At 45.5% G+C, this 568111-nt stretch overlaps 2 protein-coding genes across 3 annotated transcripts; one reads left to right on the forward strand and one right to left on the reverse strand.

Annotated features, from left to right (window-relative positions):
* The first annotated feature begins 92671 nt into the window (after window positions 1-92671).
* SHISA6 (shisa family member 6) lies at window positions 92672-357006 on the forward strand. Of its 2 annotated transcripts, XR_015703346.1 has the most exons (7): window positions 92672-93348; window positions 108230-108390; window positions 152532-152627; window positions 330330-330392; window positions 343526-343678; window positions 352247-355452; window positions 356556-357006. XR_015703346.1 is itself a non-coding variant. In XM_009463421.2 (6 exons), the coding sequence occupies exons 1-6, from the start codon at window positions 92672-92674 to the stop codon at window positions 352792-352794; spliced, it is 1698 nt and encodes a 565-aa protein (XP_009461696.2). In that variant the 3' UTR covers window positions 352795-357006. The 2 variants fall into 2 exon arrangements, 1 of the variants encoding a protein (XP_009461696.2); XM_009463421.2 differs by having other exon boundaries at window positions 352247-357006.
* A 30864-nt stretch (window positions 357007-387870) lies between these two features.
* DNAH9 (dynein axonemal heavy chain 9) lies at window positions 387871-562715 on the reverse strand. The gene is made up of 49 exons (XM_087751325.1): window positions 562621-562715; window positions 561322-561448; window positions 558855-559007; window positions 557722-557847; window positions 556799-557038; window positions 555538-555698; window positions 554280-554436; window positions 553334-553438; window positions 550098-550255; window positions 549642-549780; window positions 548106-548393; window positions 547418-547628; window positions 545014-545141; window positions 544415-544523; window positions 543582-543729; window positions 541796-541970; window positions 536788-536961; window positions 535816-536023; window positions 531202-531367; window positions 529792-529894; window positions 528070-528309; window positions 518422-518583; window positions 517403-517599; window positions 513859-514021; window positions 510881-511004; window positions 508658-508800; window positions 505657-505818; window positions 504447-504680; window positions 496189-496449; window positions 490051-490476; window positions 486043-486162; window positions 475506-475694; window positions 473947-474182; window positions 470852-470974; window positions 468533-468737; window positions 463251-463415; window positions 460707-460847; window positions 456665-456835; window positions 454687-454809; window positions 439658-439851; window positions 435349-435497; window positions 431760-431887; window positions 410855-411082; window positions 406866-407057; window positions 406178-406369; window positions 405232-405402; window positions 402506-402688; window positions 394395-394784; window positions 387871-388668 (listed from the first exon to the last, which is right to left on the reverse strand). The coding sequence occupies exons 2-49, from the start codon at window positions 561406-561408 to the stop codon at window positions 388441-388443; spliced, it is 8676 nt and encodes a 2891-aa protein (XP_087607451.1). The 5' UTR covers window positions 561409-561448; window positions 562621-562715; the 3' UTR covers window positions 387871-388440.
* Window positions 562716-568111: the final 5396 nt, after the last annotated feature.

Consider the following 568111-nt stretch of genomic DNA (forward strand, 5'->3'; position numbering starts at 1 on the left):
GGGAAGGAGCTTTGCTGCCAGACCTGCTCTTTGCAAACCTCCTGGGGCCCAGGACAAGCAGCTTCTCCAATTCCTGCTCTAGCAATGTCTCATGAAGAGAGCTGGGTCAGGAGGAGGCACATCTCAGGCTTTTGAGGGCTTTGCTTGTCAAGCAGCAAGGACTCTAAACACCCCAGAAAGCCAGAGGCAGAAGAACACAGCTCCAAGAGCAGCACTGCCACTCGCTCCTGTAGAAATGCATTGATCCTGTGCTGGAGCCTCCCATTGCCTGCTCCTTTATGGGGAGGAGACCAGTACTAACCCCTCCAGGGTCAGAGAAGGTGACCTGTGAAGGTCAGCTTGGCCTCCAAAATGCCCACACAGATGCTGTGGATAAAGAAGGACTTCACACGAGGCAGAGAAAACTCTACAAACCCTCCTGAGCTTTTCATTTGCTGTGTGCTTTCAGATAACCCCAAACACTTAGTTGCCTGCTCCTGGCTGTAGCTAGCAGGCTGTCAATTGTGCTTGGCAGCACAAATATTAAACGGGGTGGGGGCAGGGGTTAGGTGCTCACCAGCCCTGAACAGATCCAGTGAGCAAATATGTTAATTTAAAAAATAATGCAAGCAGTGTGCGGTAAAGATTTGTGGAGCTCATTAATGTTTGAAAACAGCTTTGACATCTGTGCTTTGTTCAGATGAGACTTTACCATTCAGTGTCTGGGAAAGAAAATGCAGTAAGGAAAAGGCTTTCAAATGTTCCCAGAGAGCCCACGCCTGGGAGCAGGATCATTCTTGCATTATTTTAAAGACCCTGGAACTTCCTTTTGTAACTTTTACAAATACCTCTAGATACGGTAGTTAATAGCACGTCCTTGCAGAGTAGTATGAAATTGTATTTTATGTTACTGAGTCTCTTAGAGTAATTACCTTCAACACAATGTGTCTGATTCAGATTTTATGATAAAAATATAGGTTTTGAGATAGAAATATTCACTTAAGTACCCCATACTCACATAGGTGTTGCTATTCGTGTTTGTACAAACCTCCATTACTCGCAATTAGCATCCATGCTGAAGTCACCAACAATAGCTATTTTATGATCATACAAGAGAGACAGATTTCCTCCCTCTTCCCATACAACTGTGGCACATCATACGCATCTCTCATTTCTTGCAAGGAGACTGAATTCTTATAGGTATGTGAGTAGGTTAAGCCAAGAGTGTGAACTGTTGTCTGTGTGGAGGAGACCTTATTACAAGTTTATATTTACCCAACTAAAAGCAGGTCCTCATCAGGTTACAGACAACACAACATCCTGCCATCAGCTGTTTGGTGCGGTCTGTGCAGTTTAATTTAGACAACTCCTGACGAGGAAATTGAAATGCCAAGGGAAAGTGCTTGAGTCACTAGATTTCAGCTTGAGGCCCAGACAGAAATCCTGCTGTAAAACAGGTCTGTAGAAATTCAACAGAAATGAACCATTTTGAGAAGCAGATGACATTTGCCACAGTACAGGAGCAAGAGCCAGGAGCTCCAAGCAGCTTTGAAGTGCAGCCCTGCAGACGTCTCCGGCAGTGCTCTCCTGCCAGGTTGCCAGCCCAGCTCTGTGGAGCCTGTCCTAGTCCAGAGAGGAGCCCAGATGTCACAGCAGACCCGGAGCTTTCAACCACCACGCAATGTGTCTCAGAGGCTGGACTCTATTTTGCTATCACTACAGTTTAGAAATGTGAAATAATCATACTGATGAGAGTGAGACTAAATTATGACACCCCTTGTGAAACAATATTGAACACCTTTTCCCATGAACCCCAGTTTCTGAGTCACTGCTGTTCTCATGCACCAGCCTCTGGCTTCACAAAGGCAACAGTGCAGTCCAGGTACTGCGCTTTTCCATGTGGGGAAGTCACATCTGACAGAAGACGAACACAGATCTTATTTTTGGCCCATGCCTGGTTTGGAGATGCTTTATTTTTAGAGGAGAAAAGGCCACATTATCTTTCCATAGAATAAAACACTTCAAAATATTTCCGTTGGACAATCACAACTCATTGCACTTCACTGTTTTCAATAAGAAACATATTCACACTCCCAAGGTAGAATACACTATTTTACCTTGTCACCATGACCAAACCTCACATTTCAAATCTGACCTGGAATTATTTTACTGTTTTGTATAAATATCTTCTGGGATCTGTAGTGTGAGTATGAGGCACCGACCTTTCTGTGTGGTCAGATGCATTTCTGGGTGAGTTTCTGCAATCACCCTTGTGATTCCCATGATGTGCAGAGTCTTTGCTTTGGTGCAGACTGGGTTACACCATGGCAAATGCAGTGTGGTAAAATGCCAGCCCCAGAGGAGACAACAGGAGCCACCAACAACAGCATCCCTTTAGTAATTCACCATTCCAGGAAAGCACCGTTCTACTACGGATGAGTCACATTAAAGCTCTCCACAGGCTCAAAAACCTAAAATATTTTTATTTGAGTTGAACCTACAGACAACAAGCCTCACTGTTGGCTTTTAACAAGAAAAAAACAAAACACACTTCAGCCCACTGAAAAATTTCCTTCCATCAGCATTGGGGGAAATGGGTGCCAATCTCCCCAAAGTTACTGCTGGGGACAACACTAGAGCAGTTTTTTTCGTGATGGATGTTAATGACGGGACTTCATGTGTTAGTGGATGGCACAGAAATGCTGCAGGGATGACAAAGTGCCAAGCACCAGAATAGAAGACAGGGAAAACCTGTTACTGTGGGTGGAAGTGAGCATGGGGTGCAGCTGAGTGATACCCCTAATTTGTCAGAGCTTTATTTTCAGGGTTTCATCAGCGGGAGCTGTCACACTTCCCCACACTATTTCAAGTGAAGTTCATGTTTATGGAACATTTCTGTTGGAGGAGAGGGGGGGTCTCTTGTGTGCCTTCGTTCCTGTCACTGCGTGAAGGAAAATCTCACAGTGTAACAAGAAAGCAGAGCAAATGATGTGTGAGAAAATGTATTTCCATACAAGAGAGATTTCCCTGTAAATAGGATCTTGCTAAGCAACACAGGCCCTGCAGAACATGTCAGCTTGTGCATTGGGAGGTGCTAATAGCTTCTTGTGCAGCAGGGAGTTTTTGGCTTCTGCTGATGAGGGGCTGAGTAAATTTGGCAAAGGCTGGTTTTCCTTGGCTGTGGGGCCCTTACAGAGTGGGAACTGACAGACTTAAAGTCACAACACTGTAGAGAGCAGAGAGACTATATGTAGCCTATGCATCGGGGTTGTTGCTATGGGACATCCCTCATCCACCCATCTATCAAAAATGAATAAAACAAAACCTAAGCCCAGGACAAATTACACTGTCCAGGGGGCTGGCTTTGGCCCCAGGGTTTTGAGGCAACTTCTGTTATGTTTCAGGTGTATTTTATTTCCCACAGATGATGGTCATCATCTTTGGGCTCTGGGGTTACAGTTCTGGTGTCCCTAGCACTCACCTCTGCTCTTCTGCCGACCATAGCTCTCACCATACTCTTCTTGCCTTGCTCTTTTTTGTCCAAGCCTACAAACAGGCAGCGAAGTCCTCCATCTCTACAGAGCATCATCCCGTACTCCCACATTGGACCAGGTTTTGCCAAGGAGCACCTCAGCTGGGCTGTCTCCTGGTGTCCTCTTAGTCACCATCTCCTAATCCAACATGGGAACCAGAGGAAATTATCTTTCCCTGATGGTGGCTCATTTAGTCTGCAGCTTTAGCTTGGCTTTTCAGGCCAAACTTGTGCACAAGTGTGAGTCAACGCATTAGTAGCATTGGGAGAGTTGGATTTGCCCTTTCTGTTTCACTCTACTGCTGAATTCTTTAGAGATACTCTTTCTGGTTCAGTGGTCACTTCTAGAAATTATTCATCTCAAACTAAAAGACAGGTGTCTAAGGCAGGATGAAGGGTTCTTTGCATTGACTAGAGAAGAATTAAATTACTTTAGGATAAGTCACCTCCTTTTTAGGCATCTACCATTAGCAAGAAATGCTTGAAAACAATGCTTGTCTGTCCTTCAGCCCAGAGAAGCACTTCAGTGTGCCTGCATCAGCAAGGAAGCCTTGCTTGCTTTGTAGGATGAAGATAAAGGTGTCACTGTCACCTGCCCAAAGAGCTCTGGAGGCAACACCAGCTGAGTGTACTGTGGGTGGGAGGTGGTTAGAGCTGGTCCATGCAACTGCTGTGTACAGCATGCACGATGGGGCAGACCCACGGCTGCCACATGCAGCGCTGGGGCGAGACCCTGCCTCGCCCCCTCTACTGTTTGTCCGACTCGTTGAACGGTCCCACTGCCAGCGTCAGCCAGTCTTTGCTGAAGTTGTTTCAATATTACCTCCTGCCAGCACGTTGGTTTCAGTTTGTTGTCTTGGGCTGTTTGCTGTCATTGATGGCAACCAAAATCACACTGTCAGAGAGCTATTCTGGGTAGCACTGGGTACTCAGAGCACTACCAGAGTAGGGGAGACCCAAGAAGGGAGTCGTATCACCTGGCATCAGACTGTACAGAGGAGATGTCTTCAGTTGAGCAGCTGTCCTGGAGGCCCTTTTCAGGCAACAGAGACACAGCCTCCTGAGGAACAATTCATCTGCCTCAAAGCAATGACACCCCTAGGGGTGTGTCTCTGCTGACTTTGAAGTCATTTAAATAATTTTAATACTGAATTTTACTTCTGCTTGCAAACAATATTAATTCTTGGACTGACTTGCTTTCTGCTGCCAGGCTTTGTGGTGCAGGTTCTACGTTGTTGTTCAAAAAGGGGGAGAATTTGCAGCCTGTGTTGCTCTCTGGTCAGCACTGAGTGTGAAGACGACTATGTCTGTGCAAGGTGAAGATGCTGAGGCCTCTGTGAACAGACTTGCCCACAGGCTGTGTGACCTTTACCACAGTCTCAAGCACACGTGTAAAGAAAACAAGCTTTGCCTGAACTAGAACATCATGAAAAAAAGACTGTGACAGAGGGGACTTAACAAAACACTCCTTTCACATGCAATCTGTCAACCAATTATGTCCACGCTAACATTCCCAGTGCTACATGTATTCCTGGATATCATCCAACATTTGCAAAAAGAGTTCTCTGCTTCATAGTGAATCAAACTCCAAACTTGCATTTGCAAAACTGATGGAACACCAGGTTTGTTTTTTTAACAACCACATCCCTCTCCTAGCAGGTAAAAGGTGCTCAGAGCTCAGCTCTTCCATCCACATCCAAGCAGGTGTGAGAATGACCCATGGTTCATGCTCAGGCTTGGGTCATGAGAGAGGAGACGGGACTGTGCAAGTCAGGTGCACTGATACCTGCAAGCTGTTTGCCAAAGCAAAAGAAGTTTTGGAGGCCGGAACTGCAGGTGCATTGCTCTTAGGCAGGCCAGCAGCTGTTCTGTGTATGTTAGTCTCTGGTCTGAGTAACAGTAATAATAACAATTAATAATTGAATCCTTGGATTATTGATAGCAATAATTAATAATTGAATAATTGAATTCTATGCACTATTATAGAAGCTCTTGTCAGAAAAACTCAAAGTATTTTGCAAATGTTAATGAATTAATGTAAGGATCTTTTGCCAAAGGCAAAAATGAAATAAACCAGGATTTTCTCAGGCCACTCCACCCTCATACAAACACTGTGCACATTTCCCTGAGCTGGATCTAGGCAGGAAAACTTCCAGGCTATGGTGATGGTGCCAACGTCTCAGGAATGCCTTGCTCCTCAGGAGTCTTCTACCAGCATGGGGCCTCCGTGCACAGACGTGCAGGCTGCCAGCTGGTGCATGGCCAAACGCAGGCTAACTACAGGCAGTGAGGGAGCATCTGTGAAGCAGAGCCAGGGCTGGGCTGGGGCCCTCTCATCCCACCTCCCCTCTCCTCAGAGGAGGAGGCAGCACAGATGGCAGGACCCAGGTCAGATCACCTTTGCAGTAGTGGTGGCATCAGAGGTGGGCCCTGCTGAGGAAGTTACCCACATGTTGTCCCACTTTGGGACAAGTTGGGGGCCACAAGCCAAGTAGATGCAGAACACCAGACTTAAAAATGATCTTCTGGTCTCTTTCCCTTTGTCATGGACCAGAAAACACCATCCTTAATTTCACTCACCTCTAATTTCTTTTTTGGGCAAATAATTTCTTTCCAAGACACATGAGCCTCACTTCAAGATAGGAAGAGAAGAAGAATTTGCCACATCAGGATGCTTCTGCCCACTTGTTTCTTTGCCTGTCCATGGGGCAACACAGCTGGGGAACCAGGCCAGTGGGAAGATGTGAACATCCTCAGACCTGTTCTTCACAGGGTGTAAGATTATCAGGTGCCTACTCCTGATTTAGGTGCTTCTTACAAGTTAAGCCTTGAACAAGGTCAAGGCCCATCAAAGGCTGTAATGCTGATACTTTCCCTTTAAAACAATGGGTCCAAATATTATCTTTCAGACCTCTGCCCTTCCATCCCTGTTGGCATCCTTTGGATCAAGTCAGAAGACAATCTCCTAGGTAGTGCCCTTCTTGTGCTGTTCCAGTTATGTTCATTTCCACTTTCTCAGCAGAAACAGCCTCAGCTCCAAAGCATCTCAAAGAGTTTCTCTACCATCTGTAATTGCTTGCTGTTCTTCTCATTCCTGCAATGGTCGTATGTCTTTTTTCAAGCAAGGCTTTGACTGCTTCTTTTGTGATTTCCAAGGATTGTAAATGAGGACTTTTATTTTACACTACAGACAACCTTCTGGTTTGAGTAGTAACAATCATAAGGATAGGCAGTGGCTGTTAAAACTATTTTATTTTCTTTCTGAATAGCAAAAGGTTCTCATTCACCTCCAGTTTTGACACTCTGGAAATATGCTGCTCTTCAGAATTAAACTCGTGATACCAGCAAAGAATCAGAGGACTAAAGGAGGGATTTCTAGCTACTGGTGAAAATACATTTCACTGCTTCACATCAAAATAAAGGACTTCTAGAAAATATTGCAGACAACTCTTTCTGTATTACACAGATTGGTATTGCCCTTTGTCAGTCACCACTGGCTCTCCCCAAACACTCAAGCTCCATTTCCTTCCCAAAGACTGAGGTGAGGCTGAATGACCTGTAGTTCCCACGATCCTCCTTTGGGCCATTCCTGAAGATAGGTATGATGTTTGCCTTTTCCCAGTTATAAGGAACCTCTCCCAGTTGCAATTACCTTTCCAAGATGTTAGAGAAAAGTTTCACAATGACAACAGCCTGAACCATCAACATCTTTGCATGCATCCTATGTGGCTCAAAGGACTTATGTCTGTCTTAAGTGCTCTCTAACTCTATATTCTTTAACAGTGGGTAACGTTTCACTCCCACAGACTCTGCTAGCACGCTGGGGAACTGAGTGGGACTATGCTGAGCAAGGGGGCAGTCAGGGAAGGTGGCAGGTGCCTAACAGTTTGACTGGGATATGACTGTGCTGCCTGATATTCTCTCAAATGCCACAGACTATTTCTAACCATAAGAAAACCCTGCCTGCACCTCACCTTTGTGATCCAACTCAAACATGACCCAATTTTTCTGGAAGCCACCAAATATCACCAGACTTCTGGAAGCAGAGTTCCTCCTGCTGTGTCCAAATGGAAGATATGGCAATATGGCAAAGTGAAGGGAAGGCTGTGGGAGTGACCAGGTCAAGCAAACCATTGCAGTCTGGATGAAGAACACAGCTCCTGTCATTCCTAACCCCTGGCACACAACTGTGCATATGCTGACGACAGCTTGAACCAAAGCAAAGGTATGGGATGTTTTAAAATCAGTCTGCATCTAGGTCAAAGACATGAAATGAGCTTGGGTGAGTCTGCTTGATTAATAAGAAAAATTACTTTAGAAATATGTTTCCCACTATCTGCATCTCTCTTTTTCCTCCTCTATTTTGGCTCATTACAAAACCTGGAAATAATTTGTTGCCAGAAGAAGCCATTTTGCCAGCTGCTGACTAGTATTGCTTTGTCTTTTGGACAGCAGACATGGGTACTGGTGGACCTGAAATACTGTTTGGGCTGAAGGCTGCCTCTGGTTTAAATCAGAGTTGTAACCCAGACTGTCTCTCCTTAGGCTAGAGTCTGGTATCACTCTGAAACTTGCCGTCCTTAACATGCTGCACAACTTTGCATCTGTATCCGTCAGTCTAGTGCCTCCAGGAATTCTCCAGAACTGTCTGGGAAGAGAAATCTGAGAAGGGTCAGTAGGAAGGGACTCCCAGTTGGAAGAGGGCTGTTGCTGGATCAGCTGGATGTTGCTGGATCTTGCTGACTTTAGAGCATGTCACCCTGGATTTGTCTGAGTCTTGAAAACATCTAGAGACAAATCCCACAGCCTCTTTGGTGACCTCTTGCAGTTCTGCTTGACACTCCTGAGCAAATGATTTTCCTAATGTCCATTCTGAATCTCCCCAGCCATAACTTGTGCCTTTTCACACTGTCCACCACTATCAAGAAGTTTGAATTCACTGCTTTTTTAGTGAATCGAACCCTTCAAGTAGTTGCAGGCTGCTGTTAGATCACCTCTCCCAGTTGCAGAGACTGAAGACCCCATCTTCAAAAGCAAGTCACCTAACAGCCTTTGATGACTACTTAAGTCCATTCATGGGCTCCAGCCTCAAAGCAAAGACAGTTCCCCCGGAGGTGCCTCAGAGAGAACAGCTCTGTGCATGCAAGCTCTACGTGCATGGGGTGCCAGAGTGGAAAGCACACTCAAAGCTTACTGGTCACCTGGCCAAGCCTCCAGTGTAGTGGAGAAGAGGATTTTTATGTAACTTCTGCTCAGACTTTTTTTCTGGTGCTATATTGACTTGAAGAAAGGGGTGGCTTTCACCAAATCAATATGTAAACTCCTCTCCACACACATACATACATACACACATCCCATTTGTCTGGTCTTGACACCCCCTGCATTTCCAGCCCTTTGGCAGGATAGATCAACCTGCCCAGCTCCACCAGGACAGAAACATGTCCATTTTAGTCATTGCACAAAAAAGAAGCACGGATATATGCTCAGAGTCATCCAGAGGATCCACATGAAAGCAAATACTTGAACTCCAGTCACCTTGCTCATGACTGACACCTTAAGGGCTTGATAAAACCAAGGTGAGCTGGCCTTCTAGCAGGCTGAATTGATCCTTCAGACTCCCATTACAGCTGCCTGCCCTGTGCTTACATTGGAAACACTTAATACTCTGGCCTTAAATAGCTCCTGTCATTGGAAACTGCCATTCACCCTCTGTCTTTCGTCTTTAGGCACATTGACCTTGTTAACATCTTGTCCACTTCACCTGGCAGGCAGCAAACTGGGGAGTATTCCCAGTGCAAAACCTACCTGCTCAGCAGATTTGTTCTGAAATGTATCTGACTTCAAAGAGCCTCCTGGTAGGATTCCTTCACCATCTGCAGGAAGGATATTAAATCACACTGTTACAGTCAAAATGTTATTGTGAGCAAAAGGAAACGCATCTTATATATGGAGGAAAGAATTTATTGTTAATTTAAGTAATGTTTTAGTAGTCTAATAGTCCAAATTATTTAATACAGAAAAAAACGCTAAATAAAATGGTTAAACTTGTTATACAAAATCTCCCTAGTCCCATTGCCTGTTTTTTGGAGCTGTGTTCACACTTTCTGTGACCCTCAGGGTTCTCATAGGAGCCCTGGAGGAGATTATGACAACTTGCCATCATCCAGAATCCTCCGCCAAGAGGAGGTGAGGACTTCTTCCTCCTTGGTCTTAGGTCTACTTGAGCCTCTTTTCACACATTTTCATATCATAGTCCGCTCTCTTTTCATTGACTCCCAGCTAAAGCCTCAGTAGCTTCCCAAGTCCCCTGAACAAAAAGGGCTGTTGTTTGTTGTGCAAACAAATGAGAGTTTGTTAGGGCTTTACCACAGAGTGGAGCTAACCCAGGGCAGATTATAATCACAGCACTGTTATCACAGATGAAATAACCTAAGACTAGCTCAGATCAGGACAAGTCCTGACCAGTCCTGAGACCCTGTACTGCCAAGTCAATACTTACTGGACTGCAACAGCTGTGAGAAAATCTCTGCACTAAACTGACGGTTTTTTGAGTGAAGCATGCCAGGAGGATTTCAAGGTTGTCTCAACACTGCTGTGCAGCCCTGAATACCTCTCATCAGCCAAATACAGACATTTCCAAGGTCCTTCTGCTATTAGCAAGGAGAACTACCAGGGAGTGTCAGTGAAGGAGTGACAGCTCTGCTCTCACAGAAAACTGGAGCCACATAAACATATCCAGTGAAATTCATCTTGAGAAGCTAAAATTTGGGTTTTCCTAGCACAAAACAGTGATTTAGGTTTGCTCCATAGGCTTTGGAGAACACTACAGTCAGAGTTCAGCAACCCTTTTAGACATTTCTCTGAGGACTGTCATGACTCTGGGAGCAGCTCAGAGCAAAATCTACTTCCTCAAGGGTAAAAGGAGATGGAGCCAAAAGCAAGTCAGGCAGACCGCAAAGGACCTCTGATGGTGTTCAGTGATGCCCATACCCCCATTCAGCTGAAGCTGTGGGTACACCCTGAGAGACCGGGTCCATGTCGAGGACACTTCAGAGTGCAGTGACCAGCAGTCTTCATGCCTGGGGTGGACTTACTCTGCAAACACTCCCCAGTCCATGCCTCTTCTGGCATACCATCTTCTGTCAGTGCAGGGGATTAGTCACATCAGTAAGCACTACCCAGGTCAACTCTGGAGGGGCAATTCTGGGTCTCTTGGGTCTCTGGAAAATATCATCTCCCAGTTTTCTTTTGCCCTTGGCGAATCAGGTTTCACATGCACAGAGCAGGCCAAACAGCCCTTCTTTTTGCTCGTGCTTCTCAGTGTCAGAGAAACATGGGTATTATCAGATCAGACCAAATGCATGGTCCCCCTAATTCTAGCTGCTGAATTCAGCAAAGACTGGCAGCAGGTGCTTTCTGCTCCTTCCAAACCAGGTGCTTCTTCCACATTTTCTGTCTTGCTTCTGAATGCAGCCTGACCTGCTAATATCTGAGGAGATGAAATAAAACCTCCGAAAGGTGCAGGGAGAAGGAGGATTTGCACAAAGCTTTTTCCCAGTGTGTAACTCCTGTTCTGCTCACACATTGCTCGTGGGCAGATTGTCATTTTCTCACATTTATGAAATCACTCAGTGTAGAGTTTCTGTGAATAATTTCCCAGCTGCAGTTGCTGAGCAGTCTGTTAGAGGAGAACATCCCTTGTTCAAAACCCAAATTGTTCTGGCTGGGTGCTGGTCACGTGGTATGTTTTTATATCTCGAGAGGATGGGCTAAAAGCACATAGACTGCTTCCTCACTGCACATGCAGTAGTGAATGATGGATCATCCCTGACAGACATCCTTTAAAAATGTTTTGCAGAATGTTCCTAACAGGAATCCCTTCCTGCAGTCTGTTCCTGGAAAGCAGGAGGGATCACACTTGAAGGTGTCTTGGTCTGCGTATGACCTAGCTTCTACCACAAAGGAGCTGTGCCCATTACTTGACCAAAACTAAGTGCAACAGGCAGCGTAATGAATTATAATTTGAGGCAACAAACACATCATTGACAATGTGTTGGGGTGAACCTCTTCCTCACAGCAGGTAAAGAGGGGCTTAAGAGGCCCAGATCCTGCACCCCGGTGTGGATGCAGCTGTGCAGCTCCCATGTGAACTGTACAGGAGCTTCGGCTGTTTTTCACATGAAGACCATGGTGTCAGGGTGGTAATGGGGAATGCAACAGGGGCCTGTGGTCACAAGTAAGCTGAGCTTCTACTTACAATTTATAAATGGGAATTACAGGCTCTTGTATTTGTGGGACTTGAGAACACTGTTAGCTTGCTTCAGTGCCATGTCAAATGCAGAAAAAGACTGAAAAAAGAAGGGAATAATCCCTTTGAAAAGAGTTATAAAGCTATTAAACACTTTTAAGCTCTTGTTCTTGAATGACTAGGTCTCCCATAATCTTCACACCTGTAAGATGTGTTATTGCCACAACCGAACAAGAGTGCAGGAGTTAATATCATAAACACACAGAGGGCACGGCACTGAGTGCCACTCTGTGGGTGGTAACGAGACGAGGATTTCCTTGAGTCACCAGAGAGCTTTCCCTAAACGAAGTCAAAACCAACCAGAGGAGGGAGGGCCACAGTCACTTATCTGAAATTAATCCTGGTGAAAAACCATGTCCCAGCCTCAGCAGTGAAGCAGTGACAGCTGCAGCACCAAAACCTGCTTGGCTCTGGCAACACTCAGTCAAGGGCAGAAGTTGGCTTTGTAATTTCTTTAAATTACTTTTTTATGAGGGTCTCATTCTAGCTGTTTCCACTTTGAAGAGGATGCTCCAGGTAACATAAATGCATGCTGCTCCCTGGAGCATCTCATCCTATGGCTCGTCTTGGTGAGCACAGTGAAGGAGACAAAGGTGAATGCTGGGGCTGCATAGGCTGCAAACCACAGTGACTCTCCAGGGAAATAAGAAGACTTGGATCCATGGTGCAGACTCTGTGTTTTGAAAGTGTCCTCAGGTACCTACACTTCAATGACTGAGAAAATGTCAGTCTTTTCCCAGACTTGTTTTTCACCTGATGTGACAGTAGGCAGTGAGTGGGATCTAACTGGACATGACCTTAAATCCCAGTTCCATTTCTTGGGCTTCTGGAGGCTGCAAAGTCTGCTATCACCTGAGCCACTTGCTGCAGGCCACATGGGCTGTAGCTTGGTGACAAAGGGATTTGAGGAAGGCCCCAGCCATTAGATTTCCCTAATGTCTCCGTCCACTGTTTATTCTCACCTTCTGCTGCAGCACTACTGTTCCCATCAGGTCTACAAAGGTGTTGCTGGGCCTGTCCTTGGCCTTTGGTTGAAAACATGATCCATATTAATAAATCCTGCAAAGCCATGCTAGTCACTTAAAATCAGATCAGTTCCTGCTTGGTTTCAGCACAACCCCCCCAACCAGTTGTTTTGGCCCTGACAAGGGGCAGTGATGGCAGGGACGGAGATGTCACTGCTGCCAGTGTCCCAGATGTCAAACCATGGCCATAGTAAATGAGGAGTGAGAATAAAAGCCAAGTGTGCCTGTTTGCTAGCTGGATCCCCCATACATGTTCAGTTCCTGTTGGTATGACGGCCCAGGAAAAATGGACATTAGCACACAAGGGGCACAGGCAGAGGGAATCAGCAGCTGGAGCCTGCCCTTCTAGACAGGATGATGACTTAGGATGCTCTGCTGGTGCTGGTGCGTACTGGACTCCTCTGCCATCCTGCAAACCTTCATTTGGAGCTATACTGCAGTTTGTAGTCCTGCTTTAAAGGGTACGAGCAGCCCTGCGGTGAAGCACTTGGGGATACTGGTGGATAAAAAAGCAGGTATGCTGGTAAAGTGTGCTTGCAGCCCAGAAAGTCAATTGTATCCTGGGCTGCATCAAAAGAAGTGTGGCCGGCAGTTGAGGGTGGTGACTCTCCCCCTCTGCTCTGCTCTCACGAGACCCCACCTGGAGCACTGTGTTCGGTTCTGGGGTCCCCAGCACAAGAAAGACATGGACTTGTTAGAGCAGGTCCAGCGGAGGGCCATGAAAATGATCAGAGAGCTGGAACACCTCTCCTATGAAGAAAGGCTGAGAGACTTGGGGTTGTTCAGCCTAGAAAAGAGCAGGGTTTGAGGAGAGCTTATTATGTCCTTTAAATATATAAAGAGGGTTTATAAGAAAGACAGAGAAAGACTTTTTACCAGAGCCTGTAGTGACAACACAAGGGGCAACAGTTTTAAACTGAAAGAGGGTAGGTTTAGATCGGACAAAAGATGAGGGTGGTGAGACACTGGAACAGGCTGCCCAGAGAAGTTGTGGATGCCCCCTCCCTGGAAATGTTCAAGGCCAGGTCGGATGGGGCTTTGAACAACCTGACCTAGTGAAAAATGTCCCTGCCCACAGCAGGGGGGGGTGGACTAGATGATCTTCAAAGGCCCCTTCCAACCCAAACCATTCTGTGATTCTATGATATGACTGTTCTCCAAAGTCCAATAGCTTCAAAGAAGGAGGGCTATGAACGTGAAAGGCCAGGGACTCCGGGGGCAGGGCCTGGCCGGTTCCATGAGGTGAGCACTCCCAGACACGTGGCAGGGAGGAGTCCCCTTGTGTGACAGTGCTGTCGTCTGCAGCAATTGCACTGTCAGCCGTGGTGCTCCAGCCCTCATCAGCTGCAAGGGCATGGCTGCAAACTCTGCTGAGGAAAGTTCAAGCCTTTCACTTTGCTAGAAAGGTGACTCCAGGCAGGCTGTTTGCTATCATCAGCCAAAGTCCATACATACACGTGTATAGAAGCAGCACCAAGGTGCATCCCCACATCCTCTGGCTAATAAAGGCAGAACAAAACACAAGCCTTTGTCCAGGGGTAACAGCAGGAAAGACATTCAGACGGGGCCTTTGAGCATCTCTGTCCTGCAGGACAAAGCCACTGAAGTCTGGGTGGCTAGAAGGCTGTAGGTCATTGCGCAAAACTCTGACCACTGGTGATTGAAGGTGTTTTGCATCCAACAAACTTTCAGTGACCCTCAGGAAGATTTGGTTTCTCTCCGCTCCAGGCTCACCATGTGCGCCGGGAACTTCCATTGCCATCAGGTACCTTTCTGCTTGCAGCTCACAAAGGTCTTCCCTCTGTCTCACCTTGCTGGACCTCTGTGCCTGCTCCAGAATTCCCTCCCATGCAGTGTGCTTGGCTTCTACTGTTGGAGAACAGATGAAGTCCCCTTTGGAAGCTTCTGGCCTTCTGGCATTTGACTTTTCCAGAATTAGTCCCTGAATAACTATGGTATTTTTGCAATCTATCTGAAGGCAATTAGTAAACAGGTGAAAGGTGAAATTCATCAAAAAATTTAGTCATTATTAAAAAAAAGCAAACAGCAAAAATAGATAAAAAACCCAACAGTTGGTGCAACTAATTACTGTGAAAAGTCAGGACTGCTTCAGCTGTATTTCTCAGGGTGTATTTTTGGAGATGTGATGGCCTGTCTTGACACAGCCATCTGTAGGGTCTGCCTCTGTGTGTCTGTCTTGGGGGACTCTGCACAGGCTCCAAAGAAGAGGAATAAGCTGTCCGGAATTCTTCCCAAGCTGCAATTTGCTACAGAGCTTCATCCATTATCTGGGAGAGCAGAAGTGGAAGCCCTGAATGACATCTCTAATGGGTCTTGTTGTTAGTGTCTCATTTCTGGCTTCAGGAAGGGCAATTGGATTCTGGAGTCTCTTGGAGTGATGGATAAATGACAAGCAATTTCATGAGCTAGAACTGAATTGATGTGAAAACGAGAAGCTAATTGGATTATATGCTTGTCAGAAGTCTTTTCTCCTGCACTGTCAGGATTGTTCAGAGATATGGGCTGCTTTGCACAGAGGCAAGTCAGAACTGCAGAGAAACCAGCTTTTCTCTTCCTTTGCCAGTGACAAGAGGACCAACAGTGACAGTATCTCATACTTCCCCGGGTCTCTACCTCCCAACTTCAGTAAGGCACCTCCAGACCACCATCAGGCCAAGGAAAGGCGTTGAGTTCCCAGGTCTTCAGAACAACATTTATTGAAATCTGCCCTCATCTCCATTAAACACCTTGGCTCCCTCCCAGGTCTGAGGGTTACTGTTTGGAACACTGACTCAAGAAGACAGAGGAAGGCTTTTCACAGCAGCACATGGCGGGGAGAAGGAGCAACTGCAGATATAAATTGAGATGAGTAATTCAGACAGGATATAAGAAAAACTTTAGGGCCAAAAAATCCATGAAAACCCTGCTATCGAGCCTGCTCTGCTCCTGCGTTTAGAGAATGGTGACTCTTAGCAGTGTCACACCGGATTTACTCTGGACTAGATGAATTCAGTGCCAGCCTGGTTATCATTGACTAACCCCATGATGTGGAAATGGAAAATGCCTGTTAGAATAACTGCTTTATCTGTAACTCATGTGATCCCATTTTGTCAGACATCGGGAATTCAGTCCTTGCTGTTTACTTTAAAATGCAAAATAAAAGGTCCACTACATCAAATGGAGCCTTGGCACTTTATCCCAGGTAGATCTGGGCAGGGAGTCTCTTGTCTGCATTTCTGCACTCCCTCCCCGCACTTTTAAAGGTCTGTTGGAACTGCATCTGAATGGCAGTGTCAGAGGAGCCTGTCCAGCTATCAGACACTGTCCCGCCACCCAAGTTGGTCAGTGACAGGTCCCCTCCCTGAAGACACCAAGAGCAGAGACCTGGTGGGAATTATGCTCAGATGTCCTTTTAGCCTGGCCTGCCAGAGACAAGTTGTTCAGCTCTGAGGCTCTGCTAGGAAAGGAAGATAGGAAAAATTGAATTGGTGTGCTGGAGAGAGAATAGTGCCCTCCTTGTTCACCTGAAGCTTGGCCTGGTCTGTCCAAAGGAAGAGTGTATCAGCTGCTAGAGGATGGCAGTAGAACCAGCATAGTGAGGGAGAAGCTCTGAGTCCACTGAAGTCCACAAAGCTGCTCTGTGTCCTGATATTCACCGAGAGAGGCTGAACAGCCCTCCAAACCTCCCTGAAACCAGAACCCTGGAGGACTCTCAAGTTCAGGGTGCTGCACTTTTGTCCTGGAGAGCACACAGTCCCCTGTGCATCCCAGTGCCCAGGAAACAGGACAACACTGTCTGGAGGGTCACACTGACAGCAGCCTGGCGAGCTGTTTCACCAAGAAGCAGCCTCAGAGCTGCTTTGTGGCACAGGTGACATGTTGGGACACAGCAGGACTTGGGTCCCTCTTGGGGACACTGTTATCAATAGGATGTTGCTGCCCAGCAGTAACTTGGGGCCAACTCATGTCTTCTGTTGCGTGACGGATATGCAGAACATTCAGACTCAAGGTATAGACAATCCTATTACCCACACTGCAAGGTGGCAGTGGAGGGTGCATTCAGCAAGGGGAAGGACAGGTGAAGCTCTCAGTGAAAGTATCAAAACATTTTGGATGCAGGTAGAGAAATGTTTTCTGGCAAGTTGGCAGGGGAACATCAGAAGAAAAGGATCCAGGACACTGATGTTTTGCAAATTGATTCAGTCAAACTGAAAATGCTTTGCTGCCATGGAGATGAGAGGTCATAGACATGAGGAGATATTGGTGGAGTGAGGGCATTTGGTTACATCTGGCTGTGAAATCAGCTGCATCAGCTCTTTTTTTCTTTGCCTGTATATTTCAAGGGGCCTTCAGAGAAGACCAGTGTTGGAAAGGAGGAAGAATACTCTATCAGTGTGAAGTTCTGTATGGATTGAAGGATTTGATCTTGACTTTTTAGATGTTTATTTTTTGCCTGTTGTAATCAATTTTAATTAAAATTGCTTTGTGGATTTTTCATCTGGTGGCTCTGTCATTTGGGTTTCAGGATGCCTTGTATTTTCTGATATTGAATCTGTTCTGTTCACAGGCATTTTTTCCCTTTAAGATTACCTTCACAATGAGCTGTGCTGTTCAGAAAAATACAAGTTTATTAAACAAACAGGGATCTCAGGGGACCAAAGAAACACTGCAGCTGCTGGCTATCATTTTCAAAGTGTACATTACCCAGAACAGTTCATTGAAAATGCAGTGCAGGGTGAAACTCATCACTATCATTTAAGGAGTACAATATGCAGCAGAGACATTGAAGCCACTGATGCAGACAGGCTGAGCAGAAATGGGGGCACTAAAGTCCACTCATATCTGGAACTGTCCTCTGACTCACAGGTTTGATTTCCAGCTCTGCCTCTACTGTGGGATCTGGTAGAGCACTGGCTGAAGACCTCAGTGCTTGCACAGCATTTGTCCTGGAGACACATCCAGAAAGGAAGGTGGAGAATGGAAATGAACTTTGCAGAAGACATTGGGCCTCAGTTGATGGAGGAGCCGGGGAGAGTTGACTGTGCTCTGGTGCTGTGATCTCATCTCATGTCCTCAGATGTCAGCCATGAGGCTGTAAGCCATGAGCCCGGACCGAGCAGTGGGCTCTGTGCTGGGGACACTGACGAGCACTTTCTCAATTCTCTGGACTACGTTAGAGAAAAGACAGAATTTGGCTGTGATTCTGGCCTGGAAACCAGCTTGACCCACCCCCAAACATGGTGCCACTTCAACAGTGCATCATCACAGTGTAGATTCCTGCTTTCCAGCAAAGATCCTGCTTCTTTTCTTTAAGTCACAAGCAACTGAAATAAATGTTTGCTCACCCTGGCTTGGCATAGTCAAGGTAGCTGTACAACGACAGCTTTGAGGAATCTATGGGAAAGGGTTAAATACCAAGCAGAGTGATAAAATGTGACACAGCATCTGCAGAAAACCAGAAGGGAGTGGGAAGATGGAGGAGGCTCAAGCAATGAGGGCAATGCCAGAGGAGTCCCTGCACTCGAGCCTCTCTTTCTGTTCATCCAGAGTATGAAGCAGATGATAGGCAGTGAGGGGGGGAGATGACTTCAACTTGTCTGGGTGCAACGCTGTGTGTGCAATGAGCTGCCAGCTCAGAAGCAGGCTCGGGGTGGATGAGGGCAGAGAGGGTTCCTCTGGACAGCAGGGACTGATTCAGCCTGCAGTGCAAATATGCTCAGTAAATCCCGAAGGGTCCATTCCCCAGCCACATTAAAGACTGCATTTCACACAGGAATTAGGTTCCTCATGTCTGTGCACTCTGATGGTAACAATTCCAGTTTGCTTTCGGACAGCGCTCTGTGTTCTGGGGCAGTTTGGGAGCAGGTTTGGGGCATGCTCAGACCTCCCTCCATGCAGTGTGTGAGGTGAAGCCCTGTGGACTATGCCTTTCTCCATGCCTTAGCATTGCCCCTGGGCCATGCTCAAACAGCACAGAAATGCTCTGGGGACTTCCATCACTGGCCCCCTGTTTTTGGAGGTGAAGGGAGGCTCTGAGCTCTGCTAAGGTGACTGATGTTCTTCACCTTCTGGTGTATTAAAGTGCAGGTCCTGAACTCGTTTGTTTGCATTTTTCCTTTTAGTCCCATTACAGAGTGAAATCAGATTGTTCGGTTTCATTTTAACTCACTTTCTTACACGGCAGCTCAACATAACCATTGATTACACGCTTGCATTTTTTTAACAGGATGAAAAGCTTTTCTATTCATAAACCATATGGGTTTTGTTTGGCTTTGTTTAACAAAGCTTAAATTTGAAGCTGCAGACTACCCAGTGCCTTCCCACAGCATACGCAGGCAGCACATGTCCCTTGCTGACAGCTCAAGCAGATCAGATATTATTTGCCAAGAGATTATTCATCCAATATGCCCATTATTCACAGAGTAATTTTCCTATTACTCATCAAATTCTCCTAGCCTACCAGCTGAATCCCAAACCTAGCAATTCTTGCTGCTCTCCACTGTCAAAGCAAACTAGCCCATCTCCATATATCACCTGTGGTCCAGGAAAGAAGGTGTCTGAACCACTGACAACTCCACTAGCCTCTCTGGAGACCTACATGGCAGGTCCCAGAGGACCACATCTATTGAAACAGCCCTGCCCCAAGCCATGCCCTCAGCTCCTTGCTCACACCCCTCACCCCAGTGATGAAGATGACGGTGCTGTTGATGGACACAAGCTCAAAAGCACTGCTGCTGTAAGTGCCATAAGATGCCCTGCCTTGTGGGCCATCACCCCCACTGTTCCCCTCACAGGGCCCGGGTTCAGCTCGTGGTCCAGCTGCTACAGAAGAAATCTTTAGTGTTGGGATCCTGGGAGACACAGGGGGAGAAGCTCTCCACAGCTTGTCTGAGAAGCAAGCAATCACATTCCAGATGCATCATGTAGTTTCTTTCATAAAATATTACTGGATATTAAATGTAACCTGATTTCCTGGGTTAAAGCACTTTTCTGGCAGTGGTTATTTTATTAACATTTTATTTTTTACATCTTAATTCTTAGATTTATTTCTTGATTCATTTAGGAGCACAATTGTCATTCAGTTAATGAAATAAGTAATATTTTCTCATTCCAAGAAATCTCATTAAGCTAATTAGCATGCTCCACTGGCAGATGAGTTTGATTATACTCTATTAAATGTGTATGTTATTTATTTCTTTGCTTGCTAGGTCCTGTCTCCTCCCTCCCCATCTGAGGTTGAGGCAAGAATAAAGCAAGGATCTGTGTCCTCCTTGGAGAAGAGTCACTACTACCTAGTGTAAAGGGCAAGGTGACCAATATCCACCCAGGTCAAGGGAAACCTTCCTCTGCATCAGTGGGTGAGCATCTTTACTCTTGTGAGAGGCCACTGTTGCAGTCAATTGCAGAAGCTTCCCCTATTTAATGTGAGAGACAAGAGACACAGTTCAGTGTCACCTGTCCAGCTCCTTGCTGTCTCTGTGGTTACCTTTTCTGGTGCCAGAGGTCCAAAGCAGGTTCTGCTTTTGGTGAGGTGCTCACTCTCTAGGATTTTTGCAATGTGAGGACATTTGGTCCAATGTCACTTCTGATGGAAAGAAGTGTTTGTGCCTGTCCTTCCTTGTGGGTCCATGCAATAAACCAGTACCAAATTAAGTGGAAGTATGTTGTTAAACTATGCAAAACCCTGTCTAGACACACTCATTTCTGTTTGATTATAATTCAGCTGAGATCAGTTAGTGACAGAGTGACATTAAATCAAACAGAAAAAAATACCTGGATGCTGCTTACTCCATCTGTAAATCGAAGCCAGTGAATCAATTCTGACAACCACTCATGGAGGGCTCAGACATCCTGAAATTTCATTTTGAGCTTCAGGTTCCCCCAAGGACCAGTTCGCAAAGGGGGATGCTGGACCCAGGCTGAGTTTCAGCTCATTTATGCCAATAAGTTGCAACTGTGTCAAATGCATGAGACAAACTTACAGGTGACCCCAGCACTACGTCTAACCCAAGCTCTTATTCGACAGACCAAGTTCAGGGATTAAACCTACCTCTAACACAAAAATCAAACTCTTGACAAGCTGCTGGGTACACTGGGATCCTGCCCAGGGTTTCGAACCTCTCTGTGGTATGTGAATTGCAGAAATGGCTCTGTGCTTGGGAGGAGAGCTGGGTCCCATCTTTAGCATCTCAAATAAAGGAATAAAGATCTTTAGGACCCAGTAGGCACATGCAGGATGTTCAGCTTTGTACCCTAATGGCTCAGTGTCCCTTGATGTATCCTGTATCATATACAGGGAAGGATCATAGCTAATAACATAAGCAAAGACTCTGAAGAAAGCCCAGATGCTGGGGGTGCTCGGTGGAAGAGCACACAACCTCCTTTGCAGAGCAGTCCAAGTTTTGGTCTTATGTGAAGTATAGAATCATAGAATCATAGAATCGTTAAGGTTGGAAAAGACCTTCAAGATCATTGAGTCCAACCATTAACTTAGCACTGCCAAGTCCATCTATACCATGTCCTCGAGCACCACATCTATCTGTTCTTTAAATACCTCCAGGGACAGAGACTCAACTACTTCCCTGGGCAGCCGGTTCCAATGCTTGACCACCCATTCGGTGAAGAAGTTTTTCCTAATGTCTAACCTAAACCTACCCTGACGCAGCTTGAGGCCGTTTCCTCTCGTCCTATCACTTGTTACTGGGGAGAAGAGACCGACTCCCACCTCGCTACAGCCTCCTTTCAGGCAGTTGTACAGAGCAATAAGGTCTCCCCTCAGCCTCCTCTTCTCCAGACTCAACAACCCCAGCTCCCTCAGCTGCTCCTCATAAGACTTGTCCTCAAGACCCTTCACCAGCTTCGTTGCCCTTCTTTGGACACACTCCAGCACCTCCATGTCCTTCTTGTAGTCAGGGGCCCAAAACTGAACACAGTACTTGAGGTGCAGCCTCACCAGTGCCCAGCACAGGGGCACCATCACCTCCCTGGTCCTGCTGGCCACACTATTCCTGATACAAGCCAGGATGCCATTGGCCTTCTTGGCCACCTGAGCACACTGCTGGCTCATGTTCAGGTAGCTGTCAACCAACACCCCCAGGTCCTTTTCTGCTGGGCAGCTCTCCAGCCACTCCTCCCCCAGCCTGCAGTGTTGCCTGGGGTTGTTGTGCCCCAAGTGCAGGACCCAGCACTCAGCCTTGTTGAACTTCACGCAGTTGGCCCCGGCCCATCGATCCAGCCTGGCCAGGTCTCTCTGCAGGGCCTTCCTACCCTCCAGCAGATCGACACTTCCACCTAACTTGGTGTCATCTGCAAACTGACTGAGGGTGCACTCGATCCCCTCATCCAGATCATCAATGAAGATATTGAACAGGACTGGCCCCAACACTGAGCCCTGGGGAACACCACTCATGACTGGCTGCCAACTGGATTTGACTGCATTCACCACCACTCTCTGGGCTCGGCCGTCCAGCCAGTTTTTAACCCAGAGCAGAGTGCACTCATCCAAGCCGTGTGCAGCCAGCTTCTCCAGGAGAATGCTGTGGGAGACAGTGTCAAAGGCCTTACTAAAGTGCAAGTAGACAACATTCACAGCCTTCTCCTCATCCATTAAGCGGGTCACCTTGCCATAGAAGGAGACCAGGTTAGTGAAGCAGGACCTCCCTTTCATAAACCCATGCTGGCTGGGCCTGATCCCTCGGTTGTGCCGCACTTGCTGCATAATGGCACTCAAGATGATCTGCAAGTAGCTGCTTTTTAGCCTCTCAAACACAAGGAAATAACGCAGGGTAGAAAACTGCATTTCCACTGCATTACTGGGAGACGTGACCAAAGACCTTTACGTATCTACTGTGAGAATAGCTTTAAGCTCTCTTAGACTGCACACTGAGAAAGATCACAGCTTAAATCCCTTTCCTAAGGCAGTCTGAAATTTCCCGTGTTGGTTTTCAGCAAAATCAATGCAGTACCTCCTGAACAGCAGCAGCCCAGGACAACCACCTCATTTATCTCTGCATTTGCTTAATTATTATCATCCCAGGGCCCCAACAATTCCAGAGCATCCTTTGCCAGTGCTTTAAGTCATGGGATCACAGCTGCCAATTTCACCGCTCCTGAAGTTGGAAAATGTCACTCTTGCCTATGTAAATGATCAGCCCATTGGCTTCAAGTAAACTCATACAACATTGTTTCATGGGGGCTGATAACCTGTTTCCCCTTTCCCCTGCCCACCAGCCTGACTGTGGCTCCTGGTCATCAGTCATATGGCTCCTCTGGTCCCTGTACAGCACAGGCCATGGCATGTTCAAGGTGAGGGAGTCTTTCTGAAAACCCAGTGCACAGGAGGAGATGAGGATTTGGTACAGAGTAGCTCCTGGCAGACAGCAAGCAGCAGAGAAATGCTGTTTGACAGGATTCTGAACTAATTTGATACAAAGCATTTCAGTCTGAATGAAGAAATGAAATAATCTGATATACATCAAATATTCTACCCCCAACCCAAGGGAAAACTGAATGTCTTTTCAGAAAAATGAAAACAGGTATTGGAATCACATCACCCAGTGGAAAAGCATTTGACAGAGAATTCTGAAGCAGGTCCTGCAAGAGGCTTCATGGACTCCAGCCAAGGAAATGCCACAGAGAGAGCAAGCTCATTTATGCACACACTTGTTGACAGCACTGTCCTGCCCCACTCTGACAAGTGTTTTACCGCTGGCCATTCCCATTGGAAGTGTTACCAACATCTACTGCTGGATTTCAGTCTTGCATAAAGGAGTATAGTGGGCTTCATGCTTTCTTACCAGGAAAAAATGGGATGACATATAGAGCATTTAATCACATGCTAAAGAGGAGCAAGGGGTGGGTGCCCCATCAAGCCCTCTGATGGGTATGCTGAATGGGGTGGGAGGGTGAGGGACCCTTTGTTCCACACTAGGAAAAACTGATGCTTACCAGGGGGCTTCATAATTAACTTGTTTCTCAGTGCAGCCAGTGAACGCATCGTGCAGCTCACTTGTGAGGCCAGATGGAAACCACATGTGATTTGCTCCCAAGCAGAACATGTTCCTCCCTTTGGGTTTCATTAAAAGGTGAGTGATGTTCCTGTAGGCAATCAACGTGGAGAGTAATGAGGCCCCAAGGAAGATATTTCCTGCAGGGCATTTTTAATTTTTTTTTTTTTAAGCTGAACCTCAAGGTTCTCCACTTATCATGAAACTAAAAAGAGCTCTGGATTCCTGGTGACATGCTCTAACAGGGATGCTGGTACTGAAGCACAGAGACCTGGGCAAGGTGTCTCAAAAGGAAAGGATTGTTCAGGCAGGTACAGCCAGGAAGGGGCATTGGAGGGTTCTCCCAGGGGACTTATTAATGTTTGTACCTTATTTCTGGTCCAGATTTGCTTGCGTCTGACATTCAGCTCCTGGTTCTTGTCATACTTGTGCATGCTGGAGATAAAGGTTTGTCATGACCTTTCATAGAAAAGGGGAGTTTTACTCACTGGAGTAGTGTCTTGGTTAGCCCTTGCAGGACTGGGGTCCGAGACTTCTGGTCAGGAGCTGAATGATAATGTGCATTGGGACTACCTGAAAGCTAGAGCCTTGGTTAAAAAAAGGAAACAAAACTGGACATTGTTACAAAAGGTAGCAGAGGAACCCTGTCCTTCTAAGAAAAGTGCATCTATTCCATACTGGTCGGTGGAGAGGGGTGCTATGCAAACACATCCTATCCACCTAGGGAGACAGGATCTCCTCCAGATTCCTTCAAAGGCACCTATCCCTGTCATGGCAATATAAGAAACATAAGTATCTAATTAAGGAGGGATGGGTTATTGGGTGCTCAAGACAAGGACACAGCAGTTAGGTTAAAACACACAGAGGAAGATCAAGGATAGACTTACTGCTCCATACTAAGACATACATAGGGCACTTTACCTCTTGAACACGCAAACACAAACGGTCCTTGCAGAGCCGCTACGCCATTGATGGTTGCATTGCAAGTGCTTTGGAAAGACCTGCTGCCAGAATGAATAGTCTCCTTTCAGCCCCAGTTGCTCACACTTTGGGGACTGGCCACTGGTGTCCATGTGCATATTCCTGAGAATGGATTTAAATCTTTGCTCTTACTCCAGGACCATGACTCCAGGACTCCACACTTGATCTCATTGATTTCTTCACCAGCAGTAATTTGATCTGCAAGGCCCACGCTTCTGATTTCCAAGTTCACAACTTGGACAGAGGTCTGGGATAAGTTTTTCTTGGAGAGTTCATAGAACCGTTGCCCTTCAAATGCAAGGATAAGCCACGAATCCTGCTATGGAGAGGTCCAGAATGAGTATGAGACCAGTAAGGAAAAGGTTTAGCCAAAATTCACATGTAAGAATCTAGGAAAGCATGAGGCAGGTGTGAGTGAAGGTGGGTAAGACAGTATGACCATACGGTTTAGATGGAGCATATGTGATCATCAGTCAAGCATGACATTTGATACGACCGTGAGCTGGCTGCTTGCAGCTTGGATAAGTGCACTCTGCGCTGGGTTAAAAACTGGCTGGACGGCCGAGCCCAGAGAGTGGTGATGAATCCAGTCAAATCCAGTTGGTGGCCAGTCATGAGTGGTGTTCCCCAGGGCTCAGTGTTGGGGCCGGTCCTGTTCAATATCTTCATTGATGATCTGGATGAGGGGATCGAGTGCACCCTCAGTAAGTTTGCAGATGACACCAAGTTAGGTGGAAGTGTCGATCTGCTGGAGGGTAGGAAGGCCCTGCAGAGAGACCTGGCCAGGCTGGATCGATGGGCCGGGGCCAACTGCGTGAAGTTCAACAAGGCTGAGTGCTGGGTCCTGCACTTGGGGCACAACAACCCCAGGCAACACTGCAGGCTGGGGGAGGAGTGGCTGGAGAGCTGCCCAGCAGAAAAGGACCTGGGGGTGTTGGTTGACAGCTACCTGAACATGAGCCAGCAGTGTGCTCAGGTGGCCAAGAAGGCCAATGGCATCCTGGCTTGTATCAGGAATAGTGTGGCCAGCAGGACCAGGGAGGTGATGGTGCCCCTGTGCTGGGCACTGGTGAGGCCGCACCTCAAGTACTGTGTTCAGTTTTGGGCCCCTCACTCCAAGAAGGACATCCGAGGTGCTGGAGTGTGTCCAAAGAAGGGCAACGAAGCTGGTGAAGGTTCTTGAGGACAAGTCTTATGAGGAGCGGCTGAGGGAGCTGGGGTTGTTTAGTCTGGAGAAGAGGAGGCTGAGGGGAGACCTTATTGCTCTGTACAACTGCCTGAAAGGAGGCTGTAGCGAGGTGGGAGTCAGTCTCTTCTCCCTAGTAACAAGCGATTGGATGAGAGGAAATGGCCTCAAGCTGCGCCAGGGCAGGTTTAGGCTGGATATTAGGAAAAACTTCTTCACCGAAAGGGTAGTCAGGCACTGGAACAGGCTGCCCTGGGGGTTGGTTGAGTCCCCATCCCTGAAGGTATTTAAAAGACGTATGGATGTGTTTCTTAGGGACACGGCTTAGTGGAGAACTTGGCAGTGCTAAGTTAATGGTTGGACTCAATGATCTTGAAGGTCTTTTCCAACCTTAACGATTCTATGATTCTATGACCCCTCTAGAGAGACAAGGGAGACCAAGGAGATAGCCCTGTAGCTCTGGAGAAGATCACACCACAGTGTGTGGCATATGACACTCACAGGAGCACATTCAACTTTCCTGTGCAGGACAGATGAAGCAGCACAGTGATGGGCATAAGTCACACATGAGGGTGGATGTCTTGTGAGCACTGATCAGGGGAATATACGTATTACTCAGAGAAACATATTATTTTCTATCAAAAGTCTCCTCTGACCCAATGATTTTTTAGCAACAGAGCTTCTTCTCTATCCTCCATAAATGTTTTATTATATTGGAGCTATGCAGAGGGTAACATTAAGGAGGGAGTGCGTCTGTCTTATGATGTAAGGCATTGAGGTGCTTCTTGTTACAGTGCTGACCATGATGAGTCCTTGCAGTGCTGAGGTAGAAGCCGTGTTTACTCTGATACACACTCCATCATCATCTGTCACTAATTAATCTACCATTACTGTAAAGTGTTAGTGATCCTTGCCCTGCCAAAATGCATTTCTCCCTCAGCTACTCTTTAGCCAGTGTAAGCAGAATCATATTGGCATGGTGATTAAGGATTATGAAGAGGAGACATTATCATCTCTGAATAATTTAATGAATGCACACTTAACATGAATTGTAGCTGTAAAATCAGCCTGGCTGCATGTCGGGAAAGAATTCTTTGTTATCACATTTATGGCTTCTTTACTGCTTTATGATAGCTCCAGGTAGGGCTATCATAAAGGCTTAAAAATATTATCATAATTCACCACCAAAAAGTGTCGTTAATGCAGATTTAGTGACACTTGTCCTCTGATGCTTTCTACCTGTTCAGATACAGACTTCTGAAAAAAGAACTAATGCACCCAAGACACCTGACAGACCTCCCTGCTCCTGGGACAGGGATGCAGCTGGAGCCCCAGACTGGCCATGATACAAAAAATGGCCAACTAGAACTCTGCAAGGCATTCATTCTACAGTTCATTGATCAAATCAAAACCAATTGCACTAATAAATAATTATTCCCACCCTGGCCAAAGCAAGACAAATGCAAACAGATTTTTCTTTGCTAAGAGATGATGAAAAAAAAAAAAAAAAGAAAAGAAAAATCTCTGTGGCTCAGCCAATATTTTTGTCTCTTCTGGAATGAAACCTTGCATTTAGGTTTTATTTTAAAATCTTGAACCAAAGTCTATTTTGCAGACTGGATTAGCTCAAGATCCCAGTGGCCTCTTGTTGCCAGGGGCATCTGTGGGCAGCAAGGTAAAACACCTCCCTGGAGAGAGGTGTTGGGATGTATGCCAATGGCATGGAGCATCCCGTTGTGCTCTGATGTCTTGTGTAGACTAGTGATACTTGGCTAGCTTCTGCTGCCAGTAACCAGCCTCAAAGAGCACTCTTGCCCCAGGGAGGACATATTCTGAGACTGTCACCTCCTGCCTTAGTGCCATGTCCCAGCAGGACCACTCTTATGCACAGAGAGAGCTGTGATGCTCATCAGTCAACACTAGACAGCCTCTCCAAGCTTTTCATTAAAGGACACTTCCTTTGAACATCAGAATCTGCTATGGGTGACGAGTTCCTGAAATCCAGCTCCGGTTACCTCCATGCATACCTCAAACTGCTATGGCACACTGTGTGTCCTGGAATATCTATCATCTCACCTAACATCTGAGCTCCAACACTCCTCAGTACACAAGACCAGCCTCCTGACATGCCACATGGTGTCACACAGCAGAAAATGAAACCAGAACTCAGATTCCAAGCAGGGGAATATCCTAATTTAGCCATGTTCATGACAGTTATTTCCCAAAGCTGAATTCATACAGCTAATTCCTCTCATCCCTCTTATCTGTCCTGCCCCACTTTATAGACAACTCGTACAGCTGACTTTCTTTCCTGAGAATTTTCCCAAACTGCTGATGTTTTAGATCTGCCTGTTTCTAGCTTTATATACACTAACAACTGTTTTCTTCTTGTCCACCTCATCAAAGGAACACCCCAAATGCGAGGCTCATCTCCTTCCAAACCTTCTCCCCATGGATGGCCCCAGATGGTGTCTGACAATGAGCAGCAACCTTCCTCCATCATTACTACACATGTGAATCCCTGGAGGTGACCAGGAAAATCAGGAGCTGCTGCTGGCAGGCACTTCCCATGCATAATAAAGCATAGGATGGTAGGAGGCTTTTTCTGTATCCATTGTCACAGAGCCCTCAGCACTGCTCATGTGCAGCGGGAGGGAAAGCTGACAGCTCAGTGGCTCTGGAAACATTTTTCTTGATTAGCAATACAGGCAAGTTTTATTGCTGGACTCTGTCTAGCACAGTATGTCAGTGAGAACACACGGGGCTCTTGTTAGCACTAGGAAGTCACCTGCCACATGGATTGGCTTTGCAAGATGTTTAGAGGGAATGCACAGTCAGCTTTCTTGCCAATAAAAAGGGGTTGAGACCTGGGCAGTCCATCCCACAGGCACAGCTGCAGCAGTCCGGCCTCCATACTCAGTCCTGAGGCAACGCCAGGGCTCTCATCAAGCAGAAGCAAACCAACTGCTGTGTGTCTAGTCCTGGAGAAAAAACATCTCTCTTGTATCCTTCTCTGACAGCCCTGGTGGAGCCCAATTACTGCGCTGGGTTAGTTTCCCAACAGATCCAACACTCAAATAAAGCTCCAGCATTGCCTTTCTTTCTGTCTCAGGAAACATCTTGCCGAGGAAGGAGCATGCTGGAAAAGTGTGGGAAAAGCTGCTTCATTTGCTCTACAGCTTTGGAAATTTCCTGTTGGATCTAGACAGAAAGTATAAAGCCTCTCCAAAATGCCTGGGGCTTCCTCAGCACAGACAGTAGTGATCTTTTGAGCGATGGGGCCAAAGATAGCAACTGAATCCCATGTAAAGCTTCCTGCAGGTCAAGAACAGTAGCTGGGGCCTCTGCTTTGGCCCTTCTGTTGTCTCTAGGTAGGATATTTAGCAAATATCTTTACTTGCCTGAGAAGACTTAAAGCAAATAAAGACTTAAGAAGGACAGATTTTAAAGCCCTTGTCTTCTCATGTGCATTTCCTTGGCATGACTGTCTGCTCATACTGTAGTTAGAGACCATCACCAGTTGGCTGTGGATTGTGATTTCTCCACTTTGATTGTCAGTTGGCTGCATGACTGTGAGCATCCTGATTATACACTGTTATTCGTGTTCACTGTGGTGTCTCTCCACAGAAGATGACAGACTGTTACCTTGTCCAGTTGGCTTGCATGTCTGGGGAACATAGCGACTGCCAGCTTACCTGGATGTGCCACTGCTCACACAGGAAAACGAATGAACTCAAGAAGAAAATTAGCAATTACCCCATGACGTCTTCCTTATGTCTCTGCTTCAGAGCCCTCTCCGTGTGACACACTGCTTGCTAGCTTTATTGGGAATAAGTGGCTTGTCTTAGTGCTCCGGCCAACTATTGCAGCAATGCAAATACATGCATAGACACCTCTGAAAATTCCCGCCAGGCCCCATACAAAGCAGCAGTGGACACAATAACGCCACATTTGTACAACTCCCCAAGAGCTGGATTTCCTTCTTCCCTGTCATCTCAGTTCATTAAAGTCTTTATACAGTAAAGGCTGCAGCAGGTTGTTTTGTGTTAAGCACGAACAAAGGGACCGGTCTACAGTGACTGGAGTAAATGCAGGAGTTTTGTCATGATGTGAAACCCTGTGGCTTTCAAACTGTGTTGCTGCAGCCTCCATGTCCCCCCACCCCGCAAATAAACAAGCTGGAGGAAAGTCTCATGGGAGGAAATACCCAGGCAACATGATGAGCAGGATTTAATAGCCCAGGTAAAGAGCTGGGTGAACTCGTTTGGATATCAGTGTCACTGAGGTTACCCATATGAGGAGTCCTTTCTTGAAAATCTTGATAAAAGGTCTGATAACATTCAAAGGCTTGTTTCTTTTAATTCTTCCTTTTATCTGGGCAATCAGTCAGGACTATCCAAATCTGTTACAAAGCCAACTTAGCCAGATCCACCTGTGTCAGGGGCAGTTCAAGGCTTGGGAACCTTCTGCTCCTTATGTCAAGCCATAGGATGATAAAGACACTTTGTGAAGTTCCTCCTCCTTGGCCAAAGTGGAAATACTCAAAAGCCTATGAGATAGCCATAGTCCCAGCCATTAAACTGACTTTTCTGGGAAATTTGGGAGGACTGAGTTTGGGGTCAGCAGATGATCGAGAGCCAAGGTCAGATGGAAACCTGGTTTTGCATTTTGCTCACATTTAAGGAACCTGAGACTACAATTTTTATTTGGATTTCTTCCAAGTATTTACTGGAATGAGAAAACCTTTAGAGATTCTTCCATCACTAATAGGTTTTCAAGTGAATTAACATGAACTCAAGGAGCAAAGATACTATATTCATAAAATTTAATAGCCCTTGTAATTAAAAATACAAAAAATACTGAAATAAGAAAAGAAAAAAGAGAATAAGAGCACACATATAAGCAAAAATGTTGCTCTGAATTGTTAGTCTGAATCAAACACTGATGACCAGCAGTTCAGCTCCACTGACTTCAGCCCACTTACTTAATGTGCAGTACCTGAGAGTTTACTCTGCTTTGCCCTAAGGTGGTCCACAAAGCAGCAACAGGATCTCAATAATGGCCAAATAGATGCAGACTAAACCCAGCTACATCCTCTGCAGCCTGCAGTCCTCTGGGCCACGCTGCCCGCCTGCTCTTTTGAAGCATGCCGTGATAAATACAAGCATTAAGAGAGTGTAGCCACTTGACAACCGAGACTTTCATATCCTGCAGCTAACATGGCAGGAGCTCAGGACAGCTATGCAATGACTGCACCTTCCCCTGCTCCCCCTCACCTTAATTTAGTGAGCAGGGATTCTTTATTTAATATACATTGTAATTACAGTTTATTATTATCATTTATCAATAACTTTCCTCCATTTATCATCTTTGCAAAATCATCTTTACATCCTCCAAATCCTGAGAAGTTATGCAACTTCTGTGAGCCTCTGACAGGTAATTATACAGTGCTTTCAGATTTATTGCAATAGTAAAGAAACAATCAGATCTGCCTTCCTTGAGGATTTTGTAAAGAAAGGCATAGCTCAGGATACAGCTAATTCTCATACAGGTACTGGTTGCTTAGAAATCACTGTAGCATAGAGCAGCTATGCCATTTTCTCCAGTACTGAGCTTCTGATCAGATACAAACTTCTTGGGAGGTTTCCATTTCTCTTTGCAGAAGGGCGGTGCTTTGGCAGACAGCAGTACAACCTCAGTACTAATCAATATTCACACAAAGGTCTCAGCTCAAGACAGATTCATTCATCTCTCCATGCCCCCATATTCATGGTGGGTAGAAAGTCTTTGTATGAGGCAGAGGTGTGGAATGTCTCATTTTGAAAAGCTGTCTGGACCATTGGGCTGAAAGCCTTGAGGTGTATACTCTACCTGGAGGCCAGTTATACATGGAGTTCCCTAGGGGTCTTTCTTTTCCTCTTTAATATCATTATTAATAATTCAGAGGAAGAGGCTCTCATCAGGTTTGTAAATGACACCAACCATGAGGCAGCAGTTGATACACTCAGCAGCAGGGCCACTATTTAGAGGGACCTGGACAGGTTAGAGGAATGGGCCAACAGGAATCTCATGAAACAAAGTTCTGCACTTGGGATACCGTGACCCCCTGCGCTGGTATGGGCTGGGGGCTGACTGGATGGATAGCAGTTCTGCTAACTAGGAGCTGGGAGTTTGGTGCACAGTAGGATAAAAATGAGCCAGCAGTGTACCCTGGCAGTGTTGAAAGCTAACAGCATCCTGGGCTCTGTTAACAGAAGAATAGCCAGTAGAGCCAAAGATATTATTACCCCCTTTTATTCACTATTCATTAGATCATATTTAAAATATTATGCCTGGTTTTGTGTCCCCCAGACACTGATAAACCAGAGCAAATGCAGTGGAGGCCTCAAGATGGTCAAGGGGCTTGGTCCCGTATAATATGAAAAGAGGTGGAGTAACTGTCCCTGTTCAGTCGGGAGAAGAGAAGGCTGCAGGGGACTGCCCAGTACCTGTGAGGATGTTACTGAGAAGATGGGATCCAGGCTCCTTATGAAGATGCATGACAGGAGAACAAAATACAATCATGATAAATTTTAGAAGGGGTGTTTCTGACCAGATAAAGAAAATATGTTTCCCCATGAGGACTGCAAAGCATTGGAACAAGGGACAAGATGTTCAGTTTCTGTCTCTGGAGATTTTCAAGACCTGTCTGGAGCAAGCCTGCACAACCTGGTCTGAATTCAGTGTCAATCCTTCTTGGAGCAGAAGATGGACTAGAAACCTCCTGAGGTCCCTTCCCACCTAAGTGATTTTATCTTTTTATGATGATTATGATGTTCAAAAGGCCCCATGTCCAGAAAGAGAGACGCTTCTCTCCTCTTTGGAAAGAACAGGCTGTGTCTGGAAGGTTTTTTTCCCCATCTCTTCAGGGATTAGTTACGAAGGGTCAACAAATGGTTTGGAATCGAAACTGGAGATCAGACCCTGGCCTCATACTGTCACCCAGGACTAAAGCAATGTCACTCTCTGGAAAGACACAGACCAGGTGACGTTACCTCTCTGAGCTGCATGCAGACTCCCTGCAGGGCAAGGTATTTCTTATGGTCCCCTCGCTGTAACAGACAATGACTCTCACAAATGCTTTGTCATGTCCCATTTCCGTCACCTGTTAATGGAGTGAAGCCGCGTGTGATGTCACTCTGTGACTGTCCCCACTCCATGCTGACACACTTGTCACACCCTCCCACCTGCCCTCCTTGCTCCCCTAACCCCTCATCCACAAATGCACTTGAGAGGCAGCAAATCTTCCCTGCCACAGCTGCGGGAAGAGCTGAAACCCAAGGCTGGTCTAGAGGAAGGCTGGCCACAGTGTAATAAAGACACCAGCTCTGAAACATCAATAGGTGGCTGTCACTAGCTACATGTCTACCCTTGAGAGCCCGGATACACTCATGGCTCCCTGCAGTCCCCTGCAACTCTGAAGCATTTGCAAACTGGTGTATAATCACTGCCCATCTGCACTGTACTTCTGGGCAACTCCACATGTGCCATTGGAGCTGTGATTTGGATGTCAGGCTCTGCCGCTCCTGCTATTTGATGAAAGCCCAATATCAGAGACGGCTGATGGCAGAGAGGGAGTTTACACAGGGCCTTCCAGGGTTTGTACAGATTTTTCTATGGTCCTGCTCTGCTGTCATTAGTAGAGTCAGTCACAACAATTTTGGTAGCATGAGTTTCTGTCACAGACTCACCATTTTGTTGAAGTGGAAATATTTGTGGTAACATCTCCATTCCCATGGCATTTGATAGCAAAAAGGAGAAACGACTTTCTGATTTCATTTCAATACTGACAAAACATTCCTTTTTTATTTTTTTGAGGCATTTTGCTTAAATATGGGTTTATATCACCATACTCTATCTCTGAATGCTGTCAAAAGAAAATGTTTGCATCTTGATGAAGGAACAAGTTTCAATTAGAACTGGTGGGAACATTTGACAAAACACATTTCCATGAAAACATGCTGCTTAGTTGAAAGCCTGAATATTCTGTGGATACATATCGGCTTTAGCATAGTTTTGACAGAGGATTTCTGAGTTTCAACATTCTCTTAGTGAAGAAACTTGTATTGAAACGCCCTTTTTTCACTTTGAAAATGAATATTCAAGCAATTGGGATAAGCAAGAAAATATCCAAAAGTTTGGCAATTTTTTTTTCCCTTTCATTATGACATCAACAAAAATTTTGAAACACAGAACATCATCACAGAGCGTTGTTACCCACTGACTATTTTTAATTTCTCTGCTATTGAAACAAAGCAATTTGGCTGGTTTTCTCAGTGCAATCTATGCTTTTAAAGGCCAGCAGACAGAAGAAGCAATGCCACCACGCTGTTCAGCTGTTCCTGGTGTGCTGCTGTCCTGAGAGTGAGGAGTACGGCTGCAGGGCCAACACGCTGGACTGGGAGTCCCAGTCACTTCTGGTTTTGCATTGGTGTGTTACTGGTCAGTGAGAAGCTGCTTTCATTTTCTGTACTGTGGGTCCCTGCCTGTAAAACACCACAGCATGGAAAGGAGGAGCGATGTGACTGCTGAATGCAACACAGGCACTTAAAAGCAGCAGACTGACTCAGCTCGTCTTCAGGGAAGCAGCTTAATGGGAACAACCACAGCACAGAGAGCCACTGGGATGCATCCCACAAAACCTGCAAGACAGACCAGACTTTGCAGCACTTTCAGGAGACTAGGAAGCACGAGTCACATTCACCAAACCATGTGATCAGAAAATCACTCTTTCGTGCTTCCAAAAATATTAACAGTGCCCTGACCCTACCAGGCAAACTCCGCTTGCCCTGCTCCTTATCAGTGCCAGGGAACCATCGACTCCTGGGACTGCCATGACTGCCTGCTCCCGCTCTTCTCCACCACATCTCTGCCAAGAATTTCACAGAAGTTTGGAAGGTTTCTGTGAGATCTTTGCATGTCAGAATAGCATCACCAAACCCTGGACAGAGCTGGAGAAATGGGGCCCTTAGCCAAGCTCCTGCAACTCTAAGGTATTTGTAGCCTTTAATAAAGAAGAATAAATCAACTCTTACTTTCACAAGTAGTCTCCCATCACTCTAATTGCTCTGCATAATTTTGATTAACTTCAGCAGCATAGAAGCTATCCATAAATTACAAAACATGCATCACCATCCCTAATAGTCATCTTACAATTGACCAGAGGAGGCTGAATCACACCTTAAGACACCTAAATTTATATGTCTACATGTAGATATCTATATGTTAGCAGGGTGCCAAACTCCCATTAGAGTTAAATTCAGGTTAGGTACCAAACTATAGGTATCCAGTGCCCTTTGGGAGGATATGTGAGATACCTGGACAGGGTTAGGAGATAGGAGACCTATGAGAGATCTGTACCCATCTGGAGCCGGGTTGGAGGCTGGTGGGGGATATTTGAGAGCATTGCAACGGCACTACTCACATTCACATATCAAACCCCAAGATATTTGTTGATCACAGCAAGAGCTTAGCACCCAGTGCACACATAGATTCAGGACTTTAATCTCCAGTCAAACCCACCCAGAGTGCTTTGAAAAGCTGATCTTGTTAGACCAAGCCGTTTCTTCAGTCTCTGGAGGAAATGGCATATTCTAGGTCAACTAAAGGACACACCCCCCAAAATGCTGATAATCAAGACCATGAGGGCTCTCTGCACATGGCCCTATGCCCTGGGGCAGCCCCCGGAGGCATCAGAGCAAACATTTGGGAACCAGAGACTGCCAGACACCTACCCTGAAGACAACTCACCCAGGAAAGCCCAAGGAACAGGGGACCAGAGGGATCAGCTGAGGAAGATGGATAGATTTTGTAAGTAGGGGAGATAAGCTCTGACTTTGTGGTCTTATTAGAGCCTGCAAGGAAAGCCCCAAGAGAAGGACTCTGCTCTGCTTTTCCCAGCACATCACATGCCCTGTGGACTTCAGTACTGAGACAGCTTCTCACCCACAAAACCTGCTCTTTGGAGTTGATTTCAAGAGCAAAGCATGAATAAATCCAAGGTGGGCTTACAACATTTTAAGTCAGCTTCCCTTAGTGAGAGCAATGCAGGCATGGCTATCAAGAACAGGCGATGACGTTTTCTTTTAGCATGACAGTCCTTGAACACAAAGCTCAGCCATCACTTTAGTTTCAAGGCAATTTTCCTGCCCACTCACCACGCTTCATAGCTGCTCCCTCACGATACTGAAACACAGACAATTGCACCCTGCTGAGCCTGCCACCTCCCTGGCCCCTCTCCTATTGCCTTGGCAACCTTTGGGAGAGTCACCTGTACATGACACCCGTGGAGTGGAGGAGTGCTGCATCTCCTGGGCTGGCACAGGTCCTCAGATGCACCTCCTGGCACCCACGCCAGCTCTATTACAGGCAGATCCTCTGGGTCAAAAATGTGTTTTCAGTAGGTGACGACCTCTGTTCCCTCCTCTCCGTTGTCCACATGGTGGCATCCCATCCTCAGGCTGAGGGAGGCCAAGCCTGCTCCATCCTCATGGACACCTTTCCTAAGCAGCCACTCACTGATCTAGGTGACCTTCTAGCCTGATATGCAGGACCTGGAATGATCATAGGGATGTTTTCAGCATCTCTTTTGAAGTTATGCTGCAATGCATAGAAGAAATAAAGTCGTAAAGGATGTTAGCAGAGTGTAAATACACGGTAATTCATCGTGGTGCCCAAATACTGCTGGAACTGTTGACACCCTTCCTTCCTGCATGTGACTGGCTTGTCACACACCTGCTTCTGTCACCGCCAAGATCCAGTTCTTCTAGTGTCATCCTAACCTCTGGACCACCCTAGCTCTCAGTTACAGCTCCCCATGCACGCAGTCAGACCCTGTAAGTACTCTACAGCACACCCTCTCCTTGTTGCTGAAGTGACCCTGGCTAGGCAGGTTAAGATTGGTGAAACGCCCCTCCAGTATCACTGTTTTCCACAAGGTTTCAGGTTAGCTTCCTGCAGAATTCTGATTTGGATTTTTCAGACTCAACATGCAGATTTGTGGATTTTATCTAGAAAATAAGGAGGATGCCATTAGAACCAGAGCTTCCCACAGAGATTTCTTTTCTGGTAAGAAAGTTATTCTCTTCACCTTAAAAAAAAAAAAAAAAAAAAGATAATGTGTTGTGTGAAGCATTTCTCTGAGCTAATGGAGCGCTTTATAGAGGGCACTCCCTACAGCCAGCACTTCACGCATAGCATTTCATGCTGACTGTCGTCAGGCACTGTGCGCGCCCAAAATATCAGCCGCAGTTTGCTTCTCTATTGGTCCTTAGCTTGCTCTAGCAATGAGGAGATGATAGCTGATCAGTACAAGCACAGACAAGTCCTCCTGCAATGCCAATGAACTCTATATTATAAACCTAAGCAAACAAGCTGTAAGCAATATATCCACATACTCCCAGGCAGAGAGGTCTGTTCATGTAAAAACACCTGATACAGGAAATACCCTGCACTATTTTTTTGGTTCAAGCTCAGACACCACTATTTAAGGAAACACTTCCTAATTTAAAGAGGTATTAGTGCAGAGCTGAGCACTTATGACTAGGATTCCTCACCAAATGTTCATGTTCCTCTACCATTTATCTTGCTTGCTGTTTCTAACCTGTTCAAATGCAGTTGGCTTATGTCAGTTTTCATGTGGAAAATCTGTGAAGCAAATTTCCATGGAGTCCTGACAATTCAGGGTGCTTGCACATGTAGGGAATAGCTGTGCCGAGAAAGTCTAGTACACAGAAACCTCACGAGTATGTTGGGTTTGCTGTGTGTGGGTGCCCAATATGTGATCTTAACAGCACGAAGTGTGACATATACAGAGCATATTGGATATGGTGCCCATGCCAAAGCCCCTGTCACAGCAAATCTGGCAGGTTGGATACTATTTCACAGCTGCAGGCCAAAATACCTGGGGATCTCCAAGCTTCATACATGCTGCTTATATCCCAGGGTCAGAGAGAAGGTAATGGCACTACTCAGAGCCTGTGGAGAGGCATGGGGGTCTTCTGCTCCTCCAGCCCCGGGATGAAGTGATAAAATAGCTGTGTGACTGTATCTCCAAGGCAGGGTGCCCTACTCCCCAGCTCCTGCAAGAGCCTTGCCTGTGTCAACAGGCAGACATTCTGGACTTTTGCTCCATCCTGGCATGGTATGAAACTGAGCCAGCATACAGATGCTGTAAGGGACTGTGGGAAACTAGGAAGAGAAGAAACAGTTCTTGTCTTCAAGTTCTAATTAAATTCTGATTCAAAATGCTCCTCTTAAAAGCTGTTCTGTAGTAGCGACTGTAGTATACCCAAATTCAGTATCTTTGTAGGAAGAAAGAAGCCAGCAAAGTCTATTGCAACGTAAACATTGTATTTCAAGAGAGGAGCTACATAAAAATAACAAAATTTGTTTAGAAGAAACTAAAAGGAACAGCTCAAGGGTAAAAAATATCTATTGGTGGCATGAAAATTGTTTAAAGACAGTGTGTGGAAGGCTCAGAGGAAATATATATCACTTAATAGGTAGACCAAAACCAGCAAAATAGCCAAAGAGTGTTGAGTTTTTCAAAGACCAGGAAGTTGTAGAGCTCTGGCAGGAGCCAAAAAGAGACTTTGAAGAACAACTTGCTAAAGGCATCATAAACTACTAATAAATCCCTTTTAAATTCATGAAGAACAGAACACCAGCCAGAAAATGTAGCACCAATAGCTGACCAAGGTATAAAAGCTGCTAGGAAGAGAAGGGCACAGCATTAAAGCTAAATGAAGGTGCTTCGGGATGTGCTCACCCATCTTGATGGCACATGAAATAGAGGAACTGTCTCAGACAGGAGTCAGTAGAAGAGGCTTTTGAACCACTCAATAAGACGAATAGTAACAGATCAGCAGAGACAGGAGGAATTTACCTAAGAAATTGCTGAATTACTAACCATGAAGTGGAGCATCTTGCAAAAAAAATTTCCTTGGTACAAGTGAAAAAGTCAATAATAAGCACTACATAATTTCTTTTAAAACTGTATGGTCCAGATGTGAGAAACTGCAGCTCAGTACACTTGATCTCTACTGCAGGCAATCAGTAGAGATAATGAAGAACAGAATCAGCAGAGAAGCGATAAACAATGGTGAGGAGCTTCAATGCAGAGAAATCCACCGGAGGATTCTGGAGGAATCAATGAATAATCGAATAAGGACTGGGATTTTCAAGAAACTTTTAACAAGCTGCTTCACTGAAGCAATGGGATAAGAGGGAAATCCCTTGCATGGACTAAAAACTCATTAGAAGAGGAAGCAATGGGCTGGAATAAATGAAAGGAGGTCCCAGGGCTCTGTGCAGTGACTCGGACTCTTCAGCATATTCATAACAGATCTGGAGAAGGGACTGTATAATAAAGGGCCGTAGTCTGCAGATATTTTATTATTCATGGGAGTAGAAAAGAAAATTTACTGAAGGCAGCTGTAGAAGGACCTAATTGTATTGAATGACTGTGCAATAAAGTAGCATGTGTAATTCAAAGAGCTACATAGAAAGTCATGCACTGGGGGAAAAGCAGGCCTAACTTTGCACGTGCAGGGATGGCCTTTGAACTACCTCCCAGCACTAAGGAAAGACAGCTGGGAGTCAGAGTTGAACAGCTCAGAGCTCTACAGTGGGACAAAAAAGCCCACTGAATGTGAGGAATTATCTATAAAGGAAGAGAGAAAGAAAACACTGTTTTGCCACTACCTAAATCCAGAGTGCTGCCACATTTCAGTGCACACTTCTGATTGCTTGGTCACAAAAAGGCATGGCAGAACTAAAAATGGTTCAGAAAAGGATGAGCAGAAAGGGTCCGTATTGGTAGTTTAGGTCAAACAGACCAAGATTAAAATCTTAAAAAGAAAACAGACAGACTAAAATCCTAAAAAGAGATGACTGAGAGGGAATGTGACAAAGGTCAATAAAATGAGGAGGCATATACCGAAGTTCAACAGGAAAGAATCATTGAGTGTTTCTCAGCCTACAAGAGTGTGTTGTCTTCAAATTAAAAAGCCAGGTAGCAGGTTCAAAACAATTAAGAAACTATGATTCTTCATATAATGTGCAATTAACTGTGGAACTCCATCCTGCATGATGTCATTGATGCTAACATATCATCACATAAATATGTCACCCATGTGAACATTTTACCCATGTTTAGAGCATGAGACCATTACCTCAGAGCGGGCATGCCAGCCAACCTGGCAGCTCACACCTTGCTCTGAGCTGCCTGAGGAGCCACAGTGGCCTCTGGAAACCAGACACATGTGTGGTGAGAAGGCTCCAGAGTCCAAAATATTTGTGGGGCACACGGTGCAGTGTGGATGCCCAAGAGATGCCCATATGCAACACCTGGCAGAAGCTGCCTGGGCTCAGTGCCTCTTTCTTCAGCTGGTGAACATCTGGTGAAGGGCTCAGTGTTGGTTTTTGGTTAAGTATAGGTTTAATGCAAAGCTCCTAGCATGGAACATGGCTTCTTTCTGGGCTGTCCATGCTTGTCTGTGTTTGGCAAAACAGGTGATATGTTAGAAATAGACCACAGCATCTCTGACTGAGTGCAGGGAAGATCTGATTCAGCAGGGATACTCTTAAATTAGTGGGCATTGGAACCAGTTCAATACTCCATCCATCTCATTTATCTAGGAAGTCTCTCTTCTTCTTAATAGGGCATTTGCCCATTTTAGCAAGAAAAGTATCAAATTTATGCTGTGGTGTGTTGGTTCTTCTGGATGACCGCCACACTTTAGTGAGAATGTCAGTAAATCACATTTCCATTTCGTTGGGCAAGGCAACTTTTTGGATATGATAATCACCTTGTTCCTCCCACACAGCATGTTCAGATGGATGCGAAGCACTCTGCGGGAGACACAGCAATGTAACCTTGAGGCATACTGTACAGCCAACGCACAGCACTCTGCTTGCTGAATGCACTGGTATCTACATCATGCTGTTTCACCTGTCTAAGAAGAGGCAAAGATCCCATGCAGGGATTGTGTGGAGTGGCATCTCGCAATGTGACAGCTTCAAAAAGCAGGATGCAATCTGGAAACTGGAAGCTATGTCCTGACAGAGTCACTCTAGAAGCAAGGTCTGCTGAGGCTAATTAAGCAGTCAAAGTCTTGGCTTAGGCAGGCAATAAATCACCTATCACATGAAACCCTTTAAAACAAGATGGTAAATACCCTAGGATGGTTTTCTAGCCCTGCTTTGAACGTAGGGGCCACAAGGCCAGGATAATGAAACGAGGTCTGGAGTGCAATCACCTTGTATTTCCAGGCTTGTTTTCCCAATTGACACTGCACTACCAGGAGAAAATGTTCCCTCCTTGGTGCCTCAATTTGCAAAAAAATAACTGAGGACCCAGAAGCCCAAGGAGCATGGCATAACAGATGAGTGGCAAAGCAACAAGCAAGTGAATCTCACCTACTGGCTGACAAAACCACAGCCTGAAAATGTGGGGATGGATCTCGTTCCTTGTTTGCAAAGTAACAAGGGAGCACTGCTGTGGATCTGAACAACTTCAAGAACTACACTTTTTGCAGCATTTTGTTTCAGAAATCCCACATTAGCTCCCAGGGCAGCACTCTGGCATGGAGTAATGAGATGTTTGCCTATGGAAATGGGGGCAAAGGAGCAGAGAGGGCATTTCGCCTCCCTTTAGAGCAGCAGTGGTGCTGACTGTACTGCTCTCGAATGTATCTGGCACTCGCATTTCAGGAGGGAAGGTAAAAACACAGAAAGGGTGGATAAAGAGCCGTAAAAGGATGTGACTACTGGAGAAAAAGTGCTAGAGTGATGTAAAGTGCTCGATCTGTCTTCCTTTTAGAAAACAGATTGAAAGCTGTCTCGATGAAGGATAAAGTTACCTTATGGAGAAAAAACAGAGTGCTAATGGGCTTTTTTGTCTTGAAATGAAAGACAAAACCTGAATCCATTCCTGTAAGCTGAAGCCAGGCATATTCAAACTGGAAGCCAGGCACAGAGCCTCAGCAGCGAGAGAGGCTTGGCATGGAACAAACTATGGACAGAGTGGGATATTGTCTTTGCTGATATCTTCAAATCACGGTGCCTTCTGGAAGATTATGTTTCTGTGGGTAACTGGTGGCCGTAGACCTGGGGTTAAGGCTGGCCCTAACAGTGTGGTGTACAGGTGGGCAGCAGCAGACTCCTCAGTCCTCCAGGGTACGAGCTGCGTGCCTGAGGGCCGCTTTTTTCCTCAGGATGGGTTTCAGCAGCAGGTGGACCTCCATCTTCATCAGCCTAGAGGTTCCCTGGGCTTCAGACCCCCTTCAGGCCGATCTCTGAGCACTACCCAGCAGGATTTCCCATGCAGGGTGCTGTCCCGTCACGGAGATTTTTGCCACTAGTCTGGTGGGAAGACACAGGTTGTCCCACATGATGAGATAAGGCCCATGGATAAGAGCACTGTGCTGTGAGCCAGGTATCCTGGGTGTGGCTTTGGCTGCTAAGGAATTTGCTATCTGCTAGCTAAATCAGGACTCTGCAACTCTGACACCAGCTCTGTCCCAAATCCACCAATGCTCCTGGGGGGCAGGGGGAGGTGTATGCCCTGCTCTGATCCTCAGGCTCCCTGTTTGGGTAATGGGACAGACCCATCCCTTACCTTTGGTCACTAAGTGCTCATTCATTTAGCAAGCATTTGCTCTTTTAAGACAAGAAATCCTACAGCCTTGCCAACTGCCAGTTGCTTAATAATGGCTCTCTGTTTGGGCAGAAAGTTGCAGCAACCCCCATTTCCAGTCTCCACTGTCCCTCTGCGTGCTGGCTCTGTAGGAGCCCTGCCCAGAGGACGCTCACTGCTTGCTTTACAAATGCACCATCCGCTCTTCCCACTGCCATCACTTCAGCTGCTCCTGCCTTCTGCTATCCCTGTGTACCAGGAGGAGAGCTTTTTTCCTGAGGGACTCTCCCTGCTCGGAGTGTTACCTAGGCCAAGGAGTGCCAGGATGACTGCTAACAGCCCCAGAGGAGCCACTGATCCCCTCAAGGCAAAAGAGGTAGGTAGAGGTCCATGAGGGTGATCTTGTGAAGGAATATTGAACAAGCCAGAACCTAAGGTAATTGTGGATTAAACTGTGATAACTGCCTCGAAGGGGATAAAAGGCTCCTGCACAGGAAGACGGATGGTCTCTTTGGCATGTCTGGGAAGAGGATAAGCAGAAAAGGAGTTTCAGGATGAAGGTGAAGACACTATCTTGGTAAGACCAGGCTGTGCGAGAATGGTGTAGTAGCTATGTGCCCATTACCAGAGACCTCCAGGCCAAGCTAGACAAGCATCTGGCACAGGTGGCCTTGGCAGAGCTAGTGTCATCCTACCCTTATGACCTACAGCACTTTCAAACTGGCAATTAATGATGTCTATCAGCCAGCCTCTGTGCAGAGCAACACAGATGATGTTGCTATCAACAGCTATCACCAGGCACAGCATTGAAGAAAATACTACAAAACCTCAAAACAAGGCAAAGCCTTCAGCTGAAGCTCCTGGTCCCCAGTAAACATCAGCAATAGCAGGGGTGGAAGGAGGTCTGTCCTTTGGCACCAGAGCCTGGCCCCTGAGTGACAGAAAATAGAAACCTCCTGAAATGGCTTTCATTGCCTGAACATTTTGCTCACTGAAACAATCAGCCAAAGCCATGGGTGTTCTCTGCCAGCGACTCTCAGGTCCATTTGGATGGCTGAATCAGCAGAGGTGAACCAGGTCATAACATCACGACCCAGCGCTAGCAAAGTGCATCATAAAAACTTCATTAACAGACTTTAGGTGCCAATGCTGAGGCCCCTTCTACAACCTGCTGCAGCACAGCAGGCTCCTTGCTGAGCCAAGGGGGCAGGCAGAGTCCAGCCTGCAGCTCCCAGCCCCAGCAGGTAGCTTGCTCGGGTGAGGTCAGGGAAGGACTCCTGGGTTGCCACTTCTGCTCTGCCAGGAATCCTTCACACAACCCTGGGCAGGCTTCCCCCTGCTCTGGGCAGTTTGCCTCCATGGGGCCAGGGCTGAAGTCCCTACAGCCCAGGGCTGGGGTTCGTGCCCCATGCAAAACCATGGGGCGATGGTGAGCTGATGCCATCACAGTCGATCGTTACACAGCCCTGGGCAGTAACTCTGCTTGTGCTCCCACTGCCCTGACAGTGGCCCAGTACCTGGTCCCAGTTACTGGCTCGGCTGAGTAAGGTCCCAAGTGCAGCTCTTGCTCCACCCAGGCCATGCACTTCCTAGCAAGGCACAGACTCTGTATCTGCTCTTATGTCAGCAAGCACCACATACCGCCCTGTACTTGGTTCTCCTCCCTGCTTGGAAAGGTCAGGATTGGGAGGAAGGTGTCTCCTGGGGGAGACTCAATTCTACCCCATACTGGAGATCCCATGCAGGGCTAAGATCTGCTAGGTGTTCTTTCACCCCCTGCACTGAGTTTGAAAGCAACCTGGGAAAGGGATTCCCAGTCATCCCCATGTAGGAGGCAGTTTCAAATCGTGTATCCCAAGAGGACCAGACTTCAGGAGAAGCAAAGAAAAGCTGGGAACCAAACATGCTTCACCAGATTCTCTGTTCTGCAGGGCCACAGTGTACACCTCTATCACCAGCCCCAGCCAGCTCTCTGCCTGCCTTTGGGACCCTGCAGCCCTGAAGCAGCCAGAGAAGCACTCAGTTCCTAAGCTCCAGGAAGTTATGAGAAAATTATGGCTCTACAGACAGACAACAGAATAGTTCAGTGTCCTTCACCTTCTGCTCTCTCTGCCTTGAACTCACTCATTTTTCCAAGACAAGACTCTTCTAGCATAGCTGGGTCCCTACAGTGTTGACCAGTGGATATCAACTGCCACCCTATGGAAGGGTCTGAACTTCTGCAGCTCAGGGATGGGAAGAGCACAAGCCCCACTAACCAGCCGCTCTATAAACTGAGGTCAGATGTGAGCACCCTGCACAGCTGTGGCTGGGCTCTGCCCAAGTCTCCAGGCCTTGTCCTCTTCCTCGCCAGCAGCTCTGCCCTTTCTTCCCAGCTCACTGCCAAGGCAGGGTAAGGCAGCTCTGATGGGGGAATGTGGGTCCTTGGAGCTGGTGAAAAGGAGAGGAGCTTTGTATAGCAGAGAGGGTTTCCTCCACCATGGGGCCACCCCACAAGGAGAGGGTCAGCCTGGGGGATAATTGCACTTATCCAGACAGCTTGGGGGACAGCCTGTGTGGACCAATTTGCTGTGTGCTTTGAGAGTGATAGTTTTGCTGGTGGTGTTTTGATGTTGGTGTCCCCAGGGAAGGCTGTACCAAAGCCCCGTTGAGTCCCTGGCTCTAGTCCTTGCTACAGCATCCACCCTTGTCTCCTAAAGCAGTCTCCCATGGGACTTCTCCCGCTATTCAGCTCATGATAGAGTTGGAAAGAGTAGGAGGAAGGGGCATGCATGATGCAACCCAGCAAAAGTGACAGTCAGAGTGGGATCAGCCCTTCTACAGTCAGTGGTATGCAGTGCTGGGAGGAGAGACAATTTTTGGCTCTGGCCAAGGCGGGAATGTGGTTTGGCATATCCATAAAAACACAAGGCCTATTGTGTGGGACAGGTTTATGTGTATTTTGTACTGATGTCCCACACCGCTCTGTCTGCTGGTGTCATGAGCAGTGCCTTCTGGCCATTCACAGAGACACTGGACTAGACATTGCTAGTCTTAAGGAGATGTTTGCAACTGATTTTTCTTCCCCTCTGGGAACTGACTGCTGGAGTCCCTGTATTAACACCTCCATACCAGCCTGTAGGAATAGCTACATGAAGGCTTGCACTAGCCCACCTATTCTAGCACAACATTTTGCTATTCACTCTTCACTGCAAAGGTGGCACTAAGCGCACATCTTCTTGCTGTCCTCTCCCAGCTCAAGAGAGATTGTGTTTTATTTTTTTTCCCTTGTTTAACCAAGTAAGAGAGTCAGGAGCAGTCGTCACTTGTGCTTGTTAGGGATGGGAAGCCATCCTTCCATCCTGCAGCAAGACCATGTGCATTAATGATTCCCTAGCTAGTTCAGGGCACGTTCTGCATAATGAAATCAAGTTGCTGGGATGCTCGGCATACACATGCACACACAATTTCATTAGCTGTCAGGCATAAAACGGCAACATGCCCTCAAAATACAAAACTTGGAGCCTTAAAAACATGAGAGAATCTTTCAGTTCCACATTAAGAAATCCCCAGATGTTTGGATTGTACTTCCTTGCTGTTCATGGCCATCACACCCCACTTTCAACAGCTGCTGGCCCTTGGGATCTCCCTGGGACCCTAGAGAAATCCTATTCATCCTTTATGGAACCAGCAGTGCCAGTAGGTCTGGACTGAGCACAGTTGTTTGCCTGGGGTTTCAAGTGTCTTTTGAAAGCCTTCTCCTGTGGGAGAAGAGGGAAAGAGGGGTAAGCTGAGATGCCAAGAACTCCAGCATGTTGGTACGGGACCTCCACAAAGACAGACCATCCCCAGACACCATATGTGTTATCTCCTGCATGTATTCCCATCATGAGAGTTAAATGCCAGAGGTTTGTCCAAACTCTGGGGAGCCAGATGGCTGGCACTGCAATAGGTGTGCCAGTCAAGGCCCTGAATGAACCCTTGTCTCCCCTCCCAGGGGTCTGCCTGCTGTCCTCAAGGTCAGCTCTGACTTATAGTGCAGCTGTATGAACTTGAACCAGGCTCCTGGGAAAACAGCTGTGTGAAAAATCTCCAAGAGCAACCTCATAGGCTGCTCCCCACTTTGGGAGCTCCATTTAAGCTCAGTCCCTTTGCCCACGGCCCTCACCTGGGCTATGTTTCTGGGTACTCCACTGATGCCCAGCCTGCTCACCTGGCTTCCAGGCTTTACCCCAGACCTGCTTTACCACTATGGACTTGACTGGCGATCACTGGGCTCTTGGCTGACCCCAGTTCCTGTCACCAAGTCTGCCCTGGTTTGGGCACTGTGGGACTGCATCCTCCCTGGTGAGTCCTGCCTGCCCAACTGTCACCCTCGCATCCCTTCCCCTGAGGAGCAGCAGGCTCTGCTGTCCCTGACAGTGCCCACGCTGCTCACAGATGGCAGAAGGGAGGAAGAGGAGGTTGTGCGCTTGCTCCCAGCTGGCAGGATGGGAGGAGGGGAGAATGCAGCTTTTCCGCAGCTTTGCCCCAGATTGTAGGTTACCCCAGTTCAGGCAGCTGCAAGGGAGTCTGGGAAGAAATATGCCTCCTCCCATCTGCCTGGGGGAAACCTCGCAGCCATCACAGTGGGTGTTTTTTGCAGATGGACTGTTTGCTGTGCTGTCCTTGCCAGCGCCAGTTTGGAAGCAGTCCTCTGCACAGATTTCTCGTGGGAAAGCCTCCCGCATGCCGAATGAGGCAGGGTCCTGGGGAAAAACGGGTACGGCAGTGATCTGAAATACCACGGAGACCCTTGCCAGGCTGCACGCCCATGACAGCGCGCAGCCTGACGTAGCTCTGTGTTTCGCTTGTTTGTGAGAGGTGACTTTGCAGACATCTTTGACTCTTTTAATACAACTTACTTTATGCATAATAACAAATAGCATGAGAGTGCAGTAAACATTAACTTGGTTACAGTATTTATGACCATTATTTACGGCAGCTCTGCACAGCCACAAGGAGGCAGCATGTGTGACAGATGCACAGGGCTTTCCACTGTGCTTTGTCAACAGTAAACTTACTTTTGAATTATGTGTTTTTCCTGCAAGAGAGCGAGCGTATTCGTATTCATTTCAATCCATGTTAACCTTCAGTGGTCTCTGCCCAGAATGCACGCAGGAGGCTGCAGCTGGCAATCGTGTCCTTTTCCTGCAGCGAAGCTGTGGTTAATTAGTCCAAACTTACCTCCCTGCCCTACTTTGGAAGTGACATTTACTCCTCGAGTCTCTTTGGCTGCTGATCTTTAGCTCTAATTAATTTTCTTGCTGCTCACAACAGCCTGTGCTCCATGCAGTGGCTGCCGGCTTCCATTGTTGGGGGAGCCTTCGCCACCCGCTGAGCCCTTCCTGCACGGCAAAGATGCAGCGATCCTCTCTCCTTCCTGTAATAGATGAGCTATTAATTGGCCTGACTCCCTCTGCCCCTTCCAGAAGATGCTTCTTCGCTGTCTGCAAAGCTTGAAGCAATGGCAAATGTTAACGTACAATTGATGAAGCAATGGGAGTTTCCTCCAGGATGCTGCTTAGACATGAACAGCAACTGCTGGCTAACAGAGTCAGGCAGCGGCCATCAAGCACGGGAGACTTGCTTATGCTTCCTGATCTGCCAGAGAAATGCCTAAAAATCGTCAGTCATGAATACTTCTAATTGCTGAACGCATCAGCGCAAAGCAGTCGTGACCACTTTGCTGCTACACATCTCAGGAGGTAGGAGAACTAAGGCTCTGACAAGAAAAATCCCTTGTAGAACAGGGCAGACCCTGGAGAGGATCCCAGACCTTCAGAAGTCGAATCGAGTGATTCATCCAGTAGCGTGTTGCTGCCTGCCTTTAAAGCTCTCTGCAATGTTTGGTGCTGTTATCATGTCCTGAAGATAAAAAGCAGGGAAATCAAATTTCCAACGGAGGGAAATGAATGTTCCTCCTCTAAAAGAGCCTGAGCTCCCTGCATCAAAGCCATCAGTACTTATTTTACTGTCTGTGGATGTGCTCTCTGCCATGCATGCTTGGCCCTCTATTTGGCTGTCTCGCAGGTGTGCTGGTTTACATTTTATAGCTAGTTGGAGGTATTTTATGGGGAGGAAGAGGGAATCTCCCACAAATTTTGAGCAGTGGATGAATGAAAGCATCCACTAAATCATCTGTAAAGCAGGAGGGAAGTGTGCAGAGAACACTCTCACAAATCTATGGGGCTGTCATGCTCCACTACGGTGAACACATCATGTGTTTACTTAAGTAACTGTTATGCCTTTGTTTCTGTGGGCTGCATCTTTAAATCTCAACTGCCTCTCTTACAAACTCCTGGATTTCCAGCCGCCTTGTGCCTTCAAAGTGTGTAAAGCCGGGGAGGAGTGAGCCTGGCATAAGGAAGAAGCCTCTGGCTGGAGGAGCCCTGGTTGCTTCTCTCCTGCTGACTCTGGCTGATGGCTCTGTGCATGCCTGAGCCTTAATTACCTCCCAGACATCAGAGCCCTACTTAGTGGGGAGTTGTGCAACCAGCTTAGATACCTCCTAATGAGGGAAGGGAGCATGCATGGGTAACAGGAGCAGGGGTTCATCTCCTCCAGCACAGCCTCCCTGGGCAGGAGGAGCCCCCGTGGGGCCAAGTCAGGCACCTTGCCCATGGACACCCACCAGTGTGCGGAGACCATCTCCTTCTGCAGGATTTGAGGGGCAAACCCATGAAACAAATGAGTACTTAGGACAAGGCATAGAAAGGATTTAGTCATCCAGATCTGAATATCACAAGTCTAAGCAGACAAATGCCCAAATGCTCTACTTGACATTTGGGGTTCCCTGTGAATTAGGTGTAGACAGGCAAATGATTTGATGAGCTTGATAGTTTGGCTAATTAATAAAGTGACTGATGCAGACCTGTACAAAGTGTGAAAATGCTGTGCCTGGAACAAATTTTCCACTTTGCGAAGCTGGACCTCTGGCTGGGATGTCCAGCTGGGTGTCAGGACTGCTTGTGAGTGTGCTTATCTCCATATCACTCAGGACAGGCTCAGGGAAGGGGATCTGCAGGGAGGAGACCCCCCATCTCATGCAGGTTTCATCCTGTCACAGGAATGCCCAGTGGTGACCCAGTCTGCCCCAAGTCTGCCTGCGTCTCCTCAGATAAAAGGGAGCTCTCAGATAAAAATGGACAATTATTCAAGGAAGTTTTTGTTCTAAAACCTACACTTTCAGGTCACTTGAAATCAACCAGAAATACAGGTCAGGTTTTTCAAATAACTGTGTCAACAGAAAAAAACCCGAAACACCCCCCCGAAAAAAAATACGACAAAACAAGAGGGAAGCTTAAAAACTGTTAAATATTTTGCTTAAGACAAAATGTGTTTCCTCTTCAAATTTTCCTAAATTAATTCTTTAAAGATGTTTTAAAAGCCTAAGCTGAAAATTAAAACAAAACCAAAAACATTCTGGAGATGTCAGGTTCATATGGCCTGAAATTTGGGCATAGGGATAGAAGGATCTTTTTCAAGAGTCAGCACACCAAAACCAGTCTACTTACAGCTGTACTGCCAACCAAAACGCATATTGCCCTGTGCATTCCCCCCTGGAGTGCAGCCCAGGCCTGGGTCCCCCTGCAGAGCCACTGTGCTGGGGTGGTGGCTGGGGCTCCAAGTCCTTCGCAGCCCCATGTTTCCCCTTGTGTAGCTATTGCTCCCAGGAGGTACCATGACACATCAGACACGCATTGACATCAGCCTGGTTTGGCAACATTGAATTTAAGTTTCTCCCAGTGGAAAAATCTGCAAAATGAACTTTTCTCACAGCAGAGTTCCCTTGAGACAGGACCCTGCTATCCTGCTGCAGATTCTCTGTCACAGCATCTCAGCCAGATGCCCCTGGGGGACATCAGGTTTGCCCCTCTCCTGCGCCCTCGTCCTCCCCCACTCCACTGAGAACCCGTGGGAATTTCTCAGAGGTCGCAGCTGAGGTGGAGAAGGGCAGATCACTTTTGAGAAGGGACTCTGCAGTCTTTGTGCCACATCTAGAGAAAACCTGTCCTGTGGTGCTGCTTACCTCTTTCCAAGGACAAAACCTTCCATCTTTTTCTGTCATGTGCACTGGAGGAGTTGTGGCTCCCCTACTTTCTTCCACCACCTGCTGCTTCCCCATGTTTCAGGATGGTCTCTGGAGTTGTCAGGAGCAGTGTCATATCCAGAACTACCATCAGGATATCAAGGATGGACAGCAGGACCTCCCCTATGAGAAACCCCTTCAAGCAAAGGGATGAAATGGAAGGTGGGATCTCATTGAAGCCACTCCTGTCCCCACTTTTCATTCACCATCTCCAGCCCCATTGCAAACCAGCTCACTCCAGTAGTGTGAGACCTGTCCACCACAGGTAGCTGCATCCCCATGCTGTGATGCAGGGCTGGAGCAGGGGGCCAAGCCACCTGCCAGTGCAAAGCTGAAGCTCCCCAAGCCGTGGCAGGCGTGTGGGTTTCTCCCTCCACACGTTCTTGCAGCAAGGAGGAGACGGGCGGGCTCCATTGTGCTGACTCCCGCACCGCCGAGCCAGCCTGCAGCCATTCTTTTTACTGCTGATGCTGCTTCCTATGGAAACAATTTAGTGCTAATAAGCTCCATTTATAATAGTAAGAAATGGTTCGGTGGAATAATTGTCACTAAATACCATTCATGGCTTTGTTGCTTTTCCTGCGTGTTGCTAATTATTCTGCATCTGAAATAGCACCCAGAGAAACCACTGAATGCCAGTGAATAGGGTTCTCAGCACTGAAAGAGGCTGAGGCAGGGTATGATTAGAAATATCAAGGCCCTAATCCACTAGACAATGCCTTCCTTACTGTATGTGTTTCGACAAAATCATAGCCTTTGCAAATGCTGGGGAAATGCAGCATCCTCCACTGAACCTCAGGGTCCCAGCAACAATTTATGAGCAAGCTCCTGTCAAAGAGGTAGTGTTGCATGATGGAAGATGATTACATGGACAAACTGACCCTCCAACAAATGCTAGAGCAGGGGGCGTGGGAAGGAGGAGGGAGGGTTTGTCCGTGTTGAGCGTCTCACAGGAAGGGACAGCATGGCTCAGATCCCTTAATCCTGCAGAGGTTCATGGTGCAGAGTCCCAGGCAGGAACAGATCCACAGTCCTTGGTGCTGCGTGGTTGTTCTGAACTGATGTCCTTTTCCAAAACCCACTTGGCAGCACAGTAGTGTGCTCTGTGAGCTACGCAGACAGGCGCTGACTGTCCGAGTCACAGACAGCAGGATAGCGTCATCTCCCTGCTCTTTAGAAAGCATGGGGTGAGGATCCAGGCATGCTCTCCTAACCCTCCCTCCTGGAGAAAGGCAGCCTTAGCTACTGGGAAATCAGATCCATTACTGCTCCATTAGCAGTAACTCGACCTCAGAGACTTTACTCACAGCATCAGGTCTGCAGCTGGACTTTTGATCCCATTCTAGCTCGGGAGCTGAAATTTCCATGCAGTGGGTGAAGTTGCCATCAAATAGAAAGCAGCACACTTTGCCCTACTTAACTTTATAATGCAATGCCATTCTGTAGCACAAAATGCTGATTTGGTTTGACTGACCTACCAATGAGCCCATCAAAGCAAAGACGGCAAGTGAAGGCTACTAGCTTGAATCTGTGCCAGTGAGAAATACACCGAGCAGTTGTTATTCTTGAAGATACTGCCAGTGGTGGGACCAGCTAGCTGTGCAAAACAAACAAACAAACAAACAAACAAACAAACAAACAAAAACAGAGAAAACAAACCAAACAAAAAACAAACAAACAAAAATAACCCCCCCAAAAAAGGAAAAGAAAAAAAAAAGGGGGAACACTGGTGTGTCTTATATCCAGACTCTGTATCTCTGTTGGTCCTAAAATCCCACGGTAAAGGTGTGATTGCCTTATGATTGACACAGCATCTTGCCCCGTATCTCAAGCTGAATGCCACTGCATAGCACTCATTTTTTGGCTTTTAATTTCCTTTCCATGTAGCAGACTGAAATGTCATTTCATTGTTCCACCCCAGAACTAAGGGCGAAGGGTCAATCCCTCTCCCCATGTGTAACAACTTCGCTACAAATGAGAAGTCTGCACTGAAGGAAACCAAACTGTTGTAACACACCTTTTTAAGCACCAGCCACACCAAGTTCCAGCTAAATATTTTCAATCAATCTATTGAACCGTTTTCCTCAATTACACTAGCTGCTTTGGAAAGCTCTAACAAGCCTGCGTGAAGATTTGCACGGCTTTGCCTAGATGAAGCATCATGGGGTAAAGAGTGCCTGACCATTGGCAACCACTGGTAAAGAGCTCCAGAAAGCCCCAGCACCATCACCCAAAATTAAAAACAGCCCAGAGCACCTTGCATGACTCAGGTACCCTGAATTCCTCTGTTTCAGCAGCATCACTCTGTGATAGCAGAGCAATTCTGGAAAGCTTCCTGGGGGATGATGCTGCTATGTCCAGCGGTGATAGTCCTGAAGCTCCTCGTCCACCTAGTGCTCTGCGCGGCAGACCCTATCTGCAAGGCTGAGCCTGAGCTGTGCCCAGATGGGAAGAGGTCCAGATAAGCACCAGGTAACAAAGTCTGCTCACTCCCAATAAGGGCAATGCAAGATCCCTACTGTCACTGCCCAGCACTGTCCATGAGCAGATACAGTTCCTCCCACTGCCTGCAAATCAAGGGAAAGAGGTGATTACCCAAGATCTGAACTGCAAGCATGTCCCTGAACTTCAACCCCTTACTGCTTGTGTACATGCAATATTTTTTTTTTTTTTAATTTAGCAGCTGGACACAAGCAGAGGTGTCATGGTTTCTGAGAGTGTTTTGGCTTTTCACTGGGGACTTGCTTCAAAATAAGATTAGGCAAAAGAGATTTATCTAATTACCACAAAGCAGATGCATACCTTATTAGAGGCTATGAGAAGTGAAAAAGAAGATCACTGTGAATTTCCCTATGCTGGCATTTTTAACAGGAGAAGTGTTTGTTCAGAGGCAATTATAAATTGCAAGTAAGCTGTGTGAAGTTGCTGTAAACCTTTAAAATGATGATAAAATGACTTCCTTTTGAATTAAGACTGGTGTTCCACTTCGCTTAATGCATTTATCAATAGGGCACCATCAGTAGCTGTGTCACGTGTTTTACATAAAGGTATCGCTTCATTTTCTCCCCAGGTGAGGTTTTTTGCAAACACATCACTTTTTAATCTTCAGTTTGCTGCATAGGGATACTGGGCACTGAGTAATGGCATGAATGCAGGACAGCAAGGGACAAAGGGCAGGCACCACAGCACACTTCATTTGTCTGACAGCATGCAGAAAATAAGAGATTTTTGAAGTGATCTTTACCAGCTGGGTTTCACTTCAGAGTAACTGCGGTAGCGAAAGTCTTCTCATTGCATCTGTGGCCTCCTAATTATGGAACTTTCCCCAGGAAAACAGAAGCTGCTGCTTTAAAAACAGGGACTTGATGGGGACTTGTCTTCTCTCTGAAGTCAACACAAGAGCAGTGTGAGTTTGTCAGTGATATTTTGCAAGAGTTTGAAGGAACATCATCTTTACAGACTACCCACCTGGATGTTTTCGCATTCTTCCTGGATGTGGTCTGCATTCCAGGCTTAAACAAATCCAAGGTCTCTAAATCACTGACAAAACTGGCAGCACTGTGATCATGGGACTCTGAATCCTAAGTGGTTTCAAGAGCTGGTTTCTGTTTATCCTTTCAATAGTGCCCGGTTGAAAAAGCAGCCAAGTAAGCAGTAGAAAATACTGTGCTGTAAGAACAGGGCATGCCCAGCTCCCACTGGCACTTGGGCATGGCTTGCATAAGCCCTGATTTGGGTGTAGAGTGTCTAAGACACTGGAAGGTAGAGGAGGGGGGGAAGACCAGAGGGTGTCAGGACCCTGAACACACACCCAGCGTTTAGGAGTTCAGCTGGCTGTGCCCAGAGGCAGCTCGTTGGTAGCTGTTTGAGAAGCTTGGACCCCTTCAACAAAAAGCTAAACTGGATTGGCTACAAAACCTCAGCAGGGTCTCTCTCTCCTTCTTGGAAGGAGCTGCTCTTAAGCTGAGGCTCTCATGACCCCAACTTGGTTGGTCTCAGTTTGACCTCAGACTTTCCTTGTCACAGTGGACTTGCCTGGTGAGCACTGGAGTGTGACTGATCCTGGATACTCTTTCCAAACCTGATCCCGATCCCAACGTGCTGACTCAGCTTCCCAACGTGTCCTCATACCCTGCTCATCCCTGTGGTCTTTTCTGGCAATCTGGACTCTTGGGTGAACCTGCCTACCATCACTGGACCTACTTTGGTCACCTTTTGCTCAGTACTGTAGGAAAGACTTATGTGTTGGTGAAACTACTGTTCCTGTCAGCTTTGTTCAGCTCCTGCCTCTCCTTTCCCTGTGGAGCAGCCTGCCGTGCTGCTCCCTGGCAAATGGGGTCTTTAAACCCCAGTCAATACAGAGGTTGAGCTGTGGATTTACCACAATCCTTAAAATTCATCAAGAGATGCTGACCTGTCAGGAGACCACCACCTGGGCTGGTCTGTTGGGCAGTACTCACACTGAGCAGTGGCAGAAAGAAAAAAGGGGAGACAGAAATTGATACGGAGCTGATATTTTCCCACCCACAGCAGGAAACCTGGGAAGCTCTGTTGCAAAGCTCCTTTCTGGGCTTATGTTCATCAGCAGAATAAACCGTCCATCTAGGCCATCTGCACTAAAGTCAACTCCACCAGTGAAATCACTGTGTGACCAGTACAAACACCTCTGCAGGAGGTCTGATACCAGTCTGGGGACTGTGCCGCACACCTGGGGGGACCTCCCAGTGCCCCACACTCAGGCTGAGGGGACCATCACATGCTTTCAGCCCACAGCCCACATCCTACAAGCCAAGGAGTACAATGCAGCTTAAACACACCCCGGTCTGTCCCTGCCCAGTGAAATGTCCCCCATGGGCTGCTCACTTCTAGGACTGCACAACTACAATGGACCTTGAGCACTGGAAATTGAAATCTGTGCCTTGTACATCCCACCTGTGGTCAGAAGGGCTATCCCATCAGTCCCTCAGGCACAGGTGATTCAAGCAGGGCTTAAGGTTTAAGACTTACTTGTGCTGCCAAAAACATTTGCCATTTGAGTCACAGGCTCTTATCAGTTTAAGGAGCTGAGAAACCAGGTCCTGGCCCAGCTTCAGCGTGCACTTATTGGTGAGGAAACAGAGCACTTCGAAGTTGTAACCATGTATCACTATGGTAACCTTATAATTGACATTTCTGGGGTATTATAGACTCTGAAAGTCATAAACTTAATGAAAGTATGTTTTTATTGCACTTCAGCTTCATCTCTGATTAAATCAAATTTGCATAATGGAAAGTTATTACATTTCCATGTTTCTAATTTCCCTTTTTTTCCCCCTCCTTTTTACTTCTTTTGCCAAGTGTGTCTAAGGTTTTGTTTGTAGTGAAAGCTGTTGAAGGTCGCCTAAGCCATGGCTTTGCTGAAAAATGGGTTTAATAATTTGTGTCAGAGGAGTCCAGGAAGTGAACCCCCGAGAACTGGCTACGTTGTGGTTCTTTGAAATGTCTCTCTTTCTTCCCAGTAATGAGAGAACTGCAGCACCTATACGTTATTAAGTGGTTGTTGCAAGAGAGAGGTGCTGGAAACACTGTGAAAGGTAATTTATCAAGGAGAGATGAAGCGTACTGCTATTCCCCAGCCTTGCCTTCGTGCCACCTTTGCAAAGCATTTTAAGCAGCATGTATGTTTTTATTTTCAATAAACAAAAGCTCTCATCTCTGCCAGCAAGTAAATGATAACGTGTTCTTTGCTGGATTGAGTGACGACCATTCCTAAATGCAGAACGTTAAGCAAAACGGCCCTGGGAGAAGATTTGTTTTCCTTGTCTTCTCCAGGACAGTGGAACAAACTGTTCTCCAGGCAAAACAGACGCTGCATAGGTCCCCAGTTTCAGAGAGCCAGACTCATTGAGGGTCTTACTTTTGCTTTGTTTCACAGTGGGTCCCACGCATCATTACAATATGCAAGGTTGACCCATGTAGGCTACAAGAGTTTGAGGGCCCCATTTCAAATCTGGGTTCTCCAAGTGAAGTTGCAGGTTTATGTGCGTGAAGGCAGAGACCCCCAGCTCCACCCTGGGCTATGACTACGGGGATCGTTGCCTGTCCTTTGTGGCTGATGCAATACGGGGGGATAGGGAACAAGCGGTGTTCTTGTGGAGCCAGGTCTCCTCCACCGTGCAGCCCCCGGTTCTCAAGGCACTCACCTCAAGCACTGGTGAACAGAGCCCTCTCTGAGCAGCAAGGAGCATCTCCAAACAACTGAGCAGCACTGCTCCACAGGAAAGGACTGGAGGTGAAGAACAGCAATCAGCTCCAGGAAGGACATTACTTACTGGTCTGTTAATGGTCCAGAAATATGCAGTGCACCAACTAACAGACCTCTGGCCTGGGACTTAGGGACCAGACATCCTGCTCCCAGGCAGCACACTCCTGTCACTGGGATGCCCCATCACTTTTTCTGTTATTAGCACAGTGATGCTGTGAATTCTGCACTCCGTTCTGCACCACGTTTCAACAGGACACAATGAAGTGGGGCAAGGGCATTTTGACCTTCCAGGACCTTGATCTCAAGTCATGCTCTTCCTTCTCAAGCTTCAGCACACTGTTTCAAGGGCAGGAAGAAGCACCAAGAATAAGTGAGCTTGAAGGGAGAAGTAAAATTACCAAACGGTCAAGCATCATCTGCTCTTAAATTCTCAATAGTGTCTTACACACAGGAGAGCCCTGTCCCAGGGCTGATCCAAAGGGTTGTGAGCTGGTGCCTTGAAGCTTGGGGCACATCATGCAGGGCTCCATCTCACTGCCACCTTCTTGTCTTTCTGGGGCAATTTGGCTTTGCTGTCTGGACCTGCCGTGCAGCACAGAGTACAGTCAGCCAGTGCATTCACTGCAACATGTCCCCACTCCTGCTGTGGCACAACTTCTCACAAGTTTTCCTGTGGAAAACTTCACCTCTAGAGAACTTAACTGAGACATTTGCTCTAAGGTTAAATGCAATTAGCAGGTGAAATGCCTGGAAGGTAGCAAGAAACACATGTCTGGAGCTGTCCAAGTCAATGAATTGCCCTCAGTCAGTGCCAGTTGGTCCTCAGTGATGCCCAAGCCTGAGCAGCTAAGCTGAGGTCTTGTGCTCTGACATGTGGCCTGGCAAATGCTGTCGTTTCTGCCACAGCCAAATGCCTCCTGACAGGTCTTTATTTGCTGTCACCAGAGATGAAGCCCTATTAATGGCCTCCTGGAGAGAACTGCTCTCCCTGAAGAGGAAACTGCAGGAGGTCCCCTGGGTCTCCTAGAATTTGTCACTCTGCTGCCATTTCATTAACCCAGAGCATGTTTGTTTCCATGCATATGCAAATGAACTTGGGCTTTGTGCAGTCGTCTGGGAGCCTGATGACTTTCAGGCCAAAACAAGCCAAGTGCTCATCATACCTGCCTCAACTTGTCTGTGTGTGCAGGTGTCTTCCCAATCATTTGTGGCTACTAGAGGGTGGCTGGTCCCGTGTATCCTGGCTTGGTGATGTTTAGTCCCTTTCCTGAGGAAAACATAGCATGTTCACGACCTGTTCCTGCAGGTCCTGTCTCTGCATGAGGACAAGGAAAAGGTAAGAGCAATGCTGCCAACCACCCTCCGCCAGTTCTTGGAGGGAAGTGACACTATCTATCTCCTGCATGGGGACAGAGAGGTCTCACTGCGGCCAGCTCCTGCAGGTTGGGCCGTCTGCCCCAGCACTGCCCAGCCATGCTGCCAGACCTGCCTGCAAACTGGCAGAGGGTGAGAAGTCCCTAGCTGTCTTCTCTGGTCTTGGGCCAACAGCTGCAAACTGTGTTCACTACCCAAATTTCCTACCCTACATACTCTCCCTTCTCCTCCTGCTGCTCTCCTCCTCGTTTGTCCTCTCCACAAATACTGAAACATAGTTTTGCTAGGAGCAGTCTTTATGATTTCTGCCATTCTCCTGCAAAATACCTCCCTATAGGTGGTATTTGCTCATCAGAGAGTTGTGGGCTGAGCTGCCTGGGGCAAGGTCTCAGACCTTGGACATGTTAGTTTTTCAATCCCTCACCCCAGTGGAAACTACAGACATTTAGGGTTTGACAGTTTAGCTGGAATCCAGCCATGTATTTTTATATTGCTCAGATGTATTTTTGTATTGCTTGGTGAAAAGAAAGTTTCTTTGAGTTTTCTTTATATTTTTTCCCTCAGAAAACAGACAGTATCTGTTAAAAAAATGCAGCTGAAAATCCAATTTTTCTTTTCCTGATGGAATAATTTTGGCAGCCCTCATCATGAAACAATAAAAGCAGCTCTCTAGGGATTATGGGTAGTGGGGCTAGCACCACTAATGAAAATAAACAGGCATTCAAGCAACCTTTAGCTAAAGACTTGTCCTGGAGGGAGGGAGAAAGAAAGCCTTATCATAGAAATGGGGAGGTAAAAGACTGGTTAATCATTTGGCAGGCCAGTCCTGAGGAACAATGAAAGGACATAGAGTATGAAAACCTGACAGTCCAGCATGGGGACAAAGAAATGCTGTTTGCAGCAAGGACCTGGTTTGAGACAGATCTCACGCCTCTGGTGTGAGCCAGAGACCTCTGCTAGGACCAGGAACATTTTTCCAAGGAATAAGAGAGTCTGAGGTGCGGGATCTGGTGTAGCACATGGCACTGCTGCATTGTCTCCTGTCATGGTGGCAGCCATCCTCTGAAGAAAGCCAGTTCTCCCCAGGACCCTTGCAGAAGGATTATGCAGTTCTACCCAGGCTCCTGGGTATGAAATCCAGGGGATATGTGAGCAGTTCCCTACCAGATACCCAAGAAGATATCATATGTGGTTCCTGTGCATTTAACGGACACATAAGTTGTTGTCAGTTACTGGCCATTTTACCCAAAGACAGCTCCAGACCCAGCCGTGTACACCACATGGCTTGCATAGACATTAGGAGGTTTGCACCTCCCCAGAACTGTGCACGCACAACTGCTTTTTCCCCATTCTCCCTTCAGAGATGGCTCCGCAAAGCCTCGGTGTGTGCATCTGTCTGGGCACATCCCAGGCCTGTCCCTTACAGTCCCATGGCAGGTCCACACCATCTCCCCAGCTCTTTGTGAAGCACCAAACCTGGAGCCTAAATCCAGGGTTCTGTAAAATCCAGGTCAGCACAGCATTGCTGGGCCCACTTTATTTCCCATCTTCCTCCTACTAGATCCCACTGGCTCAGTTTGGTGCCAAGACTGAGGTCTTCTCCCAAATTGTGATTTTGAAACCATGGTCTCCTCCTGACTCTCCCAGTCAACTCATTCTGCAGTTGCCCCCTAATCTCCCTTTTCCTCATTCCTCAGAGTAGGACAAAGGAGCTGGTGCCTGAACCTCTCCTGCCTGCCACTGCACTCACTCCCTTGCTTATCTATTTTGCTTAAAAATAAAGCACCTTGTCTCCTTCCCATTAGGGCTAGATGAGCACGCTTTACTCTTTCCTCTCTTAGGCACCTGCACACCTGAGGAACAGTGATACAATTGCAGTGAACATAAAAGAAGTTAGACTTCAGCCCTCTTCACCCAAGTGGTAGAAGATGGTTTCATCTATCACAGTCAGGCTTGCAAGGAAGACAGCAGCTGGACCTCAGCAACCCATGCCATGTCCCTGTAGAGACAGGCCTTAAGCATGCTAGAAAATCACCACCCCTTTTCTGTGTCCATTGGAGATGATTTCACCTTTCTCCTGAGTTGACTTCTGTACGTGCACCTCTCCCTTCTAGGGAAAAGGTAAAAAGGGCTTGTGCAGTCCTTTGCTGCATGAAGTGGGATAGAGAGGGACTGTAAAACACACCTCCCCCAATGACACTCAGCCAGCTCCTTGAAAAGTTAGCAGCAGAAGAGATGTTACCGGTGGCCACATGTATACTTTGCATTGCATCCGCGAGTATGCATGGCAGGAATATTATGCTGCATAAATATGAGAAGGAGTGGAAAGGGAATATTCTGGGTGCTACCAGAGATGTGCCTGTTTGCCCTCAGGCAGAGATGGTCCAGCTACAAAGCACCAACTCCTTGGAGAACACCCAAGTCAATGATCTTTTCTCACAGGAAAAAGGAAAGAAAAATGTTTCAGCTTTCTGTGGAATTTCCAGCCCCTACTCCAAAGCATAGAAGAGCTGGAATTATTCAAAGAATAAGTATCCAGTGTTTCTTGTCTTAACAAAATGAGGCCTTTTCTCTTCAGCTCAGTCTCAGAAATAGCTAGAGCTGTGTAGATGAAACACAGCAGAATGGTTCAGCCTGTGCCAGAACCTCAACATGGAAAACTTCAGCCCCAAAGGTTCAAGTCTGGCAGAGGAGCAAGGAGACGAATACAGGGTTGTGTAATGGGAAGCACTGGCAGCCCTTAAATTTCCAGTCTTACTGGTTTCCCTTGTAATATTGACATGCTTCCAGTTCAATGCATGCTGGAGTGCTTTGCTGGGTGGGAGCCAGCCCTGAGCAATGCTTTTGCCATGGATGGAGGGCAAATTCAAGCTCCTCATGGGATTTGACAGACTCTGAACGCTGGGTCCACTGAACTGCTTTGCCATAAGCATTGTGCTGTTGCCTTCTGGTGATCCCATGGGGAGAAATCCCCTTTCTTGGGGACCCAGGCCAGAGTCCAGTGGTAGAGGGCAGAAAGCCACAAGGGAAACAGCCTGAGCTTGCAGGTGAACAGGGCTGACCAGCGTCACTCGGGGCTGGATGTAGCTCTGTGTTTTAGCAAAAGGAAGATTCACAAGCAATTCACCCTGAGCATTGTCTTGGAGGGCTGCCCCGGGCCAGCCCATGGCCTCCTGCTGGCTTTGGCCCCCACATTGACCTCCACAATTGGTGGTGCTGGGCAAGTCTTGTCACCAGCCTGTTTCACCTTCTGTGTAAAGGGGGGGGGCACTGGTCCTGTCCTGGGCAGGTGACTCTATTTTGTCGTAGAGGACCTCACCTGGACAAGCCACCAAGCTTGGAGCGGAAGGGTCTGCATCCTGACAAGGACATTGCGGGGTGAAGCTCCTCCCGAACAGGCTCTACAAATGTGATCTTGTGGAAATCCCATGCGAAATGCAATGGAGAAGGTATGGGGTCAAGAGGATGAGGAAATCACAAAGAGAGGAAGAACAAAGCAGTGGCCTGGGCTGAGGGATAAACTCTAGAGACTGTGTCCAAGCCTCACCCACAAGGGAGGCTGGGGTGCTGGCTCCTGTGTTTCTGTGCCTTGGACAGTATTGCACTGCACTTGCGGACAGCCTTTCATCAGATGCATTTCCAACCAGCCCTTCCTGGGGACAACACTCCTCCAGAACACGGCAGGGCCTTGCTGAGGGCAAGGTGGGAATAGCAGATGAACCCTCCCTGCTGGTATTGCCCCTCCTGGCCATTAACAGCCTCATTTCTCCCTCAGCAAGGCAGCATGTCCTGTTACATCCAGTGGAGCACAGAGGCACAGTCTCTCCTGAGGACAGTGTGCCTGATCCCGCCCTTGCTCCAGCTTAACTAGGAGCCGAGGCCCATGAAGCGGCAGTAAATGATGTGCCATGGTGGCCATGTCAGCAGGGCAGGCTGCCATTTTCTCACAGCAGAGCGTGACAGCAATTGCTTCAGTCATAAAAACAAAAATCAATAAAACTGGAGCACTAAGAAACTGAGGCTTAGGCCTGGCAGAGCAGGGCAAATCAGGCACTGGATTAACATCCTGCAGGGGAGAGGGCAGCATTACTGGGAAGGCTTTAATAGTCCCTGTTGAGCCTGGCAGAGGACTGGAGCCAGGGTTATCATTCCCTTGGCAAGCACTGGTGTCTCTTACCTAAGGAGGTAAGACCAGCTACAGCACCAGTGTCAGCAAGGAGACAGCATCCCCAAGGAGTCAGCCTACACGGCACCCCCAGGGCTCTGCCCTGCTTGTACTGCACTCAGCAGAATGAGACCAAAGCCTCTGTCTTGCGGCAGGGGGGACTGGTCTCTGTGAAAGGACCTGGGCAGCCCCTGCTGCCCTAGAGCATTCAGCCTACAGCATCACATCCATCCTGGGCTTTGCTCCGACGTGGGGCCCTGAGACACAGTGCTGGGAGGCGGGAGGAGGGCTGGACGCATTGCCAAGACTACTGCACAGATCATTTGTCAGCCAGTCCTGCTGAGGGGCTGGGCCATGCTCACTAATAGAGAAGAAATTCTGAATCTGAAATGAAAAGTGGAGGGGAAATGATATTTCTTCATCTATTGTGCGTTGCTAATAGGTGGAGAGACCTCCCATTTATAACCGAGAATCCAAACAGTAATTGCCTTGCCTGGCCCAGCCCATTTCTAATACTCCTGGGCAGCTGATTGCTATTTCTTACAGACTTTTCTAATAATAATGATAAAAGAGCTAAAAACTGTCTGGCACAAAGCACCTGCCACTCCCATGAGTGCCAGTCCTAGGTGGAGGATTGAGAGGAGGGTCAAGAGTCTTTGTTGAAATCTGTGTTGCCATCCAGTTCCACCCAGGACACTCTGACCACTGAGGACAGAGGCTCAAACAGAGCCAGACGCCTGTTGGGTGACTGAATCCAGTCCTAGGTGTCAGCATTTTGGTTTCTTCCTGCCATTTCTGAGGGGTGTTACAAGCTCACCGTCTCCCACAGAGCCTCTCACTAACATGTGCTATGGGAAGAAGAGACCAGCCCAGAACTGCCAAATGTTAAGGCACCCCATGTTGCTTCCCAGAGAAGAAAACCTGTTCCTGGAGCCCATGCAAGGCTAAGGTGCTGGGTCTATGGTGCTATAACACTTTTAGTGCCAGTGACCTGGAAATCACCTCTTACACCCGACAGATTTTAGGATAAAGGATAGAGAAAAAACATACCTATTGTGCTCCAAGTCCTAGGAAAGAAGTGGTATGATGCAGGCACTGATTTACAGAGATAAAAGACTGTTGTACTTATATTTTCTCATATCACAGATCAGTTCCCAGAAGTTTCTTTCTGCTCCATCCATCTAGCTGTCAGGATGCTTACACAGCCCAGTGGCTGGGATCCAGTACTTGCACTAAACTTTCATCTCTGGTGCTGCTTTCATTAATGAGGATGGTGATTTGTACATGCGTATCTCTGTGTATCTCATCTCTTCCTAGGACTCTGCCCTGATTCACGTCCTGTGGCTGTGGAGGAGCCAGGCATGTTTGGCGTGTTTGGGAAGGGCCACAACCCAGAATTGGATTTTTAAGAGCAGTCAGCTCTTCACATCTGAAGGAACAAAAGCTGGGGGGTTGCTCCCCATGACTGGATCCTCTTTGCTGTGAAACAGTTTGGCTGTGCTCACACCATCACTTAGCATGTCTCAAGGAGGGGGGTGTGGTGTTTGGGTGAGGAGCAATGACATCTTGGACCATTCTGGCTGTGCTTGGCATAGATCTGTGACAATCCCTGACCTTGTGGAGTAGCTCACTTTTTGGTACATCTGTGCTAGGATGCCCTCCAGCACTGAGTGTGGTGCTACCCCTCCCTCCAGGCTCCCAGAAACTTGAGAAGTGGTCCTGTAACCCCATCCTCTAAAATATCCACTATGTCTTCTCTGCTGTGAGGATGACAGCTCCTTGGGAAGGAGTCTTCATTATGTAGGAGCCTGGACAAGGGAGAGAAGATGCTGCTGGGTCAACGAGCCTTGCTGTGGGACAGCCGTACCACCTGATGCAACGAGCCTCTACCTCTGAGCTCTTTGGGATGCAAATACAGGCGGGAAGCTGTGTTGCAAGAAAGCGAAGGCTGTGAAGTTGGGCCTGTGGGAAGGAAGGTGTCCTTTGCTCCAGGCAGTTTCCTTCATATGCTCATCATCATGGGCAGTGGTCAGAAAATGTTTGTCACATTTGTGACTGACCAGAATTGAGGCAGTGCATGAAATTGGTCTCAATTTGCTGGAAATGCATTTGGTGATGTGGAAATGCTCTGTCTGGCTGTTTGGGGAGGGATTCAGACACCCACATGTGATGATGCCCCCAGCTGTCTGAGTCATCTGCACAGGGCAAGCAGATGTGACACATCAGTAGGAAGACCAATGCCCTTCTGGAATGATGACTGGAGGATCTCTGCTATCGTTGAATACCCACAGGGCCTAAAATGTCAGTAGTCATCCCTGTTTGGTTAAAATATGATGCAAGCTTTAGAAAAGTGGCATTGAAACCAAAGAAGCAAAAAAGGAGAAATCCAAGAAAGCTAGAATTTAAAAAAGCAGGAAATTTTCTTCATGGATTATTCTTAAATAGACAGTTTTTAATTCCAACGTGACACAAAACAAGGTTCTGATACTCTTGCAGAAACAAGATGTCTGTCCTTCTCTGCCCTCCAGCACAGAGAAGTCTTACCCACCATCATGCCCAGTGCCTGGTAAAGCCAGGAAAAATGGGTGAATCTCTAGGTGGACACATTGGTGAAGCCTGGGCAACCACTGCTGGTCATCCCAGCCAGGAACAGGTTAAATTCTGTGCAGCTGATGGAATTCACATTAAAACCTTTGTGTTACCAAAGAAGCTCTTTCAAATCCAGATTTCTTCTGTGTATTTTTAAATGACCCTTTAAGAGTTAAACAAAACAGTGACTAGTGCCTTTTAAATAAAAGTGACCTTTATCATGATTCTTTTTCCCAGGTAAGTGCTAGTGTATTTTAATGTCATTTTATTGTCTTTAAGGTTTGGGAAGTAAGTATTTGGAGTGTGGGGTTTTAAAATATCTAGTGAGCAGAAATCCAATATTGACCAGAGGCTGGATTACCAGTGGGGCTGGGATTCCTTTGCATGCTCCCAAAGGCTGTGCAGACTTCTCTTCGTTGCTGTAAGGGAGTGGATGGTAGCGGTGCTCGGGTGTGGAAAGGTTACGTTGTCAGTGAGACAGCCCACGAGAGGCAAACAAGAAGCAATCAATCTTCTTTTTTGAAGAAGATTCAACAGGGATTCAGTATCCCCAAATACTGGCTGCTGCATTATCTCTAGAAACTCTAGAGTCCTCTGGCCCTTTCTGAATGACGCCACCCCACCACACCAGATGGAACTGGGGGCTGCTCTCCCCTCTGTTCCTCAAGTGAGTTCACACAGGTCAGTTCTATGGGCTTCTGCTTGTTGCAAAAGTGGCTGATCCTTACCAAAGTCCTCCCCTCATCACTGAGGGTGCCAAGACCTTCTCAATATCAGCTCTCTGTCAAGAAGTGACACCTAGACCTTGGTCTTTCAAGCCATGTATGTCCCATTCTGCATGATCCAGAGGAGTGGTTTCAACTGGTTTCAATGCTCAGTATTTGCCGGACAGCATACTCATGCAGAATCTTTCAGTTTTGCAGGGCTGTGGGATTTCACCTCCACAGCCACTTGCTGCTTAATGTATAGCCACACAGATGAAATGTTACGGTCCTCCTTGGTCAGTAATCTCATGCATAAATCACATGTGGGTGGTTTGATTTCAACCTGCACAGGTTGTACAGGTCTATACAAGCAGTCTGTGACCAGCTGGTCACTTCTGCTGTGCCCTGCACTGCAATCATCCCAGGCATGACTTGCGATTTTCCAAGAAAGCTGGGGGTATTTGGTGGGTGACTGCCTGTCCCTGCGGCTGCCTTGCTCCTCAGAGTGCCAATGGCACATGCATAGCACATCCCGCCCAAATGACACCAGGAGGGAGCCCTCAGCCCCCTGGTCTTCAGGTGCTGAGCACCAGGCCACCCTGTGTTGCTGGTGCTTTGCTTTGCCCTCAGACTGAAACTATCTTGTTTGGTAAAAGCTCTGCTTCTGGTTTTGTGCCCTGGTTTCAGATGAGCAATGTGAATGAGAAGGAAGTCAAGCTGTTGAGGGGGTCGCCAAGCCCTTCTCACCTTTTCCCAGTTGTGAATGAGCTGTGACAAACCACCAGCTCTGCCTTTCTACTTGGGAAGCAGGACCTGGAAGCAGATCGGTGGGATATGAGTCACATGGGAGAAGTTCAGGTTCAGGGCTGGCTGTTCTGGAGACCAGCTGGGTTTGCTACCATGGTTCAGAGACACTTCTGGCTCAGGATTTCTGCAGAGCCTTAAGCCTTGGCCTTTTGGTCACATGGCTCAGTGAGTGTGCCCCTGAGCAGCAGACTGCAGGCACGGCCTTGAATAGGCCATCTTAACGCATTGGCTCAGCGTCCTCATACACCAAAGGGTCTTTTGCTTCATTGGCAGTACTTTGAGAGCGAGGTTTTGAAAGTACTTTCCTACAACGTGCAATGCAAAGCTTCCTTCACCTGCTGCTGTGTCTACGTGTCTCCACAGTCATCTTCCACAGCTGATTGCCCACTAGTGGAGCAAAATCACAGCATCAGCCATAGGCAAAACAACAGTATAAAAAGGCATGTTATACAGCTGTTCATTGAGGGGAAATGAGGATTTCTAAGGACAACAGTCACTTTCCATGCTGAGGAGGTATTTGCCTATGTGGGTGCAGTGAACAGACAGGGCTGCCCAAAGTAGACAAGGAAACCCTTGCTGTGGTGGGACCAGTGCCCAACGTCAGCCATTCCCATCCTGCTATCCCGCTGAGACTGGAGTGGGTCCAAGTCACCTGGATCGCACTGCCACCAGGAGATGAAAGGTAGAGAGTGTGTGAAGCACTAGATAGGAGGGATGGAGAGGGACCAAACACTAGAAAGCTCTAGCAGGAAGGGAAGCCGTAGTCCCTTGGCTGCTTGACAGGGACCTGCCAATTTTGCAGCAAGCAATGTTTCCAGCCTGCAGAGTTGGATAGGATTGTCCCAAATAACCAGGTTTCCATCAGAAAATTCCCATTTCTCTGCCGTTTGGCAAGAGCATGAACCTGGACCACCCCTTGCTGAGGAAGAGCTGTTGCCTCCTCCTTGAAGGAGCTTTGCCCAGGGAGTTGAGCTGTAGGGTAGAGCAGATGCCCTTAAAGGAGCAAATATTTATGGATCAGCAGTGGAAAATCTCCAGCAGGAGGCTGGGGAGCCTTACTCAAGTACACTATGATGGGGCATGCTCTAGGGTGCAGGAAGATGGTGGAATTGGGGTTGAACACCCTCAAATTGGCTAAAAATCCTGTTCTAGGGAGTAGGTCCCACTGCCTCTGTCAGCTTTGGATACCAGTGGAACTTCTTAGCAAAAACCTTACAGAACAGGGAAGTCAAGTCCTTGGCCCATCAAAGCTATTTGCGTGAGGGACAATATTTTCTGCTCAGGTCCGCCATCATGAGGAGCTCAGAGGAGAGCATCAGGGGGAGCTTGTCACTCCGAGGTGTGCCAGCCCCACGGGAAAAGCTGGCACTGTATGGCAGCGGCTCCCTCATGGCTACTGGCAGATACCTGAGGAGGGACATCCCTGCTCCCCAGCATTTGTAGTGCACTGGGAACCTGTAGTCCTCATTGCAGAGGCTTTGATGGCATATATGAGCATGCCTCAGTTTCCCCACTGGTTTCTTAGAAGGCATCTGGAGGACTGAGGCTAGATGAGCCCATCGGTCCCGGTACCGAGGTTCCTGCATGCTGAGGGTTGGAGGGGAGAAGGCGGCTCAGGAGAGCAGCCGAGGGAACACAGTGACAGAGGGGCTGAGCACGCAGGGTCACCCTCTGAAGTCCCTTGTCCCCAGCAGCCCTTCACCCACTTTCGGCTCCGCGCTGGTACAGGGCTGGTGGGGACGCTTGGGCCCGGTGGGCTCCCCAGCTGCGGGAGAGGGGAGTGGGGGCCTGGGGGCTGCGGTGGGGAGGGGCAGCGGCAGGGGCTGTGCGTGTCCGGCAGGCTGCGGGCCGGGCCGGGCCGTGCTGCTCCGGGCCGTGCCGCTCCGGGCCGGGCTCCGCGCCGCCCCGGCGGTCTGTCCCTGCCCTCTAGCGGTGCCCGCCGCGGGCCGCCGCCTCCTGCTCCGGGCGCCGCTCCGGGCCCGCCCGCGGCCGCATCGCCGCGATCCCACCCCGCTCCGTCCCGCTCCCACCCGCTCCCATCCCGCTCACATGCTCCCGTCCTGCTCTCAGCCCCCTCCAGCCCGCTCCCATCCAGCTCCCACCCGCTCCCGTCCTGCTCTCAGCCCCTTCCAGCCCGCTCCCACCCCGCTCCCACCCGCTCCCGTCCCGCTCACATGCTCCCGTCCTGCTCTCAGCCCCTTCCAGCCCGCTCCCACCCCGCTCCCACCCGCTCCCATCCCGCTCCCACCCGCTCCCGTCCCGCTCACATGCTCCCGTCCTGCTCTCAGCCCCTTCCAGCCCGCTCCCACCCCGCTCCCACCCGCTCCCATCCCGCTCCCACCCTGCTCCCATCCCGCTCCCACCGGCTCCCGTCCTGCTCTCAGCCCCTTCCAGCCCGCTCCCCTCCCGCTCCCACCGTGCTCCCAGCCCGTTCCTGTCCTACTCTCATCCCTCTCCCACCCCATCCCAGCCCAGAGGGACTGCCCAGATGTCCCCATGCTCCCAGCACAGTCTCTGCTTCTCCTCCTTCTCCAGCCAGCACTTAAAAACACATCTCAGGAAAACTGCCTGTGCTTGCAGAAGAGCTGCTGCCTCCAGCCGTGTGGGAGGCGGTGTTAACGAGTGGCGGGGGGATAACCAGGGAGCCAGGAGGTCTCCCAGCTGGGCCCCTGGAGAACGGTGCTTAGCACAGGCTTGGTGCTCAGCTATGCCCATGGCAGCTCATGGTTCATACCGCAGCTCAGGGGAGGGGGAAAAGCCTTATGGGCGCTGGAGAAGGCAGGAGATGAGAAGTAAGAAGAGATGGGGGGGTGTCAAAGATCAGAAATAGGTATCTTCATTTGTTCATGGTGAAGCCCTGTACATCATTCTCTGATTTTATCTGCTAGGTACAGATGGTGGATCCCTGACTTTCAGCTTTGGAGGTCTGAAAGCTATGTCCAGCCTGAATTACCCATGCATCTCTCTCCATAGACACCTGCCAGACACAGGTCCCGCCAAGAAGGAATTTCACCCCTGCAGCAGAGGGCTGCAGACAGCTGCCTGGGGATTAAAGTGTCTTTCCCTCACCTATCAAGGGAATCTTGGAGACCTGCTTCAGCTAGATCTCCATCTGGGTGAGCTGAAACCTTGCCAGGCATCCTGCAGGAGGAGATGCCCTAGCCCAGAATGTGCGGGTTCGTGCCTGGGAATCAATGGCACTGCTAATGGCTACAGCTTTGCAAAGGGACGGCTGAGCTGCCACTATGTGGTGAGAGAGGGGAGGGTGGCACCTCGGAGACCGGCTCATCCCGTCCCCGCGAGGCTGTCCTTCCAGACCTTGTTGGTGCTTAGGGAAGGGGGATAGCCGAGATATTAGTGCTTGTGACCACACAAACTCTGCTCCCAGCTCTCCTACAGACCCACCTCCCCTGAATTTAAAGGAAGGTCCCCCACTATTACCTCCTGGGCCAGTCCCAGGTGCTGCTCCTGTGCCCCCCAGTTACTGCAGAGAATCAGGGCCAGGGCTGAGCAAAGCAGCCAGACCAAGACATTTCAAAGGCCTGTAGGTAGTGAGGATGTCCCTTTCTGGTCTGCTCTCCTCCACTGTGAGCGTGCTGGAGACTTTCTACCTGTGGACCCACCTGTGGGTCATGCTGCAGCCTCTCACTGTGGTGTCTTGGGCTCTTCAGTGTAAGCAACAACAGGGAGAGGGGGAAAGCTTTTGGTTTGGTATCTGGATTGTTTTAATTTCTTCTGCTCCTGGGCTTGACAGTGGAAAGGATTTGTGGAGAAGAAAGGAAGATCCATTCTAGGTATCCTACATGGAGCAGAGTTGCTTTTTGGCTCCAGCTGCACCAAATTTGTCCACGTCACCATTTTTTCCTTATCAAAATAGGAAATTAGACAAACGCACCATTGGATTGGTCCTGCCACCAAGAGTGACAGCAAAAGCCATCGTGCCATCCATGCACCTGAGCTGAGAACAGGTATTTCACTCACAGACAGGATTGAAAGAGGAGCTCTGGGAAATAATGGCTGAGCGCGGTTTTCAAAGAGGGCATATCTCAGGAATTCAGACTGTAGTTTTCCTCCTCAAACCTGTCTGCTGAAAGAGATGGGAATGGGTCAGGACAATAAGTTTCATTCAGGAACAAGTGCTTCCTGGGCTGAATATATTATGCATATAGCTAGTGTGCTGCCAGCATCTGTATGTGCCACAAAGCCTAGCTGCGAGTGGATTGGAAATGGAAGTACCATGAATATAGCGATGCTGTATACAGTCTTCCTGTAAGGAGAGGCACTTTCAAAGATAAATGAATCTTGTATGTTAAAATATACAATGAAATCAAAGAGAAACCAGAAGGAGGTAGAAAATAGATCATACAGATATGAAGGAACAGCTGGAGTAAATTAAGTTAGGTAATTGGAGCAGGATAAGGTAGGTGAGCAGCAAAGCTGGAAGGAGCTATTCTTAGCACAAGCATTTACTCATCAACAAATGTAATCCTCCTTTTTGCTTGTGGGTGGCCTCCAAATGGTTTGCCATTTGGCTGAATCTTCTCGTTATTCAAAAGCCTGTGGTGACACTTGTATGGAGAGTGTCAGGCGATGTCTGGGAGGCCCTTGGGAGCGTGCTGGGGAAGCCGCGCGTTGCAGGGTGCCTGGGTGTACGAAGGGGAGAGTGCAGCTCTCCTGGCACTGTGCTCAAGAGGAGGTAACAGCCCCGTTGCTGGATGCTGTGGTCTAGAGGACTGGTTTAGCTTTGCTTCAGAGCCCAAAGGGCCAGGGGGATGATCCTTTTTTTCCTGTGTGTAGTTTAGCTTCTGTTACATTTTCCAAGAGCTGTTGAGAGTTCGTGGACTGTGATTCAACATCATCACCTGGGGACAGTAACCGTGTCATAGCTGCTGAGAGCCAGGAGAGAGCTGCTGTCCCCCAACAAGGCTGGCTGCCGCTCAGAGGAGCGGTGCCCTACAGCTCGGTCACTCTGTGTCGAGTGCCAGAACCCCATGGAGGCAGAGTTGAAAGGGGAACTGGCCTGGTGGGGAGCTGGAGGCAAAGCTCCAGAGACAAGGCAGCACACAGCTGTCCCCTGACCATGAGGGGAAGGCCATCACCCCTCCTGCCAGGGGTCCTGGGTGTCCTCCACAGGTGGGGGCTCTGATCTCCAGGGATGAGGAGGGTGCAGGTCATACTGAGGAAGCAGCACTGGCTGTTTCTGCAGCTGCGTTGAACTCCACTGCAGACATGGGCCATTGGCTTGAGAGGCATGAAGAACAGAGCTGCCCCATGGCTGCCATCAGCTATGCATAAAAACAGTGCCATTTCCAGCTGGCAGCCTCCTCTACACGTTGTGGCATCAACTTTTCCAAATGTTTTCCAATGCTGTGAATGACACCCGGGATGAACTATGCCAAAGAGCTCTTGGGCATTTACCCTGCCCTATGGAGGCCTTGGGAGGTGTGTAATGGCTAATTTGCATCTCTATTGTGCCTGTTGTTGCTGTGGCTGCTCGTGAGGATTTGTTATTTGAGCACAAAGCATCCCCATCCGTTTCTGAAACAAAATCCAGCAGCGTCAGTCCTCCAAGAAAAGCCACTGACTCAGATGTAAGAACCATTTAGGCCAGTTAAGTCTCCTCCATTTGATATAAAATACCAATTAATACCAATCATTGGAATGAAATAGCATGCTCCAGCCTCTTCTTATCCCTCAACTGTAGAAGAAAATCCCAGCAAATAATTTAGAGTAAATACCTTCATTAAACACTTAAGTGAAGCAGTTAGGATTACAACACGTCTGTAAACAGGGGAACAAACACGCTGATATAATCTCCTAACAGAACAAAGCAAGTGCCGAGGGGACAAATCTGTGTGTGTATAAAAGGGAGCTCTCTAATAAAGAGTTGATAAGTAAATAATAACAGGAGGGACTAATTAATTTATAAATATCAAGGTCTTCAAACTGTGCAGGGATTGCACTGATGATGTGGGCAGGGAGAGTGTGGGGAGCTGCTGGGGACAGAGCCCTGAGAGGCCACCACGCCTGGGGATGCGGGACTGGACAGGCAGTGACCACCTCCAGCTGGCCCAGCAATGGTTGCCTTGTCACCCGGGCAGGAGGGAATGTTCCCCGTGACCATCATACAAAGCACTCAGCCCTATGGGTGCATCCAACCCCTGACCGGCGGCACTGACTTGAACATTCAGGGTCCCCAAGAGGAAGGAGCGTGTGACTGCCTGGTAGCATGGAGAAGGTCAAAGCAGCCATGGCTGGGAGGAGGGAGCTGTGCAGAAATGGCTAACCAAGTGGGAGCTCAGTAAGGAGTAAACACCACAGGTCAGATACTCCTGAATTACACCACCAGAGCTTTGGCTTTGCATCTTAAAAGACCGGACAGAAGTCACCCCTCCCTCCCACAGCCCTTGCTGCTCAGGCTCTCCCTTGCTCAGCGCAGCTTGGTCAGAGCCAAGCAGGGCCTTGTGCTAACAGGCTAGATCCTTCTCCATGGGATGGTGATGGATGCGTGGCTTGACGCTGTTCTTGCGACATGAAGATCAGGAACAGTGTGGCCAGCAGGACCAGGGAGGTGATGGTGCCCCTGTACTCGGCACTGGTGAGGCCGCACCTCAAATCCTGTGTTCAGTTTTGGGCCCCTCACTCCAAGAAGGACATCGAGGTGCTGGAGCGTGTCCAACAAAGGGCAACGAAGTTGGTGAAGGGTCTGGAGCACAAGTCTTATGAGGAGCAGCTGAGGGAGCTGGGGTTGTTTAGTCTGGAGAAGAGGAGGCTGAGGGGAGACCTTATTGCTCTCTACAACTACCTGAAAGGAGGCTGTAGCAAGGTGGGAGTCGGTCTCTTCTCCCTAGTAACAAGCAATAGGACAAGGGGAAATGGCCTCAAGTTGCACCAGGGGAGATTTAGATTCGATATTAGGAAAAGTTTCTTCACAGTGAGAGTGGTCAGGCATTGGAACAGCCTGCCCAGGGAAGTGGTACAATCACAGTCCCTGGAAGTATTCAAAAAACATGTGGATGTGCTGCTTAGGGACATGGTTTAGAGGTGGACCAGGCAGTTAGGCTAACAGGTTGGACTCGATGATCTCCGAGGTCCTTTCCAACCGTAACGATTCTATGATTCTATGATGTTTTGTGCTGTGTTCAAGCAGGGCTGGAAATTCTCAGCTGTTTGTCTCCAGATTCCCGCTCCAGGATCCAGATGTTTCCCAGCTGCTAAGCCTGCATATGCTCATGTTGTCCCAGCAACATTCTTGTGTTACTTGAGTGCATTGCTATTTCTCAGCCTGTCCCAGTGACACTCCCTTCTTCTGGGAGGAGGGAGCACAGCTGCTGGTGGCAGGATTCTGAACTCTCAGCTCGCCACTTCCAGGAGCCATTTGCAGGAGTCCCAGGTACTCTGGGCACAGGGACGAGGGTCCTTAGTGACACATCTGTTTTTTCCTCAGCTAAATTTTGCTGAGTCATAAGCTGATGCAGCTCCATCAGAGACGCATCATCGTGACCTTAGCCTTGACCAGCACCAGTATCAATGTGTGAACACCATTTCTGTGGAGCCTCCAATGGAGGCTTCCCCAGCAAGATCTTGGTTGCTACAGTTGTGCTGTAAGGAGACCGAGAGACATCTCTCAATGGGGTAAGAGAGGTCTGTCCCTCAGTGTTGTCTCCCCTGGGGTAGGGAGGCTCCTTTTGCACGCTTTGTGCTCTTACCCTCCACCCAAACCTGTCTCTGATCCGGTAGCGGAGCTTAAGCCAGGATCTTTGCTGCTAAATACGAAGGGGAAACTGGGAGCAGTGCGTGTGTATGCGCTCACAACTGCCCCTCTCTGCGCATCCCTTAGCCCACTCCTCCAGCCCCAGATGGACGGCAGCTGTGACATGCAGAGCTGGGGACAAGCTGCTGGCATGCAACTTCGAGCAAATGAATTTTGTAAATCAAATTAATACCTCTCCTGTTCCCTGAAGAATCCCTGAAAAATTAATGCATCTCCTTAAAACATAAATAGAGGCATAAATGCAGGCAGACAGAGAATAACGTGGTGTGAGGCTGAGGCATGGGGATAAAGGGTGGAGGAGAAAAAGTATCCTCGGACTTTAAAGCAGAACTTTAAACATGTATATTTTTTTGTTTGTTTTGCTGGAGAAAAATTAGGATAAAGAGACGATCATTACCCTGGAGTTAGTAAAACTAGAAAAGACCTATTGGTTGTGCATCATGAAAAATCTGGCTGGTTACTTTCAGGGGCGGGAAGGGAGATTCGTGCTTGCTTTTCCGACAAGAAAAGAAACACATTGCCTGTGCTGATAGCATTTTGTCCCTGGAACTCGTCCCACAGTTGATCACTCCATCACAGTTAAGATTTACTCCAATAGCTTTTGTGGTTTATAACATTTACTAACAGTCTTGCTCTGCTTGTTAAAAACACGAGGAGTAGGCAGTGCCTATCAACGCATCACATCCCCCTTTAGTCTGAGTAAAGTTTTGCTATTTTTCCAGAAAAAGGATTTTTCAGCAGAGGTCATAGGTTTTATTACTGCAACTGATAGACTGGAAACAAATGGTCAAGCCTTCAGATGAACAAGACTTTTAGCTGACGTGTCCTGTGACATGGGGTTTGTCAGGCCTGGGAGAGAAAAGCACTGAAATCCGAGGTGCAAAGGTGCACTTGACTGGTCTGTGGCCAAGATTTATCTCAGAACATCATGTCTAATGGCCTGTTTTCCCTATCCCCTTGTCTGGTCTCATTAAGAAGAACTAACAGCCTAAGGAAATTCTCATCCAAAGAACTTAATTAAGGCAGTGTTAGGGTTGTGAGCACCTAGAAATCATTTGCTATCTGCAAGTCTGGCTTTCAATTAACAGAAGCTGAGAGAGAGGGGCACAGGGACATGAGAGAGCACAGAAGCAGGAGGCTCCTCTTTGGGACTCAGCCCAGAGTCATTGTGCTGAAACCAACATCAGGCGGAAAGGGCTGAGGGGCACCTGAGTGACCCCAGGGCGAAGATCCCCAGCTCTGCGGGGGAAGGAGTCCCAACACGGTTCTCAGGTAGTTCCTGCCCCTTTCAAAACTGATGCCTGAATGTCCCTTCATGTCAGGAGGAAAAGACACTCTACAGAAAATCTGCAAGCCCTCTAAAGGTGCCCAGCCTGCCTCTCGACTATGAAATCCCCTGGCAGTAAGAAGGACTGACACATTAGAGAGCCATGGTCCCAACAAACAAGCCTGGTATGTGTCTAGATAGCGGCCAGCTGCAGTTCTTGGGGAAAGCGAAGAAGGAAAGCAGTAATACACAGTTCCTCACATGCCTCCAGGCTTCAGGCAGACTGAGCTTCAGAGCTACACAGACAGGAGCTGCATTAGTGTGTCTAATAGCCCTGGGGGTATTATTTTGCCATGGATTTGTCTGACAGCCTTTTAAACCTGTCTGTATTTCTTGGGGCAATGAGTTCCCCACCAACACAATGTTCAATATATGCTCTTATTTGGAGCCTCCCATGCATAGGTAATTTTTTTTTCCTGCTGGCTGTGCATTACAGAGCAAACTTCAGGACATCTCTGAAAATTTCAGTGCAAAGCACCCACTTTTCCCTTAATACATATGAGATTGGTCCTGGCTGGCTGAATCACCACGGAGGGTGGTAGTGGGGGAAGAATGCCTGTGTGCTGCCATTGGAGGATCAGGGGTGGCATTTCACCCATCACTAACAGCAGGTCCATTCCAGAACATCCGCTGGACCCCCCAGCAGGTCCAATGCATCCACATCAGTGCACTTCAAATTAAAAGCCATGAAATCTGGAGTCTTTCCAATTAGAAATGGAAAATACTAACAGGATGTCCAGAGCCTTGTCCCAAAGGCTGATGGAGGACTCCACACTTCAGAGGATTGTTCAGTGGTGGGAAACATCTGGTACAAAGACCTTTCCTCCAAGCCCCTCAAGAAGCTCCACCAATGTCTGCTACCAGGGCTCACCAGTGACGCCAGCACCTCACGGTCAGGACCTGCTGCCCTGCCTCAGCTCTGCCTGCTGCTGCCCATTGCCCCCCACCCCCACTCAGTGCCTGCTTGCATGTTGCCCCTCCCAGACACATGTCGATGTGTCATCTTCATCTTCCTCCTTAGCTGTGGTCACACTCCTGCCGTAGGACTGTTGCACCATGGGTAGCCAAAAGTGTTCTCCCCTTTTCTACAAATTTTTACTATCCTTTTGACTACCCGTTTCCATGATCTTTGACTATCATCAACCCTGCTTTGCAGCTGTAAAGACTCAGCAAAGCTCCTCTAACTTCCACACAGCTCTCCAGGTTTACACCAGCTTCCACACAACTGTATTTGCAAACTCATTTTTTCCCATTTCTACTCACAGATGAGTGTCTCTGTGAGAAATTTGAAGTGGGGTGACACTGGTGAGATAGGCAAAGCTCCCATAAATCCCTGATTCCCACTTCCTCCCACTTTGTTTAGGAAACATCAAAATGCCTTGAAAAGTTTCTGAAGCTGCTAAGAACTTAGATCTTTCCCTCACAGACAGAAAAGGGCTTCTTTGTTGTTGTTAAAAAACAGGAGGACTGAGAAGACATCTTGACCCCTTTTCTGAGAAACCAAGTTGTAGAAAATGCCTCTGAAACCCTACAAAGGAAAACAGGCGTTTCTTTTGTGATTTCATACTCAAGTTTCATCAGATTCATACGAGCAGGGGTGTTAAACCTGGAGTCTTGGCCAGACTCCAGCACAGGTAATTACAATTCTGCCGACCTAAATTTCTCCCCCACTATCAATTAAACGTGTTGTTCTTTTTTGCTTCCTGTCCTCGGCGAAGTGAAAGTGTCCTAAGCAGAGTGTACTTTTTATCACATGTTGCTCTCCTTCCCAGAGCCAGGCACATTTGGTGAGACACAAAATGATCTCCATTGATCCCAGGGCTGTGATGCTACACTCCATGGTCCTCCAGCAGAAAGCTGCTACAGAGGTGCAAAGGATAATTACAGGATGAAGGCTGCAGAGCTGTAACTCACCCTTATGTTCACCAAGATAAAATCCAGCCCCACCTCTCTGGAAACATCATCCGAAACACACAGGGCATCTTATCTTTAAGTCAGAAAGAAAGTGGCCAAAAATCCTCAGTATGGATTTTTGTTTTCATGCTTTGTGACACTTACTGGCAATAACAAGAAAGGAGAAAATGGTGCTGGAGGGAATAAAAAAAGGCGAGGCGAGGTGCGGCGAGGCGAGGCGAGGAGAGGAGTTGAGTTTCTGGCAGATTCTGCCACCACCTCCCAGCAATGAAGCAGCCTGCGTAAAGCAGGATTTAGGGTCTTTGTTCAGGTGCCAGCTTGCAGTGCCCAACTCACAGTGAATATCCCCACTCCTGGCACCAGTGGTCCTCGCCAGTGACACAGACAGAATACGAACGGGCTGGGGGCACGTATGCTTGTGCTCTGTCCCAGGAACATATCCATGCCCCCAGTCCATGGACTTGCAGTCCCCACTAGACCTGAGTGGGGTCTGGGAAAGGGACACATGTGGCTTTTCTTCTCCCTTTACTCTCCAGGGAAAAAAATGCCCCACGACATCCAGAACACAATTAAGCCAATCCCAAACCAAGTCATTTCTGGAGGCACGTCTTTTTCTGCAGTGACAAAAAGAGATGCTTGCTTTCAGCACAAACTTGTAGGCGCCCGAGCCGGCTCCAGTAAGCCAGGTCTTGTAGAGACAGCTGTGCTGGGAGATGTGTCGTTCTCTGCAGCTGCCTCCTCCCCACCTACGTCACAGATGTATGTTCCTCATTTGTGTGTGCATCGGGGACCACCTGGGTAGGCACAAAGCAGTGCTTTCCCCTTTGAGGTGCTTAAGGAGTCATGGCAGTTTGCCATCCTCTTACAGCCCCTCAGCCCATTGAAGGGTCTACGCAGAAGCCCTTGGTGCAAATAGCTTACCTCACCATTCCTGGTATAACTTGCAAAGTGAATGATCCCTGCTTGCAAAGCTGCCTGCCACAATGGACAGAGCATGGAGGCTAATATTTAAGGGGTGCACACACTTAATGCCATGTTAATGATTCACAGGATTGCTTGTGAAGACCAGCACCTACCCCTAGCCCAAGCATGGCTTGAAAATGTTTCTAATAAAAATTATATTGGTTTGTGACAACTGTAAAATTGGAGCCCCAGACTTGGCCTCTGCATTTTCATGCAGTTCAAAACATTCCAGTGAAGTGAAAATATCCAGAGTGTTTCTTCTGGGGACATAGAGAACGGACAAACAATTCACCCAAAAGCAAATTCCCCTGGCCCCACTGCCTGGATGCTGCCTAAACAGGCAAAGGGGAGCAGCAGAGCTATCTGCATAACATCTCATAGGAGGCCAGCGGTGCAGTGTAGAGAAGAAACCATTTCTCCCAAATGCTTTTCCTGTAGTCTCAGAGTCTCTGTCACACTGAGGCGGTTGACACCCTATTAAAATAAACAGTCATGAAGAGACTGGCAAGCTACTGGCTACCAGGTGGCTTCCAGTCACCCCACACCCACTCCCCCATATGTCACATGAGAACCTGAAAGCAGCATCTCCATGCTCCCACGACAGGAGCTAAAACAATCAATATGAAGGACTGTGGACTCTTTCCTCGAATGAAGCCACTGGGAGAACATGCAGGGACTGTGTAGACTGCCAGGCTCTGCAAAGAGTCACCCGGGCCAGAGCTGGAGGAGTGCAGCATCTGTGGCATCTGCTGCCTCACTGAGGCTTTTGCATGTTTAAACACTTCCTCCTCCAGCAGAGTGAGCGAATTCCCAGCCATCGGCCAGCTCTGGAGCCAGACCTGCATTCCCTCTGCCTGGTGAGGATGCTCTGGGCCCTTGGCATGCAGGCACTGTCCAGGGCCCCACAGAGCAAGCAGGGATTCAGCCCCTGGAGCAGGGACTTGAAGCTGCTTCTTGTTCTCAGTCTCGCATGTACTGACACTCAGTAACTAACCACCTCCTGGCTCCAGGGGCCAGCGCTGCATCTGCTCCCCACACTGGACTCTGGGACCACTGGCTCCTCCCGTGGGGTCACACTCTGGGAGGCCTGGGATTATACATGGCTGAAAACAACATGGGGACCAAGCACAGTCGCCAAAATCGCTGAGCAGCACAGCAAGGACATGGAAGAAAGAACATCTCTCTGCCTTGTCCCACTGCCCTATGCCTCATGCTGACATCAACACACCTGCAACCAGCTGAGTGTCCCCCACCTTCCCAGCTCTCACCCTGCTCCCTTCCCTGCTCTCCTTCATCTCTGGCTACCAGCCTACCAGCCTCCACCTCCTCCTACACCCTGGGGATGGCAGAAACTTCCTTAGGCTGGACGCTGCTGAGGAGGGCCCCATAGCCTCTACAGCCTAAACTTACCCTTTTCTGGACAATCTTTTAGGAATCACTGTTTTGCTGCTGTACTCCATCAGTGCTGCTTTATACTGAGTGCATTGCTGGCTCTCTTCTGCTGCAGTAAATTCAAGATTTTCTTGATCCCCATCTGCAATGTCCTACATTTATTTGCAAAGGCCACCCTTCATGCTCTCCCCTTCACTCCCCATGAGCGCTCCCCTTGCTCCTGAACAGAGAGGTGCTGTTCGATCAAGAGAGCAGTGTTGCTCTTCACTGTTGTTCATTTAAGTGTCTCCTTTGCTCGCTGCTTTATTGTGCATGTGAGCCAAGAGCAGGAAGGTCACAGGCTTGTAGATTTGCAGCGAACACGATGTGTGGCAGTGCAGGGGTCACTGGCATTTCAGAGATACTGTCTCCTCTTTCTTCCCTTGTCAAGAGTCACGGTAGTGTTGCTGAACATGTGCATGCCCTGCATCTTATCCTGCTCCGTGTGGGTGAGCGCTGGAGCCCCATGCTCTTCCTAAGGAACCCGGTTCTTCTTTCCATCTGGTGTGGCTCTGGACTTGCCTCTACGGAAGTGCCTATAGGTTTCATTTTCTTCCCTGTACTGTTACCTGTAGGCTCACCCAACACCATGTGAGTGGCAGCCCAGCATCCCACATTGTCACTGCAACATCTGACTTTGCAGCATAAAGACCCATCTGGTGTAAATAAAGGAGCTCGTCCTCTGCCTTTACATCCCTATCAAAACCATAGGGGATGGATCAGAGGCCAGGCTGCAAATTCCTCTGAGCTTCACACCTGGGGTAAACCACAGCTGTTTCCTGGGAGAAGAACGCTCCAGGGACCTTCTGTTCAGACGCAACTCCCCTTTTGCTACAGGCCTGAGAAATTCGGTCAAGCTCTGTGCTACTTCTCTGCATTCAGCAGCACGGTGTACGGAGGAGGACAGGCAGTGCCTGCTGGCTGCCTGCACCAGCTCCTCCCTGCCCATCTGCAGGTAAGGGAAACGGGGCTCTCACTTTCCACATGCATGTAAGCTACAGGCCAAGGGATATTTCAATGTTCAAGAGCTGTTCTGAATTGAATATTTTATTTCTGCCTTTTCTGTAATTGTAGCAATGACAAAAAATGTAAATAGGAATTTTAATAAAAGTATAACAGTAACCAGATCTAATCTCTAACCTTTTGAAGTATAAGGAAGCTGCTTTATCTGCTAGGAAGCACAATCTCTCCCCAGCAGCGATGGGAATTTGTGGGAGTTAAATTAACTGAGGCAGTGCTCCCCTGTTGCTCATTGAATGTAAGCAAAACGTATTGAGGATTATTGCAAAAGGAGAATTAATAAAAACTGAGTGGGAAAGTTTCAACGTCCAAGCAAGTTTGCTAACCATTTCCCACGTGCAGGCACACATGTGCAGAGAGCAGCCTGTGTGTCACACCAGCTGGTTCTCTCTGCTTCCACTGAGAAACAGGGAGAAGCAGTGTGCAGATCCCGTAGAAGGGCTTTGCGCTCTGAACAAGAGAGCTGCTGGAGTGATTATTGCTTGGCATCTCAGAATGATTATATCTACATACAGCTCTGCAAAAAAAAAGCTTTCCAGAGCTTGAGTTTCTTGGCCCTCTGGCCCTCAATCTGTGGATGTCACCTGGTCTCCCAGCTATCTCTCCTTTGCACATTATGGTCTGCTTATTGTGCTGCAAAGGTGGGATGTGCCCATTGATTCATCAGTGCTTCAGAGCAATGGACTTTTGCAAATAAGGTGCAAACACGCCTTGGCATCCTGGTGATGTCCCTCTGCTGAAGGGCTCCTGGATTTGCATGGCTTTTGTAAACCAAGCTAGAATAAAACCAATGCAGGTTAGCCCAGATCAGGTGCAGGTTAGCTGTATCTGGGGAGTTAGGCAGGGGAGAGTGTCTTCAATGTAAGACCCAGTTACAAATGCTAAATAGATGGCAAGGTGAGGGGACAGGGTGTTATTTGTACGCTGGGAGAGCAGCAGGGGCAGGGAAAGACCAGTGACCCTGGTTGTTAACCCAGGGTGACCCTCTTGTCTGCACGGTCAGTCCCATGACTGCAGAGTACCAAACAGAGCAGAGATATTCATCAAACACCCTGATTGTTCCTGTGCTCTCAGTGCCAGTTTGACCAGTTCCACCAGTCAGTAGCCTGATATCAAAGCTAGGACTCCTCTTGTTTCCAAGGGATCCCAGATCACCTCTTATTACTGTGCTGAACTCCTCTATGCTGTTGGCCACCTTGTTCATGAATCCTTCACCTTTCCATTTTGGTTTCCTTTTACTACAGGGTCCAATTTCTTGCCATCAGGTTTCTCTCTCTCAACCCTCTCTTGTAACAGCTGGCCAGATGGGTTCAGAGGACTAAACTGTAGCCCAGGCTTCTACTGTCAGTAATGGTACAGCTCTGAACGATGCTCACTAAATTTGTTTAGCATATGGGTGAGTTGTCACAGCTGCACAGCCACTTTCAAGTGAAATACAGCTTGGCAAAAAATGCCCTTGAACCATGTGAGTATTTCTGCAAACACCACCACAGCTTACTGGTGTTGCAGGTCTTGGATTTGTGCTCGTTTCTACAGGCACACATCCTGCAAAATGTGCAGGGAGTGAAAGGGAATTTCAAATAAAAACCTGGTAAGCTTGCACTACACATTCCCTGCCAGAGCCATACAGCAAATGTAGCTTTCCTTTCATTCCCAGTCTTTCCCAAACACACTTTTCTGGTGAAATTATCCCAGTTTTCTGAAGCATTTTGATGTCTGCAGGACAAGAAGTCCCGACAGAGTATGCTTCTTCCAGCGGGTCTCTGCCCAGCTCTGCTGTGCGCTGCTGCACAGCTGGGGATAATGCCTGCCCTCTCCTGGACTGCTCCGAGAGCTGGCTGCCGACAGCAGCAATTGGACTCCTAGCATGTGCTTTTGGCTGGTTAAACAACAGAAGTGGCAGCAGCACAAAGATTTAAGGAAAAGGGTTCTCATTAAGCCAAGGGGATGTAGTAAAGGCACCCTGCCTAAGCGGCAGTACCTGCCTTCAGCACACCAGACCTGTTCTTCCCCCTGCTCGGTATTTCGGAATTGCTCACGTGGATGGCAAAGATTGACGAGGCCTGCTGTGCAAGCAGTGCTCCCATCCCTCATTTCTTTTCTGAATTTTGCAAGCCTGGGGTTCGGCTTTCTTGGAAAATACCCTAATTTCAGAGTGCTCTGAGATTGTTCGAAGGACTTTTGAGTCCTCCCATTTTCCAGTCATTCACCTGGCCCACAAATGACTGGGAAGAACTGGCTCATCCCTGGGGATTTTAAAAAAGGTGTAAAATTCACCTGTGAAGAGAAACAGAGGGACTTACAGAGACAGGGGGCAGGATGTGTCATACCATTTGAAAGCACTGTCATGCCTGAGTAACTCATTTGCCTTATGCAGAAATCCGCCCTACTGACATACCAGCTGCAAAGAGCGGGATTGAACACTGGGTAGACTGTTCTCCTCAACAGCCTGTCTGTCTTTTATCAGGTCACTGGGTGAGCCCTGCACTTACTCTTGTGCTGATCAATCTTATGCAAAAATGTTAGGCCGTGTCCCTTTTGGCTCACTCTTTCCATATTCTCTATTGCTGCCACCTTTCAATGTGCCTCACAATACTTCCTCACCTGAGCTGCTTCACCCACTGTGAGGAAGAGGAAAGCTTGTTGTCATGCCCCTCTCTGCTTCTGGGTTCATGCTGGCCTGGTGCTCGGGGAGTAGGGTACAAGGGGAAGCTGTTGTGGCAGGGACCCTGTGTGATGGTGCCTCCCCAGTGATGTGATGGCATGGATATCTCTTAGGCTGACCAGCTGGGTTGGAAGGTGACCATGGATCATGCTTCTCATCTAGACTGGAGACTGAAAATCATGGAAATATGAAGATCAGGGACTGAAGATCATGGAAATGTAAGTCCCTCTACAAAGGGCACAGTTACTGTTAGGTCAGGAAAAGTCTCTGTAGATCCTCAGATTTGGAGGCATCTCAGGCTCTGCTCCTCCCATGGTCTCATTACAGTTACCCCCTTTAGAGGCAGCCTGAGAAGGTCCCAGGTGAAGCCCTGCCAGGGAAGGTACAATATTACTGCTCATATGAAATCTGGGTCACATCATACCAACAGCAGAGTGTGGGAGCACAGGGGAACCCCCTAGGGTAGAGTATTCATTAATGGTGAGGAACCAAGCAGTGACCAGGCTGCTACCCAGCTGTTTCAAGTGGGCAGCCGAAAGAGGGTGGTCGATGCACACACCTAGAGCAGACAGGCTCAGGATCCTTCAGCCTTCCCAGTGCACGCTGCCCCTGGGAGCAGGCTCCAGGGAGGCTCCAGTGGCTTGGGTACACCTGCTTCTCCTTGACACCAAACTTCAGCTCTCCACCTGTGAGCTGGACAGCAGGAATTGCCTCTAGCTAGAGCACAGGGAAAGAGAGAGACAATCCTCCAGCATGAGTCCCACTGCCACAGCCACACAATTGACAGTCTGGGCCAATGTTCCTGCCCCTTCTCCTCCTGTGGGCTCTGGCTCAGCCTCAGGCTCAGCAGGATGGGAACAGCCCCAGCAGCCGCCATCCATGTGACACCCGCTGTAACTGCCTCAGACTTTGTTTTTCCCAGGACTTTAGTTTCTCCTTAAAGAGCTATTGCAAATCCATGCACAGCCTCCCTCTGTCTCTGTGTACTGACTACAAAGTAAGCCTGATAGGCTAGGCATAAAATACAGGAATCCAATTGTTTTGACAAGCTGCAGACTCCACTAGTCTGCATCCTTCTAGTCCCACAATACCTACAGCCTGGCCTACTTCTGCTGAACAGCTCTGTTTTCTATCCTATCCTGTCCTGTCCTAGCCTGTCCTGTCCTGTCCTACCCCTTCCCTGTAGGATCTCACACTGTGTGCATCGCTGTAGCTTCTGTGCATCCTTCAGGAGTACAGTAAGCAGAGTGTCTGCCCCCTCTTCAGGAAATACTCGTGCAGTTAAGCCTTTTATTTGGTGCATTCTGTTTTGCCTTCTGTGTTTATGTTAATGAGAACCCTGGAGCAGTAGCAGGGAGGCAATGATCTTTAACCGCTGGTAGGAGGTCATTCTGGGTAATCCGCCAAGAGGGAAGAGAGACTCATTACTGATCAGAAGTGATAGAGGGTCTGAATTGTGACTTCTGCAACATAAAAACTAAGCAGAGAATGCAATGGCAATCCTAACCTACAGAAGGTGCACACTGGTTGTGCATGTGACCTTTCCTCCGAGCAGGCTGAACCTGCCCTGTGAAACATTGAACTGCTCCCTCTGTTCAGCATCAGCTCTGCCTTGCTCAAGTTCAGCTGAATCACCTCTTCATCCCTAACAGGCTGTTGAATGGTTTAGAAAAGCAGAAGAAATTCTTTCCCTGAAAGAAACCCTGGTTTTATCTGTCAAGTGTTCAGGTAATGTTTAAGACGTAATGGTTAATGCCTGGCGTCTGATTTTACCGTTTGTGAGTTGATGTATTCCCAGGGTCTCTCCTGAGGTGCAGGAATGCAGAGAAGCTGCTGAAAGGTGACCTTAAAAGGCCCTCCCAAATAGAGTGCTATTGTCACTGGAGCAGGTAGATAGTTGTCTCCAGGACCGATGTCCAGTTCCATAGTGGGCGGTGGGCACCCAGAGCTGTGTGAATGACTGGCAATAATACAAAAGTTTCGGAAGCGCAAGTGACAGCAGAAAAGAAGGCTGACAGAGAAATGCTCTTGGTCTGTAGCATAGCCACAGAGGCAGCTGCGAGTGATTCGTTGTGTTCAGCTTGCACGCCCCAACTGATACTGTAGGACCCTCATGCTCCGGCTTCCATCCTCTTTGAACATAGATATCAGAAAACCAAGGATATTGACACATTCTACTTGGGTCCCAAGGATGAGCACTTGAACCTAATCATTCAAGGTGATGACTCGCAGTTCTATGATTGCAGGAATATGGGCTGAATTTGCTGGAGCCCAAGAGTCTTCAGGTTTGCAATAAAAGAAGGGGTTTTTGTTTATGTGATGGTAGCTGGAAGTACCATAACCACAGCTTTCCTGAGATGCTGTCAGCCCAAGATGTCTGGGTTGTCACCAGTCTTAAGATAGTGTCTGAAGCCTTCCTGCAAGGATGAGACAGATGTGTGGGACAGGTAGCAATGAACTGTGGTGTCCTGGGTGGCCTGTGAAAAGATGAGGTCTGGCATCACACAATCTTCCCAGCTATGGTAGGCTGCAAATATACCCTTCTGTGGCATTTCAGTGCCTGGCTTCTACTGTTAAATTAATACATCCAGATAAATCTATCATAGCTGAAGAACCACCCTTGGATGAGATATTTGGAGAAAAGAAAAACACCCGTTCACATCACCTCAAGGTTGTCTGAGTCTGTGTTGTCCTTGGTAGCCTGGGTGAAGTGGGTACGGACACAGGGCTTGTTGAGTTATAGAGCCAGGAGGCCACCTCAGCAGAAGAAGCTATCCGAGTGCCTCATCATATTGCTGGGCTTGGAGGCAGGCCTGTGATTATCAACACCAATGTTAATATCTCTCATTTCATGTTATCATCTGCATCCAGCCTGTGGCTAGGTAATGACCGTGCAAGGTGTTGGATGCATGCAATCTGGTTCCTTCCATCTGCTTCTCTGCTGACTTGGACAGTGTCTCCTGGCTCAGATTGGTTGGCGATGAAGTGCCTTGAGCTGTAGGACAATTTGAATGGAAGAGTGACTGCTGGGTTTGCCAGATCCCATGGGAAAGTTTGATCTGTTGGACACTGATGGAGCGGTGCCTGACTAGGTGCTGGGAAGACAAGGAGGAGTCTGCCCTTTTGTTAGTGACACAGGTTGGTGCCGTAATGGTAATGGAAATAACAACAGTGACAGTAATGATATGTAAAAGAAAAGCTCTCACTGGTTTCCCTTCTGTGCACATACCGCAAGATAAAGGACACTAACCACCAATATCCAATATGGGGGCAAGATACCTGCATCAGTCATACGCTACATTTAACCAGCATATCGCCCTTCATGGACTGAGGCAGACCCAGCCTGTAGCAAAGTCCCCATTTGCAGTGACAAAGGTAGAAAGCCAAAGCGGTTTAAAATGTCTTTCCCAAACTGGTGGGCAGGCCTGGAGGAACCATTGCACAATAGATATCAGTAAAGGAGAAGCAGCCCATGCTGAGGTCTCTGTATTCCCTTCTCTCTGCCTGGATTCCCAGGGGATGCCACATATTGCAGTGAATAGTTGGAGGGTTTCCCTCGTGCTGTTCTCTCTGTTACTATCAAGAAGGCATCACAAGATTTCACAAAGTGCAGAGATGCTACAAGGTGAATTCTTTTTGGGTGAAGCAAGTCTCTATCAGCTAAGAAGGGACCACAAGAGTGACCTTAGAGCTGGCTTTCTGCATCCACGCATGGAGGAAGGAGCAAAATACCTCTGGTACCCCCACACCAGTGTTTGTTGTCTAAGTGTATTTTAGAGGAGTTCAAACAAGGAGGAAAAGGAAAAGCATCAGAAAACAAATGTGTGAGCTGTGCAGGCAAGAGCACTGTCCCCCTACACACCACAGAGCATTACTGGAGGAGCTTTGTGGGTCTGGCCAGTCAGTTTTGTGTCAGAGCTTCTTCCACGAGGAGAAGACACTGAAACTATGTCTATCCACCTGGCCACAGGACCTTGGGGTTTGCAGAGGTGCAGTGGTAAAAGGACTTTCTGAAGACTTCTCTGTAAGCAGACCTGGATAAATAATGAGGAATCAATCATTTGCTGGAGAAATTTCTTTGTCTTCTGTTTACAGATGGCCCACATGGACATTTCAAGTGAGCGCATTGATGAACTGCCTAGCCAGAGCTCTCGCTGGTGAGATATCAGGGAACTGACTGAACCTCTCCCAGGAGCACTTGGCTGTCCGGTCTAGCGGCACCTCCTGCTGCTGACATTGCTGCAGGCAGCAGCAGCATCTCAGTCCCCCAAGTTGCACAGGTGGGTAAGTTGTCTGGAAAACTGTGTACACATCTGTCAACGGCCTGGCAGTCTCCTCCTCCTCTCCCCCTTACTGAGACAGAAAACAGAGGCTTAAGTGCTGAGAATGCCCCAAAGACAGACACATACGTCACTGCTGTAGGACATCATGAGCCTGTGACATTCACTGCCACAGTGGCTGGATGGATAGGAAGAATGAGGAAGAAACAAGATGTTCCCATGGGTAAAGATAAGCACAGTTCCTCGAACTATACAAAACCATATAAAACACAGAATTCTCTCAGGCACCAGGGAATAAACCAACCACTAAAAGCTGATGAAATGTTCCTTTTCTGAGCTAGTTTCTTGTCCCTTCCTTGGAAGCAGCTGCTCAAGAAACTGCATAAGCAGCTGATCACATCTGGCACTGCCCATATTGTGTGAGACCCCCGCCGTCTCAGTGTCTGTTGTCGCTGCGCTTGTTCCCCTCACATTTCCCTGTCTGCTTTCCATTCACTGTCTTGTACCTGGGAGTCACCAGCCTTCTGCTTATAACGAACTCGGGATCCACTCTGTACCTTCGCTACATTCATAAAGCAAGCCCAAATCTAGTCAAGCAAGAAAGAATTCAGCTTCACAGAAATAATCCCCAAAACTCCTATTATTAGCTTTTTGTAGCTACATTAATTTTAGAAGAAAAATTAGGTCCAAAGTGCTGGGCTCATTTTAATAAAGATTCACGGTCATGATTTAATCCCTTGACGAGGAAGAATCAGCTTTTGAGCACATCAGACTCATTACAAACTCCTCACAAAGTCATCAGAGTCCGACAAGTGGTGGCAGGGAAAACGGGCGAAAGGTGAATGATTCTGTGTACGCAGTAGATTAAACAGAAGTTACTGAACCTGCACTTCCCTTCATTGCCAGCAGCCGCAGCATTTCCAGGAGAGATGAAAGCACCCAGCGAAGAAGATAAACAAGAAAACAGCTCTGAAACAGGCATGCTGATAAAAACAACCTGGGGAGGATGGGACTTGAGATAAAAGAGAAAATGCTGGAGCTTTCATAGTGACTTCCAGGTGGGGATGAAGTTAGGGAGCGGAGCTGTCATCAGAGTGATCTTTCCTGAGTATGGTTAGGTGTGGAGCAGAGCAATTTTCTCCCACAAGCGTCTTGGCCGTTGTCCTTTCCTTCTGCAGCCAGCAACACAGCTGCAAACCCCAGGAAAGTCTCAGAAACCTGACACTGCTCCTCAGTAATTGTTTCCTTCTTTCCACATTTGCTTTAGCTCTTCCCATCCTACTATTTTGGCTCTGGGCAAGGCAATGGGATTATACAGGAGATCCACGGAGACTTTGTCCTTCTTTAGCATGCTTATTGCTGTTGATAAATTGAGCAGGAGGAGGCAGAGACATCTAGATGTTTCATCATTACCTTGGTCTGATACAGCCATCGCTGTATCACAGGAGCATGCAGAGTCCAAGCCTCAGCCGGTGCTGGAGGCTGTGCAGACACACTAAAAAAAGACAAGTCTCAGACCCCAAATATTCTGTGGGGCAGAATACTTAACACTTAGTGCTGTTCTCCGGGGAGATCTTGTTTTGCTAGACATTTTCTGTGCCCTTGTAACATTTGGCATAAGGACAGAGGGGCGTCAATAGTTTATGTCTCAAGAACTATGGATCTTGTCCCTGAGGATTGCCTTCAGCAGGCAGCCTTGCCCACCTGGGAGAGGATGCTGGGTTTTGCCTGGGGTGATAGCTCCCCTCCCCAGAGCAGTGCCTCTGCAGAGACCACCATTCCTGTATAAGCGTGCAGGGAACAACCAGATGAGGGGAAGATACAGATTATTCCGTCCTGATGCCTCCTACACTTTGCAAAGCACCTACCTTGGAGAAGCAGGGACAGAGTTTCAAGGCAGCTCGGGGCTGAAGATGTTTGCCATGGTGATTTTGATGAAGCCATGCTGGGGAGCTGGAAGGCCCACACCTATAATGGGAGGACACCTATAATGGGAGCATAATCCCCAAAGGGAGGACAGATGAGCTAGCCTCCCAGTCTTCAGGGTTCAGAAGGGTACGTGCCCTAAACCAGCTCAAACGCCCAGGGGGGTGGTCACATGCCACACTGGACTTAGGCTGCCTCCTTCTGCCTCACTTTTGAGTTTGGGGTCAGGTACCGCTGAGGCCTGGGGACCCCATGGTGTTGATTTACCAGTGAGACCTGGGCACGTCCCTTAAACGCAGTACTCCTAGGGCCGCTGCTGAGTGGGTCTTCTTGAGGGATGAAGCGATTGTCTGATTCCCCCAGGTATCCTCCAGCATCGGGGCAGCTTTAGATGGCAGACCTAAAGCTTTCTTTGCCAACCTCACAGTCCATGGGGTCTCCTAAGAGAGTTATAAAATGCACTCAGCCATGAGCTGTGGGCCTTCAAACCTAGGTAGCTTGAGGAAATGATTCACAGGGTGCAAGGTACTGGGAGGAGATTTTCAGGAGTGGTTTCCCCTTTGTCTCCACTGCTCTCTTCCCCCTACACCACCCTCGCCACTCTCCTGAAAACTGCTTGCCTACAGCTACAGGGCATCACTTCAGTTCCCGTCTTCATGTGCTCCTCTTTGCTGTGATTCCTCTCTGTCCTCTGTGTGTCCTTACAGCTGGCAATGCCTTGTATGTCTTCAGGAAATGCTTGTAAAGGCTTTAGTTTAGTTTGCAATGGGACACGGGGGAAGCACCAGGACTTTGAGGAAATTCTAGCATGGGGGCCCAGTGGCTCACAGCAGTGAAAACTTCTGCATCTGCAGGAAGCTTTCTCAAAACTGCCTTAAACAAACATGTGGTGGCTGTGCCTGGGTCACTGGGTATGGCTAGCCCAGGGCATTGCTAGCCCATCCCTACAGCACCCCAGAGCTGCCCTGGAGGGGAATCAGTTTGAAGAAGTGGGGAGTGTATCGGGCAGGTGGGGCGGGGGGTGTCTTCTTCTCCACGCTGAGCGCTATAGCTGAGCCCTTGCAGCAGGGCATTGGGACTCAGCTGGACTCAGTGCCCTTTCCCAGGCAGGTGCCAACAGCCCCAGGCTGGTGTAACAATCCCTGTGAAGCCTGGGAGGTATGCTCCTGTGCAGAGGGTGGCAGAGCCGTGGGGACAGCACGGCCATGGTGGGCAGCATGGCCTGACAGCCCTGGGGGCAACATCTGCCCAGCACCAGGTTGTGCTGCAGGCACTGCCCTGGCACAGGGACCTCCTGGAGAGGCGAGGGAGCTGTGCCCCTGAGCTGCCTGGGGCAGACCTGCTTGGACACCCAGGCTCCATTAACCCCGGGAGCCTGCACGTGTCTCTAGGGTCCCCAACCCAAACAACTTGTGCACATTTATAGGGTCTGCTCACCCATATCCATAAGGATCGTACCTCCCCCACACACTGTGATAGGGAACATATCACTGCATATGTCCAGAGGTTCCTTAACACTCATACACACCTATAGGGTCTATGTAGCCCTCAAACATCCATAGGGACCATATTCCCTGCACACATCGATCCATAAACTCATGCACAATTATAGGAACAATACCCAGTGCAGACACTATTAGGGACCATACAGACTGCAAATCTACAGCTATCACAGCCCCCGCATGCCCCTGTAGGCACAGCTGTCCCGTGCACACCTATAGGGACTGTACAGACAGCTGACCCAGTGGGACCACATCCCCTGCCCATCCCCGGAGGGACCACATCCCCATGGACAGGTACAGGGGCCACACACCACACACACCTATAGGGACCCCACCCCTGCCCTCCTCTCCAGGGACCATGACCCCAGGCACCGCACCTCGCTCGCACCGATGGGAACCACGCCCCTCTAACCCCGCAGACCCCTGCGGGCACCCTTCCCACGCACGCCGCCGGCAGCCAGAGCGGGCAGGCGGGGCCGGGGCCGGGGCCGGGGCCGGGGCCGGGGCCGGTGCGCTCTGCCCCGGGCGGGCCGGGGGGCGGCGGGGGGCTCCGTGGGCGCCGGCCCGGCGTGTTCGCGAAGCGGCGCCCCGCGTGCGGTGACGCCGGCCCGGAGTGATGTAAGGAGCGGGCCCGGCAGCGGTGGGCGGGCCTAATCCGGAGCGCCCGGCCCGGCGCGGCGCGGCTCGGCGCCCGCCCCTGCTCCGCGCCGGGCTCCGCGCCGCTCCGCCCCCGCCTCCGCGAGGAGCGCGGGCAGCCCGCCTGCTCCGCGGCGCCGCGGCCCCGCTGCAGTCCCGCTCCGGCATGGTAAGGCCGTGGGCGGGGGGCGGGCGGGCGGGGGCGGGCCGGGGTGCCGGGGGCGCGGCGCGCTCTGACCCTCTCCCCGTCTCTCGCAGCCCCTCGCCGGAGGAGCACCGGCCGGCACCGGACCCCGCCGCCTCGAGCCCCGCTCCGCCGGGCTCCGCCGCTCGCTGCGCGCCGGCATGAAGCGCCCGGCGCCGGGCGGCCGCCGCTGAAGAGCCCCGCGGCAGCAGCGGGCCCCCCCGCGCCCCCCGTCCCCCCCCCCCCCCCGCCCCGCTCCATGGGGCAGCGCCGCGGCCGCTGAGCCCCCCCGCGCCGCCGCCCGCCGCCCCCACCCCGCGCCGCGCCCCGCCGCGCCCCGCGGCCCCCGCCTCGCCCCGCCATGGGGCCGCGGCACCTGCTGCTGCCGCTGCTCCTGCTCTCCCTGCAGCTCCTGGCCCTGCTGCTGGCCGCCCAGGCGGCCGGGCCCCCCCGCGCCAAGGGCAACCGGACCCAGGGGGCGGCGGCGCCGCGGCGGACCCCCAAGCCGGGCAAGGAGCTTCTCAACCAGACGCTGGCGGGCCCGGGGGCTGCCGCCCCCACGGCGCTGCCCGGGCGCGGCAAGGGCGCGGGAGGCGGCAGGACGCCCCCCGGCGGCGGGGGCGGCGGCGGGGGCTCGGCCCCGGCCCACGAGACGTGCTGGGGGTACTACGACGTGAGCGGGCAGTGGGACAAGGAGTTCGAGTGCAACAACAGCCTTACGGGCTTCCGCTACTGCTGCGGCACCTGCTTCTACCGCTTCTGCTGCAACAAGCGCGCCGAGAAGCTCAACCAGAGCCTGTGCCGCAACTACAAGAGTCCCGAGTGGGCCCACCCCACCACCGCCAGCGGCGCGCTGCCAGCCGACGGCAGCAACGGCGCCGACGGGGACGCCAACAAGTACGACCCGGACAAGGACAGCACCAACGCCACCGTCTACATCTCGTGTGGGGCCATCGCCTTCGTGCTCATCGCCGGCGTCTTCGCCAAGGTGGCCTACGACAAGGCACGGCGCCCGCCCCGGGAGATGAACATACACAGGTGCGATCCTCTCCCTGCTTCCAGCAGCCCTTCTGCCTAGGGACACCCTCCTCTCCAAAGGTTCCTCCTTTGCACTGCCTCCCCAAGTGTTTCCCCTTTGCACCATCTGTCCAAAGCTTTCCCCATTGCACTACGCGTCCGAGGGGTCCTCGTCTCAGCCACCCATCCAAGGGCTTCCCATTTGTGCAGCCTGTCCAAGAGTTTCCCCATTGCATGACCCATCCAAGAATGCCAGCTTTGAGCTGGCTGTCCAAGGGTTCCCCTTTTGCACCGCTGTCCAAGCGTTCCCCTACTGCACTACCTGTCCAAGGAGCCCCCCGTGAACTACCTGTTCAAGTCTTTATCCTTTGCACTGGCTGACCATGAGCTTCCCCCTCACACCACCCTTCCAAGGATCTCCCCTTCCCAATGGCTGTCTAAGGGCTTCCCTTTTGCACCACCTGTCCCAATGATCTTCCATCACGCTATCACTTTGAGGGGTCCCCCCTTGAACCACTCATCCGAGGGTTTTCTCCTTTGCGAGGGCTGTCCAAGAGTTCCCTCTTCGCACCACCCATCACAGGATTTTCCCTTTCCACCGTCTGTCCCCGGGTTCCCCCTTCCCACAGTCTGTCCAGGGACAACGCCACCCCTTGGACCATCCCTCCCGACCCCGTCCCAGTACCCAACTAGGGACCATCCCTCCCATCCTCGGGGCAGCACCGTGGGACTCTCCCCTTCCCCTCCGCGGCCCCCCTCCACGGCGCGACCCCGCGGAGTGGGGTCGCGGTCCCGCCTTCAGCACCGGCTCCGCGGACAGCTCCGCGGACAGCTCCGCGCTGCTCCGCGCCCCCCGCGCCGCCGCGCGCTCCTCCCGCGCCCCCGCGCGGAGCCGCCGCCTCCCCTCCTGCCCCCCGCCGCCCCCCACCGCCCCGGGGGCCGCGGAGCCGCTCCGGACCCCGCGGGTCCCCCCTGCCCGGCCCGGCCGGCGAGAACTTTAAGAAGTGTGAAGGAAATTGCTCCGCGTCCTCCGGCGGGTGCCTTTGCCCTGTGGTTGCAAGGGGGGTTTGGGAAAGCAGCGGTATCAGGGAGTGTTCTTTTTCTTTCTTTTTTTATTTATTTTCCCCTCTAAATCCAGATAACTCAAGCCAGTAGTCTGTCCTTTCTGACTGGCTGCTAGGGAAGTAGTTTGATATCCTTTTCTCAGTGGTTTTACACATTGCTATTTTAACAGTTTTAATAAGAGAAAACACTCTTGGTGTGTCAGAGAAAATCCTGTTTAAAAGCCAAAGCTCAGGCTTCCATAACGATTCTCCTTTTGGACAAATGCGTGTACTCTCTCAGCTCATATTTCTTTTGGGTGAAAAAGTCCCTTCAAATGATGTGTACATCTTGAGTGCTACGAATCCAAGAGGTTCCTATGTTTGAACATAACAATTGGTGAGGAGCTTTTTTATAAGAACAGTTGTGAGCATGAGTGGGGAAAGTCCTTATCTGTAGCAGATAATGCTTCATAAAAATTATTTTAATTAATAAATTTTAATCAAAACAATTAAAACCATTGACCGTATTTTTGAGGCTGAACTTCAGTCACAGTCAACAGAGTCTGAGGGAAGAAATTTTAGCTTTTTACAAAGAAAAAGAGATGCGTGATGCAGTTTTTATGTATTTGGGAAAATGTGTTTTATTTAGACTCCCTTTATAATGCTACCCACACAGAGGTGCGGGCTGGTGTGAATTACTGTATCTTCCCTGAGGCCAAAAAGTAATGCTGGCTTACACTTGCTGAGGGTCTGGCCCATGTATTCCATCGCAGAACCCACCTGCCCCTGGTCTCTGCCTTTGCAAGAAAATAACTTCACAGTGTTAAAAGCATCGCAATATCTTTTAGCTCACTTGTGTCTGTAGAGTAAAGGGTCCTGAAAGCAGCTGAGTCAGAAAATAGGCTCTTTTAAGTATTTTCTTAACTAAGGGTTATTTCCCCAGCTGCCCAGGTCTTTTGGCTTCAAGGCAACTTTTTCTGGGCCTGATCTTCACACTAAATTTGGAAATCTGACTCGGATGCCCGTATGTTACTTTTGCTCTAGCTCCGGTGTGCTACAGGGTTGGATCCTACACCCGTTGCAATCAGAGACAGTGTTGCCAGACTTGTCTGAATTACTCCTGATGTTTTCATTTCTTTGATGCTTGCTTTTCTTTATTTAGATAAGTTCTGGTAAAATGATTCACCTGTGTGTAGAAGTATGAATGGCAGATTGAGTGCTTGGAAAGCTTGACTTTCAGAGCATTTTAAGGAGTTGATTGACTTCTATAATACAGTAGCTGGTAAAAGATTATACCTTTCAGAGCTGTGTTACCTGAACTTGATCAACACTGCACGATGGTTTAAATATTATGAAGTGCATCTCCAGCAGACAGGGTCTGCATTGGTCTGAGGGAAAATGCTATCAGCGCTCTAGCGGAATGTAAATATGAGGAGTGGAATGGTTTGTCTTTCTTTGTCTCTGAGAACTGCTGCTGAGTAGCAGGGAAGGAGAAAACCAGAATGTGGTCAGATATTTCTATTTGTTTGAGGTTGCGTCAATTGGAGTTAATTGTAGCATCCAGAATAATTCGCTGTAGTGCCGACAAGTGCATTAAATCTCAGTGTTCATCGCATCAAAATCGCTGGGATGAGGAGAACAACAGTACAAACAGAAATTATTACAGTGGGCTAGAAACAGCCCCTTGCCAGCAGTATCCCGCACCCAGGGAAGATTAAGCAAGACTCCCCTGCACTTCACCGTAAGCAAGACCACGCTTTAAATCTTATTTCATCATAAATGGTCAGCTAGCAGTACTGTGTGGAGATGTTACTTCTCTGCTAAGTTCTCATCCAGCTTTTACAGCAAATCCTTATTAACTCAGTTAGAAAGAACATTTTGATGGAGGCAGGACTCATTTTATGTCTTTTGATAGAAAGGAGGGTTTACAAATTCACAGGAGAACTGTCACTCATGTGCAATGAAAGGCTGGCTGTGCACTGAGATATGCATGTGCATTTCAGAGCTGAAAACCCAGTCTTGTTTTCAGGCACTACCACGCACCTTTAAAGCAGAGGCACTGCTGTGATTCTAGGCTGAACAGTGCCAGTAATTGATACTTAAGTTCATTTCTAAGAGCAGTAAGTGGAAGTGCTTTGAAAAACAGGAGCTAAAATATTCATATTTTGCAGAAACACTCGTAATGCTTCAAACTTAGCTGATTTTTTAATGATTATAGGATCTTTCAGCCTGACCATATATGACTGCCTCTTGTCTGGATCTTGCTTTGGAGTTACGCAGCCAGAACTAATGCATGCTGGGCTCCAGATAGAAACTGGGGCTGATTTCTGAGAGCTATACCCAGCAACGTTTTGTCTGCTGTTGCTCTCTGACTGCATTTGTGAGGATGGTTTGTTTTTATCAGTTTGTCAGTGTTTTTTGCTCCAACATTTCTTATGTGGGCAGAGTATTTGCTTTACTTTCAGTATGAGAATGAGTTAGAGAATCTTTGACGGTGAACGAGGAATATCAGCTGTTTGTTTTCAAAGCTGGGTATGTTTTCCTATAGCAAGGAGGGGTGACCCAGAATATTCTCTTCCCGTGGCCGTGACCCTACATCCCCCTGCTACAGTACATAAATAATTCACTGCTAGTAGTATCTCTCTATGACCCCTGTTTAGCCCTCAGCAACAGCAACCATTGCACTCTCTGCTGAGTTAGGGATGCACAAATTGGAAACTCTTTACAGTTTGCAGCTAGGGTTTGAAATGTCACCAATTGCTTGCCCATGGGCAGCCGAAGCCCTCAGTTGCAAGCCGGAGGGAGACAGTGGCAGCGATGGCCCTGGGGCAGTGGTGCAAGCCCAGCTGTTCCCATGTAGCTGCTGAGAAGCAGTGTTGGGATTTTTCCCAGCAAACTAGCTCTGTATCCTGCTAAAAGGCCATCTTCTGTATCCGTCCTTGCACAGAGTGTGTCCGATGAGTGTTTTGGCTTTTGAAAGGGAGAAGGGAAACAAGCACCTTCTGCTCAGAGTGCTTCACGTTACCCTGCTCCTAGGGCATCTTTGTTGCTACAAAGAGGAAAGATATTTGTGCTACTCTTTTCTTTCGTCTCTGCCTTTGCATCCTCTGCTCTGTGAATAGTAACAGTGACTGTTTTTATAAATGAACATCCTTTTCCCGTGTGGAGGCCACAGTTAAATTGATCAACTTCGTGCCGTTTTTACTCTGTGGCTCTGAATTTCAACAGGAATCAGAGGCAATGGATCTGTTTGTCCACAGATATGGGAAGGCTGCATGCACTGTTTTCCCTGATGCTAACTTAAAATACAGGAGGTTTTATCCTCCTGCAGGCTGCATCTCACCACAGCTCTTGGGTCCTGTGGGTGCTAGAGGGGTCACTGGAGGGTAGCTAGTTTCAGCCCTCTTCGCTAACAGTCGAGCTTGTGAAACCTGCCTATCTCTAGACTTAGTTTTTCAAACTGTGATCACAGGTGGCTCAGTCAGTTCTGCTCTCTGCTGGTGTGTGTTGCTTGAGCCAAACAATCAAACTTCATACCTCCCCAGGGCAGGGAGAGAGTGCTGACAGCACACACCCCGCCGTAGGGACTATACAGAAGATTTTCTTTCTTGGATGCTGTCACTGCTTTCTTTCTCTTCCCACTGATTTATTTTTATGCTCTGCTTTTTTTTTTTTTAAGTCCACTCTCTCTCATTCATCTGAATCACTCACGTGCCTTTCATCTGCTCTTTGCCCTGCTTTGTATTGTTTATTCCTGATGGTTTCTGAGTCTCTTCTCTAAAGTGTCCTATCCCTCCCATAGTGCACAGAATATAGGTCTGCAAGCATGTGTGAGACTTGATTAAGGTAAAACAGAAAAAAGCACAACCTTGTGGCCTCAGAGAAGTTACTTATGATTAGTTCTGTTTCAAACCAATACCACACCTTAGTGTAGTTGGGGTAACTCCTGTGCAGGGAGAAGACCTGAGTCTTGTCCTGTTTGCATTGGTGAATTGCCCATTCCCAGCTAGCCAAATCAAAGCAAGGATGTATGCATGTACCTGTACAAAAATTTTTTTCCTTTTGCTTCACTTACATGTATTGGGGAAGCTTCAGTCTGAAGCTCTGGACACAGTTTGCACAGTTTGGTGGCTGGTTTTTTTGCCATGCTTTCCTATCTGAATTTATTTCATAAAGAGACTGGCTTTGGTAACAGCACAGAGGCTGCCTGGCTACAGACTTCCACTGGCTGCTTCTGAGTCTTCTCCTTTCTTTTTGAACTTCTCCCAGTAAGAGAGACTACTCTCAGAAACCATGCTACCTTCACCAAATCATTTCAGTGTCTCTAATTCCCATTTATTTGATATTTTTCTGCTTTCTAATTAACTTTTTCTATTAGTCACCCTCCATCATAAGGTGTCAAGGGAATTCAGTCTAGCTCTGAACTTCTATTTCTTTTAGTTTTGTAATCTCTTATATCCTTATCTAACAGTTGATCTGTGTGTCTTTAGAGATCAGACGCCTTTTAAAACTTGTGTTTCACATAAGAAGATCTGAACCTTATCAGGAAAATGAGATCATGGTGCTTTTTTGCTTGCCTTTGCCCCTACTCACATGGGCAATCTGTATTTCCTTAGATCTCTGTGCAATGTATTGCACGGAGGTCTCAAATGTCTCATTACCCAGACAGATAAGCCTGGAATTCTTTCACAATAAATATTTTGCTGTAGTTTAGCTCTTGCTCCAACCTCCTTTGTTGCAATGATAGGGCTCTTCAGAGAAAGTACGGTTTTCTTCAATAAGTTTAAAGTCCCTTAATTGCACTTACAATGTAGGATTTGGTGCAAAATAGATATCTGTGCATGAAACCGCTTCTGTGTGCGTGAAACCGCTTCTGTGTGCACTCGTGTTTTTCAAAGCGCTGCATATCCACCAAGCCATTACTGGCTTTGTGCTTGCAGATACACAAGCATAAGCCACAACAGACTAAAAAACTGTACGAGCTTAGCTCTTAGCATAATTCCTGCAGACTTTCATGCCTGTGAAATACCTAGCAAGACCTGCTATTTTTATTTTATCTTCTTTCCACGATCAAGACCAGTGCTGAGTTCCTTTTCTGTACAATAACACTGCTTCCAGTTCTTCCCAGCACCGGTGCTTTCTTTTCTGGGTGCGTCTCTTTTCCAGAGCCTCCCTTTTGCGCTCCCAAGCTGGGCTGACAGCGGGGCCGGAGCCAGCGAGGGAAGGTCGATGCTTTGAGGAACAGTCGCGACAGTACAGCAGGTGGCAGCCTGCTCTCTGGCTTGCAAGGAGCGCTGCACCTTCGGTGCTGCTGGGGGACATGACTCCTGGAGGCACCCACTTCTGCACGCCACTCGCTGTCCCTAAAAAGCCTAATAATACTTTAGAGGTAGATCTTGACCCAGTGTCCTGGCCACTTTCTGCTCAATATAACAGCTCTCTGTGAAGAAACTCTGAGTTGGAAAGATTTATTTTAACTTTCTAATTACAAAATCTTTACATAGTCGTTTCTTTCTCTTTGGACCTGCTGTATCACTATTCAAAGGAACTAGTATTGCCCGTTGTGGGTTTAGTGATTGTAGTCAATTCCTTGCCCATATCACAGCAATAGAAAGAGACTTATTCAATTTATATATTAGTGTTAGACGTGCAAAGTACTTGTGTAAGATGTGCAGTTACTACCCTTCATATATAGCCTAAAGAACCTGTCCCAAAGACAAGAGCTTTACTTTCCAGTTGCTGATTCCACCTCATGTTATAAAGACAGGAGAGATGATGAGCTCACAGCAACAGTTGTTTCCTTGTTGATTCCTCAGTGTAATGCCTATAGTTCTGTTTCAGATGAAATGTATTTTCCACATACATGCCTTCATACAATGGGTGTGTATCTATAATGTAAGTATGTCACCTGTGTGTTAGTTTTGAGTTCACCAAGAAGAGTGAGTCAGGAAAACTGCCAGCCTCATTCCACTGTTATAATCTGGGGTAACAATATGGTCCTTAGTACATCCGTAATTAAGCTTTCAGTGAGATTTGTCATTAAAGCCAGACTAAATTCCAGGAGCTTCACAATTAATTCTTGTATTTGGCATAAGGATTTTTCAGAAGACATCTGACTTTTCGATGTAGTATTTATTTTTAAGAAAGAATATTTCCTCACTTATGCTGGCTGCAGGTGCACAAATGCTTCGCTCTTGGAAGGGTGTCCTAATGCTTAGTCTTTTTCCCTTCTTAACTCCATGGGTGCATTCACCTATTCTTGTACACACACACACGCAAATACACACACACAGACGTCCACCACATGCCCACTCAGGTTACTGTGAAAAACCATTTCCAGTGTTCCTCCCCAGAAACCCTGCTCTGAAACACCAACTGCTTTTGTTTCTGGCAGCTGCAGAGCCCAGTTATCTCTTTTGTTGACCTGGGACTGGTGCATCTCTAGTACACTGCTGAGCCCCTGCACTTTGAGAAACAAGATCTGCTTTGGCAGATCTGCTTCCAGATGAAGGAGGCTGCCTCCAGAGGGGTTTGCTGGCAGCAGCATCCCTGTGTTTCCCTCCGTGTATCAGTTTGCAGTGGTGTTTGTGTAATCAATTAAAGACCCATCCTTCTGGTAGGAAGATCAGAGCACTGTCAGAGAGTGTGGCCAGACACATGCCCTGGGGGTGATGCCAAGGAGGCAGCAGAAATGGGGAGAACTGATGAAAGCAGTGCACACTTGCCTTCCCGTCCGCAGTTTCACAGCTAGCATGCGGGAATAACATGGGCAAGCAGCACTCAGCTGGCAGAAGCTGCAGTGTGGGAGCCCATCTCATAGGACAGCACAGACCCAGCTCAGTCAAGGGCAGCACATGGCTCTGCGTGGTCAGTGCTTGAAACTTCACAAGGCGCACAGCAGGTCTGGGGACAGGCGCCAAACCGAATAATGAATAATGCACGGCCGTGCTCTGCACGACTTGCCGCTGACTGAAATCCCTCTGCCTTGGAGAGACCTGTCCCTTCCAGGTGAGCTGGCTCCATGGCTGGATAAATCACCTCTCTCAGCCTAACTGCCTCTTTCTTTCCAGGTTAGTAAGAGAGCATAGGGGAGTCTTTAACCTCACTCCTTTTTTAAAGACTTGTAGTGAAATCCGGGCTGTGCTGAAGTCGATTGGAGTTCTGCCACAAACTCCATCACAGCTATGCTTTTAGCAGGCTTTTAGCTCAGCCAGACACTGCTCTTTTTATTGTGCTCTGCCAGTTCCATTTGGTCATTCTTTTTCCATTCTTCCGCAAATTCACAGGCACTTGGAATAGGCAATTCTGTTTTCTAACACCCCATACATGAAGACTCCAAGAGAAGGGATTTTCAGAAGGCAACTGAGTGAAGTTTTGCATGTGTACAATCTGCGCTACTGGAAATAGTCAGCTTTTCCCATCTCCTTTTCCTATCCAGCATCTGCAGACCTCTCTACTCCAATCTTATTTCCCATAGGCCACATCCCGGCCTGTTGGAGCTGCCAGCAAAGCTCCCCTTGTCTTCAGTAGAAGGGATACCTGTGCCCACACTCAGTTATCAATTAGTGTTGAAAATCTGTGCATATTGGGAAAACAGGACACTACTTTCAAAAAAGACTGTGGTGAAGGACAGCACTCCTCCAGCCTGCTGTTACCTCATTGGTAATTAAGGCAGCAGGCCTCAGCTGGGTTGGTGAGTGGCAGGGTGTGCTAAAGCGAGCTGGTCCTTCACAGCCCCTGCAACTTCATGTTCTCTTTGGCTACAAGGATCCCTCAGCCTCTGCAGGAGAATGTTACTTCTGCACCGCACTCCCTCCTGTCACACTATCCGATGTGTCTCAGAGCTCATTGCAGAGGCAAATGCCAATTTGTTGCAGACTGACTTCTTAAACCAGACATTCCTCTCTGTTTCAGCTCTTTGCTTCTCCCTGTCTCCCCAGGATCTGTGTGTTTTTTCTCTCCAGCCCAAGAGCAGAGGGTCTTGTGTGAACTAGAGATATCGCCATCAAATACAGTCCATAAAGTCCTTGCCAGCCCTGGGGCACTGACATGAGTTCTGCATTTCCACAGATAGGTCCTGGAAAAACTTGATAAACAGCCAGGGATACCTGGGATGTGTTTATTCAGATGGAGCTTCCTTGGCCAGTGAAAGGGGCACTAGACAGGGAAACTGTGGGTTCTGGTCCCAGCCTTGCCTCAAGCTTTCACAGTGATATCAAGCAAATCCTTCCTCCCTCAGTCCACAGAACACTTATGAGCCAGGAATTTCTCCCCATGGGTGCAGGAGACAAGCAAATCACCATGCTGGAATTGCTGAGGTCAGGAAGCTGTGGAAGTGTAGTGGCTGTGGAAGATGGGAGCGTTTCACAGTGTGAAAGCTACTATAGGAAGGGCCACTTACAAAAATGGACTTGGAGCTCTCTGAGCCTGAGTCTGCTGTCAATGGCATTGCCTAACCTGAAGAAACTCCACTGGAGTCATTGCTTTAGTCTGGGTCTAGAAGGATTGGGATCAGCTCCCTAGTGGGGGTTCTCTCTGCTGTGTTTTGAGCCCGTTTCTTTAGGGTGCTTGGGGCTGGACCCTCCAGTGGGACAATCTGGTTTGCCTACACATAATCTACAGAATCACAGAATTGCTGAGGTTGGAGCCACCTCTGAAGATCATCCAGTCTGGACTCCAAGCAGGGTCAGCTAGACCAGGTTGCCCAGAACTGTGGCCAATTGGGTTTTGAATGTTTTTGAAGGATGGAGACTCTGTGACCTGCTGGGACACTTTCTCTGTTCAAATACTCTCACTGTAAAAGAGTTTCCTCTTGCACTTAAGTGGAATTTCCTGTATTTCAGTTTGTGCCCATTGCCTCTTGTCCTGTCACTGGACACCACTGAGAAGGGCCTGGCTGCATATGCTTTACACCCTCCCATCAGTTATTGATACATATTGATAAGATCCCCCTGAGCTTTTTATTCTCTAGGCTGAACAGTCCCAGCTGTCTCAGCCTCTCCCCCATATATGAGATGCTCTAAGCCCTTAAGCACTTTTGTCACCCTTCATTGGACCCACTCCATGATGTGCATGAGGAGCCCAGCACTGGGCACAGCACTCCAGATGTGTCTCACTAGTGCTACGTAGAGAGAAAGGATCACCTCTCTCAAGCCTGAAAAATCATTACTGATGGTTTACTTCCCTGTTACACAAAGAAGCTCCTCTCTCCCTTCCCACGTCTCCATGCTAGGACTGAGAGGTGAATACCCTCCACATATCTGCTGGACTTCACACCCTGCCTGGTCTTTACTGTGGTTTGTTCCTCTCTGTTTCCTTCATTTTATACTACTCTGCTCACTTTCTCCTTGTTCTCTTTTGGTTTTCTGTCACTCCCTGCCATTGCCCCTCTCCCAGCTTGCCTTGCCTTCACTCTCTTTTCTCTGTAGCAAAGTCTGTTGATTTCATCTTTCAACGTCGAGGCCTCAGCTGATGCTCAACGTTGATATCCTACTACTTACACCCATCCCTTTAGGCCCTTTGTATTTCCAACAAGACAACTGCTTCTTTGCATTAGGGTTCCTGACTTCATCCCACTGTGTTTCTTCCCAAAGTACCCACTTAGTCAGAGTTGCATGAAAGCCTTCCCTGCTGATGCACCTGAGAGTAGGACCTGACCTGCTCTGCCTTGGGATGTCCTGCCGTACAAGACATCAGTAGGTTTTTCTCCCATGGTGCTAGTCCAGCAGTGGTCTGGAACAACATCCCTGATGTCAGTATGTCTATTCTGGGTTTACGTGGAAAGAAGCTTTAGTGTTTTCACATAAATGACGTTAATGAAAAAGCTGTCATAAATCATTATCTCAGGATATGATCGTACAGTTACGCAACTCTGGCTACTCCATCCGCTGCCACAGGTAACACGTTCCAGTCAGTGAGGTTTGGTTTCCTGAGATAAGAGATGTGTCATCATAGAAAGATTTCTGAAGTGTCTCATAGCCTTGTACAGGTGATTAGGATGCTGTTGACATCAGTGGGACTAATTGTACCCAAATGGCTGCACATGTAAGACCCAAATATTTCAAGTGACTGTTACGCTGCTTGAAGCTTTTGCAGTGGACAATTAGACAGCTGTACCCGAGAGACTTACACCAATCAAATCCTTCCTCAGTTAAGTGTGGCTGACCTTCCACCAGCGTGGGACTCAGCCCTCTGTGCTTTATGGAAATAAACTGGATCACACACAGCGATATGATTGAATTGGCAAGGAACTAACCAGTTTGATCCAAGTTTGACTTTCTCCTCCACCTATAATATTTTGTTCTGCTGGTGCTGAAGTCTTTTTTTCTCTCTGTAGACATTAAAGAGGAGGACAAAGAGTGAGCACTCAGGACATTGTTTGGTGTGTTTAGGGCATAAGAATATTACACCTTCAGCATTGCTGAACCCACATTGTTTTAGTCCCATACACTTATGAGCTAGGTCTGCTTTTGATAGTTATGTTCAATTTATCTCATGTATAGTCCAACATGGCAGACATCGCTTTCCTGAGTATCACCTTTGATTTCTTCTGATCATCTGAGCGTAACAGTCTCCTCCCTTCCATGTGGCTGGCACCCAACTAGAAATCATTTCCTTGTTATGTTGTGATCAACAACTAACCCAGAGAGTAGCTCTTACTACTATTCCTTCAGGATGAAAAACAAAGAAGGGATTAAATTTGTTCTTATCATGAGTTGCCTTTTTGTTTGTGGTAAGGATCAGTAAGTTCAGGTCCTGGCTGTAACCAAGGTACAACCAAGCATAGTTTTATGAGAAACAGTTCACAAATTGAAATGTTATCCTGGACACATGGTTTTGTCCGCATGGAGGGCAGCAGGCTCAGGGTTCGGCTCTCAGGTAGATAATGACTGAGAGGATGAGGCACTTCTCACCAGCTCCAATTGTTTCAGGGTATATTCACTTCAATTGCCTCCATTATTTTTACTGAATGGAGGTAAACTGTCCATCCAGGAGGTAGGGAAGCTATGTTCTTGGGGCTGTATCAAACCCCATTCAGAGAGTAATAATAGTAGGAGAAAGGACAATAGCGTCAGGAGAAAAAAGGTGACCTGCAGTATAAGGTGGTCCTAGGCTCAGAACTGTAGCAGAATTTAGGTTGGAAGTGACCTCTGGAGGTCCCTCATCCTGCCACCTGCTTAAAGCAAGACCAACTTCAAGGTTGTTCGGGGCCTTATCCAGCTGAATTTGAAGACCTCCAAGGATGGAGATCCCTCAGCCTCTCTGGGTCCCTGTTTCAGTATTTTGCTATCCCACTGTGACTTTTTTTTCTTTTATAACCAAGTGGAATTGCCCTTATTGCAACACGTGCTAATTGCCTCTTGTCTTCTTTGCCTTACACCTCCAAGAACAGCCTTGCTGTGTCTCCTTTGCAGCTTGCCATTAGTGGAATGTAGGTCTTCTCTTAGCCTCTCTTTGTCAAGTTAAACCAACTCAGCTCCAGGGAGAACTGGTCTGTACTCTTCCATTTCCATCCCACCAATACCTCCAGCTCCACTTCCTTATCTTTGAGTTTCTTGAACTGCCTCTGTGTACCTCATCCCACACAGCCCCTTCTGAGCGTACACCAGTCCCCGACCTGACCTTTCCTGCCCAGCTGGGTCTATGATATTAAGCTAAGTGGTATATAGTGTTTTAGTGTTATCCACACTGTCATCTGCCTCCGTACTCTGAGTGATTGCACTCTTGACACTAAGAGTGTCTTCTACAAGTGTTCAAAATGAGCCCAAGCCACTATGAGCTAGTAAATAATGGTCCTAATACAATCTCTGTGACTGAAAAATGACTCTTAGCATTTCTGTACTACAGATACCATTAAATGGTCATCTGATGCTTAATATATCTTGGAGATATGTGCTAAGGGCTCAGTCCTGCCAACCTGCTGTCTTTAGAAAATGTGTTGTCTCCAATGGGATGTACAGAATGCTGGTGCCAAATAGACAGACTTCATTATCTTCCCACATCCTCCCCAATCAGCAAGATCTGTAATACAGTGGGGAGGTATTTGCCTAGAAAAGCCATCAGGATTACTAGTCGTTGAATGAATCCTCTTCTCAGGAGGGAACCGTGCTGTATTGCATAGGGCAGGGACCTCAGGCCCCAGCTTCAGGCCCTTGTTGTGCCATTCATGTTCTATACAACCTTGGGCAAGGGGCCAAAATTTCAAACATGTCCTGTAAGTTGGTGACCAGTTCGAGATACCTCAGGCATGATTGTAAAAGATGGTGAGCACCCACAGGCCTGTGTCAATCAATGGGAATTCAGCGTCTTTTGGGCAACACCAAATACCAGTTCCTCTTCTTCAGTGAGGAATAACCATAGGAGTAAAGAAAAGAAGCCCTGACTTGGGACAGGGCTAAGTATCTATCTCTTATTGTTGCCACCTTCGCCTCTCTCTGAGCCTATCTTAGCACAAAAAAAAAATCTGCTCTCATGTCCCTGCGTGTGACAACCCCTTTACTCCATATGTGTCAGTATGTGTGTACATATCCATATCATATGATTGGTTATAGCCTCTATGCCTGCTATGTCTACAAACAATAAATAATCAAATAAGGTTAAAAATATTATTATTCTGTACAGGGTGGTTGTGAACTAATGTAATCCTTTTCTGGAGCCTCTGAGATCTTCTAAGATCCCTTCTTCTGTAGAGCACATAAGCGTTGCAATTCATTATGGACAAAGATAGCAGTCTGTAGAGGAAATGATTTGGAAAATGGAAGGGACTCAGGTCCCAAACTATTTCTCATATGAAGGACCAGAAATACAGCATTTAAGGAATGCTAGTAGATATGAGCAACATCAGCATCATTCTCATCAATATGCAATGAAGGAATTTCTCCTCCTTACATCTTTCTTGGTACCTGAGGTGACATTAGGCATATTCCCTCTGCCAAGAGAAAAGAACCTTTCAAACTCTATCATCTTTAAAATGCCACTGTCCCTTATAATCCACGCAAGCCACCCCCTTCCTCCTTTTCCTATGGCTCAAGAGATAGATAGCTTGTGGCTGCACTGAGAATATCAGTGCATTTCATGCTATAATTGTTCCACTGTGTCCATGATATTCACAGAGGAAAAAAATCGCACTCATCCAAGGGGAAAACATTGGATGCAACTGAACTGTGTGACATTTCTTTTTCTTGGGGAATAGCAGAGAGACCTCAGTACCATTAAAGAAATCTCTAATGGACAAAAAGCTAAAGGTAGGCTAATGGCTGTGTTGACATTAACCCATGAAAATGGTTTAATCCTTTTCTTCTGGACTGCTGGTTCTCCTTTAAGAAACCCACTTCCACCACTGCTGTGTATTGAGCTTCTTGCAGAAAAAACAAGGATTTAAGGAGTGTGGGGACTGGATGCCCAATCTGATTCAGTTTTAAAGAAGTTTGGCTTGGGCAGGGCAGTTTTGGTGTAACCTCTAGAAGATCACAGTGCCTGAGTCTTAGGGCTCTGGTGTGTTCAGTGGTGAGTCTTTATGAAGGCAGTGCTTTATGCTATGGAGAACAGTTCATTTGCACTGTCACTGACAGCAAGGAAAATGATGGAGAGATAACATAACCCTGGGGTGAAGTGAATTAGTGGAAGCATATGAAAAACTAAATAATAGCCAGGCAAACCTGTAAATACATGCAGCAGACACACAAAAAGAAACTGAGCTTTTAAGCCGTATTTTTTTGTTGTTGTTGTTGCTTTTTTCTGTTTATGGTAGAAATCCAGCTACTGCTGGATTTGCACAGTGACTGTGGAAGTGAAACTACTGAATGCCATTCTAGCTACTGTGTGAAAATACATTTTTTTCCCTATTTCTCTCTCCCCAGGGCTCTGGCTGACATCTTAAGGCAGCAGGGACCAATCCCAATAGCACACTGTGAAAGAGAGACTATCTCGGCCATAGATACCTCCCCCAAAGAAAACACCCCAGTCAGGACATCTTCCAAAAACCATTACACCCCAGTGCGCACCTCCAAAAGTAACCCAGGTAAGTGCTGCTTTCCTGCTCTCTCTCTTCAGAGGTGGTTGTACCAGTAGTATGTTAGAAGTCAGCAGAACATCACACTTCACAATAGTGGATTTTGTAAACCTAAAATTAGGATAACAAATGACTTTAAAAGGCAATCAGACAGAGCAGAGGAGTGCAAGGATCAGTGGTGATGATTCTTTAAGGTTTTTGCTGAACAGCATGGCTGTTCTCTCTAGGCATTTTAAAAATTCTGAATCAGTGAAGTATAAATTCAGCTTATACCAAAATGCTTGTATTAAGCTTAGAACATTGTGTATTTCCAACAAAACACACAGACTATAAAGCATAATTTGTCTCTCTGCACACAGCAGCTGAGAAGAAAGAAATCCACATAACTGGGGCCACGTTATTAATTCAGGTGAACTCTAGGCATGTGCTGAGAGGAAAGCGTGGAAGATGACCTAGAAGGTATCCCAGGAGCTTAAAGACACTGGCCTGAGGTCCTCCAGGAGCATTGGCCTGGGAATTGGGACCTGCAATTTTTTTCCAGCTTCTCCTGGCTGGGTGAATTTGGTCAAATCATTTGACTGCTCTTTGCCTTGATTTCCCCAGTGGCACAAAGATGCCAGCCTCTTAAGTAAAGATACTGTTCTGATTTATTTAATGCTTCATATATTGATAAGTGTCAAAACAATGTCTTGATGGTTGCTGACCACCTTTGTTAAGTGGGATGTGGCAGACTTGCCATCACTTGCCATCTCTGAGTTGCAGTTGGATGTGTGCCTCAAAGATATGCCCTCATTCAGTCACAAGCTATTCAGCTTCACGTAGAAGTTTCTGGATGGCACTTCCTGGCCTGCGTCACCCGGCGATCAGAGGAGGTTTTGCTAATGGTCCCTGCTGGGGAAGCTTCTGAAAGAAGCTAGCAGGAGCTCAGACTGCTCCACAACCTGCAGGGCTCGATGTGCTCTGCTCTTTGTGGAAAGAGCCCAGTACTGAGGGCAGTGGTTTCCGTTGCCTTGTTGCGGTGACTATTAGAAGGGTTTTGCTGTGATGTGCATCACCCTATGGAGGCAGGACCAGGTGACCGTGTTCTCTGGAAGCCTTTCCTGCTGCTGGGAACAAAGTAATTACCCTGAGAACTAGGAAGGATTTCTTTGCTCTCCAATTTTCACTCAGAGGCCAGTGAACCCTGTAATTTTGTAAGCCAGAGAGTTATACCTGTGAAATAAAATGTTGGGCTGGAGAACAGTACCTGAGGTGAGCTATTATAGAAGAAGGTGCTTTTGCATATCTAAGGCTTGGGACTGGCTCTTGAGAGGATATGTGATTCTGGCCCAGGACAGGAACACAAGAAATGAGGGTTTATGGCCAGGTATAGGCACCATCAGAGAACAACTCTGACATAAGCCTTACAATGAGATCAATCCCTCTCTGAAGACACCCTGTCTCCTCCCATTGCCTCCCATTAGTCAGTTAGGGCAGGCAAATTCTGCAAATTCTGAACGAAGACACAGAAGAAATTCTTTGCTTGCAGCAAAGAGACCAGCTGGATACTGGAAGTCTGAATTAGGTGTCATGCTCAGGCACTGTCAAGTCTGAGAAAAGGCAAATGGGAAGGTTTGTGAGGGGAATTCCTAATTGCAGTGTTCTTCTCTGGTGTCTGTCAGTATCTGATGCCTCCAACAGACATTTTTAAGACTTACTACTACAATAGTGAAGGTACACAAGGATGCAAGGACCAGAGCACAGCTATTGTGAGTGGGGTGCTAGTACAAATGGTCACACTACAAAGTGACAGCACCCCGTAAGGAGTCTACTTGGTCCTTGCTGAGGACTGTGACATGAGATGAGCAAGGTAAAATGACTGGGAAGGAAAAGGCGTGCTGTTAAAGATGATGGTCTGGTCATTCAGCCTCTGCTTGTCTGTATGTTTGCCCAGATTGTGTGAAGGACAAAAGCCATTACAGTTCAGTCAGGGCTGAAATCAGCAAGCCATAGGCAACAGGAGCCCACTGAAAGAAGATATTCACAAACCCAGCTACAAAGGAGAGGGACTTTACTTCCAGCACAGCCTTCCACAGCCATTGCCAGCTGTAGGGGTAATTGATCGCTTCTGCCTTGGGGCAGCCAGTTGGACCAAATGTCACACTGAGCCCTTGCCAAAGCTGGGAAGGGAAAACTTGCTCTTGTGGCTTGCCCAAAAGAACTTGTTACTGGCTCAGTTGTGTCCATTATTAACATGTCCTCATATATCATATGAGACAGAAAGCTAATCACTTACAAAAGATCATGAGCTCATAAGCCAGCTATACAGTTAATGTTTTTTTATACTGTTTCATTTGCAGAACAGCACAATGCTCCGTTGTAACTATACTCTGTTACTCAGCTAATCTTCAGATTATTGCACTAATCAGGAAATTGTATAAGTGAGTGCTACAATCTTTTAGGTTGGGAGGGAAGTAAAAGTTGGAAAACAAGAATGGGTTATAGCACATTAAACTAGAATAAAGCTGGTAAGCCCAAGTGTGGCAGTAGAAGAGGGGTCACCATCAATACTTGCTTTTTGGGGAGGAGAGGAAGAAAAGAAATAAAAAGAGGGGAATGAGAGACAGCTGGGGTAAAATATAGAGGCAATAATATGCAGTAGCAGGATCCAGGCAAAGCACTGCTCACTGGTGCTGCAAATTGGCTTGAGAAGACCACAGCTGTAGGGTTTTGCAGTGGGACCTGAAAAGCATCAGGTCTGCTGGCTGTGGTTTGTCTCAGGACTCCGGAGTATGAGAGGTTAAGCAACCAGAAAGGACTATAGTTGTTACATACAGGCTGAGACTGAGTTTTGTATTTGTTTTACTTGGAACTTTCGTTTCCAAACTTGTAACTAGAAGGGTGCCCTTAAGTCTTGCTAAATAAACCATAGCTTCATTTTTCCATTAGGCTTCTTTGGTGTCAGTGAACAAAATGATTGCGGGTGACAATGACAAATTGAAGTGGTCTGTGTCTGAGGCGGTAAGGTCCAAACAAAGCAGCATGTGCAGGTGCTGCTGAGGGTATGTCTGCGGCACAAAACTTGCTGGGTGGTGCCTGGTGTTTCCTGATGCAAGTATGGAGAGGAGTCCACCTCCCACATGCCAGCTGCTACCCTTCCTGCAAGCACTCAGGCAGCCCTCAAATGGTCACAGCAGGAGATCACAGGATGGGAATGTACAGCTTCCTCTGGTAGGCTACCAAGCCATGCACACTGTCTCCAGCTGTTGCAGATGCCTGAAGGAGAGTTCAAGACCAAGGCCAAGTCCTCAGTGTATTTGCCCAGGCACTTCACAGCAGGTGGTTTGAGAACTCTCTAAGCTCTGCTGTGGGACAGGAGGGCCTGGTGTTAGGTTTAGTCCGTACTTCTCTGTTGATCTTTGAGATAGAAGAACCCAGGTCTAACTAATGCTTGTTTAAGGGAAAAAGAGAAGTAGGTCTCTCTGTCCTAGACATGGACACAATTGTCACAAGGCAGCTAGTTTTCAAGAAGTCTTCAGCGTACTGCTTTACAATGGCCACCTTCCCCAGGTGGTGTGGGAGCCGGCTGGTTGTCAGAAGCAGAATACATTTTCCACGCTGGATTCTGCCAAGCTTGAGCGTCCCACGTGTCTGAAGAGCATCTCTCCAGAGATTATTGCCACTTTTGCTTTCCTCTGAGAATCAAGCTCATGCCCTTCTGGGATGGCAGGGGAGAGTTCACCTCTCCTTCCACCCACCCTCACTTCCACTGACATTTCTGTTCATTGCTTTTATACCGTGCTGCTGTTCTGGTGGTGGTAGGCTCTTTGCAGATAAGAAAAAGCTGAAAGCTGTGCCTACAGATTGCTCGGGTCAGAGCACACCTCTCCAGCTGTGCACCACCTAATTAGTATGAGCTACAGCACTCTCTGTAGAAAGAAACGCTCCTGCAGCCCACACAGACCTCTTGTTAGTTCACTGTTTGCTATTGTGAGTAACAGGTAAAATATGATGAATCTGAGATTACAGGAAATCCATCTCATCTAGCTATCTATTGGCACTTTTAATGTCTCCATCACAGTAGCATCTTTAGACGTGTTGGAAGGAAAACTCTAGCAACGTTTCCCCCATGTTTTCTCCTTGGCCACGTTATCTGTCCTGACATCTGCTGTGAAGGTCATTGCCATTCATTTGTTCAGTGGATGGCCAGCAAACATAAGCAAGAATGAGGGTAGGTGGGAGAAAAGTCAATAGTTCCTGCGGGCTTGAAAAATGTCGTACCTAAGTAGCAATGTGCTCCTATAGAGGAAGGTGCTGCATTTGGCACAAGAGACAGAGTTTGAGCCAGAGGCAATCCTCCTGCAACATCCACAGTCAACCGATGTGTCAGAAAAGTTGAGGGCAGCTCCTGTTGCAGCGATGCTGATGGACATTAGCATTAGTGGAAAAATGAAGAATAGATTCTCAGCTCAGATGACTACCTCCAATACCATCCTTGGATATCTGAAAGCCTTCTGAAAGACAGATGCCAGGGGTTGGTTTGCTTTCATCAAAAAAGGTGGCTCAGGAAAGCACCTGCAAGATTCAGTCCCCACAGAAATTGTCAGATGGGAGTTTTCTGACTGCCTTGGTGATAGAGGGGTAGCCAGCTTAGGCCTAACAGTCATGCAGGGAGCCATCTCATTACTGTTTTCCAAACCGAGACCAAACCACAAAAGACTGCAAGTAAGAATTTGAAACAGATCTTTGGCTGGTGTAAATCAGTGTTGTACTATCATAATGATGGGACATGGGCTTGGTTTAGGTAAATCCTTATGGGTCAGGGAGGCTTATGTCCCAGGCTCACAGCTGGTACAAATCTATGATGCTCCAGGACAGCACTTGGTCTGAACTGATCCTTTACTCTCAGTCTCATTCTGGCTCTTCCACTCTGGCTCCTTTTCATACAATTCACCTTGGCAGTATTGCCAGCCTGTGAGAGAGGGAATACTCAGGACCATTAGACTGATGTGAGAAGCTATGTGGGAGGAGAATCTCTCCAAATACGTTCAGGGCAAGGATGTCCTTGCTGCCACTGTGCAATGCTTTCATCAGTGAAGGGTCCCCAGATGTCACCTACTTGAGCATGAGGCGGATAGGTAAAATTTGTGTCTGGAATTATGCTGCTTCTGACTACCTCCAGGATCAGGAGGCTGTAAGAGCAATGACAAGACTCTTTTTTTGTACTTGCTGGAGAAACAACTGTGGCCTAGTTTTATATTCTTTAGGCCTCTTAATTCTCAGAGTATCAAATTGCCTCACCAACAGAATACGCTGGTCTGAAACCAGCTCCAGATGTGCCAGCGAAGAGCTGACCTCAGGGGTAAATTGGGGTCATTTTCCAGTGTGAAAAATTTTCTGCTATTCACCTGTGCTAGGGACAGAGGTACCTGCAGGTGTGAAGAACAGCTTATTGACAGGATTACCACTTCGACTGCAGCAAACAACACAGGCTAGCTCTCTGATTAGCCTGATATATCTTGGAAAGGCTTTTAATAAGCCATTTGAGTCAGGATGTTCCAGAGATGTACATATTCAAAGTGCTGTTTTCAGCAGTGCCTTCCACCCAGAGGCATATTCGGAGCTTGTTCTGAATGTGAACAAATGCAGGAGAGGCCTTTAATCTTTATGGAAATTGTAGCTAACATCTCTAGCCAAATATAGGCAGAGCAGCATGGGGAGTACTTCCATCCTAATCATTGCACAGGGGAGGAGATCACCGCACTTGGCCCAGCTCTCCCTGGGCTATGGGCTCAGCACAGGCTCTGGCCCTTTTCTAAAGACCAGAGTGAGCCAGGGCGGTTGGCTTCTCAGATTTCCTCCAGGTTACATATGCCTTCTCCCTGTCCATTCTTCTCCCTTTCCCCTCTTCTCCTTTCCTCCAAGTCTCCAGCTGGTTTCTGCTTCAAATTGCTTCCTTTATTGATTCATTGAATTCTACAGCTTCTCCCCCAAATCCCCAGCAACTATTTGAATTAATTTACCAAGGATCAGTGTAGAAATGTATGTAGAAGGCGTTCAAATTCCCTGCTGCTTCACAGTTTGTGTTGTCATTTACAACTGTTCAGAGGAATACAATGCAGGTGTAAAATGATCCCCCAGTTCCCACAGTAGCATTTTACAGCCCCTGTGCTCTGTTGTAAGAAACTAGTTAAGGTGCAGGCAGGTGAAGAATTAGGGAAACCACTTGGAAAACACCCAGAGAGTTCCAGGAGCAGGGTTTTTCTTTTCTCTGTACTCCTGTTGCCATTCACTGACATTTGAAAAGAAAGAAACAGGACCAGCTTTGAAACCTCCAGGATCTGTAGAAGATAAGGCAATTCAATGCCACTCCATCTGCCTTTTCCCCCAAGCGCACCCCTGTTACAGTAAGCCCCAATGCTTCCCACAGCTTTCCCTCCCAGGAAAATCCCAAATGGGTTAATATGTTTTCTGAGCCACCAGAAAATGTCAGATTTTTCTGTCTCAGAACATTTTCAGGGTAAGAGTTACTCAGTGTCCTGGCATCCAAAATACCATTGCCAAAAGGGAGGATCAGTCCTGCAGAGAGTGGGAAGAGGTGGATGCTGCTGGAACTGGTGCAGGGTAGCTAAGATAGGACACTAGCCGCTGTCGTCTTTGGTGTGAAGGATCGAGGTTCCTCACTTATTTAGGACCTAAGTTAGCCTGTACAGTGTTAGACGTCATAGGTATTCACTCACCCCTAGTACCCTAGCTGATGCCCTTTAACTCCCACTCTCTGTGGCATTGCCAGTCTCCATTTTACAGACGGGGAAATGGAGCACAGAAGGGCAACGGGCCTTACTTCAAAAGGTACTTGGGTTAATATCTTCTCTTGACTTCAAAATAAATGCCTAAAGCCTTGTAAATATCTGTCCCTGCGTAATTTATGCACTTTGCCCAGGTACTGAGAGAGCAGTTTTGCCCTGGGACCACCACTTTCCCTTCAGGTCGGCACCTCTCAGAGGGGATGTGTGCTGCAATGTGTGCTTTAGTCCTTCTCTGAATGTGTAAGGATGATTCCTCCTGCATCTTCACATAGGCATAGACCTGACTCTTTCAATCCGGTATCCTGACAGCAAGCAAGAGCTTTTACACTTGCATTGGAAAGCAAAGACTTTGTCCCAAAGTACTTGTAATCCAAGAAACACAGGAGGGATGGGTTGGACAGTCAGGTGAATGAGTACAATGCAATGAGCTTAATTGCCCTGATTCCAAATGGGTCTTTTTAACTGTTAAATATTTCTTCGCTTATCCTTTCTTAATCTTACTGCTTGAGACATCCAGTCTCTCTCTTTTGTTGCTGCCAGAGGTTAGGACCTGGTGCTGTGGGGATATTCAGTCGTGAGCAGCCGTAAGGGTTTAACACATGCTGCCCACTAATACTGACAAGTACAGCCTGTGATCGCCAGCGCTCTCCTGAGCCACGCAGCCTCTTCCTTCCCTCGGTGAGACTGGGTTTGCACCTACTTCTGCCTCTAGTTATTGATGTATTCTGGTCTCCCGGGTGTTCTAGTGAGCTGTAAAGTTTTAGGGTAATATCTGTGAAAAAGAACCTTTGGGAAAACTATGCCCCACTAACAAGACACATGAGACAACAAAATATCCCCACTGCAAATATATTTACCAGTGAACTTACTGGAGAATAAAAAGCGACAACATTTGCAAGAGTTTCTTGTGTTTCACGTCCAAATATGTCCCATGACTGATGTCAAGGTTTCATGCGTGAAAACAACTAACAAGTGACAAATTTGAAAAAAATGTAAAAAAAAAAAAAAGGAAAAGAAAAAAAAAAGTCTGGCTGTTGCAGGGATAAAAAATGGGTAGGTGGAGTGTGTGTGTATGTACACACATATAAGTATAATGTGTTGATACTCACATGAACCACATAGCCACAACAGAGTAGCAACATCCAGAGCTGTATAATAAACATCAGGTGCCTGCTAAAAGTGTTTTGGTGGAATTTAGCATTCATTCGACAGAGTGGAGTCCCAGAGCTACAAGGCCAGGCACAGCAGCGCTTATCATCCACAGTGATATCTAGAAACTGTAGGTTACTATGGTAACAGCATTTTTTTTTAAGAGAGACTAATGCAAGTTGTGAGCAGGAGGGAGGATTAAGCATATAGATTTACTTTGAAACAAAGCATCACAGTGAAACTCAACCTGCTGAAAACAGTACAACAAAACGAATGGAGAATGTGGAAATTAATTGAAGCAGGCTTTTCTGGCACCGTGCTCCAGGGTAGAAGAGGCATTAACATAGAAAAAATCTGGGAGTCTAATGCAGGCATGTAACCAGCCAGGGACCTGCACATTGCAGGGGACAGAGCGGCTGTGGGCATGTGCTGCAACACACGGAGTGATGTCCCGGATCGCACTGTGCAGCAGCATCAGCTCCCCATGTCCCATGCTGCCTGCTTGCTGCACACAAAAAGGAGTGGGAGCACATGGGCCTCCTTCCCAGAACCGGGCTTCGATATTTGTAACAGTTGCTGGGTTTAAGAGCAAATCCCAGGGCTGATGGGATTGTGGGGTCCTGGGAAGTGAGACTGATGGATGCAGGAGAGTCACAGTAACACTGACCAGGAGCACTGAGAAGGAGTTACAGAGGGTGGAGACTGTGTGTGTGCAGGAGGTCCAACCTGATGCATTTGGATGCTTTCCCAATTCCTGAATCTGTACATCTGGATTGGGAATGGCAAAGAAATACTGTTCTCAAAACATACAACAGCAGAGATGATAGAAACAGTTTTGGAGCATAACGCCTAAGAAAGGAGGCCAGGTCATGCCTTCATCCTATGTTGCTCAGGCTACAAAGTCTGTGTTGTGGGTGACAAGAAGGAACAATGTTTAAGCCAGGTGGTTCCCCTCACCCTGTGCTCTGTCCTCCCCCTCATATCTGGGAAGGGATCGGGAGCAGAAGGCCATTAGAGCAAGTATCTGACACAGGTATTCTGGAGAATTTGGAGTGCCATGAGAAACGGTAGGACTGGCAATAGTCCTTTCCCTGGAGAGCACTGGGTGTCTGAGCTGAAGCTGTTGCCATGCCATCTTAGCACTCACCAGCTGCCCAGGCTCCGATCCTCTGGGAGCACCTTAGAAAGAGGGCTGGGGTGTTGGCAGGGGCGGGGAGGCAACACAAGGCTCAGCCCCAGCCCCAGCAATGGGAGGGCAGCAGGTCACCTGGGGCTTGAGGATGCAGTAGGCAAGGGGAGTCATGCTCCTGGCTGGGTTTTCATTTGAGCCCTGACCTGTGTCTTGATTTAAATCTGCAAGCTTGCCCATTCTTCTTCTCAAGCTCCAGTTTCACCGGCAGTTGAGTCAGCCTAACGGCTCTTCTGCCATTGAAACAGAGGTCTCAGTCCTGTTCTTCTTACGTACTCTGCCATGGCCACTGCTCTCTGCACTGACTCTGGTGCTGTCACATTCTTCCATCAGCTGGTTTAACTCATTAGCCCAGCAAAATCAGCTCAGGAAGAGGTCATATGATGAAATGTAGGAGCGCAATCAGGAGTAGGGCTGGAAGGGATTACCCTGTTTAGGCAGTGCTGAATTTGTAACCACTGAGCTGTGTCCCATGTAACTGTAGACTTGAGTAGGAGTTTTCGAGGTTGCCTGTGAGCAAGCATGCAGGAGAGCCTGTCCTTAGATGCTCTGGGAACTTGGTGTCCAACTGGGACTGACTATCAGCACCTTCAAGGCTACGTGTGCTTTGAGATGAAGTGGGATGAGGTTCAGGCCAGCAGGCTTGGGATTTTCCAGAACTCAAATTTGACACCATGGTGGCATTTTACAATCAAAACAATTCTGCCTGCAGTTAATGTATTTTAGTTTTAAGCTGCTCAGTAGTTTCCTTAGGGAAAAAAACAACTAAGGCCACTGTCTAACTAACTGTCCTGTCCTGTACCATTCTGCAGCTCTGCTGGGTGCTGTGGAAGGGTAAAATTGCTTCTGTAGCAGGTTTGCTTCTCCCTATTTGCCTCTATGTGTCTTGCTAGATCAATTATTGTTTGTAAAATGCATTAGATCTTCAGATGAAAGGCAGAAACACAATGTTTTCTTCCATTAATCAGAGCAGTTTACAGAAAACATCAATTTAAAATGTTAAAGCCAATTTGCAACTGGTATTGACAACAATTAAATTGGCCTTCAGAAAGTAATGCAACTAGTTGCTTTTGACACTGTGAAGAATGAAATCTTTATAAGGACATTCTACATGTTGAGCTTCCCCCATTTCATGATTGCTGATCCTATCACACTCGATAGAAGTGTAAACAGAGGTGAGGAGCTGGAAGCAATGCTCCATTAAGAATGTGCCATAATCAGTAAACTTCCCTTCCCCTCTTGTTGGACCCCTGCCCAAATATTGCAACTCAATCTATGCTCTATTTTCATCACCATCAGCTTCTTTTCTTTGCTGCCCAGTTGACTTTGTTGACTTTAAAATTACGCAAAAATGTACTGAAACAAAGGTTCACTACTTTATTCCTGGCATTATCACTAGGAGCAATAAACTCCACATCTGATCACTGGCCACAGCCTGCACGAAGAGCAGTGGCACACAGGCTTTCAAAGTGATATGTAACTCCTGCAACCTTGCCATGGAGAACTACCAGCTCAGCTTACAGACATGTGAGAATAAATAGTGGGGAAGTCATGGTTAACTTCTCATGAATCAGTCCTTGAGTATGTAATGAATAGCTTATCTGACATCCAGATGTGTAGCTTTCGGAGACCTTGCAAGACTCCGGCTGGGGGAAGTGGGAGCATTTACCAGCAGAAGATATTGCTCAAGTCGCTGAAAACCTAGTTGATTAGCGTTCTGTTTAAGGCATCTAAATCCTAAAAGGCTTACTCAGTTGTCTCTTATTATCTTGTCTCAAGCTCTGCTTGGTCAGAGCAAAGGGTTGAGGAAGAGTCTGCAGGGCTGCCTTCCCATTTCTTTCAGCAGTGTCTCTCTCTTGGTCTCTCCTTCACAATGCTCATATCTCCAGGGTATTCCCACCTTCTGGGATATGCCAGGGGTGTTTTCTGGTGGCTTTCAGCAAGAGGTTTTTTCTAGAAAGACAGCAGGAAGGTTTGGCTCATGTTGAAGATCTGAAGACAGCTTTTATTGTTGGCTGCAAACAGCTTTTATCATTGGTGCAGTCCCTGTTCCTTCTGGCACGTCAGCCGTGTGTGTAGCTTGGGAATTTAGTGGGTCTTGCCTCACTTCCTTTTCTCTGAAGCTTTATTACCCTCAGACCATCTTACTTGTTGCAGGTATCTGAAAAGACTCCCATGTGGCTATTTATATGAGCATACCTAAGAAGGAATGATGCTCTCCTCCATAAAAGAACAAATCTAACTACTCTTCTGATTGATTTAAAATATTTGAGGAGGAAGGAAAAGGCAGTACATCTGTCACAATCTCAGTTACAATCAGAAAATTTAATGGAAAGATTCCTTCTGACTCTCCTGGGCTTGGGACAAGGCTCTGTACTGCAACATTAGCAAATAACGTAGTTCACATCTCATCAAATCCTTCTCGGGAAAATAATTCTAATATATGTGGATGGCCTTTTGCAGCTCTCTCTCCAAATCTGTCCCTGGTTTGTCAGCTGTGCCAACACCTCTATCTTCTAATGTTAAATCACTTCTGTGGATAACTGTTGCTTTCTAAAACAAACGCCACGCAAGATGTTCAATTGCTGCCAGTCACAGAGCGGTGCCCCAGTGCTCGGAATGACCCCTCTGAAAAGGCAGTAAGATAAATATTAATTCTTGAATCTGTGACTTTCTACCCAATGTCTCCCAACTGCAGTTATGCAGCCTCTAGGGTACTTCCTTTCATTTCATATCTCTCCTCCCTGGATCCACACCTTTTCCTACCAAGAAAGCATTTCTCAGCAAGCTCCACAGGCAGGGTACAGTTATACTGTGGACATCATGCTTGCCAGAGGGACCTGAAATCCCAGTCATTCCCAGGGCAATGTGCCAGATCCCTGTAATGTTCACATCGGCAGCCTGCACTCAAAATTCCGGTACCAATACATCCCATCTTCCTTGTAGCAAGCAGTGTTATGGCCCTTATAGGAAGGGTCTTTGGGGAACTCTGCAAAGAATTAGTCTTTGTGATGACTGGAGGATGCAAGAAAGGTGTGGAGATGTGTCCGTGCTGTAGGTTAAGTGCAGCATTAAGCTAGCTGAAGTGCTGCAGGCTGCCTGAGATCATTGGCAGTGACTGTGGCATCCAGGTTGCACAGCTCAGCAGAACAAGTTTTTCTATTAAATCCTGCTTAAATATTAATATATTCAGTGATCAGGAAGCAGGGATGGGGAGGGGAAGTTGAAAGGGCTCTTGATGCACAGGCTACAGTCAGGTAGCTCCAACTACCTGCATCTCTGAAGCATCCCACTGCTGCCTTGGTGTTGGTCACTGTGGACCTCAGAGGTTCTTATTCCAAGTTTCAAGGTTTCTGACGGCCCTCATTGCATCACTTCAGTGTCTGGCGCTGGCAGAACCATGCAGCACAGAGTTAGCTGATGTTCTCTCTCTTCTGAGGCTGCTTACTCTGTGTAGGTCATCCTCCTTGATGAGCATCTAAGAGGTACAGGAATGACCCCAGAGGACTTCAGGTGTGACATGGCTGGAGGAAGTAAGGTGGAAGAGGAGCCTTCCTGTCACACCTACCTTACTGTTCTTTCTTTTTTGTTCTCAGTCCCTCTGCTGTGGCAGAGGGCAGCACTAGGAGCTGGACTAATGACTCCACTTGCCTCTCCACTTGCCTCCACTCTCCCTTTGCCTAACATGGTTCTGAGTGGGCTTGTCCGTCAAAGGATTCAGGTAGATAAGTATGGGTTCTGATCAACGCTTGCTGTTCTCAGGACTTATGGGTGGGAGAGTTGTAGTGAGGGGTTAGACAAGTTGTCATGAGTTGTTGTGATGCCATCAGACATGCACGAGAGTGATTGTATAGCACTATTGCTGTCACTTGACATCTGTGACATCACATGGGAGATCGCCCTGTCCTTCAGGAGACTGTCAGTAACCCAGGACAGTGCCTTGTGCCTCATATCCTCTGCAGATAGCCTGTAGGCCCTGTGAGGCTTTGCCCACAGGTAGCTGGCAGGTGCTGAAGCTGAATCGCTCCCATCCAAGTGGGGCAATAAATTCTAGACTGACAAAAAAGGAAAACGGTGCTGTCCGCTGGTGGCTGGAAAGGGCATGTAGTTGCCTCCCAGCCTAAGTCCTGCAGCTCTGTAGCCCCTGGCATGGCTGGTGGGGCTGGTCTGCGCAGAGCCAGCCTGTGAAACTCTGAAAGGCAGCAGCAAAGCATCCCTCAAGAGTCTTCTACAAATACAGTTGCAATTTCCCAACCAAAAAGCAGCTGCTCCTCCAAGGATCCCAGACTTTTTGTATGAGGCAGAGTCACACATCTAAAATAGGGACAAACCTTGATTTTGGAGAGCATCATGGGAGATTTGTCACAGCCAAGACCTTCAGTTTGGTTTGATTTGATAGTTTCAGCCTCAAGATTTGAGGAAATTCCAGATTTTCCAACATTCAGATTCTGAGGCCTTTAGTCCATTGATGTCCCAGACTGTCTCCCTGGTTTATCTTTCTTTTTGTTCTCTGAAGTCAAGTTACACCAATATTCTGGCTGGAGTCTTTCTGAAAGCTCTGCATTATGCAACCAAGCCCCAGTCCCACACAGCATAACCTCTGGTGGACCTCCTGACTGATGGAGAAATGTGTGAGCAGTTGCATCCAGAAATAACTGGGCTTTCCTATTAGCAGTGGTGTTACTTCTTTGGTCTGGAGGTGGGAGTTAAATTCTTCCACAATGACGCACTTCTCAGTGGTATGTGACACAGAACATTACAAAGATTCGTATTGAAACCTATGTCCCACTGTGCAGGTTTGCAGCAATCTTCAGGTCCTATGGTAACCTCCTTTCTAACATCTTCCCCATAATTATTTCATCCATGGATTTTGAGCAGACTTTTTTTTTTTTTTAAATCCAGGCTAGCATTTTTTATTGATTTGAGCAGATTTTGTTCTATCCAAGTTGTCAAACCAAATTTTCTCTCTCCACCTGGCACTCAGTGCCACTTACACCCTTCTTTCTGCCTCTTCTGAAGAGCACACAGCTTTTTATGCCTTCTTTCCCAGCGGTGTTAATGCTGCAGATTCCCTGGTACCCCTGCAGTGTCCAGTTGGACATCCTCTACCAAAATTCAAGTTCTGCTTTCTTTTAGCCTAGACTCCTGGGAAAACCATTTCTGTCAATCACTCCTGTCTATAACCCATGGCTTTTCAGGCCTGGCACACTTCTAATAGTGCTTATCTGATCAAGTTTCTTCCACATGCCTCTTCATCCCCCTTTTGCGCATTCTACATTTCACTGCTACTTCTTTATGAGCTATTGTGTCATCTCCTCTGTTTGTCTGTCTCTTTTTCTCTAAATATATTTTGGATGGATGCAATGCAAAAAATCAAATTTTGTGCAGGATCCCCAGAATCTTCAGCCCAGATCTCATGGGGGTGAGCACCATGCTAAACACCTTGCAGGTTCAGGGTCAATAGGACTGGAGGATGAGGAATACAAGTGCCTGAGGCACAACTGGTGATGAACACCAGGACCAGTGATCAGCATGGTTGATCTGGAGGAGTGAGTAACTGGGAAAATGATCAGGGCCCTCCTTTCAAGTTATGCAATTTAGTAACCAGAAGAGCAAGGGTTCTGCGCTGTAGCTCTAGTTCCTCCTCTGTAGGAGAACCCAACGATCTGGAGACATTTGGTCCTCCCATGCTTGGACTTCTGTAGTGTTCATGAGTTCAATGTGAAGAGCTGCCTTCCTGCCCTTGGTGCTCAGGGAGATCCTGTGCCAGCTCAGGGAGTGCTGGTTTCTTTACACAAGTACAAATGTTGCTTTTTGAACTCCTGTTCTTGCCTTTCTGCTGTCATACCGTACATACACATCCACGTGTGTCCATGTGTGTCCAGGCTCGCAGGTGTATGCACTTCTTTAGGAGCTGAAAGACCCTGACTGCCCGGTCGCTCAGGTGGGGATTTAGTTCTGCTTGCACAGACATGGTCGCAGCATTGTATTAAGTTGCAGGGTGACACCTGTGAACATCAGTTTAACATAATTGTCAGAATGATACTTGGTGGAGCTAATGAAATATTTACCTTTGAGCAGCTGTAAGATCATTAATGTTTCACTGTCTGCTGCCAGCCAGCCCTTTTCTGATTTACGTTCTTGAATTGTTTATGAGGCTAATTGCACTGCCCTTCATAAATCAGGGACTCAGGCTTTTCTGGGGCACTTTCAATTAGCAAAAACTCCTCTGCCCTGCTGGTGAGGGCATCCATGGCAAGAAACCAGGTGATGGAGGCTGATAAAATCACTAACCTTCCGTGAGCCCTTCCAGATTCCCCTCCATCCCACCCCCTACAGCGTGGACTGGGGCCTCTAATGACACCCTGCTGCATGACAGAGTCTCAGAGCACTGTGGCACTGGCATGACGCTATGGCCAAGCTCACACCTTTGGGGCTTTCCACGTAGCTTGGAGACACTGCTTCCCTTCAAAGGGTGGCTCCATTCGTACTAGCACTTATGTCTTGGCACCTCTGGTATCCCCACCAGGGAGGCTGGCTTAGCTCAGGGGTAGGGAGGAGACAGAAGACAAAGTCCAAACATTACCATGCCTTTGGATAAGGTGAATCCTCCCCAAGAGAAGGATAAAGTGGGAAGGGAGGGCACGTCTTCCTCTCAAGTGAGTGTCCATGTGCTTTCCAGCAATGCATTAAAGACCACAGCTAACTTCAGTCTGGGCTTGCATGTATTTTTCTCCTTTCCTGGGAGGAAGCACGTGCAATGAAATATCTGGCTTTGATAGGTTTGGGGATTCTTTTTGCTTTTGCTCTTTGTTTTTGCTGGCGAATTATGTCAGTTCCTTTACAATAGCTAAAGAAATAGATTAAAAAAAAACCAAACAACAAATTCGTTCCTACTGTCAGAGTTGCAGAGGCTCAAATCCGGAATTGCCCTCAGTTTCTGGGACAAAGCTAAGGTTGAGAGAGCTCTCAACCTGGGTGTCTCTCACCCAGACAAGTGTTATGTGTCTTCAGGAATCTCCCCTGTGGTAGTTGAAAGGAGATTTTGCAACAGAAAAATGTTATCTTTTTTCTTGTGTAATCTGATGTCTCGATCTAAAGGAGGGAAAATTTTAAGCAGAGATTGCTAGAAAATTATGGCAATGTGTATCTTTGAAGTATGAGGGTACTCAAGGAAGACAAAACCACTGATCTTTTAATCTTTGCACTGTTTATCTCTGTAGTGGCGGAGGACAGGAGATTTCCACATGCAGTGTAGGAGCTGTTTCTGATGATCTCCCTAAAACTGAAGAAGCAGTGAAGTTTTGTACAAAATCTTGCCAATGAAATGGTAAAAAGTAATCTGGACTAGACAATATTCACTCAAGGGATATTGAAGGAGAGCTGCTGAGTTACCCTGAAGTTCAGTCTAACCATTTAATCAGCCTTTGAGTCAGATGAGTGGAAGGTGCCAATGCTCGTCTTTAGAAAGGCTTTAGAGATGTTGCTGGGAATGTGAAAGACGAGCTGGTAGAGCAGGTGCACTGTGAGGGATTACAATAAAATGAAGTACAATAGTCAAGATGGCTTTTGTGAAAGGAGGGCATGCATTATGAGTCTGCTAGCGCTCCGTGAAGGAATTGACTGACTTGTGGATGAAAGTGATTCTGTCAAGGCAGTGTAGTCATTTTTCTTTGGATATTGTCAGTGAAGTTTTCATCAACAGTGCTTGAGAATACCACAGGAAAAGAGGAAAGGTCTTCTCAAGAATTAATAACAGATTAAATGATAGAAAGCAACGGATGAGAACAAACAGTCAGGTTTTGCACTGGCCAAATGATTAGAGTCCTAGAAGATCTGCTTTGGGACATGTGCTGCTCAGTGTATTTTTGAATGATCTAGAAAAGATGTACAGTGAGGTGACAAAAGGTTGTATGTGATGTGGAATTACTCTGAACTCTCAAATCTGAGGCTGACAGCAAGGAGTTAACTGCATGAAGATAGTAATCCAGTGAAAAGATTTCCAACATCAGCAAGAGGGAGGCCAGCAAGCTGCCCATTGGACAGGGAGCTAGCCAGGGGTACTGAACACCTAGCTGGGGTTTTAGGTCTCAGTAGTACCTACTTCATCTTTGTATTTAGTTGTTTAAAATACGAAGTCCAGGAGAAAAACTATTCTGTGATTTCAATGTTTTGGACTATCTGACTTTGATCTCACCCTTCCAAGAATCCAGGACAGCTTCTATCAACCAGGTTTCCTCTAAGATCTCTGAGTACTGAAGCTGATGGTCAGATCCATTCAGAGACTAAGGGCATCTCCTTAAAAGCAATATGCTCCTGGAAGACTGAGCAACAAGGACTGCTGCATAAATCAGGGCTGTGCTGGGCAGAGTCCTCTTAGGAGGTGTGTATTGCAGCATCCCCAGTGCATACAGCACCCAAAAGGGCAGTCTTGGTTAGAGTGTTTGCACTTCAAACATGCCTTGGACCACAGCCCTGTCCCCCCTGGGCCTCCCCGATGGTCCTTCAAGGCAGCCAGCTCTGCAGATACTCAGGGAAGCGGCTCCTGCTTATAAAGCACATTGCTCTCCTTGACCTATTTGCTCATTACCTCCACAAATGTGATTTTGATTAAGGAATTTTCCTAAGTAATTACTATGGCATTAGCAATTCAGCCAAACAGAAAATAGTCCAAAAAGCAACGTGGCATGGTATCTACCCTGAAGGCCAGCTTGCTGACTGCCAGCAGACTGTCAGAGAGGGAGAGTGAACGCCAGCACTGCGGGGCAGATGGACAAAGCTTTGTACTGCCCACCAGGGCACAGGGTCCTCCAGGTCATGTACCAGGTCTGCGCGTGGCTTCTGCTACTCATAGTGCTCCCCTGGAGTTAGGGAGAGGTTCTGACATCAACTGCAGATTCGTGGGTTAAAACCCCTCTTGCTTCCAGTTGCTTGTTGAAATTAAAACACCTGCTAAGCTCTTGTTTTGAGCAGCGGGAGAGAAAGGTAATACACCCCTTACAAAGAACAAGCTAAATCCAAGGAGCTGGTTCAATGGTGGCAGTTGCACATCCCAGCCTGGTTCACAAGGGACAGACCCACGTGTGTCACATCCCTGCTGATACCCCCTGCCCAGGGGCAGAGTGCATCGCACAGACTGAGCTGCTGAACAGAGCCTGACTCAGGGAGCTGCTAAAGCAGCCCCCACTTTACAAGCTGACTTTGGCATCCTTCCACATACGGCATTGCGATGATTTTACTGAGCCACCACATACTTTCTTGTTAAGAGTTTGCCACCAAGGAAGTCTGACAGAGTTTTTCCTGACAGGAGACAACTAAACTCATGTGCAAATCTGGCCCAGGACTACAGAAAGACAGGCTCAGAGTGCCTCAGCCCAAGAAGATTGTTGTCCCACAGTAAAACTGCTTGAAAAGGGGGCCAAAGCTGAGCTCATTTTCCCTCAAGAAAGGCAGAAAAATAATGGTGTCTAAGATCAAAGCGACTGGCTGAATTCCTCTCTGTGAGAGTAACTACCTAGTAAACAAAGCCAGCACTCACTTTCTGCAAGCATCTGCTTTAGCCTTCAGCAGCTTTCTAATGCAGTTCTGGGGGAGCGCTGCCAAACAAAAAGGGACTCATTCCAAGGCTTCGGCAGTAAAAATGTAAATATCTCTCTTGTTAATTTTGGGTGCCATAATCCATCAATGGCTGTCTTGTGCAATTTACCTCCATGACATCTCCTGACAAGCATGGGCAGTAAAGCATTCCCATGCTAATGTAAAATAGGCAGGTGCTGGGGCATTTTTTTCGGCTGCCCGTTAAGCTGAACAGAAGGATGCAGGGGTGGTGGGATGGTCTGGGTGTGTGGAGCACGGCCATCTAGGAGACAGAAGTTATCTGGTGCAGTGACCGCTGCGGCTGGTCATGTGTGATCAGAGGTGCAAATAGCGAAAGGCACAGTGCACGAAGCGCTATAGGGCATGCACAGCTCGGGCCAGCATGGCCTGATGGCTGAGCACAGGGGTCCAGAAAAGGGTCAGTCATAAAAATGGAGGTTGGCTTACACTGTACAGCTGTGCCACTTCTTCTCCTCAAGTAAATCCTGCAGAAGATTCATTTAACACTGCACTAAGTGGTTTTAAATTGTGATACCACTCTCATAGAGTTTGGTATAACGTGGGGCAGACTGGCATATCCTACTGCACTGCAAAGGGAGGAGATCCCAACAGGCCAGAGAGAAAGGGACTCCACTGTATGGAGAGAGAGCTTGCAGTCAGATCTTTGAAGCAAAGGCAAAGCTGTGCTGTTGCTCACAGCAACTCATGAACTTGGGCTTATGACAGTGTAGGTATAGAACAACAGCTCCTCTGAGACCTGCAGGGATCTCAGAGCAGAAATATGGTGCTGAAATCCCATGTTCTCACTTGACTTAATGGACGTGTGTCCATACTCCAGGGCTGCAGCTCAGGAAGGACAAGGGAGAGGCAAAGATACAATAGTTCTGTCATGTCACTCCTCCTAAAAGAGCTTTTAGATCTCCAGAGGAAGAGCACCTATGATACCACAAGATAAGCCAGGAGCCATAGGGTGCCTGTCCACCAGCAACTTGCAGACATTAAAACCTGTTCTTGGCATCGGCAGCAAAAGGCTCAGCACATTGGCCCTTCACAGCCAGGCAGGACACTTCCCAGGCTTTGCCTCCTTTAAACACCCCCGAAGTGCTAGACTCCTCCAGTTGTCTATACGTACTGATTTACTAGTATTTTGTTATTTTAGTAGAAGATGCTTATCTGTCAGTTCTCTCCAGCCTCTTCATTCAGCACCAGCATACATTAAAACAGCTCCAGGAAGCTTTCTCAGTCCTTTCTCTTCTTCTCAGTAGCCCTTTAACTTACACTGGTTTCCTCTATCTTCTTCACTAACATTTTATTTATATCACCCTTGTCTTTTAAGCTTGGTTGTAGACCTTTGTTCGCTTTGTTTCTGTTCAGCCATTTACAGCCCAATCTGACTGCTCTACTTATACTTCTAAACCCTGTTGGAGCAACTAATGTCAAGCATGAAATGCATAGGAGACGTTGGTGTTACATTCAGCCTATTAAACTTGAGATCTCAAGTGTGTTACCAGCTCTCCATTGGGATACACACTGCACATTCACATTAGCAATTAAAATACACAGCAGGCTGGGCAGCAAATTGCTTTGTGAAAACCACCTCCCACACTTGTGGAGTGGGGGATTTCTTAGGGATCTCTGCTTTGGGATCCTGGTAGGATCCCACTGCTAGAAAGCATCTTGGCTACTGCAGTCTGCACGGTGTGTGTCAATGCATGGCTATGCCATGATCACCCATTGCTTGTCAGTACAAGTACAGTACAGTACAAACAAGTACAGTAAAGGATGGAGCCATCTTCAAGGGTCAGCTGCAGAGCAATCCAAGTCCAGGAATTCAGGGAAGCATGAAAACATAATCAGCTAATAACCAATAAAAGAATCTCTGATAATCATGCAGGACCAGCATCCCTGTTATTCTAAAGCCATTCTTAAAGCAGTATTGACTTTCCCTCCAGAACAACCCTCCCTTGCTTTTAAGTGATATTTTTAGTGTGTTTTCAAGTACTTAATGATGCAGAGAATCAACATCCACAATTTATGGGGGAACTGGGTCAGGAGGAGGTATGAAGCATTTCCCCAAAGTCAACTAGCCATCATGGAATCAACAGTAGACAAGTCTTCTGAGCCCTGGTGTTGGTCTCTGTCTTCTAGGAGACACTGTGTTCAGAAGCAGCGTGCTTAACTCTGTGCTTGAATCCAGTTATGTATGGGTTATTGCAGATGGGTGAGTGAGTGAAAAGGATACTGAAAATGCTCAGGTCAACTCCCTTCAAAGAAGAGTTAGTCTTCTGGTCTCTATGAAACAGCAATACCTTCGGCAGGGGAAGTAGTGAGGGGTGCCAGGGAAGGGCCATGACTGGACTCAGAGTTTAGGCAATGATAGCAGGAGGCACTTGACGCTCAAGGAGCTCCACCATTACGCGAGCAATGGGTTTATTAGAAATGTGCATGAGCAGTTGCCTGCTGAGTTGGAAACAAGGACAAGGACAAGGTCAAGGACAACTGCTGGTCAGGACAAAGGGGGATGGGAAGATGTGAAAAGACAACTAGGGGGATTCCCAGAAGGTCTCCAAAGGTAACCTACTACAGATGTCACAGGATAATGAGTGGGTGATAAGATCCCAAATGCTTTTGAGTATCTGAGCATGATGTCCCCTCTCAAATTGATTTAAGAAAGGATCTAGACACTTCAGCACTTCTATAAATTTCAACAGGCACCTATCTACATCTTTAAGCATATGAAGTACCTACAAGAGCTTTTCCCCGTCTTTCCTTATGTCAGCAGGTTTTGCCTCTTAAGTACTGACTTTTCTTTTGTAATTGGGGCTCAGTTTGAGATGTGAGTTTTTGAAGTTGTTGTTCCTAACTTCTTTGCTTCCAAATGAAAGCAGAAACCATAAATGACTACATTTAAGTGGGTGAAACAGAATAACTTGCATCTTTAGACTGCCAGTTCCATATACCCATTTAGTTAGTTACAATTATAAACAGAGCACTTCATAAATATTTATAAGGAAGCTCCCAGAGCCCAGCTGAGAAAATAAGTATTATCACCATTTACCAGTTGTCAGACTGAAGCACAGGTGGAGACACGACTTGTCCAAAGCGACCAAGCAGGCTAACGTCACAACCAAGTCCAGGCTGTCAGCTTTCCTTCCATCACAGCCATCACTGCTGCATCCCCTTCCATCATACTCCCATATTTAGCAGTGCCTCCACCCACTGTGCTCACATGGGTAAACAGTCAAACACTTTCTTCATAGCACTGACTTTAAACTTCCCCCTTGTAGGAAAAGTTTGAAGTATCCTGGATTTGATGGCAGATCGGGATGGGGAGCATTTCAGTTATGTTTATTCTAGCCAACTGAGGAAAGTGAAGTGAGTAAAGTTTTCCTAACCAGGTCTCGGAGCAACTGACAGCCGTCAAACCCTCATGGTGCTTGGGTCATCAGGCAAAGATTGAGAGCTGCCTTTCTCACCTCCAGAGACTCTCGTGTCCAAGAACCTCCTCTTTGACAGCCAAATTCAGAGCTCTAAGTCTGAACAGGTCACGGGGGCTCCTGGTGAAGTGGAGGGAAGTAGGCAACCTTGGAGATGGTTTCATCTGAACTGCCTTGATACAAAGATGTTCTTTTCTTTTCCACTGAATGTAGAAAGGAGTGGCCAGGTGAAGACTTAGATGTCTTGAGGGCACACTTAGGGCAAATGAATGCCTTCTGTAGCAGACTGAACCTTATTTATTTGACAGTAAATATCATGGGACATTTAATTCTTCAGCTAAGAGTGCTGAGCTGAGAGCTTCCTTGCTCCCTCCTGTGCCAGGTACACTGAACCATTGTGTAACTCAGCCTACAAGAGGCTCCAGGTTGAATGGCATAATTGCTTTTGCACCACTCTTTCAGGAGTTAAACCATGCCCTGAAAATACCCCAGCTTCTTGCCATTCCTATTTAACTCAACCAGAATCTTGTCTCCAGCTCAGAAGAACAAAGGGCTTCTCTCCCAAGATACCCCTGCTTGGTACTTTTCCCCAGTTCACCTCTGGTGCTCAGCAGTGCAGGCACTGCTGTAGCATGTAGCAGCAGGGAAACTCCCTGAGCCCAAACAGCCCAGGCACGGTCAAGGAGTCGGGCAATGCAATGAGGCTTCCCTCACAAGGCACAGCAGGATGTGCAAGGAGCGTTTTCCACCCAGGCACATCTGGAGTTTCTAATAGCAAATTCGTTTTACCACAGGCACCCACAGCAGCTGGCATCTGTCAAGCTATGGCGTTCATTTGGAAATGATAAACTGTTCCTGCTTTCCTTGAGGGCTAGATCTTCAGCATACAGATGGCTGGGCAGAGGGCTCACTTGCCTCACGTATAGTCCCTTCAAAGCTGGGTTAGATCACTCATCACAGCAGGTGACATTAGACTGCAGAGGCAAGACCTGGGCAAGGTATTATAGTTTGCCCTTTCTTACTGCTTGGGCTACAGTGAGAGCATCACATCAGAAATGCAGTAGAAACTGTGTCTCTTCCTTCATGATGACACTTTGGGATCCTTTGAAAATTGTCAGGTGTCTTTCTGGATTTCAAAAGAGAGTTGTGTTGAGTTTTGAGAAGCTTGAATGGGTGCACAGAAGATTGCAAGGCACATGATGTAACTCAGTCAGTGTTCACGTTATCACAGGTGTGAGGCACCTGCGGACTTCAGTGTGCCAGCTTTGTATAGGGCTGAAAGAAATAAAGAAATACTGCAAACAGAGCTGATCCTGCTCGTGAAACTGAAATGCAGTGCCAGAATGGATTGCTAGAAGAAACTGTCAGTGTCTTGTAAAAAAGGCCATTGTTTCCTAAAGACAGAAGGAAATATTATCACTGTGTCTGAGATGTAATAGTTTTGGTCCAAACACCTGTCCCAAATGCAAAGTGGTGCAGGACTGTCATGAGCTTTAAAAAAGTCCAATGTGTTAGACATGGACATTGAATTGCTTGACTCCTGGAAAAATACCTGCTCTCAGCTTGCTCCTACCAGCATGAAAAAAGAAATCTCTGACAGCCTGAGCTTCTGACCAACCCAAACCACTTCCACAGCCACAAAGCTCAGGATAAGAATGGGAAAGTTTATGTTTTGGTGTGTGACACTTCCCAGGACCTCTCACCCTTGCCCTGTTCTGTTAATGATGCACCTTTCACACCTGTGAACTGCCAGATGTCCCTTTCCCATGCCCTGTTCCCTTCAGGAACTGCCCAGGGCAGTCTGTAACCTGGTGTGAATGGACAGAGGTGCTCCTGTTTGGGCGGGTTGGTTAAATTACACCCATCTCCTTGTTCTTGCCTTCATCTCTTCTTCACCTTTCTCCCTTCTCGTGTCCCTCCAATCTGTCTTTTCTACTATTCCCTGGCTATAAGTTAGAAAGGGGAGGAGGGAATCATCCAGAGCTGCTCTTTGATCTGCTGAGATCAAGTCTGAAAAGTCAGTGAAACTCCCTGATGTTTTTTACCATCTAGGTCTGAAACTGAGGGGGGAGGGGTTAGGAGAGAACGGAACAGAAATCCAAGTCTCAGTACAGGCCAGAGGGCACCGCAGTGCCACCCCCATTGGACTCTGAGCCTAGGGACAATGACGTTGGAGTAACCCCACCAGCACCAGTAGGTCACCTCTCCAGCTGCATTCAACTTTCCTCATTGGGTCCCTGTCATTCAGGGTTCATTGCCTATCTTGAAATTAACTGATTCCTGGAAGCAGAGTGCCCAAGGAGTGCAAGAAGCTTTGTTCCTGGGAAGGGAACATTTTTTCATTAGGATATCTGAACAGCACACTTTGTTACTGGCTGATTTTCATTAAAGGACTAAGGCTCCCCAGGGACTCATCTACTTCCTCCTGCAGTAGCAGGGGTGGAGAGCATGCTGGGTTGGAGTAATTGCTGTACAACATGTTGCAGTGGCTGCAGCAGTGCAGGGAAGGAAGCTGCCCACAGTTCTCTGCTATTTCTTTGCTTTTAAGACACAATCGTTGTGATGATGATGATGCCATATCTATAGCTCCAACTATTTCATGCTTTGGGGGCTAATCAATGGCTTGCACCAACTGCATATCAATACCGCAGGGTCTGATCTTACACAGCTTTGTGCTATTTGTAAGCCAGGCTCTGTCCCTGGTCTCTTGTCACTTACAGCTGAGCAGCATTCACATATTAAGACCTGGATTACCCAATTCCGTGTCTTTCCTCTCCTTCAGGTAACATACAGAAATCAAGAGACACAAATCTAAGCAGTTCAGCCCACAAAAACTCCCACCAGGAAGTGTGGGGGATAAAGGATCCCCTGCAGCATGCAGCTTGTGATCCCCATTAGCTACTGCCTTCGATTTAGAGCAGTGCAGCCTTTCAGAGACAGCACAAGATGCAGTCATCCTCCACCATGCCATGTCGTGGATATGAGCAGGTATATTTTCCAGGAGTACAGCTCACAACATGATTACCACCATTTGTACAGCAGTTAGAGCACAACCCAATATCCCTTCAAACATGAACTGCCAGGGTCTGAGGTATGGGCATATCTGGTGATCTTCCTCCTGAGCCACCTGTACTGTCACAAAATTCCTGCAAGGAGTCTATGACAGAGCTACTGATCAAATTAGGTTTCCCTGTCTGTATTCCCAAAGCACAATGGGACCATTGGCACCTCCAGTCTGCTCAGATCTTCTCTCCGGTCTCATGTTTGACTCTGGCAATGGCCAGCTTCTTCACAGGAAGATGTAAAGCCAACCAGCGGCAGATGGATGATAATCTACCCTCTTAGGATGATAATCTACCCTCTTAGGAAGATCATCCCCCGTCCCATAGTTCAAGTTTACAACACACAAGTTTTTCTATACTTCTAAAATCATTGGTTAGCATCCAATATTACCAGGATACTCTGGAACCCCAAGGACAGGTTTCCTTAGCATTTTAGGCTTGTTGCGCTCTCCAAATCCCAGCTGTGGAGCACCATGACATGTCTATGATGGCTCCTGCCCTTAGGGTTGGACTAGAAGATGACAATCTCTCTAAGAGCAACAGACAATTTTGTTATATTTCTCAGCGTGTATTCTTTCTTGAGTTTCCTTTTCAACACACTGATGCATTTAATGTTGACTTTCTCCAAATGAAAAAGACAAGGTTTGTTGCTCAAAACAAGTTGTGTCTTCAACAAGTTGTCACCTAAAAATAGTATAAAAATAATAGAAGTCCAGAGTGAAGTGTTTGATTGGCCTAATAGATTCTTTTATTTTCTTTCTAATGATTAAGCAATTCATTTTTGTGTGATTTCAGCCCCAGTTTCCAACCAGCTTTGCCTGAGATCTCCAAAGCTAGAAGAAGCCTGTGCCGAATTAAACAGCTAGGTCGTCTTGATGTCTTCTGCTTCCTTTTTGCTTGTGGGTGAGGCACAGAGAGGCAAATCTTACACACATTCAGCAGCTGAATGTCACTTAAACCCAAAATAGTTGCAGAAACATTAGTCTCCAAATATGTTGTGTTTTATTTTGCTCAGGCTGCCAGTTCTCTGAGCATAGAGGGGAAGTTGATCTGGGAGGACAGAGTCTGAGTGTAGTTGCACAGTACCCTGCACTTGGATTTATCTTTGTTGCTAGTCCTGTTTACGGAGGAAGGCTGCCATACAGGGCAAACAGGCTGCCTGGCTGCATACCACTTCTCTCCTGCTTCGGGAGTCCAAGTTCCAGCTGCGGACAGGAGGAACTGCATTTGGTGTGTGGGCTGCAGGAGCACAGAAAAGCCACAGTACTGCACTGGGTAGAAAAAAAAGCCATGAGGACTAGTGACAGGACACAAATTACCATAAGCCACCCGAGAAATCTTTGTTTTCCTCCTAAAACAAGCCATAACACTAGTGAAAAAAATTTCCAAACCAAACTGGAGTCTATATCGCTTTCCTTTCCAAAGCTTGTTCCTCTGTTTCACTGCATACTCACTATCACTCACCTTTTTAAAAGATATTCAGCAAAAGAGGTCAGGCACAAGCATGCTGGTGGACTGCTTAATCACAGGAGATCATTGTTGGTCATTATCGTCACCACTGTCAGAGTTGTGTCAAAATTGTCATGTTCATGAGGTCAACAATCATAAAACTGTAAAACCAGCAAAACAAACAAACAAACAAATAAACAAAGAACTGGGAAGCAGAAAAACAAATGTATAGCTCAGACTAGACAGTTTAATGTACCATTAGCAATCATTACCAAATCTAGCTTTTTTAATTAGTGCATGATCTCTTTCATTTTTGTATCCACTCAGTGTTTTTTCTTCTCAGGCTTCCCAATTTGCCACATTCTCCCCACTTCACACCTCCCTCCCTGGATAGCAAGTTCATTACGTTAAAATCATGTGCACACATCTAAAACCCTTTCAAATACTGGAAAAGGCCAAACTGGTATATGCTGCGGGGTAAAATTAGAGACCATTTCCATACCAAGGAAAAACCAATAAACTAGGCTTTGGCTACAGAATAAAAAACAGTATAGGATGCATTTTGCTAGCAGGAAATTGGTGCCCAATACTGTCATTCTGAGACCTGAGACCAAACTGTGCCAAAAGACTTTACAAAGTTGTGTTTTGCTTTATTTTTGGTTTCTCGTTGTGATATTAGCATGGGACCAAGCCCATAGAGAACATCTCATTTTACTCTCGAGCTCAGGAAGGACTCACTCATGCCATCCTCCAAGCTGGCAGAAACAGGCTGCGCAGCAGCCAAACCTCCCAGTCCAAAGTGCTCAGTGTCTCTGAGCAGATCCAGCAGCTTGGTGCATCAGGAGGCAGGATAATCCCAGGCACATCCGCCTATGCAGACTGTCTGGGAGCCACCAGCTGGCTGCAAACAGAGATAGTGGGTGAGTTGTGAAGCACCTCATATTCGTGGCTGTTTTTACAGCAGCTTCTAATCCTCTCTCATACAAATCTGGGAGCAGTTACTGCAAGCTCTCCTGGACCATGTGGCTGTGCTTATACAGCTCAGCAGGTGCGGTAGCTTTGACCTCTCTGTTGGCTAAGAGATGATATTTGTGTGGGAACATACAGACCTGGCGATGCCTGGGCTTGTCTACTTTTCAGCTCAGAAGCAGGATGACAGCTCCTCTCACTGTGTCCAGCTGGTTGGGATAAGAGCAGCAGTATTGCTGCAGCAGCATAAAGCTCCTGAAGGCTTGTCGGAGTTGAGAGAGAGAGTTTATTGATAAAACAAAGATGGTTTTGGGAGACAGGCCTGTGTTTTGCAGTAGGATGGGCTCTGAGAGACCCCCATCAGCTCCTCAATCAGACAAATGTTATCACTGACAGTCAGAGACAGTCTGATGGGACTGAATTTGTGAGACAAATTACTCAGGCGGGAATGTGTTTGCTGCACACTACAGAAGTGCTGATGTTCTGCTCAGAGGTCCTCACTCAGCAGGGAAGTCCTTTTTCTCTGCCACTGCCCTGAGGTGCTCGTTAGCACGGTGACTCTTCTCAACCAGCTACTGCTAATGATCATTAAACAGGACAGGGACAGGATGCTCCACCATTGCAGACGTGGCCTCAAATTGTTAAGCGTACTCTCATAAGCTTCTTTGTCACTGTCACTGGAGCTGGTGTCTCCTGTGGCACCAGAGCAAGAGCTGGGAACAAAGCCAGTTTCTGCACTGCTTCCCCTGACCCCTTGCTGCTGAATTCCCAAGTGAGGATGCATTAAGTGTTTCCTAAGTAGAACAAGGCTTGTATATTGGGTCTAAAAAGATCTTTCCTAGTATGTGGCAGGCTGCTAAGTACCAGTGATAAAACCGGTTTGTTTAAGGTAAAATACTTTGACACATTTTCTTCCATTTCCAGTTATTTTAGGATTTACATAGATGGTGACGTTAGGGTAAGAATGTACAGCCCAGAAGATCCCCTCCAGGAGATCCCTGTACATGCACCCCTTCCCGCATCCCTAATGTGCCTTCACAAGAGGATCCTACCAGTCTGGGAGCAGAGACACATTCTCTGCCACCTTCCTACCCACTGATTTTCCTTTAAGGACACTCCCTTAGCCTGTCCCTGGATCAGCGCCGTGCCCCAGGAGGCTGCAGCCACCCTTGCCACAGGAAACTCTCTCCTGCTGATGGGGGTTATTACTTTGGGTGCCTCTGGCTTTCTGGACATCTTGGATCCCAGACCACCTCTATCCTCACTGTGTCAGAACCCAGCTCCATGTAGAATGTGCTGGCACATGATGCCTGAACATCAATACTATTCAAGTGCCTTAAAATGCAGGATGTGCCTGGAAAGGTCTGCACTTTGTGCTTTTTACAGCCTGGTGGTTACTCGTATTATTGAATACTTTCAGTTCTGTGACTCTAAGTAGTTTCCAGGAGTCTAACTGAATGGTTTCTTGTGATCGGGAATTCTTATTTGCCCCAGTTCTTCCTCTCCCCTCTCTTCTTCACTTTTCTATTTCTTTCCTTAGCCACCCTTTTCTGTAATTCCACTACTTTTCTCTGAATAAGAGTTATTCCTATGCCATGGAGCAGAGATGGGCATGGCTGTGGTGACCAGACACTGATGGAATTGTGCAATTTTGCAGAATTTCTGTTGAAGTTTGACCTAAGAGCCCCCAGTAGTGAATCCCCTTCACATTTAGTATCTTGGATAACTCCATTCTCCCACTGAGGACTGGGATATGTGGCCTAGGGCCTCCCAGACTCTGGGTCAAGCTAGCCCTGGCAGAGATCAGGAGCAAACACCTTTGTGTTCAGCTCCTTGGCGAATCCTTCTCTCACAGCCTGTTCTCCCTGTTATGGAAGCACACAGCTCCCAAGAGGATTAAAGAGCATCAGAATCGAGATCTGCTGCAGAAGGCCAAGGGTGATGTGCAGACCTAATTTCATTGGAATGGTATCTGAGACAGATCTGAACAGCTCTAGTAATACACATCTGACCCTTGCAAAGGCATTCAGATATCAAAGAATGTTTATCTCCAACCTTAAAGTTCCTACTGGAGACAATCACTCCTTAGTATTCTTCCTCCAGCTGAGAAAAAGCAACCTCTACCTTCCCTTCTGCTAATACCCTTGAAGCACGTGTGCAGTGTGATCAGCCCTCCCTTTGCCCTTAATCACTTTCTCCCAGCCTATATAATTAAATTCCATCAGGTATTGCATCTAATTTTTGAGGAGCTCCCAAAGAACAAAAGCCAGTTCAGTCGCAAGCGAACAGAACAAATTAATTAGAAGGGGAATATTAGGCCCTCTCTAAATTAGATCAGCAAATCTCCAGCAGAAGCAGCATAGCTTGACTGGCTATGATGCTGTTCACTTCCTGAGCAGCTGCTCAGTTCCAGAGATTGCATACAGCGTTCAGAGACACAGCATTGCTAGAAAGTGGATTAGGCTTGGAGCAACCCATGCTAAAAGGCACTCCAGGGCACAATTTCAAAGCACAACACAGGGAATTGGTGGCCTTGTGTCTCTCATTAGCGGCGGTACAAGTTGTGCCTTTAGATTGCTTCACTGTACTTTGGGAATGTCTCCCTGTCATATTCCTGCATATCTAACCCCAATAAAAGTAGCTGTTACTTGAGTGTAGAGCTCTGCAAAGTGCTATTTACCAACATTCCTCCTAGCTATGGAGATCTTTATGAGTAAGCACTGGAATTATCATATAAAACCAGATCAAATACCCAGAAGCCACTCTTTATAAGCATTTAAACAAGTAAACAGACGGCACCGGTGCAACTTACAGCTACCTCTAAGAGTCTGCAGTCTTGGGGAACTGTCAACAGAGCCTCCTGTTATGCAATGAAACGAGCATGCAGATTTTGCTAGGCGGTACGGAAAGGCGCTCCACACAGACAGCTGTGCGTGTCCCAGGCTCCTGATCCGGTGTGGAGAGCACCAGCACAAGCAGAGACTCCATTCTTGAATAACACACTGCTTTCGCCATGTGGTGCAGGACCAAGCAGAGGAAACAAAAACCCAAGAGAGATAAAGAGGAGCTTGGGGGGCGGGGGGTTACAGACTGCTGAAACAATTCTTGTTAAATCAATACAAAGAGGAGGTTTTAAAAACAAAAAGTCTCATGTATCCTGCCCTCACTCATGGCAGAAACACCTGGTTGTTAATGCACCTGCAACTCTACCAAACATTCAGTTCTCCCCATTTTCCCTGCTGGAAGGCACCTGCTGAGCTTATGAGCTTTCTACACGTGTCTGCACTGGGAAGCCCTGGATGCGCTGCCGAACGCTCGAGACGTGTCCAAGTGGCCCCCTCCTGTGCAGCTGGACGTAGCTGTGGTCCTGTGATTTCAGTGCAACATTGCTGATGACAGGAGCACAGCAGGAGGGATGAGATCCAGCAGTGGAGAGATTAATAAACAGGCAACTACTAATGATTCCCGTATTGAATCCTCTGGCTCACTTGCCTTCTGTTATAAAGAAAAGAAGCGGCAACAGAAGAGTTTCCTGACAGAACCATATTAGACCAGGAGTCTATAGGAACTTGCTGGCCTCCTTACATGTAATGTACCGTATGATTTGCCACTCTACTTTTACACAGGCTTTTTTTTCTCTATAGCTTTAAAAGTGTGATTGAATTTAGAAAAGATCCAGGACAAACAGAGGTGATCTCTCTATAGCCACACTCTGAATGGACAGGAGCAGATTAAGGGTCATTCTTACATATGTAAGGACTGCTTAATATCAGTGAGAAAATGAGCTCTGGAGCTCTATGTGAGAAGACAGAATGGGGCTTAGAGAGCAGAGCATCTTTGAGGGGTAGTCTACAGCATGTTTACACTCTGGGCAGACCTATTGCCTAGCACTTCAGAGCGGGAACGTTCACAGCCTGCTGTGAATTCATGGGCTCAGCACATGAGCAGAGAGTGCCTGAAACCATTTTCCTTTTCTCATATACCTGGGAAAAGTGGAGTGCTTTATCACTCATGCCACTTGGTCAACCACTTTGTCTCCCCTCATAAATTCTCTTCATTTCCATTTCCAGTAAGGTTCCTTAGTAAGTTGTATGCTATTGCATCTTTCAAATGAAGGTTTTCCCCCCATCTTAACCAGAAAAAAAACCCAAATTTTTCTTTAATAGCAAACTCTCATTCTTTAATGACAAACCTGTGTTTTTACATCCTCTGCCCTTTCTGTTCCTAGTGATAGGACCAGGCTCTTCAGAAGGTAACTAAGGCTAAGACATACATGCAGTTATTTCCTCTCCTTTTATCCCCTATCTCCCAGAGATTTCCTGAGATCATGTGCTTTAAGGACTCAGCTCTTCAGAGTTAAATGAGACAGCATCAGGTACATTCCCTTTTACTGCCTTACCCGGAAGGAAAAATTAGTCATCATCATTCCTTTCCCCCGAAAGTCATTGCACAAGTGTGCAGGCTGCAGTGTTAATGTACCTGTGGACAATGTATTTCTAAAAATTCTGTTTGTTGAGAATTTCATAAGCCAAATGCATTTGGGGACTGTATCTGAAGTTTTTTAGCTTCTTTACTCAAGAAAATTATTGTAAATGCAGACATTTTAAACATTTCTGAAACTAATATCTTCATATCAAACTGCTGTTTTAAAGTCAGTTAAGCATGCAAGCATAAACCAGTTTCACTTAGTCATCTCAAGAGATGTTATTACCTGGAAATTAAGGGCTGAAGTTGCAGAACACAAAATCCCAACACAAAACCAAAAAGTCTTGCAGTTTGAGTCAAAGATCATGCCATCTCTCTTATCCTCTGGAGACTTTCCATTTTCAGTGTAATTTTGTAACAACATATTCATCTCCTTTGCAGAAGTGCGTTTCTCTAGTGTATAGGTTCTTGACATAATTTCCTGAGCACCTGTTGGAACAGAGCAGTAACAGTCTCCTGCTGCTTCCACTTGCTAAATCAGATTACAGAGAATTGGAAAAGCACTCGACACTTCCCGCAGGTTACTTTTCCAGGTAGGTAATTGCTGCTGTTCCCATAGGAAGTCTGTGAAAGTGTGGTTCAAGAAAGAGGGGCTGTAGGAAATACAGCAAACAGGAGAGGCCTTGACTGCATAGCTGTGACTGGAAACACAGGTACCCACTGTAATCTCCAAGTTAAAATGGGTAAAAATGTCCACATTGTCAAGTAAATGTCCAACTCTGTCTTGTTTGTACCCTGGTCATTGTAAAGAAGTCAAAACCCTCTAGAGAAGGAATGTGAAAAGCAAATTATATAAATAATTATATAAATTACATAATAATAATGCAGGATCAGTGGCCCCAGGTCAGAATAGGACCCTGAATCAGGAGGACACCTAGGCACAAGCTTCTCTTTGAGCCCTTGCTTATTCACCACTGCAGGTATTGCCATCAGTCCTCCATTATTTCTAATTTCTACATGAATCACCCGTGCATGAGAGTTGTCCTCAGGAAGCAGAGCTTCATCCCTTTCTCTTAACACAGCAAAGTATCTGAGTCATGAGTACCTCCAGCATCCAGGTCACTTGAGGTACTCTGGGTTACCTGGAGTTACATAAGGTCACCTGGGGCTAACTGTGGCAGCTCTGCCACCTCTGTTGGTCACCTCAGTGAAAAGCAGGGCACAAGATGCATTCTGTGAAGCTATGACTTCTTAATAACACCAATTTATTGTGAGAAGCTTAAAGGTATAGCAGCTTCAGTGCTCAGTGCTGCACCGACAGAGACTAAAATCCAACATAGCTTTGACGAAGAACAGGGCAAGAGACACCCAGTCTCCTATGGAGAGTACTAAACTGGTCACAGCAAGTGAAGCTTTTAGCTCTGACAGCAAGTAAGAAATCCAGCTTGTGCATAAGAAAGTGAGCACGCTTTGCCCCCGTGCTGCGTTGCCTATGACACTTCAGCAGCGAGGGGCAGTGCGAGCAAACAGCAAAGTACGAGCAAGCGGTGAAGCACAGTGGTGTGCCACCAGCAGGACGTTCTGTGGGGCTGAGGTTTATGGAGCCAGCCTTTACCTGCGCCACACTGCTGGGGAGAACTCATGTGCCATGAAATTTAACACTGTTAACGGGGAAAGCAGCCAAGATATTTATGAGATAATTAATTAAAATGGTTTCTCTAAATGTGTCAACCAAAAGACTTTATGTGCATCTAAGCTGGCATTTTCTCCGGCTGGAACCTTATGAATTTCTTCTATACTGATCTGGGAATTAGTGCTGGGAGAAGAGAAACAGATTTATGACCACACTTCATAGATAAAGCGTTACACTCAAAATCCTACATAGTCAAAGGGAGCTCACCTCGTATGTAGAGCTGAAAGTGTATTGTTAGTTGTTTAACATTTTAACACTCTAATCAAAACACAAGAAATAGTTACAACAATACTAGTAATCATAGTTCAAATTAATACAGAAAGACTCATTTATTCTGCCCTTAAAATGGATATATAAAACTTACTAATACTCGCCTTGGGTCTCTGGTGTTGTGCTCACTCTTCCCATGTCTCTCTAGTTGGGTCATCAGTTTGTCACCAGGGACAACCTGGCTTTGTCAGGCTGTTGCCACAGGCTGGTCCCAGAGCAGAGCCAGCCTGGGGTAGGTGACAGACACTGTGTTGCTATCACAGCTTAAGCAAGCCAAAACAGCTCAGGTCCAGGCAAGCTCAGACCAGCCACAAGACCCCCCACTGTTGGGTCAGTACAAACCCTGGGGATTTTCACTGGTAATAGCAAAAGTCATATTTATTGGGCTGCAACAGCAACACCACTTAGACACTGAAGGGCAAATGCCTGGCAGTCAACAGAGCCACAGCATTTACACCAACCGTCACCAGGTCCATGATGCTAAAGAAACGCCGTGGAGATGGTGGCTGGTTTGATGATGTATCTCCCACCGGCTGTTCTGTCACACCCCTGCAACTGCTCCCTGGAGATTTCTGCCAGGGAAGCGCTGTTTTTTTCCCCTTTTCTTTTTTCTTTCTTTTTTTTTTTCTTTTTTTTTTTCTTTTTCTTTTTCTTTTTCTTTTTCTTTTTTTTTTTCTTTTTCTTTTTCTTTTTCTTTTTCTTTTTCTTTTTCTTTTTCTTTTTCTTTTTCTTTTTCTTTTTCTTTTTCTTTTTCTTTTTCTTTTTCTTTTTCTTTTTCTTTTTTCTTTTTTCTTCTATCTTTTTCTTCTTTCTTCTTTCTTCTTTCTTTTCTTCTTTCTTTCTTTCTTCTTTCTTCTTTCTTCTTTCTTCTTTCTTCTTTCTTCTTTCTTCTTTCTTCTTTTTTTCTTTCTTCTTTCTTCTTCTGTCTTCTTTCTTCTCTCTTTTTCTTCTTTCTTCTTTCTTCTTTCTTCTTTCTTCTTTCTTCTTTCTTTTCTTTTCTTCTTTCTTTTTTCTTTTTTCTTTTGCTTTTTTACTGCTGTTGAGTAGGTAGAAACAGGGAGGATTGCCAAAGACTAGCCATCTCCCAACAGACCAGCAGAGATTCATGCACTGAAGCCTGAGAGATATGCAGTCCTTCCTCAGGCAGGACTGGTTTTAAGTACAAATGAATACTTCTGGATATCACCAAATTCCCCTGGTTCACAGACCTGCCAGCATGAAGGGATCTGGGGACAAGTACGCTCACTGTATAATGTCAGCACTCGCTTATTGGTGCAACATGGATAAAGGACGGCCTGTAAGTCCCCCCTGGCAGGGATCAGAAAAGCCATAGCCTTGTGTTTAGGTGCTTGCCAGGAAGAAAGAGGCATGGCCTTGAGTGCTTGTTGGCAGGGAGAGAAATTAAAGCTGCTGCTTCTGAGAGCTGGGTGAGCAGGCTAACCACTAAACTAGATAAAGCTGTATAGGCATTACTGTGAAAACCTACAGCGTTTAATCATGACTGATATTCTCTGTATAAAATAGTTTAAATCAACCTGCAGTAATTGTTTCCTTGCTACAGAATTCAGCAAGATGATAAAACAGTCCTCAGTCTCTATTATGTTTCTGAGAGGGTGTTATGTGGTAAGCATGAATGTGTGAGTACTAGGGATAAGTGAACTGATTCATGGCCTGGGTAAAGAAACAGAAGGACACTTTTTCTCTTTCTCCTGAGTCATACAAAAACCTGAGCTCCTTCTGTATTGCTAGCTGTACAATTATAGGGTGTGCTTAAGGATGCAGAAGAAAGATTAAGGGCTGATTTCTCATTAATTTTTGACAGCCTGAGCGGCAAGGATCCCCTTGATACATGACTGCCCTAGAGCACCTCTTTGGAAGCCTGTCATGCCTCCTGCTCTGCTCAGGTCTGATCTAATATTAGCCCTGTGTGGTGTCAGAGCTGTAACGTCACTGCTGCAAGTGCAGAGGTACAACAGCACAGCTCTCCCTAATACAGATGGGAACAACTGATTTTCAGTCACACTGGGCTTTTAAGTATCTGAGACTCCTCTGAACAGGAGCCCCAAGCCTGTTTGGTTTCTTATAGGTTTGGTAGTGGCTTTCTTGTACTCACTGGGCAAGGATTGCAACCGGGTGAGTTTTCTATAGAGATATTAGCCAGTCTTGATTTGCTTGTGCTTTCACTGCATTTTACGTGATGGCATTTCTGTAAATTGCACACATTATGAAAAGGGGTCCTTATGTCCTCAAGGGAAAAGAATCAGAGTCCCTTTTCCTTCCTCCTTTCCTTCCATGCAAAGGGTAACAGCTTCAGCACAGGGAATGGGGAGTACTGTAATCCGGGAAGCCTGTTGCTTGTGTGAGCCCCTCGTCCCTGATTGCATAAAGGGGAACATACATGGGGTCTCTTCCCTCTGCTGTACTGTAGAGGAAAGGAGTGTTCTTTCTTGGCTTTTGGGGGCTTAAATGTTTGCTATTTGTGGAGCTTCAGAGCATGCTTCAAGATGTGTGTGTAACTCGGTACAGCTGTATGTTGATGAAGGCAGACCATGGGAGCAGAGTTGTTTCCTGCACAAACCAGGTACTTCAGTAGGTTTTTCTGCTAACCAGCATGTGCATTTGGAGCCTTGGAGAGGTGCTGTATTTTAATTTCCTATCAATTTAATCCTCCCTCTTTGAAAGTGTTTTTATTTAGACATCTCAGCAGAATATGAACCCATCACTGTATTTCTGTCATCCCCAATGCATGTCTCTGGCAAGACCCTCTAGCACTGCAGTCCTCTATTTTACTTTCACATAGTCATCTTTTCAAGTTAACGGAACCTAAAAATTATGTTTCCTGAAGCCTCTTACAGCTTGTTACAGCTTGCAGGGGGGTTGCAAAACCAAGGATAACTGCTGTAGTTAAGAGATTAAACAATTAACGAAACGAGATGTTCCCTTGGTCACTTATGAGGAAAGCCAGCACAGCTTTAGCTTCACTTCCTACATCTTTTCCAAAGCCAGAAAGATACATGACTATGACCTGGATGCATGCAGCTCACTGCACTGGATTTGGCTTGGTCTGCTGTGCAGTAAGTGGGCATATTTTTGGCAGGGTTGCTAGTTTGGACTGACACAAACTTCATGCCAGGGAACTGTTCCCCATTCTTGTGATGTTGTGGGAAGTCTTCCAATATGCGTCATTTTCCATAAATCCCAGTTCCTGGCCAATAATTTTACTTGAGAGCTCCAGTATTCAGTTGTGAATAGTAAGCTTTTACCTGCTCTGGTTGAAAAGGCAGCTGGAAGATGTGATGCAAATGCACTCTGAAAGATGATAATGCAGAAGTCACACTGAAATAAATCAAAAGAAAAAAATAAAGATCCCACAGTTTTCAAGTTGGAATAATGCTCTTGTTCTGTTTTGAACCCAAAGTACCCCCTTGGCTTGGGAGTGACACTGGCCTGAGTTTTTACCACGTTTTCTGATGCACTGAGCAGTCAGTTATGCAAGAGCCATGTGCTTGCTGGAGCCCACGCCAGCTGGTCAAGGCAGCCCTGGTGACACAGGACTGGCTGGCTCATGGTGGGCAAGACTTGGCTCTGTCTGCTCAGGTGAGGCACCTGTTCTCTTTCAGAAACATCACAAATGCCTTGCAGACCTGTAGGGATCACAGAGACCCTGCCTAGAAGACTGTTCCTACTGTGCCGTGGACAGTGAGCCAGGCGAGGAGATGGACAAGGTCATCCCCTGTAATCTGTTTAGAATCATAGAATCGCTTAGGTTGGAAAAGACCTTTAAAATCACCAAGTCCAATGGTTAACCCAGCACTGCCAAGTCCGCCACTAAACCATGTCCTTAAGCACCACATCTACATGTCATACCTCCAGGGATGGGGACTCAACCACTTCCCTGGGCAGCCTGTGCCAGTGCCTGACAACTCTTGTGGTGAAGAAATTTTTCCCAATATCCAATCTAAACCTGCCCTGGCACAGCTTGAGGCCGTTTCCTCTCATCCTGTCGCTTGTTACTTGGGGGTAGAGACCGACCCCCACCTCGCTACAGCCTCCTTTCAGGTAGTTGTAGAGAGCAATAAGGTCTCCCCTCAGCCTCCTCTTCTCCAGATTAAACAACCCAGGTTCTCTCAGCCGCTCCTCATAAGACTTGTGCTCTAGACAAGGCTGTGTTTAGCACAGTCTGTGGCCAGATGTCCCCATGGGGTCTGATTTAAGCAGGGTCTCTGTGGTCAGCAGTCACATGTGATGGGGAACACGAGGGATGAAGCAGGGAAGCATATGACAAAGGCTTAGCATGAGGAAAAGGGAGATAAAAAAAGAAGAGGCAGTTAATTTGACAGAGAGTGAAATTATGGATAGGTTGTCACATTATTAGGACAAGGCAAGTGGAACTCAGCTCTCCCTAGCCCACCAGTGTGATTTAAGCTGAGGAATATCTGTAGGACATAGAAGACTCTATTATTCCCTGCACTGATTTGGACTGGACGTCTTGTCCATGTCTGGCTGCACAATGCTGACAGCTCACCCTAAGTACCGCTGAACTCTTTCCAGTTGCTTTTTGTTTGCATATTTGCATGTTCAGGATAGACAGTGATCCCAGAACTATGGTACTAAACCAGAAAAAACACACTGCGCTGGCCCTTACTATGCCTTTATTCTGACAAGTGTGAGAAGTGCCAGCTGGCTTCTGTTTGGTGTTTTTTAAGAAAGAAAATGGTAATGTTTCAGTGACATCCCTTGGGTGCCCCTTCTTATCATTGTAATCTCTGCTAATCTGCACCCCGTGCTGTGGTAAAATACCAAGATGCCCGACCTGCCTGCAAACACTTCTTTCGGTGGTGTAGCCCACAGCCATGTCTAATACCCACCAATTTCTGCAATTAGACTTTCCTCAGATTGAGATGGTTTGTGTGCTTGCTGGCTGCCCTGTGCAGCTCTGGCCCGAAGAATTCCTCATTCTGGGTCTGGAGCCATGCCTCCCCTTGCATTCAAAGATGATTGTATTTGATTGACAGGATAGCCAGAGCGATGCAGAGCAGTCTGCCATGTGCTCAGCAAACACCTTACAGTCATTTTGGCAGCTTATGTCCTTTGTCTCGGTCTGTTGATATGTGTAAAATAGCTCCAGAAGAATCACTCCAGCAGAGATGAGCAACATCAGAGGCAGGTAGGCTGTGGGGTTCCCCTCCCCCCCCCCAAAAAAAACCACCTGATTCTTTTTACCACAGAGATCTGTCTGAGAATAATGTTTGTGCTGAGGATTTTGGATGTGGGGACTCCTGTCTGGGTGTAGGTTTTTTTCCAAGGAAATTTGTGACAAGGATGAGGTCAGAATCCCAGAGTGTATCATGTAAAAGGCTGTCCACGATAGTCCCTGTCTGCCCTTCTCAGGGTGATGTAATCCGTACTCAGTAATAATATTTCCAAGAGGTGGATAACAGCATTTTAGTTCAGCTCTAATAATTCCGTTAAATCAGAGCTGGGGTTGTAATTGCTGTTTGTGACTGAGTTTGTTCCATATGTGTGTTATGCAGGATGCCATTGTAATGAAATGTTCCCTCTTTGAGCTGTATGCCCTAAAGAATATGCCTTTATTGTGTGGCAGGCAAAACACTCATCTGCTCTCTGCCTCTGCTGCGCCTTATAACCAAAGGAGAGGAAAAAAGTCATGTTTCGCCTTGTTTCAATTTCTTCTGGAAATTTTAAGTTGTGTAAGTGTAAGTCTTCATTTGCTTTAGTAACACACAACCTTGCTGGACTCCTGTTCATTTGTTTTAATGAAAATGCCTGCAAGCTTGTGTACATCTGAGGGTTTACATGCATTAGAGCACACGGATATGAGTGTAAGCAAGAACAGCGAGTGGAAGAGCAGGAAAAGCCTCTTCCAGGGAGTCAGACACAGTGCTCTGAAACAGCGTTTTAAATTTTATCTCAGACCTCAAGAGATGCAAAATCTCTAGAGAAATACTGTATTAAAAGGTAGCATGTTCCATGCTATGAGATCAGGTAGGTGGGTGGTTGCTTTGCTTTGGAAGTAGTGCGTGCTTGTGAGACTCCATCGTAATCAAATCTGGCTCCCGTACAGCGCTTTTCATTCACAGACCACCCCATGCTTTGCAGGCAGAGTAACTCCCTTTACAAACAGGGACGCAGAGGCGCATGGAGGGGACACCGCCGCTCTGCTGGCCTGCTCAGTGGCTGGTTGGATGATGACACTGGTTGTGATCTTACACAGCTACCAGCAAGCCCCAGAGAGAGCTAACACGTGCTAGCTGGGTAGGACAGCTGGATATGGAAAACTGGCAGACGGCAGCTAATTTCACCCAAAGCGGGAGCTGTAAAAGAGGGAAAGTGTGTGCTGGGAGCCCATGGACATGAGTATGCTGGGCTGTGCTGCCTTGCCTTGCCTGCAACACTGATCTGCTGCTCTTGCGCTGTCTGGCTTCTTTTAGGTCTCAGGTGCTGCCTCTGGGTCCTGGGTTTCAGCTCCCTGATGGGTGCAGCCCATGAAATGTCTTGCGTGTGCTCCCAGGGAAATACAACACCAAAAGGCAGCCTTACTCTGATGTGATCTCACATGGGAGAGGAGGGAGAGCAATGTGAATAATGCCTGTAGACAGCAGGTACAAGATAGCCATCAAACTGTCCCCACCTCATTTACACAGCAGACCTAGCGCAGAGATCTCCATTTTATTGTGTGTTTGGGGTTCTGCAACAGCTCTGTGCCTCCACCGTGGTCCCGCAGGGCAGCCCTGCAAGGGGACACACACCACGCCGGGGCTGGTGCAGCCTCCAGCACCAGGAAGGGCTCAGGGGAACCTTGCGGGATTTGAAAGAGAGGTCCCTTCTGTCTGGAATGGCAGGGTTTGGTTGGTTGGGTGTTGATTGACAATAAGAATCCCAGAAGTCTCAAATGAAATGAAAATCAGTCCATTTACACTTGTTTTTCAAGGAATTAGGCCATTTTTAGCTTTCTCACAGTAAGGCAGAGGGAAACACCCAGCTTCAGCCTACTAAGAGTGAACACCTTGGATAAGTTCCAAGGGCTCCTTCTTAGCCCACAGGACAGGCATGTCCATCAGCAGCTCAGCTCAGCTCAGCTCATGGCTGAACCTCCTTTTGGCAGGTTCCACCAACTCCCACCAGCTAAGCGAGAGCATACACAGCTGAAGGTAGGAAGGAGGAAAACAGCCCCAATGGAGAAGGAAACAGGGATGTTTCCTGGTCTGGCATGGCCCTGTCTGCACTTCCACTGCTCTGCAGCCTTGTCTACTTACGCTTGAGCTTCTTTAGCTCTGCTGTGGCTACCAGGCACATTCATTTTGGTAAGGTACAAGGGAGCATTCACTTCCAGTGTGAAACACCTCAGTCAAGAAGTGATTATGAAAAAGTCTGTTTGAATAACAACACCTGAGCCTGGCCCACCAGCAGCCCCCAAGGCGCTTCTAAAATTAAAAGTTGTGTACCAGCATTTTTACACTGTGAAGCTAAGAGAAATGATCACAAGTGAGCAGGAATAAAAAAAACATATAAAACAAACATAGCATCCTATAATGTATCCGTAAAAAGGGAAAACTCATGCTACTTGAGGTCTACAAATTCAATTTTCTCACGGGAAAACATAACTCCTGTTCAAATGCTAATGGGTTGTTATCACAGGAATGTTTTAATTCAACTACTATGTACTATAAGAAGGGGCAGAGCAAGGTTCAGAGAGCAAATGGCTGATGAACGATCTTCAATCTGCCAGTAAATGTTTGCTTTTTTTTTTTTTTATATACTTCCCCTTCTTGATCTCTGTCTTAAACAGATTCTCCAAAGGGACATATAAAAGACAGCTGATTTCCGCTAGAGGTAATAGCACATATTTGTGTATTTCTTTTTTTCCTTGTTTAAAATGGTAAATTTATGGCACTGATGGAGTGTCAGTCACCAGAGTAGCTGGCCCTGAGAGCACAGAAATTGATGGTATATGAGCAAAAATTGGCTTACTGGAAAGAAAAAATGCAGCACATTTTAGAAAAGTGATAGAGAAAAAGAAAGCAAATTGGGCATTTCATCCACAAACCATCTTTGCAGGCTTCTCAGGACAAGACCAAATATCTCATGAAGCAAGAATAGCTTCCAGGGACTCAGAAGCAAAGGTCTGCCACCCTTTTCCAGGAACATAGCAGGCAGATCTTGCAAGAGCTAGGTAGGAAGAAGAGACAAAGAACCCATTATCTTTCCTGTGGAAGCAGAAAATCCTTCGTTCTTTTTTCTGGAAACTCTCTTCTCAGCCAATTTATGGGTGGGTGCCTCCACATTTGAAGGTTTTTGCTACCACCTTGCATTACTATAACTGTAAGGAGAAAACTGTCTTGCTGCTAACACTCCCAAACCTGTAGAAACACTTTATATGTGTTTTGAGAAGTTTATGGGGAGCACTTGACTGACCTTGACCAGAAAAAATATGTGAGGGAAGGGAGTGGGATGCTTTCTCTATTAGACAGGAATAAACATTTGTCAGAAGTCTCAGCAGCTTCTGCTTGCCATATGTGAGCCTCCTCTGAGGATCTTCAACATGCTTATGTGATGGCAAAGTCTGTGCTAGGCTCTCCTGGCCATACAGTTGCTGGTGTCCTCCCTGAATGGGGAGTGGGGTTTGGAGCCTGCTCAGATCCATTGCAGGGCAGAGCAGTGGGACATTTTGAGACAATCTAGACCTTGGGGGGGGTGCTTACCCTCAGCCCACTCATACGTAAGGTGGACTCTGATGACAGGAATAACGGCCTGCAAAATCAGTAGTAGCTGGAGTGAGAATGACTGGCTAAAAGGAAAGAGGAAAACTTTGCAGACTAATGAGATTTCAAAGTCTCTGTTCCTATTAGTTTTCACAGTGTTGCCAGAAAGCCTGAAAGTGTATGAGAATAAACGGCATTTGGTTTCAGTGTTTGAAAAATAGTAAAGGGCTGTAGCATCTGTCAGAGGCAATGTGAGCCAGCCAGAGCACGGCCCCAGGCTGCATTTCCACCTGGATCCCTGGTGCCCATTTGGCCCTCTCCACAACCTGACTCAGCTCTCCTGCTCGAGTGCTGTGCACTGGACCATCTGCCATGCTGGACTTCCAGCCTCCATGGCTCAGAAGAACAGTGATGCATCACGGGCTTTTGCAGAAAGGCACGGAGAAGATGGAGACTTAACAGGGAGGGAGCTGCATTCCCAGCCCCTGAGGCTGCCTTACTTCCCTCCCCCTGCACCTATCTTATCTTTGCCTCTTTCTAAAATAAAAGGAATAGAAAAATTAACAACATGAAAAAGGGAGGAGATGATAAAAAGTATCTGAAAAATTATCTATGTCCTCATTTCAGAGCTTTGCATGGTAACAGGGAGGCAGAAGGCCTTTTTCTTCATTAATATATTAAAATATTAAGAAGCTGGGTGTCTCCTGAACCTACTGTTTTGTCATGGACTGAGAAAGCTCCTAGGAAGTCTTCTGCAGAAAACTATTGCACTTGAGAAACTATCCAGGGATGCCATTCAAGGCCCAGAGCAAATCAAAGCTAAAAGACAAAGTTTGCTATCATACTCTTAATGGGGACTTGGGTCCAGCCTGGACAAGAGTGATATTTGCACCTTTGCTTTTGTGCTGAGACAAAATCTCTACCAACGGGACATGAACGCTGTCAGGAGTCTGGCTGGAATTGGGAAGAATCAAAGCCACATCCCTTCTGATTTCGTTTAGCTCCTTAGTCTTGAAGGTTTGAGTGAGACCAGTTCCTTGGGAGTGCTGTTCCTGGCAAACCTGAATCTGAGCCAGTGATGATCAAATTTCCCGGAGACTGGGGTGTTTGGTTGGCACATTAGTGGTTCCCCTATCAGAATCTGTTCATTCCTTGGCAGTTATCAAAATATGCAGTTGTTCTTCTTTGTAAATCTTTGCCAATAAAGCAATAAGACTTTGATGCTGCTATAGCTGTTATGTTCTGTTGTACCCTCTGCTTGCCATCAATAATGTAACCATGTGGTGGGGCCTTGGTACTCACATGTGAGGGTGACAGCGGGGCTGTACAGCATATATGTGTGTATATACACACACACCCCCACCGAATAAAGGTTTCTTTGTTTTCTTTTCCTTGGCAGGTCACTATGGAAAGGATATTTATCGAAGTGGAGGGCCAGATCTCCATAATTTCATCTCCTCCGGGTTTGTCACATTAGGAAGAGGACACACGAAGGGTACAGTGGAAACAATTTTTTGCTAAATAAAAAGATTGTTTTAAATAAAAAAAGCTATAACTCAGAAGCTGGGTTCTAAGTGCTATGAGATAACAGTATTGGACTGCAGTCAGTAGACTTAGTCTAGCAAATATTGCTGCAGGTAAAATACTGTCCTCCTGGCAGAACCTTTTAAATCCTAGCAAGGGAGATGGTGGGAGAGTGTAGAGTCAGACAGCCAGACTCTAGACTCCACTCTGACTTTGCAGTTCAACAATTTATACTGCTTTGTGTTTTCCTGGGTGCATGGTTGCAAACCACCATTGTGCTGCTGTACTTATAAAGGGAAGGGGAAGGAGTGTAATGCTGTCCAAGGGCAGGCAGTTGACACTTCAAGAGTGCATTTCTGGATTTCTTTTTTTTGACTTCTGGGCTTTTTTTGGGGGGGGTATTATGAATATTTTATAAAATTATTTCTTTTTAGGTCCTAAAACTTATATTTTATGTGTTCATATTATCTGTGATATAATGTACAAACATGAAAACACAAAAATATACATATACTGCTCTGTGTATGTTCTGTGTATATGTACTGTATATAAAATATATGTTGAGATATAGTTGTAGCTATATTAGATAAGTAACCATATATCCCAGGAGTTGTGGTGACACAAAAGCTGTGAGATCTGACTCAAAGTAGCTGGTCACCAGAACCCCAGATAAATGTTCATTTTATGACGTTGTTGCATATTTGGTGAGTTTTTATAGTGTACGGTGAGACTATGTTTGGAGCATCTTTCTGTTCACACCCACACCCTGACCAAGTCACACTGGTGCACTGGCAGTGGGTTGCGACACTGGGAGTGCAAGCATGTGCCATGCCAGTACTCGTGTGGTTTTGTGTCCTGCTGACTTCTGAGACTGTTGTACATTTATATAGACACAATGTATGTGGAGATACCTATATAGACACAATGTACTGTATGTGGAGATGTGTCCATGTGCTCGCCTGGTTGAATGCACCTGTGTTGTTTCTGTGGATGACCATGACTCACAAATTATTAAAAGACCTTTATTTTTTCGTACATTTCCTGCACTTTTTCAAATTCTCCACAAGTGTCATCCAAAGCAGTGTTGGTCCTGTAGAACTGTCAGAGAAGAAACAAATATATGTATATTGTCTGTGTATGTCTGTGTGTGCTTAAATAAAGTTTACTGAGGCTGAGGCAGCACCCGTGGGACTTGTAATACAATACCCGGCAATTCCAGCCTGGCACTGCACCGGTGGAAGGAAAGCAGAGAAAACCACCATGAACCTTCATGTGGGTTGGGAACTGAAATGGTTCAAGGAAGGACTCATGGATGGCATTTCACACAAGGTCTCCCTTTCTCCTCCCCATCCAAAAGGAGTTTTACAGTCGTGTCATGTCACATCAGGCCTAACAGTATATTTAGGGTGAGATAGCAAGTGTACCCCAGTAGAGGTGTGGTCTACAGAGTGGTGTGCCATGATAGCCTTCATCAAGCACATGGAAACCCCGGGCAGGGCCATAAAACCTGCCTCTTTGTCGCAAATATTTGAATTCTCTTCAAGCAGTTTTCTGTACAATATACTTTTCCCAGTTCCTTCCCAGATAAGAATAAAACCTGCTTTCCTTCTTTAACTGAAAAGTCTTGGGGGCTCTGTTCTTCTGTAGACGGGCCAGTGGTTTTCACACCTTTTCCACTGGCTTTGCTGGAAGCCCCACAGAGCACATTTCCTATCCCTGGGAATGTGGGACAATGGGCAATGGGAGTCCAGACTGTTTGTATACCACCTCTTCCAACAGTCATCAGATAGGGCGGTGCTTTCCAAGGTGAATAAAAGGCTTTTATTATCTGAAGAAATTAAACTATATCTTGGCTGTTTATGGATATAAATGAATGGATTGGCCTTTGAATTTAGTTTTCAGTTACCTGTAAATTCACATTTTATTTGAACAGTACCATAATGTTAACTTCTAACTTCTTCATGGTAAATTCACACGCCCACTCATGACTGGTGCAAGTGATTAACATCTCCACGCATTCTGCAGGCAAACTGCCTTGTTTGCTTGAGCAAATGTGTAGATTTGTCTTTGTCTGTGATATGATTTGATTGCCTATTTGTGCTGTGAAAGCAGGGATTTTGGATGTAACAAATGACTTAGGGACTCTGTCATTAGGATTGTGCTCTATATCATTTGATTATTTCTGGAAATGTTACATGATAGATTTCCTGTGTTCAGTTTGAACTGGCAACCCAGTTGTACTTGTAGACAGGAGAGATCAGTGCTCCAGCAAGGATTACAGTCCTGAGATTTAGCTGAGCAACTTCATGCTCAGATTTTGTCCTATTTCAGTTCCAGTGCATGTGTTAATATCTCCACCTCAACTACCATTAGCCAAATAACCTCACCCTGCCTTGTTGTTGCACCACCATAGAAGAGGGTTCTGCTTTTAGACTGAACAAAGCCAATGAAGTTTATCTCAATATTTCTTTGCACTGGGAGACACATTTTTGGTGTTTTCTCAACTGTCTTCTGTGCTGTGGCAGAACTCCAAGTGCTGAGTAATATTTAAGAGCTAATCTATTTTGGGCAGAAGGCAAAGATGTGAGACATGCCAAACTACCATGGATACCAAATCACCATATTCACATGTCTGACATCCACAAGCTCCTGCAAGATTGTGATTTATGATTGTTATATGACACTCCATTGGGCAATGCATCACTGCCTGGCATTTAAGTCTATAAAATCACTACATAGAGTGTTCTTCAAACCATGGTAAAAGACTTCACTGTCATTCTGTCATGATGATCTAGGAATGAATCCAAAGTCTTTAAGCCATAGAAAGTCTCCATGGTGAGATGCACGGCAGGGCTAATCTCATCTAACATTATATAGATGAAAGTTAGACATTTTATTCTGAGGTAGTAGCCTTCAATTCCATGTAGAGACACAAGCACCTCTAAATGAGTGTTCACTGGATGGGCATTAGGCACCTCTTCCCCCTCTTTGGCAAGAGGGGAGCCATGGGGGCTAGGTCTTTTAGCCATCAGAGGAAGGCAGATGAATCCCACCTGCACTTGCTTGTATAGGAGTAGCTACTGTTGCTCCAGTTGCTGTGGTAGTTGCTATGAGAGTCCAGTGCTCCAGTGAAACAAGTAGGAGCACTGAAGGCAGGAGCTATCGCATCCCTCTGTGCGATAACCTAATTTAGAAAACAGCTTCTTCAACCTATTCTCTCTCCGAGCATCTTGCTACTCTCAGATGTCTCAGGTTGAGGCTGCCCTAACATGGACCGTACTCACTGTCCTGACAGGGCTCTGCAGAGCTCTGCTCAGTCACACAGGCTGGTGTAGGAACTTACACAGCTGCAACGCTACATGGAGCAAGCACCCACATGGATATTCAACCACAGTGAGTGAACAAATCTTGAAGATCAGTAGATTCACTCCAGATTAACTACTCCAGATCATGATTGTTGAGTTTTCAGGTTAAAATGTGATTTTTATTTTGTTGGTTTTTTTTTTTTTTTACTACCAGCCTCAGACCTTGAAAATAGTTTCCAAATGAAACTGGGCTCCTTGTATTTCACCAGTCTGTGACAGCAGTAGAAATTCTGTAGAGCAGATGATAAACTCACTTCATCACTAAAAAACTTCTTTGTTTTCCTGGTAACTCTGCAACAGTATTAAAAATAGTGAGTTTTTTGCTGGAAAAGCATAATTTCCCAGTTGAACTGAGTGCTAGGGGTCAGGGAACATTAAGGCAGGAGGAATATGGGATTTTAGACTCCTTTACTGCAGGGTCATCTTATAGGGAAAAACAGGACTTTTCCAGTCTGCTAGTTTCTTGTAAATTTATGCCAGATCCTTGAGGAGGTGCAGAGGTAGGGCTGCAACTTGAAAAGCATGTATGGAAAACTCAGGAGGAGTCAAGTGTCCTCGCAGCCTGCCCAATAACGCTTTCAGGGACAGAACCTCTCACTTTTGGTTCAGGGCTGCAAATCTTTGTTGTGCCTGGATTCACTGGGAGATGTGCTCTGAGTTAGGGCATCTGCAGGAATCTCTTTTCTTCAAGTATCCCACTAAAATTTGCACTTGGGATGTTCTCCAGCCGTGCCAGTAGGCAGGAAAAAAAAATGAACCATGTAGCCAAGTCAGTGTGATGTGGCTGTTAAAGCCTGACTTCATTGCTGCTGGCATCTCTGTGGAGCTGCACCAGCATCCCGCATTGTGGGCAATGTGAAAATGCTGTTGGTGTAGAGAAGCCAGCCTGATGACTGAGCAATAAAAGCTACCCACATTCACGTTTTATCCTGTGATATTTGGTGCAGATATGGCAAGCTTTACAGCCTGAATGCGGGATTTGCCTGCCTGTTCTCACTGTCCTGCAGCATGGTTGTACCTCATGCATCTGCAAAGTGGTTCTGGGCACTCTTTTGATGGTACAGCCCTTCATGTGAGGTGCAGTTGTCCAGCTTCAGCTGGTTTTGGTTGAGCACATGTGCTCGGTGTGTGGGAACATGGTATAGGTCCTTTAGCAGGACCTTACACCCAGCTAGACATCATACTCCCCAGATACAGCCTCACCCTTTGCCATCTCCTGATAAATATCCTACTCCCTGTTACTTGAAATGATGCTCAGCATCCATATACAGGCAGAGGGGAAAGTGAGAGGTCAGCTATTGCTGACTTCTTGCTTTTTCACAGTTGACAATATCTCCCTAAAACAGCTTTTTTTTTGTGCATGTTCAAACGGAGCAAATTGTTCTTAATCTAGTCCCACCTTAGAAAATGATCCCCTTTCTCTCCCATGCCATGTGCACATGCATGAGTTGTTCTGAGGACAGACAGACCAGATATCCTATGGTGTCAGGGCAGTGGAAGATGACTACCACGTGGGTTCGAGGTTTGGAAGCTGCAGGGGTTTGTGAGAGTGAGAGGAGACAAGGTAATGTCAGGATGGGAGGGAGAGCTGACAGGCTTGAGGTAGCAGCTGAGTCTCATGGCTCCTTCCTACTTGCTTGTCTGTCAGTGAGCCCTGGCAAGCTGAGGGAGCTACCTCATCACTGACCTGGCACCTTGTGCTGCCAGTCCATGGCCAGACCTTCACCTCGTTGGGTAGTGCCCTGCAGCCTCCTGGGGATTCAGACCACTCTGGGCAGTGCACTGTGCTCCCACAGTCACCCCATGGGCCAGTACCAGCAGTTGGAGGGCCTGATGTCAATAGGGTCACTCAGGCTTATTGCAAGACAAGTTTCAGGATTAAAGCAACAGCTTGCTTTATCTGACAGTTTAACATATGTGTTTGTTTATAAGAGAAACTTCTGCAAAGGCAAACATGAAAGAGGACAAACGCAGCTCTAGATCATACTTAGCAACCAAGATCTTCCTGAGCTGCTTCAATGTCTCAGCCAGCTGAGGTGGGCAGCAGCTCCACTTTCTCATCATTTTCTCCCCTGGGAGCTCCAGAGCTTTTCCAGCACCATGTCTCTGCTGCTCCCACTGGAAGGTGATGCCTTCCCTCTGTACGGAGAGAGGAAGCACAGAATAAATGACTCATGACTAAGTCTATGTTTGCCCAAGACAGCATTGCTAAGTTCGCGTTTGTGTGATTCTTAGAAAAGCTTGTCAATGATGACAGGGCTGTGGGACATCCCGTGTCAATATGAGGATCAGGTCATTTCCTTTCTGAAATGTCTTGATCTACCCATCCGTTGTGTTCCCTTATTGGCACATTCTTCCCACCTTCATTGTTTTTTCTGCAAGCTGAAGAATATCTGTGACAGGCTCTGTATTTTATAAATGACATATCTGTATGCAAACTAATCTTTATGCAGACACCTCAGTGGATTTATAATATGCAGCATGCTGCAAGCTTTGCATACAGACTAAACGTGATACAACATGTGGTAAAACGGGATCGGGTATTCATACGGGCTGATGCCACTTGCTCCTCTTGTACACGCAATGTACACGTTCCCCTTTTACACACACTGCTGTTCCTTTTGGAGACCCTGAACTGAGCGCCTTTTACATGCAGCAACTCAGGAACCAGCCGTGCTACTGGTCCATTGGCATGTAAATATGATTCAGAGATGAATGGGAGGAAAGAGATTTATTAATTTAATCATCATTAGCAGTTTGAGGATTCTGATTCCTCTCTCCAACACTGCCCTGGTTCCCTGCTGTCCTGGCTGGTTCCTTGTCACTTGTCTGGCCGCCTTGTGTTCCATTTTCTTTCCCAAAGTGCTGGTTCATGCCCTTAATTTGTTATTTTGGGGTCTTGGATTACATCTGTCGCAACCAGCTACAAAACATGCAGTGAATCAGCTCCAAGATGGAATTTACTGCCTCCCCCCATCATTAGTAATCCACACTTGCAGTAGACTCATTAATACAGGGAAAGAGAGAAGTTTAAGGGTCATTTTTTTCATACCTGCATCTGTAACATGCCATGAATAGATTATGTAAAAATTGAGGGTTAGGTATGTTGAGTCCTTTTTCTCACTAAACACTTGTTAGACATTTTGTATCAATGGAGAGATGTCAAGCCAGAGCCCCTGCATCCCAATGAATCATTTTATGTTCATCTTGGATAATATCTAATGATTTTGGTCGTGTCTTGCAGTGTGTGTGCTAAAGATCGCTTGCATTCTGATTCCAGATTAATTTCAACTATTGCATATTCTGACACTTAATTGTATTGACTTGAAAATAGGATCATTGGGATGTGGAAACTGCTTCATGGCTTTGCAAAAAGATTCCATTATGCAACAGGGCATTTCAATCCGCTCTGAATTATTTAATTGGCTTCAGACGCGACCGTCCATTTCTCAGCAGTCTGGACAGCTCTTTTTTTTATAGCCCTCTGAATAGCTTGGTGGGAGGAGAGTGAGTGGTCATGGAAACCGTACCAATGCCTGCAGCAGTTGTGCAGCATGCCGCTACTCTAGGCAAGGAATGGGGTGAACATGAGCAAAACCACATCAATCCCTGGCTTCACCTTCTGCAAAGTACATTGAAATAACTAAGGTCACGCCTTTCTGTCTTCAGACAAACGGGCCACAAACCTGGCTTAAAGCACAGCCTGGAGGGACTGTTTTGGAACGTGGCTTTCTGAGCTAGTGTGTCCCACACTATGAGCAATGAGCAGAAGGAGGATTGGCAGCTAATCTGAGAGCCTTCCTCAAGCTTATTAAGGAAAGAGCAGAAAAATGACCACAAGCAGGGCACAGAGCACATATATCACTGCTAAGCCAGGAGATTCAGCTTCCTGTGGCAAGAAGCCCACAGTTGCTTCATAGCCAGCTATTAAATGGAGACTGCTTCCTGCAGCAAGAAAGCAAGCTTCCCCTACAGGCAGCCTCACTGGTGCATGTGAAGAGACACTTGTTGTCAGTTGGAGATCATATTGTTCACCACCTCAGCCGATTGATGGCATTTTTAACTTGACCTGGTCAAACATGCTTCCTGGAGGACACAGACAGCACTGAGGTGGGAAGAGAGGATGCCAGCCAGGTTGAGTTGACTATTCTTTCTCACTGAGGGACAGTTAAACCCAGAATCTTGTGTCTGAGCCAGGGAAAGACCACCCTGTGCCTTTCTGCGTGTGCACATTCAGGCTGGGATTAGCAATGTGTTTTGGCAACTGGTACTGAAACGTGCAATGTTGGAGCTAAACTTGCACCTGGCACTTTGCGAAAGGTCATGGGGTATCTCTGGCTTTTGACTTCAGCATGTGGTCCCTTTTACAGACCCAGGCATGCACAGGAGTTTGGGACTAGCCTTCACCACTGCCACTGCTGAGGACCTTATATTTCCATGTCACTCAACTCGTTCTCCGTCTGTGGTCAGTGAATTATTTTGCTGCCCACTTCGTTGTCCTACAAACTCCACTGCATCCAGCACTCTGCTGAGTTCCCATGGATGGTTTTCAGTAATCTAGTACTCTAGAATGGATTTCTCTTCTTTCTGCTGTGTGTTAACAATATATCAAAATAAATTACAATAGCTGAGAGGAGAAGAAAAGAGCCCTGCCTATTATCGGATGCCCTTTCACAGAGAGTCTGTCAACTCTCCATGATGTTTTGGCAGATACCTTTGAAAACTGAGCTGAAGGCTGGTGAAAAGCTGGCAGTTACATCCCAGCTATCTATGAAACAGGGAGCTTCAGCTGCATGCCACAAACATCTCTTTGAAGAATGTCTTTTTCTATATTTATTATCAAGAACTGATGTATAAAAAACCTTATGATTTCCTGCTACAGTGTCACTGAGCATCTCAGACTGGTTATCTCCCCAAACAGGCATTTTAACTGAAATTAAGAATCACCCTTAGAGTGGGCATACTGTTTCTTTAGCAGGTCAGCATTCAGTCTTAATTGTGTTTGCAGATTGTAAATAAGAAATTCAAATATTACGAAAAAATGGGAGATTCCTGGGTGCAGATAGGGGACTTCACAGAGGGATCTGTAATTCTGAAGCTTCTGTGATCTCACCAGAGCAACCAGATCCCGCGGTCAGAGTTCGGCAGATGAAGACCTTGGGCACGCCCAAAAATCTACTGCTATAGGAAAACGAGTATGTTATATACAGTTTATCTTCTAAAGTTCCTTGGGAGGAACATTGGCTCATCATCAGAGAAGTGCCTTTGGAGACACAGGCCCCAGGTTTGCTTTCCAGATTTATTTTCTAGATATGGTACTCACTCATAGGAAAATTATTTGGTCTTAGCAGCTTCAGTTTATCCTTTAATAGTCAGTATAAAACTGTGGACAATTGTAGGAGGTTTATACAACAAATGCCACAAAAGTAATTGCAGACAGTCCTTGAGAGACAGATTCAAACTTACCGATTGACTTTTTCTACTCTTTGAAACAGATTAATCTCCATCTCTTGACAGCATGCGGGCCCCTGGCTGTGACTAGTTTATATTGTGGTAGTGTCTAAAGGCCACAAGTTGAAGATAGGAACCCTGATTCCCAGATGGGGACAAACCAGAGGGAGACCTGCCCCAGATGTCTTATTCCTTCTTGTGTGTGCACACCTCCACTACAGGTGTGTAACAGCTGAATATCTGTTGAAGTAGAAATGTTAACTTCCACAGTTTACAACATCACTTTGTTGTCCAAGACATACCTTTACAGAGCTGTGGTTCTCTAGTCATTTAGTTCCTGTTCTGTTCCTCAGCTGGAGGAATTCTTCTTCATATTATTCCAAAGTCAGTTTTGTTTAATACTGCCATGACTTTGCTACAGGTCTGATGTCCATGCTCCAAGAGGTGCATAGTAAAACAGCTGAATGAGGGCTTTCCTACTGCAGTTGTTTTGCAGTCAAAAGGATAATAAAATTCTCTTTGCCTAAGCACAAAATCTGTGACTTTCAGTGTGTTGGGCCCTTAATCTAGCCTTAGCTGAAATAACAGAAACTGAACTGTAATCTGCTGTTGTGCAAGGCCTGCTGTTGTTAGCATATTGCTCTGCTCATTCAGAGACAGCAGATGTAGATGTTTTCATCCTTTTCTTGTCCTATCAGCTGCAGTTTTATCCAAGCAGGGCTGCTTTACTCTTCCAGGACAGGGCAAATCCCGCAGGCTGAGAAGCTCTTTCCGTTTAAATTGTCTCATAGTGACTAATGCTGGTGATGTTTGTCAGTGAGCCATTAATCTTCCATTCGTGGGGCTGCAAGGACACTTCAGAGGTCTGTAGTGAAGCCAGATGATCCCTACACTCTCTGGCTTAAAGTCAGCCTTATACTTTCAGCTAGGCACCAAAATCCTTCTCTGCTCAGTGGAGAGAGCCTGCACATTTCATCGATCCTGATACCACAGGCTGAGGTCACCAGCAGGACCAGGATGACTGTTGCCCTTCTTTTGTTCTTTGCTGTGTGCCAGGATGCAATGTGGACTGCTGGCAGCCTTGGGCTTGTGGGAGACACAGCGCTCACAAGTGTAAGGCCTCTGCTTTCACAGGTTGGCACAGCAGATGCTGGAGGAAGTGCTAAGAAGTTTGCACAGTTAAGCCCAGGTCTTAGAAACCAGAAGCCTATTTTTTGCTCCAGTGAAGGAGCAGTTTCTCTCTGGCATGTATGTGAAAGGTCTTGGTTTAGCTGGAAGATATTTCTAACTGTTGAGTTACTCTTTGTGCACTCAGGGAGAGACAGAGCTCAGCAATTTCCCGCCTGCCAGAGTGACCTTGCTGTGATTGAGTTTAGGTTATGAAATCAGGTTGTATCATACCTTTTTTATAGGTGAGGGAAGTCCGTGCAATGCAAAATTTGCTACTGTTCTCCATGAACAAAAAGTGCAGGTTTCCCAAGGAGCAGGGAGGAGATAAGGGGAGAAACTACACTACATTTTCCTTTGTACCTGCTTTCAGGCTGAAATGAATTTTCAGTCCCTTGTGGCAGGAATTGCTTCTGCTGCCACAGCAGTGGGTAGGCAATTGAGTCAAAGTGCCACAGTCCTCTCAGAACTAGAGGAGAGGAAATGGGCAGCCCTTATCTGTCATTTTCCTGAAGATGGAAATGACTTGCTACCTAGAGGTTCTCAGGAGGTGATAGGGCCAGCAGGTTCTCCAAGAAACCCTAAGAGCAGAGCAGAATATGTTGGGAAGCAAGGGAGGGCTATGGACTGAAGGATGAGTAGAGCATTTTCTCCTTGCTTGGACTTTCCAAAGCAAGCCCTGCACTCTTCATCCTGCCTCTCTTTTAAGGCACCAGAAAGTGCCCTAAAAGTTATCATCTGTTGGGAAGAATATACCCATAGCGCGGATCAGAGACATTGGATAGGAGAGGAGGGGGTTGCACTGAGTGCCCCAGCTGTTGTGCCAGAAAGCACCCCTTTTAGAGGGCTGAGCCCCTTCCCACTGCTCGGCTCCTGACTGTTGCTGAGACAGTTGTTCCCTTTCTGACAGCATCTCCATTTCTCCTCAGAACTGGAGTAAGCCCATTCTGTCATCCACACTCTTCAGGTAGGGGCTTTAAAACTCCCCAGGGTCCTGAAATCCCTCATGCAGTGGCCATCACACTCCTGAAAACAGATGCCTACAATCACTTATAGTAGCAGAGTGCCTTTATGTTCTTGTATAAAGGCAGTCAGGATGATTTCTCCAAAGGTTTTTCTGCATGACGGCATTATTTCCATGCAAGGCCTTGAAGCTGCCGCTGGTGCTCTCACGGAGTAAAGCTGCCAGAACCTAGGTCGGTGGCAGTTTCTGAGACTGGTAGTTAGATTGAACTTGTGATTTGTTGTCTGACAGGTGAAAAGCAAGAAGCACCTCTTTTTCACTGAGTCTCCTTCTAAATTAGCGGCTGCAAAACAGAGAGCAGCATTTCAGCAGGAGGCAAACAATGAGGCAATGCCCATAGCAAGAAGATGCATGGAGCAGGAAGCCTTCGAACCAGAACAGATCTCTTCATGGCAGTTTTTCTGACTCTGGGATAGTCCTAGCATCAAGTGAATGAACAGAGAAACCGTTTTTTTGCCAGTAATTCATATAGCTGACATACAGTTTCTGGACGACAGCCTAGTTCCTCAACTAAAGGGCTGATTCCAAGCCCACTTTCTGCCAATGACTGGTATTTTTTAATTGATTTCAATGGCACTGGCTTGGATCTGCTGCAGAAAATAAACTTATGTATGGCAAAGCAGACCATACCATACTGCTGTTGCACACCTGCCCCTTGAGAAAATTGTGGGTTTGCTTTCCCAATGTGCATTTCCCTCTCTGAACAAGGAATGCATTAAAGACATGTAAGAGCCCCTTTTTTTTTTTCCTTTTAAATGTAGCTGATGTTCCTGAAAGAAATGTGCTTATAATGTGAACAAAAAGGAGTTTACTGGTGAGGCTGAAAATTGATCTCTGACTCTAGGAGTCAAACTGGATTTTGCTAGTGGGAGTTTGTTCAAATTCTGTGATCAGTGCATGAGACAGATTGAGCTCGGGGGCTCTCTTTCCCGGCTACGATAAGAAAAATGTTAGTGCAGACAGTGAGATGCAGATCTGCTGAGTAAAAACCCTCATCCTACACAATCATATTTCTGAGCAGATCTGCTCTTTATGTGGGGCCATATCTGTGCACACAACTCACAGAATTCTCTTTGGAAACACAGCCCTTCAAAACTTTATTAAGGTACTATACTCTTATCTATTCCTTTTATGCCATCACCCTGCCTCAATTGTTTAAAACCTTACACAAGTTTTATTCCAAAGTATATGTTACTGTTATTAAGATACGCTCAGATACCAAGATTGTACAGTCTATAAAAGGCATGTCCTCATATTCGTTTTAAACCAGGAAACTAAAAATAGAGCCAGTTCAAATATAGGTGATGAGAATAACCTGAGGTTCGTATTAGGAGGTATAATATGAATAAAGACTTTAAAAGTGCCTGGCAAAGTGTCTGTGCTTTGAGGGAGCTGCAGATAAAAGTTTCTAAAGTAGATTTGGGACGGAGAAGGTAGTTTGGTGAGTATTACACATCCTCTCTGTATGGCAACTGAAAGGCATCACATTAATAATGCTGAATTCAGAACAGAGAGCAAGAAATGCTTTTAAACTCAGTGTGAGTATTAGCCTGTGGATCTCACTGTCACAAGGTGCCTCTGAGATCAAGAGTGTGCAGGACACAAAACACAGATCATGATACTTTTGCCATTAGTGAGATAGGCAAAGTTACTGTAAGTGTTAAAAGAGGAGTGAGGGAAGTAGTACGAATGCTCAGGTCTGAGGCTTAAGTGCCTCAAACTATTGGGACTGGAGGAAACCTCCTTGAGTTCATGCTGTCCCGTAATTGTCCAGGGCAGGGGTTCATCTTGTAAAACAATTAATACTGTGTACGCGCAGAGTGCCAGAAACACCCTCAATTCGTTCCAGTTTGGTATGACCTGAGTGAAAAATAGGACACTCCCAACTAAGGGGAGTGAGAACTGATCAACAAATGCATGGGAAGAGGTTGGGTCACAAATGAAAAGTCAACTCACAGTGGCATGTTTGCATGTTCCTCAGCCTGCTTGCAGCTCAGGGTCCTGGCTGAGGCTCACCCAGCCTGGGGAATGTCCAGCTTTGTCCTGTTCCCCAGATGAGGCAGGAGCTTTGGCCTCCTGAGTGCTTCTAGCTGCTGCATGGCAACTGAGAAGAAGCAAAACACTGATCATATGTGGCTGTTGAGCTGACCCCAGTCTAAGCTCTTGGTGGGTCATTGATAGCCCCAGTGGCTTGGCAGGGAGGTGTTTCTCTTCCTGCAGGCTCCAAATCATGGAGAGTGGGCTTCACCAGCTGCAGCTGTGTCTAGACAAGTACAGGGCTGGCACAAGTCAGCAAGCAAATGTGTCTAAGCAGTGCAGAAGAAAGATGAGCAGGAGAAGATGAATGTGTGACCCACCCTCCAGTGCCACGCAAGAGTGCAGCCCAAAGGGACGCATACATTTAAACCCACAAAGCCACAGCACTTTATCTTGCATCACCCATGCTGTTTATCTCTCTCTCAAATGTTTAAGGCCTGTGTAGGCTCTGATCCCTGCCTACTGCAAATGAAATATCTTACTGGGGGCATGGTACCCACAGTGTGCCAGGCTGCTCCCTTCCCATCCCTGCCCTCCAAAAGCAAAGCAGAGAGTGAGACAGGTCCTGTCAGCAGCTTGGCAGTTTCCAGCCCCCTTCTGTGTCTTGTGGTATATCCTGACACAGACTCTGCCACGTAAACACACACATAGCCCAGTAACTCCATATCTCACTGATGCTGAAACATCCTCCCCTGGCTCATCAGGGCAACACCTGATGTCAAGTATCATCAGTTCTGAATTGTCTTTTGAGAGTGACAGGAAGAGGTTGTGCAAAATGATCATTCCCCATTTTCCAGTGACTTTTCCTGCCTCTGGTGAGATCTCTGGGCTCCCCTGCAGCCTCTCTCACGTGCAATGCAGACAGATGTATGGTGACCCTTTGTGTCGTCCATTCACAGAATTGCATGTTCAAGTGCACTCCGTTAAGACCTTACTTTCCTATTTCCCTGCCATTCCTTAAGTTATAAAACAAGCCTTCTGGAAGATCTCGAGCTTCAGGTCTTATTTCTCAAGATCCCTAAAGTGGCTGGCAGTCCTTTGAAATTCTTCACGTGCAAGCAGCAGGGACACAGAGCCTGACAGTGCGTGAGGGATGCAGACAGCCCCAGCTAGCACATGGCAGGAAGCCACTGGGACAGCATGTCCACAGCCTCCGTCACGCATCTCCCTCCAACCTGCCTCAGAAGACAGCTCTTCCTCCTGTTGTCAAGGGTATTGTACACTGTCGTGATCATGCTCATTACAGAGCTTTCACCCCTTAGATATGAATAAGGATTTGTATAGAGCAAGTAAAAAAAAAATAGATAGCTGCTGTTGGATTTTCTAAACAAGCCTTTCAGAGCTGCTGGCTTCTTTTTCATATGCAGATAAGACGGAAGTACCTTGAAATATTTAGGCGGAACTGCACAAGAGACACTGAACTAGGGATGGCAATCATAACAGAGTGAATTTTTACCATTTTCAAAACCTTTTCCTACACCAATATTTCCCAAGAAAGCCATTGAATAAATTGGGATGACTATCTTAATTTTGAAGTTGCGGAAGGAGAGACAGGAACAAGACTGGAATATGGATCAAACATGACAAATAGATCGGAAAGGTATTTTGTTGGAAATAAGCTGGAGACTGAGTGGGAGAAGGAGATACAATGACTGTATCTACCTTGGACCGTGGCATTAGTTGTGACCGCTGTACACAGCTGAGGTGACTTTCATAGCATACCAGAAAGGGGGTTCAGGTCTGTGGCATCCCCAGGATGACACGGGCAGCATGGATGAGACAGTCAGAAACAGGACCTGGTCAGTCTGTCCTTGCACCAAAACAACAGGCTCTGGATTATCCTCATGACTTGATGGTGTCTGGGTACTCCCTCGGTCGCTTGCTCATAAAGAAAGGAGTAAACAAATATATTTTCTTGAGGAGGATGCTGAGGTACCGATGCTGAGGTGTTGTTCAGGCTTTAGGACAGTCTCATCCAGAAAGCCTTCTGTTCCAGATCTCTGGCATCTGGGAACTGTACTGATGAAGCTGAGATTTGCAATAGTGACCTTTTTTCCTCTGGATTCTACAGCAAATCTTGAGCAGCATTTGAGAGGAAGTGAGAGAGCATGAGCAGGGTTAACTTATCCTCTTCAGGTTTCCTTTTATCATCCTGCAGCATGGAGACTGGCTTAGCTCTAGAGACAATTCCCAGCAGAAGCCTCATGTCTGCCCAAATGCCAATTCAGACACACTTAGCAGAAATCTAGCAGTGTCAATATCTTCTTCACAGTTTGCAACGAACCAGGGTCCTTGTGATGGAGCCGTGATTTATGGTCCCTTTTGGTCCATCAGCTGGAGCGGGAATAGGACTACCTGCCAGGTTGCATTGCTACCTAGGAGAAGCCCACATTTGTGGTTACATGTTTGCTCACATGGATTTCCCACGCCTATATGAGGTACAGCAGATATTCCTCTTTTCTTTCTGAAACAGGCAGCAAAGATGAAACAGAGTCAGTAAGGCATCTCCATCTGACTTTGCTACTCAGTCTCCATTGGTACTGCCTAGGGAGAACAAGGCCCTGCTGTGGAGCACATCCCAAATCACACATCCAGAGCAGGCCAGAGGAGCTTCATCTTAACCATGACTAATTTCTCCACTGGCTACCAGGGTGATTGACTCAAAAAAAGACCTCTCTAATACACCCAATTTGAGGATCCCCACTTTCTGATAAATGCATAGTCCTTGCATTGATCAGATACCCAGGGACAGAAGCCTCCAGCCCTAAAGACGGATATGGGCCATCCACTAGGGAACCGAAAGAAGGCACAAAAAATGACGCTTTTGAGCTATTATCTAGTCCTCTCTAGATAAGAGATCACCCACAGGAGGTGCAGGAGCCACTGAGCGGCTTCTCTTTGTCTATTCTGTTCAAGGAAGATTAGTTCATACTGGAACAGGCACAAAACTGTGCTGCAAAGAGGGTTTTCTGGGGAGGAGTTGTCCTGCTAGTCAAGATGAGGCTGGAGTTTAGCTTGTTTAGCCCAGAAAAGGAAGACTGGGAGACATGGGATCATCCTGCATCACAGCAGTGGCTTAATAGCTGGGAGAGAAAATCATGTGTGAACTAAAGGACAATACCAGCACAAAGACAAGAGGGTGAGGATTGGTCATGGATAGATTTAGTGCAGGAGGTTTAAAGGTCAGAGCTGTGAAGTTCTGCAACAGTCACCCAGTTAGTGTATTGGTACGCACTGGGACAAGCACACTAGCTCTGTAGCATGGAGCTTGGTCAGTTCTCAGAGGAACACTGTCCCAGCATTCGTAGTACAAGGCTTGGAGGACGGTTCCCTTTTTCTCACTTGGGAGCACTCTGAGGAGCCCAGCAAGGACAATGTTTCTGCAATAACTCTGTGCCAACAACCCAGAGTGCCTGATGGGGAGCAGAATAAAGGCCAATTTCCCAGAGAAGGGTGGGTGGATTATTTGAGTCTTTATAGTTCTGTTCTGAAAGGACAAAAAAAATATCCCTCAAGAAAGAGCTGCTGTACCTCTGAGTACATCAGCTTCCAGCTGCTCAGACTTTCACGAGAGTTGTGTCTATCCACAGTCTTGTTCTGCAGGAATTGAATGCATCAGAAATAAAGCAGATCAGGCTATTACATTCCTCTCTTGTATGCCCGCTGGTTTTCTTGCGAAGATAGGTCCCATGCCTCAAATGTCAAGCCTCCAGGCCTCTCCAAAGACAGGAGAAAATTCAGTCCAGTGGCCAGGAGGGGTCAGCCCTCCAGCTCATACCGGGGACTACTCCCTGCCCCATGTTACACTGCAGTCCACCCTCCTTTCTCAGGTGACCCCATGCCTTACAAGGCTCACAATAGCTTTGGAGGCTCACACATTGGTCATGAAGATGGGATTCATTTCATCTTACTTATAGCATCTGAAAATGGGGCTTTTAGTCTAAGCTGGTCATGTGGGCTCTCCATGGTCAAGGGTGAGACGTGGGCATCTTTGCAGCAGTTCAGCTCGTGCTAAGATAGGTGAGTTTCTCTGTGTACATAAGAGCCTAGATGACCAACTAGAATTTGTGTACAAGCTTTACAGCTAAAACCAGGGGGTTTGAGTGTAGTTTAAAATGACATGCCCTAAAACTACAGCTGGGAGAGGCATTTTTCCCCGCCTGTTCATTCCCCTCCTCTCAGTGCATCTTCCTTTGTGCCAGCACAAGCACTGGTGTGACCACACAGTGAGCCAGATTAGAGAATTCAAGTTGGATGAAACCAAACCCAGACTGCTTTGAACCCAAATCAGTGCACTATGTGTCCTCATGGATGCTGTGCTGGCTTGAGGACAGGCATGGCAGGGAGCAAGCTGCAAAGAGCAGGGGAGGAGTGATGTGACTGTTTCAGCAGCATTGCTCCTTAAAACAAGCATGAAACTCCAGCATGAGTTGAACCCCACTCTGTAGAGTCACAACACAGTGCATCACAGTTAAAAAGCATGGCATTATAGAAAGACTGCCCTGGATTTGTAGCTGGCATCACATTTTGAGATTTGTGTTATGAAGTGCAAGAGCTCCAGCTAGCACAAGCTGTATTTATCTTGCTTGTATTGATCCTTGCTCTGCCACAGTAATTTCTTGTCTTTAAGGATTCTCGGGTGTTTTAATGTAAGTCTTCACTGATAGAGAAAAAAAGACAGCAAAATCACTGGTTGCTGTGTGCAAGCAGGAGAATTCGTGCCAGAAGGCTACAGCCACCCAGAGAATGGGGCTTAGGAGGGTGCTGATGCCAGAGCACTCAGAGGCTGAGATTTCTTTACCTGCATATGTCAACATGAGACACTCTTACAAAAGGGTGGCTTTCTCCAAATACACATTCACTCTGATATAGAGAGGGAGGACTAAAACACTGCAGTCCAGCACTTTGTCCTACGACCAAGGCTCACAAAGCCATACTCCCAACAGGCTCCATGGCAGCAGAGGCTTCAGGGGTGCCCAGTTAGCATCTTTTTTCTCTAGCATGCTTTTTCCTTAAGAAAGATAACAGTGTGAATGTGGCTGGAGGCAGATTTGTCTGAATTGTAAGGATTTTAAAATGCTTTTACTTCTACACCCCCCACACCTTAAGTCAGCTAGTGATATCATGCCGGGGCTGCACGCAGATTTACAAACCGTATGCTGCTAAATTAGTCTCACCACCCAGTGTGAGGAAAGTTCGGAAGAAACCCAGGCTTCTGCTTTGCATATCTATAACACAGAGCTGAGCCCTTTGATGGGCTCCTCTGATGTCCAGGAGCTGCGAATGTTCAAGACGTCAACACCAAAACAAGGTTGGAGAAAACAACAGAAAATGTGTCCCATCATCACCGCTGAGAGCAATGATTTTTCCCTGGCAAAGGCAGACATGGCAACAAAGCATAACTATCACTTTCTAAATAGGATGAGGCCAGTACAGACATTTATCCTATCGTGAACAGACCCGGCCAGATAGTTAAAAGGGCAAACAGGCTCCAGCTTTGTAGATGAGGGGGAGGCCCATTTTACAGGCTCCTGCCACCATTTTGCTGCTTTGAACCATGGGGGGGGAGAGCAAGGGCAAATATCAGGACAAACTGGACAAGACTATGAGCCGCAGGCTTTGTCTTAGTTGGAAATACTTTTTTTTTCTTTTTTTGTCACCAGGGAAACAGAAGAAGAAATTACAAATGCTTTCAATTTGTCAACATTTTCCACAGATATTTTTGGTCTTCTGGTGAAAAACAAAACATACATATTTCTCAGTTTAAAACTGTCCGATTCCCTTTCCAAATTGAATGTAGAAATGCTGTCAGAGGGCTGAAGGCATCGGTGGGGTTCCTTAGATGTCCCTTGTCACTTTGGACCACCGTCTTCTCTCAGCTCCTTGGCTGGCCTCCATCCCATGAGTTATCATTGCCTCTCCTTGGGCAGAACCACCGTGTCACAGCAGCCTTTGCCTCCTCGAGGTGTCACCTGGCAGGGCACCATGACCCAGAAAGGGAACATGAAACACCTGAGCTGCAACTCAAGTCTCCACTGAAGACAAACTAATTTAAACCATTTCTGTTCCCAGTGCAATTTCATTTTATTATAGCGAGCCTTATTCCTGGCTAGGAAACAGGTGCCTTTGTGGTGAAAAAGGATTTGGTGAAATAATGTTTTTCTATATATTTTTAAGAGGAAAAATACAGACTTTCCTTCCTGTAAAACTCTCTCAGTACAATCTTTTGATTTGTGAAGTTAATCTGGAAGAAATCGTAGGAAGTGAATTGAGGAGCTATGACCTGCTATGACTTTCTTTAGCTAAGAGCCTTGTCTTCAGAGATTATGTTTAGCTGGACTGATAAATCCTGCTGAGATTTCTATGCAAGTGTCTCGTGGAGAGCAAAGCTCTTTGATTATCCTGTTGCTATTTGTCAAATGCAAAGGACCATGTAAAAAAATCATTTTCAGCCTTCAGAATTACTATACTTTCCCTCTGCTTTTGATGTCTGAGGAGAAAATAGCCCTGTAAAGCAACTTGATTTCTTCAGAGCTATTAACAAATCTTTCAGGGTCCCAGGGTGACATAACAGGTCTGGTCTGACTCATTCCATTTAAGAGTGTCTCCTTCCAGCCAGAAATAGCTCTGTGTGCAGCCATAAAAAATGCGAATCAATTAATGTCTTTTATTAAATAGAAATGCAGATAAATCCCCTCAATCAAGGGAACGCAAATTACTAGCTCCTGTTCCTTTTCCCTCCCCATTCTCTTTGTATCTGGCTTCTTCTTTAATAGATCTTTTTAGATGTTGACTCCAGGTTCACGTGACTATTTTTGCAGCTGTCTCAGACATTCTGAGTTCTAGAAAGATATGTAAAGAAGATACTGGATCACACTCCAGGAGATCATTAGCTTGCTGGGAGAATAAGGAATTTAAAAATTATCTTGGCCAGGGAGCACCAAGTTAAATAGGAGCGTAGGCTGGACTGGGAGAATGAGGCAGAGGTAATGGCTTCACACTGAGTATGTGGGTGTATAGTACATGGGGAACTCAATGAAAATGCATCCTATGCACATACGTTAGTGATATGTATATTAAAGAACGCGGCACACTGCTCCTGGCTTAACTGTGACTACAGCAGCCTCCTCCCTTGCCATGGTCTGATCAGCCAGATCCCAGCACATATTTCCCTGGAACTGAAGGAAGAAAAGAGTTCTTCTCCACTCTGGCCAGTGCACCATGTTCCTGCAGCATGTGACCCAGCTGTGATCAGGTGGCCCCACCGCTGCGCCGCATCCCGCTCCACCGCAGCAGTCACCAGCCATCGCTCAGCTCCAGAGCTTCTTCCTTCCCACTGGGCTTCAGGTGTATGCTCATGTCCTGTTGAATCTAGTGAGCTCCACCTTGAGGATATGTGGGAATGCACTGCTACGTTTTGACTGTATCTTCTTGGTTTAGTATGCATCTTCTAATACTTAGAGGCCTGAAAATATCATAGTTAGGATCCATATTTCCATTGCAGCCTCTTATGCAGTAGTCAAACATCATCAGCAAGCATTAGCAAGGGCGTTTTAGCATCTGTTCTTTTTGCTAAGCTGGGCACCAACGACTAGCCATACACACAGATAAGACTTAGTCCAAAAACCTGCTTGCTGCTATTTTTGAAGAGGAAAAAAATACCTTCTCTAAATAATCTCTACATGAAAATAGGTACATGAGTCAGAATGCACATTGAGAAGCAGGCAGGAAAGGCTTTAAATAATAGGATTCATTCAGCTAAAGCATCTAATCACCCCTGAAAGTGAAAGATTAGTTAAAACAAAAGAGTTATTATCTAGGAAAGTAAAAAGGGAATCTGAATTTGTTCGTTTCCTCACACAGCGAGTACAGGGAGCCTGCATTTCATTATGCACTAACCTGAAGGGCTTCAATAGCCCCCACGGTGGAAACAGAACTACAACAATTTATGAATGCCTGCGAAAATATCTCCCTGCACCATTGCTTCATTTTAACCTGCTTTCCAGGAGAGTGGCTCAAGAGGGAGCAGCAGAGGAAGCTCTATCCAGGCTTCTGTCTGGGAGCATCTGGAAAAAAAGAGTGCAATCCACAGAGTGGCTTAGTGTAAAGATTTTAAATCAAATGCAAACAGACTCCACTGCACTGTGCACACAGTGGGTTGAAATGGAAGTTCTAGGCAGAAGAATATTTAGAAAAGTTTTATTTACTTCTTAAAAAAATCCAAACCTGCTGTGCAATAAAAAGAAATAATAGTCAGGGAAACTGATTTTAATTAAAAACAAAAACTCAGACCTGGTTATTACTAACAATTTGCTCTGTTTTAATAGCTTGGATTTTTGCACCGATCTTTTCCTTCAAACTTGAGATTTAGTCTGGTACATTTTTAAATGACAAATATGAATTACTTGGACTTTCAGACTTCATTTATTATCTGCCCATGCTAAAGATGTTACTGTAGCCTCTGATCTATGCTGACACTCAGTGGAAAAATCAGCTTTTTTTTTTTTTTTTTCCTCAAGCGTGTGAACTTTGAGGACAGTGTGATGCTGCATAACAGAGAGGTAGGAGGAAGAAAGAAGTAGAAAGAAAGCTGGTACTACTAACAATTTGTATACAATGCTGGCATCTAACTTCCCTGCACTTTGGTGTCTGGAAATTTCGTATAGCTGTGGAAAAGCTACTTTGATTGCCCCCTTTATAGATAGGGAGACAGACACAGAGAAGTAAGGATATTTACACACAGTCGTGCAGCTCAGTGGGACTGGGAACGTCCTTGAGTTTCATGTGCTGATACTGGGTGAATTCAAACAACACAGGTATTGTGGGGTAGAGGCAAACACCAACTGATAGATCAAGCTGCCAGTACAATGCATGTGCAACATCCTTACCTTTGATTTCATCATTCAGTTTGCCAAATCGAGTTCCAGCAAGCTGCATCATTTTTTACTTATGAGCCTTAAGACTATATTCAACAGAAGCTATTATCCATTGTTGTTGTTGCTGTTGCTGTCGTTATCATCATCATCATCATCATCATCATCATCATAATCATCATCATCATCATCATTATCATTATTATCATTATCAACATTATTATCATTATTATCAAAAAGATAAGGAGAGTCTCTTCTGGTTAGGGCAGGTGGTGAGAAATTAGTTGAGAAAGTGGCATTTGGTTTGACAAGACTCTGTTCCTCGGGGAAAGAAACAATTAATAGTCATACTTGTATTTAGTCAGTAGATCTGGATAACATCCACTTAATGTGTCAACAGAGTTAACTAATAAGTATTCCACACCTCCGCCAACTCTATTGAAAAGCCATGGAGAACAGCAAGGTACAGGAAGAAGTCACATGTAGTACCAATATTTGAGAAAGGGATGAACAGTTGTCCTGGCAGTGGTCGTCTGGTAAGTCTGATTTAATCCTCAGTACATGCTTCATTATTACAAGGAGGAAGTATAAACAACAGTGGGCATGAAACCAGAATTTACAGTAAAAATGGTGGAAATTTTATGTTTCTAAAGAAAGTAGAGAATATCCTTAGAGGACAAAGAAAGATCTTCAAAAAACAAATTGCACCCATCAGGTACATGTTCTGCTGATACAATGCTAGACCTGTGGCACAAAGAGGTGTAGATGCAGGCTTTTTCCTCCCTTGGCGTGAACAGCAACCATAAAAACCCATCAGTCCCTTGCAGCTCTGCCCACATCAATCTGTGGGATCAGAATCAGATTCACTCTGTCTTGATTTCAGTTGAATGTTTCTGAATATTCCACTCTTGTGAAATCCTTCACACAATTAATTCAAATTGTCTTGGAGATGAGTGCTGACTGGGCAAGAGCAAAAACTGGGCAAAAGACTGCAATCAACAGATAATGATACACTGCAACAGTTCAGCTAACAGAAGGAGCTGTAAGAGAGTGCTAAAAAAGGCCAGTATTTGCTCCTGTCTCTTCTCACTCGCCTATTAACTGTCCCGCAGAGAGCAGGCCATGTGTTAATTACATCTACACCAAAAGCTGGGTGCAAAAATTTGACTTTGGCCTCATGCTTGGGGTAAAGTCTCTTTTCTCATTGCACTTTGAAGGATCCTGTCAAATCTTCATCTGTCTTTCCTTGAGGAGCTTTCTCTAGTGGCTGGATAAACTCCTTTGCCAGGGAAAGAGAGAGGCAGGTCCTGCCACAGGTACTGCTGTGGGCAGAGCTTCGCCTTGGAGCAGTTTTCCTCACAACTGTAGGACTCTGAGGGTGCCTCAAACATTTGATTCAGATGCTAAAGCTGCTAAACCATTTCTGCCTTCATGTCCTCTAGTGAGGCATGAACTGGGCAACTGGTTGCCACTGGTGACACCAGAGTCAAATGTGGATTTAGTAGTGCCGGTACAGAGAAGGCTGCAACTTTGACACTTTGCCAAGCGTCTTCAACTTAGTAAGTGCACCAGTTCCCAGGAGCCTGGGCAGAGTCCAGGAAACTGCTAGCTTTTGTGGTCTCCATGCACAGGCAGAGAACTAGCTTGTTGTGTGGGCAGGAGCTGGAAAACCAGATTGCAATAGCTGCTCTCTATCAGCAGCACTTCTGCAGATGCCACCAACAAAGCCATGCTCACACCTGTGCAGCAGGGGGAAATGTAGAGGAAATCACACTCAAGTCAAGTCTACAAAGCCCTCATCTGATCCCAGGTGAGACAATCTAGGACATTCTCAGTGGCAGTATTGGAGAGATGGAGACCAGGAGAGGACCACATGAGAAAATACCCCACGTGTCTTACCCCAAAAAGGTGGTAGAAAACCATTGTTCAGCAGTGCTGATAGGAATCTGAGACCCCTCTTCATCTTACATATTTTTTGCAGATCTCAAGAGCTCAGGTTGCACTCTGAAAAGCTCATGGGAAAAAACACAGCATCCAGAATGCCTGGAGAAGTGTCATTGAAGGGCAAAAGAAATGTCAAAAGGGCTCAGGCCATCTGTCTTCCATCTGTCCAGAAGTACTCCCATTTTGTGGAGAAGGCATCCAGCTCTTTAGTGACCACAGAATAGGCCCTATGGCTCACAGGGTAAAAAAAGGTTGAATATCACTGATATAATTACAGAGCTGAAAGAACAGCAGCAGCTTACAAATTGGAGTTAGCCTCTCATTAGTATGGTTGAGTGATGACTGTATATATGAGTAGAACTTATTTAACAATAAATGTCATATTTACATAACATATAGGATGATACAGGCAAATGTAACTGGGAAATACATTAAATTAGGAAAGAAAAATTTGGGTTGAAAAAACAGGAAAATAAAGGATTGCTAGTGCATGCTGTAGGCAAAAGCAATGTGGAAGCATTTAGAAAGATTTCTGTTATTTGTATCACTGGCAATCAGGGTGTTTAAATCCCCTAGACGCCACTGGAATTACTAACCTTTAAGCTAAACTGATATCAACTATATTATTGGGGCTGCCCTATTTTACTGGAGGGGAAAGGAATTGTGTAGTACTGATGTTGTAACTTTGGGATTTGCTTTCAAGAATAAATATTGTGTGAGTGCAAAATCCCTTTTATGAAGTATCGCTTGTCCCAGGAGAACAAAGATGATCCATCCTGGGTGCTGCCATGCACTGTTATCCCAATACTCGTATCAATGTCTTGAATCCATTGTCTCAGATCAACAAACCTTCTGTATATATAAATCATGTGAGCTCATCCATTAAGCAAACCAGTTAGAAAGGCTCCCAACAAAATTACCAGAGATCGAGCAGCTATTCTAGCTAATAAAGCCTATTGGAGTGGCTATGGAGTTATAGCATGTTCCAACAGCAGCTTCACCTCATTATGGAACTGATTTATTACCAGTTTCAGCAGACCAAGGGGACTAAATAAGCATAGTCCAGATGGGATTGCCAGAGTACCCCTGTGACTAGCTGGATGAGGGATGAGTCTGAGCTGAGGACCTGTAGCAGCAACCACACGTGACGCACCAGCTCCAGCTGGAATTATATATCTAGTCCTCCTCCACAGGGCTTTGGCTAATTGGCATGAATGAGAGCTAAAGATGACATTAACAATTCCGTGAGATGGATAACAAAGACATTCCACTTCATAGATTTCTCAGCTCGGTGTCACTTAGCTACATGACTACCTACAAAGCTGTACGGATGAAACTCAGACCTGAACCATACAGGAGTTGTAATACTATGCATTAGGCTTACAGCAGAACATGCGTTACCTGACAGCAGCCATGTGTTTAGTGAAACCTGTGAGCAAACTCAGTAGTTACGTGTGGTTGGGCGTGCAGGTGGTAGCAGGACTTCGTGGCCAGGCAATGTTGTGGAGAAGGAAGGGCAGCTGTGCACGGAGCAGTGTCCTTTGGGTGAGATGGGCATCCAAAGGTCTTCCGCCCCTTTCTGCAAGCAGTGCCACAAGGCAAAAAAACCTGCTTCCTTGCAACTTGCATCAAAAAATGAAAGAACAAAAGAAAACCCTTGCCCATACCTACTTGCCTGTCAGAGTGTACGCTCCAGTGTCTGCACCACATGAGTCCAGCAGCAGTGCTCAGCAGTTCAGCTCACCTGAGACAGCTTTGGAAGATGTAGGTGTGAAAGTCCACGTATCTACCTCTTTGGTACACCCTGCGTGAAACCCACTAATGGCACACACTGCATTGGTGGTCTTTATTCTGGATTGACAGGTGCAACACAACTTAGGGTACACACAAACGAGAATCACAGCACTGTTAAAGTAATCAGCATGTCCCTGGAGTTAGGCATGGCCTCACAGGTGGTGTAGGAGAGTCTTCTCCCTTATCTCAGCTTCAGAAATGTCAAATACCTGGGCTTAAAGGCAATAAATATAGTTGGTTTAAAGCACTCAAATTTTTAAGATGTTAGGTAGCTGAAAATGCAAAGAGCATATGGCTGCATTTTCAGAGCACTATTGAAAATTTCACTAGATGCCTTTTAGTTACTCAGGAGCTCTCAAAATTTGACTTTAATTGCATTTGATGTCTAAATTAACATTATTTCTGCTAATATCATCATTCAAAATGAGCAATAAGATGACAGCCAGGGTAGTCTGAAAGCCAAGATGCTTGGAGGGCACTGCTGGGTCAGGAAAGGAAACCCAGACACATGCTTTCCCATCTACCTGGAGAAAATGTTGAAACTGGGCTATATAATTAGGCATCCCATTTGATGCCAACTGCCATCTTCACTGACAATGTAAGTAAAGGTGAGGAGCAGTGAAGGAGCAGCAGTCTAAGTGACCTTCTCCTCTTGTTACTGATTTTTTTCCTGTTCTTTCATGATACCACAGCACAGACACTCATAATTATTACTAAGTTTTCCCAAAAATAAAAGAATTGCCAAATTGAAATCTTACTGCTGGTATAATGCAATTACTGACTAAAAAATCCTAGAGAAGCCCGAAGCATGTGGATAGGGGAGATCTGTCTTCATCTGAGGACTTTTCTGGTGGATCTTACTTCATGACTGATCTCACACAAAGAACAGGCCCCAGTTTATTTTCACATTTCCTTTTCATCCTTCGAGGGGGAAACCTTCACACCACTTTTCTTGTGCGACAATACGCTGACCCCTAGAAGTCAAAGTAATCCTGTTTCAGATCTTCTTCCTGCTCCCCTAATATCCAGTGTGGTAAAGACAGTTTGCTGAAGGAGGCCAGCAAGATCTGTGCTTGGGCTGGCTGAGAGTAAGAAAGGGGCAATGAAATGCAGCAAGTAGTGCTTGGAAGCAGTTATTGTTTCTTTGAAATGCAAAGGAGAGGTATTAGCAAGCTTTAGCAGTGCTGGGGACCTAGGTGAATGGTAAGCTGACAATGGTCAGTTTGGGAACTCAGATGTAGCTTGTTCCTAAAAACAAAACCTGAATCTGGAATTTCCATAAGTGACCTACATGTGCTCCTTGTCACCAGCCAGGTGCTCTTTGTGGTCAGGGTGTATCTTCAGGGTGTATCTAGTTTTGGGCCCCTCACTACAAGACAGACATTGAGGTGCTAGAGCATATCCAAAGAGCGACAAAGCTGGTGAAGGGTCTAAAGAACAAGTCTTATGAGGAGCGGCTGAGGGAACTGAGATTGTTTAGTCTGGAGAAAAAGAGGCTCAGGGGAGACCTTATCACTCTCTACAACTGCCTGAAAGGAGGTTGTAGCAAAGTGGGGGTCTGTGTCTTTTCCCAAGTAACAAGTGATAGGACAAGAGGAAACAGCCTCAAGCTGCATGAGGAGAGGTTTAGATTGAATATTAGGAAAAATTTCTTCACTAAAAGGGTTGTCAAGCCTTGGAACAGGCTGTCAGGGAAGTGGTTGAGTCATCATCCCTGAAGGTATATAAAAGATGTATAGATGTGGTGCTTAGGGACATGGTTTAATGGTGGACTTGGCAGTGCTAGGTTAATGGTTGGACTTAATCTTGAAGGTCTTTTCCAACCTAAATGATTCTATGATTCTATGATTCTTAGCTTTCAAAAGCAGCCAGCATCAGACACATGCAGTCTATGTTGTGAAACCAGGCAAAGGGGAACAGTGGCTTGAGCATGTAATATTTTTCACCCCAAAATCACTGCATTAAAAGAACATCAAGGTCATAATTCCAAGTGAAGGTGACAGAACTGAGATAAGTCTAAGTTGGGCTCATTTATATGTGCATATTCTGATTGAGGTTTTACATGATTGCACACACAGCTCTGGTCTCATCCTGGGCACAAGACAGATGCTATTTCTGATTGGGTACCTGCTCAGTATTTCATTAAGATCTCCATGTACTTACAGTGCCAGGCATGCTTTACTGTATGCTGTCCAAGGTCTGCACTGAACACAAAAATATCAGTTTCCTCATGGTCTTTTCTATGATGCTCAGAGTATATTAAGTCCCTCATAATATTTTTTACTTTCTTTCACACCATTTTTTAGGAGGAGGGACACTATTTTTATTACAACCAGGTATCTATGCTCAGATTAAAGCCAGTTGTCAGTATAGCCAATTTACTAATGCCAAATTACAGACTTTCATTCTTAATATTCTCAAGTCTCTTTTATCAGCTAAGTTGCCTACACCAACTCCTTTCTTTATGCTGTCAAATATTCCCGTTCATGCACAAAATTCTGCTTGTAGCATTTTATGGCATTTCTTATGTTCAGAGTTGCATCCTTGTTTCCTTCAGCTGTAGGTATGGGAGCAGAACGTTTTTGTAGCTCTGCTCCTGGGATTTCATATCTGCTTGAAGTTTATACATATACTGCTCTTCATTGAATAAGACGGAGGATCCTTCTCAAAATTTCTATGACGTTTGCAAGAGAAGGCTGTGGCATGGAGCAAATGCAGAAGAGGAGCAACTTAGTTTTGCAGAGGCCTGATTTTGGCATCTTGACCTGACAATTTGATTGCAACTTTACTGAGGTTCTTTGATTTGGATTCATAGTGCAATTTGAAGACAATAAACAAACTGAAAAATATATATTCCTTCCTGCAGGATGTTATTGGTCCTGCTATGGCAATCAGCAGATATGGGACCTTTTGATTCACAGCATATCTCCTAGGAATTAAGTTTAGAGTACTCAGTCCCACAAAGCACTGTCATCATCTGTAGGGACCTGGCACTACAAGCAGGCAGATCCACACAGCTCTTATGTTCAGCAAGCAGCTATATTAAAATTTGGGAATATGAGGTTCAGTTCTGGATTTCTGCATTTCTTTGTGGAGATCTGAACCTTTACCTCTTTATGTCAATCTCTGTCTTCCTTCTGGTATGCGTCCAGTTGCTGTCCCCACTGCTCCTCTCCTTAGCCACCTTCAGCTTTGCTTAAATCTGCAATTTCCCAGTCCTCCTTCTATTGCCAGCGCTGTCCTTTTTTTGTTTTGCTTCCCAGCTACTTCTCATAGTCCCATCCCCTAATGGATGGGAACATTCCATCATCCCAATGAGTTTTATCCTTCTTATCTTTCCATCTCAAATTTCTTTCTTGCCTCTCTCTGCCTTAGCTCTATTTTTTCTACCCTGTCTCTTGTGCCATTAAGATCCAGCTTCTGCTCTCAGCCCTTCCCTTCCACCCCTTCATCTCCTTTTCCTCTTAACCTTGCTTCTGTCCTTTTAATTTGTGTCTGGCCCCTCCTAGGTACCTTTTCTCTCTTCTTTTGTGCCAAATGTCAATTTTTCGATCTTTGCATCTTAGTTGCAAGAAAGGCAGTTACTGGACATGGAGAGCCCAGGACAGACAGGTCTTCTGCTTGCAGATCTGGTGCCTGGTGACACAGACATGGGAGCCAACATCCTTCTTAGTGTCTGCATCCCTGTAACAAAACAAGTGATGCACAATGCAATTGCTCACCACCCGCTGACCGATGCCCAGCCAGTTCCCGAGCAGTGGCTGTGCTCCCCTGGCCAACCCCCCCAGTTTTTTGTTCAGCATGACGTCGTATGGTATGGAATATCCCTTTGGCCAGTTTGGGTCAGCTGACCTGGCTGTGTCCCCTCCCAGCTTCTTGTGCACCTCCAGCCTACTTGCTGGCAGGGCAGTATGAGAAGCTGAAAAGTTCCTGACTTAGTGTAGCACTGCTCAGCAACAACTAAAACGTCAGTGTGTTATCAACATTATTCTCATCCTAAATCCAAAACACAGCTCTATACTGGCTATTAGGAAGAAAATTAACTGTCCCAGCTGAAACTGGGACAGTATACACCCCTTATTCTATACCATTTACATCATGCCCAGGTCCCACACTTTCCAATACATCCCAATTAATCACCACCACCTTTCCTGTCTTTTGATATATGCACATAGATATTCCCTAAGTCTGTGGGCCATCCCTATAAAATGTCCGTTGAGTTCATTTAGTCCATGACTTTGGACTCCAGCTGTCTTAACAGCCCTTCAGGGCAGGAGAGATGGTGTGTAGTGTTGGATTGTTGCATGCTGAAGCCAGTTCTGGTTCCATTATCGCTGCACTTGTCCAGTTCTATCATTACTGCACTTTGCTCGGTTTCATCAAAATTCATTCTTCATTAATTTGGGTGATTCTTACTGTGATACCGTTGATATGGCATATAGCCACCATAGAAGTGATGACATACAGTATTATATAGCAATTAACATATAATTCAAATCATTTGCTATTCTCACCCCAAATCAAGTCCCCTTGAGGTTCACATCGGACTTTCCCATCCTCCTGTATCACCCACCAAGTGCACCCAAGTCCTTGAGCAAAAGCAATCCCATGGATGGGTTTGCCTTTGGCCGAGGCAGGAATAACCCAGACTGTCTTCCTTAGCATATTTTTTATGCGTACTACAGTACATAAAACTTTTGATTGCGCAGGACCAGCTCAATTGGCTGATCCCCTGGTGTTGACTAACCAGGTGGCTTTTGCTAAATGTGTATCCCAATATTTGAGTGTCCCAGCACCCATTGCTCTCAGTGTAGTCTTTAACAGTCCATTGTATCATTTGATTTTCCAAGAGGCGGGTGCATAATAGGGGATGTGATATACCCACTCAGTGCCATGCTCTTTGGCCCAGGTGTCTATGAGGTTGTTTTGGCCCATGGTGTGTATCCACTCTCTCTTGAGCAGAAGAATGCTTACTCCTAATAGCTGAGATATTGGTCTGTACAGGTGGGGAGTAGGGCATATCCTCTTTGAATTGCTGGAACTCCTGGGACAGTTCCTCCCCAGCTGAGATGCAGGCCCATAGGGAGGAAGAGAGACTTTCTTCGTATTGCCGGACTTGGCCAGCCAATTCATCCACTGTCTGTTCCTCTCCATCTTCCCATGTCATTACTGCCAATGAGTTTGCATGCGATGATGGTGCGCTCCGTACAAAGTTCTGCCACATGGGTCGTGTTCACCTGACTTCATCTGGATCTTTGGATAACTGCTCGTTGTTCAAGTCACCATAAATCACCTCCAGCACAGCTAATTCCTTCAGGTACTGGATACCGCTCTCCACGGTGATCCATTTGCCTGGGTGACATATAACATCTTCCTTGAAGGGAAACCTTTCCTTCATGCCTGACAGGAGTCACCTCCAGAGGCTGAGGGCTTGTACCCCTTTACCAATTGTTTTGTCAATGCCCCCTTCCCTAGAAAGGGATCCCAGCTGCTTGGCTTCCCTACCCTCTAATTCCAGGCTACTGGCCCCGTTATCCCAGCATCAGAGCAGCCAGGTGATGATGTGCTTGCCTGGATGATGGCTGAAATCTTTTTGCATATTTCACAGCTCATTCAGGGACAGGGACTGGGTGGTTACTGCCTCCTTTATGAGTTCTGCCTCTTCTTCCTCCTCTTCTCATGATGGCCTTGCTCCAGAGTAGCCTGCCTCGTCCATTCCTTACTCCTTCCCCTTCTTAGTAGGAGTTTCTTCCCTTACTAAATGAACTGACTTTCGCATCCACTATTTCTTCTTGTGTATAGGGACGACTGATACTGGCACGGGCTGGTTTTCTGGTTTAGCTGCAGTGCCTGTCACGAGGGTTGGAGTAGCTGCAGTGCCTGTCGCAGGGGTTGGAGTAGCCGTAAGGCCTCCAGATTGTTGTCAGATTCAGAGACCTTCTCTTCACCTTGGGGCCACTGAATACTGTTGAATAGGGCTCAGTAGGCATGGGCCAGGCCCCCGCACATTGCAGTGATTTGTGTCTGTCTGGAATTGCCAGGGTGACAACATACTTTTTCCAAATACTCCACTAGTTTTTCAGGATTCTGCACTTGTTCAGGGGTGAAGTTCCAAAACATTGGAGGTGTCCACTGTCCTAAGTACTTGCCCATACTATCCCACACACCCTGCAACTCATAACTATCCAGCCTCGGGGCAGATCTCTGGGTAGTATTCTTAAATAGTTGTTTAACCTTAAACAAGACCTGAAATACATTCAGGAGACATAGCAATAGGAACATGCTGGTTTGAACATCCCAAGGATATTCAAAATTCTCAAGAGCTATTGTAACTAGCCTGGAGGAGAAGAAGAAGTTGAAGGAATGGGGAAAGCGTCCCCCCTTGTCTCCCCCATAAATTGTCTCTCTGAGGACAAAAGGTAAAGAGTATAATTATCAATAGTTTCCAAGAGATGGTTCCTGAAGTATGGTGATGACAGCAATGCTGAGTACAAATACCAGATTAGTCTCACAGCCAGTAATTTTATCATATCATAAACCCATGTTACACAATACAGCAACATGATAACCTTAATCCAGCCCCCAGAGATGATAAACAGCGCAACAGGGAACATATACAGCAAGTAAGGTGACACATAACACAACTCTGAGAACAAGCACAACTCTGAGAGCAAATAAATCAACATTGTGACCAGTGACTATTAACCTAATAATAAATGCTTATAACAAATTTGTTTTTACATGGTCTGGTCAGATCTATCGTTATCTCAACCCTTCGAGCCCCATGTTGGGCTCCAGAAAGGACTGTCATGGTTTCACCTGGCAGGCAGCTGAGTATCACACAGCCATTCACTCACTCCTTGTCCCCAGTGCGATGGCAGAAAGAATTGGAAAAATGGTAAAATTCACGGGTTGAGACAAAGACAGTTTAATAGGACAGAAAAGGAAGGGAGAAGAATAATAATGATAAAAGAACATACAAAACAAGTCATGCACAATGCAATTGCTCACCACCCGCTGACCGATGCCCAGCCAGTTCCCGAGCAGTGGCTGTGCTCCCCTGGCCAACCACCCCAGTTTTTTGTTCAGCATGACGTCGTATGGTATGGAATATCCCTTTGGCCAGTTTGGGTCAGCTGACCTGGCTGTGTCCCCTCCCAGCTTCTTGTGCACCTCCAGCCTACTTGCTGGCAGGGCAGTATGAGAAGCTGAAAATTCCTGACTTAGTGTAGCACTGCTCAGCAACAACTAAAACATCAGTGTGTTATCAACATTATTCTCATCCTAAATCCAAAACACAGCTCTATACTGGCTACTAGGAAGAAAATTAACTCTATCCCAGCTGAAACCGGGACAGTACGTTTTCTCTCTTCTTTTGTGCCAAATGTCAATTTTTCGATCTTTGCATCTTAGTTGCAAGAAAGGCAGTTACTGGACATGGAGAGCCCAGGACAGACAGGCCTTCTGCTTGCAGATCTGGTGCCTGGTGACACAGACATGGGAGCCAACATCCTTCTCAGTGTCTGCATCCCTCTAACAGAGCAAGCTCAGGCCGTATGAAGGATGCTGCAAGTGACAGCCTCGTCAGCATGTAGGAGCTTGAGAAAGACAGAGCATCCTCAGGACAGATTACAGCCTTAGGGAATCTAGCTGATACATTTTAAGGAATTTTATTAAACAAGTCTGAACTGCATGTTTTGGATGTTCATAACTTTTGCAGTTTGGGATAAGACTAAAAAGTGGCAGTAAATGAGACACCTTGCCACCCTGAATGCCCTACTAGACCTCAAAACCCTGCTTCAAAACAAATAAGTAAAGTTATTTAAATACAGGCAACTCCTTTCCTTGCTATTTCTTTCTTGGAAAAGTATAAAACTTTTTTTTCCTGAAAATTAAAAAAGAAAAAGGAAAAAAATCAACCTTGAGAGATACATTTAGCATGTAAGGGTTCAGCCCAATTAATTCAATTTTTCAAGTCACTATCACCTAGAAACGGGTTTTCACAACAGAAGACACTAGACAAACTTATATTTAGGCCTTGGTATTTAAACTGACCATGATGATTACTGACATCTTCCCTTCAGGAATTCCCACCCAGCCCATGGGGAAGCATGGGGCTATATGCAATATTTTCTCAAGGTATTTTGTGCCATGAGTTGAATTCTGCACTGCAGTATTGCTCAGTATATTACACTATTTGCTGTAAATGTCGCTGGAATTCTGTTTTTCCAGATCTAGCTAATATATATGTAAACACTTGTTGCGTGGATTTCTTGCAAATAGCAGGGATTTGTGAAGCACCTTGCAGTTGTAACTTGGCAGTACTGGTGAACTTTGTAAACTCTATCTAGGTCTGGATGGTTCATTCTCTTGGGGTTACAATCGTCCAAAACCAGTTAAAAATATGACTTGAAAACCGCAGCTTAAAAACTGAAACAAAAAACTGAATGTGAACACCAGCCAAATGTGGGCTGGAAGGAGAACCTGAAAATTATCAGTGACCCTCAGACACCAGTTGGAACCGGAGATTAGAGCGGGGTTGTAGGAGACAAGGATGTGAAGCCCAAAACCCAAAATATGACCTGTGGTAAAGCTTGGCTAATCTATGAGAGGTGGTAAATACAGTATGGCTGTGGCAACATTCTGTGTTGCAGTTCAAGCAGGCATCTCCCTGGTGGGTGCATGCTTGCACGGTGAAAGATTAGTGGGGGAAGGAAGGAAGGATTGACTGGGTGAATCTATTGGCAGATCCATGCTTAGCTACATCTGAGAGCAGCATTTGTTTTTGTGTGGTTGCTGTTGCCTGTGGCTTGAGTAGTATACCTGGGTATGGCTGTCTTTATCCCCCATTTGTGATCTTATTTGACAATTTTCTTTAGGTTGGCAGAGACAAGCTAATTAAACCTGAATTCTTTTCTAACCTATGCATCAAAATGCTGTCCTTGGAGCCAGTTCTACTCCCTGAGGGTTTACATACTTGAGATATTGCTCAAGTACTCTGAATCATGATCTCATCAGAGACAATAAGATGCTGAAGACAGTTCTTAAGTGCTCATTTTAAGCTCCTGTTAGGGAATCTGTCCACTGACATACCTAATACATTCTCCATTTCCAGAGACATCATTCAATTTAGTCACAAAAAGTTACCCTTGGTCCATACTAATTTGGGGTCAATCCAATTTAGCATTGAGGAAAAACATATTTATGCCAAAATTACAGGATTGCAAAGGAGGTTGACAGTCATGAACAATCCTACTTAGAAAACATCTGCTATTCACACGTACACAGATGCACGCACGCACACGGACATACACAAAACAAGTACAATTTGCTGAATAAAAATACAAAGCCAGAAAACATGGGAGGAAAACCACTGAAATAGGAACAAGTTCAGAATAAAAAATTCCAGTTTTTAATTGAAAACATAATTTGCATAAAAAATGTGTGGCTTTCATCTCAGTCTCAATTTTCTGGTGGAGGAAAAAATGCCTATCCATAGTATTTCCTGTGTCGTAATTTGATTTCCCAAGCTGCCAGTGAAGCCCATGTTACAGAGTCCCATCATAAGCTGTTAGCTTACCCTGATTCCTGTCTTCTTGTGCAGCCAGGGAGGAAAGGGTCTATCAGAAATACCAGCATAGTTTCAGTAAATTTAACTGTTAATGGTCTTCAAAGAAATGCTATGAATCTTTCATGCATTGATCTAGAGTCAGTGGAGTTCACTTGAGGCAGGAACAGACAAGGGAAAAGGGCTGAGGAAAATCTTTACTGTGCACCCACGTGTGCGTCTACTCCACAGTAAGTGCTGGGTGATGGGCTACTTAATGGAGGAGTCAGACGTAAATGAAGACTCATGCCTGCTTTGTGGAGGACAAACGTGTTATTGCCAGCAAGGCGTACAGTCCAGTTGATTTTATGTCCCATTCCCTGCTCAGAGAGCCATCACACTGACCCTATGCGAGTTTCTCTGTGTAACAATGATTGAAAATTTGGCCTCTAAAAATAACCTTTTTAAAGAAATCTACAGGTCATGACTATGCTAGTTTTATCCTCAATGTCTAGTGAGGTTTGTACAGGGAAAGCTGCTAGGGATAAATACTCCACAGCCAAGTCTGAGAGGACTCCATCCAAGAGCAACATCTTTGACGCTGCTCCACCAGTCACATCCCTCCAGTGACAGTGGCACTTGGCAGTGAAGCACCTTCAGTCTCTTAGTGAGGAGATTCTTCCACCTCCAGCCACTCCCATTTTATCCAGTAAAGTGCAAGTGCTAAAGCAACATTTTGGAGGGTCTGGTCTGAAGAAGTGAGTGCCATGACCCCACCCTCATACAGTTAACTGCATGCACATTACTGATTTCTGTTGTAAGGAGACTGAGGAGTGCCAAGCCAGCTCGAGAGTGCTGTAAGTCACTAGGTAGAGTTTTCTGGATCACTCTGATGGTCTCCAGTCTTACAAGAGAATCCCTTTTCAGCTAAAAATCCTAAACAAAATTAACAGGAGTAAAGCTATGGCTGGCTGTGACTTGTACAGGAGGATATTCACACCTGGCACTTCTTCGTTTCCAGTAGTTCAGCATAGTTCAGCAGCTCACAGCCGCTTCAGAAGGGGCAGTATCTCAGGACACTTCCCATCACTGTTCCCTGCGTTGGTGACACCACAGCATGCCAACACAGGAGCAGAAAAGTGATTACCATCACTACAGGTTGCACAGGAGGTGTTTTAGAAAGCTGTTCTCAATTCCAAACTTACCAACTGTGCCAGGTTTATTGCCTGTATCAGTAGTGGGGCGCAGTGTCAACTGACTTCTGCACTGACAGATATAAATTGCAGCTGAGGGCTCACAGATTGGTAGCAGAGTATGTTATCTGCCAGCATCCTAAAGCTTGGGAGACATTATTCAACAGAAACCAGAGAACAGGATTACTCAGTACTTATCTAAGGAAGACTTCATTTGTAATTACTGTTACTGTTGACTAATGGTACTTCAGTAGGGCCTACAGAATCCAAGTAAGATCAAGACTTTGTTTTATTGGTGTTGTATGGCTGCAGGAAAAGAAAGAGTTGTTCCCCAAAGTGCTGACATTTTCAATGGAGATGACAAAGGAAGTGTTATTACACCCAATTTAAACATGGCGATGTGAAGCCCTGAGAGTATAAATTGCCAAAAAGTTAGGCATGTAGTCTAAGTTCAGATACACCTCCCAGGATGCGATGAATTGGCCTTGAAAGTGCCCATTTCTCTTCACTACAACCAAAGAATCTGAAAGAACTACTTTAGATGGGGGTTCTCATTGTCAGAGAGGTAACTTGGGCAGAGAAGTTCTCGCCAGATGGCCTGTTCCAGTCACCCACTCCTCTATTCCAGACACTGGTATCTGACCCCATCTCCAGGTTCCTATCTTCCCATCAAGAACTGTAACACTAAACCATCCAACTGCCTACTGAGACATTCAGAGACAAACTACACCATGGAGGAACCTCTACAGCCACCGGCTCCTCCCCAGGGCTCCTCTCACATGGATGATGTGACCTGTTACGTTTGGGCATGTTTCCCTTCTGAACTCGGCCCTCTGATCAGGTCTGCTGAACACCATCAGATAATTATAACTAATACCATGGCTATAATTATTGCTATTATCATATTACTAGTATTACTTCTTGTTCCATGATATCATTTTCATCTTATTATTATGCTATTTATGTTTTGGCCATTATTCAGATAATAAAGCCAGATGCTCTGACTTTCTTCAGAGCTTCATTGTGCTAGATGCTGTAGTGTCTCCTGTGAAAAGCCAGTCCTCACCCTGAAGCACTTAAAAATCTAATTAGAGAAGACATACCAGCATTATCTTCGTCTATCAGAAACTTCAGTAGCAAACTCTGACTCTTCAGGATATTCAAGGTCACTTTACTAGAATTCCTGAAGAACTGGTAGAACTCCCAATATTCTTGATGCCTGTGCCAACATCAGCTCCTACACAGCTCTAGAAGCAACCTTATTTTGGCATTACTTTCCTAATTCCTCCTGAACCACACACACAGACCCATGCAGATATTTACCCTGACTCATTCCTTAGACTCTACACATTGTCTCCCTGAGACATGTATTCTTTCACATAAAAACAATTTCAAAAAATTCCAAGCTGTAACTAAATGGCTTAAACTACGTGCTGAAGAAGGCAGGCTGTTACCGGCATTACAGTTTTTGGGAACTGCTTGGGTACCGCAGTGCCGGAGCGATATAAGCACAGGGATACACAGAGACAGGCTGCTCTCACCACAGCATCAGTGGGGGAGCAGCCCTGGCCGGCCGTGGACATCCCTTCCCTGGCCGCGATTCCCAGTGCAATGGGGGTGCAGACTCCCCACTGGCTAGGTTCACCCTCATTAGGCAGAGGAGCAGAAGGACAGACAGCCATGTCCCTGCCTCCAACCACTCCTGGATGCTTTCACCTTCACAGCACAGCCATGATCATCCAGAAGGGCTTTAAAATTTGTCAGCAATTGGCTATTTTGCCCAGACACAGACTAGGCCCTCTGTTTGATTTCTCTGCATGTTCATTTAATAACTCAAATGTGGTTAAAACACCAGAATTAGAGCCTCCATTTATTTTGCTGTTTCCCATCTTTTCCAAAAGGTGAATGTTTAAAATGATGTATGAGTCGTGAGCTACAGTGCTCATTTATGGCTCTTGCGAAGCTTTCCCCGTGACTGGAAAACAGTGGACATTCGCAATCAATAAGACTCCTCTGAACAGCCCTGTCCCCAGTTTCATTAGGAGGTTGTCACAAAGTTATTTCAAAACCTTGCTCAAGTAAATTGGCTGCGAGCAGCAACTGCTCAGTCTGCCGCCGCCTGACACTCAGCTGTGAAGAACAAAGTTCCAGAAAGGATTTGTTTCACCTCAATATTAAATGCTGACATGCAATAAGCGTGCTAAAACACTGGCTAGGAGAGATCTGTAGTTACCTCCTGAAAGTTTCACATGTGAATACCCACTGCATGGCTTTGCAGTGTCAATACCTGCTGGAGGGGGTGTTTTTCAGATGTGATGTCACTTGCAGCTTACCTTTTGCGACAAAAGTTTCTGATCTGATAGTGCTGATGTTCCAGTACATCACCCTGGTGTGAGATCCTGTTAATACTAGTCCTAACTTTTTCCTGCTGAAGTCAGCAATACAGTTGGTACTGGATTTAATGAGAGCAGAAGTAGGCTGAATTTTTAAAAGGTACCATCTAATTTCCAATCTGAACCCTTTTGGAGGAGATCCAGCATATGGAGTGGCCATTTGCATGCTAATAAAACATAGAAGGAATTATTGTTTCCTGAAATCCATATATATTCTCAAAACCTGCCACTTCCTATTAGAATGCTGCAGAAGCCCTGGGAGAATGATGACATTTTTATCCAAAAGGTTAAGCAAAAAATAATGAATGTAAAATATTAGCTTTGACAGAACTGAAACAGAAATTTTTAAGTTTTAAAAAACATCCAGATATTTAAGACTTTTTGAATGAAGTTGAAATGTTTTGTGAAATACATTTGGTATGTGAACACTGAAATATGCTTTTTAAATTTCAAGCAAAGTAACCTTTTCAAAATATTCTACAAGTATTTTAAAAATGTAAGTAAGTTGACTGTGTCTGAAACACACTCCTTCAAAATCAAAATTTGAAAAATTTTATTGGCCTGTAGCTCCAAAGGCCAACAGCAATATGCTGAGAGCAGCTGCCAGCTGCCAGGTTTGCTGTCTAGGTTATCCATTTATAGACATCATTGGCAATACCCTGGGAGAACTCCGACCATGTCCCTAAAGTCCAGATTCCTTTCCTTCTCAGACCATGCTGGGGATTAGTTGCTCCTGGGGTGGGTGTAGATGGGCAATCATAATCAGTTTCCAAGAGATGCTTCTTCATAAGCTCACACCTCTCCGTTTGCTGTGGGAGGTCATTTCCCTTCTAATCAGTTGCTGGGGTAACAGTGAATATCCTTCGTCTGGGTTTTCTTAAATATTACGTCTTGATCATTTCTAGGCTTCTTCTTGCAAAGGGGACATTTCATGTAATCTTATCAACAGCTCTTCAAAATTCATTTTCCTGTGTTTCAAGGAAAATCCAGTTTGGGGGGCTTGCTAAGAAGGCAGGAGACAGACTGTCACTTCTTTTTGCTTTGCAGTCAGAGGAAGAAGGTTCATTCCTCCTGCTGCAGGACCATTATTTCAACAATCCAAATTTTAACTAATGAAAATTGAAATGGCTGTTCTATGTGAAAGCTCCCATTTTTCTTATATAGGGAAAACACGTCTGAACTGCAGAGATTGTGCTGAGAAATCTGTAGCTTGCTCTGTGGAATGTGGGGATTTTTCACATGCCACGCTAGTGCTGCAGGTCAACTGAGTCAGAATTCACACAGATTTTCTTTGACTTTTTCCACTGAGCATCCTTTCCAGAGGAGCAGATTATTTAATTTTGTCCTTCCGTTAGATGCAGGTCTGGCACAGGATACTGTCCTCCCATTATGCCTGTATTGTCTGTCTTACGTGGAAGCAAACAGATTCTTGGAAACAAGCACAAACAGGAGACTGTGGAGCTTGTTGGTGGGTGATGCTGTTCAACCTCCTCCCCAGCATGTCTGCAAGTGCCTCCTCACCTGGAAAGAGGAAGCAGCCAAGATGATGATAGTTGCCTGTTCTACAGCTCCCCAAAAGCCTTAGTCTTACTGAAGTTTGAGAATTGACTTGGGGTGGCACACATGCAGATGTGATGGGTCAAGTTACCAAGAGTGAAATCTTCTTCCCCCAAAATTAAGGGGAAATTTGCTATTAAGTCCAGCTGTACTCTAAGTCTCCCAAGTAGTCTGCCAGATTCTTCTGGAGAGGTTTTAGAGAATGCGGACCATGTGGTGAAGCGGTCTTAGTAAGAGAAGTAAGGGCATGCCCAAGAGATACTTGCTGCTTGACATTTTCCCCTTATTTCTCCATTCACTTTAGTATTTGAAGGAGGGAGGTCATCTCACTTAACCTCAGCCATCCAAGAGTCATCTAGTCTCCTCACTAGTCACTGGGAGAAAGCCACCTAAAATGGCTAAAATGCATAGAATGAACTATGAGAGGTTGCTTTCTCCTCCAACTAGTCCAGGCAACTAGGTGAGTGCAGATATCTAACTTGTGCGTGGTTTATATTAGAGGGATGAAATAATCCCAGTGCTAGAAACCAGAGGAGGCTGCATGTGTTGTGATTGGCCTCTGATTTCATCCCTGGCTAGTCAGGATTCTTGCTCCTGTTTGCAGGAGTCTCAGGATATAAATGTGGCAGTAGCCATGCAATAAATGTCTCTTCATGTCCCAGAGTCACTGACCTGCTGTAAAACTTGAAGGAGGGATGGTAAGTTTGGCTAAGCTGCAGCATTTCCTAGCTGCATTATGGGAAGTCTGTATGGCTGGAGCCCCACAACCCAGTCTTGAGGACAACAACTGGTTCCAGAAATAAACCTGGTGCCCACGGAGGTGCCTTGCTGCCCTAGTACTACCTATCACCATGAGCTCTGACAGCACTTTTCAGAGATGCCCTGTGAAACTGGCACAGAGAGAAATGCTGACGCAGCAAAATACTCGATGTTCTTCCTTTGAAGTCGTCATTCTGTATAACTGCTTCAGAGACCTGCCCTAAGCTTATGAAAAAGAACTGCCATTTGATCCATCTTTACTCCTCCACATGGCCTTACAGGACAAGTTACATAGGACAGCTCTGGGTGACCTGTGCTCATCCCTCATAAAAGCCTGGCCTGCCCTTTCACAACAAAACATCTGCTGATCCTAGTCAGAATCAAATGTCCTTAAATGTTCTGTCTTCAGATATCTGCATCCAGCAGGTACCCAGGGTATGTCCAGATACAGCTGCTCCGAGCTGGAGGGCAGCAACCAGTTGCTATTTTTTCCACTGTTCCCTACTTGTTACAGGCAAATGTTTGTTGTAGCACCCCAGAAAAAGTCTGTTTGTGCCAGACTTACCAGTGAATGAAAGAAGAACACTGTGCTGATCTCACCACAGACCTGTGCATTGCCCATTTGACAAGCTAGGTGAAGGAACAAGTCTGTCTGGTTGGGAAAGCAGTCCGTGATAGGAAGAGGCCTGGAAGCTAACACATTATCAGCTATCAAAATGGCAGATGGACTTGTACAGCAGCAGAACTTAGCTAACAAAGCAGTACTTGCCAGGATAATTGGAGGGAAGGAGGGATGTCACCAGTACCCCTTCACCCTGCAGCTTCCATGTATCTGCCATGCTTGCTGATGGGAACACACAGCACAGCAAACATGCCTCATCCAGACCTAGAAAAGGAGCTGATGTACTCCTACTCATTTCACAGGACAGGGCACCTCAAATGTTGTTGGTCAAGGTATGGCTCTGTCCTTTATGCCATACATTCTCACAGAAACTGCACTTTGTGGCAGGTTTTGCTCCAGGAGAGGGTAGACGCAACCAGATGATGTGTGGGTCTCAAGCCCTGCAGTAAGCAGAAGCTCCTTCAGCAGGTCCACAAGAGGACACAGCCGAGACCTCCTTGGATCTGCTTTATCCACCAGTACAGCCAGGAGCAGCCCGTTTCTGCATTGCACAGGGTTACCAGGAAGTATTCAGTAATACACCGACAGCACTGCATCTGTCCACACCTTCCCTTTGAGTTTCTCGTTTTTCACTTAGGGTGAATGCCTCAGTGAAAGTGCCCCAGATCCAACAGTCATGTGGCTCCGGCTTTATTTGCTGTTATTGCTGCTTTCAAGTGGAAAATTGATCTAATAGCAGTCCTTTCTCAACACACAGCAGTCTGCACATTTGTACAATGTTCTTTGAGGACGATCAGCATCCACTGGCATAGAAAAGTGACAGATGCTGTCTGCAAATAATGAGCTGAAGCAGTTTCCTTTGGAAGGGAACTTAAGCAAAGTCCCTTTGAGTTTGAAAAGCTGATGAGGTTCCCATGTGGCCTCAGAAGCTGCTCATAAGCCTCTGCCGGAAAAGACATATTCTATTAGCTCAAATGGCATAATTATTTTTTTAACCATTTCTCTTATACAGCCTTCTCTGGAGAGAGGAAATGACTGATTACTTATTTACTGAGTATTTTTTACTAGGGACAAGCATGAAAAAGAATGAAGTTTATGGTTTCTTCTGTTCACTTCTCTAGTGCTCCATATGGCATCTGCACAAGTTACAGTGACAAGGTGTAGCTGTATGATGCATAATCATGTGATAAAGTATATCACATGCCTTTGTGATCCTCATCTTTGTTCTTTGCATCTCACACAAAAATCATTGTAACCATCTAGGCCTGTAAGGAGTCTCACACATATGAGACTGAAAGAAGACCGCTGAGATGTTTCCTCCTGAGACTTTGATCCTTCGTGCTTTTATCTAATGCCAACACAGTCATGTGCCAGAGTCAACTTTTCCAGATGTAACAGTATCAGGTGTTCCAAGTCATCCTATTACCTCATAGTGCTACAAGAAGTAACTCCAAATTATTGAAAATGAAGGACTCAAAGCTTCCTAGCCAGATATTTCCAAACCTGTTAGTGGACAGTTTTCCTTTAATGATGCAAATCTTGTTTCTACTGTAATATGTACATTTCAAAGTTTTATAATTCGTGATTATTGCCATAGCTTTGAATCCTGATAATAAAATAAGGCCTATTGCTCTGGGAGCCTTTGGTCTTGAGGTCTTAGAAAGAAAGATCCAGTATTTGTTACTTTCCACACTTATGTAGATAACCGAATCTACAAAAGGATACCAAATGCATGGGGCTTCCTTACAGTAAAAATAGCTCTTGATTTACTATGACTCTCATTAGAGGTCTCTTTAGAAAGTCTATAAGAATTTATTTCCTTCCAGCATGACCTGTTCTCTCTTAGTAGTAGAAGTCCAACCAAATCCAAAGTAGGATGCTGTAATTTACCATGCGTTAGCTAGTATGAATAACGGAAGTTGCGTTGCACAGCACATTAAGTTGACACACAAATGTATCAAAATAATAAGACACTATCCTTTAAGGCATCAGGAGGTAGAGTTAAGCCACAGCCTCAATCTTAATTCTGTTCCTTATTTTTAAAAGCATGATTTCCAAAACTTTATGTGGCATTTCTTCCAGGATTCATTTTACCTCTTTAGTTTTTATCTCTGTGTACTCTTCTTTCTGCACATCTATAGATGAAAAGCATATTTGGACAAATTAAGAAATATGCAATGTTGTGGTAAATTAATCAATACTGATAATTATTGATGGATTCTAAAGATGAAACACATGTAACAAAGGAAACCAAAAGAAGTGGATCCTGTATTCTCTTACAATAGTAATTCCCTGTGGACCACAACTCGGACACAGGGATCACCACACAGTAGGCGTCGTGATCCTACGCACAGCAATAGTGGTGTGAGCAGTTGTAAAGAGCAGAGACTTTTGTACTATGAATTCAGGTGTGGAAGACACAAGCAAACTACAGAAAGGCCCTTCCTCTCTGCTGCCTCTCCTGACTTCCCGGTACTCCTTGAATCCCCAAGGGTTGCTGCATAATATATCTGTAGCATTGAGACTAGCCGCTGATAAATAACAAATCAAACATGAGCTCTGCTCACAGAACATTCAATTCACATGAGCTGCAATTCTGTTGCCTTTAAAATCTTCCAGCTCTGGACCTGAATGCTGAACATCCTTTTTGCTCAGTGTTGTTTTTTTTTTTCCTAGTGTTTTTTTTTGTTGGTTTGGGCTGTAGGTTTTTTTGAGTTCTGTGTTGTTCAACGAACTGTACTCTGTGAGATGGAAAACCCTGGCATTGAAGGGATAATCATTTAGTGACAGGAAAGGACAATAAGGTTGCAGAGCATAGAAAGTAAAAAATCCCCATCCTTAAACTGACACACCAGGTAGGATTCATCTTGCTGCCTTAGCTGTCAGGTAGTTAGTTATTTGACTTGGGTAGGCAGCCTGTATGGTTAATGGGGAAAAATGAGCACCTCCAAGAAAAAAAATTCATCCCGTCCTGGGTCTAGAATAGGTAGGGTGAAAACACAACCTCACACAATGGAGATAGAGCTGTGAGCAATAAGGACTTTGCAAATTAATCTGTAGGTGCCAAAAGCTGAAAAAAGGAAAAACAAGTGACCCTGTGGTGATAGGGTGAGGATTCATTTGACATCACACAGAAACACTGGCACAGAGACAGGCTTCAGGTCTTCAAAACAGCTCCTTAAACACAAACCCATCTTTCTCTCCCTGCAATCCCTGCCTCTGTTATTATCCTCCTTCAAACTTTCACCACAAATGAAAACGACATCTCCTAGTCACAGCTAACCCCAAGCACCGTGAGGACAGAGAAGAGCGTTCTATAAAAGGGTATTATGTGCCCATGGAATTATAACCTGCTTTCCACAGCAGCTGCATAGAGTCCTCAGGACCTGGACATGCAGGTCACACGTTTGCCCCAGAAGAAATGAAACCATACGAGAATAAGAGGAGGCTGATTCAGAGCCAGGAAGCTGTTTAACCCTTACTTGGGCAAGAGAGAGGAGTGGAAGCTCCAGTGAGACTCTGGAGGCCAGCAGGACATGGATAACAAGCTACAAGGCATCCTTGCAGGTAGGGAACCAGATCAAAGGGACAAGGATGGACCCTGAAGGAGATTTCTACATCTGCAGATGGAAGGTCAAGGGAGTAGCTGGAGGAGCCTGTGAAGCCCTAAAAAAGGGCTCTGAGGACAGTGCAGGGGGCAAAGGCTTAGCCACAGCCTTAGGCATGGACAAAGAGATACTCTGCATTGTCTTGTTTTATTTTTGTCTCTATTTTGGTCTTTCGAAAGGCAGGAACAGTACTGCTGTCACAGGAGCCATGATTTGCTTTCTTCTTCCCTTCTCTGTACAGTTTCCCAGATGAACAAGCAAAAGGGGACTTTGGGAAGGGGATTCCCATGGGAGAACCTGGTGGGCAGCCTCCAGGAGTTGGCTTTCCCTGCGCTGCCCTCCATCTGTAGGGCTGCAGCATAGGGTGAGGGGGTTTGGTGCTTTCGGCAACCGGTAGGCCAAGGATCTCCTTACCGGTGGGTCTCTGAATGGACGTGTCCTGCTGTTGCTGATCACAGTGTCGCTGGGACTCATGGATGGCTACCCAGAGGATGGTGTGCAGGGGCAATTTGAGGTCCACCATCTCCTTCTGCCAGGGGCTTTGGCTTCCTGATTTGGGCAGACAGATGGGGCAGAGGTTTGAGAGCATCCCTGAGGGCATCCAGATTAGTGGTGAGGGCTGACAGAAGGGAGCTGGGGGGTTGGGAGGGAGCATGCGACGTGCAAACCTGAAGGAGTTTGGGATGAGACAGGGAATAGTATGAAGAGGCTGACAAAACAGTGGAGGTTAAATTGCCTGGCATCCCCCACTCTCCTTAAAGCATTCCTGCCCAAAACAGCATTGCTCCATGCCTACAAGCTGCAGATGGCCCCGTGCTGCTGCTTCCCCTGCCTGCAGCAGTCTGTCCTGAGTGTGTAGAGGCCTCCGCTTTCCCTGGTGCAGAAGCCATCTCATTCTGCCTAATTGCACAGACAAGAATTAATGTGAAATGTTGTCTTACCTTGCACGCCATATGCTTTGTGAATCGTGGAGCAGAGCCCAAATGAAGCAGAGGCTATGTACGTTTGGGCCCTTCGGCCAGGGCAGCTCTGGAGTCCTGATGCTTCCTGCAGCACTGACACTGCTTCACTGCCTCTGTGCAGCAGGTTGCAGACACACAGCAATACGTCTGCTGGACAGGGTCCACCATTTAGAAAACACAGGCACCGTGAGCAACATCAGACCAGCATAGGTGATGCTGGAACAAGCACAGTTTCTCCCTAGGAATAAAACCCACCCGGTCCAGGCTCCTCTGTTTCCTCCTCATTATCTTATGTCTGACTGCAGCAAAGCTCTTGTAAGACTGCTGCCAGAACAGCTGGTTGCCAGCGATGTACGGAGTGATCGATATGTTTGGCTTTTCATGTTCATCCATCGTGTGAATCTGCTTTCATGCTTTCATTATGTGAATGAGATTTGAAGGCAGCTCTGAACTTTGCTCTCGTGTCATTTACTGTCTTTGGCCTGAATCCAGGGTCCATGCAGCTCCCTGTTGCTCACCTGGCACTCTAGAAAGCAGGGTTAATTACAACCCCTCCTCATCTCCCCCCAAAAAGCGCCAGTTTTAGAATCCGAAAAATCTGCCCAGCGCAGCCGGGCACTCTCCTCCACAGACAGACAAGGCTCTGGAGTGAAAGCCAGAGGAAAAACAGAGCTCCCAGTTTGTTTACTACCTCTTGGCACTCATCCATACCCAGCTTTTTATATACCACTTCCCAGACTTTGCAGCCTAGTGAACAAGATGCAGTTTTGCCCTAGCTATCAACACACTGATGGTTACCAGCAGTATTTCGTGCTGCTCCAGCAACAGCACTCAGGACCCTGCTGTGCTGAGATTTGTAGCTGCACGTATGCAGCTCATGCCTGTAAAGAAAATTCGTAATCCGTAAATACAAGAGTGTGAGTGTGTGTGTGTGTGTGTGTGGTGGTGGGGGATAAGGGACTTCAATCCAAGCTGCACTGAATTTCTGAGCTGTCATGGGGAGGGAAGCTGATGTCAGAGGAATATTTCTGAGCAGGGAAATTTGTGGAGGTTTCTGGATAGCGGAAGGAGAGAAAAGCTAATCCAGAGGTACTGATGGACAGGACCAGTTCTCCTAGATGTAGCCCAAGGCTCACAGCAAGTGGTGTTTTGGAAAAGACCTTCATTCCCTGGGTTAAGGGAGCAGCCAATGAAAAATACTTTTTTCCTTAACCCTTTTGTACCTGTGACAGAAGGGAAAATGTGACCATAATGCTTTTTTAAATTAGAATGTAATTCTAAAATAAGAAAAAAACCAAACCACTCATTAATTTAAAACCAATTTCACCAAGGATCTGACTCCAGCCCTTTTCTAGGGCTGGCAGTCCTGGGCACTGACACTACCAGCACTGTAACCTCCATCCAGCTGCTGACCAAAGTCTCCATGCTTGACACCATGTCCCTTTCAAAGCGTTAGGCCCCAGGGTTTCTCCTGTGCAGCAGAAACCTGTTTTCCCTTTGGAAGCATTATAGGCATGATGGGACCACTCAGCCACCCCTCCTCTCCACCATTCTCTCCTTTGGTCTTCAGGGTTCCCCAAATATGTGCTGGGTTCAAAAAGGGTCAGTGCCATCAGTCGGTCACAATTGCAAAACGGCAAGTAGTTCCTGCTTCTGTCCCATATTCCCCAGACAGGCGTGTTGAGTGGGAGTGGTAGTTATTTTTCTACCACTCACATCAATTATTTCAAGTCAAGATGGCAAAAACACAGTATTTTATGGTGGACTTTTTAATTGCGTTGTGATGGAGGTTAACGACTTAACATTCAAATCAGTTACCATAATAAGTGGAGCAAAGAGTCATGGGGCTGGAAGGAAACAAAGCTAATTAAAATAATCAGCTTGACTTTGATGGGAACTGGCCTGGATCCTGCAGCACTCGTTGAGGCTCGATGCTGTAAGCACCATCCACAGCCTGGCCGTGGGTGTGTGTTGCATTAGCAGGAACAGTGACAGAGACACTGCACAGGAAGACGCATTCACGTGTCAGCTTATTTCTTGCAATGTTTTCATTTCCTTGCCTTTCTTTCTTTACCAGGAACAAGGAAAAAAATACCCTGAAGCCCTTTTTAAAGAGTCTCAGGCAGCATCCAAGTGATGTATCTGCTGTATTGTAAGAGCAGCCTCAAGGACAAGTTTAGAGGTCAAGTACGGCCAAAGACCGTCCATGCTGTTGCCTCCCAGAGCATCTCTGGGATGACTCAGAGGTGACCCAGAGGGAAATCGCGCTGGAAAATGGACTGGCCCGGGTGCCCTGTGGTTTGCACAGCTGCCTCCATCCATCCTGTCTGGCCTTGAAATGATAAAATGTGGCAGGTATCAGACAAATATCAAATCTCAGGGTGGTTCTTAAACATGCCCCAGTAGTGGTTACTGTAAGACCTGGTGCATTTGAGTCACCATGAAGATATGCCCCGAGGTCTTCGGTTTTAGAAGGTTCCTGGTAGAGGGTGGATTCAGGCTTTTAGTTGGCTCACAACAGTATCCTGCACAACAGTTGCTATAACATCCATTAAAGGTTTCTTAATGTTCGTCACCTGACAGCCATTATAAGGGCAATGTATGGCATTCTTCAGAACTAGTCTTAAAACATTAACATATTTATAAGTAATGCCCTAATTTAAAGGGATACCGAGTGCTCTTAGATGTAAGTAGTTATTAATTACAATGCAACAGGAAAATTCATTAGGGAATAAAATGAAGCTTTCAATTAACGTCACTTTTATCCGGGAACATTAGATGAGCTTTTTTTGCCTTTAACAAGGATCTGGAAACATTTGCTAATTTCCAACTATTATAGTTACTTCTATGAAATAATGTGATCTCTCATTTGCATATAAGAAAACATTTTCTGTATTCACTCTGACTCTGAGCTGCCCTATTTGTATCAGTAAATTGAGCTGAAGGCTGCCTGTGCATTTAAAGAGGAGTCTTTTCTTATGCAGAATAGCAACACATTTTACCAGTCCCATGGTGAATATCTAGCATTATTTCTGGGGTTTATTTAACCTAGTCTCTAATATTGGGCTCTGCATGAGCCTTAGTAGTGTGGCTGAGTAAAAAGCCAAGTGGTGTCTCTTGCTGACTGTTACACAAACATTTCCTTCTGTCTTTTTTGAAATGCTCTCTGCACTTCTTGTTCCAAATATTTTACTTTCAATTTCATTTTCAGTCTCAAAGCAAAACCTGCTTGAAATAACAGAGAGTCTTCAGGTGCCAGGCATGAATTCTGTATCATTTAAAATTGAACAAATCAGTCACCTCCAGACTCATTGGGTAGTGGGCTTAGTTTTCTTTCTGATCTGTGAACATTTTGTGCAGGTTTGGAGTTTGGTTTTGCTCTGTTGCTTATATATCTAAGAGGGCCACTCCATGGCATCCCTAATCTGCAAGTCCCTGGAAACCTGATCTTTAGCTGCAGAGGACTGACCCAGTGATATTCCATGTCTATCTAAGCTCCAAATGGATGTTTTTGGTTATATCTGTGTTCTTCTGATGAATCCTAAACAGCCACATTTAAAAAAAAAAAAAGAATCTTGCAAAAACTCCCTTTGCATCCTACTTGCGAGGATTTCATACAAATCTTTTGTCTCCAGATTTGCATGTTTATTGTTGTTGCAAACATCAGATAAATCAGTTGTATATAAAAAAATACCAAACAAAAAAACCAAAACACACAGAAATAACAGTAATCATTTCATTAGTGATCTTGGCCAAGAAACACAAAAAAGGAGAGCAAGCCAGATAGCCACCTGGCTTATGCAGGGTATCAAGAAATCTCTGCAGCTAGGTTTACCAGCAGTGGGAAACTAGCTGACCTAACTCAGAAGTCCTGGTGTCCACCAGGACTATAGTCTCCTTCAAGTCCTGCTTCATTCAATACCTCTGCAGAGCCCATAGCTGCATTCCTCTGCCTGTCACATCCAAGAGATCCCTCACGTAGATCAGCTTGATCTCATGTCTTGGATGTTAACTCCTGGCTCTTCTGATGTGCTTCTCAAGTAACTATCTCTGTGGGCTTTGACAGATGTAGTAGGGAGGGTGTCCACTTGCTGGGAGCTCTCCCCAGATGCATGGAGTGGACATTAAAACCTTGTGGAAAAGGATAAAAAAATTAACCTAGGATCAATGTCTGCTCATTATTCTCCTAGAGAATGGAGGACCTGTCTTGAAGTTGTTCGAAATTATTTTGAAGAGCTGGCAAAACTGCTTTATGCAAACCTGTTTAAATGGAGAAAAATGGCACTGGTCAGGCAAAATAGTCTGGTAGACTGGGGCAGGAGAGAGGGAAGCATTAAGAAAAATAGGTCAAAATGTTACATTTTCCATATTTGAATGCAAATATTTCAATTTTTCCATTTGAAATGTGTTTCCAGTTGAAATGCTTCGATCCCAAGTTGATTTCAATTTTTAAAACAGAAAAATCCATAAACGTTTCATTTGACCCTAGACATTTTTCTGGGGTGTTTTGTTTGTTCTCGATTAAAAAAAAAGTTTCAGATCATTGCAAAATATTGTTATTTTTTTCCTAAACTTCCTCCAGTGATAAAAAAAAATACACAGTTCAAAAATCCCTTTTCATTAGTCCCATTATTTTGGTGAGGAGAGATGCCCCAGGCCATGGGATAAATGGGAGCAGAAAGACACTGAGCCAGCACCCCTGCAGGTAAAGCTCACACTATAAACCAGGGACCGGGGTTTCTCTGAGAAACCTCTGTTTTGATGAAACCTCTTGATATCTAAGCCTGGAGGTCAGCTGACAGACTCATCACCGTTTCACACTGATGTCATTAAAATGAGCTCAAAAAGGCAGCAACCAGAATTGCTGTGACCTTGACAAAGTGTTCTTTGACCCAGTAGGTAAAGAAAATGAAACGTCAGGGAGGAAATGTCATGTCAGTCTTTGAGGGAGGTGATTCAAAAGGGATGGACAGGATCTCATGGGCACATCACTCCAAGTCCACATCCATCTCCCGCAATATTGAGGTCCCCTGGGACTAGGATGGTGCCACTGCATCACCAAAAGGTCTCAGACCCTCAGGACATGGTTGCTCTGCAGGACTAGGGCCACAGACTCTCTGTGTGACCTGCGAAGCTGCTTTCTCTCTCCATGCCTTTCTCTTGCCCTTCAACTTTGGTCCAGTTACTTCTCTTCCTCCTGCTGCTCCTTGTGCAAGCCTGTTCCAGGATTTTGTTCCTTTGATGGCTGAAAACTTCCTTCAATTTTCCAGTCTGAATTTATTCATGGCTAGTGTATACTTTTTGTTCTTGTGCCAAGTTTGTCTGTTAGATCTTCTCACTCCCCAGCATTTTCCCTGCCCACATCTATTTATAGAAAGCAATCTTTTTTTTTCCCTTCTTTTTTTTTTTTTTTTTCCCACAGAACATTTTAAGTTCCTACTTACTTTTCCAAAACCCGACTTTTGGACAGTTGTCCAGCCTTCCTCTCTAGACATCTTTTAGAGTTGTGGACCTCATGTCTCCTTGGACTTCTGAGGTTCATCTGTACAACCCTGGGTCAAGGAGGAGTATGTCACAAGCTTGTTTTTCTTGGTGAGACTTAAAAGTGCCTTTCAGCTGTCTCTGAGCCCTGTATTTTTCTTGTCAGTTTAATATGCTTAGTAATAACACCTACCACTTTTATATGTCACACTCTGTACTCCTTAGTCAACTACACATTGGCTGGCAAAGCAATACAAAGAAATTGGATTTAACCAGAAAGAAAAGATGTTTCTTTCTTAAATAACCTTTGCCTCCTCCAGGTACTTCTGCAGGTCACAGGATTAGAGTGCCTTGGTGACTCACAGCTCTCCTGCCTGGCAATCATTAGTCTGTGGAGCTCAAAGCAATTACTGAAGCCTTAAACAAACCTTTTCTGGGTGCAGGAACCTCACTGATACTATTAGCACCTTGCCAGTGAGTGCAAGCCTGCTGGAATCAATGCTGGGGAATGCGCCGTAGGGCTGGTAAAAATACTGTTTGCTTGAAGTGGGAAAAGTATAAATAGATATTTGGATATAACTCAATAATACCTATCTTCACTGATATTTTACAGACGTGGATGGATAAAATACTGTAATAATATAATAACAGTTCCTGGGAAAAGTGTATTTTTGGATGAAAAGTGAGAAAAAACCTGTTTTGAGAATGGAAAAATGTTTCAAGTTTTGAGAACATGAAACCTACCAGGAGGCTATTTCAAAAGGAATTCAATCATTCAACAGAAATGTTTGTTCCTTTTGAAAAGATGATTTCCCTTCAAAAACTGTTTTTGGCCAACCCTGTTCAGATGGTTGTGTCTGAAAGAAAAACCAAAGGAGACTCAGAAAGGGGAACTGTGGCTGATCCCAGGCACGGCGCATCTATAGGAGTGTTTCTGTTTAAAGCTGTGGGTGTGTTTCCATTGGTGTTTAATGCTAAAACTGCATCAGCTGGCTACAAAAAATGGAGCTACATCTCTGGTGCATCCCTGGCTGTGTGCCTTATGCCCTCAGCTTGGCACTCCTGGGACATGGACCATGTTTTCCTGGATCTGGGAAGTGCAAAGGTCTTGCAAGTTTGGGGATTTTTCTAGAAATGCAGGGCTGGGGAGAGTTTGGGAGCCAAATGGAACCTGAGCTGCAAACATGGGAGGTGCCAGCGCCGGAGCAAGGGAGTGAAGTGAAGAAGAGTTCAGTGTTTTCCCTAGTGTCAGCCAGGGAGCCGCGGGAAGGGCTAAGAACACATTCCAGCTCTCTCCTCCCCTTTAACCCAGCCAACACAGGCTTGTATTAAAGGTGTTTATGCTGTTCAGCATGCCTGCTTGAGTATGAAACATGCAGCAGAGGTCACAGGCTGCACATAAAGAGCAAAATGAGGGAAGGTGCTCACTGCAAGTCCCTTATATGTCTTTTTGCAGCAAAGCTTGTATAACCAGTGAAGAGGTTTTCCATGACATTATGATGGGCTAACCATGTAGGATGCAAACTGGCACACAGATAAGCAGCCCTAATTACTACTTACCTTGTAAATGTCATATTTTGTCAAACGGGAGGTAAAATGTATCATCCTAGCTAAGCTAGACGAATACTGTGAGGTGTTAGCACAGAGATTTTAATGCTCAACTAATTAAAAAAGTCATCTCTCACACTCTCGGGGGATTTAATTACTTTTTTTATGAAGGCTGGAGGTATCACACCATTTTCAGATGATGTAATTAACCTGACCTATGTGGTGGCTCCATATTAATGTTTCTTTGTGATGGATTTACAATAAAGCTTCATTATTAAAGACTTCAGAACAAGATTTATTATGATCTTGTTTCTTTCCATTCATTATTTCATTCTTCTCATTTGGAAGTGAGTCAGGACCCCTGGGCGCTTTTCTTGTGCCTCCCAGTAATCTGCACACTGATCTGCAGAAGACTTATGGGTTTGACCTCTCTGTTGTGCAATTTACTGTGTTGCAAAGTAGGTGCAGAGATAAACCACTTAAGAGTTTCACAAGGCTTACGTAATTCATCTAAGAGCACAAAGAACCAGAGATGAGACAGGCTAGCAAAAGGCTGTGAGTTTTTCGGCTGGTACGTATTGTTATTCATGGTCATTTTTCTTCTTGCAGTTCCAATCCCAAATTCACTGTGTTTAGTGGAACAACTCCCACTGACCGCAGTCAGCCTTGGTTCATTTGAAAAATTTCAAAGGCACCACATACAGTGGGGCACCCAGCCGCCATTGAGGGCAGTGAGAGGTTATTCACTAATCCCCATTTGTATCTTAAAGAAAAAAATATAAAATCCCCAAGCTGAGCATTTCTTTCAGCTGTAAGGGGTTTTTTTTGTCTACAATAGGTTTAGAGAGAATTCTCTGTTAGAATCAGAGCATAACATTCAAACTTTTTTTTCCCTAGAACAAACTATTACAGAGGAAACTGCAGACAGATTTCTATACCTGTCTTAACTTCAAAGGTTAGAAATCAGCCCAAACCCCACTGCACACTTTGTTTCATTGATTGGCAAGGGTAGAACATTCTTAACGTATTGGTATTAAATAAACAGATGTAAAACTAACCAGACATTTTAATTTCTGTTGCGATAATGACAGAAGTTTAGTGACCCAAGGGTGATACTGATGGAATTACTGTTATACATCAATACTGTGGCCAGGCCTTTTGTAGGACACTGAGAAACGTACTCAATATTTTGATGCGTCAGTTGGAGCCGAGCTTTCCTAAAGACCTGCTAACAGCAAATGTGCTTTTTCTGGTCCACTGGGAGCCTGTCTTTAGATATAGGATTACCGACTGCTTTCCACCAGCTCAGAATCCAGCCATCAAGACAAAGCAGTGAATATTTCAGGTGATACCAGGTATCAAACTCCATTCTCTCCGTAGCCTGAGCACATGGAGGAGGGATGCTAGACAAGGCTAACAGTGGAACATGCAACACAAATTTAATGGGCAGAAAGTGTTCTCCGCAGTGTCTGGCTAGATTGTTCCTGGCATCAGAATACCTCTCCTACGGTAGACAAAACTATTTTTCCAGTGCAGAGCTGTCCCTCCGTGTTATGCCTGTTGAATAAGAACTCTCTCTGTCACTGGACACAGAAGATTTATTTAAGAGACGAGGTGGCCCTGAAACACTATCCCTGCAGTAATTAATTGGCTACTGCTGTAAAGCACAGTAGCAACATTTTGAGAGACATTATCTGCTGTACCGCTTGAATTAAGAATTCATAAGGGCACAAATCATTCAACAGACTTTGTTTTGCTTTAAATTATACTGTATACAAATTATCTGAGAAGAGAAGCTGATTAATGACATAGAAAAAGAGAGCCCAGAAGACAATACATCTCTCCTCTATCTAATCTCTTCTACCTTCCAGTCTGCCTGCCTGCTTGCAGGACAGTGCAGTGCAAAGCAAACCAAATACTCAAACTCCTGCCCCAGGCCCCTTTTCTCTTCCTCTGTGTCTCACTGGGATTATGATAAATACATACTTCTGTAAAAAGCTTTCAGTTCTGAGGTCAGAGGAAAGCAACTGTCATCCTCAGCATCATCTTTATTGGGTTCAGTACTTGCATCGTGGCAGGAGGCTGCTTTGCCATGTCCTAATCACCTTCCATTTGCACCAAGAAGTTCAAAAATTCATTACATTTTTGAGTAGCAAGATGGATGTGATTAGCTTGTCTTTATCCTGCAATCCATTAGATAACTAGATTTTTACTCTCCCCCCCCCCCCACCTTTAAGATTTCAGATCCCATCTCAGCTTTCCAAGCACGGTGATAGTGGCTGGCATGAGCTGGAGCAATGGATGGGACAGAAGCGTCATGAGAGTTAGACATGCATTTGCCAGATGTGCTAGATTCTTCATTTAGACTGGGATGTGGTCTGCGTCTCCCAGACAGGTCAAGCACAGCTTAATACAAATGTCAACTGCACCTTTCCAAATCCCTCATGACTCCTTCTGTTGCATCCCCAGAGGGAGGCAATATGAATAGTTGTGCCCAGAGGCTTTCACAAGCATATGTTCAAAATGCAGCCTAAGGACCTTTTTGATGCATATCCTTGCCTTCAAAAGAAGGATCTATAGAGGTTGCAGCACTTGGAGTTGCTTGGCTATAGCCTTTCCTTGGCTGCAGCTATGAGTGGCTATCACTTGTACCAGCGTATTCACACCCTGGGTAGAGTGCAGGCACTCTGCAAGTTGGTAGTGTGGCTCTCAGGCCAGCTGGTAATTCCAAGGCATAATAGTGTATGACGGTTGTTACAAAATCTGGTTCTGTGGCCAGTCTTGCCCAGTGCTGTTGGTACAGTGTCCACCAAGCGCCAGTGAAGCTGTCAGGGCTCTGCCTTTCCTGGACCAGCCCTGAACAACCATAAAGTTGCTAAGCCAGTGCCTTTGCCAGCCTGCAAGGAAGCAGTGCCAGTTCTGAGTGTATAAATAAAAGCTAGGGTGAGAGGAAAGTGTGCCTGGCAGAGTCGCTGTAGCTGTCTCTGCCCTGGGTTTAGCCTGAAGACTCAGACTGGTAGAGCAGCGACTGTTTAAAACAGAGGGATGTGCCACTGAATCCCTAGGGTAGGGTAGAGCCTGTGGGTGTTGGAAAGGAGCTCACAGCCCCTGGATAAGTGGCAGAGCCATCCTGGAATGATCTCAGAGGCCTTTGACATGGCCAGTAGGAACAGAAAGTTACAACCTGTCAGTTATAACCTGTCCCACAGCATCCTCCAGCTTTGCAGGGAAGACCGGCAACACACCTGGTATAGGAATAAGTACTGCTGAGTCAGGGCTTGGATTCTGCCCAAGGGCTGAGGATGTAATGCCACTGCCAGTGTTGGCTCTGGGCAGAGCACTGGGGTGGAAATGGCTGGACAGTTTCATGGTAATTAACATAATTCTGTCAAAGTTGTGGGTTTGGTTTGGTTTTTTTCCCCACAGGAATTAATTTCAATAAATGTCTTTTCATTTGCTTGTTTACTAAAGAAGCCTTTCAAGCATAGGAACAAAAAGTTTTGACTCATGAGCTTTTTGCAAGTTTTTATTAATTTTATTTTTAGGCTGATACCAGTATACATTTTACTGCCCAAAACCAGAACATTTTTGAGGGGAAAAAAGATGTAAGGGAAATTTCAAAGATTTTTTTCTTTTTTATTTCAAACTGGAATTAAAGTAAATTTCAGAACGGTGGAATAACTTTTTAAATGGAAATCACAGAGCCCTCCCACTCCCACAATAGCTGTCACCCTTCATTTAGCACAGGCAGCAGGGGAAATAGATATGTCTGCAAGCCCAGTTTAAGAGGTTCTTCAGCCCTCTGAGGTGTTTAAATCCAGGCTAAACAGATGTGTCAGGATTAACACAGGGAGGGTCAGTACCTCTTAGCGAGGGGGGGGAGGGTGAACTACATGACCTCCTGAGAGCCACTCCATTTTCTATGAGTCATCACCAATAACTTAACCTGTTGCAGCACAGACCACTGAGTTAAGATCACTGATTACAGCAACATCGGCTTCCTGATGGTCTTGCGTGCCATGACCCAGTCTGGCTTGGTTTATCTGGTGAGGATCAGCAGGATCACAGAGCACAATGTGCTCTGGCTGCAGAATGATCTATGGAGCATCAACTCAAGTTAAATTAAGCTCACAAAATGAGCCTTTCAGTGGGAACAGAGCAGAGCTGCAGGGACTGGAATTAGACCAGACCAGAAGTGTCAAGGGAAGAGGCAGGCTGAACCACAGCTTATTTGCAGAACTTAAAATGAAATCACAACATACCTCTTTCCTGAGCTGCCACGGGGATCTGAGCTGGAGTCTCTGACCCACAAAGTGCAAATGCAATTTGCCACCATTCCAGGTACCTGGAGAGACCAAAATTGGGGATATCAGTATGCAGTAAGAAATCAAAGCAATAAATCTGCTAACAAATGAGAATTGCAGGAATAATTGATTCTGAAAGAGGAACACAGCAAACAAAGCTCAACAAATTTGTTTCTACAGAACATCCTTACTTCCAAAAAAGACCATTTGGAGGCTTATGAAGTAAAAAGGAGGGGGAAGGGAAAGGTGACCCTCAACCAAGACCCCGATTTCCTATCTGTAGAAGAGCTAGCAAAAGGTACATGAGATTTGGACAAGATCTGGACGTAAATGTAGAGGGGGCTGGTTTGTGAAAGATTAAGATGTGGAAAAAGAACAAGAGGAGGAAAAGAAGGGGGTGGAGAGAGCACCCAAGATCTCCAACATGGAGAAGTGCCAAGCTGCAATACAGCCAGCAAGAGAAACTCAAGGAAGGTGGGAAAATGATAGGGGGAAAAAGTAGCAGATGGTGCCAGAAAACAGAAACAGCGTGTTAGGCGACCCTTATTCCAAATTCTATACTAGTATGGTCAGAAATACTGTGATAACAGGGGAGAACAAGTCAATGGCTATGTAAAGATCTCAAAACCTCAAAAACTTACAAACTGGGAAACAGAGGCTCTGCACAGTATGCCTGTTCTCAGACCTCTCAGGACTCTGCCTACCCTCGGACTTTGCAGTGACCATAGAATTACACATTATTCTTTAGGCTTTTTTGGAATTAATGCAATTAAAAATATGAAAACTGCATCGCCTCTAATCTAATGGGGAAAGGGCAGCTGATATTCTTCATATGGGGTAGCTGAATTAACTACAGAAAAGAATAACCAAAAGTGATCTTTGCAGCTCAGAGGCAGTAACTGAAAGACCACAAGGGAAGCCAAAGTCAGATATTAGCTCTCTGATTTAAAATTAAAACAATTGATCAATTGTCCTTGCTAGAATTAATAGCAAAACAAATAAGCCTGCAATATAAAACTGAAATTCATTGTCTAGGTCTGGCTAAATCCAAATGTACGGGGTCCCTCAGGACTCTTGTGGATATTTATTACGATTGAATGAGTTGCATTTTTTAGTACATAAAATACAGACATTGGGCAATTGAAAAGTAAAAGACATTCTAAAAAGCTGCTTTTTTTTGGTGTCAATTAGGAGTTTCCAGAGCTGGTCAAACTATATGCAGCAAACATCATACATGGAAATGGGCAGCAGGATCTGTAAAGAAGGAGGTGAAATTTCAGTCAGCTTGTTATGCTGCAATTAAAATTAAAGTAACTGCATCTTCTCTGATCTAGGTGGGGAAAGCAGCTGCTCTCAGTGTTCAGCGTGATCAGCCACTCATTAGCTTCTGTTTAAGCCTTGGTGCCAGAAATGTTGCAATTGCATTTCTCTTCCCCAGTTCCTACGAGAGTATGTGATTATTAGTAAGCGCAGGCATGTTGCCACAAGCAGAGCTCAAACTGGCGTATGCTTCCCAGCCCGACCTGAGAACTGCTGCGTTCGACACAGCAAATGGGGATGTGGTTGAAAACTTTACTCAGCTTTTGCAAAGGGACAGAGAGAGGAGTAAGGACACAGGCACCTTCATAGCTTGCTAGAAAATGTGTGATTAATTTGCACTTGAAAGTCCCGCTGTAGATAAGGATTCCTGTAGGAGCTGGTGGGAATCACTGCGGCTTCAACATCAGTATTGCTCTTGGCTCCCAAATCCCTTCCAGGACACCTTATGATTGCGGTTAATGGTCACCCTTCCAAGTATGATGAGGTAGACTACCCAGACTTCCAGCAGCCAATATCTCATGTTATTCTTTTACCTCCTGAAATGCAACAGGCTCTTTAAAATAGAATAATGTAGAATTCCTGCTTCCTGCTTTATAGTTTCATTCCTGAGGGTGAAATACTCCAGGCTGGTGTTACCAGGCTGTTTGTATAGCTCCTGGTCTTAGGATCCTGCCTGTGTTTGTTGCAGGCTGAAGCATTTGGGCATGGCCCTTTGCAGACCCCCCCCGCCTCAGCACGGTTCTCGGTATGGGAGTATAGCTGACCCCTTGTGTTGTTCTCATAAAACATATATACTGTACAAGGAATCCCACCAAATATAGAGCTCACTGGGGATATGGCACCAAAATGCCTTTTGGAGTGAACAGCAAAAGGGAACCTCAGGGTAAGGTTTGGGTTCAGTAAAATAAAGGGCAGCAGAGTGTATCTGCAGAGCATTTGAATGAAGCCAGATAACGAGGAATTAATGACCCAGAACTCAGGCTTATTATGGTGTCCCGCCTTTGTTATTGCTATGTGCAATTTCCCTGTTGTATTTAATCTCTTCTTGGACACTGACGCATCCTTGAAGTCTGCATGTTTAAACAGGGTGTGGTGTGCATCCTGGTTCTTCCTGGGGCTGCCAGGACTGCAGATGCTGCCTCTGAATTGGCATCTCCCTGGACGTGATTGCAGAATAGGACTTTTGCACAATGGGAGCGGTGTGCTGGGGTGGGGTTCCTGCTCACTGGCAAGCAATCAGCTATTCACTTTCAGTTGGAAGTCTACTGTTTTGTTTTTAACAATGTGTTTCACTTCAGATTCGAGATTTTTCTTTAAATGACAATTGAAAGATGTTTCATAATGAGCTAGCTCTGAATGAAAATATAAATTATTTCCCTTGAAAGACGTCAAAATGAAACATTTCATCTGGAGTGGAGGGAACTGCTTGTTTGCTTTTCTTTTCCTTAAACAGATAGTTCAGCAAAACTAAGATGAGTTAATAAAATATTTCTGATTCTGCAAAATGCTGCAAATGTCCAGGACCCTGCCAACTCCACTGCATTTAACAAAGATACTTCCTAGGGCTTTTTAAATCCCAAACACATTTCTTCCCTTCTGCTCCTCAACTCCATAACTCCAGTTCCTTTGCTGCCTCTCACATCTCCTTCTTGGTGACTTGGTGACCCAGCTGCATGGGTGCACATGCAGGAGAAGAGTGCCCTTTCATTTTGAGCTGTATCCCACATGGTAGTTCAGCAGAGAATTATGAGATACAGCAGATGTGGGAGGCACGGTTGGTGGTTCCCCTGGCTGACTCTGCATTTCCCCAGCAGAGGGAAGGGGATCGTTCTTATAGTAGTACCAATCAGGAATATCTTCTTAGCAGCTGATGATTTTACACTTGTGTAATCCTTAAAGTCAGTGAGACTGGAAACAAACCCAGGGAGTGATTTTTGTAAAGCTATTTCTCCTTCTTTATATTGTTTGATCATCTGCAAGAGGGAGGAAATTAAGTGCAAGAGCAGTTATAAAATGATGGTGAAGAATCAAATATGTTAAGGGAATTCTGCTCATGCAGTATCTCACCTCACCTGTGTTATGAAGTGGTAGGTAGCTGCCATCAGGCTGGGAACAGGAACCAAGATGATGTTATCAAGATGCTCCATCCATCCATCCATCCATCCATCCATCCATCCATCCAGGTGCTTGCTTGACAGCCAGGTAAATCACCCTACCCTACTTCTCCTGACCACAAAACCAGGCTTCAGTGTCATGGTACAGCTGGAACAAGGAGGGGTGGTGTATTGCTCTGCTCCAGCTATGGTGATCAAGTGCAGGGCTACCCAACAGGTACCCCTGGGCAGAATCAGCCACACATACATTATTATCTTTTTTCTCATTTCCTGATTCTCCTTTTTGGCACCCTTGTACCTCTGTACCTCCACCCAATCTACTCCCAAATAAAAAGCCTTGCCCTAGTTACTATTTCCCCATTCATACCAGTTTTGCTACATATGCACTGAAATCTGGTATTTCCGATACTGGCACCTAGGTAGACTTGGCCTTGTTGCCAATATAGTTACACAGGTGTTGTTGGCCTTGCATAGCTGTGCTGCCCAAAAGCTCCCCAATCCTCTCCTCAGGTTACCTGTGAAGTCTGACCATTTCTCATATCATTCCCCCTTAACCATCCATGAAATCCAACCATCCTTCACAGGGCTATCTGTAAATTTTGTCACGTCTCACACAGTAATCAAACACGTCCAGCCATTTCTCGTGTGATGTCCAGCTGTTTTCCAAATCCTGTTCAATTAGTGCAACTGCAGCCCCAGTCAGTAGCCCAGGCTTCTGACTGCAGCCCTAGCAGCTTCTCCTTGAAATGGTGGAATGGAGGGACAACTATCCAGGCAACCACACAGGAGGCAAAGGCTTCCTGGCAGATACTCATAAGTAGAGTACGAAGAAAAACTCTCTGGTAGCAGCAGAAGGCAGTTCAGCATCTTCCTGTGTTGGTGATCATACTTAGACGACAGTATTTAATAGCTACTTGTACACCAAGGGACACCACCTTCTAAAAAGGACACATTGCAATACCTTGTGAGATATGCTGTAATCTGGGACCTTTGGGACTCCCGGGCCTTCAGGTGAGGTAACAGGATGTGGTCACCTTGGGATGGAGGACTAACTGCTTCTATATATCACAGTAGCCTCAGCGAAGTCAGTGAGGCTACCTTGCACTGAAACCTCTGAGAGAGGAGACCCAGGAGCAATGACTGCTGTTTAGTTCCAAGTCCGCACCCAGTGCCTCAGGGAAGCAAATAAAATATTAAATCAAATATTTCAAAGCTCCCTGTGCTCTTTCCAGAAACCTCAGCAATATCATGCTGTCAGGCTGTCCTCGAGCAACCAGGGCTGGGTGAACTGTACTGGGAACTGACTCTTCCTGACCCTCTTCGACTTCAGCTGGAGTTGTGCTTGATCAGCATTTCCAGGCACTGCCTGCCAGAAGGCCAGAGGGACCACACCAACCATTGAGTCTGAAATCTTGCATTCAAACCAGAGAAATCTCTCCTTATAATGTCTGCAACAATGCAGTAGCTTTGCTGGAGTTAGGGCAGCTGTTTTGTAAGAATATCTGGTTTTGATTTAAAGGCTTCATCTGATGGAGACTCAACAACATGCCCAGATGATTTATTCCAGCAGTGAGTCTCCTTCACTTGTGTATATTTGCACCATACTTGTAGAAATATGTCTGGTTTCAGGTTCCAATTGCTGGCTTCTGTGCAGCCTTTTTCTCCTTGACAGAGGCACGTCCCCACTACCAAGCTCTCCTCCATGTGTAGTTGTCTGCAGACTATATTTGACTCACAGCAATCCTTCTGCTTTGATAAATTCAGTAATTTAGCTCACATTTCTCACTAGAAGTGTGTCCTCCAGACCATAGTATGCTCTCAGAGCAGGTGGCACCACCGTGCACACTGGCCCAGTCTCATACAGTACCCTCCACACCAGGAGACCAGTGTGCATTGGGGTGTGCTGCCCAGGACCCTTTGCCAAGGAAGGAATAGAGCAGGACGATTACTGAGCAGGAGATTACTGGTTTTCTTCCAACTCATTTCACATCTGGATCTTCTTGGTATTTCAAGAACTTCTGTCTCTCTTATGTGACCCTTCTGCCATCAATGAAACTCACAGGATACTCAGAGAATTTGTGTAATTTCTGGTATGTAAGTTTAATTTATGAGCGGAATAAACTTGTATGGGATATAAAATGTAAAGAGAAAGGATTTGTTTACTTAAAATTATCTAGTTTCACTATAACTTACCTAAATGGAAAGGAAGGAGGTGTTATATAGCATCTTTTAAACACTTGGGACTTGTTGAAGAGCTGAGTTTGTATTTGGTTGACTATTGAGACCAAATGCCCTCTCCCCAGCATGAGCTCATGAAGGAAGACTCATCAAGTTCAGTCAACACCTTCTCTTGGAAACACAAAACTTCCTTCCTTATTTCTTGTAGAGACCTCTGTGCACGTATTTCACACTCTGTGCTCAGGTATCTACCTCCTGCCTATTTAAATCCCAGTTCAACCTGCATACACAGAAAGAAGCAGGCGGCTTGAGAAGAGCTCAGCAGGCCATGGCAAGACACACAAAGTGTGTCATGGCTGGTTATGCCATGTGTCACTGCTTCCATAAGCCAGTGAGTGCATATTGCCTCAGTGCAGACACAGGAGAGTTACTGACTTCCTTGCAAATTTTTCCCTCTTCTGCTTTGGGACTTCTGTAAGAAAAATGCTATTCCAGGGTGTAGGGAGTAGAGCTTAAAAAATAAACCACCAATTGCCTAGATCTGTAGGTGGAAAGAGTTTACACAGAATAACTAAAAAACCCTGCAGGGGTTATAGGATGACATACACAGCATGACAGAGAGCTGAGCTTAAGTACACTCCTGTATTCCTGAACCTTCAGGCAACATCTTTCAGAACAACTCGTGTTGATGGGCTTTAGGCAACTGTATGCTAAGGCATGTCCTGTGAATGTACCCCACCATGTATCACCAAAGGCCATCCTAGAAATTGCCACACACAACTGCACACATCTGTGGAGTCTGAAATCACAGACAGAGCAGTATCACACTCAGTGTTATGGGCAAAAGGAGCTTGCTATATATACATGGAGCTCAGAATTCATTGTTTCAATGGATGTTTTAACAGTCTCATTGTACAAAACGTCTAAATAGTAGAGAAAAGCCTAATTAATAAAATAGTTAAAATTGTTACACAGAAGCTCCCTGGTATGTACCTCTGTCCTCTAGGGTTGTGCTCACCCTTCCCATGTCCTTCTGGGTCCTAAAATCAATGGTTCCGGCTTTCCCCAAGAAAGGGAGTAGGAGAGGTTACAAGAAGTAATTAGCATCTTTAGTCCTTCTCTGGGAGGAGTTCAATGTTGATAGTGGCACTTTTTCCCTCCTTGTTTTGGGTCTGCTTCTGGCTATTTTCATACATTTTTCTTATGACAACCTATGTCCTCCTCACCAGCTCCCAGCTAAAGCCTGACAGTTGCCCAGGAGCCTCTCCGGGCCCCAATAACTCAAAGGGCTGTTATTTGTCACAAAGTGCTACCTGGCTTCTTCAGGCCATTATCACAGGCTGGTCCCTGAGCAGAGCTAACCCACGTTAAGTTTACTAACTCATAGTCACTGCACTGTTGTAACAGCTAGAATAAGCCAAAACCAACTCAAGCAGAGGCAAATCCAGACCAGTCCTGAGACTCTGTGCCGTAAGATCAAAAGAAAGCCTGGAGACTTTCAGTAGTAATGGGAAAAATTATATTTACTGGTCTGCCAGTTAGGGAAGACTGATAGAAATAACTCTACCACGTAAGAGAACTCTTTTCCTTACTTAATATTACTTGTAGGTGGGCTCCAAACCTATGTAGCTGGCTTTCTGCAGAGCTTTGTCTAACAGTGCATGTTCTACCAAGCACTGCTAGGACTGAACACACCCAGCACCACTTTTTTGGGCAGAGCAGAAAGCCCATGCAGGTCAGTAAGATCAAATGAGCTCAGAGAACTGGGGTTATTGTTAAGGTGAAGGAGCTGCAATTTGCGAAGGGATTGTCATGGAAAAGAGAACTGAGAGGTGTAGGCAATACAGTAAATGAGTTGGCTATTTCACACAACAGACCAACTCTGTCCATCCCTAGCATGACCCAAGAGCTCCTGTCCCATGGGCACGACAAGTTCCTTTGCTGCTCACACCCTCTAGTGCTGGCTGCTTCTGTATATTTGCTGAGGCCACACCCTAAAGCACTGAATTTTTTGTCACATGAGAACAAAAACAAAAAAAAAGCTGGAGCTTTCCAGGCCAGGTTTATTTGTAGTAGAATAGGGACTTTTCTGAGGCATATCATTTCAAGGAGAGTTTTGCCTGTATCAATGGGTTCCTCTGAGAAAAGGTTTCATAGTGTGAATTGACATCACTCCAGGAATAAAGTCCTGCAAAAAATCTGAACATTGCTCTATTGTTTGTTAATCATTTGATTGGGTTGTTCTGCATGCCTCTTGCACTGCAATATCAGACTGAAACACCAAGCAACTAGATGGAGGCAGGGAAAGCTTCTCTTACGAGGACTACAATAGATGAAGGAGAATTAAATAAGGCTTATATGCCCAAAGTGCAATTTACAGATGAGCTGGTGTCTGCCTGTGGAGACCAACTGTAAAGTCTAGGTGACCTCCTGATGTCAGAGAGAACAATCCATCTAGCAAGGTTAAAGGACTGGATTTAGATTAATTCAAGAGCTTGTCCAATAAAATAAAGCAGTATAGTGAAGGTAAATATTTGCAGCTTTATTTGCTGTGAGATTAATGTAATTGGTTTGGATTCCTTCACATCCTCCAGCCTCTTCATAAACACTGCACACTGTTAAATGCTGCAATAATGAAGGCATTTTGTCTTCATCATACTGGAGGGCAAGAAGCAGGGGAGAGCTATTCTTGCAAAATATTAGCCCAGTTTTGCAGACCCCAGAGGATCTATTAATTTAGGTTAGAGTCTCTGCATCTAAGCAAGGGCTGAGCTTAGTAAGCATGTGAAGCTTTCCATAGCCCCACCTCCATCTCCTTCTGGGCTTTTTTTTCCCTTTCTTTTTTTTTTTTTTTTTTTTTCATATAGCTAGCACAGAACCCGGGTACAGAGCAACCCAGAGCATGGGGAGTTTGTCTGGATTGCCTCCCTAAGGGCTGCCAAGTAGGGCTTTAGACTGCTAGGAAAATTCCACAGCTCTGTTATCTGGCATCACTGCTGTGAGATATTGCACTCAGAAATCCTGAATCTCAGCTGTCAGGTGATAAATGGAGTAACCGATCTTAAGGAAGTGGGAGATAAGAGGGAATGGGGAAAGGAGAGTTTGATCCTCGTCCAGCCCCAGTGACCAATGCAAGTGTCTCTCTGTTGCATGTAATGGGAGAGGAGAACATGGCTTCTCTGGCAGAAACTCAAGACAAACTCAGCATCACCCCATGATAATTATTATTTGTTAATAGCTACCTCCCTCCTGCCAGCCACAGCATCACAGCATCACTGGGACTAGAGGCAGCTCTGGAGACCACCTAATCTCACCCCATTGCTCAGTGCAGGTTCACAGATTCCACAGGATTGTGTCCAGCTGGGTTCAGGATATGACAAGAAGAAAAGCTTTTCTTGTGTTTAAATGGAATTTAAATGGTATTTCAATTTTATATTCATTTTCTCTTGTTCTTTCACTGAGCACTGATGAGAAGAGTCTGGTTCCATCCTCATCACTGCTGAGTCGCTACAACCACATGGATTTGCTCCCCTCCTCTCTCTGGCCAGGGCAGCCTCCTGCCAGTTTCCTCTAATGCAGGTGGAAATGGAAATAGACTTCAGCTCTGTTATTCAGAAAGTTTGGCTTTCCATCCATTCCCCGTCTTCCCAACACTAACCATCAGAAACACAGATGGACAATGACAAATGGAACAGAAAGCAGCTCTCTTTCACTGTGCAAGCTGCTGGCAGCAGTTTGGTGTTTGGGTAAATGAAGTCCAGCCTCAAAGTATAACTGGCTTCTCAGCACACAGCCAAACTACCGTCTGTGCGGGTATTGATAGGCAAAGTCCCAAACTGGCTGTTATTGGAAGCGTCTCAGTGATCAGAAAAGTGAATCTGTACCAACATGGGCAAAATCAATTAAAATCTGCATGTCTCCAGTGTAGGACAGGCCAGCCACTGGAACTTGCTCTTGTTTCTTCAGCCCATCATGACAGCCCCTAATTACTTGCTTCTTGGCTTTTTATAACCATTCATTCAATGGCTGTTTCAATGCTCAGAGGCTGTTAAGTACTTCTGGGACTATTTCAAATATCCACTTGTCTGTCTCTCTGCTGTGTGATTTACTTTCCAACCTGGAGACATTCATTAGTGGGGTGCTTCACTGGAATTCATACATATTCCATGATTATTGTTATCAAAATCACACTGTCCGTACTGCTTGTACAACAATAATGACACATGGCTTGATGAGCTATTAAGCAAGTCCCAGGCAAAGATATTGATTAGGTGGTTTTAGCTTAGCTATTGAAGAGTAGCAAAAATTGTTTATTGCAAATAACCTCTGCAGTGACAGCGATAATTCATATCATACAGCAAACTATCATGTGAAAAAGCAGAGTTCTCTCTCTAATTTTCCTCTATCCTGAGTGTGAAAGTGAAGCGCAGGGGATGTGGGGAGCTGGTGGAGCTGGAGGGTAGGTTGCCTCATGACAGGGGCTTCAGGGGGGGGTGGATGAACATTGTAAACCAAGGCTGGATGAAGTGCTTGTGTAGAAAAGGAGCACCACTATTCAATGGCCCTATCAACCATTTCCACATTACAATTTCTGGAATAATATCAGACTTTCCTGTTGAAAGTATAGTCGAGTGGATTTTATCTTTCCAAATTCCTAACTGGTTAGGAGAACTGAGCACCTAGAAGGACTCTGTCGTGTCAGTAGTGACTGGATGAGATGATTTAGTGACTAAAATGAAACACTAGCCAGATAACATTGTCTAAATGGCACTTTGTCCACCTGGCTGCGCTACCATCCCTGCTGGTACCAATGAGGGTTGATGAGGGCTGCACTGCTGTTGTAGGGCTGCTGTGTCTCAGTAGCGTCTCCAGTCCCCCACTTGCTCATCATGGGCCCTGCTCATACAGGCTTCCTTTAGCTCTAAAAGTCTCCACTTCAACCCATAAGTGGATGTCTAGAGCACAAGTCTCATCTCTCTCTACAACTGCCTGAAAGGAGGTTGTAGCAAGATGGGGGTCGGTCTCTTCTCCCTAGTAATAAACAATAGGACAAGAGGGAATGGCCTCAAGTTGCACCAGGGGAGGTTTAAGTTGGATATTAGGAAAAATTTCTTCACCACAAGGGTTGTCAGACACTGGAACAGGCTGCCCAGGGAAGTCGTTGAGTCCCCGTCCCTGGAGGTATTTAAAAGACAGGGCAGTGTGGTGCTTAGGGACATGGTTTAGTGGTGGACTTGGCAGTGATAGGTTATGGTTGGACTTGATGATCTTAAAGGTCTTTTCTAATCTAAACGATTCTATGATTCTGTGTCAAGACACAGTCATCACATTACTATTTCTACAAGCTTACTATAGGTGACTGTTATCTGACTGTAATGTGGATCATATATATGCCAGAATGTGAGCATAAGGTAATTTCAGGTCTGTGATTTCTATATAGAAGTTATCATCAAATTTAGATCTGTTGCTGTCAGCACAAACCACCCACCCAGACACCTGAGTTTTCCTGAGGTATTACAGAAAGCATTTCCCTTTTTGTAAACTCACTGTGTGCCCTGCTTCTTAGTAGCACAGGAGTAGTTCTCCTTGGTCAGGAGTCTCATACAGACCTATCTAGTCCCATTCAGGCCCATATCCCTTCTTTGACAGGAGAGCCTTAGAAAAAAAGTGTAAGACTCATGAAAGCACAGAATTTTGTCTCTGCACCCCTCCTACCACTCCCAATAACGAGGCATTTAGAGATTTCTACACCTGACATTGTACCTGGACTGTCATGTGGTTATTTGCCTGTCTAATCTGCTTTTCAATTTCCTGCGCTTTTTTTGTCTTTTTTTTTTTTTCCTTTCTGTGGCAATGACTTCCACAGCATAATCAGGTGCTGCATGAAAAAATGCTTCCTTCTGTTTTCTTTAAACATGCTGAAATGATCATTTCTTTGGGTAACCTCTCACGCCTGCATTTTGACAAAGTGTGAATAATGTGTCTTCACTTCCTCCTTTGTCATTCACAATTTTAAAGACGCTGCATTCCTGCTTCCCCAGGGTGAGTCCGGGTAGAGACCTTCTTGCAATGTAGCTTCCCAATCAAACCCATAAATCAGCACTGACACAACATTGGAGCTGAAGAACATCTGTTATCTACTAATGCCAACAGTGAGTCAGAAAATAGAGCTATGTGGACTATAGAAAGAAAGGAGCTGTGCTTTAAAATAATGGGGGACTGAAACATAGCTGAAACATTTGGTAGCAACCCAGCCTAGTGCCATGCTATGTAGCCTGGTAGCTCCAGCTCTGAGCTTGTGAAGCACTCTCTATTGGAGATTAATATAGCCTGGTAATTGAACAAACTAGGACTGATCACCAGCTTCCCATCTGAGCATCTTCAGTGACTTAACAACACAAGCCCTCCTTATTATGATAGCATGTAATCAGGACTGGTCCTGCTGACCTGGGGATCTGATCAGCACAGAGTGGATTACATTCACCAAACCCTTCCTGATACCTCTTGGGAATAAATGCCAGGACCTGCTCTCTAATGGGTGTATCTGCACAGAAGAGGCTCTGGGTTGTTTCTGGGAGGAAGGTGAAAGCAGTCCTGGCTGCAGTTTCTAGCCTGGAGTGGAGATGACCAGAGCACCCAGTTTAGCATGCAACCAGCACACGCACTGCAGGAGCTGGCTGCTGCAGCTATTGGAGGTCACAGCCACAGCTGATGCCAGACAGCAGGTCCTGGAGGCCCTCTCAGAGGGAGAAAGCTGAGGAAATATATTTTGGAGCTTCTGCCAAACAGCACTGTCAGACTCCAAGTGCTGGCATCAACCAAAGAGCATCATGAGGTTCAAAGGGAGGAGAGGGGGCATCCCAGCTCCTTGTCCCCTCCGGTCCCTTCTCACAGTTACCACTATTGCCATGTGCTGGATATGGACACAAGGCAACTCCAGTGCTTATTTCTGGCCATGCCAAGAGGTATTGTTAGCAGCCTCACACTCTCCCATTGTCTGAACTGAGGGACTGCTTTTCCCAATGCTTTCCTTCTCTGGGTTTTCCCTTCCTGAGCCAAACCAGTTTCTAAATTGCTCCATCCCCTGGGGGCTGCTACTGGAAATCAGGAGGGTCCCCAAATTCTTGCTTTCTTATTGAAACTCCCTGCCTTCACATTGACTACTGCTTTGTCACTCCCAGGGGCTCTGCTTCCTCCAAGCACACGCATGATAGCACAGCCCTGGGCTGAACTTGCTTTCTCTTGTCTTGTGCCATACTCACACTCCACCCTTTCCTGAAGCAGAAATGCTGGGGATTTAATAGGAAAGTCAGGAAATTTAATACAAGTAGCTTACAAAACATTTAATTCGCTCTCTGAGATACTGTAGCTGAAGTCCCTTGAATCATAGAGTGATAACACTTTCCTTTCTAAAGGGAAACCATCATATGATCTACTTAGTAATGTCTTTATCATTCTTTAATTGCTGCTTTTGTTTTTAAACAAAAAAATAAGCATGAAAACAAGCCAAGAAAAGTATATATTTACATAAAAGTAATTCAGATACATGAATGAAAGGAAATGAACCAATTTAACAGGCAGGAAAGGTTAAAGATGATTACATGCCGTATAATCTATGCAATCTCTTTGCAACACTGCTCATTCTAGACCATGGTTACTGTAACATAAACAGTCCTGTATTTTAGAATGTTCCTTTTAAATCACTAAAAAAAGTATTTTTAATACATTAGGCGGAGAATGATGCTGTTTAAGGAAATGGATTGGTGCTGAGGACCAGCACACACCTAGCTTTTTTGCATGCTGTGTAGAAATGTCCCCCAAATGTTTCTGAGATCTGGAAAGCAGCAGGCTGAAATTTCAACCCCTGCTAACAAAGGCATTGTGTTCCTCCTCATATTGTTGTGGCCTCAGCAAAACATAAACCGCTATGAAACTGGAATGCCTCATTAAACAAGCACAGATCAGAAGAAAACCCATGTGGGTCCCCTCCAAACGCACTCAGCTAGCTGAGCCCGGAGGAGCTGTGTGTAGGGGAATTACTACAGTCAGTGTAACATTGAGGGGCCCCACCTGGGACTAGGCTGGGCACTGGCGATACACAGCAGAAAGACACCCCCTGGCCTGCAGAACAGACAGTCCAAACACACAGCTGGTGGGGAGAAACACAGGGAGAGCTGGTGAAACTTGTCCAAGCTCTCAGTGGCAGAAATAAGGCTTTGCTCACTGGAATCTTCAACCCTAGCATCTCACAGTTTTTCTGCATGGCAGCTCCTTTCTTCGTCTTATTTTTACCTCCTCATCAAAGCTTTCCCAGGTTTCCTTCCTCGGTTTTATTTCTGTCCTCCATTCAAGTCTTCAGTGATCTGCCAGGCTGCTTTTAGTGGTGGTTTGGGGTTCAAGAGCAGGAGGCTTTTCCATCTTTCTTCTTGTCTTCAAATCCCCATTTAAGATCTTAATCCTCAGAAGCCCTTACGCCGACCTGATCCTCTACTGTCCTGCAGAGCTCCAAGTCAGAGGGAACTTCTTGGACATGAGGGATCAGAATCCACATAAATGAGCCAGCACAAGGCTTGCACAATGGCTGTGATGTTACTGTCTGCTTGAGTCCTTGACGCTCTCTGGAAGCATGCTCTTTTGACCTCATGGTTGTCTTTCTTCAAAGCAATACCATCCACAGCCTGCCCCTTCGCAGGGCTTGCAGTCCCTGCCCTGTCCCATTTGCTGTGGCACCCCAGGGAATGAAGATATACACATTCGTATTTTCTTCCCCTGTTCATGGCAGATTAACAAATTCATGCCCACTCCTCTTAGGGAAGGCATAACTGTTGCAAGGCAGTTCACAGCTCATCACCACATATTCATGCACACTGCTTAATTCGGTGATGTTTCCCTTGTTTTGTGAATGCCTTGGGCATCCCCCTTACTACTTCACCTCAAAACGGGACAAATGAAAATGGTCCTCAGAAATTCAGGCTTTCCTTTCAGTGGAAAGCAGTTCACACATTTCAGATATGAAATTTCAGAAGTGCACATGTTTCAGTAGTACATTGAAAAATATGAATGAAAAGCAACACATTGGAGCTTCAAAATAGCCTGGGGTGAGATCTTTCTTATGAGAAAGAGGGGTAACGAAAAAAAAAAAAAGAGATAATTTTATGCACAACCCGAGATGGAGCTGGGTGCCTTTTTATGTCAAAAATTGATCATCCTATTTTTGAAACAGTGCCTCTTTTTTGTCTACATGAAGCAGTCCCAGTGAGGGAGGACTGTAGCTGAACTATTCTCTTCTACATTTTTGTCACAAGTCTGTGCTATGCGTGTGCAGGTGCCAGTGTAGTCAATAGGGAAAGAAACTGAGAATTTGGTGCCGAAAGCACAAGTCAGTGCTACTAAGAAGAAATTCTCTTAGGCCCCAGGAAGCAAGAGTTACTCTTTCTTTATTGAAGTCAATCACTGGGAAGAGGCAGACGTCATAGCCCCGGCTGGAAAGCTTCAAGAAGGTCATTTGTGATGCACTAGGAAGAGCAATAGCCAAACCTATATTTTCAGTCAATTCCAGGACTGCACAAACTCCACTCTAATTCCTAGGAAATATCCTTTTTTACCTCTCTCTGAGGCTTAGCTGTGCAGGCTGGCCCCCCCGTGTCTTTCCCAGACTCTCCCTGATTGGCCTAGCTCCTGGCTGCCATTTGTCCTGCTGCTCTACCGTTTTCTCTAGGTGGCTTTACAAAGCCCCAAAGTTCAGTTGCTCATAGGGAGCGAAACATTTCTGTCTTTCTAAAGAGTATTCATCCTGACTTTGTGCACAACAGAAGGAAATTAATGGACAGACTTCTGTCCAGCATGCTTAATAACAAGGCACACAGGGCCGGGTAATCTGCAAGCAGAGAGGTCTTCCACTAGCACCTGCCAGCAGCAAGGGTAGGAGGTACCAAGAAGGACAGTGATAAGACAGACAGAGAAAATTGTAAAAGTAGAATAAGACAAGGGGATACAGTTTCGTGTTTGCCTCCAAGGATGATCCCCTCCCTTGAAAACTGGGTTCAGAACCCTTCCAGGATCCAGGGTGATCAGTTCACCTGACTCTAGGGGCTGCATAACAGATACATAGAACTGGGAACTGCCACATGCGTACCTTGGAACTCCATGGAGGAAAAGCTCTGGGAATAATTCACAGCTGAGCTATGACTAGGGCTTCTGTCGCAGGACAGACCTGCACTTGGTGTGGAGCAAGGCTGATAAGTGAGACTGATTTCTGTACGCCCTGCTGGCTCCCTTCCCTCCCGTGTCTGGGGAGTCACAACACCCAGCGACTCCTGTATCAGAACAACCTTGTTGCTGACCATAGGACATAACTCCAGCCTGGAGCTACACATGAATTTCTGAAGAGCTGGAAATACAGGCTGGTCATTGCAATATAGAGGCATGCAAGTCAGTAACAGTCTATCCAGCACCATCAGCTGGACATCAAGGAAGCAAACCATTGAAAAGATAGTTAAAAATATTAATAATTGGTGCCGCAAAGCTCAGGCAGTGCATTAAGCTACAGGTGACCTGGACTGCAGAAGATCATTTAACCAGGCAGAAAACAGCAGTAGCACAAAACACTGCAAGTGGTTAAATTACAGAGCAAGCTGAAGAGTTGGCATGATTGATTAATCTCTACCACAGCATCAAGAAACTACGATGCAAACATACACTCTGGTGGGCTTTATCTCCCAAGCGACCAGCAGAAGTGTCAGGTTTGGCTGCTGTTTGTCAGAAAGGTGGTTTGTATGCAGCCGGGGTAGTGGCACATTTAGCAATCCATGTAAAAAGCTTTCTAAGGGTTATGGATGGTACTGCAGATCAGCAATGGAGATGCAGTCTCAGGCCCAGGGGATGGAGCTCTTCCATGAGTTTGTGCTGCTTTGGCAGTGCTGGAGCCACTGCATCTTGGCATGATAGCTGCAGACCTGAATTTCTAAAGGACACGAGGTTTCAATGGGAAACAAAGGGGAAACTGCAGTTCCTTCAAGACAGCTCTTTATTAGAATCCTGGTACCTGCTGTCACTGGTGACACATTCAACAGCTTAGTAGAAAGAGACATTTTAATACTTAGAGGAACAGCTAATCTCATGGAAAGCAAGTGAAATTCCCACATACAGCTTGCTCCTTGTGCTGCACTGCCTCTCCCTGCTCCAGCTGTGCAAGCAGAGCTGCCAGGACCTCTTCTCAAGCTGCTTTCCTTCTGCTACCTGTAAGCATGCATGTTCTTCTGCCGTTGGAGGGCTCACCCATGTAGAAAGTCTGGGCTCAGCCTGAACTGTAGCTGCCTACAAGTCCTCAGAGTCCTTGAGCCAGGCAGCGTTGGGGCCCTGCTAAGCAGGATAGGCCATGGATCTCCGTGTTGGCTGGGTGCTGGGCATGTGAAAGGATGGTACAGGCAGATGAAATAGGTAAATGTAGCCAGGCTCAGCACAGAGTTCTGAGGTCGTCCATGGAGCAGAGAGGGGAGCACCTCCAGGGCACACTGAAGTCCGAAGCATGCACTGGAGGTTTCTTGAGTGGTCCAGTGGGTCATACTGGAGCTTGTCCTGTAGAGCTGCTCCAGCCTTAAGGCTACTTGTTTATGACGGTGCCAAAGCAATATCACAGTTCTTGATACTTACCACACCAGCCTAGTGAGAAAAGATGTCCTGGGAGCAAAACTCAAATTGATGCAGAACAAAGATTTGGGAGAATTTTCTGGATCTGCATGCTAAGCATAGAACAACAACAGCAGAACAAAAGGTTTGAGACCTCCTAGGCTCTGAGGAAGACATCACTGTCCTGTACAGCCTAGCCTCTAATTATTAAGTATTCTGCTTGGGTTATTCTCCCTGTGGACTGTCACTGTTTCCAGCCAGTCCCAGAGGATGACAAAGGACGCTCCTCTACTAAGTTGACAGGAGGAGCTGCAGTGATCCAGGCTAGCTCCAGGGACTGTGCAAAGGAGAATGACTCCTACAGTCCACACTCCTGTAGGGCAGAGATGGGAGGCACAGTAACAGAGACTGGAAATACTGGCTTCTGCTTTGAGAGGAGTCTTGCTGTCAGGACCTCACCAGGTAATTTGCCCCAGCAGAACAGTCTCTGTTGGCAAGCTAATGCTGAATTACAGTGGAATCTCACTGTAAATACTTTTGTCATCTAAGTGATCACATGGTGAGACTGGTCACAATAATGTAAATGGTGTTCAATAAGAAGCTACTGATGGGAAGACAGAAACCTGTACAGTATTGCACTGTTGTCAGTGCTGTGTCTGTTCTTCCTGATGAGTCAGAACAGAGAAAGAAAGCACAGTACAGCCCCTGCTTCTCCCAAGCCATGGGGATGTCACGTCACAACCTGTGTTTGTATCCTCAGCACGTGGTCAAGGTGGGATGCTCCACTCCTCCCAGTCTCATCTTTGATTTTGCTAGTAGGCACAAAGCTATTCTTTTTTTTCTTACCATCTTATTTTATTTTTTTCTGTGGAGGCAAGACATCTGTACTTTCATTTCTTTGTATGTTCTTAGCCTTGTTCCACTTCTCCAGACCTTTACCTATTTGGCTCTAGCTCCAAGTACCAGGAGTAAAACATATATTTATGGAATAAGTAATTTTAAAATTTGATCTTGCTAATTATTACCTTCATTATGGCTCAGTCCCAAGGGAGTGCTTGAGATTTTGAGAGCTTTCTAATCAAATTGTTCTAAAGCTCATTTTGAGGTTCATTAAAACATGCAAGGATCTTTCATCTTTATATATCTTTTGAAATTGCTAATGCTCTTAAATAAAATAGCAGTCTCGTGAAAAATGCAGCATGGCACCAAATATACTAGGTAGGACTTTGAAGAAAGGAGTGAAGAGGGTGGTAATTTAAAAGATTTTATGAAGAAACTTTTCCAGATTAGTTAAAGAAAATGAAGTGGAAAAAGTTTTGTGGGTTCAACAGAGAGCAAAATTAGCTCCTGGACTAAGGTGAAGAGTGAACCTGTTGGAAATTATCTCAAAAGGCTGGCATAAAGCCCTAAGGACAGTTCTACAAAATTACAACTGTTTGACATTGAGTCACCAGCACTGTATCCAGCTCAAGGGGGATCAGTAGTCCATGCAGTAAGTCGGTGAAGGAAAACACACCAGAAAGGAAGAAGGTCAGCTATATTTCAAGTCACCTTCGTTCATAAAATGCTGCTTTACCTGCTGGAGGTGGGATATTGGGAACCAACTTTGTTTCTTTCCAAGTACATTCTGCACATCACCAGTTATTTAATAGCTTGCATGTCTATAGCCGTAAGGGAATCATGACCATATTTTTCCTTTTAATTTACAAGATTGTTTGCACACCGGGATGCCAGATGGCCTGAACTTTAAGTTAGGAGATAATGAAGTCAAATACCAGCCTCCCATCCTGAGAGGAGGACAGAAAATCCCTCTGAATAGACAGCTTCTTGCTGAGTATTCACAAACATCTCCATGAAGGGTTTCCAGCCTCTGCAGGGGCAGCAGTCACACCAGCAGGTTAAAACATTGCTTCAGTCTTTCCCTAACCATGACTTCAGGGTATATCAGAGAATAGCAGCTGCAGATCCTCCGTGCCTGTTATGGGATGTGAAGCCCATTGGATATGCAATTACAGATTCCCGAATCTTACTTCCAGTCAGTACCTCTCTCTGCTGCTTCACAGTCCTCTTCTCTCGGGAGGTGCACAGCCTTCTGTGGCCAAGCCGACCCTGCCGTGCACACCTTCTGTGACCTTGCTGCAGGGCTGGCGTAGTTGGAGCATAAGGTCCCAAAGACTTCTCCCTGCAAGTGTGAATTTCACCATGATGGGCTTCTGTTCAAAATGAGACGTTGCAATTCAGATACTGAATCAAGCTAGTTGGGGACATCAGAGGAAGCAAAGGACATGACTTATAGGGCAGATAAGCCTCTTCAGGGAAGTGTTTGTCTCCACCTACTCAAAAGAAGCTCAGATGGGTAGGTCAGATATCTGTGCCATCATAATTTAGAGAGAGGAGAGAAGAATCCTTCTTTCACTGGCACTATAAACTGCAGGTTTTCACACACCTGAAATGCTATTGATGTGATTGGTTTTAAAGAGGTCACTGGCCTCACAAAGATAGAGAACATGTCTGTCCTGTGGAGGCAGTTTAGTGCCATTTCCCACAATATAGATGCCCCTCCAACTAGGGAGTGAACCCTAATGGAGCTGGATGGTCCAGGCCAGACCATGATATGGCCAACCTAGACACCTCTGCCAGTGAGGAAATGAAGTTTGATCTCCTGAACCCAAATCACTGGATTACTCCCCAAAAAATTCTTTATTGCTATACTTTATGCCTCAAATCTTTTCACTGCCTTCAGTGGAGCCTAGTTAAGTGACTATCACTGCAATACAGAGGGTAGCTCTCTTCAGACTTGTCCTGTGTTTCTCTCCTTTTCTTTCTATATTGCTGCAGTTATGATTTGGTTTTCAGCAGTATTCAGTGGTCTCTATGGGGAAACAATTGGCACTAATTGATAAAATGCTTTCATTTACTTGGTGACAGAATTATTAGAGGCTGATAATTGATGGAATGATATCACACAGCTTTTTTCCAATGGTCACATTAATTATATATCCCTCCTGCTTTCTCGTCTACAGCACTGTTGCTTCCATTTGTGTTCATTTAACTAGACCATGCATTTCATTAGAAAACAATAAAGTATGATTATATATAGGAAGAATCCCAGCCATAAATAGTGGCCTGAGCTTCACAATTTAACATTAGGAAGGCAATCATTTTTTTAGAGTGTATTTTGGAGAAGAGGAGTATTTGCTTCATTTGTTCAGTAAGAGGCTGGTCCAGAGTCCATTGAACTCGGGAAGCCATCCTGTGAATTCAGTGTGATGTGGATCTGCATGTTAACGAGTTCACCGCAGTGAAAGGGGTATCTGCAGGTGTTTCATAGCTTTCCAGCTCTTTTTTATAAAGATTAAGTAAAAGTTCAGTCTTGGGAAGACACACTGTGGAACATGAAAGATTTATTGTAGGGGCCATGGCTTTGGAAAAGGGGGTTGTGTGAGGGTTGTGCGAGCACGTTGGTCTCTCATTAGAGTTCTTAGATAACAGCTATTTCCTAGAAACCAGATTTCAGTGCCTGAGCTGAGACTGCAGAAAGAGAAAATTGCTGGCATGTTGTTAATGACAAGCTTTGTCCCAGAACTCATTTCATTCATGAGTGTAATGTGTCACAGCTAGGATGTGGTCCACTCCTGCTCCACTGATTTCTCTCCCATTGCAAGGTCCACTTTATCACTGAACAGGTCAGAGTGAATAGAAGACATGTTCTTGTTTTTGCAGTGTGCACTCAGAGATATAGATCTCTGTGTATGGTCAAACCGTGGGCTTCATAGCTTCTCTGCTGCTGCTGCTCACTCTGCTTCCAGTCCCTGTGCCAGCAGGCCTGGATAGCCCTGATCCCAACCCTGTTCTGAACCTGTCTGGACCTGTGTCATTTCTGCTCTGCATATCCCATCCTCTTAGGCTTAGAATTAGGATGGAGGCTTTGGGATGCCTTGTTTTATGTAGTCTAATAGACTGTGCCTGCGTGAGAAAAGAGGCTGTGCTGCAGCCAGCACCAGGTGCCTTGGTGCGGGATGGATAGCAAAGGTACCGTTCACTTGGAAATGTTAAAGACCCGAAGGCTGCTGACATCAGTTATTAGGGTTATGTCTTGCTCCCTAAGCAGCTGTAGTCCTGCTGCCTGCTGCACTACTGTGGTACCCCTTTCTGATCTGTGTGTGAGAAAGCCACATATGCAATTTATTTTTGCTACCTGGGAAACTGAGCCCACCAGACCCCACAGGTATAGGTAAACACAGTAGCTGTGTCCTGCAGAGAACACCTTCTTTCGAAATTGCAGAAAGATACCAAAGGCATTTGTCATGGTGTGGCAGTGGAGGCACAGGATGGTCCTGCTCTGAATTGCTGTATGTCCAGCACTTATTCCATGGATTTCTGCCTGTCATGGTTTAGCCCCAGTCAGCAACTAAGCACCACACAGCCGCTCGCTCACCCTCTCCCGCCCCAGTGGGATGGGGGAAGGAACTGGGAAAAAAAAAGTAAAACCCATGGGTTGAGATAAAGACAGTTTAATAGGACAGCAAAGGAAGGGAAAAGAAGAAGAAGAAGAAGAAGAAGAAGAAGAAGAAGAAGAAGAAGAAGAAGAAGAAGAAGAAGAAGAAGAATATACAAAACAAGTGATGCACAATGCAATTGCTCACTACCCGCTGACCGATGCCTAGTCCATCCCTGAGCAGCGATCACTGCCCCCCAACCAACTCCCCTGAGTTTATATACTGAGTATGATGTCATATGGTATGGAATAGGCTTTGGCCAGTCTGGGTCAGCTGTCCTGGCTGTGCTCCCTCCCAGCTTCTTGAGCATGGGAAGCTGAGAAGTCCTTGACTTAGTATAAGCACTACTTAGCAACAACTAAAAACATCAGTGTGTTATCAACATTATTCTTGTAGTAAATCCAAAACACAGCACTATACCAGCTACTTGGAAGAAAATTAACTCTGTCCCAGCTGAAACGAGGACACTGCCCCACTCGTCCCTTAGAAGGACACATCCCATCAGTCACTCATTTTATTAGATATGAAAACCAAGACATGTTCCTATGGAGAAGGGCAGTCTTGAGGGATTTTCGTGCCTTCAGATACATCCAGCTGCCTAGAACCACAGGAAAGCTTTTAACTGACACATGGAGACTGTGTACAAACTCAAGGGCAGAGCAGTGCTGGGTTCAAAGCCACTGGAGATGGAGGCTGCAGTAAGAAATTCAGGCTTGGTGTTCAGTACTTTTTCTGTTATTTTCTGCACAACATTTTTAGCCAGTCAGTTCATTTAAGAGAGAGAACAGACAACACGTTATATTAAGCTCTTGTCATTGCAAAGACTACGATGCTCCTGCAATGCCACCCTGAACCTTTCTTTTTACTTCTTCTGGGCATGTGTGTGTATATCCACTTCCATTACTCATGGAGGTCCCATCTTAGGAGGGAAAGAACTCCAGCCCAGCAGAATTCAAGCAAATGCTTAGTAAATTGGGTCATTTGTGCAAAAAAGAGAGGTGTGTCCTTCTCCACAAGGCAAACATACTTGTATGTAATTGTAACCATATGGTTACAATTGTGTAACAAACTGCACATCTCTGCTGTGAATGTCTCTTAAAGCTTTTTCATGCTGGGTCTTAAGGACAGTGCTCTTAACTCCTGGTAGTTTTGATGGGAGCAGAGCTCCTTCCCACACAAACAGACGTGGCACTCCCACCCAGCTACACCCCACAGAGAGAAGAAAATGCAGCTGCAGCCTACAGTGAAGGAAAGCACTGAAAATCCTTCAGACCCTTACTGTTCTGCTGTCTGCCCTCTGCTTTCTCTGCTTTCTTGGGATGTGATTGAGAGGTTCACTACATCTGGTGTGCTTTTAATCTCAGTTCTTAGAAGGCAATGATTATAGGTTTTACCTCTGATATTGTCTTTCAGTTAAAAAGAACTAAAAAGTTAATTTCTAGATTTCCTGGTTAGGAAAAAATGAGCCATGAAAGTTTTGAAAGACTTCCTGCATGACCATCAGAGTCAGCTTGGGATAAAACCAAGAAGAATGGAGCATCGATGGTCTTTTAGGTTACTCCCCAAGGGACTTAGAAAGAATTTTTCACACTGAGATGGTGCTAGAAAATAAGCCATGAATTGAGCCTGAGCTTGGCCTTTTTCCACTGCCTCCCATACAAGTATATAAAGGAAAGAAACACTCAAACTGTCTCTAAGCTAGGGGACAGCCATGGAAGAGCCCTGCAATGGCCAGGGTGACCAGTAGTAACTTTAATGCACAATATAATGGCTGTAGTTGCTCATGGTCCCACCAGTCTGCAGAGGCAGGAAATACAGCTGTGTTGTTTCAGTTCACTGGTCAAACTGGAAAGTAACATAAAATTGTTGACAGACAAAATGACTTGCCTTAGCTGCAGAGATTTTTTTTTTCATCTCCTTTACACCAAAACAGCCAAATTAAGCAAATGTTAAAAATCAAAATACTTAATACTGAAGGTGTCATGGGAAAATGCTCCTATTGTTCTGAAATAAAAAAAAAAAACCAACACCACCTTTTTTTTGTGAGGATGGATGTAGTCAGTTTGAACTTGCCTCACTGGCAAACAAAAGACTTTCTTTTTCTTTTTTCACCACTCACCTCAGTTCTATCTTAAAACCCTCTCTGTCCTGCCTGCACTTCTTAAAATCCCCGGACCTTCCTGACTCTAGCACTGAGCTGTGCTGTACACACTTGCCTCACCCACAGCAAAGTCTCAAAGACCCTGTCACCCCAGCCCCTGACTCTTCTGGGATAAGGCAGCTTCTTTTATGCCCTTGGGATGACTGATTAAGCTGTTCCTACAGGTACCGCACATTGTAGGGCATAATCCTGCTCCTGCTGATCAGGGAAAAAAATCGTCCAACTCAGAAAAAGCTATCGGTAGATGCACGTTTAAATTTCAGGTTTCTCGGAGGGGCAGAAACACTTGCCTTTGAACTGGGAGTTGGGGGCAGGCTCATTTAGAAGTATGTAAGCTGCGGATGTTCCCTCCTAAGCTAAACAAAGAACTGGGCTGGATCGTACTGTACTATAGGGACTGCTTTGCTGCAGCGCTCTCACCATCACATTCTCAAGGTCTCCAAATCTTTGTAGCACAATGTGGAATAGCCCCATCTATCTAATTTTCCAAATGCTTGGCAATTTGCTGAGTTTGATAGGCGTGTTCACAAACGATTGTAGCATTGCTAATTCATTTACTGCTCGCTGCTGTGCCAAGACTAACGCTTCATTAGAGACAAGGAACAAAACACGCTTCCTTATATGCAGTCACTGCAAGCCTCCCTGATTTTGCATGCTCTATCGTATTATGCATGCCAGCCTGCTAACTCGATTTAGCATAAATAAAAAACTTGTATAAAGCAGAAGTTAAACCCAAATCCTACTATACAAATCTTCCCTTCTATCTGCAGGGTCTGTTTCCCTTTCAAAAATGCTCTAACATGCACTCCTGCCATGACCTTTACTAGTTTTAACCACCTTTGCTTCCCTGGAACTGGTTCACTCAGCTTCAGTTGCAAATATTCAGCTAATATTTTGCCTCTAAAGGTGGTTACAAACCAAAAAACTTGTTCAGCAGCAGTGGTAGGGCAGTTTACTAGTGCTATGCCTTTAATTTTTATATCCATAATCTCTTAAATCTACACCATTCGAACCAGGTTGTGATGATTTGCGTCAAGGAGAGCTTCTGGGAGCGGCAAAGGTTCCCACATGTGGATTGGTGATGGGGAGCAGGGGAAAGATAAAAGAAATAAGCTTGAGAAAGGTGAAAAATGTGGTGTGTGGTACTGCAATGCATCCCAAGTAGGACAGAACTGCAGGTGCGATACTGAACTGGAATCGGGAGCGGGTGCAGTGCTGTGCAGAGGGAGCTAAGCTACCTTGGCAGGAGTGGGGCTCACCCTGCTCACAACTGCATTGAAGAGCCTCTTCACTTTGGTTATTCAAACGCTGAGTCCTACCCCTGCAGAGCCACCCTCTATTTCACGTACAACTAAGTTTTCTCCTCTCTACATGGTGAACTGCCGTTCCCCCTGCTCTCTGTCTCTGCCCTCTTCAATCTGCAAGTTCTTTAAGACTAGAGCGACTGTGAGGGCACACAGCCTGAGCACAAAGGATTATCTATGGGTACCTATTCACAAGACTAAAGGAATTAAATACATTCAGTCAAACATTACTTCTATCAGCAGCATTTTGCTGTTGTTCTGGCTTGGGAGCCAAACATATGGCCTTCCTTGCAATGGGAACAAGGACTCCCCTGACAGTTATCACTGACATATGAGACAGGAAAAACTCTAATTTGCTCTCCCCTGGCAGCGGGAGGCATCTGTGGTGCTGGGACCACTGGGACAGGGAAGGAAAACCACAAGGTAAAGGGCATTGTAGAGAGGGGAAGGGAAAAATTGTTAATTGAGATTTAAAACAATCCTTTGGCTCAAACTGAACTGAAGTAAGGGAGGCCCTAGTGTCAGGTAGAACTGTGGAGGTATTGCTAAAAATGCAGAAAATGAGCTAAAAGACAGTGCCTGGAAGAAACCTCCTCCTGAGGGATGAGGTGGGTGTGTGCCTCTTGGCCTCTAAATGTGGCTATTGATTGAGATTCAAAAACATCATTTTGAAAAAATGGCTCAAAAATGCCCTGCATGGGTGAGCTGGGGAGCGGTGATCAGAGTGGACAGTGTCTGTGCAGAGGGTGTATGGAAAAACTCAGTGTCTTCACAGTGAAGTCTTACTCCGGACCTTTTTTACTGAAGCACTGGAGATATATCAGGGTGTACGCCCCTGCCAAGGAAGCAAACAGGGCAGGGAGAAAGAAAATCAAAGAAATGAACTGAGCTCCTCATAAAGATCTAAACAGTCCCAGATGAGACCCTGCTGGTGAAGGTCTGTGCTTGAGTGGCCTCCTGCAACTCTGCATCCAACAAAGGAGAGGAACCAGATTTATGCGAGGAAGGTCTGAATGGCAGAGTTCACATCAGGATTAACTGTGCTCTATTTTATAAAGTACGTTCAGAAACCTGATGGGTCTTTGGAGCAAAGGTGTTTCACGTTTCAGCAGAACAGGTCACTTGACATTCCTTCAAGACTTAGTTTTAATCCACGTTTCAGAAAATAACCCTTCCTTTTCATCTCCTTGTCTGTTTCTGGCAATGGCACAAAGGTCAGGATCTTGTCAAAGGCTATAGAAATATCCAGCAGAAATGGATCTGGACCCATGGATTAAAACCCAGTTGTCTGCGATGCCTTTAGCTTCTTTACCTGGAAGCAAAGCCCCTCCTGGACTGTGAGTAAAAAAGAAATGTCAGGTTGATGGAATTAGCAATGGCTTTATTCAAATTATTTATATATAGCATATTCAAGACATGATGCCTCAGAAGAGGTTTCTAGATCTGGGAACAAATACTTGGTGTCCCAGAGCCTATCTGTGCAGCAATGAAACAAAGCCAAAGTTTCATGGAGAAAGAAGAAAGCTGCAGAGCTAAGGCACGATGGAGCAGAGATTCATCAAGAAAATACAGTAGCACTGTGCTGAGAAAGCCTTATAAATAACTGTCCTCCCAGGAATGGCACACATCAGTCACACTGACTCTGAGGTTATAGATTATGTACTACCCTCTCTTTATGCAGCAGATTAAACAGTCTGAAGCGGAATAGTTACACTAAGCATCAGGGAGGCAGGTTCTCGTATTATTTACTGCCTGTATTGCACTAGGTGCTGGTACCCATGGAGATGCAACAGGGCCTTGAGATAGGAGTGGTAGGAACAGGCTTCCTCAGGGCTGTGCATGGGGCAAAGGGATCTTCCCATGAGCCGCTTACATGGCAAGCATGTGACAGCAGTTGGATTGAGAGTAATACGTGTGGATTACATAGAGCTATTTTGCCACAGGTACAAACCACATCTACTGCACAGATTCTGATGTGGACTTCGATGGACTGAGAGGAGTCTAAAGTGTACATCTAAAGACATGCTGTCCCCAAATGGCTTAGAGATAAGAGACTGAAAATCCCAAAGTCTGTAGAAGACAATGAGCCACCCCATGTTCTGACCAGTGTGTATTCACTGTCTGATTCACGTTTCATCTTCATCAATTTGGACTGCAAAAAACTTTAATTACAATCTGTCCCCCTGTGGTTGGGATGGTTTACATGTTGTCGCAGTGTAATTATGACTTGCCCAAATAGCAAATGGAATGATATTGGCTAGACATAATCCTCAGTGGGCTAAGTTTCAGTTGCTGAATGAGGTGTCCTGAATGGTACAGGAAAAGTCATGTCACTTCTGTCCCTCTTTCCTAACATGTGTAATGACAAGCTTGGACTTTGTATTAGACTGCTGTGAGGGATGGGATTAAACCTCCCCAGGTTAGGTAGTCCAGTCTGTAGGGCTGATGCAAGGTAGAATGCCAGAGCAGGAGAATGCAAGGAGCAGAAAAGAAATGACTGCATCTTTCTGTTATCGCTTATCCCAGCATTAAAACATCAAAAAGTTGTTCTCCAAAACTCATGAAATTTTAAAAGAAAATTTTTTTTTACTGTGTAAATCTGCTGAATTTGTGCATATCGTATGTTAATCTTCTCTCTCCAGCCATCAGGACTGAAAACTTTTATTTGTTAATAAAGCTGGGTTACTCAGGGAGTAGACAGTCTAGGAGACGGAGTATTAAAAAACAGCAGGAAATAATGCTGTATTTCACTGGGTAGAATCATTGAATTCAATACCATTAATTTTTTTTATTGAACTCTGAGCTTTTTGACTGCAATAGGCGGTGCCACACTCCCTGTACCTGGCAATACCAAACTGGTATTACTTAAAAGCAGAGAAAACATTTTAACTAGATAGTCTCAGAACTGGCCATTACACATTTTTTATTGAAACTTATATTTCATCACTCACAAGAAACATGAAAAATCAATTTCACAAGACATATTTTTTAAAGCAACATATAATTGCTTGCAAATAAGGGACTTAGACCAGAAGTGCCTCCTTCAATTACGCAGCAACAGTCTTGCAGAATTAGAACACGATGTATATTACTTTCTTGACAAATCAATAAAAAAATAAACAAACAGCAGCAGATTGGTCCCATGCTGATGCCAAGTCCACTCCCAGAATGAATTTTATAGGCCTTATAAAAACAGAGTTTATATTATGGCATCTTAATTAGAGCAGCGCTTTCAGTGCTGCTGTGTATTTATGTAAATTGTTGGTTTCTGTAGATGGGACAGCCCGTCTGGAACCACTGCTCTGACTGGTACTCGCTATAGCTATATAAAGCTGCTTGCATGCAATTTTGGCTACTTTGAGAAAGGAAAGTGAAGCTGGGGCTGAAGATTAGGTGAGAAATTTTGAGATGTTGATGTTTTTCCTTTCTGAAAACAAAAAAGAAAAGATATTCACTCTGATAACAGAAATTTGGGACAGATCTTGCAACATTTCCATTTCACTTTCAATCTTTGAAGATATCTATTTCTCTTGTAGTATGATTATAAGTGAAATTTTGAAACAAATGTCATTTAGAATGAAAAAAACCCCGCAGATCTTTTTCAAAATCTGAAGAGACATTTAAAGAATTTAAGGTTGTTTGTCTTTAAATGGGTGATTCAGATTTGTCAAAATTATCTTTTGTCATAAATAGTTATTGTTTCAAGAAACCATCATTTGCCACCTCTAGCAAATGATGGGAGGGGAATTTGGAGATCTCTGAACAGTATCTCTAAAGTGTTAAAAATTAACACGATACAATAAGTGTAGATGGAATGCTTTAAATGTAATTTGAATCAAAACTTTAGAGATCCTTGCAAAACTCTGCTAAACTCTGCTGGAATTAATTGCCATTTCCTAAAAAAAAAATATATATCTAGTTCTAGCCCTACAACTACACATAGATAATATTTTGTTATATTAGAAAATAGTGGTGAGTGGGGTCAGACGAAAAGATGTGCCTGTGCCACATTAACAGGCCAGAATTTGTTTTAGTGCTATGGCCACAATGTAGTTGAGAACAACCAGACGCCTAAGAAGAGAGAAGACGCTTTTTTGGCCAACCCAGGGAACCCAGGTAGTTTGAATGTTTGTCCAGCGTAAATATTTCAACTGCAGTCAGCAAGCTGGGATTATTCACTAAGTTTGTAGAGTGGAAGAAATTGGGAGAGGACTCTGGAAAGTAGGTAATTTTCAGGAACATCAAGGATTTCTCTTCTCCTGCAGGCTCAAACACTTGCAGAGCAATTCACACCTGCTGCTCCTGGCTTGCAGAGGTCAGACTGGATTTTTTTTCCCAGGAGACAAACAGGTGAATGGGCATGATCCAGGATGGATCAAAGATATGACTGGACTGACTATCTGGTGATGAAGAGAGTCCTGATCTTTCCTCTATGTGCCAATAGTCCCAGAAATGTCAAGTCTGTTCCAGAATTTGGAGGTGGACAGTGATCAGGTTAACTCAGTTCAGCCCATTTTGTCATGAAATTCATGTTCTCCATGCTTGGAAAGGTTTGTTGGTGGGGTCGCAGTCCAACTTCTTCACTTGCCTTGATGCTGAAGGTTAGGTCACATACCCAGAGAGCAGCAGATGCTGAGTGCAAGTCGGTGGCGCTTGGTACAGTCACGGAGATTTCCCTTGCAGACAAACTGTGCTGCCCTGGGAAGTCTCAGACAGGATAGCCTGCTTGAACCACGTAGGGAGAGCATATAAGAAACAGGATAATCCAGACAAGGGCCAGGGCCAGGGCCAGGGCAAACCCAGCAGCGTGCAGCACTGCTGTAAGCACTGACAGAGCATCATTGGGACTCTGCACTTCCCTGAGACTCTCCTACATCCCGTGCTAGTTTTAGCTGTGCTATGGCAGATATCTAGCAGAGGCTGCATCCTTTTTTGGAGTCTGTCTTCCCTTGGCACACCTGAAGCTTAGCTGCTCTGAGGTGGCGGCAGGGATTTTCTCCTGCTAAGAACTGTTCCCCTGCAGGGAGGCAGCCTGGATGTGCCTGCAGTTCCTTTCCTTATATCAACTGCTTCCCCTATCACTTGAGACAGACCTGTTTGCCAACAGACTCCTTCAGTCTGTCAACATCAAGTGATGCTGAAAACAGCCACTGAGCACACAGCATTACTCCTGCACCTGCACGGTCTATTGTTTTCTGTGGGCACTGTAAATGCTCAGCACTCCTTCACTCAGCCTATCTCAAGTCCTCTTCAAGCAACACCCCTCCATTCACTGGGAGCCATCCAGTAGTGATAAGAGCCTTTTCCTGAAGCTGAGATTTGCACTGAAGCGGTCAAGTTGCCCTTCTGTAACAACTGTCTTTTGCTCTCTTGCAGTGACGGTTGCCTTTCAGGCTGGTTGTGTAACAGCCAAGGTGCAGATTTAAATGTACAAATACCTAGACAGGCAGAGTGGAAATCTCACAATATTTGATTAACCTGAATTACTTGCTTTCATAAACAAGTAGGTTTTGAAGATCTCTCCAGGACTGCAAATGATTTTGGCAATTATCTCAGAGAGATAATTACAGATTTCAAAGGAGGATGCTCTAACAGGGTTAAGGGAGGATACAAGGTGACCTACTGCAGTAATCCACCATGAAGATTAGGGAGGAAGACATCAAAAGGAGCTGGGTTTATTGATGCAATTTCTATTAACAGGATTAGTGGTGTTACCAGACGAAAACTGCCCCAGACAAGAGATATTTCTCTTCAGAGATCTGAAAACAACAGTGGTATTCACTATCCTGGAACTGAATTTCTGCACGCACCACAGCCTGGGTGAGAGGCTGGTATCATCCTTCGGTCCTTCCCCCACCAGAGGCTGCGGTGGAGTGCCCCTGCTGAGGATAAGATATAATGAGCTGTGTTGCAGGCCACTACTGTAAAAACACCCAGACCCAAGAGAGATGGGTGTGAGTCTTGGCACTGTCACGGTCCTCTTTCCAGCACTAGGGAGTCTTCCTGGTCCACTCCTCTTATCTGCCCCGCTAAGAAGATGCAAAGGTTGGGCCCTCTCTTGGACAGGTGTTATTTTAGTACATGTTCCCTAATAGGAGAACAAGACAGATGGAGGAAAAGAGGGGGGCGATTTTACATTTCTCTAAAACCTTGGCAAAATCAGGTAGGTTGTGCATTGTTTTTCATGGGCAAATGATCGTGCCTATTTTCAAATGCTTAGTATCTGGGTTTTAATGAAACTGAAAGAAAAAACCCAAACCCATAATGAGAAAAAGAGTCTTTCTGTGATTCACATTCATCTAGTCAAGTTTTGGGTTTCCTTCTCATTTGTTGGAAAACTATTCACAGCAAGTTATGGAATGGGAAGGTGCTTCTTGCCTGGTTCTGTTCTTTTTGTCCTGCCAATACTGTGGTCAGACGGAGTCTTCATCCCAGCAAAATGGCAGAGTCTGCTGTGGCTCTCCCTGCCCATCTCCAAAGGTGATTTTTCCATCACCTGTTGCAGTGGCCCAAAGACTTAGATAACTCCAGGGATCTACTAAAGCCAGTGGGGAAAAGCAAACAAGTTGTCTTAAGTTCACTTTGCGCTGGCAGTATGTGTAGGAGTCCAAGGTGCCATGAGATGCTTTGGCTCCTGCTTCATATGGAAGAGATGCTGTGAACACTTCTTCATAACAGAACTTGCTGTGAAATGCCTGAGAAATACTGGTTCAGTTGGATTCCAAGACTGCCCCTTCCCAGGTCAGCTCCTGGTGTTGGTGTGTGCTTGTTTCCCTTCTAGAGAGCCAGGACTTTTTAAAAAGCTTGGGGTTTTTTTGAACTCAGGAGAGAAAACCTAAGAAATATAAAATCCTCTTGACTTCTCAAACCATTGAGTTGAAAAAAAAAAAAAAGTTGCCTAGTTGGAGATGCCAAAATGGAGATTCTTGACAATTTGGAGATGTTTTTTAGCTGTTCATGCTGTCTATTCTCCAGTTTAAAAAAACTGATTTCTGTACTAACAAAGCAGGGTTTGAATTTAGACGTCTTGTTGTTCCTCCATTGTGAAAAGTGGAAAGTGGTACGCACGTGATAGGCAAGCCAATGCTGAGAGCTGTTGTGCTGTCATTTCCCATCTCCAGTTTGGGGATGGCCTCACCGGCCTTCTGTGGAACCAGGACCCTGGCCACTGCCCCTGCCGCTAGGTGCCCCCCCCCCCCGAGCCTGGGCATCCCAAAGCAAAGCCCATGACACTTACCCCATCTCCCCAGATGCTGTGCCAAGCGCACACCCCCATGGGCACACACCTGTACACGTGATATAGACCCAAGCAGTTTCCCATGGACCTGCTATTTCATCCTCCTCCCACTCCTCCATGGAGATGCCAGGCTGCCTCCTCTCTGGGGGTGCTACATGGCGCTTCCTGGGGGGAGCCATGCTCCCTGCCATGCAGGAGCAAAGGTCCCGCATCTGTACAAGGCAAGCATCCCATCCTGCCCCCTCCTGAGGTCTGTTTGCACAAAAATCTGTAATTTGCCAGGCCTAAATGAGATCAGCTGAGTGCCCAAGGTTGTTAATAATATGTTTCTTGGAACAGCTTTGACTCTTCTGCATACATAAGCTTTCTTTATTCCTATGCCAGGCTATCCTAAAAAAGCAACTGCTGTTATTAGAACCCTTGCCATGAGGTTTATGAAGTGTCACAAACCAAACAAGGTGCTGTGAAGTATCCAGCACCTCTTGGCTTTCTGATGTATACTTAATAGTAAAAAGTCCCACAAGTAATGACTGCAATTGTCATTTTTCTCAGTCTGGGATAGCTAAATTTTTACCAATAATTGCATTTTTGTTCCCCTAAAATACTTGAAACCATCTGATAAAACACACAAATCATTCTTGATTTTGGATATGGACCCCCAAAGCAACCATTGGTTTGGAGTGAGAGCGATATAATGTGCTCAGAGTCTCTGATTAAATTTCCAGATTGCAGAGTTGAAATGTAAATGATAGATGGTGATATGTAAAGGTGTCACAGCAGCAGATGGTCAGTATATTTCCAGAAGAGCTTTATATGGAGGGAAAATTGAATTTTCAACCAGCAAAAATTTTCAGAAATTGGAAAAAAGTATTATTGACAACTATTTGGATTTCAATTTTCTTTTCTTTCCCTGAAGGAAAACTCAGCTTCTGCAAGAAAAAAAAGTCTCTTTCAACCTGCTTTCCCTGTAATACACTATTCAGGCTTGGACACCTTGGCCAATCAGACCCAGATAATTCTGTCAAGTTAAAAATTGACATAAAATTTGCCCTCCATCTTCACATTTTCAAGAAAGTGTTCATTTGATGTAATACAAAAAGACACAGATATTCACTTCTTAAAAATATCACCAAAATCACGAAAACAAAGAGAGTCTTTGAGTTGAATAACCTGAGAAACAAGGAACTTCAGGCTTTGAACATAGGTACTGTCTCCCAGGCAAGGATACTGAGCCTCCGCAGAGAGGGAGTTGCTCAGTTTTTTGTCTCTGGATAGCTGCAAGGTGCACCTCTCCATGATCTAGGATCTGTGAGTATTAGCCGTACAGGCAATAACCTACACGTTGCTCCTGAATCATCTGATGCTCTGTATGAATTCTGGGGCCAATATTGAGCACAGATGAAATCTGTTCCTGTTCTACAATTCCGCAAGGGAAATTTCAGCCCTCGATGGGCATTAAAGTAGAATCAGAGGGAACGAACAGCAAAATCTTTTGGAAATAGGGATCATAACCGCCATGGATTTGTTGTGTGATCCCGTTCCCCAGCAGAAGCAGGGCCCAGAGACCTTTCGTGTTGGTGCCTCTTGCACAATGAGTTCTGGATCTCACCGGCACTGTGTCAGCTAGGTTCGAGATATTTTGGTGAGGGGGTCTCGCAGAGGCTCAGGATGCAGAAATGGTACCTGCAGTATCTTCCACTCATTATAACATTTCCCATCTTGAAGGTCACAGGACCAAGAAAGCCTTACAAATTATCAACAGAGAAAATGTTGCAGAGACAGCCCTTCCCTGACTCTCTCTGGGAGGCAGTGGTTGGCAATCACAGACAGACTAACCTACTTCAGCAACACACAGGGCAAGTGGCCTCCTGGGCAACTTTCTGACCCCTTGGCATCACCTTCAGGAATCAGAGCTCATGGTCCACAAGTATGTCATGGTCTAGAGAGTTGGTTTTAGGTTTTTAGACCTGTTAGAATGAAGTGCTGATGGTGGAAATGGGAATGTGTCTAAGACATGCCTATGCAACATGAAATGGGGAGATCAAATTAGCTCTGAGAACTATTTGTTGATTCCTCCCATGCCCAGAAATGGGTGATAACTTTGGTGCTCTTCAGCTCCAGGAGCTCCAGGATATGTTAGGAGAGCAGTAGGGTATTTGTCTCAGGACTCTTTATAAGCAGCCATGTGGCATGAAGAGAAGAGGGTGCAGGAAGGGGTTTCAGTGACAACTCATGATTTGATGACTGAAGGCTGCCCAGATACTGGTCTGGAGGCTTCTGCTTGGAGAGGACTTGCTGGAGCCTGGCCAGCCTCCAAGAAGCAGCATAGATGACAGCAGCACATCTTCAGAGCTTCAGTACTCACCATGTTCTGTCCTAAAGGATCTGCTAATGAATCCCCTTCTTAATTACTTCCTCTTGAACAAAAAGTGAGAGACCCAACACCCAATCAAGCATATAAAATACCTCCATGTATATATAACCAACTAATCAGTTTAGCAGATGAGGACTTCAACCTATTCCAGTATCGAGGCTAGCTACGGGATTAATTTCTCCTTAAGCAGCAAACCAATGTCATAATACAAACAGAAGTACTGTGAACCTTACACCCGCCTCATCTCTTTCACCTGCTACCTGGCCCAGATTAGGGGAGGAGCAGTTAAAAATAGTGCCATTGCAAAAGCTGTGTGAGACCACCTGGCTTCAGTGCAGAGCAGGTTCACACTTCTCGGTGTCATTTTCTCACCCCAGTTACCTTGCTGGCCTCCCACATCCCTCCTCAGACCCAGCACAGCACTGGCTCCCTCATGCTGATGTGAAACATGCTGAATAATTGATGATCTAGTTTGCTGACTGAACTGGAAAACGGGTTTTTTTGGGTCAATCCAAAATGAAATGCTTCTCTTTTTTTTTTCTCCCCCCCCCAACACAAGATCTGAAAAAGAAACCCACAGACAAGCACATTTAAGAGTGAATTAAACATTTTATTTTGAAGTTTAGTTAAAGCTCTTACCTGTGTCCTCTTGGGTCAAAACAGACAGAGAAGGAACACGGGGAGAATAACAAGAGATAGGAAATAAACAGGTTATGTCCCTGAAACCTGCAGTTCCATGCTTGGCTACCCACAGACTGGGCTTATGCTATGTGACCTTATCAGCTATGCAGTGTCCTAGAAAACTGTGAGGCAAAACTGAGCTACAATGGCATCCTGCATGTTGGCTTAAAGATCCTTGCAAAGTCTTGTGAGAGTGACCTTACCTGCTGTGGTGATCATGGTCTCATTAGCCAGGAGGTGAAAGAAGACACATTAAAAAATAAAAAAAGAATATAGAAAAGAACAGCAAAACTGCAAGGGTCCACCAGAAAGAGACAGACAGCAGGAGCTTTGGGGTATCTCCAGGGCTGCTGAGGGCACAGCAGACCAAACTGTGCTGAGGAAAACCTCTGTTCACCCTCCTGATTTTGTTAAAATCAATTTCCAAAGATAAGAGATGTCTTGAAGGTGACACCCTGTGTCACACCTGCAAGGATAAGGAGGGAGAAGCAGTATGTCAAGGATCCGTTATATCTCTATATAGGACGTCATGCATCAGCAAGTAGCTATGTGAATAGTCCCAGGAAAAATGCAGAACTCCCACCTCTCCTGGTCCACAGAGGAGCACAGTGTCACCACCCTGGCGGCAGGTCTGCGCGCTCTGCGCTGGTCCCAGCTCGCTATGACTGGTCTGCTGTACATTGAACTGCTCAGAAATGGGGGAAGCAAGAGAGGCAGATAATAGGAAATGTGGATTTCTGTTGAAAAGCTGAAAATGAGAGACTTTTGTTTGAAAACCATTTTCTGGGCAAAAAAGTAAATATTCCTTTTTGTCAGAAAATTGAAATTGGCAATAGGAAAACATTTTAAAGAGGAAAATAGGTCATCTCTATTCATGGTCCCACCATGATGCTTTGTTTACACCTTGTTTTACAAGAGACGAAGTGAGTCTTAGCATGATGTGCCTTCCTGCAGGATGCTGAGGTCAGGGTCTGCTGTTCTGTCTCTTCAGTCACCATGACCAACGAAGATACGATGATTGTGACCATTTAATATACCTTTACCTGCCCATTCACTGCATTGTTCAGTTCCCTCTGTGTTGCATGGATCAAAGGAAGTACAAGACGTTCCTTGTAAGTAATGCAGGACTTCTTGTTCCCTCCAGGCTACCCTTGCCAGACAGCATTAACTGGGAGGGTGGTCATGGTGGTCCATCTCTCTTGTCCAGCTGTGCAAAGGATGCATGCACACGCAGTTTTCCTCAACAATTTTTCGTGTGATGAAAGCTTATTACTTGCTTCTGAGAAGAATGTTTGAAAATGATATGCTTGTCTCTCCCTGAAGCAATACAAGCTCTAAGTTTAGATAAGATGTAAACTTAGAATTAAAGAAAATGAAGCACAATACTTTTACAACCAATACAAAAACAGAATTTGCAAAACAGAGTATGCTGTTACCTATATTACATTACTAAGACTCCTGCAGAGTTTAGTACTGCACAAATCTATCATGAAAGGCCGGCTTGATTTTAGACCTAAAGCTTCCTGCTGCAGAAGAACCTGGGATTATTGACCTCTGAATCATGCTATAATGGCATAAATATTGACAATCATTGAGGTAAACATCAAGGTTTATTGACCAAGGTGCAGTAGCTATCCAGGTTTACAGAAGTAGAAGGAATAGCAAATCATGTTTCATGAGACAGGCTGTCAATACAGACTTTTATCACTTACCCTAGCTGGAAATGTCTGCCTTGAGATTTTATGTGGAGAGAGCTCATCCCCACTCCCGGGACAGCACATTCCCAGGTGGAGTTGCCCTGGCCCCAGCTGAGCCCATTCCCCCTCACTGATTCATGACAACACTTGCAGATGATGCATTTTTATCAGGATAGCCAAGATAAAAGACTTTCCAGGGAAATTATTCTGTGGACAATTTCCATGCAAACCACCTAATGCAGGGTAACGGAGAGCAGAAAAGACTCAGGACTGAAAAAGGAAAAGTCATTCACATTCATATGTGCACACTATGATTAAAATGGCAATTAGTAAAACCTGAGTGACATTTATTAGCCCAGCAGCCTGTATTCCATTACATACGTATTCTTTCCAAATATGGTGTGTGTCCATTCATATTGCTATTCATACACTACTTCAGGAAGCTTATGTAAGCTCCACTTCATACTTTGTTCGTGCGTACACATGGGAAATATTTCTGGGTCATAATTTGTTACCTTTCAGAGCACAAGCCAACTACCAATAACTGATGCAGTTCAAAGAGAACATTTTCCCCAGGCACTTTATTTGATAATTATCCACCATGGGGTTCCTCATCTGTTACTGGCCCCTGTTCGGACGGGAAGCCAAGCTGGAGGGAGTTCTGTTGTGATCAGGTCTGGTGATTTCAGTTATTGTAGGTCCTACGTGATTACCTTTCCTGAAGCCTTTCTTCTTCTGAGAAGACTGTAAACAGATGCTGTCACTTGTCACCATGATTCTTTCTAGGCAGTCCTGACTCGGCCTTTTCCTGTTCTAACAGGGAGATTTAGCTTAGACCGTGCCTCAATGTCTCCTGCATCCCTCATCCATTCAGATGCATTTCCTGCATATCAAAATTTCAGTCTTCTGAGAGTTTCTTGTTTCACTGGTCATTTTTCCTGCCTACAGAGGTGGAACTAAACTCAAATGTGAGGAGATACAGCAAACGATCTCTTATTTTGCACAGCAGTTTTCCCTCTGTCGCCCAATATTGGAGCTACCTGAACACATGCATAACTATATGAGATTCATAGTGGTGGAAACTCTCACAATGTCAGATATTTCATTTCCACCCATGGACTCTGATGATGGACTAGTCACTATGGAAACCCTCCCAGCCTCCTTCCTTCACCTTCTATTATAAATTGTCACTATCTATTTGCCACTGGTGGCAGACATCCAATGCAGAGATATTCAAGAAGATGGCCTAGGAGCTCTGGGGCTGCTAAAGGAAGAAAATAGAGGACACTTACCTGCCTGGCTTCCTAAGGCAGCTCCACTATCTTACTGATACTCATAGCACCATCCTCGTTTCAAGAGAAAAACGTCTCCTGGATTAATGAAAATTCAGGGAGGGCAATGAATATTCAACAACCTCAAAAAAAGAAAGAGGGAAACACAATGAAATTTCAGGCTGAACATTAAGCAATAATTCCTATTAATTAAAATTAGACCTCAAGGATTTAAACAGAGATCGTAGTCAGCAGTAGTTAGATGGAACCGAATGAATATTTAGCATCTCTTATTCCTAGGATTCTAATTCTCACTGAGCTGTGTAATATTCTGACTCTACACTGTCCAGAGTAGTAGTCTGAATTTGAAATATATTATGAGACTCATATGGGAAGTGGCAGAAACAGTGTCATTATTGCTAAAACATATCTTGGCAGATAAACTGCTTTGTTGAAGCAAAGTAAGCCCCAGAATTACTTCATTATGAGTTTTTAGAATGTTTTGCATTTAGTTTTGTTCAGTGTCCACATTCTTATTTTTCTGTTGAGGTGCCATAGACACTAATCTTGCAAATGACTGGGCTTTTCACAAAATTCATTGGTCATAATCTAGGGAGATGATACGACAGCATAAAAGCTCTCTCCTAAAAGCAGGGATTGGCTCAGGAAAGTGCTGGATCATACTGAAGCACATGCTTAAGTACCAAGCTGAAAAAGGACCCCAAAAGCAAGAAACTAGCAAATCCTCATTAGCATTAAGTCAAATGGGCTTGAGTCACCGTGTTTATTCCTACTAGCTCTGAACATCAGCACATATTGGACTCAAAGGCAATCTCAGTTTCAGGACATTACTATTGCTATTAATATTAGCATTAACATTGATATTTTATTTATTTACTTTTTTATACCTTCCCCACATGAATTGTTATTATTATTCCCCACATTTGTTTTTAAGTCTGCTATGAAATATTTCTGTTACCAATTACATAATGTCTAGGACAGACCCTGTGGTGTTGAAATTTCTTCTTCAGCCAATATTAATAAATATTTAGAAAATAGGAATTCTGTATCACAGTAGATCGTGCCTTTCCTAACTACATTGGTGACTTTGCATACAGAAGTTGCTTTGTCCTTTAGTCAGCCCAGAAGTCTGGAGGTCCAGTTTGCCATCGCAGTTGTTCAGCTCATAGAAAGTAATAAAATATTCATTGTTTCCTTGCTCTTGCTATAATTTTTTTGAACATTCACATCTGCTCTACAGCCACCATGAAGTATAACTCTAAGTTCACTGCAAAGACCCAGTAGGATATGTCCTTGAACTTAACCTTGATTTAAGCAAAACACATTTAGATAGTTCAATGTGCACCTGTCTTGTAATTTAGAGATGGTAAGTCATGGGCCCATACCTTCCTTACTCCCACGGACCATACAGTGCAGCATAAGTGAGACATAGGTGGAGCATTAAAGATTCCATTGAACTGGACACGTCTTGAAGGATGTAGACATCAGATCTCAGCTTCTTCCAACACAATCTTAAACTTGACCTGTTAGGTCTGTGATCCCACCTCAGTGCTGTCTGACAGCTGTTGAGGACAGGTGACAGTTGAACATGCCATAGAATAAAAGAATTAATCAATCAGGTTAACCTCCTTGCATATTCCTCTTTTTCATAAATGTCACCAAACTAGATCTCAAACATGGTATTAATGTGATAACTTGGTGCTGAATTTACATTTTCTTCCATCAGAACAGTCACGGTTAACTCCAGCTCAGCCATGAGGCACATGTGGTACCATTAGTACGGAGCCAAGTCCTATTGCACTGTGGCTTCTGTGCAAACAAAGTGCAAAATACCTGTCTCATGATGTTTGACCTTGGCCCAGTCTTGGGTTTGAAAATCTGTCTAAAACACCACTGTTCTGATAAGTCAGTTATAACAGATTAATTAGCATTCCAGGGGCAATGCAGGGTCCCTCTCTTGCAGTGAAAGATTCTGACTTCCTCCTCAGTGAATTAATCCTTTTATTCCCAGGTTTGGACTTACTCATTCTGTGGAATGACCCCAAATCTCTTCAGGAGCTTTCATTAAACACACACAGCTCCTCCTTGAAAAATTGCTATTCCTGTGGTGAACGATACTCAAATGTTGCAGCTCTGCTTAACCAGTTTGTAGGCCCCCCCAGGGGCCACACATTTCCAGTGACAGAAAGCCCTATGTTTAAGTGTTCTCATGCGGAGGAATCAAGTAACCTACCAAGCAATAACTGCAGCAAAGGACCCTGCTGTCACAGCTTGCTAAAAGATGCACGTCCATCCCCTGAACTTGTCTGCTGCAACTCCCACTCACAGATTGCAAAGGCAAAGCATCTTGAAAGCTTTTGTGAGCTGGTTAAGATCAAAGAAATTTAGTTGCATAAATCATAATATTTCTGGAATACTAAACTGGAATAAAAGGAAGCTAGCATTGCAAATGGAGGGAAATGTAAATGCGCAATATTGAACAATATCTCCCCTAATGGACCCATCTCAAGCTCACCGACCTCAGCCACTGAACAGGCTGGCAAGGACTGTTCTCACTTATGACACAAATGAGAGGCAGTGAGGCTACAGTGCTAGGGCTGGGCTGAGATGCATTCCTGCTTACTGGGATTCCAAGTGGGCTTGCAGACTGTTGTTTAGCCCCTGCTAAGGCTGAACTATGCATTAACACACTGGATGTTCTTGCAGAGAAGGTGACCCTGTTGCACAGAGCCCGTGGGGCTGACTTGTTGCTTAACACGTTGACTGTTATCCCAAATCCCCAAAACTGTTTATTGTAGCAGATGAAAGAAATACATACAGCCCCTGATTCAAGGTAAAGCTGGAAGCCAGCCCAGGCCGAGTGGTTAGTGCTGTGGCATTGTGTGAGCTAAAGGACCACACACGTGTAACACTACCCACAGCTGCAGCCAGGTCTCTTGCGCCCGGTAACCTGCAAAAGCTGCTCGAGATGAGCTCTGCTTCCTCTTGCCAGCCAGACAATAGTATTTGCTTGGGCTGGAGACTGACTAGAAGGTGTATTTGCAGAAAGAGACGTGGGAGTCCTTGTGGGCAACAAGTTGAACGTGAGCCAACATTGTGCCCTTGCAATAAAGAAAGCCAGTGGCATCCTGGACTGGATTAGGCAGACTACTGCCAGTAAGTTGAGGGAGGTGATCCTCCCCCTCTGCTCAACATGAGTGACAAACATCTGTAGTGCTGGGTCCACTGATGAACTCCCCAGTAGAAGACAGTCAGGTATATCCTGGAGTGACTCCAGGGCAAGGCAATGAAGATGATTAAGGGACTGGAGTATCTATGGTATGGGGAGAGGCTGAAAGACCTGGGAGTGTTCAGCCTGGAGAAGAGAAGTCTCAGGGGCATCTTATCAATACGTACCCATGCCTGATGGGAGGGTGTAAAGAAGACATAGCCAGACTCTTCTCTCTGTTATCCAGTGACAGGACAAAAGGAAATGGGCACAAACTGAAATACAGGAAATTCCATTTAAAAATAAGAAAAGACTTTTTTTTACTGTGAATGTGATCAAACACTGCAACAGGTTGCCAGAGAGGTTGTGGAGTCTCCATCCTTGGAGATATTGGAAACTGAGCTGGCCATGGTCCTGGGCAACCTGCTCTAGCTGACCCCGCTTTGAGAAGAGGGTTGGGACTGGAAGGTCTCCAGAGGTGCCTCCAGCCTCAGCAATTCTATGATTCTGAAGTTCTGTGATGCTTCTAACGTTGTTATTTAGACTGCTGTTTTGTGGACAGTAGCTGACATTAAAGGTTCTCATCTCATTTAAAGTTTTGTGCTTCCAGTAGGATAAACCTTACCCCATACTAGGACAAATGCCCTAGCCCAATGGAAAACAGCTTCCCATTAAATCCTCAGTGCAGGGCTTCATAAGGCTTTGGAAAGGGTATGAATTCACTAGCATGATCTAACCACATTCTGCAGCTATTTCTGACCAGATATAGCAGATAACAATAGTGTCATTTCTACAGGACTCGAAAACAAATAATTGACTCAAGAGCACTCTTAGATTGGTATTTCAAGTAGGTAATAGAGAAGTCATGGAGCTGAGCAGGAGGTTACAAGCAAAAAACCCTGTATTATTAATCCCAGATGTAGCACCAATGATTTACCTGTCAAATCACTTCATATTACTATTTTGAATACCTCTTGGAGGCTAAAAATGCCCTAAGCAAAGCCAAATCATTAACTTATACATAATAAAAAACTTCACATTTCTGAAAAATCAGTGTTCTGCTTAAGAAATCAGGCTGCTTTGTATTAAGTCTATCCATACAGGGACAAAAAGCATTATCCTGAGCATGCAGACACTGGTGTGTAGGTATCAGCTGAAACCATGGAGCAAGGATTTCTGTCATAAACTGGCTCCTCTGCAACCAGTTTGTCTAATCATTTGTATAAAATAAGTTTACCCCTTATTCCCTGCAGAACCAGGCTTTCTCTGCACATTTCTATGAGACCCAGGCAGACTAGACTCTGTCCTTCTCTGAATTGGTCCAGAAATATTTCTGTGGCAGGACAAAACCAAGAACTTCAGGATGGAGAACATGGTGGAGGAGTGGTTGGTACCAGCCAGGGCTCCTGTTGTATCTAGGAGGTGCGGCCATACTTCACCAAGTAGCTGGTAAGCAAAAACATCTTAAACACTTGAGCAATGCAGCCTGACCAGCAGCCTTCCTCCTGGGTTGGAGTAGCTGTGCTTGAACCTACAGAACTGAACCTCCATGTTCTCTACAGAAGGTGAATGCCCTCACCACAAGGCTCGAAAAACAGTCTCTGCTCAAGTCTCAGCTCCCTCCTTCCCTCTGATTTTTGGCTAGAAATTCCATCTAGGTGCCAAGACATGTTTCCCAATTAAGAATGTGTTGACACTGGTACATTCCCACGAGCAGCATTAGTTTGAAGACATCTATGTTTTTTGAGGAAAAGCTGTTTCAGGAAGGCTCACTTCCCTGCTGTGATCCTGCACCGTTCTGTGAGCCATCTGGGTGACATTTTCTCTCACGTGCTGGGGCACCACCAGTCCATTCCTCCACTTACCTCTACCTCCAGCACATGGTTCCTGCACCCATCTCTGGCCAGAAGGTACTTTGCACTTCTGCACAACGTTGCAAGTGATTGTGCTCCCTTGTCAGAGTATGCAGCACGACATAAGGCGGTGTGTGGCCTGTCCCTGTTGGATCAGGGCTTCTGTTTAATTTGTCTTCCATGGTCTCACTGCTATCTGTGCACGAAGATTCATTAATAGGGCAACACATGATTTGCCCACATTAGGGAAATGAGAACAGAATTGCTGTCTGTCCAGTACATTTGCATAGGCTGCGATATCATTTTACATTCAATTGAAATTCCTACTGAGGACATGTATGGGTCTGCAGAAATGCATTCCCTTTTCTTTACTACAGGGATGACTTTTTGAACTCAAAGCTGCCTGGAGCAAATATTAATGCTGTTACAATTAGACACCCCAGCAGAACTGTCTGAACGGGATAAAAGTAGCTGGGAAGTGGGGATCACCTTTGTCTCTGGTAGAAGGACAGAAAACAGTTAAAAATTGGCAAACCTAAAAAAAGAGAACAGGAAAACAAAACACTTCTGGCAGTGTTGAAACTGCCCATTGACAGGTTGCACCCTGCTTGAGTCTTGAGGGATCTTGCCAGCAAGAGCTTCACAAATTCATTGACTCCATGAGCACTTTGCATAAGACCACACTCCTCAACAGCACAGTCAGTGAAGCAAAATTCCACTTCAATTCTACCAGCAGGACAGAAAGAAAAAGTGAGAACCAAGAAGGAACCAGTCTGGCTTCAGAGGGACAGACTGAAAGATTCAAACATGTTTAAGGTAATAACTTAAATTAACACCTAAAGAAGATGAGACAGAGAAATCACACTTCTGCTCTGAACATGCATTGCACAGGGAGGGCTGCAGCAAGTTAAATTCATCCAGTGTGCTGCGACATTGTTGATTCAAACAGACATGTTTCACATGTTCAAACATGTTAAGGCTGATTCAAGTTTAATTTATTCAGGTTGATCTGGAAAACTATCTTTAGGACTTGGCAAGGTGCAGCACGGTCCAGTCTCTTGATGCAGTGCAGGCCTCAAGATTGTGCAGGTTTTTCTGTCCTGTGGTTGCAGGCAAATCTCAGCATGCTTTGTCAAAGTTTGGGCATGCAACCTAAGAGCCTCAGCTCCCCCGTTCAGTGAATACTTCATGGAGACAGAGGCATTGCCAGATGGCCATTCACCCCACCTAACTCTGCTAATGTATACACCAACACTCTCAGGGAATTTTATAGTCATAATTTTTAAGCCAACGCTGTGATTTTGAGGATATATCTCCTGCTGTTTAAATGTCAAGCAATAGTTTTCAGATAGCTGGTTTCTGTGTGAGTCATGCTCTTTCCCACTTCTTCAGGCATGCAGAGGGAGGTTACACCAGGAATGGAAAAAGTGCTACCGGATGCTCTGTCCAAACACGCAAGGTGATTATAATTTGGGAGAGAAAGAAGGAGGCAAAAATGCTTGCAGCTCACAGGATCTATGAGTCTCCCTCAGGGAGCATCAGAAGACACCAGACTGTTTGGTTTTGCCTTTGAAGTTAGGCAGTCCCTTCCAGTGCAATTAATGTAGCCGAAAGATAGGCAATGAACCACTAACAATAAGACTCAAAGGGAAGTCCTTTGTATTTTGAGCTCAGGGAGGAACATGTCCTTTCTCAAGAAGTAACAAGTTACAATGAAAAATTCACTGCTGTGCCAACTGGATACCATGAACGCTCAGACCTTCTGCAGTGGGAGACACAAGGGCAATATTATCAGGACAGCTTCCCTGTCTTTCAAGGATGAAAGCAATATAATAGGTTGCTACAAGCTGTAAAATTAATTATTTTGCATATGTCTGACAAGCTCTTTCCATGAGCTAGGAAGGCTTTTGACATATTTCAGAATCAAGGTTAAAATCTGAGTTACCAAAGGACGACTCTCCATCCCAAAAGCAATCCTTTAAAAGAAAGGAATTTGATCAGGCACCTAGGCCCTGATGGGCTGTGGGAGTAGGACAGGGCTCTTTTCCTCAGGTTCATGTGTATGATGTGCTCTAGTCCAAGGCGATTTGGTGATCTAAGCATTGGCATGGGACTCCCACAAGCTGTGTAGGGATGTTTCTTCTGCCTCAGTTTGCTGGCTGTAGCAGGGAGTGGTAAAAATCTGTTCTTAATGTCACAGACAGAGAGGGCTTTCAATACTGTGCTGACTGGCCCTTTACATCTATAAAAGATGTTTTTCAGTTTCTCTAGCATCATTTAAACCAATGATTCAGTCTTCGTCTCCCTACTAAACCCACACAGACAGTACCACTGGCTTATTATCCACCTCAAGAAGTTGTTTTTGATTGAGGTTGATTCATGTTTGACAGAATTGTCACCTACAGCATTGTTCATCAAGTTATTTTCTTTAGATATTAGTGATGGACTTGATCTTATTTCTCTCATCAATTAGCAAGGCCCCAAAGTTAAATATAGTGGCTTGTTATTTCCTAAAGTCTTGTCTTTGTCTTTCATAACTGGTTCTCACCCCTCTGTTCCCACCTGAGCTGATGGGCAGTGAATCCAGAATTCAGCCTTTCTTTTCCACTGTTTTAGGGTTCATTTCCCCCTTCTCATCAGCAATAGGTTCCCCCTTCTTTAAGTCCAGGTTGTTTAAAATGGATCTTCAGGCTGCACAAAGAGTCACTTTTTCCTTTTTCCAGAAATGTGACACAGCAAAATACCCCTCTAATCCAGATTGGGAAGGTTTAGTCTTAGGCTTTTTTTTTTTTTTTTTTTTGAAATGTAGATTTCAATGAAATTAACTTTTTGCAGTGGAAAATAGTTCATACTAAAACATTCAACCAGTTTGGCAGGACAAATCTATTCCCTCAGCTCTGGTTTTGGCCACCCACCTTCTCCAAAGCCATGACCAAGGAAACCCCAGACTCTGCTCTTGCTGCTTCTGGCTTGTTCCAGTATCTGTGCAAATCAGGAGGAGACTCCCTAAACAGCTCCATGGTACTCGTTATAAACCAGTGAGTGCAGAAGCAGGCTAAGTACTATACTGGGCTCTCTTTGGACAGGTTCAGAGAAGAGCAAAGACAGTGGCAGTTGGAATAGATCATAGATTGACACTGGATGAGTAAATTTATACAGTTCAGCTAAACAGTCCCTTAAAGCCCAGTCTGAGGAGTCATAAACAGCAGCCACTGCACAACTCCCTACATCATGCAAGGACCTCTCCCTCCTGGAGTCCTGGGACCTGCAGGAACACAGTGGCTGCTCCTCAGGTGCACCATGTCCCAAAGGAGCCAGGACCATCAGGAAGAAGACACGCCTTTCCCCTTCTACACCAGCTCATGGGGTAAGTTGTACCAGCCTGCTTGTTCTTTCCTGAGTGCCTTATGGGACAATGTCATGCTGCACCCCCCTATCTCCTCCTACAGAGTTCAACACCACCATTTAGGGCTATGAAGGTGTATGACTGGTGGAGAGTGGAGAGGCTTATGCAGAGCGGAAAAACTGGAGGGTGATGTTATTGGGACTGCAAAGCAAGAATGAGGACAAGAAAATAATTAGAATTCTCTATTTCCCTCTCTAGTCTCATACACTTCTATCTTTTTGCTCTCTCATCTTTGCTTTTCTAACACAGTGAACAACCTAGCAGCTGTCATTTCCCAGAGACTGGCAGATCCTTTATCTCCCAAGGTAGTTTGTATCAGCCAGTCTGCAGAACCACAGGAATCTTTGGTCAGGCATCAGCCCACTACTGAGTATGTAGGAATAAATGTAGTTTTCTCTGTTTTTAACTCATTAACTTGAAGGGACAGAGGTGTGGGTAGGGCAAAAGAGGAGCCCCTTCCTTTGGGGGAACATAGCTGCTGGGTTTGGAGCCCTGGCTCATCAGCTCACACCCCTCAGATTAGCAGGTAACATTACTGTTAGAGAGAGCAGGCATGTCTGCTTTCTGGAGGTGCATGCAGAGGCTTTAACCAAAAGGCTATTTATATGGAAATTTGCAGACATGATTCATGAGTCCTCATAGGAACCACAGTTGCAGCAACCTTCAGAAGGAAAAAAATGTGCCTTTGGTCTTGATGGTCATGGTGATGGGATGGGGATCACAGCAGGGGAAGAGGTGTCTTTGTACACTGCCAGCACACCTTTGAATGAGCTGAGGGAGTTCATCTGAACGTTAGGGACCTGAGCCAGATGTTCAGTCACATGAGCAGCTGTTTTCTTTGACCTTTCAAGGTCCAGCCCAAATCTGAATGCAAGTTAAATTGATTATGTGATCCAAAATGATTGAAGGTTCTATGTTATGAACATGGCTGTATAATAGCTTGTAGTTGGTTTTGTCTGAAGGCACAAAGATTATGTAAATAGAATTTTTGGTCTAAGATTTGACTCATATACAGTTTATAATGCTCAGGATAAAAAATAATATTGCTTGACTTGAAGTGCATTGTGTGCTTGGCTGCTAGCAACTTGAGCATAGTGGAGAAACAAGACAATTTTGACAGGGGTGATCCCACAGAACTTGGTAATTATCCAAGCTAACTTCCCAGTAACTATTTTAAGAACCCTCAAAGTCTTGCTTTTGGACTGCAGTCCAAGCATAAGAATTAAGATTTTAACTAAACCTTTTGAGATTGAAGTTTACCTTATGGTTTCCTTCTGTTGTCCTTTTTTTGCTATGGCAGAGGATTACCCAGGTGCATGTACTGGTGACATGTTAAACTTGGGTAACTTGCCACTGATTCACAAAGGAGAAGTAGTTTGTTTATATCCTTTCAAGGCTATCTATCAGGGTTATCATAAGATAAGGTTAACTTATAAGACTTATCTTAAGTCTTTTGGTATCCTCTCCACTGGAACTAGCTACCTGACAAATGAGTGCCCCCTTTCATGTCTCTTCTTAATACAATCCTCTGACTACTCACCCTGTCTGCTGGTAGCCTTACTGTGTACCAGTGATCATTGAGGGGACTCATAGCAACTTTATGATGATCCCATTGAAAAATGGGACATACTGCAATGACTAATAATAGTCATGGATGAATCTTGTTATATCTGAAGGGTTTGTGGATTATCTGAAAGAGTTTAAGATTTCTTAACAACGAAATAGTGGTTTATCCTACCAAGAAGAAGACAATAATATGTATGCTGCTGGGATTCTGATGTTAATATGGTTTATATACTGAAATAGCTAAGAATAAGAAAAATACAATAGATTTATTCTCGTACATAAGCTTCAAAAGCTGTCCAAGCTAACTTTAACTTGATGGAAAACTTTGTATGTGTGGAAAGTGTGACAACACCTCCCAAGAGAAAGCCCAGTCCTTTTCAGATCAAACAGATAAAGGACATGCTGCCACTTAGCTCAGGGAGTAGTGACAGACGACAAGAAAGTGCCTGCAGACATTCATTTGAACTGTTGAATTAAATTTCTTTGGTTGTACTTATGACAACATTTTTCCTTAGATTTCCAGGTGTTCTTTTCACCTGCCTTTTATTAGGTGAAGTTACAGGAACCTAGTTTTAAGACTTTATTTTTGAGTATTGGCACAGGAAACTAGACAATGAAAGGTCCAGTGTTCGAAAAGGCATAAAAATGTATTGCTGAACTTGAGGTACAGTAACACTTACAAAAACTTGGTTCATGTGCAGTTTTGAAGCGGTGCATCAGGATATGTGTGCAAACAAGCACAAAGAAATAGCACAGCTCTTCCTCTGCATTTAAACCATGAAGTCAAAATTGTGAATATTAGAGTTGAATAATTTCTTGATTTGAGAAAACTGGGCTTTATTCGACAAAGAAATCAAGGAGTCATACAGCACGGAATATACTGAATATAAACGCAGCACACACATATCAGGTAAGGTGAGATGAGATGACAGATCTAATAAATTGCTTCTTTAATAGCTAAGCCCAGGCAGAAAGAAAAAAACCAGCTCATCTCAGGAAAGCAATATGACCAATAAAGTCCGGAGGTCCTCCGTTCTCGGAGGCTTTGAAGACAAGGCTAGAACAAAGACAGAGTTCACCTGATGTAACTAGAGCTGTGCAGTAACTGACAGTGATCAGGATCTGACTGACCACAACTGAACTTTAGGAATTTGCTTAATGTGCCCAAGTTCCCAGTCTAGTCTCAGTCAGGAGCCAAGGTGCCTTCTGCAGTCAGCAGATAAAAATGGGACCTTTCTAAGTACAATTCCTCTTATCTAAGATCAGAATTGCCACCTGGAGGAGGCTGTAGAGAGAACATAGATTCCTGGTTTTCCGATAGCTAATATTTGGTGATATGTGTCCCTTCTGAGTCTCATCCTATTTATTGAAGAAATGTGCTGAGAGAAGAATTTTGCCTGGGTTTTACTCTACCTGCTCATATTCGGAGCAGACTCCTTTGCAATGTCCCAGCTGCTTGTGATAGGAGGTTAATCTTTTAATGAGATTTTAGAAGTCTTTATTGCTAGTTTTATGTAAGAAGTCCAGAATCCCAGTGTCAGGAGCTTAATAAATAAGGTTTGTTGGTCTGGGGAATTCCACGGATCTGGAGCAAAAATTACAAGAGAATTTACTCATACATTAGGCTGTCTAATAGTCAGGCTCTTATTTGTATGTACAGTCAGTGAAGAGAAAGAAGCTCCTTTATTTGGCAATTCACATCTCAAATGGAGCCTATTTTCTGTTGCTTTAGCAATTCTTATAGTGTATTAAGCCTCGAGCTCCATCTTTATAGCAGAGACATTGGAATCAAAACCAATATACACATTTTTTCCATTATACCATTATTACATTGAACAAATGAGTTCCATATAACAATAAAAGTCATGTTTATTAAATACTATTAATCAACTGTAAGCCTCATAGTAGCTTCATGCTACATGTGGAATGAAGTTTTAGGCTTGGATATATGATTACCTGAAAGTACATATTAGCTGCTAAGTGTAACTAATGGGTAACTCGTGAAGATCTCAATAACGCAAATGCTTCATGAAGTCTCCTCAGTTTTCTCTGATTGTCTTTCATTGAGCCTTACATTTTTCAGGTGAAATGGGAACTGCATGAAAAGCACATTCCTTCTCCAGCCTGAGAGATTTGAACGTTGCTAGCAACATATAGTTCTGTTTCACAGAAGAGATTTCTTGTTTTTATTGGAAGGCCATTTCTATAGCTATAAGTAAAAGGAAGCTCACATGAGAGGGACTGCAAGGAAAATTTGAAGGTTCATTTCCATTTTTCTCAATAAATTATCCGTTGAAATCAGTCATTGTATTAAAACTCCTGACTCTGCGCTGTCAGGTGGAGCTGAGTAAGAGCCAAGGATGGTTTCATTAGGAAGACAGGACTAAATGGCAATGACATTTCTCAACCCAGAAGGATCTCAGTTGGCTAAATAGAAAGCAGCTGCTGAATTGTTTGTTTAAACTCCAACTTGGTAGTCTGCTATTGTAATTCCTATGCTTTCTAGGAATTGCTGCCTGGAAAAGGGAACTTCCCTGGCAGCAAAGCTGGCTTTCTGGGCACCTGCAAATGAGAAGCTAGTAGGGATGTGCTAGTACGAGACTAGCCGTCTGCCCTCCATGTACACTGTATCTCACTCTGTTCAGTGATTCTAGCTCTTTATGTGGAGCATTGCCACCCATCCTTCTGTCCTGCCATGATTTTGCAGTATACTTTAATTTTGGCCTGAACTGAAACATGTGATTATTCCCAATAAATTGTTTGTTGTGATTCCAGCCGCCTTTGCTAATTTTCTGCCTATGCTTCTGGCCTCTCTTGATCCTTTAATATTATTTCTCCTCCTTGCTCATGTTTGGATTACCTCTCCATGCAGCTCATCTGTGAATTTAATTAATGGGTGATTGCAGTGGTATGGGAAATAATAGATACAATGTGACATAACATATTCTGTCTGCATACACACAGTTTTATCCATTACTGTCCCTCCCTGTCCTTCCCTTGCAGACCTTGATCCATTACTCAGAGCTTGCAACACTGCTCGTGAATTTTTCTGTGGCAGAGTTTTGAGATGTTACCTTAAATGCCCGCACTAACTAGCTCCAGGCAGTTCCCCATGCAGCACCCTGGCCCTCCAGCATGGTGGGGCTGGGTCCCACCCTGCTGCCTGGGACCCTCACACCCTTGCTCCACAAGGCAAGACACCCAAAACTCAGGCTCTGCAACACTCAGCGTTGCAGGGCCTAGACTGAATTTTGGATCTAGCTCCTAAATCACCTTTCAAAACAGGAAACTTAACTGCTGGTAATTTTGGAAGGTTTCTCTTCCAATTACATGTGTTAGGATTTCAACAGCTGGGAGAAGCATCTCCATAATTTCTGAGCACCAAGCTGGGAAGATGAGAGCCGCCTTTTAAATATTCTTCTTTAGCAGAAGCATAGTGAATGCCCCCAACAAATTCCCACTTCTTGGCTTCCCTGTGACTTCTTTTCTTTTTCTTCCCCCCCTGCCCCCTTCTTTTTGCTTTCCAGGAGATTATAACAGAGGTTGACAAAGTGCTAATCTTGCTGAGGATTACGCACAAGGAATCTCTATTGATTTCTTTTTTTTTTTTTCTTTTACAGAAATAATAAAAGCCTGCATTGCAGGGTTTTGGGAGCTGCTGGGGATGATAAGGCACTTTTTTCTAACATTAACTTCAAGGTTTTTGCTTGCATAAAATATTGATTTATTAGAGAATCTACAAAAAATATACTAGTAGAGAACATGTTATATTTATATAACTGAAAATCCTCATTAGTATATATAATAGCTGAGATATAATAATGCAGGCAAAGGAATTTTGTTATTATTATTATTTTTATATAGTGCTGTAAGTTTATACAGTGCTATATAAACTGTGCATGTAGTCCCTCGGATACTTACTGTACAGTGTGGTGTTTCTATCCGATATTGGGCCAGTAGTTGATTTCTAGCAAGTGGGTATAATTCTGTAGTGATGCCATTTTTTCCATTGCATTTTCGTGAGATTTGCACTAGTTTGAAAAGAAAATCTGCCGCGCCACCAGTCATTACCATGGCTGGACAGGAGAGGTTGTAGCGTTTTATCTGGAAGAAAGAGATTATCATCTCACAAGCATTAGGCAAACGTGTCTCACACTGCATGGGTAAAAGAGGCATGAACTCATGATACTCAAAATCTTAAAATACAATATGAAACAACACTGTGGAGGCTGTAGCTTCAGACAATTTATTGATCAGTGCACCCATAGTTTTACATATTGATACTGCAGCTGAAAAAGGACCTGGGTAGATACCTCCAGCCTGTGTCTCAGAGCCCAAACCTGAAACCTTTGCTCAGAAATGGCAAATGGGGAGAGCTCCTTGACAAAGTGACAGAGTGTTTCTGGAGGGCAGGTGGGGAAAGAGAACATGAGGGGACTTTGGTCACCCAGCATAGCCCTGACTGTGCAGGTTGGAAGGGGTCTCCTGGCAGTGCTGCTGACTGGAAACAAAAATGCATTCAGGAAAATGGGGAAGGGCATTTCCACAAGTAGCAGAAAACTGTGGTTGAAATGTGTCATGGCAGGGCATCTTGTCAGGCTCACTGGGAGAGGCAGCATGTTGCAGTCTCTGAAAGGAGCCTGAAGACACCTGTGAGCTTGGCTCTTTTAAAATTCAGGACAAGTGGGGAGGGAAGGATGTTCCCCTGTTGGTGGGTGCGACATGGGTGAGTACATCTAATAAATCCCAGCAGTGAGTGCTAAGGTTTGGGAGGCATCTCATAATGCTACATACAAGCAAAGCAAATACTCGATGTCCCAGAGAGGGGCATGGCCAGGAAAGAGGGTACCTTGACCTCTCAGATGCCTATAGAAGAGGCCACTACTTCCTTAGGAAAATGGGATGGTATGTCCTTTCATTCCCTTGACAGAAGACTTTTGCAACAGGCAAATCCTCCTTTCGGTCCCCTCCCCTCAAGGCACAGACAGGACTTGGTGCCTGCTGTCAGAGATTCATCAAGACTAAAGAGCAAAGATGGAGACTATTACCACCAACTCCTGTTAACCCACCTCCTCAGACAGCCTTGGGTCATTATGTACTGCTTTGTTATTTATTTATTTATATTTATCCAGAATAAACGTGAGTGTTCCTGCATGTACTCCAAGGACATGTGAAGGTCTTTAAAACCAGCCCTCCCTCTTTGCCACCTAGCTTCCCCCAACAAAATCTGGACAAGAGACAGTGAAATAGGCTTAATTCTTACCCTCCTGCCCTTCCTTCTCAGAGCTAGCACAGGTACTGGGGCTTTCAGAAAGCCTTAGAGCGTAACAATTTCAGGTCATTTCCCTTCTGGGAGGCATATACTCAAAGTAAGGGCTTGCTCTGGAAAGTACCTGGTCAATAATGGGTAGCTTACTTGCCTGCCTGTTGCAGAAGGATCCCTTCCTCTGCTTTCACCAGTGCATACAGTGCAGGATGGGAACAACTCATTCATGGTGCACTGAAGATGATGACAGCATTGCCAGTTGGGACTGCCAATTGCCAGATTGCTAGATGGGCTCACATTTTGATATAGTGGACATGCTTCAGAAGAATGTGGGAGATGGACAACCATCTCTGCTCTTCTGTGGGGGAATTCTAGTATCAAGGTGCTCAAGAACTGCAGGACCTTGGTTTTGAAGGGCTAGTGGGTTTTTAAGGTCCTTCTGTAAAGGCAGCACCTGTAAAAAAAGTTGTGGTAGCATGTAGTACAGTGACCAGTCCATCCATCCTGGATGGGAGGGGAGTTAAAATGCACTCAGTAACTGCAGGTCTCTTTCAAGGACTATAACTGGCAGGATGGTGCCTCATGTCCCCAAATCATCTGATCTGGTTCTGAACACCATAGGACATTGAGGGGTATAAAATTGAGTGTCTGATGTCCCTCTCCCTAGAGTACCAGCTGTTAGATCTGTAGCTGCAAGGTTTACTACTCCATAAGGTTTTTATTCCTCCTCTTCTCATTTTAATTATAAGATTCCCAGTCACCTCTGTGGAAGAAAACACCTTGTCATTTGGAAGCTGAGAAAGTCCTGAATACTTAGAGCTCTTGGGATACTTAATGTCATTGGGCAGTCATTTCCCCAGCAATTTTGGCAGCTGTTCCATCAGATGTTTCTTTATAGCAGACTCCAAATCGTATCATTCAAATGAAATATTTGGAATGCCTGTATCATGTCTTTTGCTCCAATAATAGATTATTTCTCTAGGATGACCATAGAGAAATAAGGGTGAAAGCTCACACTACTAATCCCACTTCAGTTGTTATCATTCTGTTTTAACTTCCCATTAATTAGGTTTCTTTCCTATCAGCAGCTCCAGAGGATGAGTCCAACCAGCTGAAAGTCACATTTGCCGTAGTGAACGGTGTGGTTTTGGAATTCAGCATTAGTTTTCAAGGGAACTTTCACAACTATTTCAGCAGGATAATAGTCAGCAGATTATTGTGAGAGATTTGCTGTTTACTGCTAGAATTGCTCACCACTTTCAAGACTAAAAAGTAATTGTGATAGCTATCAATACAGTTGTGAGGCAGTCAGAATGTTAACTCCAGGAGAAATTGTCCATCCAAAGAGCTTCTGAAGCAGTTAACCTTGAGTTTGTGAAATATATAAGAAAATTATTGCTATTGGTGCATTATTAGAACTATTTACTACTACAGCTAAATTTAGATACCCCTTTAAACTGAGCTCATTCCCAAAAATTTACAATGTACTTAAATAAATAGATTCAATTTACCTGAAACTCTTGAATTCAAACTAATTCAAAGTCCAATCCGTACATAAAATCTGTTCCTCATGGAGATTCAGCAGAGAGACATAATTTGTCTCTTAATTTGCACACACAATTTTGTGTTACGACTCCCAGAAACACAGCTATCCACTGCATTTAGATTTTTAGCACCTGTCATGACTCCTTTATGGCTCTTCCGCTGTATGGAATAAATGTCCATACTGACTTCAAGTCACCTACCCAGAGGTCATAGAATTTCATTCAGAAATGAGCTAAGAAATGAGAGAATTTCCCACATATGAAAAGAAATACTGGCTTAAACTCAGGGAGCTTTGGCCACCTACACAAGCCAAGAATCTTTCCAATAGACAGGATCCAAGACTTCAGCCACCTCCTGACTTCTGCTGTGATCAGGAGATGGGCACCACCAGAAGGTGATATATCACATCCTAAGGCTTTCTCTGCTGTCCTCTGGAGATGCCTTTCTTTCTCCTTGTATGGTGGGAGGAACCCAGAAAACTAGCTTAAGACACCTAACTTTTAGTTGATTGAAGACAGTGAGATGAACCCCACCTTGTGTTCAACAGCTATGTCAACGCATGCAAACTTTTCTCACAAGAGGACTGGTTTAGGAAGACCCGAGAACAAGAAGCATGCTATGGGAAAGGCAGTTTCTGATGTTGTAGATGATGCCTCACATTGGGCTCAACTCAAAGCTGCAGTATCATTCCATGGTTTCTCAATGTATGAAGACATGGAAGTATACCTAAGGATAAAATCCGCATATTAAGGAAGGACCTGAAATTAAGTTACTTATTCAGATTATGGTACCTATTACAGTCTACCTTAGAAAAAGGTGTTTGTTGGAGCAAATTATTTCACATTGAGACATATAGATACAATAAAATAGCGTAATTGCACACAGACACATCCCTAATACATTAGATAATGGATATACCCTACCCACTTATGCTATTATTAAAGTTTCAGTTGTACAATTCATACTGAGATTCCCTGAGTGCTTACTGCCATTGGAATCAGCAAGAGTGTTCTAGTTAGGACTTGCCAACATGAATACAAGAATTGCACATTCTAGCCATAAATAAGTGAAAGTCAGGCTTCTGGCTGTATTTGTTTACCTGGGACCTAGTCTGTATTCTGACACTGCACTGGATTTCTAGAACACTTTGAAGATAAAAGCAGTTTGAGGGCAAATCTTAAAAAAGGATGGTGGGGAGGGGAAAGAAGAAACACCTTATTACCCCTTTCAGGTCCTCTTTTGTCAGTCTTTCCATAGATAAATCAAAAAGAGAACGAAGATGCCAGCATATGTCTTGGTTGTATTATCTTAAGATGGATTTATATCAAATACACAAATAAACTGATTTTTTAAAGTCAGCTACACAGATGGTTCCATAATGTTATTGACATCTAAAAAGACTCAGAATTTTCTCTTCATTAAAAATGTTAGGGAAACCATTCTCCCATTTAATATCCCTTTAACAGACTGATTTACTTTTCTAATGTATTCTAGTAACAAACATCAATATATCAGCATTTTTCCTCCAAGTCAAAGCTTGGAAGGGTGAAATTTTCCAGATAATTGATGGACCATTTAACAGTCATTATGAAGAAGAGGACAAAGTGGAGTCATGCTGGAACAGTGCAAGGCTAAAAGTATTCTGGACCCATTCTGAAGATGTAGCCAGAGGCACTAGAGGGCTTGCTCCTGTCTGATGTTTCTTTACCAAACTCTTATCTCCTGTCACTTGGGTGAGACTCATCGCACCCAAAATCTGAATTGTCCTTTGGAGACAAATATCATCCTTCATTGACTGCATAGGGAACCAACGTTCCCAGTCTAAGGTGGGCTGCTTATGGAAGTGCCTGGGTCCTTATCTGATGATACCTAAATTATGTGGGAGGACTCCAGGGCTTCATCTCCTGGACCAACCATTTCATCAGCTTGACTACCCAGAGTAAAGGAATAGGAGACTGACAAAAGCACCTTATAACTCACAGTGAAGTTCTGGTGTCTCAGCAAACAGCTTAGCAGCATGTACACACAGACTACCCTTCTGCCCACATCTTAAGGAACTTCTAAACTTTGAGTGTAGTGCTGTCTGATTTTCACTTGCTGTATGGCACCCACATCTCTGAGCACGTTTCAAGCTTGTACTGAAGGAACACATTGAGGGAGCTATTATTTTTTTGTTCTTATTGCCTAAAATGCATCATCCCTCTAACAGCCACTAGCCAGCTATTGAAGAAAACACAGGAAAAGAGGGACAAATTCTTGGATATAGCAGAAAAGCTGAAAAAGCAGGGGAGAATGACAAGGTTCCTGAATAGCACTGAAAACACAGCTGCTACAGCTGCCCATCACTTAGGGATGCTTACCAGAACTTACCAGATCTGGTGTCAGTGTGCTCCATGTCATTCAAAGAAATAACTAGTTCTAATGGATTTAATCTCATTTCAACATGTTTAATTGTATCTTAGCAAAGGGATAACCACTGTCATCCTGCTTCTCTGAAAATAAGAAATGTGGTAGCTGTGTCTTCCATGATGGTCACAATAAATGATGGTGAAGGTGTGCTCCTCAGAGCCCTGTGTGCAATAGAAGAGTTTTCTAGACCGGAGCCACTGCAGATCAGCATGGACATCTAGGCGGACCTCCTGCATGACCAGGCCAGACACTTCACCCAGTGATCCACACAGCTTTCTTATCTCTGCTACCTGAGCTAGAACATTTGGTTTAATAAGAGACAGTCCGATCTTTATTAAAGGCCTGAAGAGAAAAAAGACTCCACTATGTACTTTGGGAAGCCATTCCATTTATCATTAGACATATCTTCTACTTAATATCTTGTGGCTAATTTCATCCCTTGCCTGAAAAATATTCAAACGTATATTCATTTTCCATGAACCCCATATGAATTTAGATCACCAAGGTGATGCATATGGTAACTCGGATTTACTCCCAGAGAAGGCTGGGTGAATATATTATTGATGTGGTAAGATGAGGGTAAGAGCTTTCTCTTTCCAGTCTAGGCTGCAGTTTCTACCATAGCTGGGTTGTGTGAATTGGAGTTCTCACCCAGGGTTTTTAGTACAGGGTAAGAAGTATCCCAAAGGAGGAGGAAAGGTCAGCCCTTTCTATACTTAGATGGCTAGACTCCATTCTAGAAAGGGGAAAGTTGACAAATAAGGGAGCTTATTTTGGGATTGATTTGAAGAATGCCTAGATGGTGGCTGCTGAAATCTGAGCTAGACTTGGCAAGGCAGTGGGGAACCTCTGGCCTTGCCCAGGTTTTTACTTTTATTTTGGATTCCTAAAGAAATCTGTTTTCCAGTGAAGTTTATTAGTTACCCTGTAAAACAAGGAGTATTTGGTGCCATCAAGAAATTCCTCCTTTTTGGAATATGGACTTGATTCCTAAAGTGAAAATTGCGTGTAAGATAGTTCCTTCCAGAAATGACCAGGGATTAAATGATATGTCTTCATCATCTCTAAATCAAAGCATGTGGTGTGACTCACCCCTGGTGTCATCGTTTAACCCCAGCCGGCAACTAGGCCCCACCTGGCAACTAAGCCCCACCCAGCCGCTCGCTCATTCCCCCACAGTGGGATGGGGGAGAGAATCAGAAGAGTAAAAGTGAGAAAACCTGTGGGTTGAGATAAAGACAGTTTAATAGGTAAAGCAAAAGCTGCGCGCACAAGCAAAGCAAAGCAAAGCAAGGAATTCATTCCCTCCTTCCCATCGGCAGGCAGGTGTTCAGCCATCCTCAGGAAAGCAGGGCTCCATCACGCGTAACGGTGACTTGGGAAGACAAACGGCATCATTCCGAACGTCCCCCCCTTCCTTCTTCTTCCCCTAGCTCATATACTGAGCATGACATCATATGGTATGGAATAGTCCTTGGGCCAGTCTGGGTCAGCTGTCCTGGCTATGCTCCCTCCCAGCTTCTTATGCACCTGGCAGAGCATGGGAAGCTGAAAAGTCTTTGATTAGTGTAAACTCTACTCAGCAAAACATCAGTGTGTTATCAAAATTATTCTCATCCTAAATCCAAAACACAGCACTACACCAGCTACTAAGAAGAAAATTAACTCTGTCCCAGCTGAAACCAGGACACCTGGCCAGCTTCATTGTTGTTCTTATTATAGGATCTCCTACAAAGGTCACATTTAGCTACTAAAAATAAATCCATAGCCCAAAAAACATTTGTTCCTCAGCAAACAGTTTGAGAAAATATAGGCTACTCCTGTATTAAAAGTACAGATCCAGGTCACTGAGCTGACCTACTTAGGGGATATTTTAGGGCTTCCCAAAAGATTTCACGTCCTCCAAATGTCAATCTTATTTCAGTTCCACGCATCAGCATAAGTCTTCTTGCTTCAGAGGAGACTGTTATTTAGATGTAGATTTTATCGAAGTTTAACTGGCTTAACATTTCTCATGAGAAACTCATAGAAAGTTGAGATGAACCTGACTATAGCATTTAACAACAGGAGGAGGACTTGAGTAAAACCTTATTTTGGTCCCAAATGATACGACTGATTCACATCTTAGTCCCCTTGACTACATGATGTGTAATTCTACTAAAACCAGAGAAAACCTGATATGTGAGCAAAGTCAGGCCTCTTTGTTTAAATGCTACTCTTAGTGCTGTTTGAGAACAGTCTCTGAACTCAGACAAGGGATAGGACCCAAGGAGGAACCTGATTTTCAACCTCATGTTCCAGCTCACAGAATGATGAGATGTTTTCTCTATAGCATGAATGTCCTTGGCTTTGCCTTTCTTTTCTTGGTATGATATTGAGTGGAGTCAATTGGGGAAAAGGCATGCTAGCATTGACACTGTAAAGTCAGGCCAGCATGAGCACTGGTCTTCATTTAGGCCGGCGTGACTGGACTATCTATGTTGGGTCATCACCTAGACCTGATGAGGTGTAACTTTCTCTCAAGAAATTGCTTTCACTGACCATGGGCTTGGCCATGCCACTCGTGATGTTGCAGTCATCCAGGCATCAAAGTCTTAGCAGCTTTCAGCTGGCCATTTCATCAAGGGCTGGTGCAGGATGACTTCTCCAAACATACTTACCAAGCTGGGCTCAGAGAAAGTGTAGGAAGTCACAAGAGAAACCTGAGTGGAAGGAGAAGCCAGGAGCAAAGCATGAAATAACACAGGAGGACTAAGGCTTAGGTCGTGCTCTCTCTTCAGCATTTCTTACTGACGACCCTGGGGAAGTCCCTGCGCTGCGCATTGGTTTCTCTGCATTCTGTCTTGAAGCGCTGAACTTTCTCTCTACCTTGTGCAGAAAGTCTGGCATTTCACTTTGGGTACACATGGTAGCAGGTACCTGTCTGAGGTATGCGTGTGAGCCTAGTTCACTGGCAAAACAAGGAAACTGCTTCTAGCTGAGTGGGCCTTGGCAAAATAACCTAGAAGACCCTAGAAAAAATACTCCAAGTAACTTTGAGTAAGATACTTTTAAAGACCCTATCAAGCCCCACAGGATGCTACCAAAATCTGATATTGTGGACCCCCTCACCAGACTTCCTCATCTTACAGCAGGAAGGACAGAACAATCTCTCCTCCCAGGAGAGATGTGAGGAAACATCAGTGAGAGTATATGAGCTCAGAGCCTCTCATGATGAGAGCTGATAAGGGCACAGGTGCAGATACAGTTAGCTGTAGCAGAGAACCCATTAGGATTATTCTAGCAGTGGCCTGCATGGGGAACAGAATGGAGCCTAACAGAAACAACCGAGCAGGTGAGCTGGAGACCATCCTGCAGGGCTTGGCCCACCCCCTCTCTCCCTGCAGAATGATCAGTGGCTGCACATGCTCTGCCTTCTGCTGATTGTACCCAGAGACCACAACCTGCCTCCTGTTTGCCTCACAAGTAGGTAGCTCAGGGTTTCTAAGACTACGTTTTCCCTGTTGATAACACCTCACCCTTTTTCTGTGTTCTGTGCCCCGTGAAGAACAAAGACCATTGTTGTTGTCATACCTTGAAAACTCAAATAAATTTCTGACCATGTGCTTCTAAGTGACAATTATTGCACTGTTAAGTCTGAAATACATCTTTTGGAAGAAATCAAGATTTTTGGGACAATATACATGAATGAGTCAGGTGGTAGTCTGAAGTGTGAGAGACACATCGCTAATGGGTAGACTGCTTATTGGAACCTGCTGTAGAGGTATTTCCTGGTGGGAGTGAAGGATAGCACAGCCATGATATCACAAGGGATTCTAATTAACTGGTGACATTACTAGAGCAAGACCATTAAACCCAGCCTTGTGCATTTCAGTCTAATCACATCTTCAGATAGAATAATACTTTAATAAGCCTTAAGCTAGAATTGATTTTTTTTCATGCACCAGGAATTGAAATCAAGGCAAAAATGGTTGGAAATTATTTAGCAGTTACCAGGAATTAAGGAAAATCCTTTATTGTTAATCAAAGTGGATTAATATTTTTTTTTAGTATTGAGGAGGTATAATATATTTTACCCAGTTTATTAACTAAGCTCAGCTGAGGATCAGTTTCTTAGAATGGCTGTCGTTGAGGACGACTGCTGTTTGCTATTGTATGATTTTTTATCTGCTTGCATCCGAGCAGCCCTCTGACGGATAAGTTGCCTTCCAGTGCTTTCAATTTGTATAGCAGCATGGTGCATCGAGATGCCATTAACACTGAACAAAAGAAATCTATTAATAGAGAGGTCTAGATGGTCAATAACTCCGCAGCATGTTTGCATGATGAACACTCAAGATGCCCATACTATCCATGGTTTACTATGCTTTGGGTCTCTGGAGATTACTTTCTGTAGATCAGATAACTGTATGTGGCCCGCTACAATAGTAGAAGCCGCCTTGCAGCCATCCATCAGTCCCAAACACAGCATCTCAGCAGTTCAGTATTGACAAGCACCCTGCAGCCTCCTCTCCAGTCTCTAACAGGCTTGGTGATCTGTTTGGGGGATGAAAGTGTCTCCTAGAATCTGTCCAGGTCACATCTAGTGTAGGCAATGCTGTGACCATAATCCATTCATAATCCTGTGTTCCTCTTCAATTCTAGCTAAATGCTTTTCTTGAGACACTTTATGCTCTCACATTTTGCTGCGATTTGCCCAAGCGCTTTCATTGTTTCCATGACATGTGCCCTACACCTCTCCAAATGGCAGTGGTTTTTTTTAACTTTCCTTGCCCTCAATTCACCATTGGTTCTGCCTCCTGACCTTGCCAGGGAGTCTCATTAGGCAAAAATGACTTATCATAGAATCATAGAATCGTCAAGGTTGGAAAAGACCCTTAAGATCATCAAGTCCAACCTTTAACCTATCACTGCCAAGTCCATCTATACCATGTCCTCGAGCACCACATCTATCCATTTTTAAATACCTCTAGGGATGGAGACTCAACCCCTTCCCTGGGTAGCCTGTTCCAATGCTTGGCCACCCGTTTGGTGAAGAAGTTTTTCCTAATATCTAACCTAAACCTCCCCTGGTGCAGCTTGAGGCCATTTCCTCTCGTCCTATCACTCATTACTAGGGGGAAGAGACCGACCCCCACCTCGCTACAACCTCCTTTCAGGTAGGTGTTTCAGGTAGTTTTCAGACTTCTCTGGCCATCCTCCACAGCGCAGTCCTCCCAGGCACCACCACTGAGGTTGGTCTTCCCTGAACTCTTGCCAGCCTGTTGATGTTGATCTTGGCATGGAGACTCCAGTGTCAAAGAGATCCACAGCCCTTTTTAACCATGCTGTCCATCTCCGCAAGGAAAGTTCCTGGAGTTATTTCACTCCTCCTCAGTCCCTCTAAATTTTGCTCTAAAAGCCAACTATTTCTCCACTTCACTCATGACTGCTTTCCCCATAAGAGACATCCACTGTACCAAGGACACTGTGCCACTATCAAGCAGTTTAATATAGATCTGCAGAAAGCAGACTTGTTTCACCAGTGCCAGAAACTCTCATTGTCTTTCTGAGGCTCTCCATACCAAACCACTTTGCCTGAGAATAAGCTCTACTATGGAATCCCACATCTGCAACACATCGTTCTGCCATGTGGCATTTTCCATCCCTTAACTCGTCCAGCTGTCTCTGTTGATAGCATTACCTATAAGGAAGTTTGTCTGATTTATAGTTGTTGCTGGTGCAGGTTTCCTGGAGGAATAGGGGTCCTAGTATTTTTTACTCAGGGACACTTGCTTCGACAGGCTGTGCGCTCATATTGTGGTATCATCTCCTGCATGACTCATGCCAAAGCAGCTGGTGACAGTGAGACTGTAATTGTAACTACTTAGAAATGATAAAGCTCCATGCCTGCTATCTCACTATTCTCATAATTAATCTCTATTAGTGATTGGTGTTGAAAGGATTGCAGACCTGTGAAGTCAACTTTCACAGTCACTTCGACAAAGGAAGTTCTGAGCAGCCTCTTAGACTTACTACATGGCCCAAGAGTCACTGTCTCAGATGTAGGAATAGAGTAGTTGGCCTGCAAAGACCAGATCTCATTCTGAAGCCGGATCTTCCTGCAGCATATATTTTGGCAAGGGTTTTCTTCTCGTTTACCTGGACGACTGGAAGAAGCTGGATGACTTTTCCTAGTTGCACTTCTTATTCAGTATGGACTCCTTGAGAAGTTTTGGGCAGTAGCTTTGCTGGTGAAGAAAGTAAACATGAAGGTTTAACAAAATGGAAAGTCACAACTAGTGACAAGTGTGCAGATGACACCAAGCTGAGCGGTGCAGTTGATTCGTTTGGGACAAAGCATGCCATCCATAGGGACTTTGACAGGCTGGAGGAGTTTGCTCATGCAAAACTCATGAAGTTCAACAAGGCCACATGCAAGGTCCTCCACCTGGGTCAGGGCAATCCCCAGTATCAGTACAGACTGGAGGATGAAGGAATTGAGAACAGCCCTGTGGAGAAGGACTTGGGGATACTGGTGGATGAAACATTGGACATCAGCTGTTAATGTGTGTTTGCAGCCCAGAAAGCCAACGATATCCTGGGCTGCATCAAGAGAAGTGTGGCCAGCAGGTCAAGGGAGGTGACTCTCCCCCTCTACTCTGCTCTCGTGGGACCCCACCTGGAGTACTGCATCCAGCTCTGGGGTCCCTAGTACAAGAAAGACATGGACCTGTTAGAGTGTGTCCAGAGGAAGGCAATGAAAATGGTCAGAGGGCTGAAGCACCTCTTCTGCGAAGAAACACTGAGAGAGTTGAAGTTGTTCAGCCTGGAGAAGAGCAGGCTTTGAGGAGACCTTATTGTGGCCTTTCAACGTATAAAGAGGGCTTAAAAGAAAGACGAAGAGAGACATTTTACCAAGGCCTGTAGTGACAGGAAAATGGGCAATGTTTTTAAACTGAAAGATGGTAGATTTAGATTGGACATAAGGAAGAAATTTTTTATGATGAGGGTGGTGAGACACTGGAACAGGTTGCCCAGATAAGCTGTGGATGCCTCATCACTGGAAGTGTTCAAGGTCAGGTTGGATGGGGCTTTGGGCAACTTGATCTAATGAAAGATCTCCTTTCCCCTGGCAGGGGGGTTGGACTAGATGATCCTTAAATGTCCCTTCCAACCCAAACCATTCTATGATTCTACGAACTATAACTGGTCTGGATTTTCAAGGGTACTTACAGATCTAAAGTGCAGGGAGACGCCAAATGTTATTTTCAACATCACCTAAGCAAGATATTGTCTAATGCTAGTGAAAATCAATTCCTTGCATAGACTACGTTTCATGTTATTAAGTCATTGGATGAGGAGCGAAAAATGTCTCATGGATCAAGAGACTGGTGTCTCTTTCCCAGGAGTGGGCCATTCCCACTAAGGTCCAAAACATGTCTTACCTTCTTCTACTCTTCCAGCACAACTTGACTTTTCACTGCTTTAATATAGCAGCTTCAGCAGGAGGCTTGGAGTCTACACATTCTTGATGTTGTCTGTAATCTGATGGTTTTGGTGGATTCAGAAGACCAAATGGGAAGGGACACCAGCCCCTTGTTCTGAAATTCCTGTTGCATGGAGTTGCTTACAGGTCTTAGGCATGGTTTTGGTCCAGCTATGGTTCTATGCAATTTTGAGCACAAAATGGGCTACGTGATGTTCATCTTGGGCACAGGCAGAGGAGCGGACCAGCTCTCCAAGGAACCTGAAAGTTATAAACATTGAGCTGTGGATGCAATGGGAGTTAGGTGGAATCCTGAATGGTGACTTTCAGGAGGGCAAATTGGAGCATAGACCTGTTGTTCTACTTCCAGTGCCCAAATCTTTGTAAAATCAGGATTTTAGGAACTGGACAATGGTACAGTGTCTAGCTTTTGGAGCAGTGTGTCCACTGCCACACCATGCACTAATTATTCATTTCTGTGTTTACACAAGTTTGGATGTATCTATATTTAAGCCTAACTGTACATCCTGTTTTCTTATTCTCTTAATTGGAATATTTGTGATATAAACTTACTGTAAGCAAAGGTGATCTTTGTGTTAGCCACATATGCTTGCACCTTTGCTCAAGGGCTAATAAAAACATCTGCAGGCTGTTTCGCTATTCAGACTGCTAAAAGATGTATCAGAGATGTGGGGTGTAGTGCTTCTTTTTCTCATCAGTTTCTCCAGCTCCCATCGCCTAGCCTATCAAATTTATTTCTGTTTTCTTAATTCATTCTACTGTAACCTCATGTCAAAATAAATACAGTATTTCTGGTGGCTTCTTATGACAATCATAGCCATGTAAAGAGTACCAATAACAGATGATGGCTCTATATGTGTTGCAGAAAATTATATTGGCCTCTTTTGATTCTTTTTCACATTCCAAACTTTATCACAAACTTAATCAAATGTTTTGAAAAATACTAAGGCAGTGTAAATAGAGATTGACAGAAAAATATCTTGGAATAAATAGAGCTGCCGGAAAAAATATACAGTTTTAGAGTGTGGGAGAAAGCCAATCTCACAAGTAGACAATTTCAACAAAACAGGCTGCCGTGAGAGAATAAATATATGTGTAATTAATTGTGTGGACTGTGAATGGAAAGAATCACTGGAAACCAGGTGCAAAAATATGGCACTGTATAGGGCAAATTTAGATGGCTCAAGTAGAGCAGTATCAAACTTCAGAAGGAAGTAGTTGTTTCCATCTCCTGGAAGAAACATCCTGGAAATACAGGCAGACAGGTTCAGCAAAATAATCTATGTTGTTGGTGCCGCCTGTGCCATTTAGTGCTATATCATCTGATTCCATCAGTGGTTAGTTGTCCTCCCAAGAACAATGAGAAACTCTAGTGGCACTGAGGGGAGATGAACTGTGGAGATCTGGCACAAAAACGGATCCCTCCTAAGATCTATCAGGTATTTGTTCAGTGCAGCCTGCAAAATTACAAAATTAATTCATACCTTACTGACATTAATTAGAATCCTAACTATCATCAATGAGCCAGGTAGATAACAGTAGTGCAAATAACTGATTCACCTACGGTGTGAGACGCTGGGTCCCTCCCTACTCCTGCTTTTGAACACAACAATTTGACAATGGGCACAAAACATAGGATCAATTATATTGATCATTCCAGCATGGTTTCCCTCTCTCATACTGCTTCTTATTCACCTGCTTTAACAAACTGTCATACATCAACAGAAATCGTGGTGTCACGTATGATATGTCCTGACAGCCAGCCAGGATAAAGGATATTATGGAAGATTTACCACCGAGCACTAATTAACAGCTAAGTTATCTAGCTGGAATCAGGCGACTACCCCAGACAGCGTCCCAGGACACCACTTCCTTTCAGCCACGCTCTGAATAAGGATTACCAGACAATCTGACACAAGAAATAGCAATAATTTCAAATGGCATTGCTAGAGAGAAGAAAAGCTCAGGAGGTCCAGTTATTCCCTTCACTCTGAGACAGCAGCTTTCAAGTACTGAGGGAAACAAATGGGAGGAAAAGACCACTACTTAGGGACTCATCAAAACCCAAAGCCAAGCTGGCTGCGGGCCCCCGTGCTCCTGCCCTTTATCACTAATGAAGGGCTTTCATCTCACAGCAGCAACAGCTGAACATCACCTCCTGCTGCTGGTGTTAGGGTGCCCACCACCTAACTTATTTCTTCTCCTCTTTCCCCTTGTGCCCTGACCATTCCTCAGACTTCATCTGCCTGTGGCAGATGTCTGGTGTTCATTTCTGTTGTGGGTTTGATCTCACCTACTGGCTTTTGGAATGAGCAACACGCAAGAGAAGGTATTGCAAAAATTGCGCCATTCCTGTATGTACAACTTAAGGCACATGAGCACCTGCTCATCAGGAACTGGTACATATCTAGCACTGCCCAAGCATGGGAGCATTCTGGCACTGAATTCACACAATTAGCCCCAACAAGAGGATCCTCTGTCTCTTGGGGCTGGGCTGTAAGTGTGTAGTTTTGTGCTGCACCATGTGGACTCAGTGACTCAGGACAGTGCTATCTTGGGACTCTCTGGACCATCCACTTTGCAAGTGGTCACAGGAAGTTCTTGACTGTATGTTGGAAACATCAGGCACACAGTATGTCTCTTTCTAGCTATCCTGGTCTGACCTGGCCAACAACGTTCTTGTTCTACTGCAGGAGAGACCAATCTTTTAGATTAGTGTTAAGAAGGATTTCAAAGAAAAATCAGAAAAGACCTATAAACCTGTGAGAAAGTGATAGCTTAGAGGCCCAATTCCAGAGCCATCAATCTAGGCTTCAGTTATACCAGATGTCAAGGATAATGGGAAGTAACAGATTCCCACTGGAGTACTGTATTATACACGATTCATCTTGACCAGAAGTCAGAAGATTATAATTGGGTTGAGCTGGGTCTAACATCTCCCGTTCAGTGACAGCGTGTTGAGTGCACACTCATCAAAGCTCAAAGAGAAGGTAGTAAAGGAAAGACTGAAGACAGATGTAACAGCAGGAATAGCGAAATATTGATGAGCTCACAGTGTTTACCCCTGATCTCTAGTTCATGGTGTCCATCTTATGGCAGGTACTCTTAAGCACCAAAAAGCAACAAAAAGGCAATGTTAGTAACTGTTTCTGTGGGTCATCAAAGGAGTTCAAGGAAAACATGGGGCAGCCCAGCTAGCTACTCTGAATTAGACCTAGGTATCCCCGGCTCTGTTGTAAATCTCCCAATAAAATAAAGCCTCACAGCAGAAATCAAATAATTAGCTGATCCACCAGTATTTCATTTGACACTTCTGAGCTGAACAAACTTTTGCGGAAACCCAGTGTTTCCAGGAATCCTGACTGTCTAGCACAGGGGTGGTCTGCAGCTCCAGGAATTAAAAGAAAAAGAAAGGAGGGAGTATTTGGTAGGGACAACTGAGATAATACTTCTCTTCTCAGTGGTCATCCCAGATGCTGTAAGTCTGGGTCAACCCACAAGGAAACCAGTCCAATGCTGGAAGACTTTATTTCAGGGTATGTGTTTCCTGAGCCCCACAGTAGTGACTCCCTCAGGACTGTATCTCAGAGTCCTGATCTCCAGGATAATCAGCAATACAGGGGCTGCAAGTGAGCCTGTGCAAGTAAGTACATGAAAGTCCAGCAGCCTGAATTTAACTGGAGATGCTCAGCAGGGAATCCAAGGGAGGAAGAGACATTTCTGTCTCCTTCACTGCAGCTTGTATCAATTACACTGAGCAGCTACCAGGAACAGATACTGTTTTGTTAACGCTGCATATTATTGTTGCCAAAATGAAATTTTCTCTGAATTTCTGGTTTGAAAGACATTAGTTCAGTCAGAAACCAAATTTCAAATAACAACACTTCCTGTGAAATGTAAATCATGGGTTTGTGGCTGCTCTTCCTGAAGTTTTGTAGACCAGATCTCTGCACATATTGTTGTGATCAAGAATTTCTGGACATCAGCTTTGTGTTTTGCTTTCAGTCTAGTCTGTGCATCTGTCGGTCTCTGTCAAATTCAAATGCTATCCTTTCACTCCAAAATGAGAGCTGAGGCTTCTGTCTTGTATCTGAAGGAAACCATGCTTGCTTTGAATTTTTCAGTGTAGGAGCAGACCGACCATCCTCTCTGAAGTCTGTATCAAACTCCCTGGCAAGTGCTTCCTCTGAAAGGCACGAGATGTCACAATATGCCTGGGATGAGTGCCCAGGGAAGGAGGGAGCTAGGCCACATGGGACTGATGCCCACCTCCAGAGGGAAGAGGACTTGGTGCCTCCCTGCCTTGCAGCCTGCATCCCAGCATCTCCTTCCAGGGAGTCAGTTGTCATCAAGTTCTTTTTCTCTCCCAGGAAGCTGTTTCTTCGCACCTATAGCAAGGTCCCTGCTTACCGCCTCCTCTTACTCAGAGTATATCTTGTGCACAGCAGGGAACAACTTCAAAGGTATCCTTTTTTTTCAGCCTCCTGTTAGTTTTCCAGACAGCCCTTCCACTATCTTCCACAGAGCACAATGAATGGTTCAGTGTTGAGGTGCCTGCTTCAGGGGCACTTTCTGACCTGAGCTGACTTGTATCTTCAAGCTCGCATAAAACAGGCTGAAGTGTATGCCTTATCTAAAAGCAGACGTTTCCAGGCTCTTGAGCAACCAGCTGTATTCTGCTCCCAGTTACATGAGGGGTGAAATGTCGAGTGACCCTCTGGGAGCACTAAAGCATCCAGGGCTTGCAGAATCCGCACTAGGGATCCTCAAAGTTATTGCCCTTTTTCTGAACTAGTTTCATGGAGAAGGAGATTGTGGCTGTTAGAGAATGAAATCAATCCCTCACCTTCATTTTGTATTAGGGAAGTAACAATAGGAAGAGAGAGGAAAGACCCAACCTGCAGGAGGAAGCACCTCAAGGGTGCTGCTCTGGGATACCTAGCAGAAGATGGAAACCTTCCACTGTGTCCCTGGGAGAAACGGCAGACGGAGGCACAGAGGGAGGCAGCAGGATTTTTCCCCCGCTAAACACAGTGACTCCAGCCTGCACTGACCAAAGTGGTATGACCACATCAATGTGACCACTACATGGCAGAACCCTGTCATGTGAAATATCCTCCAGATCTGTGCCAGAACTGGCTTTGTTTCGGGCAGGTGGAGCAAAATCTACCCAGTGATGGCACTGCATGTAGTACAATTTGACATCTTCAGCTGCATGAGTGTGGTTCACCCATTGGGCTTGCCTTTGGGAGCAATGCATTTCAGAATCAAAGACTTGCAACTTGAGGCTAGCTGGGCTGTGCTGAGAAGGTGAACAGATCATCGCTGTTTTGCTCTCAGGCCTGTAGCACAGGACCAGGCAGATGTTAGTCTTTACCCTGCTGAGTGGAAAATGACAGCACATGGTGTTATTGAAGTGGGAGAAAAGTTTAGACAGCATTGCCTTCTGAATCCTCCATAAGAGAACATGCGATGCAGTGTTGAAAGAAAGGTACAGCAGTTTAAAGCATAGGCCCTGGTAAAGGTAAGCTCATCTTACAATGTGGGAGCTCAGTCACTGCTCTTGAAACAGAGCAAATGGGGAAAAAATTAAACCTGGCTCAGAAATGCTCTCTGCCTGGTATCTCAGGGACTGAGACCAGCCCTTCCCACCTGTGAAACTGCTAGAATCAGGGTTTGAGGAAGGCCTGAGTATCCTCAATGGATATTTACAGAGAAGACATAGCCCCTCTTCTTCCTCACTTCGGGCTTCCCCTGCCCTGGCCTGCTGCATTGCTACAGGAAGGTTATGATGATTCAGCGGTACATAGTGACATGGATTGTCCCTTCAATAGTTACTTGTCAGCAGATGCCTCCCAGGAACTGTCCTACGACCTGCAGCTGGTGATAAGGAGTCTTCCAGAAGTTCCTTGCAGCTTGGCAAGAAACATGCCAATACACTGAAATTTTCTAATTCATTCTGGAGTCCAACAGCCCAGGAATTTACCTGTATAGGGGGGTTAATTGCTTTCAGACAAACGGTCCCTCCAGCTGCACTTGCTCAAAACAGCAAGCAAGTGAAATCTTGTATGAGTTTATCTGTATTATGAAGAAGATTAAGTTCCTAGTTACAAAATTGGAAGTACAGTTGTAAAAGAGGAAAGTAATAATAAGAAAAAATGCAATCTTAGAGCTCCCCCACTATTCAAACCGCTTTCCCTACTCTTCCTGGGTTTCTGCAAATCAAATCAGAGTTGTAGGAGATGAGGTCAGCTCTTAAAGTTGGTCTCTTCCCTGCCCAGTTATATTCATAGTTTCCTTGCTGCTGTTGAATGTAAATGAAGTTTCAAAGCGCGTCAAAAGAGCTGTCTCTCTCCTCCTTGTCTCTCTTCTCTTTGAGGGAATCTGGCTGGGCTTCAGCTTGTTGTGAATTCTTGGTGTCTGAGACTGCAGATGAAGCATCCTTAAGCTTCTCTGAGATGACTGTCCTTTGATGTTTAAAAGGTTTTGAGGAATGTTGACTCCTCATTTCTGTTCACCTTTTTTCCCTCAGGAAGGCAATTGACTTGTAGCCGTACCTGCTTACCTTGTGAAATCCTCTGGATGCAGAACCGTGTGCCAGCTATCTATCACAAATATGCCAGCGGGCTTTGTTTTTTCCCTGAGACCACACGTTGCACATTTACCAAAGCAGATATCAAATCTGAGGAGAGCTTGAGCTGCCTGCCCTGTACCTGCACTGTCAGCTGCTGGGGCACAACCACAAAAGGCCTTTGGGCTGTAAGAAGCCAACCTTGTTTAGGTGATGTGTAACTCTGTGGGATGTCTCTGAGGTTCCTTAGCACTTTCGTTTCATACGTTCATTGGAAAATTAATTGCTAAGATTCAATTTGTAGGACCCTGATGTGTGCAGCTCCCTGAATGCTCTCCCCAGGGTGTTTCCCAGGGCACTGAAAGCAGGGTGCCCTGCTGAGTCTCTACACCAGCCTCGCTGACACCCCTCATTGGCATTTCCAAAGAGACCTTTATATATATGATATATGATTCAAAAATTGTTCTAAATCTAGAGGATTTCCCAAGCTCTGCAGAACAATTGCGTAATGATGAAGGAGCTTTTAAACCCCTCAAAGGTTGATTTTCTCTTTCTGTGGCCATAAAATGAAATGTTTTATTCACATCCATACTCCCATGGGTACAGTTTCTGTAATAAAAGATGCCACAAATGAAACTCTAACACCAGCATTGGATTAGAGCATTTTGTCATTAAACTGTTTAGAATTGTTTTCAGTCTTTTGCTTTAACTTGGATAAATTAGTTCATCATTAGTTTCCACAGTGAGATTTCCATTTTCCATTCTTTGTGTTTGATACCAAAGTGCTTAAAAGAAGCTTTCCTAGTGACATGCTGTGTCAGGGAAGAGACATGCTGTTCCCCAAACATGGTTGCCTCTCATTTCTTAACCTGACAAAGTAAGTCAGAAAGAATAGTTCCAGAGAAAAATATTATTGTGCTTATTATTAGGCATGCATATCTCATTTAATATCCATGTCAAAAAGTTTTCATATGTCAAAAATATATTTTATTCTAACAAGAATTTTTTTTTGTTGTGATATTTATGAATTAAAATAATTCTGAGCACTCCTTTGCATTAAAATGTTTTCCTTGCTCAGCAGCAGACATGAGGCAAAGGGTGCTGACTAACAGGCTTTCCAGCACTGCGGCAAGTATCCTGTTGCTCTTTCATGGTAGGAAGATTGGTCTAAACTTCTGCTTTCTTGCAAGTCACCACTGGAGCTTTATCAGGGGGCTGTGACAGTTTGAATATCCCCCCTCCCCATCATTATATCACATATGTGTCTATAATAACTGGCAGCAGAGGGCAGTCAGAAGTGAGCCCTGGTCATTGCTTGGTTCACCTTTCCAAGTGGCTGTGCCAGAGGCTCTCATTGCTGGGTGCTCTTCTGCAGTGCTGATGTTCAGCCTGTCACCAGTAATCTACTACTGCTCCCAGTACATGCTCTCCTCTGCCGTTTCACCTCTTAGGTCTTTGTTCAACACAACATGTCACACAGAGGCAGATGTTCATCAAGACCAATTTAAAGTTTTTACTTCAAGTGTCTCACTTTAGGAGCATGTTGTATGTAAGGTGCATAGGCTCCCTCTTTAGTCAGTGAAGAGAAATTGGTACTTTCAGGAGAACAATGAATTCATTCTGCAAATGGCTGTCAATCTTGGCCCAAGCAAAAATTGGGAGTACAAAGGGCCACTTACAGTTTGGTCTGTCAGGGTTACCACTGCTGGACACCTCAACCAGAAATCTCTTTTCACAAAACTGTATGTCTAAGCACAACTCACTGCTCCTGTGCAGAGATCCATGTGCCAGCCTAGGACTCAGGGCTGGAATATCTCTCTTGGCACACGTCTTAGGTAACCCTCAGCATTTGTCCCTGTGCCTTAGTCTTTGTATATGGAGATGGCAGTGGCACTGCAGGAGAATAAGGTTTGATGTAAACACATCAGAGGCTCTGCATGGTCATTCCACCTGTGAGGACACAATGGGGATATGATGTCATAGCTGAGCATCCCAGAGCAGTAGAGCTGGAGGAAGTCAGCTGGAATGTAGAGGTCTGTGGGAAAGGGGTTGTTGCTCAGCACCCTGCCCATTTCATCAAACCATAGCAAAAGGGGAAGCAGCTGGGGAGAAAAGGAAGATATTTTCATTCATAATTTACAGGGCTACAGGGAGGAGTAGCTGGGTTGTTTTTCAAATTATTAAAACATCATTTCCCAAGGTAATTTTGCAAAATGCTGTGTGGAGAAATCCTGATGCTTACTGGAGGAGCCAACTGCCCAAAAGCCTAATGGGATTCTTTGTTCAAACAGAAAATATGCTCTTTGTGATCACGATGTAAATGGTGTCCATGTCTGCCTGGTACCAAGCAGTTTGGGAGCACCCTGAGAGCTGGAGCAGCTGGTCTGCGTAGCTGGTACAGGACAGTTGGTGCTGGTCTGACACTTGGAAACAGCACACAATCTGGGATGAAGATGACCTTCACACTCAGCTTGTTAAATGTAGTTGGTCTTAAGGGGAGCCGTCACTCTATGGAGTAGAAGTGGTATTTTTATGACAACCAGTGCTTTCAGATATATCCTGCCTTTGAAATTAACTCTTTCTTTTTTGGGATTTATTGGCTTACTAGTGCAATTTCTTTCTCCCCATTTGTGTGACAGTGGGTCGTGCCTTTTTTCCATCATTAGCTTCTGTGTAACTTCTGTAAAGAAGAATGGCCCTGCTTTGGTCCTGTGAAAGCAATCATTCCATCGCATAGGTGGGAGGTCCTGTGGGCAACTCAGGTTTGGATGTTGCCGGTCTGACAGCATCCACTGCCCAGGAGAGGTGCCCCGCTAGCACTGCAGAGTGGATCCTCATAAACTGAGCACGCAGCTTGGGCTGAAACAGAGGGAAAGAGATGAGAAAAGATATAAACATCCTATCAACATTGCATTTAGTTAGAAATGAGCACCAGGCCAGATTTGTACAGGAGCCTAAGCCATGAAAACCTCTCCTGGAGTGAGATGCTGAGAGTTCCCCTGCGGGCTCGGTGGTTTTGGCACGTTAGGTGTGCTATGTCCATTACCTGTGATGTGCCATGGGACAGCAGAGGTAGAAACCAGGCAGCATTCAAGATTATCATTGTGTGAACAGCAATCCTCTATTATACAGACTTAATCTCCAGTGAGGAAGGAACACCTAAACATACTGGCAAATTTAGGCCTTCGTGTCCATCAGAAACACAGCCCAGAGGTCTGTTGTGTGGTTAAATGCACAACAAGCTGTGAGGCATCTAGATGCTGCATTAATGGATACCAAAAACTGTATAAGCCTGGTAGATAGGGCCCATGGCAGAAGCCAAATGTTATGTTGATTGCAGACATAAACAATAAAAGTCCCTCGAAGATTTATAATGAAAGTTAGCAGAAAATTTTACCTGGTGGTACAATTTTCAATCAGTAGCCAAAGTTGTGTATTGTAGCCTGGTTTCCAGTTATGCTTTTAGCATATATTTATTAATGTTAATTAGCACAAGTTGTTCAAATGTATCTGCTAGAAGGCAACATCAGCATATCTTATACTGATGCATTTCCCAAGGAGGACTCAATGCAATACCTGAGAATAGTCATGCTGGTTCTGTAATGAGATCTTTATTATTCTTATAATTATCATGGATGTGAATAATAGTTTACACTTAGAAAGAAAGCTTGTTCCTAAAGGATCCCCACAGGCCTTCCAATCCTCTCCATTTCTAGAGTACATCCTGAAAAGACCAATGCCCCTGTCCATGTGGGCTGCATACCACACGCAATGCTTAGAGGTAGTGGCCATCAGGACACTTTGCAGCTGACCACTACCCCTCAAAAAGTCTCCCTAGCAAAAGGACCTTTTATTGCCATTCTAGCAGTTTTTTCAAGAACACAGGGATCACTGTGAGTCATCATAATATTATACTTATATATCTGTTTCACAAAGAATTCTCTATCCTTGAAGGTGTTCAAGATCTGGCCAGACAAAGCCACAATCCACCAGGGCAGTTTCTCTCTGCTGCAATGTCGGTGATAATGAGACAACTCAGTCCAAGTTCAAACCACATTTTGAAGACCTTCCCTCCACTGCATACAGCCGGTCACAAGGAAGCCGTTACTAACAGGATCAGCAATAACAGAGCGAGCACTGAGACCACATTGGAAGTGGCACCGCTGGCTTTCATAGGCAGCTCTGGTACTGTGCCGTGGGCAAAGCACCCTTGTCCCTGTGCATATTCTCCAGCATTTTGTCAAGTCCTGGTTTAAATAATTGGATTTCCACCACCCTTCAGAAATATAGTATTAAGCAGTATTAGAGATTTCCTTAGAAAACTTTTCCTGTTGTGCAGTCCCCATTTTCCACTATCAGTCTCACCTTTTAACTTTACACTGTCCCTCCTCAGACTACACTAAACAGTTTTGCTCCTTGCCTGGCTATTTAATCGCTGTTTGGCCAAGCCATGCATAATTTAGTTCCTTTAATCTTTCCTATTTAGCTTGTCCTTCAATCATTTTGTGGCTATTCTGAACACCCTCTGCTTTCTCTATGACCTTGTGGTGCTGACATACCCAGATCTCCTGCTGCGCTCCCCTGGATATGCAGGACTCCTGCTGTCTCTGTTGCCTGCAAATCTATAGGGTGATTCTTTTGTAAGGCCCTTAGGCAGATTTGTGTCAAATTTGTTGTCCCCTTCTACTCCAAGATTTGCTTACCCATAATCACTGCACATCTTTCCCTTCATAACAAGTATTTCCAATCTGTGCTATTCCCTTTGAGGTTCTTGAAATATTTTCCCAAATTTACCCCCCCTGCTGTTTCCTACTCTCTCTCAAGCTGCCCTTGACTCTTCTGCATTCTCAGGCCTTGAGCAATAACCACTTATTCAGCTGGAGATATATGTTTTATAAAAATCTTAGCCTTTCTTAATGAACCTTTTGGACAATGCTGAGGTCAGTATAGACCTACCCTTTCTGGACATTCTTCTGTCTGCTGCTAAATAGGCAGTGGAACATCCTACAGAAAAGGTTAAGAGCTGTGATGTAATCAATCTTGGCTGAATTTCCCTTGCTAAGATGGAAGGAAAGGGTGTGAAAGGTAAGAAAGTCCTGCTGAGGCTTTCAGGGAATTTCAGATCCTTAAACACAGACTTTGACAGGTCTTCTGAAGCAGGGCGTTCCACACTGAGAAAAGCTCCTTTGGAGGGCCCCTGCACTGTGAGAAGGTATCTGAGAAGCTCCTCTGCCACATTAGGCTTCCAGCTGGAAGAAGACTTCTGAAAATATGGACATAAAGACTGCCTTTACACATTCATAACAGAAACTCTGCAAAGGTATTGCCCCTGCAGCACAACTGTCCACTTCGAGAGCACAGGAAAGGACTGAGTGCTGCTTGGAAAGTGCCAGGTGCCTAATGCCCATGCCACAGAGAGAGGCAATAGAATAGGGCTATATCTTACACTGGTTCGTGTAGTTGGCATGGTAAGAATGCAAGTCTGCGTAGTGCATGAAGAATGGGAAGAGCATGTTAATATGGGAGCCAAGAGCAATAAGGTCTCCGAGACAGGGTTTAACATTGTGTCCCCAGCCAGAGAGGAGGGCTTCTCATGCTTCAACCTTCTCATGCTTCACTGCAATTTTCTGCTCTTCCTGCCAAGGACTGAACCCTGAACTGGACCCTTAACCCCAGTCACTGGAGTGGTTCCTATCCCTGCTTTTCTTGCTTGGTGGAAGCATTCATGCACTTCCCCAACAAATATCAGCCACTGTGACGGCTCTGACGCCTGCTAAGCATGTCAGCCAGCCCATTCAGCAAGGCCCCAGCTCCACCCCATGCTGAAAGGACTGAAACAGCTCCACAGTAAATACAAACATCTAATGGAACGTAATTACCATCTGCTGCTTTCCAAGGCAACACATCCGAATTACCAATTGGGAAATAATTACAGCCCACAAGTCTCCATCACAAGGGCCTCAGCTTCCCTCTTGAATCTGCATAACTTCCTGATTCTTCACAAACTGCAGCCCTGCTGCAGGTGCTGACACATCTCTCACCTTTCTTTGGTTGCTGAAATGCACCAAACATCAGGAAAGTATTTGTTGAAGGAGTAAATAATGAGATCCATTCTCTGAGGGCTTGTCTTGTATCAGCCAGAGGCATTTCATAAGCATTTAATGTTACCCCTTAAGCAAGGATTTGAAGCTGTGAGGGAAGGCAGGGCGGTACAAGCCCAACTTCTGTTCACCACTTTCAGGAATTTTAGCACCTATTTAAAAAACTAAAGCAAAGAAAAGAAACTAGTTACTTGCAACAGGATCCTCCAGGGCATGAGTTCCACAACACTGATCACAGCAGCAAATCCTCTGCACATAAGACCCATGCAGATCTGCCCACATTAGGTCCCAGGCTGAAAACCCTGGGTGTAAATTAGGCAAATATATATGAAAAATGGGCTCCTTTGCTTTGTCTTTGCCTCACCCTTCTTTCAGCCTGGCAGCAAAACGGTGCAAACTGTGCTGCCTCCCCGCCAGCCTGCACCGTGCTGCTGTGTGCACTGGGGCATTCAGCTAATGCTCCAGCTACGGAGAATCGCAGTCGTCTGGGCACCTCTTGGGGGGCGTTCAGCTCATCCCACAGCACCACAACAGAACTGATTTCATTGTGTCAGACCCTCCCTAATAGCTGGCTGTGTATCAAAAGGGAGGTGGAGAGAGCAGCTTCTGATCTCTGCACTGATAATAGAATGATTAGTGAGGCCTGACTCAGATTTTCACTCTGTTCGCAGGCTAAGGACTTCATTAGCCCACACTTAAGGGTGAAAAATCTGACAGCTACTTTTACGGTGAGGCTTTTAACTCTCCTGAGTGCGCTGTGCTTTTCTTATATGTGTCTTTATGTTAGCAAGCCCAGATTGCCAGGGAGGCTGGAAAGCCCTTCACAGAGTATGGCTGCAGAAGGAAGAAACTTTGCACTACAAATTCCATTTCTACTTGATGTGTAAGTTACACTCTTCCAGGTCCAGTCTTTAAAAGGTTACTTTTTGGAAGCACTGTTTGGAGGGAATTGTCCTCCATAAAACTAAAAGTAATGGAAGAATATCTTTATCTGATGACTAAACAAAGACCCAGGTCATTTGCCATATGGTATAGAAGTGGACTTCTGTTTAATTGCCAGAGTCAAGTCCAATCAGTTTCCCAGAATGAGACTAATCCAATTAGAGGAAGTCCTCAGAAGCCAGAATTGCCATGGTATTTGAAAATGCCTTTTACTAGAAGCTCTTTTTTCAGCTTTTTTCTGTAGCTTACAGTGTGTGGCAAAGCTAAGGTTAAGATAGCTTTTTTGTTGTCACATCCTTGTTACGTGTTGCCTTCAATTTATAGACCTTGGTCTATACAGAATGCAACGAAAAAGATTGTACCGTGACCCAAAGCCCAGAAGTTGGTGCTGAAATTGCCCCTAATGGGAAAAGGCCAGTCTTTAATCAGTCAATGAGTTTGCAGGATGTGTTATTGATGTGGGTGAAGTATTATATGGAGAACTGAACACTGAGTCATGGAACAGCCAAAACGATGGGTTGAAGCTGGCACTGGAAAAAAGTTTCGGAAGTCAAACATTCAGAGACTTCAGGAAGTCTGTCTTCCATAGACTGAAGCAAAAAAGGCAAGGCAGTGGTGATGGGTTAAAGTAATATTAGTGTTCAGAAGAATGCTAGACAATAGAAAGGAGGACTGGACACGTATTACTCTTGAGGGGTAGCTCGCCAAGGTCAAATACATACTGAGCTGATGAAAGGCAAGGGCTGAAAACAAAGAGACAGGATGATAAATTTAACATTGAAATGACAGACAGGGTAGAAATGACTGTCCAAGAAAGACAGAATTTGCAGAAATAAGGTGATTAGGAGAATTTGGGGGCCACATAGCAGAGGAAGAGGCCAGATGCTGGTAAAGAAACAGATGTAAGGAATAGATACGCTGCAGCAATAAATATGCAAAAAAAATCTACAAATGTAGATGAGGTGACTATGGAGCAGGGAGGAGCACCTCATCCTTTAAAAGTAAAAGGGGACAGTAAAAGTCAGAAGAGTTGGAGTACATGCAAAACAGAGGGCAGAGTATATGGAAAATGAAATGGGAAAGCAGAAAGGAGAGTGTTCTCAAGACAAAGGAGGAAGACTGGAAACACACAAAGAACAGTAGAAAGCTCTGTGTGGTTGGGGAGTCCTTATTAAGAACGTCTAATGGAACTCACACCAGAAGAAATCAGGTTGAAGGGAATGTGATGTAAATATAGGATTGAAAAGCACCTGGGCATGTCAGAAGGTATCCAGAGAACCCTTTTTATTGAGACGAATGACACTGCTGCATTCCCAATTAAATACATAAAGGAAGAATGTGCCAGATGAGGGAAAACTTTCTGTAACCTTCTGTGGGATTCGTAGGATCTCCTGAGACACAGGGGAGAAAAGGACAAAATAATGAGGATTAAAAGATGGTGCTAAGAGAAAGGCTTTAGGATGTTCATTGTCTGGGAAGAACTCACAGAAGAAAATACTGCTCATAGCATGGACTTCACTTGAGGAGAAAACTGGTATGATTGAGGAAAAATGAGGGGAGAAAGCTGGGAGAGGCTCATGCATTCTCAATATCGAGTAATAGTACAAAAGGAGAAGGAAAGTCTGGTAATCAAAGGTAGCAGGAATCTTGGTGAGGAAAAGATGTGCAGTGAAGAAAAGAAAGGACAAATACAAGCCAGCAGGAGTCTGAACGGTAGTAAAAATTTGTCAGAGCACCTAAATGGATCAGTATAAAAGGACTGGAGCGTTAGTGTGTGAACAGCAGCAACAAAATAAAAAGAGAAACATAGCTGATGTGAAATTAGAGCTGATAGAGTTAACAAGCACAGAGGATCAGTAATTGAGACTGGTTCTTGGGTGTGCAGGCTTTGAGAACTATACAAGTTAGATGGTAACATGCTGGATGGATGACAAAAGCAAGGAGACCATGTCAATGAAAATCTGTCATGGCCATCCCTAATCTGGGACAGAATGGTAAAAGAGGTTTATTGGAGAAGTGTTTATAATGAGCTAAAGACTTGCAGGATTGGGTCTGGAAATGGGTGAACATTTATGGAGTGTTAGTGGAGGAGTTTTGTCATCATGCGGGATCTTAATTTCCTAGATAATAATTTACAGAGCAATAACAAATCACAGTGGTAAATCTCTGGTGTCTTGGACATGATAACGCATGAGTTCCTTTACCAAATAGTCACTCCAGAAACAAGAGGCAATACTTACACTGAGGAGTTGTGAGGCATTACAAACGGCAGGTTGAACAAAATGACCTTGGGTGGAATGATCATAGAAGGTTTCAACAGAAATTAAATAGGACAAAGGATGGATCTGTGGGTAAAGTTCTTCAGTTCAAAAATGAAAGCTCTTATAAACTCAGGGAAGCATTTAGCAAAGCCTGAAGAGCTCTAGGACTTCAGTTCAGAAACAGCATATCAAATTCCAGGCATAAAACTATTAGGAGTCTGTATCCAGGCAAGGTTTTCAGCGAAGAGGGCTCCACAATTAACTGAATTTAGAAAAGGTATATTAGGAATAAGCAGAGCCCGGAAGGAAGGAGAGCAACTTGTTCTGTAAGCAGCGCAACCAGGCAAGTGAGGTTGCTTATGGATCTGTGTTCTGTTTCCTGCACACCATCTATCCCCCCGCCCCAAAACAACCAAAATAACAACAGAAACCTCAACCTCAAAACCTTAAACAAACTCTTCCATACCACTTCTATCATCCCCACCCAGCAAGACTCTGCACAAGCTGTGGATAGCCTGAAGGTACACGCATGCTCTTTTGCAGGCAGAGCAGGCTGGCTGGGAGGCCTGCGCTGACTGACAAGAAGGCAGCTGCCAAGCGGAATATATAATGGCTGAGAGATGCTTCCTTTTCCCTCAGTGGAGACACTAATTTGAATCTCTCTCATCTACTTAGCTGCCAATTTTTGAAAAAACTTACAGAATCTTAATTATCATAGGTGCTTCTACTGTCCTTTCAGGTGGGGTTGAAATTTGCCATTGGATTTGAAAGTTATTGCAGGAGAGGAAGGGAAGGAATGAAAATCTTTTTTTTCCTTGGGAAACCAAGCTAAAAGAGATTGGTCAGCAAAATAGTACATCTCAGAGGTCAAAAAGCATAGTGATGAAGGAAGAACTGTCAAGTGTCAAAGTGAGTTACATGTTAAACCAAAGTCAAAAAAACTCTTTGGTTATGTAAATGAAATGAGGATCAGAAAAGAATAAGTGAGGCTACTGTGAAATGTGGGGGATGCTAAATTAAAGCTTTACTCAGTAAGACTCCAAAATAAAAGGAGGACTTGGCTTCCATTTTTAATGATCTGGATGTTAACCAGGATATCAGAAACAGTAGGAACACAAGGACAGAGACAGAGCAAGTATAACCCAGCAGAGGTAATACTCCAGGAGCTAATGCACAACCCCAAGAGGCACCAGATATTTCACCACAGGTTCTGAAACAAGCAGCAGCACTGTGGACTGCAGGGATTATGAATCTCCCACATCAGGCCAATTGCTGCAGGCTTGGAGAATGGCAATTTATTGTTGTGTCCCCTACCCATCCACAGCTCTGAGGTGGATTTTCTTAGGCATTTTCCTTAAAGGAAGCTGGCCAAATCAAACAGCTTTCAAACCAGCTAAATTGGGTTTTATGTGAGTAGCAACCGGGACAGGTAGGTCCATTCAGTCAGACCTGTTCAGTCCAGTTGCCTGAAAGAAGTAGCAAACTTTACACAGTCCCTCTAAGGGGCCCTCTAAAGGACCCTCTTAGGCTCATGTCTTGGTGCCACATCTGAGGTCTGCCTGTGAGCCTGTTTCCAGCAATCACTGCTACCCAGCCTGCCAGAAACTCCTCTCGGCTGTGCCTCACCGGTTAACGTCTGGGAGGTTTGATGTCCCCTCCTGATCCCAAGTCCCACAGCCCAGAAGGGAGCACACCACTCTGATGTACCCTCGCTGGGGACAAAACAGTTGCCATCCACCATAGTCATAGGGTCCTGATATGGAAGGGCAAATAACATGATTTGGAGCCTGAAAGATGAACTCAGCTTGATGCAAGCTTTGAAACAGATTTTGAAGGCAGAAGTAATTAAGGGCATGGATATAAGTGGGAAATGGGCTAGAATGAAGCATGGCTTTATCCAAAGGAGATTGTGGCAGGCTAATCCGATATCTTTCTCTGATAAGGTAATGGAGTTTTTACACAAAGGAAACATGCTAGATACCATCTTTGTGGACTTTAAGAAGGCATTCGATATAGTGTCACATGAGGAACTGATTAGTGGTGCTGGAGAAAAACGAAGATTACAGAAGAATTATAAGGGAAAGGAGAAACTGCATAAAGACAAGACAGCAAAGGGCTTGTGTTAAAGGGAAGAGTCAGGCTGGAAGGAGGTTATCAGAGCTCCTAAGGGGCTAGACGTAAGGCCAATCCCAGTTAATATTTTTATTGAAAATCTCACTAAAAATATGTAAAGTGCTAATAACAAATGGTTGGGGAGCACTGTAAATACAGCCAAAATCTAGATATTGTGGCAAGAACCAGACAATCTTGAGGACTAGAGAAATCAAAATTGGAAGAAACATTCTTCCAAGGAAAACTGGAGCAGAATCTGGTTGTGGAGGAGCCTTGGTGACCCAGGAGGCCCTCTGTGTCTAGGTCCTTCTTTGGGTGTAACTGCCTGTTGTTGCTTTGGAGTTTTCCATTCTGACATTTAGTTTGGCTTGCTGAAATGCCCGTTGTTTCTCAACTTGGGGTTGAGCTTTGTGAACTACACTATTCTTGAGATATTTTTTTTCCCTTTATGATCTCCCTGTAGATATTTTCAAATTTATCAGCAAGTTACTTATTTTTGTATATCAGGATACCTTACAGTTTTCATTTCCATGCAGGGAACGCTCTGACTCTCTATCTCCTGGACATTTATTCAGGATTGACAAGCATGACCGGACTGACTTCAGTTTTAGCACAAAACAAGCTCAGGATCCAAAGTGTGGAGGGGGAAGGCAGGTGGTGAAGTTTGTTGCCATAGATGGCCATGGCCAATGTGGCTGAATGGCTCTGATACAGCTCTTTGGTTGAAACACCATCAGATTTTGGAAGGAGAAAGTTGCATGAAGATATACAAACCTCAGAAATATCCATTGCATGATCAAGAGTATCAGAAACGCTTCCTTCACTTTTTCTTACATTCTGTAGAAAAAACTTATTGCTGATCCAAATTTCTGAAATTCTGAGGGCTGGTTGAAACCAAACCACTTTGAGTTTATTCAGTCTTTAGTCCATTGTCATTTCTGCCTCTCAGTTACAGACAAGCAGGTTTCCAGGAAATAAAAATCATAATTCTGCTGAAGATGTATCAGAACTAACAGATTCTTCATTTACCAAACTGCCAAGCTTTGTGTCAGACTGCTCTCTTGCCCTGACCCACAGATGTGCTAGATTTGGGGTGGCAGCCACAGCAGGAATTACCTGAGGTCCTGCTTTTCCTTTTGAATACAGAAGAGCAAGTGCTTGCTCTCTGCAGGAAGAGCTTGCTTTTCCTCCTTTCCCCTCCCCCTTTCACTTTGCCTCATGGAAAAAAACACATATTTGTTTAAAGTATTTAATCCTAAATATCTCTTGAAATCTGTACAATTGGGTGTCTTGTATCTTCCTCTCTTCTACAGGCCTTTATACCGGGAAAAAAAAAGGTCACTATATGGAATTTTGCATGCAATGGAAATTCCAGGTTTTTCTCACTTGTAGCATGTTTAGGATTTTCATTCTGACCTGGGCCACATGGGAATCATTTCACAAATGGGTCCTGGACATGCTGCTCAGCTGTTAAGTCTGGGTGTGAATCCAGCTGCATCCTGACTACATCTTAGGGTGCCATCTGGTCACACATCTCTCCCTTTGTGGTCAGTTTTCTGTACAAAAAGGCTCAGTCCGTGATCTGGAAAGATGTCTACAGTAAATGCCACAGTACCTGTGTCAGAAAGTGAGTTCTGCAGGGCCCTTTTGCAGATTAAATAGGGTCATCTGGAGCAACAAACCAACTGGGAGAGTGTGCAAAGCCCATTTCATTCCTTTGAGCTTATGAGCCACTAAGTACAGGTTATCTGCATCTGGCCACATGCAGATATCTTCATCTAAGAGAATCCCTCCAGGTTTTCTTGGGAGGCACCAGAAAGAAACAGGCATTTCTAAGGTACAATTCAACACACATATCTGAAAGAAATGCTTCCCATTTCTCCTCCTGCCTGTAAAGGGAGTCTGAGTGGACCAACTCAAGGAGATGTCTGCATCAGAGGTGTCAGAAAGCACAGTCTTAGAAGTCAGGGTTCATTTCACCCAACTTCCAAGAGTCATGATTAGAAAGAGTCATGTTAGAAAAAGGTCAGTTCCCTTATTCCTCATTATTCATTATCTTTTCATATCTATTTAGCATCAGCTATTTGAAAAGCTATTATTCCAGCATGTTTAGTGGTGAAATGGATGAAGTGCTCTTCTCCCCCCCATGTTGTGACCTCTGTGATGGTCATGAATAAAACTAATGACAATAAATTATAGAGGTGTTGCTGGATGTTGCCAGAGGAGTGATAAAACGTGATGGCAGTTAATAGAGCATGTTTAAGAGACACAAGGCAACTTGTCTACTGAGAGACACCCAAATGCATTAGTAAATAGAGAGAAGCGGTGTTCTGGTGCCCAGAGCTATATCACTCAAAAGCTCCCTGTGGCTTTTAGTTCTAACCTCTCTGGTGCTCCACCTTGTAGGGCATCTGTTGCACAGCTATGTGCTGCTTCTCACTCTGAAGCCTACTTAAAAGCACATCTGGACATGGAGCTGCCAGTTACACCCAAATTCACCCGCAGCTTTCTGCACTGTATCAAGCACATTTGACACATACTAATGCAGGATATAGGTATTTTGATCTGTATTATTCTGATAGGTTGTAATTAATTGTCTGTATCAAAAATAAGTGAGTCTTTCCCCAGTGGACAGCCTGGCGGGCTAAGCATAGCCCTCGACCCACCTGGAGAAGATTATATATGTCTGTGTTTAGCTTTGCTGTTGACCCACTTGTAAGCTGCTTGAATGCTATCACTTCCCCAAGTCTTGCTACTGGGTGGCTCAGCTTATCGCTCTGTTGGCTGCTTTCCTTCTCAGATGTTAAATCACTAGCACTGAGCCAGCTGAAGTGCTGGCACAAGTGGCCATGCCAGGTCAGTCCAAAGGTCCATCAAGCCCATGACCATCAGCTAGCAGCTGAGGCTAAGGAAAGGTGAGAACAAAGCACATCCAGGATAGATGGTGCACTTAGATCCCCAGCTTCTCCAACCACACCTGACTATGAGGAGCCTTCTAATCACCTTCCCCCAGTGTCAGCTCAGCCAGGCCCTACACCAGAGGACAGCTATCTCCAGGCCCTGGCACCTTCTTCGCACAGGCACCTGTATTTTCCGAGACACCTGAACTACAGCTGCCGCTCTGACCTCTTTCCCTCAGTAACTCACAAGACCGTGGTTTAACTGTGCCTTTAACTTTAAATCTAACACTGTGCCTGGGATTAACAAACGCACTAGTTCCCTTCTAGCATATTCCAGCACCTCCTAACTGTTTCAGTGACTTGGGTAATTTGACACAGACCTAGTGTTTTTGCAGCTCCTATATGCCAATAAAGTTGTAAGCCCCTTCCCATCTCTGTACCGCCCCACAAGCCTGAGGTTTCCTCCATGACTCACCTGCTGCCTGTGAACTCCTGTTACCCTCTCCCCATCCCACAAAATAATGACAGCCTCCCTGCCGACCAGGGCAACGCCAACTCTCACCTCCCTCCAAAACATTGGTTTACCCCTTGCTTCCCTAATGTGAGGCAACTTTTGTTAGTAATCCTTTATAACCATTAGTAAGTAAAGCCTTTATAATCATTGCACCCCTCCTGCCTACACAACCCTGTCACCTGTGCCTCCACCAGCACAGCCCTTCTCTCCCCTTATAAACCTGTGTGTGCACAATCCCTGCTTAGTCCCTGCCTCTGCAACCCCCACTTTGTTATACCCATTGACTTTCTAATCATGCCTCTCTCCTCTGCATAGCTCCCCTTTGCCCCAAGCCTTCCTAAGACCAAGAAACCCTCTGTGTCCCCGAGTCAAGCTGAAACCCCACCAACAGCATGGTTAACCTGCAGCAGCTAAATCCACCACTGGTCCACTGCAAATGTCAGCCTCCACATTTCCTCCACAGCCTCCTCATCCATCTCTGTAGTCCTGTGGGATCCCTTGTGCTTCTGCTGTCCCAGAGTCCTGTCCCCTCTGAAGGGTGGGGATGTGTCTGCGGCTTCATTTATGTGCCTGTACCATTTTTCTCGAGGCCCAAGGCCACTGAAGACTAGTTCAGTCACTGAACCAGCCAGCTCAGTTTTCCTCACAGCCCAGGGCTCCCTAGGAATTGCTGTCTGTTGAAGAATATCTGTGCTTCCTCTCACCATCCTGGCAGTACTAAACAGTAATACATCACCTCGCTCTTCCCTGTAAGACCTTTCGCTCAATCTGGGGTGGGGAGCATTTGTGCAGGAATCGGAGAGTCAATGTGGCTAACAAATAACGAATGATCTCTGTCCAGGATTAGTACAGCAAAGGCATGGACTAAGATCATGTTGTTCTATAGATGCAAGGTTGTAACAGACCTTTTCTATGTAGAAAGGCAGAATTACTTTCTCAGATATGCTGCAGTCTAGCAAAGGAGAGGCTATGTGGTGTGGACCAAGTGCAATTCTAGTGCTCACATGCCAGGCTGCAGAGATGGAAAGCATGGAGCAACAAGGAAGGTGAGACTAGACGAAGACTCTGCTTGCTCCCTTATCACAGGCCTGTGCCAGCTACTTATCATCCTGACTCTTCAAAATGCTGTCAGAAACACGAACAGCCATCTCCTTTGAGAACTCAGAGCTCAGGCAACTCTCCTGACTTCCAGATGGCTGAAGTTACAGGAGGTGAATCCTGTACCAAGTAAATATCCAGACTTAGAAGCAATGGGGAAAGTGCAAAGTCAGTTCTTCCTCACACGTCTTTGCCCAGCACATTCTTAAATGTCAGCTGTCTGTGAAATAAATTCATTTCAGGCTGGTCTTAAAAGAATCGATGGTAGACATCAATGCATAAGGTTTCTGCCTGCCACAAAGGACCTGGGACTTCTGTACCACATAGATTTCCATGCTTTATAGCGCTAAGTGTGACTGCTAGGAAGGAAACAGTACTTTTCCCTAGATGTTTTGGTCTGGGTTGGTGCCGTCAGTTGGAGGGCAGATTCATTTGGAGTAGCCATGTCAGGGCCTAATCTGAACAAGGGAAAGCTGTGCTGTGTGATAGGAGAGTGTGTGTTAGCTGAGGAAGGTGGATGGAGGAGTTACAGCCTCATAAAACTGCCTAGTAAATCTCTGTCTGGTGTAAATGATTTCGGATACATTCTTCCCAGTCTCCTGGGTAGGTAGTCTGGGAATACAAAGGAAATGAGGCATTGACTCAAGTTACACTGAAACAGCTACCTAGGAAGGTATGAGCATTGGCCAGAGACGAGAAAGGCTTTTCCCAGAAGATAATGCACGGCCAAAGGGCTGCACTCGCAACTCAGAACCTAAATTTAAGCTCTACACATCCCACTTGTGCAGCCCTGCGGTGTCCCACAGAAACAGTGTCAGGATGACTGCCTGTACATCGCCTGCACAGATGGAACAGCTCTGAGCTCCTCTGGGCTCTGGGGGTGCTCCTCACGTTAGCAAGGGCTCTTGTAGGCAGGTGTGGTGGACAGTGCCTCTGTACCATGGGAATCCCAAGTTAGCCCAGATTTGGGCTACAGCAGCATGGTAGTGTTGGTGGGTGAGCAGATATGTGCTGCACAGAAGTGCTCTTGCTTTGTGAACCTGTCTGCCAGCAGAAGGCCCTTGTGCACCTGTGCAAATCGGCTCACTATTCCTCCACTACAGGAGCAGAGAGCAGCATGGATGGTGCCCTTGGTGCCGAGTTCAGATCACTCTTGTCCTGATGGCTAACAGAGTGGCATGAACTTCCCATCGATCATTGCCACATATCGTGGCCTTTCTGGGTCTAGCTGGTATGAAATATTGACCCAATGATAAGGATGCTGTGAGGACACTTCTGTTACTAGCTTCCAGCCTTGACAGAAAAAGCATGGGAAGAAATCATGTTTGGCTACTCTAGACAAAAAAAGGAGAAATATCTGTGGTTTTTAGGAGCTTCTCTTTTTGCTTTTCTACAATACAATCTCCCAGCAGTACCAACAGAAGCAAGAAACTCAGCCCTGCCATGGTCTAAGTGAGAGTGAAGCAGACTCCTCCTGACAGATTGTTGCTCCAGAGTTTGGTTTGTCAGAGCATGTACAAACTCCCTGTCTGCAGAGATGAGATAATCACAGGCTGTGTCTTTAGAGGCTGCTGGGGGATTTGAGTAGCTATGAATGTGTTCAACAAACATCAAGGACAGCAAATCTGGGATGCTGAAAAAAGGCCCATAAGCATGCCCTGTTCTCTACTGATCCCATGTGAGGCTGAAGTGCAAAGTGCAGGTGCCTACCTGATCTCTTAGCAACCCGAGATTATCCTGAGACTTCAAAGGTCCTTCATACCCACTCTTGTAGGTCCTGTCAAACTCTCTAGATGTGTGACGAGCTCAGGTACCTCTGCTTTTGTCTCTGGCTTTAAACCATGCTCCCTCTGTCCCCTTACTCCCTCCATTAGCATGGGGTTGCAGAGCCCAGCTCACACCTGGTCTCCTTCCAGCAAGGGTTGCTCCAGCTCATTCTCCTCTGTGGTCTCATCTCACCACTAGTCTCAGATCGTTTAAGCTGGACTTCCTTAAGGAACTACCTGCCTTTAAGTCTACCCTAAATTTGGGAAGGTTGAGGCAGTTCCATCAGTATGAACTTACTGTTCTTATCTCTTCCACCCTCTTGTCAAAATGTCCTTAGGAAGGACAACATTGCTGGAGTGCTGTGGCTGAGCAACTTAAGGGTTTCAGCCCAGTGGTCACGAAATGCAGCATAAATCACCGTCAGAGACTGAACAAGATGTCTCTGGTTGTTATACGTGAGAAACAGATCCTGGAGGAGGGCACCTCAAAACAGTGCCCTGCTTGCTCTGTGGGTCTAGAGCAACTGCAGATGAGAAAGGCCACATCCCACTCCTGAACAAGAGCAGGAGAAGAAGAAGGAAGGGTAAATAAAGCACAGCAGCACTCATCTCCCATTCCAAACAGCAGCAGCCCAGAGGCTGTGATTGCTAATTAAACAATATCTCCCATGCAATGCAGGCAATGAGGGTGACATTTACCTCTTGTAGGCTATAAATATCCAGCCATAAGCAAACATTTCTAATCAGTGATTATGGGTGAGATTATTTTCCCTGACGTTATAAGTGATTGTTTGTTTATGCAGAGTTAATGGGCAAGATCATGCTGGAGGTGCTGACCAAGGATTCAGACCTAGCTCCTGCACCAGTGCTTTGGCACCGTGCTGAACTGGGTCACCAGGCTTGGGAGGACATCCCAGACTCTCCAGCACAAGCTACATCTAAGCCCTTCAGACTTCATTTTAAAGATTGCTGAGGCAAATAAAGTGGTAATGGTTCCATCTCAAGGAGCAGTAGTTCAACTCAGGGAGGGTGGCTATGCATGGCCTCCTTGTTTCAGAGGCTGCCTCCCTAGCCGAACATGGAGGCTCTGCCCTTGCTATGAAGTGAGCAGTGCATGGGGGCGTTGCTTGCCCACCTTGCTGGGTGCAGCCCACCTCTCAGATGGGGTGAAAGCAGCTATGATACACTTGAGAGGAATAGAGGCTGAGATAACTGCTGACAGGCTGGATAGAGGAGACCTTTGCCCAGCCCACATTCAACGCCTCCAGAGTCTGAAACCATGCCAAGGTGGCAAGTTCCTCTTCTTTTGCAGGATTCTGTGCAGGGATGAGATATGGAGTGTGAAACCAGCGGGGACAGGGAATATGTTTGGATCAGCCCTTAGCCATTGTCATAGACATCTGGGGAGGCAGGGACATTTTTCACTGCATCAACCTTTTCCACTCCAGTGAACACCCCCGGGCTTTCCACACCACCCACCGCCTTCAGCAGCTGTACAGCGGCACAGTGCAGGGAAATCCAAAGGGTTTGCCTGGGTAAACTCCTGCATAGTCACAAGCAGTGCCAACAGCCCTGCAAGGGGTGCAGGGAGGTATGGAAATGTGCATGCTGTAATGATTTGTGACAGCTCCTGTCTTACTTCAGGGAGTGAAACACACCAGTGTGTGGGGAACATGTGGAAGCAAATATAGCAAAACAAGCTCGGAGAGCTGGGACCAAGTGGAGCTAGGGGAACTCCTATGCCAACAGCATCTTTGCTGATGTGTCTATATTTTATTCAGTATGTTTTTTCCTCCTAAAAAAAGGAAGCTGGAGGGACTGAGACAATGCCCTTTTCAGAGACATGGCAATATAACAGCTGGTCTTATCCCTCCTGGCAAGAGGGCTTCTCAAGCTCTCCCTGCGGTAGCCTAAATGTTGACCTAGCAAAGCACCTGCTGGACTCAGGATTCATAGATATTTTCTGGGCTGTTCACGTGCTCATTGCTAAACCACCCATCATCTATCTCACCTGTTTAGACTAGAAGGCTGTTATTGCACCATCCTTAGCACACTGGGCCCTGGCATTGGCTAGTTGCTCTTTGCACTAACATCATGCAAAGATAGTAACTAATCCCTGTTTCACTGCACAATGAGTGGCATATCCCACAGACCACCACTTTCCTGAAAAAGAAATGGCTGGGTTCTAGATATTGATCTTATTGGTGGCAATATTGCTGATGGAAAGCATCATTGTCAAAGCAGGTCAAGCTCCAGTGCTCAAGTATTACCTATTGCCACTGAGTAGAGTTTCAGAGACCAACCCACAGCTGCCTCTGGGCTATGAGCACCTGGAAGGACTTGTTCTTAACCCTCCTCACAGGGACCTTGCTGGTTGCATGGGCCCTGAGGCATTCCTGTTGCAGCATGGATGGCCTACTGATCATGAGTTGACAACTCAACTATCATGTCATTAGGTCTGATGTATTTCTCAGATATGTGTGGTAGTTCCTGACAAGTCCTCCAGGACAGTAAACAGATGAGGTGAAGAACTTTAATTTCAGCATTAAATATTTGAAATAAAACAATGGTTACTGGGTTGGAAGCTGAAAGCTAGGACGCAGGCTGTTTTCCTTTGTACAGTTCCTTGCAAGTAACTTGGGTTAGCTGTGCTGAGAGAGGTTGTGTCCTTGGAGGGAAGTTAGCAACTCAGTGAGCTCCTGGCCTGTTCCCCAGACCTGGAAACAGGTGTCTCCTTATGCCTTTAAAATTTCAGTGTCTTGGATGTGCACTAGGCTGTTCAAAACATTTATAAAATTATTTTTCATTTGAAGTTGAATTCACAGCAAAGTGAAATTTACCATAAAAAGTGTCAGCTGCCCAGGTGAAATGCTGAGGCTTTTCTGAAAACAGAGTGCCTCCAGAATCAAAGCACTTCTGGTTCCTTGCCAAATCACACAGCAATGGACTCCTGTGATATGCCCTCTAGCTCAGTAAAAGGGAGAAAACAGTGCACTGTTGGAGAAGGAGTCCAACTAGAAAGTCCTCATAAAAACCCACAACTACAGCTGCAGCTACCATAACATGCTACAACACTGTTCAGAACTGAACTTTGCAGGAGCTTCTGTGAGTTCCAGGAAATCTGGGGCTTTACACAGAAAAGAAAGTACGAGGCAAAGTAGGGACTTCTTTGATAGTGGCAGAATCAACTGAGAAAAGCATAAGCTCCCTCCATCACTGATGAATGTCTTGGCTGTAGATGAATGTGGGGAAAACTGTCCCACCTAGAGTGATGTTTCTGCATACAGCGTGAGCTACATGCTTGCTTCTTTTGCCAAGTCATTAGTATCTGATATTCTTCTCTTACAGTCATTTCTTCTCGCTTCTTCCTTGAGGGTCACAGTGGGGCCTCCAACCCCATTTAGAGGGCAGCAGGGAATCTAGGGAGTACCCCAAAAAACAGAATCCTCTAAAAAATATCTGCTATAACATGGCAGCATGTAGTATGCAAGTGCTTCCTGGTACTGATTTCAAATCAGCCCTTCTCTCTTCTCTCCAGCCAACCAGCTTTTGCTCCTATGATAAGGCTGCTTGTCTTATGGTGACTTTAGACAAGCCATAAAGAAATACCTTTGAATACCAGCAGCTCACTGGACACTGGGAACCAGTTGTCTTCCACCTTCCCAGTCTCTTCTGGGCACTGGCTACAGAAACTTAGCATATATATTGCTGCAAAATAACATTACTTACTGCTTTATTTCCAAAGCCAATGTCTCCATCACAAGAGTTATTTTCCTCGATCAGTCAGTGACTAGCACTGCTGTTAAAGAGGTAATGAGAAGATAAATTGTGCAAGGCAGCTGACAACAAGAGCATGAAATTATGTTTCTGAGGCTTGTTGTCTTCAGGGAAAGAGGCCCTGATCGCTGGTGCTGATTGCAAACCTAACTGGGTAGGAGTGCTGGGATTGCCCTCACAAGATCACCCCTGCATTTCCCACCAGGGCAGTATTGAGGCTGCAGGGAAGTTTAGCAGGGACTAATCTATCTCTTCTTTGAAAGTACAGTTCGAGAGGTCCAAGTAAATAAGAGGGCAAGCAGGAAGGCAGAGCACTGTGCTCAGGGCTGAGCAACAGCTCAATTTTATACATAAAAGTACTATCTGGCTGGGTTTTGCCATACTGGCTGCAGGCCTCTGAAATCAGTCTCCATCTGCTGATGCCTGTAAGAAAAAATAAGCCAGGCTGGGCCACAGAATCCTGGGATGTAGCTGGTGGCACCCTTTAGTTTTTAGAACATGGCATATCCAGGAAAAATAATACTGTACAAAAACCACAAGAAAATTGAGATTGTAATGGAGACATAACTGTGCACCTATTTCTTGAGTATGAGGGGACTCACTCAGTGAAAGCTGCCTGGTTCCTGCCTGTTCATACCCAGTGGTTAGGTCCAGCCTGGACTACCTGGTCTGTGCTGGGCAGAATCACAGAATCTCTGAATCCTTTGCATGTGCAGATCTTGGTTGCTTTCAGAATCTTGGAGGTGGACTTTGGCCATGCCCAGCAGAGCAGTTCAGTTACTCTGTCTCCAGTATTCAAAGAACAAGTTACCCATCATCCACACTCCTGTTGGAAACGCTATTATCTGCTGCCATCAAAGCAGGACCAGACTTGTAATTTAACTACAACTGACAGAGCTGTAAGAACTTTTTGTCCCTCTGTCCTGGAGGTATCTTATCTAGAAATGCAGCTCTTTGTGTCTTGGCTTTGACCATCTTCAATGCTGACTTGTTCAAAGGCAGAGAGACCTTCCTAAACACCTTCAGTGAAAAAATAGCGTGGCAGGGGAGCGAGAAGACATCAGGTGATTTGGGGACCTGAACAGGACATGTCTGGAGAGGCATCAAGGGCCAAAGACATGCAGCGGATGGTGATAAGAGCTACGTGTCACAGGTGGCAGATAATAAGGTGTGTGCAGGATAGGTGCATCAAAGACAGAAGCCTCATATATATTGTGGGGGAAAGAACGTGGATATCATGGACAACAAAGTGTGTAAACTGAGGAAAGGATGTGAATAGACCATGAAGGGTGTCTGTGGGAATGCCTAGCTATACAGTGCTGCACTCATAAAAGGGATCTGGTACCAAGGAAACAGGGGCAACAGCTCTGGGAAACCCAGAGTATAGAGCAAGTGAAGATTTTGTTAGACAATAGCAGTTTGCAATAACACTGACTTCCTGATGGAGACCAAGTGATGTCGCTGGGCTCTGCTGTCATCCTGAATACTGCAGAGTCCTGTCTGGTTTCCCTGCTAATGATTCATCTAGCAAGAGGGATGCACAGGAGAGCAGCAGAGAGAGTTCATGGAGGGATTGCATTAGGAGCTTTGAAATATTGATGTCTCTGTGCTCTGCATAAATTGTCTCTCCTCCACCCCCCCAAAGCAGGGAAGAGTGGCTCTGGGGGGTTGTTTGTGAGCAGAACCCCCCTCAGCACTGGCAATCAGGAGATGCAACTCTCTAGACTGCTGTGTGCAAAGTGCAGAAAGGGCTTTTAATTCACGAGCGACTAGAGAGAGACAGGCAGAAGAAGGACAAGGCTGTGGCTGGCAGATGGGAATTGCCACAGGACTCTGAAATGCAGAGCTCATCAGGGACCTGCTTCTCCAACTCTGGTCTGCTGAAACCAACAGCACAAAGGGGGAAGCAGAGAGCACCCAACTCAGGTGGGGGCTGCTGGCCCCTGACAGTGAGTCCCATATTCAGCCACACACCACAGCCTCCAATGGCACTGCACTGCTTTGCACAGCAGTTAGGAACAAGGTTTGGGTTTTCCCGGGGCTATCTTGTCACTGTGATGAGAGGCAACATTCATGTGGAGTGTGCTGTGCAGGGCTGGTGGGTGAGCAGCACAGCTTTGCATATGCAGCAAGGAGCTCATGTTAACAATGACAAGAGAAAACAGATGACAGGTGCCCAAAGATGCTTCTCTGTGCAAGCAGGGTATGGGTCATGCTGTGACAGTTATATGAGCTCTAATGGAGCATGATCTACATGGGAAGATGCTCATGAATGGAAACTCCATCTTCCATGGTGAACTCCCCCCCTGAGCCTCCTAGGAGTTTGGCTTGATACAAAAGGGTTGTTCTGTGCCCCATGAAATGCCGTGGAAGGTTAGAAGAGCCAGACACAGGACTGCTTTGTTACCACAGAGGCTTCAGACTAAAGCAGATATTCAGTTGGGCTGCTGCTTTACGATTCCCTTCAGGAACTGGTGGGACCTTTCTCCTGCATCCCAGACTCTGGATCAAGCCCAGAGACCATGGCCTGGATGCTCACAGTTTGCTGCAATGGGCCCTCATGGCTTTGAGCCATGTCCCGACGAGAGCAGGCTCTGCTGCAGAGAGGACTTTCTGCTCTCCAGGAAGCCACCCCTTGAGACCTTCCCTGCAAACCAGGGCTGCTACTGTAGAGTGAGCAATCAGCAGAGACTCTTGAGCAGGCACAGGTCCCTGGCACAGTTGCTGCAGGAAAAAAGTGAGCAAGGGAGTATTCAGGACTCCCTGTGAGTTTGAGTGGTGGTTTGGTTTTTTTGTGGAAGCTGCTGGCACTCACTTGCTATAGCTCTTCCATAGCAATTTTCCCTGCAGGTCGCTGCTGCTCTCCAGAAGAGATCCCAGATCCTGCCTCATCAGTGCTCCCCCTCTGCACTCTTAGGCCATCCCTGGAGGTGGCATTGCTGAATGAAGTCCGCCGTGCATAGCCACATGCCAAAGGCCACGGCTGTGCTGCAGCAAAATGGCTAAGCTTTCTGGGAGCTGCCCTGTACTTGTAATGGGAGGGTGAGTAATCTTTCAGGAGGGTGAGGAGGAAACAGGTGTTGCCAGAAAGCTGTTTGCAGCTCCCTTTGGGCAAAAGGAGACTCTACCTGCACCCATTTTATGTTGACAGGGGATGCTGATGGTGGAGCTTGCAGGCTGCCTCCCCTCCTCATCTCTGCTCTCCCAGCAGTGCTGATGTTGCAGAGGTGCAGCTACAGTCATCATGTTGTGACACTGCAGGGGGCACACGATGTCAGAGCACTTGCTTTGACCCTGGAATCCTGAGCCCATGGCAGAGCCCTCCTGGGCTGGTGGCTGCATCTCCGCTGAACCTCCTGGGCTTTATTCAAGATTCCCCAAAGAGGTGCCATCTACTCCAAATTGTCACATCTACCCTCACCGTAGATATTGCCAGAGCCTTTCTGCTCACCAGAACCCATATTTCTACCTGTGGCATCTCTATGATGGCAGATGGGACATGGCAGCTGCAGAGTCCAGCAGAGCACAGAGCGAGTAACCACTCTCTGGAGGACATCACGGTACAGCAGCAGGGTTACCTCATCCCTGGCCTCAAGGGCAGGCAGTGTTTCTGCCTCCAGCAGAGAGACAACTGATGGCACTGGATGGTGGCCATATCTAGGAAGCCCACAGGGTGTACATGGAAGTGTCTTATCCCACAGGCTGATCCATCTCCAACACGCAGGTGGCAGAGCTGGAGCAGGAAGGCAGCATGTGACAACATCTAACTCCACATCTAGAGCGCGGAGTGCCAGGAGCCAGGGGTCAGCTGGACTCTAAGTAGTGTGGAGAAGGGGAGATCTGGGGTTGCAGGGAGAGCAGTGCACTCTCGCCAGGTCATTCCCCCTCCGTTGCTAAGGCTGGTTCAGGAATTTCCCACCTGCATGTATTAGCTGTCCCCATGCTGCACAGCCGTGGACTAACCAGGCCACACTAGCACAGAAAGGCCAGCTGGGGTCTCCACCATACCAGATGGAGAGAAACTGGGGCTCTGGGCAAAAAGACCCTTGAGGAGTGAGCTACTGCTCATGTGACCCATTGGCACTGCCACGTCCAACGTGATTTGGGCTCTGCTTCCCCACTGCAGGGTGAGAGCAGCCCTGACAGCTTGCTGGGCAGGACTGGGAGCTGGGGAAGAGCTTGCTTGCAGCCATTGTCCTGTTTCCTATCTCATTACTGCAGGCATTTATTGAGGGGGTCTGTCAGTAGATGACTCTTTCTTCCCCTATGAGGGAACAAAAGCCAATTTTGAAAAACTCAAATATTTCAAAGAATAGTTGTTCTCTGCCCAGCCTCAAGGAGTGTCTGTGAATGTGAATATTTTCATCTGGCAGCCTTAAGCTGGGACACTGTAAATGCTTAGGCAGCTACCCATGGCAGTGCAAGTCAAGGGGTAGCAAAAACCAAAGCTTTCTCAGCACAAGCAGATCTCCTGTGATGACTTGGCTGCACATCCCTTTACCTTGGCAAACTGTTGGGCAGGCACTTCTGGTAGAGGTCTGGGATGAATAGCTGAGGGCATAGAGTGTGCAATTTATACTTTTTTATAGCTCCTGATCTGTCTTAATGCCGTGTTCATAGGTTGCATGTTGCTTACCAGGTAGCAGGCTAGATCTGTGCCATTTACAGCAACCTGAAAGACAGGTGCTGTTGCTGCAGTGCTTTCCCAGGCAGCTAGAGACTTGCTGGCTCTGATGAGTTGAGCACCTGGAGCCTTGTCCAAGAAGGATTACCTTCTCTTACTTTTCCACAGGCCCTTCTCCTACCTCCCCAGCGTGCTGAGTCCCGGTCCACAGACCCCCTTCCCCAGAGAATACTGACCTCTACTTCCCAGTTCCCTCTTGAAAGCAGCTATCATACCCTCTTTATCAGAAAAATTGTCCATGGTGTTGTTAATTCTGCGCTCCGCTTTCCACCAAGTTGCTCCTGCCTGGAGCCCTTGCCTGAAGCCCCAGCCTGAGCCCCTCCAACACCTGATGAGTATCCGGGGGTTCCCTGTGTAACCCAGCCTTTGTATCCCCCTCCTAGGTACATCACCTCTCTCCACTCCACCCTGCAGCTCGGCTCCTTACAGCTCAGCCCAACCAGCCTTGCCCAAGCCAGCAAACCTGACCTCCCAAGGAAATGAGGGTTTTGCCCTAAGCATTGATGCACCTCTGTACCATAATCTGCCCTGCTGTCTCTCTGCTTCTCATTGCACAGGGGTGGGGAAATGATGGAGAGGAGAGGACGAGTCCTGACAGCTACTGCCATGGGCCAGATCACATCTCAGCCCATATGGTACTCATTAGCCTGCAACCTTGCTTCTCTGCTTTTCTCCCTATTGCCTGCAATCCACATTAGACTGGAGAAAGGAGCTCTTTTGCAAAGTGGGAGAGAGAGGAGAGCAGGGGGAGGGGAGAGAGAAGAGAGAAAGACTAGATGAAATCTTCTAGACCTTCTTATGCACCCAGGTTATGTTCCTGCCTGAGAAATTCTTGTCTCAAGCATCATTCATAGTGTGACTTGCAAATGCTGCTCTTAGTCCATATCATGCTACTGTTTCCCAAGAGTCTGGGGAGTTGCCGTCTGCATAGACATCTCAGCAGTTGTGTCCTGGAGCAAATTGTACTCACGGTTACTATAATCCCACTCATCCATTTTTAGCATTGTCATGAATTGTTGAACGGCTACAGTGTTCCACCCCAGAGCAGCTGTGTTGCGGTGGTGGGTGTTAAAGATTTAAAGCAATATTTTTTTAAGTGTGCTAAAATTCTTTGTAAGATGCCATGTTCATTCACTGTTCATCAGCTCCTGCCACGTTAACGTGCCTAAACCACTGGCCATGGCACCTTGCCAAGCTGCACTGTGCTCCTGGGAAGCAGTGCGGCACTGTAGCCCCAGCACTGCACAGCTACAGCATGGGAAGGAGCATCTCAATGAAATTATGGCGCTTTCATCACCCATTTTTATTACAGCCAGACCCAGCCTTTGCATTCTGGTCAGGAGCTAATGAATCACGATTCACTGCTTCACTAGTAGAATTCAAAATATCCAGGAGAGAAGAAATAGGAAAAATCCCAAGTCTCACTCAAGGGTCTGTTCTCAGCCTGCCTCCAGTAAGCAACACTGAGAGGTGCCAGTGTTTACCCTGTAACCGATTTGTGTGCCAGGGGATGCTGCCTCTGTGGCACTCCTCTGTCCCAGGCTCATCAGGCTCAAAAGGATCATCGGCAGGGGGGTGTGTGTGTGTGTGTGTGTGTCACTGAGGCCACTACAGGCCGCCATCACAAGAGACTGTCTCTTATCTTCCTGCCACCTCCCACTTTAAAGGCATCACTTTTCTCACCTCTTTTCCTCTTGCCTGGTAGGTTTCAGAACCTCACTGGGTGGCTTGTTGAGAACCTTCTAATTGCCAGGTCAAATATATTTGTGATCATATCAGAACAGTTTGGTCTTCTATCTGCTCCCCCCTCATTACTCCTTAGCACAACAAGAGACATTCATTAGCATTAAAAGGGAAAAATGGAAATCTCTAGTTCTTTTTACCCAAACCCATGTAAAATCCAAAAGTTGCGAAGCCAAAAGTTAGATGAGTTAAAAAAAAAAAAAATTATAGTGACAACAAGAATCAGGGTCTGTTGACATTAATAAATAGTAATATTAATATTAAATTCATATTTGTCACCAAAAATTGGAAGGCATATTAAAATTTTAGGTCCAGAATTAAGAAGCAGTCCCCAACTCCCTCAGACAAGGCAAGATTGTATGTGGAAAGCAAAAGACCCCTTTGCTGTGGTTGTGGGCTGTTCCACCCAGTGGGAAGCTCATGTTGACTGCAGGCAGGACTCGAGACCTGAGGGACACCTGTTCAGACACTGCCATCCACATTGCTCTTCACCCATCTCTCAAAGTGCCTGGGACCAATGCCACAGCTTTCTCCCTGTAAGTCTTTCCCTGCCATGCATGCATTTCATGCACAGAGGAGGGCTGCTGCGAAATGAAAACTGACTTTCTGATAATTGTGTGTTGCCTTGCCAAGAGGAAGTTTGCAAAGGGATGTTCCCCCAGTCCTTGTCTTCTCCCATAGCCCTCCCTCCTGCCATCAGTGCTCGGCGGGGAGCAGGTCTGTCTGAAGGGAAACACTGGCAGCTGTCAGGCTGCTGGCAAAGCTGAGAGCAGCAGAAAGAGCAGGGTGTAATGAAAATAGTGAACCTTATTAGCTGCATGTGTGCAGGTGGGCACTGGCAAGAGAGATTCCCAAATCACAGTGAGTCACTTCCGTAGCCTTTCAGAGCAAATAAGCCTGATCAAAATATTAAACTGCAAGAAAACTCAGTGACATTTTAAGCAAGAAGAACTAGAAACTGCAAAGTCTGTGGATGCAGAGGGTGGGGTGTTATCCCAGGTACTCTTAGAATATCGTCTTAGAATCATAGAATCATAGAATCGTTAAGGTTCGGAAAGACCCTTAGGATCATTGAGTCCAACCGTAACTGCCAAGTCCACCATTAAACCATGTCCTCAAGCACCACGTCTACCTGTCTTTTAAATAGCTCCAGGGATGGGGACTCAACCACTTCCCTGGGCAGCCTGTGCCAGTGCCTGACAGCCCTTTTGGTGAAGAAGTTTTTCCTAATATCCAAGCTAAACTTCCCCTGGTGCAGCTTGAGGCCGTGTCCTCTTGTGCTATCACTTGTTCCTGGGGAGAAGAGACCGACCCCCCACCTCGCTACAGCCTCCTTTCAGGCAGTTGCAGAGAGCGATGAGGGCTCCCCTCAGCCTCCTCTTCTCCAAACTGAACAACCCCAGCTCCCTTGTCTTGTTCCAGCCTGTGGAAGACAGGCAGAAGTGAAGCCGGTTTGCAGAGCATGCGGGTCCCTGGGGTTAACCTGCACCCTGGCAGAGCAAGTCAAGGGGATGCAGGACCACTTTGTGGAAATGACATATGTCCCAGAACCACCGATCCACAGCATAACCCCTTTGCTTTGGCCACCGACTCCAGGCAGAAGCTTTCCTGTGACCCTGCTGCCACACGGAGTGCTCCAGGCTCTCCTCGCGATTGCCACCTCAGCCCACAGGCAGTGTTTGTGCAAAGTCCTTCTTGGGTAGGATGGCAAATCTGGGGCTTTGGCACAGCCTGAGCATTCTGGAGGGACTGCACTGCACAGGGGGACTCTCATTCCTGGATGTCAGGGCTGCAGACATCCTTGCCAACATCCCTCCTGGGAAAGATTTGGGAGGAGGAGGGAGAGATGAGATCAGACTTTCAATGAACTTTCCCTGATGGAAAAGGCAAAGCAATTACATTAGCCCTTCTGGATTGTGCTCCTGCTTACCAGAGTGCAGGGCTTTCTCTTTCAAATGCAGATGAAAGCACTGCCTGGTGCCTTTCCCTTGGGGGATTTCAGGGTGGGTGAAAGTGGTGCGGAAAGGGCTGTCCTCAGAGACTGCTGTCCCTTTTTCTGCAGGCTGCCAGAGCACCCTTTTGGCTTTTGGGGTACAGCAGAGAAGACAACAATGTGGGGCTGCTCTGCCTGGAGAGCAACTGGGAAACATCTGTGTTCAGTGCACTCCAGCGCTGGGGCCCACCACAGCTCCCCAGGCTGAGCTAAGGGGAGTGATACCTGGTTTGCTTTGCAAAGCCCTCTTAGTTTTATGGGTGACAAGTAGCCATAGCAGAGTAATGTAGAATAATGTAGAAATGTGTGACTGTCCCAGGAAAGTGGCAGCCCAGGCCAGGCCTGGCCATGGAATGGTCTGAACATGGTAAATGCATTGGTCTGGATGTCAGGTGGTCCATGTAAGACATGTCACCTGCAAGAGAGGGCTGCAAGGCTCCTGGCAGTGACATCCACGGTTGCCTTGCAGGGTCCTTACAGAGTAGGGCTGACAGTACCCCGGGGGAGCCCAGTCTGCAAGGCCGTGGATTTGCACAGAAGCTGCTCTCAGCCATTGCAGCTCAGCTGAAACCTTGCACCAAAACTGAGCAAGAAAACTACTGAGCAAGCAGATGGGGAGTGTCTCTTAGAGCCCAGATACTCTTGCCTCTAACAGATGTTGGCTCAGATCTGGGGCAGCCCCTTCCCTTCAAGGACACCGATCTTCCATTTCTGTCCAAATGTTTACTGCTGTATAATCCTTGGAAGAATTTTTTTCTCCATGCCACACCTAGTGCATGCTGCTGCCAAGTCTTTTTTCCCCATACACATGCCCTAAGCCAGGCAGATGGGCAGAGACACATGGCTGGAGTGCATCACATGGCAGAGAGGAGCTTGCCATCTAATGGGCACTTCTTTGCTGTGCACCTGCAACTGGATTAGGACTGCTTTGCACCACAAAGCAGCTATCAGCCATGTTGAGGCCCTGACCCAGGAGCTGTGAAACATGATCACAGCTGAAATGTTTCTATTTATGAAAGCCGATCACATCAAGTGCATCCGTTATTGAGGAAAGGCTATTGGTCAGCTAATTTCAGCTCACAGCCATCTATGCAGCCTCACTTTTCTAAGCCTGTGGGTTTTCAATGCTTAATGCAACAAATGCAGCTTCAGCCTTGCCTTCCATTGCCTTTGTACAATGCTGCCACAGTCCTACGGTCAGCCAAAACAGGGGACTGATCCAGTTATGAAAAAACAGTTTTGGTTGATCAGTGCCCCAGTCTAGTTTAGCTCCCCACACACTGGCTCAGTATGAAAAAGTGGGGAGACAGGACTGTAGGAGGAAAAAGAGCCAGCAGTGCCACCATAGCATGACACCAGCTCAGTCCCTCCAGGCACAGAGAATCCATGTTGCCCCCAACCCCCCCCCCCCCCCCCCCGGCTGCTATGTATCACTGACTTTCACATAATAAATGGTAGACATTTTTTGCCATAGCACAGAGTCTCAGGCCTTTATCTGTATTTCTCCAAGGAACTGCATTTCTCCAGTGGAATTGGCTTTCCTACATTTAAAGCTGCAGCTGGAGATGATCTGGGTAAAAGAAACTAGGATAAATACATATGGTGCTAAGCAAAAGTAGTGTTCAAGGAAGGAGAGCCCATGTATGGAATTGCAAAATGGTCACATGAAATGAGGCTGTCCTTGTATTTGGTAGAACTTCCCCAGCCTGATTTTGGAGAAATATCTCTCTTCCTCCAAAGGGAAATGCTCCAAAAAAGAGCCTGGGAAAGGAAATTGCAAGGAAGAAAGTTGTCTCCAATTTAGCTGTTAGCCAGTTCATTTAAGAGGTCTTGGCTGGCAGGCACTGGACACCTTGATAGCTTTATGTACAAAATGCTTTTTGACAGCATCAAATTGGTGTCATAAAAACAAGGTGTGAGGAAGTCAAGGTTCTCCTGAAGATGCCATGTTAAGTGACACTGGCCACCAGCACACTAATTTTCAAATGTTTTGCACAAGGAAAGCAGCTGGAATCACTAGCTCAGACAGCATGAGCTTCCCAAGCTCTGAGATCATGATGAACCATGTGAACTAGGGGATGGGAGAAGGGTCTCAGAGGGACTTGGCAGTAGGTCTGGTGGACCTGTGGTTCTGTTATCAGTTGTGTGTCAGTACATTGGTGAGATCTACCTCATTAAGCAGATCGTGCCCATAGTCTGGCCAGCAGTATTAAGGAGAGGATAGGGTCATCCTGGCTGTACTGAGGCACATCCACGAATGTTGTATGGCATATTGAAGGTGATCAGTGCCAAAGGCATGTCCCCCTCCCCTTACTGCTTACACTGAGTACCTCACATTTTCCCCCAGGAATAGCTTCACACACTCATGGCTTTCATGACCTGCAATTGTTTGGTCTTTGACAAAGACCAGGAGTAACAACAAGTATTTGGCTCTAAGTTTTTTTAATTGTTTCAAAATGGTTGTAGATTCTGTATAGGGATTTTAGATAGCATCACCTCCTGCTCAGGTTGCTCCTCCCTGGCTGCCCAGGAGCTAGGTCTCCACTTTCAGAAGTGCCTTCCCAGTAAGTTTTGCAGCTCATCTCTTGGTGCGGAGGGAGTCACCTTCCTCAAGGGACATGCTTTGCATCTGGACTACACACACTGCAGTGTGTCAGCACCATCTGGACAGCAACTTACCACAGCATTGAAGGGGGAAAGCAGATGGAGAGTAAAACAAGGAAAAGGGAGAAGAAAAAAGGCCTTCTCTGCATTGGGAAAATGTCCTGCACACTATTATTGTACCTTGCAAGAAACCACTTTGCTATTCAGGGAACTTCTCCCCTTCCTTCTCCCAGTTTCTCAGTCCAAAAAACAGGTAAGGGATTTCCCCCAAGCTCTAGAGGCCTTTTGGAGTCAACAGGGAGAAAGAGGGATGTCTGCATATCTACAGCGTGACTTGGTGATCTGCTTTGGAACTTGGATGAGAAGAAGCATGGGCTCACAGTGTCTGTCTCTGTGGACCTTGAAAGGAGTCCAGACCAGCACAGGGGAGATGGCCACGTTTGTTGTGTAAATATCATTCCAGATGTCTGCTCATGGGATTACTCCAGAAAAACATGCTCTCACGTAAATTCAACCCTTAACTTACTGCATGCTTATTATTTACATGAGTGCTATAGAGGGGAGCTTGCACAGGGTGGAGGCATTGTGGTCAGTGTGGTTTTGCAATCAGTCCTACCATCCTGGCACACCTTGCTTGACTTCATCTGTAGTTCAGCTTTCTTTGTCTCCTATTTCACATCTTTACTGTCCCCCCTCTCCAGGAACAGCCCTCGCAATAAGCAGTGATGTCAGTGATTGCTAGAGATCCCATGTCTCACGGGTATTTGACCCAAAGGCTACAGCCAGGACTGCTTGCCATGTTCAGAAGGATGCAATCAGACTCCTTTGCTTCATCTGAAATGCTTTGGTCCAGCTGGGCATGGATTTTTCTCCAGCTCCAGGTGGTCCTTGAGCCATTATTGAACTAGGTAGTTTTGCAGGCTTTCAGAGAACAGAGTTGTAAGGCTTGAGAAAACTGTCTAGCTTGGACAAATAATTTTTCTTATTGAAATGTAGTTGTGATCTTTACTCTGAAGACACAAGCCATGTGCTTATGAAAGTTTTGTTCCTGTAGCAGCTTCACATTTGGACCAGAATTACTGAAGTAAACCAGTCACTTAGCACACCACCGCAGTCCTTTCAATCTGATGTAAACATCATTCACCTCTGAAAGGGGCAGCTGCATCCTCGTTCCCATCTCCATCTGCTCACCTTGCCTCCCACCTTTGTACAGAAAGTGAGATCAGGAACCTGATCTAGCTGGAAACTAACCTGGGTGAGAAAAACAAACAAACAAACAAAAAAAGCAGAGAGAATTCTCTGCAAGATCATATATACACTAAGACAGGCACAAGAGAGGCAGGAGAATCACGTGGCTGAGGGTTGAGGAGGGAGCAAGACCACCTCCTTCAGTAGCATCACACATTTATGTCCAATTAATATGACCACAGAACTGCTTTGCTTGGTCTTGGTGAGCTTGCTGCAGAAATAAAATAAAAAAAACAATTAAAAAGCTATGTTCCAGCAAGCATAGCTGAGCATCAAATTCACTAACATAAGTATTCCCATGGAAGGCAGTGAGTGAGTAAATAAATAGAAATTGCTTTTACCTACAGGAGAGTAGTTCATACTGCTATAAATATTATACTCTGCCATATTGCCAGGTTTCAATACAGAAAGGTAGTAAATATTGCAGAAGTTACCAGGGGAGTTTCAGTATTGCCAACCACACGTGTTAAAGAAACCACAAATGAGATCTAAAAACAAATCTGAGGTTGGATTAAAAACCACAGGTTCAAAATAAATAAATGTTGATGCCTTTTTTTTTGCCTTTTGCCTTCAGGGCCTTCAAGGTGCAAAGTGCTGTTGCTGCCTCTTCTTTACAATAAAGGAGGCAGTGATCTGCCTTTAATGAAAAGACAGATGAAATTCCTATCTAACCAAATGATTCAAGAACCTGAGGCTTTAAAGATTTATGATAAAATACTACACTTCTGCTAAATCTGGGACAATTGGACACACAAACATTTGTTTCAGGGGATGCTCATTTTCTAAGGAAAGAGGTACCTGGATGCCACAACTAGCAGTGCTAATTTTAAAGATGTCACTTCAGTAGTTATCATAGGATTTCCCAAAATAAGATCTGTTTGAGCAAACCTAAGTATATGATAAATACCGTAACATCGTCAGTATAGACAGATTAATTATTTAGAGACCGTTCAATGTGCCTAGCAATTAGGTACACTGAAAACAAGGCAGGTTTTCTGGACTAGCTGGACGGGCATACAGAGAGATTGCCCGCAGCCCCTGCTTGTGTAGACCTCCACCCTACTTTCCCAAAAAAGAAAGCAAGTTCTTCCAAGCACATCCAGATTTTCTCCTTTTAAATGACTTTTTTTCCTCTTCAACAGTAATCCAATTTTCCCAATATCAAAGTTGCTCTGAGACTTACAAACATACAAAAAAAAAAAAATATTTAAAAAAATATTAAAAAAAATAGTAGCTTGTCATTTCAGCTGGTTTTGAATTGGCCAAGCAGAAAATTTCTAATTACAACATATGGAAAAGGGCTTTTAAATCAAATATTTATTTTTTTAAAAGTTAAAATAATAAGCATGCATAAAATATCCAAGGATTTGTGTTTCATACGAGGAGCATAGTACTGCTGGTGGTCAGAGCTAGTACCTCTGTCCTCAGCTCCTTCAAAGCATATGTGTCACCTTCTCCCACATCAAGTCTGATGGAATGGAAACACTACACGAACAGAAAAGGTAATTAATAGTAAAAAGCTAGATTTTAACACTGTCATATGCAGATATTTCTACAGAAGTGCTATTTTGAAAGCCACTCTTTAATGTGACTTTGGTTAGACTTAAGCAGATGCTTAAAGTTAACCATCTGCTTAACTGCTGCTAGGATTAGGGATGGATTTAAATAGAGCTTTTAGTTCTTCTTTAACATAGTGCCACTTTCTTTTTGCTTTACTAAAGCTCTTATGCCCATGGTTCATTTTAAGTGCTTGATTAGTGCTAGTAACTTCACTTATATGCTTAAAGTTAAGAATATGATCAGTGTTAGATTGTATCTGTATCTTAATTGTCTGTAAAGTACTGGCCCAAAGCCATGTTTAGCAGTTAACAAGCATGCAAACAAGTCCTGCATCTAGGAATAGAAAATGCTAGAAATCAGCAAAAGGATGAAATAAACTTCAAACGATCACAATACACACGTTCTTGTTCCTGGCCCCTAGCAGAGAGCTGTGTAATATGAAGAGAAAGTGCCTGCTTCTCTGTCCAAATGCCTTGAGGCTGGCCATGTCTTGCTGGCAGATTAAGAGCAAGCGAATTTCTATGACTTGAGAGTGATTTAAAACGAGGCGACGAGTTAAGAGTCTGCTTATCTTGATTATCATGTTGGTTATAACATGGCACATTTATCACTCCTAAGCCAGAACAGAGGCTGGAAAAGCCCTACTGGACTCTGGCCTGCTCCATGCAAGCTGGCAGCCCACCCTCCTCGCTGTGGTCTCTGAGCATCCTCCTGTAATGCCCTGGGTGACAGGACAAGCACCTATTCTGAAACATTTGGTTCCATAGGAATCCAAATAATTTTTTTTTTTCTGTGAATTATGCTTGGAGTGTAAGAAGCAAGGAGGCTTCTGCTTTTAGATTTCTCCTAAATCCTGTGTCTTTTCAATATAAAGAGAGAGTAAGATGGGACAGCCAGGCACCCCTGGCTGTTTCCTAGGGTACAGCAGTGAACAGGGTCTTTGACTTCTGCTCTCAAAGTGGAAGTGCAGTCCAGCCCCACTAGACTCACTGGAGAGCCCTTCTTGCACTGATTTCATCCTCACTTTTTGTTTCTCTTTATACTTCATGAAAGAGCAAAAAACAGGGGAAGGACTTTGTGTTCCCTTTCTTTCTCCTTCCTGCCAATACCATGGGGTTAAAAACGACCATGTGTTTCTTCCAAAGGTATTAGCATAATTATCTCTCCACTCTGAATGTGCAATAGCTGGCTGTGTTCCACAAAAGATTGCATTTAACTAATCCTGCTTTAGAAACTCATACTATTTATATCTTCTAAAATCAACTTCATCTTCAGAAATACCCTTTAAAGGACACATTTTGTTCTATTCTGACCATATGTTTTCACCATGATCTGCGTATTTTAAATGTATTTCCAAAGGTTAGCATCCAGGACTGCTCCCCCAGATGCTGTTTGTGCATTGCTGTCTAATGTTAGTCATGCAGCCTGCTCAGCTGTTTGATTTTTGAGAAAACCAGTCCATATTTATCTAATTATTTTGTGTTTGGAAAGACAGTGTGAAGTTCTCAAACACAGAGGGGATTCCAGGCATTGACTGTCAACATCAGCTAAGTTTGTCCTGTGGGGTTTGCCACCAGCCATGCAGAGCTTTCTCTCCCAGAAAGAAAGTCCTTGTTCCTTCTCTTCATCTGGATTTCTTCTATTCATTTCACCACTTCTTTTCCTAATTTATGCTGGAACATGTGAGAAAGGGCAGCACTAAGTAAATTAAAATCAAAGAAAATCAGAGCAAATAAAATATGAAATGCTATGGAGAAATTTTAAACTCCAGATTGAAAGTGAGTTCAGGCATTCCCATTTGCGGGGGTGGGTGTCATTGTCGTTATTGCTCTCTAGAAGCAGAGGTGTTGCTGTTTAGAAATTCCCATGCAGTATATGTCTCTTTTCCCGAGCCTCCTGCTGGTGAGTCTAGCAGGGTTCTGCTAACACTGGAAAAAGCTGCCTTTTTTGATAGACCTCATACTCCGTTGTCTACACGGAGGAAAAAACATTTCTTCATCAAGAAAACAGCCTTTGCAAAGATGCTTCAAAAGGTATCAGTTTCCTTGGAGAGAGATATTTGGAGCTCTGTGTAACCTTTATCTTCACTGCGGTGTTGCTGGTTTTTTAAAATAACATTTTAGCCAAGATTGGGAAATATTCTTCTTGTGGTTCTGTTTTTCTGCAGGTGTACTTTTTAGATGTAGTTGCTCGAAAACAAAAGTTGTATTTTCCTCGTACCAAGCTCTTCCAAACAGTTTGATTTTGCAGTTTGGCACTTTGATGCCTTTGAAAGAGTCAGTGAGTATCTACATAAATGCACTGTTAAGGAGAAATACGCTTGTGTGTAGGGAGTTCATGAGTGGGCATGGTTTTCATGGTACTTGTTCCATCACTGGATATAAGGTGTGTGTGGGAGGAAGAGAATCCACTGTGAAAGAGTGTGTGAGTTTGTGCATGCTTTTAACAGAGGAGACATATTTTTGTGAGTGAACTTGAAGCCCTGTTGTACGAGACAGTCCTCCTCATGCTACCCATTTTTACTCAGATGTTTAGGGGAGAAGGATTATTTTCCACCTGTTTTTTGGCATAGGTCAGTGGGCCATGCTGGTTTTCTAAAGTGGTCAGACGTAAGCTCCAGAATTTCAGCGCCCATTGCAGCTGAGTATTTTCCACCTGCGACTGTACATTCACCTCCTCCTTGATTTCTTACAGTTCATGTAAGCCTCTGTCATGGTTTAACCCCAGCCAGCAACTAAGCACCACACAGCCGCTCGCTCACTCCCCCCCGGTGGGATGGGGGAGAGAATCGGAAGAGTAAAAGTGAGAAAACTCATGGGTTGAGATAAAAACAGTTTAATGGGTAAAGCAAAAGCCGCGCACGCAAGCAAAGCAAAGCAAGGAATTCATTCACTACTTCCCATGGGCAGGCAGGTGTTCAGCCATCCTCAGGAAAGTAGGGCTCCATCACACGTAACGGTGACTTGGGAAGACAAACGCCATCACGCCCAATGTCCCCCCCTTCCTCCTTCTTCCCCCAGCTTATATACTGAGCATGGTGTCATATGGTATGGAATAGCCCTTGGGCCAGTCTGGGTCAGCTGTCCTAGCTATCCTCTCTCCCAGCTTCTTGTGCACCTGGCAGAGCACAAGAAGCTGAAAAGTCCTTGACTGGTGTAAACTCTGCTCAGCAAGAACCAAAACATCAGTGTGTTATCAACATTATTCTCATCCTAAATCCAAAACACAGCGCTCTACCAGTTACTAAGAAGAAAACTAACTCTATCCCAGCTGAAACCAGGACAGCCTCCATCTCCTATAGCCTTAAAATAACAAATGAACAATACACATTGCTGTGAAGCAGTTACAGCTGCAATGCACATATCTACCTGTTGCAAAGTCACAAAGATAAAGAAGTGAAATGACCCCTGTCCCCACGTATGCTCTGCTTTTCTTCCATGAGGACCAGGTGGTACCTACATGTATGCGTCAGCATCCACATGCATGCAGCACATGCACTCATGTTACATGACTGTAGATACACATGCACACTCACATTAAAAAAACCTACCAATAAGAAACATTGTTTGTAGCAAGCTCAACAGTAAAATCATAGCTTTCCATGAGGAACTTGCTCAGTTAGAGCAAATACTTCATCCAGAGCGATGGTTTCTGCCATTTCCTTCCTTTTCTGGGTAGACTGAACTCTGCCTGTAACTATGTATAAGTACTTACAGTTTAGAAAGACTTCCATTTAAACTTCTCAATTCCATGTAAAAACAAGAGATCAAAAAGTAGCAAATGACTGAGTTGAAGTTTCCTGTGGAATGTTAACTCATACAGTTTTTAGTTATTTGATGGATATTTTCCAAATAAAATATCTGCCTTGAGCACTGCTTGGACCGAGTAGCTCTGGGCATGAGTCACTGCTGAACAGTGAAGGAGGCTTGTAGCAGTCCCAAGACGTGAGAAGCATGAGGCACCAAATGACAGCTCCAGGAGGCAGGCAGGGTAAGCACTTGACTGGCGTCCAGATGAACCGGACTTCTCTCTTGCCACTGCCACGGAGTTCCTGCAGCCAAGTCCACAGTGCAAACCCTGCTGACAAGTCTGCAGTGGCTCCAGGTGTGAGAAACACTAGCCTCCTGCCTGACCTTGCTCTGCCAGCAAAACACGGAGCAGCCATGCAATGGTGCTGGTGGTAACAGCTTTGGCTGCCCTCAGTGATGCTGCTCAGGGAGCTTCTGTCAGAGGATACTGGGGCACTCCTGGGATGCTCTGCTGATGTGGGTGAAACAACAGGGTCTACTTTGTGGGAAAGGCCTGAAGGAAACTGAGCTAGTCAGTTAATCAGAGCCTTTCAAAGTCACCTTGGTTCTTTGTTCCTTAAGTTTCAAACACCTGCAACATGATTTTCAAGATTGTTGAGCTCCAGGGAGCTGCCACAGCCATAATCAGGCAGGGTGTGCTCTAGCTGCTGTGGCCGGCAGGGTTGTGATAGAGAGTAACAAGCCTGGGATTGAACTGGGTTGGGAGGAGCATTTCCAGTCCTCCTCATCTTACCGTGTGGCCACAGGGAAGTGATTCCACCTGCCTTCATCATTTTTCCCCACATGTAAACCAGGCACAACTGCACCTGCCTTACCTTTCCCACAAAAGTTGCATGATTAATTAGCATCTGATTTATGCTTGCAAAATCCTATTAAAAATCCCCCTGTGATCTGAAAAATCTGACCTAAGTGTTCCACGGCTGTTCCTCAAAAGTAATAAAACCTTGCAGATGCAAGTACAATTGCTCTCTGGCTCAGCTTAAATTCAGGGCTGACAGACCCCACCCTACCTGCGATGGGAGTCTGGAAGCTGTTTGTGAGGCTTAGATGAGCGCTAGACGAAAGCCTGCATGGAAAATAACAGTTCCATAATCAGTGCAAGATTTGGATGGCGTGGGATACTAAAGAACAGGGCCATTCACCGCTTAATGAGGATTAAAATAACTCTTGAATAGCTGCCTTATTCCCTGAGCATCCTGTTCAATGAATGAGTCACAGGATTACAGTTGAAAAATAGGCTGAAATGGTAGAACAAAAACCTGACATAATGAATATCAATTTAAGGGTTTGGGGACAGCCTTTAATCTGGCATTTCCAACCCCTTCAACAACTGCCATGCTGACTTTACTAGTAGCTTAATTTTTGTTTTTGTCTTGTGTGCCCCTCGATACAATCCCTTTTTTAGGGGTCAGTTTGTTTGGGTATCGTTAGCCAGGTGCAGAAACACTCTGCAAGCAGGATATTCATGCTATAAAAGTATAAAGTAATTAGTTATTGGCTAATGTACATGAAAGACAGCTGGGATTTAATGATCTATTAGACTAAGTATTCATATGCTCATCACCTCTGATAAGGCACTGCAGAGTCCTGGCTGGCTGGGCAGACCTCCCTTAGGAGGGGCCCATGGGCTTAGCCTCTCCAGTTCTCTGGGGTGGCCCCCAGTGCTGGGAGCTGCTGTCTGCCACCATCTCTGTCTAGTCTAAACTAATGGGAAAAGGCTTTGCATAAAGGGTTGACACCTGCTCCTCTTGCCCACGCACCCTGCTCAGCTTTGCTTGACCAGCGTAGCAGCAGTTAAAAGACATTTGCTCAAGGGTTCCCCTCTGGACTACAAATTGTGAGTAGAAAATGCCAGAGGGGGGCAGACAGATGATAAATGGGTAGGTTTATGCTGAAAGTATTTACATTCTCATCATCAGTTTTTGGTCTGCTTTCCTCCTTGCCTTTGGGGTCTGCAGTTCTTTCAGTTACTAAAGCCTGAAGTCTTTTGTCGTATTTAAGGACTCTGGAAGATTAGCCCTTGAAAGGGATTTTCTCTTCATTAGTGCAGATGCCAAACAGTTATCTTGTCATCAGAAAAATAAACTGCTTGTTACACCCTTCTCTGAAAATCTCAGCTGGGGAATAAGGTTGAAGGTAGGCAAATGCTGAGGTTGCTGAAAAGACCAGAGGGGCAGAAGGCAACGAATTTTATTTCATAGGCTGATTGCTCCTGTTTAGTCCATTTCTTTTGTCCTGTCGACTATAGATTTCAGAGCAGTTCCCAGTGCTTTAATAAATACTGTAAAACTAATGCAAAATATTGCATGACTGTCAGAACTATCATATATCTGTAATATAGTTGGCATATATTAAAAATATCCTTGCTTTGCAGTTTTTATGAGGAACTTTATTAGGAAAGACAGGCTGGAAAATACAGCGTTTTCTTTTCTGACACTTGCTATTTTTTCCATTATAGAACACAATAAATCTAGGTTTTTTATTAACAATAAACACATACAAAATCCCTGAGACTGAAAAAATATACCCTAGAGAAGACTAAAACCAAGTACCTAAGGAAAAGGTTAAGTCCTTACACAAAAAGAATGTTTCTTAAGAGGATCTCCTGGATAAGAAGTGCAATGGGAACTCTTTGGGGCTATTTAAAGTTTTCTTCATCAGTTACCTGGGGTTTCGCACCTTGAGACAGACAATTCAGTCAGTGATTTATGCTGCAAATCAGAGCTGTCAGTCCTGACCAGGGGAAGAAGAGCTGCTTTCAATGCTGAGATAGATACCTCAGCAGATGAGGACACCTGCTTCTGCGAAGACAGGGATGAAGGGCTGTCCAGCGCTGTCCCACCCCTGGAGCTAACCCAGATGCTCTGATTTCAGTTGCCCATTAGGGGTGCTGTCAGGTCCCCCGGGCCAGATCCTGACTTGCTCTGGGCCATTGCCCAGAGACATCTGAGGGAGTTCATGTTGCCCTAATGCCAGTCGCTCAGCTACTGCAGGACCATAAAGCGCTCTCCATATTCACTGGGAAAATTATAGCTTCATGTTTTATCATCCTCTGTGGAAAAGCTGCTTGAGCTTCTTGAAATCAGTCATTAGATGCGATGACTGACACTAGACTAAGTCTTTTCAAAAATGCATGTGCACTCTCAGTGAAATTTCAGGAATTATTAGAGGGATCACTCCTCTCCATCTTCAAACAGAGGCTGGGGGCACTAAGGAGAGAGGCTCTTGGGGACGTTTAGGAAGTCACCTGAGCTTGTCTCACACAGCTGCCTGAGCCCTGAGTCCAGGCACAGCAGAAATGACCTCTTCCTGCAGGAGACAGCTGGTCTCATCATGTTGGGCTGCTGGCTCATCTGAGTATCACCTCCATGGAGAGACATGAAGAAATGTGAGGAAGCGATAGGGAGAAGAGAGACAGTGAGGACTCAACAGTGGTGTGCAGGCTTGTTTGCTTCCCTAGGTGCTGAACTTGGAAGAAGATTTCTCCTTTTCAGGGTTCAAGATATCACTGCCACCAGCAGAAGCAGGGTTCTAGGGCGTGTGGGTGCTGACACTGGTGACTGTTGGGGTGCAGGGTGGGGAGCCTGGCTGGGGACTGCTCTGGCTGAACATACTGTGCATGTTGCATGTTCAGCTGGGCCACTTCCCCGGGGCTTGTGGAGCAGCTGTACAGGCTCTCCTGCAGGGACACGGTCAGGGCAGGAGACGGGGCTGTCCTGCTCCTGTCAGCAGCAGCCTGCATTTGGGTTAGTTTCACTGTACTTTAAGCTAACACAGGTACTTACTGGTGGATCCTACCCAGTCGCACTGAGAACTTCTGGAGTGCTTAGATGGGTTGGTAGCTGCAGCAGAAAGGCCACCTCGGCCTGGCAGCAAGGCCATCTAGGCAGAAACTTGTCCCTTAGTGTTTCCCAGTACCTACAGACTTCTCTTCCTCCCTGCAGTGTCTCATCCCCTCCAACAGCATCTTCCCTTCTCCTTTCATAAATGCACCCCATCACAGACTCCCCTTCCCCATGTGGGTGAAAAGTTGTATTTCCCAGAGCAGCGGTTACTGAATTCACATATAGACCACAGATATAATCCCATGGGATGCAGCATTTTGTTCTGTCCTTACTATGTGAACCCATTTCCTTCGGAAAAAACCTGAAGCCCTTAAAACCCCTGTCTGTCCACGTGTCTTCTCCTGCATTGCAAAGGGGCTGGGAGCACTGGTTTCCCTTCTGCCAGTAAAATGTCTCATTCTTTCTGCTGGTTATTGTATCTGATCACTCCTCCAGCTATGCTCAGAAATTTCATATTGTGGTCTGGCAATTCAGAGCACTGTGAATCCTTTATTTCCCTAATGGAGTTTCCTAGTAAATAGCTTTGAACTCAGATCCTTGTCTCTACAATGGATATGCTTCTGCCTAACTAGCACTTCACAATTAACAGCATTATCTTGTTAAACCTGAAGAGGTGCAGGAAGGCTCAGCCATCATTTTAAAGCATTTTATTGCTTAGAAAGTGTTTACAATAGGCTACAGAAGTGGTAAATGAAGCCCGGTGCTGCATTCAGATGCCTGATTAGCTCAGCCACATGAAAATGCCAATAATTCAGGGTGTAACTATTTTGGATGCCATTTCTTAAGCAGTAGCCTCAAAGCACCTGAGTTTTTTTAGAGGGGAAAAAAACGGAAGGGAAGGGAAGGGGAAAAGGAAAGAGAAAGTATTTGGGGTGAAATGGAAAGCTGATCAGAATCAGAAGACAACAGTTCCTATTCATGTAGATGCAGGTGTAATTGTCCTCAGTGAAGACACAATTTCGCCCAGGAGTGAGGTTGTGAGAGTAAGTGACTGCTTTGGGGTATTCTGTGTTTTCAGGAGAGAGAAACCTCTGTTGTTTCCCTTCTGGAACAATTAATATGTTCAAGTTATGTCTGCTACTGTTTTAAATGCTTGCATTTCACACACACAAGTGTTTCCATCTCTGTGTAACCTTTTATCTGTCAGCTCCTGTAGTGTGTAAGCAACATTAGTCGACAAGGGGAAAAACAGTTTGGAGGTTTGTATGTTTTCTGCAATTTGATTTGTAAATTAGCTTTGCTGTAGCTAGGCTGGAAGTCCTTGCTGTCCTTAGTTACCCTGCATGACTGCATCCCTACACCTGGCTGAAACCCAGAGGGACTAGCCTAGGAACCACAGGCTACTATACAAAGCATGTGGAAAGATGGAGGTCTCTTGGGCAAATATATCACTTTCTAAGGCTTTCAGGAGAGAAGTGGCTGCATAGCAATTCAGTCATGCTCAATGAATTTATCAGCTGCAAATGTCAAGGAGAGGTCATCAAATAATACAACAGGCTCATTACTCACTACCTAGTTTGCAACTTTCAAAAACAGATTTAATAACTTATAAATAAGATAATAAATGGTGGGTAAAATAACCAATAAAATACGTGATGGACACCAAGTTGAACATGAGCTAGCAAGGCGCCCTTGTGGCAAAGAAGGCCACCAACATCCTGGACTGCATTTGTAGTAGTGTTGTCAGCAGGTCAAGGGAGGTGATCCTTCCCCTCTGCTCAGTACTGGTGAGAAACATCTATAGTGCTGGGACCATTGATGGGTTCCCCAGTACAGGAAAGACATGGACAAACTAGAGTGGGTCCATCAAAGGGCCAGGAAGATTTTTGAGGGACTGGAGCATCTGTTGTAATGGGAGAGAATGAGAGCTGGGTCTTGTCAGCCTGGAGAAGAGAAGCCTTAGGGGGATCTCATCAATGTATGGAAATAACTGATGGGTAAGTAAAGACGATAGAGCCAGGGTCTTCTCAGTGGTGCCCAGTGACAGGGCAAGAGGCAATGAGCACAAATTGGAATACAGAAAATTTCACCTAAACATAAGAAAAAACTTTCCTACTGTGAGGGTGGTTGAACACAGGAAGAGGATTTCCAGATAGGATTTGGAGTCTCCATCCTTGGAGATATTCAGAACCCTAATGAACAAAGTCCTGGGCAAACCACTCTAGCTGACCCTGCTTTGAGAGAGGGTTGGACTAGACAATCTCCAGAAGTGCCTCCAGCCTCAGAGATTCTGTGATTTTAGGAAAGTGGTAACAGAAAACCAGCTGTAAGAAAGAAACAGTTGTTCTCAGGCCACAGACATCCCTAATGTACACTGTACAAAACAGCTGCCTTTGCAACCAAAAACCCTAAAAGTTCTGCATAGAGAAGACGGCTCCAAAGTTGTGTGTCTGGCAGTCCCAGCAGCCCCATTGCTGGCTATAATGACTAAACACCAGTCTAACAATAATATTCAAAACACCTTTCTGCTTGACAATGTCATAAACCGAATCTGACTAAGTCTATACATACCAGCCCAGACCTTAGCCCCACACCTTTTCAGAAGCACAGAATAGCTAAGAGAATAATCAAGTCGATGATTGACAAGCCTCATGATCTAGAAATATCTACATGTGGAAGAGTTTTCTAGTAATAAATTGTTTTCTTAGTCCCACCAAAAAATACGAAAGATCTAGAAGGAGTTGAAGCCAGATGACTCAGTTAAGACCTAAAGTATATTGTGGTTTTTGACAATGAAGACTAAAAACACTGCAGCTATTTCTTTTAGGCATGTATCAGACTTACCATCACATACAGTCTTTGAAAATCAGTTACTGAAAAGGTCTGTTTGAACTCCAGAAACAATTAAAACCTAATGCAGAAATTAGTGAGCAGGATTCTGTATCATGCTTGCTGGAAACTAGATGAAAAGTGTCCCATCTGATTCCATATCTCTGAAAATCCCTCCAGACAGTTACATGGACTCCAGAAATACCCAGTTTTTTATTTGTCCCACTCATCCTCTGGTCCAGTTTTCACATTAAAGTGAAATTAGACTATACGGAGGAACAGAAACTGAAGTAAAGTCACAAAAGTAGTTACTGCAGGATTTTTGCATGATAAAAGTAACCAGCAGTGGAGGATCCAAAGGAAAATTCTAATTTAGGCAACCTGTAGGCCACTTATTCAAGGACAGTTTAGGGTCTCCTTTCAAGGTTTGCTCATCACATACTTGTAACCAGGCTAATATCCTTTCTATAATATTTTCAGCTGTCTGTGTATATAATGAGTGCCTATTTTCTAGATAGAGAAGTAAGCAAGCTAAGGTGTCCAGTCTGTTGTCATCCAAACAAATAACCTCTGATTTTAATCCTAGCTGTACACAGACATTCAGCATGCTGTGCAGGGAGATGAGTTTCCAGTGAGACAAAGTAGCATCCAACATGGACTTCTCAGAAACAAATAATATCAAGTTAATCTTACTGTTATTTTTTACCGTGTTTTGTGGCCAGGGAGAAACAGCTTATATTGAGGATCATGACCTCAGCAAGATTTTCAGCAGTTTCTGGGAAAGTAACGTGAGACTAATTTGAGAAGCATGTTCTTAATGAACCTCTATAGGGTAGATGCCATAATGGCTGACTAACCATAAAAGGTAACTAAATATCAGTAGAAGGATGAACTGATGTGGTTCTGCATTTAATCTTTTTGTTACTGGTGGAAAAGGAATTTGCTTATTAAATTTGCAGATGATATGAAGCTTGGATGACCATAAATCTATTAGAGGATGGGATTAGAATTTAAAATGTTCTTGACAAATTGGAGAAATAGACTGAAAATAAATTGATTAAATGGAGAAAAATGCTACACATTGGACTGAAACAAGAATACTAAAAAGCCTTATATATGTTGAAGAACAACTGGACAGGTTGCAGTTTTTTGGAAAAGCAATAAGGAATCATAAAGGATCATGAACTTTACATGAATCAGGAAAAGAAAAATATCATGTGAGTTTGCGTGAACAAGAGTAGATGATTGGGAAAAATCCAGCCACTCTACTCTGTACTGGTAACGTCTCTTTTCAGAAACATGTCCCAGATTGTATTCCAGACTTGAGAAGGATCTAGGTCAATCAGAGAGGGAACAGGATGCTAGATGACAATAATCAAAGGAAAAACAAGTTTTATAGGGAAACATAAAGGAAACAGCATTGTTTAGCTTGAAGAATGGTTAAGGGAACACATAGTAACAGCTTTGTCATAAAGAGTTGTTGAAGAAATAAGGGGGATTTTTTCCATGTCCCTGGTAGACAGGAAAGAAGCAATCAATCAGCCTAAAAAGCAGTAAGAAAGACGTAATGAAACAGATCTTCTAGGAAGAAAGTGAAATATCAATGACAGGTTTTTAAGAATAGCAGACTAGACATCAGACTAGCCCATCCTGCACCGGGAGCATGAGATGCAAGAAGATTTCTTGAAATCTCTTCTCACCCTACATTACTATAGTTCCATAACAGATTGTAAAGATCAGGACAAAGTGTTCGTTCCTTATTGAAGGCTTGTCTGGAAACTAAAGATGACAGAAGTTTGTCAGCAGTCACTTATCTAATGGTTTTATTACAGTGAGAAAGAGAGAAAGTTGTTTTTGAACCCAAAGGGTAGTTACTAAGCACAATGGCAGCAGTCATTCTGCCACTGATTGTTCCTCCTACTTTGCAGCATGGTGCATTTAATACTGAATGCATCAGGTCTTACAGGATTCTCACTGTTCAGGGGAGGGAAGACTACAGTCCATGTGCAGCTGTTTAACTCTACCTCCTGTGTTTATGAGGCCACTTATTTGATCTTTCCCCGTACTCACACAGGACATGGTTGTTGTGGTTGCAGTGACAGTGGGAGAGTCTGTTTTTCATGTAGTCGGGGCTAACATCCTGTAAACCTCCATGCTGGATGGAGATGGAGCAGTGGAGTAGGGGCTGCGATGTTCCAGCAGTTCCCAGGAACACACCACCGATGTCGGTATACCAGTTGTGGTTTGTTTTCTGTCCGGACATGCTTCTTACCTTTGCAGATAACTCTAATTTGCAGGCTCAGCAGAAGGGGAGCGGTTTCCCATTATCATGTTCTTCTTGCATCTGGAATTTTAAGTGAAATACATAACAGAATCTTCTGCTTTCTTAAGCATTTTCTTCTCCTTTCTTTAATCATGCTGAGATTTCCTGTGAATACTGTGAGCTGTAATTATCATCTGCAGATCAGTGGGTATGCTAAGCTGTTTCTTAAAGGGATTTTTTTTTTCTGTGAATTTCAGATGACCAAGAACAAAATTATAATCACCTGATACTAAACAGTGCCACCCAGACACCTACACATGGTAAGAAAAAACAAAGAGCAAAATTACACATGTTGTAACTTTCCTCTGCCGGCCAGTAACATTTACTGGTATCAAAGTATGTTTAATGTTAATAGAAATGTTTCTATGTCAATGATGCATGAATGATGGTTTCCATTAACATTAAACATAGGACCATATTTTTAAATAGTGAGCACAATGAAATATGGCCCAGTCTTTTATAATTTTACCTATCAACCTTGTGTTTCCCCATGTCTGATTGCTCCTTTCTCCCTTCCACATCAGCAAGGTGCTGTCAGATTTAACCGGCCAAACCAGTAAAAATGATAACAAAAGAAACGTCGATCTTGTCAGCCAAGCCACTCAACTTATAGTGCTTCTTGTGCATATTTCTAAGATAGGTTTGAAGGACAGTAAACATGGGGCAAGGGCTCCTGAGCTGACGTGATTTTGGCATAACAATATGTGGCCAGAGTTTGGGTTCACAGCTAAACCCAAGCTGTTCAGCCCATACTCGCATGGGTCTGGTTGAGATAACCTACTGAAGCCCCTGATTCACTGCACAATGTCTCTCAACTTTCTAGTATGCAGGATAGGTAAAGACCCTTAAGAGATTCAGGACTCCCCTTATCCACTTTCATAAACAGAAGTGCCTCTTTCTAAACCAGTTCCAGTGGTTGCTCTCACAGCCTTCCAAATCCCCTTTATTTTATTGTGGAAACATGATGTTTCTCTGGCCCTAGGAACTTATGAAACCCAGAGCACCTTTCATGTCCCTATGCCCACCACAGGGTGGACCAGCACTGACCTATCCCCATAACCTCAGAAGTGAGGTTAGAACCTCAGAACCTCACCTAAGGAGATCTCTGGGGCAGCCTATCACCACCATATAACCTGTCTGGTCATCCCTCTAAAGGGTGGGAGCAGCCCTTCCATAGTTCCTCCAAAGCTTCCCTGGGTTTGGTCTTTGTACCCAAACAGCTTCATATGTGTTAATACCCCTTCTGAGAGTGCTCTTGCTGAGCTCTGAAGAAACACGATTTTCATTTGTCTTACTTCTGCACATGGTTCAGCACATTTATTGGCACCTCTCTATCCAGCCCTCTTGACCTAATAAACTTGGGGATGCCCCATGTCATCCTTTAGTCAGTTTAAAGAGGTCAGACACTATTCAAAGATACTCCTTTGTTTTCCCCTTGCCACCATCTCATTCCAGCCTGGAGATGTTTCTTCGTTTCCTCAATGGCCAGAAACCCTGCCCCTCTCTGCTCAGCCATGTCCCTCCAGCTGTTCTGCCTCCTCTGCCCTAGCTCGCTCCTCCCTTTGCTTTCCTTGGCCCCAGACCCACAGCTGAGTGTGGGCAGCATGTCCCTCCCTGCATCATAGCAATCACAGACCACACAGTCAAATCACCTGCAGCTTCCTGGCTCCATCCAAATCCAGACCAGTCACTGCCACTCAAATCAGTGGTTCCCCCTGTCTCTGTGCAATCAGTCCAACCTCTGAATGAACCCCCAGGTTGTCTCTGCTTTACTCCCTCTTCTGCTGCTACGTTGTCTTGGTACCTTGTCTTGTCCTTGTTCTTCCTTGCACCCTTTACCCTTCAAATGTGATATATTCCTCCAGCATTTGCAGCTGGAACCTTCCTTCTGCTGGGGAACCATTAAGTGATGGGTAAATCTCTTCTTAATATACACTTCTTGCAGCTGTGAATCTCTGTATTTATTACTCTTTTTGTTCTGGCATTTGTTTTTGATTCTGAAACTTCATCTTGATAACTATTTTGGAATTGATTTATGGTGATTTGTGTGTTCTTGTACAGAAATTTCTACGTATCTTTGTTGCAAAAAAGGGTGGGAGAACAATTGCCCTTGAAAAGGTCACCTAAAACCTTTGGTGTGTCTCCTTCCTAGAGGGTGGGTCAGGCAGCTTCTCAGCCTGCAGGTAACTTTCACTTGTAAAACTACATTATTAGTGGGGTTTTTTTTATGTCTCCCAAAAAACACAGGAGAAACAATGCCAGCTTTAAACCTGGCAGTAACACAGGAGTATTTATTAAACCTGAATTGACAGCCTCAAATGCTCTTCAGACTACTTATTTTGTTTACTTTTTTACTTTCCTGAGAAAAAAAAAAAGAGGAAAAAGATGGAGTAATAGGGTTGAAATTTTATTGTCTCTCTCTGGTCTTACTACTTCAAATCTAGCACATGCTGGGTTCTGCAATCTGCACCAGCAGAGCCAGATGAGTCCCATTTACCTGTGTCTCTGCCCACAAGTTCTAATGTAGCTCCATCATCAGGTCTCTATTGCACTCAATAACTTGAGGTAACACGTGCTAAACCAGTTAAACTTGCCTCTGGCCCTGACAGATGCCTTTCTTTTTGTATTTGAGAGACAAAAATCAAAGCAGATACACTCATGATCTTGGATTAAAAGCTCTCCACTCATATCCTGCGTTTACTGTATCTTAATAATTTGGTTGTACAAAGTGACTTGAATTATGTGACTACAAATAACTGTATGATTCAGAGTTATATTCTATTCCTAAGTTATCCATATGGTCATGGATGGTTTTCTTCATGGTATTCATGTGTGCTGTTGCTGGTGAGCCATTGCTTGGTGAGTCTAAAAGGATATTTGGACCTTTCAAGTAAGGCATCAAAAGACCTTGCAGTATTCATAATTACTGTTGAAATTCTGAGATAGTTCAGCAATGCCACAGGTTTAATTTAATTCCCTTCCTGGGTGTACATTCCCTTCCATGGTGTACATTTTCTGTGTGATTATGCAAATTTGTAGGTGGACATGAGCTGTCTTTCTGAGCATTGTGTTCATGAGCTCAGTCCCTTAGCCTGTCTCTAGCACCCACCATGCAGTGACACCATCTGAAAGGAGCAGAAGAAGGGAAAGAAGCCAGTGTGACGCTCAAGACATGCTTTGTGTTGCACATGGCCCGAGTTCAGTTCACTCTTAAATAAAGTAAAACAAGAAGAGAAAAGTTCTCAGGCTACCAGCATAGACCAAGCAGGGCCACGGTTTTAGGTGACTTGTCACCAAACAAGCAACACTTCAGCCTGAACAGCCAGAAATCCCTTCTGTGCCTGGAGGAGCTCCCCACAGCCTCCCCCAGGGCTGCTTCACCCAGCAAGGATGCATTTGGCCTGGTATATGTGAAGGTAAGCAGGAGGATGAGAACTCAGCTGCTGTGGGCTAGTGATCTCTCTCCCATCTCCTACCATCACAGGAACTTCACAGGTTTCTTACCTTCTCCTATAATTCCCATTACAATGAGTTTCCAAACTCATACAACCCTGGGACTGAGCAGCAGAGGCTTTCCACACCCCAGTTGTGGCAGACATGGGGCCCAGGGCTCTGCAAGAGACCTGCTCATGGAGTAGGGATGAAAGCCAAGTTCCCCGTGCTCCCCTTTCCCCTTCCTGTACTGGCTAGTCCTTTGCAAAAGTAGAGCAAATGGCACCAACCCATTGGTTTCCCCAAAGGTCCTGGGAATCATAACAGGATCATAGTGTGCAGGAGTGATCCAGATGTGCAGTGGGGCAGACATTCCACCAAACAGTGTTCTGGGAACAACCTGCTGTAACCCTATCAGAAGCATTGTCTCTGTTCAGCTGAGAAAGGCGGAGGATAGTAAACATCTCTTTCCATGAACTGATGCTACCTGGTTGCCTATGTCCTGCTCCCTGCAGATGCCACTGTGATAGGCCCTCTGTGAATGCACGTAATGTCTATCAGCTCCATATGCAAGCACACCTTTCTATTACTGTGGCAGATTTTACCTGCAAAGAAACAAATTAAAAGGGATAAGGACAACCTTTGCTCACAAGGAGCCAGGAAAAAAAGAAAAAGCATATTCGACCTTAACTCTCTGAGCTGTTCAGCTCCAACTTCAGGTTCCCAGGGTTAAAACCCCAAGATCCTCTGTTTTAACCTGGCTTGGGGGGTTGCCACTCTTGGCACACAGCTTCTCAATGCAAAGGGTATGCCCAGCGCAGTGGGTTGTGTGGCCGTGAGATCACTGATGTGATTACACTGAACTCTTCCGATGCAGGAAGGAGTAACTACTAATTAACGGTGGGATCGCATATAATCTGTTCTGTCAGGCTGCTATCATTTAATTAGCATAGGGCTGTTTGCAGTGCAGTTAACACAGAGTGAGAAGAAAGTCTCCCTTTTCTCCTTGCCTGGCTGGCACAGAGGTTTCGCAGAGGGGTGAAATGTATGTCTGTCCTGTTTTTGGAAAACGTGGTATGTTGAGGAAGACAATTTCCCATGGAGATAAAGAGAAATGACCACAGGCAAGTGAGTCTGCAATACCAGGAGTCTGGTACCAAACCCATAGTCTGCAATACCAGGATTTAATTTCTGCTGTTGTTGAGGGCTCTGAATTAACCAGCGTGAGTTTGAGTACCCCACATCTTAAAGAAGCCTGTTGATTTTTTTTCTGGTGTCGGCCTATTCATGCACCTAATTCACTTCTAGGCCACTGAATGTCCCATTATAGAGGTATCTACATTCCTTTAGAAACCTCAGCCTAAATTCTGCTTTCAGTGACGGATTTCAGACCTCGATTCCACTGAAATCAGAAGTTTGAAGTGTGTTTCCTTAGCTCTAGGCTTTAGTTTTACACCAGCTGCAGATTTTAGCTGCAAATGAAGAACTCTACAACATTTTTTGGAAATGTATTGATTTTGTATGTAAAAGGTGAATGTGAGTGCTCAAGTACTGGTTTCTAAGCACAACTAAGTTTTACATATGAAATGCAGGTAAATCTTTTGATACATTAATTTATCTTGCTTAGCTATTCAGTCTTTATACCAGATAAGCACATAGAATTATTTTCCTATAAAAAACATTAAAATGTGAAAAAAAAAAAGAAGCTAGGGGAACAAAACAGAACTGAGGCAGTGTAGCATTAGCTATAACAGAAATATATGTTGACTGCCTGGGCTCAGTTTCTGTAAAACTTATTACTTTATTTTTTACTGTTACTGAAGTTTAATCTCATTATATTTAGTGCATATTTAATTACGCTAACCAAAATAGTCTTGTATAAACATTTTTTACATCTATATAAATAACAAGCACATTGCTAAATAATATAGTTAGTAGGAAGTTCATATCATAATTTTTATGTCAGTTCATTACATTTGATAATCATCTCAAAAAATACTTGGTAAACCAGCATAAGCAACAAATGGTTTCACTTCAAGTTTTTAATTTGGCCAAATATTTTTCCATAGATTATGTCTGGGTTTGCTCTGATGGAAGCAAATTTCATTTTACAGCTGTACCTATGTGGACTTTAAACAAATTCCTATATACATATGCATGTATGTTTGTGTCTTTTTTATATTCCTTCCTTCCTTCCTTCCTTCCTTCCTTCCTTCCTTCCTTCCTCTTTCTTTTTCTTTTCTTGTCTTTCTCTTCTTTCTCTTCTTTCTCTTCTTTCAATTTTCTTAATTTCAAAAATCCAGGGCATCTTCCTTCCCACACAGTAATAGGGCTTTGGGGGATATATTGCTGAAAAAATTCTTGCATCAATTTGCTAACACCAAACCAGAAGCTTCAATTTGGGACAATCCCAGAAGATATGAAAATGATTCCCTGTACTGTCACTTCTCCTCCAGCAATTTGTTGAGAGTTTTGTGTCTATTGTGTTTAAGACACTGTTTACAAAATCATAACAATTAAGGACTGTTTAAATTAGATTTATCCCCAGTAGAAATACATGTGAGGAAATTAGAAGATAATCAGATCTCTAGAATATAACCTACAGAACAAACAGACACCTTACATACACTGCTCTTTCTGCGAAGCAGCAGGGCTTTAATGAAAGTAGGAAGAGAGATGAACCGGGTAATCTGACAGGACTGGACAACATTGTGCCAGCTTTTTGATGCATACAAGTCATCATTTGTGATGGGGATACCAGTTGACGATTCAGCTGGTTTGCACACCAACTTTGCAAAGCAAAGTACACAGATTGTTGTGTTGCAATACAGCTCCAGTTAGACAATTACAAAGCAGACTGGAGTTAGTGAAGTTAGTGAATCGGGCTTGCCATTTACCTGTCTTGACCTGAGAGTTTGCTAACAATGTCCTACAGTGCAGAGCCAACCTCTGTGCAGGGGATGTATTGGTTTGTTGGGGCCGTGGCTGCACTTAAGCGATGTGCCTAGCCTCTGATGACATGTGTGCTGACCTTCCTTTAGTCAGTGATGTAGAGGGCAGAGAATAACCCTGGGGCTGAGAACAGTTAAGGGACTTCAATGGCAACTTTAAAGCACTCAGCACTGAAGCAACTGGTCTTTGCTTTTTAGATTAAATACATCATTGTGTGTTTGGACAAAGAAATCACTCTTTTCATGGTCTTAGTATGGCAGGGCTAAAGCAGCCTCCCAACTCAAGGTGCAGACCATCTGCCAAGTATGGATGCCTTAAGTTGCAGGTGAATATTGTTATGCCACCTATGACATGGCCCATGTTCTACCCAGCAGGTGACTGTCATAAATAAAGCACTGAGGCTTGTGGAGTAAAACTCAGCTGTGTAACTGTGTCTCCACCCTCACCTGTGGGAGGAACCTGAGGAGCTTCTCTTTGTAACAATACAGTTATTAAGCAAAGGGCCAACATGAGCTGAATAGCTCTGACACTGACCTCAGATTCCTCTTACAGAAGCACAAAATCTCAAACCATAAGCAAGGGGAAGCAGCATCTTTATTCCTAGTGAATCTGAGACGGGTGAAAAAGACCAAAAGTTCTGGAGGCAAAATCACAGCATCATAAAAATCAAAGTATGTAAAACTGCTACGACAAAGGGCTGTTTTGCCATTTGCATTGCTAGAAGTGCTATCAGTGTGGAGCTCACTATGACTCCACCAGAAGGTTGTGGTTGTCCCTTAACCCCTTCAGCCTCTCTGGGGGCTTGGACCCTAGTCCCAAAGGGCTGAAGGGAGACAGTCACACATACCTCATTCAAGATGGATGTTTTGTTTCTCTCAGCAGCTAGAGCTAGTTTTGGCTTATTTAGCTTGTTTGTCTGCTGCCAGGACCAAACATGCTGATGCATTTTTCTCTTTGAACCAGCTTCCTCTCCATGCAATGGCAAGCTTTGAGAATGAGGCACTCGCAGAGGTGAAAGGAGTTAACAGGCTGACAGTTTTCAATTGCACAGTCTCAAATTCAGCAAGAATTAGTCCTAATCCCAGTTCTGCACAGTCCTATATGCTGGCTGCTATGGTGCCAGAGCCATGTGTTGTTTTCTGCATCCCTGTGAAAAGGCAGCAAACTCAAGGAGAAGTGAATATATCTTTTGCTGTGATTGCTAAGTGCAATTCTACTTTCTGTAGTTTTTCCTTTGATTTTAATTGGCAACATTATTCCTCTCACCCTGCATTGTAGTGTGTAACTATGCTATGTTCAGTTAAGCACTTTGTGTACTCAGAAGCATCTTCATGTTAATAGCCCCTGGGTGACACAACTCAGGTATATTATTATGCTGTGCATATATATTGTAGCATTTAAGGGCATTATCTTGCAATGTGCTGGTGTACCTCATCCTCTTTGCATCTTACCCCTTCAGATTGCTGCTCATTTCTCAGCCATGAGCCCTGAAAGGCCTAATCCTAGCACCATCCTGATATGCAGAGGTTTTTTATCAGTGACTGAATTTAAAATCCCACATCTCCAGCTCATATAAATGAGGGCAGCTATTCACTGGAGAGCTGCTGATTTACACCATGGAGGATCTGACCTGGAAATGTATGAAACTCTTTGAGATTCATCACAAGAGATGCAAAAGACTATTAATAACAGTGTTTGTAACATAAAAAAAGAAGTGTGAAAACATAGTTCCCCTTGCAAACACTGAAGATATATGTTATAAATTTTAATTCGAGTCTGTGTACATCAGTTCTTTGCCTGCTATAACAGTATGTCACTTCCAGGATGGCTCAGGAGGTGGTAAGCCTTGGCACAGAAGGCTACCAAATGTCATCAACCACTACCAGATTTTCCTGAGGAATGTGGTCCTTTGTAAGAGCTTGCATTAGAATCAGAGAAGACTTTGTGTCTGAGCCTTCAAATGGCTGAGCAGAAGGCGGTGCTGGGGGAGCAGCGTGTGCTTTGACAGAGGACTGAAGCTATGCTGAGCTGAAGCTGAGCAGCAGAAGGCTTGGTTGTATCAGCTTCTCCTAGGTGACATTGTTTGCTTTCTCTGGGTGAATGTTTTAAAAGGCATCTGTTGAAATGTCTTGCAAAATTCACACAACATATGTGCAGACTCAAATGCAAATATGGAGCACATCCCTTTTGCCACTTGAGCTTTGTTTAAAACTTTGCATAAATTCACTTTCTTTGTCTTGGGTATCATCTGCTCTTGTCCTTGTACATCAAAGGTTCTGCGCCTCATGTAAACACGTTGAAACAGAAACTGTCTTCCAAGAACAGGGGCAGAGCAAGACACTTCAAGACTTCAGGTCTAATCTCCACAACACAAGCATCCAGCTTTAGAAATCCTGAACTGCTTCTGAGCCCTGTGCTTGCAGAAAGTTTGCAAAGCACTGACAGTGAAATGAGGGTCTTCCTCAGCTTAGAGTGACTTTCTTTCCTTCATAGATTGCAAAGCAGTCGAGTGCATGCACAAAGCAGAGGAGTGAATCCATATGTCCACTCAGAGGCCAGCTGTAATTGCAATCCCCAATGCACAGAGGGAACTGCCGTCCCCTAACCTCCATGTGGGTGACAAGCCATATATCCTTTTCAGGACACGAGATGTAGCAGGAAAAATGTTCTTCTGGCAATCCATCAGTGCAGGCAGTGCTCCTGGTTCCTCAGGTGCAGAGCTCTCTGCCAGTCTGCTCCAGGACAGCACCTTCACAAGTATTTATGCAAAAGCCTGGTCTGAATGGAGCAGGGGAGCCTTTCTGAGCCTGGCCCATGAGTCCACTGGTTCTCATGGAAATACAACAGGGTTTGGACTGGTTCAACAAGTCTGGCTCATGAAGCAGAAGAAATGCACAGCTCTTGCTTGGTAGGTGTCCAAGAAGAGAGATTAGAGCTGCAAAGGAAGAGTCTTTCTCCACAGAGATGCCTGCTCCCTTCCTGAGCTTATCGTGCCAACATTGTGCAGCCTAGCGAGTTTTTGGCAGTGCTGTGCCATGCTACCAGCCGTGCCAGTGGCTGGAGCAACATGGCACTCTGGTCAGAGCACTGTGAAAACACTGATGCTCAGTAGATGAGGAAATGCTGCACACTTGAGCCCTCTCCTGCTGAATTAATCAGAGACACAGTGGCAGAATTTTAAGATGTTGCATTGCCTGTAAAAAGGTGTGGTTACTTTGAGGCTGTAGCAAAGAGAATTTAGAAATCAAGAGAAATTACACTACTGGATGACGTTCCCATCTCTGTTGTATGCTCACTGGGTGAGCTTCATTTCCTCCATGTTCTTCTGCAAATAACTTTTCAAATTGTGCCCAGAATGCACGATGTATCAGAGAGGCAGAAAACGGCATGTGGCTGCGGGATGATGGTGAGGAAAATGTGGACTGACTTGCAAAGGTAATCCTAGTAACCATGGGACATTGTCCATTTTCCAGTGGTCATCTCCCATTGCCCAGAATGTACAGCTGGACTGGAATGATGGGGAATGCTGGGGAACAGAGCAGCATACAACCTCAGCTGCCTTGCAGGGAATGCAGAGACCTTTTTATTTACATCCTGTTAATTAATTATGTCCTGTATCTCCCATAAAAGCCAACAAACACCACAAACAAAAAGAAGAGAGACCAGAGAAAAGCATGACTCAATTATATTGCAGGAGTAAAGAACTACTAAGAAACTTCTGCTGAACTGCTCCCAGAATACAAATTGCACAAGATATTTCTCCTTACTGGAGTCTCTCAGTTCTCTGATCTTGCCCTCAAACTACATTATGCAAAAGACATCTGAAATTATCTTTGGTCATTTCAGTTTATCCCTTATTTTGCTGAATGATGGGTAGTGGATTTCAAGGTGACTTCTCATTTGCCAAAATCGTTATGGTCCGTTCCTGACTGACTGGATGGAAAAAGCAGTAAGATGTACTGATTCTGCACAAGCCCATCAGATAAATGTGTGGCACTTAATTTCACACATCTCATGCAAGCAGTCAATTAATGCTCCTGCTTTGGCACTGAACACAAGTTCCATATATATGACTGGGCTTATTTCAGCATGTCCAAACCTCCATGCAAAATGGAGATTAGATACAGGTTCTGGCTGAGAAATTTGTAAAGAGATGTTACCCCAGGGTCCTTGCCACACAAGCATGAATAGGAGTGGGGACATAGTTTCAATGCTGATATAGTCTCTGTTTACTGGATAATATCTAATCAATTGTTTCCAGCACCCTGATGAATATGATGCACTTCCTAATCCTGCAGTCAGTCTATTAGACATGGATTGAAGTCATCAGCGAGAAAATACTGTTCTCAGAGAGATGACACATTAGCTATATGCTCACTTGGTGCTATGTTCTTTTTGCCAGACAATAAACCTATTCCAGGAGTGCAGAGACATACATAAGCAATAGGAAAGAAGAGTTTATTAACCAAGATAGTTATTGCATTGTTAAGAGGAAATTTTCACCATTGGTAAATTCTAAAAGAAAGTGCCTCATAATTTCTCAGAACTGGGAACAAAATGATGCTCTAGCAGAGACCTGGGCTTTTCCTTTTCTGCGGGGTGGCTGACATTGGCTGTCAGTTGTTGAGCCCAGAGGACAGCATGCAGGTGCTTGCTGAAACGTGCCAAGCCCCTGTTCATGACAGAGCAGTTTCCTTCCCCCTCACCTTGCTGTGCTGGCAGCGGTGGGAGATTGCACAAGATGGAGTATCCCATGCTGGTGCCAGACTGGTACCCAAGGAGAGGGGAAGCTGTTCCTCCACTCACGGTCATACCCTGGACATGGCTGGGAAGGAGTGCACCGTTGTGATTTGTTCTGCAGTAAGCTTCGTTGCGAGGAAGCTCATGGAGCAGCAGAGTGCATGGAATCAGTGATGACAGTGGCAGGAAGGAGAAAGTGTTGGGTTTGTTGACATGGTAGTTGTCATTCAAGTGCCTACACATGGGTGGCATCAGATCTCTGCTAGGTCCCACATCACTCCTTTCAGCCCTTTGTGGGCATCTTAAATACCCTGGCATACCCCAAATGGCTCAGGTGTCTCTGAATTGAGCACTGGGCATGTAACTCTGCTGAAAGGTGCAGAGGAGTGCTCTGACCACACTGCCTTTGGGAAATCATGAGCAGGTTTGCTCTGGAAGACAAGACTGTCTCAGCCTGTATTTGACAGAGAAGCATGTGTGCAATGTGAAGGGTAGGTGACAGAAGGTTTAAAATATCTAGGGGAAGTCACAGTGGGAGAAAAGCTGTCAAGGCAGCTCTGCAGCCCCACGCACAGACATGCATGGGATCTGCTGGGTCCATTTCTAGGCAACAGAGAGCACCAAGGACGTAGTGAAATGTGAGCACTCAGAGAGGAGGAAGATGTACTGCTGTCTAACACAAACAGGACTCCATGCAGGAGAAAGGCAGCAGAGGAGGCAACGGCCTGACTCCTGCAAATTTTTTTTGCAGGAAACAGTTTAATTTGTGACTCTAGAAAAATGTCTTCTGAAATATCTGCACTCTACTTGGGTGGATTTTGTTTTAAATTTTTGTGGGAGATGAGGGAAGTTAGCAAATATTTGGACACAAAGCCAACACATTTGTTGAGGCGAAATTCCTCTGCCACTCAATTATTCTTCGGCAGCTGTGCTTTAATCTCAACCAGTCCATGGTTCACAGGAGGTAAGAGGGTCTTGAGGCACATGAGTGCATATTGAGCCATGTTGCATTGCTCTTCATGAGCGTGCTTTAGAGGGTGCACAACAGCAATGTGTGAACCCAAGACTTGGGCATTCTGCAGCTCCTCAGCTGTATCAGAGAGCTTAGCCCTCCGATTTCATTTTCAGACCATACTTGAAGTGGCTACCTCCTTGGCCTTTTGACCCAGCTAATGCAATCCCATCACTGCTGCAAGCTCTCACAGAGCCCACTGTAGTCTCTTCAAGCTTTGCTTCTAATAATTGAAGTTCCTGCTGTTTTTAATACTATTATCTCTGCCTGTTTTAATATCTGAACACCTGGGAGTTATAAATACAGTTCAACAGGTCCCTCTCCCTTGGCTGAGCTGATGAAAACCATTTTCCATCCAGCTTGCAGCAAAGGACCATGATTTCAATACCAGACAAACTCTGCAGATTGTCTGGACTTGACTTTTAACATCTAGGCCCAATGCTAATCTTTATTGACAGTCCCCTCTGCATTAGCATCCTGACAGTGGGCATTTTGACACTGGCTGGGGACCCCCTCAGTGACCAACAAAATGAAAATAAGTAGAGGGGCATCCTCCACCCCTCAGGGATGGCATCTCCTTTCCTGCTTCAGAAACCTCTCCAAACCTTGCCTTGTCTTCTGTCTGCACCCAGATATGCACCCCACAGCTCCACTTCACACTTTCTTGCATGCAGGGGAAGCCTGGCCATCTCTAGAGCCCACCAGAACCCCTGGGGCCATGGAACAGCTTTGCCCAGGAGCCTCCAGGTTTGGAGCGTTAGTCAGAAATCTGGCATGATGAGATAGCAATTTGATTACCAGGTTAAAATAACCTCATAGATTCATTCCCATGGCTCTGAGGATGGGGAAAGCACAGCTTGCTGAGGTAAAGGTAGGTGATGCTGCCTGAACTCATGCAGGCTGCAGTGGTGTGAGTCAACAGCACTGTGGCACAGCCCTCCATGGTAAGTGAGGTGACTCGCAGTCCCCCAGACCCTCTGTCCCACTGTGAGGAGGGTTGGTTGGTCCATGTGCTTTTGAGACAGCAGTTTGCTTCTCTCCATAATCACTGTGGACAAGGAAACAATGTGACAGGACAACACCGTCATTTTTCACCAATCTGCTGGTGCCAGTTTGAATTACGTCCAACAGCCTGTCACTAACGTTGGCTCAGATACAGCTCTTCTCCCTGCCGGAGTTTGTGGGAATGGCTTTCCTCTCTCAAATTGTTTTGGTGCACACTGTGGACATGCCTTTCTCTATTTTTTTTTTTTTCAGACAAGCCGCGAATGAACAACATCCTTACTTCTGCCACCGAACCCTATGATCTGTCTTTCTCCCGGTCCTTCCAGAACCTCTCACATCTCCCACCATCCTATGAGTCTGCCGTCAAGACAAACCCAAGTAAATATTCTTCTCTGAAGAGACTAAGTAGGTGTCAGCTCATTTCATTTCCTTTGTATCTCATTGGCTTGTAAGCTACAGTGGGCACAATGTTAAGGCAATAATCTTCTCGCTGTCGTTGCACTGCCCAAGTTGGCATCTCTGGTAATGATTCTTTTGGCTGTCACTTCCCATCAAGGAAGAGTACAGAGAAAGAGTCATTTCATTACTGTGAGAGCACGTGTGGTTATTTGCTTACTGACCTCCTTGCTGTGCTGTCTCCCACTACTCTGCCTCGTATCTGCTCCTGATAAAGTCATCCGAGAATCCTTTTTCTTTCTGCCAGAGTCAAGATGAGCCAAGCTGGCTGGCTGCCTCAGGTCAGCTGAGCTCACCTTGGCATACCCAGGGCACATATCTTGCCATCCGTGGGGGTAGCTGGAACCAGATGACAAATTCAGGCCAACAGAAAGCTGCTGAAATGGTTGAGAGCATCTATTTCAGTAGGAGCACATCTGACTGCCTTGAGCAGTGCTGCAATCTGCCGTGTTTCATGGTGTATGTGTCCGGATCTGATCCTGATCTGTGCTCTACACTGATCCATGGTGCGTCTCTGATATTTCAGCATGTTGCTCACTGCCCTCTTCACACTACTTAGTATCTGTTCTTTCTTGCTGTTTTATGTATTGCATTGTTCTGCCAACTTCCCTGTAATGCTCCAGCCCATCACCGTTACTGATGGCAAACTCTTCAGCTTTGGTGGGATTATGAAATAAGTTATATTTGTGCAGGCAAATGCTCTCTGCAGACTCAGACACTAAGTTTGTTATATGTTTCCATGAACATTTTCTGGATGCAGCCATGTATTCACACTGCCTAATTTAGAGAAATAACGTAGGTGTATATACTTGCAGTAGCTTCATTGAAGGTAGGTGAGGATGAGGAGCAGATCCTATCTCCTTAGTCTGTACGAAATCTGCATTCCCAATTTAGCCAGCTAAGTGGGAGACACAAAATTAAGTGGCATGGAATCCTTTGAACTGTCCATAACAAATTTCTGTGTGGAAGATTATCCAAAAGAGAAAATGGAATGGAAATGTAGCACATAAAAATCTCAGCCCACTCCTTGGTGCTTCAATGTGGGACTTAGGTGTATGTTTAACTTTGAGGCAAATACATTTGATGTGCTTAAAAGCAAGCATGTGCTTAATCGTGTTGGAAAACGAGATGAGGTATTTTGTGATTGGAGCCTGCCATCTTCCCTGTTCAGTGTGCCATGCACACAACTCTGCTTCTGCCATGAACTTTGTTCCCTGGTAACATTTGGATCTCACACTTCCCTTGCTGCATCCCAGTGATCAACTGTCTGCATTCTTGAGCAGCGTGGATGATACTATCTGATATTGGAAAACACTTGAAATCATGGCATTGTAATATTACTGCTTTAAAATGTCCCCATTTTGAGGTAATGATTTGTTTTCGTTTCTCAGCTGAAATGAAAGTTTCTCAGCACAAAAAATATACCCCCTGGATAGCCCTGAAAACTGCTGTTTCATTTGTAATTGATTTGCAGGGCCTGGGATTACCTGGGATACATAATTCCTGTTCAGAGTCTGGGAGATCTCTCTCCTGGCATCACTGAGAACAGGTTAGAGAAAAGCTCACCAGGAACAGCAACGATGGCTGCTCCTGTCATGATGCAGGAGATGGTCAAGACCTCTTCCAGCCTGTGGTTCATTTATTGCTTTACATATTGTGCATAGATGCTCAGTGAAATTTCCTTAAGCTCTATGTTAAATTTATTGATGTATCCCACTGAAACATTACAAAAACCACAAATGAATGCTAACCCACCCCTTCCACAGCCAACATCTGTAAGTGTATGTCAGATTTGAACACTATCCTCTACCTGCTCCTGCAATGCTTACCTGATTCACACTGAGTATGAATTCACCCACACCAAGCAATGCCACACAGGCACTGAGCAATACCTTACTAAGTGGTGTCTTAGCAGTCTGACCTCTTGGGTGCAGAAAATTTTGCTCAGCAGTTGAAAAGACAGGCTCCAACCTGCCTAACCTGCCCCTCAATAGATCACAGCAGAAGGGAATAAGTATTAAAGTCTAGCACTGCATTTCCTATTTGTCTAAAATGACAAAAATATGCTTGTGTTAAGGTCCCAAGATTAAATGTCCTCAAGAATGTGCTTAGCATAGTCAGTCTCCCTCTCTTGAGCTTTTCCTGACCCTCTGGACAGTTAACATCCCTGTCCCCATTCAGACGATACCTGGCAGTCAACCTGAATCTAAGAACATGAGAGTTAATCTTTGGCCATTGGCTAGGGTGGCCCCTTAACTTTTCAGCAGCATCAACCCTAGAAGGGAATCTCTGCACACTGCAATGGAAATACCAACTATTTACCCATCAATGACAGGTCTAGATATAGTTCAGTCATCTTTGCAAGGCACCAACCCATCCTCTCACAAAGCACGACAAGTGCCAAACCAACTGCCTCACACTCTGTTTCAGTAACTAAATAAGCAGTTTCAGCTCTAAAAGTGCTAAGCAGTTCATGCTCCCACAGGGCTTGCATATACTCAGCACCTCTAGAATCACTGAATCACTTTCTTAAAGCTGGTCTTCTCCTGAGCCAAAGGAAAATAGGCACCCAGCTCCTAGACCTTCCCTTGTAATATACCAGCGATATCATTTTCTTATGACATATGAAGGAGCTAAAGACAACGCAAAATCCACAAAAAGTAATATCTAAATGCTGGGTTTTGCAAATGAATTATTGGAGGGTTATTTTTCATATTTAAAATTACTTGTTTCTAATGAACTCTGTGCCATGGTTAAAAAAAACCCAAATGTTGTGAAGAGCTCATTAACAAACATAATTTTTCTATTCAAGTAAAACAAAAGGCATTACATACTTTTTTAATCTGTGTTTCAGCTATTTGTCTGGGTTTCTTCAGGCTTGACAGACAGCTAAAGGTCACTTATTTTCCCACAGTTAGCAGAGACAAATAGTGAAAGACAGTTTCTGCCCAAGAACATCTAAATTGAATAATCAAGGCACATCCAGGAAGAAAGAATATTTGGTACCTCCTTGCCAGAGATGAGGAGACAGCTCAGCAAGGGTATGATCAGATTGACCTCACCCTACTTTAGCTACCCAGGAATCAGGAACCTCGTCTCTTTGAAGTACATCCCACTTTGGGAGACTCATCTAAGGGATTCATGCAACAAGGAAGAGATGCTGCCTGCACCTGTGTGTCCCTGGGGAACGCGCCCAGCTTTGGGAGGGGAGCTCATCACTGCTGGATTGGCAGGGCAGGCACTCACCTCTGCTGGCATTTGATTGAGAAAGCAGCACCATGGCTTCTTCTCCTTCCAGAGCAAGGGCTTGAAGATATCCAGGCCTTTTACAGTACAGTAGGAAACAGGTTGCTGGCTGCATAGAACCCAGCCAGAACTGGGTCCCAAGCAAGCAGTGAGTTTTCTGCTTCCATGGCTGTTTACCTCCCCAGGGCATAGACAACAGGAAACCCATCTAGGGTTGCTGCCTGTGAAGCCAGGTAGGAGGATCTCTGAGGGGCAGGGTACCATCTCCGTGGGAAGCCCTATGCCAGCTTTGCCCTGGCAGCTCTGTTCAGGCTGGCACATGGGAAGAGCAGCGGTGGGTGGGTGTGGGAACACGCGGCTGAGCAAGAGCAGCTGTATTAATTCTGTCCTGCACAGCGCTCCAGGGAATTGCTGTTTCCAGCTAAGTGAGAAAGGTCACTCAGGAAGGAAGCTAATATTTTCAGGCATATTAAACCACTTGGTATTGGCTACAGAATCATCACAAATGACTAGGCAGCTTGAAAATGTTAAAACCAATTAAAACAGGTGAGACAAGCCCAAAGAGGAAATACACTGGAGTTGCAGAGAAAGAGAAGCAAATTACCTTTAAGAAAAGCAAAGAAATTACTATGATGGCCTTACCTACATACACATATGCACATATCTTAACCTTGTTATCCTACAACCAGGGGAAGAAAAAATATCCTTGGCTTTTCCACACTATCTTCCCAGAATGCCACAAATGTACCTCATTTCTCTAACTACAGTGTCAGAGGAGCTGTGCTCTGCCTTTCTGTGATAGCACCTTAGACAGAGGTGAGATGTGTAAGAGCACTCATTTGGGGCTTTCCCTCCAAATGGGAAGGGAAGAAAAAGCTACCTGAGGACAAATCAGCTGTTGTGGTTTAACCCCAGCCAGCAACTAAGCCCCACCCAGCCGCTCGCTCACTCCCCCACAGTGGGATGGGGGAGGGAATCAGAAGACTAAAAGTGAGAAAACCTGTGGGTTGAGATAAAGACAGTTTAATAGGTAAAGCAAAAGCTGCGCGCACAAGCAAAGCAAAGCAAGGAATTCATTCCCTCCTTCCCATCGGCAGGCAGGTGTTCAGCCATCCTCAGGAAAGCAGGGCTCCATCACGCGTAACGGTAACTTGGGAAGACAAACGCCATCACGCCCAATGTCCCCCCCTTCCTTCTTCTTCCCCCGGCTTATATACTGAGCATGGTGTCATATGGTATGGAATAGCCCTTGGGCCAGTCTGGGTCAGCTGTCCTGGCTATGCTCCCTCCCAGCTTCTTGTGCACCTGGCAGAGCACAAGAAGCTGAAAAGTCCTTGACTGGTGTAAACTCTGCTCAGCAAGAACCAAAACATCAGTGTGTTATCAACATTATTCTCATCCTAAATCCAAAACACAGCGCTCTACCAGCTACTAAGAAGAAAACTAACTCTATCCCAGCTGAAACCAGGACATCAGCTTATCCTAAAGCCAAGTCAGATGAAGCACTCAGACACTCCTGAAATCTGGTGATACCAGCCCTGGTCAATGTTCCAGAAATGGGGGCGGGGGGGATGGGACAGGACCAAAAAAAAAAAAAAATGCAGAAATTGTGCAGAAAATGTGATTTCCAGTAATTCCAGTTCCACATGTTGAAAAAGGTTAGTGAAGCCCCAGAAGTATGAGACTGGCTTAAAAAAAAGAGAAATTTCTGTCAATCAATACACCAGTATTTCTTTCTGTCTGCTCATCAATTATGGCCTTTTGGAATCCACTTAGGACACATTTTTTAATTTTTAAGCACATCCATGAGGGAGGAACCTATATGATTGTAGTTTTATTTTGGCTAAAATTACAAAAGTCAGTTTTCATATGAGTGTCAATGGAAAGATAAGGGGTAGCAGTATCAGAGCCTCACTATCCCAGTGAACTTGCTGGTGTTATGAGGATGAGATGAATCAGACTGGATGGTTTCAGGTCCCAGAGACATTTTGATTTTAGCAAACTATGCAACCAGATGTCCACAGTTCCCACCCCCACCCACTGGGTGAAGCACCTGGTGTCTCCAGTCTCAAAAGCCTGGAGCTGTATTCGTTTCATTGCTTTCCCTGGGTGCAGAAACGCTGTGGTTACAGAGCTGTGCTGAGCATCTCCCTTGGCGCGAAGGCATGCGTGTGATACAGCACACTCGGCCTCTCGTCAAGGTAAGTTCTCCATGACTGGTTCAGCAACGCTCATGAACTGACACCCCCTTTCAGAGGCAACAGCCTGTTAAACGTCTGTCTGGTGCCTGCTTAAACCAGCATGTAGTTCATGAGAAACTGCCAGTTCGGCTTTGATTCCTTTGAGATGGAGATGTGAAGTTTTTCTACACCTGAAAATGTTCCCGGAATAGCTGTACCAACATCTGAATGTGTCTCTCAGCATCACGGGAGGAGACAGCCTGTATGAGCTTAGAAACACCTTTGAAACGAAATCAGTTCCCTGAATGGCTTAGCCACTGCCAGCAAAAGGCCATGCAAACTTCTACATTGTTTACACGATGGAAAAAGGGAAGGAAAGGATATCTTTAATGCTCCTAATTGGCAAAACTTTTAAAGTGTAAAGCATGCTGCATTTTTTGTCCAAATTATCAAGGAACAACTTCAAACCACTTTTAATCAGCTGATTCTGCTGCCTCACTAGCAGACTCAGACCACTGTAAACCTCACATAAGCTGGTTTAGCTCCTGCTGGCAATTACTACAGCCAGGTGTGCGCATCCAAGCACATCTCCATTTGGGATGTTCTCTGCTTGAATTACATCTATTTAGAGTCACCTGGGCAAATCCAGTGGAACTTCTCTCATCCAGAGCAGAGGCCAAGTGCCAGAGTGCTGATGGCTTAGCTCCTATTCTGCACCCAGCCTCAAGCATCGTTATCAAGTCTGTGCACACTAAGTGTGTGCAAGTCTATCTATGGCCACATTATAGAATAAAAATGTCTAAAATTGCTCTGGCCATATGGAGCTTCCCCAGTCCTTCTCAGGCTTCCTAGAAGGTGATTTTAAAGACACAAGAGTTTGAGGCCAGGGAAGCTGCTGTCTGATATCTGCAATGAGATACTCTTCCAAGAAGGTTTTGACGATTGCAAAAAAAAAGACTCATTCCTACAATATACTCTGGAGAGCAAATCCCATCAACAGCAAGCATGCCAGTAGAGGAGAGCTCTGGGCAATCCTCACGCCTTGGTGGTGTGTAGGCTATAAAGAAGAGGTTGACAGCAGCAGCAGTGCCAACAGGCTGTGCATTTCAGCACCCATGTTCTCAGCTTGTACTTTTGGATGCTGAGACAAGGGGATCAGCCATCCTCCTCACAGATCCTCTGGGTTATGTGGACTGTTTGCAGGACCATGAGGAGCAGGGTCCAGGGGGCATTGAAGAGAGCGCTGAATGTGTGGGAGAGGAGATGAGGAAATTAGTGAGTAGATCATCCAGCACAGGATGCTTACAGCACTCCAGGCTTTGACTGAAGACTTTAAGGCACCAATGTGTAACTGTTGCCTTGTGAACAAACTTCTGGGATATTGTCAGCACCAATCATGTATCATAAGGCAATGACATTTCCTCTGAAAGCACTCTGCCTCATGGGACAGCTGGCCAATTGTCTTCATTTCTCAGACAATGTGGTGCATAAAACCTATAGATTTATAGCTATGTCAGTGGAAATAGGAAATTTCCACACCATATTTAACTATTATGTCTGTTGAATGCCTACAGAGACTCTAAGTATCAGAAGAGGGACCACCTACCTCACCTGCCTCATGATTAAAAAATAAAGTTTCTTTGCAAAAGACCTTGTTTCCTCTGTAAGGTGGAGAAATTTGCTTTACCTTTGCATGAGGAATCCCCTTCCTGCACACCAGTGGGTGTTGTGCTGTCTTCTTCAAGAAGAGGATGGCTGCCTGCCAGGTGTCTTGGATGAGTCTCACTCTGGGGCCTTCTGAAGTCACTGATGAACCAGAAAGGATGGGAGATGCTCAAGAAAACATCTCAGACAAAGAAATGAGGAGAAAAGCTCATACACATGATCAATGTTGAGCATTAAACATGCCTTCAACCCCTGGCCCAACGGAGGCCAGTGTTGTGCTCTTCCACTTATGACAGTGTACTTCTGGTAAGAGACTGGTGTTCCATGCTTTACACCTCTGCAGCCACAGGTACATCATGACAGTTCACAAGCTGCACTGGGCTTGAAGCCCAAGGACTGCTAATCCTCCTTCCAGGTAGGTAATCCCAGTACCCCAATTTAAGGCATGTGAACATCAAAGGGGTTTATCACAAAGTTTTTGTGTTTCTGTTGTTTGGGTTTTTTAAATCTGAAATAATTGTGGAGTTGTTTCTTCAAATTACAAGTTCGTTGAATCAGATCATTCCAGCTGCTGTAGGATTAAGGTGATATATCAGGGTACATCTGCAGCAGCCAACATCCTCTCTGAGTCCAAGGCATTTGTCTGAAAGCCAAAAAGAGGAGGGTGGCTATGTGTGTGCGTGTGCGCACATGCTGAGTTCCTGTGCAATAAAAAGGTCATTTAAGACACAGAAGAAGCAAACTGAGAAAGAAACACTCCATTGGATAAATTCTATGATAGCAACCATCTCCAAAAAAATGGAAAATGAAACCTTAGGCAGATGACTCAGTGTCTCAGAGAGAGCATCCCATGCCCACCAAACCTGCTTTGTGATCACATTTACAAATATTCAAAAATAGTAATTAAAAATGTGATGAGAGCACTCATGGATTCCAGAGCACATCCACATCTGAGGCCAGAAATGAGGTATGAGGTTCCTCAAATGGGGAACTTGCCTGCCTCAGCTCACCTTCCCTGTGCTTTCTTTATAAGTGTATTGTGAAGGTGACATTTGATAATTTCTCCATAACTTGCCATTCGTGTAAATCATGCGATACCACGGTCTGGACTTGACAGCATATGGAGTCTGTTGTGTCATGGTGCGAGAAGCTGTGATGCATTGAACAGGGACTTACACCTGTCTGCATGCAATTATAACTCTCTCTGCCTGCCATAAGCCCATGGTGACACAACCCACACAGGGCTGGCGTGTCTGTGACAGGCGGCACCCTGATGTGGATGTCCATGCCCAGGTCCAGCTGCTGGTAGATGGTTCCTCGGGTCTCACCAGGAGGCTGATCTAAGGCTGTGTGCTGTACACAGCCCCTTTTCACTCTGTGGGATGATACTCTGACATTTCTAACTGTTCCCTTTCCTTTCCCACAGCTGACAAAGAGGCTGATGAATACTACATGAGGAGGAGACACCTGCCCGACCTGGCAGCCCGGGGCACACTCCCTATCAACGTCATCAAAATGTCTCAACAGACCAACCAGAGGGACAGGCCTCGCCGTCCCATCAGGGCCATGTCCCAGGACAGAGTGCTGTCTCCTGAGAGGATCATGCCTGAGGAGTTTAGCATGTCCTATGAACGGATCCTCTCAGATGAGCAGCTTCTGTCTGCAGAGCGCCTCCACTCCCAAGACCCCCTGCTCTCCCCGGAGCGGTCGGGGTACCCCGAGCAGTCTATGTCACGGGCATTGTCACACACAGACGTCTTTGTATCAACACCTGTCTTGGATCGCTACAGGATGACAAAAATGCACTCCCATCCTAGTGCCTCAAATAACTTGTACAATACCTTAGGTATGACCCCAACCTCCGCCAAGCGCCAAGCATTCGCCTCCCGACGGCACAATACAGTAGAACAACTGCATTATATTCCAGGACACCACCACTACCGCACAGCGAGCAAAACAGAGGTGACTGTTTGATATGACCTCGTGCATTGTAGATACTCATTAAGGTCTGGGGTGGCCACAGCACCCCATACTGCAGTGGCCTTATAGGCCAAGATAACCTCTAATAACTCAGTGTCTGAAAAGACTTCTCTGACAGTCCCATCCACGTTGTTGTTTTTAAAGCCACCCCTTCATCGGTGACATAAGAAGAAACCAAGCAAGCAAACAGATGATAGTGAGGGGTAATAGAGGAAATTTCCTGACGTGCATCAGTTTCTGTCAAAGAAAGCCATAGCAGTAGATGGCTCCTTCCAAGGGCTCACCTACATTATCTCATTGTTTTTATGAATTTAGGACTTTTCAGTTGCCACAAGTAGAAGCAGTCTCATGCAGCCCAAAACAGGGAGGAGGAAATGCAGCACCCAGTCCTGGTGGGAAGGGGCCCTGTTCTCGGTCCTCATGCCAGCCCTCATGTTTGGTCTTTCTGTAGCAAGCAGGTAAGATTCTGGCTGCTGGGAATCACCTCCAGACCGCTTAATATCAGCCAGCACCCATACATCTGTTCTTCCTCATCCTTGGAGCAAATTCAAGGGCAGACTTTCCTAGGGGACTGGCAGATCTAGGGACAAGAATAGACTGGCTGAGAAATAAAGTTTTAGTTTATATTAAATATACTCATAAGATAAAAATATACTAGTGCCTACAAATCGCCTGCTCTCTCAGTGTAGGAAGTAGTGGGGTTGATGTGTTCAATAAGCACAAATATGCTGAAATGCTTGTTAGACCCTTTTCTCCACTCATTCTAGTATCTTGGTGTCTCTAACATGTAAATAGGAAGGAGGAATAGGGTTTCTCTTCCTTCAGCTTCTTGCCACTGCTGAACCTGAAGCACCAGAATTTGTTCAGCTTCGCACTGCTGACCTGTGCTGGGGGAAGTCCTGACTCCACTGAGATCCCTGCAAGGCAAGGCTACCACACGTTTCACTGAGCCTGGATTTCTCCCAAGAAGTTTATTTTCCTGATAGCATTTTCCACTGGCCCAGTTCCCCTGTTTCTGAAGATATTTTCTCCTCTCAGTTACAACCTAGAGCTCCATATGTAGCAAATCTTTTTCTAGCCCTTAGCAGAAGCACAAAGCTGAGGGTGTCTGTCTACCGAAAAGCAGGTCGGTAATTTTCCATTATTTTCTCTCCATGTAATGGCCCCCCAAGAAAACGTTCCAAATTCCAGTTCCACTGAGTACAATACTAACCATGAAGACAGTTACATTTCATGCATATAAATTATATAGCCAGCATAATTATAATAAATGGGCATGTTGTATATCTGATATAATGCTAATTAGATACTGTATATTTGTAAAATCTTTAAAACATAGACTCGTGGGTCCAGAATTTGTGAGAGTTTTACCTTTGGCTTTCTAGCCATATTGGGCTTTGCTTTGTTTTTTGTTGTGTTTTTTTTTTTTTTCTTGCATTTGTGTTCCTATCAAATTCTGTAGAACTAACTGACACTAGAACATACTTCTGTGGCCAGGAAAGGGTCTCAGAGGTTTTGAAGGCCAGCCAGACCCAACTGTTAATGCTGGACACTCTCCAGCACTCACCATCCACGGTGTGCACTCAAAGCCCCACCACATGCACACACCCATGCTGCCAATTCGATGGCAGGCATGCTCCCTCCTCTGGGTGAAATGACAACTGACTTCAGGCTGTAAACATGTTCTCATATAGTACTTCTCTCTTCATGTCCTACATTCCCATACCAAGTCTTTTCCCACATGGCTTTTCACTAAACTTTATTTAAATCAGCTCTGCCCTTCTCCCTCCCCTCAAATACCTCCCACCTCCTGGCCTTAATGACATTCCCAGCTCAACATACATGGTAGCATACAATGATTGTAGGTCGTTGTGACCTTGAGTCTTGTGTGGAGGCTTATGACGCAGCACCAGATTTTTCTGGTGCAGGGTAGGCAGGAGGAGCATACCATCTTCCCCCAGTGGGATTTAGAAGTGGGCCTCAGTGGGGTGGCCATGTGGCCTTTCTCTTTCCCAGACTGTCCCGGGGCTGCTGGTCCATGAGCTTTCTTCTGCCCTGCCTGATGGAGACTGTGTTCAGAAAGGACTCCATTTGTGAGAAGTACTGGGGCTTTGTTTGACGGAAACTGAGCTGGGAAGGAAGACACTCTTATTTAGTCTCGATGGTTCTGATGGTCATTACCATGCAGCCTTGGACAAAATCATTCTGGGCAACAACCAGAATTGTCTATAGATCAGGGTGGCAGTTCACAGCATGGGAGGGACGAGAGAGAAAAGGCTCACACCTCATCTCCTGACCCCTTCCCTTTATGGACGCTTCTCTCCCCTAACTACCTCCAAGCTCCTCAGCTCAGTCACTGGATATTTCTTCACAGAAGGCAATCCCTGTGCAAATATTGCCCTTGCTGACCTTCCCACAGACCAAAGTTTGTGACTCTTGTGAAGAGAAGAGAAACACACATGGCTGATGGGGAGGCAGTCCCTGCTGAGGTTCTGGGGCTCTTCCATTCTCTCTTGGCCCAAACAAAGCCAGGATCTTCCCCTCTGCAAGCAGGGAGATGTGAACACTGTGGGAGAGGAGAGTCCACCCTAGAGTCTCCAGGAGTTGAGGTGGCAGAGCCGAAGGAGCAGAGGTGACCATGTGAGGCCACGGGTAGGTGAACACTCCTCTCTTTCCATTTCTATAGCTGTATGTCTCAAGCTCTAGTCTTCATCTAAATGTTCCATGTGTGAACTAAGAAGCTGCTGGACCAGATGCAAATATGGAAATTTTTCACTCAAGTAGCCCATGCAGATGCTGTGCTGTTCTCCAGGCCATTTGACCTCAGAGCCTTCTCTTATTCTGACTGAGAAATATCACAGGCCCTCTGCTAACTTGTCCTACCTGGGCAATAATCCTCCAAAGAAATCTTAGCCCCATTTCCTCGTCCACTCAACTGTTTCAAGAAGATGTGTCCCACAAGAACCATCAAAAAGCCTTTCTAGGCCAAATCTCTTCAGGGACTCTGCCACCACCACAAAAAATTTTCAACAAATTTATTTGGGAAGGCACCATGCCCTGGATGACCACAATTTGTTCCTGGGCACCATGTGTTCCCATGGCTTGCTTTGTGTGCTGGAATGGGTTGGTAGCTACAGCAGTGGCATTTCAGCATGCACAGGTGTTCTTATGTCATTTTTTTCCTTGCTCCTCTTTCTGAGAGTTTGTCACTGAAAGGACACTTGGTCCAGGACTGGGTGTCATGATCCACAGCTTGGTCCCCAGCACTTCGGTTCCCGTGGTCAACGTGATGATAATGGTAACACTTACACTTACCTGTTCCACAGAGGCATTATGAGGGTTCATACCATAATGTCTATGAAGTGCTTTGAGACCTTCTCACAACAGACACTGTAGAACAGCAAAGCATTTTTATAAATATTGTTTGTCACCATTGTCCTGCCACATCGTGTCTGATGTGTTGCAATCCAGTGTCTGTTCAGAATGAGAGTGCTGGGGTGGGGGGATGCAGTTCCCCAGATTTCCCATTGCTCTCCTTCTGGTCAGGGTCCCTAGCAGGCAGCAGCTCTAAGGGATGCTGTTACCTGCGCTTTGACCTTTCTGCTTTCTTCTCCTCATGTCTGAGTCCCTGTAACATTCTGCACTCAGGAGAAAAGCAGGAAGCAGTCACATTCCTCTGTACAGTAAAATATAATCTGCCTTGATTAATCTAATATACTCTGAAGAATTGATCTGTCTTTTTCTCCAACCCACAGGTGGAAACACACATCTGTGGAGCGTCCAGTTCCCAGAGTGCATGCGCAGGGACTGGGGGAGGGTGACGTAGAAAAGTTTGTATTATTTCCTACAAACTGATAATTATTTGCATTCCCCAAGCAGTAACACATAATAGTGAGCTGCACTGGATTTTATACAACTCTCTTATTAATACAGATACGTGTATGTATATGTATACACACACAAACACATATATATACATGCATACTGTAAAATGCAATCATTAAGTTCTGACTGACCCTGTACCAATCTAAGCTTCCAAGCTATATTGAATCACTCTTTGAAATGTGGAAAACTATTTTTAATGAACGACACAGATCACCACATGGAATGGAAATTTTGTCATAAAAGTCTTCTAATGCCAGTGAATCGTGTTTTAAGGAAAAATGAAATATTTTTCAATGTTTTAATGTTCCTTTTATAAATGATGATCTGTTACTTGGGGATGGGGGTGGGTGGGTGGGAAGAAACAGGGACAGTTACCTCGGAGTAAGCCCTCCTTTCCTGGCCTAGATTTAATTTCTGTCTACTGTTCTGCTCGCCTGGCTGGCTGCAAAGCTGGTCCCATGAACCTGGGCTTCCCGCATGCATATTTCTGTTCTTGTGTCTATCAGAAGCATTCCCACCAGGAATCTGCAGGAGCCTGGAATCAAGTTTTTGTAAGAGATGGGTAGTTCCTGGTAGCTGGGAAGATGTCTTCGTCTTCTTCCACCACAACAAACAAAATCATCATAAAACAGGGTAACTTTAATTGTATTTGAAGTAAGTGTTCTAATTTGTGATCAGTTTGCCATCTTCAGTTCATGTGATGGAGAAATAGCTTGTCTTAGTTTTGTCTCAGATTTAGTGCTTAATCTGAAAGGAGGGGCTCTGCTGAAATATATTTAACACATATGGATTTCATGTGTAAGTATATTTCAGGTGAGTGAAAAGTTAGTAGGGGAAATACGTGAGAAAGGGGCTTAAATATTTTCATAAAAAGTGTTGTTAGCAATAAGCCCGTGCTGGGGCTGCTTCTTAGAGAACAGCCACTTCTGTGTTGTATGTCCGTAAGTGGATGGTAGAAGGTATCGTTCCCAGCCTCTCTTCGCTGGTTCATGGCTGTCAAGGGGGTGCCGTTGCCGAGCCCAAAACCCAGCTTGGACAACCAACCTACGCTTCACCCGCTGGCAGCCCAGGGGCAAGGGGATAGTTGGACGATCCCGTTTGAGCACGTTAGTGTAAATCTGAAAGAGGTCTTCGCTCTCAGCAGTGAAAGAAGCAGCATCCCGTGTCTCCGCCATGACCGCACGATGTCCGGGAGGTCTCCATCCCCACTGCCTCTGCTGCAGGGAGACGTGCGTTGCGCCACTCTGACCCTCTGCCCACGTACTTCGTGAAGGCTCCTGACCTTCTGTCTGCAAACCCGTTAGACATTTTTGTAGCAAGAATTTCTTGGCTCTGAGAAAGACACTTCTTACTGTAATATTTTTAGTTTGGGGGACAATATTTCCTAAGAGGGGTTAAGTGGATATTTTTGTGCTTTAGCCCAGTTTATGGATTCCATGTTTATTATACAGTAGTACTGAAGAGGAAGTACATTTGTATCTGTACCTTTGCACAGACTCTTGGTTAACCATTAAACAAGCTTCAAGATGAGCAGTATTTGACTGTTTTTCTCTGTATTATTCTTGTTGTTATACTTACCTGTAAAAGCACATTCTGTATGTACTGTAAACAAAAATATTATCAGTTTAGTAAAATTTAGAGTCTTAAGGATTTTTCCACTTTTGTCAGTAACAAATATTTATGGATTAAAAAATAAAGGCAATTTCAACATATAAATTGTTTCTTTTTTGATATCTATTGGGGGAAAAAAAAAGACCATTTTCTTGGCAGCCTTCCCAATCTTTGTAACGAGCGTTTGAAAGGTAGATATCTATATTTCTGTGTGTAGTTAAATAGCATCTATTAAAGTGAATGCTACAAGGTCTGGAAGAGTCATTATTTTTACATATTTATTTACTGCATTTCATCATCATGCCAGAAAATAGCAGGGGGAGTAGCGAGACATTACTATTTGCTGTAAAATTTTGTCATGCAAACCTATAAGGCTTTATTTTAAAGTTGCCCTTCTTTAATTTTGCATTCATAAACCATGATTCATTCTCCATCTAGAAAGCCTTCTATTGCAAAGTCAGAACTTGTGAAATGTCCCACAGCACTGGAGGCTTCAACAGGGGCATTGTTTTTGCCATTGGCAATACTGCACACACAGGAGTTTCCCTGTCATTCTTTCGAGATGTGAGAGGTGCCGAGGAGGCCAGAGCATGTTTCTCACTAAACAGCCCCCACTACTACCATGGAGGGTGAAACTGCATTTTCATTTCTACCAGCTCTGAATCTGGGGCTTCTTATTACTATGTTTAGCTGGGAAACGTGGCACGGTTTTTCTCTTGCTTATTGTGGAGGAAATGTCAAATTTTATATCTCCATTTTCATATTAATTTGCTTTCAGCATTCTGCAAATTTGCTTACATTAAAAATGTGATAGCTGGTAATTGGGAAGGATTGCTGGAAAGAAAAGTTGTTGAGGCATCAGCACCATTTCACAGCACAGCACTGGGAGTGGATGAAGGAGGGCAGGCACTGTGGGTGGTGTTTCCCTCCCAGCATGGAGCTGCTGGCAGCCCCTCCCTGTACTGCAGGGCTTTGGGAGAAGCTCTGCTCATCCAGTTGTGCCATGTCTCTGCCCCGTCCCTTCTCTGCCACCTTGCAGCTCTGGCACTGGGCTTCAGAGGAGTGCTGCCGAGATAACATCACAGGGCTAACACCCCAGGGATCCTTCGCCACCACTGCCTTCGTGTGGTGCAGAGGTTATCACATCACCATCACTCACCCACCAAGCCCCAAGCTCTCCTCTTCAGTCCTTCCTCAGTCATAGCTTTCAGTTGCTTTGCTGCTCAGCTGAAATAGATTAAACAAGCTTGGAGGAGTAACACCCCACTACCATCAAGAGAAGACAATCATCTTCCAGTGTAGCTCCAGTGGGAACACAAGGCCCTTTTGTACCCCTTTGGCCATGTTAGTGCTTGGGGTCTCCTATCTCCATAAAAGGAGAGCTCAGAGTCAGCAAGGCATAATCAGCACTTCCTAAGAAACACATGAACCCAGCAGAGTTAATTAAAATGCAATTTTAAGGGAGAAGTTTCATTTTGCCTGGCAGTTCTATTCATAATTACCGAATCCTTTGTAGCACTAATAAGTGGGGAGGGAGCAATGGGGAATTAGCTAATTTCTCCACTTCCCATAAAAGGTATTGAAGAGAACAGCAGGATTTGTGGTTTTGAGAGCCAATGATGACTGAGATGAAGCTGGAGCCAATTCTTACCTCAAAGGACAATAAATCCCACTGTTTCCAATTCCTGTAATAATTGATTTCAGTACTTTGGTGAAGAGTTAGCCAGCCTTCAGTCAAGCCATCTTCACTGGCCCAACTAAGTGATTTCTGCAGGATCTCTGGTGGTGGCCCAGAGAGATGTCTCCAGTGGCCTGGGCAGCCTGGCACCACCCCAGCTGAAGTCTCTGCCAGCCAGTCCCTGCAATGCAGGGTGCGACTTCATATGTGTGACTGGAGGGACGTCATGGAAGAGAGTGAGTGCCTGGCCCACCCCAGCACAGGCTATCACAGCTGGTGCCCTGTTCCTCGGTAATGCAGGAGGGATCTCCCCAGGATGCACGGCAGGAGGCAGTGGTCCCTGCCCTCTGCTGGCACGCACCTAGCTAGAGTATGGCACAATTCATTACCACGCTGTCTGGGGGAAGGTGTGGTGATGAAGGCCCCACCTCACCTCTCTGGGGAATGGTGCACAGTGCAGATCTGTCCTGGCAGACCTGTCTGGTGGGACAGAGGCAGGCTGAGCAGGTCTCCATGACCCAGCAGATATCCTCCCTGAGGACCCAGAGGCAACAGAGCACAGAAAGGGCAAGACCAACTGTAGGCAGGGGCTCTGGCAAACGAAAGACCTTTATCTGGAAGGATTTGGGGATGGGCATGATGGTATTGGTGAGGAATAATAGGGCTGGATTTTGCCAGCGGTTTCTTTTCCTTGGTGGAGACAGCTTGGTCACAGGTCACTACCACAGCAGAGTCCTGGTATCACCTCCTCACACCGGTGTTTGCACAGAGCAGAGCCAGAGCTGCAGGATGCCAAAACATTAAGTTAGCAAAGCAGCAATCCCTCCATCTAGGAAGGCTAAGATCCTCACATGTGAAAAAAGACAGGACTGTGTCTACTCCTTGAAAGGCAAAATCCAGAAACACTGCTTGGAGACCCCAAAGATGCTGTTGAAGTCTGAAGGAGGACAGAAGTCCAAGTGGGAGGGGTGGCCACTCCATTGGTCACATCTTCCCAGCAGCTCTCCCGCTGTCCCTGGGCTCCAGAACAACATATGGGAAAGTTTCCCAAACCTAAGGATTAGCACTGCTCCCAGTTGCCTTGGAAAGATGTTGAAAAATTATGAAGAATTAAAGGACTGCAGGATAATTAACACCTGTCAGCATGAGTTTAAGAAAAGCAAATCTTGTCAAACAAACTTGACTTAATTCTCTAATGTTCTTATAATTTGGGCTGGTAAGGATGATGTGTTGATGCAATAAGTTTAGCCTTTTCTACAGTACTGGATCATGTGCTGCTTGACAATCTGATTAAGATTTTTATCACTGCACGTCCTTGAGAAAGCTGATGTTAAAGGGGTGCAGCAGAGGGGAACTGGCAGATCTCAAAGAGTGGGTTTCAGTCGGTTTTACCCTCTGAAGAGCCGTCGTAAGTGGCATTTGGCAGAACTTAGCACAAGACCACACACTTTTCAACACTGAGCTCAGCAATCCAGAAATAAAGATGAAATTGTTGCTGTTAAAAGTTTTAGGAGACACAGAGGGTTTGGGATGCAAACAGCAACAAAGAGGGAAGTTCTGAGACAGGCGTGGGCTGGGTCCTTTGAACAGAAAGTGCCATAATGTCGCAAATGAAATTGGACCTGCAGGAACCGGAGCAGGGCTTCTGGGATGGATATAGATGCCTTAGTGGAGAAGCAGTCCAACTCAAAATTGAGTTGGGGAAATGCTTTTCAGTGAAGTTTTACCAAAGCTCAGCATTTTAGTTCATAATAAGAGGCTGAGAGGTGACTTGGTCACTAGGTATAAGCATTTTTAGGGGTTGAGAAGTATAGGATATTGAAGAGCTCTTTAATCCAGCATCAGAAGAACCAGCTGATGAAAGCTTAAGCCAGGTAGACTATCATTGGAACAAACTATCAAGGAGAGACTAGATGGATGATGTTTCTTGCTGTGATAAATGCTATGTGGCTGCTAATGTTAAGTCTTATTGCCACAGTAATTCTTTGAACAGGATACCACCTTTCTCTCAGCTATTTTCATAGACAAAACCTACAACTCAGTGAGCTCTTCTGTGAGTTAAAGCTCACTTCAAACCTGGAAGTGTTTTCTGCCCACGAAGGAGGGATCTGTTTCCACAAGGCATTTCCTCCCAGGCAGTAACACACTTAAAGGCATTTAATAATTAATGGAGCTTTGCAAGAGCTTTCAGGAGCATTACCATTCCCTGCAGAGCAGAGAGGACATTACAAGGAGAGACCTTCGGAAGTGACTCACCCCAGTCGCAGAGTGAGTCAGGAGCAGACTGGGAATACAGTGCAGTCCCCCATCTCTCTCCCTGTAGAAATGCCAGGTAGCAGCTCTTCTTTTCTGCCTCTAGGTTTGGGAAGCACTTTTTGTTTATTTTAATTTGAACTTCAGACTGACGACAAAGCTCAGCATCTGCCAAAAAAGCAGTGTGCTTCAGCTCTGCAATAATCACACAGGATTGCTGTGGGAGAGGGAGATCTAGCGGAGGGCAGAGGACCAATCCCATGGGTGATTTGCAGCATGTGTCCATTTCACTAGCCAAACATGGCTGGGAAGTTTTTTTTGTGCATCTTGCTGTCTATTCTTGCTTGACATAAGACTACATCAGGTCAGAAATCAACTCAGGGCTGACTTAATGGTCTTTCAGAAGATTTAGCACCAAACTGCTGCCTCAGAGCTCCTTAGGAGCTGGATCTCCTCAGGGATTTTATAGGGTTATGTGTCAGACTGAGGTGTCTGCAGTGATAAAAACTCTGCTTGGCTGCAACAAAGCTCAGGAGCTACCTCAGTCCATTCAGGCCAGGATTCGTCTGTCCCTGCTTCAGTAGCTGAAAGTTAGATGTCTCAGTGCAAGCTGCAATAGTTGTCTAATACCAGTTGTCTTCTGGGGAGGCCCATAGAGGGATTTTTTTTTTGATTGGGGCATCTAATTCTGACATATTTGAAAAGTGAATGGCAACTGCAGTGTTCAAGCTTCCACCAGCAAAGTCTCCCAAGCACCATACTTTCTCTCTAGCTGGGTGCAATTACTTAGGCCCTCCAGTCCCAAGGGTTTCCTCAGCAAGGAGTGGTTCTTCTACTTCAGCTGTCAGGTCAGCTCCATCAAGCTGCCCTCGAAACACTGGGCCTTGGGTTACCTAACCCTTACCCATGACTTCACCCATTTTCTGTGTTAGTGACAGCAGTAGGAGACTGAAGGAGCCTGGGAGAAGAGTTGTTGTGAGAACAGCATAGATTTGTATGGCCACCTTTGGTCATTACTGCACCTGCGACCACAAGCAGTGACTGAGCACAGGGGAGCACTTGGCTCAGCCAGACCTTTGGGATTTGTAGACCCAACACTGTGCTGGGAAGTCAGGAGGGTCTCTGCTGTTGCAGGATGCCTGCTGCTGCAGGCTGATCTGCCAGGAGCTGACCTATCTAGCACTGTTTCATTTGGAGAGTCCTCCAAGGAGAGTGAAATATTACACAGAGGTTTCTATTCCAAGCTGTAGTGGGAAATGGAAGAAGAATAACTGGGCCATGTTTTCAGGACAGCGAGGGTTGGATCTGCCCACACTAGCATCTAAAAACACTTGAAGGCTTCTTTAACCAACCTGCTGCTCCTGTGCTGACTCCTGGGTCACATGCACTGAGCACATCTGTATCACAGACTCAGACAGATGGTCTTCTTCTTTGACTGACTAAGTCAGCATTGAGGTTTTTCCACCTTGTTATTGGCCTTTAACAAGAAGACAACTACTCTGGTCTACGCAGCTTTCTAGGTCTGCAGGAGGTGTGTCGCTTGCTGAGATATGTGACTCAGAGGCTTTCACAAAGCACACAAGGCTGGCAGTCAGTCACTGGCAAATCTTCCACCAGGAAAGTCGAGTGGTGACTCCAACACAAGAGACAGTCACAGCATTGAACTGTGAAGGGGAAAGATGCTCTAGGCTTCCCATCTTGGGATAATCAAGGAGTGAGGTCTGCTGTGCAGATCAACAGACCATAAAACCACCAGTACTCCTTTTGTGGTTGTTTGCTTCAAAGCAGCAGAAAGGATGGCTCCTGGAGGGCAAAGTCATCCCATGTATGAATGAGGGGCTGGCAGCAACTCTTCATATTCAGGCATGTAGCTTCGTTAACTACAGTTGAAAATTCAGGAATAGATCCAGGAAAAGATAATGTTATTGATGTGGTAGACTGAGACGGAGACAACCATCCCCTCTCTCTGATGACAATAAGTCTGTGCTGGGTAGCCGTCTGGTAGCTGTCTGTACACCTTATGTGTTCATTGCTCCTGCCACAGACTGGAGTGGCCAGATTGGTCACAGCCATTTAATCATGTCTCAGCTCCGTAGCCCCCGTGACTTGCCTTGTAGCTGGCTCAACAGTATGAATCTGTTTTGCAATGCCATCATTACTGCACAAGAGACACAGTGAGCATTGCCAGGCTGGAAGAGCTCAGATCTCAATTGGTCCCTTGCACAATGCTGGAGATGAAAGTCCAGCCAGGGGTGCGGGCAACCATGTACCTCTTGGTGATGGTATGACCATGTTTCTCAGGGGCTACAGAATTTGATAAATCAAGTCACTTGAGGAAAGGGTTCACAGAACTAAGAGGAGCTCCTTGCAGCATTCCTCTAAATCATCTTTTATGTCCACATTTTGCTCCTCACATGTAACTTGAGACTGACTTACCCCAACAGAGAGATCATGGCCGAGCATGCAAGCAGGGAACATGCACTATGATGTTTGTTGAAGTTTGCTATAGTGGTTGAGAGGCAGGGGAGGAACTTGTCTCTGCAGGGCAGGGCCGTTGCTGGTCAGATACACAGGGCAGGCACAGGGAGGAAAAGTACTGCCAACAGCCCAGCGTCCATGCAGAAACACAGCAAACAGCTATGATGCAGTGATAATAAGCAAGCATTATGGCAAGATGCCACCTGAAAGAAAGCAACAATCCTTTCTCTTTTCTGCATCAAAAAGTACATAAAGTTAGTTGTGAAGAGAAGGTACACTTCTTTTCTCTGCCATCAGACCCCTGTTGACATGAAAGCAAGCTTCATTCAAAGACTTCGAAGCTTCCATTATTGGCTAAAACCCCTTGTGATCCTGGTGCCTGAACTGCCCTTTTCACCCCAATGAGTGTACTGCCATGTCCACTGGCACATCTCATAACCTAATTCTGCTGATGGTGACCCTCTTTATTTAAAATGGTGGTGCTTGTGCCTTCTGAGTAGGGGTCTCTGGGCTGACTGTCTTGCTGCCTCTGAAATCCTGGGAAAGAAGACCTTTGCTCCCCTACCTTATGCCTCAGCTCATAATGCCCAAGTCCTGTGCCACTTGCTTTCATGGTGAGCCTGAATGGTGCCCTCCAGTGGAGAAAATGCTCTCCGTTGTTGTCCCCCTCCTTGCTCGCTGATCAGCCTGGTATTCACAGCAGATGAGAGACAAATTCCTAGTCCTGGTCCCGAGAGAGGATGCCTTTTTCACTGTCCACATTTCACACCCTCTGCTGGAAAAGGAATGACTCATTTCCAGAAGTCTTTTCTGTGGCATTCATCACCAGCATAGTTGAGGCTGTGTAAAGGTAAGTTTATCTCCAGACACCCAGATAAAGGGCCTTTATCCTCATTGTACAGAAAAAGAATTGAGGCTTGGAAAGGCAAAAGTAAATCTGTTCATGCATTCTGAGGGCTGGGTTTATAAAAGGAACTGATTTTTGGAAGGTTTGCCATCATACAGCACCTTTTGGGCTTAAAGGAAAAGCCTCGGCGTGCAGCTATGAATTTGGGGTGTTCCTGCAAATCAGGTGCCATCTTAACCAGAAAATGAGGCACACACTCAGGACTGGGTTTTACAATGATTATCCAGGCAGCACATGGAGGCACAGGCACTGAACTTCCAGGCAGCATTCTGCCCATGACACCATCCAACATCAGCCAGTCGCTCTTCCCTGCTCCATGCCCAAAACTGCTTCTGAATTTGATGTAGGGATCTACAGACAACAGTGTCCCTTCAGCACTCAGAGAAGGTCTGGTTTGTGCAGTGAATGAGATAGGGCCACAAGAAAAGTTATGTGTTGTCATGTAATGGATCCTTGGGTTGCACAGCTGCTTCTGCGCTGGTATTTCCTAATTGTATTGGAGCTGTGTGTAATCCTGTGGAATCAATTCAGTTTCATTTTTTTTAATACACAGTCAGTAAAATACAAACCCAGCTTCATCTTCCAATCCTCCTCTATTTTTCTCATGCCAGCTCCTGGCTTAGATACTGATCAGCTCCCAATAGCTTTGACCAATTCATCCCAGTTCCTCTCCTGTCCTACTCTGACCACACTTTTCACCGATGCCCTGCAAGCCAAGATTTAGACACTGTGCCTGCAAAGCAGAGCTCTTCCTCCCCCTGTGCTGTGTAGGCTCAACAGTGGCTCCATGAACACACAGGGCAGATAGGAAACCTCCACTCATTTCTGACTCCCTTGATCCCAGCCTGGTGGAAGGAAGAGAGGGAAAGCAGATGGTGCTGTGTTGGCCCATGTGTCAGGAGGCAGCAAGGGCAGGCTGGGCAACAGTAAGCCATAATTATTATATTAAGACGTATAAAGTCACCTGAATGTGGATGAATTTTCATAAGGATAGAAAATCTGTGGCACTGGGACTGTTACTTGGTCAAACCTCCTGTCCTGTCCCCACTAGCTCCCACCCCCAAAGTTCACACTTCTGAACTTTTTCAAATAGGTTTTGGCCAAATTTTGTCCAGAATTTTTTCAGCTTGGTGCAGAATCTTTCCTGCAAAATGTCACCCTGAATAAAGTTTGGGAAAATCATAACCAACTGGAAAGAGGGTCTCTTCACACAGGACATACTCAGCAGCCAGAATCACGTCTCCCACCAGCCCCAACTGCCATGACAACACACGCACATTTACACAAGAGTACTACACAGACAAAGCAAGCACCAAAAGGAACTGAGGTAGCTTTAAATTCTGGGATATCTCTGCTATAAAACATAATCTAGTTAGTAACAAAAACCCCACATTACTTACCCAGAAGCTGTCCTTCTATCAAGGAGCCGCTGCTCTGTTCCAATTACTGTGCCATCAATTATGGTATCTTCTGCAAGGAGCCTTCCTGTTTTCCCAGCCACCTTTGATATGTGCCTGCCCTGCTCCATCTCCTTTGAAGCCCATTATAAATATTAAGATTAATTTAGGATTCTTCGGATCCTTGACTGTAATTCTCTAATAGGAAAAATCTCAGGCAGGAGGGCTGGTGCTAACCTGTTGTGCTCAGGTCTGACTTTGGGTCAGGGCTGAAGGCAAATTCATTCCTGGCTTTGCACTCCAGGACAGCCAAGCATTTCAGAAAAAGAGAAATGCAGTTCTCACAGAGTTTTAACTGTGCCTTTTTTTGTGTGTTGAGAGAGGTAGAAAAAGTATTCCAAACAGCGGGCTAACTAGAACAACTACTTTGGCAGTGTATCCCCTTGTCTAGTCTGTGAATAAGAATGCATGAAGCTTTATATCCTATATTGTGATACGGGATAGGGTAGCAGTTTGGGAGAGAACTCCCAACTCCTTTCTTATTTACAAATCTTTATTTTAATATTTTGAGTAGTTTCTGGACCAACAAATATTCCTTTTATTTGGGTGGAGCTGTCCTTTAGACCAGCTGAAGGTCAGAATGGGAATACCTCTGAAATAGACCCAGTGTACAGCTAAAAACCCTGCTCAGCTCATCCCCATACTCGCCAGGAGGCTGGAAGTGCTGCAGTCCCCCCAGTACCTGTGGGATTAATGAGAGGATGCCATAGAGAGTGACCAGTGAAAGCTCCTCAAGTACTCTTTAGCAATTCTCCAGGAACCTCTAGGCAGTGGTTCTTCAAGGATTTGTCCAAAAGCCTGTGCTTTTGGACAGACAGGACAGCAGAGCCTATGGACCTGTTTAAGCCCTGCTGCAGACCTACCCGAGTGATCTGCTTTCAGCGATGCCCGTTTGACCTGAAGCAGCTAGAGCTTTCACATCTTCTGCAGGCCACCTCCAGTCAGAGCTATCAGCAGTGCCATTCCTCGATCCCCTTGCCCACGTGGTGGGCTACCACATATGTGCTTCATCTGCAATGTCACAGGGCATGGGCTGGAGGGAAGAAAATGCACCTGACCAGGGGCAGCAGTCATCGTGCTTTCCACCTCCAAGTCCTATCTCATCCTCAACCAAGAGGAGAATTCACAGGCAGAAATTTTGCCTTTGTGAGCAGAAAGGGGTCTCAATATTTCTTGCTGGAGATGTGCCCTGGCCTCTGATCTAAGTGAGAATTGCTTGCCCATACTGCTCCTCTGCAGACCCAGGTGATCCACAGAAACTTTTTAATTACAAAATGTTAAGAAACACATGAAGGAGGAGAAAAATCTCAGGGGAGGAAGTCTTAAAATGAAGGGGGACAAATTGCCTGCTCATATGCATGCCAGACCATTGATTTCTCTTGACACAGAATGTCTCTGCATGAAAGCTTGGGGTTGGCAGCCACTCCCCAAAACCTACTGTCCATCTACGGAAGCCACAATGAAGGTACGAGCTGCCAGCACAGGGTCCCAACTTGTCTTTCTGCTGTATGGCAGCCTGTGCTCACCCACTGCTGCAGCTGGCAGCAGCCAACTCCTGTCACTGGTGCTGCAAGCTAAACAGGAGCCCATTCACCTGAGGCAAGCAACTCAACTTCCCCATGCCACGTCCCAGGTTGCTGTGTCAGATTAAGCTGTTGCCTGACCTCTTCCTATATGTACAGTGGCCTTGTCACAGTGTTTATCAGGAATTGACACTGAGCGCATTGCTGCGTGGCACAGGCTGTTAGCTGGTTATCCAAGCTTTCTGTATGCAACTAGTGAGTCCGGAGTAATTGCTATGAGTGATAGCAGGAGAGCGTGTTAGTGCTCATTAGAGACAAATTGAGCTGCCTGCTGTGAGCAAAATAAAGAGGCATTTACCCAGGCTTTCTCAGTGGCTGTGTTTACACAGAAACATCCCCCTGTCTGTGGGATCGAAGAGCTGCTTTTACCCAAGTTTCGAAGGACTGGGTGGGTAAATGAGGACTGCCTGGGAACGTTGAACAGGGATGGGGTGGTCTGTCTGTTCTGCCCATGTTTGAGGGATCTCGGCCTGGGGACATCCATAGCTGGCATAGCCATAGCTATGGCTTTATGCATATAAAGAGAATCAGCCAACCGTGATGTAAAAGCTTTACCACCGGGGAATCTGGCAGCTGGCTTGGACTTTGGTTTAATCGCCTCCACTAACTCAGCCCCCTCAGACTGTTTACATGCTGCAATCAGTTTACTGCAGCTAGGTGACCTGTCAGCTCTCTCTGTCCCTCCAGGCTGGGCTGTTTTCCACAAAACACAGCCAACTCAGTGCCACCTTTATTTGCAAGTGAGTTGGTAGGAAAACAGCACATCTTTGCTTCAGGTGGAGAGAAAGGGGACCCAAAATGTCTTCGGACCTGTCTGGGTTCAGCTGCTCGTTGGACTGACTGGTTTCCTATCTCTGCTCCCAGGGCAGGCTGTGGCTGCAGCTGTTGCAATGCAGAGGCTGGACATGGTTTGGGGGTTGTCTTGATTTGCTGTTGTCTGTGCTGTGTGGTAGCAGTGGTCCTGCCCCTGCAGCAGCCTCTGCAGTCCCATTCTGGCACCACCACCAGAGACCCCAGGATTATTCTTGATACTCAAGTGACTTTGCTGCTGGGGATTCAAACCCAACTGACTGCAGCATCCTCCTCCTGCATCTTCTCTCACAGTAGCAGAGAACAGCTTTTAACCCAGGCGAGACAGTAGGAGACATTTGCTGTCAATCATGGTGCAATGCATACTGAAACAGAGGAAGAGGGCCAAGTGTTTCAGGCATCTGCTGGTGGGGGGTGCTGGCTGTAGATTTGGCTATAGAGACAGAGAGCTCACTGGCTGGACTGCTTGTTCAGGATCCCTGCAGGGTGCTGGTCGCATATGGCCTGGCTCTCTCCCCAAAGAGCTCTCACCTCAGGGCCTCAGCTCATTCACTGCAACCATTTGTCACCAGATAAGTGTGTGCACTCAGGGATGCCCCTGGCTCCATGAGGCACAGCTTTGTGTTGGCTCCAGCACCAGTGAAGGGCTAGTTTTGCCTTCCCACTAGGACAACCCAAGCTGTGAGTAACCTTCATCCGTGTCCCTGCTCCTGGGCTCCTCCATGACTTTGCCAGGAACAAATTCACTCAGAATATGATAATCCACAATATTTACTCATTGCATGTGTGCATGGGAAATCCTCACACTTAAGGACCATTTCAGGACTGTGGATATTTGGGTGTCCCCTGGAGCCTGCAGCATGCTGGCTGGGACATGGCATCACTGGAGCAACCTTCAAGAGTAGTAATCGCTCATCCTTCAGGCATGCCAGACTGTCTTGGACCTGCTGCCTCCCTTATTGGCCCAGCTGTGAGCACTGGGGGTGCTAATTCATGATTTTCACTCATCCTTGTTATGGTTTGAAGGTATTTTTCCAGGGCAGCCTGGTAGTAGGTAACTGGACAGATCAAAGAGCTCAAGAAATGGATTTAGTCAAATGTTGGATGATGTGATTAATCTGCCTTCCACATCACGTCTTTTTCCCAGGGTAAATTCAAATTAGCACCTGTTGGAGAGCCTATTAGTCAATGTCTGGGCTCTGGTGCATTGGAATTCAAAGGCTTTCTGTGTAACACGAGACAATTTCTCATTGTCTCAGAAGCCAGCAGCCACCTTCTTGGTTTGTAATTAACAAAACCACTACGTAGCCACAACACGTAGACATCACTTCCAGATGCCTCCCCCCAGCCTGAACAGCCTGCCATGCTCTCTAGGACATGATGGCTGCATCTTCTCATCAGCCACATGTGCGGTCTGGATAATTGGATCCCAGAAGGGCTGTGTTGAACAGAGTAGCCCTAAAACAAACCATAAAGGATTTAGGCATGGAGATGTAGGGGATACACAGGAAACTGTGATGGTTGTGGGTATGGTCGTGTCGCCCTGTGGAAGCTCAGGCTGTTAATGAACTTGTGCTAACACAGGCAGGACACTCCTGCCTGTGCACAGCTGGATCAGGCACAGCTGAGGTCCTCCATAACTGAAGTGGATGGAGCCAGGTTTTTTGATTTGTCCCAAGCTGTGAATCAAATTTCCAGGAGCAATCCAAAGCCCCACTGGTATGAAGTTCTTTAGAGAAGGAAGTGCATCATCCCATGTGGAAAGCCTTGGAGGGACATCACTAGCAGGCTGCAGAGCATGGCCTTCTTCATGTTCGTGTGTGTGGGGAGGTGGGACCCAGTGCTGAGAGTGCCCCAGGAGACATGATACCACCTCAAGGGCATGCAGAGTGCAGAGGCCATGTCTTGCCAGGCTCTTCAACAACACCGCAACGAAGCAGACTGGTAACTCACAGGTCAGGACAGGGCACAGGGAGCTGGACTGTTCTCCCAAAAGAAAAGAAAGGCCTACAGGTCTGTGATCATGGGAGCTCCAGCATCCATGTAGGTGCATTTGGAGAAGGACTTCTTTGAGGGAGATTACTTCACAGCATGTACCCAGTACAGAAAGCTGAAAAAGTTACGGATACAATTCCTTCACTTTCTCTAAGTATGTCTGTAGAGCACTTAGTCTTCTCTGATTCCTACCAAGAAAACCTACTAAAAGACTTGCTGATCAGTTTTGGAAAAAGAGTCAGTGGCATGTTCATGTCTGTGCACAAAGCCTGCAAGAAAGCAGCAGGACAGATGTACTGCAGGATCAGCTGTGAGTATTGAAGAGCATCACGATAACCAAGGGAGAACAAAACTATGGGAAAACCACCTTCTTTCCTTCTTCCAGCCTGCACACTTCCCACTCTGCTCTCCTTGCAGAGTCAGATGCAAATCCCAGTTCAGGGAATGTCCAATCAATGGAGCTGGAAAAAATACACCAGGGAAGGATCACACACCCCATCCCCTGTCCTCTCCTCCTGACTTCTGCCTCTGCAACACACCAGCCACATCTGGTTTGAGATGAGAAAATCCTTTTATGTTCACATACTGTGAGGAGGAGGTGATTCGGCGTTGCTGGGGCGGGACTGTGGCAAAGGTTGTTGGGGGCTGCCCATCCTTCCTGCAGAATCAATGACACTCTGTAGGGCAGTCTGGCGATGGTGGCCCCTCGCTCAGCTCCACTGGGAATGGCAGTCACGGTCTCGGGTCAGCTGTCAGATGCTCTGCTCTACAAAACAGAGGGGTAACAGCAGACTGGATGAAACCCAAAACAACTATTTTTAAAGCTGATGAGCACAGGCAAGATCCAATTTACATCTCATAAAATTTTTTCTTGTTTTTCTTTTTTTTAGTTATGCTCCCCAGTGTTATTGCGCAGAGGTCTGGCATAGCTTTGCAGCTGACATAGCCGTGACCAAAGCTGATCCCAAAAGCACCAACGCTGACCCGGATTTAGGGATCAGAGTAGCACAGCAACTCAACATGACTCAGCAGTAAGAAAGCTAACACTGTTCTTAGGAGTACCAACAGAGGAGAGGGGCCAGGGCAGGGAGGTGACTTCAGCCTCTGGGGATGACTGTGCTGAGGCCAGCTGCACGCATTAGACGGATGATAAAAAGTGAGTGAGTGCAAAAAAGAGCCATAAAAATGATTTGAGGGTAGGAGAGGACACTTTGAAGTGAAGGATTTAAAAGCTTGATCTGTTTAGCTAATTGAGGAGACACTTGAAAGGCAATGTGCTCACAACATGTAAGTAACTTAATGTGGAAAAATACCAAGTTCTGAAAGGCTCCTCAATAAACTGGGAAAGACAATAACAGGACCAGTATCTGGGAGCTGAAGCCAGGTATATTCAGAATGGAAAAAAAGGTGCAGATCTTTACCAGGAAGGATGATACAGGAACAAGCACCTACAGAACTAATGAACTCTCCCTCTCTTAATTATTTCAAGGTATCCCTTTTGGATGCGTCCTTGGTCTGGTGTGGTTTCACCCATCACACTGCTCTCTGAAGTAGCCCTAGCTACAGCCTGCAATGGCAACTGGCCCCCACAGCATTGCCAGAGCATCCTCCGTTCCCCAGTGGTCTTTGCAGAGAGACATGTTTGTGCTTCAACTCTAGCTAACCCACTGCCTGCTCCAAGAGTCCATTCATGCATACGCACGTTTTTCTGAACGCTCTTTACAAGGGGAAGTTAAAAGATGAGTTAATATCTTCTGCGGAATCTAAAAGAACTGGGTACGAAGTGTTTGTGCAGCAATCACCCGGGGAAGTACCAAAATCCTCTTTAGGGCTGTACACATGGTCTTCACCCGCATCCTGGCAACTCTGCATTCCCCAGAATTTTTCTTGGTGAACAGGACCTTCCTTCTGGATCTGCCAGTCAACTTTGCCAGCGAGACAAAGAAGTCTTGCTTCTTTCCAGTACAAATGGGTGTTTGGAAGATATCTCTGTGGACTGCCCTTTTCTTAGTGTCTTGCTAATCCATCTCCCTGAAATCCATGTTGTTCTGCTACAGGTTTAACCAATAAAACAATTTTCTAGGAAGACTGAAAGCATTTGTTTGCTGTCTTGTTTGAGGATGGATATGGGCAATGGACTGCCTCAGGCTGTTCTCCTTTGTCAGGGAAGAACAGGATGCATCTTGATTTCCCAGTACAACCCTTTTGGCTTCCATGATGTCTTAGAAATCATACATTATTAAAATAATTATGAATAATTATTATATATATGTCACATGTATAACACAATGGAGAGCTGGAAGGATTTAGCATAGATTTGAGGATGAGGCCACAAGGAATGTTTGGAGGAACCCTTGCTACTTGTCACATTGTGATCAGCTCATCATAAGCCCATGGATGGATGAACGAGCATAAGTGAGTGATATGTGATGGCCAGGTTGGGGAGGAAGATCTCTTGATGTGTCTCACTTAACAGCAGTCCCAGCCTATTCTTTAGACACAGATTTAGCCTTAAACCAGACAATCCACTGTGTGCACATGGAGACTGAGGGGGAAGAGATGGCTCCTGACAAGGCACTTCTTCACTCTCATCCCTTGTCAGTGTTAATAGAGCTTTTTTATTGTTATCTGCATCAGCTCATACCAATTATTCTATTCTTCTGCCTACTGGCACTGCTCCCAGATGCAGAGGTCATCTGAAGTCGAGTATATCCCAGCTGGCAATCAAATGTCTCATTAATTTGCAGAGATGCTTCTCGTTCCTTTTCCCACACACCATCATCTGTGCAGTGAGCCTGACACTTTGCTCCAGAAGTTCTCAGTCACATACCCCAGATCCCTGTTTATCCCATCCCACCAACCTGGCCTGGATTGACACCAGATGCTGCCATTGACTCAGCCCAGATGTTCCTAAACCAAACAAGCTGGGGACAAATGACTCCTAAGAGCCAACAGATAAGGCTGGTACAGACAAAGAAGGGGCAGGATCAAAGACATGGGCAGGCAAAGCAAACAGCTAGGCTTGCTGAACACAAGGTGGTGCTGGCTCCACTGTGATCTCCAAGTGGAGCCAGGATTGGTTCTTCTAATTAGCCTTGCAAGCACCTTCCTTGAGGAGCCAATTCACACTTTCGGCTAAAGCACAAGAGATAGAGGACTGAGTGAAGCGGACAGAGTCCAGATGAGGATGGTTTCATCTCTGGAAATAGCCCTGTGATGACTTACCTCCAAGGATGGGGAGAAGAAGTGAAGACAATTGCTCTATTCTCCTTATGCCTGCAGGGACAGGGAGATTGTAGCTCTGCACCCAGGATTTCAGCTGGGATATTAACTAAACACAATGTACTGCAAAGCAGCCCTGGAAGCAGGGGTCAGCACTTCCCTATCAAAAAGGTATCCCTATCAAAAAGCCGAGTTGTTCCCAGGTAACTGCTGTGCTCTAAACATCTTTTTCCAACTCTGCCAGGTAGATGTGTTGCCAGCACTGGTAAGATCCCCTTCCACCGTGAGAGCACACCAGGACCATGGTCACTGATGGAGTCCTTCCTCCTAATATCTGTCAAGTAGCCATCCCCACCCCCTTGCTCTGCATTTCCTGAACTAAAATTTTATTAGCATTATTAAATGAAATGCCTCCTGTGGAGTAAGTCTATTATGTCTATGCAGTTACCTTTGTCAGCCCAAGCTGTAATAGCATCATTTGTTTGTTTGACAAGACCCATGTCCTATAAAGCCTCGAAGTCTGGCAATAATTATATTGCTGGCATTTAATTCAGCTTTAGAGGGATTCCATATGGCCTTTCATTCATGCTCTCTTCCTAAGCATCTCATCTAGTTTGGTCATCCCAGGTGGCCTTTTCATGATGTTCACATACTTTGGGGCCTTTGGAAATTCCCCGTTATTCGAGGGCAGCTCAAGTGTGAGCAATGCTGGGTGCGCAATGTCCTCAGTTCTGCCTTGGGAGAGCCATGGGCAAGTCAGCTAAGTGCATTGAGCCCAGTAGATATTAACACCCTTGTCTAGTTACAGATGGTCCTCTACTTTAATGAACACAGGCAAATGTCTCCCAGCATGCAAAATTTTTATCAAAAACACAAGGCTCTGGTGCCCACCTGTCCAAAGCAGGGACTTGACTAGAGCACATGTCATGGCTCCCTGTAGGCTTCCTCCAAAAGAAACAGGAACAGGCAGAGGGAGATACTTTGTGTCTGTCGTGATCATCCCTTGTCACAGGGCCAGGATACACTTCCACACCTGATCCTAGAAATTATACCCAGTGTCATAATCTGGATAAAGCCTAGGGGCAAATCATCCCTGGAGGTGTTTGTGTCTGCACAGTCCAGAGACCAAACCCATGTCACAAACTATGAGCAGAAGCGTTAAGCTACAGAAGTCAATCTAACCACAGCAGGCTTCATCTTCCTAACTTACTTCTGCCCTTTCTGCATTTCTACTAGAAGTTTTCCCCACTCTTAGATGTGGGACCTGACCCACTGGGAAGGAATCCCATGACTTAATTTTGCCTGCTGCAGGCTTTCTCCCAGTGTCTTCAGTTTCCCTTAGCAATTTCCCACATCTTACAGTTCTGGTTTGTGAAGAGTTCTTTTTTCTCCTTTTCAGTTGTTCTGTATTCAGCATTATTTGCAGTTGCTAACACCATCCATCCTCCAGGCTTTTAGTCAGAACTGCCTCTCTGCTTGTGGCTTTTTGCTTCCAAATACCTTTCTTTAAAGGATTCTTAGGTTTTGTTCATTTTGTTTTTCACCTCTACAATTTTCTATTCATAATTATCATTAATTTGGAGAACTTGGTCCTTTTGAAGAACAGATAATTAATTTCCAGGGCTGACATCTTTCTCCACTGTAATCAGATCCACATCCGTGTTCCCTTGTGCCTCCTGTGGTGTCTTTTGTGCTGCAAAGTGAGGGCTGGATCTCGTGAGGCTTTCAGCTTTCTGCTTGTGGCCTCCAGCACACCTCCTGGGCAGCACGTGCTATGGCAGCACCTCTCCTCTGCCCATGCTTTATGCAATCAATCAGCATCAAGAAATGCTCCCCGGATGGGAGGATTTCGCAGGGCAGAGCGTGATGTGCAGATTAGGGGTATGAGTTGCAGGAAGGGTGCTGGAGTCTCCCCATTTTGGTAACAAATGGAAGAAATCTGCCAACAATAAGCTTGTTTTGTGGTGAATAACTGACAGATCTCAAGCCCTCAGCCTGGTCTAAGCATGAACTAAACCTTTTAATGGATTCAAAGCAGCCACATATCACTTATCACAAACCCATGTAATGACACAGAGTTGTTAAAGGGAGGTGCAGAGGGAAAGCCCTCAGCTCCCCCCTCCAAAATTTGCCAGGCAAAAACAGGACCCTGAGCCTCAGGGGTCCCCAGCTCCTCCAAAAGCCGAGCTCAGCTGTGCATGGAAAGCATCTTCCTCTTTAGCACCTCACCCTGCCCCTTGCAGAGCTGGCCCTGAATCATGGGTACACACGCAGGCAGGACAGCTGTGTCTCATGGTCAGCTCAGCCACCTGGTGCTGGGTGATGTTCTCGATGGGATGATGGTGGTACACTGGAGGAGTGGAAGAGCAAGATGCTCTAATGCACAGAGGTTGGTCAGCATGGGCCCCAAACGGCACTGCCAGGGATGGGACATGAGTTGTTTTTGGCATGCTAGTGTTGCCCCTGCAGCCTGTGGTCAGCAGTCCTGGGTTACCCCAGCAGCTTTCCATTAAAACTGCAGCTCAGAGACCAGCAGGATCAGCTCAGGGGCATCCTGCCACATTGGACACCAAAGACAAGAGAGGGGTCATGGGCATCTAGTGTGACTCCCGACTCAGGACATCTCCGTTGGTACCTGTCTCCTACGGGTTGTGTGTAGGGGCATCCCACAGGGCTCCCCCTCTTCTCTGGTGCTCAGGACGTGGTGGTGGTGGGAGGCCCGTAGCACTGTAAAGCAGATGTGGCCTGTGTGATCTGTCACTAATTTCCCAGCAGAATGGTGGTAATAAAGCTGTATGAGCTGGCTGCAGAGAGCAGAGCCTGCCCCTGAGCCTCACAAGAAAATTAATGAGCGCTCAGCCAGCAACTCCAGTCATTACTTTAAGGTACATGATCCAGTCCTGGCCTGAAAGCAGCCCCCCACCATCCCCACTGCCCCAGGGCAGCCCTGGTCTCTCTGGGTACCTGCGACCTGCATGGAGCAGCGAGAGGGTCACAGCTGGGGCAGGTCTCCCTTGCACCCCTGAGCCCATGAGACCTTCCTCAGGAGGGTTAATCCCCAGCTGAGAAAGAATTTTAGGGAAAGCCTCCACCTCTGCTTCTGGCTGCACTTTTGCCAGTCCAAACCTCAGCTGCTTCAGGGGGATTAATGTGAGCAGCAAACTGCTGGCAGCCAGTCTGCTCCAGTCCCTGGGGCCACTGGAGACCTGCAGTGCAGCTGGCAGCATCCCCATTAGTGACACATGCCCAGGCAGCCCCGAGTCCCTGGGTCTACATCCCCACTGATATTTTGGCAGTGTACACTTCTGCTGCCTTTAAGCCTGACATGTCAGTGAGGGATTGCTGCATCTGCTGCCGCTCCTGTGAATAGCTGCACTCAGCTCCACACAGCCTGATCCATACCAAAGCACACACTTCTGTAGGCTCACTTGCCTTCATGCTGACCCTGTCAAAGGGGGACATTAATGCATTCACCTCCTAGGCGCAACAGGGCACACTGGGGAAACTGAGGCACGCGCAGTGGTCATAACAATATTACACACTCCCTCCTCCTGGGTTGTAACAGCAGGCGTGACCAAGGGGCAGGACATCCTCCATGGCAGTGTGATCTCCTCCTCTGGCTGGAGCAAGGATGCACCATCCCCATCCTAGCAGGGCGGGATGTGGGAGATGATCAGTCCTAGGAGAGGAAAAGCCCACTGTTGCCCCATGGCCCATTGTTATTCAAAGCCCCATCGTTCCCCCATGGCCCTTCATTCCCCCACAGACCACCGTTCCCCCATGGACCATTGTCTTCTGCTGCATTTGCCAGCGCACATGGGATGTCAAGGCTCAGATGACTCAGATCTGAGGGTCTTCCATCACACTGTCTTTAAAGTTTAGGCCTGGGAAGAGGCTTGTCATCTACCCAGGCTCCTTGAACACAGACCTGGACCAGGTGCTGCTGACAAGCTGGGTCTGCCCTTGAAGATGGGGGCAGAGTGGGCAGGCAAGAATGGACCTGCCAGGATGCATCAGGTCCAACTCCACCTTCTCATACGCTGTACTGCCCATGCTGCCTCCATGGAGGGGCTGGTGGTGCAGCCAGTGAGGCACTGTGGGATGTGACTCCCAGATGTGACACAGATGAGGACTCCTGCCCAGGAGGCTGGTGTGAGAGTGGGAACATTTGGGTCTGCACAAGGAGGAACAGCTCCTGTGTACATGCTGCTCAAGTCATCCCACCTTCCCAGGTAAATATTCCAATTAGGAAACTAATTACCTCAGCTTGTACCAGCTTCCTTGGATGGAGGCATCTCCACGTGTTTACCACCAGCATCTTCTCCCAGCCCCAGTCTGAACAGACCTCCCATCACTCACAGGAAGCCACCAACTCCATCTGTTGTTGAATAACTTTCTGAAGAGAGGTAAACCACTCTGTGTTCAGCAAGACATCTCAGATAGCAATTTATTTCTCATTATCTAATAATTTTCCTCCTATCTGCTGCTTCTTCCCAATAATAACATTACAGTAATTAATTGAAACACTTGTTTAGTAGACAGCACACAGTCAAAGTGTAGGCAATGTCATAACAATCCAGTTCCATAAAAAGCACACAGCGATGGCAGAAGGGAAGCGGGGCAGGATTTCCAAAGATTGTTTTGTTCAGATTTATCCTGTCTCTATTCTGACAAACTGAACGGACACATCCAGCCAACTAATCTTCCAGGCTGCAGCTAACAAAACTCTTATTTCATTTCAACAATTATGCATTCGCTGTGTAATTTTCTAAGGCCCTTTGAACCCTGCCTGTTTCTTATAATCATTTCCCCATTTATGCAGTCCCACATGTACCAGGTGTTTTGATGACTCTCAAGCATGATTCTGCAGTAAAATCTCTGTTAAGCAGAGTGGGTGATGCATCACATGGCTCGGGTTTGTCTTCAGCAGAAATCCTGGGTGCCCCACAGTAGTCCATAACATCCTACTGCTTGTCCAGCTCTCAGTGGTAAGTCCAAGCACCCTGTCCAGCAGAGCATCATCCACTGCTTTCTGATACCAGCAAGGCTGAGTTATGCAGGCAGCTGGATTTAGGTACTCTGATATTGAGTGCTGTGGGTGCAGAGGAGAACTGCATACCACAGAAAGGAATGTGCAGCTCTTATCCGCAGTAGATTGATGGGCCAGTGGTTTAATGCAAGTTTGCTAAGGTCCAGATTTGACCATGGGGGTGTGCTCCAGATGCCAACAAGGGTAGGTGCAAAACCCACATGAGCTTAGGACCATTGAGTTAGGAAATTGTAACTCATGGTGGGCAAAAAGAGTGTAGAATCAGCAACAATAATGGATTTGATTCTTCCCAGGGCAGCTGGTGTTTTAAACTCTAAGGTTTTGGCCCATCACCCTTGCCTGTGCCCTGTGCTGGAAGGGATGCTTCACTGTTTGCTGCTCTGAGACCATGCAGCCCCCAGCCCTCCCCAGTGCTTGTCCAAGACCAGATCAGGTCTCTGGGCTAAAAAGAAGCTTCTGCAGCCCTGAGCAGTGAGTCAGAAAGATTCTGGAAATTATTCCCATTCTATATTTGGATTATCCCAAGACCTTTCCAACTTTTTTATGAGAAATGGGAGCAAGAACTTTGCTGATGCCATTTCACTGGATGGAGCAGTGCCATGTTGAAGAGTATGCACCTGGGAACAGTCAGTTGCTTGGGTTGTTCCCACCAGAGATGTCCTCACATGCATTTTCCTCACCTGACTGCCTAACAGCCTGGTGGTCAGCCCCAGGCACCTGGAGATCAGCACTTAAATCCTTATTCCAACCCAATGCAAAGTCTCAACACAGATTCTTATGCGAATACCCTAAATGCCAGGGTCTCCAGGGTCTCCATATTTGCTGACATGGACAAAACTTCTATCATAGACATGAGCCACTTCTCCTTGTGAGCTTTCATCAAACCTCACACAATAATACAAATATTCTGATTTTTGCAAGGCAGCATTTTCAACAATGAGACTAGGGTACCTGAAATAGCCCTTCCCAGAAACAGGAGGTGTTGCAGACACTGGAGCTATCACAGCACACAGCTCCTTCTGTACTCTTGGAAACACTGAGCCAAGATAGTGAATGCAGGCTTAGGGCTTCGCCTCATGGCTTTTGGCGCTAATCAAAAGGAATGTTGTGAGAGTGTCCTAAAAGTGAACCTTAAAGTTTGCACATGGATAAGTGGGCTTCAAAACCTTTAGACAATGTATTTATAGCCTCAAACAATCCTTCTGCACTAACAGGCACAGTAGTACTCAAATTAGAAGGGCTGCTTATAACTCCATGAACATCTTCTACAGTCTAAAAGCTTTTTAAATGAAGTTCACAACCATTAACAAGGTAAAAATATTTGTAGATTTGTTTGGGCAATTACAGTCATTTAAAAAACAATGCATAATAACGGACATGAATCTAATAAGCCATTGCTAATTAAATGTATTAATGTCACTTTATAAAATGAATGCATCTAGCTGATATGTTACAGCTAGTTTTGTTCTGTAAATAACTGAGCAGTGATACATGCAGAATTTGCATCACTGGCCATTGCCAGTGCCCGATAATAGTTGCAATAAATTTGCCCCAGTGGAACCAATCTACTGACTACCAACCAGGTTCTCCTTTTATGTGTCTAGTCTACATTTTCCTTTGCTCTGTGAGAAAGAGTTGCAGTAGAATGGAGCTGGTTAACCCTAAAATATAGGACACAATTACAAAGCATTTGTGAAGACTTTACTTTGAAATGTGCTCTTCTGCCAATTATAATTTGCAGCAGGTACAACACTCCCAGGCTATAGAAAAGTCATTTCTCTGTCCCGGGAGAGTTCATTCAATTTTAGCTGATATTAAGTGTTCAATAGCACAATTTCCCTTCTTTTACTTTCATCCCTTTGGAAAATGTCACCAGTCTGGAGTTAACTAATTGACCACAGACCTTTGGAGGATCCAGGCCCAAAGAAGCCCCACAGGGTTCTGCGAAGTGTCAGCAGCTGCAGAGATACACAGAAAGGATGAGAGCTCGTCTGGGCTCCCCTGGGCATCCAATACCTGGCCTTGCATGTGAAATCATAGGATGCAGGATCTGGCTGAACTCCTGGGACAGGGAAAAAGGGAAGGACACGTAGGCTTGACCTTAAGTGTAAGAAAGCTCCCCGTCTTAGTCTGACCTGGTAACTCCTAGGCTCCACGTGCAGTTGGCAAGGAGACCCAGGACACTTTGAGAGATCCTGATATCACTATGAATGAGATCACTAAGATGGGTCGGATGAATCACTTACTACTTGAGCCCATTTCTTTATGCTGGCTATAAAGTATGCCCAGAGACTAGCTCAAATGATGACACTTACCTTTCCAGTGCCTGAAGTCAGGGCACACAAATGGTGTGCTGACATTCCAGCTGGTGAGCAAGCCTGATACTCAAGGGGTTATAGTCTGCACTGACTTTGCATTCAAAGCTTCCTGCTGATGTAAAAGGGGCAAAGCTGGGACAATGCAAAGCAAAACAACGAGTTTTTTATCTTCCTTTTCTTTGGCAAAAATTGAGATGTGATTTTCCCAAACATATATGGTTTCTAGCAGTAACTCCTTTGCAGCTGGAAAATACCCACTCTGCAGCATTGCACACATGACTACTGTCTCAGACTAGCTGTGCAGGAGACATGGAGGGCATATGCTTGGCTTTGCCCTGCACGATGCCATGCCAAAGCCCAAGAAAAATGCTATTGCTCCAGGCTCTGACCTGCTGCAAGTCCTACAAAGACAGGCAGATTCCTTCAACCAGAAGAGTGGCATCACCCCACCCTCTGAAATCATCAGGTCCTGCCATGAGGGGCTGAACACTTACTTTCCAGGAGAAAGTGCCAGCCCCCCAGCATAACCACTGGCCTGGAGGATGACCTGGGTCCTCAACCCCACCACGGCTGGCTTGCTGCATGGTTTCTGCTGACACTCAGCACTTTGCCAAAGGCCAGAAGGCCTTTTTGCTAGGTGTTTACAAGGGGCTCACCCTCATTCTTTATGTGGGTGCTCAGGGAGGACACGAGCAGCAGCAAACACAGTCTGGCTGGTGGGGAGCGGTAAAACATGAGAGAGCTCACCTTGGCCTGAAAGAAAAGTCATTCTGAAAAAATGTGGCCACTTTTTGTATAAGGAACCCTGACTTCTCACTTTTCCCAGCCTCCAGCTAAATCCCAGGTCCTCCAAGCAGCAATTCCATAATTGGAGGGTGGTGAGTGAATACCACGGAACTGAAGGCCACAGGGTTCCTCCACCTTCAGGAGCAAAACTCTGCTTGCAAGAGGCATTTCTTTGGTTCAGAAACACTTACCTGCTTTTTCAAATGTTTGTATTTACTCAGTTTGTGGCCAGTGTTGGGTTTTGTGGAGAAGGAAGGGTTGGGGTTGCAGCAGGCTTGGGGAAGTGAGTATTGAAGCTGGGATGAAGGAGAGGAGTTAGGACTGAAGGTGCTGTAGGGCAGGAGAGCAGCCTCAGGGTTGGGCCTGGAGACTGGTCTCATGAGACTTGTTCCAGTAATGGAAAAGTCACTTCACAGGTTCTTCTTTCTTTCTTTCTTTCTTTCTTTCCCTAAAAATGAGCAACCACATGGGCCCCTGCTGCCAAACTGCCCTGAACTGTCCTACTGCCCTATTGCCCTGCTGCTGCAGCTGCACAGCACTGCCTGGCCACCCCAGCTGCCAGCCCTGCCTGCCCTGTTCCAGATCAACCTCAGTTCTGTCTTGGGTGTCGTCCAAAGTGCTGCAGCTCTGCCAGCCCTGGAGTCTCAGCATTGGGCTGTGCTGGCTTTGGGGACAGGGTTCTTCACTGCTCAGTCCTTTCCACTCAAACAAGGGCAAAGAGTAGGAAGAAAGGTGCACACTGGAAATGCCAAGGGGGCAGCTATCTCCAAGAGCTCATGAACCGAAACTGTTCACCTTTGACTAATGCATTGCTCCTAATGAATAGCCAGGCCAGCTGTATTTAATTGCCTGGTTTAGGCAGATATGGCTGGAAAATCTCATGCCTGTCAGATTTTTTTCTCCCCCTAAAGCATCAAATTATTCACTATCCTCTTGTAGCATTTTGCAGCCAACTCTTTCCTGTGATGATTTTCAAAGGATGAAGAATGAGCACCCTGGTGACATTTCTAGTATCTATAAATATCTCCCCACTACCCTGCCTGCCCAACTGGTGAATTATGCAGGAAGATATATATAATAAAACAATCGGATCCATTTTGTTGTCAACATCCCATTCTTCTTCAGCTGGCAAGAGAACAGCCCAGGCTGTTGCTCTGGAAAGAGCAAGCAGTGCCTGGGGAATTACTGAACTTATCCTTTCCTGTAGGTATGGGGGCACATTGGAGGGCAACACTGAGCAGAGAGAGGTCCTAGTGTGCTGGAAAAAGGAAGATGGGTTTTAAAAGAGAAGAAGTATGATCTTTAGGACAGTAACAGTCTCCAGAATGGCAGGAAATTCCACATATGGAGCACTGAGAAGCTTGTGGTAAAAGAAGCATTGAAGAAATACCAAAGAATGACTAATTCAGCAATGTTATCTGGAGCACAATGCACTTCCTATACATTCTTGTCCTGCTTTTATGTGTTTAATTCAGCAGTGCTCTGGTTATGCAACCAAACCTCCTGCATGGTGAAATACATGGAGAATTTAATGCACCCAATTTTGCAAAGCTGTGGGAAGTGACCAGTTTACATTACGTATCTAATTGGCAGGTTTTCATTTAAATTGGCAAGGATTGAATTTAACAGCATAGCTTTCCCTAGCTAACAGACCTCTCTTCTAGCCAGATACTCATTATGTGGGGTAGTCTACAGATTCTGTTACCTCATTTATGGGTTAAGAGGCATTTTAAAATAAGAAGCTAAAGACAACTCTCTCCCTTGCATTAGATAGATATTTGCAGATGTCTTTTGCTAAGCCGTAACTAGCTTCTTCATCATTAATTTTTGGGGACTGTGCCTTGGAGACACTGCATGGCAATAAAACAAAGTTCTTACCAGAAACTTTTTCCACCTTACCTTGGTCCAGAAGGTCGTTGGTCTCCAGGACTGCAAAGACAAGGATTTTGCATCTCCTCATTCCTGCAGGAAGACAGCTGCTCTGTTGCTCAGACCAAGAGAGTTACTGTGAATCTCTTGGAAAGCCTGAGGACTTTACCGTCCTACATTACTCTGGGTAGGAGGACAATCCAATGTGGAAAGCTGATATGCTGGACTGGCAGAGAGTTGACCATGTCCCCATCAGTGTGTGCTGAGGCCACTCAAAAGCTGTTGAGTTTGGTATGAGGCTGAAAAACCAAACACTAACCACAGAAACATGGTTGTGGTTTAACCCTGGCAGGCAGCCAAGCACCACACATCCACTTGCTCACTCCCTCCCAGTGGGATGGAGGAGAGAGTTGGAAGGGTAAAAGTGCTATAACTCGCGGGTTGAGACAAAGACAGTTCATTAAGTAAAGCAAAAGCTGCGTGCACATGCAAAACAAAAGAAGGAATTCATTCACTGCTTCCCGTTGGCAGGCAGACGTTCAGTCATCTCCAGGAAAGCAGGGTTTCATCATGCGTAATGGTTACTTGGGAAGGTGAATGCCATAACTCTGGATGTGCCCCCTTCCTCCAGCTTTTACTGCTGAGCATGACATCATATGGTATGGACTATCCCTTGGGTCAGTTGGGGTCAGCTGTCCCAGCTGTGTCCCCTCCCAACCTCCTGTGCACTCCCAGTGTACTCGCTGGCAGGGCAGCGTGAGAAGCAGAAAAACCCTTGATGTGGTACAAGCACTAGTCGGCAATAACTAAAACATCCCTGTATTATCAACACTGTTTTCATCATAAATCCAAAACATCATAGCACCATACAAGCTATTACGAAGAAAATTAACTCTGTTCCAGCCAAAACCAGTACAGCTCCACACATACATCTTTTCAAGGCTCTAATTACATCCTTAAATACAGCAAGAGCTTCAAGAGTGGCAGGATGCAAGTGAGAGGGGTTAAAAGAGATCAAAAAGTAGATCAGTGATGTGATGAAACTTGGCAACAAGTTGAATCATCCTTTTCTCCATCGCTCAACATCGGGCTCTCCCCGAGTCTCAGTTTAATAGAAAGCTGGATGAGTCCTTGCGAGCATCCTCCTTGCCCGTAAGTGAATGGCACATGGGGCTAAGCAGAGCTGCCCTGAACACAGGAGCATTTCCCAGCAGGCCAGGGAAGGGCGGTAGTATAGGGTATATGGTGGCAGAAGAAGAGTGACTGTGGTGCCTGCTGGAAGTTTCTTGGGGTATGGCATGCAACACATCCATGCTTCCAGGCACTGCAACACATGGACTTACAGTATAGCTCAGACAAGGACATCAGCACTGTTGCTTCCTGGATTTTGGCTTTCTGTTTGTTAGGGGATTTCATACTTACCTGCCTCTTTAGGATGCTCTGGCTGAGGAACAAATAGTCTGTTGAAATCTCTGATTTATAAGCCTTTCTGGAAAGCTTTTTCTGTAGAGCTCTCAAGTGATGCTGGCGTGATCCTGTTCATTGACACAGCCATGGGCTTGGCCCAGGTTTTGGAGGAACCTTTCACAGGATTCCCAAAATGCTCTTCAGGGTGGGCTTGGTGACATACAGCAGGTCAGAGTGGGCTCTGTACGATACAGCAAGTAATCCCCAGATACCCTTTGTGGTTTGTACATGAGCCTCTTACCCATATTCCTGCCAAGATCTGCTCCACCATCCCAGGCACTGCACAAGCACCACAGCTGCATTTCAGGCCAATAGAGCATCTCATACTGCTGCTGCTTGTCCCAGGTGCAAATACATCGCTGGGCAACCCAGAAGACATGGTACATGGATGCACTGCCCTTGCCAACCCACTGCTCTTTCCTGACTACTGGTGTGCACAGGCTCTTGTAATGCTGAGCTTCAAACTCAGCTGGGAAGCATAATTTCTAGCCTGGAGTTATATCCTTCTCCTATGGTTGCAGTGGCCATACCACAGTCTGATCAAGCCCAGTTCACCTTGTTTAAGAAGTCTAGAAGTTAAATATCTTGGTCTAAGCCACTCACTCCATTTCTTCACAGTGAGAGCAGGGAAATGAGAGCCATAGCTGACCCCTCTTTGATAACCAGTGCAGGATGAGGTGGGAGCACCAAGCCCCTTATGGAGTATCAGGGCAGCTCGAGGTGACTCACTCAGACCTGCAGGTCTCTCTGGGCTGCAGACTCCCACCCTCTGAATGCCACAGCTGCCTGGAAACAGGATGCTGGAAGTTTCAATGCCACCATGTAGGCAGTGGGAACAGAGTTGGCTGGTGATCCTCTCCTTTCCCCAGTTGGTGCAAAACACCTGAGCCCATTCAGGGCCAACTCTGGCAAGTGGGGACCTCTCAAGATGAGGCAGTGTTTGCTGAGGTGCTCACTGACTATGGGGATTCATCTGAGTAACTGGGTTTGTAGTGTTCCCAAAGGAGAGTCACAGGAGCCCTGAGTCTGGCCGTGAGATTGTAACCTGGCATTGGGTTAGGGTGGGAAAGTTTGGGGGTGCTCACCGGTGCTAATTCCACTGAGACCAAATCCTCTGCACATCTGCCTTCTTCCCCTTCCGTCCTACGCAGCCTCCCTGCTGACACACTGGCTGATACCTGCAGTGACCTCAGAGATGGCAGTGAACCACACATGATAAACCCATGGCTGTTTGCATGGTGAGGGGCAGGAGGATTCTGTGTACCGTATGAAGAAGAGAAACAGCAAATATTAGACACAGGCAAGGTCCTGTGCTGTGCAATGAAGCACTGCAGACAGCACAGAGAGCACGGCACAGCTCCATTTCCCCAGGCAACCTTATTTCTCATTTCCTAGCTCCCAAGTGCTCAGCTTCTGCAGTCCAGAGCAATGCTCTGTGTGCCTGGCTCATTAAGATAATGTACACCCCAGTCATCCCTCTCTGTGCTTTCTGCTCTAGAAACACATCAGTTCTCACCCACTGCATTCATAATTATAAGTGCAACTATCCAAACAACTGCGTTTGTCCCACCTGACCCTGCATGCATTCTCCATACAGTGAGTAAGTATATGATACAGGCCTCCAGGCGATTTTTAGAGATTAGTCCAGGAATAATGAAATTTATTAGTAAATTTCTATCATTATGAAATATCCTTCTTAAATAATCCCTGTGCTGTATTTTTACTGTTGATTACATTAAGCACATTGGATATTAACACTATTTTTAATGTTTCTAAATTTTACAGGAATATTAGCAAGAAACAGTTCATATCCACAACATCTGCTGATCCCCCAACTTTTGACATTACCCTTATGACAAAAAACCACTCATGTATAGAAAAGAACCAGGTCTAAAGAATTTCACAGGTCACTGAGCTATCTAAGGATACTGGAGAAGGACACTGACTTTAAAATTACTTTGAATCACAAAAGAAAAATAGACATTAAATTCAGATTTGAGCTTAGCACTCTCTGGGTGTGGAAGATCTGGCTGTGGGTTGGGATCTTCCAGTGCTCCAGTGCAGCAGTGGACAGGACATTGATTTACAGCAGCCATAAATGTGGTCCATGTGTCCCTCTGCACCTCTGTCACCTCCTTGCAGGCTCTATTTAGGCTAAGTGCCCAGTAGTCAGAGAGATGCAGCTTGGCTTCAATCTCAGAATATTATTTTTTTGTTTTTCTGAGCAAGACGTAGTTAAGGATTTGCAAATGAGGTGCTCTGCTGCTAAACCTAGATCTGTAGCAGCAATGCCACACCAGCGAGCACCCACTTGGAAGGATTTTCTCTAGTTTTAAGGTTAAAAGTCCACACATAAGTTGGCCCTCTCTGGCGTGTTTTGTATACAGGACATGGGTACATACTACGGATATCTTGTTTGTCAGCAGGAATGGCTTTGATGAAAATGACAGGCATGGCCGGGGTTAGTTCCTTCAGCCTGGCATCTGTGATTATCCCGGCCTACAAAGGAAGGAAGACAAAGTCTTAGTTAGATTTCCAAAATATCCATCAGCTCTACCCCAGTACACATGATCCTCTTTAATGTTTATGCAAGCTGGAGTTATTGGGCAAGTACAAGCATCTTTCCTGAGATCGAGGGAGTGGATGAGTCTATTTGAGGTAAGGAGGGTCTGGATCAAACACCTATCTTGTTTCATCAGAAGCCTCCCTCAAGCATAGCTTATTCCAAGGGGGGCATACAGATGCCTGCTCTCACCAGATGCCCAAACCCACACACACCTGAGCTGGACTTTGCAGGGGAACAATGTTCCTGGCTATGTCCAGACACATCATCCTCATGCTGCTCTTAGTCAAGGTTTTGCCAGACCAAAACCACCTCACGGGAAGCATTGCTTGTGCTAGGACCAATTGTGGACACCTGAACAGGGCTTAGGATGGAGAACAACGCTCACTTGAGAAGAGCCTAAAAGGCACCAAGTCTCCCACCACACCACGAAGATTTGAGCGTGACCTGGGATATGCTTGTCTGTGCAATGAATACACTCAATGCTTTGTGTGGCCGCAAAAGGCACCACAGGCTTGTATCCGCTCTCACAGGTGCTCACGCCAAGGGGGATTCAGAAGGACTATTCCTGTGGGAATATTATTATTAAATAACAAGTCCACATTATCCTCTTCAAAGCGATGCTCTCGCTCAGCAGGCTGCCTGATGCAGGAGAAGGATGGTATGCTGTCAGGGCATAAAATCAATGACTTGTTTCTCTAACTTGGGTCTCTCTGGCAACTTCTGTTTCTCTTTCTGACAATAAAATGCCCTACACATCAATCAGTTTCCAGGAAGGCCTGCAAAATTGCTTAATGGAAGCTAGAGAGACCAAATGAAAACAAATACAGAAATGGAAAATAAGACTTCTCAGTGCTAAAGAAACTGCCTCTCACTGCAGCTTAGCTTCACATATCATTATTATTTCAAATGCTCTTAGATCAGACCTGTGGGATGAGATTCAACCTCTCTAGTAGTTTATTTAGTTCTGCAAAGGAGTGAAGAAAAATGATCCCTCTTGCGACATACCTCGGTTTAATTGTACTAATGCCATCTGTTATACTAAGCTGTGATAAATCCAACTCTGATTTAGGATTTTATATTTCCAACGTGCTGAACAAACTTTAAATAATTCTTATAATACCTTGCAAAGAAGCTATTTATCAAGCATTATTATGCACTCTTTTTAAATCCAGATCTTTCATTTCTGAGGCTGGCTTTTGATCAGATCTCTTTTTTTACCGCTGACAATTCTTCAAATCAAATTTCCAAGATATATTCTACCTATTTCTGGGTTAACAAGAGTTGAAATCTTCCTGAGGTATCTCTGTGGAACATATCATTATGTTATGTCTGGGCTGATTTGCATTTGCATTTTTTATTGCTGTCATCATCAGAAATTAATTCTACTCTGAAAGCAATTTTCCCTAACTACTGGCACAGCACACCTGGTAAAAAGCCACTGTTCTGTGCTCAGACAGCTCAGGCCTCAGATCCTAAAGAATTCTTCACTTCTGTTTGTCCTGGCTTCTCAAAAGGCAATTCGAAGAGTGGACATACTGCGCTGCCACATATTGATGGGTCCAAAGACATGAAACAGCTGTCACAAGCCAGGGATGCCAATAGATGGGCCCAAATACATATGCAGTAAGCCAATATCCCCTCCCACTCAACTGCATTTTGAGGTGTTACTAGCACAGATGCACCTGCACCACAGCTAATTTAGCGTCAGTTGGCTTAAAGACCTTCAGCACGACTTGGTTGTCTTTCACATAGAGTTGCCTCTGTTTGCAGGGAAGGTGAGCTGGTGATGTGACCAGCAGTGAGGCTAGCAGGGAACATCACTCCAAGGTAGTCCAGAGATTGCTGGGGTTAGTGGCTTCAACTGGACACAGGGAATGAGAAAAAGAGCCATCCATGGAGCACACAGTGAAGAAGACCTAATGATGTGCTGTCCAGTTAAGCCAAATGAGAAAGCGATTTTTATCACTGAGTAGTTTAAGAGCTGAGATACAGATGGAAAAGGGTTTGCCAAATCATTAATTTTTCAAAACAACCATAAATAAGAGACTGGCTGTTCACAGCACAATTTGCAAGTGTCCCCTCCGTGGCTGCATTGTAAGTTTATCACTGGAGACCTCAGCTTGAGCCACATCCTACTCTCACTCTCATAGCTCACAAATACACGGGCATTACTGACAGTTGACATCTGCGGGAAAAGGCTTCATATGATGTCCCAGCTCACCCCGCTGGGAAAAATTTCCATCTCTGATGCATGAGATTTGTGGTACCTGGTGCCTCTGCAAAAGAACATGGCAAAATGTAATGTTTGGGACTGTAGCACCAGAACTGGGCTGTGCCAGGGCTGGGTTGCACACTGACGTTGTTTTTATCTGCATCTGCTGCTCGGAGCACCTCAGATAAAAATGAGTGGTGTACAACTGTTCCCAAAGATATAAAGCTACTTGAACCATCAAATGTGACTGTTCCTTGCCACACAGATATGCCCTTCTAAGCCTCTCTACTGGTTTGAGACTGGTGCTTTACATAAGACTAGCTTTAAAAAGTACACAGAAACTGTAGCTGGTGTGGCTTGAAGGAGGCACGACACCCCTAGTGTTAAGTCACTGCTCAGCACGCTGTGCACTGACGGTGCATCTCTTCCAAGAACAAGGTGGTGTGCTGTCTACACATGGCAAAGCTTTGTGTAGCACATGTGGTGTAAAACCCACCTCTCCCCTTGTCCTATCATGCTCCAGTACCCTTGGTGAGGAGCAGGGCACATACCTGGCATCAAACTCTCCATTGCTGGGAGCAAGAAAGCCAGGAATCAGTCAGCTATCTCCCATGGCTTGAGATAAAATGTCTTATAGTCCCACCAGTCAAACTCTCACTGAGTCCCACTGACTTTAACAGTGCTACAGCAACAGATCATTTGGACCCAAAATAACTTGCTTGGTTTCATTTCATCTAATAGCTGCCTGCGGTTTGGTAATGAATGTTTTATAAATTTAAGACACCCAAGGGCAAACATAAATGTTTAAATAAATAGAAAAATGTGAGTAGCAGAACATAGAGGGACTTTTTCCTTTTTTGGAGGCACAATCTAAATGTGAAATATTCTTTTAAAAGTGGAGGCGTTCCCCAGAGGAGTTCTTCTAAACATAACCTGCCATTCTTATCAGAGGATTAATTTGTAAGGTGTATGCAACCCAAAAGAACTGTGCACCTGTTTTAAAAATGCTGCATCCATTAATATATACTGGTGCTCACTGGATTACAGGTAAAATGAATAGTTCCACTAGGTGAAAATTATATTTCAGAGTGAGCAGCAACATATGAAAATATTCTTTCCCTTTCTGAAATAAACTGAAGCATGATACCCAGAGATTATGAATGGTTCTATAAAAGTAATTGCTCAGTATCTTTCAATCACAAGGAAAATGTACCCAGAAAAACACATTTACTAAAGTCTGGATGGTCTCTGAAGACAAACCTCATTGCTGAATGCAGTCACCCATACAAGTTATTGGAGGGAGGGAGAAGGGAGAAGCCATGTGTTTCCCAAAAGACTTCTGGCTTTGCACCACTAAAATTTCTCACTCTTCATTTCCATTATCACTTGGGTATGGCTAAAACCTAGGCAGAACTCAGTCATTTTGACCATTATATTAGCAGCCACCGGAATCCGTTTTCATTGGAGTATTTGATATGCAAGACCAGGATTTTTTTTAAACTTTCTCTGTACTGTTGTGTCCACCTGGTCTGTATCAGCTTAAAATGTCAGGTTTTGAGGGTAACTGAAATCCAGTGCTCCCTGTAGTAAGGGGCTGCGATCTCCAAGAGCTTCAAGGGGTTTTGTATGGCAGCCACACCAAAGGCAATACAAGGGAATAGGCAGGGAACTTTAGGACCAGGGATTGAGAAATGGGTCTCTGGGGGCTGGTCTCTGTTCTGCTACTGTGACTTCTGCTATTAGCAGAGCCAAAAGCAGTGAGGCAGGAGATCTGACCTTATACCCACATGAGATCTTTACTGCAACCTTCTGACAGCCTTTGCCAATGTTCCTGACTGCCTATGGCTTTCCAGACCCAATGCACACGTCAACCCATTTCCAGAGAGAAAATGGAGCCTTGACCTTCCCAAGGATTTGTGATAAAATGCATCATGATGTTTATCCATCAGTCAGTGAGTTTAAAGCTTTGCCTAATTTCCTGTCTTTCATGGAAAACTATTTCCGAGAGGGAGCAGAAAAATAAATGGAGAGTATTAGATCTGAATTGCAAGGTCAGGCTGGAATATGGTATATAACAGGCATGGTCTCTCTCCTCAGCATCCTACCACCAAGCTCCACAACCGATAAAGAAGGATCTTCAAGGTTAAGATTCGAAAGAGCTGCCTCTGAAATAAAAGTCTCTTCCTGTGAGAGGGTAAACTTGACACAGATAAGTAAGTTCTGGGTGACTCACTTTGATCAGCCTTCGCTCTCTCACAGATCACTGGCAGCAGGAGCATCACACTGGCCGCCCAGAGTAAGAGCTGCATGAATCACTGTCATTTAATTCTCACACGCAGCACAAATTGGGAGTCATGGTACCACAGGCCAGGCAACTCAGAGGACCAGGCCCAGTGGGGATTTGTCAGCCTAATGGCTCTCGCTCTGCAGACTGCACTCCTAACAGCTGACAACTGTCATAAGGAACGACAGGGGCAATTGTGCTCCTCTAGGGTGCTGCTCGGAGAGGTGCACTGCCAGAGGAGCGCTGACAGCTATATAGGCAGGAAATAGCAAATGTGTTTCCCTTCAGCTGCCCGGTTGGAGGTTATCGTTCTCACCTTGGCTGCCCTGAGGCTGGCTACGCTACAACTGAAACGTATTGGGCCACATCCAGAAGGGGAAAGAAGAAGAGCAAGGGCCACCCACACTGTCTGTTTGTCCAGGATCAGCCTACCCCCCAATGCTGAGTCATCAGCCTAAGTCAGTGTTGACCATGCAGGTTAGACTTCCATGCAAGCTTTATTTGCCACTCTAAAGGGATGGCTAAAGGTTGTGATTAATTTTTGTCCACAAGCTCTACCTATGCAGATAACACCCTGCAGCACCCAACAGCGGAAGGACAGTGGTCTGGATTTGGCACATCCCACCCATTCAGCTCTGGGGACGTGTAGGAAATGAGAGTCCTCTCCTTTCTCTTCACTGCTGCTAAACAGGTGACAGAGTAATGACAATGCAAAAGTCTGGCATGTCACTTCTGGAGGCAGCAGCAAAATCATAACCACGCAAATGTGCAGGGACAATACAGCCTTGAGGGGACCCCATGTTTTCTATCTGTAGTAACACCATGAGTACCGACCACAGTTTAGTCAACGTACACTGAGGTTGAGATTCACCTTGTAAAAACTAGATGTATTAGTCCAAGTTGACCACCCTGAACTCCCTTCACAGCCATGAAACAGACAGCTCCAAGGGGTGATTCATCGGACCACCTTGGATACCCACTCTAGGCTGCAGAGGAGCGGCCCATCTTTCACATCTTTCCCATTCCTGAAGAGGCAGCTCAAATGACTATTTTAAATGAGTTGTTCCTGTCTGGGCTGAGAAGTTACCCAGAGTACAGTACCAAGCAATAAGGGCATAACATTCATGGCTTCTCCCTCAACACAAGAGCGTTGGTGAGCTCACCTGTGCGTCCCAGCGTGCACCCTCCATGAACAAACCATGGACATATGCCCCTTCCCGAGGAGGACTGGCAAAATCTTCTCTGTTCTTTTTCGTCACATCGCACTGTAAGGTCATCTTGTCCAAAGGCCACTCGTTCTTTCGGGCTGTGGACTGCATGATGGCTGTCAGGAAAGACTGAGGATTGAAGAACCCAGCAAGCCACACTGTGGAGGGTAAGGAAAAGTCTCCTGTCCAGGCCTCCAGCTCCTTGATGCGAGTGAGGAGGTCAGCAAACCATGTGCCCAGGCTGGCTGTGGAAGGGTAAGCCCTCTTTATCCAGGACTCAGGCACCGTGTCCAAGAAGAGGGCATTCTGCAAGTTCTCCATGTCACTTGTCATGGTTAGTTCTCCCTGAGTGAGAAAGGGTATAATTAGCACTGACCACTGTTTAACCTGAACAAAGCCTGCTTGGAAGCAGAGGCTGAGCTAGGAAGTGTGGAAGTGCATGACACCCTACACAGTCACAAGTGTTCACATACTGTGAATTTCTTCATGAGTTTTGGGTTTTCATGAACACCTTCTATTACATATTCCTGCATCTTCATCTTCCCTACTGTAAAAATACTACTTGGAGGAAAAGATGTATAACAGAGTGAGAGCAAGCATGGGTGTCCCTCCATTGTCCCAGTGTTGTTTCTGTTTTCTCTCATTGACTGAAGATCTTTATAGGGCAGATTTTCAGAGGTGCAAAGCTGCTTTCACTCGCACTGCCAGGGCAGGATACCTGGATCTCTGATGATCTACTCCCAAACTCTCCAACTGTTTGTTATATCAAGTCTTACCCCCCTTCTCTCCTCCACTTCCCCTCACTCCCCTCCTCCTTTATTACTTTTCAGTGCAAGTCATTCTTTTTTACTTCACATGTTGTCTGCAAATGTAATCACAGTTTCTTTCACAGCAGGGAAACACACAACAAATTAAGATATGATTCAGCCAACTGAGATATAGAGAGAGGCTTGGCTTTTCCTTTATCCAGAAATTAATTATTTTTAAAGCCTGGAGCCTCTCACTGAGCCTGGGGGTGGGATACTGTCTCCTTGCCTGTAGGAGATGTGCATTGGTAGTGGACCTGTGCTACCAAGTAAAGGATCTGCGGAAGGAGGCCAGCAAACTGTTTAGCATCAGGGATGATGAGAAAGAGAACAACTGGATCTTCTCTGAGACCCTGCAGATACAAGAGAAGCCTCAACTCCCATCAGTATCGAAGGAAGGCAGGCAGAGTCTGTGCCTATCTGCTTGGGAAAGGGAGACTGCCATGACGGCGAAGGCTGGAAGCTTGTGACTACCAGCAACAGGAGCAAGGCTTCTGTTCCCCCTGCAGATCTGCAGCAACAGAATAGGTTCAGTGCCTAGGTAGGAGACAAAGGGTTGGGAACTCTATCCATCAAAGCATCCATGCTGATGAAGCCTGAGCCATGCAACAGCACAGGAGAGAACAGTGAGTGACAGTAGTAGGTGACTCCCTGCTGCAGAGGACAGAGGCCCCCATCTGCCAACCTGTCTCGCTGTCTGGGGACATTTACTGCATGCTTGGAGCTTGGATCCAGGACGCTGTGGAAAGACTGCTAAGGTTTGTCCAGCCTTCAGACTATTACCCCCTTACACTCTTCCACAGGGTCACCAATGATACCCAAAGATGGGTGTGCTGCCATTCAGAGGGACGTGAACAGGCTGGAAAATTGAGCTGAGAGGAACCTCATGAAGTTCAACAGAGGGAAATGCTGAGTCTTGCACCTGAGGAGGAATAACCCCATGCTCCAGTACACACTGGGGACCAACTGCCTGGAAAGCAGTTGCAGGAAAGGACCTGGGAGTCCTGGTGGGTGACAAGCTGACCATGAGTCAGCAATGTGCCCCTGCAGCAAAGAAGGCCACTAAGTGTCCTGGGCTGCATTAGGAGAAGCATTGCCAGCAGGTTAATGGCAGCACTCTGCTCAGCACTGGTGAGGTCACATCTGGCATGCTGGGTCCAGTGCTGGGATTGTTCAGCCTCAAGAAGAGATGGCTCAGGGAGGATATTTTCAATATCTATAAATATCTGATGGTAGGAAGTAAAGAAGACGGAGCCGGCCTCTTCTCAGTGGTGCCCAGTGACAGGACAAGAGGCAATGGGAACAACTTAAAATACAGGACATTCCATTGAAACACAAGTAGAAACTTTTTTACTGTGAGCGTGGTTGAACACTGGAACAGGCTACCCAGAGAGGCTGTGGAGTCTCCATCCTTGGAAATTTTCAAAACCCAGCAGGGCGTGGTCCTGGGCAACCTGTCCTACCTGACCCTGCTTTGAGCACAGGGTTGGACTAGATGATCTCCAGAACAACTAATCCGTGATTCTGCGATGCCCAAGCCAAGCAGTCTGCAAAGGCAAAAACTTGCAAATTCAGGCTCAGCTTCTACAGGTACGTAATCCCTTCACAATTTAAATCTTTGCATGCCCCATGCTGCGCTAAAGGGGTACAACACACCATAACAGTTTGGAGACTTATGGTTAATGCTGATCGCTGGTTTCCATTATAAATACTTACATTTATCCCCTTATCATTTTGCCAAAATTTATCTGACTTACAATTTCTCTTTGCCTCAGGCTGAGTGTTTTTGGAAAGATTAACTGAAATCATTTGAGCCGTTGCTGAGAACAAGGGCAAGGGAATTGGGTCAGTCTATTCACATTAAAAAATTCCAACTGTTCTTTTACGGGACTTCAGTGCCTCCAGCCATCAGGTCAGCAGAGGTGCCCTTTACTGGGGCCCCAAAAAATCTATGAAGCTTTAGCAAAAGTTGAAATCCGCTTAAAGCAACCCCAACACATGTTTAGCAATGCTTGTCAGAGTCCAGCAGTTAAAAATTTTTGCAGTTTGTTGCTATGCTGACCATGCCCTGCAGAGCTCTAATCTGCAGATCATGCTGACCGGCTACAGTAGGACAAGATCACAGCTAGACACCCAACTGGACCATGGGAGAGCAGTAATGAGTGCCCTTGTTGATGGCCCATACTGCATCTGGCACTAACGAGTGGAAGCGGGCTCAGTGCTGAGTGATCAAGACTGAGGGCAAACCAGCATGCCGGCGCTCTTGGGTTAGCGAGCATTTTCTTAAAGGACGTACACTGCAAAGAGACCAGAGATTCCCGAGCTTGGAAGACAACTTGTCATTGGAACAGGAACCCTCTGAGCCACGCAGTTGCGAATGCAACACTCAGAGCTGCTGGATGACAGCTAAACCAAAGGGCTTGAATGCACATCTATCCCACACACTGTGTCTTATCAAAGGGAGGAAGGACATCAGCTGAATTCAGGCACTGAAAATGTCCACTCTAGCGCTTCAGACTTTTCAGCAGCATTTAGCTTTTTTTTTTCCCCTTTTTTTTTATTTCTGCTGTAAAAGTTTCTGAACATCCACAGTAAAATTAATTTTGTCTGGCAATAAGCAAGGGCAGTACTTCAAGGGCATGCGTCTCCCCAGCACCCACCAATTCAAATCAGAGCTGAGAGCACTTTTGTACTCCCCCCATGCCTGGAACCACTGCAGCCCTGGGATCCCCACTCAGAGCTGCCCACAGAGATCTGCGGTTTCCCATGCAGAAATCCCCTCCCTGGGAAAAGTTCATCTCTCAAAAGGATGGACTGGTAGAAGGCATTATTAAACCTCTGCGCCAAAGATGACTTGTTAAAAGTAGTAAGCTTTTAAATGCAGCAAGCATCTGAACCTATTGGGTTTCCCCATGGAGAATAGATTTCTGGTGGACAGAGAAAATCATGTGTACAAAGGTTTTAAGATGTTTTTTGTTTCAACACTCTTGAAGCTAAAAGCGACAAATAGGGTTAAATGAAAAGGTGAAAAGACTGTTTGCAATTACTTAAAACATGAGGAACAACTGTAACCACCTTTCAAAATACATATCATCTTCTGTCATTTCATGTGAGCAGGGACCAGGTAAGTCTCTGCCAGTAAATCATCTCATTATTTCTATTCAATGGTTTTACATTTGTAGGGAATCTCAAAATGATGGGTTACCTGGTAAAAGGTCTTTAAAATCCTGGGTAATTCCAAGCAAAGAGTCAAACACGAATTAAAGATTTCTCATTTTGGTATTTGCCATGAAGTGACAAAGAAATACAAAGGCAGTGCATGCCCTGTGCATTTCCTCTTAGGGACCTGAGCTGTTCCACTTTATAACACACTTTAAGACAATGTATCGACCCACAATTAAAGCTCACACAACAGAAAAGCATGGCCATGTCTAATCAGAGGGTCTGGTAATGAGCTTCACAAGGCTGTCAAAATGATTGGACCTCATCAGGGGGGCAGTTGCCATGGCTTTGTTATTTAATAACTTCTGTTGGCACACAAACTCTGAAGTATCATTGTGGTTCCTTCTTCATTCATATCACATGGGTCATCATCTCCCATCCCAGGAGAACTTAGACCCTGAGAGGACCTATTCAATAGTCTGGTCTCTGCCTAAAGCCATGGCAAGACCATGCGGGAAGAAAAAAAAGCCCGAGGGGCAAAGTACTGTACTGATCACAGCAGAACACCGAGAACCACAGGGCCTCCTAATAGCAACAGAAGTATTTTGCACTCCTGGAAAGGTTTTAAAGCAGGTAAAAATATTGCAAAATGTACGCAAGCAGTCAAATTGATTTAAAGACATAACCCTCATGATCGTATATCCTGTCTAGTTTTATTTTCAGGAAACAAATCAATTAGCAAAAGTAATTCTCAGGAAGGCTTAAGAAAAGCAATTTTTAAAGCCTGCGCACTCAGGCATACTTGTTGGAATCTCCTATGAGGGTTCAAAGTATCTATAGCAGCTATCTTATATAGCTGTCCAAACACAATTATGCATAAATTCGCATTTCAGATGCTGAATACTAAAGTGCATCCAGAATGATTCAAGTTACTTTTTTTTTTCTGAAATGCTGGGAGTAATTTTCATTAAAGACGCCCTTGAAGGAAATCCTAATCAGCCTGCAGACATTCCCTCAAGATGAGCAGACTATTGTCACAAATTGTTTTCTCAGTTAAGGTTATTTTCACTTGATACAGTGAAATATCCAGCTAGCCCTACAAAATTTGGTCTTACTTTATCCTTTTATAATATTTATTATCCTCATTTTGGAAGCTTATCCTTCACTGAAGTTGCAAAATAGAAAATCTGCTTGCAAAAATTACACTGGATACAACATTAACATGCAAGTGTTTCAGCCCAGCCTCTGGTCTCACCGAAGTCATCCAGAACAAAGGGCTTTGAAATGCAACATGCCAGTTATTTTTGATGGCTACCAGTCTATTGCAATTTCTTTTCCTCGTAATGGGATGTCTCCTATTTTTGGACCAAACAATCACTTTCCGCTACACAGACACAATGAATTATTCAAAAATTCAAATTAGGCATGACATTTCTAAATCGCCTTCTTTCAGCAGATAGTCAGTTAAAAACAATAAGACTTGCTTCCTCTGTGTTTTATTTATTCTCTTCTGAGATCTGTGGTTCCTGTTACGTAAACTCTCCTCCTCTGAGTGCCGTCAGTAAAGATCCCCAGTCCCAGAGATTAACGTGCATTAACAGCTCTCATAGGAGCTGCTCTCAGAAGGAACAATTAAAGAATGATTTCTCTCCCAAACTGCATGTGAGACCTAGCTGTCAAGTCAGGACAGCAGCACTACCTACAGAAAGAGCCAACAGCAGGGCCAAGCTTCCCCTGGCTGTTAGGTGGTACCCAAGGCACGGGAAGGGCCCATTGGGGGATGCTGGGCAGTGGTGTGGGTCATGCAAGATGTCTAACTCAGCTCTGCAGGGACCCACATGCACCATTTGCTTGCAGGCACAGAAGAATTGCCCACTGGTGGTATCTCAGACCCTTCAAATTTTTCTCTTCTGCATACACAAGATGAAGAAATGCTAACATGAACAGATACTGCTACTCATTTGCTCTTCAGTAGTCCTTAAGTCCTGTCTCGCTGATGTCTCCGGATCACACCATAGGTACTGAGGCTGTTGGGACCAACCTGTGTAGTCATTAGAGGTGCCTTTTCTGCAGATACCATCTCAATTCCCTGCCATGATTTGTGGCAGGGTTTTGTGGAGAAATTTGCACCCTCTATTACTGCCTGATTTCTGTGGTTTATTTTGTCTGTGGTTTATTTTGTCTGTGGTTTATGTAAGCCCATGCATCCACTCATTCCCCCTACCAATATGAAATAGCTTATTCTTCTCCACATTAAATCTAATTGCTACACATTGTCCCAGTTACAATTATATCTTGTTTGGTACTCCAGGATTGAAACATTAAATCACTTCTGTTTACCTGTCTCAGGAAACTGAATTTTCAATTCCACTGCCTTATGCTAGAAAATAAAGGAAATCTGTTTATAATAATTGACTACATAAATATCAGCCTATTTTAAAATGGATTGTATGCACTGGGCCACCACGAAGTGTATACGATATGTCTCTCTCTTTAATCAACGCAATAAGCATCAGCAGCGAATGCAATGCAAAAAAGTCTGAGCTAGCATGGACCCAAGCTGCTGGGTTCACGGTGCACAGCACAACGCAGCTGGGATTTACAAGCAGCCTAGTCCTACCCCTGCAGAGCTGCAGCTACCTAAAATCCCAGAGCCAACCCTAGCACCTCTGTGTGCACACTGCAGATATGCCCTTTGAAGATCTCTCTTCAGAGCTGCCCCCAGGAGTGGGTTGGGATTGTCATTCGGTCTCAAGACAGGTCCTCCTTGCTCACCTGTCAGCTCTTTCAGCTAATGGCGTCATACAAAATAGTTGCAGTTCCTTCAAGTGCGATGGTTCCCATGCTATGCAAAGTTTTTTTGCAAGCTGAGCATTTTGGTGAAATGGGATGACAACCTGTCATTCAGGAAATGATGGAACAGGGAATGCCCAGCTACTGATGTCCTTAATTGCTGCCTCACACCATGGGAGCACATCCAGGGAGCAACTTTGTGTCAGTGATACAGGGAAGGCATTGGGGTAGCGTTGAAGCCACCAGCTTTGTGCCGCAAGCTCCAGGCAGCATTCTTCTGCTACACTTAGGCCTTTCCAAGGGATGTACAGCACTTGCCTATGGTGAAGAGTCTTTTGGGATGACAAGGTGAAGGGGAAGTGTTGCTACAGGGCACCAGGGCTGCCTAGGCAGGTCCTCACTTGCAGTGCAGTCTGATCTATGCTGCTTTATCCCCTAATGGGCAGTCAGTAGCCTTTTATATTTTGTCCCACCAGCTGCCTGGGAGGGCATTCAGCAGATGACTTCCCCTATCAGTGGATGCAGCCTCAAAGCACAGCCCTCTTGCACAGCCTGCTGAACCCCAAAATTTGCATCCTACCTGGTGGGTCCTGCCAGCCCCCGAGCTCCTCGCTGTTCTCCATAAACAATGGCCAAAGCCACCACTCAGAGGGACACAGACAACATCTTCCTGGAGCAAAGTCTAGTTTCTTACCAGGGTGGAGAAACAATTGAGGGTGGAGCAATCACGGATAGTACCTCCATAGGGAAAGTCTGCTCCTGACCCTAATCCATTAGCAAATGACTCATACCCAGCAAAAGGAGTTGTATCTCTTCCAAAACTCTTGAGTTTTTAGGCTTTTTCTCTTATAGCTCTGGACATTTTTTGTCCTTGTACATGACCAATCCTTCCTTTGATTTCAGCTCAGCTTGTGCCTTTAATGACACTTTGTTACAAGTGCCCCCCCCTCCGGGTAACAGGGCATTTTGTGAAAAGGTGATTTTTTTGCTTACCTTTAAATAGGCCACGTCTCAATTTCTGAGTGGCCTACTGTTGCTGTGCTACAGGGCGGGTAGAAGTGCTTGGTCTGTGTTCCCAAATGCAGTAACTGCTATATGCCTCTTTAACCTCTCCCAGTGCCTGCGCTCATGGCCTGTGGACAATGTGCTGTTTCAAATCCATCTCTGAACCCTTCCCCATGGAGTCAAGTTGGTTTTGCAGCCAGCAGTGCTGAATACAGAGTATGACCCCTTTTATTCTCTGAGCACCTTTTCCATTCATCAAGATTTTACAACGCTGCAGTCGCAAGCATCCAGAGCTCCTACCTTCAGCCCCAGATCCAGTTCCTTGAGAGAGCGCTTTATTTCTCTGGTGAGGATGTTCATGCGCTCACATTCCTGGAAGGCAACCACAATGTACGGCTTCCTCTCCTCCACCTTTGCCATCAGTTCTGCGATGTTAAACTCATCCATCAATTTCTCTAACATCTCTTCCAGCAGAGCTTTCACCTGTGTGCCGAAGAGAAAAGAGCGAGGGATGTTAGTGAATGACCCACTGGGCCTCCTCAGCTGACAGCTGCCTGAACACAGGATGAAAACTCCATCTGCCAGTTAGTGTCTCCGAAAACAATCAGTGTCAGCTGCTCTGGGCATGGCACCTTTCAAAGAGCTTGCCCCATCCTATTAAAATTCCAGTGCTTATAAAAGTTAATGTCAGATGAGAAGCTTTCAAAATGATGGTTTAAAAATGTCACCGTGACATGTAGCAGTCTCCTTTCTTCTTAGGTCTTAAGCCTGTATTCTTACTTCTCCTAAGGTCAGATTCAATGCAAGAAGATGGATGGGGCTATAGCCTCAGCTGAGCCTCAGGACACCTGAGCTTATGAGCTGTTTTTCTGTGGTATATTGATAGAGAGAGGTGATTATATAAAATTGAACTTTAAGCTGAATTTGGCATTCTGAACTAATAGAGCCATGGAAGAAAAGCATAATGAAACAAAATTATTTTCTGGTCAACATTACAGCTTGATTTAGAAACAGTGTTTTATATCTCTAAATACTAAACAGGGAAAGCTCCAATGCAACAGGGTGTTTCTAGTGTCTAAAAAATAAATAAAACAGACAAAAACTTTTCTGATTGATCATGAGGTATGAAGACCCTAGTCTTCATGGGATCACCTGTATCTCTCAGGTTTACGTGGACCACTAGGCAACTTGGTACGGAAGTCTCTCACATAATGCTTTGCTTTACTTCTGTGCTGGAACCCGAGCAAGACTTCTGCTTCTTGCGGATGATTCAGGAATACATAACACACAACACACAGGTACAATTCTGCAATCTGACGTGCAAAACCTGGTGTGCTGCTGCCAGTGACAGCTGCCAGCCAGTGACAGAGGCAGCCTAGGGTGATTTTATTGCCATGCCCACGGACATTCATATCTTGGACTCTGTACTCCAATTTCCTCCCATTGCTGCTCCTCCAAACCCTCCACGTTTGTGTCAGATGTTACGAAGAGGGGACGATGTGTAGGCTGTTACTGCAACCAGCTAGGTGGCTAAAGTTAAAGCTCGGCTGGAAAAGCTCTTCAGCTGCACCTCAGGTGCAGTATAGAAATATCCTCTAATTTGAAATTCCCCTGCAAATCCCTTTGGCTCTGATTTTTTCACAACAATTACAGCTCATTTTCTGTAATGTGGCCTCAGAAACATGTGGGAGTAACTGGACTTGTCAGAGCCTCAGGAAAATGACAGGCTCACAGTTTCCCTGCAAACTCCCTAAAACCACCTCAGCCAAACCACGTACTGGAAATCCTCAAATGGAGGAGCTGAGACAACTCTTAACTCACTCTCATTCGAGGAGCAAGTGAAAGGGGTACAGCTAGTGCCCGTTATAGTTCGGATAATGAGAGAGATCACCTCCAGAAGAAAATTATCTGTGGGACCATCCCCCCAGGCACAAAGCAGTGCAGTGGGGCCACACTCAGATTGCTTTCAGGCAGCTTTTATTCTCTGAGGGATCATGAAAGCCATGAGGACTTCTGTGCTCCTGTGACAGTCTTCTTGACTGTCACCAGGAGTCTGAAGGGTAGCCATGCCTTGTGTAACCACTGCTGGATCACTCACTGATAATTTTGCTTCTCTGGCCAAGGAGTTTAATTGTATTTCAATAGCAAAAAGACTGGGAGGGGAGAAGAGGTAGTCACGTTTGCTATCTTTGAGCATCTCCTTTGGCTTTGCTACCTCTGGATTATTCCCCTCACCTCAAATTCCAGTATGAACTGAGAACTGAACATGCCCAGCACTTCTAAGAGCCCCTTAGGCAAAGGCAGTAAGTTCCCCAGCTCCACACCAAGCCAAAGGAAGCATGTGTGAAATCACAGACTTTCTATTAGCCATTCATTAATTTGCAAAGCTTGAAACACAGAGCTGGGATCTTAAGACTGCAGAAATAAAAAACGGAGCAAGTGTTGGCTGGTTTCAGATCCTGTTATGAATGCTTGGGCCAGATTTTAATGAGCTGTGAGTTTCGAGAGGAAGGGCTGAGATCAGCCTGGTACATCGGCATAGCGAGGGAGTTCAGCTGGAAATAAGAAATCACAAGGCCCCTGGGAGCTTGGGAGCTGGGTGGGACCCGGCAGCAGCAGTAGGAGGTGGGCTGAGCTGTGGGTAGCACGTTTTACCTGGCAGACGGTGCACACAGGGAGCCCCTTGGTATGCCAGTCACAGCATGGTACACAGGAACCAGTGGCTCAGAGACAGTGGAGTCCACAGAAGGTTTATTTGCAGTGTTTTCACAAGATGATAATGAAGGCACTGCAGTTCAGAGGGTAATTAAAAGCCACTGTCCTATTACTGACAATACTCCAATTACATCCCACCATGGTGATGTTCTGCATAATATAAGGCTGGTGGGTTTAGACACTTGCTTTGTATCCAGCAAAGGCAGATCACGTTATAATAAGCAGTTTTGAGACAAACCTGAGCTAGACAGGACTACTTATGAATGAGACAGGTATCAAAATTCAACAGCTGCTTCCTCTACCACTCTCACCGTTTCTTCCCTGGTCACCACTCCTCCTTCACCCATGCTGGTGGTCCAGGGCTGCATCTCCAACACGATGCGGAAGAGCTTCTCTGAGGTCTGGGTAAGGAAGCCAATCTCAGCATTGGGATGGAGACCGTACAGATAAGGAGACTCTGGAGGCAAGGCATCGTCTATGTACTGTACAGAGAAATTCAGGTTCAGGTTACATACAGAGTCCAGGCCACTTTGCCTGCAGAGTTCATGGCGCTGGAATTATCACCCACCTGAGTAACTAAGCCCAGGCTGATATAACTCTGCTGGTGGCTGAAACAGCAGTGAACCGATGGGAGAAAGGACTGTACAATTGTTTACAGAACTGCTTCTATTCCTGCTGTGAAAATTTAGTAATTGATAAAGTTTGGTTTGGCTACATATCTCAGGCCTGGACCTTCTCTAGCAATTATCCGCTGTGCATTTCAGCATCAGTATCCTGAAATCTCTTGTGGGAATTTAGCTTCCAGTAGTTAAGTTTTATGAACAAAAACAGCCTAATATGCCTATCTCTGCTACCGCATTTGTGTACAAATAACAGATGAGATCAGTAAGTAGATCAACAAGACCCTTCAGTGTTTCTCATCAAAACTGATGATAAAAGGAGCTTGAAAAGGCCATTTTAGCAAACAGTATGTGGATGTAATTTTCTAGGAGCCCCGCTCAAGTCTCAAGAACCAATACTGTTGTTCTATTCATGCATGAACAGAATGAGCCCCTGATGAAGTAGCAAATTACCATTAGACTTGGTTCATCCAAGGGAATGCTGAAACGTCTACAGAAACAGAACATAATGGGAAATAACAGGAGGTGTGCTGAAACACTACAGTCCTATTCACTGCCTCCTAAGGCAGATTATAGGGCAGTTACGAAAGACATTACATTTATGTATATAAATAATGCCAGAAAACTAAGAGCTTACCTGATGATAGCCGTTATAGTCCATGTTCCCTGGGAGGGGGAATCCTGGAGCAAGGAGGAGTTCTCCCTCCAGCATTTCTGGCTTAATAAATTCTTCCAAATAGGTTCTGCAAAGCCTCCTGTCCCAATCATCTGTAATGTGACCTCCGTACATAATCTCACCAAAGAGGTAGCGTAAATCATCATATGGGACCTGAAGAATGAACGAGGAGGGCATGAAGGGGTTCAGACAGCCAGAGCTCCACCAGCCATGTCATTGAGTTGTAGGCTACAGCACTAAGCACTGATCTGCACAGTGAGTGCTTCCACTTCACTACTTCAGTTTTCTAAGTAAACAAACATTAGGTAGTAGTTAAATCCTGCCCAAGGAAAACTGGATCACAGCACAGATTTCGTACAGTTTCCCACTGAAATGTAAATTCATTCTAAGCTCTGTTAAACCAAAGACTACTATGTATTTTCAATGAATAAAGACCACAGGCACTATTTGCTGTGATTTGTAAGCTGCTACAGATCTGAATGGCGCTGAAGCTTCCCATCCCACCAGAAAGGTATGCCAAACTGTGAAGTTACAAAACCAAAGATACCAAGCAAATGGCATTTAAGGAGATTTCCAAGGAGTTTCAGCACAAGCCAGTCCACCACTGGTGGTTAAAAGCCACCAAACAGCCCACCTTTGATTCACACACCTTTGAGCTGGCCTCCAGGTAATTATGTAGCACGTTCACAGAGATAGTGAGGTCTCCAGCATTAAAGGGGTAGGAACGGTTCCAGCCTTGGGGACCAAACTTGCGCCTTTCTGCCACCAAAGCATGGAAATAGCAGAGGGCAAACAGGATGCTCTTGAACTCATTCTCCCGCGTGCACATCTCCAGGGTATCCTGCAATACAGGCAGAGAGGCACGGCTGTGTAAGTCAGTCCACACCGTCCTCTGTCTCAGCAACTCTCAGGGCCTCCCAAATACACCGGACTTTGTACAGGGGTAAATTGATTTGCCCAATCAGTTCATTTCTGTGCAAAATACACATTCACTAATTTTCTAAGTTAGTGGCTTTGAATTGCAAATTTACCAGCAAATTCTGATGCATATTTTACAAATTAATATTTTCTTTTCTAATTCAGAGTGGCTTTGCACAGGAGCACATGCTGACAGCCAAGAAGGGAAGAAAACATGCACCCACCCAATGCCCCGTCACCTGCATGTGCCTTACATCCCATGGCAGGGAGAGGCAGCGAGGCACCACATAGGGAAGCATGCCAGCAGCATGACTGGGACCGCAGCCCTAAGCAAGGCTCCTGCCAAGGATGACTGTACCTGGAAGAACTAAAGTCCGTCCTGCCTCTTGAGTACAAAAGGTTTCCTTGGGGCAGCATTTCTCTGAGCTGCAGGGCTGACGCAGCAGGGAGTTCTCCCAGACAGGCTGTGCTCCTGCTGCCGTCACCCTCCGCACAAAGCCAGACTGGCTCTGTACTGCAGCAGTGTATTCACTGGCGGCACAGCCTTGCGCAGCACACCAAAGCAGGGATGCAAGAAACAGCTGAAAATCCAAGCAGGGGAGATCAAACACTTGCAAAAAAAAAAAAAATCTAATGCAACGCTTTAAAGCCAGCACAGCAACGGGTGCTTCCTTTCCCAACTTCCAGGTGATGCTTAAAGTTTGAATATCTACAAACGAGTAGGCAGAATCGTGATGCCAGAGGTGGGGGGGTGGGAGCCTGAGTCATTTAATCAATGAAAATCAACAAAGGTAACCAGTCTCCAAAGAACCTTGAACAGTGCTGGGAGTGACGTCTCAGCAGGCAGGCACCAAGGGGAAGCCTGGACAGCCATGCCTGTTCCCAGCAGCGTGAGCATCACTGTTACAGGAGAGCGGAGGAGCAGAAGGGATAAAGGACTGGAGCTGTGTGCATGGCATGAGGCTGAAGCTCAGCTCTCGCTGGGGAAGCTGAACACCCTTTCTGTGACTGAAGCCAGGTGGAGGCTTGGAAAGCTCTGGCCCTCGCTCTGCATTGGCAAGAGCAGTGTAGCTGAGCAGCGGATCCCTGCCCCTTCGCAGGAACCTGATGGGATCTCCCATGGCCAAGAGTACAGATGTCCACAGTCCTGGGAGATGAACATGTTGGGTAGGGCTTCCCTGCACCTCCACCCATGTCTCTGTAAACGCTCCCTGGGAACAGCATGTCCAGGGTGAGGTGGCTCTGACATGCACAGTTGAGCAAGCAGCTGAGCAAGGAGGGAGTAGCTACACCAGCCCTTCCATCCTCCCTCCCCAGGGACAGCCCCTTTAAGTCCACTCTGCTGTGTGACAAAGACTACAAAGGGTGCCCATGTGACTTCCCTTCATTGTCTTTATCTTAAAAAAATACAGTGTTAGACCTTTAATCAGCTGGGGAGCACAACAGAGCTCAGAGTCTGTGCTGAAAAGGGGGAATCTATTACTCTAACGTATGCAAGACATTTACTAATTGCATAAGATGATCAAGAACATCCCAAACCCTGTTTTCCCCTTGATAAGACAGCACTCTAAGCTCCCTTCATTATCAGCAACCTGATGAAGAACTCAGCTGAGCACCTTTCTCGTTTCAGAAAATGCCCCTGGACTTCAAGGGGAGCTTGCCTGAATGAACACTGAGTAAGAATCCAGCTCAGTCTCATTTGGCCTCTCTATTTAGTTGTGCATTTTTCTTCAGCTAAAAAGCAGAACAATATTCCTCGCACAGAATAATGGGCCTTCTTTGTGGCTTTCAGCTGAAAGCTAAATTTGAACATCTATTCTGTACAAAGCAGGGAAATGAGGTGTAAAGGGGCCCCACCCACTCACTCCAGTATTTCTGATAAGAGACATTTTATAATACGCCAGCAATTTAGAAAATGCTAATTACTATCTGATTGAAATGAGCAGACGCAGGATGGAAACGTTACTTGGGGTGAAGGTTCTCCCCTCCCTTGCTCTCCAGGATGTTTTGTGGAGTTCAAGATGATGAATGACAGTAGATAAAAATGGAATAATCTTCCCTGACTACTCATGTTAATCCTTGAGTGGTGCCTCTCCACCTCACCTGCTCAGCAATGTTAGCTCCTGCACTTGCGGTTCCCTCCATACCAACGTCTAAGTGCAAAAATAGTTGTGAGCTGCCCCCATTTCTCTGCCCTATGGACCAGTGCCTGGGGTCCACAATAGGCTGGGGTTGCTCCTGCCTGGCCCCAAATGACAAGAGGCTGCATGGAGAGAAAAGAAAGCAATCCTGCAAGGTTTGCCCTGTGTGTTCACAGCACAGTCACTGGCAGAACGGAGAGCCTGTAGTAACTTCAGTGCTAGTGATCCAAAAAGGCAGTCCAAGGGGTGAATGTACCTTCAGGCCCTTCTGGCTGCTCTAGGTTTAACAGCCAGGGTCTTGCTGCGAGAGGTCGGCACACCAAGGTAACGGCGATGTATGAATGCAGGTAATGTGCATTCAGGGCAGCAGAACGCAATGGTCTGTGTCTCTAGGAAAGGTATCATCATAAATGTGAGCAGTTAGCCCTTAGCCTTTTGTGTCATGCGGCAAACGGGGTCAGAAGAAGCACAGCCGCCTCCAGCAGTGAGACGCGCCAGGTTTCAGCATGCCTTGACACACAGGCTGTTCCCTGGGGAGCTGCCGGCACTTGATCCCTGCCCCGCTGCTGTTGGCAGCCTCCTGCCCTGCGGTGCCCAGAGCTGCTGAGTGAGGCCACAAAGCGGGCTCATTTAATCACCATGTTACGACAACTCTAACATTGATCCATACCCTCTGTGGCACCAAGAAAAGGATATTTCCTGTCATTTTCACATGCTTGGCTTTTGTGTCCCCTGCACAAGAGACTCAGCTGCAGTTCCAGCAGCAAAGAGGGGGGACAGTGGCTGCTGTAACAGGAGTGTGTGTATGTGGTCACCATGCAATAAAAGCAACAAGCAACCTGCCATCGGCTGTTCTTCTTGTGGGCCAGCAATTCTCCAGATGGCCTACTTTACCCTTGTCTGACAAAGCAAGTCCTCCCTGCAGGGAGATTTCAGCTCTAATTTGCAACACTTCTGATGTCAGCAAGGTTTTGAGCTGAATGGCCTTTGGGCACACAACACCAAGTCTCCCTACACTGCTCTGAAGAGTGATGTGGGATGTGACCGTATCAGCAGTTCTGAACCTCTAACTCTGGTTAAACAGAAGGGCAAAAAAGCAAGGTTTAACCTGCTCTCTTCTCCATGTCTTTGCGTGTTAGATATAGTAGGTCTCTCTCCAGCCCAAAAAGGAGTGACACAGACACAGAAATCAAGCTGAAACATGACAAAAGTCTCCCAAATGCTGCATTCAGAAGTTTGTTTTTCTAACAAAATAACCTTTCTAAGGATCATAGATTGGTGAGAAAATTATTAATCTGGGCAGAAGTCTAGTATCCTGTGACCTTCTGCAAGAAAGAGGCCATTCAGGATTACCTGAGTCCTATCTTGGGAAAATCAGTGCTTGGAAAGAGATCTGCGCCCAGATCCTCAAGAAGAGAGGAGGGGGTTGGTGGATCCAGAGGCTACACGATGCAAAGGGACTCGCACACCTGCTGCCTGGGAGCAGCAATGCCCACACACATCACACCCTACATGGGGCTCCAGCAGCTCCAACCAACCTGTCGGCCTGTTGCCAGTGTGAGCCCTGCTGTGCTCCTACCTGGTTGAAGTTGTCGAGGGCTTTGTGCAGGTTTGCATGCATCCCGGTCGGGGCCTCGTTGGTGATTTTGATGGAGTTCTCCAGGATGCCCTGGGGAATGATGTGGCTGTCAGGGGAGGGTGCTGGCTCCGCGCTAATGAAGACACGGAAATCCTGGTGGCTGCCCTCACTGTGCTGCTCCAGCTTCTTCTCCAGAGAACTCAGCCACTTGGCCACCAGGTGGATGTTCTGGCAGGGACAAAGGGGACAAGGCTTCATCAATCCCCCACCATTTACACCCATGCTGAGCAGGCACCAAATCCATCACACTGAAGAATGGCACCCACCAAGGCTATGCTCTAGAAGTTGGTACTTGCCCCAGTAGTTCCTGTGTGTAATTCACAGCCCCAAATATTCTGTCACATCAAATATACTTTTAAACTCAAGATAATCAATATAAATCACCAGCAATGAAGCTATTGGGTTATTTGGGTTCTCGGTGATGATACTCTCCTTCTTGTTACAGTAATGTACAGCTGATGAAGTAGAGTTATTTCCCCAGATCTACCAAGCTCAAATGAAAATGTTTGTTCATTTTTAACAGAATAAAAGTGAGGACCCTCAATATCAGTTACTGGGAAAAAAAAAATCAAGCAGGTGGTTTTACAAAGACCTTTAACATAAAATATTTATTTATTCATGTAACTACTTCAAAATATCTGTCAGAAAATTAAGCAGTATTATGCAGATATGGTGAAACGGATGAAGACATGCCTCAGTTTTTCAGCTAGAGTCCTATACAGTGTTGTAGTTTCCAGGCAAGAAAACTGCTTTTTTTTATATTAGGAACAGGGCAGGTCACACACAGCAGAGATTTGTGGGCTAAAACTACCCTCATTTTCAAGTTAGGTGTTTAATCCAAGCCGACTGTGTTAACAGGCACTCTGGAAGGTGATTTATCCCATCCAAAGACAGGACAAGGAACTTGCTAAACTTAAATTAAAAGCAGCCGCCAAAAAGATAAACTGCAAGGAAATTACATAAAGGAACCATATTAGAGGCTTAGAATAAATATATATCACCAATAAAAAGGACCAGAAAGGAGCTCTCATGGTTAAACAGCAGAGTAATGGAGACTATTAGGAGTAGAATGACATTCTTCAGAAAGTGGAAATTGTGTCCAAATGAGAAAAACAGAAAACAGCACACAATCCAGTCGTGGGAAGACCAAAAAAAGGTTTTAAGAAGCAATATTCTGAAAACCATAAAAACTAATAGTAAAGCCTTTTCCAGAAGCCAGAAACCTATCGGAGAGCCTATAAAACTACAAGATGATCAAGGTGTACAGGGAGTGCCCAAGAAAGGCAAGGCCATCACAAAACAGCTCATATTTGCAGGAATATTCTCTGCAGAGCTTGGGGAGGATCTCACTGTTACAGCCTGTGTTCCATGGTGGTATCACTCAAATGCTGAGGCTGGAGATCATCCACCCAATCCTCCTGCTCGAAGCAGGGTCAGCTAGAGCAGGTTGCTAACTGTATGCAGTTGAGTCTTTTGATATCTCCAAGGCTGAAGCCTCCACAACCTGTCTGGGCAACCTGTGCCAGTGTTGAACCACCCCCACAGTAAAAAATAAAATAGAATAAAATAAAATAAAATAAAATAAAATAAAATAATTATGTTTAAGGAAAACCTGTATTTCAATTTGTGCCCATTGCCTCTTGCTCTTTCACTGGGCACCACTGTGAAGAGTCTGGCTCCATCTTCTGTACTCTCCCTGCCATGAGGTATTTAAACACACTGATAAACCCCTCTGAGCCATTGCTTTTTGAGGTTAAATAATCCCAGCTCTTTCAGCCTCTCCTCATATGACAGATGCTCCAATCCCTTAATCATTGGAAAGACTCTTAAACTGAAGCAGCATATGAAGAGTTTTTCTGAAAAACTGATCAACTAATAATAACAATTTACTAGGACCAGATGGTATCCAACCTAAAGAAACTCAGATATGGAAGCGCTGCATTAGTCCTTGGTATGCACTAGGCACACTGGCAGGGGCCCTAATAAACCATGAATTAACACACAAACAGTATGAGTTAGAGAAAACCAGGAATCTAAAATTTCCAACCTATTTTAGATAGCTAATAGGGGGATATCAACATCTGAGCTTGTCACCATAAACTCCTTCTGCAGTTGCTAGAAAGGTGAGCTCCAGCAGGCAACTCACTACACCGGCTTCGGGCATTGCCCTGGACAGTGGAGGAGTTGCCTCCACGGGGCCAGTATATCTCCATGCTTAGGTTTTCATCAGTATCAGCTATTTATCTTTCAGTTACCAGTATTATTGCAGGTAAGAGGGAAGGTCACATAGGCTACCAACCAGTTAAGACACAGGAAACAGTGGGTGTGAAGCTACTGATGGAGTTTGAGCTGCTAATCATATTCAAAAACCACCTGAAAGAGCAAATGATTAGTGAGCTGACAAAATTAGTCATAAGATAAAGTAATTGCGAGTACTGAAAATAAAACCTGGTGGTAAAGAACTGCAAAAGTATGCCATCATTCTAAGTGACTGGCAATGAGATGGCAGAAGAAATTCGGTGTTGATAGATGCAAAGTAATGCACACAGAAAAACAACCCTAGCTATAGATATAAACAATGATGGGTTCCGAATTAGCTATTACCACTCAGGGAAGAGATCTCGGAGTCCTTACAGTTATTTCCTGCAAATAACAGTTCAATGCTTAACAATGTGAAAGCAATCAAATGTCAGCAAAGGAACAGAGAATAAAACTGGAAACATTATTATGCCACTCCATAAATCCATGGTGGGCCTTCATCTTGAAAACAATACCCAGTTCTCACTCTCTATCCCCAAAAAGATATAGCTTCCACACAAGGAGACATTAAATTGATATGGACTCCCCAGTTTGGAGAGAAAGGAGATGGGGGTGGAGGCAGTGAGTGAAGAACAAGGATGGAGGAATGAATAGAGCAGGCTGCAAGTTTAAAAAGAATAAGTGGAAGTACATTTTCATATGACACATAACTAAACTGTGAATTCATTGTCTCAGGGTTTTGTGGAAGTTGAGAGAATCACAGAATGAAAATGAGCTTAGATCCACAGAGAGAAACATCCCTGCACACTTGCACTGTTTATACACCTTTTCCCTCAGATCCTGGATGTGCGTTCTCACAGGCAGGGAACTGAGCTGGCAGCGCTTTGGTCTGCCCCAGTACGGTGCTTTTATAGACTGATGCCACATCAAGGAACATCAAGGGAGCTCCCTCATGAGAACACAGAAACTCTCTTCTGGCTTTTCCTTTGGAGGTTTCAAGTGCCTCTCGTGAGCTACTTATGGAGAGATCCCAGCCAGGACTGGAGAAGAGGATGAACAGTTGTAGAAAAGCAAAAGCTGAGGTCTTTTAGGCATGGGATGCGACAAAGCAGGGACTGCTGCCACAGACTATTAGCAGTACTTGCAAATGCTGGAGGGATGGGTCAGCACTCAGAGATGGCCAAAGAGGCAGGAAGGGCTGGATGATGACACATCTCTCCAGAGGAGCTGGGGTCCCTCAGGAGAGAAGAGACTACAAACTCAGTCACATCCAGAAACAGCCCCCTTTGCACATCAGTGACTGTCCTTGCACACTGCCATGTCCTTGCCAAGTCCTGTGTGCAAAAATCAGTGTCACCTCTCCCTTTTGTATGGGGCTGGCTACAAAGTGTACCAAGAATCCAGGAAAAGTTCCTGTGCTTCTGTCTCCTTGCCCAGGACCTCTGTGTTTTAGATGTAAACGCCACCTTCTCTGCCACTTGGTAACTTCAATATTGCCCTCTTCTGCACAAGATTTTATGGGGCTGTCTTGATGCCCTAAGTCAAATAAATTGCTAGATGACTCCTGCCAGAGGTCAAGCCTCTGTCTGTGAGATGGCAGCTGCTTCAGAAACATGAGTCAAGAAAATTATTGTTAGAGGAAGCCAGGGATGCCTTGCACCCTCCAGTCCTGTTGCCCCAAATCTGCTTCACGTGGCTGGGAACAACATTTCTTATTTAGAACTGCAAAAATTCAGTCTTCTTCCCTGAAAGGATTTAGGGTTGTGCTCACATTGCATGGATGAAATGGAGTTTGAGGTGTGGGGAGAGACAATGAGGAGATGCCTGAGCAAAGGAATCATGTTCTGGGGAAGAGTTGCTGTCGTAAACAATGACCGTGTAAAGAGCAGCAGACAAAATGCAATTATATCTGACTGTTAATGCACCAGTGCTTGCCTGATGCATTTAGGATTTCAAGAGATGAGGTAATCCCCAGGGTCCGGGCAACCAACTCACTCTAAAAACACAAGTCCAATAATAAAGTAGGAGTGGACTGAAACCTGTAAACAAAGTGTTTCGAACAGCCAGAGATTTAGTAATATAGGGAAAGAGCTCAACAGAATAGCAAAAGAAAAATTGTGCATTAAGTATCAGCTTAATCATAGACTACATACCTGACCTTAAGTATTTTCATCTTTAATTGGTAGGTAGTTCCTACATCAGCTTTTGTGGTGTTAGATGGCTGAAAAATAATTGCTTTCGCTTGTGTTGACATGACACCAATGATCATTATTTGTCAGTATCAATGCCTTCTAACAGCCGACTTAGGGAATATTTCTAGTCTAATGATAACTGAGTGCATTTATATACTATCCTTTTGTGATGGAAAAGGGGAATATATGCAGCAAAACATGGGTTGGTACTAAGAATTCATGACTTGATCAAATGAATATGTCTGCAAAAAACAGACAGAGATGCTGTGGAGGGGATTCACAGGTTTGAAGGAAACTGCAAATTAATTCTCAGCAGTCAGATAACACAACTTGACAGAACATGACTAATGACAACATATGCGGTCATAATAATTGAATGTTATGTCAATTATCAATAACAACATAACACGGACAATGCTGCATTAACACCAATTACAGCTGAGCTACATGTTCATCGAAGAACCACCTCCTCTTGCTTGTTTTGAAACCTGCCTCCGACCAATTTCATGGGCTAGCTCTAGATCTTATTCAGGAGAAAGAGGGGATAATCCAGCCTGTCCACCTTCCATTGGCTCAGGGCTTCATGCACTACCAATATTATCTCCCTAAACCACACTGTACAGTTTACACTGCACCAGTTTTACGTCCTCCTCATTCCCTAAGACCCCCTCAAGACACATTTACCTTTATTACATTTTTTCTTAGCCAGATTTTGAAGTCTGTGAAAGAGCTGTTGTGCAAGGGTAAAAGACAACTCCCTAGCACCTCTGTTTTTCACAGCTCATGTCTAGGTCTGTGCTGCAGGCAGAAATAGGCAATGATCTCAAATTCATTACGTTGCTTTACGAATGGAGAATGAGGGCCAAACCCTGCTAAAAAGCAAACTGCTGAAAAGAAAGCAAAAAAGAAATCTGAAACATCTTCGTATGCACACTGACCATTACCACAATACCTTGCCCTGTGTTGTCTCCCCACTTTGCGTTAAGGAGTATGAGTGACTGACAGCAGGTACCGTAGGATGAGGGCCTGCAGCAAGAGTTGGGCTAGAGTGCATGTGCAGGAACGTGGGAGCACCAGAGGCTTTTCTTTGGGAATTCACTTCCAAGCACCTCTGTGTATTTGTACTTCACAAGGCAGAACATATATCACAGGATGCAAGTGTTGTTATGGTAACCATCAGAAATAGCACCACATATATATAAACCAGCACACACTCCACAATGCACTCCCTTTGCTGATAGCGACTGGAGACCCTTCACATTTCTGAAAGTGGCTCTCTCCTTCATGCCTTATCACAAATCACCTCCTGGAGCAATGAGAATTAGTTGTTTTTACAAAGTCTCATTCTCTTGCAAGATGCTCCCAGAAAATATTCACTGCTTTTACAGTAAATCTGAAAGCTAGGCTTTACAGTCCAGAGACAGCCCAACACTTTAATACTCACTGCACCATGTTGGGGTATAAAAAAGGACAGCGAGGGGGCACTGAAGAGAGTCTCTTCCCTTGGCCATGCTTACTGGCAATGGTAGTGTGAGGTTTCATCACATAAGAAGATGCCACACGCACTTAGGAATGGCTCCATCCTTGCACAGCCAACCCTATGACCATGTGAATACTACTACTGGACTCAGAGACCAAAATGGCTAAGCACAGACCCTACCACCAACACCTGCTCATACATCTAGCTATTTCTGAGCAACAAGCTTGCTGTTGCTCGATGTGGAGAGAGGCAATCTCAGAGCTCTGGAAGCACCAGAGAAGTTTTACCCTGTCTCTGGCATGTATTTTCCCCTAGCTGAGAAATTACGGCAGCCAACTTACCAAAGGTGCCTCACTTGGCAAGCAGTGAGGGCTCCATCACATTCTCACCTATGTGAAGTTCTTGGATTTCAGCAGTAGCACCCTGAGGCTTTTTCAGACCTCACTCCATGGTCACACTTGACAAGGAAGAACATGTTTGATCCTTGCAGAGTCAGCACTATCTGATCCCTCCCTGAAGCCCTTAACCCCCACCGAACCTCTCCACACACAATCAGGGGGAGGATTACAGCACGTAAGAGCAAGAGCAATTAATTTGTTGTCCTTCGGTCTCATCTCTGAACATGCTGTCTGTTCCTCTTGTGTTGCTGGGCGCTATGAAGTTGCCCAGCATCTTACTTGGGCTGCGCCAAACTGAGTAGCTCTGTCATCTACAGTGCCACTTCTCTGCTTACCAGCTTAGCCACTAAGCAATTAAGAACATGATGGCACCACTCTGCCTTTTGCTGCAGTAAAAACTGTGCACCTGTTTCTATCCTCTGTTTGTGGATGTGTCTCCTCCACAATTTGCAATGTGATTTCACCAATACAGACACAGAAGCAGCACTGGTCTAGCTATATAGGTACTGGCAACGCTGAGTCAAGTACAAGCATCAGAGGGGGTTTTACACCTCTATTAGCACTCAGGATCTTGGCTGGGCCACCACTGGCCCCATACTAAAGCTGTGCTATAGCAACTTCACTGCTCTCAGGATTTGTATATACCCACATCTGCTGCAGTCCCTCCTCCAAAGGCGAACCTAGCCCTTTTCTGCTAGAAGTTGAGCAAAAATAGGCTGTTCTGTGACCTTTTCACTGGTCAAGGTACACAGAAGGCAAATGCAAGGGGAGAAAGGGAACAAAAAACAAAACCCAAAGAGGGCTGGTCTAAATCTTCCCAGCACTTCCAGGATATCTGCATCTGATATTGATTGTTTTTAAGACAATTTTTTGAATGAAGTACAATATATTTTGCATGTTCTTTTAGCACAGACATGCCTTAATGTTGATGATGATAGTAAACGAAACATGCCTAGGACTATTCCTGGGCTAATTTGTTCACAATTGCCCCTTTCTACTCTATTGACCTGTTTTACACTCCAAAATGTGATGGGTGATATATGAGATGTCTATTGGGAATGACTCTTGGCCTCTCCTCACTCCTGAACCATCAAGGAGAGAGCTAGACCTCTTCATCCAACACCAGGAGCAGAATCTGTGCTGACAATAAGAAAAGACAGACAGCTGAGGTCCAGCCCCTCAAAAGTCTCCTGGCACTGTTTAACTGACAAGCACACATTGCCTCAGGATGATGGCAGAGAGGAAGGAAAAATTTAGGTACAAAGATAAATAAAAGAAGAGAGTAAATGGGGATGCAAAGAGTGAATAGAGCATGATGAGGTCTAATGAGAGGCTGGTAGACCCAGGAGAAACAGAAGGTCAGCTGGACTCAGCAGTCCATGGCCAGACAGGAGAGGACATTCAGGGGAGATGATGGTAGGATATTGCCTCTTCTGAAGAGGTGCACTGAAACCATTTCTGCAATGGCAACTGCTAGCTTGGGTCTCTCTCTGGCCTCTTCTTTCTTTTGATCAAATACAACAACAGAGGCATCACATGGATCCACTTGTATTTATACAGAATCTGACACAATTTAAGGCTTAGGAAGGCATTTGAATTTGTCCTCATTTCTTCTCCAACCAATCCAGTGCTTCATCCTTTGCTTGATCCCCACAGTCCAGAGTTGAGATCTGGACCTCAGCCCAAACGCAGCCATTAGTCATATGGAAAACTGCTGGGATTTGCCAGGCCAGAAAGCAAACGAGTATGAACTACAGAAAATCTGGACTGACCTGAACTCCCCGAAGTTTTAAAGACAATGTTGAAGCTTATCTTATTAAATTTCACTTCAGAAAATATGAAGAGTTAAAGGTAGGTAGCGATGAGCAGGTGAAATGCACAGCAAAGGACAATTGCTTGATTAATCTCAAGAAATGCAGGAAAATAAACTTTATTTTCAGGACGACTCTGTTACCTTTGTGTTTTAACCCAAAATATGTCCTGAGACAGAGGTTTCCAGAGCAGTTGTACAACGAAACTGGACTGCAGTAGTTACAAACGTATTGAAAGCCCAACAGAAACTTAATTCCATTTCAGATCAATATTTGGATTACTTGCTGGTCTGTAAGTGGATTTGCAATTGGAAAAACTTGGGAATGGCTGTTGTGACATGAGGTAGGAAGGAAAACAGCTGACTGAAATCCAATACCTTTCTCCATCAGAGTATTTGTCCTAGAATCACAAAGGAGAACTGGAGGTAGAGTGGGTCTTTCTCCTTTTATATATATCTAGGAAAGAAAAGATACTGTGGCTGGAAGGAAAACTAGTCTTTTCTTTACTGAAGCAGAGGCTTAGTGCCAAATGCTTATGTGTGCCTTGAATGGACAATATATCTCATACAGGACAATATATCTCTTTTGCTTGTAGCTAGGACTAGTTGTGAAGTGCACAGAAAAAGGCTCCATTGTATTTATGATGCAATAAGAAGGGCTCTGCCAATGTCTGAATCTCATACAGTTTTGCTCTAAAAGCTCACTGTTATTCAATTTAGTACATGAACCTGACTCAGTGAAGCAACAACCTATGAAAATGGAAAGATGCTCAAGAATTAAATTAACTTGATCGCAAAGAGAGGGAAGTGACATTTTGGCTAATGGATGAAGACTACAATTAAATTGGGAATAGCTACTGTCTGAACTTTTCCCTGCATCAGTTCATTCAGATGTGCATCTGTAAACATGCAAACAAATTTCACTGTTTCTTTGCTATTAGGCTGATAAACATCATTTGGTGACTGCAGTGGTCATTGTCTTAGCAAAAAGCTTTCAAGTAGGCCCAGAGAGGGAAACCGAGCAGACATAGGTTATGCTAGCTCATGGCTTAGTGCTCCCTGATGTGCAAAGCTCTCTCCTCCCTACAGAAGGAAGACCACATCCATGGCTAACTTGGCAGTGGGAAAGCAGATATCACAGAATCACTGAGATTGGAGACACCTCTGGGGATCATCTAGTCCTAACCCTCTGCTCAAAGCAGGGTCAGATAGAGCAGGTTGCCCAGGACCGTGCTCAGCTGGGTTTTGGAAATCTCCAAGGATGGAGTCTCCACAAACTCTCTGGACAACTTATTCTAACCCACACAATAAAAAAGATTGTACTTACATTTAAATGGAATTTCCTGTATTTCAATTTGTCCCCACTGCCCCTTGTCCTGCCACTAGGCACCACTGAGAAGAGTCTAGTCTTTACTCCATACCATCAAGTGTTGATGACTGATAAAATCCACAAGTTGTCTCTTCTTGAGGCTGAACAATCCCCAGCACTGGACCCAGCATGCCAGATGTATCTCACCAGAGCTGAGCAGAGTGAACGACCACCTCCTTGACCTGCCAGCAATGCTCTTCCTAATGCAGCCCAGGACACTGTTGACCTCCTTTGCTGGAAGGTCACATTGCTGGCTTGTGATCAGCTTGTTGTGCACTGGGACTCCCAAGTCCTTTTCCTGCAAAGCTGCTTTCCAGGCAGTTGGTCCCCAGAGTATACTGGTGCATGTGGTTATTCCTCCTCAGGTGCAGGACTTGACTTTTGTTTTTATTGGATGTCATGAAGTTCCTACCAGACCAATTTTCCAGCCTGTCCATGTCCCTCTGAATGGCAAGACACCCATCTAGTCTATCAATCACTTCTCAACACTTTTACATTATGTGCAAACTTGCGGAGGGTGCACTCTGTCCCATCATCCAGGTCATTAACAAAGGTGTTTAACAGTGTAGGACCCAGTACCAACCCCTGGGGTATACCACTAGTGAATGGCCTCCAGGTGGACTTCATGCTGATGATGAACCATTCTTGAGCTTAGAGACGGTGATCCCTGAATATCAATGAGCTCTCCTGGACCCCTCTTATTTCCAGGACCATATCCCACACGATTCTTCCAAGCAGATCCCTGAAATGACCAAACTCCGCTCTCCTGAAATCCAGGTTTTTGATCTTCCTTTTTGCTTTATTCCCTCTTCTCAGGATCATAAAAGCCAGCATCTCATAGTCACTGCAGCCAAGACTGCTCGTGACCTCCACATAGTCAACCAGTTTTCCTTGTTTGTGCACATCAGGTCCAGCAGAGAACCTCCCCTCATCAGCTCCTCAATCACCTGTGCCAGGACTTTGTCATCAATGCACTCCAAAAACCTTCTGGATTGCCTGTGCCCTGCTGTGTTATCCCACCAGCAGATATTAGGGTGGTTGAAGCCCCACCACGAGGAGTATGGCCTGTGAAAGTGCAGCTTCCTTCAGTTGTCTGAACACAGCCTCATCTACTTTATCTTCCTGATCAGGTGGTCTGTGGCAGAAACCCACCACAACCTCAGCCAGATTGATCTGCCAACTAATCCTGACCCATAAGCTCTAGCTGGCTCCTCACCCATCCCCAGGCAGAGACCCAGACATTCCTGCCGCTCTACGTGCATGGCAGCACTCAGTCACATGAGCTATCCCAGCACATCTCTGGGATCCCAATGAGACTGTAGTCCTACAACTGCACATGGATCTGTAATTCCTCCTGTTTGTTCCCCATGCTGTGTGTGAGATGCTGAAGCTGCCCTCAGTGCAGTTGGACACGACCCCTACCAAGGCAAATAGGAATGTGTGAGAAGACAGGCTCTCCACATGGGTATCCTAGGCAGAAGATTTTTTTCTCCCAGGCTTCATCTGTCAAAACGTTGATAGACTCAGTTAGTTATCTCTGCTTCCTATAGTGTACCCGGAGAGAAAACAGAAGATCCTTCAGCAGAGACCCTTCCTACCTAGGACTGGAGGTGAGATGAATCATTCTTTCAGGACCCACAACTATTCACAGGAACCCAGTTTATAACGGGCATATCATATAAATCGGGTTTATTCTGTTCTCACGTCTAATGTTTGCATGATCTCCCATCAGTTCCCACACTTGTATTACCTATTTTCACTCAGTTAAAGCAGCAGACACTATGATGTGAAGTGCCTACAAAATCAGGACAGCAGGAAAGACAGGAAATAAGACATAACATCCATACCAAGCCCCCACCCATAAATTTATTAAACACCTTCTTAAGAACATTTAAGAACATTTAGGACTCTCGGGAGGCTGTGCTGGACCTTCACCGCTCAGACAGACAAAGAACTTTCCACTTCCAGTTCATACCTGCTGTTTTCATTGCAGGAATGTCTCCTGTCTGAAGCAGCTCTTTTTCTCTTTGCTCTTAGTCCTGAACACGGCCTTGCACTGTTCTGTTAAATTTCACCCCCTTTCAACACCTCCACACTTACAGGCTGCTCCAGTCTTCCTGTATCACATTTAGATCGTCCTCTTTATCGACGACACCTCTCTTAATAACGTGTCAGTGCAAAGCCATTAACACATACTCATTTTTTTAAGCCAAGCTCACGTCTGAAGTAAGACTGGCCCCATGACTGTTCCTCACTAGTTTTGCTAGCAACATTCAACTTCTGCAGCTTCCCCAATACATTCCTGGGTGGCACCATCTCTGCAGCTCTACTACAGTCCACATGAATTAGAGCTGCTTTATTTCCTTTAAAACTTCAGTTACCTTCACAGTGCAAAGTATCAAATAGACCTGATCCGTCTTTAGCAAATCCTTATTACAGCTGATACATTTCTTTCTACAGTTCTTTACTTATTTTGCCCTTCAAAGTTTGTTTTGAAACTTTGCGTACTATTGACTTTAGACTAATTTGTTTGCTCCAATATTTTCCCACTGTTTTAAATACAGATGCTAAAGAATCTGTTAATTGCTAGTCAGATGGCACCCTCTGATTTGACAGATTCATTACAAAGACTTGCAATGGACTTGCAATTTCTTCTACCAGAGTTTTAATATTCTAGGATACAGATTATCTCGCCCTCTCAGTTGAGCACACCATGCTCTTTGATCTGATTTTCCTCCTATTTTTAATAAATCTTGTTTTCAAGAAAAGTTCATTTGTGTGGGTGTTTCAAACAGCCAGCCCTCATGGACAGCATGTCTTTCAACCTTGGAAGAGAGCCGGCACTGAGACTCTCCCAGCCAAAATATTCCAGAAAGGGACCAGGGAATCACAATGAGCACCTTGGGAAGATGCTGTTACTGGAACGGCACAGCCCTGTCTGCTGAGCATGCTGGCACCAGGATTCATCTTTCAACACAGCTACACAACAGGAGGTGAGAGATCATTCAACTATGTCTAGGGGTTTTTACACAAGGTGGAAAGATCATCATAGGAAGCTTCCATCCAGTGTCAGCTGCAGAGGGCAGAGCCCTGCTGCACCCTCAGACCATCTCCTAGCTGTGGTACCTAGCTGCTTCCTACCTCCAAGGCTACAGAACTTGCCATGAGTAACAAACTAGCAATTAGCTCTATCTCCACTTTAAAATTGGATGTAGTCCCTCAAGTGAATGGAAGGCTATGGAGAGAAAGATAGTGCCTGGTGTCTGTGTGAAACTTTGTGCAATACCAAGTTCCTACAGTCCTGCGTTCCCCCGCCATCCTGTCCTAGGATAACGTCCTAGTTTGGACAACTTCTCCATGAATCCAGCCCCAAAGAGACAGCTGGATTGTGGACAACACAGAGGAACCAACAGAAGGCCCCAGAGGTGACAGCCATCCACCCTGGAGAGCCCCAAGAGGTGCTGCTGCAGCATGGAGATGCTGGCATCACACAACTGTGATTTAGCTGGGATCTGCACAGATCATGCTTCTGTCAGGGGGTCACACTGCTGCAGCTGCTGGGCACCCCTCACATATTTCTGAGAAACCCAAGAGAGAAAAAAGGCTTTAAATAAATGTTCAGCTCAACGGCCTAATCTCCTGCTTGAATGTGCTTTTTTGTGCAATGCCCAGGACCTCCACGTTTCTGCACCTAAACTGCTAGAGACACTCCTTGTAAGAACGCCAATGCTGTGCTCTGCCCATCTGCCGCTCAGAAAAGTGCCCATGTGAACCTACAGGATGGGAAGGGCTTTTCATTCCCTGCCAGAGCTGGTTATTCCCTTCCAAATGAGATACCACAAGCCTTTGTGAAATGAGCTACTTTCTATCAGCCAAATCTCATCTCACATCTTGAAAAAAAAGAAGAAGGTTTGTTTGTTCGGAGCAAAAGGAATATATAGCATTTAAAAACTCTTGAAAAGGAAATCTGTTTTCTGATTTAATGAGCCACAGAATATCCCACAGCTTGTGACTTAAAAGAACCTGCATTTCTCCCAACCTTATCAATGAGAATACAAAAACTATTAAAATTTTTCTTTTAACCTGAGAGAAACTTTGGGGAGTGGGGGGGAAGAGCTACTAATATGTGCATTCATTTCCATTTGCATTTTTTCTGATGTATTTTGTGGATTTTCAGAGTGCCAAAGCAATGGGATTGCATATTTGACAAAACCTGCTATAAAAGAAACTTCTGTTTTTTCTCTTTGTCTCACTTTCTTTCTCATGGAAATGAAGACCATTTGAACTGTTGTTAACAGCCCTTGGATGTGACCTAAGCCTGCGCAGAAACCTACATGCCAAGGGCTGGCTTCTGTAGCTTCCTTTTTTTTTCTGTTTCTATTTTCTTTAAGACATTCTGGAACAGTCAAACACTCTGCACTGATATTTGCAGCATAAAAAAAATAAAAATTGCTGTTTTCTCCCCAGAAAAAAACTTTTTGCTAAGAAGTGGAAGTTAATGAAGGCAAAAATATAGATTCAAAAATAAAAATGAAAAAGCACCAAAATACAATAAAGACTGACTGGTGCAGAACAGGGTGATTGGTCATGTAGGAGCTGTTTCGTGCACCTGACTCCCAGTCATGGGACTTAAACACTTTCAGGACTGGGGTCTGTCAACAGCCACGCACCTTCCCCAGGTTTCCTCGCATGTCTCAGCCCTCCCAGCCCATTGGTACAGACATGACTGCTGTCACCCAGTCTGAATACAGACTTAAAAACTGCTCTCACAGTTTCAGTATCCACTTTTTCTGCTGCTTCTATCTTGTAATGATCAATCAATATGTTAACCAGGTATGATGTAGCAGCTTCACAGCCCCTGTGATCAGTTCTATAGGGGAACATGCTGCTGAGGCTCACCAAAAGAATAAGCCTTGATTTGACCTGCTCTGTAAGCTGCATTACAGCTACCACCAAGCATTTGTGCAGCCTTTTCCTTAAATCTTCTACCTCAGACTGTGGACAACATAGAAAAAGGGCTTACCTAAAAGGCAGGTCCAAATCTGCCTGGCAACAAAAAGGGTCTTGAGAAAAATGTGATTTTGTGATAATACAAAAATCTAAATCTATGTAAAACTTTCTTCAGTCTTTCAAGACGCTGTTTCATTGTTGTCTTACCTCCACAGCAGACCCCTTTCCACCAGTTGCTACTAACACTTCAAACTACATTTGACAGATGACATTGGAAGCTCAATGCCAAGTGGTTAGATGGTGTACCCACCTAAAATGCAAGTACCAGATCCAAATCCTGTTTCTTTATTATGGCCAGAAAAATCTGGTTTAAAACCCTCCAAACCTACGAACTGTTTCTAAGGAGACGCAGAGGCTGAACCTGATATCAAATGGATTTTTGTGGAGCTCAAAGATCAGCCTCAGTCCTTCAATGCCAACAATTTAGAAAAGAGCAGCTGCTGGGCTTGTGCTGCAACCTCAAGTCACAGGTTCTCCTTCAGACAGCTGCATTCTTACCATAGGGGGATCCTATTTTGCAGTTGGACCACCTGTATTTGTAGAGAATAATTTTATCCATGGACTTCATTTTCTCATCATCTGTGTCATTGAATAGTACCAGTCTGGGTATGGTGATGCAAGGGGTAGGAGCTCAGCAGAGCTGAAGCTACAAGGCAGGTACAACACTGATGATACAGGGGCAGGAAGCTGCACTGGTCAGGCTCTGCCAGTGTGAGAGTGTTTTTCTTTCCATGGGAATGAATGATTGCGTGGCTTTCTGTTGTTCTCTCTTATAAAATTAGTCATTCATGAAAATCTCCATTTTCAGAGTGAGTTGAAAAACTTTCAAGTTCCCAGAGGAGACATGGATGCTGTTTTCTTTATTTTGCCTGCTACAATGTCAGAAGGCAACACTAGCTGGTCAATACAATTGAGAAGGAATTGGTCCTAGGACAGCAGCCCTTCCCAACACAACAGTGATCCTGCTTCTGTAATCCAATAAGGACTTCCCGACTGTGTCAATATCCCTTAATAACCAATTCCCACAAACCTAATTCCCCAACTCATTACTGCTCAAAGTACTTGACTATCATTATTTCTGGTTCCAATCAAGGACCAGTAACGAACTGCATGTGTAAAAGCCACCTAGGTGATCATATCGAGTGTTTGTCTTGGAAAATGTGTATGAGTTAATATCAGACAGCAAATTCAGCGGCTGGCAAGGGAGCTCTACTCCACATGAGCTAAGGAGTTGTTCAGTGGATAGCAAAATACAGAAGTGAACCTAACCGTTGCTTTTTGTCTGCTCAAAAGCAAATGGGAAGCCTGAGTATAACTGTCCTGTGGGTGGATACAGCCTCCAAATAATGGGTTTGATTAACCTGGGTAAAATTACCCTGACTGCCTCTTGAGACCTGCTCTGTCCTCTCTTTTATTACTAATTCAATGATCCACAAATCCTAGGACACTTCTGTAAATTGGGTTGCCTGTGTCATTCCAGATCCTGTGCAACTGATCTACAAACACTCCTGAAACCGTTTACAAGATATTTGTCATCAAAAACCTTGCAGAAAAGATCTTGCCAAATAAACTACCATATGGCAAGTATTTGCTATGATCCACCTATGACTGAAATGACAGGAGATCCTTCGTGGGACTCTTACCCACTGACTCCTGCTGTGTTGAGTTTGGATACTGATTTTACCAGTATCTGGAGAAGTCAGAATTTCAGCCTTGTGGAAATAGTTTGTCCAACCTTGTAAAAAATATTTAGTTCAGAGGGTGATTTCATTTCAAGTGGATGTCTGCTGACCACAAAAGAGTTTTGCTTGACTAGGGAAGTCTTGTCTGTCAATGTAGGGGACACATGTCTAGCCCCTCAGGCTGCCCTCCCTCTTTCTCATCTTACATGAAGCTCCAGCCCTTGGAAGGAGGTGGGAACACAAAGTGAGATACAAAGACAGGTTCTGAAGCTGAGCAGCTTGGCCAGTCTGGGTGACAATTAAGTTCCATTGCTTTGTTGTCACTCCACGTGCCTAGCAGAGACACCAAATGCAGAAACTGGAGAGAAATGGTACTGGCCTGCCTCAAACACCTGCTGGATGTTTCCAAGTCTGTCCCAAGAGTGAAGTGCCACCAAGGCCCAACTCCAGCTCCTAACGGGGCCCTCACTGCCTGGGTTGCTCAAAAGGTCTAGGACTATAAAAACAAAGGAAGAAAGAGCTCTGATTTCTGTGTTGAATCAGTCTTGCCGATATTCCTTTATTCCAAACCAAGCACAACATGAAACTAGAATATTTACATGTACAAAGTTTTATCAGTTTTGTGACTACACCAGAGAAAATCCCAGATGACTGATTGAGACTGAGGGCTGGATGTTCAAAGGGAGGATCCCCTCTACACATCATGCAACTGACGCTACATGGAGCAAGTGGGTCACACTGATCACACAACAGGCTCGAATAGGAAACCCCAGTCACCCAGGAGTCTTCGAAGTGATCATGGACTGGCCAGAAGGCAAAGATTTTGGAATATCACCAGAGGAGGAGGTGATGCATGCTGAAGAGGCCCCACTGGATAATATACTACCAGAAAATGAGAAGCAATATGCCCTGTTCACTGATGGGTCCTGTCGTCTTGTGGGAAAGCACTGGAGGTGGAAAGCTGCTGTATGGAGTCTTATACAACAAGTCGCAGAAACTGCTGAAGGAGAAGGTGAATCAAGTCAATCTGCAGAGGTGAAAGCCATCCAGCTGGCTTTAGATATTGCTGAACAAGAAAACTGGCCAGTGCTTTATCTCTATACCGACTCATGGATGGTGGCAAATGCCCTGTGGGGGTGGTTACAGCAATGGAAGTAGAACAACTGGCAGCACGGAGGCAAACCCATCTAGGCTGCTGCACTGTGGCAAGATATTGCTGCCTGGGTAGAGAACCTGGCTGTAAAAGTACATCTTGTAGATGCTCACATACCCAAGAGTTGGGCCAATGAAGAACATCAAAACAACCAGCAGGCTGATCAGGCTGCTGAGAGTGGAGTGGCTCAGGTGGATCTGAACTGGCAACATAAGGGTGAATTATTTCTAGCTGGGTGGGTCCATGATACTTCAGGCCATCAAGGAATACATGCAACATATAGATGGGCTCGTGATCAAGGGGGGGACTTGACCATGGACACTATTGCACAGGTTATCCATGAATGTGAAACATGCGCTGCAATCAAGCAAGCCAACCAGTTAAAGCCTTTCTGGTGTGCAGGATGATGGCTGAAATACAAATATGGGGAGGCCTGGTTGATTGATTATATCACACTCCCACGAACCCAACAAGGCAAGTGTTACGTGCTTACAATGGTGGAAGCAACCACCGGATGGCTGGAAACATGTCCTGTGCCCCATGCCACTGCCCAGAACACTATCCTGGGCCTTGAAAAGCAAGTCTTATGGTGACATGGCACCCCAGATAGAGTTGAGTCAGACAACGGGACTCATTTCTGAAACAACCTCATAGACACCTGGGCCAAAGAGCATGGCACTGAGTGGGTATATCACATCCCCTATTATGCACCTGCCTCTTGGAAAATTGAACGATACAATGGACTGTTAAAGACTACACTGAGAGCAATGGGTGCTGGGACACTCAAATATTGGGATACACATTTAGCAAAAGCCACCTGGTTAGTCAACACTAGGGGATCAGCCAATCGAGCTGGTCCTGCGCAATCAAAAGTTTTATGTACTGTAGAAGGGGATAAAGTCCTTGTAGTACACATAAAAATATGCTGAGGAAGACAGTCTGGGTTATTCCTGCCTCGGCCAAAGGCAAACCCATCCATGGGATTGCTTTTGCTCAAGGACCTGGGTGCACTTGGTGGGTGATACAGGAGGATGGGAAAGTCCAATGTGAACCTCAAGGGGATTTGATTTTGGGTGAGAAGAGCAAATAATTTGAATTGTATTATGTTAATTGCTATATAATACTGTATGTCATCACTTCTATGGTGGCTATATGCCATATCAACATTATTACAGTAAGAATCACCCAAATTAATGAAGAATGAACTTTGATGAAACTGAGCAAAGTGCAGCGATGATAGAACCAGACAAGCGCAGAGATAATGGAACCTGAACTGGCTTCAGCATGCAACAATCCAACACTACACACCATCTCTCCTGCCCTGAAGGGCTGTTATGACAGATGGAGACCAAAGTCATGGACTAAATGAACTCGATGAACGTTTTATAGGGATGGCCCATAGACTGAGGGAATGATATCTGTGGGTATATATAACAAAAGACAGGAAAGGTGGTGGTGATTAATTGGGATGTATTGGAAAGTGTGGGACTTGGGCATGACATAGATGGTATAGAATAAGGGGAGGATACTGTCCTGGTTTTGGCTGGGACAGAGTTAATTTTCTTCCTAGTAGCTGGTATAGTGCTGTGTTTTGGATTTAGTATGAGAATAATGTTGAGAACACACTGATGTTTTAGTAGTTGCTAAGTAGTGCTCACACCAGTCAAGGACTTTCAGCTTCTCATGCCCTGCCAGTGAGAAGCTGGGAGGGGGCACAGCTGACCCAGACTGGCCAAAGGGCTATTCCATACCATATGACATCATGCTCAGTAAATAAACTGGGGGGGAGTTGGCCGGGGGGTGGCGATCACTGCTCGGGAGCTGGCTGAGCATCAGTGGGCAGGTGATGAGCAATTGCATTGTGCATCACTTACATTGTATATTCTGTTATTATTATTATTATTATTATTGTTATTGTTATTGTTATTGTTATTGTTATTGTTATTGTTATTATTATTCATTATCATTATTTTCCCTTCCTTTTCTGTCCTATTAAACTGTCTTTATCTCAACCCAGGAATTTTACCTTTTTTTTCCCCAATTCTCTCCCCCGTCCCACTGGGAGGGGCAGGGAGTGAGCAAACAGCTGTGTGGTGTTTAGCTGCCTGCTGGGTTAAACCACAACAAGACCCAACACTGGCACCAGGTAGCCTGTCCTAATGGCCACTGCTGTGACCACTGCAGTTTGCATCAAAACCTGCTAGTGGCCAGCTGAATTAAGCTCCTTTCTAAGCTCACGGAGGAACCTGTCTGCTCTGTGCCACCAGAGATATAGTCACACTTGGCAGGTGTTGCTAGAAAACCAGTTAGATCAGCCATCAAAATCGCTCTTTCATATAAATCTAATTGCTGCAGCTCTTCTGATTTAACCTTCAGTGTCTGCTGAGACCTCTTACTGATTGCTCTGACCACCAGAGAAGATGTGAATGGGTGAAATAAAAATACTTCAGGCCCACAGTACTCATCTGCTAGCACTGAAGCAACAGACGTGGAAGCTGACATTGCTAACAGATCCTTTACAAGATCTAACTATCTTTGTAGAAAAGAACCCTTCACTTTTCATTACTGAATGGAATACATCTCAAAAAGCTGCATATTTTCTTCTTCACCATCTCAAAGGCAGATGCTATTATTGCAGCCATCTGTATTAAAAGTTCTTGAAAAGCCCAACATTGTCTACCTTAGAGGGAGCTTGCAAAAAAAGCAAAAATTAAGATCAAAATGTCAATGGCATTTAATTTAAATCCAAAATCAGGCCTGTAGGCTCAGATCAGGACTCAAAGCTTTGTCTTAATCTGATTTTATCCAAACAATTCAGTGATAATAAACATCTATAAAATCCACATCGAGGAAACCAGAGGGCTTCCCAAGACCTGTAATGAGAGCTGGCATCACTGACTCTGCATATTAGCAAACCCAAGCACTCACTGAATAAGTGGCTCCAGAGAGCACTTGACAAAGACAGAGCTCCCTTCATACCCTAAAAGACTCTGAAACATTTTGCTGAGTTGTGATAAAAGCTTCAAACATTTACCTGTTTGAATCCCCTGTTTTGGGATGTGTAAAGGAATCAGCACCACTGCAGATAGCCTCTGCCTTTCCTACGGTGGTGTGCATGTTCTCATTGCTCATTTAAATACATGGTAAGTTTTGAGTTTTAGTAAAAGAACTAGTCTAACAGCTCTTAAGAACAAAGCTCTTTATTTATTCATGAAGTAAATAAAAGCATGGGGAAGTGTAGCACAACCTTCCCTCCAACTCCCTACAACTACACACCCTACAGGAGGCTCAAAGAGCAAGAAAACCAAAATGCCAATGCCCGATAAAAGCAATAGATAGCAGCAAGAAACAATTAGAAGGTGGCTGCTTTGGACACACAGATGACACCTTGTCCCATGTCCCACCAGATCAGAACGATAGACTGCCCTCGCTAAGGTGAACAGCATCAGGTAACCTGGGAGAGCGACAGGCCCGTTTCCAAAAACACCATACCTGAAGGATGACCCAGTGACCCTCCTTCGCAGCCAGATCTAGAGCTTGTTCAGCAACTACCTCTTGACCTTGTCCAAGGGAAACGTTGTGGAAATTCCTGTTGTTAAATGTATAATCAAGTTTCTTCCCTAAAAGAAAAAAAAGAGTGATGTTCAGCACTTTTACCTGGAAGGGCACACAGCACAGCTGAGCTCACACAGCAGCAGCAAGGCAGAGTTCAGTCTTATCAAAAACCCTCACAGAAGAGCTATTGCACTTCTTATAATAGTTATCTTGTCTCTCACACACTCCTTGCCAAAGCACTGAAAACAGCAGTGCCTTCTTCCAAACTACTTTTAATTACAGAGCGGCATCAACACAAAGGTACATTATTACAAAGTGCCTCTTGTTTAAAGAACATTATTCCCCTGCAACCTTGTGTAAAAACATATTTTACAGTGATAGGAAATTAAAATAATTTCCTGCTGATTAAATAGGCTTTGAACAAGACATCGTTCGGTGGGGAAATGCACCCTGCAATGCATGCTAGAACCAGCAGTAAGGTTAGGAACTTCTTCAGTTTTGAGACGGCAGCTGAAATGAAATCTGTGTGAGCTTCCTATTGCCTCAACCAAGGCCTCCTAAGTTTCTTGGATCTAGAGATCAGTCAGCCCCCTAGATTTCCCATGGATCATCATGGGCTTTGGCAGGTGTGGAGTTGCCTCTAGGTGCACCACAAGGCATGTGGGAAGGCCCACAGTCAGGGGACTGCAGCAGAGCCCATGGGAAGGGGTGCTCCAGAACCCACTGCAGACCACCTCCTACTGTCCCTTCTACATCTCTCTCTGCACGGTGCTGGGTGGGAACCCCAAAACCCATGTCATTTACTATCCTGTTCTGGAGGAAGGATGGCAGCTATTTAGTGCTTCTTCATTTAGTCTGTGATAATTCTTTGGACTCCCCTGATTTCTCTGTAGCATCCCAGTGCCCCAGAATCTTTGAGTGATCATGGCTAAAGATCTCTGGTTTAGTTGTCTGAATCTGTCTCTCATCCAAAGATGGAGGACACCAGTCACTCCTCATCTCACTGGAGAAGCAACTGCCTGGGGCAAGCTTTGCTGTGTGCTCCTCAGAAGATGAGCACCAATTTGTGCTGCCAGAGGGAAGCAGCCCAACAAACATCCACACAGGCTCCATGCATCGTAGCAGGATGCATTCGGCTCAGCCAGGGAGTCAGTACACACGTCCCCACGTGCTGATCCCTTGGAATTGCCTACACTTATCTCTGCATGCAGATTTGCCTTATGCAGATGGTTCACACTTAATTCCTGATTTCTGCTAAAAGCAGACAAGTTTTATAGTAAAACAAGGAAAAGATTTGTCTTGCAAGACTTAGGATTCAGCTTTTGGTACAAGATTGGAAACAGATGGCCATGAGTAAAACAAACATCCAAACTCTTCCATTTGCTCAAGCTCTCTGCTTAGCCTTACTACAGCAACCCCGTGGGGTATAGCTCTCCCCATATTTGAGAGTTTCCAGTTTTCTTTTTCACCATCTCTGGTGGCTTCCAACTTTGAGAGCTGCTAATCTCCTCCTCCGCCTTCAAGACCCACCCTCTCAAGAAGGGATGAGGCAAATTCACAGAAGGCAGGGCGCTACCCCAAACCAGGTGATTAATAATGAAACTAATATCGGTTGTTATTTCCACTTCACAGATAGGAACAGGACTGCAGAGGGATACACAGTGAGTCTGCACTGGCTGCCTCACCAAAGATGATGCCAGCCTTCCTCCTTCCTTGCTGGCTTGGAAAGGAGAGGGGACAGTGCAGGTAGGTTGCCCCAGGGAGATAGGGGAGCTTTCCGAGCCCAACAGTGTTTGCTGCAGGGACCTCCCCAAGTTGCCAAGGAAAGGTCCCATGACTGGGCAGCATCTGGAAGAAGCTATCTTCCATTCACAAGAATTATCTAGCCAGATTTGCACCTTAATAAAACCTAATGAAGGGCAGAGAAAATGTCGAATAATGAATCCAATCCAAACCCCAGCGAGGCAGGCTTTAAGGCCAGTGCAGCTGCACTGAAGCAATGGTTTTATTTCATTAGACTTTTTTCACTTTTACTTGCTGTAAGTTTTCTGGCTGACTAACCCCAGGTGTTCAACTACACTCATCTTTACAATTCCAATTAAACCATTCATGGTTGGATTTTAGAGCTTCATTTCCCATACAAGAAAATAACACAGGGAGAGACAGGATCACCGACGTGGCTCCAAAGGGAAGCCAGGCACATGACAGGACCTTCCTCAGGGGGGTTCCCTTCAATTCACGATAATGAGACCTGGTATCAGGCCAGAAAGAGCATGAAACATGATGCAAAGCCCAGGAACTTCCCATGACTGTGAACTGTGATCTGGCCTGTGGCTCAGGCTGCACTGGGCTTTAACATCTCTGGAAGCTGCTTGTGGGTAAAGACTGACTCAAGCACTATTTTGGGATGACCCAAAAGGTGCATCATAGAGAGCAAAAGAAATCCACAGGACAACTTTCTTCCACCACTCGCCTGGATGATGGCTTGGTTCAGTGTTACTGATTTCTCTGCTGGGGCTGCCAGCCTTGCTGATGTTTACTGGAGACCTGCCTGCTAAAACCAGCCAGCAGCTCTACTATGGTAGTCTGATATGCAATTCATACAGTTTAAATATACCATACTCCACACTGCCAGGAGCACTGGCACATGACCACAAGTCATGGTCTTGGAGATATGTGTAGCGCATTGATGGAGAAGGAGAAAAGACATCTGATGAGCAGAATGGCAATCTGGAGCAGCCCTAAAGCAGTACCCAAAGGCATCTGACCCCTCTGCTCCAGAGGGATGGAGCCGGCTCCCTCCACTGTAACAGTCTCAAAAAAAGTGACCACAGTTACCACTGTTCAACAGTCAGAAGTGACTCCATTTCCAGACCTACCATAATTGCCACATTCAAGCTGAAAATGGTAATTCTTCCATGGTGGACCTGAGACCCAGCACAAATTCTGCATATTGGCACCTTTAGAGCACAGGCACTGACTACAGCAGTCGGTGCACAACGGAAATCACTGCCTTCTCAAATAAGGTACCTTAGAGAAGCCCTTCTGGCTTTGAAGCCAGCCAACAGCACTACGTCTGACCATCCACACCAAAATCAACTCAGGAAGGGTGAGATTAAAAACTGGGAACTCTGCCACTAAACAGCAGACCGTTATAGGGAGCTGTTGCTTATTTTTAGCTATCTGACAGCATATTAGATATCTCTGACGTAAATTATAGGTTGTGTACAAGACTAACTCAGAAATTGTTGCAGTGTGAACTACACTGGGAATCCAGGCAATGCAAGAAAGAGACAAGTTTAATTTAGACTTTAGATGAAAATCCAAAAACCTTTAAGAAAAAAAGAGAAAAAACAAAAAACCAAACACATCCTCTCACAATTATCTATTTTTAACAGATTACTCCATTATCTACAAAGAGATGAGAAAAAAAAAAAAAAAAACAGAACAAGAATGTCATGCCAAGATAATTATACAGAAGATAAAAAGCAATGCTGTGGTATGCCTAGAGACAGGATTTATTTACCTTGTTTCTCCACATCCTTCAGTGGGTCTACTCCTGGGGACAGGATAAAAAACATTGGGGTTGCAGGTCCCGATTCCTCAAAGGTTGTTGCAAAATCCAGGGATCTCCCTACCACATATTTACTGCCAAGCTTTTCTTCTACAAAATCTCTGCCAGAAAGAAAAAATTTTGCCAGTCTAGTATTGTTCAGAAAAGACAGATTCCCCTGCAAATAATCAATTAATTAGTTTTGATTTTACTGATTCAAACAAATTAGAAACTAAATAAAAAAAATGGGCATGAAATAATTTTAGAGAGGATCTGCAGGCTGGGCTTCTGGAGTCATCACTCAGTAGCAATGTTTGGCACTTTTTACAGGGGTAAAATGACACATGGTACAGCAATATCTGACAAATGAAAGGAACTGAGAAGGGAAAACAGTGGGACCTGCCAGCCCAACACTGTATTCAGAAGTTCAATACAAGTACTGGCTTGATTCTGACAAAGGTATCTCAGGAGAGAAGAAATAGTTAAGTTAATGTATTGAAAACTGCCATGTACTTTGTAATCCATACAGCCTTTGAGAGGAAAGAGCATTCCTTTAGATTTATCACCAAAAGTCACAAAAAGTCCAGATGATTTACAAAATTACTTTGTTCTGGAAAGATAAAAGGGAAGAGCTCTAAGAATATCTAGCGCGTGTAGCTTAGCCTCTGCATGAGAGTTACAAGGAAAAATACAACTGAGTGAACAGGAAAAAATTCAGCTCCACAGCAGCTGCATGAACAGAATACAGTGCATGGAGAAAGTCCAGGCTGAATTTCCCCAGGGTGAGCTTCCAAAATCACTGCTTTAGAAAAAGAGGATACAGTGAACATTGCTTCAAAGGTAGGAATGTTATATTCAAAACCCAGGAATGAGCAGTTACTTTTCTAGCGTAGATGCATGACTTGGGCCTTTTGAAAACCTCAGTACCATGGGGAAGAAAAACATTGGCCAGTTTTCACCTGGTAGATGATACCAGAATAAGGCAGCCAAATTCTTTCTAAGAGAGCTGAGAGTCTCCTTCAAGGACTAGTGAAAGGCAGTTGGAATAGAAATGCCTAAGGGATTCAAAAGAAAAAGTTTCCACTTTGTTTGGTAGCTCTTTCAAGTAGATTTTTCTGTTCTGGGACAAGATTTGCCAAAGAGCTGCTGGAAAACTTCAGTCCACAAAATTTAAAAAAGTCCATCAGATACGAGGTCCCAACATTCTTGCTTTACATCAAGTCTCAGCTCTATGAAATGATGCCTTGGAGATTCAGAAAGATAATTAATGTGACTTGGAGACTTTGAAATGGACCACACGTGCAGGAAAGGAAGGCCTGCCCTCAGAGACAGGACTGGAAGAGTGCCTACCCTTGGTGTCTTTCAAACAAGGTATTCATAGGGGTGATTCACACTGTAAGCGGTAGGATTTGAGAAACAGAACAAAGAGCAAAAACACCCTGCAAGACAAATGACTGGCTTACAGCTTTTTTAGGTTTTATGAAGCCCAGCTGTCTAAGATCCTTTACCTGAAGGATATGGCACTTCAGTGCAATAACCATGGCTGGAGGTGCCAGATACCAGAGTCCTTAGTCCTTCCGCATTGCTTCAAAGGTCTATCCCTCAAGGCAAAAGTACCAGTGCTTTTGGAAGGACTTCATCATGCTAGTAGGTGCTGGATTGATCTGACCTCAGCGTGGATGTGGAAGCATAGAAGCACAAGGTGTTGCAAGAAACTCCTTACTGATGTTCTTCAAGAAGATTGAAGGATAAAATGGGTATTTACACTGGAAAATCCCTCTTGAGGAAATTATGGTTCTTGGTGATGGACAATAGAGCACTGCCCCAACCTAAGCTCTAAGGAGTCGTTTCTCCTGATGGCTCCTTAGGCCTAGGGAATAAAACAGGCTGTACAAATATCCCCAGGGATCTGCTGTGAAGAGTGGCTGAAAAACCTAACTTACAAGACAGGGAAATGCAAGAAGCCTATAGAGCCTGTAGATCATTTTAGATACCGAAGAGCTTCCTAGACCATCTTCATGGAGCTGGCACATATGACATGGGACATAAAGGGTCTTGCACCTTTCTGAACAGCAGCTGGAAATGAGGTAGGGATATTCTAGGGCATCTAAAATACCCCCAGTCACCTGTGTTTAGGCTACTAAGTAACTCCGTGACTCCTAAAATGCACTCAAGTACTTGTCCAGACTCTTAGAGAGACAGGAAGGTTAGCACTAGTAGTGATGTCCACTGATCATCGGTAAGGTATTCAATGTCAGCAGATTTATCTGCTATACAGAAGGAAGAGATCTGCAAGTTGAGAACTGCAAAACAACTTGTGAGATCCAATAACATTGTAGGTATCTAAAACTCGATGAATTCGTTAACATGTACATGATCTTGAAACACTACTGACTAAAGTAAGGATGTTGAGGCTGAAGTCCTCATGGTCAGAATATGCAGCTCCCCAGTGCTTTTTGAAGGGTCACAGACACAACACAGCTTTGACAGTGCTCAGGAAAAAAAGACAGCGGATGACCATTAGCCTTCTGCGTGGTGGCTATCAGAAATGCTGACTATTAAGCTCAATCCAAAGACCGCTTTTCCTTCTTACGTCAGAGTACTAGACTGAACTGACTGACATGAGAAGGACAGATGAACAGATTCGTGTATTTTCCAGAGAGGTGGATCTCTTAGGAACAGCAAATTTCTTCACTAAGGGAACAGTATCTGTCTTAGCCAGACTGCTGCCTGAAGAAAGGTTTGAGGGGTGTGATACTATCAAGGAGGAACCAGGAAGTCAAACACATTTTCACTGTCATTGTTACCACTAATAATTTCACATTTGCTTTTGGGGCATGAGATTTCCCTAAACAAAAGCTCTTCTTAAACCTTTTGGGCCTAGTGTCTGACTATTCTGTACTTCAAGAAGAATTTTAGTCACAAGTATCTACAAACAAAGTCTTGGAGAAGGCACTGTGAACTGTTACTGTTTGCACATGTTTACGTTCTAACCTACTTAGATAAGAAACAAAACAAAAAAACATATAAATACTGCTGTGCAAATGGAAAAGCTTGACATGCCCAGACCCTAAAAATATCCAGTCAAGCTTTTGAACTTGGACTCTCTTACTTTTTCATAAAAGACAAATATGAAAGGTGTTGAAACTTTATGTTCTAGTTATTTTTGAGCTGTGTGAGTACCACCATTTTGATTGAAAGAAATGAATTAAATTTGCTTAAATGAAATGTGCACTTAAAAGTTCAGAAAGACAAGAGCTTATTTTACTCAAACTAAACAACAACAGGAAAAACAATCTTTTCAGCTGAGAGAACACATGGAGAATCCAGCCCTAAAAGAGTAAGAAATTAAAAAGAAGATGGCTTAGAATAGTATGATTATGATAAATTATAATATTTAATTTAATAAAACATAATAACATTGACCATAGGGAGACTTCACTCAGTCTATTCTGCATTTCTCTGTGAATTTTAAAACACAAACAGAAATCTAGTTCATACACTGAGTAATACAATCTGTTACATGCACCCATATACACGCACATGCCAGATGGTGGAGCAATATAAACTATTTGAGAGGCAGTAGCATGAGAGACATTGCAGAAATGTCAAATCATAGACTACTAGGACAGAGAAGGAAAAAACAAGTCCTAATGGAGTGAAAGACCTTTAGTTTCTCCTGGAACAAGCATATTGCTTTTGCATACCTTCATAAAGTTTAGACTCGCCTACTTACCTTCACTACATAATTTACAACTACAACTTTCAAAACCAGCATCACATAGATTTTGCATTTTACAGGGAAAAAAAAAAGAATATCTCTATAAGACTTTCCTTTACTTCTACGCTTTATTCTTGTGCCTAAGGAACAGCCATACAGGATCTAGTAACTAAAATCGACCTTAACGAACTCTAGAAGTTGTATCGATCATTAAAAGACTCTCACAGATGTATAACACCTGCGTGATGATGCTCATTTCTGAGTTGGCATGTCTGCTCCTTACCCAGTGTTAGTTATACTGCTCCATCGCTATTGGTGGTATTGGGGTTAGATCTCCTTAAGCAAGAAATTCCAGTTAAATGAAATGTGTTGACTGTCTTGCAGAGTTCAGAGATGACTCATTCAGCAGACTCTTTTATAGGAAACCATTTTGCAGAACTCACATTCTATAATAAATAAATCTAAACGTATTCCTGAATTACTCCTGTTCCTTAGAAAACACAGACCCAAAGTTGCCTGCTAAGCAAGAGCATTCCAGAGATAGTGAAGAAGTGCCCCTACCTGACAGCATAGGTCATGCGATCGGGTCGGATGGCTCTCATTATGCACAGGCGCTGCAGAGCTGACTTGTTCTTCCATTCCTGAGGGAACTTCTCCTTTTCAGGACACTCAGATTCAACAAATTTCTTCCACCGTTTTGCAGACCCTTCAATATCCCGATCCAGGTTTCTGAATTCCTCCATGGATGAGAGAGCCTGGAAAAATTCAAGGAAGATCTTGAGAAGAACAATCCTACAAGACTCTGAACCGTTTTTCTAACATTACTGACTGCTCATGTTTCGCCCCACCAGGAGGGTCATAGCTGGAGCCTGGGAACCACAGCCAGAAATCCACGAGGATCAGACTTTGTCCATTCTCCTTTTCCCAACTCTGTTGCCAGCACATTGTCACAGGAACAGGAATCAACATGGCCCATTTGCAGGAAAGTATGACTGAGGGCAGTTTCATACTTGTGGAAGGTCTTTCAAACTGAAACATGTCTCAAGGCTGCCCACATAACATCAGCTCTAAAATCATGCTGCACCTAACCCAGCCTTCTCTGATGCTCTCACCCACATCACTGCAACGGGTTTCCCCAGCCACTGAAGCCACACATGGCCTCCAGGCCTTGTCCCCTGCAGCGCAGTTGCTGAGACATAGGAGTTTGGAAGTGACAATACAGGAAAGGATGAAAGAATTTGGCATATCCACAATGCAGTTCTCCATAACCCAAAGCAAGAAGAAATCTGCTCTCCTATTTTGAAACCAGTACTGAAAAATCTCAGGTGAGAAGCACTTGCTACTGTCATTTATCCCAGAAATGCCTGATTTGGATGGGAGATGGAAATTTTGAGCCCATGTCTGACAGGAGAGCACACTGCTGGCATTCCCATGAGCTGCAAGTCTGCAAACAGCCTCCTTACTCCTTCAATAGACACAAAGAGAATTGTGCAGCAAAAATCACAACAACTGATGGAAAAATGTGCTTTCGTATCCAGGGTGCTCAGTATCCAAAGCTAAACAGAGAGTCAGGCATGCCATGCTCACCAAAACTGTTTTTTTAAAGGATTTCATGGTTGGAATATTAATTATCTTCATCTTTATACACATGCAGTTATTTTTCTCTCCCTGTTCCCCCATGCATATACCTCTCTACCTGCGGAGTCTGGTGCACACACTCTGTGAAACCACAGCAATGAGACTTCATCATGCAGTCGTGGTGACCATGGAGCCACAAATCTCCATAAACATAGCGCAAACTGTAAACGGGTGGGTGCTTTCTTTGTACCAGCATACATACCATACTGTGCCATTGTAAAAATCAAATCACTCAGATTTATACTCGCAAATGCACACGAAGATTAACTTCTTGGTGCTACAAGTCTGTAGCAGAAACAGGTAGCTGAAGAATGCCCCAAAGAACAGCTGAGCAAGGCAGTAAATAAATGATAATTACAATGAAAATGTAGCTAGATTTTGTAGCTAGAAAGTGGCAACTATGAATGTTATGCAGAGAAGTAAAGAATCCAAATTATCTTCCATACAAGTGGTGGCAAAACGTATTGCACAGCTTGTAAGGTTCTTCTGGATTTCAAGAAAAAATCTCGCTGAAACAAACATCTTCAGAGCGTTTTGCATAATCTGAAGCTGTAAGCAGTTGAACATGAAGTGGAAAAGACAAGTGAAGTATAAAAGACAGTGAATGAGCTATTTTCTATAGAAACAGAAGGACACAGAGCAAAGCAGAAGCTTCTTGATGGCCAGAGGTGTTCTGCAACATTAATGCTCCAGCTCACATCCCATACAGCTCCACTGTGGAAAGCAACTGAGAAAGCAACTGAGAAAGCTCCTTGAAAAATGCTGATGTCACACCTTGTTCAGATCAACTGAAAAAATGCACACTTGCCAAAGGGCTTTGAAAGTCATGCAAATGCCCTGACAGAAGTGCTGAGAGATTGCCTTGGATATGATGCTGTTGCAAATTAGACAGAAGACACTGAAGGCCACTCTGCTCTAAAAACTGCAGGAAAGCCACACTTTCCCTCTGGAAAGGCTTCCCAATGAGAAGACAAGAGCAGTGTAAAACTTTGGTCTTTCTAATAGACTGAATTTAGTTAGAAGCCATACTTCAACACAGAGAGTGAACAAAGGGAAGGCTTCAGAAAAAGGGGCTTCTTATAAAAAATGAGTTAATGTTTTTAGCAGTGGGAATGCCTGTAGATGACAGAGAGAAAGAGGTTGTAAACGTGGTCCCAGTAGGCGCCATTGACCCAGGACATTTGTGAATGTGCACTCACAGCATCACAGAAGCAATGACTGGAAGAAACTCTGGAGATGTCTAGTCCAGCTTCATGCTCAGGCTAGGACTACAGCCAGCACTGGATCAGGTCAGCCATGGCTTTGTCTACCAAAATGCTGACCTCTAGAATGAAGCTCTCTCAGCCTCTCTGGGTGCCCTGTTGTCAAGCTGCACTGTCCTTCTGGTAAAGAAGATGGGTTTTTTTAATACGTTCAGGCTGAACCTCCCTACCTGCAATTTGTCATAGTTGATCCTTATTGCATTCACTGCCAATAACAAGGAGAGTTTGGCTCTATCATCTTGTGACTGGACAAATCCCTCCACGTTTCCTCACAGGTCATGTGCTCTAGGGCCAGAATTAGAGCTATCGGCAGAGAAGTACTTGTAGGTACTACTATAAATGCTTCTGCAACAAATCAAGCCTTGCCTGCAGTCACAATTTCATCAATACCACCACAAAAGGCACAGATAAGAGCAGAGTGCTTGCAATACCACTTGAGAGCTACAGCATGGACTGACTCAATTTGGCGCTGACCATCTCCATGCCAAACTCGCAGGGATCCTGAGAATTTTGTGAAGAGTGTGAGCAAAGCAGTGATTCAGCAGATGTTGTTTCCATGTATGGATTAGCACTAACATGGAGAAATGTCAGTGACAGAAGTACTTGCTCCAAATTCAGTGCCATATCTCATTTTGGGTGGAAAACTAGAAACCAGAGCACAGAACATGAGAAACTGAAATTCACAGGAACAATGCCATATATTCTGATCTGTCAAAACCTTGTCCTTGCAGCAATAAATATATTTGATGCACCTCTCATAGCTGAACACAACACAACAGCAAAAGTTGAATTCAGTGGATTCATCAGTGCAAGTGCTTATATAAAACATCTTAACACTGTTGACTTTTGAAGTGATTTACTTAAAATACTACTTCAGAACTTTGGCTGCTGCTGCTTCGAGAAGTCTCTTGGTTGATGTTAACAAGGGAGACTGAAAAATTGCTTTCTTCTTGCTAAATGACAGACATGTAATCAGAGATGATAGTCTCTCTCTCCCTGAACAACATGTTGCAGAATCAAGAAAGCTCTAATTGAAAGTATAAAGTCTGTATTATATAAATTAACACTAAAATTTTCATTAGTCAACAATTTTAATTGCATTTATTAGGAGTGATGGTATTAATAAGAGATGCTGTTATTTAAAAGCCAGTGCAGTGAAAGCTATCTCAATCAGTAATCTTTCAGTGAATATTAATTGCTTTTCAATACCTCTGCTGTGAAATTTTCCAAGAAACTTATACCGACAATAATATATCACTGTTTCCAAGTAGGAGGAGTAAAAGCAGGAATGGTACATTGGGACAGCAGATGGGTACAACACATCAACCTGTGTAGCATGGCTATTTTTGTCAACGTAATGAAGAATACATTTGTCAATTAGAGTTGTCATGGAAATTGAGAGAGACAAAAAGCATTGATCAAAATAAAATATGATCAAAAGGGCTGGAGGACTCCAGTTCCTGTCTTTGCAACCCACACTATAATCATCTCTGATGGCTGGAAACAGGAGGGTCGTGAGTTTATATCTCAAAATGAGCCTTTGCCAGCAAAACAGGTCTGTTCACACCATGTCAAGGAAAGGATCATTGTTTTCTCAGCGAAAATGATTTTTCATTCACTGAATCACAGACAACTTGCTTTATCACTTTGATTTTCTTTGACAGTTTCTCATCTAAGTCAGAACCAGCTTTAAACTGGAGCTGATATGTCAGCAGATCCGTGAATTTTACACATTCACAAATGCAAAGTACTTTCTTTCCCCCCACAGCTGTAGGAAATACAACATGTATCAGCCGTTGGCTTTGAGAAAGAAATCCTAGTTGCCATTGCAGAGCAACTGCTGGTGTGCTTACAAGGTGTCTTTAACACAAGGCCCTTCAGAAAGTCAACGAAGGGCCAGAAGGGAAAGCGGATCTTTGCAAAGAGACAATGTCTTGGGGAGACAGGGAGAAGTCCCAGGCAGATGGGCACAACAAGGAGATGATGCACTCAGTTTCTCCTCACTGCTTGCTGCCTCCAGAAGATGGGCTGAATCTTCAGTGAAAAGAAAACTTCAGAGGTCTGGTGTCATTGCTACTGCATGCAATTTATCTCCTAGTGCTAGATACAATACAACAAGCTTTGTAAATTTATTAGAGAAAACACTTGCTCTTATCACTAAAGGCAGTTATTCTAAGGATATTGTCTGGGCAAAATGGCCCCAAGTTTAGGCATTGTTTCATAACTTTTTATAAAACCTAAAAAAAAAAAAAAAAAAAAAAAAAAAAGATATTTTCTCCATGTTTTCTTCCCCTTAGCTCTAAAGGAAATTATTTGAAAAAAAAAAAAAATATTGTTTTGTATTTTAAACTACTTCCATAATTTAGAATACCCTGCCCCAGAGTCATCTGACTTGAGAACAGCTCTGGGGCAAGGGAATTCAAAACAGCTCCTCATTACCATGCTCTGTGCTGACATAAATAGTGCAGAAAATAATACAGTGCAAGTAAAACCAGTGCTGCCAGAGTGAGCTTCTATGACACTGGTTTCTAAAAAGACATAATAAAGTCATAATAAAAAAAAAGTGAGGGTTTTTTTTTTAAAGCTATCCTTACTTTTTGAGTCTTCAGGTTATACCTGTTTCATACTTTCAGTCTTAGCTCCTTATATATCTTGCTTTTCAAAAAAAGAACCCTCTACTTAAAAAAAAAAAATAAGGTCTGTAAGGAACACGCTGAACATCAAATGTCTCTATAAAACTTGACAACACTGGAAAGAAATTATATTTAATATTCTCACAGTTTTAATAACCTGTGAGATGATTAAATCCTAACTATTAGTCATGATTTCACTTGCAAAATTAAGGAGATGTGTTTTTATGAATTATGTTATGCAGTTTTTAAGCCAAGCAGGTTCCACAAATGAAAGGTTCATAGTGCTTAGCAGTTGTGCAAGTGATCCTGAGACTCTCTGCTTTTGGAAAGGCAACAGCCTGACAACATCATTTGCAGAAGCTTCAAAGGTTTCAGTGGGCAGGGGTGGTCCCCAACCATGATGTGCACATACTCAGGAAAGACTGGCTTTTAGCAAGCCAAGCCCGTAGGCTAATGATAGTTGAAGGGGAATCATTTTCAGATGTCAGGTGAGGTGTGCAGCAAAGCTATCCAGGCTCAACTGAATGTTTTCAATACCAGCACCAGGATTAGATTCAAAGTCTAGAAACACTCCAGTAATTCAAAGCATTTGAGCTGTGCAGCTGTCGCCATGGCTTGGCTGCACGTTTTGGAGCTGTGCTTCACCAACCTGAGGTGGTATGGGAAAGCCCCACCACAGCTCAGCTTCCCAGTTGTCTGTCTGTACATGGGCTCGTAGAGTTTGAAGCTGCTTGTTTGTGAACTTTTGCAAGGGGGTTAAAGCAGAGCAACTGTATGAATGCCTGATGCTTGGGAAAAACCTCATGAGTGTTTAAAACACCTTCTAAAGGTCTTACACTGTCCATATGCACTGCGAGTTCTGCTTATATAGGTTTCTGCAAATATTCATAATTTCTTTCCTTCATTTTCTGCAGGTGGCCCAAATCTCATCAGGAAAACCAGCATCCCCACAGCTGGAGAAAGACAGATCCTGGAAGAATGGTGGTCAAACCTGCATCTGGCTTGAACTGATTGATTGGATTATTCAGGAAGTAGACGTATAAGCAGATGAATTGCTCCATTTGAATACTACTGTTAACTAGAAGGATTAATGTAGAAAATGATGGATTATTTGCCATCTTTCCCATACTAGATTTTGGTTTGTGTTATTCATTCATTGAAGGTGTTATTTTCTGTTTAGCTGTACTATCTGAATTACTCAACTCATAAGGAAAACCTCTACCGAAGGTAAAAATAAAGACATGATGGGATTGCCAAACTTCAATCACCTCTCAACACAAAAATGTTATTTTAATCCTCCTTATTTATTTCATAAAAGCTGACTGACAAGCTCACTTCACTGTATGCCCCTGTCTTCATTCAAACCCCTCCTTGCGTTTTCCCCACATCTAAATTATACCGAGGTTAAAAAGTATGTAGTGCCATGACATGACACTATAAAAAAACATCCTTCTGTTTATCTGTAGCATCTTTCCTAGAGCATCACAAAATGCAGACACCTCGTGGCTGGACAATAGAAGTGGTCTGAGGAGTGATGGGTTGGATCTCGCTACCTTTTCTTGGAAAATTCCCAGTGAAACCTGTGTCATGAATCAGAAAGCAACAGCTTCAGCACTCAAGTCCTTCCTGCTAGTACATTCTTACAGACAGCTCCACTGGATAGGAAAGGTCAGCAGCAGAAATGAGATTTAGTCATAATCTTTGTATTCTAGTTGCTTATAATCACCCACCAAATTTTCATTTCACTTGAGATGTTTCACAGCTAGGTTCATACTGACATTTTTCCTGCATTTTCTGCAAAGGTTGTTCAGGTTGCTTTGAAAATGAGCCTTGCAAAGTCAAACTGTTCTGCCAAGCCACACTCTCCATCTTTCCTCTTCACTCTTTCATGCTCTTCAGCAAATCAGGGACACACAGCCAGAACCAGAAGCTGGCCATGAGTCCCTGATGACAGCTGAAAGGTGGTACTTGTGTATTTCTGAGAGGTTCCCTGAATTCCGTTGTTACAAATCACAGATGGGCCATCACCATGTGCCAATGCACAGCAAAACTTAAAGAGAAAATATGTCTCATGGACTGAAAGAGCTCAGCTGAAGCATCTGGTCCAGTATGTCACCTGCTGGAAGGCTCTCAAGGTCCATGGTTCTGTGTCCTGATATACACATATATAGACATACGTATGGACCCATCCCTTGATGAGGCTTCTCACAGCCCTTTTCACAGTGATGGTCTGATCCAAGGTTTCAAGATGGCACCATAGCAGACCTGGCCTTGAGAACAGGCAACCAGAGTAAAGAAGCTGCAGAGTTCCTTGGTGGACTCAGGCCCCTGACACAATCCTCATACATGTGTCACATGACCTGCTGAACAACCTCAGTAATGGAAACGGCAAGCAATCTTCACCAGTCCTTCACTGTCCACTATCACAAAGATTTTCCAAATGTCTGGTGTGAATCTTTCTTGAAGTACTTTGAGATGCACCTTGCTCTACCCTTTACTGATACAGAAAAACGATTGCTCTTCCCCCTTCGGAGGACACTTTTTGAGGATTGTACCCTCCTGTCCCCTCAATCTTGAGGCCCTCAGACATAATCCTTCCCTTTCTCCCTCTCCTCAATCTCTTCTCAGAGTCATGTTTTCAGGTATCTGACACTTCTTACTGCTCTCCTCTACCCTGTCTCCAGAAGGTCCGCATCTTTCTTAAAACGCAATACTCAAAGATCAAACTAGACTCCAGTAGAGGCTTGGACAACTCTGAATGAAGTGAAAATCTTGTCCTCATGGCTCTCTCAGACTATATTCATTGCACAAGGATGGTCCTATTCAGGTACTGGCAATACTGTGGTCCACTGATGCACTGTGGTCTCACGGTGGGGATGATACAGAAACCATGAGTGCCTCCACAAAAGGCCATCTCATGTGCCTCAACACAGGTAAAGCCTTGGTGTTACTATCAGGGTTCCAGAGATTGTTCCCAGTCAAAATTTAGCTGAGCACTTAATCTGCAGTCTTCACAGCTATTCATGTGAACCAACACTGCCACGCGAAGGAAGAGGCATTTATGAGCTCTAACTGGTCCTTTATGGCAGATCTGGGCTTAAAAGGAAGAACTTATAAAGAGGCGCCAAATCCAAGCCATTTGCCTTCATTGCCTTTCAAAAGCATCTTACATATCTAGGTACAGTACATCATGTCCAAAATGGGATGGCTGCTTGCATGCCTTTAGCTGCTAGCAGAGCTCAGCCATCAGACCTCTCTGCAGTCAGTCCTGGGTTCACAGTCCACTCACATCTTTTCAGGATTGCACTGCAATTGATTTTTTTTTCCTATTTTTCAGGCAAAGCAATAGGACTTCAAAAGATATACAATGTCTAAAAAAGATATATTTGATATCTAAAAGCTATCTCTGATGAAGCAATTACTTCCCTTTCCTTCCATTTAGAGGATGAAAGAACTTTAACATTCAAAATGACCAGCTGACAGCAGGCTTTGTGTCATGGGTGGATTGAGAGTGAAGGACGGAGGCTGACACTGCTGTAGAGGCCTCCAGAAAAATTCAATTTCTACTCTGCAATCAAACCAATGAAGTACGTCTTTAAATATTTGATGTGATCAAAATCTCTGCTGTATTTCAGATAAACATCAGATCGTTAGCCAGCAGGTTAAAAAAGAAAAGGAAAAAAAAGGTAAAATGTTCTCAAGTAGTATTTCTGTAAGACATTGGGAACATTTCTCTGAGGCAGCAGTGCTGGTGAGGACAGATGAATGTCCTTAGGAAACTTCTAGATGAGAGCAGATAAATGCACATCGAAGTGTCACAATCAATGTTTTCTATCAAAGATGCGCTAAAAGGCTGTACATCTGAAGAACGGAGTTAATGGAAAAGATTCAATTAAGACTATCATTTTCTGGCATAATAATAATTCTGAATGTACATGGAAAGCTGTGAGATGCAAGCCTTTCATATCTGACCAGCCTGATCAAAGGACCTTGCTTATGCACAAAGAACACAATATAGGCATCAGATTGTGTCACAATGAATCTTTGACAAGAATGAAAAATTTCAGTGTCTAAAGAGTACAAAAAGTGAAAGTTAGAAGAAAGATTACTGTTCTTTTGTCAAAAAAATCCATTTTTCTTAAATGTAAAATATATGATTTGGCATTTTATCTCATAAGCCACACACGCAATCTTATCATCTGCATTCTGCAAAATTATAAATATGGAGTTAATATGCTACTTTGTCTACTGCTGTTCTCCTCCTCGAAAGCTGAATTCAGTATTTAGAGCTCATTATTCAACATCACATTTATTAAACAATGCTCTTTCAGTAGCTTTTTCATATCTACATAATGAAAATTCTTCCTCTTCAGAAAAAGATGAGGGAAATGATTGGGATGAAGAAGTAATCCAAGTTGTCCAGGTGTATTCTTGCTGTATATTAACTAGCTTCACTTATCCTATGGGACACATCTGCATTCAGCAATAAAGAGGCGCTGCAGAAAATATCACAAAGAAAATCAGACTTGAGAAATGCGTATCTGTGCAAAGATCCAGAGCTGCCTGCATCCAGCCTGTGGGAACAGGCTGCTGCAGTGAGAGCCAGACACACACACGGTTGATCAGGGACCACAGCTCTGCAGGAGGCATAAGGCCACGAGGCAGCATGGACACAGCTCCCCAGGAAGGGCACGGCATGGAGGGAGTCAGAGCATGGGAGAATTTCACAGCAGAGACCAGCGGGGTTAGAGGGAAATCCATTCACCCACCCTACAGCTAGTCTCGGTGGCCTGAGAACCATCCCCATCTCCTAAAAAGGGCTGGTTTTGGCAAAGGCAACCATGAAAATGAATATCGTAAGGGCATGACCACTGGCTTCATTAGTAGGGGTGAAGCTCAGGAAGAGGCCAGCTTGACACTGGGGATGTTCATATGATCTTTTCTAGGCAAATACAAACTGTTCTGCTGAACCCCTAAGAAACAGAAGCATGGTCTTCTGGCACTGGGCACTGAACAGAAGATGCATAACTATGCCTCATGTGAGGCTTTGCCTAAGTTAATAAGCCCTACTGACAGGCAGATTGTATTAGCTCAGGACTAAAACCACACTCATGCATCTATAAAGCTGTTCCAGAGTAAGATTGTCTCAGACTATGGGGAGAGGGAGTTTCTATCCGCCTATCTCAGACCCCAGCACACCTATACAGTGAGGAGAAGACACACACTTTTTTCTCGCCTGCTGATCTGTGGCTACAGAAGAGGTTCAGGCACAAGCTCACCATAAGCCATACAGTTTGCTAATATGTTGCTGGCTCACATTTGACTTTGGCCAACTTGTTTGCTCTCAGAAAAATGCCTGGACATAGCCCAGGGGGTAGGACACTCCAGGGACTGTCCACAACAAACAATATATGAGGTCTCTTTGGTTTGGGAGCCGAGGGGCGTTTCACTGTATGGATTCACACTGTGCCATGTCATGCTCTGCCAGGGCCAGAAAACAGCTGCTGGCCCATTTTACTTGATAATCTAGACATAGCCTTTAAGACCCAACAACCATAAAGCACAATTCAATTCAGACAATACTCATCTTACTCAACACTTTCATCTTATGACACTGGAGAATTTCCAGTGAAGGAAAGAAGAAAAAAATGGGGGGAAAACCCTACAGAGGATGACCTCTACACTGATTCTATGTTAAGTTCAATCTTGCAACAAGGATATCAAAATGGTCATTTGCACATGGCTGTGGCCTGACGTCCTGTGCAGTTCAAGCAGTAGCATCATTGTACCTTTGTGGTCTAAGGTGTGTCCACAAATTTGTTGGTAGGGTAACCAACAGCCAAGTCAGGAGAAATGGACAACCTTGCATGCACACAAAATATTTTTTCAGAAGTACCAACTGAAATAAAAACTTTCAAGCTAAGTACTGGGAACATAGAGGGTGAGGAAAGTATAACATACTGTAATAAAGGAAATTGAAAAAAGGCAGAAAACCTCATTAAGAGTAAAAGAATACTTTTGACTTCTCAAGAGATCACTATTAAGTACCTGCAAAAGACAGGCCTTAGAATCAAAATGACCAACTCCATGGAACACCAGAGCCAGGGACTCAGCAAAGGCACTACTTTCATTAAATGATACCATTTTTTCCCCCTTCCTGCTCTTAACTAACCCTTCAACGACCCAGAGGCAGTATTTGCACTGAGGCTAGTGACTGTGTCCTTTGCTAACATCTCCCCTTGCTCCAGAGCTAACTAACTCAGAGCAGTTTTTCTCAACCTGTACTTAGTTTGAATTCAATTCCTGTTTCAGGCTTAAAGAAGCACTAAAAAGCCTGAAACGTACCTATTTTTTCCAAGTCTATCAGCAGATCCAATAAAAGATATTACCCTTCCCTACAAACCATGCCCTTCCAGACGGGTACGTGGGTTTCTTCATTCAGTGGTAAATATTGAGCTTCCCTGGCACACACATTACAGCAAAAAGCTCTGTGAAACTTTTTACTGAACTTTTTTATTGAAAGAAGCTAGAAAACTAAATCATAAGCGTGTGTCAGATGCTTCAGCATCATGAGCTGCACAACTGCAAAGGACTATTAACCTATATATATTATTAATCAAACAACAACAATAAATAATAAGCCAAGTCACACAGGGCTATTTGCATGCACAGAGTCCTCAACATTTAATGAGGTTTCCTTTGAAGGTAATGCGCCCAAAATGGGAGGCACAGAATGGGCCACAAATAACAATATTGATTTCTTTTGGCATTACTATCTTGGCCGGAAAGCCCTGGCAAGAGGAGTACTTTGTGCAGGAGCATTTTCAATGTTTCTGTGAAAAATTAGCAGAATGCTAAATTCCACTTTGAATTTGAAATATGAATCTGAAATGTACTTTGCTCAAGCTTTGTTGAAGAAACAATTTATTACAGCACTTAATCTTCCTGATGAAAGAAAAGGAGATTTTAGCCTGCTAATAAGCTATATAGAAGCCATGACTAATTAACCTAATTATAGCAGTCTGTGACAAAATGTGATTGTACTAAAACCATGCCTCAAGTAACTGGAGTTGCCAAAAACTCAAAGGCTGATAAACCAACACACAGTAATAGAACATAAACACTAATAAAGTTGACACCAGACATATTATTTGTAGTAAAATCAATACTACAGTCATCACAAAAGACAATCTGAAGAGTATTCAGTATCTGATAATATAGAATTCACTATCTGAAAATCCTGATATACATAAAATTAGCGCAGATTATTGACCCGTGACTGCAGCTCTTCGAGATGTGCAGTTCATGGGGACAGCGGACGCATGCTGAGGCTAAAGACACCTGACACGTGCAGCACACTTGGACACGTTTACATCCTGCCATCTCACAGCTCAGCAAAGGAGTGTGCAGAGCAGCATCTTCTTGGCATCACATAGTTTCCATCTCAACCAAAAACGCTGAGAGACTCAGTGGGAGAGAGGAAGCTGAGTTGGAAGGGCTCATCTCAAAGAGTATCAGTTATTGCAAAGCAACTTCAGGTGACAGTCCGCTCTCAATTCCTGCCTACCTCAGGATAAGTCTCCAGCTACTCCACGCACACAATGACTACATGATAAATACCCAACACTGCATCAGTTTTCAGTGGCTGAGGGACGACAGAGTGCAGGCTGCTGGTGGGGACAAAGCTGGGGCACATAGCTGGGGGAAGGGGCCAAGACCTTGTTCAGTGATGCCACTGCCACTGTTTGAGATCTGATGAGTGGAAGTTCCTTACTGCTGGTCCCATGGCAGGCTCTGACACAGTACAGTGTGTACTTTGACACTCTATGCACAGAAATGCCTGTTCTCCCAGACATGTCAAATAGTGACACAAGAATAAAGTCTGAAGAATTAATGACTGGGAGCTCATGTTCCTTCTGGTGTTTATGACCCTGAGCTGGCAACTGTACCAACTTCATCACAGTAGTGATGCAGTTGCAACAATCATGATGAAGCACACAGGGAACATGAAAGGCCATTTCACCCAGATTGAGTTGGAACTGGCCAGCACAGAAGGGATCGTCTCACAGAGAAGAAAACTCACTGCAAGCTTAGAAGGTGTCTGCTTGGAGAATGTACCACCTGCAGGCAGGAGTAGCAAAGGCATCCTTGGGGACTACAAGAGTAATATGTTTTCTAAGATACATAAAAGGATCTCCAAAATGAGAATCAGAGCCCGAAACCTCTGAAACCTGTGATGGAAGGAAGTTCATCTTCCAGAGGAAACTCAGAGGACTGGAGTAGAAAGAAGCTTTGCAGTGCAGAACGCTCCCAAGCAGTGAAGAACTCCAACCCAGACGGACTCCAGAGGAACTGAAATGCACCATTCACCCTATATACCCCCATGCTGAACATGGGCAGGGACAAAGCAGAGTTGAGAAAGCCTGAGATTTCAAGCAGTAAGGTGTATGTACATCTACAATCTATACCGACTGCACAGCCCAAGGACAAAATATGCTGTTGCAAAGCAGGTATTTCACGGGCTTGATGGCTGAGTTCCCCTGATTATGTGTGTTGACCCTAAGTGTCCATTTAATTTGTCTTCAAAGGAGAAACAAAAATAAAACTGCTGCTGTTTGAACAGCAAAATGCCACCGCTGAACAAAAGATGTTTAAAGAAAGGTTGTAGAATTTTTTTTAATTCCTCCATTATTATGGAAATATGCCTTTTAGAGGATGAACAGGGTTGGTTTAGTGAGAAGTTCCAAGTTTATTTTATGGCTGAAAATGTGATTGTGACATTTTCAACATAAGCTAGGTTGCGTGCGTGCGCAGAATGAGGCAGAGGCCCCGTCCTCACTGCCAGTGAAGATGTCCTGGTCAGGGCAGACACATCTGGCATGAATTGTTCCATGCTACCATTAGAAATCATTATGGGTGACCTGGGTTAGAAACATCAGCTTCATTTGACTTCTGAACTTCTGAACTTAGAAATCCAACTCTGTGCTACCTTAAAAGACAGTGATTGCCAAGTGAAGCACAGCCTTGCATGTGCTTGCCTAGAAAGGCATGTGGCACCATAAGCCAGGGCTCCTGCAAAACTCTGGAAAGCTCCACAAAACAATACAAACAGGAAAAGAATATCAGAGATGTCTTGGGCCTGGATGATGATATTTTGTCTGATCAGCCTCCAGGAACCAGTTACATTCTCTGTGCAGCATGGTGGAAAGGAAAGAAAGGAAAGACCCTATGTCCTGGATGAAAATTTGAGAACTATCCCAATGAAACCAGGCTGTCTTCACTCCCTACTTTACAGCACCAGAGAAATGTCCCACGAAGGCAGCATGCTATAAAAAAAAGATTCTTAAATGACAGCAGGTGCCAAAGACTGATCAGCAGCCACAATAAAACAAAAGATACAATCTCAGATCCAAGAAGTTGTGAATGAGCATGCCTAATTTGAAGAACATTTTGACCCCTTCCAGAAAACAAATTATACCCTGCTGAATCAGGTTCAAATCCAGCACAATTCACATTTGTTGACAAATAGGAGCAAAGATAGGATAACTCACATCTCTTTGGGATGCTCTTCCTCATCTCTCCCTCCAAACACATGGCAGCTGTTAGACCTTCTCATTGCAGTGACAGTATTTTTTTGCAGAAGGTCTGTCAGCTGTCACTACTCTAACTGCAGCACATCTCTGTGGATGGTCATATCTACCTTAAATTCCCACCTCCTCCCAAATACAGTGAAGATCTCCATGTCCTTTACAATTTATAACCCCTCAAAACAGAGGATATTCTCATTCCTCTCTTATGGAGAAAGAAGCCTAAATCTCAGAGGGAAAAATCACCTTCTCAGAGACACACAGATCATCAAGGGTATGGTCATGAAAAGCCCACAAAGTCAGTCTTGTACTTACAGAACTCTCCATTTCTGTGGCATTTCTGTGTTACTTCTCACGTATGGTCAGAATTTTGTTCACCAAATGCTATAAGGACCAACCTGAAGGCTGCTGAATGGCTTTTAGAGGAGATAAGGGATGATGATTTCACACAATTCAGGTGAAACAGGTACCTTGATTCCTCCCCAGGATTGATTAGACAAGAACTCCACAGGGCTTGTTACTCCGGTCTGTGCTGGGTATCTTAGTAGGAAATCCAGTTCTACTGTGTTGATTTCTTTATTCATCAGAAGTATCTGGAATTCCAAACAAACAAAATATCCATGAGCAGCAACATACTATAGCAGATTCATTATTCAACTCATGTAGCTGCCAAAGCGTGGCTAAAAAGTACACAGTGCCCCATTTCGGAGGGATGTGATGAATCATAGCATGTTGGTGCTTTGGGTCTCCTCAAAAGAGGACCAGGAACGAGTAGGGAGATTAGTAACGTAAGAGGACCAAAGTTTCTGAAAACTAAGTAGCAAGTGCTGTGATCCAGGTTCATAGATAGCACACCGAGAAGTCCCTGCCAACAGAGACACAGGCTGCAGGGTGTGCTGCAGGTCCTTGTGCTTGATATCTGCAGCTAGAGAACAGGTAACTTTCTTGAAAGGAACCAGAGCATGCATCCCTAGGGCATGCTGCCAAGGTCTTGTCCATCTCTCACTATCTATCTTGCTCAATTTTGAAAGTAAGTGGAGACATACTGAGAGTATTCTGAAAAACAAACCAACCAAAAAAAAAGAAAAAAAAAACTTATGGTACCTGCACCAAGAGAATAAGCAGGTCCCTGAGGTCTCAAACACTGGAGAGCACCTGGGCCATTCAGCTACTACCAATGTTTTTACCACCAATGGTGGCTTTCGGGAATACATGGAGTAAAACTGCCAGAGCGATGTTCGAGGTCATTCTGGAAAGCCATGCATGCTCATGAGCCCAGCTGAAGCCACTGCTCCAAGTGCACTGCCAGACTTCTGAAGTCTCAGAGCCAAACTTCAAAACCCTGAACACCAATTCTGGGTGGAAAAAGACCAGTGCTGGAGTGGTGAGTTTGTCACTTCCTTGTCACAGATCCCAGACTGTATCTCATTATTGCCTACTGGGCAATGGCATCTGAAGTGTGCCAGGCATCTCTTCCACCAATGACGGTAACGAGGTACTCAGTTCAAGAGCCAACTGCTTTTTTCTATGGGAGAATCCTGTGCCTCATCACGCAATTGCCTCCACACACTGCAATTGTGGATGCTGGTTTTCCTGACAGCTTAAAGGAACCCATTAACTATTTTCAAGACTTAGTGTAGTTACAAGCACAATGTGTGCTACTTAAATACTTTATTTAGAGACAGATCTTAGAAAATGTAGGTATCCTTTGGGTCAGAATTAAAGCTGACATTGCAAAATATAAGCTGACTTTTTACAGACAGATAATTTATTAACTATATTTTTAGAGTCCATTTTTTAGTATATGTATATATATGTGTGTGTATATATGTACTTACTTTCCCTTTCACACATAGTATCTTGTTATGTAGAATTAAAAAAATCATTACAATCACTAGATCAAGGTTAACTAGACCTGCGCAGTGTTTCAGCAGTTCAAACTTGGTTCATATCTGCGTTCTACGTGTCAGGGCATTTACACAGTCATTCACTGCACAAACTTAACAACTTCACAATATCATGCCAAGCACTATTTATTGATTGAATTTGATTTCAGTGTAGGGATAGACAAAAGTCTCCTTGTTCAGATCATAGACTAAGAATTATACTAACATACTAGACAAAAGACAGCAGCTATGTAGAGAGCATTTCTTTTGGATAAAACCAATAAGCTTTCAAGATCAGCTTGCTTTGCCCTTTTTTTCAGGTCCTGCAAGCAGGTATTACTCTCTCAAACAACCATTTATCAGCATAACGCAAATCAAACACAGCATCTGTGACTGTTATCAGCAAGAGAGGCAGAGAAGAAAGTCAATTCCCCAGCCCTTGTATTTGCTGCTCTGATGCTGAAGGCCACAGCTGGGACAGTGTGAGCTTTCTCTTCATGACAATATTTTTGCCTGTAAAATAAATCATTGCATACAAATTGCATGAAACGGTGATGCTTACCTGAAAGGTAACTTGAGCAGTGTAGGTCAATTTATCACACTCAAACAGCCCCCGGGTTGTGTACTGGAACACGGAGAAGGTAATGCTGTCGATGAGGTTCAGCATGCGCACTGCGAGGCTCTCATCTGGAGCTGCCCTCTCAATGGCTTTCTGAAACACGATGCTGAACGCCTAGGTGGGGAGACACAGAAGGACACCGGTGGTTTCTAGATGCTTTTTGCACGCACCTGGGTATCCCCTGAAGTGTTGCAGTAAGTGAAGCCAACTCAGATACTGTATCTCGGGGACCACAAACAAAGCATTCCCATCTGCCCAGCAGTGTGGCCCACCAGCTCCAGGAGGCAAGGGAACACATCTAGAGACCAGACCCTGTACCTGCCTTTAGCTGCTTTTTCAGGAACATACAGCCAGGCAATGACGACATTCCCTGTGACATTGCGCACTCTTGGGCTTGAGAAAGTAGCGCAGAGACAGGCTGGCTGAATTAGGACACAATGGAAGTAGGAAACATTTCTCTGACCAAATGTGTTCTCTCGCAGGGATTACACAGTCCACTTTCTCTGCAAATGTCGAGCCAAAAGACAGTGGCATTCTCAGAGGAAAACACACCTCCCATTTCACAAACGTTTCAACTTAGAAAAAAGCAATTCCCCTAAATACAAAGAAGAGTCCCATGAGTATTTTACTGTGTGGATTCAGCAAAGAACTAGATGAGAAGGGCAGGTAGGACTGCATCTTGTGGAAGTGGGATTAACCAGTCAGTAAATTCCCCTTGAGGATGGGTGCATGCATCGAGAATGATGCTTATGTAAGATACCAAGGATTCTTGTAACAACATTTCTGATCTAAATGAGAAAACACAAAAAACTTTCAGAGCCTGCTGAAGAAAACCCATTAGCAAATTATCAAATGCAACTGGAAGAAGAAAAAGAAAAAAAGCCTAAGCCCTGATTAGCAATGCAAAGGCTCCATACACTGGGACCCAGCTAATAGGAAATAACCAGGCCAATGCAAATTAACAGCACCAACTGGACGAGGGATGACTGTGTTGGCAGCTTTGTTTTTGGGGTTATACAAAGGAAGAACGTTGCCTCAACAAATTAAAGTAACATTGTATTATTAAATAACTGCAGAATGCATTTTCTTGCTTAACGTTTCTTTAAATTGTATTAAAACATGCTGCAGAGTAGCACATAAGTCTTATGTGCTCTAATTTATAATGGGCTTCTAGCTGTGTAGTAAGTATTTTAAAATCATCTCTGTGTATCTTTACACAATGTTTTATGATCTGTCATCAAAATTTATTAGACAAAAACATTTCTCCCAATAATTTTCTATGTATTTATACACATTGCTAATGTTAACTGGAAAACATAAAACAAACAAAATGCAGAAGACATAGATTAAAGCTGAACCCTCAGAAACTCCTGTATCTATTATGTGTGCATAAGGAATGAATCTTTCAAAGTGCACCCTTGTACAAAAGATATTATGTACATTTTCCTGGTAAAATTATTTCAACATATGAGTTGTAGATAGCAAAAAGAAAAGCTTCTTTGTTGATGAGGCTCAAAATATTGTATTCTCTTTTCAATTACTTTTTCCAGGTCACTTGTCGAGGTAAGAAATCGTTTGGAAGATGTTCTAGACTAGGGTGCCATCTCATTTAACCCTCCATCCCCCAAAATACCTTTCTCCTGTGATAAAAAAGGTCTTTCATTTATTAAAACATTAAAACCAGAACTCTTCAATAAATACCCCAAAAAGGCCCTTGGGTCTCTACTGGCCAGACCTATTGAGACTACTCTGCCAAGGCAAGGGATTGTCTGCACTTTCATTTTTCCTGCAGGAGGTCCTTAGAAGCTGCTCAGGGACCAAGACTTCCCCAGTGTCTTGGGCAGCGCATGCAGAGCACAGAAAGAGAAGACCCCTGCCTAAGCAGCTTCAAAGATAGAGGGGATGGCTTGAAAGAAACCCCACTTGTTACCAGTCAAGGAGCAGAAAACAACTGGTTAAGTGATGCCCAAACATGAAGCAAAAAGACATGAACTATGAATTCACTGCTAGTCATATATTTCATTCTAAAGATCTAGCTCCTCCATTGTGGCAAGTGGAGTCTCGGTCTATTCACACCTGCCATAAAGAGATGCACTGGTGTCTCAAAGATAGTCAAGAAACTTGGAAAACATGGCCATGCTCTCATTCCCACAAAAGCTACTGGCTTCCCACTGGGCTCTGCTGCCACATGGCAAGTGGGACAGTTCAGCCCTGTCACTATGAGTAGTAATAATTACATTGAAATCAACCTGTCATTTTGGAAATGTTCTCCAGGTATTCTGGTGAGAACAGCTCCAGATGGGAATGTTCTCCAAAGGAGGGGCATCATTGCTAGTTCTTCATGTAACATGTCCATGTACTACAGAGCTACACTTGCTATGCAGGGAAGGGTAGTCTATTTAGACAAGACAGAAAAGTAGCAAGGTCTTTGGAGCACAGACACTTTGGCTATGTCTCTTCTACATGTATTTTAGGAGCAGAGGGCAAGAAGTGGTCTCTCTCCCAGCATGGTCCCTACTGGGGTGTTCATACTGCCATCATGAGCATGCTTGTAGCTGAGACTGCCAGTGGCCACACTGCAAGGTGGTAACACACCCATAAATCCCATCTGGACTTCTAGTCTAAGGACATTTTAGGCTGTAGGCTTGCTTGTCTGTCTGATGGCCACACAACATTGTGAGAAGAACAGAAACAGAGCCCTCCAGAGGACTCCTCCAGACTATAGACAAGCATGTGTGTGGGCCCATACCAAAAGGCGGTGAACATTCAAGTCATGCACATACTACCTTTTCCTTCACACCAACCATACACAAGCGCTAACCCAAAGTCAGATTTCATACCATGCTGCTGAATACCTGAAAGGCTTTTGTAACTGTAATGTAGGAAGCATCCAAGCCCAGCTGCTTGGGACCCTTCTTGTGTTGTAGAGATGGAAGTAGGAAAGACTTGCCCTTTGTACAGAAGGTGGCAATAAATCCCTGGTGATGTCATCTCAGTGGGACAGGACTGTGTTTAGAGAGTGATGCAATGTTTTAATACTGTGTCATTTGGGAAGTCAGGACTGTTTCAATATCAAGGTCTTGGATAATTGTTAAGGGCTGCAGCAATTCCTGTTAACTCATGAAATCTGCACAGGCATTATGATCCTGATGACACCACAGATACAGAACCAATGTAAATATAAAGAAAAGATAAACTGATGGAGCAAGTGACTCCAAATGCTGTGCAAAATCTCTGTGCATAAATATATAAAATGCATAGAAAAAAGTATTTTATTGGCTCTTTCCCCATATGATATCTTTTAAATCCATTGCTCATCTTGTTCTGCCAGGCCAAGGCTGTGAATATGGAAGAAAGTACAAATGGCTTGTAAGATTCTGCTTTACAAAGAAACTTCCTGGATTTTTAGTAATAAAGGATGTGAATGTATTGCTAAGTCAGACTGTGTCTTTCCACAAGACTTCAACCGCTTAGAAAGAAACCAAGCAAAAGAAAAGCTAATTAAGGCTTATCTAACCTGATCCCAATCTGACCACGTGCGGTGGGCTGACTGGCAAATTCAGAACCAAGTAGGGATCCTGGCCCACATTAGTACTCAACACAGAGGGACCTTTTCTTTTGGCATTCAGACCACTCCTCACTGGGTCTTTGCAGGTGCTGCTGAAACTCTGCTCCTTCCACCGAGGGCAGCGATGAACGTGCTCTGCTCAGCGTGTGCAGCAAGTTTTGGACAAATCTTTCCCAGTGAGTGCTAAACACTATCGCAACACAAGTTAAGAGTAATGTATGTTAAGCAGACATATAAAGAAATAAATTACAGGAAACTTTTCCATAAAACGAAATCAGCAGGATGATTTAGGTTAGATTGCCTTTCTGTCTGGGTGTTCAAATATCCCCAGGCGGCCCAAGACGATGACTTCGAAGCTCAGTAAGAGCGAGAAGCAGCAGCACTGCCTCCTGCAGCCATGGCTCGTGGGGACAGTACCTTCAGAGAGAACTGGTACATGGGATGGATGGCATGGAGGTCGTTCATGGTGAAGTACAGCAGAGAGGCCCGTGCCGCGGCAGGCCTGTAGTGCTCTCTGGCCTCGTTAATCTTGGTTTCTGTCACCTTAGACTCCTGGACCTGGGAGGAAAACATAGAACAAAATTACTGTAAAAACATCTTTGTGAATTGAGTATGCAGCCCAGGAGAAGGTTGACATCTGCCACAAAGATGACATCAGGCCAAGAAGTGGGCAACCCGCATGTGACCACTGCAGGGTCCAGCCTCTACCCTCCGAACCATGGTGCAGCCAGGCTTGAGCCGCCTGCTCTCAGCATCCCCCTTCCTCTGGCATATTCTCCATTTAACTGCATTTACCACCCTGTTGCCCAACCCTCTGTTTTCCCGAGCCCCCTTCAGGCTTCTCGCTAGGATCCCTACTCTTTACTAACTGGAATTGTTTTTCTCATCAATGAGTTTCTCCTGCTAATTGCCCCCCTCCTGTGCAGGTCATTAATAACACAGGGCTGAACAGACTTAGTGCTGCTCTCAAGGCAGCTTCCCCCAAGGCTGAAAACCACTAATTTATAACAGCTATTTGCTGCCTTTCCTCACCAGCATTTAACACACCCCTACCTTGCTGGCCAGGTGTCTGCATAGCTGCTGTGATGGACATGGTGAAAATCCTTTTGGCAGATACATCACCCCATTATCGTCTCAGTCCTGTTCATTCTTTCATTCCACTTCAGCAGCATAAAGTGACATCCTCGAGCCTCTTGGGGATTATTTTAGGCTCTGGCTATGTACAGTCATAAGTGTCTTGCAACACAGACACATGCTGCTGAGCCAGTGCTGATCCACCTAGCTCAGCAAACCATGCAATGGGGATGTGGCAGAATAGGGCTCAGCACATGTTGTACAAGCCAGCAGGGCATGACACAGCCCCCACCGAAATGCACGCCACTGGGTCTCCCTCTGCCCTGACCTGAGCTGGTATGAGCACATCTGGCTGGGGCACATCAAACCTTCCAAATGAAGCACAGACGGAGCCTTAATCTGCTGTGTGAAACCAACACATGTTGGGATGTGTGGGATTAGCCTGTTCGCACATCCCTGTGAGCAATGATGGACTGTAATATCTGAGTCCCTCAAAGAGCAGCTTCAGCGTCTGCTGCAGAAATAAGCATCCACATGGGCCATGAATCGCGTGCCTACATCAGATGAGTCCCCCTTCTGGCAGCACCTATGTCTCTTCACTGACTATAAAGGGAGCCCAGAGTCTAGCTTAGACTTAGGCAACTAACTTTTAGATATCCCACCCCCAAAACAATTAATAAGCCTAGTAAAATAAAAGCCAGAGGTAGGGAGGACAGTTGCTTTCCATAAATAGGACAGGGAGGACTTCCATAGGAAGGAAAATGTTGGCCGAACATTTTTCTTTGGGTAGACAGACCAAGAACAGAGTAAGGGTTGACTTGAGAAGCAGACCTCTAACAGGGCCCTGAGACAGCTTTCCATGTGGGTACAAACTCACAAAAACTGGGTGCAAACTCCAAAATTCACCCTTGTTGCCACAGAGCTGACAGTGACCAGCTTTACAACCACAACGTGTTCAGAAATTGAAGCATTTCAAAAACACCTACTTCAAAATGGAGATGCGAAGCTTGCCAGGTCAAAACATCCCTTCGATATCCCCTTTGGGGGTTCAAGCAAACCCTCCTTAAGGAGCTGAATGCATCTGATATACCATGAATGGCTAGCAGAAGTAATTCCAATTTTTAATGTGGAGGATCACTTAGTTCCTTGGTCACCGAGGCTACAGCGCTGGGAAGTGAGAGGCAGTTCCAGCCCAGCCCCAACATGTGGGTAACTTATCCAGGCAGCATGGGCCAGTGGGCTGGAGAAGGACAAGTCTGGGCTGTGAAGATGGGAGGACTGTGGAGGGAAGCAGTTGAGAACGGCCATACAGGAGTCCTATCGCAAACCTGACATGACAACCACACTTCTCAAGTTCCCTCAGTGGCAGGGGAAAACCACTGTGCATTTAACTAACCCCATCTAGCCAGCAAGGTGAACTAGGTACGTGGCAATGCTGACACTGCACAGCTAATACAAACGCTGATTTATGCTCTAAGGAACGGAAGGGTATGAAATAGTTCTTGCAGATTTACTCGAGATCGCAAACTCAACAGATTCCAGTCCCTGGTCAGTACTAAAATCCAGCTTAATTGAAGAAGTGTGATGTATTCAGGATTACGCTGGAACAGTTTAAAGCTGCCTTGATACAGTGTGTAAATTTTATTGTCTTTACATCAGGCACTGATGTTTTCTCTTGGTCTTAAATAGGCCATTTAACATACAAAAGCTCTAAAGAATTAAATGGCCTGAAGCTGTCCAGAATGGAGAACAATTTATACCACTTTCTATTCCCTACTCAGCAGAAGGGGCAGAGATGGACAGAGTAAAGAAGTTACGTTCCACCCAGAAATCCTTAAAGATAACATCACACACATGCTTTTCTCTAGGCTATCACTGTCTTTGTACCTTCTCTTCAATTTCTGCAGCTGTCTGTTTAGTGATCTCCAGGTTCTCCACCAACGCTGTGTCTCCCAGGAAGTTCCCAGATGCTGATGACAATCGAGAGAGCAAGTTGTCCTCTAATGTTTTCAAGGTGATTTTGAATCCATTCTGTTGCTTTGTGAGATCTGACTGCAAATAATAAATTCAGAAAGTTTTAGCCACAAAACACATGGTAAAGTAAGGATTAACCACCTTCACATGGGAACAGGCTTTTAACTGACAATTGCCATAGTCCAATATTGTTTACTCCTGCTGTCTGCGACTCCTGGGCATGGGCAGAGCTCTCGGGATCATTCCATATCCAACAAGCCATCAACTCAGAGAAACCTTGAACAGCACAGAAAGCACCAGGAGAACTGAGCCCTTTCACTAGGAATGTACTGAAATGCTGGAAATTAATCAGGAGGAAAAGACCTTCACCCCCCATCTCAAACACACAACCTGCATCTCTGTCTTAGAAGTATCTATTTATTGGGGTCAAGTCAGCCTCGATAGTCTCTGCTGCTTCTCACCCCTCCTGGTGAACGTCTGCACTTGCCACTGCACACCAACACCAGTCACACCAGCAGTAAGGACCACGGGGTTAAAACCTGATGGCAAAAACAACAGCAAGGTCACTTGGGTCCAGAGGCGAGCACAACACATCTCAGGCTCAGAGCTGAGGGCAAAGTCACAGCCTCACTTGATTGCTGCTCCTGTTTGTATTCTGCCCTCGAGATCGCAGTGGGACCAGTGGCTTACGTACATGCAAAGAGAAAGTCCCCCTGCCAAAGGATTTGCAAACAAAGACAACCAAAGACAGCCAAGCAGGTACAGACCAGTAACAACCGTCTTGCCTCAAGGGCAAATCTTCTGAATTATAGTGCAAATTCTTCCAATTTCTGTGAAATGCCCCCTCCGTTCTCCCCAGACACTTGCTTCATTTCCCTCTCTTCTGCAGAAATACCAGTCATTAACGCTGTTCATGGTGGAAACAAAGACTCTCATCTGGCTCCTTTTTGAACTGATCCTCCAGAACAAGCTTTCTCCCATGAAATGTGATTGCCCTATTCTACGTGTTCGCTCGGGGAAACGGCGTCTTTCCTGGATTTCAGGTATATTACTTTATTCCACCACAAAGTCCTATTGTGAACACCTATTTTTAGCGTTATCGCAGAAAACATTCTGTGGGAAAGCTGTGCATCTGATTTGGATGCTGCTAAGATATAAGCGTGGTGACTATTCTCTACATAAATGAAGTCAATCGCTAACACTCTGGTACGTAAAACACTACTGTGTGACACACAGTTTTAAATCCTCAGACTTTGTTTAAGTGACACAACCAAGAAATGCAAGTTAACTTGCAAAAGAGTGTTTTATAGCCCTGCAAAAAATAGCCAGCTCCATGAAGTAGCAGATGTGGTGCATGTGGAATTGAGATAGGTTCTGCACCATGGCGACTAGCACATGACAGATTCAGTGTCATAAGCCAAGTGATTTAATGCTCCAAAGACAGTTTTTGGAAAACATACCCACACCTTCAAACCACCTACAGGGTCTGGAAGAGCCTGAGAAATGGGAAATGTGACCCTATGTCTCTTCCAATCCCACAACACACAAGGGAGCCAGCAGTATTTGATCTGTTGTCAGAGATTTTCAAACAGATTAACTAATTCTTTCATTAATAAGTCATCTTTCAATATTTGGGCTGAACTTCCATACACACGCTCATTCCATGTTAATGTCAACCCAAGTATTCAGCAGAGTGCGCACTGAAGCATACCTTTCATTGGTATTTCAGCCATGAATGGCTGCTTTTAAAGGCCTGCTCTGTAGGCATTACACACAGGAGTTTGCCCATGGTGGTAAATATTTTACAAGTCTTGAAACAGAAAACTAACATGGCTAATTTTGTGCATGCCTGTCATTCAAGCATAGCATGCCTTGAAAAATGACATTTTGCAAGCTATTATTCCAGGCCATGGACCGTAAGCCCTGGAGTTATTAATGAGGATGTGTGTGATTTTTGCTCCAATAGCTTGTAATCACCATGCAATTTCTGAAACGCACCCTTAGAAGTGCATACAATGCTGTATTCCCCACGACAGCCTGCATCTGTTGCAGCTTTATCATGCTATTGTTTTCAGCAGTAGCAAGGTCATCATTTCTTATTTCTGCAGTGGAGCTCATTATCTGTTATTTCACAGTTGATATATAACAGCGCTACTTCTGGGAAACAGGTTACTCTGAGAGCCTTCAAAATTTCATTCCATGAAAGAAAAAAAAAGTTCACCAGAGCTACAGGCCAGTTTTGCAGGATTCACTACCAACCCCTTCCTAGCTCAGCCACAGTAGCCACCTTCCTCTCCTTGTCCTTTCTGCTGGTTTTATTGTATTATTTTAACATCACAAACCAGAGGAAAAAAAAAATCCGTGTGTTTTCAGCCCATCACAGCCCAAATGTACAGGGACTTTCACACACACTTTACTTACTGAATTGGGAAAGCAGAACCCTAACTCATGGCTTATCCACCTATAGCTTGGGACGCAGGTGCCAAAATATTCTTCCTAAGGCTGTTCTCAGCACTAAACAGACAATGTATTTGAGGTAAATGCCATTTGAGACATTTCAGTCCAAACAGTGAAGTCTGGTGAAGGTGGGAGATACTTGAAACCGGTCCTGGTAAGGCTACGTGGACCACAGGCAGCGCCACCGGCACATGGACCACAGTCATCCTTGCAAAAAGAAATTGCAAATTAAACTAGTTAAAGGCCAGAGGGTTTGTACTGACTTGAGAGGGAAGGTCTCAGGACTTGGCTTTGCTTGCCTCAGCCTAAACTGGTTTCAGCTTCTCTTAGCTGTGATTGTCTCACAGCCAGGTCACTACTGCCTTAACCTGTTTTAGACTGGCTTTAATTCAGAGTCAAAGCAAGTAATTGTTCTGGACAGACTGATCTGTCTCTAGAGCCAAAATATGGCAGAGTGCAAATGCGGTCTCAGGTTCTGAACACCCATTGTAACAGGAGTGCAATCCTGTGAATCAGATAAAGATAGCTTCAAAGATAAGAAGGAACAGAAAGACTCAATAACTGGTAATCAATGAAGAAAAAGATTATGGAAACAGACTGTGTTGAGAAAACATTTCAAAAATATTAGTGTTATTGTAATTGGATTAATAATAGCTGTTTGGTGAATTTTGGTTAGGTTATTAACAATAAATTCTGGGCTCCACATATAAGGTGTGTTCTGTCTTTGCCCATAACAAGATTTTGAGCACAGTAACTATTGTGCAGCACTGTAGCAGTCACCTCCATCTGCCCACGAGCCAGAGCCTTAAACCTTCCCCAGATACCAAATGCCTGTCCCTTTTGCCCCAGGGTAGAGAGGATGGATTAAAACACACCTAGAGAAATGGTCTTTCCTTTGGAGAATCCAAAGATTCAAATCTGTGTCTTCAAGGAGCTCCCCCCAGCTATCAGACAACAAAAAAGCCCTAGCGGCTTTTTTCACATCAGTAAGTAGACTAGGGGCAGAAGAAGGTACTGAGCCCCTGCCCAGCAGTCATCCACAGAGGTCAGTGCACCTGCAGCCATTGCCAGCCCCCCTCACCATGTCTAAGGAGACCAGTCTCTGCTTTTATCCCAGCAGGGAAGAGATTTTTTTTGACTGACTGTTCCCCATCCAGCAGAACATCTTGAATAGCAGGCTGGTTTTCTCCTGCCTGATATCTGCTGAGGCAGCAGGACTGTAGCAGGAGGGAAGTAGATGAGAGGGAGGAGAGGTAGTGGGCTCTGGTATTATCTTGCTGTGGTGATATAGAGAAAAAGGTCTTAAATATTCTTAAAGAAAAAGAAAACTACATCCCACACCAATCTGTATCTGCTGAGTGCTTTCTGAAGCGAGACTACAGCCCCATATCCCCCACAGCCAGTGGCATAGCTGGCACGTGGGGACATATTTCCCTGGTCCTGTGCCCAACCTACTTCTTCCACAATACACATACCCTGAAGAAACAGGGACTTCAAAAGATGCGATCCCTAATTCACATAATTTTCACTGTTTTCTAATACACAGTTCTTTTACAGCATGGGAGGGAAGTGCTGCCGATTTTGAGTTACTAATTTTCAGAGCCTAATTGTGAATTTGTTGACTGCACATGATATTGAATTTGTCTGTCTTATTGTGACAGCAACCATTAACAGTGATGCTGCGGAGGCTGAGAGGAATGGTCCTTAACATAGCAGCAGTTCATGACACTACTATGCTAATCGTGGTCACCCCCCCACCAGTGCAAATCAGCAAAGGAACGCGGGTCTTTGTAGTATTTGCAACCCAGTGCTGAGCATATGCGAGGGCTGCCTGATCAAGAGGCTTTGGGTCTCTTACGGTCCCGGCAAGATAGCCATGGCTTACACATTAAATCAGTTCATTATGTATTTTTGATGCCATCTTTTGGCTCGTTAGCACACGAGCCTGGTTAAAACTAAATGCATCATTAAGGCTGCACAGCTAACGTACTTTAGAACCTCATTAAATGAAAAGATTATTACAGAACTGGATTGGCCTGACTGAACATGTGCAGTAAATTTATTCCCACTCTCAGTAAATATTTAGTATTATACATGTTCGTTACATTGTTAAACGTGCCATTAGAACAAAGGATTTTCTTTAAAAAATTATCTTGAAACTGAAGCCATACTTATTAAGAGAGAGAGAGAGAGAGAACACTTTGGCCTGTTACAAACAAGTGGGAGGAAGAACCAGAACAGAAAAATTTCATTACCAGCCTCACAATATTTACAGTGGGAATCCTATACCATAAATGCCTAAAATTAAGTAAGATTAAACCTACCTCCAAAATTAAATCTGTGCAGTCCAGAACAACCTGATATAATGAGAATCTTGGTGTCCATTTCCAAGAGGAGTAAGAAAAGAAAGACATTCTTACCCAAATTTTTGGAGAAAAAACTTGAAATTGTAGTTTAACTGTTCCCAAAATACCAAGAAAACAAAAGACTGAAGAAAAAAATTCCTCAATGTTTGTCATTCAAGGGAAATCTCCTGATTTTATGATGAGCTCAGCAATCTCTGCAGCCTTGCACATGAAATGCTATTTGTTTTAAATTACAATAATAATTTTATTATTATTATTATTATTATTATTATTATTATTATTATTATTATTATTATTATTAGTGTTATTATTATTATTATTAGTGTTATTATTATTTATACTTGCTCCCAGTGTAAACTCCCAGCTACAGACCTTAAGCTCTTCCAAGTCAGGCCTCTCCATGTTGACCACTGCCGCGAGCAGCTGGTCCTCCAAGCCATCTCGCGTGACAGTGAAGTTGATGAGGGTGCACTGTGCCTGCAGCTCGGGTTGGAAGTGGGGGTTTGCCAGTTTTGTGTGGAGGATGAGACGGAAAGCAGGGTTGAAGTCACACTCCTTGTCCCCAATCTTAATGTACCTGAAAATAGACAAAAAGGAGCATGAGTGCACATCTCTTCCAGGACATTTCACCCAAAGACAAATGGTAGTATCAGTCAATGGCATCTACCAGCATGGGACTTTGCACTCTTCACACAGAAATCACTATTAAAGCAAAAAGTATTTGAAACTGGACACACCTGAATCACCTCTGATTCAGGATAAAAGCCCCAGACAGTTGTCCCTCAATTTTGGTTCCTGTTTGAGAAGGCTCACAGTTTCCAGCAGCAGGATGGCCAGTTCAACCATAAACCCTCCTTGCTTTTTACAGAGTCTGTATTCTAGCTAAAGTTGGAGTTACATGGAAGAAAAGCCTCTGAGCATTGAGATTTTACTTAGCCACAGCTAAAATTGCCAGGTCTGTTGGCTCAGATCAGGCCAACTCTGTGGTCACATTGAGCTTGAGCAGTGAAGCCAGATTAGGACAGTAGCTGGTTGCCATTCCTGGGAGGTAACATCACTCAGGAAAACCCAGCCTTCTCCTGTTGTGCATTTCTAACATCAAGACTAAATCTTACAGAGACCCCAGAAATCAACATACTCTGAACCCAAGTTTAACAAAGCCCATGGGAACCAGAGGAAAAGAGAAAATGGAAATGCTTTCAGAGATGCAGTTGGACTGTTACAGAAGCAGTGGTGTTACAAGGGAATTTGAATACACTTTCTAGTCAAACATCAGCTCACTAGGTGTCCTCTTGGCCACCTCAATTGCTTTTAAGGCTGTGAAACTGAGGCAGAGAGAAATCGCACAGTACATGCAGCTCACAGCAGCACCCAGAAGTAGTGCCAAGAGCCCCGACTTCAAAAAACCTTCTTTCTCTGGGACTACCAGCACCTATCTGTGGGGTCTGGGCTCATGTCCTGGAAAACATGAAACCCATGGACTTTTTATTTGATTTATGACTTATTTTCCCTTTTTTAGGAAACACGTGATCTCACAGGGAGTTTTGAGAACAGAGACATACTGTCCCGAAAGGGGATGACCGAGTTATTCACTTTAGGGGGGTTCAGGAGTCCCACCACCTCTGCTGTACTCCTATCGCCTCTTTCAAACATTTCAATCCGCTTCACTGGGACCGTCACTCCCTCTGAAATGATCCTTCCCCTCCAGCTGAACCCACAGCTGAACCCACAACCAACCACCCTGCTCATGATGTTTTCCCCTGCAAACTTTCCAGATAGCTTGCCTTTCCCAGCAGTTCACGTCATCCTAGGATATTTTAGGCAAGTAAGGAAATGATCTCAAAGAACTTAAGGAATGTGAAAGGCAAAGCTTAACAGGCCTTTTTGTTATTTACTGCACAAAGCCAAGAGCAGGACTGCACTGCAAGGCCCTGCAGCAGGCACAGAGGTCAGCCCATGCCAGGCTCCTGCAAGCGGCAAAGCTGCTGGCGGCAGAGACTTTCAAAAGCCCGAAAGACAACCATCCTTCTAAAGGCAGATGACTCCACTCTGTGAAAGCCAGCAAAACAACATCAAAAGAGTCCCTGAATCAAGTTCAGCGCTGAGCACGAGGTTTTATCTGTTGCCATTATATGAGCACACACTAAAAATGTGCTTATTTTACTCTACATACAGAAAGAAGGAAAAAGTGAACTCCCTTACTGCCCTTCTCACTGACCTCCTCTCAGCTGGAGCGTGACCAGCAGCTGCCATGAAGAACCTGACCTCATTAAGAAACACTTATATATTCTTAATGCTTAAACCCATAGCTATATTCCTAAGCGGTGCATGGTGTTTGCTAAAATTCAAGGTTACTTTTTCTTCACAACAGCAATAGCTATTTTGGTAATAATTCAGTGTCAGGATAGCCAATTACAGACACCAAGGTCACTATACAAAAGGAGAATTACAGGTTTCTCTTTTACATGAGGTTTGAATGACACTGTCCAACAAAATGAAAAATCTAGGTTTATTTCAAAGCCATCCTATGACTGAATTACCTGTGATTGCCTGATTTAAAATGCTCTCACTTCTGAAGGCAGGATGTTAGTGCTGCTGTATATGAGCACCCACAATTTGAGGTCAGGAACAGAAAGCACAACAGCACAGAGAACACGTTCGCACATGCCATTAAACCTTCCCGAAGCTCACCTTCCTTTCTTGATTGTTTCTCGCCCCAGTAACGGCCCCAAAACTGGATCCACAGATTCCTCCAGGTTTTCAATCAAAACCAGTTCTCCTGCAGCCAGGGCTCGTTCCATCATGTCCAAATACCTGTGGGAAACAGCATTGGTACCCGCCGCAGCAAGGCTGGATGTGATGCTTTGCAGCAAGTAAGAGGTGAGGGGGACAGAGGGGTGGCTCCACACTGCGATGGCAGCTCCATACACATGCCAGCAGTTGCAAGAGAGAAAGAGGGGTAAGATGGTCCAGGAAGTGGCACTGGCAGAGTCTTGGCTGTCCAACAAAGAGAATCAGGTCTCAGACCTCCCAAGGGCAAGCAATAACTGTCTTCTTTCCCGAGAAAAGAGCATGGGCATCCGTGAACAAAGACGGGACAGCCTGGAGTTATTTTTAGCTAATACTTTGTTTCCCGCAGAACCCACTGGCACAGTTAATCTTGCATAAAAGCAAGGACAAAGAGCAGGTTTCAGCTCCATTTTGCCCAGGGTTTAGGTTCACGTTTAGGACAGCTTCTTTCCTCATAAAGAAATTGGACTCCTTTGCCCGGTGCCTAACTGTGAAACAGGGATGCTCTGCATTGGGATGCTTTCTATCAGGAAGGGCAGGGTCAAGCACTTGTGCTCTCCCCTTCAGGGCTGCTCTGCACTTCACACAACTTCTCTGCAGAGGAGAGAAGGGCCCTGGGCAGGCAGTAAGGATGCTCCAGGCACTGTTACACCATCACTGTTGCACTGAATCACTCCAACTAACTTCACTGGCTAAAATTTAGGTTCCTTGTATAAGCTAGATAGTTTTGGACCTCAAGAGGTGATAGAAAGATCTACAACAAGAAGTTTAGAGTGACCTTTAGGCCCGACCTTTAAAGCAATATGCTGTGGTGGTGTGCTCCCCCTGTACCCTCCTGCCCCACCCCACATCTGACCTTTTCCCATGGCCCTGCTCAGGTGATAATCACCAGTGGCAGTTGTGATGGCTGCATCCAGCTCGGAGTGGATTTGGGGGAGGCAGATAACAACACAACAGCCAAGGGCTAATTTATGGCAATGTGTCTACCTAACCACAGTGCTGGTCAGTGTCCAGCTCAAGCTAGATTTGGAAGAAACTAACATATGCAGTCGGTATGTAAATATGACTATGAGTTAATCATCTTACCCCCATAAATAGTGAGCAGCCCAAGAGCCCTTTGAGCTGTCCTGCATGGCAGCAGGCTGCACACCAGGATCTCCCCTTGAGTAGGGACGCCTCTCAAGGTTACTCCTTGAGGTTGAGAGATTCCTTGCCACAACAGATCCTCAGTAAGCAACTAATAGCATGCTAAACTTTGAAATCTTAGCTAAGTGACATAAAGGATTGATTGTGCATATGTAATCCTTTAGACATAAAGTGTTGACCAAGTCTGGGACTAGGATTGGATCCATATGCACCTAGACTCCTCTTTGAGAAGGAGTTTAGAAAGCAAGGGGGTCATCTCTGAACTTCATGACTCAACAGGAGGGTCTCCCTGACAGTTTTGTCTAACCTTGTCTTCTATGCAGTAAATAATCAAGTGTATATTGCCATGGAATCTCATTAAACCACTGTCGCATTTATTATCAAACTTTGTTATCAATAAACATATTGCTCTTACAAGTGCACCCTCACTCCATCCGCGACATATGTTGACACAATGCAAACCTCATCCTTGATCAGCAGCCCCCATTTTTCTGAGTCCAGGAATATTTTATGCATTTTATACAAAGGAACAGTCAGAGCAAATGGCAGCAGCTGACCCCAAAGCTGCTCAAATGGCCCTTTCCTGAAGGAGAGAGGGGTGTGGGTTCAAACCTCTTAAAGCAGTTGAAAGCAAGCAAGCACCATTTCCCAGATGATGAAACACTCCCTTATTTACTGTAATGGGGCAGTGAAGGTGCTTTTAGCCAATGGCCCTGAGGCGTCACAGCAACACACTAAAGTCCTCTCTTAGAGTACCTGCCAGCCTGGTGTGTGGCTGGGGAGGGAGGGGAAAAAGAGATGCTGTGTTTGCATAGCAATCTGTAATGGAAGCATATGAATGTTACAGGGCCTATTCCTCTTGTTCCATCCTGGAGGTTTGTATTTAGGTGCCTCCTCTGGGATCCTTAGTTTTCCACAGACTGCTTTGAATAACTGCAAGGCTTGGTGACCAGATTGGCCAGGAAATAGAAACTTGCTCTAATGAAAAATGAGCTGTATTTTCATCCCACACAAGACCAAATCTAATAACTTCTTTTTATTTTCTGTGAGGAAAGCAGAGGAGGCACCAGCAAACAACCTGGGCAACCCCAAGACATCTCCAAATCTACATGAATTTGCAAGACCCAAGCTTGGGTCACTCTTGCCTGTTGCCAGTGCTTTGCTCTGTATTAAAAAAAAATAATCTCAGTGCTTATACCCAAGCAAGGATTTCACTCTGGGTCTGCTCCATCCCAGCTGAAAGACCTCACTTGTGGGTAGAAATAGCTGCAAACTGAGATAGCAGAAGTCTGTGCACAGACCTGAGATAAGAGCCAGGAGAGGGAAAGCCTTCCCATAAAAGATTTAGCCAGATCAATGCAGGCGTGCTGCAATGAGAATATCCTAGCTGGTGCCAGTCTGGGAGCAGAGTTAGCCCAGCCGGTCTTCAGGGCATGGTGACCCTCATGGCAGCTTCACCCTCTGTGCCCAGGCCCTCTCTCTTCTTCCAAGATGTAGGAAGCCCTACGCACCCTCCTGGGTGAAAGTGAGTTAGGACATGACACGTAAGGCAAGCCCAACGGAGGATGCCATAGTCCTACACATAACTCAGCCTCCAGCACATAGCTCTCTCCATTCTCAGTTTCAGAGGAGTTTCTATGGTAACTGAGCCAAGCACTAAACAGACCCTCTATTTAATGAGACATCTCTATCATTTTAGTAATGAATAAGCAGCTAATGCGCAAATACATTTGAGGGTTTTCCTCAATGTAATTGGCTCAGATAGTTGCAGTTAAATATATGCTGTTCATCAAATATGACAGGCAGATAACCATTAGAAGGTATTATTATGTGATAAGGCTGATGTTTACCCCTTCTGCCCAATTCGGATCACTCGAAGGTCTTCGCCATACTTCGTTTTGATCCATTTGATACCCTGCAGCTGGGGATCCACCATGAGGGGCCAGCGCTCACAGTTGGTGAGAATGGTGGCATTTTCAGCGGACATTCGATCAGCTGGCAGGCCCTCGTTCTGCCAAGCCGCTACATCAGCATCATCTGTCAGCATGGTCAAAGGATCGAGGGATGGAGTTGCAGGGATTGGCACCTGGGAGGAAAGGAGGAATGCTTCTTAGTGTGTCGGCAAAAAGCAGCAAGTGCGACTTGCAACACACTCTGGAGATGAGCAAGGAAAATACTTCAAGAAAAGTTAGCTTAATTAAAAACTGGTGTCATATTTTTCAGTGGCCTCCCATTCTATGGGATAGTTTGGATCTAGTATCAAGTGTTTCCCAACAACTCCCTGTTGTGAATGAACCCAAATTATGCAAGCAACCCAAAGATTTTTGCCTGCAGAGCACTAAACACCCCGAAGGGCCACAGCCCAGCCAAGCAGGCTCAGATCACACTCTGCCATGCACAAGCTCTCTGAGACAGCTTGGAAGAATATAATTAACACCCTCATAAGCCTGCTGTTGTGTTGCAAAATGGCATTAGCAGTTCCAGAAACACTTCTCTGACATGAGAGGCCATTTCTAGGTGTGACAACTAGAAAGTTATATGTGCCAGATATCTGAGCAGAATGGGCCTTTAATTTTCCATTAGAAATACAGGCACTTCCTTGAAATTTCTAAGCACAGAGTCAGGTAATTTTTGGAAGAATATTGCCTTTTTAAACTAAATTTTTGGCTTAGTATTAAGAAATGCAGAATGAAGTTTTTCCTCTCTCAACCTAAGGAACTTGCTGATTTTCTCAGCTTTTTGATTTGGGCATCACTGCTCCGTTGTGACCTCATTTAAAAGCTTCTTGTCATTTCACCAGGATTTATAACATCCAGTTACTGTACTGATGTGCAAAATCTCAATCCTGCAGGAGACCGAGCACTTGCACTTACCGATGCATGAGAAGACCTGTTAAAAATTAGTGAAATATTAAACAAGTTTGAAGCACGACGGTGTACATCTGGTCCAAACAGCAAGACATGGGTAAAACCAGCTGAGAGGCATGGCCAGCATGAACAGAGCTTGTGTCCAGCATGAAGAACCATCTGGAGTTTTTCCAGGCCTACTAGAGAGCTGGCAGTGAGCTCTGCCTGCTCCAAGCAATTCCTTCTCCATATTACCTCCCACCTTCTAGCCATCCCTGATGCCTGGTTAAAACTGCACAGCATTGGTACTGGGCTCCATGTCTGGGTTGCTGCATCAGGGATTTTCCTCTGTACATGGAGGAATCAGGTCACTTGCATGGAGCAAGGACACCACAACATGTTCCCCACAGAGAAGTAAATCAAGCGTAGCTATGTCCTGCTTCCCAGTCCAGCTCAGTGGGGATAAAAGAATGCCCCTCATTTGGGGGATCCCCTGTGGACATCAGAATTTATGGCCCCATTAATTCCAGTAACAACGGCTTTTCAGGGAAATCAGAGCTTACTTTTAGCTGGTGCAAATACGGCTTCCAAATTCCATCCAGGAGGTCTTGACGGTATTTCTTGGTGAAGTAGCCCAGGTAGGAGACGAAGGCTGTAATCAGCAAGACATCTCCACACAAGGTGCTTTGTTGTTGTTTGAAATCCTTCACAGCTTCAGCCCATCTCACGTTCTCAGAGGTGAGTCCCCCAACCTACAATTTCCCAAGTCAACTTGAACATTACAGTGGTTCTTTAAGCAATACTTCAGGATCTGGCCATGTCCCTACCTTGTTGCTGATGTCAATTGTCATTTGCTAAAGTTTAAAACCTGGGGATGGGAAATATTCAACAGTTACTTTGCTAACGTCTCCATCCCATTCAGTGAAAGACTGGTCCTGCAGTGAAATCTCAGCTGTTTGCTCCACAACCCCTCTAACATCATCAAGGGAGGATCCATCACTTCCTCAGCAGGAATTCACAAAAAGATATCTGCATAAGGATTTCTGAGGCAGCCCATCAGATGTTAATTGCCTTAATGCCACAGATTCACACCTCATTACACCCTCTCTCACACAGAGCACTCCTCTCCAACAGCCACAACCTTCAGCTATTTCACACAATTTATTATTATCATCCCAGGTCGATGGGATTTTGATCACAATCCCCTTGGGTCTATATTTTTCTTTCCCTTAAGGCTCTGTCCAGAAAACACTTCCTCATGGACATTTTTCATGAGCATCCAATGCACAAACAGTCCAACTGGGGGCTTACTAGCTTTGAAGAGTGTGCAGCATCTCCTTGTAAAATAAGATATCTCTATGTGCATGGACAACTTCTTTTACCATTGATATGTTTCAGGGTACTATTGGTCCCTCATTCCTGAAGTCTTGTGATTATAAGAGATATTCTGACACACACCCCCTTTTTTTTTTAAAGGAGAAAACTTTAGCTCTGTTAACTGAGAAACACAGCTTGGAAATATGAATGGAATGCAACCTTCAGGTTCACAAGCCAGAAAAACCCACAACACTTGTAAGTTGGCCTTATGGATTTGAGACTGAGAATGCCAAACCTTATGGTCAAATTCACAATCACTCTCCTGTTGTCAAGGTGCTCTAGGAACATTCATGCAACGTACAGATCCCCTCTACTCAGCGGTCTCTGTTACCAGGGCCAACCAGCACTTTCTATTTTTCCTTCTTCAGTATATAGTCCAGACGAGCTTAGGGTTATTTCTCCTATTTCTCATTTTTATTAAAAATTCTTCTATATCCTTCTCTTTTGCAAACCTCCCCAAATAAGGGGTGCTTCAAATGTGACTAATACAACACTGTCTCCTTCTTTGAGGTCACTGTTAAATGTTAAATAGGACCAGCTCTAACACAAATCCCTATGATAAGCCTTATGAACACCTCGAATAACTCATTCCACTAAACTGGATTATCTTATCATCTTAAGCTGATATGCAGCACACAGGTCCCCAGGATGGGAAGGCACCACCTTCAGATCCTCACTGAATTCCACCATCACACATTCCAACTTGACCAAGTCCTATTTCTAGCAGAATCTTACTGCCTTCTGAGGGTTAGGAGCCACCTTCTCATTTCCAACACAAAATGACTCCTGGCCAGTTTATGCCATGGCTTCTGATGCACACTGTCCTCCAGCTCAAACAGCTCTCCTTTCACGATCATGTGTACCTCCAGATGCTTTTATAAACAGCCAGTATTTTCTAGGGAATGTGCTCTGCTTGGCTAAGCAAAAGAAGTTGATCTGGTTCCTCTCTGAAATACACAAACACAGGAACAGCTCTATCGGGCCAGACCCAAGGTCCACATCCTTCTGCATCTTGTTTGCTGACAGCAGCCCTTAGCAGATGACTTGGGAAGACTGTGGAAATGAGCACCTGGTAATAGTTCCTGACATAATCTCCCAGCTTCCCACAACTGGAGGTTTAAAGACCTTCTGAAACAGAGCTTATATCTTTGTGCTTAATAGCCACTGATTATTTTTTCCTTCATGACTGAGTCTAAGCTGCCGTGGATACCAACCAACCTTTTGGCATCTACAGCATCCTGTGGCCAGGAGATACGCAGTTTAGCTATGCTTTCTGTGAAAAAAGTACATTCTTTGATGTGCTGCCTGACCTTTTCAATTGCTAAAACCTGTTTGCACAGTGGAAAAACAGCGAACAATCACGCTCGTGTCACCTTCTCCATACCACTCATGATTTCAAGCCCTTGATAGCCCCTCTGCTGTCTCCTTTTAAGGTTGAAGAGCTTTAGCCTATTCAGTAATTCCTCACACAGAAGAAGCCTTTTGATTGTCCTTGCAATCTTTATCTTTACCGAATGATGTAATCTTTATTATCCAGTTTCTTTTCATTGTTACCTTCTCTGCACCATTTCCCATTCTACGACATCCTTTGAGGTACAGCAGAGGGGGCGGAGGTAGGGCTGCACATTCAAGATTTATTTAGAATGGATTTATATAGTGAGATTGTGATTTTTCTCTGTTTTGTTCTCTCTTTTTTTTTCCTAATAAACCCTAACATTCAATTTCGACTTGGGTTTTTGGTTTGTTGAGGGATTTTTTTTGCCTCTGGGAACACAGAGCTCACATACTCACAGAACTCTTAACTCCCTCATTTCATTCCTGAATGATAATAACTAGCTCAGCATCACTTACAGGGCATGTAAAGTGAAAACTAATTTTTCCAATATACATTACTTTACATTTATCTACCTGGCATTTCCTACCTCCATCACTTGGTATAATTTTTACAATTCTTTATAGACAGTCTCCATCATTACTGTATTCGTATAACGGAAAAGCCGTGAGACCTACTTACACACCGTCTAGTCCAGATTGTTTATGATTATTCTGATGAAAAAAGAACTAACAGACACCTGCAATAATACCGCCGATGGCCTTCCTGCCTTGACAAATCTGCCCCTTTGAATCAGTGAAAACTGCCTTCTGGGCAATCTGACTCCTTCCAGGAGCAGAAAGAGAGGCCGCAGATTTCTCTTTGCCTCATTCAATCTCAGAGCTGTCCCTAAACCTGTTTCAGCTGAGTTACTCTTTCACAAACGTGAACCACCATCCTACTCACAAAGCTGCAGAGATTTCCCCAGTGCCTTTTGCTGATCTCGGTGCATGCTGATATTCCCTTAGCCTTGCTAGAAAGCCTACTTTTGATATGATTAGGACTACATGTGCCTTTCTTAGGGCTACACGATGTGTAGGGCAAAGCCTGAACAAATAGATTCAAGTGGTCCTCGCTGGTTGCTAGCAATGTGCTTCTGGTTTAGAGACAAGCAATCTGTTATAAATCCACAGTTACGTGTCTGCATCTTGTATTATTGAATTTCATCCCATTCCTGTAGTTCCCATATCCAGACCATCCAGTTATTTCAACTGCAGTCATGCTTCCTCTTTGTCTGTAGGAATTCCCATTTTTTATGTTCTCAGTCTTATAGGTCTATCTTATCATGTATACCCACATTCCTTAAAGGGGAGCATATGAAGGCTGGAAAATATCAGGGATCAGGCAGCACGGGATACACCTGCCCTGTTCCTCCTCTGTTCTGGACTTTTGCCAGAGTCCAGCTGAAGCCAGACAGACCCTGGTCTCAGCCCACATATCTGTTCTTATGTAATTCTACTTGTTGAAAAAGAAGCAAAGCACTACTTTTAAGTTATCGGTTACTCTTAAGGATCATACCTAAACTATCCTTAATCTCAACTCCAGTAACAGTGCATAGAAGTCCACTTCCTCCGTCTTTCCTTTGTAGCTTTTATAGATGAACTACCTACAGGTCTTTCCTCCAGCCTCCTTGAGGTCAATTCTCATACTACTCCCATAGCCTCTAAGACCAAGAAGTCTTTATTGATCTGTTTTTTCTAATACTTGTAGACTCTCTACATACTCCTAATTAATTTCTTGAGGTGATTTTTTTTTAATCCGCTTAGGTCCTGGGGGTCTTTTCTTCTCCCTTGCTTGGGTCACACACTACTGCCAGTTTTAGTATCTTAAAGAAATCCCAGGTGTCTTCCACCTCAGATCCTGGAAGTCATTGAAATTCTTTTTATTTAGCAAGTAGCAAATTAAAAGCCATCTCACTTCATCACCTTTAGCTCTTTGATAATCAGGGATAGTGAACAATCCTTCCCTATCCACCTTCTGCATACTATTCATGATTTTATAGGCTTCTGTCACATCTATCCCTACACTGTCTCTTTTCCAAAATGATGAGTCCTGATCTATTTCCTCTCTTCACATATGGAAGCTGTTGCATACATCTTTGTACCTTTTCTAGGTCGCCTACAGCCTTCTGAGATGGGGTAACCCCACTGTGTTCAGCATGCAAGGTGTAGGCACATCACAGATCTGGAATGATACAGTGATTGTTTAACTTCTGCTTCCTGATTTTTTCCTACCCATTCGTAATATTCGATTTGCCTTTCTTCCTCCAGTCGAGTACCATGCTGCTGTTTCTGAGAACTCTCTGCAACAACTCCAAGAGCTGTTCTGTGAGTGATAATAGTGCAATTAGGACCTATCAATGTAAACGCATGATTACAGTTCGTTTTCCCTGCATGCATTATTTTGCATTTGTCATCTAAATTTCATCTGCCACATTAGCACATATCCACTCACAAGTACCATCCATCAACCATCCTCCTTTTTCTGGTGCACAGCTCCCTCGACATTCCCTGGTCCCTGTCCCTTGGATCCTAGAGCATCTTCCCTAGGTCATCTAAAGTTTACGAGATGCTAAACTAAAATTAAGGCACCGTAAAAGTTTGGCTTGCCTTCATCCCCCTCTTTCATTTTTCAATCCAAAGCAACACCGGCTGTGTTTAGTTAGGTGTATTCTTCATACAACCTCAAATATGTTTATTTCAAAGTCTGGGAACTTATTTCTGCCCACAGTCACATAGGTGACACATCTTGGATGTCAAATAAATTGCACATCAGTAAGGGCTGTCAGGATCTATTCCTAGATCAAAGCCAGAGATGATACAGGAGACGGTGTGCATTGCACAGCAGTAAGTTGGGATGCCAGTAGTTCCTTGCATACACTGCAAAAGTGATCCATTTTTGACAGCAGCAGTAGCAAGCTGTGCTTTCTAACCAGGCCGTTAAAAACAGTTAGTGGAACTGGCACTGACATAACTTGTTCTTGTCTGTTCTTGTCTGCACAGCTGACTGTGTTCAGTGCTCCCTCAGCTATGACGCCTGCTAGCAGCTCCTCGCAGCAGCAGTTCTGTCCTGCAACCAGCCAAGACACATGGTGCGCTAAGGAACCCAAGGGAGTCTCAATTCAAGTTGTTCTCAGGCCACGGGGTGGGGAGACGTAACCAACATGGCCTGGGATGCAGTGTTTCTCTCCATCTTATAGCAAGCATGATAAGATTTCACCTCTAAATAAAAACTCTAAGTGAACAGATACTCTATTAAACCACAATACAAATGCTGCAGCTTGTATCCCAGCTGCAGGCAGAGACAGCTGATTTCCCAGGGACTGATTGCCCCTCTCCTCATCTCCCAACAAGTTCCATTGAACTCTAATAATTTCCAGCAGCAGGAATAACCCTGGCCTTGCCCAGACTTTTAAATCATTCCTGATCCTAATCATATTATTCTTCCACTGTTTTCCATATGATCCACAGTAAGCAGAGACCCCTGGTAACCATGCATCACCGTGTGCTGCAGCACCTTGGCAGCATGAGAAGCCAGAGTTACCTTTCTCTCTTTGCAACCAGGCTGGCAAGAGCCACGTTCTTCCCCATTAAAGCTCCAAACAGGAGCCCAAAGAGCGTTCATTCAGGGATTTTGGTTCCAGACACAAGTTTGAGCTGAGAGCTTGTGCTCATCTCCATGTGAAATGAGAGACAGAGTTTACGGATTTAGTCTGGATGACTTTGCCCATCAGTGGCTAATGCTGCCTGCAGGTCCTGAGGCTTTATTGACTCCAGGAGCAGGACGGCACACGCCTGCAGTTGTCTGCGCAATGCGTTTCTGGCTCCATTGCAAAAAGTTCCATGCAAGTGGGCAGTTGGAGCCCTCAGAGTTGCAGCAAGAGATGAAACCCTTCCAGCCAACTAATCACCTCTCCGAACCTCAGGCTGGAAAGCTGAAGGTGACATTCCCTCCATCTACACTCCAGTCCCAAGACAAGAGCCATGGAGGGTCTCCGTGGGAAGCGGTGTCCGGGTGGCTCATGCACTACTAAGGGGGCTGCTATGTCTTTCCATCTCTTCCAGTGTTTTTCTGGCACAGCTGGGTAGGGTTAAGAGGGCTGGGAGGGAGGGAGGGAGCAGCAGAAAGATAATTTATGAGCCTATTTGCAGCACTAGGAGAGCTCCAACCATCACTCAAATCTCTTTCCAAATCTTTGCATTTGGAGATGTGGCAGCAGCAGACACTGAATGGGACAGATACCTGGTTTTCTTCCCTTGTTTGCTGTTGCACTCTTTTTTTAGACTGTACATTGTTTGGAGCAACAGGAGAATCTCAGCTGTGTTTTGTGTGCATGTGCATGTGTATTCATCTCTAAGCAAGCCATAGACAAAACCAGAATGCAAACATTCCCACTCTTTCCTTCTCTGCTTTATAAAAGCCCAGGGTTGACACTGGCTTCTCCAAGCTCTCAGCCTCTTATCTGTTACCAACGCTTGTGACTATCAGGCTGAAAAATTTGCCCAGCACAAGTGAGGCAGATAATGTTTGCCAGCTAGAGATCAATAAAAAACAAGCCACTTTTTTCTAGCGGAATCCAGGGCATTGCGCAGCACTCATCTTCCTCACCACTGCAAAGACTGTGCCAGTCATACGATGCTTCAGTTTTGTGAGATCCTAGATGGAGGAACAGAGGTTTACTTCCACCTGGCTCTGCTTTTTCTCTAATGATGAAAGGAAAGGGTGTTTCAGCCTGGGGGAGAGCTTGTCCTGGCAGCAGCCAGGGGGTAGAAGATGACAACATTGGCAGATTATGGAGAAAACAATGATTAGCCTGCCTCATCTACGCACATAGACAGACGCAGCTTGGGGAAGCTCTCCATGCTTTCAAACGCAGAGCAAAACCACTTTCCAGCCCCCCCTGGGCATCACCTTCATGAGCACAGGAAGATGTAACTAATCATGGTCCCCGCTATGGCAATGCACCGTACTTGAGCAGACGTCCAAATTCAACCTAAATGAAAACGGCTCAGCAAGGACTGAAAAACAACAATCGTATTCAAAGTAGAAAGCCTAAACTCTAGTGATGTCCTTTATCTGCCCCAAAAAGTCAGAACACCCTCCTCCACCCAGTTCTCTTGATGCACAGATCAGGCTGCACACTAACGCATCCTCTTTTTTTCCTTTTACCATTTTCAGTTTGTTTCACAAGAGATTCTTGAAACACAGTCACCTAAACATTCTCATTTTAAGTATATATAGGAGACTGAAATAACTACGAGAGTGGCCAATGTCACCCACCAGTGACCAGGCAGAGCTGCGCATGGTTTCTCCCATTCGCACAGCATCAAATAAGAGCAGGGTGGGAAAAGCAGTTTGTGCCTAACCACTTCTTAATTCCTTTAATGGTTTCAAGACTTCAAAATTTGCTTCTGTTTTCCTGAAGCCTGGACAGGGAAAGGTTTCTTTCCAAAACCAGCCACCAGTGCATCCAAAGTATATCAAGAGGAAAGAGACAGGGAGGTTTTGAAGCCAAGGCACCTAAACTGCTGTACAAAATAAATCATCAAACTGTGCCTAAACAATGAAAAACATGCTAAGGTATTTAACAGTTAAGGATATAGTCCAGCACCAACAAAGCACGGGAAGAAGTACTGCTTTTAAGCAGGTGCTGACCCTAAGCCTGTGAGCAGTCCCACTTAATAAGTAAGGTAAAGAACACACTTAAAAGCAAATATATTCCTCTTGCTTCGCTGAGATTATACTGCCTCCGACACAAACTCAGTGCTATCAGACCACGGACAGATGCATACATCATTGCAAAAACCTCAACTGCAACCAAAGAAAGTCTTTCTAAAACTTGATTCCGATGGCTTATCTTGATTTCAGAATCAAAATACTTTCTTTTAAAGGAAATTATTAAGCTTTAAAAATCATGTAGGAACATACTTCACAAGTGACAATCTATCTTGTTAAAATATTTGCTTGTTTTGTTTTTCAAGGACAATTTTGTTAATATAGCTAAGCCAAAAAAAAAAAAACAAAAAACAAACAACCAAAAAACCACAAAACAAAAATTCCACAATTTTTACTTATCACAATATCACAGTTGCACCTGAATGAGGATTCATGTTTTAAGCTGAGAATTGACATGCTAAACATGCACCTTTAAGAAATCATGTTCTGTTTGTTACAGCGGTACTAATTGAGGTGAAATTAAGCTGTATTCAGTGTAAAACATACACTTACACACACACACATATATTTACATGAAAAGAAGTGAAACTGTCATTTCTATGTTTCTTTTTCATGAAATATTTTCTTCTTGTATTTTGTGTTTACTGACTCTCACATGACTCAGAGCCACAACCTACCTCCACATCACATGTTAAACAGGATTTTGTTAGGCTGTGGAAAGACGCAGGGAAAAAATCATCCTGCAAAATCTCCCCAGAAACATAAATGGCTCTTTCAAATGCAAAAGGTACTCTCCTCTTTTAATTAAAGGTTTTGGAAGCATTCAGTGAGATTTAACCTGAAGAACACGAAAGCATAAAACTGCTACAGTGGTTGCATAAAAGAGATCTACATCAGTGTAGAAAGGGACTTATCTGCTGTTTGTCTTTGACCCCTCATATCCGAGTATATCACAGTCCTGCCTGCATTTGTCTGCAAAGCAGCCGCCTGTGCTACAGCAGCGCTACACTCCTGTTTTCCAAAGCAGGCACACAGAGATTAAAGATGAAGGTTTTTCAGAAGTTTCCCAGTACCTAAGCATGCAGCAGGTGAACTGTGCAGTTTTTGGGGGTACTTTGATGCCCCACTAAATGCAACCTTTTTCATGTGCCCATGAAAACCCACCTGAAATCTAAACAGCTCTGAAAATCCAGGCTAAAGCAATTTGCTGAAGGTCACCTAAGAAGGTTTGAGAGTATGAAGTGGAGAATTGAGCACAACTCTCCATGTCCAAAGGAAAAAGCTTAACCATTTGGCTATCTTTTTATCTTTATCACTGCATGCTATATTGGGATAGATACAAATAGATAATTGACATACAAATTACAGCCCAACACAGCCATGAGCTGGTAAAACAAGCAGAGAAACCTGCATCTGGCATCACTTCTAGAAATACCTTTGTATTCTGACTTAGCTGTCACCAGCCCCATCCACAGAAGCGGCTTCAAGAAGACAGACTAAGACTAACTTCCATCCTTGAATACATGCAGACCGAGCAGGACGCTCTCCTGGAGATACAGGTAGAGCCTCTTGGAAAAGCGAGTGGTTTGAACATGTCTCCACTGCTCTTAAGAGGAAGGGCAGCACAGCAGCCTTTCTTGCACTGCTGCTACAACACCAGGCTGTGCAGCCACAAGGAAGGGGCCATGCGTTTCAGTGAGTTTTGTCAGGTCTCAGGCAGGAGCCACGTGCCGAGCTGTGCACACGTCCCACGCCCAAAACAGGGCAAGGCAGGCACTTTGCATGCCACGAGCTGCAGCAGCAGCAGTGTGGGAGTGCACTGCCTGTCTGTAACCCATAGAAGCCTGTACCTCTACCAGCCTCTTCCATTAAAAAATTGGGGCTCTCCACCGAGATGGCGTCAATTCTGCCTTCATGTGCTAAAGGGTGAGCTTGACTCAGCAAAGCCAGCTGCTAGAACCAGCTCCAACCCCACTGCCTGCCAGGGCAGAGCTCAAGCACGGGACGGGCTCCTGCAGCCCTGTTTCCTTGCTTGGAGGAAAAACTGGCTCGCTCTGAGCTAACAGCTGGTGCAGAAGCCAAAATACAAAGCATTAAGGGCAATTGCAACATTGGATGTGGGTTGGGGCTCCAGCTAACAGGACAGTGTGAACAGAGGCCATTATCTCTCAGTCTCTTATCTGTGAAGCAGTGACAAGGCCATCACCCCCACAGAGGACTAGGAGGCTGCGTATTTTGAAGATACAACAGACTGCAATGCATACCGATGGGCTGATAACAGGAACATGTACTGGTTTTTTAGAGCTTTTCACTACTAACTTTTTGTCATTGCAAAAACTCTAAAGCTACTGGCATATTCCATATTTGTTTTTACGATACAATTTTTGAGTCATATAGTTTTGGCCCATCAGTACTTGATCATGCATTTAAGTAACAAAAAGGAGATGAGAGCTGTGAAGAGAGTATAGCCAGCCTCTAAATATGAGCAGTGCCTACCCTGATGTATGAAAACAGCCAATGCAAATTCATTTTCATTACTGAAACTTGCTGCAGTGCAGGAAATGTATTCCAAAAAAAATTAGAGGATGTAATGTACTGTGTGCACATGGTTCGCATCTCAGCAGCACCTGATACCTCCCATTCATGTCATTAGAGTTGCATCTGCTGACACTCACCAGTCGATTTGCAAGAGCGATGGTACACGCTGTAGCTTCAGCTTCTTGCTGACATTTGAGTTTGTCTGAAGTGGCCTTCTCAAACTTGGCTGTGAGCTTTCCTAGGTTCTCGTTGAGGCGCTGCACATGAAAAAAAGGAGAAAACAACAGCACAGTTTTAAGGAAAACCCTTCTCCAGCCATGATTCACCCTGTGGGCAGGGCCAGCCAAGCTCCACCACAACTCACACTGCCCAGGCTGGCACCCAGGTTGCAGCCCCTACACAGTGGCATCAGGAGCCAGCACCGAGCAGCAATGATGTCGTGTGCTATTTGATGTGCTGGTAACTCACATCCTCGGCACAGGGCAGAGGCAAAGAACACACAAAACCAATTTATTTGGGGCTCTGCCCCTGTATGAATTTAAACTGGGAAAGGGGGTCCTTATCATAGAATGCTTTGGGACGGAAGGGACCTTTAAAGGCCATCCAGTCCATCCCCGCTGCAATGGGCAGGGACATCTACAACCAGATGAGGTTCCTCAGAGCCCCAACCAGCCTGGCCTTGAATGTTTCCAAGGATGGGGCATCTACTGCCTCTCTAGGCAACCCGTTTCAGTGTTTCATCACCCTCTGTAAAAAATTTCTTCCTTATATCTAGTCTAAATCTACCCTCTTTTAGTTTAAAACCATTCCCCTTTGTCCTGTCGCAGCAGGCCCTGCTAAAAAGACTATCCCCATCTTTCTTGTAGGTGCCCTTTAAGTATTGAAAGGCTGCAACAAGGTCTCCCCGCAGCCTTCTCCTCTCCAGGCTGAACACCCCCAGCTCTTTCAGCCTGTCCTCACAGCAGAGCTGTTCCAGCCCTTGGATCATTTTTGTGGCCTCCCCTGGCCCCACTCCAACAGCTCCATGTCCTTCCCGTGCTGAGGACCCCCGAGCTGGATGCAGGGCTCCAGGGGGGTCTCCCCAGAGCGGGGCAGAGGGGCAGAATCCCCTCCCTCGCCCCGCTGCCCACGCTGCGGGGGATGCAGCCCAGGATGCAGTTGGCTTTCTGGGCTGCGAGAGCACATTGCCAGCTCATGGCCAGCTTTTCATCCTCCAGCACCGCCAAGCCCTTCTCCTCAGGGCTGCTCTCAATCCCTTCATCCCCCAGTCTGTGCTGATACCGGGGATTGCCCCACCCCAGGTGCAGGACCTTGCACTTGGCCTTGTTGAACCTCATGAGGTTCACACAGGCCGACTTCTCAAGCTTGTCCAGGTCCCTCTGGATGGCATCCCGTCCCTCAGGCGTGTCAACAGCACTGCTCAGCTTGGTGTCATCTGCAAACTTGCTGAAGGTGCACTCGATCCCACTGTCTATGTCATTGATAGATGGCCAAGTACCGATGACCGTGGCTAAGCAATGAGCAGGGCAGCTAAGAAAACAGGATTTTATATTTCCTGATGCTGCAGCCCCCTTGGTCTCAAGTCCAGTCCTTGAGGCTCTGCTGATTCACCGAGCTGTGCTCAAATCCCCAAGGGGCTCCTTGAGCAGCTGGAGGTATGCCTGAACCATCTCCAGGCCATACCTCCTGCACCCTGTTTCTAGAAGGGAATATGACAAATAAGTCAATAAAGTTGTTCTGCTCCTAAAGCTGCCTGAGTACCTGCCATGGGACACTGCTGCAGAGGAGCCCAGCCAGCACTAGCTGGGTCCATCTCACGTGCAGGTTGGCTGCAAAGTGCTTTGGGGCTGGGAAGGGGCAGAAAGGGCCCAAACCACCTGGAGAAAAAGAAAAAGAGCCCTTTGCTTGGACAGAGCTTTTCACGCTCTGGGCTAAAACAAATCAACAGCTCCCACAAGCACTTGGAGCATTTCATTTCTGATAAGAGAAGTAAAAGTAATAATTGATTTTTATCTGCACCTGATGCAAACTGCTTAAGGCTAAACGGCTTGTAAATCACTTTAACACTGTTTGAGCTACGCACTAGAAACAAACCTGAAAATGAAAAAGGATTATATTAGGGATATCTGCAGCTCTCCAGGATACTGGAAAACACAAAGCAGACTCTCCTCGACCTGCCTTGGAATTAATAACACAAAAAGTTTCTGTCTCTGCATGCACATGAATGTATGTGCATACATACGCTCGTATATATAAAATCCCATTACGCAAGCACGATCAGATAAATGAGTATCTATATGAGCTATGAAGAACAGATCATACCTGCAGTACCCCACCAGACACACTCTACAGCAACACACAAATATATATGTGTGCAACTGTGAGTATACATCTTGCTTCTACATCTCCCCTCCCCAGATTCGTAGCAACCTTGTTTCTCAGGCAGATGAAGGAGAGGAGAAGGTACTTAAGTATTTTTGACAATCAGAATAGTCTCATTTATTACTAAAAATGGGTATGTAACAGCTCGGGGCCCGGCTGTGAGCAGGTATGAATCAGCCTCACATCAGTGAAGCTATCCAAGATATCCCAGCTTGATAAGCAAGGATATACCTCCACATCCACCTCCACGCTGAGCAGTGTATCATTACTCATCTGCAGAGGGGAAAACTCACCTAAAACAGTTTTGCAAGTGCATGCCAGTGGAGTACTACTAATCCCCCTAAAGATTGCCATTTTCTTTAACAAAATCCCATGTCTTAAAAAAAGAGAAAAAAAAGAAATGCTCAGGCTTTAAAAGCTTTGGAAACGAGCAGCATAAAGGGATGAAAAAAGTTCCCCAGCACCGTATTTCACATCTAAGATGGGAGAATTAGAGGCTAAAGACCTCTAAATCCATCCCTGCTTCAGGTGCTGTGCCCGCTCTCCTTTCATCTGCAGCAGGGAGGGGCTACTGGAGAGCTCTGGAGATTTTTTTTATATTTTTAGTTTAAAAGTGTAGTAAGCATTTTAAGAATAATAAGCCCTAGGAGGCATCAAAAGAGTTACATATTTTCTAACATGAAGATGTGCCGGTGGAAGAGATGAGCACTCAGACGAGCTCAACTGGAGGGACTATGCTGCCCCTCTCCAGGTGCATATCTCAAAGTCACTTATTTAAAGACAAATCTGTCAGCCCGGCTGACAGCACACCTTGGTCATTAATGGGGATTCTGCATGAACTGTGGTGTCAATATGAAAGCACAGCCACAGAGGGTCCTTCACTCACAAAGAGGGATCCCAGATCCACAGCACCTTAAAAAAAGGCAGGTTTTGGAGTGCAAGCGGTGGCCGCCTGCATCCGGAGGGACCTGGAGAACAGCAAGTGATGGGATGCTGTGTTGCAGTCTGAGGGACGGGTTGGCGGGGCCCCCCCGGGGCTGGTTTCCACACTTTGCTATTAGTGAGTATTGGCCAGGAAGGGGCAGGGGGGAGAAAAGCAGGATGTCTTTTAACATAGAGATAATTTTCTGAAGGAAAAGGTGAAAGGCTAGAAGCTACTCTCTGTAGAAATGCACTTTTAATCACACAGTAATTTCTTCTATGCAATGATTTTTTTTTTTAATTTTTTTTTTAAGAAGCAAAAATTTAAATAAGGATGATGCACAAGATATGCCGACAGGGAGCCGTGATGTGACAAATTATTAGACTCCTAGTAGAGCAGTCATCCTGTAAAACATGCCCATGACCAGGGACTGAGTGCAGGGAGCCAGCCCGGCACAGCACTGTGCTACCAGCGCTCTGAATCAGCCTCCTGTTCCTCTTCCCTGCCTCTGGAGCAACACAGCAGGAACACAGTGGTTTGAAATAATGAATTTTCTGAGGACCCATGAGTACAGGTAAATTACATTTTAAAAATTAGGTAGGAATAATAAGAATTAATAATTAGCCCTCCTTTTAAGGTGTAAACAAGGCTGGAGAGGAACAGATGAAATATAGAAAACAGCAATAAAAGGGATAGAAAAGACTACAATCTGCTGAATCTTTGGATTCCCACCCTGCCCTTAAAAATACATGAGTGTAGAGAAGCAACTTTCTCCGAAGCGGAGGATTTCTCCCCAAGCAGTGACTAGCGAGGTGGGTCCCACCAAAGGGCAAGCACTTACAGCAATTTTGGCCTTGATACTGGCCAGCTTGTCCTGGGCAGCCGCCAGCTCTGCGTTGGCCTTGCTCAGCGCCTGCCGCTTTGGTTCCACCTCGCAGTACACCTCGTGGAAGCGCACGATGTTTACCACCCAGGAGCAGAGGCCAGCCGCAGCATAGGACTTGGTGGTCACGAATTCAGGTTTAAACTTGGGATCTTGTAAATAAGGCTGAAGGGCTTTGAGGCAGTTCTCATGGATGTTCTCCTTGTCGAACTTGATCAAGGAGTCCAGGAAGCCATCCACCCTGGCCATGGCAGCTTTCGCTGCTTTCCAGCTCCTGTCTTTGGGAATCTTTCCCCCTGGGGCCATCAGCACCATCACGGCTGCGGTGACATTGCTGACAGCTGAAGGCGGTGACCCAAAGGACCTCAGCTCCGTTAGATTCTTCTGAAAAGGAGAAAACAAGGTTGTTAGACAAAAATGAATGGACTTTCTTTTTACTTTACCACTAATAGAGTCAGGCTCCCAGGCTATCAATCTGATAAATTGGGTTTCTCTCCGCCTGAACATCGCTGCCTTTAAATCACCTCTATGCATGTTTACAGCACATGTGCTCAATTCCCTGCATCCAGCTCCTTATATCCCACCTGGGACCAGCACAGCACAATGTTTCTCCCCAGCCTCCCACCCTTTCCCGGCTGCTAGCCCTCCTTCCTGGGGGAGCAGGAGGTTTTCCGCCCTCTCAGAAGATCAGGATAAGGAAAAAGGAAACCTTTCCAAATAATAACCTCTATAAATAGCCCCCAGCCCCTATAAAACTGCCTTGCAGAGCTTCCCTTCATGCTCAACTACTCCCTGTGCCAGACACCCATGCGTTAAGGTCTTGTCGAATTATTTGCATGCACCCATGTTTCCACGGGGCCATCATCCAGCCCAAATTTAGGCACTTTAACCAAGCACTTTCAGCAGGAGAGCAGTCATTGGGGTGAACAGGCAGTCCCCCCATGAGAATCAGCTAATCTCTGGGGACACCCTTGTCCAAGGGGGAGTCCCCACCTCCTCCACCATGAACACAGGTGGTTTTAGCAAGTCCCTAATATTAAGTGGGATGAATCTTAAGCAAAAAAAAGCTGAATTGCAGACAAAGCACGCATTTCCTAACACACTTGCAACTGTGACAACAACGCGATGCTGAGGGTTTGATCTGCTGACACGTAAAATCCTCTCTCCATGCACATCCCAGTTAGCTTTTGCATAGGAAAAATCAGCGCAGGTAAGTCAGCTGTTCTCAGATGACACTCTGTTGTCAAAACAAGGACAAGGGCAGTTTCAACACCAGTTTAAGAAAAATCTATGAACCTCTGTCAGTTCCTCTTTCTATCCGTTTTGAATAGTTTTTAATCTATATTCTCTGATATTCTGCTTCTATCAGTTTCTGTCTATGGAAGCAAGGTGGGATAGTCTGGTACTTTTGAGCATCCATTTTTTGGATAAAGGTATCTGACATGAATCTATTCCTAAATGTGTCTTTGCTTGCTTTTAGCTTTTGTTAATAATCAAGCTGATAGAGACAGGCCCTTGGGAGCTGTGTGCATTTCCAGTGTAAAATGTCTGTAATTAACATGCTCAATGACATGGAGCCAACCGTGAGCGCAGACGTGCGCCCCAACATGCCCTCCTCCATCCTGAGCACCCTGCTCTGCTCAGCCAGGAGCAGCATGTGCAATGTGGCCTCTCCCCAGCCCCACACGTGCTGGGGGCTGGTGCTCAGGGGGCTGGGAGGGCTCTGGAAAAGCAGCCTGTGTTTAACAGCCTGCATCTCAGTGGAAATGGAATGCTGAGCTGGTACCATTGCTTTATTCCTAGGAGGTGAGCACTTCCATGACATGACAGGAACGGTGTCACTACTATCCTGAATGGAAGGGAGAATGATGCTGTCCCGGCCAGGAGATCAAGGAAGACCTGGGCAGCATGGGGTGGATGGTTTCCTTCCTTACTGCGAGAGCTGCTGGCACCACGGAAAGAGGACAAGTGAGGTCCACGGTGAGGGCCACGCTGATAAACTTGGGTATCAGGTAAAAGGAGCTCTGCCCTTTTCCCTGATGGCATCAATTGGTTGCATTTTAACAAATCCCTCTGAATTCTTCTTCTGTACCCCTGGGATGGAAACTGGACAGGACACTGCCACCAAGTGCCACCTACCTCAGGAACTCCAGCCACTATGGCATCCTCGAATGCCTCTGGATCATCTCCAGGGGATATTCCTTGCAGGCTATTGCACAGGAAGTTTGTTGCCTTTGATAGTCACTGTCTTCTGCTCACTGTAACCTGTGTGGAGACTGAGCAGCACTGGCCAAGTACCATCCTCCTTTTCAAGGGGGCACAAACTGCCCATCTGTCTCCACAGGACAGCTGCTGCCTTGTCTTGGAAAATGCTTTGTGCTAAGCAGAGACACACCAGCAGGGGAAGGTAGTCCCGGAGTCCGTATGCCATGATCTCCCCATTCTCACCCCCTCAAAAAGGAGATGAGGATGCCGAAACATCACATCTGCTGAGCCCCATGTCCTGCAGTCCTTAGGGCCCAGGGGATTCGGATGCTGAGAAAAAGCCCAGGCATCTCACAGGGCTAGCAGACAAACTGCACTGTAAGAGGTAAAATGGCATTTTTGTCTCTAAAAACTCATTTCCCAAGTTTTCAAACTCACTATCAGGTCTGGGTTTGCATTTTTATTTTACAGGTATTCTGTGCTGGGTCTATCATAACCCACATGTGATTCATCATGGTCCATATAATAATTAATTACCTTAATTATTTTTATATATATATAATTATCTCATATATGTATATAATTAACGCTTTTTAACACCTTAAATAGCCTCTGAATTTGCTGCAGGCACTCGCATTGCCATCAAACCCTGCAAAAGGCATTAACACTAAAGCAGGGGACACAAATGGCTGCAGCAGCTTCCCCAAGTGCAGCCACTGCCCAGCCGAAGCTGGGTTGAGCCAGCCTGCACTCGCTTCTTGGCTCAAACGAAAAAAAGGAAAAGAGAAGTTTAAATTGTGAGGAACACACAAAGAACTAAATCCTGCTGAAGGCTGGCTGAGCTGGGCCTCCCCCTCTGGAAAGCAGCATGGCTACAGATGGTTTTGAAGGCACCAAAGGGGGTTATTTAAAGCACCAGAAAGACAATCCTCCCACCACAAAAAAAGGAGCCGAAATCAAGTTGGGTTTAATTTGTGCCTGATGAGAAAGTAATGCACATGTCATGGCCCCCTTCACCTGATCACACACTGATGTGGTGAAGTATTTTCAGTTTTGCTGGAAAAATTTGTATACCAAAAAAAATAACACACATTTGTTACTCGTAACTACCATTGCTTGGGAACTGTCTCATGAACAGCGGGTGCTCTGATTACAATAATGAATGATGAACAGTGACTTTGGTTTAGAATCATAGGATCATAGATTTTTTTCCCCCTGTACTCAGCACTGGTGAGGCCACACCTCAAATCCTGTGTTCAGTTTTGGGCCCCTTGCTACAAGAAGGACATCGAGGTGCTGGAGCGTGGCCAGAGATGGGCAACGAAGCTGGCGAAGGGTCTAGAGAACAAGTCATCTGAGGAGCAGCTGAGGGAGCTGGGGGTGCTCAGCCTGGAGAAGAAGAGGCTGAGGGGAGACCTTATGGCTCTCTACAACTGCCTGAAAGGAGGCTGTAGCCAGGTGGGGGTTGGTCTCTTCTCCCAAATAACAGGCGATAGAACGAGAGGAAATGGCCTCAAGTTGTGCCAGGGGAGGTTTAGTTTGGATATTAGGAAAAATTTCTTCACGGAGAGGGTTATTAAGCACTGGCACAGGCTGCCCAGGGAAGTGGTTGAGTCCCCATCCCTGGAGGTATTTAAAAGACAGGTAGATGTGGTGCTTGGGGACATGGTCTAGTGGCGAACTTGGCAGCGCTGGGTTAATGGTTGGACTCGATGATCTTAAAGGTTTTTTCCAACCTAGACAATTCTATGAATCGACATGGCTGCTCTTCTTTCAACTAACAGGTGACACCAGCACAGAAATGTCCATGTATCCACGTACTTACCGAGCTCCTTGGTAGCTGACTGTATCTATTTATTACTGCATTCTACTCGACAGCTTTTCTCACTGTTTTCCCTATTAATGTTGCATATAACAGTGCTGTCCAAATAAGAAGACTTAGATAATTGGGGAGAAACTGTATATACACACATAAATATTGTTGATCATTCATGTCAGCAAGCAGGTCAAGCTCCCTGATGCATCTCCAATCACAAGGTAAGGGAGACCATGCCTTCCAGTGCTCTGCTATTGCTGCTTTACGGGTCCCTAGAGAAAATCCCAGCATCTCCCTAATCTTTGCCTAATGAGTTATTCTACAGCTCCAGCACGAAACCAAAACTAATGAAGAGACAAATATTTTCCCTTTGTACAGTTCTTTCCTTTCCAGGAACAAGAGACAAAGCAACACACCTCTGCAGCAAAACCACATGTTTCCTGAAAGCTAATCAAACAGAAACCCCATTCCTCATGCCTCGGAGTTGCTTTCTTCTCCCTCAATGAGGCTATGATTGAGCCATGGTTGAGGCATGATTGAGCCATGTCTTGCTATGATCATGGGAATAACTGATTTTCTAGCTGCACCTGGTGTGTGGCCACTGCTCTGCCCTGGGTGCAGTGGAAATTTGCTGATCCAGGATGCTGTGTGAGCTGCAGACCAAGATAAATTGTAGGTATGTGTCTCTGGGGCCCATCTCAAAGTGCCAGGCTCCAAACAGGAGCTCCTGAAGTGCCCTTGGAGGAAAAACCTTCCAAGGTATCAAAAGCCTTCCCTAAATCAATCAATTAGTCTGCTGCAATCAGAGCAGTCCTTATCTCCGGGTTATACATTTCCCCAGTTGCATCTTGCTTTGGAGTCACCTTGTCTGCAGCAACATACAGCTCTACCAAGAGGTCACCCTGCACTCAGTACCCAACTACCCACCACCCACAACAGTGTCCTGCCCAGCCCAAAGGCACTGCTGAAGAACAGGTCCTTTCCCCACCCGAGAAGCCCCAGTACTGGATAAACCCAAACATGGAATGAGATTTCTGTGACAGCAATTCTTATTGTGTCAAATCAAAAGCCACCCCATGAGTGCACTTGTGGAGCCAAGCTGTATGTTTCAGACATTGAGCATCACACTCAACAAGGCCTGAAGAACATCTTGGACAAAGAAAGGACAAGGCAAATCCCACCCCAGTACAGCTGGAGAAGATCAGTCCAACCCTCAGGCCACCATGTTTTGTCCCTACCACAGCAGGGAATTCATGAGGGAAAGATGCTCAGAGGAGCCCAAGAAGTCACCAGCTCTCTCCACTGCACCTCTGGATCTCTTGTCCTTCTTCCCCCACCTTGTCTTCTCCCTTGGACAAGCAAGGCATTTGCCATGGGTTGCAGGAAGACACTTGGCCCACTGTGCCGCAGACTCGGGGGGGGGGACATGAGCCTTCCCATCACAGATCCCTTTCCAAAGTAGGAAATGGGTCAAGTGGGAACTCGGAGGATGCCCACGCTCACTGCCAGCTGCAACCACAAACTGCCAGCCCCACACCCACCAACACCGGTCTGCAGGGCTCACACGATATCTGTCTGTGCAACGTTCTCAGCACCAGCTATACCGCTGGGGAGAAAGGCTCACAATGTAGCTGGGTGTAAACTCTGCCTTGTTGCTGTTTTGGAGTGTTCTCAGCTCCCGCTGTGCTGAGTGTGCCCAGACAGCAAGGCAGAGGTACAGAACTGGTGATCCCTCTGAGACACTCTTCCCTGGGTCCTGAAGGAGGGTGACAGTAAGGTCACCTCCCCTTCCTTATGGGGCAGGACAAGAAGCAGTGGAGCCAGCAAACAGTGGAGAAGAGGTGCAAATGAAGCACCCACCTCCAGTTCCTCCTGCTCTCCATGGCCGTGAGTAAAGGGTAACTTGGTGCAGCCTCATGGCTGCTCTGAGTTACACCAGGGACCAAGTATGCACTAGCTGGGAAGAAGCTGGAGGAGGGTCAATACAATGCCCAAAAACTTGGGCCATCAGATGACACTGCCCCCCTACAATGCAGAGGGAAGATACTGGATTGCCATGGGAACCTTCACCCTACCTTGTTGAGGGTGTTCAGAGCGGCTTGGGCAGCTGCCAGGGCAGGTTCAGCTTTGGCCAGGTCCTCCTCACAGTCCTTCTGTTGCTGCTCAACCTCCTGGGTGATAAGTGCCACTTTCTGCTCCTCCTCATCGGCGATTGCCTTTTCCCTGCTCACTTTCTCTGTCTCCACCCCCACCACCTGGATCAGCTTGTCAGCATCATCATTCTTCTGCTTCAGCTCCACTTCTTGGGCTGCCAGCTTGGCCTTCAGCTCATCCACCTAGAGGGAAGAAACACGTCTGGGAGCACAGACACTCACTAACCTGCTCCCTGCCCTGTCCAGCAGCACAGGCTCACACTCGAGTGGGACTCCCAAAAGCATGGAGGGCCTGTGTGTAAAGCAAGCAATGCCCTGGCAGCACAGAAAAGCAGTATTTCTAGCTGTTAGCAGGATACTGCTGCTCTCCTTTGCTCATGGTTGCTTGGGTCACAGTTGGAGAGCCCACGCGCATGGTCCACACACCGGAGCAGCCTGCTAGCAGAGAGGAACCCAGCAGAGGAGAAACCAGCACCATCAGGATGAGCTGCTAAGGAGGTTGTCCCACCCCTGCTCACTGCCTCTGCTTGGAAACTGGACAGAGGTGCCAGGGCAACACAAACGTTGCTTTGAGCAGGATCCAATGGGAAGGAGGTGGAAGCTTTTGTTTCAGGTATTCTTGGGATTATTTTTGTACAGCCCAGGAGCCTCACCATGGACCAGGCATTTGCAGGAAGCTTCTCTCATTACAAAGCCAAATACATCCAGCTTTGAACATGAGATCTGATGTTACATCACATCCCTGGTAAAGGAGGCGTGCATGCTCTGTGCACGTGTGTTTTGCAGTGGAGGTGACATGCTACAATTCAGCTGCGCTTTCTTTCACTACTCAACCTTGACACGAGCAGAACAGAACATGTGGTATTTTGCCATGTGCAGGTTTTGAGGAGGACCTGTGCACCAGGAAACAGCACTCCCTGAGCTGCCTGCTCGCCCAGGGGCACCCTGCCACTCACCCACCTCTCCATCCCCCGCACAAGGCAGAGGCAGCACCCCATCAGTTCCCTCACAACCATCAAGGTCCTACAGACTTGTGGCAGGAAGGGCATTTTTCACAATAGAAAGATTACAACTGGGATCTGCTGACAGGTGCAGCCCTTGTCAGAGGTCCAAGGCTCAAGGGGCTTTAAAATGCAGTGTCAAATGAGCTTGAGAAGGGATCTCCCATTCAGCTGGTAGCCAGGAGGCATGGCAGTGGTGGCAGCTCCTCACACACTGCTCCACTGAGCAGCTGCTCACCCCAGCAAGGCAGGACCCCTCTCTAGCAACAGGCTGAAGCATTTGCATGGTGGGGAAGCTCACACCAGCTCTCACTTGAAGACAGAAAGTCTCTTTCTAAAAGCACCTGTTTCCATGAATTTACACAGGCTCTGTGCAGACCACGGAGTTTTTCACTGTCCTGTCATCAGGCTCATAAAGAATTGCTTAGAGCTCCTGGGGTACCTGTTTGCCTGTATGAAAATACTTACCAGAAGGGAAGTCAGACACTTACTTTTGTTGATAATTCCATTTTTATACCAGAAGAGAGAGCACAATTTGAAATCTTATAAACCGAAGCTATTGACGTTCAGCATCAGCTTCAAGTGGAGAGCGGTTTCTTAGGAGTCTCTTTGTGCACTTCGTCCACTGTCGTCTCCTGCTGCCTGGCACTACAATGCTGTTTTCACCAGCACAAAGACACAACTGTAAATCCAAACAACTCTGAGCTCGCAGGAGCACATAATCTCTTCAGTCGGCAAACTCAGCAGCAGCTTCTTGTTCAGCTCCACGTCCTCAGGGATTGCAGGAAATTGAAGTGTAAGGCTTTGCCGATGGCAGATATGGCTTGTGACCTTCTGCCCAAAAATCAGTAATTATGTGCTGGATACATATATGAATGGAAGGTTTTGGGGTTTACACGACCACAACAAAACAAGCAAGGGATTAAAACCCCCTAGCACTCAACAGCGCTACAAAATGAGCAGATGTAAACTCAGCTCCCAGCACAGCCCGTGAGAACAGAAAATGCCCTGACAAAATCTGCTTTCAGCCAAGCACGTGCAATAATGGAAGGGTAAATGACTTGCTGTAACATTGTCAGGATTTTAAAAAAGCAAGAAATTCAGTCAGGGCTTTGCCTGAAAGAAATATTTGGAAGCCCAGACGTGTATGTTACTGTGAAGGCCCCTGCCCAGCTGGGCTTGGGTTACATGTTAAATTCCCAGTGGAAAAGATGCAAGTTGGAGCTGTGATGTGTATCCTGAGGCCCTGCTGGACCCTCTACTAAAAGACCACAACACATCCAGGGGTCATATGGTGACTTCTGGCCTCCCTTACCTACAGCAGGATTTTGGAACAGGAAAGGAAACAGTCGTGTTTCCCCAGTGAGGCTAAAGCTCAAACAGAGTTGAGCAGGGACAATTTAATAGTGTTTGTGCAGTGGAAAGAGAGAAACAGGAGCTACACCTAAATAACCAAACTGACTGTCTTTAGCGATGTCCTGGGGGTGGCACAGGGAATGTGCATTTATGAACTTTACTCCTCCAGTTTCACCCCCTCAGCACAGAAAACAAGTTTCCCTTAATGCTCTACTTGCATCCACAGCAAAAACATTCTGTCACATCCATTTCTCCTCCCTTCCCACACATCCTAATGCCCAGACATAAAAATGTCTGATAAAACACCAGTGAACAGGGAGGCCTCATGCCACCGCCTTCGGGAAGGCACAGGCACAGCAGAAACCTTAAATGTGCTCTCATCAATGGCCTGTGCAACCACCCCGGGCAGAGCAACATTAGGAATAAAGGCATGAAACGTTCTCCTCTTTCTACAAACGTCACAGTAGCAGGAGGTACTCAAACTTCCCCCCTCTCACACCAAAAAGGGCCTTCCATCCAAAAAGGATGGCAGCTTGTACACAGAGCTATTTTCTCTTTCTTTGGAAAACACAGATGCTTGTCATATTTCCAGCCATTAAACTACACTTCCAAAACCCAGAGGTGGCCAAGCCCGACCACCACTAACAGGTATTATCTCAGGGTGCACAGAAAACCTTCCCAGCACGGCTCCCATCTTCTGTCTTCTCACAGCCCAGAGCTTCTCTAGCAGTCACACACAGTCTCCCTCCTTGCACTGACACCCCCCATACTCTTAGTCCACCCTGTGAAAACCAGCAGTGTTATATACCATTTAGATCAGGAGCAGGGCCATCCACCATCCTCTGAGCGTATTTCCAGGTTGCTCTTCCCTGGTCATTCTTGGGTCAGCTCCACGGCCCGCCTGGTCGGGGCTACCGACAATATCCCGGGTAACACCATGATGCAACATCAGATGCAAAACACCATGATGCAAAAGGAGAACAGTGTGGAAAATATTATCATGTCATATAATGCCTGTTCCTTGGAGCTGGTGCTTAGATGGAGAGGATGAAGACTGATGGAGACAAATAAGAGGTGATGACATTCTGGAGACTGAAGCTGGGAAACCCTATTGATCCGGCCTCACGTATTGGGTTTGTGCAGCAAGGTTTTGGTAGCAGGGGGGCTGCAGGGGTGGATTCTGTGAGAAGATGCCAGAAGCTTCCCCTATGTCTGAGAGAGCCAAAGCCAGCGAGCTCCAAGACGGACCCACTGCTAGCCAAGGCTGAGCCAATCAGCAATGGTGGTAGCACCTCTGTGATAACATATGTAAGAAGGGGAAAAAAAAGAACCGTGCAATTACAGCCAGAGAGAGGAGTGAGAATATGTGAGAACAGCCCTGCAGACACCCAGGGCAGTGCAGAAGGAGGGGGAGGAGGTGCTCCAGGCACCGGAGCAGAGATTCCCCTGCAGCTCCTGGTGAAGACCATGGTGAGACAGGCTGTCCCCCTGCAGCCCATGGAGGTCCACGGTTGGGCAGATATCCACCTGCAGCCCATGGACGACCCCTTGCTGGAACGGGGGAATGCCTGAAAGAGGCTGTGACCCTGTGGGAACCCTGCACTGGAGTAGGCTCCTGGCAGGACCTGTGACCCCATGGAGAAGAGACCACGCTGGAGCAGGTTTGCTGGCAGGACTTGTGACCCTGTGGGGGACCCATGCTGGACCAGTCTGTTCCTGAAGGACTGCACCCTGTGGGAAGGATACGTGGAAAGGACCCATGCTGGAGCAGTTTATGAAGAACTGCAGGCCACAGGAAGGACTCACATTGGAGAAGTTCATGGAGGACTGTCTCCTGTGGGAGGGACCCCACGCTGGAGCAGGGGAAGAGCGTGAGGAAGAAGGAGCAGCAGAGACAACATGTGATGAACTGACCACAACCCCCATTCCCCGTCCCCCTGTGCCACTGCAGGGGAGGAGACAGAGAAATTGGGAGTGAAGTTGAGCCCAGGAAGAAGGGAGCGGTGGTGGGAAGGTGTTCTAAGGTTTGGTTTTATTTCTCATTACCCTACTCTGATTGGCAATAAATTAAATTAATTTCCCCGAGTGAAGTCTGTTTTGCCTGTGACAGTAATTGGTGTGTGTTCTCCCTGCCTTTATCTCAGCCCACGAGTTCTTTTCCATCTTATTTTCTCCCTGCCCTGTCCTATTGAGGAGGGGGAGTGATAGAACAGCTTGGTGGGCACCTGGCATCCAGCCAAGGTCAACCCACTACACCTTACTGTAAAAGAAACCGGGAACACTCAATGTGAGGGGAAAGTTGAATACCAGAAAGCCATCAGTCTGCAAGACAGAGCTCAGGAAGGCACTAAAAGGCACGAGGCATGCGTGCATGCAGCAGAGGCACCTGACACGTTGACACAGGCCTGGACAACAGGGCCACCAGGGCCACAGGGAGTTGCTAAAAAAGATGAAGAGAAGCAGCTCCAAGTGGAGGGGCAGAAAGAGGCTGTTTTATGTCCAAACCAAGACCACGGGATTGGGGATTCACAGCTCTTCAATGGTATGAGCTCTCACAGCTAACAGCGGAGTTCAGGGTGCTGCGGTGACCTGTCCTGCTTGGTTCTTGCCAGCGCATTGGACCCTGCTGTGCTGTGGAGCAGCCACAGACACGTGCTTTATAAATTACCATCCAGACACACCACAGAAGCGTCATTACCACATCCAGGGGAGGTGAGAAAAACACCGCTGACTTTTCCAGTGTCTGCCAACACTGGTGAAAGCAGAAGATGCCTTTTGGGTAACACGTAGCTGGTAAGCAGAAGAAAACAAGAACTACAAGAGAATAACCGTACAAAGAGAGATTGAGATGGCATGGAAAAATCACAGCAGACTGTCATCCCAAAGAGAAGAGAAAATGAGAGAATGCTATTAACCTTCTTCCCATAGGCAACACCAGGATAATAACCAGATTAAGGTGTGAGCAGGCAAATCCAGTGCGTGCCTTAGCACACAGAATATCATTACTGGCCACAAAAGGGTCGATACTTGGTCCCAAACCGTGCTAAAAAATGTGACAAACCTGTAAGCAGCTTCTTGATTCCAGGACAATCTGATAAGCAATTAGTAATGTGAGGTAGAAAGGGAAAGACCAAAGCAAACAGGAGATTCAAGGGTAATGCACTGTGACTCCAACAGGGAAGGAAGAAGTGCTTGCCTATCACCAGGACAGAATAAGAAGAATTATTAAAGAATAGAAAACCTGGAGGGCAGGCTCCCAGAAGACTCATTTTATCTGATTGTCCCTGCCTTGTTTCAAGAACACAAAATACATCACAAAGGTCAGCGATTAATTGATAGAGCAAGCAAGACTTGAATCTGGAATCCAGTGACGCAATATTAACCAAAGTCATCCTAAAAATTACTCAGCAATGGGCTCTGAACAGAGTGCTGACCTCTTCATAGCGAACATCACTCTGAAAAACAAATGACTCATCCCACACATCTTCTCAAGTCTATTATGTCCTAATAACTGGAAGCTGGCTTCTGCTTTTCTGAGTATTGAGGACAGCCACTGTCTTCAGGGAAAGATGGTTAGGCATGTAAGCTAATGGAAAACTTTTCTTTAGAAGACAAGTTGGTCAACAGTATCAAGATGTCCAAATCTCAAAAGAAAAAAAAAGAGCAGGGAGGGGAGAGAAGAGTAAAAGGAGGGGGACAGGTTATTTGAAACTGGAATGGCTAAGTCAAAAAAATACCTTTCAACTACTTGCAAAACAGCCCCCTCATGCTGAGGCCACACTGAACAGTCTATAGAAATACATAAAACTCATAATTAACTTGTCATGGCATCCAAGCAGCAGGAATCTGGAGAATGATGATGATGGGAGCACTAGTCCTCAGACCCAAGGCACAGCCAGGTCATACCCAGGTATCAAAATCCTCCTCCTTTGCTTTGAAAATGAAAAAAACACAATATATCCCTTCCAGGCACCATGAACACAACCCGGAGATGACACAACTGAGTGAGACAGAAGACTTGTCACTTCCTCAGCACCAAGACCAGCTATTTCCATGGGTGAATGTAAAGTTCAGACTTTCAAATCCATATTCAAGATTGAATGTTCTGGTATGATTTCCAATACTGCTAAATATCCACACTCTGGTTTCAAATCAACAGCAGTTTTGACTATTGCGCACATCTGATAATTTAGGTGTTTAATTTTAGGCCCTCAGTGCTAATTTTAGATTCAAATTTGACATATTTGTCCTCACTGCTCTGCATCTTAATCAACTTTACAAACAGGCACTTCCCACCCCAGCCTTACTCCAACCAGATATGAACTTTGCGTTCTTTTACCCTTCTTGCAATAGCAAAACCTACAAAACCCACAGGTGCTGTGGCTTCCCATCTCCTCTCCAGTCCTCCGCCACGGCTCAGCACCCGTTTTGTGGCTCGTTAGAGAACCCTTGTCAACATAACACCCATATGAAGATATGCCTAAAGAATGCAGAAGGGTCGCCATGTTTGACCGACACTACAGGGACTTGTTTCCCCTCAAAATGTTCATTTCATATTAGTTGCTCCCAATAAAAAATAGACCTAAGCCATCTTGTCCACCACTGGGGCATCATCAAAAGCAGCAGCACCGCACAGGTCAGCAAAATTATTTGCCTCCATAGGTAAGGTAGATGTAAGGTCTGCTTTGCAGTGAGGGCACGTACTTATTGCTCTGGTTGGTGTCACGGGTTGTGACGGGTGCTCTCTGCTACTGGCTATTCAACCTCAGCTGCATCCTTACAAAGGAGGTGATAAAACCTGCAAAGGTGACATGAAACATGCCCACTCCCCTCCTGTGTCCTCAAAGACCTGTCCTGCACCATGAAGAAAGCAACTGTTTGAAGAGAGATGTAGACTGTAAGAGTTGAGAGGCACTAATAAAGCCCATACATCACCCTCCAGTAAGGCATGTATCCTATTGAGCGTGACAGACATGATTTATGCCACCAGCATTATCCAGAGCATATATATGGAAAGGGTTGAATCTGCTAGTCCTTCATTCACATCAACCCCCTGCATTTCTTTGGAGCACCTTCAGGAGAGAGCCCATTTGCCACAGTAGAAGCTTGTAAGCGAACATTTGTAAGACTTAATAGAATATGAAATGGAGAGAAAAATGGGAGTTTAGCAACAGATGTAGACAGCAAAGCTCTGAAAGGCAGTTTGATTCACTACAGAGAGGTTTGTGAAATACTCAGAACAACATCTAGTCATTATCACAGAAGAGTGCCAGTGCTGCTCTTCAGCAGGCTGATTTTGGGACGGCTAATCTACATTTCAGACATGCCTTAGTTTTCCTTAAAGATGGATAGGATAATGCAAGGAAAATGAACATCAGTCTTATTTTAAAAGGATGCTCTATTTAGTTTGAAAGACAGGATTCTTGTTGAAGTTACTGTAGATTTCCTGAATGCAACTCCAAAAATCACTGGTCTTCCCATATTTTATAAGCTATTTTGTCACTACCGCTGAAATATAACCATTAAAAAAAGCCAACTGTCTCCCTGTCTCATTTTACTTACTATGATCTTTCATTTGGGATTAGCATCACCCACACAGCAGAGACGGGACACACATCTCTTCCCTTCTCCTTTCCAGTACAGGATATAACTTCTGCTCCTCCAGGAACCCAGTTCAAGCCAGACTAGAGCCAGGATCTAGCACAAATTTTGAACCCTGCCCAGCTTCAGTCTGTAAAATTCTCCTTTGAACCAGGATGCAGAGATGTCTCTAACAGAGAAACAAGGAAAATATCAGCTTTTAACCCCAAAGTGTTTGCTTACCTGTGCAGACGTGCTGTTGAGCTTCTTCAGGCCATTCTCCAGTCGCTCCATTTTTGCTTTTAAATCCTTGCCCTTTTTCAATAGCAAATTCTGATAGAGTTTGATTTGCTCAAGGAACGACTTTGGAGTGGTGTAGTTATATCGTCGCTCATTGCTCAGATACAATCGGGATATCTCGTTGACACTTGTGTGGACGTAGGCCATGAATTTGCTTATTGAATCTTTCACTGAATCCTAAAAGTAAGATGAGAAGACAAGGAGAAAATATTTTAAACAGAACAACTATATATAGCACAGACCTGTGCTGTATATAAAGGAATTTATTAACTTATTTTCTGCTGCAGCAAAATCCGGGATGTAACATCTAAGTTGATCCCTTTTCATTTGTTATCTCTAAAATAACTTTGTCTGTTCGTGTACTTTATACCTCTTTTTATATCTTTTTATCTCATACTTTATCTTATTCCAAGCAATTTTTGTAGCATTCAGCTCTATAAAATAACAGCCTTTTAAGTATAAATTTGGGTTTTTCTTCTATACAAATGGGGAAAGTGAACACTCATAAAAAGAAACATTGTAGACTTTATTCTTCCAAACTCCTTCCCAGAAAAGCTAAATAAACAGAACTGAGTCTCTTTTAGTCTAGCAGCAGGTTGTCATCAATGAGAACTTGACATATTTTTGCCCTTGAGAATTACAGACGCTCAGACAAGCATGTGGAGAGAAAAGCGTATGTTCCCTGCAATAATCATAAGCATTAAGTTATTTTCTGGACCGATTTGTAAGCTGCTTCTCTCGCTAGCGAAGCAGTCATTTCACTGGCAATACTATCAGTGTACAAACACATACGAGCATGGTGCCCATGGCCATACTTCTGTTGAGGTCCATGCCCCTCTCTGAAAAACATGGACCGTATTTCAAGCGTGGTTCGATGAAGTTTAATGCACTACAGCACTACCAGCAATTCTGCTCCAAACAGTCCCCCAGATGTCCTGGATAAGTGTTGGAGGGAAATAAAGGTGAGCAAACCCTCTCTGCAATACTGTCCTCGTTGTGTGAGGCATTGCTTGCACTGAACAGAGGGACAAGGTCACACCTGGCTGCCACCAGCACTGTGCGGCCAGGGGTGGCTACCACCTGCACCCCGCAGAGGAACTCAAACCCAGGCATGGCTCGGGCAGCCCCAGATGCCGATGGGTGAGGTGCTCACCTCCACAGTCTCTGTTTCTTGCAGAAAGCGGAGGCTGACGGACTCAAGGGCCTCCCGCGGCCACTCCTGGAACCAGTCTATGGCTGTGCAGCTGACGATGGCGGGAAACCTCCTGCTGCGGATGCGCAGCTTGTTACCAACAGGCGAAAAACACAGTGCAACCTGCAGAGCCCAAGGAAGGAGAAGGTGAGAAGACATGGCAGGGAGCAGGCACTGGGCTCCAGCCGCACAGCCCAGCCCAGGCTCTTCCAGCCACTTCCAAAGGAAAATCTCATGCCACCAACTAAGGGTACAGCAACCTCAGTCCTTGAGCCCTTGCACTTCAGGCCAGCCAGCCTGGCCTGGAAAAGGCATAATCTAGCAGTAAACATATTTTTTCTCTGCAGTAAAGACAAGCAGTTGTGTTAAGCATTGCTATGGTCAAAAGCAGAAGCCTGGCACACTTTCAAGGCTGCAGTCAGGGTTTAATATAACCACTCTTCCCTGCTTTAGCAGTTACACAAATGTTCGGCCGGCAGGGAACTGGCATCCAGATTCAAGTGGTGCAACCAGGAATTAAAGTGAATGGATCTAAATTCTCCTGGCAGGACCACAGGCCTGCCTGGATTGGTTCCCCAAAAGCCAGCATTGAAAAGGGTTGAGGTGGCTGAAACGCAAAATCTGCTTTTATCAGAATGAGAATTTTTTTAAAAATAGAGAAATCTCAAAATACAGCAGAATGAAAATAAAAACATTTCTGAATGCATTTTCCCTGGTTATTGCATTTTTTCCCAGCAGCTTCTTTGCTTTTCGGGCTTTTATTTCAGTCCAACAGCTGCTAAAAGTTTCTGAGTTGCCACAAATTGTGCGGTGTTCATAGGTCTCTGGGAAATCTCTCTTCACATTACTCTGGGGCCTGGTCAAGGGGCTGTTATTCTCCTGCCCAGCATCCTCCCAGCCCTGCACCATTTCTTCTTCCTCCAGTCTTCAGCGCCCTTCCCTCATCCACCTGCCTTCCCCTGCAGGCTGGGAGCCTCCTTCCCCCCACAGCCGGTCTGCTCAGCTCCTTTCAGGAAAGCACAAGCTCTCCCTTTTCCAGAAGGAAACTCCTCGCTCATGGTGTAAAGTCAGGACAAGGCAAAGTACCTTTCCTCTTCACTGCTCCACTACCAGCTTTAACTGCAAAATAAGACCCAAGGACCAAGACCTGCCACCACCATTCATCACAGTCCTTTTCCTACAAGCACACTGCAGCTGGATTTACAAGCTCTGCTAATCAGGCACAAAGAAGGACACGGACAAGTTACCACCATGCAATGAAGTAGCAATATCTGAGCAAGGGCTGGTTTGGGAAGCAGCGTATCTCACTCAATGCATTATCCCTCTCCCACTTGTTAGCCCTGGCTGGTACCTGCACAGCCTTGCAAGTGCCACGGGGCAGGCTGCTGTCAGCTCAGATGTCTCTATAAGGTGTCATGACCTCCACCATGAACTAAAATCTGTTTTTTAGAAGCTGCAAAAGCCAGCCTGTAACAAAACCACTTTTGTTTCCATTTCAGAAGAGGCAGCTGAACCCAGAGCTTCTGCTCCTCTGACATGGCCACTGCATGCTCACACACAGGGGACAGACACATAGAAATCCTTCCTACACCTTCAAGCATAAGCCTCGGGCACCTTTAAGTTGCTCTCTCAGGGCCAGGCAAGCTTTAGGAAGCTATCCATGTACAAAACCCCTCTTCTGCACCTACACTACTCTCTCTCAAGACCCTGAGGCAGAAGGTGTATTGGTGCTCATGCTCCACTGGGCCAAGCCCCACTCCTGTGCTGCTCCCAGAGGTCCAGCATGCCCTGGACCAGCAACGGATCAATCAGCTTTCTGCACAGCACGTGATGCTGTCACAAAACGCTAGGGAGAATAAACAGCACTTGCTGGCTGACCCCATCCATCTGCTCTAACATGCTGTTAAGGAGAAGACAGGGAAAGGGATCAGCCTCAAGTAAATCACATTCACGTTGCCCTTCCAGTGTACCTCAATAGCTAACAGGAATATATCTAGGGAGGGACACCAGGAAGAAGACAACCAAGGTGTTAGAAGAGCTACAAAACAGCATCAGCGCTCACCAGAAATTCTCCTGTACACTGGGAGATGGAGAGAGAGGAGGACTCTCCTTCGGCATCTATACTGTGGCATGGTCCCCAAATTTTCCCTCAAAAATCAAAGGTCCAGCTGTTGCCCATTCTAAACATGTACCTGCCTACATCAAAAAGGGAACAGGCCACGCTACCTCAGTGAATGTGTCCCACCAACACAAACCAAGCAGTGAGCAAGAAGGATATGCTTTCATTAAGCAAAGATCAAGTCTTCACTCATTGCCCACCCTACATCCCTGCTCTGGGACCGCAGCACTGTGCAGTCCTGCAGACGGGTAAATATCTTCTGGAAGAGTCTAAAGCTCCTTCTTGCACTGTACTTTCTCCATGTGCTGGGCATACCTGGGGAGTTCTGAAACTGTTTTGGGATCTTAGGATGTATTTATAAGGCCTTTCTATGCTGGAATATGGGCTGCAGTGGAAGAAATCCTGTCGCCATATTGTGTCCCACTCAGTTTCCAGCAGTCTGTTTTTAAGATAATGTTTTTTTAATTCTTCTGGCTATGGATTATCAACCACATGAAGACTGATCCCCTGTGCAACTTTTCCAAGCAGCAAGACCTAGTCCTGATGCACCCCAGTTAAAACGCTGTGCATGGCTTTGAAAATGGAAAGGCTGCTCAGATCTTGAAAGGGAAAATTTTCAACTCCCATAGTGCTTTCGAAAGCCCAAGAAGTGATGACAACAGACAGCATTTCCTATGCTTTAGTACTACTCGCTGAGAGAATCACGGTTCATATCATAAACAAGCAGAAAGCCTTTCAGGCTGCAGTCTGACCTCTCTAGAAGGTAGCCCAAAGCATCTCCACCCCGTGCCCCTGCACCAAGGTTGATGGTGAGGACCCGAACTCCCCCAGCCTCTGTCTCACCTTCAGCTGTCGTCGAACGCGCTCTATAAAAAACTTCCAGCAAGCCTCCCTGGAGTCCACCAGCCCCCGGCCTTTGACTTCATTCCTCACACTGTTGATGATGTTTTCAACTTCATCGTCAGGGAAGAGATCAGGGATTTCACCTAAGAGAAGAGGGCACATTTCAGTTTATTGGTCTGGATTTTGTTGCAGTCTTAGAGCAAAGTGAAGTGGCTGCCGCCCTCTTCAAGGGCTCAGGGAAGCCCTTTCCTCGAGAAAAATCATTGTGCCCGGTGCCCACAGTCTCCAGCAGCAGAAAAGTGGCACAGAAGGCCATTCTGCTAAAAGATAAACACTCGTGAGAGCAAATTTTCTTAAAAATGCACAAGGCAAACAAACATAGAATAGAGTCAAAGTGCAGAAAGCCCATTTTTTCAGATCTACAGTGCTAATTAGATTACAAAAAAAAAAATCAAATACCTAATATGCGATACACGATAATAAAATCATTTTAGTTTTGCAAATGAATTAGTTACATGTACAATTTCTGCAGCTGTTCAATGCCATTTCCAGCAGTGGTCAAATAACCCCCTGATCACCAAAACATTTTAAAAGTTAGAAATCTTTTTAAAACATTTTAAAGTTGATAGTTATGCAACTGATTGCCAAAAATGTACCCAACCAAATATTTTTTTAGTGGTTCCTTGATTTATCACCTATTCGCTTCCTTTCTGGCTTCTGATTTGATTGAAATCATCATTATTGAGTGAGATACTGTCAATATGAGCACTAATCACTTAGGAAAATACACTAATCAGAAATCTGCTCATTTATAAGAAAGACTAAAATATATATTTTGTTCTAGCTTCTTAGGTGATGATAGGAAGTGAAACAAGTAAGAAAAAGAAGCATGCAGACAGCAGAGAGCAGCCAGAGCCATCAGTCAGCACCCGCTGGGCGGCACTAGCTCGCGCCATGGGAAGGCACAGTCTCTGCAAGGTCCCTTCCTCAGGACGGCTGCAATTCTACGCTGCCTCCCTGGACGCTAAGTGAGGACCCTCTCAACTGTCCCCACTTCCCCACATAGCAACCACAAGGAAACGTAACGCTTTCCAAAGCCACCGTAAGATGACCTGGCCATCCCAAAGCCAGGCTGCTCAGCCTGCCCCTTGCTGCAGGACACTGCAGAGCTTCACCTTGAGTCATGAGGTGTTTGTGTTGTCTACACCATGCGTAAGAGGTGGTAGGAGTTACTCACCACCCTCTACAACAACCCCTGTCCTTACTCCTGGTTACAAATTCATCACAGGCAGGGCTTGTTTGCTGCTGAAACCATCTGGCCAATTTATAGCCACATATGTCAACTCTGGAATTACTCACAAACTATCGCTCCACTGTGCTGTCAACTCTCCGCCCCTCACCATCCATGGAGGTCACCTGAACCAGCTGGTATCTTCCCACTCCTGACTCATAAATAAGGCAACAAGTGGCACACAGTTAGTGGCAGTGATTTACTAGGGAGTCTGGGGAATACGCCCACCCTGGGTTACCTAGTGTGGTCATGGTGACACAGCTGCACACTGCTGTGTGCACTGTAGCTGTGGTGCACCCGGCACGGGGAGTGCTTATCCACACATGCTTGTGCCGTGTTCTGCAGGGAAACAGAGCATTGGCATGTAAACTGACTATCCTGCAATTGTTTCAGCAAGAAACAACTCAAAAACTTAAATGCATTTGGGAAAACAAAGAGGAAAAGGACTGGAATGGGATGGGCTAAGCAGCTAGTTGACACACAGAGACATGGTCATCTGGTGGCTTTGCATCATCCACCAACTTTCAGATACCCCAGTCAAATATTCTAGCCAGGAACAACCTTATTTTATTAGACAATTAGAGTGTGGATGCACAGGATCCATAGGTCAAACTCCTCATCTGTCAATACATTCCTTGGCTCTGTCCTCAGCTGCAATATCACAACAGACATGTCACTTAACAACCACACACAGTATACCATGAAGTATGGAAAAACCAGGTAGAAGACATCTGGGAAAGAAAAAATCTACCAGGTGATGGAGCGCATCCTCACCAAGGAGACCTTAGCACTGCTTTCACTCTAGAGCTTAACCCACGTATCTTCTAGCTTACTTCATATATTGCCCTTCTGTACATTCTAGAACTACAGATGGTGCCATGAGCAAAGCATGAAAAGGGGGACAGGAGAAATCAAAGCAATGAGACATGTACCTGATGCTAAGAAGTCATTCACCAGCACTAAGAACTGCTCATCCACCACTTGCGCATCGGTCATCAGGAACACAGTGCCTATGTTCTTCACGCCGGCTTTCAGGTACTGGTTTGCCAGGTCTGCCTGGAGGTTGAAAAGCAAGTGAACTTAGAGGCTGCATCTACATTCTGCAAAGCACGGGTTAGGTACCGCACCTGCAAGCAGGATATTTCAGAATCTTCCCATTAACTGAGAACAAAGCAATTGCAATTAATTAGCATGAAACTGCATTTTGGCCACTCTCCATCTTCACAGCTGAGCTTCCCAGGTTATATGGGGGAGGCTATTGCTATCGTCATTGTAAGACATTACCCAGTAAGACTTGACATTATGCCCAGGTCTGTATAACACAAAAATGAGAAGAAAGCCCTGGCCAGCACCGCTAGACAAAGGGAAATGCCTGCGGCTGAAACACTTAGAGGTCAATGGATGTGGCTGAAGACATCAATGCAATCTCTGCTTGTGGAGGCTGCAAGGGGAGTTCATAAAGGCTCACTTTGCCCCAGGCTGTGGGTACAGTAAGTCACATACACAGGGAGGCTAAAGCACCACAGGGACTGGGAGAGACAGCAGTGACTGGAAATGTTGCTCCTTGGTATCCCAATGCTGTAGATTTCTCTGGTTTCATAAGAATACATTAATTTTTTTTTTTTTTCCTGAGGTGCTGCAACACAATTTTTTTGTTTGTGAGGAAGAGAGGATGTGGCAATGTGCTCCCCCTGCCCTAACCTTTTTCCATAACTGTGAACAAGCGATAACCACCAGTGGTGCCCATGATGAGTGCATCTGGTCTTGATGGCTGCATCCAGCTCAAGGATCAAGGTAGATTCAGGGTAGACAGATAACAACACAACAGCCAAGGGCTAATTTATGGTCATGCACCCACCTGACCATGGTGCTGGTCTGTGCCCGACTCAAGCCAGATTTGGAAGAAACTGGCATCTGTGGTCAGTATGCAAATATGACTATGAGTTAATCATCTTACCCCCATAAATAGTGAGCAGCCCAAGAGCCCTTTGAGCTCTCCTGCATGGCAGCAGGCTGCACACCAGGATCTCCACTTGAGTAGGGACGCCTCTCAAGGTTACTCCTCGAGGCTGAGAAATTCCTTGCCACAACAAATCCTCAGTAAGTGACTAATAGCATGCTAAACTTTGAAATCTTAGCTAAGTGACATAAAGGATTGATTGTGCACATCTAATCCTTTAGACATAAACCGTTGACCAAGTCTGAGGCTAAGTCTGGATCCAGCTGCACCTAGACTCCTCTCTGAGAAGGACTTCAGAAAGCAAGGGGGTCCTTTCTGAACCTCATGACTCAACAGAAGAGTCTCCCTGACAGTCTTATCTGACCCTGTCCCCTATGTAGTAAATAATCCAGGGTACCTTGCCATCGAATCTTGTTAAACCACATGTGCAAACATGGATTTTTTCAGTTGTGTATTTCTTCCTTCTCTTCCAAAGTCCAAGCAGGGACTCACCCTTCCATCTCCCACCCGGTGCAGTGATGCTGCCAGAGATCCTGCTTGCATGGAAAAGCTGTTTCATTTCAAAGGTGACAGTGTCATCTGAATAAGGGACACCATCTTTTTGAAATCCACGTTGTTCATGAGATGGGAAAAACACCATCATCCAGCTGCAACTCCATCCTTTCCTTCCTGCCCTTCCAAGCAGGATACAAGACATGCAGGGGACCCTGAAGGAATGCACTGGCCAACGTTTCAGAAACTCTCTTAGATATTCAGCAAACACACATGCTTCTTCCAAAAGAATCATTTGTTACTTTCATCACTGGAAATTTGGATTAGATCAATTATAGCAGTGGGAGGGGCCAATGGCAGACAGGGTAATCTGTCACCATCTTGCTTTTCCATATCTAAGAAAAAACATGTCTCCATATTTCATAAATTCTTTGAAAATGTATACAGAGTGAAGGGAACATCAAATTATCTTCCACCTCCACAGACAGAGAAGCAAAGAGATGCTTTGAAAACAAGTTTATTAATGTTTATATCAAGCTATATTCCTAGATGGGAGTGCAGGCTTCCTCAATAAATAGGCAGGTAGGAGCTAGAAAAACCCACGAGCGGGGCTGAAAAATACAGAGGAGAGCTGAAATTACCCAATGGATGGTGGGACAGGCTTGTGTGACATAATGAAAACAACTTGTACACAACCACAGGTCATCAAGTCGTGCCACTGATGGGGAAGGAACCCGGGGTTCATCGGCCATCATGTCTCCCAGGCAGATTGGAGTGAAGTTACTGTGATTATGATTTTTATGAAATTTTTAAATGAGAATCATTTTGCCAGCAGCTAAAATACTTTTAAACCATTTCAGTGGTATTTTAAAATGTTGATTTGTATCTCCTAAGCTCACTAGCCTGTGCATAAATACAAGCACAGGCACATGTTGTCTATAGTGAACCATCCACCATCCACTCAGTCTCTCCCCTATACAAAATACCGGAGGAAAAACTGGATACGATTTGGAACATGCCTCCTACTCTCTCCTACTTCTTTTCCACTCCAAATCACTCCACAACATGCACCTCACAGATGAGCTAATTACCACATCTTGGTTTAATTCGAAATAATAATCAAACAGAACTTTTCTGGTCCTTTATGGTTTCTTGAACAAGCATGAAGTGGATCTCTGCAACACTGGGTTCATTAGCACAGCCCAGCGCTGACACTAAGCCTTGGGCTGGAGTGCTCTCAGGCCTGGCCAGCTCAGAGGACTGGCAGAGGACATCAGGTCTGTCTGCACCAGCAAGGTATTCCAAGAAGCATTGTTCCTCTCTGCGGTCCAATACCGTGTCTGAGGCTTTTAAGTATCTTCACAATGGTATCGCTCAATATGCAACAAAACAAAGTTTTCAGGTAAAGTTCTGCTTTTTATTTCCTTCCTCCCCACCTCAGCCTTAAAACTCACGTACCTTCAGGTCAGGGATCCCATACCCTTTCCTCAAAGTGATCTGGAAAACCTCCAGAGAGCTAATGAAGGCTGCCAGTCTGGTCAGGCTCTGCTTGCCGCTTCCACCCACGCCAACCAGGAGAGCGTTTCCTCTGGGGGACTCCAGGATACGGTTGATGCGGCAACTAAATCGAAGCATACAAAACCTCTCATTAATAAGTGTATTTTTCTATTTCTCTGCCCGGTGCTTTTCAATACATATTTTATTCACTAAGAAATTGTATTCTGAATGGGATGAAAAATGTCAATCTGAGAGACATGTCAGCAATCAATCCCCATCTCTGCTGAGCCCTATACAAAGGACGTAGCTGATGAAAAAAATAGTTTGGTGTCAATTCAGACTGTGTCCAGGTTTTTTTCCACCTGCCAAGTCCTGCTGGACAGAACTATTTTAAGGTGAAGGCCTAGACAGCTTTGCAGGGAGGACAGGGGAAAAAGCACATTACATCAACATGCAAAAACTGAGAACAAAATCCAAGGCTCTGATACACCTCCCAGTAAAGGTTTCTCTTCACAAAGCATTGTGAAATGTGAACATGTGGTTCACGTTCCGGTGAAGAGCCCTGCTATGTGTTAAAGCATATTCATATATGTCTAGAACGGCATAAAAACATGTCTGGAAAACAGAGTCCATGTTTCTTATTTATCCAAACCACCACTACTTAACAGCGAGATTTTCTCACTCTTAAAAATGAGCTTGCTATTATTTTCCAGCTCTGTTGACTTGTCCTGTCTGAGTGTTGCACGGTGAACTCTGCCTGCCTCCAATTTGTGCTCTTTAAGCAATTGCTGATATCCCCATGTATTAAAACCCCAAGTGAGGGGGTGTTTAGAGGATCCTACCTGTGAAAACCTCACCATCCTGTTTCTTAAATGCAAGTACCATTCCCCTCTTCACGTCACTGCCTTTATTCAGCTCACTTAACTGAGTATTTTCCTAGACTAATCTAATTAATGTTTCAAATAAACTGTGAGAAATACTGTACTGCTTTAGTACAACTCAAGTATCTTATGATCTACATGCAGACTCGCACAGATTGTGAAATTATACCCAGAAAAGCAATCTAGTTTGTGCAGACGTGTATTTTCATGTTCCTAGTTTCAATTCTCTAGGCTAGCTCTCCCCAAAGATGACAGTGTGCGCTTTCCGGGGCTGCGTGCTTTGTGAATGCGCATAATGAGTCCTGGATTAGGAGGTGACTGACGGGTATCTCCCACTTCCTTACATAAATTAAAAGTCCTTAACATTTCCTTTTTTTTTTTTTCTCTTTGTTTCCCAACTGAAAATTTTCAGCAAATTCAAGCTGACATTCATAAGCTGTTTGAGATGGAATAACTTGTGTATTTCAGCAAAATGCAATTTCCAAATGCAATGAATGAAGTTCACCCAGTTCCAGTGAAAATCATGATGAATACTCAAACCTCGCTTTCATAGAATCATAGAATCGTTAAGGTTGGAAAAGACCCTTAGGATCATCGAGTCCAACCGTTAACCCAGCACTGCCAAGTCCACCACTAAACCATGTCCTCAAGCACCACGTCTACCCATCTTTTAAATACCTCCAGGGATGGGGACTCAACCACTTCCCTGGGCAGCCTGTGCCAGTGCCTGACTACCCTTTCGGTGAAGAAATTTTTTCCTAATATCCAAACTAAACCTGCCCTGGCGCAGCTTGAGGCCGTTTCCTCTCGTCCTATCACTTGTTACTAGGGTGAAGAGACTGACCCCCACCTGGCTACAGCCTCCTTTCAGGTAGTTGTAGAGAGCAATAAGGTCTCCCCTCAGCCTCCTCTTCTCCAGGGTAAACAACCCCAGCTCCCTCAGCCGCTCCTCATAGGACTTGTGCTCCAGACCCTTCACCAGCCTCGTTGCCCTTCTTTGGACACGCTCCAGCACCTCGATGTCCTTCTTGGAGTGAGGGGCCCAAAACTGAACACAGGACTCGAGGTGCAGCTTCACCAGTGCTGAGTACAGGGGCACCATCACCTCCCTGGTCCTGCTGGCCACAGTATTTCTCTTACAAGCCAGGATGCTATTGGCCCTCTTGGCCACCTGAGCACACTGCTGGCTCATGTTCAGGTGGCTGTTGACCAGCACCCCCAGGTCCTTTCCCGCCAGGCAGCTCTCCAGCCACTCCTCCCCCAGTCTGTAGCATTGCATGGGGTTGTTGTGACCCAAGTGCAGGACCCAGCCCTGAGCCTTGCTGAATCTCATACAGTTGGCCCCAGCCCAACTGATTATTCACAATATTAACTGGAGGGGTAGCGCCAGATTTTGTTGCAAATCCCAATTTATGTGAAGTGCAAAAGGAGCACAAGATTAACATTACTGTCACCTTCCTGCAAGCAATGTAAGCAGAAATGCCTATGGACATCGGGTTGCATATGGCTCCTTAATACAAAGGAGTAAATGCCCATACTATAAGGGAAAATGTGCCCCAGCGTAACCAGCACACTACACTGCAAAAGTAACGGGTTGTTGAGCTCTCAGAACAGAAACAGTTAAAAAACCTCATTAAAAGGAGTAGCAGTTTATCTATATTTTTTTCATTTGCATGAGAGTGACTGCATTAGGTTGCCAGGTTCAGCAAGAACTGAAATTACACACACTGGAGTGCAGCAGGACAGAGGCTTCCTCCTAGCTTAGAGTCACAAATCTGCACCTCTTGACACAATGTTTTCATACAAAATCAGTTAAAACTATGACTTACAGGGCAGGTCCATCTTCCTAAGTGATCTAAGGCCAGATCTATATTTCAGCACCCAGAAATGAGTCTGTCTCTGCTGGGATTCCCAACAAGCGTATAAATCGTATTTGAAAGCTGGAGGTGCGCCTCACTATCTACACCACAGACGTGTAAATAGCTTCGTAACTATGGACTGGAGGCTTGCTATTTTCATATAGTCCCACATGTTCAATTTTCAAAGGGAAATCTGGACCTCCAGGCACCTAAATGCAAGCAGGATTTTCAAAGGATCAAAGCAGTTTAAATGCCTCAATCCATTTAAACTAGTAGCCTGAATGCACATAATCTGGCTTTATATACATTCGAAAATCCCACTAAGAACCTGTGTAAACATGGCTCTAAACCAGTTGTGAAAGCATTTAGGGAAATCCCAGTATAACTAGTTCTGTAGCTGGCTGTTAGGTGAAGACAACAAAGCACTTGAACAGTCACACGCAATAAATGTTTGTGCCATATGCAGAGCATCAAGGGCCAAAGATATCATAACAGCAACCCAGTCTTTAAAATAACCACCACCATGCAGTCCCTCCATCTGACAGCCCCAGGCATCCTCATGGTTTCAAAAGTGCCCTCCAAACACCAGATAGAGAAGCAGCACAATATTTGTGCTGGACACGCCTCATGGGCAGATGAAGCTTCTGCACACCTCCACTCCATCACCTATAATTACGGATACCTACATCCTCCAGGAAACTCCATGGAAGCAATCTGTGCAGACAAATGCTATGATGAGACCATAAAGCCAGAAAATCCCCTTACACGTGGCACATGGCATCCTCGAATAGTACCAGGTTCATGGCAGCATTAACTTCATTGTAGTTGTCCAAGGCTTCCACAAGGATCTGGTTCAACTCCTTCCAGGCTGGAACTGGCCTATAGCTGGGTTCACCGATGCCTTTAGCAAAATGGCAAAACACATTCATTTGCTTGGCCTGCTCTAAAGTTTCCTCAATGTCCTGTTAAAAAAAAAAAAATATATATATATATATATGTATATAACAAGTTTAGGAAAAAACACTGCAGCTCTATGCCATCTTTCCAAGTAAAGTATGGTGTTCTAGCAAGTATCTTTTTATGTCCATATAGTTGCACCTGCATGTTGGAAAAGGGAGAAGAGGGAAACAGGGGGAAAGGAAAAAGCTCCAGTACTGACTTCCTTTGCTCTGACTACTTTTTGCATATCACACAAACTCAGCTCATTACCGTAAGAGAATGTGGCCACAAGAAAAGCCCTGCAGCAATAGCCGTAACGTTAGGCTGTTGCATGGACAATGATAATATGTGGAGGAAAAAGCGCTGTCTGCACCACTTATCACTTCAGTGATACTTGTGTGATTCATATGGCAGCACTGCTGGGTGACGCCAGGCCTGAAGCAAAGCAAGTCTAGAGCTTTCATTTGAAAGATATTTTGGAAAAAGGGAAAGCACTAAGGATTTGTGCCTGCATTTCACTTTGCTCCCATCAAGACCGGGGATCTGACCCTTCTCCTGCTTTTGCCACATGAGACTCAAAGCACTTAAATAAAGGAATTTAATTAATTCACAGAGCCCAAATCTCCTCTCCCCATGCCCTTAGGGAGCGCATCATTTACCCATATCGCAACATTGGCAGCCCACAATACGGCTGACAGAGATTTTGCTCCTGGGCTCCCATCAAGAATGTTGCCCTCCAGGCAAGCGAGAGATGGGCAGACCTTCGGTCAAACTTTGCTTTCCCAAGGAACTTTTTTCCTATGAGCATGTACGCTATTATCACAGTTTGGAACCTCAACACTTACATCATAGAATTTCTTCACCGTCTCCAGCTGGATTTTATCAAAGGTACCATAATCCCTTTCTTCAACCATCTTATCCCGGTACACCCGGTTTGACTCATGCAGGTAGAGCTTCACTAGGTCTTGGGGTTGCTTCAGACATTCAGGGGTAGAGAACAGAAGTCCCTGTGGAGAGAAGAGACAGTCAGAAAATCCCATCTTGACCTAAGGGACTAACCTCACCCCCAGCATCCAGTCTATCAGACTAGAATGGGGCTGAATCACTCTAAATGCAGAGTTATTACAGCAACCTGCAACTGAACTTCTGAATAAGCCCCTACTCAACAGCTCGTGGAGAATGTGCCCTTTGTTACTCTCAGTCTCCCAAAGCAGTTTATATTCGTTATACTCATTTTGGTACCCCGAACAGCATCTCCAACGCAGCCTGGCTGGGCTGGTGGTCCTGATCTCAGCAGCAAAGAGCGTGCAGAGCCAGGCACCAGCCCGGACGTGTGGCTTTTTGCATTCCCACACCACACCATGGGTGCTTTGTCAAGAAGAAAAAATAGTTTGGAAATTTTAGTGATGATGATTTTTTTTTAATCAATTAATTTTAATTAGGTGCATTCTGCCTGCAGGAAATATTAGTTGCTGTCTGCTTATCACAGTATGTTTACCATGAACAATTTTAAAATGCATAAAAGAATTCTATTTCAAAGAGGTGTCGCCTATAACTAAGCCTATTAACAGCGCAGAGGGTTTTCAATGGCATGAATTAAATAGACAGCTTTTATTCCTAAGATCTAATTATTTATACACAAAATATAAAATGTATTAAAAGCAATGTAAAGCAGTCCCTCTCAGCTCACTGGCCCATGGCTCAAATCATTTGGGTTTCACGTTTGTCATTACAGCTGCCAAACTGTTATTTTATTTATTTCAGAAAAAAAAAAAAAAAAACTAGTGAGAAGAACTGACAACTCAAAGAGAGAAAGGTGAAACCCATCAAGTCCTAAACTGATTTAAAAAAAAAAATTAAAAAAAAAAAATATCAGTCACTCTAAAGACACCCCGAGCCACAAAAGTTGTCGCGTTCTTGATGCAAGCCCATGTAAGGCTACCTCAGAGGAAAGAGAATCCACATTTCACAAATCTGTAATCAGTTTATTAACTTAACAGCTGAACATCTCCCTTTTTCTCACTTTGCAAACCCAACCCCCTCCTCGCTCCTCTCAGCAGAGCTACCAGGCTCTTCCATGAACACAACCAGTTGCATCCCCAAAGAGCGATGGGGATGCTCCATGTGTGAGATTGAGCTTCCAGGAGATGCCATAGTGTCTACAGCTGGGACGCATGAAGGATGCATAATCGTGGATCACTGCATCAGTGATGGATGTGGTGCCAGCATGAAAAAAAAACAAAAAAAACAAACAAAAACAAACTCAAAAAATGGATAGTCCTTTGCCCTTTGTCATATCAATGCAACTTTTATCCGTCTGGCTGTTGAGTGCTCAGGTTGTATTTCAGCCAAACCTTTCAGCTTCTCCTCCTTGCCAGAAAGGCCAGAAGCTGGTTAGGAAGTCCTCTGCACCACACCGAGGCTTCTCTAGGCAACAATATCAAATATCATGGCATTGACGATAAAATAGCGACGCACCAGAAGAGGCCTTTGCTGAGAGGAGCGGCTGTGCCCATCGGGGTGCAAAGGGATCGCCACCACCCCACCGGTGGAGTGTGGAGCCAGGCTGCGGGGGGACCACCACCCTCTGGCCGAGACTCATCAGATCGGGATTTATTACCAGGTAATTCTGAGTGACAGGCTCCTCAGCAGCTTAATAATCACCCCAGGAGATGATGCATATTTGGCACGGAAATGGGGAATATGCTAATCATCCCAGCAAGACTTGTCTGCTGTGTTGTCGTCACACATCAACATGCCAGCGGAGACGGGCTGTCACGGCTCTGACAAGGCAGGACCTGACCTCAGCCAGTTGCTTGTTTTTTTCCCATGATCGCCACGAAAAGGAGGAGAGTGAAGAGCACCCATGACCCCGTCCACCTGCCACGGAGGGTGTCCCCTCCCAGCAGGACTTCATGTGCTCTGCACCCACCACAGCTGTGCTGAGGGAAGTCCAGGAGATATTTCTGTTGCCCATCAGAGCTCTGCCATTAGTGGCAAGTATTGGTCAGCTCGCACTTCACAGTGTCAGCACATCTGGGCAGTTAGCAGCCCTGGCCTGGGGCAGAACAATTCCCACCATGGCCCCATAGAGTCATAGAATTGTCAAGGTTGGAAAAGACCCTTAAGATCATTGAGTCCAAACGTTAACCTATCACTGCCCAGTCCATCTATACCATGTCCTCGAGCACCACATCTATCCGTTCTTTAAATACCTGTAGGGATGGAGACTCAACCACTTCCCTGGGCAGCCTGTGCCAGTGCCTGACAGCCCTTTCGGGGAAGAAGTTTTTCCTAATATCCAAACTAAACCTGCCCTGGCGCAGCTTGAGACCGTTTCCTCTTGTCCTATCACTTGTTACTAGGGAGAAGAGACTGACCCATTAATGAGTCCTAGCCCACAGCATTACCTCAAATACTGTGTCATCACTATCCTCTGGCCAGGAATGGTCTCCAAAAACCATCTAGCACAGCCACACACTCCAGACAGCTCTCTTGAGTTGTATCCCCCCTGCACAACCATTGGTTCCCCCCAAAACCTCAGAAGTCTTCCATGCAAGACCAGCTTCCAGGCAATACCATTTGCTTCATCTTTAAGTTCAGGTACTTTAGATTTAATTTGAAGCCACTACAAATAAAAAGATCACTCATTTTTCTACAGTGAGATGGCCAGCTCTGGTACTGCCCACAGTACCAAAAAGTCCTACACCACACAGCTAAACGATTTTTGGTAACAGACCAGCTCTTCAAAGAAAATATTCAAAGTCAAATGGTCAGATGGTCCAGTGTAGAGAGACATTTAAATTTTTCTTTCTCTTTGCACCATAACATGCTCTCAGTGACATGCATGGAGGAGATGCATGCTTGGAAATATATATTGCATATATATATATATATATATATATATATATATATAAAATAATATATTGTTGCATATATATATTATAATAATATATATATTGCATGGAAATATATTGCATATAGATAGCCACTAGAAATAGAAGAGGCCTCTGCACATACAGGACAATCATGGAGAGTCAAAGACTTTGCATACTGCTACCTATAACACAATAAAACCTACATGCAGAGGGAAGCTGAATGTTTGGGTTTAAAAAAATAAATAAATAAAATAAAAAGCATGAGAAACATTCGTGCCATTCTGGCAAAACCTGCAAAACTATAACACGTGTCCAGAAATCAGGGTCCAAAGCAATGTAACATGAATTCTGGACACTAGGCTTGCTAAGGTGATAATTATTTCCACTTTTTAAGCTTCGCATCCTGCATGGCTCTGTGCCTGCTGGCTGGCTGGCGTCCTGCTGGTGCTGCTAGGGGCAAACCAGAGAGCGGAGTGAAGCACCGGGACACACTGCACAGCTTCCCCTGCCCGCCGGGCTGGGAGGGAAAGCACACGGTGAACGGGAAGAGAGAGCTAACACGCTCCCACAGACGGGGTGATCAGAAAGTGACAGAACAGAAAGTCTCCCAGGCATAAAAAGGTAAGAAAAATAAATTACTTTTTCTCTTTGCAGTCTAAATAACATTTAAAATAATAATAACTTGTGCAGCATAGTGGCCTCTTTCCAGCCGTCCTGCACTGTTGGTGTAAGCACCCTGCTCACCTCTTTCCTGATGTTACTCTTGGGGCTTCTGGGGCAGCCTCAGCACTTTGAGCACAGCGATGACATGAAAAGAGTGTCAAATACAGCATTACTATCAACAGCTCTTAGGCCACAAACCCAGAGTCCTGTTTAAAGATATTGTACCAATTTCAAAATATGCTAATCAGGGTGGATTGACGAGAGGCTCCAGCCACCCCATTGGCACCACGTGCTGCTGTGGCTGCTGCGTGTGATGGAGCAGCCCATAACCAGCCGCTGTTAGGAAGAGAAATAGCAGAGAGGGGAAGACAGAAGGAGGGGGAAACTCTGAAACCAGACTGGCTCAGGTAAGCAGATCCCCACCGAGCCCAAGGCTAAGTCATGCCAAACAACTGTGCCAGACCAAGGAACAAAACAAAGCTGCTGCCGACCCTGCACCAGTCTTGCAGCCACTGCTGTCCCCCGTCTCCAGCCACACACCAGCAGGCAATGCACAAGGTGCATTTTGGCATTTGCATGTGTGAAGTTCGCAGGGTTCTTTAGCAAGTTCAACCACAGGTAAATATGAAAATCCCTCCCTGTGCAAAGGAGCGTGACGTCTACCTGCCGCTAATGCTTGCGTGGAGGCAAAGCTCAGCTGGAGCGAGGCACACCGGAGCCACTGCTATCATCTTGCTGTCTGGAAGAGAGAGAGGCTGTTCCTCCTCAACTGCTGCAGATCTTAATGTGACATGCTGCTTGAAAATCTTGTTAGAAATGGGAATAAAAAGCAAAATACAACCCTGCTGAGTCTATGATTATTATTTCACAGAAATGACAGATATAATTTAGAGCATAATACCATGGTAACCCTTTCAGATGGAAAGAAAGACAGCAACAGGGCTTTCTCCAGTGTGAGCCAGCAGGGAATATATTTTTAAAAAGCATAATCTACAACTCTGTCACCGCAGAGACCTGTCTTCTTTAATCAAGGGTAAATTGCCTGGAGCGTACCAATCAATTTAACTCTGCAGTGCATGGTGGGACCCAGAGACATGAAAAGGTGCCATAGAAATGCAAGGCAAAGTAGTGTCAGACTTTAACCACAGACAGGACCCGCTACAGAGGGAAAGTAACAGATAACGCCTTCCGATGAGCCCAAAGGGTTATAAAGGACTCAAGGGTGACCTTGCCCCTGCAAGAGTAACATCAGTAACAGTAAGGTTCCAAGGACAAGGAACCATGGCTGCCATTCCTGCAGATCTTGCCTAATCCTGCTCCATCCCTTTCTTGCCCATCATCCTCCACTGTGGTTTCCAGCCTCTCCTCACCCTGCTAGATATGACAGCAAATTTAAGCTGTTTATTACAGATAGGTTTTACAGTACTTGCTGAGTCTTCTGTAATCGTTCAAAACCAGTCCCTGAGACCAGGGGGTTGAAGATGATCATGGATTTTGAGGCTCCTTGTTATTCTTTTTTCAAAATCAGAAAGGAGCATCCTTCAATCCAGACCCTAGTGGGTTTCCAGATCAGCAGTGACCTGAATGTGTTTGTGTGTTCATCAGAGAAACCATGCCTGGTGCTGGCTTCCTTCTCCCCTTGGTTCCCCTTCTTCACCCACAGCCCTTCTCCCAGTCCCTACATCCCTGGAGACTCGTGTTCCCCTTTGGGGAGCCAGCCCCTCCATGGTGGGCATAAACATATTACTCTGGTGCCACACAGGAGAGAGAGCTTATTTCTATGTGAGGGCCTGAACCAAAGTTTCACCCTATGGCTCTTGGCCAGCTGATGCCAGAGAAGCAATGGCACCACTGAGAAAAATGCTGAGGCATTTAGGGTTGTCCTGCTGAAGGTGAAGTCCAGAGACAAAAATCAAGTGAGAAGAGTGGATAAAATCATCGTTGTGTAGGAATACATGGGCTTTCCCATGACCTTCCCAAGTCAACACAACTAGCCAGTTCATCTCAGGGGACACCTACTCTACAGCTAAGGAAGCCTCAAAAGCAACACAGCTCAAGCAGTTCAGACAAGACACCCACACAGGGCAGGCAGGTGCAACACAGGAAGACACCTGTGTCCTTGAACAGCTGCTGGAGCCCAGGTGGGATGTCCCACCATGTTTCAAAAAGCCCTAGACCCCCACACTTGGGCAACAGAGTGAAACCACACCTGTGTCACTGGCAGGGGGAGCCAGACAGCCTTCTGCCCTCCCCAGCCTTCGATGAAGCTAGATATCCTCACACACCTGAATCTGAGCATCTTAATCTGGAGCCAAATCTCACCTTAGACCTGCAAAGTGGCGGTGTCTGACAACAGGACAGTCACCTCAGGCTCTTTTCACCTCCCGTCAACACGGTGCTTCAGAAACACAGTTCCTCTGAGCTCTTCTCTGTTTTTCCGTGAAGATGAGCTGAACTCGAACTACACATAGAAATGCTTGTTTTTCTCTGCTGAGGGAGAGGGCATGACTAGCTAGGCAAAAAGCAATCCCAGATGCTCAGATCTCCAGAGATGATCATTCCAATTAGTCAGGACAAACATGAACAATGCTTGACAAAGTCAGCCCACTGCTGCCAGTCGAGCCTTCAGTCCCTGGGTTTATAGGTTGCTCTTTTCCCCTTTGGTGTCACCAATACCTCCAATACCTTTATTTGTCTAGACAAATCTCTCCGGCATTTTGCTGTCATTTGGATTGAACACCATCTGGAGTCACCTTCAGCTGAACCCTCACACTGAGGAACACAGACATCAGCCTGATCAGCTCAGGCCAGGTGGCAATGGGTATTGGGTGCAGAAGGACAAACAGGAAAGCAATAAGTTCCTGTATGTCTCTGCTGGAAGGAATTACTGCTGACTCGCTTTGGGGCAGTCTTCCTTGTTCTGCGCAACACTGACATGCATACCAGGTCCAAATTCATTCATTCTTCATTAGCTGAAGCAATTAAGATACAGGTTCTTGGAGTGTTTTGTAATGAGACAATTAGCACAGGACTCCTCGTCATAAGAGCTGTCGGGAAGTTTTGACAACGGGAATCAAGCTGGGCTTGTAAGGCCCTACTTAAATGTTTAGGTACAGTATTAATATGTAAGATGGTACGATAATGCCAGAGCCACTGGACAGATTGCAAATGGAGCCATTGTTAACGATCTGTGCAGAGCCAGCAGTATCACAGTACAGAGGCAGCAAGTCCAGGGTTGACTCCCCCACAGCTGCAATTTGCATACAGTTTGTGCCTTTAACAGTTATCATCGGCTGCTTGTATAATTACAGAATAGCTGGTAAAACAGCAATCCCCAAATTCCTTTTATATATGCAGCTATTATGCACTCAGTGTTTGACTCTTTGTCTGGGATTAAAAGGAATTTGAAAAAGGCATTATGCACCGACCTACAAGCCTTACATCCACCAGTTCTCCATCTTCCCACAGGCCCTGGCAACTCAGATGGCCTTGCTTTTTTGGAGGGTTTTTTTTGTTTGGTTTGTTTTGTTTACGTCTTTTTTTTTTTTTCTTCTTTCTTTGTCCCAGATGCCATCACATCAAGCATCATAAAAGAACATGGACCAGCTGGATGGACTGCAAGGTGGGTGGAGAACCAGCTGGACCATGAGGCTCAAAGTTCTAACTGGAGGCCAACTGCCTACCAGCAGTGTTCCTCAGAGGTTGGTACCAGGGCAGTATTATTTAATGCCTTCCTCCATGACGCGGGCAGTGCACTCTCAGCAGGTCTGCAGATGATGCTGACCAAGCAGTGAGGTTATTACACCAAAGGGAGGGACAAACTGGAGAAAGGCTGTGCAATGCTCAATCCACTTTTGGGTCCCCCAGTACAAGAAAGACATTGACATACAGGAGCAAGTTCAATGGAGGCCACTAAGACTGTAAAATGATGGAGCACAGGACATGCAAGGAAATACTGAGAGAAATGGGTTTGTTCAGCCCAGGGAAAAGGTGAAGAGGAATCTTACTGCTGTCTACAATTACCTAATGGGGAGTTACAGAGAAGACAGACAAATTTTTTTTGGAGGTGCATAGCAAAAGGACAAGAGGCAACAAACACAAATTGCAGCAAGGGAAATTCCAATTGAAATAAAAATATATAAACTTCACCACAGAGTGGATTTAACAGTGCAACAAGTGCCAGGGAGGCTATGGGAACTCCAGCCTTGGAAACATTCAAAACTTGTCTGATCAGCCTGACCTAACTTTGAAGTTGGCCCTGCTTGAGCAGGGGGTTGAACAAGAGAGCTCAAGCTAAATTATGAATCTATGAAGATGTATTGAATGCAACACATGGAAATGCATTCCCAGAGTCCAGAGCTTCATTCACACTCAATTTCAGGAAAAAAATTGTGTTCCAGCAGAGCTAAACAGGAAATCAGAAGATCTCAAAAACCCAAGAATATTTAAAGTAAAGAATAATCAAGAACGAATAGCAAAAGGTCAGGAAGGATTTCCAGAAAAATTGAACCACAATTTAAATAAACATTATGAGCCCAAGGAGCCAGACTCCCCCACTCCTGCAGTCATGTGATAAACGAGAAGCCATCTCAGCTCCTGTCACTGCTCCTACCCTCTGGCCCAGCATCTAGATCTAGCAGGACATTTTCTAATATCCCAGAACCTTAGCACCTTTCAAGCAGACTACAGTTAAAATTAAAGCTTCCCATTGAAATGCTTCTTTTCTCTCTCTCTGCCTTTCAAAGTACAGATTAACTAGAAGCCAGGATTTAACATGACCCACATCTAGCGTCAAAGGCTGCTGATGTTTAGCTAGGCACAAGTGACAGGTCTGATTCCTTCTTGACACAATGGCGTTATTAACTTTTTCAAGGTCCTGTTCTTGGATTTGCCATTGCCTGTCATTACTTCAACTTCTGTCTGATGGACCAGATCACAAGGCACTGAACTTTCAATACCTACTTTGTAAAACAGATGTTAATAAGGACAGCAACAAATTACAAATTGAGGTTTTACAACAGGTTATGGTATTTCAAACCTCTTGATTTGGCTGCTGAGAACTTTCTCAAACTTTATTAATCAGCCTTAAACTCTGAAAGGCTCTTTGAGCAGTAGTATCTACTGCTTCAAAGCATGAGATTTCGGGGGCGGAGGGGGGACGACGACACACACATGACGGGAATCTCCACTGTTGGAAGAAAACATTTCTAAAGCTGAACAACTTCCCCTTGGTACAGAACCGGCTCCAGTGGTAATTCAGTTTCAGCAATTAAGTCAAAGCTGGTTTTGATTTGTTTATCAGCTCTTTAAATGCCATCCTTCATGCACATGCTGAGTACCTGACCATTGAGAAGCTAAGAGGGCGTGCCAGTATAGGCCAACAAACTGTACTGGCTCTAGGCAGACCAGTTGAACTAGTTACCTCTTTCCTATCCTCAGGACCAGTAGCCCAATAGTATCCACCACCTGCTTCAGTGCAATAAAATGATTTCCCTGTGTGGTGGAGCAGTGCCATTAATCCCCACATTTTCTCATGTAGAACTGAGGTTCACTAAGACAAGCCCAGCTCCATCACACTCACCAACAGTCACTTAAGTGCTGAAGTCAGGAGCCCAAAGCTCCCTTCAGTTGGTCCCTTTTACAGCCAGACCATTTCAACGCACCCAAACCTGCACCTCCTTCTGGAGCTACTCTTCCCTCCCCTTGACCACAGGAGGCTGGAAAGTAAATAAGCCATGGGTGATGGCTCTGGAATCCATCTAAAACCAATCAGGAATTAGGGAATGGCCCAAGGTCATACGCTTTACTCAGGGGACACACATGCTGTGTCATTGCTAGGTGGGAGATGGCGTTTGGCTCACCAAGGCTAGATGGGCCAGGGGAACACATGTCCACAGCCTGCCATGGCCTCAGAACAAGTTCCAAATGCCACAGGACAGTAACTGCACTTACTTGGAAGATATTGGAGAAGTCTCTCAGGTTGAAAACGTAGTGGAACTTGATAGCTGTTGGCAGGAAAGTAGCAGCTACTTTCTGATGCAGTCCCAGGGCCAGGGCAATCAGCTGCTGAGCTGATTTTTGCACAGCCCCTGAGAAATTCCCATTTGTCAGGTGCTGCATTAAAATGGTGCTGTAGATCCTGGACAAGGCCTCCTGACCAGGGATGGAGAGAGCGAAGACGCAGAAGTGACGCTGAGGAACAGAAAGGAAGACATGGAACGGTCAGAGATATGGGCAACCACCTCTCAAGCAAAATGCCCTTGAGGACTTGATGTGATTGGATACAGTGCTAAATAATCTCATCTAGGCTGCCTTTCCCACAAAACGCTGGACCAGATGATCTTCTGAGGTCCCTTCCAACCTGGGATGATCTATGATTCTATGACTTCCAGTCCACCTGAACAAGGCTCTTCCAATTTCCCGGCAGAGAACAGCTGGCAAGTGACATCATTCTGCTCACTAAACAAGGGATTTTCAACTGCATTTCACAACTGCTACACTGGAAGTTCAGTCCATTGAAGAGCTGGAGGTCTCTGAAGGTCCCACCGACCTCTGATGAAGCCCAGTCGCTGTTTCTGTTAGGAACAGACCCTGGAAGGTGCCATCTCCCAGAAGACCACTATTAATTTGGAACTTGCAAAGACAGAGATGCCTGTTTCCAGCCATGGCACACTTCTTTTTAACACATCAGAGTCCCCTACTAAAGAAGAGCCAGGGCCTGGGCTGAGTCTTGTCATGAGATTTCTCCACGAGGGAATCAATTTTGCTCTCTGCTATCCAGGCTCCCCAACAGCCGGCAGGTCCCTGCCTGCACTGCTATGAGCGGGACCTGTCCCTGCGGCAGCCACCCCGCCAAGTTACGGCTGCTCTTGCATGGGCACCCGTTTCTCAGGGTATTTCTCCACTACTGCTCACATGCCAAGCTTCTCTGCCTACAGCATGGCAAACACCCGCCACGCAGCTGGGAAGGGCACTGCCCCTCTGGCTGCCATTTGTCCCCCTCGGATGCCAACAGGACCTGCTCAGTGGTTTTAATCTGCAGGCACAGGGAACAGCCTCCGACTATGCTCTGCCACTCCTCATGGCTTGGAGAAAAGGGTAGGTGATCTCAGAACTAATAATAACCAGCTCTGTGACCCAGGTCAGGCCTCACAGCTCCCAAAAATCAAGCCCTGAGGTTTAAGATCTCTTCCCAAATTTATACTTCTGTTACCATCAATACTTGCACTGTTTTGGGGGGATTTTGTTGTTTTTGTTTGTTTGGGTTCCCCCCCTACACCTCCTTTTAATGAGAATACACTGCCACTCCATCAGGAAGTTTTAGAAACTAAAAGGCTTTTATGAACTATGTTCCAGAGGCAAATATGAGCTAAGTGAAGGCAAAATCTGTCTGCATGAACCAGAAGGCTGTCCTGAAAGTAGGTGTTAAGCTGGCTGGCAACTTGTGACTTCTTCCTCCAACTGAGCAGCAGAATGTGAGGAAAAACAAATAAGGGAATAAGGGAGCAAGTCTGCTGCTTCACCATTAGGAATTACAGTCACTCAACAGATTCATGCCATTTCTACTGATAAAATGACAGTGGGATCTGCCAGTGGTTTTCCTCTGGCCTCACGCTTAAATAATCCACCCAAAAATAAAATCAGTGGTGTGCCTGCTCTGGCACAGAGCTTTACCTGCAGACGTGGGTTGATGGTGAAACTCCCCGCAGTTGGGTTCATGCACGACACGTACTGCACATTCGTGATCTCCTTCAGTGACAGCTTGGTCCTGTCGTACCTTTGGGCAAAACAAAAGCAGTGGCACAGTGACCACAGCCTGCGAGCAACAGGGCGCATGTCCACGGGCTGCCAATGTCCAGTTGTCTTCGGTGGGGTCAAATTCTGCATCTCGCCAAGGCAGGGCCCAGGCTTGCCTGCATGCCTGTACATGGCCTGGCACACGAGTCCTGCTCTTGGTGGAAATTTTTCAGCTTCAACAACTGTAGCTAATATTTCTATAAGCTATTAACAAGCGCTGAGCAAAGCCCACAGGTTCTACTGGTCACTGCATGGAAATTGTAGAAAATTGCAGCAGTGCATCTGGTTCAAGCCAGCCTGGGACAGGGGCAAGCAGGCTGCCTGCTGCCAGATACAGCTGCCCACCCACTGCCTGCATAGGAAGGATGGGGAATCTGCCAGCGGAGCCAGGGGTGCAGCCCCAGGAGCAGCCCCAGCAGGATTACTACCAGGGCAAGGGCAGCCCAAGGGTTGCAGCGAGCTTTGCGCATCTCACTCCTCACCATCCCTGGAGCGAGCTGCAGCCCCACTGGGCTGCAAGTGTGCAACACCCTGGTGGGTGCTGCTGAGAGCATGGGCAGAAAGCCTGGACGTGCCTGGGAGGGGACACACAGCACATTGCGTCCCCCTGTCCCTCCAATGCCCCCATGCAAGCAGCAGAGCCCTCTTTCTGCCTGACTGCCCGACATCCACAGCCCAAAATTTCTGCCTCCCCTCCACTGTCTCCATACTTGGGAAGCTTTTGGCCAAGCCCAGGCACGCATGCAGCATGGGGAGAGCTGCAAATATTGCTGTCCCACGCAGTGGTGCTGGCTACAGTGTAAAATGCGCTGATCTCCTCCAAAAACGCGGTCACTGTTTCTCCTTCAAATTACCTCTGCCTAGAAAATGCTTGTTTGCCGCTGCTGCCTGACTGAAAACAATATTAGGTGCTCACAGCAGTTCATCCCAGCTGAGGCCAAATCCATGGCCTTCCTCCGTATCACAGGGCATCAAGGCTGAGCATCATGCTCCCCTTGCAGGCTTTGCACTGGACCACAGTCACAAGCCGCAGCAAGAGCAGAGCAAAGTTCCTCTCGACCAGGATATGAGCAAGTGAGTTTGTTTGCTGGGAACAGGGGAAAACCCAAGGGTGCACAACGCTTGGTTCACCCAGAGCCAGCTCCAGCCCAGCCCAGGTGGATGCGATGGCAGACACGGGATGGGAAGGGGAGTTGCGCTTTGACCTCCTCTCAAACCCCATCCCCAACACTGGAGCTGAAAAAAAAAAAAAACGTCTCGGACGACCAAGCCCGAGCAGCTTCCTACCAGTGGCCATAGTCCAGGTGTTGCCTGATCAGCGTATGGGGCTGCACTGTGCCATAAGCATCCACTTCAGGCATGTTCAGATCATCGATGAAGTAGATAAGCTTCTTGGTGCCTGGAGGGCCATAATTTCTGCCAGCCTTTTTATCCAGAGGCTTCTCAAGCACACCTGTATGGAGGCAGAAGTGCAAAGCTAAGCTACCGCAGGGGTCATTGCTGCAAAATAAAAATGTTTTCTCAACCCAGCTCGATGCCGTGCTGTGTGTAGCTACAGCTGCCCCAGGAGGAGCTGAGCTATGCACAGGACAGGCAGGGCTCATCTCGCAGCACAGGGTGAAGCCCCTGGCCCCCTCCAGCTGGCATCTGGGCTGTTTGTTGCTTTTTGGGGAGGAAGAGTTGACCTTGGCACAAGATGCTGCTCACCAGCAAGATGGTGGCTGTCCCCGAGCTGCGGCTATAGAGCAGCAGGGAGCCCTGCACAGGGCTGGCAGGGACCCTTGGGCAGCTCTTCAGCCTGACTTGACCCAAATCAGAAAGCTCTCAATTCCTCCTTTCAAACAAAATATGGCAAAACTAAGCCTCCTATAAAAACAGGTCTACTTCAGACTGAACAAAAGATTTCATGCAAGATAAAGCCTTTTGAATCCCTTCTGCGTAATTTTTTAGATTAAATCTTGCTTGCTGGCATTATTCTGATCCATACAACAGAGCAGCAAATATCCTCTGCCTCCTGCCCCAGCTGTACAGAGACCGCGCTGTTAACACGGGCAGTAGTGGCTGAGCACTGGGAAGGAAATAGGAGATGCTATAGGCACAGAAACCCATGAGCAAAGCTGATTTTGTGAGTGTAGATGCATTTTTTTACTCCTGTTAGACAGAAGTAATAAATGATTTTGGGGCCAAATTCCTGGATGTCTTCAGGACAAACAAAATAATATTTTTCATTTAGATGCACCAAATACCCACGAGTTCCCTGATCCGGTCCCCAGCATTACCCAAACCTCCAGATAATGTGACAAGACTCATTTCCAACACAAGCTGCCAAATTACCACCTAGTTTTAAGTAGGGTCATGCACGAGCAAGGGAAAGCACAGAGAGAAAAGTTTCTCATTTCAAAGCTTTGGAAGATTTTAATTTGTTTTAGCAGAAGGCTGAGGTTATGCGCTGGTCTAGATTATAAAATATGGGGAATATTTATAACGCTGGGGTGATATTTAATAAAAATCACCCCACATTCCTGAACATAATGCTTTATAGGTTATTGATCCCTTTGATTGCAGGTCAAGCAACCTTTACTGAGTCAGTAAGTGGAAAAGCAAACAGAAGCAGCTCTCCTCTGCCCAGACCCTGGGATGGGGTCTCTGCCATGTCCTTACTTGGAGAGCATCCTCGGCCTCAGGGGCTCACTGCTCTCCCGAAGATGGAGGCAGAATTTGTTTCATTTACACCATTTTGGGTTGTCAACAGACCTATAAGGTGCTGTATAGCAGCATGGTAAGTAGCAATTCCTTGTAATTAGGGAAGACTGGCAAATGCAAATGGGACTGGGAACTTTTCTAAAAATCTCCTTGTGAAAACGTACACTTAAGCCATTCATTATCATGTGCAAAAGTTATTAAGGAAGATTTATATTCTGTTTTTTTCAGACCACAAATCTTTTAAAACACCATTTTTTTACTGCTTCGGTGAATTGCAGACAGCTTGTCTTTCCTACTACTCAAAATTCAGCTGATTTCTTGTCATAGACAGTTGCTGCACAAAGGAATGAATTGTGCTAAGAAAAATGACGAATCTTTCCTCAGTGGAGTCTCTCTCCCCCTTCAATAAAACCACAATATTTGAAATTTCTGGTAGCAAGTTAAATTAAGTGTTTCAAATAAGCACTTAATTTAAATTTAATTAGTCCTTAATTAACATATAAAATCAGCCCTTTTTCAGGTTAAACAAGTATGCAGGAGATTCATCACACTGAAATGCAATTACTGGGGATCAAGTGACATGTTTGTGAAAGTTGCATTTTAATTCAAAGCCGTATCTCACAATAATAATAAAGGGTCCATGTCTCTGCCTCTGAGATCCTGACATATTTAAATTAGCACCTGAAAGAAACAGTCACTGCAAACGAGACTTAGCAAGTGCGGCTCCTCTTGCCTGCTGGCTGTTGATCAAGGAGGGGTGGAAAAACCCAAAACCAAAAAAACAACATTTATTGCAATTTTCTCAAGGCAGATATGGAGTGGAAAGGCACTGAATGACAGGAGCAGGGCAGGAACGTGTGGAAGCCAGGACTACATCTGAAGAAGGAGAAAGGAGGAGCAGAGGTCCAAGAGGGCACAAAGCAGAGAGAGCAGCAGACCAGAGGTCCAGGGCAATGGGCTGAGAGAGCAAAAATTGCCACAGAGGGTGGCAGTCAGTCACAATACACCGAAGCAAACCCCCAAACTGGCCCCAGGCTTGAGCAGAGAGGGTGTCTGGCTCCTTTTAATGCCTATGCACATGGCACTTCTGTAAGCCACAGGGCTTGCAAGGATGGTTTGAACTACATAGCTGTTCTTCCCCAAAAGGGGCTCTGCACCTTATAAATCTCTGCACCAACAGGCACCTTGGCTAAGAAATTACTGGCTTTCAGGTTTTTAAGTAAAAAAAAAAAAAAAACCAAAAACCAAACAACATTCCAAAACTGCTTTGTATCCATGTTTTACAAATTTAAAGAGGTGCCTGCTGGGGAAAAAAAAGCAGCCAACTGACAAACTACACAAAAAGGGACAAATTAACTCTAAAAAATGAGCAGTAGGGAACCAGGCCAAGCAATATAAATCATGCTTCTCAATGCAAATCTCACAGCCACATCTTTATCCCCACGCAAGATGACTTGCTCCTCTCTGCAGAGGGAGAAAGTCGCCGTCTCAGCCCATAGCTCATGGCCAGAGTAAATAGGGACGCGCTGCCAGGTCTGCCTGTATAAATCTCAACACCTGCACACACTCACCCCATCCAGATGGAGACAAATGAGTGTGCATTCCCTCACCCAGGCAGCTGGGCGGACAGACAGACAGCTCAGCCCATTTACCAGCTCAAGGGCATTTCAGGGAGACCCCACACAGGGAGAAAAGGAAAAGAGGCACCTGGGAGGCGAAAAGGGAGGCTCTAACCATCACACCACTCAGGGCTCAAAGACTGGCCAAAAGGTGAGATTTTACCCATTTTTTTACTTGAAGGACATGTAACCCAAATAATTTGCATTCACACTGTGGGCAGAGGCATGGGCACCATCCCGTGTGGCTGGTCAGCACATGCAGGAGAGGCTGGGAGGGTGGGCACCAGGAGGCCCAGAAACTCTGCAAATCTGCCCCAGAAAGCTCTGACGTTGGCCCCACGACACAGCCCCTGTTTACACAGCACGGGCTGAGCCTGTGCTGTCACCTCTCTGCAAGCAGTTCAGTCTCAGAGGGCAATTTTAAGCTCTGACATCTCTCTTAAAATGTTTGCAGTGTTGGGAGCCCGGCAGGGCATGGATGAAGTCCCAGATGCTTATTGCCTTCAGCATCGATCCGGGCTGTGAGCATGTCCCCACCCAGCACTGGCTGGCCAGGAAAAACCCGGATGGTGAAGGTTAAATCCTTGGTCTCACTGATGCTTCACGGATGGTTGTCCTGTATTGGACTGGGGGAGCAGAAGCATTTCAGGCCCTTTGGGTCAAACCAAGCTATATAAAGGAAACATTTTGCTTTACGACCACCCACAGCTGTTATTCAACTCAAAACAAATCAGGTTGTTTCATTCCTGGTTAATAAATACATGTAAAAAAATTATTCTCTGTCTCCTTACGTCAACTCAAAGTGACAACATCATTCCAAAATGAGCAACTTTTCAAGGATTCCCTCCTTTTTCTTTGTTTCTGAAGAGCCTCATCTTGGTCCGAAACTTCATTTTTCACTGATGTGCCAAAATCCTCATCAGCAATATTCTTACGGGCTTCCCCAGAGCCAGCAATTCCCTGGGGCTCTGAGGCCCCCAAGGTCAGCAAGCCCTGTGCCCCCTGGGGAGGTGGGGGTGCGGGATCAGCTCCACGGGAGCACGTCAGGCTGCGGCAGGATGTGGAGGACAGCACCAGGAACAGGCACCCCTGGCTCACAGCCTGCACATATCCATTAGCACCAACCTCACTGCTAATTGGGATGCAATTCCCATCATTGCATCCTGAAGACAGTTTGGATCCTAGCCAAGAAACCCATCCTATTCAGCATGGGCTTAAATTCAAGCATATTAGAGACACACCTCAAGTCGAGTATGAGCTGCATGCTGTACAAAAAAGCAGCAGATTTAAGCATGTGCTTTGGCACAGCCCTGAATCAGAGTCATGGTGTTCAGAATTCAAATCCTCATGTTGGAAAATGTCATCTTCCACAAAACCAGGGGTCTACTGACCTGAGAGATTGACAGTGGGATTTAAGAGCCTGCAGGTGTCAATGCATTGCCCACAAACAACACCGGCAGCTCACTCACAGGTCTTCACCTGGGTGTCACAGTGCACATCCCACTCCAAACCTCACCAGATGCCGCAGGAATTCAGTCATCTGCCAGCCAGAAGTCCCATGGCTCAGTTGTTGCCTTACCTTGCAGCATGGCAGAGGTGGTGTAGTAGTTAAAAGGGACCTTCTTCACCACATATGCATCCGTGTCCAGTGAGGAGAGCTTGTCCCCCACCAGCACAGACTTCCCTGTGCCAGCATTGCCCACCAGCATCACCGGGCGCTGGCGCTCCAGGAGCCTGTCCATGAAGTACCGCACACGGACCGTCTCAGCGGTGGGCACCAGGCAAGCCTGAGAGGGGCATAATGAGCAGGTAAGAGTCCCCATCCTTGCCACAACCCCACAGCCATGTTCTGAGGAGAAGTAAAATTGGGAGAGCCAGGAATGAGTGAGGTGACCCCAGTTTCTGGATTGCACTAGGAAAGGAACAATACGCTGCTGCCAGCCATTAAAATCAAACTGTCTGTACAGATTAAACCTTGACAGCCAGATGCTGGGAGCAGCATCTGGATCTCCCCACAAACACACATTTTGCTAAAACAGTAACAATTTTTACAAGTCATCTACTCACTGTGGCACTTTAAAAGGAAAGAAAAGCGTGGCTGGCAAACGCAATTCACTACCTGCAGAAACTCATTTTTTGTCCAAATCATAAAAACATCTCTATTTTCAGCCAGGCACAGGATGACAGCATGGTGTCTCTGGGGCTTTGTCACTACATTGTCTCACATCCTGCAGGCTGCATTCCTTGGCCAAATGTACCCTCCGTCATGCGCCTCCCGTCCTGCACCCTGGGCACAGCAGCTCCTGGGTCACTGGGGTGGCTCTGAGCCTGCCCCCCATGTACATCACTCATATTTGGAAGATGGATGGAGGATGTGTCTTCACAGTCAAAGCACAGTAAAGAAAGACGGATAATTTAGTTGTACCTCATAAAGAATGTCATCCTTATTATGAAGTGCTTGACCTTTAATGAGACTTCATTGAAATGCCCTCATACAGTCACTAAAATGTATGTATTCCTCCCAGACAAAAAGTATGCAAGGTTCACATACCTGTAATGGCATTTCTGGATCAAATTCAAACTGGGGAATAAGTTTAGACCAAGGCTCAAACTTCTTCGTTTCTGGATCGATGTAAAAGTCAAAGACTGTGCCCTGAGAGGGAAACTTGATAGTCTTGAATTCTGCCACCCACCACTTGCTGAACTTCACTCTGTAGTCCACAAGCTTCAAGACAAAAAGTTGAGAAAATATGCTTATCTGGAGAAATTCATTAGTGAGAGAGAATGTTATCAATCCCAGCCCACCAGAGTGGGACTGGTCCTTAAAATATATTCCACACCATAACGATCTTATCCTTTTTCCTATTATTAAGCCTAATTTCTCATTTTCTTCATTTCTTCTCATCACTCCTATTTATTCACCTAAATTATTCATCCTCCATGTTGATCACTCTTGGTATGTCTGAGATTAGATAGATGGATCAATTTGAAAAAGAGAAATACGTGCCTATGACTAAACAGACTGCTTGATTGATTCTTGGTGCCTACTTCTTCCAATAGACAAGGACACAACATCCGTCTACATCTGTGGTCATGGTTAGTCAAAGCATGCATACTAAAGCCTTTCCTCATAAATCACACCACTCTATTAATACTTAGTTGTTGTCTTCTGGCCTCTTTTCAAGCCACAATATTTTGGAGAAGCAGGATTGCAGACACTAGTACATCAAAGCACCAGAGAGAGATCTAGCAGGACTAGGGAAGAGATCGTCCCCCTGTACTCGGCACTGGTGAGGCCGCACCTTGAATCCTGTGTTCAGTTTTGGGCCCCTCACTACAAGAAGGACATCGAGGTGCTGGAGCGTGTCCAGAGAAGGGCAACGAAGCTGGTGAAGGGTCTGGAGCACAAGTCTTATGAGGAGCAGCTGAGGGAGCTGGGGTTGTTTACCCTGGAGAAGAGGAGGCTGAGGGGAGACCTTATCGCTCCCTGCAACTGCCTGAAAGGAGGTTGTAGCGAGGTGGGGGTCGGTCTCTTCTCCCCAGTAACAAGCGACAGGACTAGAGAAAACAGCCTCAAGCTGCACCAGGGGAAGTTTAGGTTGGATATTAGGAAAAATTTCTTCACCGAAAGGGTGAAGTCAGGCACTGGCACAGGCTGCCCAGGGAAGTGGTTGAGTCCCCATCCCTGGAGGGATTTAAAAGACCTGTAGATGTGGTGCTTAGGGACATGGTTTAATGATGGACTTGGCAGTATTAGGCTAACAGTTGGACTTGATGATCTTAAAGGTCTTTTCCAACCTAAATTATTCTGATTCTATGACCGTGCCCCATTGGCTCTGCTGTGTTTCTACACTGCCATATTGCCCTGGAAGCACCTGCTTTCTTGTCTTTCCCCATTATATCTTTCTATGCATGGAGATTTTTGAGCATCTGAATTTTTCCAAGAGCTGGGGTGACAGTTTTGCTTTAGATGCTGGGTCAGGACTTGCAAAATGTGCTTAGTCCCCTCCCCTGCCCCAGGTCTCCTGGATGACATTGGGCCAGTCACTCCACCTGAAGGTCTTCCCATGCAGACAATAGGGATTACAGCCTTCTGCCCTGGGGAGAAGTAGGTGGGGGAAGGAGGGGAGAAGTGTGGTTAAAAAGATATCTGTGAAGTACCGGATGCATAATTTAGCCAGTTTTAACAGCACAGTTTCTTCCTGGAGCATCTGCGGGTCTCTTCTCCCCATAGCCATTCAATGTGCTTTCCCAGGCCAGAAGCCCAGGTGGGACCGCTGACACATTGCCCATAGACTGCTAAGCCTCCATCAGGAAACCTGGGTTTGCAGCTGAACTGAACAGACTGTAAAGTCTCCTGAGCCACCATCCATCAAAAGATCAGAGGATTTGAAAAACACGTTATTAGTATCCACGATTTTGCAGTCTCGTGCTATTCAGAGAGAGAGAATAACTGTAATTCTCCATTCTCCTGTTGGTATAACTCCTCGGCGCCAGCAGCAGAGTAGCCTGCAGCAGAGAGGGACGTGCATCACTGCTAAAAGCTTTCTCACAAGGGTGCCCTTACCCCTGTGCAGGCAAACTGCCTGCAGCTGCATTGTGATGGGCTGCCCGCCCTCCCTAACCGAGCAGTTAAGTGGAGCTGCTCCAGCCCAGCTCTATTGCCAGAACGGTGTCGAACTCCAACTGCTTCCTTAATAAAAACCCCATATGGATTTCCGCTAATTTCAGAGCCTGGAAATGGCAAATCTATCATCTGTTTTTATACAGGGGCCCCGCTCCCCACCAACAAGCGCAGAGTAGCAGGAAGCCTTCCAGACTTTCTCCTGACATTTCGACAGCAAAAGGTCAGGACGAAGGGCACCTTCAATGGAGAGTAATAAACAGATTTTATATTGGATCATTTTTCATCAGGCTTCCCCTCACTCGGACTGCTGTATCCTCGCACTCTCAGCTCTGACATTTACACAGCATCACAAGCAGCAATGCACAGCCCAGCCTCAAAGTCAAACCTCCCAGGGGGATGCTGTGCCTGCGCAGCACAGCTCCTCCTGCAACCGCACAGCAGCCCAGCAAGAGTGTGCTGTGCCAAGGCCACCACTCCCGGGGGAGCCAGGCAGACAGCAGGCAGCAAAGCCTGCGATGCCAGGGACTGACTCTGCTATGGCGCAGGGCATGCAGTGTCCGTCTGTCATGCGACCACACTCCAGCCAACTTGCTCGAGGAGCTATAAGCTCCTATAATTAATTAGACAGCAGCTTGTACTGCTGAAGCAAGGACAAGCAGTGCTTCCCAGGCTTTGTTGTGTTGTTTTTGTTTTAAGTCACCCTGCACTGACAACACTAAGGCTGAGTATTTCCCAGCTGGCACATAGGAAACGGAGGGTTAAGTCCTCCACAAGAGCCAAGAAAGCTGGTCTCGCACAGGTCATTCAATGGCCGCAGGGCATGATGGTGCCAAGTGAGCACCAGGCTGAGCATGGCCTGTGTTCTTTATCACTTCCTGAAACATCTGCTCCTTGGCATGAAGCAAAGTGAAGAGTCCGGCAGATGTTGTTGGTCTAACATTGAGGCACATAGAAAAAGCATGAAGAGACCCCAGTGAGCACTTGAGCAGCCTCCGAGAATGGCAGTGTCTTCACCCAAGCTGGGGAAGGATCTCCAGTGTCAGATCCATGGAGAGACCTCCCACATACTCCAGACAACACACAAGCCCACTAGAGACCAGATATGGATCTCTGAGCCCTGGACAGCAGTGTCCTGTCACTGGACAGACCCACACATCAGGATGACATGATTTAGACCTGGGGACGAGGTATCATTTAGACCAGGAGATGCAACTGCCCGACAGGTTCCCAGCAGAGATTGGGCAGAACCAGAGTGAGCAGCTCCAGCAGATGCCAAATGTACTTCCACTCGCAGGCTTTGCAGCTACTCACATTGTGGCTCCTCACTGTGCCACTTGCTAAAAACCTGGTACTCAAAATCTAGGTCTTCAGGTGCCGCATGTGCTCTTAGACACCTCTACAAGTGCCTCAGGTTTCTCCTGCTTGCCTCTGAAGCAGTCATGTTAAAAATCTCCAGCTTGCACAGCCATCAATCTGGAAACAGCAATGCCAACAGAGGTTGGAAAGTCGTCCTGCAAGCATGGGCATGAAACTATGGAACGGAGCCAGGGGTGGCCCCAATGTCAGCAGCGTTGGCAGCAGGGCTCTGACACACAGCCTGCTGTCTTCATGTCCATTATTACTGTTAACAGTTGGAAGTTGTAAAACAGCAGCAGCTTTTCCAATTACTTGGAAATCAAGAGACAGCCCTGCTGTGCCGAGCTGAGCCATGCAGCCAGGAAACAGGGCAGAACGGGGCACAGGAGCGAAAGGAAATGCCCATTTCTCCTCCCCTATGCACAAGACATAGGGGAGAGACAGAGAAGAGGGAGGTCAGAGGCAGCAGCACAACTCTGCTTCCCCCAGGCACATCTGGAGAAAATCCCTCCCAAGACCCTGTTGTTCACATGCTACAGCTCCCCTCAAAGCAGCTCTGTTTCAGCCCTCTGTGCTTCTCCCATGTTTTAAGGGCCAGGACCTGAAAGGAGGCTGAAAATGTGCAGTATCAAATGCTGACCTTGAGAAAACTGCCTTATAATAATATCATCATGCAAGAGATCACACCCACCTTGTCTAATGCAAGCTGATGGATTCAGAGGCTGACAGCTGCAATTAATCCATAGGATAGATGTACTGTGGGAAGCAGCATGGAGAGTAGTGCCCTGTCTTCCTCTGCCTCTTGGACATGAGCACACTTTGAACATCAGAGACACCACTAGTGAACCACAGCCTGATCAGTCCTCCTGGTCCAAGATGATCTTGGTCTCTAGATGGTGCTCTCCAGCACTACAGTCTTGGGTGTGGACATCCATCCATCAACAGCTTGACCGAGCCCATCTGCTCATGCCAGCAATGAGTATTTCAAAGAGCAGAGCCACTGTCTACTTCCACTTAAGTGGAAACACATAATCCCCAAAGCCTATCCTGCCCTGCTGACCACCCCTCTTTCTTATGTACTTCTATCAGAAATTGAGGAGAGCCAATTCTTGACATCCACCTGTGTTTAATAAAAGTCAGTGGCGACAAGGCACCGGCTGGTTTGTGTTATATAGCCCAACATCTACCTGCGCAGTCAGGTGGCTGAAAGACTGCTCCGCTGATATATTCATCTGATAAGTCACACTTAATTTGATCCCATTATGCACATCCACAGGCCTCTATAACTTAACCTAATGTTTCTTCCCAATGAAATGTGTCTGCATGAGCAAACATCCCTCCACCTTTATCACTTGACCCCTCAGTCATTCTCCTCTAGTGTTACACCCTGGATAATGAGGTCTTTCACAAAAGGAATTGTTGTATTCAGGTTTCTGGTTTATTATCACCTGTATGAGAGCCCCAGGAAAACAGCATTACTGATATAGCGCTATGTTTTGCAAAGTATAAAAAAAAAAAAAAAGGAAAAAACAAAACACCTGCGAACAAGATGCTGAAGTGGCATCTTCCTTCTTACCTGGTCTTGAAACATTGATCCGCCAAAGGCCCAGACAGCAGCAAAGACAAAGTAAAGTTCATAAAGCTCCTTGGGACAGTCGGGAGGTGTGTTCTCCTCCGTCAGGAGGCATTCGAGGAGGTAGCACAACATCTGAACCATACTCTGCTCAGGAATGGGAATAATCTTCTTAAATCTAAGGGATGGAAATTGAAAGCACGGGAAATATAATTGGGTCCAGCAACATAGTCGCTCGCAACCCAGGAAGGCAAGCCTAGAAATGCTTTTTCAGAATATTAGCATTTTACTTGTCAGCAGTACGTGTCTTATTCCCGGGTACAGCAATAAAAAGAACACCCATTCTCTCCCTCGGACCTGCTGGCACCGGCACACATACAAGTAATAACAGTAATCAGAAGTTTCAAGCATTTTAAAACTTTGATCCTCTTGAAAGAAGTAAAATGGAAGACTTGCTAAAGGCAATGATTTCCTGTGAACACGATGAGTTCAAAAGCGGTCAAATAGAGGAGTAATAAAAGAAACCCTTTCATCTTGCCATTTTACATTCATTTAAGCTACACTTACAGAATTCCAAACTAATATTGTAGCAGCACTGAATTCCTCCATAAAGTAATTATAGCTATTTGAAAGGTTGGTTCTACAATTTCTGAATTAAGCAAGCTACCAAAATACTCAGCTCAGGGCTGCCTGCAGCTAATCCCCTGGATTTCACTGTCTGTTCAGCAAATAGAGTGGGAAATCTCCGACGAGCTTTGCTGCCAACAGCTATAACCAGCTTGGTTACCCAGGGAGCAGCTCCCTAGTAAGATGCCTAGCTCCTACTTCCAAAGACCACTGCTTTCACTAATGCAGCCCCTTCTGACACATCCCCATTGTGGCTGACAACTCCCATGCTCAATTGTACACTGATATTTTATTTATTTATATCAAATGAAGGTGCAACTACGGGAAGCAAGCAGAGGACGGGAGAAGCTCCCTTACTCAAGTTTGTTGGGACTCTACTTTGGCCAGTCCTCACCACAGTATGAGTAAGAGAGCTGTCTCCCATGATGATAAGCAAGAACAATATGACTTCTCTGTGGGCACGGCTTTGAAGATAACTCAAGCCAAAGAGCACCAGGGCCCTTCCAAATATCCAAGTTCTTCATGTTCATTGGATTGGTGTCCAACCATGAAACATGCCCAAGCTGGATGCCCACAAAGACTGGCTTAATTTTGTTCAAATGCATCAGGAAAGAAATTCAAGAGAGAATTGCCTGTAGAGCAATCCCGCCCTCTCCCACAAACACCAACTTGCTTCTCATCACCAAGGGGCAGGAAAAGAACCGGGAAGAGGATAAAAGAGGATCTGCTGTCTCGACCTTCCACGCTGCATACTGAAAATTTTCCTTCAGCAATGGTCTGCTCTACTGAAAAATAATTTGCTTAGTGAACTCAGGTCTATCCTGACCCATTAGGAGACTGAAAAGACTTTCTCTTTAGGATCTCCTGGATTTACTTTCCAAGAGATACAGAACTGGTACAAGAAGTACAGGAACAATCAAATCAAAATCCAATGAAAACCAGATATGATCAACAAAGGATGGGCAGGAGTGTCAGCTACCCCACCTCACCCCATTGTTTCTCTGAGCTTAAGCCAATGGTGCTCAGGGCTCTCAGGGGCAAGGAGGAAACCAGCCACCCATGCCACATGCAGCACAATCCCAGCTCAGCACAGCTGGTCTGGAAAGCGGCAAGTGTCCCCCTGCCCTCGCCAGCGGAGATACAATCACTCTTCAGATGGTACCTTGTTCTGAGGGTGTCCAGGCAAATCGGCAGGTACTTATCAAACAAAATGGTCAGGTTGGCTCTTTCAGACTGGATCTCTCGTTTGTCAATCCAGCTGGTCACCGGGGGGTTCCAGCCCAGATCCGATGGGTTGATGTACAGGATCCCTTTAGGCCCAGTGTAAGAGAGAACATATAGTAAGGGCATAGCAGAGACTATTCCTTTCCTGCAGCGGAACTTCTCAGCTACTTTCACACAACTAAAACCCTGTCAAATATGCCTGGGTGGCCCACTGCCTACCCCCTCCTCCTGCCCCACTGCGGAGCAGAAACATTAACACTGAAGAGATTTAACTCAGGAAACCAGGACACCACCATGACCCTCCCCCAAGTTCAGGACATGGTCTTGCCTGAGTCATGTTATTGCTCTGGACCCCATTTCCCCGTGTGTAAACTAGGGGACATCTTCATTCCCTTCTCTTGTATTTCATGCACTTCTCCAGAAGATTAGGAGCTCTTTGGGACAGAGACTGTCCCTCTCCTCATCAAGTCCATACAGGGCTTTGCACAACAGGAGCACTCTCAGCAATGCTGAAGCCATGGTCACCCATCAACAGTCAGAGACCTCTGGGTAAATCTCCAAGATGATGACAGCTCCCCATATGGATTTGGGGTCAGGATCCTCAGTTTGTCCATGTGCTTGAGGAACCTACCGTGTCCACCAAAGGCAGCTGTGATCCCAGGTTGGGGACTTTCAAGACAGACCAAGTTGGACAACAGAAGACTGGTTAATGGCACTAGATCCTACTTGGTCCATGCAAAATCCCAGTGTGAAGCTCAGGGCAGGACTCACCTGCTCTGGACACAGTCGCTGGGGTGGCTGTGCGCAGGTGGCTGATCTCAAAGACCAGCCGCATCGTTGGATTCAGAGGGATTCTTTCATTGCTTGCCAGGGTCAGCACCTGCATGTAGCAGATAGACAGACAAACTAACGCCTTCCCCAGGAACAGGAATAAAAAGCATTCAGCACTTTGTACTAAAAAGCTTGGTTGCTGTCAGCCCAGTTCCTCGAGGCAAAGGAGCTGATTTCTAACAGACAGTAGAACGATCCTTCTCTTCCACAACCCAGAATCAACAGCACTCCCTTAGCGTGGGGAAAAAAGGCGTAGCATTATGACCCCACTTTATTTTTAAAGGGCCTGAAGTTATGGTCAGGACATTTGTGGTTACTCATGAGCCCGACTCTCCAGGAAAGGGAAATTTCAATGAAAACACGCGTTGAGCTATTTATTTCCCTTGTGCACCTTTTTCTTTATGCAATATTGTTTGGTATATCTGAAGAAACACAATTGCATTATTCTAAGAGGTGTTATTTCAGCATCTGCATTTCTCCTAGGCTGAATCACACCACACAATCAAGGAATACCTGCTTCTTTAAGTTATATTCATTACCTTATTATCATCCATCACAGTATTAAGAGATTCAATCCACATCGGATCAATATCTCCATCTAGTACCATCCACTTGGGACCGTCATGTGTGATGTTGGCCAGCTCTCGCATGATTGATGAAAACAGTCCTGGGAGGGTGACAGGAATGTGTTGATGAACACTGAAGTTGCCACCTGCTCTAACAGTTTTCTCTAGCAACTTACTAAAAATTACCCTAATTAACACTTTGCTCTTAAGCATTCAGAGCTCCATGCATCTGTACATAATTATTACTATATCATGATATGGGTCTAGTCTGCTTTGAAGAAAAAAAACATTATCAGTTGCCACCACTGAAAATGACTGCAGACCTACACACGAGCTTCATTCCCACCAAGAATCATAAGGGATAAGAGAAGTGAAGAGCAGATACTCAGAAGCAAAAGAAGGCATGAGTTACACAATGCAGAGAAAGCCATCTGAATATGCCTTGGAAATTCTTATAAATGTTTTTTTGTGGCTCGAAGTATATCAGGGAAATCAAGATGCATTAAACGCTGGGTCATGGCTTTAGTGAGATTGAGGGGAGAACAAGCACAGAATGACATTGAATGACAGAACAAAATGTCAGTAAAATCAAGGAGACAGAGAGGATACAGTGTCTCGAGGGGAGTAAATAATGAATGTTAAGAAGAGCAAGAAGGCTGGGAATAGAGCAGCAGTACTGCAGAGCAAATGAAAACTCCACAAAACTATCGCTCTTCTCTACATGTGAAAATACCTAGGGAGACGCTGGTCTTCATGAAAAAACATCAGGCAAACATTAAAAAAAAGCGTCTCTTCTCGTGAATTGTGACAAGCACACTTTTTTTTTTTCTCCAGGACAAGCTATTTCTTTGTGATCCAGGTCAGGAACAGCTAGTGGCATTATATGACTGAAGACAAAGCTTGTGCATAACAAATGCAGAACAGCTCACCTGAAACAGGTATTCAATTCTGAGATCGGGTCAAAAAAAATAACACTTCACTGGCTCTGCCTTGACTCAGTTCCTCACATGTTGGACACATGCTTTGGAAACCGCTCCAACATCATTAGTATCAGAAACAGCTACTGTCTCATACACACCACGACAGCAGAGGAGAGAAAAGTGCCTCTCTCCTAACCCTGTACATCCACACCTCAGAGCGGTCCTGGGATTTAAAAGAAGAATTGGGTTCTACAAAGAACACTTCGAGGATTCCCTTGTGGGACCTTTTCCCACGTAACATATATAACCTTTTCAACTCCCGATAATGAAAGGAGTGACAGGATGAAAACAGGAAGAGGAAAAGAAGGGGCTGACCCATAAGGGAACCCATCATCTCTTGTTAGGCTGTGGTGAAGGTTGCCTTGCTGGTTTTTGACAAGAAGAAACAAAATTTTCAGGAATGGTTAATGCAGAACATATCCGCCTTGAAACCTCAGGGAGGAGTCCCATAAGCTCCCTTGAAACATTACAGGCTAGAAACCACCGGACAGCCACCTGTAAAATGTCCCTCCTGCCGTTTGGTGCCACCCGCAGTCCTCGATCTGCAGTCACTGCTGCAGCCATTCTGCAGAGTTCAGGCTGTATCCTGCACTTCCCTCTGTCACTTTGATTTAGGGTCCCTAATTACAATTAAAAAGAGATTAACCCTGGCACTGGAGCAAAGTGGGGGGTCAGGAGGGGTCCGTGGCGGAGGCCAGGGGAGGTGGGTGGCAGCTCATCTCGTGGCGGACTTCTGGCCAAGGATGATTTATGGCAACGTCTTCCCTTACCTCCCCCACACCTCCCAAACCAGCTGCACACGTAAATCAAAGCTGCCTTTACGTATTAGTCACAACCGAACATTTTTACTCCAGATTTCTGTAATCTTTCAGTGAGTTTTAAATGCTCATCTTATTTTCCTCAGGAGCAATCAGGATCAACAGACTGGCAAATGCTGGTGTAGTACAGAGATTAGGCAGCAATATTAAGTGGAAAAACACCACTTTAAGGCTGCTGCTGTGTATGCTACCAGCTATGGAAACCTGGGGTTGGCACATTTTGGGGGCCCCAGTGCACACTATAGGGCAGGAGGGAACTCTCTTCCATCACCAATCCAGGCAACCCTGAAAAACTGCCTGCCCCATTTAGGAACTGGTAAGTGTTGGTATTAATGGACATGATAATTATTCTTATGGCAATAGGATAAAGCAGGTTGATGCTATACTTCCCATTTGAAGATCAAAACGCTAGAACATCCTGTGTATCCCTTCAACAACAAACTCTCACATGGCTGTGAGCAGCAAAACACCTGGGCTTTCAGACGGGCATACAAAGAACCAGTCATCCTGCTGCTGCTCAGGAAGTTCATCAAAAATATCCTTCTTTATCTACAGATTCAGGCATGAAAAGACATTTACCATCTTTCCATTCTCTTGTTGCTGGGTTAATGATGCCAAAAAGCTCATCATTGGTGACAGCCTTGGGGTTAAGGTCTGTCCAGACAGGACGTCGTTTCATTATCTGGTAAGTCTTGTTCAGGGATCTCATCACCTGAGACTTGCCCGTGCCTGCGTTACCCACCACGAAGACAGAGTGCCGGACCGTCAGCAGCTCCTCCAGCTGCACCACCTGGGAAAAAACACTCCCAAATTTTAGACAAAGATGCCAAACAGAAGTTCAGATCTACAAAATAGCTCCCGTTGGGCCTCTTCTTTAGAAAGATGTGACCCAGAGACACAAACGGATTTGACATTGAGTTTGGTCTAGCTGCGCTAATCACGATGGGTGAAATCCTCAGCTTGCAGACAAACCTCCAGCACTATTTATATCTGACAGGCATCAGCCGACGAGGCCCTGCTCTCCAGGGGCCACGCTTTCATGAGCCTACAAGAGTTAGCCTCTTTGTAAACTCAGGGACTGAGCCACTGCTGGCTTTAGGGGCAGTTGCAACCTCATCAGACCCAGCATAGCTGACTCTGTCCTCCATCAAGGTCTGCCTGCAAGGGGATTATTGTGCAGAGCCCTCTTTGTAGAAGCAAAGATCGTTGAGAAAACCCAAATGATTGGATGGTGGTGTAGGTACAGCTGAAGATTGCTTGGTCTTACTTTAAGCACAAAGTTGTCCTCAGCCTGCAGCCGGAGGTCCAGCACAGCCTGCCTCACAAATGACTCAAAATTCAGGTCACGCTTCCGAGGCACATCCAGCGCAGGGAAAAGATCCCCAATCAGCCCCATAAACACCGGCATATCATCGGTCACAATCTTGGGGATGTTAAAGTCACGAAGTGAGCGCATCAGAACCTGGTCTTCGGGTCGCTCTGGGTCATCTCGTTTGAGGGAGCCAGCGACAACTAGCACTGACTTGATTGCACGCAAGCCCCAGTCATAGTGATCCTACACAGGGGGAAAAAAAGAAAAAAAAAAAAAAAAGGAGAGATGAGCTTATGCTTAGACAGCACACCACCATGCAGGGGCAGGAACCAGCAGCTCCAAACTGCCAGACAAGTCAGCAATGGAAATACATCCAAATCCATTATTTGCACTGTGGCCAGAGACCTCCACCAGCCTGAGTTACCTGATTTCCATTTCAGTAGGTGAGATTCCGATCAGGGACAGTATTAAAGAGTCAAATAATTCAGCTGTTCGTACTATTGCGTGGGCTCAGAGTTGGCAGTAAGACAGCAGTAGGGCTGGCACTCTGGAGACCTAAGCAATTTGTTTCACCTAAATCATAAAGCAGCTAAAGCAAGGCCAGCCAGACCCTGGATCTGCAGGAGCTACCAAGGTGAAAGACTTGTTAGACCATTATGAGGCCCCAAATACCTAAGTTTCTCCATCCTGCCCATCACAAGATTACCAGGCATGTTTGGTCCCAGAGGCAGTCCACCAAGCAGGGGCCAGTAAGGACATTGTTGAAAAAGAACCACAAAGAGGCATGAGAGGAACTCTCAAGCCAGCAAGCAACTCTTTAGATGTCTGCTCTCTTAAGACCCTCCAGAGCACAACTCGACAGCTGACTGCTTCGTGCAGGAGCCCACGGCTTCCACCAAGCCCTCCAAAACACAACATAAAGTTTCTGTGAGAAGGCATCTCCCACCCAGCCTCATGCTGGCACAGCCAAGATCAGGTTTTCCATCTAGAGTCCTGATTCCACTCTTCTCTGGACCCAGCTTTGATCTATGTAAATGATGACAAGGAAAAAATCTTATTAATTAGAGCTTTGCACTGGAAGTGACCCTACTTGGTCAACACCTGACATGACAGGGAACTGTTAGGCTGAATTCAGAGAGGGACAAACATCATAGACCCCTTGCAGGCAGGAGAATCAGTAGGAACTAAGAGACTGGAAAACAAAGGGTCACTGAATACTACCCCAAACATAGTGTCATTTGAACCCATTGAGAAATCTCTCCCATTAATGCAGCTGGTCAAGTGCTTTTGTCCCTGCATGTCCTCCGCTAAAGCACTTAATTGGTGTGATGATCACAAACCTTCTCTTCTCCCAGCAGCTAGCACGACTGTAGTCATTAAATAAAAGCCGTGAAGCTTTAGCCATGGAAGTGAGTGGCAGAGTGCCATGTTCCTGCTGATTTTGAAGATCACAGGCTTCATTGTACCATCCAACCACAGCAGCAGGCTCACCTGCTTGGACAGGAGCTCTTTGCAGAGTTGGTACAGAGTAATGAACTTCCTGGCTAACGCCCGGGCCTCGATGAATCCCTCAGCCACCAACATAATTTCACAGATCAGCTCAAAGTCTGGCACAACCATCGCACATGGCCTAAAAAGACAGGTAAGAAAAGACTGCAAAACAAGTATTTCTTGACTACAGGTCTTAGGGGCAGTGGATTTGCAGCTTTATCTTCCAGGTCTTCTCCAGTGAGCCAGGTCACACACAGCCTTTCCCATCGCAAGGGACAGAGCTCCTTTGCCCTGCCTGTGCGTTCCCGGACACAGGCTTATTGCACAAGGCTGAAACTGTCTGTGAATCCCCAATGCAAGTGAATTCCCCAAGGAAATAAAGCCAAGCCTGGATGTTCCAAAAGACAATTTCTGCCAGTCTTATAATACAGGTTACAAACCTTGACCTGGACTCACCTGAAGAGAGCTTTTAAGTTCTCAGGTAGCTCGGTTCGTCCTGCATAACCAGGGTTCATGGTGATGAAAATGCCTACTGAGGGAACTAAGTTAATTTCCTCTCCAAGAAAACTGAAGGATTTCTTCTTCTCCCGTATTGCATCCTGCACACTCTTCACCTAGGAACCAAGACAGTGTTATAGTACTGGTGTTCAGTTATGAAAAACACACCAGACAACAGTGCTGCCTTCCTTACACTTGGCCCCATGACAACTGGGGCTTATCACTGTTTTGTTTTGGTTTTTTACTGACCATAAAAAGCTCTATACACTGTTTGGAGTAAATCCGTGTGGCAATTTCAATCTCCCATCACAATCAAATGCTGACAAAGCAGAAAAGAGAGCTGAAGAGACTGGGCAGTCAAACTGCAAAGGAGTTGTAAGAATTTGCACCATTGCTCCATACGACAAAGACAGACGTGGGGGAGGAAGAGCAGCTCAGGAGAAGGAAACACCTCCAAAGCTGCCTGTGTCTCACCTTGGCTTTTGACATCACCTGTAGGACACTTCTCAGGACATCTCATAGCAAAAATACCACCAAAGGCTAAATCATCTCTTTCAACTTCCCAACCTAGCAGGAGGTCAGACACCTGAGATGAGATGCAGGGCTGTCCAGGTATGCACAACACAGCCAACACCCAAATGCAGTCCCAAGAGTCTCACACAGTACAGGCCCCTGATTCCCTCCATCCATCTTCACCTCTCCCCACACACCACTGCTCTTCCTGACAGCCCCAAACCCTCCTGTGCCTGCTCTGTTCCTTGACTAGGCCCAGAAGACGAGCGGCACTTCCCAGTAAAATTGGCCTCAGCTCAATTGCAAACTGATCGCTTGATATTGCTTTTAAAGATTTTGGGACATCAGGTGCTTAATTTAAAACCAAAACCACAAGGCAGAAGCTGTAAGACCTCCCCTGACACCTTCATTCACTAATATTGTATTGTCTTTTATATTTGCCTGATTGCAGCTTTGTTCTTCTCGTTCCTCACCTTCCAAAGAGAGCAAGTTTATTAAAGCTAGATCACCTTCTTGCAAACAGCACTTCAGCAAGGGAGAAGTCTCTCTATATTCACTACTCTAACCTTACTGCTGTTTGCCATCTTAAAGTTAAGCAATTAATCGAATTTTTCCCTGTAAGGAACCATATCGACATTAGCTGCATGACTAAGACAGCCAATTATACATCGCCATGGTTACACTCCTAATAGCAGCCAGGAGACATGATGATGGAATGACAGCCGGGCTGCTTTCTTCAGATGCCACGCTCCAGCCAGGAGCGAGGGAATCATTAGCAGTTGAGTCATATCTGGGCTTCTTTTGTTCAGCTTCCCTTTTTATTTTAAGATCCTCAAAGACTTTTTTTCAATGACAACTTTAAACTAGAACCTGACGGAAGAGAAATTGAGAGGGAACAATACATAAACTCCTGTACCCGCCTGGGGCTTCTTCGGGATGTCACGTAAGGTACCAATTATGAGAGAAAGAGAGATGAGCAGAGTGAGGAGTTCATGGAGGGGTTCAGAACAACGTCTTTGACCGAAACATTTACAAAAGTGTAGAAACTTCTGGGCTCTAAATCTTTCTTTCTGCAATACCAAGCCCAAAAGGGGGTCTAGGAAGAATTCAGCACCTCAGTCAGACACTGGGATCCTAAAACCTGCACTCAGCTGGCACTTGGGTCCAGAAGAACTTAAATACTTCAGCACATCAATTTTCAGCACTGAAGTCCCCCAAGGCTCAAAACTTTCAGTTCTGCCCATGTCAGAGCTGTCTCAGTCTGGACAGTGCGGTTAAGCACCCACCCTCTGCTTAGACTCCCCTGGTAGCTGGATTTACCTGGCATTTTCAGAGGGTACCAAAGAGATTTAGGATCTAGCCAACATCCAGAGACAGCCCTCCTTCAAAGCAAGGGCCAGAAGCGGTAGCAGGGCCTGCTCTCATCCTGCTGCCCCATGGTTATACCTGGGCTGTCCCAGACTTCAGCCCCTGCCAGAGAGGATTCACAGTGCTTACCCTGGGTGTCCCCTCACCACCCACTGGGCAGACATGAGCAGGGTACGGAGCACCTCTCCTCCTGAAGTCCTTTGCCTTGTGTAAAATATTTCCAGATTTCCTCATTGGCCAGTAAAAGGAAGGAGGAGGCAAAGTGCCAAGATATATATATAAGCACAAGAAAACAGGACTCTCTAGCATGATGGGGAGGGCAGCCTTCTTTCCAGCCCTTCTCCAAGGACTGCTGCTGTGTTTTACACGGGACTCACCACTAAAAAACTGAATGGTTAAACTACGGAGGAGACGAGACATCATTCTACAGGGAAAACACCTATGCATAGCTGGGCACAGCTCAAATAGTTCTCTCCTGGCTTTAATCCCATGCTGTCAGGGCATCCTAGGCAAGCACTTAAGCAAGGGCTGCAGATCTGCTGCAGGTTCCAGTTACCAAGTGTCACCCGGCTGACACCAGCTTTCAGGAGTACTGCACTGCACCCACGGGGCTGCACGCAGTCCTCCTAGGAATTATGCCCCTCGGCTGCGAATACCCTCTAAAGCCATTTCACAGAGCTCTCGTTACAGACACTGGAATTAAATCTACAGCCATATGAAAAGAGAAGGACGGAAAAAAGACCACACAGTCTTGGTGACAGGTAAGCATTAAGAAAACTAATCTTTAATGTATTCTTATTTGTTGAATGCGACACACAACCTGTGCCTGACTGGAGGCAATAAGTAACCCCCAAAATCCAGCAGGCCATGGATCTGCCCCAAATGCCACCCTTCGCCTCCATGAAAATTATTCCCTACATGGCAGGCTGAGTAGCCATAAGTCAGGGCTCTGCCCTAAAATGATACGCTGCAATTATCTAAAGCATATTAATGACACGAGTGTCTTCCTCAGGAGGAACAGGTACAGAGCCATGGCATATACTGATCTAGGAAAAGATGCTATAAAGAATTGCCTCAACACAAATGCTGTAACTGGGGGAAGAAAAGAAGTGACAAAAACGTTTGCAGTGCATCACTGCTACATTTTGTCAGTGCTGTGATATTCATGTGATTAATCTTGGGATATAATCCCTCACCTGCCTACACATGGAACTGAAACCAGCCACATGCACTTTCCATATTTACCCTCGCTCAAAAGGCTGCAGCACGGCTCTGCCTTGTTTGTATTTATTTACGAGCATTTCTCCACTTACCTGTACAGCAACCACAGAAAGGACCTCAACTGAGATCCTGTTAAATTCATCAAAACAGCCCCAGGCTCCCGTCTGGGAAAGGCCTTTGTAAATATTCCCACAAGACTGGAAAAAAAAAAGAAAAATTACAAGAGTGAAATCACAAATGGAATCAACTCCAGCAAAAAATGGATTTTATTTCCCAGGCTGTTTATTTATAGCAATTTACAGTCTATTGTGGGTATTTAGAAAAGTGCATGGAAACAGCAGGCACAACTCAATTATAATATTTATAGCTCTGCACAGTTTGCCACTTGATTTGCTAATTGCACTTTCTCGATATATCTGTGCACTAGTTTCATTTAAAGGTCACCTGTGCTGAATTACTGATGGCCCTGCTTCCTGGGAGAGCCCATAAGCTGAATAAAATATGATCCGAGGCTACCAAAATCACTGTACCGTGCCAGACCGGCAGAGAGCAAGACTCAGCCTAACAATTCAGCGTTCTGCAGCGGCTGAAGGTTCACCGCATTTTGGCCTTATTCTGGGAGAGGATCCTGAGAAAACCCGGACAGACCCTTTCCCATGCCAGGGCCTGTGAGCCTGCGGGCATGCCAAGAAGAAACAACTGGGGTCAAAGTATCAGCACAGGCTCGATCTCAACTGAACAGGCCAAATTTTTTGAAGCATTTCAAACAGAATTTAACTCCAGAAAGGAAGGGAAAGGTGTTATGAGGCAGAGAGCACAGATCGGGTCTCTGCCTCCTGAAGAACCTTGTGCAAGTTTTAGAGAAGAAAAGGGAGGAAGAGAAAAAGGTGTTCAGCAGAAAGGAATGTAGCAGGGATTTGAGGAGAGGTGACGGATCAAAGCAATCTCAGCTGGATTACTCTCATCCTTCAGGTTTCATTGGGCCACAAGCATCCCCAACCCCACATGACGGCACTGCGGCCGAGGTGGGAGCAGTACCTTGTAGTCCATTTGCTCGGAGCAGTTAAACACATACACCATGATGCCCAGGGCTCGCCCCAAATCTTTTGTAGTCTCCGTCTTGCCAGTGCCTGCAGGGCCCGCAGGTGCTCCGCTCATGGTCAGGTGCAGCGACTGGGTCAGGGTGATGTAACATCTTTCGCACCAAAGGATGAAGGAAAAAAGGAAAGAGACTGAGATTGGGTCCAACAGGTCACTGTTGGGCTGCAGAGAAATGGCACTAGGGAAATGCACTCAGGAGAGCCTTTCTTCTGAAAAGCTGTACATGAGCATGTGCATGTCTAAGCTGAAAGTCCTCTTGGGCATTAATTACCACCCCTGCCCAGCTGTGTTTTCTCCAAGAGATACTCGTCTTCCACCAGGACCTGCCCAACCCCTTCACATCCAGGTTGTGCTTTCTTTGGATCTTCATACTACTCATTGATATTGGGCATCTCCCAGACAGTGCGAGAAAAGGTTGGCTTTTCTGAAAGACCTTCTTCTCGCTTCCCAGTGCTCTTCAGCCCAAAGGATCCCATTTCCCATCACTGACAGAAACCTGCTCAGATGGCCTATGAATGATCCCACTCAACACTGCAGCAAGCCCCAAAGCTTCTCCATCATGCTCATGATGGACACCATGGAGGTGCCCACATGTGGGTGTCTATACTCCCTGTATAAGCTACAGAGCTATAGTCATTATGGCCAACAAAACTTGATAATGCATGGACACTTGGCTCAGCTGACTAACACGTGGGACTAGAGACACTTCAGATGCTCCTGGCTACTGAAATGTCACACAAGGTGGAAAGATATGGCAAGGGGTCCACAGGAGACTTGCATGGTTCTGGATTGGCAGCTGGAAGCCAGGTGGGACAATGCAGAGCATCTCAAGTCACCCTAGGTGTCCCTATTGAGACAACTGAACCAAGTGGTAGATGTCTACTTCAAGACAGGATGAAAGCTTTCTAGACTCACCAACTCTATGGGAGGTGGACATCTTGTGCACAAACACCCACAAGTGAGCATCTTAATCCGTGAGCTGAATCCCACCCTGGGATCTGAGGCACAGATACCAGAGGGTACCACCATCAAATCACAAACCAGGTGAGAGTTAGAGCTCTGCCACTGGATTGCTGGGACTCAGAGAAAGAACAAGAGGGATGCGGGTGTCCAAACTGAATCCATCTTTGGTTGGCAGCTCTTTCTCTAACTGTGTGGCAAAGCCCAGCTATGATGGTGTTTCCTGGGCACTTACCTGTCAGTCAGTGGAGTGATCACAAGCCGAGGGGTATTGCCAAGGTATTCATAGGAGTACAGGAACTGGGCATCACAGATGTTGGCAAAGCAGTGCCGTTCCTCATCCGACCATCTGTGCCGGAGCTGTGACAGCCAAATGAACGCCTGGGCATTGTCCACCTGCAACGCACCCACAAGCACCATCACGGGAAGGCCAGGGATGCCAGGCACACACAGCTCAGGTGCCAAACACTGACTGCAATTAAGTTTTCATCGGGGGTGGACTGGTCCTCACTGCAAAGGCAGGTGTGGTGAGGAAGGTCACCTCCCTGTAATGGGGTGAGAAATGTCACCTCCCCATCTCCCATCAGTAGAGGGTAGGAACCAAATTAGTAACCACATTGGTGGGAGAGGAAAAAGTGAATATCCAAGAGAAAGAGCAGCACAAAAAGACTCCTGAAGAGGCACTTTAAGCAGCAGCAAGCCGTGAAGAGGCTCTTATAATGCAAAAGAGTGAGAGAAGGAGCAGAGGCTGTCTAGACAGAGAAGGGGCCACAGACAGCAGCAGGGAAACAGGCTGGGGACAGGGCGACAAGGACAGCTGTGGCCAGCGCTCTCTGCACAACCTGCAGGCAGGCCCAGCAGATGGACCACTTCACCACAAACTGAGCCAAGGCACCACCAAGCCCAGCTCAGCCTTGAAGCCAGAAACCCTGCAACCTGCCTCCGAGAGGACACAGATGAGGGTAAAGTCACAACCCAGCACACTCAGGGCACCTTCCCACCCACGTGCAGGGCTGGACACTTGACACAGCCTCAAGGACAGGGGAGTGGTGTGAGAGAGGTGTGCAGGACAAGGGAGTCCCAAAGGAGTCCCTGTGGCCTCACACCAGACCAAGGAGGCTACAAAAAGAAAAGCCCAAATGCTTTTTCTTACTTTCTAAAGACATAACTGAGACTGCATCCAGCAGCCTCCCAACACAATGCCATCATCTACCAACACGTGCCTTGGCAACAGGACACAGTGCCACGCTCTCACTCCTGGTGTCAATGTGGCAAGTACAACAAGCCCCTTGGCATTGCATGGCCATGATACAGAACAGCACTGCAGGCTTACCGTGGCTTTCTGCCTCCTTACCGCAAACATTGTAGAAGTAAATTTAGTCGTGTATCTCCCACTGAGACAGGCAGTGATTTGAATGGCCTGTGGTTGATCTATCACTCCCATAACCCCCGCTCCAACGCCCAACACAGGACCATGCTGAGCTGCAAACACAAACCTTCTGTGCTATCATCTTTGCCACCACATCCCGAGCATGCACATCGATGGTGCATATGGTCATGATTTTCTGCCTGTCACCCTTGGAGAGCTGCCCAATCAGCATGGTAACAAGGGTGTTCAGCTGGGTCACTTGCTTCTTGTGATATTCCTTCATCGCATTCTCGTAGCCTTCTTCCACCCTGGCAAAGGCAATCCCAACCTCGGTTGTCCACCAGATCTGGGTGCAGCAAAGAGCCACCTAGGGAAATGGGCTGGCTCAGTATCAGGGAAAACACCAGAGCTTCCTTGCATTCAAGAGTGTCTGACCCACAGGGAGATCAAGGATGAAGTATGTATGACATGAATTTAAGTATTTTTTCATACAGTAGTCACAGCAGACAGGACAACAGGGATCTGCCCCGTGACATTAATTTAAAACATCATATCATTGGTAGACATATTTAGCAGCTACTTAGTAGTAAATCAGCACCTTTCACATGCCTGCCACAGCAGAGGAGGAAGAGATGGAGACCACGAGGCCGTCAGAGGTGCACCAGAGGGGCTCTTTTCTCTCATTAGGCCTTACCACTTTCTTTTCCTGCAGCACCTCTTGCTCTTCTGGGTGCATAGACTTCCCATGACCCACAGAGTGCAGCAAGCACTGCCCAAGCCCCCAAGCTCTGTCACCCAGCCAAGAGCATATCCTCCCTGGAGCCCCGATCAGAGCATGGAGCTCAGCCTGGAAACTCCATCAGGAGACTGCCAGGATAAAGGCCAACTCATCCTTCCTCCCTCCTGGACAGCACAGTAGAAGCCAGAAACGTCCCCATCCACAGCTAGAGGCCATTACTGAAAGAAGGGAAGGGCAGGACTGAAGGGGAAGCCAAGCACTGCCTTTCCCACATGCCAGCCTGAGTGGAGATGAGGAGCAGTGGCAGATACCTGGGCAGGGTAGTCAAAGAGCCACTGTTCCCTCGGCTTCTCCTCATAAGCCATGATGGCTTCTGTCATCTCGTCCCTCACAGTAGCTCTCATGCTGTCTAGTACGTGATTCAGCCAGACCTCAACCTGGAGACGAGATTAAATCACAGTAACACATTTGCTCTTCTTGAGTGCTTTTGGTAATTAGTCAAGATAGGGAATGGGACAAGCATTTCAACTCTTCAGTTAAACAAGCCTCAGAGCCTCCTTCAGACTGGGTGGATTTAGCCAATTCTGGTACTGCAGGATTAGCATCTATCTCCAGACGCCAAGAGTACAAGGCAGATTTTTCTTGAACTCCAGCTGTAGGAGAAACCAAAATGAACTCCACCAATGAGTAATTTAGTTCAGCACATTCCACCTCCAGGCCATGACAGAATCATTCATGGGGCTTGGGAACAATCTACCAGCAGCAGGAGAAAGCTGCTGCCAAACTTGGGAACACAATTCCTGCTGAATTTAGTATTTCACAGGCAAAGCCTTCACTGAGAAGATAGTTTAACTGCAGCAAGCTCCATCACTGGGGAGCTCAGTAGCTGGTATTACATACTTTAGCTTCCTATAATAGTCCATGGAGAAAGGTGCAACTACAGGGACAGATAAGCTGAGCAGTAGTTTGATTCTTAAATTTTGTACTTTCACTCATCCTATGAAAGAAGGAAGATCTGGAAAACAGGAAAAAAAAGCCTTCTCTTTCAAAAGATACCCATGCAGAGGTACTATGGAATAGCTTAGTCTATTTTCAATCTGCATCCCCTCCCTTATCGAGGATATTTGTAACAAGATGTAAGACTAACCTTCAAAACATCTTAGAAAAATTCAAATTAAAAAAAACTAGTTAGAAAAAGGTGACAGCCCTTTCTCTCACTGTGGGCTGTGACACCTGTGCCCCACCTTAGTGAGGACTTATCCAGAGCAGGACCAACAGCTGTGGTGTAAGGAGGAATTAAATTACACATCACTTCTTCCAGCCTTTCTCATGCATAAAGGAAGAGTAGTGAAGCTCTAAAATGTCTTGGCAACAGATGCCCACACAAGGGGCAGGAGAGCAGACTCCACTGGACAGTTTTGATAGAGAAGGTCTTCCCTCTCACCTGCCCGCTGCAGTCACAGGGTTCACTGAAGCTGACATATTCCTCTTCCCTACTGTACATTCCCAGGCCAACCTTGGTTGCCTTTTGCTCAGAGTCCAGCTGGAATTTCATCTTGGCCAAGTTGTCAAAGAGTTTGGAAAGATGACGTTGCACCTGCAAAAGGAATTGTATAAGTAAAGCAACGGAGACAGGACAAGTGGAATGGAGATCACCATACATGTCACAGGCACAATCATGTTCAGAAAGCATGATCTTGGACATCTTGGTAGCACCACATCTTCTCATACACAGCCAGGATACTGCCAAGGCAAGCCTCTTGCTGCGTCTCCCAATACTTCCACTTATTTCTACATCATTTAGAAAACAGACATGCCTTAATAAATCCTATTTCCCCACTGGGAAATCTTCCATAGAGGGCAAAAGCACAGAAAACATACAAACGTTGCATGACCTCCTAGCCCCAGTTTCCCTACACGTAGTAATGAGAGGTCTCTAGCCATTGCTTATCCTATTCTCAGCACACTGTGAAGTTTTCTTCACCATGAACCTTTCTGTTTTTTCACTACTAGAAATCAATTTTGTGCCAATGAAAAGTCCTGAATTCTCCTCCATGGAGAAGAAAGACCATTATTTCTGCCCAAGACCCATGATAAACAGCTCAACAACCCAGTCCTTCTACAAAAACCCCATCTTGACCAAAAGCACTCCTCCAGAAGGAAAAGAATAATTCAGTCTTGTCCTGTTCACGCCTGCTGACTTTGAAAAGCCAACAGGGAGATGCTAGCATCACTGCTGCAGGCTCTCAACATCAGCACTTACCTGCTGGGCGCTGAGCAGGTTACCAACGCTTCTTCTAGATCACTATGTAACACACAACAAAATCACCACGTGTGTCACACATCACTGCCAACAAAGGCAGGCTTCTCCCAGGACTGATCTTCCCATGGCAAGGGTCAGCTCACAAAGCTGCCCCAGACAGGAGTTGCCTCTCTCAGTGACAGCCAGAGACAGGGAGACAGACAGACTCCCATGGGTGGGATGAGAAATGAGAACAGCCCATGACACCCGGTGCTCTAATACTTTCAGAGAAAGACAGGGGGATTTATCTGTTTAATTCTCACTGATTCACAAAGGATTACAACACTCCCTCTCACAAGCTGTCCTGCAGGTGGACATAGCTCGGTAGTCATCTTATGCACATTCAAGCAGGGCCAAATCCTGGAAGGTGCTAAGTACCTCTGAGAAGCAATGGGCATTCAGCTTCCCCCCAGATAAGCATATCTCCTTTCAAATCTTAAGTAAACCATAGGAACCTTTTCTTACATCTAGAAGTTTCTGCACACAAATCCCCACTGTCCGTTCCCAGACCCTGGCCAGTCTGCAGGGCTCCAGAGGTACTCCAGCACTTGGTGCAATCCTGCCATCGGAGCCCTGAATACACCTGAATCTGCGCAAGTTCAATACCCAGTTCAAGAGGATAATATCATTGTGTATTTAATCCTCCTTTAGGAATTACCAGACTTTGAAACTACCGTGGAAAGGCTGAGAGTGTATCCATGTATGATCCTGTTTGACATTTACTTTGATTTTACTGCAAATAGTTTTGAATAACAGAAAACACCAGGAATTTCTTCTTACTCCATGGAGCATTTCAACACAGTATCTTTTCTTTGCTACCTCCACAGAATGATCCAGCAATCCACCAAAGTCAACAGGAGGAATGGTGTATTTGGAGTGATTTCCCCACACCTGGCATTCAGGCACCATCCCCAGAAACCCAGCCTGGAGAGGAGAAGTCTCCTCAGTCAGATGGTGCAGAAGCCCAGTGCAGGAGGCAACCCAAGAGATCTACTTGTTTGCTTTGGCCATAGCCACTGTCTGACCACCAGCTGTCTTATCTCTTTCAGGTTGCGTTCTTCTCTCCCCCTGTAATCAGGACATCCCAAAGGCCTTTGCACAGGGGAAGGAATAAGTGGCTGACTAGCAAATGCCTCTTCTGCCTCAAAAAGGGAACTCTCCAAGCCATGAATTGTGAACACTTCCACATTTGAATGCCCAGTCTGCGGCTCTTTCAACAGCAGATACTGTTTGGTGGCACCACAGGTTGGGGATCCAAGGTCAGCAACAAGTTTTGGCTGAGATCCTCAAGAAAGATGGTTTCCTCCAACCTCACTGTATCCCAGCAGAAACAAAACCACTGTTTTTATGGCATCAAAACCATAGCTCTACTCTGTGCAATGCTTTCAGAGCCATCTGCATGCATCACCAGGGTTAGATCAGACAACATACAGTGAACATGTTGCCTTTCAAAGATGGCAGATGAAGACCAGCTGTGAAAGAATTATTATTAATCCAAGTGAGAGTGGGAGAAAAAGCACTCAGGAAAGGATAAACTACAGGAGAGTCCCAAGACAGCATCTTCCACCGTGACATTACTGACAGCTGGAAAATGCAGTACAAGGCTTACCAGCTGTGGGTTGGTGCCATTGGAAAGAATATCCAATAAATCTGCAGAAGAAATGAAGTAAAATCTGGGAAAGGCCAACCTCTTCATGTCCAAATATTCAGCCAAAGCCTTCTCACACAGAGACAACCTGGGGAGACAAAGCAGATAAACAGAGCCCAGGAGAGGTGGGTAAATATCTTTTCACATTTCATGCTACAGTTTGGGTTATCAAGCAGATTCTCCCCTAGCATGGGGAAATGCCAGACACGAGCTAAGCCTGCAGGCTGGTCCTCTACAGCATTTTCCAAACAGATCAACGTAGCACAAAATAATTCATAGATTTCTCTCCGCTCCTCAGGATCAAACAGCCTAAAAGTCAGAGAAGCCTCATAAAAAAGCAGAGAAACACAGGTGGAAGAAGAGGATAGAAAGGGTTTGCAGTCTGACCTACTGTTTTAGACAAGCTTATAACTGCCAGAGGTGATTTCACACTGGGATGAAAGTTTCCAGACCTGCTTTTATTCTGATGAGACGCATTTTAAAGTCTGATTCAGACCTACTCAGCTTTTTGTGTTTGCAAAGCCTGAAAGGAAACTTGTTTGCTCCAATCTAAAATGAATCTTTCAGTGTTTACATGCTAAACTGCTGCTGAGCTTACAAAGTTCATAAATAACACGCAGCCAGTCCTCTGTGAGGAACATTGGCCTTATCTGATTAAAAAATAAAATAAATCTTTATTTTAAATGGATAGTTATTACTGACACAACAGCTATCATATTAACTTTTAAGTGTGTTCCAGATAGACGAGCTCATATGTTAAGTGAGAAGTGTATCCATCTTGGGACACTAAGGTCTTTCTCACAGAATCTAGTTATACCATGCGTCAAGGGTATACACGCAGAGATAATTTCGTAAATTAAAGAACATGGGCTCAGCTCTGCTGCAGATATCCCTGCTTGGACTGCTAAATAGATATTTATGACATTGTATTTGGGGTGGCAGTAAGGCTATGTGTTATTAAAGCCAGCTGAATGCCTAGCTTTGTATGTGTGCAAATCAATATTCAGGATGAGAATGTGCACGTACACAAAGCCAGACTCCACTCTGGGGGCTTCAGGGTGATGGATCACAAATAAAAAGACTCAAGAAAGATCAGAAATGCTGCGACTTGTGAATGCAAGGAATGCACAGTCTAGGAAGAAAGCCTCGGAGCACAGTTTAAACACACTTATTAGAGCTGATCCCAGTCTCTGCCAAAATCCTGGGATTTCTGGAGTTCTACCTACCTACTCTGAATGTCCTCCAGTTGTTGGGACAGACCTGGTTTATTGGTGGCCTCAATTACATTTGGGGTTTTCTGAGCTTCATAGGCCAGTTCTTTAAAATCCACATCAATCCCTTCAAAGCGTTTGGAGTCCTAAAAAGCAATACAAGGAACACATTCATGGTAAAACACTAATTTTGTGCTAAAAGATAATGTTCTCTGGGTGCTGTCCTTGGGTTGAGGGGAAAGACTGTCTGCAGAGAGTCTCCTGTCCAGTGCAGCGGGACCTCTCCACCATTTCAGAAGGGCTCTTTCAGCCATGTGCCTGAAACAAGTCTCTGATCAGGCACTCACTGCCTTCTCACTGTATCCCAAAGGGGTCGTGTATAAAGTGATCCATGCAGAAGCCAATGCCTAAGACCAACCATTTTCATGGGACTGAATTCCCCTTTGCATGTCTCCTTATAACTCTTCCTCTCCCATGCCCAGATGAAATACCAAGTTTCCCTGGCCACAGCAGCAGCAGATGTTCCCATATGGGGGAAAGGCTACCGACTCCATGTGAGTTCACTCTTCCCCTCTTGCTACAAGGTAGGAGTCCCAGTGCCCATCTCTGAAACAGGCACGATGACACTTGCAGTGGAGAGCCCTTCCTTGCTGTAAGACCATGGAAACCCCATGCTGGCAGCAGAGGAGCATGCTGACAGTTATGCTTTGCACCTAACAAGGACCCTGAATTTCTGGAGTTAACAGCGAAGAAAAAATAAAGCTATGTTCAAAATGTCTCTGCTCCTCCCTTCTTCCCAAGCCAGGCCTCCCAAGTGAGCCAGGACACTGAATAAAAGTGCTCCCAGCTTTCCTGGTAGCACTTCCATGTTAACCTGTGTTCAGCCCCGGTAGCAAGCCCCTGGCTGGAGGGTTAAGCTCTCCCTGCCCCCAAGCCATGTAGCCAGCTTCAGATGTGCATCCCATGCCCTGCCAGCACATCTTCCCCCAGCCCTGGATGCATCCTGAGGAGGTTCAGCTTCCAGAGGCTTTGAGCTTCATCTTTTCTTCTCGGGAAGGGAAGAGGCTGCTGATTCGTGCTACCTGTCAGATGGGTATTGAGATACAGACAGCTGCCCAGTAGGATGCAGATTTAAATCATGATGCGATTTCATACATGCCATTAGATAGCTGTTGGATATTAACAGCTTGCTGGCACATGGTACAGCCTTCGGGGCACTGATTATTAGCACCTGCATATATTGCCCAGTAAGCAAGGGATGCCCAGCGCTCTCCACAGCAGGAGGAGTAGTCCAAGCAGACCAGAGTGAAGGGATGGAGACAGGGTGGTGCCTTGTCCAGGTGTCACTGGGCTGTGCACACCCCCTCTTGGGTGTCAGTCCCCCGGCAGCGCTGTCAGTGATGCTGCACGCGGATGGGGACAGCAGTGACACAGACAACTGCAGTTCACTCGTGAGTGAAAGGCAGGTTCTTCAGCATGGCTGCGAGTGGTCCAGCGGGGTCGGCAAACAGCTTGGAAGATTTTCTTAATAATCAAGGGAATCTGGAATAAGACTGGAAGCTGAACTTGAAGACACTCCCGAGGAGGTCACCAATGACAGCTCCGTTCCATTTTCCAAAGCAGGAATAGGAGAACAGCTGCTCTCCCCCTGCACCAGCGCTGAAGGCAGGGAAGGGGATGCTGCCAAAACTGCCTGGTCCAGCTCTGGTTTGATGATTTGCAATGTCTGAGTAATTATCACGGTCCTCTCCCCTCCGAGGAAAGAGGGAACATGCCTGCAGCACTGAAGGAAGCTAGCAGCCTCCTGCTCAGTCTCCAGGAACTCTATATTTGCTATGCAGTGGTGGAGGGGAGAAAATCAGCTTCTCAGCATGGCTCAAGCACAACCTACAGTACAAAAACATCCTGGGGCAGCACTAGGGAAACTACTGTAGCACTAAGGGAGCCTCCAAAAAAGCAATGCAGCAGGAGAAAAGCCTTGCTTTGGGGAACTTGGCATTATAGATAACCCTTTTTAATATAATGGAGGCTCTTCTTCAAATTCCAAACAGCAAAAAATAGTATTTGGGTTTTCATACCTCAGGAAGCTGTGCCCGTATGTCTTCTGAGCCTATGAATATACTCTCCAAGTGAGACCATGTATGCTGCACTTCGAACCAGAGAGAAATGACAGAGTCCGCGGTGGACAGCTTCCTCTGCCATGCAGACACTTCCTCCAAGAAGAAAGCAATATATTTGGAAGTCATTAAATTCTGCAGCTGCACCTGGTTGTCTTCTAAAGTTTCAATGAGCTCCTCATCTGACTTCAGCAATGGGATGTTCATCCGGGGGTGAGGCTCATACTGAAACTCCATGGTGCTCCAAGTCATTTTTAGCTCCTTCAGGACTTTCTCCATACTCATTTCTCGCACTGCTTTGTCCACAATGCCACGAACTTCATCCTCAAAGTTATGCAGGTTGAGCTTCAGAAGGTCAGCCAGCGTGGTGTCCGAGTCCATCGCAAACCTGACACCCGTCATCTGCATCAGTTGATTCCAGTGTCTTTCTCTAATGGCAGGATTTTGAAGTTCTGCCACAGCTTTCAGGGCCATCAGCATGTTCTTCACCTTGCTGTCCAACCCGGTGAAAGCATCCCATGCCCTCATTTCCTTATCCAAATTCCGAATCCCTCTTGCAAACTTTTTACACTCCAGATCCATGTTTTCCACATTAATATCCACCCATTTGGTCGTCTGCCAGTCATCAAGGCTAGCGTTCACAAGGGTGATCATATCCCAGAGCTCTTTGAGAAGACACAGTTCCTTTCTGCACTGCTTCAGTTGTTTATAATCTGGCACCATGACTTCAAAGAGACCAGCTGATTCATAAATCGAGGTCATGGCTGATTCCATTTGTTTAATCTCAACGTGCTTTGCATCCAGCAGTTGATAAGGCTTTTCTGTGTCAAACCTAGAAAGAAATGTTTATTCTTCATAAGTGATATTGTAACAACTTCTAAAGAAAACACGAAACAAACAGTGCCTCTAAGAGACAAAGCAGAGATGAAACGTCTATAGTACACATTGATGGTACAGCCACATGGCACTACTGATGCCACCTTAAAGCGATATTGTGCACTCACCATCCAAATTCAATCTCTTGCTAACCCTGGACAGTGTTCCCAGGAATAAAACACCCCACGCGTAACTGATACAACACTGAGAGGCAGGAAATGTATGGAAGGGCTCGAGCATACATCCTCAGGACACTCGGAGATTATCCCGTAACGCTTTTTTCCCCTCGAGGCTTCTCTGATGCTATAATTTGCCCGTACCTGAACGGTGCTTCTTTCCGAAATCGCTCTCTGAATCTCTGCTGCTCAACATCAAATGCCGCGCAGCTCTTGCGCACAACTGTCATTTCATTTGCCTGCAGAGGAGCCACATGCTGTTTCACAGCTATCGCCAGCTTCTTTATATTGTTCCATTTTTCTGGCAGTTCCTGCAAGCAAAATTTAAATGCTGGTAGGCAGTATTTGGTATTTGATATTTGATATAAGATGCATCTGATCTGTTTATGGATAATCACAGAACAGGAAAAGCAACTGATTCCATGTCTAAAACTGTAAGGAAGTTTTGTTGTGATGCGAAGGCTAAATACACAATTTGGGATAAAACTTTACCAGTTATTCACAATTTTGAAGACTAATGAAGACTGACAGCTTATAACCGACTGCTCTGATCATAAAAACATGTTCAATAACTTCAGAAGAAGGGTCCCAGACTAGCTCCTGGGCTCCCAGGGTGGTTCAATGCTTGAGAGAGAACAGTGATCCTAACATCAAGCCCAGTGGGACCTGGAGCCTGCTGGGAGAGGCTGAAGGCAGGAAGATGGGTTGCAGATGCAAGTTCATCAGATCGTCTGGCTTCCCAGAGCTAATTAAGAAACAGAGCTTGGGAAATTTCCTGCCAGCTCTTAGAGCAAAGAAGGTGTCACACCAGAAGGCCTTCTAGACAGCTCTCTGGGACAAATCCCTCCAGCCTGTGTATATAATATTAAATAAGACTGGTTTCTTTCTCAGGTCTGCATCCAAGCTGCAAGTGCACAGCACTGCTGACAATCCACCCTCTGGATTTTCTTCAAAAAGGGATTTTATTTCTTCTCACTAGGCTTCTTGGGCCATGTCCTCAGCCCAGACACTGACATCAGCCAAGGGCTCTGCTGTCCTCAAGTCCCAGTTCTTTGCTCTTAGAGAGCCCACCTCACCATGTACTGTGCAAGCCTACAGGAAAGACTTTGGGTTTCTTTTCATCCCAGTTGACATAGTTGAGGAGATTAATGGAGACTCACCAACACTACGGAAAGAAGGGAAATAACCTGGAGGCAGCTCTGAGGCAGCAGAGACAGCCAGAGCAGGGCCAGTCCCTCCTGAGAGGCCTCTTTCTGGCACTTTATATTCCAGTCTCAATAGAAATCACTATCCATGACCACAGCAGGGCACATGTGGAGCTGCATCCTTGTCCTTCTCATACAAACTACCAGCTCTGCTCATCCACCTCCATGGCCATGGAGGGAGTGGCACCTAGAGGAACTTATTTCTGGTTTTCCCACCATGTACAGGAGTGAATGAATCATTCAACTACATGTTGCTGTCACTTGCCAGAAAGAACAAAACTCTTTTGTTATCTCCTGCATCTGAATGGCTGCCCTGCATCCCTCATTTCTTCTATCAGAAAAATAAATCAGTTGTTTGAGTGTACTTGCACAAACAGACACCAAACAAGCAGTTCTCAGGCAGAGGAATTAGCAGAGCCAGGTTCCCCGCAGCACCATGTTTTATGCTGGACTGAAGCTGTTGCAGCAGCCACAGCATCCATGTAATGTAGCTCTCCTGGTTTTCAGGGAGTCTGTAGGAACCTAGGTATCTTTAGGACCCTTAACTATTCCAGATTTGTTGACTTGACCACCCATGGATCACAGTTGCACAAGCAGAAAACCAGGGGATTGATAAACCCCACTCAGCTCCCATCCAAACCTGCAGCATAGAACTGGACCCTTTGCTGCCCAGGTGCATAAGGCAGGAACATCTCCCCAAAAGGTCCTGCTTTAAACCTTGTGTCCTACACAGACCCCTCTGCCCACAGCACCCCATGGCTATAGGGTGTCCATCAACATGTGGCCACACGCTTCTCCACTGTAACATCTTGGCTATTGCCAGTGCTTGTCTCCTGTTTCCCAAGGTGGCTGGGCACCTCGCAGTCTTTTCTAACCTCCATGTCATGGTCCCCTTTCCAGAAATGAAAGGAATTCCCAAAAGAAAACTGATTTACCACAGCCAGATGTGAAAAGGTGCCAAAATTCTTTCATAACCTGCTCCCAGTGATTTCCTCTGGGTCAAGCAGATTTGGTGTTACAGACCCAGTGGAGGACTGAATTCCTGTGAGAAGGCAAGTCCTCTGCCAACATTATCCTTCCCATCTCCACAGTTGCCAAGAACTGGCTTATTTAAAAATAATTATAATTCAACCTAATTAACAGATGTATTTGAAAATGCATTAATT

The sequence above is a fragment of the Nipponia nippon genome, unplaced genomic scaffold (assembly GCF_047370975.1).
Source record: "Nipponia nippon isolate SJK-2023a ecotype South Korea unplaced genomic scaffold, ASM4737097v1 scaffold_14, whole genome shotgun sequence".
NCBI lineage: Eukaryota > Metazoa > Chordata > Aves > Pelecaniformes > Threskiornithidae > Nipponia > Nipponia nippon.

Excerpts from the sequence above, each read along its gene's own strand:
- SHISA6 (XM_009463421.2), top strand. The coding sequence starts at position 92,672 with ATGGGGCCGCGGCACCTGCTGCTGCCGCTGCTCCTGCTCTCCCTGCAG. Across the intron at positions 93,349-108,229 it reads CGGGAGATGAACATACACAG|GGCTCTGGCTGACATCTTAA; the intron begins GTGCGATCCTCT and ends CTCTCTCCCCAG. Across the intron at positions 152,628-330,329 it reads AGGAAGAGGACACACGAAGG|ATGACCAAGAACAAAATTAT; the intron begins GTACAGTGGAAA and ends TGTGAATTTCAG.
- DNAH9 (XM_087751325.1), bottom strand. The coding sequence starts at position 561,408 with ATGAAGAGGTTGGCCTTTCCCAGATTTTACTTCATTTCTTCTGCAGAT. Across the intron at positions 431,888-435,348 it reads GAAGGATGTGGAGAAACAAG|GGAAGAAACTTGATTATACA; the intron begins GTAAATAAATCC and ends TTTTTCTTTTAG. Across the intron at positions 405,403-406,177 it reads ACTATAACGGCTATCATCAG|TACATAGACGATGCCTTGCC; the intron begins GTAAGCTCTTAG and ends TTCTCTGTACAG.